The 487587-nt window shown below is 41.0% G+C and overlaps 9 protein-coding genes, 1 long non-coding RNA gene, 1 other non-coding gene and 1 pseudogene across 75 annotated transcripts; 7 read left to right on the top strand and 5 right to left on the bottom strand.

Annotated features, from left to right (window-relative positions):
* The first annotated feature begins 1749 nt into the window (after window positions 1–1749).
* On the top strand, window positions 1750–72818 carry CRACD (capping protein inhibiting regulator of actin dynamics). Of its 4 annotated transcripts, XM_081588981.1 has the most exons (11): window positions 1750–1888; window positions 18986–19157; window positions 40386–40521; window positions 47964–48128; window positions 51503–51571; window positions 53819–54001; window positions 54606–57378; window positions 66841–67031; window positions 67729–67891; window positions 69874–70030; window positions 70486–72818. In XM_081588981.1, exons 3-11 carry the CDS (start codon window positions 40402–40404, stop codon window positions 70490–70492), a joined length of 3828 nt encoding a protein of 1275 aa, XP_081445107.1. In that variant the 5' UTR covers window positions 1750–1888; window positions 18986–19157; window positions 40386–40401; the 3' UTR covers window positions 70493–72818. The 4 variants fall into 4 exon arrangements, with proteins under 4 accessions (XP_081445107.1, XP_081445129.1, XP_081445118.1 ...); XM_081589003.1 differs by lacking the exon at window positions 40386–40521; XM_081588992.1 differs by lacking the exon at window positions 70486–72818 and having other exon boundaries at window positions 69874–70051.
* Window positions 72819–82597: 9779 nt separating this feature from the next.
* On the bottom strand, window positions 82598–112260 carry AASDH (aminoadipate-semialdehyde dehydrogenase). 28 transcript variants are annotated; one of them, XR_014081804.1, is made up of 16 exons: window positions 109893–110117; window positions 109749–109769; window positions 107482–107756; window positions 107270–107390; window positions 103669–103988; window positions 100427–100619; window positions 94706–94947; window positions 94260–94366; window positions 93554–93726; window positions 92646–92838; window positions 92162–92277; window positions 90391–91186; window positions 86987–87234; window positions 85714–85836; window positions 85051–85182; window positions 82598–83205 (listed from the first exon to the last, which is right to left on the bottom strand). XR_014081804.1 is itself a non-coding variant. In XM_081588473.1 (16 exons), the coding sequence occupies exons 3-16, from the start codon at window positions 107709–107711 to the stop codon at window positions 82792–82794; spliced, it is 3324 nt and encodes a 1107-aa protein (XP_081444599.1). In that variant the 5' UTR covers window positions 107712–107756; window positions 109749–109769; window positions 109893–110117; the 3' UTR covers window positions 82598–82791. The 28 variants fall into 28 exon arrangements, 22 of the variants coding, with proteins under 22 accessions (XP_081444599.1, XP_081444588.1, XP_081444626.1 ...); XM_081588473.1 differs by having other exon boundaries at window positions 87071–87234; XR_014081805.1 differs by lacking the exons at window positions 109749–109769; window positions 109893–110117 and adding an exon at window positions 112175–112260.
* Window positions 110199–185638, top strand: PAICS (phosphoribosylaminoimidazole carboxylase and phosphoribosylaminoimidazolesuccinocarboxamide synthase). 19 transcript variants are annotated; one of them, XM_081588654.1, is made up of 19 exons: window positions 110220–111066; window positions 111875–112010; window positions 116567–116711; window positions 136112–136505; window positions 140671–140757; window positions 146154–146585; window positions 148428–148517; window positions 155217–155288; window positions 156473–156538; window positions 160971–161104; window positions 165353–165419; window positions 171167–171364; window positions 175747–175925; window positions 177043–177222; window positions 177321–177434; window positions 178848–178931; window positions 179808–179988; window positions 181233–181391; window positions 182803–185638. In XM_081588654.1, exons 4-19 carry the CDS (start codon window positions 136124–136126, stop codon window positions 182967–182969), a joined length of 2592 nt encoding a protein of 863 aa, XP_081444780.1. In that variant the 5' UTR covers window positions 110220–111066; window positions 111875–112010; window positions 116567–116711; window positions 136112–136123; the 3' UTR covers window positions 182970–185638. The 19 variants fall into 19 exon arrangements, with proteins under 19 accessions (XP_081444894.1, XP_081444780.1, XP_081444838.1 ...); XM_081588712.1 differs by lacking the exons at window positions 110220–111066; window positions 136112–136505 and adding an exon at window positions 111492–111707; XM_081588691.1 differs by lacking the exons at window positions 110220–111066; window positions 136112–136505 and adding an exon at window positions 111492–111707 and having other exon boundaries at window positions 111875–112014.
* Window positions 122134–165107, bottom strand: PPAT (phosphoribosyl pyrophosphate amidotransferase). Of its 5 annotated transcripts, XM_081588865.1 has the most exons (12): window positions 164409–164678; window positions 134451–134517; window positions 130752–130958; window positions 129210–129322; window positions 128961–129106; window positions 128347–128419; window positions 127436–127587; window positions 126628–126755; window positions 125265–125486; window positions 123830–123950; window positions 122496–122606; window positions 122134–122426 (listed from the first exon to the last, which is right to left on the bottom strand). In XM_081588865.1, the coding sequence occupies exons 1-12, from the start codon at window positions 164534–164536 to the stop codon at window positions 122341–122343; spliced, it is 1554 nt and encodes a 517-aa protein (XP_081444991.1). In that variant the 5' UTR covers window positions 164537–164678; the 3' UTR covers window positions 122134–122340. The 5 variants fall into 5 exon arrangements, with proteins under 5 accessions (XP_081444991.1, XP_081445019.1, XP_081445000.1 ...); XM_081588893.1 differs by lacking the exon at window positions 164409–164678 and adding an exon at window positions 164910–165107 and having other exon boundaries at window positions 122134–122606; window positions 130401–130958; XM_081588874.1 differs by lacking the exon at window positions 164409–164678 and adding an exon at window positions 164910–165107 and having other exon boundaries at window positions 122134–122606.
* A 2534-nt stretch (window positions 185639–188172) lies between the features above and the next one.
* Window positions 188173–215674, top strand: SRP72 (signal recognition particle 72). Of its 3 annotated transcripts, none has more exons than XM_081588831.1 (19): window positions 188173–188312; window positions 190139–190259; window positions 192270–192393; window positions 193699–193842; window positions 193922–194033; window positions 195553–195584; window positions 196859–196983; window positions 197077–197134; window positions 201221–201352; window positions 202215–202343; window positions 203373–203445; window positions 205034–205098; window positions 206366–206461; window positions 207335–207438; window positions 207577–207654; window positions 208449–208586; window positions 211501–211538; window positions 212920–213079; window positions 213793–215674. In XM_081588831.1, the coding sequence occupies exons 1-19, from the start codon at window positions 188204–188206 to the stop codon at window positions 213968–213970; spliced, it is 2016 nt and encodes a 671-aa protein (XP_081444957.1). In that variant the 5' UTR covers window positions 188173–188203; the 3' UTR covers window positions 213971–215674. The 3 variants fall into 3 exon arrangements, with proteins under 3 accessions (XP_081444957.1, XP_081444963.1, XP_081444971.1); XM_081588845.1 differs by lacking the exon at window positions 188173–188312 and adding an exon at window positions 188529–188579; XM_081588837.1 differs by lacking the exons at window positions 196859–196983; window positions 197077–197134.
* A 1512-nt stretch (window positions 215675–217186) lies between these two features.
* On the top strand, window positions 217187–232026 carry ARL9 (ARF like GTPase 9). Of its 5 annotated transcripts, none has more exons than XM_081588951.1 (5): window positions 217187–217613; window positions 221203–221365; window positions 224478–224653; window positions 231061–231156; window positions 231896–232026. In XM_081588951.1, exons 1-5 carry the CDS (start codon window positions 217254–217256, stop codon window positions 231920–231922), a joined length of 822 nt encoding a protein of 273 aa, XP_081445077.1. In that variant the 5' UTR covers window positions 217187–217253; the 3' UTR covers window positions 231923–232026. The 5 variants fall into 5 exon arrangements, with proteins under 5 accessions (XP_081445077.1, XP_081445073.1, XP_081445086.1 ...); XM_081588947.1 differs by lacking the exon at window positions 231896–232026 and having other exon boundaries at window positions 217187–217355; window positions 217389–217613; window positions 231061–231344; XM_081588960.1 differs by lacking the exon at window positions 231061–231156.
* A 4821-nt stretch (window positions 232027–236847) lies between these two features.
* On the top strand, window positions 236848–275598 carry SPMAP2L (sperm microtubule associated protein 2 like). Of its 4 annotated transcripts, none has more exons than XM_081588916.1 (9): window positions 236848–237467; window positions 248339–248369; window positions 251574–251639; window positions 255244–255372; window positions 256838–256948; window positions 264715–264829; window positions 270803–270934; window positions 273462–273637; window positions 275140–275598. In XM_081588916.1, exons 1-9 carry the CDS (start codon window positions 236993–236995, stop codon window positions 275252–275254), a joined length of 1350 nt encoding a protein of 449 aa, XP_081445042.1. In that variant the 5' UTR covers window positions 236848–236992; the 3' UTR covers window positions 275255–275598. The 4 variants fall into 4 exon arrangements, with proteins under 4 accessions (XP_081445042.1, XP_081445031.1, XP_081445055.1 ...); XM_081588905.1 differs by having other exon boundaries at window positions 256838–256975; XM_081588929.1 differs by lacking the exon at window positions 251574–251639.
* Window positions 275599–303135: 27537 nt separating this feature from the next.
* On the bottom strand, window positions 303136–303608 carry LOC145544958 (small ribosomal subunit protein uS17 pseudogene; annotated as a pseudogene).
* Window positions 303609–312032: 8424 nt separating this feature from the next.
* On the bottom strand, window positions 312033–342598 carry HOPX (HOP homeobox). 4 transcript variants are annotated; one of them, XM_081588441.1, is made up of 3 exons: window positions 342212–342598; window positions 320461–320620; window positions 312033–312827 (listed from the first exon to the last, which is right to left on the bottom strand). In XM_081588441.1, the coding sequence occupies exons 2-3, from the start codon at window positions 320602–320604 to the stop codon at window positions 312750–312752; spliced, it is 222 nt and encodes a 73-aa protein (XP_081444567.1). In that variant the 5' UTR covers window positions 320605–320620; window positions 342212–342598; the 3' UTR covers window positions 312033–312749. The 4 variants fall into 4 exon arrangements, with proteins under 4 accessions (XP_081444567.1, XP_081444547.1, XP_081444557.1 ...); XM_081588421.1 differs by lacking the exon at window positions 342212–342598 and adding an exon at window positions 321074–321166; XM_081588431.1 differs by lacking the exon at window positions 342212–342598 and adding an exon at window positions 321074–321166 and having other exon boundaries at window positions 320461–320617.
* Window positions 342599–412649: 70051 nt separating this feature from the next.
* On the top strand, window positions 412650–412776 carry LOC145521934 (U6atac minor spliceosomal RNA). The gene has a single exon (XR_014065763.1). It is a non-coding gene; the product is annotated as a U6atac minor spliceosomal RNA (small nuclear RNA).
* A 15592-nt stretch (window positions 412777–428368) lies between these two features.
* SPINK2 (serine peptidase inhibitor Kazal type 2) lies at window positions 428369–435151 on the bottom strand. Its single transcript, XM_081588384.1, has 4 exons — window positions 435051–435151; window positions 434198–434241; window positions 429978–430087; window positions 428369–428592 (listed from the first exon to the last, which is right to left on the bottom strand). The coding sequence occupies exons 1-4, from the start codon at window positions 435106–435108 to the stop codon at window positions 428547–428549; spliced, it is 258 nt and encodes an 85-aa protein (XP_081444510.1). The 5' UTR covers window positions 435109–435151; the 3' UTR covers window positions 428369–428546.
* LOC145544957 (uncharacterized) lies at window positions 429397–435134 on the top strand. The gene is made up of 2 exons (XR_014081757.1): window positions 429397–429599; window positions 431311–435134. It is a non-coding gene; the product is annotated as an uncharacterized LOC145544957 (long non-coding RNA).
* Window positions 435152–487587: the final 52436 nt, after the last annotated feature.

Genomic DNA, 487587 nt, shown 5'->3' with positions numbered 1-487587 from the left:
GGGCTGAACCCATTTCCCACATATCTATATGTTTAGTCTGTGTCATGACCTTCCACGAATCTGCTCTGCAAATCTGGTAGCTCTCCTGTCTACATCTCCCCTGCCTCTGACTACCTGAATTACTATTCACTGCTGCCAGACTCCCTACACTTTCTCACCTCATCTCTGTGCTCATGATTCATAAAAACTTCTCCCTGATTTCTGAACATTCCACATTTTTATTCAGCCTTTAAGATCAGTTCATTGTCCCCTTCTACCAGAAAGCCTTCCTTATCTAGAAATAATCATTCCCACCTTGAAATAACCATCTCCTTCCCACGTAGCATACCATTTCCTATGCTGGTGATACTTTAATCCTTGATGTAGAGAATTTTCGTAGTGGGTAGGCAATAGTAATTGTTGGGTGGATTAGGATATGAATCTAAATTTAATAACTCTACCAATTATCACTGGTATATGGTGGCTAGCAGTTTCATCATTTCTTTAGAATATTCATTTGGTATAATTTCAGCTTCTCTCCAGATCTCCTTGGGCTTGATTTCTATAATATTATATTTCATTACATGCCAAAAAACAAAATAAGACAAAACAGCAACAACCGCAAACAGATGCAGAAATGTTTGCTGATTTTCTGAACTATCAAATTGTGTTGTGGCCATCCCACTTTCATGTGAAAGGGTGATGGTGTTTTTCCATTTTCTGCACTGACTTTAATTAATCTTTCAGAAATGCTAGGGTGGAGCTTTTCTTCTAAGGAGCGTTTGCTGTGTTTGCTGCGGCAAATCAGGCTCCTATTGTGACATTGGCAGTGGCGGATGAGTCATTGCTCTGGCTGGGACGAAGTGTTTCCTGAAGTCAGATACAAGAGCAGAATAACTAATGGTACCTCGCTACCTGTAATCTCTCTCACTCTCTCACTCTGGTATTGCCCTGTGTGGAAGTGAAGTAAAAATCCAACTTCCAACGTTTGGTTGAGATAGCAAGTAATTTGTACTTAAGGTCATTGGTATATTAGCATACATGTAATTTGCTTTTTTCCCTCTCTTCTTTTAAATAAGATTCAGGCAAAAGATAGACTCTGATGTGTTTCTCACATGACACCTCAGTCTGTTTTGCTCAGAGGCCATGTCTGGTATTTGCTCTAGACAGATGTGATGGAGAGGAGGATTGGCAGAGACCTGCGGGTAGATAAGACTGTGATGTCCAGCCCCCGCGCCTGGCCGCATCTCGTGTCTGCAGTGCTCAGAAAATCTTTATTTTGCCAGACACAGGGGAAATGAAATTTCCTCGATATCCACTTTCGTGTCTTCTAACACTAGGAAATGCTGAATGGAACCAAGATATCTAATCTCTTCCCTCTCAACTCCCTTACTTTATTTCATTTATTTTATTTTTGGCCACACTGCCCAGCACGTGAGATCTGTGTCCCCTGACCAAGGGTCAAACCTGCACCCCCTGCATTCATTGGGAGCGCGGAGTATTACTGCCAGGGAAGTCCTCAACTCCCGTATTTTAATGAAAAGATTATATTGGGGGCCATGTGTGGGAGTGAATCTAAGTGAAGTTAGTTGTTGTAGAAATAACTAAGCAGACACTGTAGCATGGAGGACAGGTCTGCTGTTTCACACAGGGTTTCTTGGAGTAACTGTCAGGGGCAGAATCCTGAGTTGAATGCTCCATCGGCAGTTTTCTCCTTACTGGAATTAGAACCATGTCAGAAGCCACCCCCACGGTACCTGGATCTAACCTGAGTCGAGCTGTGGAAGGTCTTCTCCTAACACATCATGCATCCCCCTCATATGGCAGTGTCTCTGACTGGAATAACTTGCTGGCTGGGAGAGTCTCATTTGTTTGATTGGGAAACTGCTGCCTTTAGTTAGTCCAGAAGGTAAGTGTGTGGAATGTGAAGAAAAGGCCCTAGACTTGCCCTCCAAAATTGGGAAATGGGGGGAAAAATAGGCAACCAGTGTCAACCCTTACTGGCATCAGAGCATGGCCTCCATGGCAGCAATTTTCTACAGTGGTGTATTCCCTAAGCACTTTGTGATTTTTATAAGGGACCCGAGTTCTCGAAAGAGTTCAAGCGCATTCCTAGTTAGCCCTCTGCAAATCATCCTACTTAGCCCTCTGCAAATCATCCTACTTGCCTTCATTTTAATAAGCTTTGTTACATGTGAGAGAACAGGGTGCATTATCGCTAGGTCAGGTAGTTACTCATAATCCAGGCTTTGTGCTGTGTGACCATTGCCTGCCGTGAGGCTTGTGGGAAAGGCTGAAAACCACTGTGACTTGAGACCATTTTTCAAACTAGTCCTCTCTTTCCGTCTCAGTAGCTGAGAGTCGAGACCCAGATGGAGTCAGTATCTTCTGACACTCTCAAGTCTCTCTTGCTGGATCCATACTGTATGATGAGGCACTGTCCTCGTGGCCTTTTCTCACCTGGCTTTATTTCTGTGTTGGTGAGCAAGCAATAATGTATCGGCCACTTTTCCAGCTGTGTGATCTGGTAGGTGTTGAGTGGGAGATGATGGTAACTCGGGCATTTAAAGAAAAGCCCATTTTGGTTTTCCAGAGTTACATAAGGGATCTCAGCTTCTCTCCTCTCTCTCTGGAGTTGGGAGCCTTCCAGTTCCTAACTGGGAGAGGAACTCACCAGAGAGTTCTGTTGTGAAATTCGGGAGGGGATTTTGCATCAGATGCCTCACACTTATAGCATCCCACAGTATTTTCTCATGATAAATAAAATAGGGGAGTGGATTCTGTGAGGCTGAGGATAATTCTGTAGGCACCTCCCCCCACCCTCCCAAATAACTAAGTAAATGAATAAAACATCCCAGTAGCCCCAGATGTGGAATTAATCTTCCAGGTGATGGCAGGGCTATGGGATCACATTAGAGAAAACTCAGCTGGTGGTCCTCATGCAGCCTCTTCTTGGATACAGGCCAGGAGCATGATTGTTTCTCACTCAAAAGTCAGAAGCATCACAGAGGGCAGCCCAGTGCGATTTGTTTTCAGAGAGGAGCTTTCACTCAGGTTATTAGAAAAATATTTATTGAAATAATTCATCCTGAGAGCTGATGCCTTACTAGGCAAAACGCACACTTGAGGGACCTGGTGTTGCTCATACATGAAAGACTCTGTTTTAAACTTTGGATAATTCATCTGCTCTGTTTCAGGGAGCTAGAAATACAGCTCAGCCAGGAAATATTATATTAAGTGCCTCATTCTTCCACCACCATTAGGTGCAAGGAAGCAGAGGGCCCTGCTTTCATGGAGCTTGCAGTCTGTTTGGAGAGGGAACAATAGCATGGATTTTTAGAATTATAATGTAGTCAAGGCTCAGTGCATTATTTAGAGACACTAAATTTTGCCAAAAACACCAGGTCCCTACCTTGACAGTTGTCTTTTAGAGTCTGCTAAAGCCTCCATTTCCACAAAGTCCTCTTGGATTGTGTTGGACGGAGGAGGAGGATTCCTCTTGGAACATGTCTATTTGCCTTTTACCCCAGAGCCTGGCAGCAACCTGGAGTCAGTGTAATTATTAGGATGTAGGTTGGTTTCTTGGAGAAGGAAATGGCAACCCACTCCAGTATTCCTGCCTAGAGAATCCTGTGGACAGAGGAGCCTGTTGGGCTGCCGTCTATGGGGTCGCACAGAGTCAGACACGACTGAAGCGACTTAGCAGCAGTAGCAGCAGCAGGTTGGTTTCTAGTCCTCCTTGAAAAAAAGAGAATGCCTCATCTCATGGTTATTTGAACTCTAATTTTAAATTGTGCATGTATCTGTTATTGCCTGTGTAGCTGATATGTTACAAACATTACTTGTTTATATGTTTGTCTAGAACTGTAGGCAACTGGAAAGAGAGTTAGCATTACTTTCTCACTATCTGGAACCCTATCACGTGCCAGTGAGATTAAATATGTTCTGGGGTTGGGGTGAGATAGGATCAAGAAGCCTTATTTACATCTTCTGAATAAGTCTGAATTACTCTGAAAAATATCTAAAATTAAATTTTTTTCTCATTACATATATCCTTACATTCCTTTTTCCTCTTTATTCTCTTCTTTCCCCCATTTTGTACCCTATTTCCCACTCTTCTCCTTTCTCTTCCTCATCTATTTTCTCTTTTTAGTAGTAACTAAGAAATGGTACTTAAAGGTCATGACATATCCATTCATCAGTTCAATGCATTTCTTAATACTAACTATCACTATAATTCCTAATTTTTTTTTGAGTACTTACTATAATGCTCACATTCTGCTAAATGGTTTATACTGCAGTATTTAACTCTTAAAAATCAGTAAGCTTTGTATTATTATTATTCATGGTTTATAGACAAGAGAACAGAAACTTAGGAGACTGGGAAATTTGCCCAGAGTCTTATTTCTGGTAAGTAAGTGAATTGAGACTCAAACTCAGGATTTTACTTCAGAGCTCATCTGCCTCCTGTAGAGGGAGCGTTCAGTCAAGAAGCATCACCAAGACACACATTTGGAATGCAGCAAAAATGGTTGAGATCATGGTATTTGGAATTAGACAGACTTGGTTTGAATCTCAGCACTGCCACTTATTAGCCGTGTAACACTGGAAAAATCATTTCATCTCTCTGAGCCTCAGTTTCCTCACCTATAAATGTGAAAAATTATAACTGACTGAGTGGTTGTGAGATATTACATGTAAAACTTCAAGCCTGGCACATGGCCAAAGTTTACAAGTTTTATTCTTTATGGTTAAAAAAAAAAATACCATTTACCCCTCTGCTAGCAACTTCATTTCCTTACAATAATATTTTGAAATATCCTTTTAAGGGTCCTCCGTAACCACTGAGAATTTAGCATTAAGAGTATCTAAAGATTCCTTGAATCCATTGATATCTGCACCTGTGTGGTTCTGGGGGTCAGTGACAAGTTCTGAAATTTCCCACATGACTTGTGAAGGAGTCTGATACAGTGCTTCTGTTCAGCAGTTCCAGAATGATCTCCTTCATTCTTTTGCCTAATATCCTAGTGCTTCATCAATACTTTAGATAACAGTCTAGGAAAGGAATCCTGGGAAAAGTGATGGAGAGGAATAGGATATTCCTCAGTGGTCTGTCTTCTGATCAGAGTGCCTCCCTGGCTAGATGGCTGGACATCAGGCTCAGAGGCAAGAGACCTGATTTCTTCACTCATTTGGCATCTGACCTTATTCAGCTAACTTCTCAAGTGGTGACTTAATTGTTACTCCCAGCTCCTTGAAATTGTTCTGAGAAAAGCATTTGAAAAATAAAGTGATGTGATTCAGCAGAAATGAATCTTGTGCTAGCAGATTGGATTTCCTGCATGAAATTTTATATTGAGGGTAAAGGAGGTACAAAAGGTGAAGCATAATACCTTTTTGAAAGTTGTTCCCCAAATTAGGAGTTTTTAAGTTATGCTCCAAAACCGAGCTTAGCAGCCACAAAGGCGTAAGTTTAATGAAGCTTTCTTCCTTTTTTAATTCAGCAGTGAAGATGTTATAGAATGATCAAAGCCAAAGTAGAGTGTAGTATGAACATCAGCTTTGGCTTTAGCAGTGTCAGGGAGCTTATTTAATTACTTTGGCAGCTCTTAGCTTGTTTTCGAATGTATTACTTTCTCTCATTTAGCCAGTGTGCCTACCATATATGCAATAGCTTGTGTTGATAAACAGTTGTTGACTTTTGCATTGAAACACATGCCCGGCTTACTGGGAAGTGTGTTAATTTTTTTATTAGCATTTATCAAGTATTTTTGACTTGATCTGGAGCAAGAAACACATCTTATATCAGAACATATGTGTGCACAAAGTTGTGTATACCCACAGACATAAACACACATATATAAACTAGAGACAAGAGTTTTCTGAAATTGTACTCATCCTGTTTTGTATTCCACTCTATTTTCTTCTCTTCTACTTAGTTTTAAAGGATTCTGAATTCTACTAAACTGAATGCAGGGTCTACTATTAAGTGGGCTATCACTCACTATGTACAGGACACTGGCCTTAGGATTCCCTTCATCCAAAATTCCCTAGCATCACCAGCCCTTGAGGGAAGACTTTGTATCTTATTTTCAGCTCACCCATGGTACACACATACCACCATCACCACTGTCAATAAAGCCTTTGGACCATCAAGTAGAGTAGTGTTAGTCACTCAGTCATATCTGACTCTTTGCAACCCCATGGACAGTAAGCCTACCAGGTTCCTCTTCCATGGAATTTTCCAGGCAAGAATACTTGGGTTGCCATTCCCTTCTCCAGGGGATCTTCCCGACCCAAGGATCAAACTTGGGTCTCCTGCATTGTAGGCAGATTCTTTACAATCTGAGCCACCAGGGAAGCCCAGTAGAGAGAACCCTACGAACTGTTACCAGGATGTTTTCTTCTAGCAAGTCTCTACCTTTTTCTCATAGGAGACCAGAATCTTGAAAACTTCTTGAATTTTGAAAAACAACTTATTCTCCTCCTAAATTTTGAGTTCCTATTAGCTGGTGTCGGGAACTCAAGAATTCCTGTGATATGCCAGTGCCAGCTCAGTGCTCTGTACCCAGTAGGACTGCAGTCAATATGGTTGATCAATCAGTGTCACAGATCTGCACTCATCACCATGGAAGAGGGACTCTTGCAGAGGTGGCAAGGACCTGTGCTAGACAGAATAACACTGCTTCTCCACAGATGGGCTGAGTTGGTAGACAGGACATAAAGTTGTAGGATTATTAAGTAGAGTAAGAATCCAGATAGGGTGTGCATTCCTTAATATACAGCTAAGAAAAGCAGACAGGCAAATGCAAGTCTAGAAGAATCTGAATATTGTTGTTCAGTTACTCAGTCGTGTCTGACTCTTTGTGACCCCCTGGACTGTAGCATGCCAGGCTTCCCTGTCCTTCACCATCTCTCAGAGTTTGCTCAAATTCATGTCCATTGAGTTGGTGATGCCATCCAACCTTCTCATCCTCTGTCGCCTCCTTCTCCTCCTGCTCTCAGTCTTTCCCAGCATCAGGGTCTTTTCCAATATACTGAGGTAGAATTGGTCAGCAACTGAAGCTGTCTCCATTTGTGTCATTGGCCCATAAATCTGAGGTTGTCTGGGACCCATCTGACTTTGTCCTTCAGAACTTAACAGGAACCCTGAGTGCCTAATGTAATCCCTGAAATCTCAGAAGTGGGTCTGAAGGCATGTCCCCATGTTTTGCCCAGAATTGAGGCTCACATTAGTCACTTTTCTTAGAAAACCTGAGTCAGAGGTTTTCTTAGAAAACCTGAGTCAGACCCAGGATGGCATTGGGATGATGGGGTTGGGGATTCAGGTTCTAGGATTGTGACACTGTTTCTTCTCCATCAGCATTGGCATTCCTAGGAATGGGATCCTGGATTCTGACACAAAGAAATGGAATGACTTGGCTCTCTTTGCCAACTTGCAGACTATGTTATTGCTTCTTCCAAACCCTGAAGGTCCTTAATTTTGCAAAATAAGTATGATGGTAACAAAACCAGTGTAATTAGGAGACAAACCAGGAATGGAGAAAATATAATGAATATAATCAATAGATAACTTATGAAAAGAGTTAGAGGTTTTATGAGCCAGAATATATTCTAACTTCACCAACATTTTTTTAAAAAAGATTTATTTATTTTACTTTTAGCTGTGCTAGGTCTTCATTGCTACACGTGGGCTTTCTCTAGTTATGTGTGGGGGCTGCTCTTTGTTGTGGTGCTTGGGCTTCTCACTGTGGTAGCTTTTGTTGCAGAGTGCAGGCTCAAGAGCATGGGCTCAGCAGTTATGACACATGGGCTTAGTTGCTCTACAGCATGTAGTATCTTCCCAAACCAGGGATCGAACTGGTGTCCCTTGCATTTTAAGGTAGAGTCTTAACCACTGGACCACCAGGGAAGCCCCTGAAGTTCACTAACATTTTAAATAAATGATTCTTAGAGTTTTAAAACAGGGAGGGACCTTCGTATAGAGCTTAGGCGTTTCATTTTGCAGATGTGGAAACTGAGGTCCCAAGAAGCTAGAAAATGGCGCCAGTGACCAAATAAACCCAGATCTTCAAGACTGGGGGGCTTGTTTCCCCACATTTACATAACCTCTTGAGATGAAGAGCATCTCTCCTTATTATTGAGATAGTACACACACACAAAAAATCACAGGTTTAGCCACTGTTAGACTTGGTGATGCTAAAACAAGCAAACAGTAAGCAAGCAGCAGTATTTGCCCAGAGGTCTGTGTTTAGGTAATATAATCTGAGCCATAACGTTTTTGGTTCAGGAGTGACCTTTGTGTTCGCAGCAGAGCTCCTGTGACTCTCCTGGAAGGCTGTGGACAGTGAGTTATGTGGGAAACATTTGCATTTCTAGGGTGCTTGTGACCCCTGAACCTAGATTACCTTACAGAATGATGCCCAACCATAAAAGGACAAAGGACACCTTTGAGGTTTCTCTCCAACTTCCACATCACACGAACCCAGGGATTATTAGTCAAAGAGATAATACATCTCAGACACTGGAGGAAATTTAAATCACCTTCCCTTGGACTCTCAGGATTGGGTTGTCGTTTATTCTACCAGTATCTGGTGCACGAACTAATGGAAAGTTTCTATAAAACATAGTGGTTGTGTCTTTTTTGTCTCTCCAGAATAGGACATTGCCAGAGTGAATCTATTACCTATCTGAGCTATTGTCCAAGGTTTAGTCTAGGTATGAGAAACTGCTGGGAGGGCAGTGATTCTGAAAGGACCACCTACATCCCCACAAAATGCTCTCCAGGGAGAACAGAGTAGAGTCAAAAGAAAGAAACTTGGGGTTGGTGCAAAGGAAGGGGTTCAGCCCGAAGAAGAAGAGCCTGACAGGACTGTCTGACACAATCTGGAGTACTGACCCAGACTATGTGATTCCATTTGACAATCTTTTAAAACAGTATTTTTTTTCTGTTTCCAGAAATGATATCAGAGTAGGTCTACCCATAGGTGCTTCCCTTGTGGCTCAGCTGGTAAAGAATCCGCCTGCAATGTGAGAGACATGGGTTCAATCCCTGGGTTAGAAAGATCCCCTGGAGAAGGGAAAGGCTACCCGCTCCAGTATTCTGGCCTGGAGAATTCCATGGACTGTATAGTCCATGGGGACACAAAGAGTCAGACACGACTGAGCGACTTTCACTTTCACTATCCATAGGTAGGCACAGAGGACCCGCTTCCATCATGCAAAGAGCAGCACTTTATTCTTACTAGCACAGACATTTTGGAAAGAGATCTCCCTTCTTTGCCTGTGGTGCTTCTGTCAAAACTATCATTCATGCACTTACAGACTATCTTATCTTCTATTACGGTAGTTTGGGGCTTCTGTGGCTCAGATGGTAAAGAATCCGCCTGCAGTGTGGAAGATCTGAGTTCAGTCCCTGGGTTGGGAAGATCCCCTGGAGGAGGGCATGGCAACCCACTGCAGTATTCTTGCCTGGAGGATCCCCATGGACAGAAGAGCCTGGCGGGCTACAACCCACAACATTATTTTTAATCAAGGAACTTGAGAGGCCCCGGCTTGTGGAATTCACTGGTCTTATCTGTGCTCCCCATCGTCCTGTAGTAGCTGGCTTGATATCATACTGCAATGACCTTTGAAGACTCAATTATATAGTGCCAGTGACATGGCGATACCTCGTGGGGCTGGAACAGTGTCTTCTAGGTTATGGTATATGTTCTGTGTCAGTGTCCAATATGTAGTAATGTCTCTGTCATAGCCAGGCTTCATTGGTCCAGGAATCAATGGGTGGAAATGGGAGTGGCTTCATTTTCTGTGATCCACTAGGAAAATTTTTCTTCCTGTCCCCTTGACCTCAGGTTCTGTTTGTCTAGAATTCTTAGTTACAGTAGGAGGAATACTTCCACCAGTAGACACAGCAGTGATTCCAGGAGACAACATAGTGAATTGTTGAGATTCACGTGGTCCCTGTGGGTTCCTCCTGCTTCTCATTCAATGGGCAAGGAAGAGAGTTACTGTATGGGCTGGAGTGATTGACTCTGATTATCAAGGGAAAATTGCTGCTACTGTATAATGGAGGCAAGGAAGAGTATGTCTGGACTCTTGGAGATCCCTTAGGACATATTAGTAGTATTCCCACATCCTGTGGGGTAATCAAAAACTACAACAACCCAGTTTGGGACAGCTAATGGACCAGGTTCTTCAGGTGTGAATCAACTCACCATGCAAAGAACCACAACCAGCTGAGGTCCTTGCCGAGAGCAAAAGCAATGGGTAGTAGAAGAAGATAGCTATGATCAAATCAGTATTATAAACCAATCATCAATCAATTAAAAATAAATATTAAATAAAGAAGATAGCTCTGAAGACCAGCTACACCACATGACTGTTGCAGAAACAACCCATACTAGTTATCGATGGGTACTTCTTCCTTATTTTGTTATGAATGTTTCTCTGTATTGTAACAAAATATGTTTTCCTGTCTCCTTATCATTGAATGTAAGATGTTTTAATAATAACATTATATCTCAATGGGGCTTCCCTGTTGGCTAAGACAGTAAAGAGTCTGCCTGCAATGCAGGAGACCCAGGTTCGATCCCTGGGTCAGGAAGATCCCCTGGAGAAGGGAATGGCAACCCACCCCAATGTTCTTACCTGGAGAATTCCATAGACAGAGGAGCTTAGCGGGCTGCAGTCCATGGGGTTGTGAAGAGTTAGACACAACTGAGTTACTAACACTTTCACTTTTCACTTTATATCTCAGTATGTAAGTTACAGGAGAAGTGTGAGCATTGCCCAAGGACTTTGATCTTCTTTTGCGGAATGGGTGTTTTCAGATGTACGTAGGATAGTTGTATCATGTCAGTGGAAGTATGACTTTATTATTGGCTTTATTTGGAAATGAAGTGTGGTGTGAGTGTGCATGAGAGCCAAGTTGACAGAGGGTGGAGTGTGATGATCATTTTGTTGCTGTGTCAACTTGGCTAGGGTACACTCCCAAGTTATTTAATCAAACATAAATGTTGTTTAATTAAGTTGTTGCTGTGAAGATATTTTGTATGTAACTTAAGTCCGTAAACAGTTGACTTTAAGCAAGGGAGGTTATTCAGTATAGTCTGGGTGGGCCTGATTCTATACATTGAAAGACCTTAAAAAGAGCTGAAGCTTCTCTGAGAAAAGAAATTCCCCCTGTGAACCAGCAGCAGATTCAAGCCTGCCCTTCCTAAGAACTTGCCCCATGGGTTCAAACTTGCTTAGCCAGCCCCCACCTGGCATAAGCCAATTTTTTGCAATAAATCTCTTAATGGATCTTACACGCACACACACACACACGTACACATGCACACACTCATGCATGCTTGTGTAAAAAACATCTCCTGCTCGTTCTGTTTCTCTGATTAAACCCTGACTGATACAGCCTCAGAAAGCCTAAAACTTTCTTTACTCAATAGTGCTGCCAGCTGGGCCCCATACAGATCCTACAGGTGTTGGGTGTTTAGTTAGCATGTGTTGAATTGAAATAAATTTAAGGTGTTCAGCCCTTGGGTAGAGCTATCCTTTGTTGAGGGAGTTTGCTACTGCACTAATTTGCAGAGCAAGGTAGCAGGCAGCTCCCCCACCAGTATTTCCCTCTCAGAGTTGGGCGTTGATTCACAGCACCCTCTGAAACTCAAGTGACAGAAATTGGCAGTGAAAAGAACCACCACCCACACGTCTTCTAGTATGTGGGAGAAATGTGGCCAAACACTGAGACTTCACATTAAAAATTATGTCTGTCTCTGTAACTGTTTCTCAATATTATTTAGTTTCTCTTGTGAATTATTGTGAAGTCTGTAAAAGGAGGTTCTGAGAGTCCAATGAGGAAAACGGGGAAAATTAAAAATCGGTTTTGAGAAACAAAGGACCCAAGAAGCAGCCAAGAAGTTGCATTTTCTTTGGTTGGTCCTTGTGTAGACCTAATAAGTACAGTACAAACCTATTTCAGTATGTTTTCCTTAGTATGTACAGTGAGTTCTACTATCACGTAACATATGTGTTGCTAAAAATCAATGAGCTATGCTGAATCACAAAGGGAAAACCAGGGACTCATTGGAAAATGGGAGAGCAGCACAACACAAAAAATTATCCATGGCATATTTAAAAGGGTAGGCACTAATAAAAAAAAAGGTAGCACAGTTTGACACGTGTTAAATGGTCATGAAATAAACCAATACTGTAATATATATGATATTCTACCTTGAAAAAGACCTAGAGTTTTCTTGTGGATTGGAGTCTTGGAGGGCTGCACCTGTGAGTTGCTGTGAGGCTGTGGAAGGGAGACAGAAAGCTGCAGCACCACATGTGCATGGGTTTATCTCAAGGCACAGATGACAATCTGGGGGAACTGGTAGACTGTTGAAGTGTATGTGGGTGGAGGTTTTGTATGTTCCTACACACCTCATTTCAGCAGAGTGCAATTTTCCAAGCGCTCACCTGCCTCTGGTCATGGATGAGATAGCACGTATCAGTCACATTGGAACAAATTTGCATTTTCAAAACAAGTGTGATTGTGAGACTGACTGTACTGCCTAAAGAGATCACCACCTCTTATCTGTACTTTCAAACTCCCAAAGGTTCTTCGTCATTTTGGTGCAAAATTCATTTATTAACACTAAGATGAATATAAATGTTTTCCAGAAACACTGCGTTTGATTGTAAAGTGCTGTCACACACACCCGTGGGGTTTTAACATGCCTCTATACAATCTGAAAACTTCTGATTTCTAAAGCACATCTGACTCTAATGGAACAGTTGATCTGTATATCGAGTGTCTGTTTTGTGTCAGGCATTGTGTTAGGATACGGTACACAGCAATTGCCTGAATCCTGTATTTTACTAATTTAAGAGGAATCCTGCAGTGCTTTTCTTAATTCTGGAACGTCAGAATACTTTTGAGAAGAAGCTGTTTAGTTAATAAAAGATCACTCTAGTAAACTCCTGTTTACTGAAAGTGTGCTCTGGAATTTAGGGGAGAAATTTAGAGTGTGTAAGAATATGGAACCTAAAGAAACGACAGGACATTTGAAAGAGATAATGAAGACATTGTTTCCCAGAGTATTCAGAGGAGCACTAGTCATGATGGATGTTCAGAAAGTCAAGTTTGGGCAGCACTGCATATTCGCTGCTCTTCTGGAGCACAATACTTGGTATCAGCATATTAAAAACTCTCAAAGGTCCCATAGTGAAGACACAAGTTTAACTTTGTTTAACATGGATTCTCAAATGGACTGGTCTTTGAATAAGAACCTGGTACTGACCCACAGAGCACAATCTGAGAAACTCCAGACTAAGTTCTAAATGAACTAAGAGAGGAAATTCTGTTTCTCATTTGGAAGGGTGTTATATAAATCTAATGCAGAGAAATTGTATGCTTTTATTATTTTAGGTTTAGACATGAAAATGTAAGAGTTGCATCCTTATGACAAATGGAAAAATGAATCAGATTTGCTTGACTTGCCCAGTGATTTTTAATTTTTACAGCCTTCTGTATAAACTAGTAATTATACTGATGTAGCCATCAAATGGTATGTAATTATATCCATGAGATAATAGTGAGCACTTTTTTAAATGAAAAAGAATCCCCTTAAGTAATTATTAGATGATGAAAGTAAATTAATTCAATTCAGTACTTAAAGAATGAAAATTATTGTGATCCCTGAAGCAGTGTATATGCAGGTACAGGTTCTTTCATGTGAAAAATTATGGCAGAAAAATGCTGAAATATTAAGAAAATGTGAACCCACTGCTTTTTCTCCTATAAACTCAGTCTTACCATTTTAAGATGGTAAATATCCACAGAGGCTGGTAAGCAGATGTTTTATAGCTAGCAAGACATGAGATCAGGATTCAGGCCAACTACACGCACTCTCATCTCTGGGGCCCACACACTTAACCCCTAACTAGAGCTGCAGTCAGTAAGAAAAAACAAATTTAATAGAAATAATACTTATTTCTTCTCCTTTCTCTCCTTTCTCCACTGCCTTAACCACCCAACAAGGGTAAATTTCTGTTGTAAAGTTGTAAAATGCCATCCTAAATATTCTAATGTTAGAGAATATTTTGCTATGTCCTACTCCTTCTGTATGACTGTCATATTTTGGGAATATTTCATATTAGCATTGCAGAAGTTGTCTGTTTTGCTACATTGTGAAAACTGCTTTGATTTTTTAGGCCCATCTGTACCAAAATAGGAGAAGGAAATGGCAAACCATTCCAGTATTCTTGCCTATAGAATCCTGTGGACAGAGGAGCCTGGTGGGCTGCTGTCCATAGGGTCGCACAGAGTCAGACACGACTGAAGCGACTTAGCATGCATGCATGCATTGGAAAAGGAAATGGCAACCCACTCCAGTATTCTTGCCTGGAGAACCCCAGGGACAGAGGAGCCTGGTGGGCTGCAGTCTATGGGGTCTCACAGAGTTGGACACAACTGAAGTGACTTAGTAGCAGCAGCAGCAGTACAAAAATATTTTCAATAACAATTGGCATTATTTGTCAAGAAAATAGCTGCTAGTGATGACCACTCACTTAATTCAATTAATTCTGTGGAGACAGACTGTTGATACAGCTGCCAAATCATAAATTGATCATAAAATAGTTTACTGAAGTATATGTACAGACATATGCTCAGGTTTTCATGATGGTTGTTGTGGCATAGGAATGCAAATGCTTCATAAAATGTAGGTACTTGCCTTTTTGATATGGAAGATCTTAGACCTAAACATTGAGAATAAAACTGGGGGGTCAAGTAAATAAGAGTATAACTCCTTACCTGATTTATAAAATATTATTCCCTATTAAGATTGCTTTTTCATACTGTTCACACCTAGACAGCATGTTAAAAAGCAGAGACATTACATTGCTGACAAAAATCCATATAGTCAAAACTGTGGTTTTTCTAGTAGTTTCATGTATGGATCTGAGGGTTGGACTATAAAGAAGGCTGAGTGCCGAAGAATTGATACTTTTGAACTCTGGTGTTGGAGAAGACTCTTGAGAGTCCCTTGGCCTGCAAGGAGATCAAACCAGTCAATCCTAAAGGAAATCAGTCCTGAATATTCATTGGAAGGACTGATGTTGAAGCTGAAACTCCAATCCTTTGGCCACCTGATTAGAAAAGACCCTGATGCTGGGAAAGATTGAAGGCGGGAGGAGAAGGGGATGAGAGAAGATGAGATGGTTGGATGGCATCACTGACTCAATGGACATAAGTTTGAGCAAGCTCCAGGAGATGGTGAAGGACAGGGAAGCCTGTTATGCTGCAGTCCATGGGGTTGCAAAGAGTGGACACCACTGAGCAACTGAACAACAACAATCTTAAGGTTGCCTGGTCACAGTTTGCTGTCTGAATACTGGTTGGGCCTAACTGCTAGTTGCAATTACTAAGTTTTTTTTCTAAAGTTAATCTTGGAAAATTAGTTAACTGTCACAGTCAATAATAAAATAGTCATAAAAGTAAACTTTCGAATTTTATTTAAAATGTAAAGATATTTCCAACAGGAACATTAATTAATTGTGGAAATGGGGATGGGGGAAATTTTAATAATTGAGATGTCACTAAACACTAAGCCTTTGAAGCAGGCTTTTAATGAAAGCTTCTGTGTTATGATTCCTCCTCTGAAGAAAGATTGGTGTTCCTAGGATTTAGAATCTTTTTTTTTTTTTTCATGGTAAGAGGAATGGTTATTGGTTGCAGAGTTCAGGTAGGTTTTACTGTTCTTTTACCTTCCCGGTAGTAAGTAAGGCATTGATGAAATAGCCTTTGGTGAGTAATTCACCAGAAGGGTGCTATCTGACATCTGGACTTTGATTCGTCTTGCACGATGATGTGTGTGGACTCATGCCAAGTGATTGCCCATATAACATGCAGCGCAAAGTGCTAGGCTGGTTGGTTTACAAACAGTCCTTAAATAACCAGCTCTGCAGAACAAGTCACCCGAAGGGGGCCTTTCTGTGCTTGTGTGAAGCCCACCAAGTTCTCTGAACTAAGGCTTCCATAGCCTGGGGTCCTCTTCCAGACTATTCACTTTCTGTCCTCCCCATCAATATGATCAATGCAGCCAATATTTTATATGGTGGCTGCCACCATTCAAGACACTGAGGCATTACAAAGGCCCTCATCAGCCTTCTTGCGTGACCATGTAGACCAAGTCACCCATCAGTTAAATAGCCAGTCAAGAAACTGTCATTTAATTTGCCTTTAATTATAGATAACTCCCTTGGTTACAGCTCAATTGAACCCCATCAAATCCACCTTAACTTTAGAGCAAGGGATGACTTTTTTCCTATCAGTAAATTCTAACAATCTAAAATTCTCTACTTAGCTTAAAAGCTTTATTTGTGGACCCATGCTGGGGGTAATGATGTCATCATAACTGATATTTTTAGAACTTTACTATGGTCTTTTAGAATATTTCCAATTAGAAAACTTGGGGTTAGGTATTTCTACAGTGGGAAGAGAAGCAATTGATATAAAAGGAGAATTTTATAAATGAATGAATTTTGTAAATTTCATTTATAAATAAATGAAATGTAGCATAAGTTGCTGTTTGATCATCTACTAATACCGTCGACCTAGAAATTAGATGTGATGTCAATTACATATTTTGAACCTTGGACAGTCATGGATAAAGTACTGTACTCATTTATTTCATCAGGCAATGCCAAAGACCAGTTATATAGTAATATAATAATACTTGTGGCACCTTACAGAATGTTATTAGTTTAAATTTTTAAATTGACTCATTTTATATAGAGTCAATTCTTTTAAAAAAATATTTATTTTCGGCTGCCTTGGGTCTTAATTGTGGCACACGGGATCTTTTGTTGTATCTCAGATTTCTCTCCAGTTGCAGTATGTGGGCTTAGCTGTCCAGCGGCATGTGGGATCTTAGTTCCCTAACAAGGGATCCCCCCGGAATCCCCTGCATTGGAAGGTGGATTCTTAACCGCTGGACCACCAAGGAAAACACATGAAGTCAATTCTTCTAACACTTCCTAATGTTCTGTGATGGTCTTCAAAATCTACTGATTATAATTTTTTAAATTAGCCATTGGAGACTTTACTGATGGAAACCAAAAGTAGGTTTTGTGAAAATCACTGACCTATATGCCTGAATATAAATAATCACGGAAAACATTTTGAAATTAAACCCTCTAATTTTTTTTTGTTTTTACCATTTTTAAATAATATGATCTCAGTTATATTGCACATTTCCTTGTCTTTTAAATAATTTAACTCTTTTTGAGGACTGCATGTCTAACAGAGTGCCTTATTTGCTATGTTATCAATTTCCTTTCCTTTTAAGGGGGATACAATATGTTATTTCAGGGATCGATGAAGTTTGAAGGCGTGTTTGCACCTGTACTAAGGATCCCAGACTGTTATCTTTTTGTAATTGGTAATTATTCTTTATGCTTCCTCACTCTCTCTCACCACTGCTTAGGGCAAAGTAGTTTAAACCACTTCTTCCTCACATCAGATTTTCTGTGAACTCTTAGTAAGGCCAGAACTGCAGATCATGAGAGGAAATGAGATGACCATCTTGAACATCATTAGCCTTGTTTTGATACCCAGATCTCTGGACAGCAGAGATCTGGGGACTTGACACCCAGATAGGGGCTCAGTCCTATGTGTATTGTGCAGGTACTTTTCCATACATATGATGAACGTTCATCTCTCCTTTCCCCTCAAAGCTCCTGACTCCAGCTTCCAGGACATGTTTCCCATGACACAGACAAATAATTTCATCTCTCTGGGCTCAGGTTTCTCAACCGGAAAACAGATGTTTGCAGTATCTACTTCCCAGGTAGTTTTGAGGATAACTGAGGTAATATCTGTAAAGTTCTTACAGCAGTCATACGTGTGTCAAATATGTGCATGCTTAGTCATTCAGTCGTGTCCAACTCTTTGCGACCCCATGGACTATAGCCCACCAGACTCCTCTGTTCATGGAATTCTCCAGGCAAGAATACTGGAGTGGTTGCCACTTCTCTAGGGGATCTTCCTGACCCAGAGATTGAACCTGCATCTCCTGTGTCTCCTGCATTGCAGGCTGATTCTTTATCTGCTGAGCCAGCAGTCATAATAGTAAGGGTTAAATAATTAAAAAAAAAAAAAAAAAGATTGGCCTCTGGATAAATGACTCTTTAAGCTTTTGAAAGGAAAGATCTGAGAGGAAGCTTCTCCTAGTAGAGGTTGATTTACACTTTCTCTTCTGGGGTAGGAGTTGGGTAATTTAGAGGAATTTGTATATGAAGGAGCAGAACCGAAAGGTATTACCTAAAATATCTGTAGAAAGTGCTGGCAGTAAGCCTGGGTCCTGACTGGATCTAATAATATATGGAAAGATATTCATAACAGCTCCTCTGGGGCTCTTCATAGTATGTCTTAAAAGGAGACAAGAGGAATAAACTGCAAATATATGGGGATGGAGGGAATTGGGGGCAAAGCTTATGCCAAGAGTTAGCAGTTATCTTCTATTACTTAATAAAGGCTGAAAGAGAGTGATTCTCAGGGAAGATGAGATATATATATATATATATATATCTCAAGTTATATGTGTATCTATCTATCTATCTATATCTATATAACCTTTTAACCACCTGTCTAACTTAGGTATTTTTCTCAGCATCTCCCACGGAAAGGGGCCCTGGCCATCTGCTTTGTTAAAGAAAGCAGGCACCAGCATCGTGTGGCACACGCAGGGGATGCCCTGCTGGCCAGCATGAAGCTTGGAAGCCCTTGGTGGTGCCTTTGGGGCAGAAGACCCTGCCCAGGGGCGCGTCTCCCCGGCAGCTGTGTGGCTCCGCTGCCCGAGGACCGTGCTGAGGACCGTGCTGGCGCCGGGCCAGGTGGCTGTTGGCTCCGACGGCCGCCCTTTGCCCCGGCTCGCAGCCCCGGTCATAATTCGCTCTAGGCTCAGAGGTGCAGCCTTGTCCAGCTGCAGCTTGTTTATCTTGTAATCCACAGACAAGAAGAAAGGAGGCAAATTCCAGCCTTTTAAGAAGTTGTTCTGCAAAAGGAGAAAGAAAAGCACGTTGGTGTCCCAGGAGGCGTCTGCCGGGCGCAAGTGTCACTCTCCCCCAAGTGTCAGCAATGGAACCTTCTCTTCTGACGAGGAGACCCTGGAGGACAGTCTGAGGTAATCACTCACACTTTTCCCCCTCAGACCTTCCGCGGAGTTCCGGGGTGGGGAGTGGAGTCCCAAGGGAGGCAGGGCCACCTCGGCCCGGGTTCCATCTCCGGGAAGGTGGAGGATCGAGGTGCACTGGGCGCTTGCTCTACACAGACGCCTCGGGGAGCTGGCCCACGGGTCTCACTTGCCGAGAGAGCACCAGAGTCTAAGCCTTCCTCTTGCTGCGCTCACCCTGGGAGGAAAGTGGCAGCTCACTGCCACAGCTCAGCAAGCTTTCTTGGATTGAAGGAGACTGTGTCCCCTGTCCCACTGCCTGGCAAGGAGAAAGGTTTCACACCCATGTTGATACACAGACTACTGGGGCACAGGATGTCACCCTCATACCCCCCGGCCATCTCTTGCAACTTCCAGAACCTACCTCCGATGAACTTTCAGTTTCTGCTCCTTGTTCTCTCTCCACCCATCTCCCTTCTTTTCTGCTCTCCTCCATCCCTTCTCCCTCTCCTCCTCCTCCTTCTCTCTCTTTCTGTCTCTGCTCTCTCCTCCTCCTCTCCCTCCCCATCTCTACTCTCTCCTTCTCTCTCTCTCCCTGTCTCTGCTCTCTCCTCCTTCTCTCTCCCTTTCTCCTCTTAGAGCACAGGCACTACATCTGGCTGTAACAGTGTCAAGAACTTAGACAAGCAGGGTCAGGCAGTACTTTCTCACCTGAGTGCTGGGAATTGAAGTCAGCGTCAGAGATGGTTAAGCTCTGCTCCTGACAGCTCTGCAGTCAGCTCCTCTGAGAAGCCCTTTCCCACTACCAGTTCTGGTTTGTTTGCCCTTGACAGCATTCCCCCAGCATCGGGAGCCTGGCTCCAGCAAAGAGCTTGTCGCTTTCTCTGGACATTATTGATGGGCTTGTCTGTCTCTCTCACTCACCTGTCAGTTCTGTGAAGTCAGGGACTGGGTTTTATTCAGCCTCATCTTAGGCGCTCAGGAAGTGTTTCCTGTGAATGCTTGGCAATGCATTAAGTACGTGTTGATGGCATAGATGATGTAATCTGTGATATTCTTACTGTGTTTCAAGGACAAAGACAAAAACATCCTCAGTGGTCTGTCTGTGAGTATAGTGTTGTCAACTACAGTTGAGCGCAGATTACAGGATCCTCAAGCAAGCCGTCCACATTAAGCTTTACAGTGCCCACAACAGCATTTGTTAGTTCCAAGTAATGCCGACTCCTTTTCTCCACAGGCCCGTATTTGTTTTCCATTGTCTTTAGTAAGGAAACTACTGACCAAAGGAAACGATCTCACTGAAAGAGAACACAGCTAGCACCAAACTAACCCAATTGTTGGAATGTCAATACTGATGTAGAATTGAGTATTGTTCAGCATGAATCAGTTTTGATTTTACTTCAGTTTCTTCCTTTACAAAGTAAGACTGTGAAACTTTTTGTTTCACACATCAGAATGAGGTACAGATACTAAAATATGACCGAGTAGCGGTTTAATGCAAAATCTGAGCTCAAGTCTGCAAAGTTCTCCTTTAGAAGGGCTGTCCTATGAAAACACAACTTATCCTTTTTATAGCTCTATCAAGTCTCTGATTTCTTGTTGAACACTCAGAATACCCTAGACTCTGGTTCTCATCCCACTTAATTGGTATTCCAATTACCCTTAGGTTTTTTCCTTAAGGTTTAAAGTTTTACAAAGCCTTGGGGAAATCTACATTGGATCTAACAGCTACATTTCCATTAAATATATGTAATGTTACCTGTTCTTATTAATAAACCTATATATTATTAAACATATGCTGTATTTTAATTGTTTAACACATTTGTATAATACAGGAAGCTAGAAGGATAAACTTTGGACAGTGAGTTTTAAAATGGCTCTTTAGATATTTTAAAAATGAAAAAAATAGGAAAATAGAAGTTCCTTAAAATATATATATTCCTGTTTACTTCTCAGAAATTTTCTTTTTTAAATTATTAAATTATTTATATATTTATTGCTGCTTTGGGTCTTCATTGCTGCAGGCAGGCTTTCTCTAGTTGTGGCCAGCAGGGGCTACTCTTTGCTGTGGTGCACAGGTTTCTCATTGCGGTGACTTCTCTTGTTGCAAAGCACAGGCTCTAGGTGCTCGGGCTTCAGTAGGTGTGGCGCATGGGCTTAGTTGCTCCGAGGCATGTAGAATCTTTCTAGATCAGGGATTGAACTTGCCCCTGTGTTGGGAGGCATATTCTTATCCACTGTACTACCAGGGAAGTCCCAGAAATTTCCAACTGAAAAATAATTCCACCCATGAAGTAAATATTACATCCATCATTTACAGTATAGCTGAACTTCTGATTATTTGCCCTATTTACAGAAGGAGAAAATGAAAAATGCGACTTCTAACAATTCTTATTTTCAGTTCACTGCTCAATTAATAGATACGCTCCTTTACGTTGTATAGGATTCAAAAAGTGTATATATATATAGTATTTTATTTGTTAATCTCCAAAATGGGCAGCTGGTACTAAAATACAAAACTGAAAATTCTGTGAACATGATCTCAGGTGGAGGCTCCAAGGAGGCAGACTTCAGCCGAGTATGAAGGAGAATTTCATAATTACTAGAGCTGTTTAAAAATGGAGAGGCTGGGTGTATGCCAGGGGGATTGGGAGTGATGAAGGGCAATTTCTGCACCGGGTGGGAATTTAAAGGAGTTGAACTTTAACATGCTGTCGAACTCCAAGAATCTGTAATTCTAGAAATGTCTCCATGGCCAAAAATAGCTCATTATTGATCTGCTCCTTCTGCCTGAAATTTCTCATTTCCTTTGGGTCTTAAAGCATTCTGTTCTTTCTCTAGGTTAGAAGCCTTTGTTTCTCCTAGGCTGCTACTTTTAAATTATACATGCTAGTGGGAAAACCAAAAGGGTAAAACAAGATCAGCTTCTAACAATTTTATATGACTTCCTTTTTTAACTAAAGACAACTAATACAATGTTTCCCAAAGTGTGCTAAATAGATTTTAAATTTCAAAAGGGGGAGAGGATCATTTTGACAAAAAGGTCAGGGAAATCCTGGACCAAAACAAATTAAATAGAATTCTTTACATAGGACTTTTCAGAGCTTTTACTATCCATTGTGCCCTGGGAATTTCCAAGAAGAGAGATATTATTTGCAGCATTTCCAAGATTCCTTTAACCACAGTTTTTTTTTTCCCTCAGAGAATATCCATTGGTGTATATTAAAGTTACCACGTGTTAAACTTAATACAAAAGTGTGAATACATAGGTGAATACATAGGTGAATTCATGTAATATTTACCATGACTCTCTGAGATTGACATTATTACTCCCACATGAAAGATGAGAAAACTAGAGGTGGAGAATGACTTGCTGGTAAGTCGCTGAGGCACTATTCAGACAGTAATGAGTGCACTCGGAACCTTCCATTATTCTGCCTCTCTGTCCTGCTGCAGCTGTACGAGGGAGCTAGTCACGCGGCCCTGGGTTGTCCTGCTGGCCCTGGGTCACTAAGCTCAGGTATCCTTTGGCCCGCAGCTTCCTGACGGAGGTTCTGCTACTTACGGGGACAGCACTTGTCCAACTTCCAATTTTGACTTAACACCTCGCATTGACTATATCACACACAGCTACAGCACTTTACAGTAAGTGCCAGCTGTAAGCATGTTAAGAACTGAAGGGGCTCCCTGGAGGGTGAGCTCACCCTGGGGCTGGAGCAGGACAGGAAGGGGCTCAGGAATAAGGAGGCCTTGAGCTGTCTCCCAACAAGCGACAGGATTTGGAGTGGCTGAGAGACAAGGCACGGATGTTTCCAGTCAGAAATGGCATAAGCAGAGGCTTCCACGTGAGAACGAATGTGGCAAATAGGAGGAAACTTTCCAGCTCATTCTGTGAGGCCACTGTTACCTTAATACCAAAACCAAGCAAAGACATCACAGAAAAAAAATTACAGACCAATATCTCTAAGGAATCAAGACATAAAAATCCAAAACAAAATACTAGCAAACTGAATCCAACAACATATAGAAAGGATTATATGCCATGACCTAATGGAATTTAAGCCAGAAATACAAAGTTAGTTTTATATGCAAAAATCAATCAATATAATACTCTATATTAACAAAATAAAGGACACAAACCACAACATCTCAGCTGATGGAGATAAAAGCATTTGACAAAATCCAACACCCTTACATGATAAAAAACGCTCTCAAAACTGGGAGTGGAAAGGAATTTCTTCAACTTGATAAAGGACAGTGATGAAAATCCACAGCTAATATTATGCTTAATGGTGAAAATGTGTTTTCCTTGAGATCAGGAAAAAGATAAGAATCGCTTTTTAACACTGTACTTATTGTAGGTTATAACTAGGACAGTTAGGCAAGAAATAGAAGCTTTAATTTTGGAAAGGAAGAAATAAAGCTATCTATCTGCAGATGCCATGATCTTATATATAGAAAATCCCAAGGAATCCACAAGAAAACTATTCGACTAATAAAGTTGAGCAAGATTGCAAAATACAAGATTCAGGTTTTCTAAATGTCTGTCGACAGAGGAATAGATACAGAAGATGTGGCACATATATACAGTGGAATATTACTCAGCCATTAAAAAGAATGAAATAATGCAATTTGCAGCAACTCTCTGTTTGGACCTAGAGAGTGTCATACTGAGTGAAGTAAGTTAGAGAAGGAAAAATATCATATGACATCCCTTATATGTGGGATCTAAAAAATGATACAAATGAACTTACAAAACAGAAAGAGATTCACAGACTTAGAAAACAAATTTATGGTTGTGGGGGTGGGGTTGGAGGGGGCTTGGGGGAAGGGATAGTTGGGTAATTTGGGAAGGTCATGTACACACTGCTGTGTTTAAAATGGATAACCAACAAAGACCTATGTTTAGCACATGGAACTCTGCTCAGTGTTGTGTGCCAGCCTGGATGGGAGGGAGTGTTGAGGGAGAATGAATACATGTATGGCTGAGTCCCTTCACTGTTCACCTGAAACTACCACAACATTGTTAATTGGCTAAAACTCAATACAAAATAAAAAATTTAAAGTTTGGGGGAAAAAAGAAAAAAGATTAGGGTTTTGTATTTCAGTGTGCCCACTACTCCTAAGAAAAAAGTCCAGGCTTCCCAAAGCCTTCCTTTTAGTCCCTCTGACTGGCCCTCCAACCAGCCATGGGGGCTCATCTTCCCTGCATTGGACCCCAGGACTGGGGTACCCAGTATGTGGCTTGAACCCCTTACTGCCTAGGCAGGATCTCTGCCCATATAATCGCCATTTCCTTCTGAGTCCTCTTCCTGGGGCACAGGTTCTGACCTGATCACTCCATACCCATTAGGAAGACTGTAATAAAAAAAACAGACAATAGTAAGTTTTGGTAAGGATGTGAGAAATTGGAACCCTCCTACATTGCTGATAATGTAAAATGATGCAGCCACTTTGGAAAACACTTGGACAGCTCCTCCAAATTGTTAAACATAGAGTTACCATATGACTCCAACTCAGCTTTTGCACATGGTAATTCTTTTGTCTGGAAAACCCCACCCCCTACCTCTACCTCCTTCCTCATCCAATTCCTCTTCATCCTGCAGTTTTCTGCACCTTCCTCCAGGGAGCAAGCTTTCTCTGGCCCGCTGAGCCTAGATCAGGACCCCCTGCCCTTGTTCTCACAACTTTCTTTACTTTTCCATAAAAGTAGGCCTGCACACCTTACCTTTCATCCTATTCCAGCCTCTAGCACTGTGCCTACCACATAACAGGCATTCAATAATTATTCATTGAATGAATGAATACATGAATCCTCCCCTTTTTACCATGCTGACTCTTCCCACTCACTGTACCAGTCAGTATTCTTCTAATTCATCCTTCGGTTTCCCACCGTGGTGAAGAGGATCTCTGTCCCTTTGACCTGGTGGAAAAGGAAAATTATACGGTTGGTGTAGTGAGACAGCATGTCACCAATGAAATTACAGTGAAGCTCAGGCTCTCTGATTACCGTGTGTGCTTCGGTTCCTTGGCCTTGCTGCTTTTCAAAAGATGAAGTCAGAAAAGACTATTTTGCTTGATCATTTATCCTCTATCCATGAGAACCTGGGATGTGCTAAAATTGAACAGAGAGTAGAGAAGAGGTGCAAAAAGCGTTAAATGCATGAAAATTAGGACTAAGCAGGAGAACTAATAGACCTGAGCTGAATAAGTCTAGGAGAAAGGAGGTTGATGATCAGTTTCAGTAATTATTAGAGATACAAAATGTGGAAGGGCAGTAGATTGGAAGCTAGGATCCTCTTGTGAATCCAGGTGTTTTCAGAGCTGTGTGACCTTAACCAAGCCAGCCTCTTGATCTGTTAAATGGATATGCTGTCTTCTAGGATAATTATGAGGACAAAAAATGCAGGTGGGGGCTTCCCTTGTGGCTCAGTGGTAAAGACTGTGCCTGCCAATGCAGGAGACATGGATTTGATCCCTGGTCTGGGAAGATCACACTTGCCGCTAAGCAACTAGGCCTGTGAGCTGCAGCTACTGAGCCCACGCACAGCAATTGCTGAAGCCCATGTGCCTAGACCCTGTGCACCACAACAGGAGAAGCCACTGCAATAAGAAGCCTGAGCACCAGAATGAAGAGTAGCCCCTGCTCACTACAACTAGAGAAAAGCCCAAGCAGCAGTGAAGACTCAGCATAGCCAAAAATAAATAAATAAAATAAAATTATTTTAAAAATTCATGGGACCTGACACTATTTGTTATAAAAAAGTACTTTCCAAATGCAGGGTAATATTACAACTGAGATGAAGAGGATGTTGATAACTAGTTTTCTATTCCCAAAGCATAGACCAAGACTAAACTGATTCCCACGGTGGCTAGAGAGGTTTATGAAAAGACCTTGCTCCAGGTGGGGCACCCGAAGAGTGAAACAGGTAGCATGGAAGGCTGAGGAGTCCCTACAGAATGTTAGATACAGGCTAGATGATTGATCGTCCTATGTGATGTAGACCTGGGACTGAGCCTAGAAGCTGGAGTAGATGATCCTTTGACTTCCAGTTCTCAGTGTCTGTGTTTTAAGACTCCAAACTTTCTTCCTCTTGCTTGAATTTTTTATGACATATCCCGTTTCCCTTGTAATTATAGGTGATTCGGTACCCTTTAGCCTATTGAGAACTGTGTATTTTCATAGAATGTCAGAGTCCAGGACGAGTCTCCAAGATGTCACACAAAATGTAATCTGACTTCAGTCTCTTCCAGCAACTCTAGTTTGTTTGATGATGATAGTTAATTGCTCTTCAGCATTTCATTTAAATGAGACTCACGGCTCTGTTTAGGAAGAAAAGTGCTGATCAATTACAATTGCCCCTGTTGTCATGGAAACAAGCTGCAATTGGACTATAATTATATTTCCTTATTCCTGAAGTGAATCCCTAATCATTGCTGTGGTAATTACCCAATATCTATGGTCCCAAATTACATGATGCTTGTCCAAAAAAGACAAAGGAAAAGAAGTAGGAGGGCTGACCTGAGACATGTGTTAACTGTGCAGCTGCAGAGAGCCTTCTCCTTTTTTGGGTGGGGAGAATTTCCCTCTGTAGGCTCTTACTCCAAGGTTAGATGATGTCAGTGGGTCTTAGATATGCCCAGAGTTTAGAGTAGTGGCTAGAAGACTGTATCAGGCATTATGAGTTACAGAAAACACATCTACTGGTATCTTTCTGCAATGGTAATGAAATATATTATCTGATTCCTGATAGTCTAGAAGACTTTCCATGTTCCAAGGACCATTGATGAAGCAACCTAGCAACATAATCAAGATCCAGTCTGATTCCTTTACTTCTCGGGCATTTTCAGGGAGGATGGCTATCCCCAGGCTTATTTCCTCATGGCTCCAATATGGCTGCCTCTGTTCCAGCTGTCACATGCAGATGACACAAACCAGGAACAAAAAAGGAGATCATCCCTGTCTTGTGTCACATTTTATTCACGAGGAGACTTTTCCCCAAAATACCTCCACCAGCAAACTTTCCCTCCCTTTTCATTGTTCTTTCACACCAGATCCCACTGGAAGCAGTAGTTCCAGACAACACAACTTAAAATGGAGATGGCTCTGCTTGACTCCTCCCTGTGCTCCTTAGCACTCACTGCCAAGTGGGTGAGGGATGCAATAGTATGTCTAAGGGATAACTTTGTTTTATTTTCCTTCTCACCTTCTCTCTCTACTGTCCCTTTCTAGGGCTTAAGCTCCAGGCCACAGGCCCATCATGCACCCTCTATCTAATCTCTGCCACTTCTGCAGATAGGCATGGGCATAGGGCACTGGAGCTAGGCGTGGACATCCAGGAGCATGGGATGTGGCATCCTTTGCTCTCAGGCCACAGAATGTGCCACTGAGAAGAAAGGCAGCCTCTTGGAGGACAAGTGGAATCCGAACACCAGAGAGCTGTTCAAATGACTGGTCTGTGCGGATGGGCTGAGTGGGAGACGAGAATCAAAAGGGGAGCCCAAAGCACAGTGGGGTGGCTGGTTTGGGTCATTCAGCTGTTAGCTTCTGGTTCTCTTTCTCCACAGCACCCAAGTTTCCTTTCAGGGAATCAGTTTTGCTGTGTACCCTTCTGACAGAACTTGGTGCCTGCTTCCTAGGACAGAAACCAAAAGGCCCTCCCGCTGAAGCGTGGCCTGAACATGTGACCCAGCCTGGCCAATCAGCCTTTGTCTCCTAGGGCTTTGACTGGGCAGGTGGGTCCAGGAAGTAAAGACACAACCAGGAGAGCAGGCTGTAACTGGGCTCTTTGAGCGCTGTGTGACAGCTGCTGTGGTTCCTGATGCCTTGACCTCTAGAGCTCTCTTCACCCCTGTCTTTCTCCAGGCTGTCACTCTAACTTTCATTGTCCTTTGAGCCCTCACTGTTCATCTAATTCTTTTCTTTTCCTAAATAATTGATTTATTATCATTATTATTTTAATTTCTGGCTGCACTAGGTCTTCATTGCTGCGGGCAGAGGCTATTCTCTTGTTGTGGAGCATGGGCTCTAGAACTCTAAACTTTGGACAGTGAGTTTAAAAATGGCTCTTTAAATATTTTTAAAATTGAAAAAATAGGAAAATAGAAGTTGTTTAAAATATATATTCCCGTTTTCATCTCAGAAATTTCTTTTTAAAATTATTTATGTATCTATGGCTGCACCTTCATTGCTGCACACAGGCTTTCTCTAGTTATGCAGGCAGGGTCCACTCTTCGTTGTGGTGCATGGGCTTCTCATTGCAGTGACTTCTCTTGTTGCAGAGCACAGGCTCTAGGCACTAAGGCTTTCATAGTTGTGGCACTTGGGCTTAGTTGCCCCACGGCATATAGAATCTTCCCGATCCAGGGATCAAACCCATGTCCCCTGCATTGGCATGTGGGTTCTTAACCACTGGACCACGAGGGAAATTCTAGCAGCTTTTCTCTTGGTTGAGTGAGACAAAGCTGGTTTCTCTTACTTACAGCTAAGAACTATAACTGACACAGAATGAACCCTGGAAAACTTGGTAAGAGAGAGATGGGAAACAAAGCCAGAAGCAGTTTGCTGGTTTGAGTTGAGAAGGAGCCCTAGAAGGAACCTTTGGAAATGCTGATCATCCTGACTTGTCCACTTTTTGCCTTCTCAGGACTTTCACTCCCTCAGTGACCTCTCCATTGAAAACCCATCTGATGAACTCCGGTACACTGTTAATCCTTTACTCATCCACTGAAAAAACTTACAACGTTTATTTTGTAAAGCGCAGTGGGATAAACTGGGCTTCCCTATCGTGGACTTCCTTGGTATGGGCTTCCCTGGTGGCTCAGATGGTAAAGAGTCCGTCTGCAATGCAGGAGACCCAGGTTCAATCCCTGGGTCAGGAAGATTCCCTGGAGAAGGGAATGGCTACCCACTCCAGTATTCTTGCCTGGAGAATTCCATGGACAGAGGAGCCTGGCAGGGCTACAGTCCATGGGGTGGCAAAGAGTCGGACACGACTCAGCGGCTAACACTTTCACACTTTCGTGGGAGAAAACAGTTACGATCTCTGCCCTCATGCAACTCCAAGTGCTGTAGTGAAAATATAATGATACATTTTACAATGCGAAAGCACTTTTGTTTTCCTTCTCATTTCCCGCATGATTTTAGTAACCATAACATAAACATGTGTGTAATGAGAAGTGCATGCATAGGGCTTTCTGAGGGAGAAAAGATCCCTTTCTTCCAGCAAAACAGGCAAGGCTGTGTGGGATTGATAAGGTGTCAGTTGGACCTTGAAGGATATGTAGGACCTGCAGTGAGAGATTGGCACTGGGCAGTCAGTCCGTGGGGAGGGAGAGCCCATGCAATGATGGAGCCAAGAGAGGGTATTTTGGGGACTGAATGGTTGGGTTTGCGTTTCTGGGTGTTTGAAGTGGGGTAACACTTGATAATAATAGGTAACATTTATATAAACACATTACTCTAAGGTTTTAACCGATAGCAGCTCATTTAATCCTAAATAAGCTCCATGTGCTGGGCTTAGTGTCTCAGTCGTGTCTGACTCTTTGTGAACTCATGGACTGTAGCCCACCAGGCTCCTCTGTCCATGGAATTCTCCAGGCCAGAATACTGGAGTGGGTAGCCTTTCCCTTCTGCAGGGGATCTTCCCAGCCCAGGGATTGAACCCAGGTCTCCCGCATTGCAGGCAGATTGTTTACCATCTAAAGCACCAGGGAGGCCCTAAGCTGCATAAGGTAGGTCATATTATCATCCTCATTTACAGATAAGGAAACCGATGACCCTGGAGGTTTAGTGACATGCCCAAGGCCACACAGCTGTAAGTGGGAGAACCAGGTTTCATAGGGAGGCACACTGGCTTCAGTCTGAGTACTAAATCCCTGCATTTCAGGGCCTCTGCTTCAGAAAGCCAGGGTGCTTTAGGGTCTGTAAATGCCATCGTGAAGAGCCTTAAGTGCCAGGCAGCCATTGCAGCTTCATCTGGTAGAATTTGGCAAAAAAGAACCACTAGAGGTTTCTGAGCTGGCAAATGAACTGCTTAAAGATGAATGGCAGGTTTGAGAGGAAGTGGAATTGGAGGAGACTTCAGTTGGAGATCATTTACAGATGTCAGTCATATTACAGGAAATAAGCAGAGGATCTGCTAAGGACAGTTGAAGTGCTAGTAAGCATTATTGTCACTGTCCCTCCTGGTTTCAGTTCTTTTTAAAAAAATGTATTTGGCTGTGATGAATCTTAGTTGCGGCACATAGGATCTTTGACGTTCCTTGCAGCATTTGGGTTCTTATAATTGCAGCATATGGGATCTAGTTCCCCAACCAGAGTCAAATCCAGACGCCCTGTGTTGGGAGCACAGAGTCCTAGCCACTGGACCACCAGGGAATTCCTTCAGTTCTGTCTTGATAAAGCCTCTCTCTTCACCTTCGGGGCCTCAGCTTCTCTGTCCAAAAGGACAAGTCATGGCCTTGGTAATCACTGGGTCAGCAGAGACTGCTGGCTGGCGAGGACTGCTGCCGTCCTGGTGCTGGTTTCCATTAGGGACCCACTGGAGATGGGGCAAGGAGCTCTCCAGGACTTCAGGCACAGCCGTGGAGGACTGTGGCAAGCAGAATCCAGTGCAGGTTTAAATGGGTCCCAGAGATCAGGATTTGCAGTCTTACTCATTGATTCGATACTGTTTTTGAAAGATTTCTACCTGTGAAAGGGCAGATAATGTTACTCATTAAGGCCTTTGGTACAAAACCTTTCCCCTAACCTGGATCTGACTTCACTTACAAAATATTATAGCACAGAACCTAAGGGATGATAGTAACAAAGAAATAGGAAAGATTGGAATTTTGTGGGAAACGCCTGATAACTTTGCTTTTGTTTGTGTCAAATTTGTAGAGACAATGGGCTAGCCAAGTAGTAGGGTCCACTGTAGTATTAATCCAAGTAGTAAGCTTCCCTGGTGGCTCAGTGGTAAAGAATCCGCCTGCCAGTGCAGGAAACGCCAGTTCCATCCCTGGGTCAAGAAGATCCCCTAGAGAAGGAAATGACAACCCACTCCAGTATTCTTGCCTGGGAAATCCCATGTGGGAAATCCCATGGACAGAGGAGCCTGGAAGGCTATAGTCCACAGGGCTGCAAAAGAGTCTGACACAACTTAGCGACTAAACAGCAACAACAGGGTCCGCTAGTGTAGCTGGAGACAGGTGGGTAGAAGAGAGTGTAGTATTGGAGTTAGTTATTAAAAGTGATTATTGGGACTTCCCTGGTATTTCAGTGTATAAAAATTTGCCTTGCAATGCAGGGGACATGGGTTTGATGCCCAGTCAGAGAGCTAAGATCCCACATGCCACAGAGCAACTAAGCCTGCAAGCTGCAGCTACTGAAATCCTCATGCACTGCAACTGGAGAGTCCATATTCTGGAAAGAACCTCCATGATTTAACTAACCTGACAAAGCCAAATAAATAAATAAATGGTTTTTTTAAAAAACTGATTGTTAAAGCCCAAAGTGTAGCCTCAGGCCATTCTACTGTCTCTGCCTTTGGAAGGATAACCAAAAGAGTCAGTAAGGCGTTGAGGAGAAAGATGAACAGTGGTCTCCACGAGCTGATTAGCAGCTTCTGATAGATGTTTGGAATCCCAGTCTCCCTGCAAATAACAATATTATCGATGGCAACAACAACAAAAACCAGAACAGAAATCTAGAGATGAGAGTTGCGAGTCCTTTCTTTCCATAAGGCCCCAGGAACTTCTCAGCTGTTTGGACCTCTAAGTCCAAAGGGACCATTTTTGTGATGTCTGTAAGTCACGGCTCAGTGATTCTTCTTTAAGCTCATGAAAACGGTTCCTCGGGGCCCAGTGTTGTTGTAAATTTCCGAAGTGGGCCTCTCTTCCTGTCCTTCTAGAGTTTGCTTTTCCCACATGTACTTTACATTTGACTTCAGATCTTGCTTAAATTATGACTGTTAAATGATTGTCTTGATAATCTTTCAGTTAGAAGTTAAAAATCTGGGGAGTTTTAGAGGTCTGTATACATCTCACAGGTGATCAAGAGACTGCTAGGTATTCTAAGCATCACAAGGGAAGTTTGCCACACAGCAGGTCCCATTTCTTCCATTTGAACAGATACTCTGAGGGTAAGTTACAGCATGGAGGCGCAGAGACCCCTCGCCTCTTAATAAACAAAAGGGGGAAAACTGGCCTACTTTGCCATCAATCGTGAAAGATCTGTAAATGTCAAGAATAAAGAAGTCCAGATGAACTTGGCTAAGGTGCAATTTGTGGTAAATTGCCCCTCCACCTCCTAATCACGTAATTCATAGTTCCCAGCTGGTTAAGGACAAAGATCCCACCAAGCTCTTTGTTCATTAGAACATAGTTTCAAGCTGAGATCTCAGCACATGGGCTATTCAGTTTCCATTCCAGCCCTGTCTCAAAATCTGGAACTTTGGGCAACATTCTTACCCACTCTTTGTGTCAGCTTCCTCTTCAGAGAAAAGAAAATAATCTGCATTGTAGAGTTGTTTGGAGCCAAAATTGGTAACCATGATTACCAAAGATCTAAAGTTACACAAATTGCCAAGGATGTAATGTTAACTCGTGTTATGTAAAGTGAATTATCTAGAAGAGAGTGTTCATTAGTGTTACTAATAAATCAGTGACCATTCTGCTCTGCCGTTTCTTCTCAGGGCTTTAAAAAAGGCACAAAAACAGATATAGGAAAAAGGTACGAATGTTTTTCATCACGTTGAAAAGTAGGTATTGTCTTCCTGCCTGTGTTCTGGGAGACTGGATACCAGCCTGGAGGACTCAGGGCATTGCCAAGTGACTCTTCACTTTTATGTCACAGCTGCTTCTGTGTTTATCGTCAAGTTAAATTTTGAAATTATCATACTAAAAGGCAAAATAAACTAATTTGCATAACAGAAAAAGTAAAGTAATTCTCATAACAGCAATGGCCATATCAAAAAATAGATTCTGACATGTCCGTAGAAACTTAATAAATATCAAAAAAATCAGTTACTTTCACTTCTGGCTGTGATGAAGTAGCTTATAACAAATCAGTGCCCTCACCAAGAACAACTGAAAATACAAATAAAATATTCAAACAGGGACATCTGTTTGAAGGTGTCAGATTGCTGCTGGGGCACCAGACTTGAGCAATGAGATCCTGGAGAGAAGGGAGATCCACTGAGTTGAGCCATATTTTCTGCATATTGCTTCTTTCCAGTGGGCATTAGTTGACTCTTGGGTACGGGCCAAGAGACCAAAAATGTTCAGGGTGGCCACCAAGAGGAGGAGAAGGCAGAAGAGCTGTAGGCAAACTCATGGGGCTGGGAACACAAAAATTAGAGTTTGAGACTGCCAGGACAGCCAGGACTTGAGGGACTAAGTTCCCCAAGAGAAGAGAAGCCCAGAATGAAATCTAAATCTAAGTAACAGTTTTCCTTTTGAGGCATTTGTTGGTAAAGCTGCACAAGAATGAAGGCTGAAAAACAGCAGAATTTTTGGCAATCTTTGGTGCTGGAAAGACAAAAATTGGAGTTTGAGATTGTTGCCAAAACTCAGCCTCTGTTCAGTGGTGCCACATAGAACCGTGGAGACAGGGTTTTGGGTGATGTAGAAAAGAGTAGCTTTTATTGCTTTGCCAGGCAAAGGGGGCCACAGTGGGCTAATCTCTTAAGACTGTGTGACCCACCCTAGAGGGGGTAGTGAGGAGTTTTACAGTGTTCAGGAATGATCAGCTTGTGGAGTTCTCAGATTGGTTGGCATCAAGGTGAAGTTTCAAGCTTCATCAACCTTCTGGTTTCAACCAGTCTAGGATCTATGTTCTTGTGGTCAGCAGTTTTCATCTGTAGGGGGTCTGCTTCCTATAAAAAACAACTTAGGAATGTGTGTCAGGCCTTTATCTGTATCTTTCAAGGAGCTGTAAGTTTGATGATTCTGCTATGTGGCAGAATTTTAGTCTAAATTGTTATCAGTTTCCTCGTCCAATAGCTGTTCTTTGTTTCTACATCTTCACATATCCCACTCATTAGCTCTTTTTTAATACAATTTTACTCAATTTTTTCTTTCTTTTTAAAATAACTTTTATTATTTATTTTTATTTTTGGCTGCAGTGGGTCTTTGTTGGTTTGCGCAGCCTTTCTTTAATTGCAGTGAGCAGGGGCACTCTTTGTTGAAGTGCGTGGGCTTCTCATTGCAGTGGCTTCTCTTGTTGCAGTGCACAGGCTCTAGGCATGGGCTCCAGTAGTCGCAGCACATGGGCTCAGTGGTTGCAACTTGCGGGCTCTAAAGTTTGGGCTCAGTAGTTGTGATCCAAGGGCTTAGTTGCTCTGGGATGTGTGGAATCTTTCTGGACCAGGGATCAAAACTTTGTCTCCTGCATTGGCAGGTGGATTCTTGTCCACTGTGCCACCAGGAAAGTCCCCAGTCATTAACTCTTGAATCAGCATTTTACTTCAAAAGACAAGGACACAGGGATTTATACACAGTTCCAAGACTCACCAACCTACCAAGGAGAAGGACTTTTAGGAAATAACCCATGTGGGTTTTTTTTAATTAATTAATTTATTTTAATTGAAGGATAATTACTTTACAATATTGTGGTGGTTTTTGCCATACATCAACATGAGTCAGCCACGAGTGCACACGTGCCTCCCCATCCTGAACCCCCTTCCCACCTCCCTCCCCACCCCATCCCTCTGGGTTGTCCCAGAGCACCGGCTTTGAGTGCCCTGCTTCATGCATTGAACTTGCACTGGTCATCTATTTTACATATAATAACCCAGGTTTTTATTTGAGATTCCAGGAGGCCTATACGCTAGAAGCAAGGACAAAGCAGAGGTAGCCTGAGCCTTACAAAGGTTGCTAATCACTGTGATCATCCTGATTGGATTGATGTGATCTTCTCCTTTACTGCTTGCTAGAGAGTGGCTCAGATGGTAAAGCGTCTGCCTGCAATGAGGAAGACCCAGGTTCGATCCCTGGGTTGGGAAGATCCCTTGGAGAAGGAAATGGCAACCAACTCCAGTACTCTTGCCTGGAAAATTCCATGGGCGGAAGAGCCTGGTAGGCTACAGTCCGTGGGGTCGCAAAGAGTCGGACACGACTGACCGACTTCACTCACTCACTCAGAGAAACCAGCAAATCCTCTCTGGAAGGAGAGAACCCAGCCTTTACAAGTTTTCATGCATATGTGTTGAATTCAATAAAATATTACCAGGCATTTAAGAAACAGACTATGAGGAAAACAAGATAATAGAAATAGACCCAAGCCAAATAAATAAAAATAAATAGTTTTTCTTAAAAAGGGACTTTTTTGGTGGTCCAGTGGTTAGGACACTGCTTCTACCTCAGAGGGCCCAGGTTTGATTCCTGGTCTGGGAACTAAGATCTTGTATGCTGTGCAGCAAAAAAAAAAAAAAAGACCCAAAGGGACTAAAATATTGCTTTTTCAGACAGAGCTTTTCAAATAATTGTGATTAGCATATTCAATAAAATAGTTGACAAGATGGATAATTTCATGAGACAACTGGAATCTATTAAAAAGAATCAAATGGAAATTCAAGGTCTGAAAAATGCTGCTGATAGTAAGAACTCAGTAGGTAGTTTTACAGCAGACTGGACACCGCTAAAGAGAACATTAATGAGCTGAAAGTTAGGTCAGTAGAAAATTCCAGACTGAATCATATTGATTAAAAAGAATGATGAATACAGAAAAGAACATGAAAGACATGACAGGTCTAACATTGCAGAATCAGAGGAGGAATAGGGAAAAATGGGGCAGAAGCAGTATTTGAAGAAACAATGGCTGAGAATTTTCTAAAACTGATGAAAGATGCCAAGCCATGGGTTTAAGGAGTAAACAGACAATAACTAAGAAAACCAAAGACGAAGGAAAAATCTTAAAATCAGTTGTAAGAGACAAATTGCCTATCTTTTCAAACAGTAATATAACAAATTCTATAGCTAAATCGCTTCAGTCATATCTGACTCCTCGCTACCCGATGGACCATAGCACACCAGCTCCTCTGTCCATGGGGATTCTCTAGGCAAGAACACTGGAGTGGGTTGCCATGGCCTCCTCCAAGGGGTCTTCCCAATCCAGGGATCAAACACACGTCTCTTTATGTCTCCTGCCTTGGCAGGTGAGTTCTTTACCACTGGCGCCATCTGGGAAGCCTAGCTAACATAATTTATGGAAAAATATTGAACGCTTTTTTGGTCAATTTGGGAACATGACAAAGTCTACCATCACTACTTCTGTTTAAGTTCCTATGAAGATCCTAGCTAATTGCAGTATAGGAGGAAGGAAGGGAGAGGGAGATTGAAAAATGATCAAATAGGGTGATTCCCTGGTGGTGCAGTGGCAGACTCTGTGCTTCCACAGTAAGGGGCCCAGGTTTAATCCCCAGTCAGAGAACGAGGCTCCCACAAACCACGGTGCAGCCAGAAAAGAAGAAAGAAAGAAAATGAACAAATAAAGCTGTCTTTTGTCACAGATAAAATGACTGTATACATAGAAAATCCAAAAGAATCAACAATCACATAATTATTAATAAACTTAGTTAAGTCTAATTATGATGTCAATTATCAATAACCAAGTGATACTTTAATACTCTGCCAATAAACAATTAGAAAAATAAACATTTTAACCTATACCATTTACAGTAGATTCAGAAACATCAAATATGTAGGATTAGATCTATGAAAATATGTAAAAGAGCTCTATACAGAAAACTACAAAACTTTATTGAGAGAAAGTAAAGAGGATCTAAATAAATGAAGGGATATCCCGTGTTCATGGATGAAAAGAATGACTGTTGTAAAGATATTAGTTGTCCTCAAAGTTTATTTACAGATCTAGTGCCATCACAGAAGCAATCCTAGGAGTATTAAGCGAGTGTGTGTGTGAGTGTGTGTGTGTGTGTGTGTGTCTGTGTATATGTAAGTTTACGTAGAAATGCAGAGATAAGTAAAGCCATCTGAGAAAAAAAACCAAGCTGGAGAACATAAACTGCTAGATATCAAGACTCATAAAACAGCTATAAGACTTCCCTGGTGGTACAGTGGGTAAGAATCCACCTGCCAGTGCAGGAGACACTGGTTCGACCCCTGGTCCGGGAAGATCCCAAATGCCGTAGAGCAACTAAGCCCTTTTGTGCCACAGCTACCGAAACCCACGTGCCCTGGAGCCCTTGGGAGAAGCCACTGAAGTGAGAAGTCTGCACACTGCAGTGAAGAGTAGTGCCCGCTCGCCACAACTAGAGAAAGCCCACACACAGCGATGAAGACCCAGAGCAACCAAAAATAAATAAATAATTTGGGGGGGGGAGCTATAGTAACTAAGACAGCATGGGACTGTTGCTATAAAAACAGACAAATAGACCAGTAGAACACAGGCCAGAAACAGGTTCACACATATACAGTCATTTAATTTATGGCAAGTTGCTCACTGTCTTCAAGCCTCAGTTACCTCATCTATAAATGGGCTTAATAATAGTGCCTACCACATAAGGTTTAAATAGTGTACATCACAAGGATTGAGATGTTGTATTAAAGAAGTTATCACATATGGAGGGGACATAGCGAGTGCCCAATAAAATTTAGCCAGTATTAATATTACCACTTTGACTACACTAGTATTATAATTATTACTACTACTCCTATAACTATTCGTTTTCTCTATTTTTCAATAAGATCATCTAGAAGTGGGGAATGTGGGGACATTTAATCTTGGCTAGCAGCAAGGAACATTTGGGACAAACACAGAAGAGCAGGAAACTGTCGGTTCTTAGTTTTCCTGGAAAAAAAGAATTTGAGCTGCGAGTTAAACTTCATGATTCAAGGACTTCCCTGGCTGCCCAGTGGTTAAGACTTGCCTTCTGATGTAGGGAGTGTGTGTTCATCCCTGGTTCAGGGGCTGAGATCCCACATCCCTCAAGGCCAAAAAACCAAAACATTAAACAGAAGCAATATTGTAAACAATTCAATAAAGACTTTAAAAATGGTCCACATTAAAAAAAAAAATCTTTTAAAAAAATGTCATGATTCAGCCAGAAGATTGACTTGGAAACTGGAAGAGAACTTGGCCTTCCAGTGTCGGCCTATTATGTGCATACAACTGTGAGACATTAGTAAACATTTATTAAGCATCTAAAGTGGACTTGTGCATATATGTGTTTATAAGAATATCTGAGAGCCTATGTGTATACATAAGCCATTTGTAAAAACACTGTGTAGAAAATGAAGTTAGTTACCTCTTCTTTCATCTGAATCCTAGCCAGGGAATCTGAGAAAAAAGTTTAGACAGGATATTAAAAGGTTTGATTCCATAACTTTGAATGACATTTTAATTCCTAGCATCTTTGGGTGAATTTGGAAGTTCATTTTGTAGCATAGGTCACCAAGTTTCTGAGGAACGAGGACATAATGACACATTTAATTTCCTCTTATATTCACATGCTAAAACAATGCCTCATATTTCATAAAGTGGGTTGCTACTCCACAGTGTCTTGTGCTCTGTAGCCGAAGGCTTACCCATTATTCCAGCTACTTAGTATCTCCAGCCTTCCCATATTCCAGCCCACATGACGTTGGCATCCTGTATTCCACTCCCACTGCTCCGCCCAAACTCCATCTCACTCATGGGAAGAAATACTAGAGACCTTGACCACTTTAAAACACTTCAGCTGCCTGGCCTGGGATTGTGTTCAGCTGTTCCGAATCCTGTTTCTCATGCTACAGCTTCTATTTAGGTGACTTTGCCTACTTGCGTACTAAGTCGCTTCAGTCGTGTCCAACTCTTTGTGACCCCGTGAACTGTAGCCCACCAGGCTCCTCTGTCCATGGGATTCCCCAGGCAAGAATACCGGAGTGGGTTGCCATTTCCTGCTCCAGGGGATCTTCCTGACCCAGGGATAGAACTTGCATCTCTTGTGTCTTCTGCATTGCCGGGCAGGTTCTTTACCACTAGCACCACCATATAAGGCTATTTACCCACTGAGTTTTATTTGCAACAAGTTGGTGATGAGATCACTAAAGTAAAACTTTCAGCACAGTGTTTTCATCAAAGTCGCAATTGGTGGTTATTATTGTTTTTATTATCACACAGCCAGGAGGCTTATGTCCAAGTCTATTGTCTCTAAACTTCATATGCTTTGTTGCCGTGCTGCTGGTAATTTGGCCAATTTGATGATATAATTTGGTACTCAATCTTCCCAAGAAACTTCGTCGGGACCCTGCCTGCTGCATTTCTGTAATTCACCTCAGAGGTACCAGCCAGAGACCCCTTTCCCCCAGTACTGGCTCTTCTTTCCTGCCCTTGATCACTGATAAAACCTCCTGATGGGACCCCTTTCTGGGGGGAGGGGAGAGGGAGAAATAGAGCTCTCAGCCCTGGGATAGCTGCCTGTGTGCCTGGCATCCTGGAAGTGTGCCTGTCTTGCCTTAAACAGAGAGTGTGTGATTCTGTCCCTGTGTATTCCTTCCCAGAAATAGCTGAATTTCCTAGATCAAGTAAGGAACAGTTGGCGTCTGCTGCCCCCTCTTCCTGCAGTTCACCCAACCTATACCTCACAGTCAGGTTCAAGTCTAGACTTCCTCCGAAGTCCAGCCTTTCAACTGAAGCATTCTTACTGTTAGGAACCTATCACTGACAAGCTGCCCAATGCATGACGCCCATTTAGAGTCTCCTTAGCACATGTGCCCCCACCCCTCTGAATTCCTGAGGAGTCTCGACAGAGAGACTCTTTATTCCGATAGTGCCCATCAGCAGTTCCAGTCCTCATCAAGTCTTTGTTTTAGATGTACGTATTTTTCTTCCCAATGTGATTACAATCTGAGAGAGAGAAATTCTTGCCTCATACTTCAAGATCTTCATGTTGCTTAAAAAGGACTGCTTGACAAGACTTGACAGCTCATCAGGAGAAAGCTCTTGCAGCTAAAATTTCTGCAGTGCTTTCTGTCCTGGGTCCTCCACAAACAGGTAGCAAGCACGCTGAGTTCTCCCAGTGAGTGACTGTAAAACATGCTATGTAGGAGACATGCTCTCTTTTATTCCCGAGGGACACTTTGGTCTGCCCAGCTACTTGGCTGACTCCTCGCAGTAGAGGACAGTGGGCTGGATGCACTTTCTGAGTGAGATTGGGGATGTGGGTGGAGTCCCCTGAATCAGGAGGAATAGGAGATGGAATTGCCAAAAGAAGTCTTATCATCCTAATAAAATGAAGCACATGATTTGCATTCCAGGTCCTTCAACTATTCTATGGGAACCCGGGCATTTTCCCATGACAGTATTTTTATCCCTGATGGGGGAGCAGAAAGTGAGCAGACAGTTCAAGCAATGTCACAGGACAACATCCTGGGCAAAGTCAAAACTCTTCAGGTAAGACAGCTTGAAGGTCAGAGGCATAGGAAGGGGGAGGGGAGTGGCCATGGAGGGAAGTGGGAAAGGTCCCTGGCTTGGCCTTGAGTCATGGATTGGGAAGTCCAGGGGTAACTCCTGGTGAGAATGTTTGCTTTCTCAAACCTGGCTTAGTTCTCTGGAAGCTTCTGTGCACCCCTGAGAGGTACACTGTCATGTTGCACCCACCTTCAGAACACCCCCTCTCCTTTTCTCTCAAGTTGTTTGCTCATTTTTAACTGGACTTAATGAGGACAGGTACCCTAGAGAAGCTGCAGAACTTGGGTGGGAGGAGAGCCCTGCTTACCACTGAGTGTTGGCCGTAATCCCTGAGCACAGGGTTGACTGTCGGCTGAAGGCATGACAGTGGGCGTGCCTTCTCCGAGTCTCTCTACTTGGACAGTGAATGGCTGTCACGGGTTCTGTTGTGTTTCTGACCCTGGCTCCCCAGAGCCGCCCTGTCCCAGAGGGACGCTGTGAAGCTCTTCCGCTTCCCTCCTGTTCGTGCTGCGGAGGTGGGCAGTTTTCCTCCATAAAACTGACTCCAGTGGTAACTCCTTTAATAATGATATAAAATAATTCTTCACTGAATGAGACTGAAATAACAGGAAATGCAGGAAAAGCAAGGGGAGCGAAGACCCCTGGGATCCAACAACGTAGGTTTGCCTGAGTGCTCAGGAGAACTCGCTCACCCGGCAGAAGTGCCTAAGCAAGCACTTCTCTGAGCTCGGGTTGCCTGGAGGCGATCCAGACTGTGTACAGGGGATTCTGGTGTGCTGGTTTCCATCTGTTTCTAAGTCTGCAACAGTGAATGAACAAATGAATGAATGAACCAAGCAAAAAAATAATAAAGGAGACAGCTGGCTTGAGTAGCTACTGACATGATGAAGCATGGTACTCAGAATATTCTTCTTGCTTGCAATATTCTTGTTTCTACTGAATATTAAGCTGTGTATTTTGTAACCTGTGTTTGGTTACATATTCCACATGTACTCAGCTAAATATAGCATATGGCTGTTGGGAAATAGCCAACACCCTGGAACCACACCCAGACTTGCCTAGATCTTTATACCTACCACTTCACTGCCCAAGGCCATAGTCCTGCCCTCAGAACTAACCTAGGCACTTCCTTCAAATTCCAGCACATCTTGACTAGCTCCCATTTTTGGTTCTTGCTGGCCATACTGCTACACGTTTTATAGACTCAGAAAGAAAAGTTAACCTTTGTCACTTCTGTTCAGTTGGAGAAGAGGAAAGGGCAGTGATGGCTGAAGAAAACCTTGACCCCCCCTCCTCCTTACCTTTCCTTCTTTAAGTTTCTGACTCCTGGAATATTATTCCTAAGAACTAATGAAATGAACCCTCATAATACTCCCTTTCTAAGGGGAGTGACCTGCAGGTCTCAGTGTACAAACCAACTGTATTTCACAAGGGCTTTCAAGGAGTTCTTTAAAAATTAGGTAATAGTCTGTTGTCTTAAATGGTAGCACCTGTAATCCACACCACATGCCAGCACCACTCCATGAAGTGGATATGGAGTTGTAAAAAATAGGTAATTCTGCAATATTGAAAATATAGAAACTCAGAAATATGTGAATGCCTGTTGTTTGTGTTAATGATGTAAGGCATAAGTTTAAAGAATCTGATTTCATAATTAATAAAATGTAAAACAACTAACTTCTCTGAAGCAACAGTTCTGTTAATGCAGGAGGAGAAATGTGAGGGAAACAGAATAGCTGTCTAATTGAATGCTCTCCTCTGGAGGACATCTACTCACTCGAGGTCTGCCTAATTTTGCTTCTGCTGCATGAATATGCACAAGCTTCCTTACAGCTCTAATGCTATGTTTTGAAACAATATAGTAAGAGACTTTTGCTTTTCAAGGAGGGAAATGGGGACCCTTATCATAGCAAATGTGATTTTTGGAGTGCCATAAGATATCACTGTATCACCCCCAAAAGACTGTGCTTTATTTTTCAGTCGACTAAGCAGTATGTTCCTGGTAAGTCGTAGAAATAGTAGTTAACTTATTAACTTGCATGAATGCTTTGCATTTTTCCATAAAAACGTTATGCTGGTGTTGATGCTTAGTAAGCAGCATAAAAGACCGCCCCCTCGTAGACTCCAGCATGGAATGAGGGTGTTTATTTATGTCAGACGCATGTATGTTTTTTATGTCTGGAATTGTCTTTGTGTATGTGTGTATGTTTATTTTAGAAAGAGAGAGAGAAGTGGTGGGTAACACCTATTTGACAGTAAATGTCCTAGCAAACTAATTTGCCACCATTATTAAGACATTCTTTTGAAATGAGATTTCTACTGGAATGCCATTTAAAAAAAAAAAAAAAACCAAAAACGTGTTTGTTTTTTTTTCTGGCTCAAGAAACTTCCCAGCCCATGGAAACCAGAGCTGCGCCTGTAATGACTGCATTTGGAAAGGTTGCCCCCTAGTGTCCACATATAGTCATCTCAGCCAGAACTGTCCTAGGTTGTACCGGTGATGGTTATTATCCGTCTACTGAGTACAGAGTGACTGAATACAACATAAATAAGCCTAGTCTTTCCTGAACAATGTGAATCTACCACCTGCCAAGATTTCTGTAGCAAGCAATTGAACCTTTAAAAGAAAAATTACCTTTTTTTCCCCTGAGTATAAAGATAATGCATGTGCATAGAACAAATTTTAATATACAAGATAGTTATAAGGGACAGAAATGACAGTGGTGTCCTTTTTGAGGACCCTATACATAACAGTCAGTTGTTCTATGGCCAGTAAGTGAAATAAAAAATGCCTGACAGGCCTCCGCCATCACCTGGCTTTGTGGCCTAAGGGCAAATCATTAAAGCTCTCTGACCCTCATATTCTTCATCTAATAAACAAGAGGATGCATGTGATGGATGATCTGAAGAGCTCCTCCAGTTCTTAAAGTCTGCCTTTTATAGGAAATCACTGTTCATCTGCTAGAGCACAGAGTGACTTTGTAAGCTTTGCACTGCAGTGCATTGGACTACAATGACCTTGATGTTCCCAGAGCACATATCAGGGAGGTGCCTCTTTATTTCAGATCAAACCAGGCTGTGAAGTATGTATGCACCTACTGATGATAGGAATCAGGAATATCACACTCCAAGCACGCAGGTGATTTTTATAATGATACCAGAGCTTTGTCAGAAAATGCTTAGTCTATTAGTCCACGGACTGTTTAGCTCAGGAGGGAGAACCTCCGTCTTCAGTAGCTGCTGTCTCCTACCGGGCTGGATTTCACTTTGAAATGCCAAAGTGTCTTACCTTTGAGGATTTGAGCACTTCGTGCAGCTGTCAAGGACACAAAGAATAAAATACCTGCTCTTCACCACTTCTGCACAGAGCAGATGTCTTTAAATCTGTGTGCGTTTGATTTTGCTTATTCTCTTAAATTCATTTTAACTATGGGAGTATCTGGAGTTTGCTCGAGAATACAGCAATTTTATTTTCTCTCTGCCTCATTTTTATAGTTGTAGTATGAAGGATGGCTATGAAAAATCCGGGGAAATCTAAATTGGCAGTGTGAGAGCTACAGAGTATGATGTGCTTGGAATTTCTACACCATAGGAAAAGAGCCTCATAAATATAAATGTGCATTCCTATAATATCATTCTCCAGCATTCCATTTTACAGCCAAATGGCCAAATTTGAATGAATAAAATAGCGCCCCTTTAGCTCACATTCCAGTCTAACAGTAACTCCATTCATTGCCACAAGTAACATGGACTCAGTTTAGGCACAGAGGTTCCACTCTCCCCTCTGGTTATTATCTCAGTGCATATAAAGAATCCATGGATATGTAAATATATATATATATATATATATATATATATATATGTAATCAAAATACATCTATCTATAGATGGAAAGAGTGGTAATAGTTTATTTCCCTGAAAGCTTAAGGGCAAGCTCATCTTAACAGTCTGGTTTTGAGTGACTGCTTGTGTCACAGTTCTTCCCATGACAATGCCTGATTAGTGAGCAGAATGAAAGTCACCAAAAAGCCATATTTATCCCTGTATTCAATTTGTTCGACATCTGAGGTGGCAGATAGGTTTTGGCAGTCATCTTTTTGTTGTCAATAAATCAGACGAAGTGTCCAGCAGCCCCATCCCCTCTGAGTTAGCTGAAGGAAACATTTGGAGCAGGAACCACAGGATCAGGTGCAAGAGCCTTGACCTTGAGAGCCTGAGGCTCAGTCACCATGGCCTTAGCCCTGCAGCTCTGCCCTAGCCTGTGACCACTGCAGGGTGGGTCTGCGAGGACAGTCCTTTGTCTGGACAGAGAGGCTGCCCTCCTGTCCCTGGATGGTGGCCGTCACTTTTCGCATGACCTGGGTCCTCCCCTCCTCCTTCCCTCGCCCTCCTCCCAGGCTCCCTAACCAGCAGCCTGAATTTGTTTTCTCCAGAGGAATTTTAAATCAGCTGCTTTATAGAGATGTTCATTGTCATTCTCAAAGGCAACAGCATTGTGTTTCTTTTGCCAGGATGAACATATCCATGACGTAAATCAGCCCTCAGATACACACACATTCTCATTCCCTCCCTCTCTCTCCCTCTCCCTCCTTTCCAATCTCCCCCATCCCGCCCCTTTCAGCTGTTGTACCTGCCATCAGGGCTGCAGCTTCTCCTCCCGGGGCCTCCTATCTGCCCCCTTCACTCTCCTCTCAATTTTCCACTTTAACTCTCAACCTTGTTTCTTAACATCATGCCCTCCATTTCCTTAGCTTTGTCCCACGTACCTTATTTTACCTGTTCTTATCGCATCTAATATTTTTTCCCCATTTTCTCTTTCATTTTCCTTTGGTAGCCATGATAACCATCCCATCTTTGGAGTTTATTTCAGTATAAGTAATGTGAACTTGACATCAGTGTTCTCAAAAGAGTTCTAACAAAAACAAACAACAAAAAAACCAGCACATTCATTCTTTTTGTGATGGTGGCCAAAATCCTAACTAAAGAGCATTAATGTATTAAGCTTAGTTCTCCTTGGGAACTCATTAAAGAATTATTCTTTCCATTCTGAGTAGAAGAAATACCTGCATCTTAGATATTCAAGAACATTAGTAGATGGCAGACCCTGACACAGGAAGTCTCATTCTAGGGTGATTGGAAAAAAGTTTTTAGCTCTTTACTAGCACACTTAGAGAAGAGATAACTGGTCAACCAAAGGCTGGGCTGGGAGTCCCAGAGGGAACCCCTGCCCAGACTGTGACTAGGATGCAGGAGCTCTTCCTGCTACTCCTACCCAGGCCGCCATCCATCTCCCACAGGGCAGCAAGAGTGCCACAAGGCCTGTGGCTTTGTTACACCATGTCCTCTTGTCTAACACCATCGGCTGTTCTAACTGTGCCTGCTTATTGATCTGCTTAGAGTAGACACTAACTGCCGCTTCCTGCTAAACTCATTTTAGAAGACACCCTTTTGCAGCCTTCTCCTCCCTGAAACCCCTTTAGGCTGTTCAAGCTGTACTTCACTGGCTGAACTTGGGCTTTTGATGTGTGCTCCCTCCCCGTGGTGTCAAGGGGAGCCGGGTTCAGGCTGAGATACAGCAGATCAAATCCGAGTCCTTGTCTCTCTGTGCTCCTGACTTGGCATGCTGGGGTGCCCAGGGTGCAGGGAGGGGACTTGGGGCTCATCTCTTTCATGTCTCTGCAATCTCACCATCCACCATGTAAAGCTGAGGGGGAGCTGGGTGAAGATGGATTTGATACCCCTGAGTTCAGAGAGAGAAGGGGCATTTTCCTCAAGGGAGGCCACCTTCAATAAGGTGGTAAAAATGCTGGATCCTGTCTTTCTCTACCAGTAAGAAGAGGGGAGCGCAGTGTAAATTTATGAGAACCAGTGGAGCACAGTGTAAACAACACTGAATATGTTTTAGAAGACATGGATTCAGATCCCTTTGGTACCACTCATTCATTCCCTAAGTTTGGGCCAGTCACTGGACCTTGACTTTTTTTATAAAACGAGGGGGTCAGATAATGTGATTGCTAAGCCTTTTTGCAGCTTTGTGGGATTAAATATTAGCCACATAAAAGATAAAGATCAGATAATGTATTCTGTTTGGTTTTTTTTTCTTCTTTTGAATCATAAAAGACCTAGGTCGAGGGCAGTAATTCTCAGCCAGAGGCAATCTTCCCTGCCAGGGGACATTGGACAACACCTGGAGGCATTTTTTTGGTTGTCCAGACAGAAGTGAACAGGGGTTGCTGCTATCGTCTGGCGTCCAGAGGGCAGGGGTGATGCTAAACATCCTATGATGCGCAGGAGATCTCCCCACAACAAATAATTATCTGGCCTCAAATGTCAATCGTGCCAAGCTTGAGAATCCCGATGTAGATAAAGGCAGTAATTTCTACAATATATTCGATTCATTACAGTCTTCTTTCAGATGACCACAGCTTACCTCTTTTTCTTCCTCAATGTCATTCATTTTCTGTACATACTAAATATTTTATATCTAATATATCAAGCCCATTAAATATTTTGCCTCTTATTAAAAACTATTGTGTTTATATATTTTTCTTCAGGGAAAATAATTCCCTTTTTAATCTGGCTTTTCTTTAATTCTAAATACTATTTTTCTTCCTAATTTCTGTCCTTTACCCTCCTCCCACCATCCATTCAGCTCCCTCCCACCAGTGATCAGTCTCTCTCTGGCCTTTCTCCAGCTTCCTTCTCTGACCCACTGTGTTCCTTCTGGCCTGTGGGCCACAGTGGGTAGCTGCAGCAAGGCAAAGAGGACATCCTAGTGGCAGGACAAGATTGCTTTCATCTTTTCTATGTATTTGGCATCAATCATGGAAAGACTTATTGGCCTGAGGCCTTCTTCCCCTTGGCCTCGGTACACACTGTAACCCAAACAGGATGTTCAAGTTAGGGGCTAGTGAGGAAGGTAGATGAAATAAATATTCAAGGGGAATGTATCCAAAAGAGGCTGGAGGGTTCCTTCATTTGTGCAACCACAACAGTCTTGATTTCCCGCAGTGGTTCTTGCAGCTCATGAAACTATTTTCTGTATAATTTTTGTACCTTCTAAGTACTTTTGTGCCTCTGAAAGACTTTTGATTTTTTGACAAAAATCAAAAAATTTCTGTCATACCCAACTTTTTTGATCAGAAATATGATCTCTCTACCCGCCTTGGAAATGTTGGCATCTCCATGAAAGAGGTGGCTGGATGAAAAGGCTCATGGCTCAAAGGTGGGAAAGAAAAAGAAAGACTGGGAAGGAGACTCAGTTATTACAGGACTGCGTCAGGGGTTCTGGCTTGGTGTCTAGTCTAGAAACCAGTCGTGTAGAGAATATGCCTCAGTGCCTGCTAGCTATGCTGGGGAACCTGACGGTGGTTATTGTGAACCGCTTCACTGCTTCAGAACATCTTTCTTTTGTTTCTCTCCAGCGACAGTTGGGCAAGAACATCAAGTTTGGGCAGCCACCTCCCAACGCCATTCCCATGAAGAAGGCAGACAGCGGCGAGGCTCGCTTCGAAGAGGACCCGTTCCTCACCAGTCCTGTGGAAGTTGTGACTCAGCAAGACCTCATCCTCTCAGCCACCGAGAACAAAGTAAAGCTCCTCCAGGGAACGACTTGATTGCTCACAAGGCCGGGAGGAGGCTGGGCAGTGGGCAGGGGCGTCAGTAACCCCGGGGTCTGCAGGATGGGGAGTAAGGTGGAAGAAGCTTTCCTGATGAGTAGCCCAGCACCTCTGACACAAGTGCCTTGAGCTGCAGGGGGGCCAGCTTGGAAGAAAGGGGGCAAGGGAGACGTGCCCTTTGCACCCACTCTTCCCAGTGTCTTCCACTTAACTCTTTGGAGACTCTGGCTGCCCTCACCCCCAAGCTGCACTGTCCTGTCTCTGCCGTCTCTGTGCATCCTGAGTGTTTCTCACACGTCTGTACTCTGCATCTGTGGCTGTATAACTGTTTTCTCTCCATCTCCAAACTGTTGAGTTCCTTGAGGACAGACTGGATCTTACACATCTGTGTCCCCAGGATATCATCACTGCTTACTTAGGAGCACTGAATAATTACTTGTGGAACTGGACTGACTTGAAATGAGAAAAGAATGAAGTAGGTGCTGCACAAGAATGGTGGTGGTGGTTTAGTCGCTAGGTCGTGTCCAACTCTTGCGACCCCATGGACTGTAGCCTGCCAGGCTCCTCTGTCCGTGGGATTTTCCAAGCAAGACTACTGGAGTGGATTGCCATTTCCTCCTCCAGGGAATCTTCCTGACCCAGGAATCGAACCTAGGTCTCCTGCATTGCAGGTAGATTCTTTACCAACTGAGCTATGAGGGAAGCCCACTGAGCTATCAGACAGACCAGCTTGAAGTTTACTTAGTGTGGAAAGTCATATTGATCCAGCACTATCCTATCTAAATTTTATCTCTTTATTTTTGTTAAATTTAGGTATGGTTGTGCTGGGTCTTTGTTGCCATGCATGGGCTGGCGAGCCTGGGCTACTCTTCGTTGCAGTGCAAGGGCCTCTCACTGTGGTGGCTTCTCTTGTTGTGGAGCACAGGCTGTAGGCACACAGTCTTCAGTAGTTGCAGCACACAGGCTCAATAGTTGTGGATCGTGGGCTCTAAGGCTCGGACTCAGTAGCTGCGGTGTACAGGGTTAGCCCACAGCATATGGGATCTTCCCAGAGCATGGATCAAACCCATGTCCCCTGCATTGGTGGGCAGATTCCTATGCACTGTACCCCCAGAGAAGTCCAGTCTTTTTAACACTTTGAAAGAAACACTCTGAGCAGATCCTGAAATAAGAGTCCCTTTAGCAGTAGAAGGAGTGCCTTCGGGCCTCTTATGGGAAAAGGAGAAGCAGTCCTACCAGTAGGTAGATAGACAGGTTCTTAGCTGAGGCTCTGAGTCTTCCCATGCTTACAAGAAAGCATTCTTTGTGCTATGCCTACCACGGTGCCTGAAATGATGTTGGGTGTTACTAAAATGCCCCTGGAAGAAGTCATACTAGTTATCAGCTAATGCATCATAAGAATAGTAAGAAAGACAAGTGCTCTACAAGTTGTAGAGCAAAAGAAGGAAGGAAATAAAAGATGACAATCTTCTTTGTTGTTTATCTCTGCCTGGGCCTGGCCCTGATGACTCCTGACGCCCACACCTGTGGGTGGTAGGTGAAGCAGGCACAGGGCCCCTCTCTCTCTTGGCTGGTCCAACAGTCCTCATCCCCAGTCTCTTGAGTGCTGGGCAGCAACATCAGCCATCAACCTTGATTCAGGGATTCCTATGGAGAAGGCAGTGGCACCCCACTCCAATACTCTTGCCTGGAAAATCCCATGGACGGAGGAGCCTGGTAGGCTGCAGTCCATGGGGTTGCTAAGAGTCGGACATGACTGAGCGACTTCACTTTCACTTTTCACTTTCACGCATTGGAGGAGGAAATGGCAACCCACTCCAGTTTTCTTGCCTAGAGAATCCCAGGGACCGGGGAGCCTCGTGGGCTGCCGTCTATGGGGTCGCACAGAGTCGGACACGACTGAAGCAACTTACCAGCAGCAGCATGGACCAGAGCAACTGTCTTCCCTGTTACTGAAGATCTGATAAGCACAGGGCACAGTGGTCTGGGGGACAAGGTGGGTCATTCGTTCAGCAGGTGCTCCCTCAGCTGAGGGATCACAATGTAAACACAGGACTGCCTTAGTGCAGTTTACATTCTAATAAGAGGAGCGTCACACAACAAACAACTCAACAATATCATAATTTGGGATTAATAAAAATGCTGCCTAGAAAATGAAACAGGGTGATACAAAAGTGAGTCATGTGGCGGGAAGGGGGTTTGCTTCTTTAGATGAGGAGGTCAGATGGCCCTGAGCAGACCTGGTAGGCGTGGAGGGTGTTCTTGGCACAAGGAAGAACAAGTACAGACACCCAGAGATGGCACTCTGTCCTGAAGGAGGCACAGAAAGCAGGCCACTGTGGATGAAGGTGAAGGGTGGCTGCGGAGCACAGTATAGCTGCTGGGTCATTAGACCACGAGAGAAGGGGTGAATTATTTGGAAAGTGATAGGAAACTGCTGAGAAATTTTCGAATTTATTTGTTATTATTTTTATCTTAGTATCTTATTTTACCTTTTGACCGTGTGGTGAGGCATGTAGGATCTTAGTTCCCTGACCAGGGATTGAACTCACGTGCCCCCCACATTGGAAGTGTGGAGTCTTAACCATTGAACCACCAGGGAAGTTCCTCTCTGAGTAATTTTCAGCAGGGCAGTGAGACAATCTGATTTATGTTTTCTAAAGATGCTTCTAAGTGTGATGCAGAAAATGGACTGAGGTAGGGCAAGCTGATGTTCTGGCTCTGGAAGGGGCAATGAGACCCTTTTGTAAACATAGGTGATACGAGGCAGAAGGTATAGCTGGCGCATGTGACATGATATGCGTGTACCCAGGACCTGCAAGGCGACTGGGATGTGAATCGTTAGCCTTTTTCTTCCTCTTCTTTCTCTCTTTTCCTCTCTCCCTCCCTCCCTTCCTCCAAAGTTTTCTCGCCTCCTCTGGTCACCCACCTCCTCAGCCCAGGCCTGTGCGTGCCACTGGAAGGGCCCCCTTTCTTTCTCATGGAGAAGAGGTCTGGCAGGTAAAGGGGGTGGAAGGCAGCCAGCCAGGCTGAAAGCTGTGAGGTCAGAGTTCTGCCTCGCTGGCAACAGGGCAGTGCCTAATTCTCTCAGCAATGGGGAAACACATCAGGGACTGCGGTTAGAGGCCACCCAGATGGGAAATGAGTTGAACTCGAGGGAGAGGGGGGTGAATACTGAGCCTCTGGAGCCCGGGTGGAATCTGGACATGAGCAGAGTCTCCACCGTGAACCTGCCAGCGCTCTCTGCTCAGAGGAGGGGGTGGCCCTCTGCACAGACACTGGCTGTGTTTGCCCAGGACTTCCTGTGCTCCCGTTTGACTTGAGCACTCTCTCTGCTGTTCCAGTCCAGTGAGACGCCAAGTTCTCCAAGTCCTCTGAATCTGCCTGGAGCCAGAAGTGAGATGGAAGAGAAGGTAATGTGATTTGAACTTGTGTGTGTAGCTTCCTTACTTTAACTTCTGTTTTTCTTTTTGTTGGGCGAGCTGCTTCCTCATTTTTCCATTTATAAATGCTGCCTTCATCTATTACTTTAAATCCCTTCAAAATGCAACCAGTGGTAGATGTTGGCATCTGCTTCCATGGCAAGGCAATGGCTGGAACTGAACCCTGCTCTGAAAAACTGCCACGCTCTCACCGTCTGTTTGGAGTCTCAGGTGTCGGTAGTTTTCCTAAGAGCATCATGTATTAATACTTCAAGACACTGGTAAGCCATTGAAAAAGACATTCAAGAATACCTGAAGGTGAAGAGTCTGTAAGGAAAAGAGTATCCTTCTATTTGTTGTTTAGTCGCTAAGTCGTGTAACTCTTTTGCGAGCCCATGGGCTGTAGTCCACCAGGCACCACTGTCCATGAGATTTCCTAGGGAAGAATGCTGGAGGAGGTTGCCGTTTCCTCCTCTAGGGGATCTTCCTAGCCAGGAGATGGAATCCATGTCTCCTGCAGTGGCAGGCGATTCTTTACCATTGAGCCACCTGGGAAGCCCCTCCTTCTATTTAGAGATGCCCAGAAAAGACCATAGTATTTCTTTACTTAGGTGTATTTCTGGTTTGTAACTTTTCTGCATTCCACTGAAACCTGGGACATTGCCTACAGGAGCCTAAGGAGCCCTGTGGCGATCACAGGCATCTCTTCAACAGGGGAGGGTCCCCAGGTCAGGGGGTGGCTCAAGACAGTCCCACCACCCAGATGCAGAGGCCCAGCCTGAATAACTAGACATGAAACACTGCATTTAAATCTCAGCTTCAAATGCTTCATCTGTGTCTTCAGTCTATCACATTTGGCTCTAACTCCCTTTACTCATGCATTCATTAGGGAATGGAAATAAATGTTTAATTCCTGTCTCTTCAACAGAGGTTTAGAATTTGACACCTATCATGAAGATAACCATAAATAAATAAAGTCTTAGGAGACCAATGACTGGAATTATTTTTCCTTACTTCCATGCTTCTTGTCATAAATTATTATTTACTGAGCATTTACTTTGCTCTTGGAGTTTGCTGTGTCTTTTATCTTTGTGCATAAATATGGAGGGTAATTACAAAAAGCAAAGCCGTTGGCTAAACCCACCGACTTTGCACTGAACAGCACAAACACAGTCGAACGGGTGAACCCTGGCCTCCACGGATGCTGCAGAGGAGAAATGCAGGTCTGTGCACGCCCCCTGCTGCCTGGTGTGGCCAGGAAGGAGCCCTTGCCTCCCTGCCTGCCTGTGAATTCTCTGAAGTTACCGGCCTGGTTTCGACTCAGCCTGGCCTCTGAGCCTGGGTCTCTCCGACCTACTTAAATGCTTACAATCGGTCTCAGGTTGTGGTTTTTAAGTGACCATACCTGTGTTACAGAACTGCAAGCGGTTCTGCAGTTCATCCTTTGAAGAACTGCCCTTCACGTTCTCACCTGGGGGCCTCCTCCTTTTTACTTTCAGTGCCTCAGTGCTCTGTGACTCCAGCATGGTGGTGCTAAAGCATCTTTGCTGATAACAAATCTTATGCCCTAGGTGGAGAAGGTATCATTCCTTCTTTCAATAAATGTTTATTGACCACCTAACAAGTGAGATTTGCTACTTGAGCATAAAGAGGATTGATACAAATGTGAAAAGAAAGATACGTTCCCTGTTCTGAAGGGGCTAAAGTAAGAGCTGAGGAGTGTACACCTCTGTGGCAATGGAAGGCACTTAGAGTTACAGTGTTCTTAGCATAGAGATGAGCTTGTCCAGAGCTTAGCAAACTACTGCTTATTTTAAGCCTTGTGGCCATAAGGTTGCAACTACCAGACTGTCCTTTGTTCTGCTCTTCCTTTGTAGTACAAAAGCAGCCACGGGCAATGGTGTTGCTGTGTACTAGCAAGACTTTACCCAGACAGGACCCCTGACTATGTCTTACTGACCCCCGATCTAATCTAACTCACATATCATTCACAGTAGGAAAATTAGTCCCTGAGAGATTAAATGGCCTTTACCAGTTAATACGAAACACTGGTGAAACAAATGCTCAGTGTCTTTTGGTTCTAAAAGCAGTGCTCACTTCACTGTGCCCATGAGCCCCCCACTGCGCTTGGCAGCATCTCCTGGGCCAGGAGCAGACTGTAACAAGGGCCACCATGCTGATTTCCTGCAGGCTGTTCTCTCATCTGGACTGACTTCATATTTTCAATCTCCACTGTAGGTTGCTCCAGTTAAACCGTCCCGGCCCAAGAGGCACCTTTCTTCTGCTGGCACCATCGAAAGTGTCAACCTGGATGCCATCCCCCTGGCCATCGCTCGACTGGATAACAGTGCTGCCAAGCACAAACTGTCCATTAAGCCAAAAAACCAGAGGGTGTCAAGGAAGCACAGGCGACTTGTCGGGGTATGTATGGCCTGGCAGACATCCTAACGCTGCCTAGCGGGGTGGTGCTGTGAGGGGCCTCTGGAAGGAACTTGGTCTCTCCCTGTCGGGGACATGTCTCTGTTGCCAGCACAAGGGTGAATGGGCCCATTTCCTTTCCACCACCCTTTCTGACCCGTTGCCCCGCATCAGTGGCTGGTGGACCTCAAAGAGAGAGGCTCCCTTCTGAGGGCCTCCAGACATTTTGCTTTGCAGCAGACAGATGGCTGATTTTCCTGTGCCACATGCTGAGTCGAAGGTTCTTCAGTTTGATTAGACTTCTGAGTCATAAGTTTCAGGGGACATTGATGAAGTGCTAATCTTATTTTTCTTCACCTTTCTAATGCTGGGCTACTGGTTTTCCTATGATTAGACATGTGTATTAAGAAAAAAGAATTTGAGGATGACATATAGAGAGGAAACCCAACGGTTGGAGTTCTTCCCTGCCTGAGGTCACCTATGTCTTTGGTGGGAACGTGGTCCCTCTTTCACGATTAGGAGGGCCACCCACATCGGTGAATGGGATTGTAAATAAAGGTGGCCTGTGCACAGGGAAAGCTAATTCTGTTTCCCTTACCCATGTTAGGATCGACAGAACGAGCGCGGTGGCCTCCCGCATCAGCTGTCCCTGGACCAGAACGGACACCCTGGAGAAGACAAGCCAATCTGGCATGAAAGGGAGCCAGAGCCGCTGGACTCGGAGGAAGAGAAGCGACGCCACGAAGAATACTGGCGAGAACTTGAGGCCAAGTGCAAACGGCAAAAGGCCGAAGCTGCGGAGAGGCGACGCCTGGAAGAGCAGAGGCTCCAAGCTCTGGAGCGGAGGCTGTGGGAAGAGAACAGAAGGCAGGAACTCTTGGAGGAAGAGGAGGAGGAGGAGGAGGGAGAGGAAAGAGAAATACAGCTAGAGGCAGAGAGGAGGCAGCGCGAAGAAGAGACGCGGAGCCTGGAAGAGCCGGGCTCCCAGGGCCCGGAGCAGAGGGAGGAAGAGAAAGGAGGACTCCCAGAGGCTGAGGAGCCCATGTGCCTGGAGGAAGAGGTGCAGCACCTGGGGAGATGCTCAGTGCAGGAGGAGATGGAGGCTTGGAGCCGGCAGGAGGCCGAGAAGCTGCGGCGGGAAGAGGAGGAGAGAGAGTTGGAGGAACTCCAAAGGCTGGAGGAGCAGGAGCAGCGGGCAGCCGAGAGGCAGCGGCTGGAAGAGGAGGAGAGGCAGCGGGAGCTGGAGGAGGAAAAACGGATGGAGGAGCTCAGGAGGCAGGAGGAGCTGGAGGCCCAGAGATGGCGGGAGGAGGAGGAGGTGAGGAGGAGGGAAGAACTGAAGAAGCGAGAAGACTTGGAGGCCAAGAGGAGGCAGGAAGTGGAGAAGCTTCAGGAAGCACCGAGAGTGGAAGAGGAGAATCAGCCGCAGCTGGACAACAAAAGTGGCTCGAGGAGTCCATTTCAGAGCGACGTAGCAGAGAAAGCAGAAGAGCAAGAACACCCGAAACTTGAAAAGCCAAGAGAAAACTCCGAGAAACCGAGTATCTGGGTGAAGCAGAGCCAAGAGGCCACTGAGACATCGGGGGAGCAGCCCGGAAAGCAGGGGGATGTTCCTGGGGATCATGGTTGTGGATGGCAGGAAATGAGGGAAGAAACCAACATGCAGCCTCCCCAGAAGCGAGAGGCCCAAATGGAAGAGATGCTGGCGCCGGGAGAGAAGAAGGAAGCTGCCGCTCCAGAAACAGACAGAAAGGTGGAGGAACTCAGATGGCAGGAGGTGGATGAGAGGCAGACCATGCCCAGACCCTACACTTTCCAGGTGTCATCGGGAGGGAAACAAATTCTCTTCCCCAAAGTCAATCTGAGCCCGGTGAAGCCCATGAAAGATGAGGGGCTCACCTCAGCTCCCCAAGAGCCCAAGGCCCCCAAAGCCAGCCCGGCCCCCCACGCCCTGCCCTCGACCCTGAGCATCCCCCACACGGCCATCCTGGTCACCGGAGCCCAGCTCTGCGGCCCGGCCGTCAACCTGAGCCAGATCAAGGATACTGCGTGCAAGTCTCTCCTGGGCTTGTCGGAAGAAAAGAAGCCAGTGGATGTCCCGGCCCTGGAGAACCCACCCCGAGCCCTGGGGGAGCCCCGGGCAGGCAGTGCGAAGACCAGGCCCCCACTGGAGTCTCCAAGCAGCGCGGCCGCGCTCGCTGAATGGGCTTCCATTCGATCCCGAATCCTGAAGAGCTCAGAGAGTGACCAGCGTGGGGAGAGAGAGCAGTCTCGGGCCGGGGATGAGCACACGCCCAGGGGCCGATGTGATTCCCGCGGAAACCTCCGGAGGACCCCGCCCGTAAATGCCAAGTTCTCCATTAAACCTGCCTGGCAGAAGTTCTCCGATGGGGGCGGGGAGGGCTCCAGACCCAGCATGGAAGGGGAGAGCATCAGGAAAAGATCCGGGCCGGGACCCAGTGAAGAGGCCATACCCCAGCCCCCTGCTGCTGATACTAAAGAGGCTCTGAAAGATGCAGAGAAACCCAGGGCGCACCAGGAGCCAACGGACACCACAGAGGGGTGCAAATTTGCCAAAGACCTTCCATCTTTCCTTGTTCCAGGCCTCCCTTACCCTCCACAGAAAGCAGTGGCCCAGGTGGAGCCCATGACCACTTCAGACGGCCAGACCACGGATGGAGCAGGAAAGTTAGAGCCCGCGATGCCAGGTGGGGAGGATAAAGCTTCCCTCTTCGGAATAAAATTGAGAAGGACCAACTACTCCCTGCGCTTCCACTGCGACCAACAAACAGAACAGAAGAAGAAGAAAAGGCACAGCAGCACAGGGGACAGTATCGATGGGGTGCCGTCGGCCCCAGGGAGCACGCATGGAGAGCGAGAGATGGAGGCTGCAGCCCTCAAGCCTGGCCCCTTGCTCCCCCCAGAGAGGAAGCCAGCCCCGGCCCCCTGGAAGGACTCCTCTGAAAGCCCTCCCAGCCTCTCTCCTCCTGCGGCCCAGCCCGGGCCCCCACTGGCCAGCAGCCAGCCCCCGGCTCCGGAGCAGGACAAGGTGGCCAACAGGTTGCCCCTGGCCCAGAAGCCAGCCCTGGCCCCCAAGCCCGCGGGCCAGACCCCACCATCCTCCCCACTCTCCAAGGTGAGCAGGCCCTACTTGGTGGAGTTGCTGACTCGCCGGGTGGGGAAGCCCGAGCCGGAGCCCAGTGAGCCGTGCAAGGAGGGCCGGGACAGCGGCTGGGCGCCCTTGCCCCCACCGCCTGAGGAGAGAAAGGAGCAGAAGCGGGATAAGGAGGAAGAGGTGGAAACCGAGAGGAAACCGGCTTCCCCGGCTCCATCTGCTGGGCAAGAGAAGCCTGCCCCAACACCCGAGGCGGGGAGGAAAGGTGCGTAGCTGTAGATCGCAAAGCTCTGCCTCTGTCCAGCCTCCTGAGTCACAGCTAAAGGCAGAACTGCCCAGGGCTGGAGGTAGACCCTGGAGCCGTTGTTGGAGCACTTCCCTTAATTAGAGGCTGGTGCCCCATTCCCCAAGGGCCCTGACTCCTCCTGAGTCAGAGTGAGGCTCAGTACTTGTTGTTACAGTTTTGGAAATGTGGACTGACTTCTGTGTCTGCAGCTCACGCCCATTAGTGATCCTTACTTGCACAAGTAGTAAGTTAGAGGTGCTGCACAGACTGATATACTTTAGGTTGACAGTGAAAGTATTAGTCGCTTGCTGCTACTGCTGCTAAGTCGCTTCAGTCGTGTCTGACTCTGTGCGACCCTATAGATGGCAGCCCACCAGGCTCCGCCGTCCCTGGGATTCGCTTAGTCGTGTCCAACTCTGTGCAACCCCATGGACTGTAGCCCACCAGGCTCCTCTGTCTATGGGATTCTCCAGGCAAGAATACTGGAGTTGGTAGCCATACACTTCTCCAGGGGATCTTCCCAACCCAGGGATCCAACCTGGGTCTCTTTGTTACAGGCAAATTCTTTACTGTCTGAGCCACTAGGAAGCAGGTGTCATTAGTCTTTATGAGGGGTCTGTACAGTGACGATAAAGACTGGTTTCCTACCCCAGTGTGTGTGCTCTGTTTCTGGGCAGTAGCGACAGAAACTAAGGAGGTGGGACCTTAGGGGACTTTTAATTAGCCCCCCAAGGAGCCGCAGTGTGCATAATCGACTTTGTTTATACACAAGGCCCTGCATATGCACCCTGGCCCCACCAGCTTGCTACTGTGAAGCCCTCTGGTAAGGAAATTTTAGGGCAACCCTTACTCCTGGCTGCCCCTCGTTTTTCTTCATACTGGATGTTTGGAGCAGTGTGGTGATCACTTGGTTTGACTTTGGGGCCCCAAGAACCTTGATCTGATACTTTTTCTTTCTGGTTTTGCAGAGTTGGTGGTCAGGTGTGGGTCATAGCCCAAAATTTGCTCCTCAGGTTTTTATAGGGAAGGTTTAGTTAATTGTTTAGATTTGGGGTGGGTTTTGCAGAGAAAAGAACTCCCTCAGGGACATTGGTTTGGTTACTTGCCTTATGGAAGACCCTGTCTTCCTTTTTAACCAAGCTTTCCTTGGCTCCCTGGACTGGCACATTGATCACCAGCACCAGATCATATCTCCCTTTTGGTTTCTGTTTGTCTTGCCGAAAAGGAGCCCATTTTCAGGTTTTTGTTGTTGTTGTCTTACCTCTGCACTGGGCTCTAGGGGTTAGCTGCAGTAAGTCCCCACAAGCCTGTTAAGAGCTGTGCCTTAGATTCCCTATGGTCTTGTGGATCTTGTGGACATAAGCCCCACTGGCTTTCAGAACTAGGTGTTTTGGGGGCCGGTCACTGAGGTAGAAGTCTTAAAAGTTGAGGTCCAGAGGTGGGGGTCCAAATCCTTTGCTTCTCGGAGAGAGAGGGGGCGTTCTGCTGAGTTCCCTCCTGGTTGTGGATCACTGTATCCGGGGATGGGGTTTATGGTGAGATTGTGTCTCAGCCTCTCCTACCCATTTCCATGTATGGTTTTTGTTTCTGTTCCCCTGATGTGCTGGAGTCAGTCAGCTAGTTTCTGGATCTCTTTTCAGAAGGAATTGTTCTATATGTGACTGCAGACATGGTTGTCTGTGGGAGGAGTGGAGTTCAGGATCTTCCTACGTCACCATCTTGAAGCAGAACCACTGTTTTCAGTTTTGACTTTAGCTTTTGGGTTGTTCCCTTTTGTGGTATCATCAGAGCTCTTCTCACAGCTGACCCGCTCTCTTATTCTCTTCTCTTCTCCCAGAGCAACAACGCCCTGTTTTCTGCTGCTCTCTCTTAGAGAGGTTTTTCTAATTTTTACCGAAACCTGTTGCTGCCCCTGTTTTCTTTCTCAGTATTGAGATTGTGGGCTGATAGTCTCTGCTAATTGAATATTTTTTTATTTGGTAGAGAAGAAGTGTGAGAGCAAGGATGGCATGGTGGTCTCTACCTGAGACTGTTGGGGTTTTACACTACAACTCCAGGCCTGGGCTGGCCAAATTCTTTAGCTGAACACCTATCAGGATAAAAGTGTTAAGCCTGGACTGCCAATGTATTTGTTAATTGTATATATATATATAGTACCATCATTAGCTAAAACCCATGGAGCACCACATGGACTGAGGGTGAGATTCACTGAAACAACAATGGATGTAAATCCACACTGCAAATCATGGTGCAGATTTTTATTTTATTGGGCCAACTTCTTGTCAGATCTGATTTCCTCACGGAATATCAGGCAAAGAACGTGACAGCTTTGCTGTGTTCTTATGCTTGCATTATCAGTAGTATGTTTAACCTGTGTTTGTTTGCTGGAATTTCATTATACCATCTGTCCATTTCATAAGAGATCATTTGGTTCAAAGAAGATATGATATGTCATAAACTCACTGAACTGCAGATCCTCAGTACAAATGAGCAAAGCAAGTGAAGACACGAGTGCAAGGTCTCTCCCTTCATCACATCACAGGCTTCCAGCTTCCCTTGAGTCTGTTTATTTTCTATTTTTTAAAAAATTGAAGTGTAGTTGGTATACAATATTGTGCCAGTTTAAGGTGTATAGCATAGTGATTCATTTTTTGTGTATTTTGTTTGCAGATTATATTCCATTATAGGTTATTACAGGATATTGGGTGCAATTCCCTGTGCTGTACAGTAGAGCCTTGTTGCTTGCATATTTTCTGTATAGAAGTTTATATCTGTTAGTCCTTTACTTCTAATTTATCTCCCTCCACCTCCCTCTCCCCTTTGGTAACCATAAATTTGTTTTGTGTGCCTGTGAATCTGTTTCTTTTTTGTATAGTCATTTGTAGTATTTTTTTTAGATTACGCATATCATATAGTATTTGTCTTTCTCTGACTTTTTTCACTAAGCATAATATTCTGTAGGTCCATCCATGTTACTGCAAAAGGCAACATTGCATTTGTTCTTATGACTGAGTGATATTCCGCTGTGGCTCCTCTTCCATAGGACAAACAGAAACCAATAGGGAGATATGGTCTGTACACTGCTGATCAACATGCCAGTCCAGGAAACCAAGATGTGGTGTGTGTATATATATATATGTATGTGTGTATACATATTTGTGCTAAGTTGCTTCAGTTGTGTCTGACTCTTTGCAACCCTATGGACTGTAGCCCGCCAGGCTTCTCTGTCCAAGAGGTTCTCCAGGCAAGGATACTGGAGTGGGTTGCCATGCCCTCCTCCAGGGGATCTTCCCAACACAGGGATAGAACCAGCATCTCTCACATCTCCTGATTGGCAGGTGGGTTCTTTACCACTAGCACCACCTGGAAAGCCTGTGTATACATATGTGTGTATATGTGTGTGTGTATATATGTGTATACATATATATATATATATATATATATATATATATATATATAGTGTGAGCCCATATATAAACATACAATATATACACACTCCACATCTTTCTAAGTCAGTTATCTGTTGACAGGCACTTTGGTTGCTCCCACATCTGGACTATTATAAATAATGCTGCTATGAACATTGAGGAGCTTGTATCTTTTTGAATTGGTTTTCATTTTTTCCACATATATACCCAGGAGTGGAATTGCTGGATCATGTGGTAGTTCTATTTTTAGTTTTTTTTTTTTTTTTTTAAACTAACCTTTATTGACTATCTTGTCCTCCCTATAAGTTTTAGACTATCTGAAGTAAAGTCGCTCAGTCGTGTCCGACTCTTCGTGACCCCATGGACTGTAGCCCACCAGGCTCCTCCGTCCATGGGACTCTCCAGGCAAGAATACTGGAGTGGGTTGCCATTGCCTTCTCCATATTTTTAGTTTTTTTAAAGAACCTCCATAGTAGTTCTTTATAAAGTGATTACACCAATTTACATTTCCACCACCAGTGTAGGAGGGTTCCTTTTTTTCCATATCATCTCCATTATTTTTTATCTATAGACTTTTTGATGACAACCATTCTGACCTGTGTGAGGTGGTGTCTCATTGTGGTTTTGATTTGCATTTCACTAATAATTAGCAATGTTGAACATCTTTTCATGTGCCTGTTAGTGATTTGTGTATCTTCTTTGGGAAAATATCTATGTAGGTCCATTTTTTTAAAAAAATTTATTTGTGGCCATGCTGGGTCCTTGTTGCTGCATGTGGGTTTTCTCTAGTTGTGGTGAGCGGGTCTGCTTTTCATTGCTTTTCGGAGGCTTCTCATTGCGGTGGCTTCTTTTGTTGTGGAACATAGGCTGTAGGTGTGTGGGCTTCAGTAGTTTTGGCTTGGGGGCTCTAGAGCTTGGACTCAGTAGTTGTGGTGCATGGGCTTAGTTGCTCCACAGCATGTAGGATTTTCCCAGACCAGGGATCAAACCCATGTCCTTTGCATTGGCAGGTAGATTCTCAACCACTGGACCATCAAGAAAGTTCTTAGGTCCATTTTTTAATTGGGTTGTCCTTCTTTTTTCCTTTTTTTTTGGCCGTGCTGCATGTCATGCAGGATCTTAGTTCCCTGACCAGGGATCAAACCCGTGCCCCCTGTAATGAAAGCATTAGTCCTTTGACATTTAATGTAAAGTAATTATTGATAGGTATGTACTTATTGGACTTCCCTGGTGGCTCAGACGGTAAAGCGTCTGACTACAATGCGGGAGACCCGGGTTCAATCCCTGGGTTGGGAAGGTCTGCTGGAGAAGGAAATGGCAACCCACTCCAGTATTCTTGCCTGGAAAATCTCATGAACTGAGGAGCCTGGTAGGCTACAGTCCATGGAGTTGCAAAAGAGTTGGACACGACTGAGTGACTTCACTTTCACATATACTTACTACCATTTTAATCCTTGTTTTCCAGTAATTTTTATAGTTCTTTGTTCATTTCTTTTTGTTTTTCCTTTTGTGGTTTGATGATTTTCTTTTGTAACATGCTTCAGTTTTTATTTTTGGTTTTTGTGAATCTATTATATGTTTTTGATTTGTGGTTATGATGGAGTTCATGTATGTTGACCATGACTGTATCTGCTTGCTTTAAACTGATAATCATTCAAGTTCAAATACATTTTAAAAGATCTAGTTTTATACTCTCCTCCCTCATGTTTTGTGATTTTGCTGTCCTATTTTACCTCTTCATGCTTATCCTTTTACTATTTATTATAGTTATAATTGCTTTTACACTTTCTTGTTTGTTTTTTGATCTAAGTACTGGATTATTTGGGGGACTTCCCTGATGCGTCAGTGGTAAAGAATCCACTTGCAATGAAGGAGGTGCAAGAGACTTGGGTTTGATCTCTGGGTTGGAAGATCCCTGGGGGAAGAAATGGCAACCTGCTCCAGTATTCTTGCCTGGGAAATTCCATGGACAGAGGAGCCTGGTGAGCTCCAAAGGGTCGCAAAGAGTTGGACACAACTGAGCACACACACTGGATTATTTAGGTGGTCTTCAGTTCTTACTATAGATTTGCCTTTCCTATCATGACTTTCCCTTTCCTAGAAATTCTTCTTTTCTATTTAGAGAAGAAACTTCAATATTTCTGTGAGAGTTAAGTTTATTGTTGCTGAATTCTTTTTAGTTTTTGCTTGTTTGAGAAATTCTTTCTCCTATTCTAAATGATCATTTTATTGGGTAGAGTATTCTCAGTTCTAAGTTTTTACCTTTCAAGACTTTGAATATATCACTCCACTCCCTTCTGGCCTCTAAAGTTTCTGCAGAGAAATCAGCTGATAGTCTTACTGGAATTCCCTTGTAAATGATTGTTTTTCTCTTGTTGCCTTTAGAATTCCCTCTTTAACTTTTGCCATTTTGATTATGATATGTCTTGTGGTTCTGTTTGGATTCATTTTGTTTGGGACCCTCCAAGCTTCCTGTACCTGGATTCCTGTTTCCTTCTTTAGCTTTGGGAAGTTTTCAGCCACCATTTTTTCAAATACATTTTCAATCTTCTCTCTTCTCCTTCTTAGAACCCCTATTATTCACAGGCTTGCAAGTTTTATATATACCATAGATCTTGTATGTTGCTTCCATTTTCTTTTTGTTTTTCTGTCTTGTGTTCTGATTGGGTGGTTTTCATTATTCTGTCTTCCAGGTTACTTATTCTTTGTCTTTTAGCTGGCTATTCATTGCTCTTAGATTGCTTTTTTTTTTTTTAATCTTGGCAATTGAGTTATCTATTTTTGATTGGTTCATCTTTAGAGTTTCTAGTTCCTTGTTACAGTGACCTGAAATTCTATTAGTAATCTTTCTTAATTCAGTTAGCATTTTTACTACCACTGTTTTGAACTGGGGTTGGGTAGACTGGTGAGCTCTGTTTCATTATTTCAGGGACTTTCTCTTGCTTTTTTTAATTGGGAGTAGTTCCTCTGCCTTTTCATTTTACTTTATGAATTTAGGAGAAACATTATCTGTTGTGGTCTTGGAGTATTTTTACATGGGTGCATCCCTGTATGGATTATGTGTGCCCAGTGTCTTTGGTATGAGGGCTGGTTTGATACGGATGCCAGCCACGTTTTTCCTCAGGTTGTGCTGGACATTATCACCTTGAGGAGGGGGTGTGTACTGGGGTATCTAGAGCCTATGCAGGATGTGAGGTGGACTTCCCCTCTGCTCTGTGGCTGTTGCCACACTTTCAGCAGGGAGGTCTGCTCCCCAGTCATTAGAGTAGCCTTGTGGGTCAGGCTTGATCAGGCTCTGTTCTCCTTGAGTGCATGCCCTGCTCCAAAGGAGGGGATTGCCAAAACAAGTGAAGCCCGTGCATTCACAGAGGACCTACACACCTATGTAGGTGCTCTGCTTATATTCAGCCCAGGGCTCTGTCCCTTCCTCGTTTTGTTCATCCCAGATCTAGTGTATGGCTGTGGAATGGAGAGATTGTGGCTGCAGGAATTGATATGGCCATGCTGCCACCAGAAATCTGGCTGCCTCTGTGGCACTTTTCTCCCAGGATGGTCTGCTCCAGAACCAGCATTGAACTGCCGTGAGGAGTGGGTGGGGCATTCTTGCTAGGCTGGGAGACAAAACTGGGGCAGGTTTCTAGGGGGCCACCCAAGCACGTACTGACAATGGCCACCACCCCATCCAGATCACATCCCAGGGCCCCCAGTCTGTCTCTGAGTAGCTACACTAAGTCTTTTCCCAGGGGACAGTTGGCCCAGGTCACACACCAAACTGGTGTGGAGTAAGGCTGAGGAGTTTACCCAGCTCAGACTGGAGAGTGCAGCAGGCTGGCAGCCACCAGTGCGGAGCTCTCTCCACTTTGATTGTTGACAAGCCAGTACATGCAACATCCTCATGAGTAGGTCTCTGCTTCTCCAGCCCTCTGTCTGTCCCAGAGGTTCTCCCAGCAGCCATGGGGACTTGTCTCTTCCACAAGACACTAGGACCAGGATGCCCAGTCTGTGGCTCAATCTGTTAGCTCCCCAGGGTGAGGGTCCCTGAACAGGATCAAACCCATGCCCTCTGCAGTGGAAGTGCAGAGCCCTAACCACTGGATCACCAGAGAATTCCCAAGAACACTTAGTTTTGTAGAGCAGTTACTATATGCCAAACACTGTTCTAAACGTTTTCACACCCTGGACCCCTTTTTAATCTTCACATCAGCCTGATGAGGCCTGTGCCATTCTTGACTCTCGTTTATGGATTAGAAAATGAAAGCTTGGAGAGGTTAAGTAGCTTTTCTGGGGTCACAGAAAGTCAAACTCAGGTCTGCTCAATTCCAGAGCCCAATTACTCAACCTCTGATCCTCTCCACCTAGGAAGCTTGTTGCCCCGAGTTGCACAGACAAGACAGTCCACCATGGGAAGAGCACAGACTGGAAGTCAGAAGTCCTTGGCTCAGGCTTCAGCTGTGCACTAAATGACCATGGTCACTGCCCTTGATGGCTTTGGACCCAAGTACTCACATCTATCAAATGAGGGCGATGGGCCAAAACCACTGTTTCTCCCTGTCTTCCTCAGAGTCCTGGTGCCCTTAGCAGCCCCACTAAGCAGAGCAGTGCCCTTTTCCTCTTTCATACGTTCGGTCCACTTGTTTCATCAGGGGACAGTGTGGGGTTGGGGCAGGGAGAGGAGGAAGTTCCATTGAAAAAATAAATTTTAAAAAGCAATAAAAAGAACAATCAAATGACTACCTGGTTCCTCTGTAGGCCAGATGTTTTTTGACAGTGGAGTCTGCAGTCTGGTTGGCAGTATCCATGTGATCAGAGGGTTACAACTTTTTTCTTCCATTTTGAGGAAAGAGAAATGCTCCTGTTTTTTTCCATTGATTGAAGATGCTACTTTCCCACCCAGGGTAGTCACTCAGGCATTGGCACACTGTGTGTCAGAAAGGGATAACTGACTATTTCTTGGGCTGATTAATATGTCACAGTTTTAGGGGATGAGGGACCGAGATGAGTGAGCAGTTAGTTTCAATGCAAACCTGCTTTTTGTCTTGACTGATTCTGTTGCGGGGTGGTGGGGTGTGGGGTCCCACATAGCCAAGCAATTCTCTTGTCAGTTCAACTCAGTTCTGATTCTCTACTGGAGACATCATTAGAGTCCACAGGTTATGGGCTCAGTCCTACCAGATTGCCCCCAAACTAGATGCCAACTGCAAATCCACGTTGTTCAGTTAGTTTGCTAGAGGATCTCACATAACTCGGGGAAACATTTTACTTACTAGGTTATCAGTTTAAAGTTTATATGTGTGCTGTGCTTAGTCATTTCTGAGTCTCTGCGACACTTTGGATGGCAGCCCACCAGGCTCCACTGTCCATGGGATTTTTCAAGCAAGAATACTGGAGTGGGGTGCCATTTCCTTCTCCAGATTTTCCTGACCCAGGGATCGAACCTGCATCTTGTGTGTCTCCTGCATTGGTAGGCAAATTCTTCACCCGCTGAGCCATCAGGGAAGCCTGTGTGTGTATACACACACACACACACACAAGTTTATATATACATAAAGAATATAATTCAGATGGAAGAGATGAAGATGGCAAGGTATGAGAAATGGGCATAGAGCTTCTACTTTCCGAGCTAGTCACTCTCCAGCACCTCTACGTGTTCTCAGCTCAGAAGCTCTCCAGACTAGTCCTTTTGGGTTTTTATGGATGCTTCATTACATAGTTGTGATCAATTAAGTCATCAGTCATTGATGACTGAACTCAGCCTTCAGCCCCTTGCCCCTCCCCAGAGCTTGAGGGTGGGACTTAAAGTTGTAACCCTCTGATCACATGGATACTGCCAACCAGACTCCATCTTTACATGCTTCCCAGGAATCACCTCATTTAGCAGAACAAAAGAGACCTTTATGCTCTCATCAGTTAGGAAATTGCAAGGGTTTCAAGAATTCAGTGCCAGAAACAGGGACAGAGATCAAATGTGTATTTCTTACAGTATATCACAATATCAGTCTTTTTTTCCCCATAGAAAAGCCGATGCTTCAGAGCAGACACTCCTTAGATGGATCCAAACTTGTGGAGAAGGTTGAGACCGCACAGCCACTGTGGATAACGCTGGCACTGCAGAAACAGAAGGGATTTCGGGAGCAGCAGGCGACTCGAGAAGAGAGGAAGCAGGCCAGGGAGGCCAAACAGGCAGAGAAGCTCTCGAGAGAACATGTAAGTAGCCTGGTCTTCGGCCTTAACTCTGAGCTTGGCTCGCTCTTTTATTTTTTGAGCACCACAAGGCTCGTGGGGTCTTAGTTCCCTGACCAGGGATTGAACCCAGGCCCTGGCAGTGAAAGTGCCAAGTCCTAACCCACTGGAGAGCTGGGGAACTCCCAAGCTTGACTTTCTTTTAGTTCACAGGATTTAAAACAACAGTAACGAGAAAAGGCTGGCTGGGAATGGTGGAAAATACTTAGATAGTAGAGCAGTAAATCAGTTGACGACTGTTAAGCCAAAGAGGTATTTTCAGTTAGAAATTTGATTTGGCTTCCTTATGCTCTTAGGTTAACCTGATTTGGCAGAATCCTCGCACACAATAGTTATATGAAAAATACAAAAATAACTTTATTTTAAGCAGTGGGTCGAGAGGAAATTAGGAGTCTTGCTCTGTGGCTCTGATTGTATAGTTTGATGGGACTCTTCCGGGAAAGCATGTAGCAGCCCCTCTTTGGGACATTTGCACTGAGCTGCTCCTTGGCTGGGGGCCAGGGATGAGCACAGACTGCTCCCTGTGCAGTCTGGCTTCTCCTCTGGGAGCAGAAGATGGGGGCCAGCTGATGGAAACCTCCAAGCGGCTTTGCCTTGCACGGTCAGTCCTTCCCTATCTTTAGGATGAATACATGCTTTCCCTGACTTTCTGTCCACGTAGGTCAGTGTCACCCCACAGCCTGGAAGCAGCAGCGTCAGCAGAGCTGGTTCCCTGCACAAGCCCACCGCTCAGCCAGAAGAGAAGAAGCCAGAGACACCAGTGTCCAGGCTTGAGCGCAGAGAACAACTCAAAAAGGCCAACACTCTTCCTACATCAGTGACAGGTAGAGAGAACAGGTCCATTTCTACTTAAGTGTACTTAAAGGTTTTTTCCCTTAAAGCATGTTTTACCAGCACAGCATTTTAGGCATTTCAGAGCACAAGCTGTCTCACCACCCCATTCATAAACTTTGACATGGATAAATATCATCAGAAACATACCCACTATCAGTGTGGTGATGATACACATTTAACAGTCAGGTCTTCAGGGATTGGAGAGACCTGTGATTTGTAGTATTGTCCTTTTCTGTAGTGTAAATACTCTGAACCATGGCTAATTTCAAACTACCAATGTGATATCCAGTGGCTTATTAAATTCCTGAGCCTTTAACAAGGTGATATGAGCCTTCTCCACCTCCACTGCCTGTGGTCCAACAAGATGAGGTTTTTTGACTTCCTGTAGCAAGGAAGACTGCATACCACAAGAACCGTCTAAACAAAAGAAGAGACAAAATTATATTAGGATGTGGGGAAAGGGTGAATTTTTGGTAGAATTTAAATGGAGCCAGTGTTTTTTGATAGTCTCAAAGCCAAGTAGTTGACGTCAAGCCTGAGCTGAAAAGCGGATTCAGGAGCCTGTTTCCTTTGACACCACATACTTAAGACCAGTGTGAGAAAGCTGTATGAGAAATCCCCTACCTGGAGCTCTGCCCTGGCTGGAAATGGAAACTGCTTCTCTGAATCATGGTGATCCAAGTGGCTCAGATGCTCCAGGCAAAAGTGGGCTGGCCCCTTCTCACTGATGTGATTTCAGACAGCTAACTTCTGACCCAGGTGTGTCATTAGAGAGCACAGTTGTTCTGCTCTAAGTCCCAGATGTTAATGAACAACAGCAGTGTTTATACAAATTCATGACATGTAAGAGATACAGGCAAGTTAAAAAAAAAATCTTTATCCTGTTAAAAGATAGAATGATCCAATAATGTTTATGACTGTTTCCTTATTGCAAGGCACCTGGAGGATGGAGAATTTGAAAGAGCTTCCCCTCGGGGGCTGTTAGGGTCCCTGTTTTCTCCAGTAGGCAGCTCTGTTCCTCAGAGGACACCCACCCTCTAGACCCAAGATTTTTTATGCCTTAAGAAATACCTGCTAGCTATATTTACTACTTGGTATGGAGGAAAAAAACTTTATATTTGAAAACCACTTTGGAACATTTTCTCAAGAACCTCCAAGGGACTTATTTCATTTGATCTTATACCCAGGAATTAAGGATTCTAAACATCACATTGATAAGGGTCAAGAGAGAATTCTTTCAGAACGGTAAAAGCTCCAAAGTCAACAACGAGATCAACCTCTGTCTGCCTGATTTCTTAGAGACACCAAAGGGTAAATGCAATTCAGATTTGGCTCCACCTTAATAAAACAAGCCTTCTTCTGAAGTTTTGTCTTTTTAATCAGTATTTCCAGAGTTCTGCATACCTGTAAGGCCACTGCCATAGGCACTACATATGACCCAAAGATAAGATGGGAGCCTTCACCATACAAAGCCTCTGAGGTCTGATAAATAGTGATGGGGACAAAGGAATTTGTTAAACAAGTCTGAGTCATGAGAGCGGGCAGGATCCATAGGTCTTGGAGGGAGGAGGGACCCAGGGCACGCCTGGTAGAGGAAGTAGCTTTTAACCTTACCAGCTAACAAGTTCAAACTTCAAACTACTGGTTTAATCTTTTTCTTCATCAGATTAACTGGTAGTATGACTTAGAATCACAGAATTTACCTATTATTACTCTTATCGTGCAGGCATAGCTTCTGTGCACAGAGAAAACTGGGTTTCTAGAAATCCTCTGAAATTAAAATTGACTGCACTGTGATCACTGTAATTCTGGATGCAGCCGTTAGGATCACATAGGTTTCTTTCCCTAATTTCTTCTTGCCAGAGATGCTCAGTGCTTCAGTGGTTTTGCTTTCTTAATCTCATAATTGTGATAAATCAAAAAAAATGAGGCTCTGACTTATATTCCTTTCTCCTTTTCCTTCAAAATCTAGTGGAGATCTCTGATTCAGCTCCCCCAGCGCCACTGGTGAAAGAAGTCACAAAGAGGTTCTCCAACCCAGATGCTGCCCCCGTGTCAACAGAGCCAGCCTGGCTGGCTTTGGCCAAAAGGAAAGCCAAGGCCTGGAGCGACTGTCCGCAGATTATTAAGTAAAGAATGACTCTTACCCATTCTTATTGCAGTCATTGGCTCTTCTCTTGCCCTTTTTATTTATTTATTTTTTATATGAGGTAAAGAAAACCAAACTAGGGAAAAGAAGCATGTTTTATAGGCTCTAAAATAATGTTTAGAAACTGAACTGGTGGGGTTCCTTGTAAAGAGTGTATTTGCACAACCCTAGGTCCTGGTGCCTTGAGCTCCTCCTAGTTTTGAAGAAAAAATTCCGTCCGAGGGACCACATGAAGTAAAATCTCTCGACTAAGACCTCACAAGAGCCTGCCATACCCATTCCATGGCCCTTCCACACACACACCCACACACCATTCAGAACATGTCCTTTTGCCAACCTTTGTAATATTAACAGTTTTCTGGATTCTTTACTCCAATTTCTTTTCTCTAAACCATTTATTTACCATGTGCTTGGGGATTTCTACCCTTTTCTAAGGTCATAGTGAAAGGACTGTATATAAACAAGAATGCCCATTCTCCTGAATGCAGTCACTGGGAACAGCAAGTTAAAGTCTGGTTTCCAACTCTGTGCCCGTCTCTGCTTCTCGTGATTTTGCACCGACCGGAAACTGTAACACAGACAGTATTCGCTCTTCTACTGTGTTGTTGAGCTACAGGCCCTGTTTTGCCAGAACTCTCCTTAGGGACATGTTAACCATTTGGCCCAGCTGGCTCCTAGGGAACATTTTTATTTAAATGTTTAAATAATAAATGATTTTTTAAAGAAAAGCTACAAATTCTCTGTCTCTGAGAATCCCCATTTAGTGTAGTTGTCCTCAACAAGTTCAGACTCTATCCCAGACCTGCTCAGAGATCCTGTAAGGATGGGGCCAGATTGTGTATATTCTGGTAAAAACTCTTCAGATAACTTCTGATATATCACAAAGGGTGAGAAGCATAGGATACACTGCTTCTAGTGCTACCTACTTTTTAAAACTCTGAAGGGGAGGCTCACTTCACCCAAAGCAGCAAAAGTGAGACAAGAAAAAAAATAAAACAACCTCCAAGCCAGCCATTTATTATGGGGTACAAGAGGCTACTGACATTACATGTCTCTGAAAATCTTTGAAGTCACTAAGGAAAGTTAACAGTAAGAGAAGATTTGAAGCCTTTTGTACTAAGGACTTCCTATGGGGAATTTCTTTCTTTACCATAGCCAAGTAATTCATATTTAGAGTCAAATGTTCAATAGCATTAAAACATCTCAAGAGTTTTAAGTGGCCTTGTTATTATACACATGAGATTTTTTAAAAAGGTGTGGAGCGGTGGGGCTTGGCAATTTAAAAGCCACATATATTCACTTTTATTTCCCTAAATTTGCTTTACATGAAACACAGCAAACCCACACATTGCTAGTACTTACATTTCATGATGTTGACATATTCCATTTTTCTTCGATTCTGACTTCAAAATCTAAATACAAATCCTTTGCTTAGTGCAGCAGGGGTTAGGAATTACACCCTTGTTTTCTCGCCTACAAAAACACATTTTATTAGTATTTTATTAGTATCATTTTCCTTTATGTTTATGCAATGACAACATGCTGTTATTCTATTATGTACCTTAAAGAAAGGATGAGTGCAAAGATATTTACCATATACAAGCCATTTTCTTTCTGGAAACAATGGCTCAGCCTCATGGTAGTACCTGGCATGTGTGGTGAAGTGGATAGTTATACTTTTGCAAGTTGGAGTTAACATATATAGTGGACCTTCAAACTGTTAAGAATCAATGGGACGTTAATTTTTTTAATGGCTATGAGATGCAATTAATATTCCACTGCACGTTTTCCACACTGTTCATTTCTAAATCAAATATGTAGGCATTTGTTAGCTTCGATGATTTCCTCACAAATATAACACTCTTTTAATATGAATATTTCCACTTAGAGCCCTAGAATTATAGTGCTACATTAATTCTTCTGCATTGACTTTTTCTTTCATGCTGTCAGCTTTGAATAATAATCACAGTAATGGCAGAGAACAGGTGAAGAAATCAGGTCATTAACAAAGAATGGTAGATAAGTCTGTACTGGCTTACCACTGAGCCCATGCAAAGGAGGAGAAATACCTCAGTTAAAAATTTTCCATCAAAATCTTAAAGAAGAGTATACTGAGGAAAAGACAGTCATAACACTTACTTCCAACAACTTCTAAAGGCTACATGTTTAATACTTCATGTAAAAATTACTCCAAATTTGCACTAAATACCAATGAAGTGTTATTTTTCTTTAGTTGTGTTGCAGTCTTTTCTGATCAACAAACTATGGGGGAAATTCTGAAAAGCATATAAGAATTCAAGACTTTTAAAAGAAATGAATGATTGCTAGTTAAATACACAAGCTTTTTTTTTTTTCTTTTTTAATTTAAACAAACATACACTTCTTCTGGCAAGGTTATAGATGATTAACCTCTGTTCATAAGACTTAAATATACAAAACTAGAGGTTTTTTGTTTACTTTTTTTTCAAGTGCAATTGTTTCTTATACATGTTACTATTAAATTATCATTTTAGCCAGTTATTAGCAAATTGTAGTATGTATTGTCTCTTCTTGTGACGTTTAGTTTTAATTGCTTATTTTAAAGCAGAAACATTAGAATTACAAGTGTCTTGCAATATTTTTATCAACAATAAAATGAAGTAGACTTAACAATGAAAATACCTTAGTGTGATTTTAATATTATTTTGAGATTTTGGTTGTATAAAGTTTTAATGTAAAATGTCCATTATTGAAGGAAAAAGACCTTTCAATAAAAAATACCCACAAGATCTTTGACACTGATGGAATTTCCTTTTCAAGTTGAAATTTTTACTGATTTCAGTGACCATCTACAGAGAGCTCATATTTACATAGCTTTTGTTAAGAAAGATAAATTTCAAGGCATTTTATAGGGTACCTTATTAATTTTTAATTAGATATTTTTGGAGAAAAATAATGAGTAGGGGACAAATAAAATGGCTTCCCTGGTGGCTCAGATGGTAAAAAAGAATTCGCCTGCAATGCAGGAGACGCGGGTTTGATCCCTGAGTTGGGAAGATCCCCTGGAGATGGGAATGGCTACCCACTCCAGTATTCTTGCCTGGAGAATGCCATGGACAGAAGAGCCTGGTGGGCTACAGTCCATGGGGTCACAAAGAGTCAGACACAATTGAGCGACTAACACTTCCACTTTTTCACTTCAATGAGTAGGGGACAAATAAAATGTTTATCTGAATCCCAAATTTGAATTGGTCTGTGTCTCAGACAAAATGATCTTACAACCTCTTTACTCGAAGTATGGGCCATGGAACAGCAGCGTGGGCACAGGCTGAGAGCCTGTGAGAAACACAGCTTAGGGCCCCAGACCAGACCTACTGACTCACAGGGCCAGACAAGGGCAGATGGAGTGATGTGAGCAAGGTACTTGCCTTGGGTGCCAAAACAACAAGTACTCAAGAAAAATGCTATTTTAATGCAATATTTTTTTTTAAAGATTAATGGAAATTCCATGATGAATGAGTATCAAAATTTTAAATAAATATGGGGTCAGTATTACTCATTTTCCCTTTTGCCTTAGGTCCCAGTGTGGCTCAACCAAGCCCCTTCCTCTCAATTGGACTAGGCATTTAGCAACAGCTCCAGTTGGTGAATACATTAAAGGTGAAGCAGCACGGATCTAAAACCTAGGCTTAAGCCCAAAGAAAAACAACCCTGCCTTGCAGCAGCACGGATCTAAAACCTGGCAGAAGTTATGTTGTTCTTTTGGGCTGACCATGGCCTCAATGCCCTTTCTATGTTTGGGGAAGTCTCCATCTTGTGGGTCTTGGTAGAGGGCGGCACTCACCTCCTACTATAGTTGAAATGCCTGTTAGGTGCTTTCCTGTACTCTGGTGGGCATGACAACATGTGTCATGGAAGGGACTGTGGATTGGGAGCAACAGACCAAAAGACGGGGGAACTGTGAGGAAGTCTGGTAGTGATAGGGAACAGTGTCTGGTGTTAGTGGGGTCAGCCATAAAGTAAGCATTTAGTTTCAAGGACAGCAGCTGTCTTCTGCCCAAAATGATATGATGATTTTAGGCATTTCTTATTTCTGGCTATATAGCTCTGCTGCTGCTGCTGCTAAGTCGCTTCAGTCGTGTCCGACTCTGTGCGACCCCACAGATGGCAGCACACCAGGCTCCGCCGCCCCTGGGATTCTCCAGGCAAGAATACTGGAGTGGGTTGCCATTTCCTTCTCCAATGCATGAAAGGGAAAAGTGAAAGTGAAGTCGCTCAGTCGTGACCGACTCTTAGCAACCCCATAGACTGCAGCCTACCAGGCTCCTCCATCCATGGGATTTTCCAAGCCCTCTATAATTCTGCAAGAGACTTAATATTCATTTAAAAATTCACTCTGGAGGAGACTGACCAAGATGGCAGTCAGTCATCTTGAAAGACCCTGAGCTTATCTCCTTTCATAGGCACACCAAAATCACAACTATTTCCAGAACAACATTTGATGATAACAATTGGAACCTACCAGAAAAGATCTTACACAACTTAAGCATAATTAACCACAACAAAATTGATAAATGGTAATATTCGAGATATGGTCAAGTCCTATATCTTTGGAAAGAAGACCCACAAATGGGAGAATAATTATATCGCAAAGGTTCTCCCAAAGAACTACGAGATCTGAGCCTCACATTGGGCTCCCCAGACCAGGGTCCTGTACCAGGAAGATAAGCCCCAGAGTATTTAGCTTTGAAGGTCAGTGAGGTTTACTTTTAGGACTCCCAGAGAGCCAGGGGAAATAGAGAATTCATCTTAAAGGGCACACATAAAATCTTACATGCTTTGGGACTCAGGGCATAAGAGATAATTTGACAGAAACCTAGGTCAGACCTACCTGCTGATTGTGGAGTCTTTCAGAGGCAGGAGGCAGCTGCAGCTCACCCTGAGGACGTAGACACTGGTGGCAGCCATCCTTGGGAGTTCCTTCTACCACATGCGCACTGGTGTTGGCAAGGGCCATTGTGGAATCTTCCTGTTAGTTTTTAGCCCCAAGACGTAGCCCTGCCTGGCTCTGCTGTTCAGGGAGCCAGCTCCAACCTCTGGACCAGCCTCAACCATGAGGGGGCAGACACCAGATGCAAGATAGCCATAATCCTGTAGCCTGAAGTCCCACCAGCAGCCCAGGCCATTGTCCTGGGAATGACATGGGCCTGGGTCCTTGCCCTGCCAACTAGCAACCCAGTAAAAGCTTTGGGATATCTGAGACCCTGTACCCAACTGTGTCAGGAACAGCCACTCCCCTACTCCTCCTTCCTAGCAGTGATCTGAAAACAATTCTAGGACCCCAGGCCTTGCACCTGGACTCCAGGACCTGTCTCTGCCTGTCAGTAGACCAGCACTAACCCAAGACTTGACTTCACCCACCACAGAGTGGGCAACAGCCTGGGTGTCTTCTAGGCCCTGACTACTGACCAATGAGCCAGCACTAGTCCTGGGCCCCCTGGGGCTCTACAGTCAGCTACCCTGTGACCTGGTCCTACCAACCAGGGGCCAGTAGCCTCTGCACAGGGCAGGGCTTAGCAACTAACCTGACCAGGAGCCAACCAAGCCTACCAGGCAGCCCACATAGTTTGCTCAGCACTACAGAAGGACCCGCACAGCAGGGAGCTATCAGCGCATACAGCTTGGGTGAGGAGAGGGGAGTGCACTGCTGGGACAGCAGGATGTCTCCTACAGAAGGCCACTTCTCTAAGGCTGGGAGACATAACCAACCTCCCAGAAACATAGAATACAAACAGCAACTTAGGCAAAATGAGGCAAAACAGGAAAATGTTCTAGATGAATAAACAAGATAAAACCCAACAAGAAGAACTAAGTGAAGTGGAGAAAGGCAAATACCTAAGGAAGAGTTCAGGGTAGTGATCATAAAGATGGCTAGAGAATCTGGGAAAAGAATAGGTACACAGAGTGAAAGTTAAAGGTTTTTAGCAAAGAGTTGGAAAATATAACGGAGAAAGAAATGGCAACCCACTCCAGTATTCTTGCCTGGAGAATTCCATGGACAGAGAAGCCTGGCAGGCTACAGTCCTGGGGTTGTAGAGTCAGAACACGATCGAGCGACTATCACTCACTCACTAGAAAATACAAAGAATACCCAGACAAAGATGAAGAATAACTGAAATTAAAAATACACTAAAAAGAATCACTGTAAACTAAATGGTACAGATAAATTGATTAGTGACCTGGAAGACATAGTAGTGGAAATCACTGATGCTGAAGAGAAAAAAAGAAAAAGAAATGAGGACTGTATGAGAGGCCTCTGGGACAACATCAAATGCACTAATATTCACCTTACAGGGGAGAAGAGAGGAAGGGGCTGAGAACATATCTGAGACATAATAGTTGAAAACTTCCTTAACCTGGGAAAGGAAACAGACATCCAAGTCCAGGAAGTGCAGAGTCCCATACAGGATTAACCCAAGAAGAACACACTAAACTACTGTAACTAAATGTCAAAAATTAAATATAGAGAATATTAAAACCAGCAAAGGAACAACAACAAATAACACAGAAAGGAACTCATAAAGGGCTATAAGTTGACTTTTCATCAGAAACTATGTAGGCCAGAAGGGCAACATATTTAAAGTGATGAAAGGAAAGCCTACAACCAAGAATACCCTACCCAGCAAGGCTCTCACTCAGATTTTATGGAAAGATCAAAATCTTTTCAGACAAGCAAGAGTAGTCCAGCACTACCAAACAAGTTTTACAAGAAATATTAAAGGAATTTCTCTTAGTAAAACAGGCCACAACTGGAAAAGTGAAAATTACAAAATAAAAAAGCTCATTGGTAAAAGTAAACATTCAGTAAAGGTAGGAAATCACCCACGCACAAAGCTAGTAAGGAGGTTAAAAAACAAGAAAATGGATGTATGGACATGAGAGTTAGACCATAAAGAAGGCAGAGTGCTGGAGAATTCATGCTTTCATACTGTGGTGCTGAGAAGACTCTTGAGAGTCCCTTGGATAGCAATGAGATCAAACCAGTCAATCCTAAAGGAAATCAACCCTGAATATTCATTGGAAGGACTCGTGCTGTAGCTGAAGCTCCAATACTTGGGCCACCTAATGTGAAGATCTGACTCACTGGAAAAGACCCTGATGCTGAGACAGACTGAGGGCAGGAGGAGAAGGGGGCATAAGAGGATGAGATAGTTGGATGGCATCAGTGACTCAATGGACATGAGTTTGAGCAAGCACTGGGAGATGGTGAAGAACAGGGAAGCCTGGTGTCCTGCAGTTCATGGGGTTGCAGAGAGTTGGACACAACTTAGAAACTGAACAACAAAAAAAGATATCAAAAACAGGAATTGTGAGGGGAGGAAAGTACAAATACAGGATTCTTAAAATGCATTTGAAATTAAGAGGTCAAGAACTTAAAACAATCTTGTATAAATACAGATCATTATATAAATACCTCATGGTAATTACAAGCCAAACATCTATAATAGATATACAAAAGAAAAGGAATCCAAACATTAAAGATAGCCATCAAATAACAAAAGAAGACAGGAACAACAACAAAAAAACCTACAAAAACTACCCCAAAACAATTAACAAAATGGCAATAAGAACATACATAGCAATAATTACTTCAAATGTAAATGGATTAAATGCTCCAAAAGACATCAAGTGGCTGAAGGCAAAAAAAAAAAAAAAGACTCAGATACATCCTGCCTATAGGAAACTCCAGATTTAAAGACATACATATATTGAAAGTGAAGGGATGCAAAAGATATTGAATGCAAATAGAGATAATAAGAAAACCAGAGTAGCAATACCTATAGCTGATAAAATAGATGTTAAAATCAAGATTGTTGGAGGAGACAAAGGACACTACATGATGGAGGCTAAACAATATGCTACTAAAAAAAAAAAAAATCAATGGATTACTGAAGAAGTCAAAGAGGAGATTAAAAAAGAATACCCAGAGACAAATGAAAATGAAAAACAATGATCCAAAAATCTGTGGGACACAGCAAAAGCAGTTCTAAGAAGGAAGTTTATGGTGATACAAGACCTCAGGAAATGAGAAAAATCTCAAATCACCTAATGTTACAGCTAAACTAGAAAAAGAGCAAACAAAACCCAAAGTTAGTATAAGGAAACGTATCATAAAGACTGCTGCTGCTACTGCTGCTGCTGCTAAGTCGCTTCAGTCGTGTCCAACTCTGTGCGACCCCACAGACGGCAGCCCACCAGGCTCTGCTGTCCCTGGGATTCTCCAGGCAAGCATAAATAAATGAAACAAACTTTAAAAACAATAAAATTATAAATGAAACTAAAAAATGCTTCTTTGAAAAGATTTTAAAAATTGATAAACCTTTAGCTTGGACTCATCAAGAAAAGAGAGTGCAAATCAACAAAATCAGAAATGAAAAAGGAGGCGTTACAAACACCACCACAGAAATATGAAACATCAGAAGAGATTACTATGGAAAACTATATGCCAATAAAATGGACAACCTAGAAGAAAGGGACAAATTCCTAGAAATGTATAATCTGCCAAGACTGAAGCAGGAAGAAATAGAAAATATGAATAGATTAGTTACCAGTAATGAAACTAAATCAGCAATTTAATAACTCCCATTAGAAGTCCAGGATCAGATGGCTTCACAATTCAACAAAACATTCAGAGAAGAATTAACACCTATCTTTCTCAAACTATTCCCAAAAAATTGCAGAAGAAGGAATGTATCTGAACTCATTCTGGAAGGTAGCATCACTGTGATACTAAAACCAGACAAAGATACTACAGAAAAAAAGAAAAAGAAAATTATAGGCCAATATCGCTAATAAAGATAGATGCAGAAACTGCTCAACAAAATACTAGTAAACTGAATCCAAAAATACATTAAATGGGTCATAAAACATGATTAAGAGGGATTTATCCCAAAGATACAAGGACTTTTCAGTATCTGCAAATCAATCAGTATGATAACACTACATTAACAAACTGAACAATAAAAACCATATGATCACCTCAATAGATGCAGAAAAGTTTCTGACAATATTCAATATCCATTTATGATAAAAACTCCCCAGAAGGTGTGTATAAAGGGAACATACCTCAACATGATAAAGGCCATATATGACAAACACACAGCTAACATCATACTCAAAGGTGAAAAGCTGAAAGCATTTCCTCTAAGATCAAGAACAAGACAAAGATGCCCACTCAAGGTACTTTTAATCAACACATATTGGATGTCCTATTCACAGCAATTAGACAAGAAAACTAAGATCGTTGGATGGTATCACCGATTCAATGGACATGAATTTGAGCAAACTCTGGGAGATAGTGAAGGACAGGGAAGCCTGGCATGCTGCAGTCCATGAGGTCACAGAGTTGGACACAACTGAGCAACTGAACAACAACAAACTGGAAAGGAAGAAGTAAAACTGTCACTGTTTGCAGATGACATGATACTATACACAAAATACCCTAGACACCATCAGAATACTACTAGAGCTCATCAATGAATTTAGTAAAGTTGAAGGATACAAATTAACATATAGAAATCTGTTCCATTTCTGTATACTAAAAATGAATCATCAGAAAGAGGAATTAAGTATGTAATCCCATTTACCATTGCACCAAAATGATTAAAATATCTAGGTATAAACCTCCTTAGGGGTAAAATACCTGTATCTGGAAAACCATAAGGCACTGATGAAAGAAACTGAAGACAACACAAACAGATAGGAAAATATACCATATTCAGGGACTGGAAGAGTTAATACTGTTAAAATGATCATACTACCAAGGAAACCTACAGATTCAATGCAGTCTCTATCAAAATACCAAGGGCATTTTTCACCGATAATTTTAAAATTTGTATGGAAACACTAAAGACCCTAAGCAGCTAAAATATCCTGAGAAAGAAAAACAGATCTAGACAAATCAAGCTCCCTGAGTTCAAACTATACTACAAAGCTACAATAATCAAAAGAGTATGGCACTGGCAAAAAAACAGACACATAGGTCAATGCAACAGAATATAGAGTCCAGAAATAAACCCACACATTTACAGTCCATTAATCTATGACAAAGGAGGCAAGAATATTGAATGGAGGGAAAAAAATCTCTTCAACAACTGGTGCTGCAAAAACTGGACAGCTACATGTGAAAGAATGAAATTAGAACATTTTCTAATACCATATACACAAATTAATTCAAGATGGATTAAAGACAAATATAAGACTGGAAACCATAAAACTCCTAGAGGAAAACATAGGCAGATCACTGTGAGACATATTGTAGCAATACTGAATCTGTCTCCTAAAACAAAGGAAATAAAAGCAAAAATAAACAAATGGGAACTAATTAAGCTTAAAAACTTTCATACAGCAAAGGAAGCCATCAACAAAATAAAAAGACAACCGACTGAATGGGAGAAAATATTTGCAAATGATATGACCAACTTGTGGTCATATCCAACATATATAAATAACTCATACAACTTAACATCAAAAGAAAAAAACCTGATTGAAAACTGGGCAGAAGACCTGAACAGATATTTTTCTCAAAAAGGAAATGCAGATGACCAACAGGCTCATGAAAAGATCCTCAACATCACTAATCACCAGGTAAGTACAAATACAAACTACAATGAGATATCACAACACACGGGTCAGGATAGTTATCATCAAAAAGAACACAAACAACAAATGATGGTGAGGAAGTGGAGAAAAGGGGAATCCCCTGTTGAGGGGAAACATCAATTGGTGTAGCCACTGTGGAAAACAGTATGGAAGTATCTCAAAAAAGTTAAAAATAGAACTACCATATGACTCAGCAATTCCACCACTCTTAGACATATATATCTGAAAAACAACAACAACAACAAAAACACTAGTTCAAAAAAATATAGGCATCCCAATGTTCATAGCAGTATTATTTATAATTGCCAAGATATGGAAGCAATGTAAGTGTCCGTCAACAGATGACCGGATTAAGAGGATGTTTTGTATGTATACAAAGGAATACTACTCAGCCATAAAAAGAACAAAATTCTGCCATTTGCAAAACATGGATAGACTTGGAGGGTCATTATGTTAAATGAAATGAGTCAGAGAAAGATAAATATTTTGTATAATATCACTTATACATGGAATCTAAAAAAATAGAACAATCTATTAAATCTAACATAAAAGAATCAGACTCACAAATACAGAGAACAAACTAGTGGTTACCAGCGGGGAGAGGGAAGGGAGGAAGGGCAAAACAGTGGTAAGGGATTAAGAGGTACAAACTATTGCATATAGAATAAATAAGCTACAAGCATATATTGTATAACACAGGGAATATAGCCAATATTTTAAAGGCATATAACATTTAAAAACTGTGAATTTCTATATAGACTTATATAATATTGTATATTATACTTCAATAAAAAAATACATAATATTGTACATCAATTATACTTCAATAAAAATAAATAAATACTTTCTACTTAAAATAGCCCAAATTTAGCTTCTGTTGCTTGCCACAAAGAACTCTGGCATGTTTGATATTTGAGATTCTACTGGTGAATGAATGAACAAATGAAATGATACTACAGTTGTCTGCAGAATCAGGGGAAAGGTCAGCAACACAGTGTACAGCTGGAGTTGGCTGGAATGCTGGGGGCCATATCATTGACCATCACTGTTCACTGGCTTCCTTGGTTCTTCTCAGTGTAGTCTTAGCTCATGGCTGCCTCATTGCATGTCTTCTCCAGCAGATAGCCAGACTGATGTGGCTGCTCAGGGCTCCCATGGCTATAAAATCAGAAGCTACCACACCTTCTTAAAATTTAGGCTCAGAAAGTGGCATAGTATCACCATCACTGAACTCTCTTGGTTAAAGCAAATCACAGGCCTAGGCCAGGCGTAAGAGAAGGGGGAAGCAGAGGGCATGGCTTCCAGAGAAGGTACAGTTCACTGGGGGCAACTTAGTACCAGGCAAATGGAGTATGTGTAAGCAAAGTGCTATGGGACTGAAGGAGCAGCACTAAGTATTATGAGAAATCATGACACTTAAAAGTATAAGAGGTTTTCTTCTTTCCTGGTTTTTGCTGTGCTCCCTACCTTCAAACTACTGACAACAAAAACAGCTGTTTTGTAGCAGTAAATTTTACAGTAGTAGATTTTACAATAGCAAAATCTAATAAATTGAAAAATATAGGCATAAAAAATATTAGTCAATGTTCACATATCAAAAATTGAGAAAAGAAGGTATATCAACTTGAAACAATACAGAGTAGAGATATATATATATATATACATATATACACATACATTATTCTACATTGGTACTTTGTTCATAAAATACTAAATTAAGGAAACCAATTTGATAAGTAGATCCTATCTTTGACAACATTTTGTTATGATTCTCAGTATAAATGAGTGAATGGTGTTAATGTTAATTACATCACAGACTAAGTTTTTAACCCACCAAGTATTTTTTGATCTTTTTTCTCCAGAGGTCTTTTATAAAAAAAAAACCAAAGTAGGACATCTACAGAAATTAGAAAAACATCAATATTCCTTTAATTAATAATTGTAACAGGCATTAGGATGTGTTTTGTTCTATAATTCCTTGTACAAGCATCTGTTGCTCCTATAGGAAGTAAAGTGTAATAGACAACTTTCTTAAACAAAATATAATCTTTAACATAAGACTATCCACAGGCTCAATAATGTAAAATATTTTCAAATATCTCAGGTATATTCTAAGGACTGCACTTCATTACCTTTGTCACCCAATAAATCCAGACAATAAACATAATTATTTCTACATCCAATAATAAGTATTGATTCCCAGACCACAGGAGAAGAGAAAACTTCTCCAGGAAGTTCATACACACTTTGCAACTGTCCACTCTTAGATTCCAAGATCCACAATTTCCCATCAGTAGATGCTGCTGCCAGTAACATTTCATTGTTATGGTTGTGGTTACGGAAAACAAAAGGTGTTGAATACACTCTTGAAGTAGTTTCAAATTTCCACTGGAGGTGACCTTTCATACTACAACAGTAGATAAAGCAGTCATGAGAACCAAAAAATATTTCTTGCTCTGATGCTGAGGTACATGGGGATGAAAAGATTGGTTCATTGGTAGAGAACTGCCAAACCTGAAGGGTGATAAAGGCAAAAATAATTCATTCATCTCATTTCATTCCGTAGATTTAATTTAATTTAATTAAATCTCTCATTTAATTTCTGTAGATTAAAGCTTTATGAAATTCTTAATAAAATGTGAGAGATGTAGGCTACTGAATGGTAAAAATACATAGAGAAAATAATAGCTTTCTCTGAAAAGTAGCACCCTCAGATTAGACCTCTGTCCCAGTGGTAAAATCTAACATAAAACACACCAGTATCCTTATTACATAAATCACCACTATGCATAATATAAATTCATTTCAAACCTCATCCAAAAGTTATTACTAATATGTTCAGAGACAATGATTTCTAAGATAAAACTGCACTGAGTTTCCAGGGTATCTTATTAAAAATTATATCTTACTCTAGTCTCCTGATATAGGAAGAAGGAGGTAGGTAAGCTGAAAGGAAAATTTTATGTGCAGTAAGTTGAACTAAAGCTTTAAACAAAGAGCTATGAGTTGTGTGTCTACACTGTAGATATATACTATTTGCTTATTTCAAAGCTACTGTAGATTACCCTGTCAGCCAATATTTTAAAACACACAGGAAGAAGAGGCATAAGTCTAAGGTAATGTTCACAAATCCATGGTAGCAGCAAAATAAAAAGAGTGGGTATATTCATGATACATGTGTGTAATCTCAATTTTCTTCCTGACTTGAACAAAATTACTTTAACCTTTCTTTGGCTCATTTGGAGAAGAAAAAAAAAAGGAGTAAGAAACTTCGACTCTTCTATTTAGAAATCCAAAGGTGAGAATATATTCAAATTACTTTCTAAATAAAAAATATTAAGTGAACTTAGTAAATGATTTCATCACAGGACTTTGCTAGTGGTACAGTGGATGAGATTCTGCCTGTCAATGCAGGCGACATGGACGCGATCCCTGATCTGGAAAGATTCCACATGTCACAGGCAACTAAAGTCCATGCACCACAACTACTGAGGCCGTTCTCTAAAGCCCTCAAACCAGAACTATTGAGCCCCTGTGCTGCAACTACTGAAGCCTGAGTGCCCTAGAGTCTGTGCTCCTGAAGAAGAGAAACCACCACATTGAGAAGCTTGTGCACTGCAACAAAGAACAGTCCTGCTCACCACAACTAGGGAAAGCCTGCACGCAGAAAGGAAGGCCCAACACAACCAAAAATGTAAAACAATTTTAAAAGTTAAAAAAAAGACTTAAAAAAAAAAAGATTTCATCACAAAATAGCTGTCACACAGAACAAAAGAAACTGCTAGTGTATGAGGGGCGAACACAGAATAAAATGTACCCAGAATCAACCATAGCCATCAATGGACTAACTTATGCTGGAGCTAATACGCTCAAGTCCACAGAATAATCCCTCAAATCAAACACAGAAGTTGTGCCATAGTCACTTGTGGATGAAGAAGTAGAGACTATTTTCTTAACGAAAGATCAGAAGGAGCCTACCCTGGTGATCACGAAGTTGAAGACGGACCCTCTGTACAAAGAAAATTGGGTTCTGTAACAGATTTTGGTTTTCAAAGAAAAAGCAGGGGTTTATTTCAATTTTCACAACCTGAATAGAGGTTATAATTAAGTAGGCTAAAAACTGGTAACATTTTTTACATTGGACAAGGAGGATGGCAAAATTAAAACAATGTTTGGATGGAATCTTTTAAATCTATTAGAGCATCATTCAAAAATTTAAAAATCCACGGGCTAACAATTAAAACAGAACTAGCTTTCAACACGATGGGTCAAAAAATGTTGTATAAAATTTTACTTTAGTTGTCACCGACTACTATGCCTTTGAGAAAGATAAGTAAAACAGAACTAGACATTTTTTACCTGTTCTCCAAAGTGAGTAAAGCAGAGTAAATTTCCATCTACACAGCCAATAAAAATATACTGTAGGCAACATCGTGGAGAAGAAAAGAGTGGTTTTCCACAGGAATGTTTCCAAACTCTGTCCCCAGTGGCCTGGCAAGGGCAAAATGTAATTCATAGCATTTAAATCATTCTACTCATCAATTACTTTTAAAAACAAATTCATAAACCTCCCAGAAGTAACATCAGAAAATGCTACAGTAGCATGCTGACTATTGTAAGTGAAGCTTATATATTATAGCTTGATTATAAATGAAGCTCATGTACATATACACAGCTATAAAATTAATGAGTGTTATTTATGAGAACTGAGATAAAAACCTGCAATAAAACCAGGAAAGAAATAACTAGCACATAAACTCTACCCTTAGAACGGACACAAAGTTCTTGATAGATCTGAGAACATTCTGCCAATTTAAAAAACTGATAAAGGACATAACACAGAACTTAGATTTTTCTCATGGCTCTTAGACTTCACATCAATCATTTTAGTGAATTCTGATCCAGTACTGTGTGGACTGTATCTAGTTGAGATCTACTTCGAATTTTCAGAGTTCCAAGCAAAAGTAAAAAATATTAAAGAAAAAGAGGTAATAAAATCAGTAAATATTATTTTATGCCTACAGGATTTATAGCCAGTAAAAGTCCTCCCAGTGTAGCAAAATACAAGTGATATGGAATCAGGCTCAAACAAGGAGAAGAAAAAACAGTTCCTCCACATTTCAACTTCCAAACACACTTCTTTTTCTGTAAATAAGAAAGTAAAATTTTAAAAAGAACAAAAAAGGAAGAAAATTAATTGGTTTCTGAGAGTGATTCACAAAATCAACATATCCTGTCCCTTTTAAAGTTATGTGTGTCTATCTAGTTAATATAATTTTTATTTTTAGTATAAAAGTAATACATACTTACTGTAGAGAATCAAGTTAGTATAAAAAGAAGGCAAAAGGCAATACCCAGAGATTACTAACATTTTAGCATTTTTGCCTTGTGATCTTTTTGGCACGCACACACACACACACACACACACACACACACACACACACACATTCAGTTTAATATACCTGAGATCATTCTGAATATCATACACTTTGTATATAATTTAGCTCATTTATTCTGTAAAACTTGTTAAACAGTACATTAATGGATCATATCCCATATGAACATAAAATATTCTCTCTACCCTATTTGTAACTAATTTCTTGGTAGTATAAACAACTTGGAAATAAGACATTCTGGTGCTTACATCTGTCCATGTTTCTGATTATTTTGCCACGATAGATTCCTAGAATTTTACTGAGTCAAAGGATATAAAATTGTTACCTATTCAAATTGTCAAATTGTCTTCCTCAAAAGCTTACCTTCCACCACTCTCATCAGCATTTAATGCTACCCTCTAAGCTAATAACGTTTGCTTCTCTATCTTTAAAGTTTTATATTTTCATTCCTTTGATTCTTAAACATATGAAATATTTATATACATTTACTAGCCATTTCTTCTTAAGGGTCCTGTCCATTTATATCCTTTGTTGAATATTTTTATATTTGGACCTTTATATTTTTCTTACAGATTTATATTTGCTCTTAATTTCATTTATGAGTTTTAACTATGTCATATTTGTTTCAAAAAATTTTCCCAACTTAATTCTTTTTAACTTTATAATTCTTAAATTTTAAAATTTTATGTAATCAGGTTCTTACATAAAATATCTTATTGATATTTTTGTGATTCTCTTCCATTGTCAAGATGGCAAATTCTAAGTTCTTTATATTTCAAAATTCTGAGCAACAAATTTGTGAAAATTTGGTAAGGAAATTAAAAATATCTTAAAGAGATCAAGGCTGTTAATTAACCCCTTAATCTTCCGAGATCACAAACTTGGAAAATAGTTAATACCTGCTCCCGTAGTCAACACCACCTGATAATTTCATGCTCTTCTATTTATGCTTATGGTGTAAAGCTGACAAACTGAATTCTTACATATATATCCAAAGCGTATGCATGCTGGTCATGAGATCCAATGTAAAGAAGTCCCGTGGTTGGATCCATGGTTGCTGAGCTTTTGACAGCATCCTCAGTACTAAATATCCAGTATTTTTCTCCACTATTACTTTTCAGAACATAAACTAACCCATTATAACAGCCTGTTGACAAACAAAATATTAAAGATGAGATTTAGATATGTCATTGGAAAATAATTCTTTGGCTTAAATCATGACAACATATATTCGATGCTCTTCATGTGTACTTAGGCTCTGTTTGGCTCAGATTTACATTACAGCAAGACAGAAACCAACAGTAACCACTTATGTAAAAAACCTTTTCAGTAAGTACACCTTACATTTTCAAGGTACTATGAAGTGCTTCACTACCAAGAAAACAATGCGCATGAGCATGCTGCAGCAGAAAGAGGCTGTGACAGACCTGGATTCAGATCTTGTCATGGCCATCCTTTGGGCAAATCATCTAGCATTGCTGGGCCTCAGATTATTTTTCTGCTGAATGTGGATATAACTACATCCAGGGTTATTGTGATAATTAGGATAAATGCCCAGTACATAACAAGTGTCAAACACAACTCAGGAACTTAATAACAAATGTTTACTGACCTTTTATCTTATGGAGGGTACTACTGTCAGAATTTTATTCCTATTAACTCATGTAATCCTCACAGTGAAGTATGACTATATGCACATTTTATAGAGGACAAAATTGAAGGACAGAGAGTTAAGTTACAGGAGAGTTATGGGCAAAACTACTCAGGTAGTAAGTGGCAGAGCAAGGATTTGAATTCAAGAATTCAAGCTCTAGAGCCTACTGTCTTGACAACTATAGTAGACTGATTTTTCCAAACTGCTGCTTGGATGAGAAGACAGAGCAGGAGTCTCTGACTTGCTGTGGCCAAAAAAAACCTCCAATTGCAAGTGGGAGTGGTCAAAATCTACAAAGTAAAGATCACTCAAGTTTCTGGAGTGCATGTAAGTCAGGGAAAGTGAAACCTAGGCATTGGCCCAATACTCTGGGTGGTTCCACACGACTATAACCACTGCTGCCCACTTGAGGCCCAATTTCCAGAGTATCTGCTGTACTTTCTTCTCGCAGTTACTGCTCAGAAGGGAAAGCACAGCCTACTTAGTGAATACAAAGAGAAATGTCCTATATAGTGGAGTACACCAGGAACAGCTGAGTAATGAGAAAGTTCTTTCAGTTCGGCTGCAGAAGAAAATGTTTTGTGACCTTGGGTTAGGCACAGATCTCCTGGATGACATCAAAAGCAGGATCCATAAAAGAAATTATAAAGTAGACTTCATTGAAATTAAGAACTTCTTTTCAAAAGACACTGTTAAGGGACTTTCCTCACGGTCCAGTGGTTAAGACTTTGGGCTTCCAGTGCAGGGGGGATGGGTTTGATCCCTGGTCAGAGAACTAAGATCCCGCAAGCAGGGACAAAAAGCAGATCAGTGGTTGGTGGTAGGGATAGGAGGAAGAATGACTATAAAGTGAAACACAAATTTTTTGGAGCAATGGACTCTTAACTGTGGTAGTGGTTACACAATAGTATCTATCTGTCAAAATACAGAACTGTATACTACTGTATATAAACCATACATTAATAAAAAAATAAAGTACTAAGTGCTAGTTACCAACACTGAATTGTATATTTGAAAATTGCTGAGAGTGAATCTTGAAAGTTCTCATCCCAGGAAAAGAAAACAGTAACTGTGTCAGGTAATGTAGGCTAACTAGACTTACTGTGGTAATCATTTTGCAATATACACACACATCAAATCATTATATTGTATACCTTAAACTAATAAAATGTCATATGTCAATTACATCTCAATAAACCTGGAAATTTTTTAAAAAGAAAAAAAAGGACTAAGTGACCACCATGTGCCACAAGTTTCGGGTAGACACTTGGGATGCAAACAATAACCTCAGTGAGCTGACTTTCATGGACTAGGGATTACTCATATTCATATGTATAACTGAAAGTTTCCTGTAGCGTAATTCTCAATATATAGGTTTTCAATAGGAAAGGATCAAACTTAGATTCAAGAAGATCCTAGCCAGGATAACATAAGTAGGGAGATATATTCCTAAGTATTTAGGCCAAAAGCTTTGGTAAACAGATTCTATGAGCACTAAAGTAAAACTTAATGTAGTTTGGGGGAGGGGTAAAAAGAGAGTGATAGTCAAGGAGACATTATACTTGAACCCCCATATCTTTGTAAAGTAAAAAGCCACCTGCACCTTAAGGAAACAGAGTAGCAGGTAATAGCTAACACTCAATGAGCACTTAGCCTGTCCCTGAAAAGTGTTAGTCGCTCAGTCTTTTTGCAATCCCATAGACTGCAGCCCGCCAGGCTCCTCTGTCTATGGAATTCTCCAGGCAATACTGGAGTGGGTCAGCATTCCCTTCTCCAGGAGATCTTTCCAACCCAGGGATTGAACTCAGGTCCCTTGCATTACAGGCGATTCTTTACTGTCTACAGGCAGATTCTTTACTGTCTGAGCCACCAGGCATGTAGTAAAGGATTCACAAGCAATTACCACATTTAATCCTCTCAGAAGCTCTATGTTATTGTGGTAGTTTTAAAATATATCCACAATTCTTTGGAGGTGGAGCCAATTCCCCTCCCTTTGAGTGTGGGCCAGACTTAATGATGTGCTTCTAAAAACAGAATAAAGTACGAATGATGATTTACAACTTTAGACATTTAAAGTACTGCATTTTTTCTCACTCAGTCTCTTGGGTCACTCAGAGAGAAGCCCATGGGGCAAGAAACTGAAGCTTCCTGCCAAAACCCGTCTTGTGTTAGCCACACTGTGAGTAAGCCATCTTGGAGGCAGATTTCACTAGCTCAAGTCAAGCCTTCACATGGTTGCAGCCACAGGAGAAACCCTGAGCCAGAACTTTCAGCTAAGCTCCCCCTAAATTCCTGATCCACACAAACTGTGAAATAATAAATGTTTATTGCTCTAAACCGATAAGTTTGGGAATAATTTGTGATGCAGCACCATGTTTTATTTATTATGCCCATATACTCACGAGAAAACTGAAGTTCTAGGGAGTTCCACAACTTGTTGAAGGTCATAGAGTAGGTAATAGCCTTAGAGCTAGGTTCAAGCCCTGAAACTCTGACCCAAGGCCCACACTGTGAATCAGCATGTAATTATTATTCTTCGACAGAAACCAAACGTACTATACACAGGTTTTTAAAATTTAACTTGGCCCTAATGGTATTTTCATATGGTACTTCCATGTAACTCTATAAACCTCAAATTCAGAAACTTACCCACTACAATAAAGTTTCCACACTTAGATACACATGCTGAGGATTCAATGCGATCTCCTAAAATCTGTTCCCATTTCACCTTTCCAGAGTAAAGATCAACTGCCATCATTCTATGAGAATGGGAGCCAATGTACACAGTTGCAGATGACTTATCAATAGCTGGTATTACAACCAGAGGTGAAGCATCCACACATTTGCCTGTGTCTGACCTCCACCTCACACGAAACTCCATTTTCTCAGACTTAATCACAGGTGTTTCCTCTTCAGAAACTTCTACAACACAGGATGGATCTTCCGACTTCCCAGTAAGAGGTGGAGTATTTAGGCTTTCTCTATTTTGAATGTCAGTCTGTGAAATTAAATCAGACGAACAGGCTGAAGCGCAATGTCCCAACTTAGTTGAATACCTATCAGTATTCAAAGACAAAATCTGACTCCCTCTGCTCAGTGCAATAAAAGCATTGATCTCATTGTCACAATTTAAAGGCATGGCAGATTCCTGATGTAAAGATTTTCCACTGGTTTCCTCTTGAGTAACATCGCTGAATTTTCTTTTCATGGCATGATTCTTGCTAAGTGTCAGATCTTTATCTGGAAACACTGTTTGAAGGATGTGATTGTAAATCTCTAAAATAGAACTGCTGAGAATAATTTCCAGAAGCCCAGGTACTGATGTGCCAACAAGGTTTTCAATCTCACTGAGGAGCCGTATAGATTTCAAGGAATCTCCACCACTATTTAAGAAGAGTGACTCATCAGGAATCTTCAAAGCATCTTCTGAGAGACTCAGAACAGACTACAGATTGGAGAAGGGAGAAATACATTGATGTTCAAGGCCTAAAACCAGCATTCATGGTAATATAAGTGACAGTACTTACATTAATGAGATGAATACAAAACACACAAAATAAATTTTAACATGATTTTCTATATAGTAAAGGAGACCCTCATCATCCTACCAATGGTGTGATAAGCCTACCCTAGGACTGCAAATTATACTTCCCTTTAGAGCAGTTATTCTACCCATACAATAGGAAATGAAATTATAAAAGTATCTGATTTACTAATTATAAAACCCACAAGATAATAATATCTGATATTTCTATAATATAGGGACAGTTATTTTAATTAGCTTCACATATATATATCAGAACTCTTTTCCACGAATCTAAAAATGAAGTGGATAATACTTTTATTTAGATACCCTCTATTTTTCAGATAAGACTATACAAATACATTCTTCTTTTAGAAAACTCCATATTTTGTTTAAGAAAAATTATACTGACCTATAAATCAAAAGTATATATATATATTTCAAAAAAAGTTTTTGATTGTTTTTTTAATATAAAATATAAATTCCCTTAAGCAGAAACACACACATCATTGAAGCTTCTGGAATAATGATGTTAAAGTCTTTATACCACAGGCTGTGGTACAGCAAGATTGGGCTATTTTTTCTACTCTGACAAGTATAACTGTACTCAACTACCTTGCTTAGGGAAAACTTACTTCAAGAGAAGTTTTGTCTACTTGTGCCTTTTATGACTACTACCTCACTTTCGATAAATCTCTATACGGGAGCTTAATCTAATCTTGCATTACAGAACCTAACTTTTATTTTAATACAAATTGAATAAACAAAGCTATGCTACTTAACATCTGGACAGCAGTTAACATTCTTAGAAAATTTTATTAGACTTATTAGGATGCTACATTCCCCGAAGATATATGACTTCTTTATAACAACAAATTTGTATCTTAAAAGTTATACCTTCCACAAATGGTGTAATTTTTCCCAAAGTTCCTCTTTTCCATTGAGCTTAACCTCAGACTTCAAGTTTATGTAGTTTAAATATATCTTATTTAACTCAGAAACATCAATTTTGCCTTAATATAAAAGAAAGAAACAACTTTTACATTTCAGCTTGAATGCTTCATATCTTCATTAGTCAGAACAGACACATTTTTCATTGTTAAGGTTAGAAATCCTATAGAATAGTTTGTCCTAGATAATCAATAATAAAGAAAGCAGCCCCAAGCCTTATTTTTCACATCAGTAAATGGGAATAATACCACCTACTCACAGGATTTTCTGAGATAAAATGAACTACGTTTACAAAGTATTTAACAGAGGGTCTACCACAATATATATTAGTATTACTTATAACAATAAGGATTCAAGTGGTCTTTAAACTAGTTATGAACACAATTACAATCATTTGGCACTGAAACAAAGCAGCTTCAAATTATTTTACCATGAGATGTAAATGGCAGAGAATTAATTAACACAAGCTCATCTGGGATTGCATGACTTGGAAGATGTTTCTGCAGTTCTTCAAAGATGTAATCCTTTACTAAATCATTTTTAGTCACCATGAACAAAATCAATTTTTCCTGGTTATACCATGTAACTGCGCAAGACTCCACTTGTTGAAGACCTTCAGCAACCTATGAGAGAGATCATCCAAATCTGCCAATGAGGACATTTAAAAATAAACCTCCTAAATGCTCTGAAATCAACAGTCAAATTAAATTCTGGAATTCCCTAGAGATTTTTAAAAAACTGTTTCCTACCATCACTATTACCAGCACACGGGGTTCTTAATGTTTTACAAAAACAATAGCTCCCATAGCAAAATAAATTTACTTTCACAGTTACAAAAATCCACTTTGTCACTTATTTAAAAAAAAAAGTCTCTTTACCCTGAGAGTAAAGTACACAATGAATTATCCATGTCTTCTATTGTAATTCATCATTAATACAAAAGTGTTATGTGTAAATAATACTGATAGAGAACCCTGGCAAAGCAAATTAGTTATGGCTGCCTCTAATACCTATATCGGAGAAGGCGATGGCACCCCACTCCAGTACTCTTGCCTGGAAAATCTCATGGACGGAGCAGCCTGGTAGGCTGCAGTCCATGGGGTTGCGAAGAGTCAGACATGACTGAACGACTTCACTTTCTCTTTTCACTTTCATGCATTGGAGAAGGAAATGGCAACCCACTCCAGTGTTCTTGCCTGGAGAATCCCAGGGACGGCGGAGCCTGGTGGGCTGCCGTCTATAGGGTCGCACAGAGTCGGACACGACTGAAGTGACTTAGCAGCAGCAGCAGCAATACTTATATATGTTAATAGATATTTAATACTTAAACACTTCTACCTGTTGTACAAGTTCTATGTTAAGACGTTTGCCATGACGTTTGATCTGACTGTCCTTTCGTCCCAAGAAAAATATCTCTCCATCTTTTATAGTCACAAAGTCTCCTGTGGCTCTCATTGTGCCAAGTGGTACCGTCATTTCACCATCGAGAAAACATACTCTATTTCTGCCACCTTCACAAGATATAAACACCAATGCAATAAAAATATTTAGGGAAAATTAAAACCATGAAATCAGAACATTTTCAAAAGCTCAGCTACTAAATTTAAAAGTTTTAATATATATATAAAATTGGGGACTCACTTTTAAATGTTATCTGATAAAATTATATACAATAACAACCTTAGTAAAATAAGCAAAGTGATAAAATTTATTTCTAAAAATATATACGTGATTAAGAACATTTTAAAAATAATTTTAAAAATTTAAATATTCTAATTAAATAAAATTCAGGCTATAAATAGAAATACAAACAACCAAGTTACAGTTCCTAAATTGCTTTTCTATCTTCCCTTAGAGTATTAGACAGTTATCTAAAATAATCATGTAACTTATTAAATGTTTCATTGATAGGAGGATGAGATTAAAAATCACCATCACTGAAAAGAATACTAGATTTAAGAAAAACTGAGGAAAGAATAAAATTAACACAGACTTTTTTCCTTGGGAAAAAAAAATCATTCCCAATCAACATATGTAAAACAACCTAAGAATACTTGGCCATTGCCTTCTTGAATTGTGAAACCATTAGTATCTCTGACTTCAACTACTGTTCCAAGCAGTGGAAATCCCAGTTGTACAGGCAATTCACACCTATGAAAACACAACAATCCAAACCAAATCTTAAAATTTTCACTTGAACAGAATATTCATCAATGTATTTAAATCACATTGTACCAAATGAAGAAAAAAAAAGTTTCTGTTATAATTCAAAGACTGCCAAGTAGAAAAGGTTAGGTGGAAGAGTTATCTGTTTAGTTATAAAAAGCTTTAGCAGGATCTGTATTATCAGTTTTCTGAATTCCCAGCATAGAATTCTAGATAAAATAGTGTTTCCAAAATAATACCCTAGTGCCTATCAAAAACACTATCTGTGTTAAGATACTGGAAAAATACCCTCTCTCTACTCTTTGTAGTAACTGAAATCCGTACTTCAAAGTAGAATTAAGAAGCTTCTCTGGAATCCTGTAGAAAGTCGCCCAACTTGATACCTCTGTGATGCCATAAATATTAAATATTTGTGTTTTATTGCCTACTCCTCTCCAGCTTTTGAGAACAGTTAACGATGGAAATGCTTCACCACCAAGAGCCAATATGCGAAGAGAAGTATTGGTGGATAAAACAGTTGACTTGATGAGCTGAGATCCAAATCTTCTAAGCAATGTCGGCGTTGCCTGTAAATACATCAAAAATAAATTATTTTTTCCCCTTCACTTCTTTAAAACAAAAATTGTAGTAATTAGTTCAAAGTTTAACATTGGGAGCTCACATGGATATTAAGGCTGTGTTTACTAAATGGCAAATCATATCTGGAAAACTACTGAAGCAGCATTACCTTTTTAATATGGACATAAATTTTGCTTTAGTAAAAAACTTAAGCACAGTATTGTTTCATTATGCAATTTATAGACAAAAAGATTTAAAGATAAAAACAACAAAATCTATAAAATCAATTTACATTTCCTCTTTCATTATTTCTATTTAGAAAAAGTATATAAAGTATTTTTAAAATGTGCTTAAACAGCATGAGTAAAGACTTTAAAAAAGAACTTTATTAAGATAATACTGACATATAAATTATACATGTTTAAAGTGTACAAATTTTGAGATATATTGTTGGTGAAACCGTCACCACAATCCAGATAATGAACATATCCTTCAGCCCTAAAATTACCTATGTACCATTATAATTCTACCCTTCAACTGGACCCCTCCTCCAGCCAACTGCTGATCTATTTTTTGTCACTTATGATCAGTTTACATTTTTTAGAATTTTATAAAATGGAATCATACAACAAGTATTATTATAACCTGGCTTCTTTCATTCTGTATTGAGTGAAAATGCCTTGTGATTCATGACATATGTATCAATAGTTCATTCTTTTTTGTCTCAGTCTATACAGGGTGCTTGGAGAAGGCACTGGCGACCCACTCCAGTACTCTTGCCTGGAAAATCCCATGGACAGAGGAGCCTGGTAGGCCGCAGTTCATGGGGTCGTGAAGAGTTGGACATGACTGAGCGACTTCACTTTCACTTTTCACTTTCATGCATTGGAGAAGGAAATGGCAACCCACTCCAGTGTTCTTGCCTGGAGAATCCCAAGGACGGCGGAGCCTGGTGGGCTGCCATCTATGGGGTTGCACAGAGTCGGACATGGCTGATGCAACTTAGCAGCAGCAGCATTCAGCGTGCTATGACAAAATAGTATAGACTGTGTAGGATATAAACAACAGAAATGACCCACTGACTTGTCTTATACATGCAAATCTGGACTATATAAACTACCAATATGTCACTTCGATGTATAACTTTTTGTCTCAAAAATGTATGTAACTGTGCTTTGACTTCAAACAGGCAGAATAGTCCTCAGATCTTTCTGAAAAACTGTCTCCTGAGCTATAATCCTCAAGTTGGCTCAAATAAAATTCTCTATTTCTTTCTTAGATTGACTAATTTTTCATCAACACATTTTACATTTCCTGAGACTTGTTTCATGGCCTAGCATATACTCTATCCTAGGAAATGTTTAATTTACTTGAGAAGAATGTGTACTCTGAATTTGGTGGATAGTGCTCTGCATATGGAATTTGGTTGAGAATGTTCAAGTCTTTTTTATTATATGTGCACTGATTTCTGTCTCGTTTTTCATTTAATTACTGAAAGTAGGGTATTAAAATTTCAAACCATTGAGTCAATTTGTTTTTCCTTTTAGTTCTGTCCATTTTTGCTTCATGTATTTGGAACCTCTAATTTTAGGCAAATATCATCTTGTTTATATAGCAATGTACTTCTTGATGTACTGACCATTTTTTATTGTTATGAAATGTTTTGTTGTGGATTTTTTGTTTGCTTATTTGTTTGTAACTTGCCAGGCTAAATGTGAATTCTGTCTCCCTTGTGATATGTGGCCACTAATGTTGCTGCTTAGTTGACTTTTAAAATACATATTCAGGAATTCCCTGGAGGTCCTGTGGTTAGGACTCAGTGCTTTCATTGCTGTGGCCCAGATTCAATCCGTGGGGGGAAAACTAAGATTCCACAAACTGTGCTGCTGCTGCTGCTGCTGCTAAGTCACTTCAGTCGTGTCCAACTCTGTGCGACCCCACAGACGGCAGCCCACCAGGCTCCGCCGTCCTTGGGATTCTCCAGGCAAGAATACTGGAGTGGGTTGCCATTTCCTTCTCCAGTGCATGAAAGGGAAAAGTGAAAGCGAAGTCGCTCAGTCGTGTCCGACTCTTAGCGACCCCATGGACTGCAGCCTACCAGGCTCCTCTGTCCATGGGATTTTCCAGGCAAGAGTACTGGAGTGGGGTGCCATTGCCTTCTCCGACAAACTGTGCAGTACAACCAAAAAATAAATAATAAAATACATATTCTTATTTTCAAGTCTTACTTCCTTAGGATCACCTTGTGTCTATATAGCTCAGAAGTCAACCAATGATTGGACAGATTGTCCATACAGATGAATCTGGGAGTGGACTGATGTTGTTACTCAGTCACCAAGTTGTGTCCAACCAAGTTGTGTCCGACTCTTTGTGAACTGTGGAAAGCCAGGCTTCCCTGTCCCTCACCATCTCCTGGAGTTTTCCCAAGTTCAAGTCCATTGAGTTGGTGACGCCATCCAACCATCTCATCGTCTGTCGCCCCCTTCTCCTCTTGCCCTCAATCTGTCCCAGCATCAGAGTCTTTTCCAATGAGTCAGCTCTTCACATCAGGTGGCCAAAGTATTGGAGCTTCCAGCTTCAGCATCAGTCCTTTCAATGAGTATTCAGAGTTGATTTCCATTAGGATTGACTGGTTTGATCTCCTTGCTGTCCAAAGACTCTCAAGAGTCTTTTCCAGCATCACAGTTCAAAAGCATCAATTCTTTGGTGCTGTGCCGTCTTTATTCAAAATTAAGTCATTTTCAAGTCTAATCCAGCTTGTATTTTCCATGGGCCTTTTTGTATCTCTTATGTGCAAGCATGAAGCCTCAGTGTCAGCCAGCAATGTGCTTGCCCTCCTCACCACTGAAACCTCAGGCCACAGACTCCCATTTCTACTGCAAAACTCAGCAGTTTTTAAAAACATAACCATTTTTCCGATAACTGTATGTCTATAGTTGATTTCCAAGTGTGGAAATGGCTATTTTTGTCAATTTTGTCCAGCTTTATAGTTGCTTTTTGGGGGAGAAGATTTGCCAGTCTCCTCACTTGGCCATAGTCACAGGTTCCAATGTAAGTTCCCATGTAAGTATTTTTAAATGGCTTCTTTCAATAAAAGCTAAAAGGACAACCTGAATTTTAATTCAGGGAGGTTATTTAAGGTTATGGCGTGTCAAAATATTTAAGTAGTAGGTTGACCCTACATCCCAGCATGTACTTTATTGTTAAGTCAAGTTCTTAACTGTCCCACCAAGAGTCTTATCATTAGAAAATTCTCCTGTCAAAATAATGGCTGAGGGCTTCCCTGGTGCCTCAGTGGTAAAGAATCTGCCTGCCAATGCAGGAGACCTGGGTTCAATCCATGACCCAGGAATATCCTACATGCTGCAAGGCAACTAAGCCCATGTGCCACAACTCTTGGGCCTGTGCTCTACAGCCTGGGAGCCGCAACTACTGAGCCCACGTGCTACAACTACTGAAGCCCACATACCCTACAGCCCATGCTCTGCAACAAAAGAAGCCACTGCAATGAGAAGCCCACACACCGCAACTAGATTAGCCCCCATTTGCCACAACTAGAGAAAAGCCTGGCAGTAAAATCATTAAAAAAAAAGTGATGGCCAAATGGTTCTGTTCTCCATTTTCAATAAGGTGAATCTGAAATATTCTGACCTAATTTCTAGTGTTAAGTATAATGTCAACTTTGAACTCTAGAAATGAATGCACAGCTATCAATATTCAACAAGGTAAAGCACAGTAACACTTTTCAGATACTCATATAAACTGAAATTATGAATTTAGTGGCACAATACAACTCAATATCCTTTGCAACCAATCGTCATAGGCATAAGGACTTAGCAAATGACAGGGAAAAGAAAGCAATTAGAAAATGTTATAGTTTCTTCTAACTTCTCTAAGTAGAAATTCATGTAAAAATGAAAAACAGTTACCTGACAATTTGGTAGCTAGAAATCTAAGATTCTGCTCTAACTAAAACGTTTCACTTTTAAAAGGCATCAAATTTAAATACTGTTAACATTGCTACCCAGAGTATGCAAAAAATGCCCAAATATACTTCAGGTTTGTGAGAAACCAAATATTGAGCCTTTCTTCCTTCGCAAGAGAAAACTCCTTACTCTGAAATAAAGAGGTTCTTAATTTCCTCAAACACTTAGTCCATCTCACTTTGGGGACTTTCTCCCCCATAATAATTCAAGATATTCTATTTTTTCAAATTTTTAAAACTTTAATAGCATATATGCTCTTTGAAAGCTTTTAAGACCCTTGCTTAGTATCCAATTAGATTTGGACAAGGTTATCAGTAAATAAAATCTGTACAAGGAGCCCTTACAAAGTCAAATGTGATCTGCTAGTAATATTTCAAGTAAGTATATACTGCGACTTATATCAAATCACAATGAAGTTATATGTGAAAATTGTTGTATTTTGGGAGCAGAGTTAGTAAGTATGTATACATTTCTCAGAAGGATCTATGGTCCCCAAAAGGTTAAAAACCACTGCGAAAGTAAATTTATCTGAGATAGTGCTAAAACATTAAGCAAGGGGATCAGATCTAAAGAGGCATATCAAACTGACGACATACAAGGGAAGTTTCCTTTCTCTAAGTAACTATCACTCAAATCTATAAGGAACTTATTATATTTTCCCTGAAAAATCATGCTCCTTGAATTTTATAGGAAAATAAAAGTTATATTAAAATCTTGCCCAGGTTCACAGAATAATTCACCAACAGATGAGAAAATTTATATCACTGATATTCAGCAAGCCACATTGCTATAATGATTTCATTTATGTATCTATATCTGTATCTATACCTATATGTATATGATTTTTTTTAATAGGATGAAAAACACATTGCCTAAAAAGAAAGTCAGCATCAAATTTTGTCTCTGGGGAAGATATTTAATGTCCTCTCAAGTCTTATTTAAAAAATTTTTGATTTATCATGATCTGCATATAATTCTATTAATTAACCACTGACAATGAAATATCTTAAGGCTAGTGTACCAGTCACATACTTTCAGATATATTTTTTTAAATCTTTTAATATGCCAAATTTAAAAAAAAATTTGCTTTTTTAGGTTAATATAAATATACTGAGGTAAAAATCAGAAAATCTAAATTTCTAAGTCAATTATAATTTAACTTACACCAATTTTTAGTATGAAACAAAATAAATTCAAAACTTTAAGAAAGGAAAGGCGTATCTCAACAGGTTTGAGTAAAAATCAGGGTAAAAGTTGAGTTCCTTTAGTTATTATAATATGTACATATTGCACAGTAAAAGAATTTTCTATTAAATAAACAGAACTGATTTTTTTTTCATTCTCAAACAAAAAGTGACACCATCATGTGACAGCCCTTGATAATCTAACTAGATTATCATGAATCCACTGTAAAGAGCTATAGAAATACAAAATATATTCTAACACACTTACAATATTGAACAATGAAAGACAAAACATTTTATTTGCTCATAAAATGTACCTGTAAAATAGTCACTCTGTGATGGGAAAACAGAACAGCAGCTAATTTTGATGGGACTACTTTGACAGAAGTTGGTACAATAAGCAAAGAGGCACCACTTGACAAAGCAACAAATATTTCCACCACAGAAGGATCAAAGGTCAGAGGTGAAGCCAGAAACAAAACATCTTCATGAGTGATTTCAAAAAGCACCCTAAGGCAAGACAGAATATAATTATGAGAAATGCCTAATATTTAGTAAACATATATCCTAAAGAAGTATTTATGATCATTAGGTTTCCAGATACTGGCCAGATTTATTTTTCTCTCAAACAAAATGGTGCTATTAATTCTAGAACTCTTCTTTATAGATATAAGGATTAAAAGCCATTTTAAGCAATATCTACTTTTTACCATGACATATTTTATGCACTTAGGCACTACTTGAAGGGATTTTGTAGATATGATTAAGGTTCCTAATCATCTGACTTTAATCAAAAGGGAGGTTATCCTGGATTGGCTGGCTTTTCTCAGTTGGAAGGCCTTTAAGAGAGTGTTTATGGGACTCCCCTAGAGGTCCAGTAGTTAAGACTCTGCGCTCCCAATGCAGACGGCATGAGTTCAATCCCTGGTCAGGGAATTAAGATCCTGCATGCCACATGGCATGGCCAAAAAAAAAGAGAGAGAGAGAGCGTGTTTAGGCTTTCTCTGAAAAAGAGAGTCCATAGAGCAGCTGGGTCAGCAATTACTCTCCCTCTCCCCTGGATTCTCTTTCCTGACTTGCCTGTGGACAAGCACATGCCTACTGGGTTCAGTCTATTCACAATCACCCTTTCTAACTGTCTACCCAACGGACTTCAGTCATGATAGCCAGCCTCTACAAGTGTAAGTAAACTCCTTGTAAGAGATCCCTGATAAATCCTCCTGGTTCTGCTTTTCTGGTAGAATCTTGACTTACCCTATACTACATATTCAGTGATGATCAATAGAGACCTCTGACTCCCTTTTCTCATTATTCGTCATTTTTTTCTCAGTATCTCAACAAAGAGCAGAACAAAATACATGTGGTAAGGATATTACTGAGCATGGATGGTCAGTGATGAGACGAAGACACTGCTTGAATTTAAAGACAAAAAACTGGCAATTCTCTCTCTGGCAGTCCAGAGGTTAGGACTCGGTGGTTTCACTGCTGTGGTTGGGTTCAATCCCTGGATAGGGAACTAAGATCCTGTAAGTCACTTGGCACAGCCAAGAAAAAAAAATTAGCAACAAAAAACTCACTCTATCTAGAATTAGGAATTACCTTAAGTTCAAAATATCTTGAAGTATGGTATTGTGGGGACCCACTTGGAACCCCAGAGTTGGTATAAAAATTATTTCAAGCTGAAGACATTTTGGATTCAACAGATGCAGAAAGAAGTCTTCTTCGAACTTTCCTTATCTGACTGACAGCAGAAACCTCTGGGGAATGAGACTGCCATAAATTCCATCTTCAGGGTGACTTTTACTCCCAGAAAGTGCACCAAGAGTAAACCTACCATAAACCCCCTCTACCCTCTACAGGGGAATTTTATGGCCCAGAAGATGATGAAAACTATCCTCATGTGCACAGGTCAACATGACCACAGTTTATCTCCTTTTGTCTTTCCTAAAGAAACCTATTTGTATTTCCCATAGAAGCCTTTTCTTCCCCTCCCTTTCCCCTACTGTTATGTAGATAAGCTCCAATTTTAACCATTTCTAAAGAAGATGTATATCTACCCAGTACTTTAAATATCATCTCCTTCTATCTCATGAGTGACTTCCCTGGTGGCTCAGATGGTAAAGCATCTGTTTACAATGCAGGAGACCTGGGTTTGATCCCTGGGTGGGGAAGATCTCCTGGACAAGGAAATGGCAACCCACTCCAGTATTCTTGCCTGGAAAATTCCATGGACAGAGGAGCCTGGTAGGCTACAGTCCATGGGGTCGCAAAGAGTCGGACACGACTGAGCAACTTCACTCAGTCACTCACTCACTCTATCTCACAGTATTTTACTCCTTTACCACATTTCTTCTAGTTGATTATCCAAACCAAGCCTCTCCACCAATTCTTTATGCCCAGCCTACTGTTCTCCCATCTAAAAGCAAAGAAAAAAAACTACACCTTCCCATAATTCTTTCATTTCTATTAAAACTAGTTTCTAGAAAATAACACCTTATTTTTGCTGTTTCCATATCTTTATCCCTCCTTTTCTTACCTCTAGCCTGTACAGTCTTCAGCTCTGGGCATTAGAATCAAAAAGTCATTAAACACCAGCACTGTCAATTACAGTGGACACCTCTGCAGCATTTAACCATTCTTTCCTTTTAGATCTGTGCATAGAATATGGCAGCCACTAGATACCTGTGCCTACTGAGCACTAATAAAGTAGCTCCTCCATACAGAGAGTGTAAAGTGTAAAATACACTCTAGAGCTTGAAAATAACTCGTGTACAAAAAAGAATGTAAAATACCTCACTAATAATTTTTATACTGATTACATATTAAAATGATAATATTTGGGGTATACTGAATAATATTGTTAAAATTAATTTAACTTTTTGCTTTTTAAATGTGGTTACTAAAAACTTTTTAATTACATAAAACTAACAATGACATAAAATTACATATGTGTCTCATGAGGTTTCTATTTCTACTTCTGTTTCCTCCTTCGATTTCCTAAGACTACTTGCTGTCTAGTTCCCTTCCCCCCTCCATTTTCTTCTTTCTTCAAAAGTTGAGAATCTCAACTTTACAGAGATTACTCATCTCCCAGCCGTAACAGTAAAACCAACTCCACAATGCTACAGGAGTAAACTTAGCGAAATGCAAACTTTTTAATGGTTCCTTATTATATCTTAGATTAAGTTCAAACTTCTCCAACAGAGGATATCAGGCTCCTGCCTCTCAGGTCATAAGTCTCCTACTCTTCAGCTCAGACCCAAACTCCTCCTTTCTCCCATACCTGCCAGTACCTCTGCTAGGAATGTTTCCTCTCTCCTTATTAATAATTAAGAAGCAAATTTTCAGAACATATCATTTGCTATTTGGCTCCAGGTCTAGATCAAATAGGTAAAGCCCTACTCTGCAGAGAACTGAAGTTCAGATATAGCTGAAACAAGAGACATCGGTTACTTAGGACTGTCAACAGGAACAAGAGGTATAAAGAACAGATGTTTCAAAATTCATTTTTTCCTTTAAATTACAAGTTCTGAAGAAGGATTCTAAGAACAGAACTTACCGAAAATGCTGGATGTTTGGCACTATACATGCATGAGGGACTCTGACAATCTTAGGTATCCCTGTAGTGCCTGATGTATGGAGAACATAGGCCAAGCAGTGCTTTAGCCTCACATCCATGTGCTCTTCTGACTTTTCTTCACTGCTGCTCTCAGAATTCATAGTCTTTGTCATTTTTCCTTTTTCATATTTCTCTTTTCTATCATTTAGCACCAGGCTCACCTCAACATTTTTCCAATGAAGTCTGAAGAGTACTAGGTCATTATGTTCTACTGTAAGCATATCATAGTTCAATAATGTTTCATAGGAAGACTTGAATTTCTGTATTAAATGGGGACAGTTAAAAAAAAAAAATGGGGAACAAAGTTTATATTATATAATTTAATATTATATAGAATATTAAGTTTAATATTCTATGTAATACTGAGTATTCATTTACTGATTTAGCACGGCCTTTTTTTTTTTTTTAAGTACAATTGACCTTTGAACATGGGTTTGAACTGCACTGGTTCACTTATATGTGGGTTTTTTCCAGTAAATAGGTACTATTCCATCTGAGTTAGATGAATCTGGGGATGTGGAATTACAACTGTAAACTTATAGGCAGATTTTCCACTGAACGGGATTCAGCACCCCTAATCCCCAATTTGTTCAAGGGTCAACTGCACTTGAATTTCATCCAGCAATAAAAAGAAAAATGAGAAATCTCCAAGAGTAAAGTGCTATCCTTACTTTAAACTCACCTTTAACATAGAGACATAAAAGCACACAACTGCAGTGAAATGTGATGTGATAATGAAATATGCTTCAAATGTGAATGAAAACAGAGAAGGCTGAACTTAACTTGCCTGGAAGGTCAGAAATTGACTCTTCATATGTAATGTCTGTGTTATAAGTAGCTATTCTCCAAGTAAAGAAAAGGGGCATTTAGGCAATCAATAAACAGTATCTGACCTGACAATGTTGGTGTTAGAACAGTAAGCATTCCAATAAGCTGCAGAATTGGGAGAGAGAGAGAAGATGAGTAGTGCTGTTGACCAGAGATGAGTTGCTAATCCTTAATAATTACATCCTCAAAACCAAGGAGTTTACATCTTAATCTGTGATAGCATCCAACTGAAAGTGACAACAGCATAGACTAGACTTTGCTTGTCAAGAAGAGAATGATACACAATTCTATAAGTGAGTGCCTTCAATGAACCTTCCGTAACAATTCAGATATGCTTACTCCTTGAAAGGAAAGTTATGACCAACATAGACAGCATATTAAAAAGCAGAGACATTACTTTGCCAACAAAGGTCCGTCTAGTCAAGGCTATGGTTTTTCCAGTGGTCATGTATGGATGTGAGAGCTGGACCATAGAGAAAGCTGAGCGCAGAAGAATTGATGCTTTTGAACTGTGGTGCTGGAGAAGACTCTTGAGTGTCCCTTGGACTGCAAGGAGATCCAACCAGTCCATCCTAAAGAAGATCAGCCCTGGGTGTTCATTGGAAGGACTGATGTTGAAACTGAAACTCTAATACTTTGGCCACCTGATGTGCAGAGCTGACTCATTGGAAAAGACCCTGATGCTGGGAAATATTGAGGGCAGGAGAAGAAGGGGATGACAGAGGATGAGATGGTTGGATGGCATCATCGACTCAATGGACATGAGTTTGGGTAATCTCCGGGAGTTGATGATGGACAGGGAGGCCTGGTGTGCTACGGTTCATGGGGTTGCTAAGAGTCGGACACAACTGAGCAACTGAACTGTTTGGCCTGAACTCCCAAACATCCTGTTCTAGTGCAGGCTTTCTCAATCTCCACATTACTGACATTTTGGACCAGATAAACCTTTGTGGGGGTTGTACACTGTCGGACTTTGAGCAGAATCCCTGACCTCTACCCATTAGATGCCAGTAGCATCCCCTTTTCATCATGATCATAAAAAATATGTCAACATGCCAGAATGTTTCCTGGCATGTAAAATCACGGCCAGCTAAGAACCACCACTCTAGGAGATCCTGGGCATACAGTACACGCTCAATAAATACTTCTGATTGCTTTTGTGTTAAGTGATAGACGAATACTTACACCATCATGAAAATTATGGAAAAGGAAGCAAGGTACTTTTTATGGGGTTTGCTATATATCCAACTCCTTCCTATATGCAGTTATAAAGACTAGCTTGATATTGACAATTAATTCTTCCATCCAACCACCCATCTACAAAACTTTCACCAAGGTTGTTTAAAAAATTGAACCTCACATTCTCGTTTTAGTTTTGCTTGTGTGTGCGTGCGTGTTCAGTTGCTTCTGTCATGTTCGACTCTTTGCGACCCTATGGACTGTAGCTCCTCTGTCCATGGAATTCTCCAGGCAAGAATACAGGAGAGGGTAGCCATTTCCTTCTCCAGAGGAATCTTCCCGACCCAGGGATTGAACCCGGATCTCCTGCACTGCAGGTAGATTCTTTGCCACTGGGCCACCAGGGAAGCCCTTAGTTTTGCTTATTAACAAATAACCAATTTGAGGAACAGAAAATTGTGGTCAGACAATCATACATGTATATTCAGAAAATATTTATTTACCAAATTAATACTCATTGTCTCTTTCTGGAGACCCTATTCTAATACCTATTATTCTATAGGAAGCTCCCCATATACCTGAAGCTCTTGAATTGTCTTACTGATGTATGTTACAGATACAGATGCATTTTTACACATATACACAAATAGGTGAAAGGCATTTTAAGTTACCCTCAAATATGAAATGATTCATTTAGGAAATGGTAATAATAGGCTAAATTGAATATATTTTCTATAATTTTTTTCCATGGTAAAACAATATTTTATAAACAATAAATGAAGAAATAATGAAACATGGGCTGCCCCTTGCTTAACAGACTCTGGTTGGCAGTCATTTAAAAAATAATATATTTAGTTTTCCAGAAAGATCTGGCCTAAGTGCCAACCTCTTTCTCAAAATCTAAGCTTGGATACAGTTCTTTAATGCTGCTGACTACTGTAAATTGGCATAAAGATACAAAGATAGAAGTATCAAGTATTGGGACTTCCCTGGCAGTACAGTGGTAAGACTGCATGCTTCCAGTGCAGGAGGTATCGGTTTAATCTCTGGTCAGTGAACTAAGATCCCACATGCCACATGGCCAAAAAAAAAATATCAAGTATTATAAAAGCTTCCTTTGGAAACTTTGGAAAGAGAAAGTAAATTCAAGGCAATGCACAACTAATTTATGAGGGCAGAAGATATGTTCACATCATTGAGCAGTGGTTCTCAATGGAGCATGCAGGGTGGAGGGTACCTCCAGGAGATATTTGGCAAAGTCCAAAGAAAATTTTGGTTGTTACAACTGAGGGGTGTTACTGACACCTGTTAGGTGAGGCCATGGGGTTACTAAACGTCTTATAATGTAAAGGACACTCCTCACAACAAACTATTACCCAACCCAAAATGTCAACAGTGCTGAGACTGAGAAACTTTGCTGAGTTAGTGAATTTAGAAATCAAGATGGGGATGAGACTCCCTTCAACCGAAAAGTAAATAAAACACATTAAAAAAATTACATTAAAAAAAAAAAAACTTAAATAGCCACACTTACACTTATATGTGCTTTTTCAACAAGGATATACTTCAAATTACATTTTTTCATAAAATGAATTGATAATGCTGGTGGTGAGTCTGGATCAACAGGCGCATAAGCAGCAGGGACTTGGAGAATTCTAAAGAAACAAAGGACACAGTCAGCACAGGATATCTGTTGAAAATAATCTTACTTTAAAATATCAAATTTTCAGTTCTAAACAATCTTACCCTAAAATCCAAGAGGGCAAGTTTATCGTAGGATGGCAGTAGAGACCAATTTCCCGAATTCCTTGAAAGTCACAGTGTAACAGCAGAAAATTCGATAATGTTGAAGCAGCATTAATCACAGTCTTGTAGGTATAGTAAACTGGAGGCTGGTTGGTACATTCATCAAAACACACAGCTATTTTATCTGAATAAAGGGAGGCAGCCTGATGCACCAGTTCCTGAAGAGTCATTTCACTGAAGCTTATCTGAACATCACTGGTAGCAGAGAACTCTACCTATATCAAGAAATGTTAGGGGAACAAGGAGTTTCATGGAGTTTGTTGGTGGTGGGGGGGAATGTTTAGAGAAAAAATTCTATACAATCACTCCTCATAAAAATGACTATATCAAAGATGCCATTAAAGAATCGCTGAACTACGAACTGTCTATGGTAACTTTGCTGAGAACAACAGGGTTGCAATTTTGATAAAATCAACCTAATTCCCTGTCAGAACTGTTGGAAGCAAATATGAGAGGGGAAAGGTATATACACAGATGAGGATGAAACAAGTAGAAATGCAGAATTCTCTCAAAACAAACCACAAAGTAGAAAAGAAATAATAATAAGTAAATTATTACCCAGTAAAACCAAATTCAAAGTACCATACGCTTAGTTTTTTTATTTTTCTTGTTACAGGTTGATTAAAATCATTAAAATCCTGTACGGTAACTTTGAAAAAGCTAATTCAAGTGAAGTCTGCTTTTAGGAGCTGAACGAAGGTGAAAACAAAATCAATCTCTGATAGAAAAAAGAGGAAAAAACCCTTACATTTATCTAATTTTATTCCTCTCTATATAAACTGTGCTTATTATTATTAATATATAATACTTTTCAAAGGTCACAGCAAGTCACTTTTATAACTGTTAAGAACTAAGCTCTTCATACTCTAGTTTGAAATATATATAACATATATATTATACACACACACATATATATATATATATATATTTTTTTTTTTTTTTGCAGGATCTTAGTTCCCCAACCAAGGATCCAACCCAGGGCCCCAGAAGTGAGAGCACAGAACCCCAACTACTGGGCAGCCAGGAAATAGCCTCTAATTTGATTTTTAAATTGCCAATAAATTCATTTAAATTTAGACTCTATAATATTACAACTCAATAAAGTATTATATCAATACAATGTTCTTTGGGCTTCTCAATGCAGGTCACATAAAGAAAATGTGAAGCTGCATTTCATCAAAAAAAAACCTTAGGTATGATTGAACAACAACAAAAACCTCACAATTGTCAGTATTTGAACTTATTTCCCTACTGATTCATCCACATCATTTAATCAGTATCAATTAGAGAAAATAAAACATTCCTAAAGAGAGCAAGGGACTTCCTTTGTGGCTCAGCTGGTAAAGAATCTGCCTGCAATGCGGGAGACCTGGGTTCGATCCCTGGGTTGGGAAGATCCCCTGGAGAAGGGAAAGGCTACCCACTCCACTATTGTGGCCTGGAGAATTCCATGGACTGTATAGACCATGAGGCCACAAAGAGTCAGACAGGACTGAACGACTTTCACTTCACTTCAAAGAGAGCAAAATGAGTAACTGCTGACACCCATAAGGTTTGGAAATACTCTGATTTCTAAATACAAACTTTTAAATATAAAATAACTTTAGTATTTGTAGTATTTTTAATAAGCTTTCCTACAAATACTTGTTGTTTCTGTGATGCACAAGATAAAATGAATCTTTTTACAAAGCCATTTTTATGACAAATTACAACATTCACTATACATATCTATACAATTAATATGTTTTTTAAACTTTCAATTGCCAGTTTTCCAGTAAGAGAGTTAAGGCAAAATCTATTCTTATTGTCTAAGATTTTCGTTTTCATTAACTGAATCATAAATACATTTGTTTCAATAGAGAATACTAAATGGATGTCCAAACATTTCTGGGACCACATAAGGGGGAAAAAAAAAAAGGAAAATCTGGTAAACAGATTATATATGTAACGGGATCATTAAGTTTTAAGATACTTGCTACTCTACATCTGTAGAGGCTGCTATTGAGTCATGAGAGGTCTTAGGGACTCTTCCTAGGTTACTGGTTATTTTAAATACTGATAAATACCCTAAAAACTTTATTTTCCCGTATCCACCGGCTTCTTAACGTTCATGAAGCGACTACGATTAATAACAATGCACTTTTTACCCTTCAACACGTTTTTCCAATTGCTTTTCGAAATCATGCTATTAATGTAAGCTAACTTACATTTGAAATAAGGTGCAGAGTCTAACGCAGGGTGAATGGAGAGAGCACACTGGTTAAGTTTAATCTTTGCATCACTCCATCCCGCCAGACACCACTAATTCAAATCCGAGACCAACTGGTGGCTAGCCCGGAAGCTAAGCAAACCTGTGTGCAGGCAGTCCCAGATGTCGCCGTACTTCTCCCCAACACATGTCCCCACTGGATACCGCCTCCTGTCGAGACCCACTCAGAAGGCCTAGAGGTGAGAGGGTAGCGGGGAGGTCTGAGCCCATCCGGACCTTCTCCCGCCAGTCCAACCCCAAGGCATCACACACAGCGAATAAATCAATAACCCCCAAGGTGTAAATCTGGCCTAGCCTTCCGAGATCTGAACGGCGCGGGTTAGCCCGTAATCTTCCGCGTCGCCTTGCGGACGTCACACGAGCGACCCGGCGCAGACAGCGGCGCTCTGCCCCGCCCCGCCCCTTCCCCGAGCTTCGGAGGCCACTGCCGAAAAGAGTTGGCATTTTGCTGCTTGTTTTAATTTCAAATCTCCACTCCAGTCGCGTTGGATTTTGGACAGAGTTTGCGAGGATTTTGGAGTTGACCCCCTTGGAGTCGTACCCTTTCATATTTGCCAAGAAACTCTAAGCGAGAAACTTTAATTCGAAGCAACTGGCTCCTCGTTCATGATGTGGCTGGCTGGAAACAGATCGCTTGGAGTTGATGCTAAGAGCGATGAAATCATTGTGAAATAACATGAGTGACTGGACTTCATCCATTGGACTTTTTTTTTTTTTTATAATAACTTGCCCTACCCTGAGGGAGACTATGCAGCAATGAAGCCTGCAAACGGATTCCTTGTCATAAGGCTGACATTTTAATTGGAAGAGGTGCATTTAAATGATAACTAAGAACATTTCAGCTTTCAATAAGAGTTATATAGAAAACAGGTCTGAGGCAAGAAAGTTACTTAAGCTACTTATGCTCCTGAATAGCAGTCTTTTTTTAGAGGAGTTGGAGGCATGTAAGTTAATTATTAGAAATGTCAAGAACAATAATGTTGATTTTTTTTTTTTTAATACTGTGCTGGTAGCATAGAGGAAATTGAAACCGAGTTCCCCTAAAACCAAGTTCCCTCATTGAGTATAGGATCAATCTCTCCCTCCATAACGGTATTCCCTTTCTTGTCTCCTCTGACATCAATCCTGGGCTAACTGAATACTACTCAACCAGAATCAGATGACTGTGTGTGTGTGAAATTGCTCAGTCGTGTCCGACTCTTTGCGATCCTGTGGACTGTAGCCTACCAGGCTCCTCCATCCATGGAATTTTCCAGGCAAGAGTACTGGAGTGGGTTGCCATTTCCTTCCCCACGGGAATCTTCCTGACCCACAGATCGAACCGAGGTCTCCCGCATTGCAGGCAGACACTTTACCATCTGATCCACTAACGAAGCCCTAAGATTGCTATTTTTGATAACATCATTAATGTACTAAAATTGCTGTTGCAGATATATATATAGATAGATATAAAACATCCCTAACTCAAAGACCAAGATGGGGTGCATCTGAGACCTGTCTCCCATGCCCTTGTTTGCTACTGCTGCTGCTAAGCCGCTTTGGTCGTGTCAGACTCTGTGCGACCCCATAGATGGCAACCCACCAGGCTCCACCGTCCCTGGGATTCTCCAGGCAAGAACACTGGAGTGGGTTGCCATTTCCTTCTCCAGTGCATGAAGGTGGAAAGTGAAAGTGAAACTGCTCAGTCGTGTCTGACTCTTAGCAATGCCATGGACTGCAGCCTACCAGGCTCCTCCGTCCATGGGATTTTCCAGGCAAGAGTACTGGAGTGGGTTGCTATTGCCTTCTCCAGTGCATGAAAGTGGAAAGTGAAAGTGAAGCTGCTCAGTCGTGTCTGACTCTTCGAGACGCCACGGACTGCAGCCTACCAGGCTCCTCCGTCCATGGGATTTTCCAGGCAAGAGTACTGAAGTGGGTTGCCATTGCCTTCTCCGATGCCCTTGTTTGGCACCCTGCAAATAAATCCTTAACTTTGCTGCAAACATCTGCTGTCAAAAGAGTTTGGCTTTCTGGAGCACTTGCCCAGTCACAAAATGATCAGGGTTTTGGTTTTGTTTTGTCTAGGGGAAGGACTGAGGAAGCAGCCTGGCATCAACAAATGACGATATAAAGGAATGAGAACACAATGCTCTTGTGTCCTTAGGCATTGGTGGCAAGAAACTGTAGCAGTAATTGAAGTAAGAGATACCTCTACTTGCCCGTGAGTATGTACCACCAGTCTTTTATTTGGTGGGTGTCTGTTGGGGGGGTGGGGAACAGTGTCAGATGTGTATCTTTGCTTCTATATTTGGGACTGACACCACTATCCACCCAGTGAGTGGAAGAGAAAGCCTAGATACCCACCCCCACCCAACTTCTTTTTACCCTGCTGTATGCAGTTAGATCCGCTGTCCTCCTGTCCCCAGTCTCTAGACCACTGCCCAGCTGGCCATATCAGAATCGCCTGTGGTAATGTTAAAATAACACATTCCAAATTCTTGAATCTCCATTCTAAGAGGTTCTGAATTTGTCGTCTAGTGAGGGAGGGGCCTACAATCTGTATTCCTCCCCTGCCTGCCATATGTATTTTTAAAATGCTAACTTCTCTCTTACTTCAGGTCTCTTGTTCAGCTTTTCCCTTAAGCCCTTCCAGTCTTGCGTGGCTACAAGGATAATTATCCTACTGCTACCTGCCAGGATAATTTAATTCTGATATTAATGATAGCTTGTTTGAATTTTTCTTCCCATTTCAGTCTCTATTTCTTCTGTTGGTTTTGGACACTCATGTTAGAAGCTTCCACAGGTGTCTGGTAATAATACTTGATTATTTAAAAGTGGGACATTTAAAAGGTGATTGGAAGTTCTGAGTCCGTGGGATAAGTTTTTTGAAAACCAAGTGAGAGAAAAGGGCTGCAGAGGTTGGGAGGAGGTCTCAGAATTCAGTATAAAAATTTTATCTTAATTTTATTCCAAGTGCCTGATGTCCTCTAATACAAGGACTCTCTGTTTTACTCTCTCCCAAATAAAAGGGCTTTCAGAGTTAAGCTTTTAGGTTGATGGGTGGTATCATAAGGGTATAATTCATTCCCAGGGGAATGGCCAATCCTTTCTTTTAGTTACCCTCTTTATCGTTACTTGCAGAAGCCAGTTTCTCAGTTTTTTAGGGCCCTGATGGCTCAGTGGTTAAAAAAAACCAAAAACCCACCTGCCAACATAGGGAGGGTTCAATCCCTGGGTCAGAAAGATCCCCTGGAGAAGGAAATGGCAACCCACTGCAGTATTCCTGGCTGGGAAATCCCATGGACAGAGGAACCTGGCCGGCTATAGTCTATGGGGTCCCAAAAGAGTTGGACACAACCTAGCATCTAAAACAAAATGAAGTAAATAGGATTGCTTACTGACTTTGCTCCCTGCTGGTTTAGTCTTTCAGTTCAGTTCAGTCGCTCAGTCATGTCCGACTCTTTGCAACCCCATGGACTGCAGCACGCCAAGCCTCCCTGTCCATCGCCAACTTCCGGAGTTTACCCAAACTCATGTCCATAGAGTCGATGATGCCATCCAACCATTTCATCCTGTCGTACCCTTCTCCTCCTGCCCTCAATCTTTCCCAGCATCAGGGTCTTTTCAAATGAGTCAGTTCTTCATATCAGGTGGCCAAAGTATTGGCGTTTCAGCTTCAACATCAGTCCACCCAATGAACACCCAGGACTGATCTCCTTTAGGATGGACTGGTTGGATCTCCTTATGGTCCAAGGGACTCTCAAGAGTCTTCTCCAACACCACAGTTCAAAAGCATCAATTCTTCAGTGCTCAACTTTCTTTAGAGTCCAACTCTCACATCCATACATGACTACTGGAAAAATTGCAGCCTTGACTAGACAGACCTTTGTTGGCAAAGTAATGTCTCTGCTTTTTAATATGCTGTCTATGTTGGTCATAACTTTCCTTCCAAGGAGTCAGTCTTTTGATTTTATGGCTGCAGTCACCATCTGCAGTGATTTTAGAGCCCCCCAAAATAAAGTCTGCCACTGTTTCCACTGTTTCCCTATTTGCCATGAAGTGATGGGACCAGATGCCATGATCTTAGTTTTCTGAATGTTGAGCTTTAAGCCGACATTTTCACTCTTCTCTTTCACTTTTATCAAGAAGCTCTTTAGTTCTTCTTCACTTTCTGCCATAAGGGTGGTGTCATCCACATGTCTGAGCTTTTCCAAATCATCTGAACCCTTTGCTTTTGGTTTCAGAATTTTGTTATCACCTTCTATACTTGAGTTCGTGACCCTAAAAAATCCCTTTACTGTCATTTTCAGGGGGTCTAAGAGGAAGCAAATGTAGAAGACTATGTTCAAGATACCATTTTTACCTGGTAATCTAGAGTGATCATTCTAAAACATACATCAGAGCAGTCACAGCGTTCTTAAGAAGTTTCAGTCGTCTCTCATTGCCTACATGGCACTCAGACTCTCATAAGGGAAGTGAGATAGTTCATTATCTTTCTAGCCTAACCTCTCACAACTGACCACTGCTTCCTCACCCCACGCTCCAGTCCCTACACCTGCTACTGTCAGATCCAGCTATAAGACCCTAGTAAGTCTTCTGAGCCTGCCAAACCCTTATCAAGTTTCTACACCTGTGCTTCAGCTGGGTCACAGGCTAAAAAACCCTTTCTCTCCCCGCACTGGCTTGATGAACAGTTACTCCTCTTATGGAAACACAGCTTCAACATCACCTTTCTTCAAACTTTGTATGAGAATTTAGCTATCCTCCTCCAACCCCCATCCCATGAACCTAGCATACTGCTGGGAGCAGTTGGCCATGGACCCTGAGTGTCCCTGCAAATTCTTACTAAGTATACAAAGAACACAAGGTACTGACTGCTTCGAGTGATCAATCTTCAGAGCTGAGATAATGTCCTCCCCAAATAGCAGGCTTGCTTCCACTTATTGTAAAAGGAATGAATCCCCCCAAACTTAGTACTCCTTTCCTGTAACACCACCCACTTTGTGTGCAGACGTCCATTTATGTCTACCTTGGTTACCCAGGGGGACTTTGGAGGCTCGGAGAGCCATCAAACAGGATGCTCTGGCCACGAGTAATGAAATTGTCTAGTCTCTGACCAAGGAACCTCATGTGCACTGCCATGAAGCAGTAACAGGTTACCTCATTAGCTTTTAAATAGGGCACAAGCCTAGACCCTTCCCAAACTGTGACTTAACACTTGTCATAGAATCTATAGCAGCTGCATTGTTTCCAAGTCTGGCCTAATTTAATCCCTCTTGACAGCAGAGACTCATGTGTTTTGCACCTGTTTCCTGAGTATCTTTTTATTCTTCTCCATCTACTACGTGGTTCCCATTCCTGATAATCAAATACATACCCCAGTATTTTGCTGATCCTTTGCACATTTATTGGTACATTCTCATTTCACTGCTTCTCTTCACCTACTTCCCAACTCATCTCTCAGTTGTCAATGTCATTGTTTCTTCTGAAAATAAAAATTATTTCAAAAATAATTTTCAAAGTCCTTAATCCTACCCTGAGACAAGGTTAGGTCACTGTTATGTGCTCCTGTAGCATCATAGCCCATAACACAGTTGGGACCGTGTTATGTGATTTACTCTAAGGAAGCTCAGCTGCCCAGTTGAAGGCAGAGGAAAGGTTGACAGGTGGTTGAGTTCATTCAGGCTCGGCATATTTGCCTGGCGACTGAAAAAAATGGAAGGATGAGGGAAGTCAGGCTGTTTGCAAGAGTGAGCCCACTAGAGTTCTTTAGAGAAACAGAACCAATGGAATAAATGGAGCTTAAGAAACTGGGTCAAAGAATTGTGGGGGCTGGCAAGTTTGAAACCTAGGGCAGACCCACAAGCCAGAAATTCAGGTTAAGAGTTGATGTTGCAGCCCTGAAACGGCTTGGAAACTGGCAGGGTTTCTAGGGTGCAGGCCCAAGAATTCTAATTCAGGAAACTGCAGTCTGTTCTTAAGGCCTCAACTGACTGGATGAGGCCCACCCACACTATGGAGGGCAATCTGCTTTACTCAGTTTACTGATTTAAATGTTTATTACATCTAAAAAATATCTAGACAGGTATTTCAACAAACAACTTGGCACCAGAGCCTAGCCAAACTGAAACATAAAATTAACCATCACATCTTAACATATCCATCAGTGAAGCCAAACAAGCAATTTTCAATGATTGAGGAAGGGTGCAAGGACCAACCTGGGTCTCCTTTGTGTCATCATTTTCTGTTTGACATGGTGTAGTGAGAAATTCCAAAACAGTTAAAAGAATCGATTCCTGCCATCCAACAACTGAGCTACATAAGAAGACAATTTCTGCACACAAAAACAAGCTTACATTGCATGTTGCTGTTTACTCTGAAGTGTCTGTGCAGTTCTACTGTTGAGGGGTCTGGATTTTCTCTTTGATCAACATGAGGGCAGTTTTCCTTAGAGAAGTTGACTATACCTACTTGAAACCCAAAGAAAGGCATGAGAAACTCACCTAATGCTCTAGGGCAAGATTCTGAGAGGCAATGATATTAATATGATTAAGTGGATTAAGTCTGTCAAAGCACACTTGGCTAGGTTCCAGGGAAGTAGAGATAATATTAAAATTGGTACAGTAAGAAGTAGTATGAGCTAATTATTTAAAACATACAGAGATTAATGATAGAAGAAAATATTTAAAATGTGGATGCACTACAGTAGACTGGAGATGGCCTCTGATTTCTTCACTTTAACTATATGCATGTATTTTTATTGTTTTTGTTTTTTAGAGGTAGGACCCTGGTGCCTTTATTTTTATTTTGTGATTTTTTTGGGGGGGCCACGCTGAAAGGCATGCGGGATCATATTTCCTGACCAGGGATTAAACCTGTGCCTGCTGCAGTGGGAGCTCGGAGTCTTAACCACTGAAGACTGGTAAGTCCCCTGGTATCTTTATTTTTAAACAGACTGTTTTTAAAGCAGTTTTAGGTTCACAGCAAAACTGAGCAGAAGGTACAGAGTTCCCATATGCCCCCTGCGCTGTGCTATGCTTAGTCGTATCCAACTCTTTGCAACTCCATGGGCTGTAGCCCGCCAGGCTCCTTTGTCTATAGGGATTCTCCATGCAAGAATACTGGAGTGGATTGCCATGCCCTCCTCCAGGGGATTTTCCCAGGGATAGAACCCAGGGGTCTCCTGCATTGCAGGTGGATTCTTTAGCAGCTGAGCTACCAGGGAAGCCCCCTATATGTCCCCTACCCCCACATATAATAACCTCCACTGTTATCAATTTCCCCCACACCCCGAGTGGTCCATTTGTTACAGCTGATGAACCTACAGTGACACATCATTATCACCCAAATTTTCTAGTCTCCATTAGGGATCATTCTTGGTGTCATATACTCTATTCAGTTCAGTTCACTTGCTCAGTCATGTCCAACTCTTTGCGACCCCATGGACTGCAGCACGCCAGGCTTCCGTGTCCATCACCAACTCCCAGAGTTTACCCAAACTCATGTCCATTGAGTCGGTAATACCATCCAACCATCTCATCTTCTGTTGTCCCCTTCTCCTGCCTTCAATCTTTCCCAGCATCGGGGTCCTCTCCAATGAGTCAGTTCTTCACATCAGGTGGCCAAAGTATTGGGAGTTTCAGCTTCAGCATCAGTCCTTCCAATGAATACTTAGGACTGATTTCCTTTAGAATGGACTGGTTGGATCTCTTTGTAGTCCAAGGGACTCTCAAGAGTCTTCTCCAAAACCATAGTTCAAAAGCATCAATTCTTCAGTGCTCAGCTTTCTTTACAGTCCAACTCTCACATCCATACATGTCTACTGCAAAAACCATAGCTTTGACTTGATGGACCTTTGCTGGCAAAGTAATATATGAGAACCCAATATATTCTATAGGTTTGGACAAATATATAATGACATTTATTCACCATCATAGGAATACAGAAAATAGTTTGACTATCCTAAAAATTTCCCCTGTGCTTCACCTATTCATCCCTCTCTCCCCACCAACTCCTGGCAACCACTGATCTTTTTAGTGTCTCCATAGTTTTGCCTTTTCCAGAATGTCATATAGTTGGAATCATACAGTATGTACTCTTTTCAGACAGACCTCTTTCACTTAGTCATAAAAATTTAAGTTCAGTTCAGTTCAGTTCAGTCGCTCAGTCATGTCCGACTCTTTGCGACCCCATGAACTGCAGCACACCAGGCCTCTCTGTCCATCACCAACTCCCGGAGTCTACCCAAACCCATGTCCATCGAGTCAGTGATGCCCTCCAACCATCTCATCCTCTGCCATCCCCTTCTCCTTCTGCCCCCAATCCTACTCAGCATTAGGGTCTTTTCCAATGAGTCAACTCTTCGCATGAGGTGGCCAAAGTATTGGAGTTTCAGCTTCAACATCAGTCCACCCAATGAACACCCAGGATTGATCTCCTTTAGGATGGATTGATTGGATCTCCTTGCAGTCCAAGGGACTCTCAAAAGTCTTCTCCAACACCACAGTTCAAAAGCATCAATTCTGTGGCACTCAGCTTTCTTCACCATCCAACTCTCACATCCAAACAAGACCACTGGAAAAACCATAGCCTTGACTAGACGGACTTTTGTTGGCAAAGTAATGTCTCTGCTTTTAAATATGCTATCTAGGTTGGCCATAACCTTCCTTCCAGGGAGTAAGCGTCTTTTAATTTCATGGCTGCAATCTCTATCAGCAGTGATTTTAGATCCCCCAAAAATAAAGTCTGACACTGTTTCCACTGTTTCCCCATCTATTTCCCATGACGTGATGGGACCAGATGCCATGATCTTAGTTTTCTGAATGTTGAGCTTTAAGCCAACTTTTTCACTCTCCTCTTTCACTTTCATCAAGAGGCTCTTTAGTTCTTCACTTTCTGCCATAAGGGTAGTGTCATCTGCCTATCTGAGGTGATTGATGTTTCTCCCGGCAATCTTGATTCCAGCTTGTGTTTCCTCCAGCCCAGCGTTTCTCATGATGTACTCTGCATATAAGTTAAATAAGCAGGGTGACAATATACAGCCTTGACGTACTCCTTTTCCTATTTGGAACCAGTCTGTTGTTCCATGTCCAGTTCTAACTGTTGCTTCCTGACCTGCATACAGGTTTCTCAAGAGACAGGTCAAATGGTCTGGTATTCCCATCTCTTTCAGAATTTTCCACAGTTTATTGTGATCCACACAGTCAAAGGCTTTGGCATAGTCAATAAAGCAGAAATATATGTTTTTCTGGAACTCTCTTGCTTTTTCGATGATCCAGCGGATATTGGCAATTTGATCTCTGGTTCCTCTGCCTTTTCTAAAACCAGCTTGAACATCTGGAAGTTCATGGTTCACGTATTGCTGAAGCCTGGCTTGGAGAATTTTGAGCATTACTTTACTAGCATGTGAGATGAGTGCAATTGTGCGGTAGTTTGAGCATTCTTTGGCGTTGCCTTTCCTTGGGATTGAAACGAAAACTGACCTCTTCCAGTCCTGTGGCCACTGCTGAGTTTTCCAAATTTGCTGCCATATCAAGTGCAGCACTTTGACAGCATCATCTTTCAGGATTTGAAATAGTTCAACTGGAATTCCATCACCTCCACGAGCTTTGTTCGTAGTGATGCTTTCTAAGGCCCACTTGACTTCACATTCCAGGATGTCTGGCTCTAGGTGAGTGATCACACCATCGTGATTATCTGGGTCGTGAAGATCTTTTTTGTACAGTTCTTCTGTGTATTCTTGCCATCTCTTCTTAATATCTTCTGCTTCTCTTAGGTCCATACCATTTCTTTCCTTTATCGAGCCTATCTTTGCATGAAATGTTCCTTTGGTATCTCTAATTTCTAGAGATCTCTAGTCTTTCCCAATCTGTCGTTTTCCTCTATTTCTTTGCATTGATCACTGAGGAAGGCCTTCTTATCTCTCCTTGCTATTCTTTGGAACTCTGCATTCAGATGGGAATATCTTTCCTTCTCTTCTTTGCTTTTCGCTTCTCTTCTCTTCCCAGTTAAGTTCACTCCATGTCTTTCCATGGCTTGACAGCTCATTTCTTTTTAGGACCAAATAATATTCTATTGTCTGGATGTACCACAGTTTATTCATTTATCTACTTTATTTTTATTTTAAAGAGTACTCCATTCCAACAACACACAGTTTGAAAATCTAAGACTTCTCTTCTGTGACACCTTCCCGATTCTTGCTAGTGTTTCCCAGAACTTGGCCACTATCATAGTGCTTACTTAGCACTGCATTTCTAATTCCTGTATTCATCCCTCCTACTCCCATCAGCAGTTTGCCTGGTTCATAAGAGATGTCCTGTTATTGAAATGCCTGAATCAGAGAAGTAAGATATAATGAGGCAATGCCAAGAATGGATCCTGGGTATGACTGTCACTGTGCTGTTCACCATGATGCACTACCTAAAAATCTCTATTTAGAAAAAGTACACACACATGTTTAAATGTACTCATTACATGTATCAGTCACCAATGCATCACAAGTAAGTCACAGAAAGTAGGCTTAGTTTAGTTCACAAGATAGATTCTGTGAAAACACATTTCTCATTTTCTCTGCAGCTTACCATATCTATATAAATTTAAAGCAGCTAAACAACATTTGAGATTACACTGACATAAAACTGTAATTCACATTTCAGAAACTTATGAAAAAAAAGGCCATGTTGGAGAAAGAGTCAGAAATCTGTAAAATTACTAAAGTGTCACAGTACCATTTTCTTTCTAAAAGCACTTCAATAAAACAAAAAACTATGGAAAACACAAAAGTCAAATCAGAGATTTTGGTTTACTACTTTCCCTGAGTCTCTTGTTTTATTTAAAAAAATCAAATGTAAAAAATGTAAGTAAGGCTAGTTCAAAAGTGACCCAAAGGTCTCGCCTCCTCCATGGTGCCCCAAAGAATATATTTAAGACCAGAGACTACATACACAAGTGGTCCCAGGGCGTTATTCAAATGCCGGTTTGCTTGTGTCCCCACCACAGGGTTATGTGACCACTGCTGCCTGACGCATATGGGCTTAAAGAGCTGTCAACAGTTTCTTTTGGCCTGCCATGACACAACATATGAGACTAAATACTGAACAAAGAGAAAAAGACTATAGGTATTAATAAATATTATACTCTAGGGGGATTTGGACACTATGTACACCACATCAAGGTAATGCACCTAAAAAAACACTTTTCTGTTTTAAAAATCTTACATAAGCAAAGGCTGAGGGCAAGTCACCTCAGATGTTAACAAATAGTTAAAAAAAAAACTTACAAGATCTAATTCATTAGATCTCAATAAAGTAGAACAAGTGGTAAATTAATGAATTAATGCTTGGAATTAGATGGGCACACTAACTGGAAAAGGTTGTCTCATTCCTTAAAATTGGCCCCTACAGTGTTTCTACTTGATCATCTCATTGTATACACGTTTGCAAGTAATCAAGCGCTTCATTAAAAGGCATATAATCCAATGAAAGATAAAATGTTTGTTAGAACCTAAAAAAATTTATCTTTTACTTCAAATGTACTAGGTTACTTCCTGTGCTTCTACCATAAGGGCACTAAGTAGTATGGATCATATTAACACTTTCTAGTCAAATGTAGGAAAATTTTTTGCACAGACGTCTTTTTACAATCAGGGCATTTCAAAGCTAGGTGGCAAATCACTGCTGTACATCTCTTTTGAAATCTTGACTGCAGACCAACAACCAACATTTCAAAAGCTAATTCACTGTCTTAAAATTGGGAGGTGGAATGATGGCTCTAACCACCAAAATAACTGCTAGTCATTGAATTTAATAATATAAACACCTCATCGCACAGGTGAGCAAAGTGAGGCACAAAAAGTATTTTTTTTTTTTTAAGAGAACTCAAGATGATAGATAACTTTGGGGTATAATGGATTCAAGTTTAATTGAATCTGATGTATTGAATTGTATGATATATAATGAACAATTAACTCACATGTCCTGTTTGCATCACAACACCTTAGTCTAACCTCTTGCAAACTCTTTAAAGCATGGACCTGGCAAATGACATTTAACCACTTGTCTTCTCTAACCAAGCTAGCTAATGCTTGAGTGAAAAAACAAAGCAAAATACATATTGTTGTATTAAATGCAATTAGGAATGTTCAATTATGAAAATATTCTATAAATGAATTTCAATAACTCTTAAAACATTCCACAAAATTTCCTAAGAAGCTGTGAGAATATAATACCTGGCAATCCTCTCTAAAACAGAAATTCACCTATCTGCTACATTACAGCTGATAATCTGAAATGTATATGATCTCTAAAAAATAACAGTACTGAATAAAACAGAAAGGATCAACCAAGTTCCTAGATAATACCAAAGTATTTATTCAGGATTACTGAATAAATCATAGCAATTTGGTATCCTTTTCAGAAAAAAATCTCAAAACTTATAATACAAGCATTTGGCATTTCATATTATACCAACTGAGTAACAGTAAATGAAGGTATAGCCACTACAACTTCTTCACCAACTTTTGTGTCCTGAAATATCATGTCTGCCCATGGCAGCTACCATTCTAATTCCACAGGGTATTTTCCAGTCAGACAAGCTGTACAATGATCATTCTTTTCAAAACATTCCAGACCATTCCCATGTTCTTGAATCATAATATCTTCCTTTGTACAATGACCATTGTTTTCAAAACATTCCAGACCGTTCCCATTTTCTTGAACCATAATTTCTTGCTTTTTCACTCTCTGTTTTTTCAATGTTATTCCTTCTTGTACAGATGAAACCAGTCCTTCTACTGACAGATACACAACACTGTTTGCTCCTAAAGGGGAAAAGAGGGGGAAAAGGTCATGACACTTCCTTTGGAAAGGAAGAACTGCCTAACAGAGAATAGTTACAAACAGAAAAACATAAGCCAGAATAAATATTTCTCCTTTAGCCTTTTTTTTAAATTTATTTTTTAAAAATTTCAATTATTTACTTATTTATTGGCCACATGGCTTCTGGGATCATAGTTGCTCGACCAGGGATTGAACCTGGGCCCTCAACAGTAAGAGCTCATAGTCCTAGCCACCAGACGGCTAGGGAATTCCCTCCTTTAGCCTCTCTTAAAAAAAAAAAAGGAGGGTCGTGGTGGTGGCTGAAGCATCAATAAAACACAGGGTCTTTATTATTTTTTTAAATTTTAAATTGGAATTTAAGGGATAACATAATTTAAAATAGCACTGGAGAATTTGTGTCTAAAATGGATTCAGAAGGCTTCAGGAGTCAGTTTTCTTGAATAATAGATTTTGAAGTCAGGAAGATCTGGGTTCACAGTTAAGCTCAAGGTCATTTACTTTGCCCAGGTCTATATTTTTCATCTATCAGATAAGGGAAATACTAACTATAGCATTTTTGTAATATTATTACAATAATATAGATACGGTCCTGGCAAAGAGTGAGTGTTCACAATATATCAGTTGGGTAGTGTTAAAAATACTTAACTGGTAAGGTACAGACACAACCAGGCATGACCAGTCAAGAGAAACACTAGCCGTAAAGCAATGAATGTGGTGGACATACCATACATGGATGAACATGTAGATGATATTTATACCTCACCTGAATTTGAAAGGTAAATGTCTTCCCAGGATGACCTCCATCTACAAGTCTTCTGACCTCATTGTTAATGATGAGCCTACATAAGCTTTTCACTTTTGATTTGTACCCACATCCAAATTGTTTTATTAGAAATCTGTGGTGAAAGTACTTGTTTTTCTTCTGATCTGAGCTTCGGGAGATGTGAACTGATATGTAGCTCTCTGCTGTGAAAGCCCTTCTTCCTTCTCCTCCAAGCTCACCTGGCCTAGCTCTCTATCACAGCACTCACTATGGTGTCCATATACACCAGGCACTCCCACTGTTCATCTGCTCAACATACATAACGGCTTCTTTTAACAAATATTGAACACTATTTTTCATTAAAAGTGTAAAGATTGGTAGGCTTGGCTTTTCTGTTAAAAATGAATAAAGATCAAAGTTTACAGAAATTTTGATACCTACCTAGATAATCTGAAATATGCTCAAATTCTGGTTTATTGGCAATAAGCTCTTCTTTTGTTGGTATGTTTATTCCCATGAAGCATGGATATCTAATTGGTGGTGAAGCTACACGAATATGTACCTTGGGAAGAAATCATTTCATGCATTCATTAGTTCATGCATTCATTAGATATTCACTGGAAGAACAATTACGCAAAATTCTGTCACTGGCAAATGCAACATAAAATTGTTTTATAGAATGTTTTAAAAACATATGGGCAGCAAAGCACACTACAAAATTTCTTTCAAAATAGGTAGAAAAAAAATCATGTGATATACATACAGAACTCCAAGTGTTCAGTCAGAATTACTTTTAGAATTAACTTAAAGAATGACCAAGAATCCTACTTGAGCAGTCCTGTTCTAGACCCTAAAGTGACCTGGACAAGAATTTTGAAATGTTAGCCACTTGTAAAGAGTTCTTTATACAGAGCTGCTCACTGTTTCTTTCTGTCACCTACTGACAAGGATATTTCTTTCTTCCGATCTCTCATTTCTCATTTATTACATTCCTAGGACCACCTTCATTTTTCTCTTCTAACACTTGAATGGAAATTTTGCCTACCTCCTATTTTACCATTTTATTAGTAAAAAGAAAATAACACCTACCAGGATATAATTTAAAAAAAACACCTTACTATTACAAAGAGATATGTTTGTCTACTTTTTTTAATCTATCATTATTTTCTGACTTTTGTCAGGTAAATTTACAAAGCTATAATCAGTGTCCACATTTACTTTTTACCTTTCTTGTAACAGCAAAGATTTCCCCATGTTTAGCAGTCTTTATAGTTTTTAATGGTTGCATTGTATTTCATCATACTGACGTATCAATTTGCCAAATTATTTCCTGCTGGTAGATATATAAGCCATTTCCAGTTCTTGTATTTACTTGTGTCTTATTCTTTTTTTTTTACTATAGTATGGGTAGTGAACTAACTTTATACTTCTTTGTCTTCATTACATGACTTTCACAGAATTCCAAAGAGAATTATCATAATCATAACTAGTCATTAAAAAAGGCTAGAAATCTTAAGCACAATTATCTTAGACTGTCATACTGCTTTTTATATCATTTTCTCCACATTGGATTTTCTAAATCTGATCAACTATTAGTAAATGACACATCTCATTTAGTAATATGAATTACTGAAGTATTTAGTTAGAATGAGCTTTGCAATTTGATAATATAACCCAATGTGTCAAATTATTACAGTAGGACTGCTTCTACATCTTCATTAAAAAAGTAATCAATATCCTACAAATTTAAAAGTATTCTATTTTGTGATTTGTTAGTTTTAAATTAGGTTTATAAAAATTTTAACATAAAATTTTACCGATTTTATCATATTGTAAATTATTGGTGTCTCAGGATAGGTGTTTTAATATTACTTACCTCTTTTGCACCAGATTCTTTGAGTAACTTGATTATGGGTGAGATGGTATTGCCTCTCACAATTGAATCATCTATAAGAACAATTCTTTTTCCTTTAAAGTTGTCTGACAGTACTCCAAATTTTTTCGCAACACCAAGCTGTCTTAACCTCATGTTTGGCTGAATAAATGTTCTTCCTACATAGCGGTTTTTACATAGCACCTCCACGTATGGAAGCCCACACTAATAGAGAAGGAATAAGAGGACAATGAGCAGCACATATATGGAGAACTCCAGGGCCCTGTTTTCTCTAGGTCATGCTTCCATTAGAACATGTATGTAAAAATTTTAAATGCAGTTATAATTCTGAGCTCTCCATCATCAGATTACAAGTTTCCTTCACTATCTAAACTGTAGGGAAGACAAGGCAAAAAGAAAAATTATCAAAAGTCTTCTACTTAGTGGGAAAAGCAATTCATTTTACTAGAATTTGTAATGTTTCTTTCTTAAGTATTGTTATTTCTCTATCTTGGAAGGAAACGCTAAGAATGTGAACACATGACAAAGAATAAATCACTATGAGAAAAATCCACATATTGTATGCATATTATTTCTCTAAAAAGTTCATAAACTGAACTTCCCAACACAATGAATGTTGGGTATTATACCCCAGAATCACTGTAATTATATAATCTACTTGGTTATGAAAAATGCAGTTAAGCATAGTACTAAGAGATCAATCCTGGGTGTTCACTGGAAGGACTGATGTTGAAGCTGAAACTCCAATACTTTGGCCACCTCATGCGAAAGGTTGACTCATTGGAAAAGACCCTGATGCTGGGTAGCATTGGGGGCGGGAGGAGAAGGGGACGACAGAGGATGAGATGGTTGGATGGCATCACAGACTCGATGGACATGGGTTTGGGTAGACTCCAGGAGTTGGTGATGGACAGAGAGGCCTGGCGTGCTGCAATTCATGGGGTCGCAAAGAGTCGGACACGACTGAGCGACTGAACTGAACTGAAGAACATTATACAAAATTTAAAAAAAGAGCTTTACTACCACCCACACTCAGCAGGGAACAATACACCAGTGGCTTATGAGGGTACTTTATAATAAGTATATATTATCACTAAACTCAATATATAGTATGATGTTATCTTTCTAAAATGAGAGGATCATTCTCCTAGTCTTTGGGTGAATTTTTTGTGGATCCACTAAAAAACAGTGCCACTAAATGAAAAGGCTGGAAAATAAGTAACTCTTGTAAAGAAACACTTCTTTTTTCCTTACTCATAAATTGATGACTTTCTCTTTATATACATGGATTTCTAATCCCAGTGCTAAATAAGCAATTCACTATGGGTTAATGAAGAGAAAATACCTTTGTTGCGTAACCAAGAGCAGCAGGTGTAGCAGATTCTGGGACAGTGCTAACCAAATCTGCATCCACGGGGGCTTCAATGGCCAGCTGCTGACCACAACGATATCTTACTGTGTAAACCATCTGGTCTAGAATATTTGGAAAAGGAAATTTTTACTTAGTATAATATAGCCCAGCATATCATTATTGTAAGAAACTAGCTTGTTAGAACTCTATAGAATTGAGTACCAAAAGAAAAGCAAGACAAAAAACCATTAAAGTGGAAACACATAAATCAGGGGGAATTCACTCTTTAAAAAAAAATAAAATAAATAACCTTGGGATTTCCCTAGTGGTCCAGTGGTTAAGAATTCAACTTGCAATTCAGGGGACAAGGGTTCAATCCCTGGTTAGGGGACTAAGATCCCACATGCTGCAGAGCAACTAAGCCCGTGCACTCTGGAGCCTTCATGCCACAACTAGAGAGCCAGCGTGCTGCAACTACTGAAGCTGGTATGCTACCACTAGAGAGCCCATGCACCCCAACAACAGATCCCACATGACATAATGAAGATCTGAGGTGCCACAACTAGGACCCAAAGCAGCCAAATAAATATAAGTAAGTTAATCAATTAATTTAAAAAAATTAACCTTAATACATAGCTAAAAACCATAATCTTTACCCCAAAAAGGAAAAAAATCTGACAGTCGGAGGAACTGTGATCTTTTCACAACATATAACTGTGCCTTCAAAGCCTTTGGGCCCAAGCACTTTCTTGTTTCAATGAGATAACAGATTTATATCAATAGTTAGAGATATTTTACTTACCTTCAAATATACTATCTGGTCTTGCAAAATAAACATATTCAAAGATACAGAAAGCCATTGCGTTTCCTTCAGACCTTGGTATAATATCAAGAGTTTGGACTTTATGTCTGGATATTTCCACAATTTCTCCAGGCAAGACTTCACGGTAATATCTTGGGAAACAATGTTAAAGGAGACTTGAAGTAAACCAGTCCTTAAGGCTAATTATCTATTATAAAGTGCACAGAGTCCCTTATAAAAGAAAAAGGGTTCAATTTAATATAAAGTCTATTGGCTTAAAAAATAAAAAGTATTCCTCCAACAGTAATTTCTATAAATCTGCTACCCTACACTTGGAATTTAGAATTTTAAAAAATAGAAGTCCTGCATTTTATTGATTTGTAACAGAATGAAGGTTAAAGAGAACATTTTTATCCTGGCTTAAATTTTTTTGCTCATCACTATTCCTTGTTGAGATTCTTCCTTTCTAATTCCTTTCTAAAATAAGTCTCATGGTATTTTGAAAACAAGATCCCAGTTCCAGGAAGAGAAGGTACTACTGACACGTTAGGGTTTCCCTGGTGGTTCTGTGGTAAAGAATCTGCCTGCCAATGCAGGAGACATGGGTTTGATCCCTGGGTTAGGAAGATGCCCTGGAGAAGGAAATGGCAATCCCCTCTAGTATTCTTGCCTGGGAAATCCCAAGGACAGAAAAGCCTGGTGGGCTGCAGTCCATGGGTTCACAGAAGATTCAGACATGACTCAGCAACTAAACCAGGAAATTAATGTTAAGTGCAACTGCTGAGCACAATGTACAAAAGAAACTGCATTTAAAAGCATGTGTTCTTGCAGACATCAGAAGCAAAACTTCTACGTAAAAATTTTTTAAATTGATATGGAAAAGTTGTTATGTTGAATGATACAAAATTTACCGTGCACCGATAGATAAAAAGCTACAAGATTCTGAAGACACCACCCATCCTTCTGTTTCTGATGGTTTTTTTCCTGTAAATCACAAGACAATCAATTCAGTCATTGAATTCAAGAAATTTAAAAGAGGCTACCTATTTCAGGAGAACAGTTAAACACCAATTTTATAAACAAAAGAACTCATACACTATCCATGACTGACTTTAAGAATTCCTCATTTGACTAGTACCAAAGATAAGATCGCAAGCTTCCTTCAAACAAAATGATTTCATGGCTTGAATAAGATATCTGACAAGTCAAAAAGTCACCGAAGTCATACTGCACAAATGAAAAAGCTGGGCAAAGGATATGAACAGGCTGTTCAGGCAGGACAAGACAAGAACGCCCATTAAATATATTAAAAGTGGCTCATCCTCAGAAATACTCAACTAAGATCCCATGTCCTACCTGGAGTGGCTAAAAAAGAGGAAAAAGCTAAGTGCCACTTTTTTCTTTTTTACCAAGCTTTTTTATTCAGTAGGTTCTGTATGCCTGAAGATTTCAGGGTATGTCAATAGTAGGACAATGACTTGGAAAAGCATTATGAATTTATTGTATTTCTTTTGAAGTTCATTACCTTTATCAGTTATATCAGAAATAGGAATAAGACGACCAATGCATAGAGGACGATTTCCATAGGGATCGCGGACTGCATAAATTACATCTTTGTGCATTATAAGCAAAGAGTATGCCGTGGGTGCTTCCTTCATTAAATTTTTAATCCTGGAATCAATTACATAATTCAATGAATAATTTTCATTATAAACACATGCAAGACAAAGGTCTCATTGCCACAGCTGCTAGCTCAGTCTAGTTTTACAATTACCTTGCTACCCAGTCTGGGGTGTCATCTTGTTCCTGAGGAGGGGTATAAGCCAGTAGCTGGGTGATCATTTCACTATCAGAACTTGTTGACAGACCAATACCATGACGCAGAAGCTGTTTAGAAAGGAGAAAAGTCGTAACCGTTAGAGGTGAGGCATCAACTCACCCTTCACCCAATAGCCTGCCATCACAGAAAGAGATCAGATATTGTGTGGATGCTGTTATGAAATACTGCATTCTACCAATGGTAGGTATGTATATCTAATAATGGAGAACTACTGCTGGAGGCAATGGGAAGTCTCTAAAGCTTTTCTTTTTTTTTTTTTATTATCCTAGGAAGTCTTTATTAAGCAAAATAAATAACACCTTTTATCTTTCCAGAGGGAAACTTTAACTTCTAGGAGGAAAGTTCTTTGTTTTTTTTTTTTTAATTAATTAATTTATTTTAGTTGGGGGCTAATCAGACAGGAAAAAAAAAGTGCTTTAGGAGGTATACAGGAAAGCCTTTGAAAACTAAGTTTGAAGGAATGTAGACCTGCAGTAGGTAGGTGGGGAGGCAGATGGAGACAGCATGAGGGTTTGGGATTGTAGTTCTTTTTCAGTTCACTCCTGGCAAATAGGACACATTCCCATAAGAGTGGCACACTACAGTGGGGATTTTCAACCCAGGTTTGCTGGTGGTGGTGATCGTGGCTACCTACCCTCACTGATTAACCCTGATGCAGTGAAATGTGCTGATATGAAGTTGAGTACCTGCGAAAGGGGTTAGGTCTAGAAATAATGAACAAGGTATTGTTTGGAATTGAACTTTTGGTGGTGATCTCTAAATAGTGAGTCTTAAAATAATTTTTACTTCATATTTATATTTTTGATTGAATAAAAAATTTGTTTTCATTTGGTAGCAAAAAACTGTATTATTACAATGACAATGCCAGAGCCTAAGAAGAGGGTAGGACAAAGTTCTGGGAATAATTAAATCAGTTTTCCAAATCACTATTCCAAAGCAATGCATCAGAATCACCTCAGGAGCATATTACACTGCAGATTAAGCAACCTCATTCCCACTCCAGACTCTGGGGGGAATATCTTAGAATTTGTAATGAGAACAAGTACTCCAGGTAATTCTGTTACAGTTGTTCTTTGCAATTAGGTAACAGGAGAAGGCAATGGCAACCCACTCCAGTCCTCTTGCCTGGAGGGTCCTATGGACGGAGGGGCCTGGTGGGCTGCAGTCCATGGGGTCGCGGAGAGTCGGACACGACTGAGCGACTTCATTTTCACTTTTCACTTTCATGCACTGGAGAAGGAAATGGCAACCCACTCCAGTATTCTTGCCTGGAGAGTCCCAGGGACGGGGGAGCCTGGTGGGCTGCCGTCTATGGGGTCGCGCAGAGTCGGACACGACTGAAGCGACTCAGCAGCAGCAGCAGCAGCATCAGGTGGCAACAACAAGATAATACATACAGTTTACCAAGATCCTCCATACTTCTTTTCAATAATTTATCACAATCATGAAAAAAGTATTAAAAAAAAAAACCCTTACCTTTTTCCTTAAGCGAGCAGCATTAACTAATTCGCCATTATGTGCCACAGCTATTTTCCCATGAAGTGTTTCAACAACAAAGGGCTGGCAATTTTCTAATTCACAGTTTCCTGTAGTGGCATACCTTGTGTGTCCAATTCCAAGATTTGAAGTATATAATTTCTTCAAATTGTCTTCAGTAAATACGTGATTTACAAGACCCATTCCCTTGCAAAGTCAAAGTAAAAGCTCATTTAGGAAAAAAAAACACCAGTAGAACTTTTATAAGCTTCTGCTCAGACAATTCCAAATTAGAAAATGCAGTTCACTTAATTTCCCTGTGCTTCAGAATTCTAATCTAAAAAAAAAAAAAGACTAACCTAATTGTAAGAACTGTGAAGCATTAAAATATATATCTGAGGTGGAATTCATATAACAAAATTAATCATGCTTGTTTTATAAGATTGTTGTTTAGTCACTAAGTCGTGTCTGACTCTTCTGCCATCTCATGGACTATAGCCCTCCAGGCTCCTCTGTCCATGGAATTCTCCAGGCAAGAATACTGGAGTGGGTAGCTAACCCCTTCTGCAGTGGATCTTCCTGACCCAGGGATTGAACCCGAGTCTCCTGCACTGCAGGTAGATTCTTTGTCTACTGAGTCACCTGTTTCATAAGATACTTCTTGATAAAACATGGAAGAACAGATGCACTAAGTGGTAACATTTGTCAAATATAATCAACTAAATTATAATTTTAAATTCAAAGTATGTTAAAGTATTCAAATAAATGATAACTTGTCTGAGTCAATCTAGCAAATTATCACTGGGCGAGAAATGCACTGTAGAACAAATAAAAACGTTGATCCTTGAACAATACAGGCTTGGACTGCACAGGTCCACTTATTCATGGATTTTTTTCCAATAAATATATCAGAAAAAATTTTTGGAGATTAGCAATGATATAAAAATACAGTGAACCATGTAGCCTAGAGTAAAAAATTTAAGAAACTGAATATGTTATGGATGCATAAAATATTTGTAGATACTAATCTATTTTATCATTTACTACCATAAAAATATACAGAAACCTATTATAAAATGTTAACATTTATCAAAACTTATGCACACAAAAAACACAAGCCATAACTGGTGCTATTTTCTTTTTCAAGAAATGTAAACAAGCATAAGGGTGCAGTATTAAGTAATTGCATAAAATGAACTGTAGTCCATACTGCACTACTGCAACTATTTTGGAGCCACCTCCTGTTAATACTGTGGGGCGTTCAAGTATTGCAAATATCCACTTGAATGCAAGTGTGCCATCTAATGTTAATCACCTCTGGGTGAGCCACTCATCTCTACATCAAGTTGCTTATTGCAGTGAAAAGTCTCCTCTCCCAGTTCTTGAGTATTTTTCTTAGTGTTTAGTGCAATACTGTGAACCTTGAGTAACACCATGGGACTCATACAAAGTGCCACTGGTGACACTGAAAGTGCTCTCAAGAAGTAAAGCCGTGACTTTACAAGAAAAAGTTGAACTGCTTGAGGTCTACAGTAGATTGTGGCCTACAGCTGTGGTGGCCCTGCCATTTCAAGATAAATGAATCCAGCATAAAGACCACTGTAAAAAAAAAGAAAGGGAAACACATGAAGCCATTGTTGCAGCCATACCAGCTGGCACAAACACCTTGTACTTTTTGTGAAACACTCTTATCTCATACTGAAAATGCAGCTCTTAGGTGGGTTCAGGATAAGAAAGGCATATCTATTTAATAAGATTTGAGAAAAAGTGTAGTTATTTAAATGACAATGCAAAAGGAAGGTGAAGGATCTAAAGCTGGAGAATTAAATGCCAGCAAAGGATGGCTGGAGATTTTTAGGGAGAGGTTTGGCTTAAAAAATATCAAGATTTAAGGCCGGAAAGGATGGACTAACTCTGTTTTATGCAAATACAGTAGTGTTTATAATTAGGACTGCCCTTATCTACATGTTTCGAACCCCTGAACCTTGAAGGGAAAGGATAAACAGCAACTGCTAGTCTTCTAACTCATGATTGAACCATAAAGCCTGCACAACATAAACTCTTTTTCTGGATTGGTGCCACTGATGCTTTATTCCTGAAGTCAAGAAGTACCCTGCCAGTAAAGCACTGCTTTTTAAAGTTTTTTTGATATTGGGCAATGCTCTTGGCTACTCAGAACCCCATAAGTTCAACAGTGTTGAAGCCAAGTGATTGAAGTGATCTGCTTGCTCCCAAACACGACATCTGTAATTCAGCCTCGGTGTCAGGGGATCATAAGGACTTTCAAGGCTCATTACACATGGTACTCTATGGAAAGGACTGTCAGTCCCATGGAAGACAACCCCAACAGAAAGAACGGCATGAAAGTCTGAAAGAATTACACGACTGAAGATGCCATTATCATTATTGAAAAGGCTGTAAAAGCCATCAAGCCTGAGACAATAAATCCATGCCAGAGAAAACTGTGTCCAGAGGTTGTGCATGACTTCACAGGATTTACGATAGAACTAATCAAGGAAATCACAAGAGATTGTGGATATGGCAAAAAATTAAAAATAACTGATGGAGATGGGTACTTTCGAACCGGTGCCAGATGATGAGGAAGAAAACATGAAGAAAGCAGTGCCAGAAAACAAACTGACATCAGACAGTCCAGCAGAAGAGTTCTGATTATTCAAGACTGCTTTTGACTTATTTTACAATACAGACCTTTCTATGGGCACTAAAACTAAAGCAAATGGTAGAAGGACTGGTATTGTACGGAAACATTTTTAGAGAAGTAAAAAAGCAAGTAAGTGAGACAGAAATTATGATGTATCCATCAAGTTACACCCAGTGTGCCTGCCTCTCCTGCCTCCCCTCCCACCTCTGCTATCTCCTTCCACATGAGACAGCAAAACCAACCCCTCCTCAGCCTACTCATTATGAACGATGACTACTAGGATGAAGACCTTTATGATGATCCACTTCAATTTAATGAACAGTGATTAATCATCATATTGTACAGTTAATAAAGTTACCTTGTTGTGGATGTGTGAGAGGCTTTGTGTGAAAATCTAATAACTATATGGTAAAAACCATGTGAACATTTTTGTGTCAGTACCATTACCATCACCTAAGCAGTCACTGTGTAGAACATTATGTGCAAGACTGGTGTTAAAGTGGATAGCCCATCCTTACATTGGCATAAAGTAATGATATTTTATAACAATTCACTTATTAGTGTATAGGCTAGGCAACCATAAAGCAATCATATTGCTATTTCTTTGTTATCAATGCATGAATTGTTATACCCTAAACAGGAATTTTTTCCACATTATCTTTTCATTTTTGAGGTCTATGTTTGCAATATGTATACCATCTACAGTGTTCTGTACCAACTTAAGACTATACTAACATAGATACCGACATATTATAAAAAGTCAACATAAGCTTATTGTATCAATAAAAACAGTACTGTGCTATAATTTCTATTCCTTATGATTTTAATAATATTTTCTTTTCTCTAGCTTACTTTATTGTAGAACAATATATATAATACATATGACATACAAAATATGTTCCTGTTCTGTTAAAGGATCAACTATGCTTCTACATACAAATCATTTTTATTCAAAGTTCCCCCCTCACCTCTATATACTAGCTGTCTTCTGACTACTGTTACCTTTATCATCAACACTTTTCAATGTTTAAATATACCTTGTGTGTTTTGAATGTTGGTTTCGAATTTCCATCACTGGTCACAATACCAGCACTCTCCTGACCCCTGTGAATATAAAAAAAGGTGTCAAACTATTAAATTTACCCCATTGATAAATTTCTCAATGAATCTTACGGAACATAGTTTTCTCAATAACATCCACGAACTCAGTCTGACAACACATTAAATGCTACTAGCACCAGTGCCATTTCTACTCATGATGATGACAATGATTAGAATAGCAGCAGATGAGACTGAGTTATGACTAATAAGCCAGGCACTGTCTTAAGCATGGTATATGAATGATCAATTTATTAGGCTTTCAAAACAATCCAACGAAGTAGTAACTATGATTACTACTCACATTTTACAGATAAGGACAACACTAAAGAAACAAAATTAACTCGTCCAGTGTCACACAGAGAATGGTGGCATGGCCAAGATTAGGACACAGGCAACCTGACTTCAGACCTTGTGCTTGTAACCTCTGTAATAGGTGACCTCTAAATAAGATTGAGTATGTAGATATAAATTAAAAGCTCCAAATAAAATAGCAGGTAAAATGTTTGTGGGTACTGGAATCATAAAACTTATTTTTTTGTTTTGTTTTGCACTTCCCAAATTTCTTCTTACAAATAACTATCTCTTTTTTCATCAGAAAACAAATGCTGCTTCAAAAAGCCCTAAGCTGATCAGGCACTCTGTATCTCATTTCCTGACTTAGTGCTATTAGCTGAGGATACCGAGAAAGCCAGAAGCTAGGCTTCTAGCTCAGTAGGGTAACACACTGGTAAGACTTTAAAGGATCTGCACCACAGTAGAGTATAAACTCAAAAGATAAACTAAAAGCTCCACTGCTTAACAATTTTTAGTAGTTCTGAACAAGTGCTATAAATACTAGATGTTTAACAAATTTTTGTTCCAAAGAATACGTATCAGGGTAGAAATAAAATCTCTACCATATATGTACATATACATTAACAATTACTAACATGATTTATTTGGTAGAAAGGATCTTTTCTAAAATTATAATAGTTAGGCATTTTAATGACAAAAGAAACTACATTAAATGCATTTTCAAGGTAAAAATCTAGAAAATTAAAAGTGAAGTAATTTTGCTAAATTACCAATGCATTAAATACTATGAACTATTTTGCTGAAAACAGACATGCATAATACTATACATCGTATACAACTGAATAATTTGTGACTTAAGATTAATTTATTTAGTAAAATCATGTGGTCTTCAGTTAACCAATGTCAGAAGAACTAAGTGATTCATATCAGAGGGAAAAAAAATAACCTTAGTCACAAACCTTTAGGGCAGAAAGAACCTCTGCCAACCATTTCCAAAACAAACAAGCAAAATATCAACAATCATATAGTAAATTAGAAGTAAACAAACACAAAAAGGTTTTCTTTGCCTTTTGTCTCAAGGGTAATTTGTTCTTTAAACTGAAATGAGTAACCTTAGGGATCATTTAGGTCCAGGCTTCTTTAATCAGGAAGCCTGCTTATTTGGCAGTTTCTCAAGTTACTCCCTTAGGGCAGCTTGAACCAGTTAAACTAGATCCTTTCAGCTCTTCACAGCTTATTGACAACCAGCCGTCTGGTTTCCTAGGAAACAAAACCTTGGCTAGAAATAGTGAATCATTTCCAGGTCACTTTCAACATGGAGAGTGGAGCAGGAAAGCACTGGACTGAGGAAGAGGTTAAAGCTTTGCTAAGTGTCTGGGCAGAAAAAAATATACGAAAACAACTTTATGGAACACTGAGAAATAAAGGAATATTTATTTACATTGCTAAAAGGCTGCGAGCACTAGGAGTATACAGAGACTGGAAACAGTGCCGGGCAAAGTACAAAAATCTCAAATATGAATACAGAACAGTTAAATATGCTCACAACTCTGGAGACAGCTCTAAAACTATGAAGTTCTTCCATGATTTGGATGCCATCCTGCAGTATGAACCTGCCACACCATTAACAGAGGAAGATGCAAATGACAGGTGCCTGGCAACGCTGAGCCCAAGTACAGCCCCAGAGACCACCGAAGGTAAAAAGAAAAAGTACCATTCTTTTGTTTTTACCTAACAAACCGTAAGAGAACCAGACTTCTGAGTCCATATGATAAATATAGCCTGAAATATCAAGGTTGAGAAAAACAACTGACCTGTATGTATATGCTATTTTGCACAAGGTAAAAATTAATTTTAAAAAATAATTGAAATAATGCCACCATTTAAAAAAACCTGTAAAATAAAAAAACAAACACATTAAAATGGTACCAACTGCTAATGCCAACTGCTCCTTACTCATGTCTGATATGGTTTTTGGAAAATGGATTGGGTTCTGAAAGTATTTTTAATCTTAATTTTATGAGTACTGAAAAAAATATATTATGTATTGCTCAACTGTTGTTTTCCCACCTCCAAAATAAGACAGAACTTTCTGCTCTATATTAATGTTCCCACTTTCCTAAATTTATAAACAAAAGTACTAAAATACTAGTAACTGATAAAAATGTCATTACTAGTTTGGAAGAACATCTCCATTTTAACAGAAGGTAAAACAAATAGATTTGATAGGTTAAATTATTTATGATTAAATGATTTAAATACTGACATATCTTGAGGATATTGTGCATTGGGTTCTAAATCTCTGCAATAAAGCAAATATCCCAACAAAGCCAAGTCATACAAACTTTTTGGACAGGGAAGCCTGGCGTGCTGCAGTCCATGGGGTCGCAAAGAGTCGGACACGACTGAGAGACTGAACTGAACTGAGTGCATATAAAATTTATATTATACTATACTGTAGTCTAAAAAATTGTACATACCTTAATTAAAAAATACTTCATTACTACAAAACACTAACCATCATTTGAGCTAAGAGTGAGTTGTAGTAGTTTTCATTTTTTAAAAAAATATTTATTCATTTATTTTGGCCACACCTGGTCTTATTTGCTGCACTCATTATCTTTGACAGTTGCAGCATGCGAACTCTTAGTTTTGGCAGATGGGATCTAGTTCTCTGACCAGGGGTAGAACCCAGTCCCCCAGCCACTGGACCACCAGGAAGTCCCAGAGTTGCTATTTTCAAGGGCAGAGTTGTTCAGTTCAAAATCTGAGCTGTTGTACGTGCTGAGTTGTTCAGTTGTGTCAAACTCTGTGGTATCTACTGTCGGTTCCCCCTTATATATGGTATAATCTACTACCTCTTCCCTGCTGCACAGCTTGTGGGGTCTTGGTTCCCAAATCAGGGACTGAACCCAGGTGCCAGCAGTGAAAGAACCAAGGCCTAACCACTGGGACACCAGGGAATTTCCTACAACCAATTATCTTTTATCCAATTTAATATTATCCTAGTAGGACAGACTATCAGTTCAATTTCTGGTCAAGGTGTGGGGTATGATTACTTTGAAACATATTACTAAAGTAAGTTCTTTCGAAAAGAACTGTACTTTAACAAAGAAACTGTCCCTTTTATACAACAGGATGGTGGGGGGAGACTTTGCTGATTTAATAAATAATGGAGTATGCTAATCTGGGGCTTCCCTGGTGGCTCAGTGGTAAAGAATCTGCCTGTGATGCAGGAGACCAGGGTTCAATCCCTAATCGGGAAGATCCCTTGGAGAAGAAAATGGCAACCCACTCCAGCATTCTTGCCTCGAGAATTCCATGGACAGAGGAGCCTGATGGGCTGCAGTCCATGGGGTCACAAAGAGTTGGACACAACTGAGCGACTAACACTTACTTACTTACTATGCTAATCTAATAAATACATAGCCACATATAACAGTGTATGCAATCAATAACTGTTTGCTTTGCATTTGTTTAATTAAAAGTGCTATGGAACATTTTATATATATTTATTCAATTTTATGAACTGACTGTTCACGTCAGTTGAGGTCTTAGAAAAATTTGCATGACCTCCTTTCACCTTACAATTTTAGCTGATTTTTATTTAACCCACAAAAGTCAAAAGTTTTAAATAGCTTTAAATAGTCAAACAGCTTCTTTTCTAAGGCTTTAAGTGAAATGAACTGAAAGTTGCTCAGTCATGTCAGACTCTTTGCGACCCCATGGACTATACAGTCCATGGAATTCTCCAGGCCAGAATACTAGAGTTGGGTAGCCTTTCCCTTCTCCAGGGAATCTTCCCACCAAGGGATCAAACTCAGGTCTCCCACATTGCAGGCAGAATTCTTTACCAGCTGAGCCACAAGGGAAGCCCTTCTAAGGCTTAGAGAGCCCCTCTTTCTCCAATTCTGATTCATTTATGACATCTTCTGGTTTTTCTATGGTGGAACCAGCAGAATTTTTATTGGTGTATGGTAAAAAGAAGGAGGCAAGGAAGTGAATGTGTGTTTTCTACTGTTGGGATCAACCTCTTTCATGCAAGGAGTCCTCTTTTAAGGACAGAGGATCTGATCCCTTTTGTTAGGCAGCAGGTAGCCTGACTAAACTTTGGGAAAGGACTCTAAGAGGCTTCATCTTCTAAAAACTGTAATCATCTTCAATCTCAGAATACCTTTGGCCTACTACTGCTGTATCACATTCCTTCAGTGACCAATTTCCACTCTTTCCCTTTTCTTACTGTATACAAGTGCATTAAGAATATTGACTTAAGGGTTTCAATTAAAAATCTCCACCATATGGGTCCCCTGCATACAATTTTGGGATTCTTGGTAGGAATGATCAACCTGAGGGAAAAAAACTCCCTGAAGAAGGTGGAGAGAGATATTTCTTTTTTGACCCCACCTGTATGTTCAGCTCTAAGACCTTTTCAAAAAACAGAAGCAGGCCCTAAAGCAGATAAAAGAATAGTAAACCCTACCTTTCCTTGCTGTTCTCATCAAGCTCAGTCGATAAATTACCTGAGGATGTCAGTATCTTTTCTTCCTCTCTAAAGAGAGTTCTTATGTAATTTAAGATTTTTATTTTCCATATTCCCAACTAAATCAAAAACATTCCCTAACTGCAACTTAGCCTCAAATAATAGTGAAACTCAATTTTAAAATGACAATTTTTAAAATTATGTGCATGTGCTTTGTGCTAAGTCGCTTCAGTTGTGTCTGACCCTATGTGACTCCATGTACTGTAGCCCACCAGGCTCCTCTGTCCAGTGGGATTCTCAAGGCAAGAATACTGGAGTGGATTGCCATGCCCTCCTCCAGGGGATCTTCCCAACCTAGGGAGTGAACCCATGTCTCTTATTGTCTCCTGTACTGGCAGGTGGGTTCTTTACCACTAGTGCCACGGGGGAAGCCCTTTTAAATTTATGTAACTATGCCACTTGAATTGAATTATGGGCTTCCCTTGTAGCTCAGTTGGTAAAGAATCTGCCTGCAATGCAGGAGACCTAGGTTTGATTCCTGGGTCGGGAAGAATCCCTGGAGAAGGAAATGGCAACCCACTCCAGTATTCTTTCCTGGAGAATCCCATGGACAGAGGAGCCTGGTAGGTTCCCAGTTCATGGGGTTGCAAAAGTAGGACATGACTTAGTGACTAAACCACCATGCGACTTGAAATCATTGAGACTTCCCTTATTTTTCACTTGTTCTTCTCTTTTAATATAAGAATCCCCAATATAATCTTTAAGATGATAAACAGTATTCCTTTTCTTATTCTTTAATGGAATACTTTGTAATTATAATGGTAAATAGTGATTTTAAATGAATGTTTATGATATTAAAATCATACCCAACGTTTGATTTCATTCATGTAAAATATAATGCTAATTCTGTTACTCAGTAAAACAACATGAGAAAAACATGTGGAAATGATATAATCAAGGAGGGACATCTTCATCTTTTAAGGTTGGCAGGGTTCTTTTAATTTATCGCATTGCAGGATTTCTCTTTCACATTAATAGTATCACTTAAAGGGCCTACTATGTTGCAGCATCTAAAACACAAAAATGAAAAAATATCTCACTTTAATGACATAGTTTAACTTGAAAACTAACTGCAACCATCCTCAGAAACTTCAATTCTAGGGGATGCTCAAAATGTCAACAGAATGGAGGAAGTTAGATTTCTCTTTATATACATAGATATTTAAACCATATTATACCACTATTATAAAAAAAATCTATCATGTATCTATGATCTTTCATAAATATGATCAAATTCAACTAAAACTATTAGCCTTATCAGTTGTTAATCCAATTTTAATTTTCCTTGGCACTTATTTCTAAAAGGAATTCTCTCTTTCCAGGCAAAATGTCAGTTACATCAGAAGACAAGGAAGACATTTCAGGAAATCCTTTACTTTTGGTTTCTCAAGTCAGAACAATGGAACTAGGTAGGTACGGTACAGGCTGCTCAAAAATATAATTAAACTGATCTACATCAAATTGGAAAGACTGATATCATATCAGAAAATGGGTGTTTTTTTAATAAATTTATTTATTTTAGTTGGGGGCTAATTACTTTACAATATTGTAGTGGTTTTTGCCATACATTGACATGAATCAGCCATGGGTTTACATGTGTTCCCCATCCTGAACCCCCCTCCCATCTCCCTCCCCATCCCATCCCTCTGGGTAATCCCATTGCCCCAGCCCTGAACATTTGTCTCATGCATCGAACCTGGAATGGTGTTTTGTTTCATATGATAATATACATGTTTCAATGCTGTTCTCTCAGAACGTCCCACCCTCACCTTCTCCCTCAGAGTCCATAAGACTGTTCTATGCATCTGTGTCTCTTATTCTGTCTCGCATATAGGGTTATCATTACCATCTTTCAAATTCCATATATATGCATTAGTATACTGTATTGGTGTTTTTCTTTGTGGCTTACTTCACTCTGTATAATGGGCTCCAGTTTCATCCATCTCAATAGAACTGATTCAAATGTATTCTTTTTAATGGCTGAGTAATATTCCATTGTGTATATGTACCACAGCTTCCTTATCCATTCGTCTGCTGATGGACATCTAGGTTGCTTCCATGTCCTGGCTATTGTAAACAGTGCTGCGATGAACATTGGGGTACACGCGTCTCTTTCAATTCTGGTTTCCTCGGTGTATATGCCCAGCAGTGGGATTGCTGGGTCATATGGCAGTTCTATTCCCAGCTTTTTAAGGAATCTCCACACTGTTCTCCATAGTGGCTGTACTAGTTTGCATTCCCACCAACAGTGTAAGAGGGTTCCCTTTTCTCCACACCCTCTCCAGCATTTATTGCTTGTAGACTTTTGGATAGCAGCCATTCTGACTGGTGTGAAATGATACCTCATTGTGGTTTTGATTTGCATTTCTCTAATAATGAGTGATGTTGAGCATCTTTTCATGTGTTTGTTAGCCATCTGTATGTCTTCTTTGGAGAAATGTCTGTTTAGTTCTTTGGCCCATTTTTTGATTGGGTCGTTTATTTTTCGGGAATTCAGCTGCAGAAGTTGCTTGTATATTTTTGAGATTAATTGTTTGTCTGTTGCTTCATTTGCTATTATTTTCTCCCATTCTGAAGGCTGTCTTTTCACCTTGCTTATAGTTTCCTTTGTTGTGCAAAAGCTTTTAATTTTAATTAGGTCCCATTTGTTTATTTTTGCTTTTATTTCCAATATTCTGGGAGGTGGGTCATGGAGGATCCTGCTGTGATTTATGTCGGAGAGTGTTTTGCCTATGTTTTCCTCTAGGAGTTTTATAGTTTCTGGTCTTATGTTCAGATCTTTAATCCATTTTGAGTTTATTTTTGTGTATGGTGTTAGAAAGTGTTCTAGTTTCATTCTTTTACAAGTGGTTGACCAGTTTTCCCACCACCAGTTGTTAAAGAGATTGTCTTTTCTCCATTGTATATTCTTGCCTCCTTTGTCGAAGGTAAGGTGTCCATAGGTGCGTGGATTTATCTCTGGGCTTTCTATTTTGTTCCATTGATCTATATTTCTATCTTTGTGCCAGTACCATACTGTCTTGATGACTGTGGCTTTGTAGTAGAGCCTGAAGTCAGGCAGGTTGATTCCTCCAGTTCCATTCTTCTTTCTCAAGATTGCTTTGGCTATTCGAGGTTTCTTATATTTCCATACAAATTGTGAAATGATTTGTTCTAGTTCTGTGAAAAATACCATTGGTCGCTTGATAGGGATTGCATTGAATCTATAGATTGCTTTGGGTAGTATACTCATTTTCACTATATTAATTCTTCCAATCCATGAACATGGTATATTTCTCCATCTGTTTGTGTCCTCTTTGATTTCTTTCATAGTTTTCTATATATAAGTCTTGTGTTTCTTTAGGTAGATATATTCCTAAGTATTTTAATCTTTTTGTTGCAATGGTGAATGGTATTGTTTCCTTAATTTCTCTGTTTTCTCATTATTGGTGTATAGGAATGCAAGGGATTTCTGTGTGTTAATTTTATATCCTGCAACTTTACTATATTCATTGATTAGCTCTAGTAATTTTCTGGTAGAATCTTTAGGGTTTTCTATGTAGAGGATCATGTCATCTGCAAACAGTGAGAGTTTTACTTCTTCTTTTCCTATCTGGATTCCTTTTATTTCTTTTTCAGCTCTGACTGCTGTGGCCAAAACTTCCAAAACTATGTTGAATAGTAGTGGTGAAAGTGGGCACCCTTGCCTTGTTCCTGACTTTAGGGGAAATGCTTTCAATTTTTCACCATTGAGGATAATGTTTGCTGTGGATTTGTCATATATAGCTTTTATTATGTTGAAGTATGTTCCTTCTATTCCTGCTTTCTGGAGGGCTTTTTTATCATAAATGGATGTTGAATTTTGTCAAAGGCTTTTTCTGCATCTATTGAGATAATCATATGGTTTTTATCTTTCAATTTGTTAACGTGGTGTATTACATTAATTGATTTGCAGATGTTAAAGAAACCTTGCATTCCTGGGATAAAGCCCACTTGGTCATGATGTATGATCTTTCTAATATGATGTTGGATTCTGTTTGCTAGAATTTTATTAAGGATTTTTGCATCTATGTTCATCAGTGATATTGGCCTGTAGTTTTCTTTTTTTGTGGCATCTTTGTCTGGTTTTGGAATTAGGCTGATGGTGGCCTCATAGAATGAGTTTGGAAGTTTACCATCTTCTGCAATTTTCTGGAAGAGTTTGAGTAGGATAGGTGTTAGCTCTTCTCTAAATTTTTGGTAGAATTCCGCTGTGAAGCCGTCTGGTCCTGGGCTTTTGTTTGCTGGAAGATTTCTGATTACAGTTTCGATTTCCGTGCTTGTGATGGGTCTGTTAAGATCTTCTATTTCTTCCTGGTTCAGTTTTGGAAAGTTATACTTTTCTAAGAATTTGTCCATTTCTTCCAAGTTGTCCATTTTATTGGCATATAGCTGTTGGTAGTAGTCTCTTATGATCCTTTGTATTTCTGTGGAGTCTGTTGTGATCTCTCCATTTTCATTTCTAATTTTGTTGATCTGATTCTTCTCCCTTTGTTTCTTGATGAGTCTGGCTAATGGCTTGTCAATTTTGTTTATCTTCTCGAAAAACCAGCTTTTAGTTTTGTTGATTTTTGCTATGGTCTCTTTTGTTTCTTTTGCATTTATTTCTGCCCTAATTTTTAAGATTTCTTTCCTTCTACTGACCCTGGGGTTCTTCATTTCTTCCTTCTCTAGTTGCTTTAGGTGTAGAGTTAGTTGATTTATTTGATTTTTTTCTTGTTTCTTGAGGTACGCCTGTATTGCTATGAACCTTTCCCTTAGCATTGCTTTTACAGTGTTCCATAGGTTTTGGGTTGTTGTGTTTTCATTTTCATTCGTTTATATGCATATTTTGATTTCTTTTTTGATTTCTTCTGTGATTTGTTGGTTATTCAGAAGCGTGTTGTTTAGCCTTCATATGTTGGAATTTTTAATAGTTTTTTTCCTGTAATTGAGGTCCAATCTTACTGCATTGTGGTCAGAGAAGATGACTGGGATGATTTCAATTTTTTTGAATTTACCAAAGCTAGATTTATGGCCCAGGATGTAATCTATCCTGGAGAAAGTTCTGTGTGCACTTGAGAAAAAGGTGAAATTGATTGTTTTGGGGTGGAAAGTCCTGTAAATATCAATTAAATCTAACTTGTCTATTGTATCATTTAAAGTTTGTGTTTCCTTGTTAATTTTCTGTTTAGTTTATCTATCCATATGTGTGAGTGGAGTATTAAAGTCTCCCACTATTATTGTGTTATTGTTAATTTCCCCTTTCATACTTGTTAGTATTTGCCTTACATATTGTGGTGTTCCTATGTTGGGTGCATATATATTTATAATTGTTATATCTTCTTCTTGGATTGATCCTTTGATTATTATGTAGTGTCCTTCTTTGTCTCTTTTCATGATTTTTTCCTGGTAGAAATACTTAGGAAATATTAGCTTCAAATCCCCAGTCTTTATGCTTTAAATATAGTAAGGAATCTGATGGCCAAAATTACACATAGTAAGTGTGGTACTTAATATTTAATGAGCATATGACTTCACTTATCCTGGAGGCTAAGAAAAGTAGAACTTTACATTTGAAAGTAAATAATATAAAATCCATAATGAAGTCAAGGATGATTTTATTCACTCAAAAAGTCAACATAAGTCCCATTCTTGTTTATAAATTCTTACTGAAAGTTAATGCAAGTAAGGAAAAGTGCTCACCTGATTTAAGATGAAAAAATCTTAAATTTAAAACATCTTTAAAAAAATTTTAAATAAGAACATCTTAAAATTAAATTAACATTTAATTTAAGATGAAAAACATCTTAAAACAAAGACATTAAATACAGCACAAAATAAAAGCACCTCCGTACCCAGGTAAATACTATGGTATTCTTTTTTAATGACTAATGTTATAGATGCTGAGGTCCAAACTACCTTTTTATTAAACATGAAATCTGAGTAAAATAATATGGTTGTGAAATAACCGATATAATGTCAAGAAATGCCATTATCATAAAATGAGTTGCAAAACTGCAGAGATCTAACACAAAATTCTTACAGGATTTATAACCAAGTGGAGACATTCTGCCTAATGCATTATGAAATTTCTGGCACATTTCTTTTCATTAAAAGGATATAATACTTCACTTAAAATGGCATTTGGTCTTTAACCAATGGGACATCTTTTATTTTCACAAAGAGTTAAGAAGCACCGATTATTAATGTCTTCTTCTAAGCCCCTAAGCCCTTCATTCGTGAATAGTCTTGGCTCTCAGTCCTGAACTACACACTAAAATCACAATCTGGGGATAAAGGATGGGGGCAGTGGTTTATAAAGGCTTCCTCAGGAGATTCTGACATGGAGCAAATGGAAATCATTAGATACAGAAAAGGCATGGGGAGGAGATAAATTGCTCACACTTATGGAAAAATTGTCTTCAACAAGCTGTTTTATACATAATTATACTGCTTTAAAGAAGTAAATATTACAAGATTATATATTCAGCTTTCACTATACACTGACATTAATCCCACATACTAAAGGAGCAGAATGGAAGAGAAAGAAATGCTAAAGAAGAAAGATGATCAAGATGTAACTAATTAAAAATACAACTTTATCAAAGTCAGTCACCATCACAGTAAGGAACAGATTCATGTTCTGTACTTTGATTTCCCAACTAGTTTAAGACAAAAACTACACTACAATTTGCATCCCATCTCCCATAGAGAAAATTACTGTCTTTAGTAAGGTTGCATCCAATTATTTATCTTGTCTGATATATGTAACCCATATATCTCTTTCCCTCCCCACCCAATACAGGTGACTCTACAGCAATAATAGAACCCCCTAATAATCCAACTGTCATTCCAACTGTAGCAAATGAAGGAGGAAAACACTGGACTGTGCCAGAAGTCAGGGCTCTAATAGGCATCTGGTCTGATCACGGCATACAACAACAACTAGAGGGGACAATGAGAAATAAAAGGATATTTGAACAAATTGCTGCCAAGCTTCAGAAACTTGGAATAGAGAGAGATTGGAAGCAGTGCAGAACAAAATACAAAAACTTAAAACATGAATACAAGATTGTAAGAATGGCTAGAGACTTAGGCATGGCTAAAAGCATGAAATTTTTTACTGAGTTGGATGCTATTCTGGGACACAAGAAAACAGAAAACTCACAACAGGAATTCCAAGATGAAGAGCAAGCCACAGGATGTGCCCATGTAAAGATGGAAGAGGATCAGACAGGTAGGAAAGCAAAAAAAAGTAATCTTAACATCATGCTACCATATTAAAAAATGTCAATAACCTGAATATAGTCTAAGGTAAATGGCAACCCACTCCAGTACTCTTGCCTGGAAAATCCCATGGATGGAGGAACCTGGTAGGCTGCAGTCCATGGAGTCTCGAAGAGTCAGACAGGACTGAGTGACTTCACTTTCACTTTTCACTTTCATGCATTGGAGAAGGAAATGGCAACCCACTCCAGTACTCTTGTCTGGAAAATCCCATGGACGGAGGAGCCTGGTAGGCTGCAGTCCATGGGGTCTCGAAGAGTCAGACAGGACTGAGTGACTTCACTTTCATGCATTGGAGAAGGAAATGGCAACCCACTCCAGTACTCGTCTGGAAAATCCCATGGACAGAGGAGCCTGGTGGGCTGCAGTCCATGGGGTCGCACAGAGTCGGACACAACTGAAGCGACTTAGCAGCAGCAGTCTAAGGTAAATAGGTTTTACTAAATGAGATTCAACAAGCTAACTGCTCAATTTATCATGAAACAGATTTCATGCAAATTTAATCAGAACACAGAATGTTACAGAGTTATACAAAACAAGGAAAGAAAATTGGATTTCTAGAAGTTTAAAAAGACCAATTTTACAGATGCAAAAACAAAATTCTTGATGGCATAAATTCAAAAAAATTTCATATCAGTTGTGGTAAAATTGTGAGTAAACAGAAAAAGTGCATTGAAAAACACAAAACCTGTGAGAATGTGAGTTCTCCCAGGACACATCATAAAATTCCTCAAAATGAGTTTAACCTAAAGAATTGAGATGCAATATACACAAAGACATGACTGCATGGAATAAACTGCATGAGTTCTAAGCCAGGAGTCAGGAAACACAAGTTCTACCTCAGTCTCTGTGGAACTCTGAACTCAGGAGTACCTCCTTCAGATTTGCTATGTAAAATGGTGGATGGGGGGACTTTCCTGGTGGTCCAGTGGCTAAGAATCTGCCTTGTAATGCTAGGGATGCAGGTTCAGTCCCTGGTTGTGGAACTAAGATCCCACATGTTAGAGAGCAACTAAATCTGTAGGCCACAACTACAGAGTCCATGCACTGAAGCAAATGGATCCTGCATGCCCCAACTAAGACCTGGGGCAGCTAAATAAACAAATATTTCAAAAAATAAAAATAAAAAATAATAAAATAAAATGGTGGATGGGACAAGATGTTATTAAAGACCTCGAGTGTCCACAATGTTTCCAGATCTTAGTATCAGCCTTAAATGATACAGTCCTAATTATTTTCTTTAAATTTTTATTCTTAATTAGAGGATAATTACTTTACAATATTATGATAGTTTCTGCCATACATCAACATGAATGAAGTCCTAATTCCTATAAAAGTATGAGTGGGAAAGAGAGAGAAATGACAAAGAGTTAGGATTGGGAAATGGTGAGAAGTCCTAAAATGTTTCACTAGTAGACAAGGAAAGAAACTGGTCTGCTGGAGAACTATACATCTCCCCCATTGAAATTAAAATGTAAAATAACTAGTGATCAAGTAGCCCAACAGCAATGGCACGATTGTGTTCATACAGTAACTATTGGAGATGCAGGTGAACATAATCCTGTCAGTTTTATGGCAAGACCTAGTTAGAGACTTATAACATCAGATGTTTATAGTGACCGAAGACTAAAATATGTTTAAGGATGGGGAATCTAACTACAGAAAAATAAACAACCACAGCTTTTAGTATCAAGTTCACTCTAAAAGGGAAAATACTATATTAGAGCTTAAAATAACAGTTCTAAAAGTAAATAAAAAACACACCACCATATATCCCACTGTGTTCATACAGTTATTGCTGGAGATGCAGCTGAAGATGACTTGGTCACTAGTATGTCAGAAGACCTAAGAGAGACAGATATGAGACAAAGCCCTTGCACAGGTAAAACAATATTCTTGTTTTTATGTATGTGTGTATATAATGAAATACATGCTATTATAAGATGCTACTACAGACTGAATTGTGTCACTCCCAAACTCATATGTTGAAACCCCAACCCCCACTGTTACTACATTTGGAGATGGGGCCTTTGGGAGAAAATTAGTTTTAGATGAGGTCATAAGGGCGAGGCCTGCAGTATTATGATGGTTTAATATACTTATATACATTGGCCTTCCCAGGTGGCTCAGTGGTAAAGAAACCACCTGCCAGTGCAGCAGAGGCAAAAGACATTGGTTTGATCCCTAGGTCAAGAAGATTCCCTGGGGGAGGGCAGGGAAACTGACTCCAGTATTCTTGCCTGGAAAAATCTCACAGTCAGAGGAGCCTGGCGGGCTACAGTCCATAGTGTTGCAAAGAGTTGAACATGACTGAACACCCATTATATACATTATATAATAGCCACAACATCTAACATGTTATTATAAGAACATATACAAGTATGTTATAACATTATACAATATTGTTGGATAATACTCACATTTCCAAAATGCAGAAATGGAAGGTGGACATTATTAATGACAGTGAAGTTCCCTGTGGCTGCTGTTCATAGTAGCACTGGCATCATCTAGGAACTCATTCAAAATGCAAATTATTGGGTCCCCTCCAGAACCAGAAATTGGGGGTGAGTTCCAGCAGTCCGAGGTGTATTTAGGTGATTCTGATACATGTTGAAGTTTGAGAACCACCGCCCTGTGGTATAGGGCATTTAGGGGATGCAGAGTGTGTTTCCTCTCTGATAGTTTGCCTTTTACACAAACCAAAATTGAGGGAAGGGGAGTGACCAAGCTCCTAAGCAGAAGCCTAGCCATCACAGACCTTGTGCTAGTCTTTCAGTCCAAAGCTTCATGCAGCATTGAAAAGTTTAAAAACCAATTCTGATCCAAAAACCAGGTGCCCCACAGTCTTGGCAAACTTCACATTAAAAGCTCAATGGGAGAAAAGGAAAGAGGCTTGAACACTGACAGGTGAAAATGGAGAGAAATTAAGGAGACTAACCAAACAGGAATGTGCAGCTGACTAGTGGGACAACAAAGGTAAACAAAACTCTGTGCTCCTAAGGATTCTGAAGGAATAACTGCAACGACCCTTTGTCATTGGAAGTTAAAATCAGATTACCACATACAGTGTTTAATAAGAAAGAAAGATTTCCATGAAAAAAGTTTAAAAACTTTAGACTATTTTTTATGATTTTTAAATCTTAAAAATTTTTTAAAGATTTTTCAAAAAAAAAAATCAGAAGATTAAAGCTTGTTAGTCCTCTGGAGAACTCACTTAAATACAACACTTCAGTATAACTTCTTTTACGTAAAAGGAAAATATTAAGCCAGATGTAAACTGACAGGTTTTAAAAAATGGTACATTTACATGTTAGTATGGAATATATCTAGAAAATATGAAACAAGATGTTTACAGTCATTCTAGAAATAATGGCATTTTAAACTTTCAAATGAATATAAAAGTAAAGGTAAAAACCCACACAGATCCCAGCAGCCAAATATGTAAGAAAACACTTTATATATACTTCGTGATGCACAAGTTGCTAGTCCACTACTTGGAAGACTGTTATGTTAAGCTTAAAGACATGGATATCATCTTTAGAAAAAATCAGGTCAATAGGTAGAGGTCGGCTCATTTTGTTTTTATGTGGTTAGTTCCTCAGTCATGTCTGACTCTGCAACCCCATGGACTGTAGCCTGCCAGGCTCCTCTGTCCATGAGGATTCTCCAGGCAAGAATACTAGAGTGGGTTGCCATGCCCTCCTCCATGGGATCTTCCCAACCCAGGGATTGAACTCAAGTCTCTCTCATTACAGATGGATTCTTTACCATCTGAGCCACCAGGGAAGCTCATTTTGTTTTTATAGATTTTACTAATAAATATTGTTATCGGAGTTGTCATTGCTCCATATTGTTAACATTCACACTTCATCATAAAACTCATCTCCCCAAAAGTAACACTTTACTATCTTAAAAGTATACTAAGCTGCTTCTTTTTTTTTTGTATTTCAAGTAAAAATCCAGCTAGAGCTGTGGACCCCCACATTCTGGATAACTAATTAGTTTCCAACTTAGAACCCCTGAAGATTTTGGTTTAGTATTATGTTGTAGAGTGGATTTTTAGAGAAGATCATCAAGCATAGCCAAGGTGTCATGTTTTTAGAGAATAAGACCAGCAGAGGGCTGAAAAGAGTAACACATAAGATTCAGTTTGATTCCAGTCGAGAGAAAATTAGCTACTTCGAGTAAATTATCACTTAAAAAATGTATGACCAATGAAATATGAAGAAGCTAATCACTGGGAATTATCATAGAACACTTAGGCTCTATTACAATAAGTAAAAGGAAATGATATCTTGGTATCTAATTTTCTTGAAGAGATCTCTAGTCTTTCTCATTCCATTGTTTTCCTCTACTTCTTTGCAAAGTGAAGGCTTTCTTATCTCTCCTTGCTAGTCTTTGGAACAGTCCATTCAAATGGGCATATCTTTCCGTTTCTCCTCTGCCTTTCTCTTCTCTTCTTTTCTCAACTATTTGTAAGGTCTCCTCAGACTACCATTTTGCCTTCTTGCAAATTTCTTTTTATTGGGGAAGGTTTGACCACAGCCTCCTGTACAATGTTAGAAACCTCCATCCATTGTTCTTGAGGCACTCTGGCTACCAGATCTAATCCCTTGAATCTATTTGTCACTTCCACTGTATAATCATAAGGGATCTGACTTAGGTCATACCCGAATGGCCTAGTGCGTTTCCCTACTTTCCTCAATTTAAGTCTGAATTTTGCAATAAGCAGCACATAATCGGAGCCACAGTCAGCTCCTGGTCTTGTTTTTGCTGACTATATAGAGCTTCTCCATCTCTGGCTGCAAATATAATCAATCTGATTTCAGTGTTGACCATCTGGTGATGTCCATGTGTAGACTCATCTCTTGTGTTGTTGGAAGAATGTGTTTGCTATGACCAGTGAGTTCTCTTGGCAAAACTCTGTTAGCCTTTGCCCTGCTTCATTCTGTACTCCAAGGCCAAACTTGCCTGTTACTCCAGGTATTTCTTGACTTCCTACTTTTGCATTCCAATTCTCTGTGATGAAAAGGACATCTTTTTTTTGGTGTTAGTTCTAGAAAGTCTTGTAGGTCTTCATAAAACCATTCGACTTCAGCTTCTTCAGCTTTAGTGGCTGGGGCATAGACTTGGACTTCTGTGATGTTGAATGGCTTGCGTTGGAAATGAACCGAGATCATTCTGTCATTTTTGTCACTGCACCCAAGTTCTGCATTTTGAACTCTTTTGTTAACTATGAGGACTAATCCATTTCTTCTAAGGGATTCTTGCCCACAGTAGTAGATATAATGGTCATCTGAATTAAATTTGCCCATTTGTTCACTAATTTTTTGATTCCTAACTGATTCCTAAAATCTATTCTTAAAATGATTTAAATGAGGTAGAATACTTCAATACCTTGGTAATCAGGCCAAAGTCACAGCTTTCTAGTATAAGGCAGTCACAGGAAGATCAATTCTGGCTCCAAGTGGTGGTTTGTTGTTGTTCAGTCACTAAGTCATGTCTGACTCTTTGCGACCCCAGAGATGGGCACATATACTCTATTAGAGGCCACTCTTATCATCAGTCCAAAAATCATGTGTGAAAGGCTACATGCTCTTTTAAGAATAATCAAAAGGAAAATAGTTTTATTTTCCTTTTGGCTGTAGTAAAATGTATTTCCAAAATTAAAATATTCACTATCCTGGCAATTTAACAAAAATTAGCAACATGAAGGCCAGCAGAGGACATTCAAGTATCTGTTGTTAGTATCTCAGGTGTGCCAAGCATCTTGTTTTCTCCAGTTCATTTATTTCTTGTAATAGACTGAAGATTCATCTGTAGTTTTCTTTAAAATGGAATATTTAATTACAACTGTATATTTTGTATACATTTGAATAATCTTAGCAGTAAAACTGTGCTCACTTTGCAGCCCATGGACTGTGGCCCACCAAACTACTCTGTCTATGGGGTTTTCCAGGCAAAAATACTGGAGTATTTTGGGGGGAGCCATTTCCTCCTTCAGGGGATCTTCCTGACCCAGGGAATGAACCTGTGTCTCCTGCATGGCAGGAGATTCTTTACCACTGAGTCACCCAGGATGCCCAGCAGTAAAATTACATAAATTAATGTACTTTAGTCATATGAAACAACGTTGAGAAGTTTTAAAAAAATTAAAAAGCTCAGATATAGGTAAGCTGATAAATTTAAACAGTCTACTTGTTAATTTAAAAAGTGTAATTTCTATAATTCTTACTGTTTATACTTTAATAATCTTTTAAAAAGCTGTGGCAAAATAAAGCTTATGGCTGGTCTTTGCCCCTAGCTCCTGGCACAGAGTTTCAAAAACCTTTGGAATTTCTAATGGTAGAAGTATCTTTTTGTTTTTTGTCTTTAATGATAGAACTTAATACATACTGCAAGTGTGCACACACACATTCATAGATGAGTACAAACAAGATTTCTGAATCATAGTGGTGGATTGTACCAATGAATCTTTGAATTAACAGAATATTATGGTTTATAAAATGTTGTTGTTTAGCCACTAAGTCATGTCCAACTCTTTGCAACCCCATGGAGTGTAATAAGACTCCTCTGTCCGTGGGATTTTCCAGGAAAGAATACTGGAGTTGGTTGCCATTTCCTTCTCCAGGGATCGAACCCATGTCTCCTGCATTGGCAGATGGATTCTTTACCACTGAGCCATCACAGAAGCCCTAGGCAAAGTGTAGAAGGGATCATTATTATTTCTTACAATTGTATGTGAATCTATAATTATCTCAATAAAAATTTCAATTAAAAGACAAACAGTAGATTAGGGAGCCCCAGGTTGATGAAGCACAAGCTGGAATCAAGACTGCCGGGAGAAATATCAATAATCTCAGCTATGCAGATGACACCACCCTTATGGCAGAAAGCGAAGAACTAGAGTCTCTTGATGAAAGTGAAAGAGGAGAGTGAAAAGGTTGACTTAAAACTCAACATTCAGAAAACTAAGATCATGGCATCTGGTCCCATCACTACATGGCAAATAATGGGGAAACAATGGAAACAGTGAAAGACTTTATTTTCTTGGTCTCCAAAATCACTGCAGATGGTGACTGCAGCCATGAAATTAAAAACACACTTGCTCCTTGGAAGAAAAGCTATGACAAACCTAGACAGCATATTAAAAAGCAGAGGTATTACTTTGCCAACAAAGGTCCATCCAGTCAATGCTATGGTTTTTCCAGTAGTCATGTATAGATGTGAGAGTTGGACTATAATGTAAGCTGAGTGCCGAAGAATTGATGCTTTTAAACTGTGGTGTTGGAGGAGACTCTTGAGAGTCCCTTAGACTGCAGGGAGAACAAACCAGTCAATCCTAAAGGAAATCAGTCCTGACTATTCATTGGAAGGACTGATGCTGAAGCTGAAACTCCAGTACTTTGGCCACCTGATGGGAAGAACTGACTCATTTGAAAAGACCCTGATGCTGGGAAAGATTGAAGGCAGGAGAAGGGGATGACAGAGGATGAGATGGTTGTATGTCATCACCGACTCAATGGACAAGAGTTCGAGCAAGCTCCGGGAGTTGGTGATGGACAGGGAAGCCTGGCGTGCTGCAGTCCATGGGCTTGCAAAGAGTCGAACACGACTGAACTACTGAACTGAACTGAACTGATACGGCTCTAGAGCACAACCTGTCATTTGAGGTCTTGATATTGCTAGAAGCTAAACTATCCTAGTCTCCTGGTCCAAACATGTCCTTCATAAGAAGATGAGGTCCTACCCTGATGTACATCTTCACATACCCACTGCGGCAATATGCTTACAGCCCTCCATCTATACTTTTGCCTCAAGGTTTATTGATACAAACTATTGTCTAATTGTAGAATAATCATTGCAAGTATCTATGTAGACACCTATACTTAATAACATAGAATTCTTTTTAAAAAATGTTCTAGTGTATAGGGAAGTACAGCTGAGACAAAAGAACACTACCATAACATTGCTATACTTCAACATAGCAATCCAACATGCACATATGAGGAGGAGCTTTCCCCAAATTACCAACAGTGGGGTTGTAAACATCCTGAACATATACTGGTCCACCAGGACAAATTCCTGTTATATTTACCATGCTAAGCATTTTAAGTTCCTTAAAATGTTAATCACTGTCTGCTTAATACCTCAATATGAAGACTGCTAAAACCACTTAATCTTAGAGTCTTTTATTCCTTTACATGTATTGCAATAAGGATTATTCCTAGTTACAATGAGGACTGAATTAAAAAAAGAGCTGTAAGAGCTCTTTGGCAAGCATTAAAATGTAACAGTGAAAGCTGTTAAGCAAATTAGGTCACAAAGCAATTTGATACTTGCAAACCAAACTTCCTGCCTTGTGACTTTTAAGGCCGACTATGTTCGAACATTGTGGTGTTGGTGGTGAATCCTATAAGGCCATCTTCAAATTTGGTTCAAGATGGCAAATGTTCTTGCTTTAAGTTACACTTTTGATGCTGGGATCCAGGCTTACTAGGTTTTCAGTGCAGTCTTCACCTGCAGAAGTGCATTAGTGCTCTGTGAACAACACTGAAATTACTACTCTGTTTTCTGACAGAGGAAGACACTGCAAGTAATGCCTCAGATGAGGTGGGTGGCCCCACAGCACCACACGGTATCCCTGGGTCAGGTAAGGGATCTAAATTGTTGAATTTTAAATGTTCTTTTGATTTTTAAAGTCTAATATATACCAGTTGAAGTAGTTATAGGGAAGATCTCTACTATGTATGATCCCAAATGCCTCATTATATTGAATACCTGAGTTGGTAGAGTATATGGTAGGGGAGTAAAGAAATGTCTATTCCTACTTCTTACTAAAAAAAAGAATTTGTAAATACCAAGACACTCTGTATTCATAAATATGCAATCAAGAATACCTGTTGATGAAAAGCAGCTAAATTATTCTCACTAATATTGGGGATTAGTCTGTCTTATTTTAAAATATTTGAATATGAATGTATGAAAAAAATTTTGATCCTCATATTGAAATTCTCAATGCTTTACGTCAGTCCAGTTTGCTTTAAATGAATGATACTGAAATACAGGATGTATCTAAGTTTGAATATTTATGAATCATGTTGATTCATAGGAAATCATATTCTTTTAGAAGATGCTAAAAGTCATTTACAGATTATAATAGTGAGCGACACAGAGGCTGGAAAACACTGGTGTGACAAGGAGGTCAGAGCACTTATAAACAAATGGTCACATGAAAAAATTAAGCAAATACTTGAAGGGGGCCACAAGAAACAAATATTTGAGGAAATTGGCAGAAGATGAATGCAGTTTGGAATAGACAAAAGACTGGAAACACTGTCATACCAAATACAAAAATTTTAAATTATGAATAGAGTTTTACAAAAGAAAAATGTCAACCCTCAAAGAAAAATGAGATATTATGAGGAAGTTGATGGCCTCCTAAGACAACCATCTCTCAGAACTCCCAAATGGAAACAAGGTTACTATGTAACCTTGGAATTAGACTTTTTAAAGTGAAAATTCTATAAACTTTCCTCTTTGCATTTAACTTAGCAAAAAATTCTTCAATAAGAAATTCCTAACACTATTTTATGTTCAAATGGTTCCCTAAATTATTATAAACCACATACCTATTAAGTCAAGAATTTCAATTTCTTTTCAAATCTTTCCTAAAGATTTAGGAAAGATTAGTACCAAAATATTCCTAATTCTTAAACTCTTTCATCTGTCCAGTCACTTAAATGTTCTAACTGTAGTATACTCGAATGCTTGAAAACTAATGCACTTTTACACGATGTCATATAATGACTCTTTTCCTATGTTCTCTTGTTTAAGAATTATTTGAAAATCATACCAAAAACCGAAGAACTTTGAGCATCAAGAGAAAAGCACTTGAAGATGGTAAGAGTCTGAGATATGCCAACTTTTCCCACACTGATTAAAACTTCTGTAGCTTTTTCCTGATAGATGTTTATTCTTGTCCTTGACAAATCAAGACTATTGTTTATGAGCTGTGTGAGAGCAAAAAATGCTGAAAAATTATTTCTTTCATAGCTTAGTAAGAGTGAGAGTAACAAAGTAAACAGAAACTTTCCCACCTCAAATTTCTGCACAACTATCTATTTATCGTTAGCCTTTAAATTACACTTTTCTGTGATTGCCATTAGAATACTAGGATGTAAAAGGAAAACCCCACACAAACTAGTAAGTTCTGAATCTTGCTTTTCTCCAAAGGTAACTAACAATGGCTATAATTTTTTAGTAATTCTGCAACAACTGAGAGGCCAGCTAATTATGAAGCTGTCATTCCAAACCGACCTATTATAAGTAACAGAAAAGGTTACTTATAATATGCGTGCATGCTATGTGTCTTCAGTCATGTCTGACTCTGTGTGACCCTATGGACTGTAGCCCACCAGGCTCCTCTGTCCATGGGATTCTCCAGGCAAGAATCCTGGAGTGGATTGCCATGCCCTCCTCCAGGGGATCGTCCCAACCCAGGGATCAAACCCGCATCTCTTACATCTCCTGCAGTGGCAGGCAATTTCTTTACCACTAGCACCACCTGGGAAGCCCAACCTAATGTAGTATAGCATAAAGAAAAACACAGAATATAAGAAAAGGCACTGGTCTGAGAAACAGAAAACCTAATTTTTCTAGTTTCTCTTTACCCTTAAAACTCAACATGGAGCAAATGACTGCATCTCTCTGGATCTCTAAGATAATCCAACTTTAGCATTTTATAGATTTATAATTGATCTAATTGTTTTGAGTTCACATAAATAGTTGAAGACCTCAGTTTTTACAAAGTGAAGACACCTGTGCACCTACCACTCAAATCAAGATATAAAACACTACCAGCACCCTAAAGACCCCCCCACTTCATTAATTATCCTGTTAGCCCCCATGCGTGCATGCTAAGTCGCTTCAGTTGTGTCCTACTCTTTGTGACCCTATGGACTGAAGCCTGCCAGGCTCCTCTGTCCATGGAATTCTCCAGGCAAGAATATTGGGGTGGGTTGCCATACCCTCCTCCAGGGGATCTTCCCAACCCAGGCATCCAACCTGCATCTCTTATGTCTCCTGCATTGGCAGGTGGGTTCTTTACCACTAGCACCACCTGGGAAGCCTGTTAGCCCTCAAAAAGTTATCAGTGTTCATTACCATAGGCTAGTTTTATTAATAGAATCATACAATGGTCTTTTCCTTTAGTATATATTTTGGAATGTCAAGCTTCTTTCACAAAGCATTGTTTGAGAGTCATCCATGATTTTACTTGCAGCAGGAGTTTGTTCTTTTTTACTGCTATAGAATATTCCATAATAGGAACATACATCCCTCTACCTTCTCTATCCAATGTTCCCAGATTGGGGCTACTAAGAATAATGTTGCTATACAAATTTCTGTGCATGTCTCCCAATAAACATATGTATGCATCTCTGTTGAGCACACACCCAGGAGTGGTATGCAGGGTCACAGGGTATGCATATATCCAGGTAGTGTTCTAAGCACGTTATATATTAACGGATTTAATCCCTACTACAACTCTATGAGGTAAGTGATACCATTATCCCCATTTACAGAGGAGGAAATGGAGGCATGAACAAGTCTGCTCTGTTGAATCAGTTGCTCTACTGCCTCTCTGTGGGGGCAGGGACCACATCAGCCCTGTGTGTGGTACAGTATGCCTTGACCACACGGCCTTGCCTACACACAGGACGAGCTCAACAAATATTTTTCGAATAAAGTATTAGAAAATAGCAGGACTCCACTGCTCCCCAACCCTGCCCAACAACACTTATACCTCACAAAAGCTGAAAATTTTATTCTTCATTTTTTAACATAAATTACAAATCAGATGAGTTGCCTCATGTTTTCCTTCTCTCAATGCCCTTTAATGGATGTGCGACCGAAAAGGGAAACTGCTAAAAGGATTAACCACATGAAAGTATCATTCCCAATGCACTGAATTTGTGCACCGGAATTTTAAAATATACAAGTCTAGCAAAATGGCTGTATGAGGAGGCCTTACAAATAGCTGGGAAAAGAAGAGAAGCGAAAAGCAAAGGAGAAAAGGAAAGATATTCCCATCTGAATGCAGAGTTCCAAAGAATAGCAAGGGGAGATAAGAAAGCCTTCCTCAGCGATCAGTGCAAAGAAATAGAGGAAAACAACAGAATGGGAAAGACTAGAGATCTCTTCAAGAAAATTAGAGATGCCAAGGGAATATTTCATGCAAAGATGGGCTCAATAAAGGACAGAAATGGTATGGACCTAACAGAAGCAGAAGATGCTAAGAAGAGATGGCAAGAATACACAGAAAAACTGTACAAAAAAGATCTTCACGACCCAGATAATCACGATGGTGTGATCACTCACCTAGAGCCAGACATCCTGGAATGTGAAGTCAAGTGGGCCTTAGAAAGCATCACTATGAACAAAGCTAGTGGAGGTGATGGAATTCCAGGTTGAGCTATTTCAAATCCTCAAAGATGATGCTGTCAAAGTGCTGCACTCGATATGCCAGCAAATCTGGAAAACTCAGCAGTGGCCACAGGACTGGAAAAGGTCAGTTTTCATTCCAATCCAAAGAAAGACAATGCCAAAGAATGCTCAAACTACTGCACAATTGCACTCATCTCACACGCTAGCAAAGTAATGCTCAAAATTCTCCAAGCCAGGCTTCAGCAATATGTGAACAGTGAACTTCCAGATGTTCAAGCTGGTTTTAGAAAAGGCAGAGGAACCAGAGATCAAATTACCAACATCCGCTGGATCATCGAAAAAGCAAGAGAGTTCCAGAAAAACATATATTTCTGCTTTATTGACTATGCCAAAGCCTTTGACTGTGTGGATCACAATAAACTGTGGAAAATTCTGAAAGAGATGGGAATACAAGACCATCTGACCTGCGTCTTGAGAAACCTGTATGCCGGTCAGGAAGCAACAGTTAGAACTGGACATGGAACAACGGACTGGTTCCAAATAGGAAAAGGAGTATATCAAGGCTATATATTGTCACCCTGCTTATTTAACTTATATGCAGAGTACATCATGAGAAACGCTGGGCTGGAAGAAACACAAGCTGGAATCAAGATTGCCGGGAGAAACATCAATCACCTCAGATAGGCAGATGACACCACCCTTATGGCAGAAAGTGAAGAACTAAAGAGCCTCTTGATGAAAGTGAAAGAGGAGAGTGAAAAAGTTGGCTTAAAGCTCAACGTTCAGAAAACTAAGATCATGGCATCTGGTCCCATCACTTCATGGCAAATAGATGGGGAAACAGTGGAAACAGTGTCAGACTTTGTTTTTGGGGGCTCCAAAATCACTGCAGATGGCGATTGCAGCCATGAAATTAAAAGACGCTTACTCCTTGGAAGAAAGGTTATGACCAACTTAGATAGCATATTTAAAAGAAGAGACATTGCTTTGCCAACGAAGGTCCGTCTAGTCAAGGCTATGGTTTTTCCAGTGGTCATGTATGGACGTGAGAGTTGGACAGTCAAGAAAGCTGAGCGCCAAAGAATTGATGCTTTTGAACTGTGGTGTTGGAGAATACTCTTGAGAGTCCCTTGGACTGCAAGAAGATCCAACCAGTCCATCCTAAAGGAGATCGGTCCTGGGTGTTCATTGGCAGATCTGATGTTGAAGCTGAAACTCCAATACTTTGGCCACCTCATGCAAAGAGTTGACTCATTGGAAAAGACCCTGATGCTGGGAGGGATTAGGGGCAGGAGGAGAAGGGGACAACAGAGGATGAGATAGATAGTTGGATGGCATCACCGACTCAACGGACATGGTTTGGGTAAACTCCGGGAGTTGGTGATGGACAGGGAGGCCTGGCGTGCTGCGATTCATGGGGTCGCAAAGAGTCGGACACGACTGAGCCACTGAACTGAACTGAACTGTTCCCAACAAGTGAGAAACAGAGTCAGAATTCGGGAGACTTTCCCAAGATCAAACTATTACTAGGAAACCTGGTAGACTTCAAGTCTTATGTTAAAGAGGCTGTTCCCAACACTCGCCAGAATGACAAAGCAATAGTACCTTAAGATCCTTTGGGGGATAAAGTCACTTTTCCAACTAAGGGAATGTAAAACACTAGAGGAATGTAACATGTTTGGCTATTATTTCTAAGAGATTAAAATCAAAAAAGTTAACCCCAGCCTTAATATGGCAATTCAAAGCAAGTTCTCTCATAATCTACTCCTGGGTTTCCCAACAACTAAATGAAGACAACTGGGAACAAATTCCATAGGTTTGTCTGAGTGCATCCCTCCCCTCTATCTCCCAAGTGCCTTTCTAGTGATATGTTATATACTTTTTGCAGAACCAGCGTCTGTATCTCTTAAGAAAACTGCTTCTGAGACCGCTGCAAATCAGTTTCCTCAAAGAACAGAACCAAAAGATTCTTCAGACTATTTTTGCAGTCAGGAGACTCCCTACGTGACTCAATTTCATCAGGTAAATGTCATAAATTTTTAGAAAAGGTGTGAAAATGTTTACCAGTTGTAGGGTTCAATTTCCTAACACAGCAAAATGATAATTCACTGAAGGGCATTTTCGTCCCCTAACTAACCAAGGAAAGGCTAACTAGCTGATTCATGTGATAAATGTATGAAATTTTAATAATTCCTTTTATGGAATCTTCAAATATGTCCATGTCATTCTAGTCTCCATAAACTGTGACTGTGGTTTAAAGATAAGGATCTCTAATCTACAATGGGGTGTGTGGTTTGTCCCAACTCTGCAAACCTCAGAACTCATTGATGTTTTTAGGCCCAAAAAAGTACTTGATGATTATATTTATCTGGCATGAACAAGCACACACACACAGCTTTATAGCTGAAGAGGACAACCAATTAGATTAACACTGAAAATTCCCCCTGACAGAAAGCAGAGCTATGGTATAAATCTGCAAATAGCCAGACTACTAAAAAAGAAGGACTTCTGGATGAACCCATCTGGCTTAGCATCCAGTGCATGACTGTCTAGTAATTGATATTCCATTTGTTTTTATATATAAAATATATAACACCACAACTTTCAGGGGTTGTCATCCCTGACACTAAATATCTATGCCTAAGAGAGAACCAAAACCAATGCAAAAGTGATAGACATTTCAGTTTCTAGAGCCTTCTGCAACAGACCACCACCTGCCAATGTACACTGTACATAACTAACTCTATATTAAACTATAATAACCCATCTAGGCTTCCAATTTTGACATTCCTTGACTTACTGTCAAATGAAAACATTTTTTGAAAATTTATTTTATTGAAGTATAGTTGACTTACAATGTTAGATTAATTTCTGCTGTACAGCAAAGTGATTCAGCTATATTTATACATACATTCTTTTTCATATTCTTTTCCATTATGGTATTATAGGATATGTAATATAGTGTGTCCTGTGCTATACAGGAGGACCATGTTATTGTTATCCATTCTATTAAAAACATTATTTCTTAATCTTTCACCCCTACAGCAGCAGATTTTATCTTCTAGACATAAAGAAGTTTCATATTCTTAGAATCAGTTCCCCTAATGTGTGAGAACTTTTTCTAATTTAAAATTGTGAATTGGATAGGATTATGGGCAAGAACCAGCGCTCTCAAAGAATCTTAACGATTCTATGCCTGCTGCTGCTGCTAACTCGCTTCAGTCGTGTCTGACTCTGTGCGACCCCATAGACAGCAGCTCACCAGGCTCCTCCATCCCTGGGATTCTCCAGGCAAGAACACTGGAGTGGGTTGCCATTTCCTTCTCCAGTGCGTGAAAGGGAAAAGTGAAAGTTAAGTCACTCAGTCGTGTCTGACTCTTCGCACAACCCCATGGACTGCAGCCTACCAGGCTCCTCCGTCCATGGGATTTTCCAGGCAAGAGTACTGGAGTGGGGTGCCATTGCCTTCTCTGGATTCTATGCCTACACAACGAAAATTTAAATGGTTTTCCACTAATATCTTTCTTCTCCAGAAGCTACTGGGTTTTTTGCCACTGTTACTGAAAGTATCACAAGGTCAATCTTCAACACCACAGTTTAGCAAATACTTGCTCTGTCAAATAAGCAGCCTGATAGAATCCATTTACTTTTTTCTATCATCATGTAGTAATCACATTTTTATTGCCCTTAGCTTGTATCAATATTATCTAATCTCATTAATTCTTTCACTTAAAAGCAACTGTAGAAAACTGCATATAATTAGGAATAAAGTTATTCATAAAAAAAATAACCCTCATTTTCTTTACACACACATTTAAATAGGAGATCTTAGGGATGAATTTTCTTAGTTAACTAAAAAAGTAAATAGTTAAAAAAAAAAAACTCAAAGTCAGTTTCATATCTTCCTCACAGACCACCAGGCAACTCTAAAGATCCCTTGTGTTTGTACACCTCTTCCCATGACAGGATATCCAAAACAACTTCTCTGCAGAATGTTATAAACTCATGTTGCTATGGAGTACCATATGAATAGCTTTTAGTTTTTCCTTGGATTACATATATAATCCTCTCAATAACATAAATGTATTTTAAAATAAGATCTCTATTATGGTCAACTCACAATTTTCCAAAATTAATTCAAATTAAAAATATTCTTCTTGATTCATCCTAGAATTCTACATTACTCTCAGCTTTTAGTAAACAAGGAATATATAGGATGTGAAACTCAAAACCAACTATTCTGGATCATGAAAAAAGCAAAAAGCCTACTTCCACTTTAAGTTTGGTGGAGGGAAAGCTAATCATTTGGAATGCATTTATACATATTTCTCCTATATTGCTGATAAGTGTTATCACCAAGTTCCTTAACTGTTCTAGAAGTTGTTGCTGACGTATCCTCTTATGGAAACTTTGTAATACTTTCAGCGATGTCAAACAGGTTTCTATTTCTAAAGGGAACTGTTTCTATTAAAACTTAGTTCAATTAGTAGGAAATGGAAAGATCACAGAAGCAAAGTTATTTTTTAACTCAACGGATCTATCAGTTTTTCAAAGTCAATGTGTATCTTGTCATACAGGAACTATTCTCTCCCTCTTTTAAAGAAGAGAATTATTTTGGCATTTCCTTACTACTACTCTTTCCATTCATTATCTAAAATGTTTACCAAAGAATTTTTTGCACATGCACTATTCCTCCGTGATTGGATTATTATCTATTGGAATTTATGAGATCTAGAACCGGTAGTTCCTTTTGAACATCAACCGATTCAGCTTCCCCGGCTTTGAATCTTTACGTTCCCATAGCTATGACTTCGTTCAAATACACCATCCGCCCAGTAGCTCTGCTCTTGCAAACAAAAGCTTGTGGTGGTTGCAGGCTCCCCGCGAAACCTCAAAGTGTATTGTAGGTCCAGGACTAGCAAACACCCCACACAGTTCTATCACAAGAACAGCTTCAGGCTCTGGGAGATCAAAACGCGCAAGCAGACAAGGAAGGACCCCGACTGCGCTAGTCCAGCCGACCGGAGCCTTACAATCTGGTCAGATCCAGGAGGGGTGACTACACCGGGAGCGCGGAGAGCCCCTAAAGACCGTTAAGGGTGGCGGGGGTCAGGCTGAAGTCCAGGGAGACAAGAAAGCCACGGCGCACGCCTTGGCAGACTGCCATCCTGTGGATGCCACAGGAAGGTACCGGTCCAGGTAAGAGAGAGGTCCAGCCCCTGGTTCTCAGACGCCCGCGAGATCGCCAACTCTGGCCGCAGGAAGCGGATTGGGCACATGGAAGAGAATACGCGCCGCCATCTCCACCCCTCACCCAGTCGCTCACCGGTGCTGCAGCCCCACGAGTCCCAGAGTGATCACATGGGGCACGTCTAGCTGCGTGGGCCACTCTCCTGAGGCGATGCACCCGAACACGCCACATTCCTCGCGGATCCCTAACTCCTCCAGCTCCATGTCGCCGCCGAAAGCACGTGGTGGGACCCGCCGCCGTGGCAGGGGTCTAAGCACCAACCAGTAGACTGCTCGGCCTGGAAGCCTCCGAAGCTCGGGCAGAGGGCAGCCGTTCCCTTCGCAGCGGCTCGGCCCTAGCTACTGCGGCGGCGCGTGCTCTCCTCTCAGTGAGACGGATTTGTCGCCTCCCGCCACCATGCCCCGGGCCCGCCAATGAGCGAGGACGGAGAGCGAGGCCTAGCGGTTGAGGGGCGGAGTCACGGGGCCCGTGGGGGTGGAGCTAGAGCTCCCCCTGAGCCCTGCGGGAGGATAATTTTTCTGCACGTGGAACTCTACGTTATTTTCCAGCACCCAAGACGGAAGTGATGTAACTTACGAGGGTAACGTTATTTCTCTTCCAGAGGATATACACTTTGTACGTCCCTCCTCATATGCTTTCCCCCGAGCCGTCACTACTTGGTATGCTCCAACCTCTGAACCGCTCTCTCTGGCGAGGAGGGGGCCAGGTCAGCGAGCAGCAGTAAAGTGGGGAGGGGCCGCCAGTGCGCGCCATTTTCTTCTTTCCGGAAACTGCGCCCGCGCGGGGCGGGGCGGGGGCTTGCGTCGCTGCGCCTGCGCAGCGGGAAGCCTTGCACCGGGGTCCAAGTTCCTCTGGGTAGGTTAGGGACCCCCTAGGTTCCGTGGCCGCGGCGATGTTAGAAGAGACGGGGGTGGGCTGGGGGGGTGCCCTATGGGTCAGGGATCCTGCCAGGGGCGTGTCTGTGGGAGGTGCCTCCCTCCCCCGCCCCGTGAGCCTCTCTGATCGCGCTTCTTTTCCAGAGTCCTGCCTCTCTTCCCAGCGCGGCCGAAGGCCCCAGACGACTCCGGACAATGGCGGCAGTCGAAGGTGAGTAACTGGCGTCCGCAGGAGTTGGGACTCCACGGTCTTCCCGCCTCTCTCACGCTGGCCTGTGCGCTCTCCCTGGCTCCCCACCGCATCCTTCCCCGGACTGTGCCCCGTCTCCCTGGACCCGCCTTTCTAGGCCACTGGGCGCGCGGGCACGTGGCCCTGACGCTGCCGACCGGTGCGTTGGAAACAAAGCGCTCCGGGGCCTCCGAACTTTTTATAACATCCAGAACTTCTCATGGAATGGGGAAAAGGCGCAAAGGGTCGCTGGAACGAGGGATGGCCAGAAGTTGGAGAGATACCTGCAAATCGCGTTTGCAGTCAATAGGTATTGCAAAACAAACGCAGGAACATGTAATGTTGATTCCCGAAACCGAAGTCTTGCTTTTCCCTTTAGGTTAATAATAACCTGCTGTTTCAGAAAGTTAATAACTGAACCTTCTGAAAAATTTTCTATTTCCTGTCGAGATTTTGTTTGTTTATAGCCATTTTATGCCAATGAGAGTTTCAAAACCACCAGGCAAAAAGTTTCCTTGCTTCACTTTGCATTTATCATGTTACATATTTATATATAATCGTTTTGTCCATGCGTGATGAGGATCCTTAGGAAAGATAGTTTGTGCTATTTTTAGTGATAAACTATATCCAAAGTAGTACCATTTCAACACATAATCAATATAAAAATTGTGATTTTTGTGAGTTTTTAAAAAATATTGAAATCCACTGTGTATTTTACACTTACATCATCTCAATTTGGAGTACCCACATTCAAATGTTTCATAGGCACCTGTGGCTAGTGGGTACCTTTATTGGACAGCACCATCCTAAATGTTCTTACCTCTTTGCAGAAGTTCTGTACTTTTCAATACTCTTAAATTTCAATTCCATGAATTATTCTCAGTCCTCACCAGCCTCTTCTGAATTCATCTATGAATTTATAGCAAACATTTTGGCACTGGTAGCAATTGTCTTCTATGATGTTATGTTATTTCTATTAATGGCTAGAAATGCAATTAGGTAATAAATAATGATTCAGGGGATTCCCTAATGGCCCAGTGCTTAGAACTCCATGCTTCCATTGCAGGGGGCAGTTTGGCAAACTAAGATTCCACCAGCCACAGTGGTACAGCCATAAATAAATAAACGCTAATTAAACTAAATTGAGAGGGAGTAGCATTGGGTACAGACTTCTTTTTATCTAACCTAGGCGCCGTCCTTAACTTTCCCTTCTATCACCATATTGAATCAATTGTTATTAAAACTTTTACCTTTTAAATAGCTAGGGTCTTATCCCACTCTTTTTTCTTTAGCCCAGGATATTTGTCACCTGGCTTGCTGCCACAGCATCCTAACTGGTCTGTCAGTTGGTAGTTTTCTTCCACCCACCTCTTCCTCATCTCATTCTCCATACAGCAGCCATAATGGTCCTTGTAACAGACATCTGCAATTTTACTGATGTAGTTAAGAGCTTTGTGGTGGTTCTTAGGATGGGGTCTAAACTCAACCAGCATGGCTTGGGAGACCTGAAGGATGAGTAGTGGAATGGAAGGGGAGGAAACTGTTCAGGGCCTAGGGAAGAGTATGTCAGAAGCCTGAGAGGAGAATTTAGAGATTACAGGAAGTTAGGGTTCTCAGTTCAGTTCAGCCGCTCAATTGTGTCCGACTCTTTGCGACCCCATGGACTGCAGCGTGCCAGGCCTCCCTGTCCATCACCAACTCCCGCAGTTCACTCAAACTCCTGTCCATTGAGTCAATGATGCGATCCAACCATCTCATCTTCTGTCGTCCCCTTCTCCTGCCTTCAATCTTTCCCAGCATCAGGGTCTTTTCCAATGACTCGGCTCTTCGCACCAGGTGGCCAAAGTATTGGAATTTCAGCTTCAGCATCAGTCCTTCCAATGAGTATTCAGGACTGATTTCCTTTAGGATGGACTGGTTGGATCTCCTTGCAGTCCAAGGGACTCTCAAGACTCTTCTCCAACACCAGAATTCAAAAGCATCAATTCTTTGGTGCTCAGCTTTCTTTATAGTCCAACTCTCACATCCATACATGACTAGATACATCCATAGCTTTGGGTGTATGGATACATCCATACATCCATAGCTTTGACTAGACGGACCTTGGTTGGCAAAGTAATGTCTCTATTTTTTAATATGCTGTCTAGGTTAGTCATAACTTTTCTTCCAAGGAGCAAGTGTGTTTTAATTTCATGGCTGCAGTCAACATCTGCAGTGATTTTGGAACCCCAAAAAATAAAGTCTCACTATTTCCATTGCTTCCCCATCTATTTGCCATGAAGTGATGGGACCAGATACCATGATCTTAGTTTTCTGAATGTTAAGCTTTAAGCCAACTTTTTCAGTATCCTCTTTCACTTTCATCAAGAGGCTCTTTAGTTCCTCTTCACTTCCTGCCATAAGGGTGGTATCATCTGCATATCTGAAGTTACTGATATTTCTCCTAGCAATCTTGATTCCAGCTTGTGCTTCATGCAGCCCAGCATTTCACATGGTATGCTCTGCATATAAGTTAAATAAGCAGGGTGACAATATACAGCCTTGATGTACTCCTTTTCCTATTTGGAACCAGTCTGTTGTTCCATGTCCAGGTCTAACTGTTGCTTCCTGACCGGCATGCAGGTTTCTCAAGAGGCAGGTCAGGTGGTCTGGTATTCCCATCTCTTTCAGAATTTTCCACAGTTTATTGTGACCACACAGTCAAAGGTTTGGGGATAGTCAATGAAGCAGAAATTGATGTTTTTCTAGAATTCTCTTGCTTTTTCAGTGATCAAGTGGATGTTGACAATTTGATCTCTGGTTCCTCTGCCTTTTCTAAATTCAGCTTGAACATCTGGAAGTTCACAGTTCACGTATTGCTGAAGCCTGGCTTGGAGAATTTTGAGCATTACTGTACTAGTGTGTGAGATGAGTAATTGTGTGATAATTTGAGCATTCTTTGGCATTGCCTTTCTTTGGGATTGGAATGAAAACTGACTTTTTCCAGTTCTGTGGCCACTGCTAAGTTTTCCAAATTTGCTGGCATATTGAGTGCTGTTAGGTTTCTAGGAAGGGAATAAAGAAATCTGAATTTGGAACGCTAAGCTAGTGCTACATCTTGGAAGGACCTTTTAAACCTTGTCACTGAATCAAGACATTACAATAAGAGGATGGGGATTCATCCTCTGAATTATGTACCCTGCAGATGCAGCCATTGAACTGAGTTGTAACTGTTTCATTTAATGGTTATCTTCACTCCCTGTTGATGTGACCTCTGCCCCTTCTTCAGGTTTATCTCCTGTCTTCCCTTTCCACTTCTCAGCTGCTGCCCCCACCCCCTTCTCTGCCCAGCAGGAGTGTACACACACACAGTATTGTGAACATGCTGAAGTTCTGCCATGCACTCTCTCACCCCCTGGTCTTCTTTCACTGCCACTCCCTACCCCTTGACCGTTCCTCAAAAATGCAGATGCTGAGAATGAGTCAGTGTTCTGGAAGAATGAGAGGTGGTGGTTTCTCCTCTTGGAAATTTTAAGTCCTTAAATTTCTGTTATCCCTGATCTTCATGAAAGTCATTCTTTCTAATGAACAAAGTCTACTTTTCTTTAAGGCTGATGACCTGCATCAATTGGATGCTCTTGTCCTTACTTCTCAACAGTTTTCTGTAACTGTTAGTGAGGAGAGGGGTTCAAGGGTCAGGGGTAGGGAAGCAGGATTCGAAAAATAGAAGTGCTTCCAGGTCAGTTGGCTGCAGTGGATGGAGGTGCCTCCTCCTGCACATCGACTTGAAATCAAGAAGACCATCTGGCTGAACTTGCCCATTTTGCTTGCCATGGAAAACAGAAGTCAGGAAAAATATAGCATTTTTCCTCCTGCAAGCTATTTTAGTTAATTGTATTATGAGTATATGAAATTACTAGTGGTGTCACATTAATTTTAATGTATCTTAACTAAAAGCTAGTGGAGGTGATGGAATTCCAGTTGAGCTATTTCAAATCCTGAAAGATGATGCTGTGAAAGTGCTGCACTCAATATGTCAGCAAATTTGGAAGACTCAGCAGTGGCCACAGGACTGGAAAAGGTCAGTTTTCATTCCAATGCCAAAGAAAGGCCATGCCAAAGAATGCTCAAACTACCACACTATTGCAATCATCTCACACACTAGTAAAGTAATCTCAAAATTCTCCAAGCCAGGCTTCAGCAATATGTGAACAGTGAACTTCCAGATGTTCAAGCTGGTTTTAGAAAAGGCAGAGGAACCAGAGATCGAATTGTCAACATCTGCTGGATCATCGAAAAAGCAAGCACGTGCCAGAAAAAAACGTCTATTTCTGCTTTATTGACTATGCCAAAGCCTTTGACTGTGTGGATCACAATAAACTGTGGACAATCCTGAAAGAGATGGGAATACCAGACCACCTGACCTGCCTCCTGAGAAACCTGCATGCCGGTCAGGAAGCAATAGTTAGACCTGGACATGGAACAACAGACTGGTTCCAAATAGGAAAAGGAGTACATCAAGGCTGTATATTGTCACCCTGCTTATTTAACTTATATGCAGAGTACATCATGAGAAACACTGGGCTGGAAGAAGCACAAGCTGGAATCAAGATTGCCGGGAGAAATGTCAATAATCTCAGATATGCAGATGACACCACCCTTAATGGCAGAAAGTGAAGAAGAACTAAAGAGCCTCTTGATGAAAGTGAAAGAGGCTAGTGAAAAAGCTGGCTTAAAGCTCAACATTCAGAAAACTAAGATCATGGCAAATAGATGTGAAAACAGTGGCTGACTTTATTTTTCTGGCCTCCAAAATCACTGCAGATGGTGATTGTAGCCATGAAATTAAATGACACTTACTCCTTGGAAGAAAAGTTATGACCAACCTAGACAGCATATTAAAAAGCAGAGACATGACTTTGTCAACAAAGGTCTGTCTAGTCAGAGCTATGGTTTTTCCAGTGGTCATGTATGGATGTGAGAATTGAACTATAAAGAAAGCTGAGCGCCAAAGAATTGATGCTTTTGAATTCTGATGTTGGAGACGATTCTTGAGAGTCCCTTGAACTGCAAGGAGATGCAACCAGTCCATCCTAGAGGAGATCAGTCCTGGGTGTTCATTGGAAGGACTGATGCTGAAGCTGAAACTCCAATACTTTGGCCACCTGATGCGAAGAACTAACTAGTTGGAAAAGACCCTCTTGCTGGGAAAGATTGAGGGCAGGAGGAAAAGGGGATGACAGAAGATGAGATGCTTGGATGGCATCATCGACTCTGCACATGGATTTGGGTGGACTCTGGGAGTATGTGATGGACAGGGAGGCCTGGCGTGCTACGGTTCATGGGGTGGCAGAGTCGGACACGACTGAGCGACTGAACTGAACTTCAGTTCTACTATGAGAGACAAATTGAGAACACAACATACCATTAGATATCAGAAGACTTAAGGTTTTTTCTGGCTCTGCCATTTCTTAACTATGTGGCATCTACCTTTTTGGTACTTAGTTTTCCTAATCTGTATGATAATTTGCATAATTGTAATTCTTGACAAAATTGTATGGATGAAATGTGATGGTGCATTGAAAATACTTTGTAGGGTATAAGGATCTATGCAGATGAGTTAATTTTTTATTAAAATTGTTTGATTGATCTGTATACATACTGATTCATCATTCTAGATAATTTAATCATTTCAATTATCTGTTGCACAAAATTTCCTGAAATCTGATGTTTCCATTTTATTTCCATAGTACTGAAGATTGGTAAAAAACTCTATGAGGGTAAAACAAAAGAAGTCTATGAATTGTTGGATAGTCCAGGAAAAGTCCTCCTGCAGTCCAAGGACCAGATTACAGCAGGAAATGCAGCCAGAAAGAATCACCTTGAAGGAAAAGCTGCAATCTCAAATAAAATTACCAGCTGTATTTTTCAGTTGTTACAGGAAGCAGGTGAGTGGCTCTCCCAGTAGCCTCCCTCTTTGTGGTCTCGCTCATGTATACTTACTGGTCCTTTTTATTGGGAAATGACATTATTTGGGTTAATAAGATGTTGATTACCAGTTGATTTTTTTTTTTTTTTTAGTTGTTTTAGGAAGCAGGTAAATGACTCTCCTTTCACATACACCACTCCGATCTTTTTAAGGAGGTTATTTGGATTAACAACATGTTTGGGGATGCTCACAGGCTACACTTATTTAAATTAAACCAGAAATTTAAATATCACTGTAACACTTGACTTGGTTTGGAATTACTAAGTAGTATCACTCAGTTAAGAGGAATTTCAACAGTTTGCTACAGTCTTTGTCTGGAATGTGTATCTTCTCTGCAACTTTCCTCTCCTAGGACATCTTAGGAAAGACTTACTTAAGAAGGAACTTAAGGAACTTAACCTGTGAAAGAAGCATATTCTGGTGTTCGGCAGCTCTGATTGATTAATTTAATCCCTAAAATTCTGTGTGCATAAGTTTGCTCTGCCCCTTGGAGATAATACAGAATTTCAAATCCCTCTTCCACTTGAAAGCCCTGAAAAGTAATTGAAGACTACAACCACACCTTCTCATCCTGCCATTCCCCACATGAGGGATCTGGACTAGATCAAGATCTCCAGGGCTACCTCCTACTCTAAAATTGAGTAAAGACTGTTTCCAATAGTGAAATCTTTTCCAAAGATGAAATCTAGATCAAAACATTCTGTGGAGGGCAATTGGAGTGAAAGAAACAAGGTAATTCAAGTTAAATTCTTTCCATCAGCATAGAATAGGTTCTTGAGTACTTCTGCCTCTTCCAAAGTACCTTGTTTCCCATTTTCAATTACTGTGATAAAAAAATATGTTTAATTGCCAACCTAAATTGTCATCCATATCATAAATCGCTCTATATATTGAAGGTAAAAATATTACATAATTTTAAAGCACTTCCCTCAGTTCTTAAATAATGCAACCCAGGATTTTTACTTCAAGGTTTCCTTGATTGGTGGTTTTCCACTAACAGTAGATTTCTAGAGAGAGCATCAAACTAGTGTTAGATTCCTCTTGCAGTACAGATAAGTGATCCTTTGATCCTTTTTTAACCTCACAAGTTATCTCCTCTGCCTACATGTTAAAATTTTTGATTGTTGCTTAACGCTATAGTAGTACGTAGCTATGGGATTAAAGCAGTAGCAGACATGTACAAGCCGGAGTTCTTTTATTTGCTTATTTAATAAGACACCTATTCAGTGTACTTGCCAGAGCTTCAGGAGAATGAATTAGGGTGGTGCAGTTTAACTCGGAAAGGCCTGCATCCAGCTGGGAAAGTTGGTCACACAAATGAAGTACTCTAGCAATTATCTATTTAGCACGCTGAACATACCTAAAAGTTACTTGGTTCACAGAAAGTGTGGAAAGGTGCTTTCCAGGTTTTATATACTGTGAAATTAAGGCAAATCTAAAAGTTTTAAAAATTAATAACAGATTGTTAGTTTTAGGGTACAGATTAAGAGTTCTTTTAAGCCTTATTTATGCAGTTTTTACTTGCTAATAGTTAAATGATATGTCTAGTTGACCATTGGTGGTCTATTTAAAACTGCTTTCTTTATAACCATGGATATGTTCCAAATTAAAGTATTTCTGGAAATTTGAATGAGAAAAGCACAAAAATGAGAATCAGTAGATCAGGATTCTAGTTTTCTCTTTGTCACTCATGAACAAACTGTAAAAGACTGCACAAATAATAGGTATAGATATAGGAAATAACACTATACATGCTATATAGTGAAATAACACTTATACAGGAATTTTGAAGTTCCTGGATTTAGTCTCTGTACTTAAAAATGAAAATTTAACCTTTTATGTTTCAGTTCCTTCTTGCACGGAAACCCACTGTGGTTACATTTAGATGTGATAGTAGTGATAGGACTAACAGTCTGGCAGTTGTTAAACCACAGTTGGGGAGCTTGGAACCTTAATACAGGAATAGTGCCGGGATTAGCTGGGCTGATTAGCTGTCATACTTGGATGTTGTAATTCATAATGTGAAGTGACATTTACATTTTCTTAGTAATCTCGATAGGAGTTTTGAATTTTGTAAACAACTGAGACTAATGGGGGAAGTTCTTTTGCGTACGTGTTAGAAGCAATCACTATACCATCTAACCTGAATCCCTTTTTCTTAGAAGCAGGGTTTTTTTTGTATGACTAACATAAGTTGATTCTATGTAGTTTTGATTCCCTTAGATTCAGGGGAGGACTTTCCTCTGAGTAACAGTAACTATTGTTTATATTTAAGCAATAGATTTGGATACTAGTCTATAAAGCTTGATAGACAATGAGCAAATATGACTACTGGGTAAAAAGAGCTCTTAGACCTAGTTATGTAGTTACCACCTCAAGTCAAGGTTTGATTTAAATTCCTGCCCATGAGCCCAATCATTTGTTAAAGATTAAAGTGGCCTAAGTATTTTACATACACTTTTAACATTCTTTCCCAGAGTTCCTGTCCACACAGTATACAACAGTTTATTCTTTTCCCTATTTTAATTGAATCTTCCTGGTCAAACCCAGAGGGAATGCAAAGAAAACCGTACAGATTTCAGAACTGGATAGTGCATTTTAGGTCCAGGCTCCATTACTTATTAGCAGCATGACCTCACTTATTAAATTTTTTCTGTGAGCCTCTACTTCTTTCACTGTAAAATGTGAATGATAGCAGCTAGTTAAAAATTTTTATGTGTGGTTAAATGAGATAACATGTAAAACACTTAGCATGATGCAGGGTTTCCATAAATGTAGGTTCCCTTCACCTGTGGATACTTAACATACATAGGTAAGATCAAAGATCTTTAGTCCTTTCATGATAAAAATTTGATCTTATTAGAGGTTTAGATTGGGATTGGAGGGACTAATATTGTAGCCTAAAGATGAGCATAATTATGTTAAACCCATGCAGGTTTCCAGGAGATATTTTAATTCACATTAGTGTGATGATATAATAACACCTCTAGGAGAGTATAGCATAAAGCAACCTACAGAGTTCAGACAGTGTGGGTTGGAAACTCTGCCTTGCCTAGTAGTAGCTAACATAACTACTGTGTCTCAATGTTACCTGTTTCTTGGGAAGATCATCACACCTTATCGGGTGTTATGAGGATTAAGCAAAAAGAAACCGAATTTATAGTGCCTGAACTAAGGTAGGTCATGCAAATTGTGGTAAAATATGCACACATAAAATTTACCATGTTAACTGTTTTTAAGTGTACAATTCACTGATGTTTAAGTATGTTGACAGTGTTGTACAACCCATTGCCACTATCAATTTCCACAACTTTTTCATCATTCCAGACTGAAACTCTGACCCATTAAACAACAATCTCCCCCAGTAACCTCTGTCCTACTTTCTATCTCTATGAATTTGCCTACTTTAAGTATCTCCTATAAGTAGAATTACAGTTTTAACCTTTACTTCACTTAGCATAATGTTTTCAGAAATCATCCATGTTGTAGCATGTATCAATGTCCTCCTTTTTTGTAACTGAGTAGTAATTCATTGTGTGTAAACTACATTTTGTCTGTCCACTCCACTTATCTCTTGTTGGACACTTGGGTCCTTTCCTCCCTTCTGGCTACTGTTAATAGCCAAAATATTGAGAACATAGTGAACACTGGTGTTTAGATACCAGTTTGAGTCCCTGCTTTCAGTCCTTTTAAATATTAAGAGAAAAATGCTGTCCAGAATTTAGGGCTGTATCTGATTGTGACAAATTAGTATTTTACAAGGCCCGTATAATACTGGACCAATGAATGTGACAGTCCTGCCACCAGATCTGATTTAGAGATAATTTAGTGCCATTTAGGTACTTACATGCCTTGTGCAGTTAGGTGTGCAGTAGTAGAGGAGACACTCAAATATTTTTTGAATGAATGAACGAAGAGACACTGGAACTCAGAGTTTTAGAATCAGTATATAATTTGCCTTGCAACTTAAAATGAAATATTACTGAATATTTTGATAGACAGTAGAAAGTCATATTAAAATTTTTTTCCTACTTCTGCCAGTTTTTAAAAAAATTTATTTTTGATAGTGCCATTTAAGGGTAATGTATTTGGCTATGCAGGGTTTGTTTTTTTTTAATTGGAGAATAATTGCTTTACAATATTGTGTTGGTTTCTGCCATGTATCAACATGAATCAGCCATTAGTATTGTTATATCCCCTCTCTCTTGAACCGGCCTCCCACCTCCCTGCACAGAGTTTTTGTTTTGTTTTTCATGAAGGGTAGAGTTTTATTATGCCTCAGATGTAACTTTTTAAATATAATTTTAATGCCTTTTTTTTCTTTTTGTCATCAATATGTAGGTATCAAAACTGCTTTCACCGGAAAATGTGGGGAGACAGCTTTCATTGCACCTAAGTGTGAAATGATTCCAATTGAATGGGTTTGTAGAAGAATAGCAACTGGTTCTTTTCTCAAAAGAAATCCTGGTGTTAAGGAAGGATATAAGTTCTACCCTCCTAAAGTGGAGATGTTTTTTAAGGTAATTGTTTTATACTTCCCCTGTCTTACTGTAACTGAGCAACAAGTTTATCACCGAGTCAAAAGATTTAAATACTATTTAAGCTTTGTTTTTTTCTCTTTAAGCTTTTGATACTAAAATTATCATTCCAGAAATATTTGTGGAGAATGTACACTTCAGTTAGTAATGATACTTCAAAAATTTAGGAGAAAATGTATTTGAAAATCTATTTATCTTAACATTGGAGCAAGACTTCGAATAAAAAGAACAAATTGAAATTAGCAGTTACTAGGAAGAAGAGAAAAGGAACAGTTCAGTAAATTTTAAAATCTACTGTTGAAGGCTAATATGAGGGATCTTTTTATATTCTAATACAGAAAATTGTTAATGTGTCTTATAAGCAGAATCATACAATAAAAGATGTAGGAGTCAACAGTTACGAATTTGTATTGGTTTTCTTTACTGAAACTGCTTTTCTCTTTTCATCTCTTTTCATGCTTTTAAGCATATTCTATTTCAGAAGTAGTGACATTGTGCATCAGTGAACTGCACAGTTTAAAGCATTTGTCTAATGATTATAATTATACAAATCAAGAATCTGTAAAAGAAAAACTTCATGTACAGTTGGGACACTACTTAGAATAAAATGAAAGTATTTTATTTTTTTACCAATCTCTTTACATTGTATGAAGTTTCCTGAATTATCGAGTAACGTTCTTGGAAGGCTTATACTCTTGTATAAATTCTTACCGAAAGTAAGGTCAAGGGATTATGAAAGTTGCATTCTGGAAGGATTTTGTTGGACTAGAACGTGTTTTGATCTTCTTACCATCTGTGTTGACTGATTAAGAAAAAATAAAAATCATAAATTTCTATTTAAATTATTTATATATAGAAAACAAATTCTTTAAAAGTACTTTATGACTTAGAATAAGTTACTCCAAAATACTGAATTTTAAAGTAGCTATTGAAGATAGAAAAGTTTAAAATGATTGTTGTGAATTAAAGGGCATTTTAAACAAAAATCTCTAGCGAAAATGAATGTCTCTGAGGAATTCATCATGCTCAGTTTATCTGAAAATTTCGAATATTTTATATTTATATTTAAGTTACTTGTACTCCTATACTTTTTTCTCAGGATGATGCCAATAATGATCCACAGTGGTCTGAAGAACAGCTAGTTGCTGCAAATTTTTGCTTTGCTGGGCTTGTTATAGGACAAACTGAAGTGGATATCATGAGTCATGCTACGCAGGCTATTTTTGAAATACTGGAGAAATCCTGGTTGCCCCAGAACTGTACACTAGTTGATATGAAGGTACAAATAAAATGGAGATTTGAAAGTAAAGATTATAACTGAGAAATGTCTTTAGTAGTATAGTTTTGAAAAACTGTTTGTTGATATGCTGTTTCTAGATTGAATTTGGTGTTGATGTAACCACCAGAGAAATTGTTCTTGCTGATGTTATTGATAATGATTCCTGGAGACTCTGGCCATCAGGAGATCGAACCCAGCAAAAAGACAAACAGGTAGGTAATGCTTCAGGCTTTCTTTAATCCTTTGCAAGGGATAGAAGAGAAAGGGAAGATGGGAGAAAAAGGAAAGGGAGTTATTGTTTCTGATGACATGAGCCCAAGTTGTTGATTGCTATTTATTTTTAAAGATAAATATCTCCTATGTTTCATATGTCCTGGAAAAAAGGATAGGAATAATAACTTTACATTTATGAAGCAGATTTCTCATTTATTATCTCACACAGAGCAAGTATTACCCTTTTTTGATTAATTGAAAACTAAGGCTCTAAGGTGATAGATATCTTCACAATTAACAAGAGTAAGTGACAGGGCTTTTCTGGTAAGTGGCCTGACCCTAGGTGACCTCTACAAATGGTTTGCTATTCAGTTGACCCAGAGAACTCTACAAAATCATGCAAATCAAGGGGTTCAAATCTTCGTGTTAAGAACACTCATGCAAATGCCCAGGGTATGCATATCTGAAAAGGCCCTTTATGGAAGCTATCTGTGTCACCCATCGTTACAATGGTGGAGTTGGTAGGTGTGCCGAGGCCATCCACTGGGGCTGGATACAGGGTCAGTGGCCCAAAAAGAGTGCTCAATTTTTATTGTACGTGCTCAAAAATGCAGAGGGCAATGCTGCACTTAAGAGCTTAGATGTGGATTCTCTGCTCATTGAGCACATCCAAGTGAGCACAGTGGTCAGATCATCCCATACATGAGCTCTGCCTGCCACACTGAGATGATCCTTCCTGAAAAAGAACAGATTTTTCCTAAACCAGAAGAGGAGGTTGCACAGGAGAAACTGAAGAAACAAAGACTTAAGACCTGGGAATAATTGCTGCCCAAAAAAAAATGCAAATAAAGGTTTTTAAAAGAGAGCAAGTGGCAGATGTGGAACTCTATCCCAGGTCTTACAGATCTTACCAGGCTGCAATTCTATTCTTTCCTATGAAAAAACAAAATTAGGGCAAGATCTTCTCTATACTTAGTATGTAAGAACTGTCAGGGCAGCTAATTGTAATTGCTTGTGTAGGAAGCAGTTATCTTTGAATGAAACTGCAAGAATTCATCACTATCTGAACTTTCTCTAGTCTAATTCAAAAAGTGAGTTTGTAGGCTCAGATACATTTTTCAGATACATCTTTCGCTATGCAAACTTCATTTTCTGTACCCTAAACTCAGAAACTAAGTCATTTCAGATAGGAAGAATATTACTGGAAGAATACTTTACCCAATCTCCTTTTCAGTCAATAAACTCTGGCTCTCTGAACTGACTTGGGTCTGGGAATTGGGTGAGAGGTCATGAGTCTCTATAATGGTGGTTCAAATCAACCCTCTCTGCTTGCCAGATGTAGTTGCTGGGTGTTTGGGGTGGGGGGCTTATGCATGTCTGGTATTTATATTCTAAGCTTTCTTATTTTCTAGTCATATCGTGATCTCAAGGAAGTAACTCCTGAAGGGCTACAGATGGTAAAGAAAAATTTTGAGTGGGTTGCAGAAAGAGTAGAGGTAAACCTTTCTTTGTCTTATATATTTTTCTCCAAGAAAATTTTGCTTCAGAAAGAAACAAAAATGAGAGGGTGCAGTGGTTTTCTTTTTTCCAATGACTTTAAAGAAAGGAGCACTTTAAGAAAATGTCCCAACTGAACTATCCTCACTGGGACACTGGAACCCCCTGGCGTGAAACTGGCCAATCTGCTTCTCCCAAATACTATTGGGAAACCTGGAATCCTTTCCTCCTTGCCCCCTGCAGGGGAACCTTACATTTCCTACTCACCTTTCTGCTGCTACTCAGAGTCCCTAGCAAGACTATAGAATTGGAACTCCATGTGACAGTAAAATATCACTTTAAAGTTTATGTTTTTATTATTACTATAATTCCATGGAAACTGAATGGGGTTTATGGTTATCCAAGGGTAATAACTACTTTTTAGAACATCATTTCCATGGGAACGTGCATTTTGAATTCCACATAACTAGCTTACAAAGATTTATAACATGACTTCTATCTTGGCTGATTTATGCCTTGAAACCTCTGTTAAACAGAATGTACTAAAAATCTTCGATGAACTATTTTACAGCTTCCTGAATATTAATTGTTTTTTATTATAATTTTTTATTATAATAGTAAACATAATTTATCTGATTAAAAATCTTATTCATTAGGTCTTAATTAGGAAGGCCAGTTTCTTTTATATAGAGAGGTTATTTTGAAAAATAAATCCTCTATCATTTTGTTCTGCTTGTCTTAAATTTGGTCTGTTAAGAAAGGAAATACTATGTCAAGTTGTAATTTTACTGTAAACTGTTCTTACAGTACTCATTCCCATATTCATCCATTTTTATCTTTGCCGCCTTTTGCATATTCATGTTTTTCTTTTCCAGTTGCTTCTGAAACCAGAAAGTCAGTGCAGGGTTATAGTATTGATGGGCTCAACATCTGATCTTAATCACTGTGAAAAAATTAAGAAGGCTTGTGGAAATTTTGGCATTCCATGTGAACTTAGGGTCACCTCTGCCCATAAAGCACCAGATGAAACTCTGAGGATTAAAGCTGAGTATGAAGGTAAATGTTGAATAAATAGAGCATTTCAGGAAGTTCTCTTGATTCTGCCCCAAAATTTTATGTTTACACTAATAATGCTGAAAAATAATTTTCCGCATTTCCAAGGGAAAAAATTTTAAACTTTCATGATGTTTGCCTCCAGAATTTTTAAGGTGCTCTAGGAGCTTATAAAAGAATATATCAGGGAGAAAAAATTGAAAATGCAAGCATGGGAGGAAAATGAAGACTAGAATTAGTCTTTACCTAATCCCTTCAAGCAGTTTCTAGTACCCTGTAACAGAAAATAGGCCCCACATCAATTACAGAAGAAAGAGCTGAGGTTTTTTAAGAGCTTTTTTGGGGGGGTACGTGGAGGTCAGACCCCTCCAATAAGCTAATAAAAACCAGATCTCTTTCTTTCCAGAAAAATGCAGACATAAAATTTTGTATTCCAAGTAGTCTGCTGTAGGAAACAGAAATAACTTACGAATTTATGAAAGAATAAGATGTTAATGAGATGTGATAAAAAATTTATTGAAGGGTCTTAATTTGGGTACCCTATTATTGAATTCAATTCCTCAAGAAGTGACACTCAACCTCTAGTCTCTATTAACTGTGTCTCCCATACCCTGCTGGTGGACAGCAAGACAGATGCTGTTTCAGGTGGTGTCATTCTTCGCTTCAGTGAGCCAAAGCAACAATAGTAGAAGGGGCCGTTGAACATTCCGTCTCTCACACCTGTGTGTTAACACCTCCTTAATGCTACAAATCTCAAAGATGGTCAAAACTATTCTTGCTACTTCATTAGTTGACATCCAGTAAGTGGCAGGATGAACCTTGTATTTTGAATATATATTTAATAGTAGTGTCAGTGGCAACCCATTCCAGTCCTCTTGCCTGGGAAATCCCATGGACGGGGGAGCCTGGTGGGCTGCAGTCTGTGGGGTCGCTAACAGTCGGACACGATTGAGCAATTTCACTTTCGCTTTTCACTTTCATGCACTGGAGAAGGAAATGGCAACCCACTCCAGTATTCTTGCCTGAAGAATCCCAGGGACAGGAGCCTGTTGGGCTTCCATCTGTGGGGTCGCACAGAGTCGGACACAACTGACGTGACTTAGGAGGAGTGTCTTAATATAGTGCTTTATCTAGAGACTACTGTTAAAGGAACTCAGGGAGTTACTACACAGGGACCCCTTTTTTAAAAAAGTATCTTGAAATCTTTTTTGAGTGCTTAGTGTAATTATAACTTGTAATCTCCCTAGGGGATGGCGTTCCTACTGTATTTGTGGCAGTGGCGGGCAGAAGCAACGGTTTAGGACCTGTGTTGGCTGGTAACACTGCATATCCAGTTATCAGCTGTCCTCCCCTCACTCCAGACTGGGGAGCTCAGGATGTGTGGTCTTCTCTTCGATTACCCAGTGGTAAGATAACTGAATCTTCTAAAAACTTTTATTCACCAGCTTCAAATATGCACAATGGTAGAATAATATAATGAAATTTCACACACCTGTTACCCAGCTTCAGAAATGCACATCTTGTTGCATCTGTAGCCCTCTCCTGCTGCATTATGTAAAGCAGATCTGAGACATGATGGCATTTTATACTTAAATACTTATTTTCAAAGTGATAAAGACTAATTTTAAAATCATAACCATGATACCACATTCACATCTGTCCTCTGACATGTTCCCATAGGGACTGACTTTTCTAGAATTAATTTGGCTGATATTAGTTATGTAGTATGTAGTGGGTCTGTATAAATTGAGTTATTAATACAAATTATATGATCCTTGTGATTTATACTTTATTCTTATTGGGGATCATGAGAATCAAAGAGCCTGATGAATTCCGAGAGTATTTAGGGAGATTGGAGCTTTTGGGCCTATAACCTATCTAGTCTTTGACTCTAGTGACATAATAGTACCACCTCAAGAAACTCTGCCTGATGAACTTACTTGGGTACCAAGGAGAGAAGGGGGTATGAGATGAATTGGGAGGTTGGAATTGACATGTATACACTACTGTGTATAAAACAGATAACTAGTGACAGCCTACTACATAGAAAAGGAAAGTCTCCTCAGTGATCTGTGGTGACCTAAGTGGGAGGGAAATCTAAAAAAGTAGATACATATATATGTATGACTGATTCACTCTGTTGTACAGCAGAAGCTTTCAGTACATTGCAAAGCAACTATACTCCGATAAAAAAAAAAAGCCACCATGGCTTTAGCTGAAAAGACCAAAACTCTGCCTGAGCAATGTGTGGCCCCCTAAGAAGTTACTTACACTACTGTCTTATAGATCTATTGAATTAGTATTGAATTTATAACCTAATATTTCTTAACATTATTTTGTGGATTTGACTTTTATTACTTCTTAAAACTGTTAGAATGATTCAAGTTCAAAGACAAAAGGAAAAGCTAGAAAATTACCAAAACAACATACCTCAAGTTTGTCTAAGAACAGATGATTCTACCCAATTAACCTCATGCCTTATTTTGTTTCTGTTGGCCTTTCACCAGGGAGTTAAAGGGATAGTATGTATGGAAAGAACTTTGCAAAAGGTAAATTTCTTTGCAACTGGATTCAATGAGAAGAGTGATAGTTGTATATAAAATACCTGTTCCTAGCTGATGAATATTATTTATCACTTTATCACTCCAGATAGTAAAGATGGAAACTCCATCCACAGATACTACTTTAGAAAAGGATAATATAGTAGCTTTATTGTCTGTGGCTGGTGGGGCTTCTGAGAGAATAAAATAGTTTGCTAGGTGGTATTTTCATTTTATTAATTTACAGCTCAATTTTCCATCTTTTCTAAACCAATAGGTCTTGGCTGTTCGACCATCCTTTCTCCAGAAGGATCAGCTCAGTTTGCTGCTCAGATATTTGGATTAAATAACCATTTGATCTGGGCCCGACTACGAGCAAGTGTATTAAACACATGGATCTCCTTGAAGCAGGCTGACAAGAAAATCAGAGAGGCCAATTTATAAGAAAGAACATCACTGCATTTTTTTAGGAGGAAAACTATAATTTTCTAGTTTAGCTGCACCTCCCAAAAAAAATCAAGATGAAAAGATTTTAAATCATTGAGAGAAAAATAAAATTTGTAAGTGAATAAATGCTTTTCTTGATTCATGGATTAGTAAAATGTGTACATATTTATTAATGTCTCTTTATAAGTAGTGAAATTATTATACATTCAAAATTAATCTCTTACATATGGTCATTGTTAGGTAGACAGTATAATTAACTATATTTATTAAATGCTAATAATGTCCTATTAGAGAGCTCTAAAGTTATTACTTGACTTTCTACATCTCAGCCCATAAATTTTAGAAATGTAAAATGGATGTATCTTAGGGTGGTTAAGCACAATATAGGCCTTTTTCACAGTATGATCTTAACAAAATTCTAGGGCATGGTTTTTTATTTGCAGTCACTAGGTCAGAAAATGATGTTGTATTTAGCTATAGATAGAGATGAAGTTTGGATTTGATATTGCCTGTTTTTGACAAAAGCCGAGATTGATGCTAGGGCTAAGAAAGACGTAAATAAGATGAAGGGGCACTGAGGACACCATATAGAGACTTCTGGGAACTTCTCTGTTAAGTGTTAAGGCAATTTCCAATGGGAAGAAAAGTAGTTTCCTTTGCCATTGCAAATGAAAGATTTAGTAAATCTTACTTAGCTCTGTAGGTCATAAAATTCTTTTCATTCTAATATATATTGGAGTCAGACTAACAATTCCCAGCCTACCATCATTTTCAGAAATTGGAATCTCCCAGTTAATGACCATAACTAGTTTCTTGTTAATAGTATTAAGCCTGGGCAGTATACCCAGCAAAATGCACCTCTCAAGGAGCAGTTGTTACTGAGAAGTATTACAGTTCATCATGAGTCTATAAACCATATTTGGAAGTCAGTATTCAATTATGCAGCCTTGGAAATTTTACAAATTGTTAACAGTTTTATCCAAGTGTCCACACAGCCCTTAAGATTATATGTAAAAATTTATGTATATGTTCACTTCTGTGAAAAGAGGGCAGTTTTTACCAATTAATTCATCCCTCCCTACCCACCCCACTCCCAACCCCCCCCACTCCCAACCCCCAATGCTAAGAGTCTCAGCTACCGATGAAATTCTGAACCGTTTTGCCACTGGCCTTCACTGTCTGTGCTTTTTCACCGTCCTGTCAACTGTTAACAAGTGAGCATCTCATCACTTCTTTAACATGATCTCTTTAGGGTATAATTGACCTGATTATTCCTTTTGGCTTGAGCTACACACCAAATTGTTCCAACCTCAGTCTTGATCATTCCTCATATATTACTCTTTTCACTTAATAATTGGTATTTCCTGCTGTTCAGTCCACTGTTTACAAATAGTGCTAGGATAATCATCTTTATAGTGAATGTCTGTAGACTTGTATTTTCAGCTTTCCATTTCCCTCTGAACGCTCCATACGTAACCCATCTTCCAAGCCTATAACTGGCTATACTCACTGTCCCAGATCAGAAGCTTTTATCCTTGATGGTATTCTCTGACCTTTCATTTTTAACTCCTCACCAAGTCTTGAATTTACCGTTTACCCATCCTCTACAAAAATCTCAAGCAAGGGTCAAATTCTGTTATTAGCCTGGTCTAGAAGATCTTCATTCTCAACCTAACCTTTTGAAGACTGTCCAAGGACTTAGAACATAAACTCTAAGTTTCTTTTGCAACATAGACTCGTTTGAAAATAAGAATGCTGCTGATCCTGTCTAGAAAATTGCACAGAATTTATCAGTGTTCCATTGCTTCCTGGTTCCCTTGAAATCTGTCCATAGTCTGTAGGTTAAGAATCACTGATGTAACCTATCAAGGGAACTTGCTTTTCTCATAGTTTTCAGACTTGGAATGTCCTCATGTATCATTAAAATCATGTTACTAGGGCTTCATCTTCACTGTCTCCATTAAACCTTCCCTAATAAACCTTCCTCTAGCAACAATGACTACAAGTACTTTCTCTGTTGGATTGTAAGTTCCCAAAGAGGAGAAAATACAGTTTTACAGTTTATTTGCCTTATGCTCTGAGGTGCTATGCCTAGGTATCTGTTAGAAATGGGGGGAATTGTAAAAATCATGTCCTGCTTAGTTTTCTATCTTAAGTTAGGTCACATTAGATCACAAGAACAATTAAGATTTGATCTTAACATCTTTGAACTTGGGATTCTTCAGGTCTCTGAATAGTTATTATAGTTGTTGGCTGCTATTTCAGCTCTTCTATCCCCACCTAGCAAAAGCTTTGCCTGTTTTGGTGCAGTACATAAAAATGTCAAACATTGAGACTGGTGGGCAGGACTGACCTTTATTAATGGTCATAATAATTTTCACCATTAGTTTCTTAATAGAGTACATAGATCCTCAATAGTACAGTTCATCAATGCTAGAGTAAATACTTGTTTAAAAATACTTTAACTGTATTCTAAAAAGTAACTTACACAAACCTACCTGGTTTGCTATCTTTGGATGTTTATACTTTGTGGGCTTGTAGTTAAAGAGGAAGAAAAATTGTGTCCAAATAACTCACTACTTTATATCATAAAGCCACACTTAATCGCTGTTGCTTTAATGCCTTCTGAAATGTAAACGATGCAGTCAAATAAAAGACAAAGATAAGCTCTTGTGTGAAGCTTTATTCATTTATGCACGTATGAAATACATGTTTTGCCTGATTTTATTCTAGGCCCTAGGAAAGTAACAACAGAGACAAGGCCTTCACCCTCACAAAATTTACATTTTATTCGAGATAACCATCAAAGATAAAGCGGACAGGTTCGAGGAAGTATTAAGTGCACATGAAGAATAACCAAGGTGTGGGGACAGGGATTGGGTATGAGGAATGTTTTTGAGGCAAGCAGGGCAGGATGTAAAGAGCAAGCCATGCAAAGACACGGGGAGGTAGTTTCCCAGACCAAGGGAACAGAAAGTAAAATAGCTTTGCCTTTTTGAGGACCTGCAAACATGCTAATACTGCTGGAGCCCTGTGAGCAAGGGAAGTTAAGAATGGAAGGAAATGATGGAAACAAAGGTCTCTTAGGGTCTGGGCCACCCTGAAGTGTGACAGGAAAAACTATTGGTAGGTTTGAGCAGGAGCTGACATAATGTATTCAACAGGTTTCAAAGCATTCTCTGCTGTTGTGTGGACTAGAGGAGATTGGTTAAGTTAACTGTATCCAGTTGAGAAGATGTGACCTTCAACAAGTTATTTAAATTTTTTTGTGCTTCCATTTCCTCATGTGTAAAATGGGACTAATACTGTCTCAAGTGATTATGTGAATTAAATGAGTCAATATATGTAAAGTGCATCCTAGCACATGAATGCATCCTGTAGAAATTCCATTTGGCTGACTGTAGAGGATAGAATGAGTGGAACTGGTTCCATGAAAATTACCTTGAATTTGATATCCCTTCAGCTGATTTAATCTCTAAAAATAACAAAATAAGCACAGAACATGATGTGACTTAAATAAAACATGACATGGCCATGGAACATTCACAATTTCTCCCTGTCATCTTCAGCCCAGCAGTCCTCAGAAAGCCAATGAAAACTTACTTTCAGTGGAGCTTTTTGCATTTAACTTCTCACAACTTCAAACAGTTGGGGAAGAGTTGTTAACCTAGCATGGTGGTACAGTAAACATAGCAGTAGCCATGAGCTGGACATAGTTTCTGTTCACAAGGAACTCAGATCAGGGGAGAAATAAGCAAAAACTCATTCAGTTAAAAAGTTGAGTACCAACTAGATGCCAGGATGTGGGCTAGATACTAGGGATGCTACAGTAAACAAGGCTAGTCCATCTGGAGAGAGGACTTAATGAGCAGTGCTCAGAAGTAGAGAACATAGAGCCTGTAATGAGGAACCTTGAATAGTCTGGGAAGACAAAAGAGGTAACTTTTAACCTAGGACCGGATAACAGAAATACTGAAGGATGAAAAAGAATGAGCTAGATTGTTGGCAAGGAGGGGGCAGGGCACTGGCACGAACTGGTAGAACTGGGACAAGAAATGAGTGCAGACAAGGCGTTCAATAAAATGTTCAGTCATTCTCATCAAGAGTACCCAACAAGGTCTTCCCTGGTGGTCCAGTGGCAAAGACTCGATGCTCCCAATGCAGGGGGCTGGGTTAGATCCTGGTCAGGGAACTAGATCCCACACACCAGCAACGAAAACATCGGACAACCCCTCACCCCGCCACAACTAAGACCTGCCACAGGTCTTATATGAATAAACAAAATTTTTTGTTTATATCAATAAACAATTTTTAAAAATAACAAATGTTAAAATATTCAATAGTATTCTGTCCTGACATTCAAACACATCTTAAAGCCTTACAAAAACCACCCCGCCCTCATGTCTACTCGAGTGCTTACTATGCCAGGAGGCATGAAGTATCGTTTATCCCTGTTTTTACAACCGGGAAAACTGGGACTCTAATAATACGTTCACAAGCCAAACATCTAGCGCGTCACAAAGCCAGGAACTGAACCTGGGTATTCTCACCTCAAAACACATTAACCTTTGGGTCTTACTGCTAACTGCTCTCGAAATGCAGACAAAGGACAGACAAAGGGTTTTCACCAAACTGTTTTGCACTTGATTCTTTCCTTCCGTGAGTCTCCTCATATTCGCTTCTCTGCGTGAACTTGACCCAGAACTAAAACCGTTTTCCTAATCACCTTTCAAGATCCCCTTCAAACACCAATACCTCTATGAAGTATGCCCAGGCAGCAGGAAGCCGTCTGTCTCTCTCTCCCCTTCTCTCCTACTCTTTCAAATGGCTCCCTACAGTTTCTAGTTGGTATTTTATCATGCCATAGACCTTTCATTTTATCTTCCACAGACTTCTGCCTCGCTCCGCCTTTAGAGACAGGGACACTTCTCCGCCCCCAGCGGTCGCCCGGGAAACGCACGCTACTTTTAGCCGAATCTGTTCGGTGAATCCTTTTCAACCTCCTCCTGGGGTCCTACGCCTCATTCCTCCAGACCCGCTTCATATACGGTGTACCAACTCTATCTCCGCAAATTTCTAGCTACAAGAACTAAGACCGCTGTCTTCGACACTGACTCCGGGATAGGGACGCTTCGGACTCCGAAACGCTTAGCAACCACCCGCTTCCTCCTCCGCTTGGCCACCTCCGAGATCCTCTTCCGGGGCAGAGGTCGGCTCGCTTCTCCTCCAAGATGGCGAGCGGCGGCAGTGGGGGGGTTTCGGTGCCTGCGCTTTGGAGTGAAGTGAACCGTTATGGCCAGAACGGTGACTTCACGCGCGCTCTCAAAACCGTCAACAAGAGTGAGTGTCCGGGCAGCGCCGGGCGGGTGGGAGGATGCAGCCCCCTTCCGACGCGCGGGACCGTCTCCGAGCAGATGCGGGGAGGGGAGACCCCAGCCGCCCGCTAGGGCCGGAATGTCCAGCGGGCGCGGATCGCAGTCCATTTGTTCAGCCCGGCCAGCTCTGGGTCCTAGGTGGCTTAGAGCCACGTGTACTTCCTTCTTTAGCTCCCCCCGCGAGAAGCGAGGGAGGGATTTAAAGAGACCGCAGCTCCCAACATCTTCTCCTGTAAACTGTTTTTATTTTACTCCGTTTTCACGCCTTATTTCGCAAATACTCCAAGTTGCCTCCTTTTCGCTTTCCTTGTAGTGGGGTGATCAAGACAGTATTGCTAAGGGAGCTTTTTCTTTTGGGCCTCAGCGCGGGGGAGGAACCTGCCTGGGACACGTAATTTGGAAGCTAGTGCTGACGAAGTGGAAGCTGTACCGACTCGGGGTAGAGGGAAGGGCTGGATCTGGATGTTAGGCCTGTCATTCCCACAGATAGAATCCCTCCGGCGTCCCTAGACAAGAAAATGTGTGTGTGAAAGCACTAACATTTGAAATAATGTTGCAAAAAAGAAAGGTGTATTCTGTTTTTTGTCCAGTAACTGCTCGTTTTTCAAGTAAACTGTTTTCGATGTGACGTTCAATTCATTATATTCTTTTATCATTTACTACCTAACTGTAATATAGCCATGCTTTTTAATGCTGTTTGTCGTGCTAAATTCTTTACTGAAGATATTGCCTGTATTTGTTCAGTTTGGAAATGTAATTACCTGGACAGGGTTTGACTGTTCAAAGCAATAATAACACACAAGGTATTTCTGTAACATACAAGTATGAATTTTCAATAATCTATTGCTGAGTTAATGTGAAAGGAAATGATTATGCCCACAATGCACTTTTTGTGATTTCACACATTGAGGAAAATAGCTACTAATGAGAATTATTTGATTCTTAAACTTGTTTTGAATTAACTTTGGCCTTTGGCTAGGCCTACAGCCAATATTAATCAGCACTGTAGTTTTTTGCAGGCATTCTTTAATCAGCAAGGGCTGTCAGTTTGTTCTCCAATATGTATTTTCTTAATTGATAGAAAATACTCTGATTCTTAGACTGAGGGTTGAATTCCTATAGTTGCCCAAAAGCATGAGGAGTTATCCTAGTCATTTTGACACTGAACAGCATTGACACTTGGCCAACTGAATTCTTCCTTGTATTTCCGTTTAGTTATATTAGCCGAAAAGGGAAATTTTGAATGGTGTTTGGAAATACTGCCAGCAAAATAAATTGTATACTTTACAGTATACAAACACAATTTATTTGTACAGAGTATTTTGTAATTTTCTTAATAACCTTGTAAAATAGGTAATGCTTTTATACTCATTTTGCAACCAGGAAGTTAACATTTGGCAGTCAAATGACTTGCCCAAGACCTCAAGGCAGTTAGACAAACTTATAATCAAACCTGTCATTTGCTGCTAAGTTCTATTTGAACTTTTTTCTTTCCCTGTGAAGTAATGAAATACGTAGGATATAGCATGTGTCCCAAGATGAAAAAGCAATAGAAAATAGTTTCATTCTTTATTTCACTGTACTTTTTTTTAACATGCATCTTGAGAAGCTATCTCACTGGAAAGGCTAACTAGTTCGCCTTATTGTCCCTTCTTAACTTAAAGATCAGCCATTTAAAAAATATTTTGACCAATCATTTCTGCTGCAGTAAAATTGGCGTTGTAGCTTCCTTAAGTGGAAATGTGCAAAGAGAATGGATTTAAAAATTGCTTCCCTAAAATTGCTCTCTAGTACTGCAGATCAACAAAGATGATGTTACTGCCCTGCACTGTAAAGTGGTATGCCTTATCCAGAATGGAAGTTTCAAGGAAGCCTTGAATGTCATTAACACTCACACCAAAGTGTTTGCCAAGTAAGTGATTTAATTAGTTGTTTGTGCACTTTTACCCCAGCTATAACCATTTCCATGTTTTCCCCCATTATTCAGTGATCTTTTACCTTTTTCCTTCCTTTCCTCTTGCTTCCCAGTGGTGTTTCTGAAACTGGAAGGAGCAGTAGTAACATCTGTTCTGTCATGCCTTAAGGAGCCTTTTCTTTACACCTATCTTCCCTTTGAAGGGAAGGGAAGAAGAAGGGAAACTCTGGAGGGGCATGGGCCATAAACAAGAGTTCTTGAGGATGTAGGGAGAGCAATTCAGCAGAAGTTTAATTTGAAAAAAGGGTGGGGGACAGAGGAGGGCAGAACACATAGGGTAGGATGTGTAAGTCAAGGTCTCTAGGATAGTTTGGCAGTCTTAGCCTGACCTCTGTGCCTGTCTCCTTTGAGAACTGTTCAGGTGAGTATGATATTAGGCCAAGATCTTTCAGAGTTCTTTAGCAGTCTTTAGAATATATAGTAGTTTTTAAAATTTATTACTGTTTATTATTATTTTGGGGTTGTGCTGGATCTTTGTTGCTGTGCAAGCTTTCTCTAGTTGCAGCCAACAGTGACTACTCTCTGTTGCAGTGTGTAGGCTTTTCCTTGTGGTGGCTTCTCTTTTTGTTGAGCACAGGTTGTAGGCACACAGGCTTCAGTAGTTGCAGCGTGTGGGCTCCAGGACATGTAGGCTCTAGGATGTGCGGGCTTCAGTAGTTGCAGCGCATGTGGGATCTTAGTTACAGGACTTGGGATCGATGAAACCTGTGTCCTTCTGCATTGGCAGGTGGATTCTTATGCACTGTATAACCAGGGGTCCAGCAGGTTTTTACTGTTATTTCATTTTTCATTTCATGAAAAATGAACTTAAATTCTGAACTGTTACTGTAATTTCATTTTTCTTTAGTTATGCCTAAGCCCCAAATGAAATGTGTATTGAAATGAAGGTTGTATCATATTTATTCTTTAATGTTTATAAGGTACATAACAGTGTATTGTATACTTCCTTTTGTATAAGAAAAGGTTATAAGAATTTGTATGTGGTTTTTTTTGTGTTTGCAAAGACAAACACTTGATGCAGAAGCAATAAATAAAAAGTCACTTGTAAGAAGTGAGGGGAACACAGTAGATTTGAATAACAATGGAAGTAAAACCTTTCAGTGTATACCTTTTTGTTTTTTTTACTGGGGCCAACTGCATGTATTACAGATTAAAAAAGTTTTTTTAGACTTTACTAAAAATAAAAGGGTAATCAAAGGAAGCTCCAATAAAAGGTATACTGTTTTCCTCTAATAAACATGTTTATACTAAAATTCAGTGTTTGATTTTGGGTGATTTTGTGAGGGGGGGAAGTTTTCAAATAGTTTTTTGTTAAGTCTAGTGAATAAAGGATATTGCCATCTGCTGATAATTGGTTTTTCCTCATGGATTATGGTTGAAACTTCAAAATGAGTTTCATGTGTGACATTAATGTAGATGAATGCTTAAGTCTATGTGCGTAAGGAGTGTTTTTTGTAGTTGTGTGTTTACCAGTTGTTTGGTTACAAGCGTTGTGCTCTTTTAAGATTTCTAGTTACTTTTTCTTTGCTGATTATTTACTTCTTTAACAAGTTAAAACAGCATTTTATGGCTTATTATTTGATTAATAGATTTAAGAAACCTGTATAACAGGTTTCTGTATAACAACCCATTTAAAACAATGTTGAGATTGTCTTTATATCTAAAACAGGTTTTAGCTAATGCAGAATTTCATTCTTATATATTTGTTTCAAAAGGCCAGTAATTCTAGTAAGAATATCCATGAAAACAAGAGAGCCTAGGGAAATGAATGTAGTATTTTCTATCACTTTTGAGCTGTCTGATTTTAGATGAGTCACTAGCATTTGTCATCTTATTAATGATTAAATAACTTAATATGTATCAAGTGTGCTTAGAGCAGTATCTGACTTATAGTGGGGTGCTCTGCAGTGTTAGCTAATAATCACATATTGGTTTTTCCTTTTTCAGTAACTCTCTTTCCTTTGAGAAGGCATACTGTGAGTATAGGCTGAACAGAATTGAGAATGCCTTGAAGACAATAGAAAGTGCCAACCAGCAGACAGACAAACTAAAGGAGCTCTATGGACAAGTGGTAATTACAGCTTTAAAATCCCTGTTTGACAGTCATCCTGAGTGAACGAGATTCTGCCTAGAGCAGGGAGCAGGGATGAGGAACCCCAGCCCATCCTGATGCTCCATTAAACTTGCCACCAAACCAATTCTTGAGGTTTGAACATATTCCCTCTTCTTGATCTTCATATGAGCAACTGCACGTATAGTGTTCTGTGAACAAATGACTTCATCAGGGTAGTTGGGAAATTAAGAACTATCCTATGAAATTTGAACTTTGTAGTTGGAAAGATGAAGGCCAGTAAGTTTATATACTATAGTTTTGAAGTAGTCTTTATAGTTTTTAACTGGTATTTTATTCTAAGTGTAAAATGAAGAAAACCATGATGAATAAGAATATGGATAATTCAGGTGGTTCATGAAATCTCTGGAAATACCTTATTTTCAAAGAATTTTGAGACATACAAATAAGCCTAATGTAAAATAGGGTTATTTATGATAAGAAAACAGAAATGTTACACTAGAACTAGTAAAACCCTCTTAAAATTTTTTAAAATGTCAGTTTAGGGCAAATAATGTTGTATTGAATTATATATTGTCCCTAAAAGGTAGTGTTAGTTAAACAAAGAAAAATTTAGGCACATTTATGGATTATAGGTCCATAAAACACTTTTCATGTAAGCTGGATTAGTTTAGGGTGAATGCCTGCATTTTGGTATTGATAAAGGGTACCGTCTTTGCATACATGGTAGACTAATTGGCCCACAGTGGCAGTTCTCACTGCCCTTTTGGAACAACTTGAATGGAATAAGCAAGAATTATGTTGTGTATACTTGATACTACCCAATACAATAGTTGGTTTCTGGGAAAGGGAAATGAAAATGAAGTATAATGAACCCCGAGAAATAGTAAGCCCTTTTGTTAACATCTAATTTTGTTCCTGTTTACTAGGGCTCAGTAATCTGGAAATTTTTTTTTATTGTTAAGTCAGACTTAGGTAGCAAGGATGATTTCTGCAGAATGATTTTCTTTCACAACCCACTTAGACACTTACCTAACCTCAAGATGGGAGTTGATACAATGGCTTGTCTCACTGAATCATGCCTACAAATATGCAGTATAGTAGAGATTCATTGCAAGTAACTTCTGGAAAGTATTGGTAGCATACAGAACTAATTGAAAAATTGTAAAGGAAGAACAGTTAGTTTCCCACATTATGTTGAATTAGGTTTCTCATATAACAGTTCCAAAAAGGGTTTATACGGGGTTAGGGATATAACACAATACTTGTCTTCTCTGATTTTTGATCTGCTATTTATCTCTCAAGTTATACCGGTTGGAACGCTATGATGAATGCCTGGCTGTATATAGAGATCTTGTCCGAAACTCCCAAGATGATTATGATGAGGAGAGAAAAACAAATCTTTCAGCAGTTGTTGCCGCTCAAAGCAACTGGGAAAAAGTGGTTTCAGTGAGTATCTCTGTATACGCATACAGCTGTGAAATGTTGTTCCTGTCTGGTGTTTGACTGGTGTTTTGCTCTGTGGCAGGAGAACTTGGGTCTCCAAGAAGGCACGCACGAGCTATGCTACAATACTGCGTGTGCTCTCATAGGACAAGGCCAGCTGAGCCAGGCAATGAGAATTCTGCAAAAAGCCGAAGGTTGTACACTTGTTAAAATTATATGTAAATGTAACATGCATATAACTTTGCAAGGTATTTCCAAAACCTACATTTGATTTCTGGGACATTTTTAAGTGGAAATTATTGATGGAGTGGAAATTTCTCAGAATCCATCTAGCCCTTCACTAGGGATCCTGACTGTGTCTGTCTCTTGGTCGCTTATCCTTAAACTAGTCTACTTGTCCATATTCAACCACGCCAAACCTTAAGTTTGAGTAGTAGGTTTTTGAACAAGTTGCTGTGAATGTTAAATGCAAGTTAACAGAGTTAATAAACATTAGGTAAATGTTACCATTATTATTGGTATTAAGTACACAAGTATAGTAACAATATGGTGTGCCTGTGTGTGTGCCTGAGTATACACTACATTTGTGCATTGATAACACTATTCTAGCACATTTTTCACTCCACTTAGTATGTTTCCATATACAGTACAGTACCTATATACTTGAAAGCTGTTGATTAAGAGAAAAAGAAAATAATTTATTAGAGAACTTATGATTGGTCTCAACTCCTGAAATATTTCAGCTTGCTTCTGCATACATATTCCTTGGAAGCTATGAAAGTGATGTTGTAGAAGTGCAGTGAATGATAGGAAGGAAAAAAGATGAAACAGGGTCTGGTTTATTAATACTGATGGTTAAAATAAGGGCCAAGGTTAGAGCACCATGAGGCGAAAACTATGTGTAAGAATTATGATTTCTGGATCATACCTAGCATTGAAGTGGTATGGAGGACACCCTCATACATAGTTTGAGGTTTGAATGTAAAAGTAGTAGAGGCTTTGCAGTGGGCAGTTTGAGGCAGTGTAGCAGATTTTGAAATTTGCATACCCTTTGATCTAAGAATTTCATTTCTAGAAATTTAAGGAAAAACTGGATACATTCATATATGTATATATCTGTATGAATGTTCATAAGAACAAAAATTGAGAAACATGCATTTCTGTCCTATTAGAGGGCTAGCTAGTTTTATTATAACCATAGAATAGATTACCATGTGGTCATTAACAGTATTCATGTTAAAAATAATAATGTAGATGTATTTGTGTTATAAAGATGTCCACAGTATATTAATGGGGGAAGGGAGGTTTCAAAATAGTAGAATATCCCACTTTCATTTAAAAATGCAACTGTGCATTTACATTAAAAAAAATAGCTAAAATGCTAAAGAGTAGTTACTTCTGGGTGGCAGGAGTATTGTGTTTATACTTTTCTATAACTGATTTATTGCAGTCAATATTTGTTACAATTATAGATTTTAAATTCCCTTAAAAATTTTAAACAGGGATTACAAGTGAAAGAAAATGCCAAAGAGCAAGAATAATCAAGGATTGATATTTATGTAATATGTTTGATGTTAATGATAAATCTCAAATTTGCTTGTTATCAAAATTATCTTAAATCTTCTGCGTAAGAATTTTGTTTTTGCTCGTTGGAACATGAAAGAAATGAGAGTTACCCAGCAATGTTAATTTTAAAAACATTTTTTCCTATAGATCTCTGCCGCCGTTCATTTTCAGAAGACTCTGTAAGTATTCCACTGTGGTTAAACCCAGATATTATACTGTGGCTAATATAAATTTGTAGTAGACTTCTTTGTAGTATTTACTGACTTTTTGAGATGATGCTGATTCATTAAATAGGAATCACAGAAACTCTCTGGGATCTTATTTGACCGAATAAGATCAACAAAAACCCTTATTTGATGGAATCTCGTAGGGTGAGAAATTATAATACAAAAATTTTATATGCCTTATGCACTTCATTTTAAATTCATATAAATATAAATACGTTCTCCTGTTTTAGATGTAGGGCTCAGGTCTTTGAGTAAGAGTCTATTCATGGGAATTCTATGCATATTTCTTACAGAATTCTACACTCATGATCTCCAGGGGTTTTTTTAAGTGTAATAGTATTTTAAAGATAGTCGTGAATTACTTCGATTACAGAATCGTTTTTTCACTGATCTCTTAACTGTTTTCTTGCTCATACCTAATTAGATAGTAATTTTCTTTAGAAACTTACCTTTGTCAAATATTTCTGAGCATTCAGCATAATCAATCATTGAAGCCAGTCTTTTTTCTTACTCATAGTTCGTGTCTTACTATAATACTTAAGTTTTATAGTTTTCTTATCAAACACAATGGCATAATGGGATTGGAAACAAACGCATCTGACACTCCTGGTGAACGTATTCTTACCAGGTGAGAGTAGGAATGCCAAATATGGCAAAAAAGAGCAGCCTCCTAGCCTTGAGGATTCACTGTGTGTGGACATCAGTCAGCTTCTCCAAAGGAATGGAAAATATAGATTAGTCTGGGGTATCAGTTAAGAGACTTGCTACTTTAATTACAGAGTTACTTTCAGCTCTTGAAGTTCTTTACAAGTGATAATTACTAGTTAAAATTTTGTAATCTTTGGATTTGAATTATATTAGAATTAAGAGTAAAGCATTCTGAAAATGTGTTTCTATGAGAAAATTGTTTCCAGAATTCAGGGGTATTGTTGTAAAAGGTTAAACATGCATGCTAGTTTTTACTGTTTTTTAATTCTTAGGTTTTAAAGAATAGAAATGATCAATGAATAGTATTCCTGAACTTGTTACCATGTTCTTCCAGAATCTTTCTTTTTGCCATTCTCATTTAAGCTTCCCTATTTTGATGGCAACTCCTAAATTTAACAAACTGACTCTATAGGAAAATTCCTGAAACTTACATATTTTCTTTCTGTTTACATAGTCTTTTGACTATGTGGATCAATTTGGAGAACTTACGGTGAAAAAAATTTTCTTCTTTTGCTTAGGATGGGACTGAAGAAGACCCCCAAGCAGAACTGGCCATCATTCATGGGCAGATGGCCTATATTCTGCAGCTTCAGGGTCGTACAGAGGAGGCTTTGCAACTTTACAACCAGATAATAAAATTAAAGTGAGTTAGTTTTAAAAATGAAGTGTCTTTTATAGGGGATAAGGTTTCTTTTTCAAGGTCTCTTCCTTTTTGACTGTTACTTTTTGTTCACAGACCAACAGATGTGGCATTGCTAGCTGTGATTGCAAATAACATCATTACAATTAACAAGGTATGGACTATCCATGGTTTCCCTACACTTACATCTTAACAGTAGAAGCATATTACCCCAGCCTTGTCCTAGGATAGGTTTTTCCATGACGAAGTCCAGTTGCAGCAAAGTCACAGTGAATGAGTGAGTGAGTGAGTGAAGGTTGCTCAGTCATGTCCTACTCTTTGCAACCCCATGGACTGTATAGGCCATGGAATTCTCCAGGCCAGAATACTGGAGTGGGTAGCCTTTCCCTTCTCCAGGGGATCTTTCCAATGCAGGGATCGAACCCAGGTCTCCCACATTGCAGGTGGATTCTTTACCAGCTGAGCCACAAGGGAAGCCCAGGAATACTGGAGAGGGTAGCCTATCCCTTCTCCAGTGGATCTTCCCCACCCAGGAATCGAATCGAGATCTCCTGCATTGCAAATGGATTCTTTACCAACTGAGCTATCAGGGAAGCCCAAAATTCACAGTGGAGAGTGTTATGTAACTCTCATAATGATTCGGCAAGGTGTGTTCAAATAATAGAACTATTTTGTAGTTACGTACACTGGACTTTAAAATCTTACCCTTTTTGCTTTATTTATTAGAATTATCATAGTCTATATGATTATATTATTATGTTAATATAACTATAATAATATTTCCCATTATTATCATTATATGGAGAATATTTGTTAGAGAAGTAAATTGTTTAGACTTTGATTTCTTCATCTAGTAAGTCTGAATGCAAGTTTTCTGTTTATAGTTTTTGTCTTTCCAGTGGTTTTTGTTTTGAGGGAGAAGAGCCATGGGCAGATTTTCTCTCTTTCTCCACCACCCTCCTCAATCCAAGCCCTGAGCAAAATATTACAAGCATGTATATAAACAATCCTAATGAGTACTGTGTGAGTCAGAATAAGCACCTTTTGGAACATTGTTTTAATGGGAAGATATTTCAAGTTCAGATTTGAAATTCAAGTCAACAGAAAATTGGAAAAGTAACAGTTGGTTTCTTTTGGTAGGCTGTGTGATTTTCCAAGCGCCAGCTTATTCATCCTCACAGTTATCTTTTTAGGTGACAGTACTTGTCTCCAATTTATAGAAGTATAATCTGAGGCTAAAAGGAATTAAATGATTTGTATAAGATCACAGCCAGTAAGAGGTAGAACTTGGATTCAGATTCTAGTCTCTGACTCCAAAGTGCTCTCCTTCTAGCCATGTATGGTATCTCTCACCTCATTTGGCAGAGTTTCAGAGGGTTCACAGATGTGGGATAGTGGCATTGAAAGGTAATAATTACAGGATGTTGAAGGCCATTGTCATGGTGTAGGTTTTCAGAAATTGATGCTGGCATTTGATTCTTAGGAGCAAGATCTGTCTGCTTATGTTCATGAAAAATTTGAAGTGCTAGTGAGGACAAATTGTTTTTAACTGATATATAAATAGTGGGGAGGAGTGTGTGTGAAGTACTAAATATCTCAATCTATTAGATCAGTGCAAAAGTAATTACAGTTTCATACCCTGAATTTTAAATCCTTGTAACTAGGCTCAAACACATCTTTGTTAATAGGAACCATTACAGTCAACACGTTTTTGCCAACGAGAAATAAGTTTGTTTATTCCTATAGCATAAAAATTCATGCTTTGGGATTTGATGAATTCTTGGAAAGCATTTTCTGCATCCTGCTTGCTGGTTGTGGAAGCGTTTTCCTGCAAAAAGTAGTCTAGATTCTTGAAGTGGTAGTCAGCTGGCAAGAGGTCAGATGAATATGATGGGTGAGTCAAAACTTTGTAGCCCTATTCGTTCAACTTTTGAAGCATTGGTTATACAATGTGTGGTCAGGCATTAACACGGAGAAGAATTGAGCCCTTCCTGTTGACCAGTGCTGACTGCAGGCGTTGCAGATTTTGATGCACCTAATCGATTTGCTGAGCATACTTCTCATATGTAATGGTTTCACTTGGATTCAGAGAGCTGTAGTGGATCAGACCAGAAGCAGACCACCAAACAGTGACTACGACCCTTTTTTGGGTGTAAGTTTGACTTTGGGAAGTGCTTGGTGCTTCTTGGTCCAACCACTGAGCTGGTCATTGCTGGTTGTTGTATAAAATGCACTTTTTGTTACATGTCACAATCCAGTCGAGAAATAGTTTGTTGTGTAGAATAAGAGAAAACAACACTTCAAAGCGATGATTGTTTTGATTTTCAGTCAGCTCATGAGGCCCCCACTTATTGAGCTTTTCCACCTTTCCAATTTGCTTTAAATGCCAAATAACCATAGAATGGTTGGCATTGAGTTCTTGGGCAACTTCTCATGCAGTTGTAAGTGAATCAGCTTCAATGATCCTCTCAGTTGGTCACTGTCAACTTCCAATGGCCGGCCACTGTGCTTCTCATCTTCAAGGCTCTCGTCTCCTTTACAGAACTTCTTGACCCACCACTGCACTGGATGTTTATTAGCAGTTCCTGGGCCAAATGTGTTGTTGCTGTAGCGAGTTGTCTCTGCTGCTTTATGACTCATTTTGAACTTGAATAAGAAAATTGTTCAAATTTGCTTTTTGTCTACCATCATTTCCATAGTCTAAAGTACATATGAAATAAACAGCAAGTAATAATTCATTAGCAAAAGCTATGAAGCAAGAAAATGAAAGTGAAGTCACTCAGTCGTGTCCGACTCTTTGCGACCCCATGGACTATAGCCTACCAGGTTCCTCCATCCATGGGATTTTCCAGGCAAGAATACTGGAATGGGTTGCCATTTCCTTCTCCAGGAGATCTTCCCAACCCAGGGATTGAACCCAGGTCTCCTGCATTGTAGGCAGACGCTTTACCGTCTGAGCTACTGGGGAAGTCCCTGAGCAAGAAATGTGCATTAAAATGATGTATAACATAACTGCATTTATTTGAGTCTATTCAGTATCAAATAGCAAAGTTCAATAATACAAAACCAAAATTACTTTTGCACCAACCTAATAAATATATTTATGTACTGAATTTTTCTTCAGTCAACATTTCTGAATTTTTCTTCAGTATATTGCTGAATCCATTAGGTAATGCAAAATAAATATGAACATGGTCTTAATCATTATGTAGTATTAAAAATGTCATTCTGGTGTTGAAAAAAATTGTGCACATTTAAATTTCTAGTCAGATACTTTGTAACTGCAATATTTGGTGAGAAAAAAGATCTCTGAGTTGGCTAATTTGAGCAGAGCCTTGAAGGAGGGATATGATTTGAAGGTTAAGCATTTCCCATGCTTAAGCATATGCAAATGACTTCTGAGGGGACAGTGAGAGAGGAAAAGATACCTACACGCTGGCTAGTTTCAAAAGTTAGATTTATTGATGATCAAGGTGTGGGAGTCCTCAAAAAATATAAAATTTTATTAAGTGCCATGATGGCAAAGTTAAGAGAAATCTGGCAGTGGCATGCATGGTGAATTTAAGTATTAAAATAGTGACATAAGAGTACCAACTAGAAATACGGTTTCTTAAGGATTTATATGTGTCTTGCTCTATGTTTAAAATAATTTCACATTGGATTGAAGCTTCACACTCAAAAAGTAAAATTTATTTTAGATTTCTTCTTTGCCTATTTTTAGTCTTTAGTAGAAAACCTGGTTTTAAAAGCACAGTGGTAACACATATTTGCAAATAAATATTTAACAAAGCTAGAATGTTATACTAGTAGACACTCAGATGTCTGGTTGTCCTTCTCAGGGTGCAATGTCACTTAGTTCCTTCCATTCTTATTCCATTCCATTTGTTTATGTATGACAGTATGTCAAAGAGGAGTAAGTTACATTACTCATCGATCATCTAAATTCTTAAGATAGTTTGTAGAAATTACAAATTTAGATATCTTTGTAGTCCTCATTTTCACTGTAAGATTTATGCAGTCCCTCTGTACTTTTCATCAAAAAGCTAAAAACAGGCAGTTAATAGTGGAAAGATAAAACCAAGAACCCAAACCAAATACATGCATCATAGTAGCATAGGCACCCCAACCAGGTATATTATCTGCCAAGCTCTCTTGTGTTAACATAAAATAAGGCCTTGGAGTGTTGAAAGAGTTGAAGTCTAAGATTGTTGTTAATGATGAGTGAACTTTTCTTTGTCAGGACCAAAATGTCTTTGACTCCAAGAAGAAAGTGAAATTAACCAATGCAGAAGGAGTGGAGTTTAAGCTTTCTAAGAAACAACTGCAAGCTATAGAATTTAACAAAGCTTTACTTGCTATGTACACAAATCAGGTAAGTAACAGAGCTCTGGTCCCCCTGACTAAACCTTCTGGAGTATGGTTCATGATCCATAATGGGTGTATCAGTCCAGTCTGTATTTTCATTTTTTGTCTTTAATTCATGCATGCTTCAGAATGTCATGTATCATAGATTTTAACTGTTAAATAAGTAATTTGCCCAATTCTTTGTAAAGGTGTGCAGTTGGTGGCTTCTAAGAAGAAAACACTATTCACAGCTGTAAATGAGATAATTTTCTCATTACCTTATTTCTAATTTCTTTGAATTAAAGGAAAAAAATCAAAGGTGCTGGTCATGAGTATAGATTTAAGAGCCATCTTTCATTATAGTTTGTGCATAATCACCTCAAGCTATAAATGAGGTCGATTCTAACTCTCATATGTGTCAATTCTAATTAAGTGATGATTTTGTACTCTTCTAGAGCAGGGGTTTTCAGTGGACTGAGAGGCAGTAACGTTTTCATTATTTAGAACTAAATCATATTGTTCTTAAATACTTTAGCAAGAAATACCTATACATTTTGTTGCTTTGAAGCAAAGGGTGACACTTGATATGTGTGTGTGTTTAAACAAAATTCTGGAATTTAAGCATCCAAATGAATATTTAGGACTTATTTTTCCTAAATGCTTTAAGAACCTGTAGTTTATATTCAGTAAATGGAAATCTTTTTTTTTAAGAAAAAATTGAGGCTACGATAAACCACCTCTCTTGCCCTAAGTGGTTCTTCACCTACGATTTTGTTTCAGCTGATTTCCTTCTACCTCCCCTATGCTTCTTTTCCCTTTGGTCATTCACTGAATGTTTAATGTAATTAACCAGCTTATGGTGGGGTGGGGTGTGAAATACTGTTTTTTAGGCAGAACAGTGTCGCAAAATATCTGCCAGTTTACAGTCACAAAGTCCTGAGCGTCTCCTTCCTGTGTTAATCCAAGCTGCCCAGCTCTGCCGTGAAAAGCAGCACACAAAAGCAATAGAGCTGCTTCAGGTAAAAGAATTGAGTTTTTCATGAGATGTCAGATGGCTGCAGCCTTGTTTCATTTTCATTATGTTATAATAATGTAAGCCTTATAAATTTTATGGGAAAATGAGTAAATATTGATAATATACCACCAGATACATGCCAGAGTGTCACTTTAATTCTTGGGCTGCAGCTTTCTTTATATAAGTTTGCATTAGTAAATGTTTGCCATAAACTCTGAAGAATACCTCTTATTTGGAGATCAATTTAACAGTAGTTAATGATTTGTTAATGGAGAAGGAAATGGCAACCCACTCCAGTATTCTTGCCTGGAGAATCTCATGGACAAAGGAGCCTGGTGAGCTATAGTCCATGGGGTCGCAAAGAGTCGGACACGACTGAGCGACTAACACACACACACACACACACACACACACGTTTGTTTTAGATTTAAAATAACACACACACACACACACACACACTTGTTTTAGATTTAAAATACCACACACACACACACACACACACGTTTGTTTTAGATTTAAAATACCAATAATGTATTCTCTAGTTAAAGTCCCGGTCCAAAACATCAATTACAGAAATACTGACTTGGTTTTTAATTAACCAGAATGAAGTGTTAAATCACATTGAATTTCCTGAGAGTAGACCACATTGGAAAGTTGGACAGTGTAAAATTTGGACCATCTTCAGGGGAAATGTTGCTGAACAAGGATAAGGAGTAAAGAGTCATAATTTTTTTTTTTAGTATCTTAAAAAAAAAAAAAAATCTGTGTAGTAATCTTAATTATTATTTTTCTGCTGGTGACTTCTTAGAAACTTGATATTATTGCACTTACTTAATAATTTTGAAGCCAAGAGCATAATTTTGAAGCCAAGTGGGTATCAAATAAAATTTTTTCAAATTTAAACATTTGTTCTGAAACCAGAAATTTAATATTTTAAAACTTGATTTAAAATTTACTAAGGCTGAAATAAGCGGTTAGAACATGTACGCTTAGTTGTGTAAATTTAATGTGACTTTTCCCCGCAACTATTTAGGACTATTCAGATCAGCATCCAGAAAACGCTGCTGAAATTAAGCTGACCATGGCACAGCTGAAAATTTCCCAAGGTAGTCATGATTATTTCATCATGATCAAAATAATCATGTTAACAGAAATATATGGTTGGAATGATTCTGAAGTATTTGTAGACTATGTGATTTTTAAAATTTTTGCAACTTAGTGAAGCATAATGCTGTTCCAAATATGAAGCTAAATTGTATTAGCTCCAACAGATGTAGTAGTGAGTTTAGAAGGCCTTACCATGAGTTAATTCCTAAATTGTTAGAATGTTTCTCAAACTATGCCTTGAAAGTCTGTAGAAGCAAAGAATTCGTCTGTTCTATACTTAAATTTCCTGGATGTGTATGTCTTGTGTAGAAATGCTTATGTCTATCACACGGTAGTGTTTGCATGAAATAAGTGTGACTTTGCATCCTAGTTTTCAAAATTTCTTATTTAGTCCTTTATTCTTTTATACTTTATAACACATATCTTTGGTAGAAAAGAGGCAAGGAAATTTAATGAAAACTTAACATTTTTGAATCTTAAAACTAGTAGTTTTTTTGTTTATGATTTTGAACCAATGTTGAGTGAGTGTCTAGAGCTGTGTTGTCTCTATTTGGTAGCCAGAAGCGACTTAGCAGCAGCAGCAGCAGCAGCAGCAGCAGCAGCAGCCGCCATGTTTAAGTTTAAATTAAAATCAGACAAAGTTTAAAATTCAGTTCCTCAGTTGTGTTGACCACATTTCATAAGTTTTGTACCCACATGTGGCTGGTTGGACTGCACAGATGGAGGATACTTTCCTCATCACAGAAAATTCTGGCAGACTGCTGTCAGACAGCTCTGGTGTCGGCCATAAACCAGGAGGTGTATTCTCAAGGGGATGATGATTGGTTTGGTGGAAGCAGAGGATTAAAAAAATCTTTTGGATATTATGATGGCTAGAATGAAAATTTCATGGGTAGAGGGGAGGGGAGTTGGCAATTAGGAAAAAAAATCTCTAAAAAGGCTTCTTAGTGAGGTAATAATAATGAAAACCAGGTTGAGACCAGCTTCCCTTTTCTCAAATTTCTTATCTTAATCTTGTTTCTTTTTCCTTTTCCCACCTCTCTTTTTTCTTTTTCTTGCTTTCCTCTTTAATCTTCTTTTCTCACCCAGTTTCAGTTTATTTTTGTGAGGATAATTTATCATACTAATTACTGAGAGTGACTGTGTCATGGTTTTGTTTTGTGGAAAGTTTAATTTACTAAGGTTTGCAATGAATAGAAAACTAGTGTTTCAACATTGTAGAACTACTGTCCATTTCGCTCATACCTACAGTAACAGTTTCAAGGCCTTTAAGGGTGGACTCCTACCTCTAAGTTACCCTCTGAAAAGAGAGAAATAGAATTCAACAGGCTGAGAGTTGGGAGACTTTTCAGATAGCAGTTCTGTCATTAACTTTGTGGGCATGAGCAAAGTATGTTGTTTCTTTAAGATTTAATATCCTTTGTTGGCAAACTGAGTAAATATTGATAGAATACATTATTTCCAAGGTCCCAAATCTTGAGTATTTGGAGATGTTCCAAAATATGACTCTTAAATTTTCTGTTTTATTTTTTTCTCCATGAGATGCTTTCTTCAATGTGATGCTGATTTTGTTTTTGTTCTCTTAAGGTAATATTTCCAAAGCATGTTTGATATTGAGAAGCATAGAGGAATTAAAGCATAAACCAGGCATGGTGAGTTTATAACTAAAATATTTTAAGACTGAAAAAGTAATGCAATTAATATAAGTTCACGGGTGTATCTGATATTTCTTTGTTTTCACTTTAATTTCTGCTTTTTTTATATATATTCATAATATATAGAAGTAGTATTTAAAATAATAGCTTTCTGGTATAAATTTAATTTCATTTTATGCTCTGCTTTGCATTGATTTATTAAGTCAAATGTGTCAGGAACTATTTAGGCCTGTATTACCACTGAAAGCCAGCCTTAAATAATCTTAAGACCATATATAGGGAATTTCTTAGCCTATTATTTTATCATGTCTTCAGTTTTGATTTCTTTTGAGTTAAAACAATTTGGTAATAGTGACCAACAAATTTACATTTTAGTTCTCTGATTATTCAAGCATCACAGGTTTAGATCACTAGTATAGCTGTGAACACATCTGTTTCAAAGTAAAGACTAATTCTGTAGTGGTGGTATGTGCATTTATTGTACAGGGACTGTTTCATTCTCCAGCACAGCTTGTTTACAGATGGCACTCAGTAAATGTATAATAGTATCATAATAGTGTTTTCTCATGAAGAATCTTACTTTAAGACTGGACTGTGATTACTTTGTTAGAATCAAATATTAATATGTGGCTGAAAATAATCTTTAATATCTGCAGGATATTTTGTTTTCATAAATATTATCTTTTTTCCTAATTAGTCTAGCCAGAGGTTTATTAATTTTACTGATTTTTCCCAATGATACAGCTTTTTGTTTCTGCTTCCTTTTTGTCCTCATCTCCTATTGCTGCTTCCCCTTTCACTTCACTCCAGCTTCACAAGCCTCTTTGCTGTCCCTCCAGCACACTAGGCAAGCTTTCGCTGGTTTTATATGGCTTATCATGGGAGTTTAGCCACACTAGTGCGTTTATCTCCGTGATCATGTCTTGAATGTCCTGGCAATGTCTTGTACTATATAAACTAATTTTCTAAGTGCTTGTTATCAACTTCTGTATTTACCTTGTTGTGGACTGGTAACAAATCATTTGTCAACTAACCTTAGAGGAGGTATTTTTTTTTATAGGTAACCACCTTTGTATTTGGAAAGCCCCATTGTTGTTCTTGATGTTTCTAGTTATGTGCTAGCAATTTTTACGATGGATTGAGTACTAGCAGAGAGCCTAGCAACCTTTATTTGCTGTTTCTTTAATGTTACTTGTTTTCAAAAAGTTTATTCTGAGAGAGATGGAGGAATTCTGTTCACTCCTTTATACCTTTGGCTGGATAGGTGTCTGCATTAGTGACGATGTACAGCCATGAGGAAGATATTGACAGTGCCATTGAAGTCTTTACACAAGCCATCCAGTGGTATCAAAACCATCAGGTAAATAAATGGAGTAAAATGTTATGAGGGTACTTTTTTGCATAAGAATAAAAAGCTGTAGTAATGATTTCATACTTAAGGCAAATTGAAACATTTCAACTCACTGTTTAAAAAGTGGAACGCTATTAGACTATCATTCAGTTTTTAAATATACCAGGTCCAAAATAAAGTTATTAGAAGTAAGAAGTGGCTGCAAAATAAAAACTTTTTTTAAAAGCATAGTTATATTTTCTGAAGCTCCTTCCTGAGTGTATGTATGTGTGTTTGTGTGTGTAATTTCAAGAAATAAGAATAGTAATTGTAGATGACTGCATATAAGAGAGCTCATCTTTAGTGGCTCTCTAGAGTAGAGCCACTAAAGTATAGCCCATGGATGGTAGTAATTGATAGAACAGCAGTACATGGAATGATTATGTATCTCTAATAGGAACATCTCTGTTTTTTCCAGTATGGGTCTCTGCATAGGCAGCATCTAACTTACACGCACAGGTGTACATACACACAGGTGACATGAATACTGTTAGCACTGTTAGCAGTGAAGAGAGATCAGTGGTCTAGGAAGTATTATGATAAATTAATGTTTGAGAACTATAGTGAAAAACTTTTAAGATTTGATTATGCAGTAATACTTCTAGTTGTAGACAAGACAGTTTAGATGGAGATGGATTGTATCCCAGATTCTTAAATTGGTCTTCACTTGTGCTAATTTATCTGTCCCACTGTGTGTGTGTTTGTTCTTGTTGTTTCGTGCATTCAATAAAACTTAAGATGAGAAATCTAATGGATAGGTTCATTTTATAGATCTAGTGAATAAAACTTCATTGACTTGCTGGATATGTAGCTTAAACTTTTCTTTCTTTATTGAACCTATAGCCCAAATCTACTGCTCATTTGTCCTTGATAAGGGAAGCTGCAAACTTCAAACTCAAATATGGGCGGAAGAAGGAGGCAATTAGTGACCTAGAACAGCTATGGAAGTAAGCTTTGACCGGTGGAAGCGTAGAAATCCCAGTTTTATTGCTCTTATTTGAGATGTGGGGGTTACTTTGCTTGTTTATATTACTTTTTCCAGTTTTATAGACTGTTTAGTGACTTTTTCTTATTTCTTCTTTTAGACAAAATCCGAAAGATATTCACACCCTGGCTCAGCTTATTTCTGCTTACTCACTTGTAGATCCTGAGAAGGCAAAAGCGTATCCTTTTGATTGTTCCAGACCTCTCTCAAGTAGTGCACTAGATCTCTTCCCTTACCTGTTTTGACCAGGGCCTTTTTGTTATAAATTTCAACAAACAAAACCCCTCCTCTAACTAGTAAAAGCAAAAATGAGAATTTATTGATCACTGTGACCTAAAAATACAGTGATATTCAAATGGGATACAGTTTGATCCATAAGCAAAAATGCAGTCACCAAGATGCAGCTTATATCTCTCCAGGTTCAAGTAGAGTAGGGAAAAAATAAAGAAGGAAAAGCATATTTTATTGGGTGGTTGCACATGATTCTGAGGTATCATTCTGATTAATGCCGTTAGGTCACTTGCCCATCTCAGTTACTGATGTAAGAGAGGGTTTAGTGTCCTGATTGAGTTTGGACCATGTGTGTTACTTCAGGATGGGTGTGATCCCAAAACCAACGTGGGATGGTGGATGCTAAGCAGCCACAAGTCTAAACCTTTGCAGTGAGCAGATCTGTTTTATAAACGTGATAACTGTTTTGGCATCGAGTTTTTATTAAGCCACCACTTTGAAGTACATTACCAAGTTAAGGAATAGATGATTATGACGCCTTTCCCAAGTTCTCCTTTCATAATATAGTATCTATAATTGACCTTATGATCTGCTGACTTGTTATTCTATAGAAGACTTGATATTTTTTTGATGAAGGGAACCCCAAAAAAAGACTGTTTTCCTATTGGCATAGATACATTGGCAAAATATAAATGTATATATATATATTGTCTTCCTGAACGAACTCTTGTTCTGTCATAGTCTTAGTAAACACTTGCCCTCATCAGATAGTATGTCTCTAAAAGTAGACGTTGAGGCTCTTGAAAATTCTCCTGGTGCTACGTACGTTCGGAAGAAGGGTGGAAAAGTTGCTGGAGACAATCAACCAAAGGAGCAAGGGTAATGTTTTTTATTATAATATTCACTAATGCCAACTTTAAGTTATATAAGGGATAAAAAATGCATTCTTATAAAAATTCCATGTGAATAAAGTTTCAGTCCCTTTTGTTTTTTTCTCCTTTACTGTGCCCAGCTTTTTGTCCTTGTTACCCATCCCCCTTCCCCACCCAGAATTTACTTCTAATACTAATTTAGTGTGTATACATCCAGATCTTTTTCTTTGTGTTTACACATGAAACTGATCTAGGAATACTTTTCTTAGATTTGATTCTTTTCTGTTTTTTTTATAGAAACATGATTATATTGTATTTAACTGTTTTGAACTTTCTTTAATAAGTCTTAGAGAAGGAAATGGCAACCCACTCCAGTATTCTTGCCCGGAGAATCCCATGGACAGAGGAGCCTGGTGGGCTATAGTCCATGGGATCGCGAAGAGTCAGACATGACTGAGCAACTAACACACATACACACACTGTTCCCAGAGATTCCAGCTTAGCCTGAGGACGAGCCGTCCTGTGCAAAACAAAACCAGTCACCCCTCACCCCCATCCAGAGGATCCTTAAGCAGCCAAGGTCAACCTAAGGGTTTCACTTTGCTTTCAAGCTTACAATAGCCTCTGGATCCTAGAGCAAACCATTACACCAGTTCAACCTCAGCACCAAATCAGGTACAATGGACTTGATACAGTGTTTTTCTCATATCAAGTTCAAACCTCTAGAAATAGACTTTGGTTGCTAAAAGATAATCACAATTATACCGTTGTCATTAATCCGGAGAAGGCAATGGCACCCTACTCCAGTACTCTTGCCTGGAAAATCCCATGGATGGAGGAGCCTGGTAGGCTACCATGGGGTCGCTGAGAGTCGGACACGACTGAGCGACTTTACTTTCACTTTTTCCTTTCATGCACTGGAGAAGGAAATGGCAACCCACTCCAGTATTCTTGCCTAGAGAATCCCAGGGACGGCGGAGCCTGGTGGGCTGCTGTCTGTGGGGTCGCACAGAGTCGGACACAACTGAAGCAACTTAGCAGTAGCAGCAGCAGAGATTTTTCCATATTCTCAATGTAGACATATTTTATTCTTTTTGTGCATAGTACGGGGCTTCCCTCATGGCTCAGATGGTGAAGAATTTGCCTGCAATGCAAGAGACCCAGGTTCAGTCCTTGGGTTGGGATGATCCCCTGAAGAAGGGGATGGCTACACACTGCAGTATTCTTGCCTGGTGAATTCCATGGACAGAGGAGCCTGGCAGGCTACAGTTCACAGGGTCACAAAGAGTCAGACGTGACTGAGCAACTAACACCTGCATAGTATTCCATAGGCTGTATGTGCCCTACTTAACATTTATTTATCTGTGAGTTATTGATGTACATCTAGTACATCATTTAGAATTCTAAACCAAAGTTCAGATGAGGTTTATTTTGCTGATTTGGAGGAAACATTAGCCAGCTTCAGCAACTTACAGGTAGTGAAATTCTGATTCTTTCCTTGTTCCCATACATTGTCATCTCAAAAACAGCAGAGGCCTGCTAAAGAAAATGTTCCCTTAAGATTCTGTTTTTGACTCAGGATAAATAGAGAATGGAAGAAATATACCACTTTCCCGATTTTGTGACTTTCATAAATTTTCAGTCTTTTCTCCTTTTTTGAATGACTTAAAATTAATTTTTCATAGCTTAAAAAAATACGTATCAGCAACAGTATATGATTGACCTCATTATGAGCCCTGTACTTCTTTTTTAACTTAAAAGTTAAATAAGGAATTGGAGTCTCAGTGATAATATTGTTTCAAATTTCATTTAATCATTGTCCCAATTTCAAGCCTTATCAAGAACTCCAAAATAATGAATTCAAACCAGATCTTGGGGGATTTTCATATAATGCCTGTTTAAATATTTTCAGTTTTTTTTGTTTTTTTCTTTTTCAAAACAAGGCTAGGTAATTAGTAAGAACATAACAGTTCTTTTCTGATCCTTTAATCTTCTTTGTCTTTTCCCTTAGACAGTTACTAAGATGTTCATTGACTCAGTTTCAGCACAGTATTTTCATTAGGCATTATTAATGCTTTTTTTTTTTTTTTACTTTATGTTGACTTTTTGAGACAAAGGTTTAATTTCTTTTGAAGTTATATTGTGTTGCTGACAGCAAATAAATCATTGTCCTTGCTCTCAAAAGAACTTCAGTCTAGAAGAAAGAAATAAGCAGCAATTGAAAATAAAATTTACATGTGCTATCATTGTGCAGGCATAGAGCAGTACACCAGAGGAAACAGTCAGTCCTTCCTGGGAACAGTGGGAGTTTAGGAAAGGCTTCATGGAGGAGGTGACTGTGTTGACTCTAGAGGAAGATGAGGATGAGATAGGCAAAATGTGAACAATAGCAAAGAAGTAAGAAATGCAGAGACTCTTTGGGAAATCGCAGATAACGGTTGTGGAGTATAATTTGTAGAGAGACAAATCCCACCCAAGGCCACGACCGATGTTAACTTACCTTGCATATCCTCCCAGAAATATCCTTTGCCTGTATGATACTTGTGCATATTCTTCTGGCAAAGATTTTAGATTACCTATTTACTAGTTTTGCCAAATATAAAGTGATTTACCACGGAACTGTAGATTTTTGTGCTTGTACAAACTTCTTTTTACATAGATTTACTATGTGCCAGTGTAAATTGTATCTCTTCTGTGAAAACAGTTGTCACGCATTTTCTAAACCACCTTCCAAAAACTACAGTATTTGAAGCTTGATTAGATTTAGCCTGAATAAATACCCAAACTGTTTCATTCGCTTTGGTGTGGTGACACCAAATCTTAAACTCCTTTATGATAAAGTACCTAGCTCAGTCTTTTGCACATGCTTAATGCTCTGTAATATTTTATCACAGTGACAATGATTTTTCTTCTCTTTGTAGACAGGGAGATTTGAAAAAAAAGAAGAAAAAAAAGAAGGGTAAGGCTTTTTTTTTTTAACTTTAGATTTCTTTCTATAAAATAAAAGCTTAAGCTTAGCCTTACATAGAAATCTTCAGACATAAATAAACTTGTCCTCTCATATCTTTGAAACTGAGTTTTGATTTGACTGTGGCTAACATTTATTTAAATTTCTAACTTTAAAGAGTCCAGTTCTGAAGTTTGCCTGAATTCAAATTGTTGGCTCTAGTAACTGCTCTATTGCTGTGACTGTGAACAGGTTCTTAATATACCTTCCTGAGTTTTTCATCTGTAAGATGAAATATGATAGTATATACCTCATAGGATTAAATAAGATACTGCATGTAAAAAGCTCTTAGAACAGTGCCCGACACACAGTAAGCTCTTATACAGTAGAGTGCCTTTGGCTACACGTACCAAAGAACTCCATCAAACTGCTGTAAAAAAATTGACTGTTTATGAAACTGATAGTGTAGAGGAAGGTTAGCATTGAGGTTGGTTTATCCAGTAGTCATTACCTTTCTGTTCTCCTGTACTGTACATAAAACTGAATCCCATTAGAGTAATCACATGTTTATTGGAAACAGGGCCACATACTTGTTATCCCGAAGGACAAAGGGAGCCTCCCTGAATTTGGCAAGTCTTTCCCATTAACCTGACTGGGGCAACATAGGTCTGTGTCCAGCCCTGGTACTACCAATTATATTGCTTTCTACAAGGACTGTACCATTATGTACCAGTATACACCTTCTGCCAGTATTGTTTGTTTCCCACAGTCTCACCAACACTGGGTATTCTTCTTCTTAGAATATTTTATCCTTTAATTTTTTTTTCTTTTTGGCTGTACTGCACAGCCTGTGAGATCTCCCTCAGTTCCCTGAACATGACCCAGGCCATGGCTGTGAAAGCCCAGAATCCTAACCACACCAGGGAACTCGCGTGTCCTTTTTATTTTTAATCAGTGAGGTCAAGTATCTTTTCACATGGTTAATGACTTTTATTTCTCCAGGCTTACTCTAATTACAGCTGTGCCCATTTTCTATATATGATTTACCTATTGATTATCAAAAACTAATTCTATATTAAGAATATTAATTCAGTTACATAGTATTCAAATGTTTTCTTGTTTTGTTTCTTTTGAAAAGTATCTTTTACTAAATGAGAATTAAAATTTTTTTATACAGATACACCTATGAAATATTATTAGGGCTTCTGAATTTTGTGTTAGGCTTAGAAATAAGGCCTTTTCCGCTACTAGATTATACAAATAAAACTTCTCTCAGATAAATCTATTTCAGTTTTAATGTTTAGTCCCAAGTTTGGACACAGTGTTTAAACAAACTATCTCGAAAACATTATGCACAGATCTCTCATTTCTTTATCAATTAATTGTTACACAGGAAAACTGCCTAAGAATTATGACCCAAAAGTGACCCCAGATCCAGAAAGATGGTTACCAATGCGTGAACGTTCCTACTACCGAGGAAGAAAGAAGGGTAAAAAGAAGGATCAGATTGGAAAAGGGACCCAGGGAGCAACTGCAGGAACTTCCTCTGAACTGTAAGTCACTGCTCCCCAGTTGAGCACAGGTTGCTTCTTTCTGAGATCGACTCAAGGTCATTAGTAAGAAATTTTTAAAATATATTTTCAGTTTGAGAGTTATAGTCCGATAGCCTTTAATAAATGTTTTGTAATATGGTTATGTAAAGGAAAGAAAGTGTGTTGTTTCTGGTTTGGTTGTATTATAAATACTAGAATTGTAGGATTGTATTGCAAATATTGGGATTATAGTACCTTCAAAAAGAAACTAAATACACTGAGTAATTCAAGTAACTAAATATCTAGATAAACAGAAATAATTTGACTAGAAAGCAGAATTTAAAATGTTACTAAATGAGTTTATTTCCACATGGTAGATCATTATAGATCATTAAAAGTTTTTTTTTTCCCTAATCTAAAATTTGACATGTACCATCTATTACATTTTAAAATTAAAAAGCAGTAAAAACTGTATTCAAGGGCAAATGGACAGGGAGTTGAGGAACATGCCTTAAAAGAAAAGGTGTGCGGGGACTTCCCCCATGGTCCAGTGGTTAAGGCTCCACACTTCCACTGCAGGAAGCATGGGCTCGATCCCTGAGCAGGGAAGCAAGATCTCGCATGCCATGTGGCACAGCCAAAAGAAAAAGAAAATACGTATGGGAGATTGTGAGGGGTGGTTTCCTTTGATGAGTGTATGAATGACCAACACTTTCCTGATCTGATGATTTCAGGGATGCCAGTAAAACTGTGAGCAGCCCACCCACCTCGCCAAGACCTGGCAGTGCAGCCACAGCGTCTACATCTACAAGTAATATCATACCCCCACGACACCAGAAACCCGCTGGGGCTCCAGCAACAAAAAAGAAACAGCAACAGAAAAAGAAGAAAGGTGGAAAAGGTGGCTGGTGATTAGAACATTCTTGTTGCAGGCCATTTTTAAACTAGCCTCAGTGACACAAGGAACATAAATAAAGGTAACACAGCAAGAAGCACAGAGCTGCTCCCTCTCCCATCCCTACATTTTCATGAAATTATTTTGTTGTGCATCAAACAGAAAAGCATCTTCCTTCAAACTCTGCCTAGTCAGACTTGGCCTACTTGTACCACCTTGCTTCTCACAGATGATGAGGACGCAGGACAGTTGGGCGTTTACCGACCTTGATATCCATTGCATCCTTTCTCTTTGTGTGCTGATCTGGTATCGTTTTCAGTTTCAGAAACAAGGCATGTTATCCAACGTTTCCTAGGATATAAACAGAAACTACTTCTGTTTCAACTAGAGTCCAAAGATACTTGTTCCTTCAAGTCCCATTTTATGTCTTAGGAAGCCTTAGGAGACTGAAAGTGGAGTCTTCTGAGCATTCCAAATATCTGCTTAGAAATAGCATGTAATAAAAGGGACCTTATTAATACACTGGTGTTTTCACTTCACTACATGAGTGGCCACAAAAAAACTAAATTAAATGTCTTGATTATTCTGACTGTAAATTCTGTCATGTGATACTGGAATATGGGCTACTAAATATATGTGGTAATGAAAAGTATGTGTATGTATATACATATATACACACACATATATAAAGTAGGACTTCTTTGTGCCCCCATGTCATTTTCAAATTATGATAACATTATGCTAATCTAGCACTATCAAAGATATCAAGAGAAATACATCCATGTTGCAAGAAGTTGACACTTAGCGTTCTGAGGTCAGATGGATTTGGACCCTCTTGGTCAGAAAGATTTAAATGGCCCCTATCGAGCATGAACATTGACTGAACGACATAGAGAGGCAATCAATGCCAGAGTTGAGTAGTAGGCAGCATTAAAGCTTAAAAGAACTGTTTGGCCCAATTAATAGATCTCAAATGACTCCTCTTTCTAGTTGGGGGACATGACCATTTATTACCCTTCTCCAAGTAATGAAAGTCAGTCCGTGATATCAGTGTCACTTTGTTCTTGGCTTGCTTACAAGTCACTTTCTTATTAAACAGGTGTGAAGCAGACACACTAGCATGCCTACCCAAGTTAGTGTTCATTTTATGCTGCCCAGGATAGCATTCAGTTTATACTTAACGAGTATTTCTTGTGATCATATTGCTCTGTCCTTGTTAATGAAGTGCTGCTGTATTTAAACATACCTGCTAAAACTTCACAGGGTTTTTTGAAAGTTTTTCCTCCTTTACCAGAGTAAGAAATGTGGTGCTGCCCTTCTGTTTAACATAATCTGTAGTGGCATCTAAACAAGAGACCCTTTTCTATGAATGATTTATTATGGCATTATACTTTTTGAGCTCTCAGAATATGTCTTTTGGTAAGAGTGACAGATATTTATTCCTTCTGAATATAAAGCCCACTACAAAAATAATTGTTAGTAAATTTATGATTTTAGGATTCTGTTAAATTTCTGTAGTGAAGGATAATCAATTCTTAGGTTACAGAATTTTGGTGAAATTTATCCATCAATGAAAACTTTGACCCAAGGCACAACAGAGAAATTTCCAGTTCTCTATTTAGTCATTGTAATTGCTAGTTGTTGTTATCATCAATCAGTACTAAGCAACTGAAACCTCAGTTCAAATAAATTGTCATTGTCAAATGAAGTGTAAACACCTATGTTAGCTTCCTAGTAATTATTTCTTCTTTTGGACAGGTCTTTAACTCATGACATATATACTTTGTGTATATATGTGTGTGTGTGTGTGTGTACATTTATAAAAAACCAATATGGATACATCCATTCACTGTGGCACATTTTAAAATAAAAGAATCTAGCAGTGAGTATGGATTGGATTAAGATGTGGGGGGGTATTGGCATTTTGCAGAGGCATTCTGCTAGTACATCTAAGAATTTTTTAAACTGAGCATCTAAAATTACCTCTTGCCCCTTCCTGCAAAGCCAGAAAGTTAAACTAAGGTATTGAGAAAACAAAGTTTTCACTGAAAATTCATCATGTGGATACCCATACATAACCAAATTGAAGAGTAAACATTTTTTAAGTTTTGGCTTTTGAGGGAAAAAAAGCTGACACTTTTATTGCCTTTGAAGAAGGGGATCACTCTGGAGCTCTGTTGGGCAGGCTTCCCGCTGTGCAAATGGCACTGGCTTAGCAGGTGGCCCTTCCAAGACTACTTCGGAAACTGCTAACCTTAAAAACAACTTAAGAACTGTTGCATCACTCATGCTTTCTGAAACCTGTTCATTCGTTTCTTTTAAACCTGTTCGGAACTTGGATCTGATGAAGGAAAGTCGGCTTACCACATTAAGATAGTTTTGTTAGATTGTGGACCATACTAAAGAGTGCAGTTGAATGAAATAATAAAAAGGACCATCCGTATACTTCTCATACCACCTTTGCAGAGCCCCGTGGGTATCTAATTTACTACGTATTCGATCATTGGGAACGACAGTTTTGTTTAGTTTTGGTTTTAATCCCTGGTTTTACCAGTAGCTGTGATCCTGGCAGACTAATTTCCAGAGCGATTTTTTTAAGCGAAATGTAACATTTAAAATAAGGGAACCAGTCACATTCCTTTTTTCCTTAAGCATCCTGGATAGCGGCTTTAGACGCTGCTGGTGGACTTAAACAGGACGGGTGGAGGGGAGAGAGAGCAAACTTCACCCTCCAGACTTGTTATTAACGAGGGGAAGGCGGGAAACCCTGGGGCTCTCAGGACTCGGGCGCCTTCTCCAGCGTTCTGGTCGGAGACACGGGCTGGGAGGAGACTGGGGAAGTGAGAGGCTGAGATGGGCGGACGAGAAAGGCCTTTCTGAAACACCCTACCCAGCCCGAGCGCATCTCAACGTGGCGCGCGCTTCCAAGGAAGCGGCACCTGGGGACGCTTTTCCTGCTTCACCGGTCTTTCCCAGCTCCGCGGCCGGCTCTCCCGGGTCGCCTGGCCTGGGCTCGCCCCTTCGCTAGCTCCCACGTCTTACTCTCTTCAATCCGTTTCCCGCCCTCGGTTCGGCGAATCTGCTGCGCGCAGCCCGCTGGCTGGCGAGCGAGCGCAAGATGCCCAAGCTGCAGCCCGGGGCCCTGGGGTGGGGAGGGGCTGGCGGTTACCGCGGGGGCGGTGAACGCCACGGGGACCTACGTCTCCCCCGGCGCTGCCCTGGCAGCGGCGATCACTCCGGCCGGGATCCCGCCCAGCAGCTCCAGCGCGCGGGCGCGCGGGAGGAGGGAAGGAAACCCGGATGGTGGGGATGGAGAGGGGGAAAGTAAAGAGGGAGAAGGGAAAGGAGCCGGAAAAAGAGAAAATTCAGCAAAAAGGAAAGGAGGAGAAAAACAAAAGGAAGGTGGAGAAGGAGAAAATTAAGGAGAAAGAAAAGGGGAAGGAGGAGAAAATTAAGGAAAAGAACGGGAAGGAGAAAAAAGAAAAGGGGAAGGAGGAGAAAATTAAGGAAAAGGAGAACGGGAAGGAGGAGAAAAGTAAGAGAAAAGAGGATGAAAAGAGGCCAGAGCGGGAGACGGAGAAAGAGAAGGAGCAATTCAAGGAAAAAGAAGAGAAAGAGAAGGACAACAGCACATTGATAAATCTCCCGCTGGCGCCGCTGGTAAGAGACCGCTGCCTTGGACGCTCACCCGAGGCCATTGTCCACTGTTTCGCCGGCTCTGTTACGCGCGAGGCCCCTGGTGGGCTCGCGCCGGAAAGAATCCGGTCTCGTTTGCCGGCTTTGTATCCGCGTAAGGAATCGGAATGTGCCAAGCTTCGAACGACCCATCGCGAGCCCCTTCTCGCCCAGCCGCTCGCCCACTCACCCCTAACCCCGACCCTGTGTCCAGTCTAGTGTTGAAGAAGACACCTTGTTGATGTTCACAGCGGTGCTGGGAACAGCCTTTTTTCCAGCGCCGAACACTAGCCCCCAGACCCTCACCACACGAGCTCTCTCTGTTCCAGTCTTTTCTGGGTTTTTTTGGTGGGGGGGGTGGGGGCGGGGCGGGGGAAGGTGTTTCTTTAATTTGTGCAGGATGTGCTTTGGGACTGCCTGGGCGGTCTGGTTACTATTACTCACATTGTTTTCAGACCACCAGCACCAGAAGAGAGGGTCACAAAGGTTTAACTGAGAGGCCTCAGAAACCAGGCTTTGTAGTCATAAAAGGACAGATACGTATGATTCTACTTAGATGGTTTACCTAGTGTATTCAAAATCAGAGTCAAAGAGCAGAATGTTGGGGCCTGGGGGATGGGGGAGTGAGGAGTTTAATGAGTACAGTTTGTTCTACAAGATGAATAGTTATGGGTAGTGGTGATGGTTGCACGGTATTATGAATGGAGTTGATATCATTCTGTGTTTAAAAATGGTTAAGATGGTAAATTTTGTGTTGTGTATGACCCGTGGATGGTGTCCCGCCAGGCTCCTCTATTCTCCAAGCAAGAATACTGGAGTGGGTTGCCATGCTCTTCTCCAGGGCATCTTCCTCCTGCCAGAGATGGAACCCACATCTCTTCTATCTCCTACATTGGCAGGTGGGTCCTTTATCACTAGTGCCACCTGGGAAGCCCTTTATGTTGTGTACTTTGCCACAATTTAAAAATTGGGGGAGAAGAAAAAAAACAAGCATTATTTGGCTCAACTTAGTGGGCTCTGTACTCCTGGAGTTCCTGGGCTCAGAGCTGCTTTCTGGTTCTAAACAATATGAATTATTAACAGAGATTTGATCTCTGGTAAAATAGCCAAAAAATTGATGCTTTCAAACTGTGGTGTTGGAGAAGACTTTTAAGAGTCCCTTGGAAAAAAAAAAAAGAGTCCCTTGGACTGCAAGGAGATCAAATCAGTCAATCCTAAAGGAAATCAACCCTGAATATTCATTGGAAGGATTGATGCTGAAGCTGAAGCACCATTACTTTAGCTACCTGATATGAAGAGCCGACTCATTGGAAAAGACCCTGATGCTGGGAAAGATTGAAGGCAAAAGAAGTCAGCGGAGGATGAGATAGCATCCTCTATAGCATCACCAACTCAGTGGATGTGTCAGAGCAAACTTGGAGATAGTGAAGGACAGAGAAGTCTGGTGTGCTACAGTCCATGGGATTGCAAAGAGTTGGACACGACTTTGAGACTGAACACACAAAACAGACTATATAGATTCACTTATAGTTAAAGGAATAACTTTTAACAAGGAACAGTCGTGTTGAATTACATTTCATGTCTGAACTCTTGGTTTACAATAACCCCAGCTTTTCTTAAGAGATTATAAACATGAGGAAGCTTGTATTTTAGACTAAAAAGTAAGCAAAATATAAAGCATCAGTGACTACAGAATTTCTAAATAGGGTCAGGTTAGTGGCAGCAATGTGATTGGAAAGGGAGTAGGTTTTTATTCACAAAATTCATAAGATCCAAGATGCCATTATTTTAGGTACCACAGAGAAAGAAAAAAAAAAAATGCTTTCAGCCAAAATATGACATACCATAGATTGTAAAGCCCTCATTTCAGAGATGTTAAAATGGGAAAAAAGAAATCTTGGAACTGATAAAATATGTTGGGGTAACCCAAGTGTGGGGCCATTGGTGGAGATAATGAGGGGACACAGTCTACATCTTACAGCCATTTCTTGGTCACCATTGCTTTAAAGCATTCATTTAAAACCATCCAATGACATCCCCTTAGAGCAGCATCTAGTCCCTTTTCCTTACTATGACTCTCTGAGAATGACACTATAACATTTAGATGCAGATGGAAGTGAATGGGGAGGAAGTGGGGATGGATATAGGAAACACCTATGGAAGTACCATTTGCTTTAAGAGCTGTCAAGAATTCACTCCAGGAACAGACATTTACTTTAAAAAATTCTGTTACTCACTAGACAGGTTTCATAAATGATTCCCCGTACATAAGTCTCTATTACAGCAGACCTTAAAACATCTTATTTTTACATAGATCTTCTATATTACAAAGAGAGAGGAGAGACATGGGATGGACGTATAGTGCTGTTGAGGATCATTTTTTTTTTTTAACAGAAATCTTGTCTAAGGTTTCCCTGATGGCTAAGATGGTAAAGAATCTACCTGCAATGTGGGAGATACGGGTTCGATCCCTGGGTCAGGAAGATCCCCTAGAGAAGGGGATGGCAACCCACTCCAGTATTCTTGTCTGGAGAATCCCATGGACAGAGGAGCCTGGCGGACTACAGTCCATAGGATCACAAAGAGTCAGACACGACTGAAGCGACTTAGCACACAGTCTTTGTCTAATGTCAACATTTAGTGTTCAAGCAGAAATGTATAAGATTATTATTTTTAAACCAATGCCCTTGAAGATGTGTACAAGTTTGTTTTTTTTTTCATATATGAGAAACTTCTTTGGTAAGCTGTTTGAGAAATAGAATTCCTGTGAACAGTCTGACTGGGTTGCTCATTTATTACTGTTTACATTGAAGTTTGTACACTAAAAGCCACCTTTCTGAGCACTCTGAACTTTCTGTTTCTCTCTTCATACCAGTCTGTCCTTCTTGCCCCTCAAACACTTGTCATAAAAATTTCTAAGGCTGGTATGCTGGTGGAATACTTCTTCGTAAAGTTTACATATAGTTCATCAGGTTTTAGCATGAGATTTTAATATGACTGGAACTAGTTTAACAATTTTTATAGTCTTTGCCTTTTCATTTAATAATATTTATATTAAAAAGTACATAAGAGAGTAACCTTGCCCTAAGAACTATTAATCTATGATTCAATTTGACGAGACAAGACAGATTAATAATATGAGACCTTAGATGCTTACATGCCAAGTGTCAGAGTCAATACATGGACCAAGAAGGTCCCAAGACCCCAAACAACAAATTGAATTCTCGTGCAGTCTCCAATGGACATGAACTAGGGAAGCCAAGTGAAGTGTGAAAATTGGCCCTGAAAATATGGCACCTCCTATAAATCCTGACATATATATAGTATTTATTTGATAAATTGACCAGGAGTTGGAAGATGGAGAGGAGGTATGCAGTTAATATCACATAAGTAATGACTGATTATATAAAATGCAAACTGACTAGTACAGTTTGTTCTAGACCTATTACATTTTTTTTGCAAAGTTTTATTCTGGTTTACAATTTCACAAATATTATTGGCAAGCGTACTTCCCAGAGCCAAGAAAACAAGGCCCTGATAGCATAGCTTTATTGCCTTATCTTTTGTTTCACAGGAGAAAAATAAGCAGATCCTAGTGCTGGGCCTGGATGGAGCAGGAAAGACCAGTATTCTCCACTTTCTAGCTTTAAACCGAGTCCGGCACAGCGTGGCCCCCACCCAAGGTTTCAATGCAGTGTGCATCAGCACCGAGGACCACCAGATGGAGTTCCTGGAGAGTAAGCGCTCTTTCTCAGTGGCTCTGGGGGTAGCTAATAGCTTATGTAGCCACATGACTGTCAAACCTTAAGCCAGATGCGATATTGTCAACATCACATGGATCCTTGTGAAATGACTGAAAAAATGAATGTGAAATGGATGATGGGTCCTTATGAAATGAAACCCTGGGTCAAGTTTTTCTAGACTTTTCGAATGCATATATGTAGATGGATGCTGGGTGCAGTGTGCGTAAAATCACTTTCTGTTCTTTTTATTTTCTCCTTTTTCCAGTGGTGGTGATAAAAGGGAGTTGAGAGGAAGGCTTTAGCACCTTCTCCTTTAACAGTCTCCCTCCTCCTTCCTAGCCCCCCATAAAAATCCAATCTAAGTAAATACAGTGTGCTTCCTTCTCGAAAATGCAAATATTCACAAACTTCTTATGACCAGATTGCAACATATATACTCTTGTAATCAGATCACAACCAGAAACCCCTACTCTATAGTAATTCTGGAGTCACTGTCTCTAAGAATTTTGCTGTTTCCCAAAGTTGTATCAGATCCTCTTATCTTCTCTTTACACTCTCCCAAATTTATCCATCCAGCCAAACATACCCAAATGTCACCTGACATCTCTACCTGGCTGTCTCATCAGCCTCTCAAATCTAACATTGTCCAAGCAAATGCTTGATATAGCTCCATATCTGTTCCTGTCCCTGTAATCCACTGATCAGTAAATGTCTCCTCACCCATCAAGATGCTCAAGCCAGAGGACCGGGCATTTTCTGTACCCCTACCTCCAGTATACAAGGAAAATGCTATGAATTTTTGCTTTCATCCAGTTGTGAAGAGAAAATGGTGGGCAGAAAAACTGTTAAACCTGTAGGCAAATCTTTCTGATAAAAGCATTATTAGGAATAGAGATTTCCATTTTCTCAGAAGGTATAGAAGAAATAATATTTTTAATGAAATAGATGGCTAAGAAAAGAGTCTCAATATAAAAAGTGAAAAAAGGTGGGGGGAGGGGAGGAAAGGAAAGAGAAAAAAGAGAAGGAAAGGAAGATAGGAAGAAAAAAGAAAAGACTCCAATTAAGGGGGAAAATGGACAGATCTGTTGGAGTGAGGAGTTTCAACATACGTTTGTCAATTATTAATGGAATCAAGGAGAAATAAACTGCAGAGAGTATATAATGTTTGAACACAGTCAACCAATTTGATCTAATGAACAATATAAAATTGTTCAATTAGACAATTTTAGCTTCATCCGAAAGTTAAAATTCACATTCCTCTCAAATGCCCATGGAACAGTAACCAAACACGGACCACTTCCTGGGCCATACAGCTAGTCTTAATGGAGTTTTCAAAGAGGCATCATATAAACCATGTTCTCTAACTATTTTACCATTAAATTAGAAATTAATATCTAGGGACTTCCCTGGTGGTCCAGTGGTTAAGAATCCACATTCCAATACAGGAGATATGGGTTTGATCCCTGGTCGGGGAAGTAAGATCCCACATGCCACGGGACAACAGAGCCCATGCGCCACAACTACTGAGCCCAGGCTCTGGGGCCCTCTCACTCCACCGCTAGAGTGTAGCCTGTAGGACACAGTGGAGATCCCCCACACCACAACGAAGACCGGATGCAGCCAACAATAAATAAGTAAATGAATAATTTTTTTCCAGTCCTGCGCCCTCCCCAATTAATAATTTTTTTAAAAAAAGGAAGTTAATAACTAAAAGATGACAATTCCTATTATACGTGAAATGTCATGGTGTTGGCAAAAAAAATGGGAAACAACATGACCATGCCTGTTTAAGCTCGTATATTAAAGCCACATGAATTACCTAGGTTACATTCTTTTAAAAAATGAAAGCACAAAATACCTCGAAGAATGACCAGCCTGGCTCTCTGTACAAAGGAAAACAAAGGAAAGGCAAATAAAGACCCTTTCCTATTAGTTTTTGAAATGTTTTTGTTAAGTGCCCATATCAGCGGTCTGCATACTTTTTCTGCAAAGGGCTCGAGAGTAGATAACGTAGACTTTGTAGCCACATGATCTCTGTGCTGCTACTCAATATTGCGAAAGCAACCCGAGACCATGTGTGAACAAACCTGCATGTCTGTGTTGTCACACAACTTTACTTGTACTGAAATCCAACTGTGATATAATATAAATGTATTACAAAATGGTATTCTTTTTTTCCCCAAATGTTTAAAAATGTAAAATCTATTTTTTGTTCACGGGCTGTACAAAAACAGGCAGTGAGCCAGGTTTTAGACTGTGGGCCATTGTTTGTCAACTTCTGTCCCAGGAGAAAAATAAAAACTGAATTTATTGTGTCTGTATTATTACCATTCCAAAAAGTTTCTTCTGGGAAGCATCAGCAGAACGAAATAACCCAAAGACATTTTTTTTCTGAGGCAAGTATTCTTGAATACCCACAGGATCATATTAACTTCTAGTGCAAGATCAAAGAAAGGAAATTAGATTTGGGGTTTTGACAAAGGAAAAAAATTGTGCAAGAGAAGCAAGCCAATGACATTTAAATAAGTCCATTTAAGACATTTTAGAGAAACGTGTTTTAACCCACCACCCTGAGTTCTTTTAGTAGACTACTCCTGTTTACTGATCCATACTTGGTAGACACGCACTGGCTGTCATGACTGCTCTGTATAACAGATCAAGAGGCATCCACTGTGGTACAAATTTGCAGTGTAGGACACCTGAGTTTGATCCCTGGGTTGGAAAGATCCCCTGGAGAAGGAAATGGCAACACACTCCAGTATTCTTGCTTGGGAAATCCCATGGACAGAGGAGCCTGGCAGGCTACAGTCCGTGGGGTCACAAGAGTCGGACCCGACTTAGTGACCAAACTACCACCATGCTGGTCCTTTGTGTTCCAGAACTTTAATGGACCACTTGTGGAGGATAAATATCCCCACCAATCATTTCCCCAGAAACATCACTTTGGTTGTTCTCAGAATTGGATCCAGTCTCCCAGAGGTCTTTTATCAGAAGACCTGCAAGTGTTCAGAAAGTATCAAAATGTGCCTTACCTGGCTGCCTCGATGGACTCTTCTGAGATTTGTGTGTGTGTGTGCGTGTCTTCTTCCTTTGCTTTTCTTTGTAGTTGGTGGCAGCGAACCTTTCCGTTCCTATTGGGAAATGTACCTGTCCAAGGGCTTGCTGTTGGTATTTGTGGTGGATTCAGCAGATCACAAAAGATTACCTGAAGCCAAGAAACACCTTCATCAACTAATTGGCACAAACCCAGTCCTTCCTCTGGTTGTGTTTGCAAACAAACAGGTAAAAATCTGTGCAAATATAAAGTGTACTCAATAGTTTTTTTTTATTAATGCAGTAAATGGAAATGTTTACTTTTTGAATTTGATCTTTTTAATTTATTTTTAAAATTTTATTTTTTTAAATTGGAGTATAATTATTTTACAATGTTGTGTTAGTTTCTGCTAACAAAAGTGAATCAGTCCTAATACATAGATACCCCCTTCCTCTTGGACCTCCCTCCCACACCCTATCCCACCCCTCTAGGTCATCACAGAGCACTGAGCTGAGCTTCCTGTGCTTTATAGCAGGTTCCCATTAGCTATCCATTTTGCACATAGTAGTGTATATTTGTTGCTGTTCTTTAGTCACTAAATCATTCCTACTCTTGTGCGACACCATGGACTGTTGTAGCCTGCCAGACTCCTCTGATGGGATTTCCCAGGCAAGAATACTGGAGCAGGTTGCTATTTGCTTCTCCAGGGGATCTTACCCACCCAGGGATCAAACCCACGTTTCCTGCATTGGCAGGTAGATTCTTTACCAATGAGCCACCTGGGAAGCCTGGTAATGTATACATGTCAGTCCTAATCACCCAACTCATCCCACGCTCTCCTTCCCCCTCTATGTCCACAAGTCCATTTTCTCCCTCTGAGTCTCTATTCCTGCCTTGGAAATAGATTCATCTGTACTATTTTTCCAGATTCCACATGTATGTGTTAATATACAATGTATTTCTCTTTCTGACTTACTTTACTCTGTATGACAGACTCTAGGTCCAGCCACATCTCTACAGATGACCCAAAGAAACGTCTGCTTTTAAGAGCTAACTATTCAATAATATGCTGTATGTTCATTTCAATTTATACTATTAGGTCTACTGGAGTATACAATCAGCCCTCCTTATCTGTGAGTCAACCAGCCGTGAAACAGGGGGGAAAAAATTCCATAAAGTTCCAGAAAGTAAAACTCATGTTTGCCACATGTGGGCAGCTATTTTCATAGCATTTACCTTGTATTAGATATTATAAGTAGTCTAGAGATGATTAAAGTATATGGGAGGATGTGCATAGGTTATTTGCAAAAATGACACCATTTTATATAAGGGGCTTGAGCAGATTCTGATGTCTTCTAGGGTCCTGCAACCAATCCCCCCACAGATATCAAGTAAAAGTGAAAGTGTTAGTCACTCAGTCGTGTCTGAACGCTTTTCGACCCCATAGACTGTAGCCCACCAAGCTCCTATGTCCATGGAATTCTCCAGGCAAGAACACTGGAGTGGGTTGCCATTCCGTTCTCCAGGGGATCTTCCCAACCCAGGGATGGAAGCCAGGTCTCCCGCATTGTAGGCAGATTCTTTACTGTCTGAGCCACCAGGAAAGCCCACAGCTGTAAATTCCTTCAGAACAGAGACTCATTCACCTTTGTGTCCCATGTAAAACCTAGTATACCACCTTGTATATAGTAGGAATTCAACAAATATCTGTTAAGTTTAATTAAATATTTACTGACTGTTGAATTGATTTCAACAAAATCTTTTGAGTGCTTACTAAGTATCATGGGCTTCCTGGTGGCTCAGATGGTAAAGAATCTGAGAGACCTGGGTTTGATCCCTGGATCAGGAAGATCCCCTGGAGAAGGGAACGGCAAACCATTCCAGTATTCTTGTCTGGAGAATCCCATGGATGGAGGAGCATGGCAGGCTACAGCCCATGGGGTCGCAAAGAGTTGGACATGACTAAGCGACTAACACACACACACACATACTATGTGTCAGTATACAGAAGTAGTTTTAGATTAGCTAGCCTGACCTGAATTTCACATACATGCATTAAAGTATTAAACACTCACTAAGAAATGGAAACCTTGTGCAGTGTTGGTGGGGATGTCAAATGGTGCAGCTGCTATGAAAAACAGTATGGCAGTTCCTTAAGAAATTAAAAATAGAATTTTCATATAGTCCAGCAGTCCCACTTCTGGGTATATTACCAACAGAATTGAAAGCAGGGACTCAAACAGATGTTTGCACACCCATGCTCATAGCAGAATTATTCCCAGTAGCCAAAAGGTAGAAGCAACCCAAGTGTCCATCCACGCATGAATGGATAAACAAAATGTGGTGTATACGTACAGTGGATATTATTCAGCCTTAAATGTGTCAGGAAATTCTGACACATGCTACACCATGGATGAACTTTAAGGACATTATGCTAAGTGAAATAAGCCAGTCACAAAAGGACAAATACTGTATGATTACACTTTTATGAGGTCTCCTAGAGCAGTTAAGGGCTTCCCTGGTGGCTCAGATGGTTAAAGAATCCACCTGCAATGTGGGAGACCTTGGTTCAGTCCCTGGGTTGGGAAGATCCCCTGGAGGAGGGCATGGCAACCCAGTCCAATATTCTTGCCTGGAGACTCCCCATGGACAGAGGAGCCTGGCAGGCTACAGTCCATGGGGTCACAGAGTTGGACATGACTGAGGGACTAACCACAGAGCAGTTAAAATCAGAGAGACAAAAAATAGTAGTTGCCAAGGGCTGGGGGAGGGAGAAATGGGAAGCTATTGTTTAATGGGTACAGAGTGTCAGTTTAACAAGTTGAAGAGTTCTGAAGATGGTGTACAATAATGTGAATTTACTTAACTGTACACCAAACCGTACACTTCAGAATGGCTAATATGGAAAATTTTGTTATGTGTATCTTACTAAAATAAAAGAAATTAAAAAAAACATTAAACATCTATAGCATTGTGCAGGCATACCTAATTTTATCACACTTCACTTTGTTGTGCTTTGCAGATATTGTGATTTTTACAAATTGAAGATTTGTGGCAACCCTGCATGGAGCAAGTCTATAGGCGCCATTTTCCCAACTGCTTTTTCTCACTTTATGTCTCTTTGTTGCCTTTTGGTAATTCTTGCAATATTTCCAACTTTTAGAATTACTATTATATTTGATATGATGATCTGTGATCAGCGACCTTTGATGTTACTATTGTAAAAAGATTATGACTTGCTGAAGGCTCGGATGATGGTTAGCATTTTTTAGCAATAAGGTATTTTTAAATTAAGGTATATACATATTTTTAGACATAATGCTATCACACACTTAATAGATTACAGTAGTGTTAAAGTAACTTTTCTATGTACCAAGAGACAAAAAAAATTCATGTGACTCGCTTTATTGTGGTATTCACTTTATCGCAGTAGTCTGGAACCAAATTTGTGGTGTCTCTGAAGTGTGCTTGTAATGCTGTAGCCTCTCTCTCAATTGCCAGGCTTATCAGTCATAGAGAGCTCAGTTCCTACCCTTTCTCCCACTCCTATGAGTGAGTGTTTATGGAAGTAAAATAAGTGATTATAATTATAATCTAAAAGTAGGAGCCTATATTAAAGTCCAGCATAAATGCTAGTCCAGCAGATTATTTTTAAAAAAGGCTGGAGTTTTTTTTTTTTTTCAGTGAGCATCTCAAGTACCACAAACTATGAACATTTAGAAGATCATGGTAAATGTAAGTGAGCTGTATAGTATTGCATTGCATGAATATACCACCACTTTACCATTTTCTTGTTGGGCATTTGGGTTATTTCCAATTTTTCATTGTTGTAAAGAGTTATATAGTGAATCTTCATGTATGTGTCTTTTCATAGTTGTGTACCAACAATTCTCTAGTGCACGAGGAATTCCTGGGTTTGGGGATTTGTACCTTGTGGCTCAGCTGGTAAAGAATCTGCCTGCAATGAGGGAGACCTGGGTTCGATCCCTGGGTTGGGAAGATCCCCTAGAGAAAGGAAAGGCTACCCACTCCAGTATTCTGGCCTGGAGAATTCCAAGGACTGAATAGTCCCTGGGGTTGCAAAGAGTTGGACATGACTGAGCACCTTTAACTTTTCTTTCACATATTCAGTTTTACTAGATATTACCAAGTTGCTTTCCAAAGATATTGAACCAATTTATTCTTCCTACCAGCAGTATATGACAGTTTTTATAGCTCTACGCCCTTGTCAATACTTTGTCAAACTTTCATTTTTGCCAGTCTCATGAGAATGACATTTTATTTTATTATTCTAATTTGCATTTCCTTAATTACTGATGAGCCTGAACATTTTTTTCATATGTTCACTGGTTATTAGTTTCAAATTAGTTTCATTCTTTGAAGCAAATTTCCATATCTGTGAATTAGCTTTTAACATCTTTCCCCAAATTCCTATTGGGGTGTTTATCTTTTCTCATTTGAGTTGTAGGAGTCTTTCATATCTTTTGGAAAAATAATCCTGTTTCTGTGACATGCATTACAAATATCTTCTCTGGCAACCTGTTGTTAACATTTTACCTTGTTGTGGTTCTCTTTTTAATACACAGGTTTTCATTTTTAATAGTCCAATTTATCGATACTTTGTGGTTTATATCTCTTCATCAAATTGAATAAATAGGACCATTTGGTGTCAAATTTATAACTTTTACTGGGGTTTAATAATAGAAGGTTTGGATATTCTCAGACAGTAAAGAATCTGCCTGCAATGCAGGAGACCTGGGTTCAATCCCTGGGTCCGGACGATCCCCTGGAGATGGGAATAGCAACCCACTCCTGTATTCTTGCCTGGAGAATTCCATGGACAGAGGAGCCTGGTGGGACACAGTCCCTGAGGTCACAAAGAGTTGGACACAACTGAGCAGCTAACACACATTCTAGTTTAAGGTTATCTTGGTTATTACTCCTTGATCGAAGTAACTTAAGCTTTTAGATGACTCATTGTTTCAAGTTATTACATAAATTTTTTTAAAAGTCATCTTACTATCATTATTCTTTGAGTGATGACATCTATTAGGGCACAATTATGTGAGTGTGGAATACACTTGATATTTATCCCTGATGTTCTTTTATCATTACAAGGAGCCCCTCCTCCCTTCCAACACGCTTCTATTTTCTTCCTATCCAATTCCAATGATGGCATTTCTTTTAACTTGAGACATTGTCCACATGTTACTAGATTCATTAACACAATTGCAGAATTCACTACATGCTCTAAGACTAAATGAATTCAGGTTTCAGACAGGCAATAAAGTGGAAGAACCAGAAAAGGTAATTATACCACATGAAGAAAACCTCACAGACTCACAAGAATTTGATAGGTTCATAATGTTTCAAGAAAAAATGACAATATTGTACTATTTTCAGATAATGCCCTAAAACTTTGGGAGAACACCATGAAACAAAAAGCCAATTACAAATTCAATGTTAAGAGTGAAAATGCTTAAACTTTTGCATAAGACTTAAAAACTGTAACTGAATCTGCATATGTATTTAGGAGAGGGAATATCAGAGGTTATTTGCCATAAATAATCCTTGATGTGTGAGAAGCAAAGAAATATGTTTTGACCTTATCATGCAGCATAAACACATGCTTTTTGTCTCCTCATTTTAATCTCTCCCCTCTCTGCCTCTTCAGATAGGTTTTCCTCCTTTAACCCTTCCCCACTTCTCCATCTCATCCTCTTTCCCTCCACCTGTCCCTTGCCTCTCAGCCTTCTTCACCTACTACTCCATTTTCTAAACTTATTCTGTCCCGGATCCTTTCTCTATCTCCCTCCATCCCCCCCAAATTTGATGTAAAACTTTTTGTTCAGTAGAAATAATTTTTGCAAAAGAAAACTCACATTTGGCAAATGCTATTATCAATAAAATGTTATATGGACAAAAACCAATTAATGAATCAAGCTTCTATTGTAAAGACAAATTAAAAATAATCTTGGAGGGCTTCCCTGATTCTTCAGTGGAAAAGAATCTGCCTGCCAAAGGAGGAGACACAGGTTCGATCCCTGATCCAGCAAGATCCCACATGTCGCAGAGCCACTAAGCCACAACTGTTGAACCTGTGCTCTAAAGCCAGGGAGCCGCAATTACTGAGCCCTTGCACTGCAACTACTGAAGCCCAAGCTCTAGAGCCTGTGTTCTGCGATAAAAGAAGCCACCACGATGAGAAGCCCAAGCACCACAACTAGAGAAGAGCCCCCGCTCGCCACAACTAGAGAAGAAAGAGCCCATGCAGCAACAAAGACCCAGCACAGCCAACAATAAATTAATTAATTAATTAAGTTATTTTAAAAAATTAAAAAATAAATCTTGGGAAAATTCAGACAAAAATGGAAAAACAAAACTAGAAGCAGATCACACTGTTTAGGAAATTGATTAAGGTATTATATTGGCTTAACTTTGTTCCAGAAAATACTCTTTTGATGATAACTCATAAATGCTGATATAATTCCGTGAAAATCTTTATATTCAAACAGCCTTTAGGATCCTAGTAATGGGATTACAATATCCTCGATATTATAATGGAGGTGTGGTCATTGAGAGTAATAAATGTATCTATCCAAAAATGTTGCAAAATAACCAATTTTTTCTCAATTCTTTTTCCATTCTTGTGAAGGATCTTGAAGCAGCCTATCACATTACAGATATCCATGAAGCTTTGGCATTATCTGAGGTGGGAAATGACAGGAAGATGTTCTTGTTCGGAACCCAGGTGACTGAGAATGGCTCAGAGATACCTTCCACCATGCAAGATGCCAGAGACCTAATTGCACACCTGGCTGCAGACATGAATGATCAGGCATAGCCCACTGTGAGACTCATGATTTGGATGTCACCAGGGAACGTGATGTGGCAGGCTAGAAGCCAAAGTTTCCACTTTCAAATAAAAAATAAGCCATTTCCTATTTTCTCAATGCACGACACATATACACATATAAGATAATGTTAATTAAAAGGATCTCTACTTAGATTTTGAACTTTAAAAGTATTGGTAAACAATGTATTTGGAGGGATTTGGATTTTTAATCAACGAAATTAAAGTAAAATTAGCAAGCATTCATCCCATTTGTAGTTTCTCAATGAAATGAGATTTACGTTAAAATATTCTAATAACTTTTCTCTTTTCAAGTAAATCCAGGTGTCTTTCCTTTAAGTGGATCCATTTAACAATGTGGGAAAATAAATCAGGATAGGGCAATAAGAAAAGTAAGCACTATCAAAGTCACATAGAAATACAAATTAACAGCATTCAGAAAGATTAAGAAAGTCTTCTTTCTAACTACCACCAACAGAACACCATAGGGATTTGTGTTTCAACTTCTTTTTTTTTTTATATAGATAAGCTTTATCTTTCCTAGAAATATTTGAGTGATAACTCTGTTTACCTACAGATATGATACAAATCCAACTTTTAACCTTAGTGTCTTGTCCTGATTTCTCTTTTTTTAAAGACTTCCAGTTTCCAGTCCAGCACGTAAGAAGCCTGGAAGCCACGAGGCCATTCTAACAAGTAAAAAGCTGAACAGACTGAAAAATCAGCATTGGAGAGACTAACGAAATATAAAGAATAACAGTTTACCAGTGCAGAGACTTATAATGGGAAACTCCCCATGGGAACCAGTGCCTGCCTGTTAGTCACTCAGTTGTGTCCAACTCTTAGCCACCCATGGGCTGTAGCCCGCCAGGCTCCTCTGTCCATGGGATTCTCCAGGCAAGAATACTAAAGTGAGTTGCCATTCCCTTCTCCAGGGGATCTTTCCAACCCGGGATTGAACCTGAGTCTTCTCTGTATTGCAGGCAGATTCTTTACCACTGAGCCACCAGGGAAGCCCCATTGGGAACTAGTGCCAGGGTAGAAAAACCAGAGCTATAATTGATGAATTGCTGGTTGCTCAGACTACTCTGAAAATTAAAAAATTCTAGGGGAACCCAGTCATAGGAAGGCCCCCAATTTTTTGAGACTTACCTCCAGGACCTTGACCAGATCCCCCCAATAAATATTAGAGAAAAATCCCCTGGTGCTTCCAAGGGAGGGAAAAAAAAAAACCCTTTTGAAATATGCCAGAGCATTCTGTTGTTAACAAGGTCTGCCCTCAGGGGAAGCTAGTTAACCAGTGCCTAGCCTGCTGGAGTATGACTGTGTTCATGTGTGCTTACTTGTGTCCTCTGCAATCCCATGGACTGTGTAGCCTGCCTGGCTCCTCTGTCCATGGGATTTCCCAGGCAAGAATACTGGAGTGGGTTGCCAGTTCCTTCTCCAGGGGATTTTCCCAACCAAGGGATCGAACCTGCTCCTTCTGCATTGGCAGGCAGATTCTTTACCACTGAGCCACCTGGGAATCCCACTCTGGTATTACCAGAGCATAACCAGAGCCTAACTGGCCTGGAGGAAAGGAAATACCCAACTCCAGTCCACTCCAATCATTCTGTTCCACCTAAGAAGGCAGAAAACTAAGACAAGTCTGCAGTCCAGAGGCACAGAGTCTCTAAAAGGCTGATACCTCATCATAGGACTATAGAATATTCTCCCTTCTCCCACCCCCACCTCACCAGCACATTGCTAAAGGCCTGTTTACAGAAGTTCCTTTTACCCAATACATCATGCCTGGCTATCAGGAAAACGACAAGACTTACTAAAAGGAAAAAAACACAGAAGAGACACAGCATGCACTGTACAGAAATGAAGAATGTTTGATGGGCTTGTTAAAAGACTAGACACAGCTGAGGAAAGAATCTCTGAGCTTGAGGATATCTCAATGGAAACTTCCAAAACTGAAAATCTAAAAGAGCAAGGACTAGAAAGACAGAACAGAATATGCAAGGACTGTGGGACAACTACAAAAGTTGCAATATGTGTTTAATGGGAAACCGGAAAGAGAAAAGAAAGGAACAGTAAATATTTGAAACTGTGACTGAGAATTTCTCCAAACTAATGTCAGACACCAAACCAGAGATCTCAGAAGTGCAGAGAACATCAAGTAGGATAAATGCCCCTCAAAAACTATACATAGGCATATCACTTTTAAGCTGCAGAAAATCAAAGATGAAGAAAATTTAAAAACCCAGAAAGGAGTCAGAGGGAAAAACACCTTACCATCAAGGATCAAAGGTAAGAAATACATTAGACTTCTTAGAAACTATGGAAACAGGGAGAGTGGAATAAATATAGCATTGAGAGAAAGCACCGTCAGCCTAGAATTTTGTACCCTGTGAAATCCTTCAAAAGTGAAAGAGAGGGCTTCCCTGGTGGCTCAGTGGTAAAGAACCCTCCTGCCAACATAGGAGACATGGGTTCTATCCCTAATTCAGGAAGATCCCACAGGCGTCGAAGCAGCTAAACCCTTGTGCCACAACTACTGCACCTGTGCTCTATAGCCCAGGAGCTGCAACTACCGAAGCCCGGGTGTCCTAGAGCCTGCAACTAGAGAAGTCACCACAATGAGAAGCCTGCACAATGTAACCATAGTGTAACCCCCACTCACTGCAGCTGGAGAAAAGCCCACACAGCAACAAAGAGCCAGTGTAGCCAAAAATAAAAAAATTAATTAAAAAAAATTTTAAGTGAAGAAAAAAGAATTTCTGAGACAAATATTGAGGGAATTTGTGGCCAGTACTTCTGCATTGCAAGAAAGATTAAAAGAGAGAAGAAAAATAATAGAGTTCAGAAATTTAGATCTATATAAAAGAAGAACACTGGAAAAAGAATAAGTGAGGATAAAATTAAAACTTATTTTTCTTATTCTTAATTGATCTAACAGATTACAGTTCCTTCAGAATAATAACAGCAACCACTATATTTGACCATGTACGTTTATGTGTGTGTGTAAATGTTATGACAGCAGTGATAGAAGGAATGAGAGGAAGGAATTAGGATTTAGTCATCATAAGGTTTTCACACTACCTGTAAGATGGTATAGTGTTATTTAAAGTAGATTTGGATTTGTTGTTAATATATATTGCAAACTCTAAGACAACCACTGAAAAAATGAAGTTATAACTGATATGCCAAGAAAAGAGAGAAAATGAAATCAAGTAAAATGCTCAAAACCACAAAAGGGAGAAAAAGAGTGGAAGACAAAAAGAGAAACAATGAACAAGGACAAATAGAAAACAATAAAAATATGGTATCTATTAATCCAACTAAATCAATAATCACTTTGTAGGTCAAGGGTCTAAATGCACCAATTGAAAGAAATTGTCATGGTGGATTAAAAAAAAAGATCCAGCCATATGTTGCCTTCAAGAAACTCACTTTAAGTATAAAGAGACATATGGATTAAAATAAAATGAATAGAGAAAGATATAACACTAATCAAAAGAAAGCAGGAGTAGCTATATTAATTTCAGACAGAGAAGACTTCAGAGTAATGAAAGTTATCAGGAATAAAGAGGGCAGTTATATGTAAAGCACAAACAACATCCAGCTAAAAAGCCTCTACATAGCAAAAGAAACCATCAACAAAATAAAACAGCCAATGGATTGGGGAAAATATTTGTAAACCACATATCTGATAAAGGGTTAATATTAAAAATATATAAAGAACTCATACACTCCATTACAGAAAAATATAAAGGACAAAGGACCTGAATAGACTTTTTTTTCCCAAAGAAGTTCTTTTATAAATAACAAGTACATGAAAATATACTCAACATCACTCATTGTTAGGGAAATATCAATTAAGCAATGAGATATCCCCTTAAGCCTAGTAGAATGACCATCATCAAAAAGACGAGATAACAAGTGCTGCCTTGGATGTAGAGCAAAGGGAATCTTTGGTATTGTTGGTGGGATTGTAAACTGGTACAACCACTGTGAAAAACAGTATGGAGGCTCCTCAAAAAATTAAAATAGAACTACCATATAATTCAGCAACTCCACTTCTGAGACTATAACCAAAGGAAATGAAAATACTAACTCAAAAAGATATCTGCACCATCATGTTCCTAGCAGCATTATTTACAATAGCAAAGACATAGAAACAACCTAAGCGTCCGCTGATGGGCAAATGGATAAAGCAATTTGTAATGTATATATATGTATTGTACACATACATGCATACATATGGTGGAGTATTATTTAGCCATAAAAAAGGAAATTCTATCATTTGCAGCATGGATGGACCACAAAGCATTACGCTAAACAAAATAAGACAAGCAGAGAAAAGCACATATTGTATGATTTCACTGATATGTGGAATTTAAACAAAACAAACACAAACTCTGAAAAAGAAATCAGATTTGTGGTTACAGGGATGGAGGGGTGTGGCCGGGGACAGGGTGGGTCAAGGAAGGTGGACAAAAGATACAAACTTCCAGTTATAAGTTAGTACCAGGGACAGAACGTTCAACATGATGATTATATAGTTTACACTGCTGTATGATATACAGAGGACAGGGAGGCCTGGCGTGGTGCAGTCCATGGAGTGGCGAAGAGTTGGACACAACTTGGCAACTGAACAACAACAATAATATACAGAAAAGTTGTTAGTGAGTAGATCCCCTTTAGTCTAGTAGAATGGCCGTCATCAAAAAGATGAGATAACAAATGCTGCCTTGGATATAGAGCAAAGGGAATCTTTGGTACTATTGGTGGGATTGTAAATTGGTACAGAATTTTCATCACAAGGAGAATTTTTTTCTATTTATTGTATTAATATGAGATGTTAACTAAATCTATTGTGGTAATCATTTCACAATATGTGCAAATCAAACCATCATGCTGAACACTTAAAATTTATACAGGGATGTTTGTCAATTATTTCTCAGTAAAACTGGAAAAATAATATAGTTTTTTTAAAAGAAGGGGATTACATGGTAAAGAGGTTAACTCTCTAAGCAGATATAATGGTCCTAAATGCAAGTGTATGTGTTTTGAAACAGACTTCAGTTCAGTTCAGTCGCTCAGTCTTATCCAACTCTGCGACCTCATGGACTGCAGCACGCCAGGCTTCCCTGTCCATCACAAACTCCCAGACCTTGCTCAAACTCATGTCCATCTAGTCGGTGATGCCATCCAACCATCTTATCCTCTCTCGTCCCCTTCTTCTCTTGCCTTCAATCTTTCCCAGCATCAGGGTCTTTTCCAGTGAGTCAGTTCTGCGCGTCAGGTGGCCAAAGTATTGGAGCTTCAGCTTCAGCATCAGTCCTTCCAATGAATAGTCAAAACTGATTTCCTTTAGGATTGACTGGTTTGATCTTGTAGTCCAAGGGCCTCTCAAGAGTCTTTTTCAACACCACAGTTCTGACTTAACACCACAGAAACAGACTTCAAGGAGGCAAAAACAGCAGATCAGGAGCCCGCCCCTCTTCTCCTTTTCAACTGCTTCTCTTTTCTCCCAGGCGGAGCCCGGGTGGGCCCCAGCAGCTTGGAGCGTCCCCTTGGCAACTGGAGAACGCGCAGAGAGGGGCCCAGGGGGCGGGGCTTGTCGGGCGGTGGCCGCAAGCGGGTTGGGCTCTCTGGGGCTGGGCGCGGGCCGTCCGCATCCTCTTCCATCTTCTGGAAGGCGACCGGCGTCGGCAGGCAACCAGCGGGAGCTTCTGGGCTGCCAATGGAGAGCCAACAGTTTTCGGGTCCTTCTGGGCTGTCCGCTGGGCACCACACGGCAGAAACATCGACTCGCTCCGAAGCCCTCCAGAAGCCTCTTGTCGTCAGGATATTCGACGTGAACAACCAGCCAGAAGAGTCTGAGGAGGCGGGGTTTTCCGAGGAGGCCGACGAGCAAGACCAGCGAGGCGAGTCCGAGGAGTGTGCAGAGTCCGACGAGATCCCCAATCCCCCCAAGCCCTGTAAGCTCTACCAATCCTATGAGTCCCGCAAGCCCCTCAGACCCCAGGCACCCTGCGAGCCCCATGAGCCCTGTGAGGTCCGCAAGCTCCGCGAGCCTCGAAAGCCCCAGGGCCCCCCTGTTCCCCGCGAGCCCCACAAGCCTCAAGAAATCGAGTTGCTTCCTGGAGCCTGCATGATGGTCTCCCCATCTCTAATCATGAGACTCCCGCCACAGCTTCTGCCGTCTTCCCTGAGCGGTAGGTGTTGGGGTCTCTCCGGGACAATGAGCAACCCAACCCCATCTAGACATGGGGACTCTAATGGGAATGTGTGTCTGCAAGGACCCATTTTGATTTAAAGAAAGGTGGTACTTATGTCATTTACCTACTGCTTTGCAGTGCCCTGTCTTTGGACCTGAAGAAGCCCTGATAGGAAATCGAGACTCTTCTTAATAAAATGATCTCTTCTTTCTGCCTTCTCTCCACCTGGTGACTTCCTAGCTGTCCTAGTCACTGCCACTTCTTTTTGAAGCCCTTCTTAAGACTTCTGTAGAGCTAGACATTGCAGTCGTCTGGGTTGCCGCGTTGAACTTAGCTCTATTATAGCACTTAAGATTTTTGATTATATCACTATCTCAACCACGGGAGGGATCTTTGGAGGGAAGACATTTTTGTCAGTGTTTGTCACATTGTGGCACTCAGTAAATGCTATGACATTGTTAAAGATATAGTAACAAACCACTCATTGTGCAAAATTCAAAGCGTACATTTACTGCGTGTTTACTATATGCTCAGTCTTCACCAGGTTCATAAGATAACAGGGCTGATGGGATTTTGGGTATAAACATCCAGCTCACTTATGGCTTCTCATTGATGGCTCTACCCGGAACAATTCCTTATCCAAGCTGGGCTTCCAGTCCCTTGGCTGACCATGTTTTATCTCATATTCTCCTTGACTTGTCTTTGTCAGTCTCGATTCTATGGTCTGTCATTTCAGTTGCTTACCCACAACATCTTCCACCACCCCACTGGCTCTCTGGCCATTCACCATACTTCTCCTGGGAAAACCTCAACCCTCGTTAAGCCCAACCAGCCACCCTCTGCCTCCACCTGAGCAGCTGACTCTTCCTGTACAAAATCACACAGCCCTAGTGACTGCTTTTATTTCAGTTTCATGACCGCAGATCTCAGCTGGTCATTTGGCACTGCCTAGCAAGCCCATTTTATTCACCTAGCAAATTAGTTCCCCTAATCTGTGAGAAGATGTCTAAACGTCTTCTTTACGTCTCCTCCAGCCTTCACATCTTTGACTCCAAACAGCTGAAGACCTTGCCTCACACTTGAGAAAATAGAAGCAACGTCATTAACTCCCTTATTGTCTTACCACTAATCTTTTGCGTTAGTTGAATCTGCATCCATGGATTCTGTCTTTTCTCATATTTCAGGGAAGAGTCACAACTCTTTCTATGAGAAGCAAATCTTCCACACGTGCTTTGGATTGCACTCTTGTCTCCTGAAGAACTTTGTTCCAGCAGTTACTCCTCTCTCTCCTACAGGATCAATTTCTCCCTTTCTAATGAATCAGACCCATGAGCAGACACATACACTCTAGAATCTTCTGTCTTGAAGTAACCCTTAACCTGAGGTTTTCTTCAGACCTTCCTCCTTCAATCAACTCCATTTTTTCTGCATTTTTCTGCAAGTCATCGCAGACCTTGTCAAAAGAGTTGTCTGTACTCACTGACTCCTTTTTCTTGCCTGTAATTCTTTCCTCAACCCACCTAGTTAGGCATCTTTCTTATCCACTCCACTGAAACTGCTCTAGTTGACTGCCTTTCTGTCTACCGCCAACCCTGTTGTCATGCATGGAGATTTCAGTATCCATATAGGTGATCCACTTGGCTTCTTAGTTCTTTGACCTCTTCACCTTGAATGACAGGATCTTTCACCCCATCTTAGACATTCACTGCACTAGCCTTTGACGTCAATTGCTGTACCATTTCCAAAATATCTATCTAAAGTACTCTAATCACTTCCCATTTTTCCAGTTCACTTACTCTTCCTTGTACCCTCTCAATTCTTCAGCTTCAAAGGGACCTCTAATCCACTGATGCTATCAACTGTTCATTATATATCACTCACTACCTTATGTCTTTTTGTCTCTACTTTATCACCTTATAGTCCATGGTCTACCAGTGGAATCACTTCTTTGCAAGTATTGGCTTCATTATCTCTCCCTCTATCTCTCCTGCTTATTTAAATCCAGTTCTTGTCTGCACTTGAAAAGATGAAAAAAAGAGAGAGAGAGAAAACAAACAACTGTGTTGACTGATCTTTAAATCCATGACTGTAAACTTCAAGTGTGCTTTCAATGCTGCTTGGCAATCATACTACATTTCCCTGATCAATTCATTTTCTAACATGGAACCTATCAAACTACCAGGTTCTATACATATATACTCTAGCTTTTCTTTTGTTAATAATAGACAAACTGTCTTTGTTCTTACCAGAGGCCATTCTCTCAACCTTTATGTTAGATCCTATCCCACCTAACTTTAAGCTCTTTGCTCCCTCTCTTTCCCATATCATTTTATTTCACTCTCTACTGGATCATTCCTATCAGCACATGAACTTGCAGCAATAACTCCTAGCTTGAAAAAACCAAACCTCCCCTTAGCCCTGTGTATCCTTCCTGATACCACTCCTATTCTCTGCTCCTTTTTAGAGAAAAAAATCCTCAAAATAGTTGTTTATGAGTCATTATTTCCATGTTCTCTCTACCCATTCTCTTGAGAACCTACTTAAGCTTTTATCCCCTCTACTTAGCTGAAGTTGCTCTAGTTGAGGTCGCAATGACCTCTGCTTGCCAAATTCAATGACTGATTCTTCGTTCTCATCTTACTTGTTTGATACCTTCACTCCTTTTTTCTTGGAGGTCTTTCTTTATTTGACTGCTAGATACCACTGCCTTCATCATTATCCTACCTCATCAACTGTTCCTGACTCAATTTTGTTTGCTATATCATCTTTCTCTTCCCAGCCTCTCGGTTGAAGTGGATGATGGCTCGGTTCTCTCAGATTCTTTAGACTTTCCTTGTTCCCTGGGCAATGTCATCCGTTCTAGCTTTAATTGTATGCTGATGACTTCCCAAATTATCTCCAGGCTCAATTTCTTTCTTTCCAGAATTTTATAACCGGTTGTCTTTTAACATTCCTACTTGAATATCTAGTAGGAATGTAAAATTTAACATATCCATAACTGAACTCTTACTTTTACCCCCAAACTTGCTCTTCCTCCATTGTTCCCCATTTCAGCAAATGACACCACCATTCATTCATCCAGGTGCTCAGGTCAAAAACCTGGAGTCATTCTTGACACCTGATTTTCCTTTACACTTTGCCTCCAAGCCATTAGCAAACCCTGATTTTGAAATATGTCATGACAATATCCATTCTTAACATCCAGGCCTTCATCATGTTTGTAAACCACTGTCATCTCTTGCTTGATCTGCTGCAGTAGCTTCCACTCTTGCCCCATTCATGCATCCCCCACTCTATTCCCACCAGTTCATGCTTCATGTAGCAGTCATAGGGATCCCTTAGGACATAAATTATACACAAATTTTCTGCTCTTAGCTCTCCAGAGAGGTTCTCATGTCACAGAGTTTGTAGTTGAAAGTCCTAAGCAGGCCTACAAGGCCTGATCTGACTGTCTCTCCAGCCTCCTGTCCCACCACTCTCCCCACTGTCTCTGCTCTCCAGCCACATGGGCCTCCTTGCTCCTAACTCAGTCATTTCACTTGCTTTTTCCTCTGTCACCTTGCTCTTCTCTTAAGTATTTGTCACCTCCTTATACAGATGTACCAGATCACTCTGTCAAAAATGCTCTCTTCATCACTACAAATGACCCAATTTCATTCCTTTTTATGGCTGAGTAATAATCCATTGTATATATGTACCACATCTTCTTTAGCCATTCATCTGTCAGTGGACATTTAGGTTGCTTCCATGTCCTGTCTGTTATAAATAGTGCTGCAATGAATATTGGGATACATGTGTCTTTTTAAATTATATAAACCCAACTTTCTTAGTGCTTACTCAGTTGCTAATGCTATCTTAACATAGATAAAATCAGGTGAAATGAAGCATGTATTTGAAAATAGAGAAAAAAGCCACAAAAGTACAGACTGAGGGGTATGAGAGGAGACATAGCTTCATAGGTAGCTTGGGGATGTGATATTTTTGAGCTCTAGTTTGCATGGAGGTCCCAGTTTTTGTTGATGTTACGTCAGACAGAAGAGCTTGGCCTCTTCCTCTGCCTTCTCACCGGCAAGCAAAAGCCTTTCCCATACTCTCCCATCTCTTGACCCAGAGCTAAGGCAGCGGGGAGCACAGTGCAAGGGAGCTGTGCCTGAGAGAAGATCAAGGAAGAATGAATAGTAGTAACGATTATATAGCTTGATCTGTCATGTCAAAGAACCTTCCAATGTCTGTTTACATGGTCATACCCAGCATGGAACTCGACTACTTTAAGGACAATCTTCAAAACCATCGTGTACCTAAAACAAGCACAGATTCTACTTCAGAAAGCTCTGAGAAGTAATATAGGTTTTACTGAAGTATCTTCCATGGAATTATACCATCTCATACAGAGCAAAGCGGGCTAAAATGTTCTTGAGACACATCTCTTCCCAAGTCCCTGTCACCATGACAGCAGTTCCCCACAGACACCTTTCCTCTTCCTCTCAAGCTCCAGCTTACCTCTCTCTTGCCCCCTAGATCTGTTCTGAGAAGTGCTCCCTGCCTATCCTTGATAGATGAGTGGTGTACTGGTCACACCTGAAGGCTGAGCAGCTCAAACATGGGCTCCTTAAGAAGACGAGGTAGAGGGCAAGGTGGAGAGGAGAATAGTTATACTTTGATACCTCATCCTTTTCATGTTACAAACGCATACTGCTACAGGCGGAGGGAATCCGGTGTAAGGAGTGCCCCAGTCCCCATCAGGGAACAGCCTTGATCATGCTTCCTCCCAGCAGATGGCAGCCTGCCCCAGAAGATGGTTTGGAGCACAAGCCAGCTCATTCTACTTGCTGGCTTGGTGGTAACATGAGCAGTGTAGTTTGTGTGCTATGGAATAAAATACAGATATCTAAAGGGCATAGTACAGCGATAACATTTTGATTATCTCTTAAAGGGAGATGCTGTTCATCATCCTGCTTAGAATCCTTTCGGGGCTTCTTCCTGTCGGCCTTAGTTCAGTTCAGTTCAGTCGTTCAGTCATGTCTGACTCTTTGTGACGCCATGAACTGCAGCATGCCAGGCCTCCCTATCCAGCACCAACTGCCGGAGTCTACCCAAACCCATGTCCATTGAGTTGGTGATGCCATCCAACCATCTCATCCTCTGTCATCCCCTTCTCCTCCTGCCCTCAATCTTTCCCAGCATCAGGGTCTTTTCAAATGAGTCAGCTCTTCGCATCAGGTGGCCAAAGTATTGGAATTTCAGCTTCAACATCAGTCCTTCCAATGAACACCCAGGACTGATCTCCTTTAGGATGGACTGATTGGATCTCCTTGCAGTTGGCCTTAGAATAAGAACTAAACTCCTCCAGGGCCCATCATGGTCTGACAGTGAAAGTTAGTCGCTCAGTCGTGTCCAACTCTTTGCAAGTCTTTGGACTGTAACCCACCATGGTCCTCTGCTGGGGTTTTCCAGGCAAGCATACTGGAGTGGATTGCCATTTCCTTCTCCAGGGGATCTTCCCAATCCAGAGATCAAACCCACATCTCCTGTGTCTCCTGCATTGGAGGCAGATTCTTAACCTGCTGAGCTAACGTTGCTGTATGCAAGCTCTTTAGTTGCCGCATAAAGAATCTAGTTCCCTGACCAGGGATCGAACCCTGGCCCCCTGCACTGAGATGATGGAGTCTTAGCCACTGGGCCACCAGGAAAGTCCTTCTTGTATCACTCTGCAAAGTACTTTTTTTTTTCTTCCTGACTGGGAAAATAACTTTATTTTGTTTGGAGTAGTAGGCAGGGGTCCAGTCTTAGAACTTCTGAAATTGCATTTTGGTGCCAGTAGCTTTGGCGACCTCCACATTGAAGCACACTGCCTTGCTCAGGGGCTGGCACTCACCCACTGTGACAACGTTGAGGATTTTGACATCCCTAAAGCAGGAGGAAAGGTGCATGGACATATTCTTATGGTATGAAGCGGTTGGTGCTTTTGGGTGTAGTAGAGGTAGTCTCAGTGATGCCAGTGGTCCTCTGCATCTTCATCTTAGCCACTAAACAGGATCCACACTTGGATGGGATGGTACCATTGGAAAAGAAAGGGCATTTCTTCTCCATATAAGTGCCCGCCATGCCTCCTTTGGTGCGTTGAAGACCAGACCAATGTTCTTGTTGTATCAGGGGACCTTCTTCCTTGCCAGTTTCTCTAAGCAGAACCCTCTTATTTTGGAAAATGATCGGGTGTTTTTGGTAGGCATGCCCAGTCTGAATGTCTGCCATCTTCCTGGCTGCTTGAAAAAAGGCTCTGCAAAGTATTTTTGTCCTCAGTTTACAGATGAGGAATCTGAGACTAGGTAGTTTGTCTGCGGGTGTGTAGTGGTGGGACCAGCATTCAAAGCCCTGTCAGTTTGATCCAAAGCTTGGAATATCTCAGTGGCTAGACTGGAGTGAGAGTAGGGATCACTGGGAGAGAAGAATGGGGGGGAAAAGTACTGTTGTTAATCTCTAGGAAAAAGGAGCTGGGAAATATTTTAGGGACAGGGAGTGTTGCTAGAGTTGTGCTCAGGAAGGTCTGCCCCAAGGATGGATTGGATATTTGCAATCCTGACCTCGCCCCCAAAGAAATATGGCTGCGTGAACACTGCTATGTCCGAATCATGGCTCCAGCCACATTCTGGGGATTTCAATGCGAGCACATACTTAGTAGATTAGGGAGCTTGATGCTATTGGAAAGAGCACTAAACTAGGAGGTAAGAGATTTGGAAATTACTTTTGGTCTTGTCATAGATGCCTGTTTCCTTTCTAGTGAAAGGAGATGCGTGAACTAAGCACTCTCTACAGACACTTGTAAATGCTGAGAGTCTGGATGTTAATACAACTGCTTAATTTGATACAGCAAGGTGTTGCCAAAGTGAGATTACTATAGATCCTTGAATATAAGGAAATTTGAAAAAAATTCTGGCCAATTTGAATAGATAATCTTTTAGGGAGAAAGACAGAATAGACAAACGTTTATTTAGAATTGTGTTAACTTCGCTGTACCTATAAAATTAAAATAACATTAAAATCAATGATATAATTTAGAAATAGTTATTTCTAATGTTATATTTCATGGAAAAACAGTTTTATTCAACTTTTTCACTTGCATGCTTAATACCACTATGGTTACCTCTTGATTAATTTAACAGTTTTTCCAGAAAAATCATTTTTATCTCTACAGCTTTATTATAGAAATATTCAAATGCACCCAAAATAGAGAATGTTATAATACACCACCATCTAGTTTTAATATTTATCATTTTGCTAATCATTTCATCTAGGTGTTCTCCTGCCAACCCTTCCCACTATACACACACACACACTCACACACGTGCGCGTGCGCGCACACATACACACATTTTGGGGCCTCCTGTAGGACAAATTGTTTCAAAGAAAATACTAGACAGCATGTCATTTTGCCCATAATATCTTGTATGCCTTTCTAATTACTAAGGACTTTTTTAAAAAACATAACTATCATGTCATTACTTGTACTTCGAATCTACAATTATTATTTAATACCATCAAATACCCGTTAAACTTCCTTAATTGTCTCTGCCTGCAATGCAGGATACCTAGGTTTGATCCCTGGGTGGGGAAGATCCCCTGGAGAAGGAAATGGCAACCCACTCCAGTATAGTTGCCTGGAGAGTCCCATGGACAGAGGATCCTGGTGGGCTACAGTCCATGGGGTCACAAAGAGTCGGAACAACTGAGCGACTAAGTTTCACTTTTAGTTGTCTCAAAACTGTATTTTTACAGCTGATTCGTTCTAATTAGGCCTCAAACTATGGTCACATGGCTCTTCTCTGTTACTCTTTAACACTAACTCTAATCCTTTCTCCCTTTTTAAAACACACTTGTTAGAAAAATTGGGTAAAATATGCCATATTCTGAATTTAATTTGTTTTTTGTGATGTCTTTAACTTGTTCTTCCAACTCCTCTGTTTCTTGCAAAGCATATAGATTGAGAGACTTGCTTAGATTGAAACTAAATTGTTTTGAGCAAGAATTTTTCATAGGTGGTGCTATACTTTGGGGCACACAGTGTCAGGCTCTCCCATTTGTGGTGATTCTCAGATTGACAAGTGAGTTCAGATGAGGTTGGCTCCATCCCTCCTTGATAAAGTTCTCATCCACATTTCAGCAGCCGGTTTCAGTTTTTGCCTAGATTCCATCATAGCATTAGGGATAAGACAGGTCCCTTTTGAATCTGTGTTTGATGCTGTTCCTGGCTATTGTTAGGAACCCATTCATGTAATGTAACAAAACTCTTTAAAAAATTCATTTTGTAGCTGTATTTTTATCTTCACAATACAATCACCTCATTCTTTGTGCTTTGTCTTTCTTTTTGCTTTTTAAAATGATGTTTGTTTAAAGCAACATCCAACGCTTAAGATTATGAAATTATATCACCAAAATATTATTAAATCTGTTTTAAATTTCTTGATCTCTTCCCTCTTTTGTAAAATACAGATTTAAACTTAAATTGTATAGAGAGCTCTATAATTATTCCATTCTAGCATTAACTGAAGTTATTTCAGGCTGCTGTGTTTTTGTTTGCCATTTCTTTGTTGGGAAAATAAAGTAATTGAGGAAGTGCTTCCTAAGATGAGTTCTTACAAGGACTTGCATGTAAGGTAACCTCTTTATTGAGAAACAATTTTTGGGAACAAAATCTAGCCTTATATTCAGTCATTATGATACTTTACTGAAAATTTCTTAAATTTTAAAATTTATATTGGTTTCATATAATACATATATCAAAAATAAAATTTGAAGAAGGAAAAAAATCTAAGAAAATAAGATTTTCTTCATCTTTTCATTATCAAGTCTTCTAATTTATTTTATGTGTGTATAAAACCATTGAGAGACCTCACAAGAGGAGTTTCTTTCAGATTTCATATTAGGAAAAGTTTATGGCTTTTGCTTTCAGTGGTAAAATGTTCAGATATAATGGTACATGACTTTATTTTACATTCTTCCTTTGTTTTGTATTTTTATTTTCCTTCTTCCTCCACCTTTTTTCTACCTCTTTCCCTGAATTTTTCATCTTAGACAATATCCTGTTATGTGTTTATGTAAGCAATCTCAAATCCTTTTAGAAATGAGCAGGCGGGTATAAAGGCATAAAGAAATCAGTGAAAATACATGTGAATACATGTTCACAATTAGGTTCTCATTGCATTAATATGACTTTTCATAGTTGGAACCCTTAACAGTAAATTACTTAAACTTTACAATTACTCAAACTTAATAGTTACTTAAACTTTTTCTCTACTTACAGAAATTTAAGCAGAATCCTAATTTAAAAATTTTTAGCATTAATTATTTAATTTGCCTAAGATTGAACAGTTGAGTAAGTAACAGAACTGGGGTTTGAGCTATGTCTGTCTGATGTCAGAGCACACCCACTTTCCTTTACCCTGAACACTCCAGGGAGTAGAAAATGTTATTTCAGAGCTCCCAGATATGATTACAAACTCCTCAGGAGAAACTGGAACAATTTGTCCTAAAGAGGCCTACTGTAATAGGCCTTAGGATAAGGCCTATATTTGCCCACATTAAAAAAGAACTTCTAAACATGAATTTTAATTTGCTTCCATTTCAGCTGTTTTGGATAATACAGGTGTGTCCAGCTTTTTACTGCTGAAGATACCATCATTAACATTTTTGTGCCTAAGTCTTTGCCCACACTTATAGTTACTTCTTTAGAGGACTAAAGAAAGTACTCTGAAGTGCTTCTAAAGTACTCTAAAGAGTACGTACTTCTAAAGTACTCTAAAGTACTTCTATTTCAGAAGTAGAATTAGGTTAAGGAAGGTAAGTATTGCTGACTCATACACCAAATTATTTTTCACAAACTGTACTAATTTAAATATCCACCAACAGCATGGAAGTACTTACTTCATCTGATCCTTCCAGCATTGTTATCCTTTGTAAAAACCTTTTGCTAATGTGACAGTTTTTTTTAAAATCTCATTCTATATTTGCATTGTTTTGATTACAAACAAGTTTGAACTTTTCCTTATGTTTATTAGCCCTTCATATGTCTTCCTCTTCTTTGAACTCCTCTTCTTTGTCTATTTAACTTTTGACACCTTTTTAATGTTTTTCTTATTCATCTGTACTTTTATACTCTTCAGATATTAAGACTTTATCATTTTGTTACTACATATTTCTCCTAGTTTTTGTTTTATAAGTTTTATTTTTTGACACACATTTTAAGTTTTAAATATTTTAATCTGTATGTTTCCTCTCTATCTTTCCTCACCTTTAATGCAGATTAAAATCCAGCCATTAAGTAGATATTCTTTTATTTTTACTCTAATTCAATTTTCGGAAAAGAAAAAATGTAACTGTTTGATTTACTTGTGGTTTTACTTTGGCAAGATGTGCTGCCCTTAGTCTGTCAGTCACGTCTGACTCTTGCGACCCCATGGACTGCAGCCCGCCGGGCTCCTCTGTCCATGAGGATTCTCCAGGCAAAAAGACCGGAGTGGTTGCCATGCCCTCCTCCAGGGATCTTCCCAACCAGAGATCGAACCCAGGTCTCCTGCATTGCAGACGGATTCTTTACCGTCTGAGCCACTTTGGCCTTTCCCCCAAATAGTTATTTTTCCTAGCCCCTTTGTTTATTGATTTGTAATGGCTATTTTTAATCATATCTTTGATTTTTTAAAAACTTATTTATTTGGCTACCATGGGTCTAAGTTGCGGCTTGCAGGATCTTCAATCTTCTTTGCAGCATGCTGGTCTTTTTTAGCTGTGGCATGTGGAATCTTTTAGTTGTGGTGTGCAGGAATATCTTTGATTCTTATTGAATCTTATTTTTGCTTTTCCTTTTCCTTTTGCAGATCCTGGTCCTTTTGACTTTGTCAGGAAACGGTAAGAGTATAGATATAGCACTATTTTCCCAGACTTTACTAGCTGAAAGGGGGGCTCAATCTGGGGCATTTGAAGTGAAAGCCTATCTTGGGGGTTTTGAGAAGATTCGTGTTCTTTCCCTTTGTCGTAAGGCCCTTTTCTAGGGGCAATTTTCTTGGGAAAAGGAAAGAAGAGAGATGAAGTGGTTAAGATAGAGATGGAGGGGAATTCTCCTTATATTCGCTCAGTGTTTACCTGTCGCTCAGAACTGTGTGTGTCACTTAATAGGGCTGAACCTAAAGGTTCACGTCCCTAAAGGCACTGGGATTCTGCACTGTTAGTGTATCTCAATCTCCTCTTGCCTCTAATTCAAATTCAGCAGCTAATGAAATTTCAAGAAAATGCCTTCTATGAAAAAAAAGAAATGTGTGTGTGTGTACATGCAGTGTATAAACTAGATGTCTCCTGAAAATAGATGCTTATTCTTGGTTTGGCTAAGATATACTTAGAAGAGGTAATAGAATAAAATCATTCAAGAGAAAATACCAAAGGTTCATATCAATGACTCATATAGATGAGAAGTAAATAATACCAGATTTTATTTTTTCACTCTTTTAATAAGTGAGTGGAAATTATTCATATTGTTATTGTTTACCATTTACATTTATTATTCGTTGGACTTAATTTGCATTTTGTAAGTACTTTATTTTCTAGTTGTTTTTTCCTCACCTCTTTTAGGCATTAAATACTGCTGCCTTATTTTTATGTACTACTTTACTGTTTAAATTTTATTTTCTCACAGGAATCCTGAGAAGTTGATAGGGTGGATATAATCAACTAGATTTTCTGAGAGAAAGTGAAATTCAAAGTAATCATGTCACTTTCCCAAGGTTGTAAGATGACTAGGCAGTAAATCTGGTAGAACTAACCTTTACTGAGTATTACTGAATATCCACTTAAAATACCAAATTACTTCACATAAATGCATGCCAAGTGAGCAGACTCTCCTATAACTAAACAGACAGTGAAATCATTTACACCTGGGAAGTTTTTATACTTAAAAAAAAGACTGTGAAGAGTGTTTCTTTAAGTGTGTTTGTTTTTGTTGTTATATTATTTCTTGCTTTCGTTTGATTGGTTAATTTGGTTTGATTCTGTGAGAAAATTTTGTTCTCTCTCTATTATCTGTGCCTGTCCCAATTCTCTAAATAATCTTGTTAAACAAATGTGCTGTACCTGATGATCTTAAAAGAAATATTTAGTATAAGCAAAATATACATGGGTGTTCAGTCACTCAGTCATGTCCAACTCTTTGCAACCCCATGGACTGCAGCCCACCAAGCACCTCTATCCATGGAATTTTCCAGGCAAGAATACTGGAGTGGGTTGCCATTTCCTACTCTAGTATAAGCATAGTCAAGTGTAAAAGAGCATTCTGACCCAAAAAAAGAATTATTTTAATTACCCCATCAATTCAGACCTGAAATTGTTTCCTAATTGTTGCTATGTAAACATATATTTATTGCTCTGCTCCTAAGGTAAGAATTTCCAAAATTTTGTTAGCTATTGGCAAACTATAGGAGATTAATTATCAGTGAAGACATGGAACAGCAAAGTAATTCTCATTAAAAAAGAAATCTGTCTTCAAGAGTTCAGATCCCTCCACTACATTCTTTTTTTTCTGCACAGGATCACGAGTAGATGTTGTAAGGTAAAGTAATACTTGAGAGAGAAGGCAAGCCTGCATTAAGATGAAGAGATGTAGGTTGAAGACGTAGCTATGGTGACACAACTCACAATAAGTGAATGAAAAGGAGTGATTAGTCAGACCTTCACACAGGATTAGCAGATGTTAATGAGATCATTTCCAATTAAAGTAACAATACAGTTTAACTATCTATATAAATAAATGGAGAAACTGTCAGTAGTCTTATATATAAAATGATACATTAAAATAATATTATTTAGGTGATGAAGAAAAGGTAGAGAAGGAAAACCTGGCTTAGAAGTGATGGTGGAGCCAGGAGCTAAATTGCTTGCAAAGATTCACATATAAGATGTTTTGTCTGCACTATAGTTTGCTTTTTCTTCCACCTAGCTACCCTCCCTGGAAAGTTGGTTCAGGCAATCTTAGCAGGGTTCAAACAGTACTTGCATAGCAAAGTCTTTTTTTTTTTTTTTAATCGAGTAAGGGTGTAGTTTTTTTTCCCTGGCCGTGGACAGTATCTTCATTATTTCTAGACAATAGCAGACATGGCTTGGGGCAGGGTGCATTGTGTCAGTTACATATGTGTGTGCTCAGTCACTCAGTCATGTCCAACTCTTTGTGACCCCATGGACTGTAGCCCACCAGACTCCTCTGTCCATGAGATTTTTCAGGCAGGAATACTGGAGTGGATTGCCTTTTCCTTCTCCAGATGGAGATCTTCCCCACAGAGGGATTGAACCTGTGTCTCCAGCATCTCCTGCCTTGGCAAATGGACTCTTCACCACTGAGCCACCTAGGAAGTCCATCAATTACATATCAGATCTCAAACATTTAACTGCTGAAGAATCTTTTGGTTATATTAAACCACCATCACAATCTCATGTTTGGAAAGATTTATTGTTATTGTTCGTTAACTTCTGAGGATAGACATAATTAGTCACATAGCTTCAGATAGCTGCGAAAGAGTCTGGAAAATGTAAAGGAACACGTGGATACTTGGGGACCACAAACTCTCTCTGCTATAGGTGGATTCAGAATAGTCAGGGAAGTCCACGGGACCAGAATAGGGCAGGATGGAGGCTTAGTTGTACCCAAAGTATATTTTGCCTGTTTCATAGTTTACCTGAAGCCACAAATTCTTTCTGAAATTTTCCTGTACAGTCTCTTCAACATCCAGTGCTATCAAGCATTTACAAATTGACTTACTATGAAAATTCAGGGTTTTTGCCATGAAATGTACATTTTACTTGGATTCTTCTGGAGACAGTACATTCTTGGTTATATTGTGTATTTATTGTCTTTGTTTTATTGTATAGTATATTTTTAATGATTTTAAAAGTGAGAATTTAGGGTTCACAATATTTTTGAATACTTTTAGCTTTTTTTAGCACTCTTCAAATCCTGTATAATAGGACCTTGGTTTTTATTTCTCCCTCAGATGAGATCTGTTTGATTACATCTAATGTAAACATATTTGTTAAGCATCCTGATTGAATTAATATGCTGGTATTTGTTAGTTCTTTTTCTAGGAAGAGAATTCAAGACCTTTCTAGGCCTAAGAAACAATGGGGAGCCCCAGATAGGTAAGGTAATATTATGTAGTCTTGTTTGTGGTGATTATTCCTTACATTCAATAAGTATTATTTTTACCTGTCCACTGACTCTGCATCCCAGCACCTCTGTGTTCAACTGGAGCCACTGAATCAGTATTGTCACCTCAGCTGAGTCAGCACATGGAAAGCGAACCTTAGGTCAGTAATTCTCAAATTTGTCTGCACACTGGAGTCATCTGGAAAATTTAAAAGCTTACTGATTCTTGGGTTCCATCCCCAGAAGTCCTGACTCACTTGGCCTGGGGCACAGCCTAGACTTCAGGAGTGTTAAAGACTCCCCAGATGATTCTAACAGACAGGCAGGTTTGAGAATCACTGTCCCAGGGCATTATTCTACACGTATGTGACACGCTTGTGTCCATCCTACAAGTTCAGGTTTGCCGCTTCTAACATCTGGTCCTGTGTCTCTAAGCCTCTGCCGAGAGCACGCCTGTTCTCTGGGGTCTCCAGCAGGCTGGACCCACTGGCTTTCCACTCCTGGTCACTTTCCACTCCCCTTTTCTTTCTTGGTTCCTGAACAAAGCCTGATTTTTTTCCCTAATCCATTGCTCTTTTATTTTCTAAATTAATGGATTTTATTTTTTAAAGTAGTTTTAGACTTACAGAAAAACTAAAGTACAGAGAAAGTTTCAGTATTACCACCCCTCCCCTAGTTTCCCCTATTATTAACATTATTAATTTGCATTAGTGTGGTACATTTGTTACAGTTAATGAACAAATGTTGAACATTATTATTAACAAAAGCCTATAGTTTACAATTCAGTTCAGGTCAGTCGCTCAGTCGTGTCCGACTCTTTGTGGCCACATGAATCGCAGCATGCCAGGCCTCCCTGTCCATCACCAGCTCCTGGAGTTTACCCAGACTCATGTCCATCAATTCAGTGATGCCATCCAACCATCTCATCCTCTGTCATCCCCTTCTCCTCCTGCCCCCAATCCTTCCCAGCATCAGGGTCTTTTCCAATGAGTCAGCTCTTCGCATCAGGTGGCCAAAGTATTGGAGTTTCAGCTTCAACATCAGTCCTTCCAAGGAACACCCAGGACTGATCTCCTTTAGGATGCACTGGTTGGATCTCCTTGCAGTCCAAGGGACTCTCAAGAGTCTTCTCCAACACCACAGTTCAAAAACATCAATTCTTTGGTGCTCAGCTTTCTTTACAGTCCAACTCTCACATCCATACATGACTACTGGAAAAACCATAGCCTTGACTAGAGGGACTTTTGTTGGCAAAGTAATGTCTCTGCTTTTAAATATGCTGTCTAGGTTGGTCATAACCTTCCTTCCAAGGAGTAAGCGTCTTTTAATTTCATGGCTGCAATCACCATCTGCAGTGATTTTGGAGCCCAAAAAAATAAAGTCTGACACTGTTTCCACTGTTTGCCCATCTATTTGCCATGAAGTGATGGGACCAGATGCCATGATCTTAGTTTTCTGAATGTTGAGCTTTAAGCCAACTTTTTCACTCTCCTCTTTCACTTTCATCAAGAGGCTCTTTAGTTTTTCTTCACTTTCTGCCATAAGGGTGGTGTCATCTGCATATCTAAGGTGATTGATATTTCTCCCGGCAATCTTGATTCCAGCTTATGCTTCTTCCAGCCCAGCGTTTCTCATGATGTACTCTGCATATAAGTTAAATAAGCAGGGTGACAATATACAGCCTTGACGTACTCCTTTTCCTATTTGGAACCAGTCTGTTGTTCCATGTCCAGTTCTAACTGTTGCTTCCTGACCTGCATACATGTTTCTCAAGAGGCAGGTCAGGTAGTCTGGTATTCCCATCTCTTTAAGAATTTTCCACAGTTTATTGTGATCCACACAGTCAAAGGCTTTGGCATAGTCAATAAAGCAGAAATAGATGTTTTTCTGGAACTCTCTTGCTTTTTCGATGATCCAGCAGATGTTGACAATTCGATCTCTGGTTCCTCTGCCTTTTCTAAAACCAGCTTGAACATCTGGAAGTTCACGGTTCACGTATTGCTGATGCCTGGCTTGGAGAATTTTGAGCATAGTTTACATTAGGGTTTACTTTTTGTGTTGTACAGTTCTCTAGGTCTTGACAAATGCGTAACATTGTGTATTCACACTACATTATTATACAGAATAGTTTCACTGCCGTAAAAATTACCTGTTCTCCACCTATTGGTCCCTCTTCCTCTTTCCCTTCTCTCCAAACCCCTTGCAACCACTGATCTTTTAACTGTATCTATAATTTTACCTTTTCTGGAATGTCAGGTAGTGTTGGAATTGTACAATATGTAAATTTTCAGACAGGCTTCTTTCACTTAACAAATGCCTTTAGTGTTCCTCCATGGCTTTTCATTGCAATAGTACATTTCTTTTTAGCATTGAGTAATACTCCGTAGTCTTGGATGTATCATAGTTTATTCACTTACTGAAGGACATGTTGGTTGCCTCTGACTTGGTGCAATTATGAGTAAACCTGCTGTAAATAGTCATATGCAGGTTCTTGTGCAGATAAAGGTTTTCAACTCATATGGGTAAATACCTTGGAGTACAATAACTGGATCATATGGTAAGACTATGATCTTAGCTTTGTGAGAAACTGCAAAACTGTCTTCCAAATTATCTGTACCATTCCTACCACCAATGAATTAAAGTTCCTGTTGCTTCACATCTTCACCAGCACTTGGTGTTATCAATGTTTTGTATTTTAGACCTTTTAATAAATGTGCAGAGGTACCTCATTATTTTAATTTGCAGTTCCCTAATGACATGATGTTGAGCATATTACATATGCTTATTTGCCTCTTGCCTGGAGAATTCCATGGATGGAGGAGCCTGGTAGGCTGCAGTCCATGGGGTCGCTAAGAGTTGGACACGACTGAGCGACTTCACTTTCGCTTTTCACTTTCATGCATTGGAGAAGGAAATGGCAACCCACTCCAGTGTTCTTGCCTGGAGAATCCCAGGGACGGGAGAGCCTGGTGGACTGCTGTCTTTGGGGTTGCACGCGACTTAGCAGCAGCAGCAGCAACATTTTCTTTAAAGTGTCTATTCACATCCTTTGTCCACTTTTTAGTTATGTTGTTTGTTTTTTATTGTTGAATTTCAAGAGTTCTTTGTATTTTGAATACCAGTACTTTATCAGATGATATATACTGAATGTTTGTGTCCCCCCAAAATTTACATGTTGAAATCCTAAGCCCCAGTGTGATGGTATTTGGAGGTGAGGTCTATGGGAGTTAATTAGATCTGACCACCTGGTACAGTGCTTCACCCGAAGTGGGGTCACAGTATGGATAAGTGGTGTGCCCATTTTATGATGATCTTACTGTAATTACAGTGTCCATTACATGATAGCAGAAACAGAACTATCTCTAATAGATTCATTTTTGGTCGTCACCTTTTAAGACAGTAGATAAAACATACTTGTTCTTGTTTTAACTTCCGTAAGTAGTTTATCAGCTCCTGATACCTGGAAATTGTAAAATTTTGTAATAGAGATAGTTCTTGAAGTGAAGTAAAATCAATAGAGAAGCCATCAAGAGCCATTTCTAAGATGTCAATTATCAGTGAATTTTCTTACCATTTTTTTTTTCTGCTTTTTAACAGAAAACTGTTTTGGGGAAATCAAGATCCTATTCGCCCCATTTCCCGGAGTGCTTTGAAGGCTCAGGTGACCCAAAGATTAGAGAACCTTGCCCAGCCTAAGGAAGTCTCCCACCGATATGTACCTAACAGGTTAGTATTTGTGTATTACCAGGTTGTGTGTTTTCAGAAACACAAAATTTATTGAGGATTAGGGATTCTATATCCATTTCCAATGTGATGCTACAGTAAAATTTTTCCAGAGCAACATCTAATATTTAGCTACTGCAGACTTGTATTATGTCTTATAGTTTCTTGGCTTATCATGATTTTGATTTTTTAATAAAATGAGGGTATTTTGCAAGGATATGTACCATATATGGGCTTCCCAGGTGGTGCTAGTGGTAAAGTACCCAGCTGCCAATGCAGGAGACAAAAGAGATGAGGGTTCAATCCCTGGGTCGGGAAGATCTCCTGAAGGGCATGGCAACCCACTCCACTGTTCTAGCCTGGAGAATCTCTTGGACAGAGGAGCCTGACAGGCTGCTGCTGCTGCTGCTAAGTCGCTTCAGTCGTGTCCGACTCTGTGCGACCCCATAGACGGCAGCCCTCCAGGATCCCCCGTCCCTAGGATTCTCCAGGCAAGAATACAGGAGTGGGTTGCCATTTCCTTCTCCAATGCATGAAAATGAAAAGTGAAAGTGAAGTCGCTCAGTCGTGTCCGACTCCTAGCGACCCCATGGACTGCAGCCTACCAGGCTCCTCCATCCATGGGGTTTTCCAGGCAAGAGTACTGGAGTGGGGTGCCATTGCCTTCTCCTGCCTGACGGGCTGTAGTTCATAAAGTCTCAAAGATTTGGGCATGACTGAAGCAACAGCACACATGCATGCACAATATATAACACTATTGTGTTATATACTATATATATTGTATAATATATAACACTTATTTTATTCATGAAACTATGAATTTTGTATAGCACCTATGGGCTTGGTTACAATGAGTTAATTAGGGCATCTAAAAGTAATAATGTTGTTAAGACTTTTGATGCCCTTTGCAAATTTGTTTTCATTGGATGTTTGTTGAATGACTGGACTTTCCTCTAGTTGGCTCTTTGAGGAAAGATAATACGCTGTGGGGAGGATGGGTACAGGCATGAGGGAAGTTAAAATAAAGAAAAAAGTGAAGATAACCATTACTTGAAGTTTGGTTTATATGATAATTGAGGTAGCCATTTCTCTACCTCCTTCAATATACAATTTAGTTAAAAGTCAGCAAATTTTTTCTGGAAGGGGCCAGATGTAAAGTTGGCCATAAATTGTCTGCTGCAACTCCGAGAAGGCAGGTATAGACATATGTAAACAACTGTGCCTATGTTCCAACAAAACCTTAGAATCTTTGCATCTATATTCATATGATATTGATCTGTAGTTTTCTTGTAATGTCTTTCTTTTTTGTAGTGTCTTTTTTTATGGTAATGCTGTCTTCATAGAATCAGTTGGAAAATGTATAGAATTTATTACTTCTTTGTGGGCTCCTATTACACTATTAGGCTGCTTGGATTTGATACTTCAAATTCATGCCTGTTTCACTCACTTTCTCTTCTACATCTTGCAGGGTTCAATATTATTATAGCTGCGGTAGAGAGTCTGTTATTTGGGAGATCCCCTCTCCTGCACTGTTTTGCCAACCTTCCAAAAGGATCCAGAAGCTGGCACAGCCCAACAGGTACAAGAGAGGGTACCTAATAGACAGGTAGAGTACCTTGAAAATCTCTATAAATTCTCATCTGATTTGGTGACTGTCACAATATTGTTGTTCTTATTTGAGTATATGCAATTTCACAAAATAGAAATCCACTTGGTTTTCAAAGGATCAGGGTGAAAAATCAAAATTTGCAGCAATTGTAGGTAATCAGAAGACCATCAATAATTACATTTGACTCAAATTGTAGTGAAGCTAAAATTCACGCCATACTCACCATTGTCAGCCAATTCAAAAATATTCAAATGAAACATTACAGGTTTTTGCAGTTCATGTTCTCTTATGCCCCTGTGACTATAAATTCTTTTCCTTTTGCTTTAAATGCTGGATTTCTACTTGTCTTTAAAAGATCTCTGGGTTGGGAAGATCCCCTGGAGAAGGGAACAGCTACCCACTCTGGTATTCTGGCCTGGAGAATCCCATAGACAGAGGACCCTGGCAGGCTGCAGTCCATGGGGTCACAAAAAGTCAGTCATGACTGAGCGACTTTCACTTTAAAAGACAGCTTAGGTGACACTTTCCACAAGAGAGCTATGATTGTAATGAGGTTATTGGAAAAAATGTTAGGTTGTATTAGTGGAATATGTACAAGGGTCACATACAGGAGTGTGATACTACTACTGTGCACTACTTTAGTCAGAACACATTAGGTGTATATGTCCACTTACGGATGTTATACCTTAAGAAACTGTTAATGAATTTGAGACTACTCAGGTGGGAATGAATAAGATGTTGAGTCTTCTGGAAAGTGTTATATGAATGATAGTTAGGAGAAATAATATGTTTAACTTAGAGAAGACACCAAAGAAACAGTAATAACTGTGTTTAAAAGGTGGTAACTGTGTTTAAAAGGTCAGCATCTGAAAGAGGAAGGGAAAATCAAATTAAAGTTACTTAATGTTGATTCTAGAACTCAAAATAGAACAGAAATTTATAGAGTATCCAGTGTCACCTAAGTGTACAGAAATCTTTCTGATAGCTCTTCAGTAGGGAAAGTGTTTATCTGGAGAAATCAACTGCTATCTCCACCCAAATCCCTGAAAATATTCAAGCACAAACAGGAATGATGACCTTATGTGGATTTTTAAAAAGATTCCTGCATTCAGGGGGTGGTTGAACTGGACAACTTGAGTCTTTTTCCATCATAAAATCCAGCAAAAGTGGCCCTGCTCCTCCACAAAATTTGCTTATTTATCAATTCATTCAATAAAACCTGTTAATTTAGTTAAAATATACATGCAAATTTTGTAGTTATAGATTTTGATCTATAAACTAAAAGAATACTTATCTGCCACCAATTTTTGAGACATTTTTGATGTTTCATATTAACCAACAATACCGAACTGACATTTATAGGACACTATACCCAATAACAGCAGAACACACATTCTTCTCAAATGTACATGAAATATTCTTTAGGATAGATCATATATTAGGTCATAAAACAAATGTCAGTAATTTGAGAAGAGTTGAATTCATACAAAATCAGTTCTCTGACCACAGTGAAATGAAATTAGGAACCAGTAGCAGAAGAGAAATTTTAAATGTGTGAAATTAAATACCTTCCTAAACAAAAACAATGGGTCAAAGAATGAATCACTTTGATATTAATAAAAATGAAAACACAATATACCAAAACTTATAGCTAAAATAGTGATTAGTGGGAAATTTTTAGCTGTAAATGCCTACATTAAAAAATAAAAGATTGCAAACCATAACTTAATCTTCCATCTTAAGAGATTACAGATGAAAAACAAGCTAATTCAAAAGTAGCAGATGGAAGGAAATAATAAAGATCAGAGTAGAAACAAATAGGAACTAGAGAGATGGAGAAAAATCAACAAAATCCAACATTGGCTCTTTGAAAAGATCAACAACAATGACAAAAACACTTTGTCTAGACTCAAGATAAAAGATTCAAATTACTAAAATCATGAAAGAAAGGGGCTTCCCTGGTGGCTCAGTTGCCAAAGAATCCACCTGCAATGCAGGAGACCCAGGTTCAATCCCCGGGTGGGGAAGATCCCCTGGAGAAGGAAATGGCAACCCACTCCAGTATTCTTGCCTGAAAAATCCCAATGACAAAGGAGTCTGGTGGGCTGTGGTCCACGGGGTTGCAAAGAGTCAGACACAACTTCGCAACTAAACCACCATGAGAGAAAGAAGGGACCTTTCTAAGGAATCATATGCAAAAGAAGAGTTACTGCTATTGACCTTATAGATATAAAAAAGGATTATAAGGGATTACTCTGAGCAATTATAAGATCAACAGATTAGGTAACATAAATAAAAAAGACAAATTCCTAGGAAGACAAACTACTGAAACTTACTGAATAATAGAAAATCTCAAAAGACTCATAATAAGTAAAGACATTTAATTAATAATTTTTTAAAAACTTCCTTTGAACAGCTCAGGAGCAGATGCCTTCATTGATAAACTTAGTGATATGTGTAGAGAAGAAGTAACACCAATCCTTCAGATTCCTACAAAAACTAGATCATGAGATCCATATTATTCCTGACACCAAAACCAGAAAAGGTCATTACAAAAGAACAAAATGACAGACAATATCTCTTATGAGTATATATGTAACAGTTCATACCAAAATACTACCAAACCAAGTCCAAATATACATGCAGCAGTCCACACGAGAATACTGGGAAGACAAATCTGACAACATATAAAAACAATTATACACCATGACAAAGTTGGATTTATTCCAGGAATACAAGAATATATTGAGTTCAGCATTCTGAAATCAATGTAGTACACCAAACAGAACAAAAAACCTTCTTCAAGAGATGGGACTACCAGACCACCTTACCTGCCTCCTAAGAAATCTGTATGTAGGTTAAGAAGGAACAGTTAGAACCAGACGTGGAACAACAGACTGGTTCCAAATTGGGAAAGGAGTACGTCAAGGTTGCATATTGTCACACTGCTTATTTAACTTATATGCAGAGTACATCATGAGAAATGCTGGGCTGGATGAAGCACAAGCTGGAATCAAGATTGCTGGGAGAAATATCAATAACTTCAAATATACAGATGATACCACCCTAATGGCAGAAAGTGAAGAGGATCTAAAGAACCTCTTGATGAAAGTGAAAGAGGAGAGTGAAAAAGCTGGCCTAAAACTCAACATTCAAAAAACTAAGATCATGGCATCCAGTCCCATCACTTCATGGCAAAAAGATGAGGAAACGATGGAAACTGACACTTTCTTTTCTTGGGCTCCAAAATCACTGCAGATGGTGACTTCAGCCTTGAAATTAAAAGACGCTTACTCCTTAGAAGAAAAGCTATGACCAACCTAGACCGCATATCAAAAAGCAGAGACATTACTTTGCCAACAAAGGTCCATCTAGTCAAAGCTATGTTTTTTCCAGTAGTCATGTATGAATGTGAGAGCTGGACTATAAAGAAAGCTGAAAGCTGAAGAATTGATGCTTTTGAACTGTGATGTTGGAGAAGACTCTTAGAGTCCCTTGGACTGCGAGGAGATCCAACCAGTCCATCCTAAAGGAAATCAATCCTGAATATTCATTGAAAGTATTGATGCTGAAGCTGAAACTCTAATACTTTGGCCACCTGATGGGAAGAACTGACTCATTGGAAAAGATCCTGATGCTGGGAAAGATTGAAGGCAGGAGGAGAAGGGGACGACAGAGGATGAGATGGTTGGATGGCATCACCAACTTGATGGACATGAGTTTGAGCAAGCTCTGGTGATGTACAGGGAGCCTGGCATGCTGCAGTCCATGGGGTCACAAAGAGTCAGACATGACTGAGTGACTGAACTGAACTGAACTGAGCATGATTACCTGAATAGACTCAAAAAAAGAACTTAACATTTAACATACATCATACTCAACAAACTAGATATCAAAGTGAATTTCTTCAACTTGATAAAGGGCATCTACAAAAACCCACAGCTAACATCATAATTAATGGTGAAAGACTGAATGCTTTTACCCTGAGATCAGGAGTAAGACAAGAGCATCAGCTCTTACCATTTTTATTCAACATCATGTGTGCATGCTCAGTCCCTAAGGTGTGTCTGACTCTTTTGCAATGCCATGGACTGTCGCCTGCTAGGACTCCTCTGGCCCTGGGATTTCCCAGGCAAGAATACTGGAGTGGGTTGCCATTTCCTACTCCAGGGTATCTTCCCAATCCAGGGATCAAACCCGTCTTCTGCATTGACAGGTGGGTTCTTTACCACTGAGCCACTAGGGAAGCCGCCATTCAACATCATACTACAGATTGAAATCAGAGCAATGAGGCAAGAAAAAGAAATAAAAGGTATTCAGGTTGGAAAGGAAGAAGTAAAACTCTCTCTGCTCATATATGACATGATCTTATATATAGAAAATCTCAGGAAATCCATGTAAAAATATTAGTGTAGTCACTAAGTCGTGTTTGACACAGGATCCCATGGACTGTAGCCCACCTCCTCTGTCCATGGGATTTCCCAGGCCAGAATACTGGAGTGGGTTGAATAAATGAATTCAAGGAGGCACAGGATCCAAGCTCAATATACAAAAATCATACACGCCATGGAATAATAATAATACATGCAATGGAATATTACTCAGCCTTATAAAGGAAGGAAATTCTGACACATGGTACAACAGGCATGAACCTTGAGGATATTATGCTAAATGAAATATGCCAATCACATGCACAAATATTGTATGACTCCGCTTATACACAGTACCAACTTCAGTCAAATTCATATGCAGAAAGTAGGATGGTGATTGTGAGGGACTAGGTGGTGGGAAGAATGAGGAGTCATTTAGTGGATTTAGAGATCTGCAAGATGAAAATTGTTCTGGAGGTTGGTTTCACAACAATGTGAATGCATTTAACACTACTGTATTATACACTTTAAAATGATTAAGATGGTAAATTTTACATGGTATGTATTTTACTATAATTAAAAATAAAAACAAAATACTTAGGAATAAACTTAACAAAAGAAGTATAATATATGTACACAGAAAATGACAAACATGGTTGAAAGAAACTGAAAATTTAAATACATGGAAAGACATTCTTTTTTCATAGATTGGAAATCTTGATTTTGTTATGATGACAGTTTTCACCAAATTGATTTACAGATCAATTCAATACCTATTAAAATTCTAGCTATCTTTTTTGGGTAGAAATTGACAAGGTGATTCTAAAATTCATATATAAATGCAAGAAACCTAGAGTAGCAAATAAATAATCTTGTAAAAGAAGAACAAAGTTGGAAGACTTACAGCTTCTGATTTGAAACCTTGCTAAAAATGTGCAATAATCAAAACAGTGTGTTACTGGCATAAAGATATAGATCAATGGAAAGATCAAAAGACATACAGATCAATGGAAAAGAATTGAGAGTCCAGAAATAAACCTTTGTATTTATGTCAGTTGATTTTTGACAAAGATGCCAGGAAAATAAAATTGAAGAATAGTCGTTTAAACAAATGGTGCTAGGATAACTGATTTTTTTTTTTTAATTGCTTAGTCGTGTCTGACTCTTTGTGACCCCATGGACTATACAGTCTGGAATTCTCTAGGCCAGAATACTGGAGTGGGTAGCTTTTCCCTTCTCCAGGGGATCTTTCCAACCCAGGGATCGAACCCAGGTCTCCCGCATTGCAGGTGGATTCTTTACTAGCTAAGCCACAAGGGAAGCCCAAGAGTACCGGAGTGGGTAGCCTATCCCTTCTCCAGGGGATCTTCCCAACCTAGGAATTGAACCAGGGTCTCTTTCATTGCAGGAGGATTCTCTACCAACTGAGCTATCAGGGAAGCCCATGATAACTGGGCTTTTCATTCCTTGTATGTTTGGTGTGAAGTAGGGGTCCAACTTCATTCTTTTGCAAATGACCCCTACTTCACACCAAGCATAAAAATTAATTCAAAATGAATCACAGAGCAAAAATTGTAAAACTCTTAGAAGAAAACATAGGCATATATCTCTGTAACTAAGCAGTGGCTTCTTAGATATGACACCAGCAACACATGTGACAAAAAAATATAATAAATTGGACTTCATCAAAAGTAAAAACTTTCTTTGCATCAAAGGGAACTCTCAAGGGAATGAGAAGACAGCTCACACATTGGGAGAAAATATTTTCAGATCATCTAAGGGACTAGTATTCAGAATATATATAAAAATAATTCTTAAAATTGTACAAAAAAGACAACCCAATTTAAAAAATAGGCAAGGGACTTGAATAGACATTTCTGCAGAGAAAATATACAATAAACCAAAAAGTACATGAGAAATGCTAAATATCATTAATCATCTTGGAAATGCACATGAAAACCATGAAATTCTACTTCACACCTCTAGAGTGTCAATAATAATTAATATACATTTAATTATTAATTATATTATTATATATAATTATTATATAATTATTATTAATGTATATTAAATATGCATTTAATAATTAAGATAACTTGTATTGGAGAAATTGAAACCCTCACAATTGCTGGTGAGAATGTAAAATGGTGAAGCTTGGGTAGAAAATAGTTTTCCAGGTCCTCAAAATGTTAAAGATAGAATTATCGTATGATCAGCAACGCTACTGCTAGGCATGCATCGAAGAGAATTGAAAAGAGGTTCACACAAAAACTTGTACATGGTTATTCACAGCAGCATTCCAAAATAGCCAAAAAGTGGAAGCAACTCAAATGTTCATCAGTGGATGCATTAATAAACAAAATATGACAAGTCCATATAACGTGATATTATTCAGCCATAAAAGAAATGACAACTGATACATGATTTTTGAAAATATGCCGAGTAGAGCAAGCCACACACAATAAGCAACATATTTGTATGATTTCATTTATTTGAAATTTCTAGAATAGGCAAATCCATAGAGACAGAAAGTAGATTACGAGTTCTAGGGATGATAAATAGAGTAATGGGGAAGGACTGTTAATAGCTATGGGATTTCTCTTGAGAGGACTGAAAACATTCTGAATTTAGGTAGTGGTGATGATTGTACAATTTTGTGAATGTTCCAGAAAGCACTGAATTGTACATTTCAAAAGGGTAAATTCTATGATATGCTAACAATATTTCAGCTTTTAAATCTAACAGACTAATCCTAGAGGGTAATCGTATTTATTTGAGAAAAACTTTTTCCATACTATGTTTGTAGGTTTGTTGCTTGACAGATCTCTGTTCTGGAAAAGGCATACGTAGGGAAACCACTATGATAATCGACCAGGTTGCTGGGAGTTATGGCCAGTACTCTCAGACTGCACTGCAGAGGAGCCTACCACAGAAGGTTCTCGATAGTGACTGGAATTTTTATCTCAGGGTTTTAATATGAGGTTTTGGCAGACAGTGAAGTGTTTTTTAAACTGCAAGTCTCAACCCATCAGTGGATCATGAAATCAATTCCAATTATTTTTTTAATGAAATTTAAAAAATCAGAATATATTGCCTAGGGAAAGCATCGTTTCATGATCATTTAGTTTCAGATATGCAAATTTACATATACTGTATCATAATATAAAATGTACTTGGTATTGCGGATCATAGTAAAACAACTTTGAGAAACACCAATCTAATAGAGCATGAATGATTTTGGGAAAAGATGTTCCTGAGATAGAAACAATATATATATATAATTGATTGAATGTTAATTATAGCAATGAAGAATGCAATTATGGTTCTTCCAGTGATTATAATATTTCATGTTCCATTTGCCTATAGACCCTTCAGTGATTACTTAATAAGAGATTCTCTTCAATTCTCTGATCCTTCTCCTCGGATATTACGACTCTCAATGGCCAAAGCCACAAATCCAAACTATGTTCCTCCAAAAAGCGTAAGTGGGTCTATGTGAAAGAAACAGTTCCTATAGACTTTGTAACCTGATTGTAACCGTAATGTGCTCCCCTCTTATTTCTAGGTGGGTATTTTTCTTTTCTTCCTGTTTATTTTCCCCTCTCGTCAAATGAACTTTTGTGTTTCCTCTGTGCCTAATGTATCAGTCAGGATTTGATGTGAGAAGCAGATTCACAATTAGTGTTATGTTAAATTAACCTTAAGAAATTATGGGAGCTGATGAGAAGTCTGTGGAAGACTGTCATAGCATCTGGGACTTGGGTCTGGTCATAGATCTAGGAGAGATGAGAGAGAGTAGGGGCAATTCATCAGTTCCCTGGAAAATACTTGAGCGGCCATTTCAGGTTCTTCGGTCTAGGAGAGTCTCGCCTCTTCAGACAGGGGAGGAAGGCTCAGGAGACTCAAGGGTACCCAGCTTCACTGGAATGTGCCCCTATGTTTCAATTCCAGTTTTCAGGGTCCAATTCCTTCTCAATCATTGCCCTAACTTTAATATAGGAGATGATATAAGTTTGGGAATTCAATTTGCACTGAACTACACCTATTCACAGAAGTAGATTTTGAGTTTGGTTTTCAGTATTTTCAGTCCTGTGACCATAGGAGATAAGGATTTATTTTGGGTAAGTCACAAAAACTTTTCCAGTCTCTTAACTACACCTTCAAGTGGGAATTTAAAGCCCTGAGCTGATAATTCTTTTCTCAATTTCTCCCGAGGACTTAGAGGCAATAAACCAACCCCATATACTTCTTTATTTCATTAAAAAGATTTCTGTCAGCAACTGCTAGGTTACTCAAATCTTGCTTTCTGTTTTGTCAATGTATGCCATGGAGTACCAGTGTCTTTTTTTTTTTTTTTGACCCCTGGCAATAGGATCATTGATAGCTTTAAATCTAATCTGCTCAGAGAATAAATTCCAGATAGTCTAGAAAATATAGGCATACTTTGGAGATATTTTGGGTTCAGTTCTAGACCACCCCAATAATGCAAATATTGCAATAAGACAAGTCACATGAATATTTTCATTTCCCAGAGTATATAAAAGTTATGTTTACACTACTGTAGTCTATTAAGTGTGCAGTAGTATTATGTCTAAAAACCAATGTACATACCTTCATTAAAAAATATTTTACTGCTAAAAGTTCTTAACCATAATCTGAACCTTCAGTGAGTCGTAATCTTTTTGTAAGAGTAAAGTCAAAGATCACTGATCACAGATCAACATAATATAACAGCAATGAAAAAGTCTGAAATGTTGTGAGAATCACCCAAATCTGACACACAGATTCCAAGTGAGTAGATGCTGTTGGGGGAATGATGCCTATTAACTTGCTTATGCGGAGTTGCCACAAACCTTTAATTAAAAAAAAAAAAATACGACAGTATTTGCAAAGTGCAATAAAACACAATATGCCTGAACAGAGGACGCATCCTTAAGTTCTGATCTGGTTATCTGTCGCTTTATACAAACCACACCCAAACATATTGATGTAAAACAACAGTCATTTTGTTACGCTCAAGGATTTAAAATATTTATTTATTTATTTATTTATTTATTTATTTTTGACTGTGCTGGGTCTTTGTTGCTGCTTGGGCTTTTTCTAGTTGCGGAGTTGTGCCCTATGTTGGCAGGCAGATTCTTTATCCCTGAGTCACCAGGGAAGCCCACCCTGCTCAAGGATTTTATGAGTCAGCAGCTCTGACAGGGAAGCAGGTATGACTTGTCTCTGCTCCGTGATGTCTGGAGCCTCAACTGGGAAATTTCTAATGGCTTGGGTGTCTCAAATGGTAGGGAGCTGAAATCAACTGAAAGCTCCATACCTGCCTTGCTTGGCCTGCTGTTAACAAAATGTCATAGGTGGCTTAAACAACAGACATTTCTTTCTCACAATTCTGGAAGCTGAGTAATCCAAGATCAAGGTGCCCTTAGATTCTTTTCTTAATGAGGACCCTCTTCTGGGTTGTAACAGCCATCCTCCCGATATGTGTCCCATGACCTATGCTTTGTATGTAAGCAGAGAGAGTTCTGATCTCCCTCCCTTTTCTCATAAACACACTAATCTCTTTATAGAGGTTCCACCCTCATGACCTCATCTCAACCTAATTATAAAAGGCCCCGCTTCTAGTGCCATTGCACTGGAAGGCTTTTAACATATGAATTTGGCTGGAGGTTTGAGGGGTGTTGCGGGGATGGATATAAACATCCAGTCCATTGTTGTTATTCAGTTGCTAAGTCATGTCCAGCTCTTTTCGACCCCATGGACTGCGGTACGACAGGCACCTCTGTCCTCCACTATCTCCTGGAGTTTGCTCAGATTCATGTCCATTGAGTCAGTGATGCTATCTGACCATCCCATCCTCTACTGCCCACTTCTTTTGCCTTCAGTCTTTCCCAGCATCAGGATCTTTTCCAATGAGTTGGCTCTTTGCATGAGGTGGCCAAAGTATTTAGAACTTCAGCATCAGTCATTTCAATGAATATTCAGAGTTGATTTCCTTTAGAATTGACTGGTTTGATCTCCTTGCTGTCCAAGGGACTCTCGAGTCTTCTCCAGCACCACAATACAAAAGCATCAATGCTTCGGCACTCAACCTTGTTTATGGTCCAGCTCTCACAGCCATACATGACTACTGGAAAAACCATAGCTTTGACTATATGGACCTTTGTTGGCCAAGTGATATCTCTACTTTTTAATATGCTGTCTAGGTTTCTCATAACTTTTCTTCCAAGGAGCAAGCGCCTTTTAATTTCACGGCTGCAGTCACCATCTGCAGTGATTTTGGAGCCCAAGAAAATGAAAGGTGACATTGTTTCCTCTTTTTCTCCATCTATTTGCCATGAAGTGATAGGATCAGATGCCATGATCTTCATTTTTGAAATGTTTGCCTTTAAGCCATTTTTTTCACTCTCCTCTTTCACCTTCATCAAGAAGCTCTTTGGTTCCCCTTCACTTTCTCCCATTAGAGTGGTATCATCTGCATATCTAAGGGTGTTGATATTTCTCCTAGCAATCTTGATTCCAGCTTAGGATTCATCCAGACTGGCATTTCGCATGATGTACCCTATATAGAAGTTAAATAAGCAGTGTAACAATATAGAGCCTTGTCATACTCCTTTTCCAATTTTGAACCAGTCAGTAGTTCCATGTCCAGTTCTTGACCCACATACAGATTTCTCAGGAGACAGGTAAGTTGGTTTGGTATTCCTATCTCTTGAAGAATTTTCCACAGTTTAATGTGATCCACATAGTCAAAGGCTTTAGTGTAGTCAATAAAGCAGATGTTTTTCTGGAACTCCCTTGCTTTCTCCACGAAATGATAGCTCGAAATTTGATCTCTGATTCAGCCCATTACAACTATTTGTAGTACCCCTAACTGGAATGACTTGAAGGTTAGACTCAGCTGGGACTATCTACAGGGTCACCTTTGTATGGCCTTTCCATGTGGCTTAGACCTCTCTCAGCATGACAGCTGTATTCTGAGAAGGAATATCCTAAATTGTAATGTTCCAAGGGTGAGCCTTCCAGGAGAATCAGGTAGAAGCTCCATGCTTGTCTTATGATTTGGCCTTGGAAGTCACATTATGTCCCTGCAGGCATACTCTGTTGATTGAAACAGGTACAAGTCTGGCCAAATTCAAGGGGGCAGGGCCACAAACCCCACCTCTCCATGAGAGAAGTGGCAAAGAATTTATAGGCACTTAAGAAAAAAACTTCCACACCCAGTGATGTGAGTCTTTTGGTATCCTTGATTTTTGTATGCAGAAAAGACTGTGCAAAGGTATGCTCTTAAGTAATTAATAACCAATTTTCAAAATTTCAAATTGGAAAATCTATTTCTTAGAGTTTTTAGTTTGGTAGTTTTATTATTCTATTTATAATTCTAGCAGTTTATGACAGTAACTTTTAAGAGTCCTAAGTAATATTTGATATACAAACTTAATTAAATTCATTCAAATACTTTAAACTATATTTATACATGCTTACTTGCTCAATTGTATCTGACTCTTTGCAACCCCATGGACTGCAGCCTACCAGGCTCCTCTGTCCATGGAATTTTCCAGGTAAGAATACTGGAATGGGTTGCCATTTCCTTCTCCAGGGGATCTTCCCGACCCAGGGATTGAACTTGCATCTCTTGCGTCTCCTGCATCAGCAGGCAGATTCTTTACCACTGCACCACCTGGGAAGCCTAAATATATTAAATTTGATTTCTTTTTAAGTTACTTTATGTCAACCATCTACATTAATAAAATCTCAAATATTAAATAGTTATTTAAAAATATAATACATTAAACTTATAAATACAGTGAACCTGAAGGTTTTTTTTTTCTGAAGTTTTTTAATGTTGTAAGAATTGATACTGGCCCAGGTTCTTGGACTCTTTAATCAACAAATTGACAAGAGGCCAGATGAGAAATTCAGGCAAGGCTTCGCTGGGAGTCATGCTGCAGCAGGAGGGAGGGAAAACAAGTAACAGGTGCCCTTGCTTGCTTCCTGAGAAGGGGGTGAGCTGCTCCCTTAAACAGGGTGAGGGTAGGGGCAGATGAAGTTTCCCAGGTAGCTCGGTGGTAAATAATCTGCCTACCAGTGCAGGAGACGCAGGTTTGATCCCTGGGTTGGGAAGATCCCCTGGAGGAGGAAACAGCAACCCACTCCAGTATCCTTACCTGAAGAATCCCATGGACAGAGGAGCCTGGTGGGCTACATTCCATGGAACTGCAAAGAGCTGGACTCAACTGAGCGACTGAGCACAGAGGCAGATGACAGGAGTGGTGGCTTAGGTGGTCTGCCAACTCCCTTGGTGGTGCTGTGTGCAGGGATCATGCATAATAACCTGTTTTGCTCCTGGTATCTCAAAGTGGCAGTTGAGTTTTGGCCTTTTTGTATCTTCTACTTATTCATAATTTTTCCCAGCTGTGCATATAAGCGGTTCTTTTTAGTCCCCTTATAGTTTCTTTGTATTCTGTTGCTCCAAGAGGCATGTGTCGAGGTGCAGGCACTGCAATAAACGGTCCCAGGTCCCAGCCTGTTTCAGAATGACATAAAGTTAAGATTTCAACTGAATGTCATCCTTCTAAATCAGTTACTCCATGATACACTGCAAATTGCAGTTGTAATGTTATCAGTCTTACAGGCCAAATTCTCTTAAAATGTGTGCCTACTTTTTATTTTAATATACTTATTTTTTATTTTTTTAATAATTTCAAATTTACTGACAATCTTCAAAAATTAAAGTCCATTGGCTTTGTCATTCTCTCTCCTCTGTGTAGGGTGTGTGTGTGTATATTTAATTTTTTCCCTGAATCACTTTTTTTCCTCGGTGCTTTATTGTGTTTCCTAACAACAGGATATTATCTTTTAGAACTACAGTACTGTTACCAAGATCAGGAAATTTAACATTGATATAGTACCACATCTATTCTACAGTCCCTGTTCAAATTCCATCAATTTTTGCACATACTTATTCTGAAGACAAAATGTTATTTCTATTATTTTTATCTTCTTAGCTATTTGAGAGTTAATTCTAAATCTTCTAAGAGTTTAAAAATTACACACACCCACAAAAGAAGTCAAGTTACTATTACAAGTACCTGAGGTTACTTGCCACCAGAGACTTCGGATGGATGCACTGTAGGAAGTCCTTTTACCTGGATGAATGTCATACTAAGTCTCATTTAATAGTAACTGTTAGGACTGTTGTTGTTCAGTTCTTCCCCATCTTTAGTTTAACAGTAAGTTCCAAAACAGCTGAGTTGGAATCTATACAACCTAGTTTCAGAAGGATGGAAATTGATCCTTTCGGCTATAATCATGGGTTACCACAATATTCTCATCTCTTCTGCTGAATTTACTGAGAAGTCTGGTCCAGCAATCAGATGCTACTTTGTAACTATGATCTAGATAGTATTTAGTGTTTGATGCTTATAAGTACTGTTTTCTTTTTCTCCCCTAGATTGAAACCAAGATTTTGTCATCTACCCTGACTGCTATTGCAGCTCCTAGAATTGTAGACCTTGCCCATCCACGGATCAAGATAGAGGGTCTATGCTTTGAAAGAGAAAGTGATGAAAAGCCCATTCGTCCTGTAAGCTGTCACTACCTTGGCATCCTTCATTTCACTTTCTGCTCATTCCCAGGTGTTACTTTGCCTCTGTAGGGCATAGACCAAAGTCATTGGCTAAGAAAACCTTGAAAGAGCGGTCTGTGGCAGGAAGGAAGACCTAGCTGCAAGATATGGAGAGGGGTTGAGGGTTGCGGGTGAAGAGCATCATAGATTTGGGAGTCAATAAGAGCTGGGTTCAGGTTCCTGCCTCACTGCTGCTAGTTCTATGATGTGATAACCTTCTTGAGCCTTATTCATTCAATAAGGATTTGAATCTCTACTGCATGCCATACACCATGCCCAGTGAACACAATGGAGGGAGACAAAAAATAATAAGTAAACAGATAAGATGATGTCAAGTAGTGATAAGTGCTATGAAGAAAATGGGAAAGAGTGACTATGGCTGATGGTAGAGAATACGCTTCTTGTGTATAGGAATCAGGAAAAGCCTCTCGAAGGAAGGACTATTTGAGCTGAATGAGAAGGGGTCAGCTTCTCATGACAAGAGAAGAGCATGTTCTAGTAAAGGGAAGAGCACATGCCAAAATCCTAAAGTTGTGATGGCATTGTGAGCAAGGGGATTGTCAAGATAACAGTTCCCAATTTCAGGACTGTTGTGACTTGTGATAATCGATAAGACAGGTGTTTAGCACAGTGCCAACACCTTCAGTGGTTTCCCTCACTCTTCCTCCCTGACACTCCCCTCCATTCATTGTAGTGGCTGCTGCTGCTACTGCTGCTAAGTCGCTTCAGTCGTGTCCGACTCTGTGCGACCCCACAGACGGCAGCCCACCAGGCTCCGCGGTCCCTGAGATTCTCCAGGCAAGAATACTGGAGTGGGTTGCCATTTCCTTCTCCAGTGCATGAAAGGGAAAAGTGAAAGTGAAGTTGCTCAGTCGTGTCTGACTCTTAGCGACCCCATGGACTGCAGCCCACCAGGCTCCTCCATCCATGGGATTCTCCAGGCAAGAGTACTGGAGTGGGGTGCCATTGCCTTCTCCGATTGTAGTGGCTACTTGACTTCTAATCCCAATTGAGTTTTCAATAAATACCTAATGATTATGTTGCCAAGGAAAGTAAGACCAATTTCATCCTCGTTATAGGAATCTGAGGATTAGATGTGGAATTCTATTAGGAAATTCCCTAGGGGATCAAAAAACCTTGGAAGAGTGACCTGAATTTGCTAAAATGACTTGTGACCTTTGGGCAAATCAAAACGATTCTCAGTTTTCTTAGTATGTGATTATAGCCGTCTTTAATTGCTAGAATTGTTTGGGGGTTTAAAAAAATCTTTTAAAAAAATGATTCCACTGTAGATGAGGCTTCCCAGGTGGCTCAGTGGTAAAGAATCCACTTGCCAATGAAGGAGACACAGGAGATGAGAGTTCGATCCCTGGGTCAGGAAGATCCGCTGGAGAAGGAAGTGGCAACCCACTCCAGTATTCTTGCCTGCAAAGTCCCATGGACAGAGTAGCCTTGTGGGCTATAGTCCATGGGGTCGCAAAGTCAGACATGACTGAGCAACTGAGCATGCACTACTGCAGATAATCATACTCTTAAGACAGAGAGAATAGTAGCTATATGTCATCTTTCCTATTTTACCAATAAAGCAACATCATAGAAAGGCCTCCTGGCAGATGTGGTTTCCAAAGTAAGACCAAAAGGAGTCAGTGAGTCAATCAGTCAGCATATCTTTATTCAGCAATAATTATGCACCAAGAATCTAGTCTAGCTTTGGGCAAACGGGTACATCTCTCAAGTAGCTCATATTCTGGTGGGGAGAAGCAGACAATAAACACCCCAACAATAAAATAAATGAGCTAAGTCAGGTGTTGGTGAGTTCTGTGAAGATTAAATAAGTATTGTGGAAGAGGGTAATTAGAATGGCCGATATACCTTGGATGGTCAGAGAAGAGCTTCTTGAGGATGTGATATTTGAGTCTAGAGACTTGAATGATGAAGTAGAGGCATGACAAGAATGGGGGAAGAGAGTTTCAAGCAGAACTAGCAAGTGCAAAAGTCTTGAGATGGAAAGAGCTGGGCTAGAGGGGCCTGTGTGGCTGGGGTCATAGTGATCAAGGGAGAGATGAAAGGAAGGTGAGGTCATGGAGGATAGCAGGCAGATCATGTAGGGCCTTCTTGGCCACAGTAAGGAGCCTAAATGTTATTCTTAGCAAAATGGAAAGCTGCTGGCAGGTTTAAACCCTGAGAGTGACATGATTTGACTTGGGCCTTGGAAAGTACATCCCTCATCAAGTTATTATGGTGATTGCGTGGGAATGATACAGGCAAATCACTGAGAACACTCTCTGGCTCATGGAATACACTTGTTAAAATGCACCTTCTCGCCCTCAGTAACTGCTGTGTGAAGGCTGGATTGTAAGGGGCAAGAAGGGAAGCAGAGAGGCCAGTTAGGAGAGTAATCGGGAGAGAAATAATGGTGACTCGATAAAGGCTATACCTGGAAAGAGAGATGTGAAATTTTTGTGTCATTTTGTTTCCACTATAGATCTCCCATGCTGCCTTGCTGGCCCACCCTAGCCCTCGAATACTAGCTCTAGCTAAGGCCAAGCCTCTTCATAAAGATTATTTACCTCCCCGTGATGCCCTCTGGCCAGTATCTTATGCTGCTATCCATTCCAAGATATCTCCCAGAATTCAAGAACTAGCTAACCCCAGTACAAGGTATGTCAATTAAAGGCTAAGATGGGACAGGAAAGCCTGGGGATACTAAGGAGAGGGAAAAGTTGATCTAGTAAGGTCAGTGAAATGAATTGTAGGAAAACAATAAATTTTTAAAATCATCTCACTTGTTACATTTATTGTGGCAAATCTATGGTCTTCTTACCATGAATTGTTGATAAGACTACAATTAAATAGTTAGTGAAGTAGTATTGAGCTTTAGACCTAGGATACAACTCTGTTATTATGGATATGGGATTATTTATCTATATTATTAAGGGAATAATCTATCTCTATTGTTGGGACTTCCCTGGTGGCTCAGGTGGTAAAGAATGTGTCTGCAGTGCAGGAGACCTGGGATTGATCCCTGGGTCAGGAGGATCTCCTGGAGAAAGGAATGGCTACCGACTCCAGTATTCTTGCCTGGAGAATTCCATGGACAGAGGAGCCTGTTGGGCTACAGTCCATGGGATGGCAATGAGTGGGACAGGACTGAGCGACTAACACACATCTATACTTACATTGTTAAGGAAAACAAATTATAGAACAGAAAGATAATTGTTACAATTTCCTACACTGTAGGCAGATTCTTTATGGACTGAGCCATGGGGGAAGCCCCACTTATATTATCTCAGAGGAGTACCTAATAAGCTGGTAACAATGGTTACTTTGGGGGCCTAGGGAGCTAGGATGGGAGGAAGACTTCTTTTTCCCTAGATAGACTTTTGTAATTTTTCAACGTTTTTGCATCATGTACATGTATGAACTATTTCAAATAAATCGGAAAATATATTAAACAAAGAAAAACTTGCCTCTAATTCCTATTCATTTTTCAGAAGACCTCTCAACTTGCCTGAACCTCAATTCATTTCGTTACCTTCAAGGAATAGTACTTGATCCCCTTTTTCTAGCACCATCAAGAAAACATAACTGAAAAAGATGTAGTAGTCTTGAGCTCAGGGAATAGGAAATATATTCAATCTTATATAATAAAATACTGTAAAATTTTGCAATAGATTTTTCTTTTTTTAAAAAAAGTTAAACATCAAATGAATTGGCACTTATTCTCTGTACACTGACAAAGGAAAGGGAAGAGTAAGATCAGGTACTCAAGACTGTATCTTGGTAGCAAAATTCTTATTTGGTGGTTAAGGATGGAAACTTTAAAAAAAAATAATTTCTTCAAGTTCACTAGTGAACTGTCTGGTTTTGTTTTAACATTGCCAGATTATTGAGGAATTTCCAGAATTTGCTTTCTATGGAAAGAGGAAAGGCTTTAGAATCTGACACAAATCTAGATTTGACCACAGGTCATTCTTATGACTTGCCTGAGCCTTCATCTCCTTATCTGTATAGTGGAGGTCAATGATACCTGTTTTATGAGATGCTTATGAAAATCAAAACGGGATAATATCACAGTGCCTAACATATAGTGGATGCTTGAGGAGTGTTAGTTCTCTCTCCCTTTCATCCTATTTCAAGTCGAATCTTTTTTTCCATTTCAGGACTCCTGTGCATATTGTATATTATGATCCGGAAGTCTTTAAAGTCAAGCCAGCTGCTTTGAAAACACAATGTTCTCCGAGGATCCAGGAGTTGGCAGAACCTATTACACATTAAAAACAGAAAGCCACAGTTCCCTAGTCTGGTGCTGTCCGTTTGTAGGCCCCACCCCCTCAATACACACAGGACCTCTAGGGAACACCGCTGCTGCTGTTACCTGCAATCACGTCTTTAGCAGGTCTGGGGACTCCAGCATGCTTTAAAGAGAAAATGATAGCCTGCCTTACTATCCTTACTTCTCTCCTCATGCATGTCTTCGCGGTCTCATTGCTCTGACTGACCTGAAGAAACAAAACCTCCTTATATTTGCTGGTTTTGCTTTTCTTTTCCCGGTGAGATCTATGTTCTCCAGAAGCTGATCTCATCTCACTGTCTTCTCAAATAAATCCTGAAGACTGAAATCATTCTTTGTGTTACTTGTCCATTGCCCCCTCATTACTGAGAAGTAACAGTGAAACGGTGAAGCCTTTGTGGATAAGTCAAAATGCTTTCTGTAATCTGTAGATGAAATTTTTGAAACAGGTTACTGTATTTTTTTGAATGAGTAAATGAACATTTATTAAATATTTTTGTGACAAGTGCTACGCTAGATACATATCAAAGGAAATACAGTAACCTTATGAGATAATTATTATCATCTTCAGTTTACAAGCGAGAACATTGAGATCCAGAGTTTATATGCCTAGATTATATTGCCATAGGGTTATAAGTCAAATTGCAACTTTTAGCTCCAAATTGAAGTGTCATTTTATTAAAAATATAGTTATATATTAAAATCAAATTATTGATAAAGTTGGTAATTTCTGCTTACTCTGGATCAGAATTTTTTAACCTAGAGTCTGAAGACAGCCTTTGCAGGGTCCATAAATCTTCAATTGCATGTATGTCAGTTTGCTGGGAATAGCACTCATGGTTCTTTATTTGGCTGTGCTGGGTCTTCTTGCTGCTTGTGGTCTTTCTCTAGCTGCAGCACTCAGTCTCTGTAATTGTGGTGTGTGGGCTTAGTTTCTCCGGCAGCATGTGAAATCTTCTCAGACTAGGGAATGAACCATGTCATCTGCATTGGTCGTTGGATTCTTTATCACCAGATCACCAGAGAAGTCCACATCCATGGTTCTTATCACAGTCTGAAAATAATTCATGACCTGAAAAAGGTTATGAAGCAGTGTTCTAGATGATAGCTTTTCATTTCTCAAAATATTTGATTATACCAGTAGACTTTATGTTTTACTACTATTTATTTATCACCACAACTGGAAGCAGAAGGGAGCCTTGGGTAGCTTTTGTAGCTCAAAAGAGGACTGAGTCTTCTGGGGAATAAGGTGATGGAGTCTTTTGGCTCTTCTTGGGGTTGCTGCAGTGGAGTGTTTTGGTCTCCATTTTGCAGAAGCATAAATGTCATGCAGCCAATGGTGAAGGCAGTGCTGCCTCCCAGAAAACAGTGCTGCCTCATGTTTCCATAGGAAATAGATTACTTTAAATGATTCCGTCTCCACCAGCCTCTTCCTTTTCTCACGCTCAGTGTCATTTATCATGAGTGACAGAAACTAGGCATTTGGTAAGCACTATAATGCTTTGTCAAATTGCATCCACCCAGAATTTTTTTAATTTAATTTGTTTTATTATCTCCATGGATTAGTATTTTATGGAGTAAACTAACTTTTATGGCCTATCTAGATTTGCATGAAAATGAGCTTGTTTGGAAACCAGTTTTACAGGTGATTGAGCTCTATCTCTAAAGCCTCTATGTTAAGCTAATAACTAGTGTCATGGAGAGGTTAATACCATGCAGTAGTGTTGGTTGTTTTTTTTGTTTTGGTTTGATTTTTGGGGTTTTTGTTTGTTTGTTTTTGTTTCTTTAGATAGAAGGAAAAGAAAAAAAGCTAGGTTTATTGATTAAAATGAAATACGGGGAATTCCATGGTGGTTCAGTGGCTAAGACTTCATGCTCCCAATGCAGGGGGCCTGGGTTCCATCCCTGGTCAGGGAACTAGATCCCACATGCTGCAACTTAAGAGTATGGATGCCTCAGCGAAGGTGGAAGATCCTGCATGCCACAACTAAGACCTGGCACATCCAAATAAAACAAAAATTAAAGTTTCTGGAAATGACCCTTAAGACAAACAGCAAATAAAGAAACATCTATCAAGGATATCTATGAAAATTCAGTAAGAAAGGTGAGAGTCTGTGATATTCAAACTACTTTTAGGCAGATTGTATCTTGCCACAAAGTCCAGTTCTGTCCTTAAATCCCTAAGTTGTATTCACTTTTTACCTGTTTCCTCCTTTGACTTGCACACAAGAATCTTAGAGCTTAATGAATATAATGTTCAAATGTGGTGAGCCCCCTCAGCAAATAAAATTTCTGGCATCATGCCTAATCATAGCAGGAAACCAAAAAATAACAGCTGCTACTGTCATCACCTCCACCACTACCCCAGGAGATGGACAGCTTGTCTGTGCCGCTCTTCTGCTTGGTTTCTGGTATCAATACTTTAATCTGAATTTGTTTTTACTTGTTCCCTGGAGTGGATATGTGTGTATATGTTCATATGTATGTGTGCCTGTCTTTATTATGTGTTTGTGTATAAATTGAAAGTTTTCTAAATCCTTTAAAGAAGCAGTTATTAAATAAGATCATTGAGGGATTATACAGAGGCTTGTGATTAACTACCAAAAGTTATAATAATTTCACTAAGAAGCTCAAATGTCTTCTCACCCCTTTTAGCTGTCAAGTGTAATAGCTGCAAATGTCCACCTTTCTGCAGCTTTTATTCCCGGATGGTTGTATTGACTGTCTCTGTTAAGCCTTGGAGTGATTTTCAGCTCCTTATTAGCAGAAAGGTGGAGAATATTATTATTAGATTTGTGAATTTTGGGTAAGTTAATATTGTGCATTTTGGAAAATGGCATCAATGAGACTATTCATAGTCTACCAAAACTATCAAAGGATTTTTTTTAAATCCACTAGTTCAGAAAGGCCTGAAATTTCCTAGGACACAGGATGCAGGTTAAAACTGTTTTATTCTGCCTCTGATAATATTCCGTCCTTCACTCCTCTCGTTTTAAGATGAAAGCTTAATTGAAAGTTCTCATTAGGTAAGCTTAGTTAAACCATATTAAAATTATATTTTATGACTGTATTAAAATAAAGACAAACATATCAGTATTTTATATTAAGACTTTTTTTTTTTCAACTAAAAGTTCATTTTTTCCTTCTCATATAAAAAGAACTAAACCATCTTTGTAAGTTCCTAGAAGTATTGTGGGCTGTAGGCCCTGAGCCTGCTGTGCCCAGTGGGGCAGTCTACCGCGTTCAGGTAGGTAGTCCTTGGATCTGTGTGGCAGCGTAGAGACCTGAGAGCTGCCAGAGACACACACGTGTAAGTCATCTCAGTTAGCTGTGGTTGGGACTTGGGGGTTGGTGAGAGGTAGGACCAGGAGACAAGAAATCCTGCTTTGGTACTTGCTGGTATTGGAGAAGTGCTGTTGATTATGTTTAGGAGGGTATTGATATGGTGGTTATGCTTTTAAAAGCTTTTTAAAAAATATTATTTTTTAGCTGTGCTGGGTCTTTGTTGCTGCTTGTGGTCTTTCTCTAGTTGTGGCGAGTAGGGGCTACTCTCTAGTTGTGGTGTGCAGGCTTCTCATTGTGGTGGCTTCTCTTGTTGCGGAGCATGGGCTCTAGGGCCCATGGGCTTCAGTAGTTATGGTGCATAAACTTTAGTTGTTCTGAGGCAGATGGGATTTTCCCAAACCAGGGCTTGAACCCGTGTGCCCTGCATTGGCAGGCAGATTCTTAATCACTAGGCCACCAGGGAAGTCCTGGTTATGCTTTTAAAAGCAGTTCTTTTAGAGATAGAAGCTGAGACATTTGTGAATAAAGTGATATCTAGAGTTTGTGTGTTTGTGCTAGGTTGATTCAGTTGTGTTCAATTCCTTGCAACCCTATGGACTGTAGCCCACTAGGCTCCTCTGTCCATGGGATTCTCCAGGCAAGAATACTGGAGCGGGTTTCCATGCCCTCCTCCAGGGGATCTTTCTGAACCAGGGATCAAACCCGCATCTCTTATGTCTCCTCCATTGGCAGGAGAGTTCTTTACCACTAGTGCCACTTGGGAAGCCCTATCTAGAATTTGCTTTGCAATAATCCCATCAGGAGTGGATGAGAGTATAGATGAAACACGACTCTTGGTTGTGAGTTGGTGATTGTTGAAATTAAGTGATGGAAGCATAGGGTTCATTGTAATATTCTCTCTTCTATTAGACATGCTTGAAATTTTACATATAAAATGGAAAATCCAAGGGGAGCAGGGATGGACAGTTACAGGTCTCAACAGAGGCTTGAGAGCCCTGAGCAGCACAAAACTCCCCCAACACTGCATGCCACCAGCCTGGTCTGCTTGCCTCCCACACGGTTGGTATTAGGGCTATTTAAGTGGGGAAGTCAAGGTAATTTGTCTGTATTCCATGGCTAGTGTAGGGGAGAAATAGCACATACAAGATGGTAAGATATTTTATAATTTGGTGGAAATAGGATGGTGGAGTTACAATCCACTAGAAGTAAGGTAAAACAAGATAAACTGGTGTTCCTACCCGAAATCTGAGGGAATGGGTGAGACTTAGAACTTTCACCACACTTCTGGTGGGAAAGGGTTTCGAGTCAACTCTAATTGAATTTTCCAAGATCAGGATGCCTCTGTTGACCTCTGGGTTGCAACTGCTTGACACTCAAGAAGTGAAGAACAAGTGGGAACAGAGAAGAAGTTGACTTTTGTTTGTTAACCTGGATTTGGTTGAAAGAAGGAAAATTGGAGCATAAATGTTACATGGCTTCCTGCAGTCTAGGAGAGAGGGATGAAGGCAGTGCTGTTTCTGTTCAAGGTTATTGGTTCTGGAATGAGGCTTCACAGAGTATTAGCTATGCAACCTTGTACAAATTACTTCTCAATGAAAAGGAGCTAATAGTGTGTGCTGTTGAGATTTGAAAGTCTCCAATAAATTATACCTATCCTTTCCTTGCCTTAGTTCAGAAACAATTGAGAAACCCAGACAGATGGAGTTCAACATAACTGCTTTACAACCTATAAAGCTGTTTCGAGAATGTGATTTTAGTGAACCAATTGGATTTCTAAATACCCCTCCTCCAGGCACACCTGCCCCCAGAGCAGACAGAGCACACTCTGCTTATGGCTCTGAGATCTCAAGGAAGAAGAAATGTATTCCTTCTTCTAGATTCACCAGCAGAGGAGTCACTGCTCCCATGGGAAGGAGGAAATAGGGGTGGGTGAGGGCAAAAATGAGGGAGTTCTTCTCTGGGGAATTCTCCTTCTCCACATGGAAACAGGAGCATTGGGAGATAATGTTTATCATTGGGTGCTTGTGAAGTGCGTAGCACAGTATCCAGTACATGGTAAGTAGGCTTTATTTGCTTAGTCATTATTAATAGTGAATATTAAGAAGCTTCCCACATCTTTGTGGATAATAGAGTCACCTCCTCATTGTACCCCCAGTGAAAACAACACCATCAAGAAGTGTAGTCCACTCCCCCACGCCTTGAGTCTGGGGTCCCTGTGACTTGCTTAGACTGACAGAAGGTGGCAGAAGTGACACTGTATGACTTCCAAGGCCCCAGGGAACCTTGTAGCTTCTGCTCTTGCCTTCTTCGATCACTGCTCCAGAACAGCATAAAGGGAAACCCTTGAGAGACCTCCTGGAAAGAGAGGTCCCATCCTGGCAGCCAGCTCGCCCTCTGCTGAACGCAAGTCACATGATTGATCCCACAAGACCAACGAAAGACTGCCCAGCCAATTCACAGAATTGTCAGAAAAGAAAATGGTTATTGTTTAAAGTTCCTGTTTGGGGTTGATTTGTTATTCAGCAATAGTGAACAAATAGGTAATAAGCTGGTGGAGCAAGAGACTGAAGCTGTGGTGGGTAGGGAGGGCCATAGGGGTTGCTGATTGCAGTGGGCTGATTTCCATAGTTTGTGAGCAAGTCCTTGGTTCGGGTCTGCTAAATGAGTGAGCACACACTTCTGCCTCAACTAGCTGTTTTAAGTCCCTTTGTTGACATTCGTGATCTAACCTGTAGCAGACCTGAACTTAAGTGGCTCCCGGTGGGTCAGTAAGAAGCTGCAAGAATTGAGGCAGAGGAGTGTACTGGTCACTGACAAAGCTGAGCCCTCCACCTTACCTAATATCCCCCAGAGGATTTTGCTTCCTAAGGACCTATCTGAGGAGGTCCTGGCCTGTGACCACTCTTAACAGCAGAGACGCGGCCCAGGCACTAAGGAGAGGGAGCCCGAAGGCACACGTTCTTCCACAGTTTGTGTTGAGTTTTCATCTCCATCTGGGAGGTGCTGCCAGGTCAGAAAGCTTCCCCACCCATTGCAGCAGGCGTCTGCCTGCCTGCTCTCTGTTGCCAAGGCGTGGTCTACTGAAATTTCCAGGACGTTGGACTTCCTAGTTTGCATTGCAAGACAGGGCTGGCAGCAGGTTGGAGACAGAGAAAGTGGGCTGTGGGGTGGGGGAGCAGAAAGAAGCTGCTGGTCTTCAGTGTGAAGTGGGGAGTGAGTTCACCCTGGGACGCCAGGGACATGATGGCGGTGGGCGGGCAGTGCTCTGTGAATGGGCAAAGGTGGCTGACACTCGGGCAGATGGGCATCAAAGGAAAGCAGTAATAGACCCCAGGTAACACACTGCCTTTTCTGTAATGATCTCAGCAGGCAGGAGTGTCCTAGGGCTTGAATAGTTTAAAAGCACCACAGTGCTGGCTTCAGCAAAGCTTAAAGCATGGCGTAGGTCAGAGAGCCATCCATTTTAAGGTCTGACTCCTCTGCGATTTTTAAGTGACCCATGATTGTCAGGTTGGGGCTTCCCAGATGGCACAGTGGTAAAGAATCCTCCTGCCAGTGCAGGAGATGCAGGAGATGTGGGTTTGATGCCTGGTCAGGAAGATCTGCTGGAGAAGGAAATGGCAACCTACTCCAGTATTCTTGCCTGGGAAATCCCATGGACAGAAGAGCCTGCAGGTTCCAGCCCTTGGGGTCTCAAAGAGTCAGACATGACTGAGCATGCACTCATGCACACTATTGTCTAGCGTGAAGCTGCATCAATTGAGGCAGAGGAGTGGACTGGTCACTGACAAAGTGGAGCTTCCCACACTACCTAACTCTCCCCTCTTTCTTCCAAAAGGTTCTGCAACCTATCTGAGGAAGTCCTGGCCTGTGACCACCTTTGTCAGCAGAGACACAGCCCAGGCAGTAAGGAGAGGGAGCCTGAGGGCACATGTTCTTTCACAGTTTGTATTTATTTTTCTTGGTTGATCCTTGGTAGAGGAAGAATAAATGACTGTATTATATGATTTCAAATGTAAAGAGAGGTGGTGTAGATGTGGCTGAGAGTGTGCTTTCTGGAATCAGAATGGCAGAATTTGAACCCTCACCACTTGGACCACTTGGACTCACCACTTACTAGCTCTGTATCTTTGGATAAATTAACTAAGCCTCAGTTTCCTAATTGGCAAAATGGATAGAAGCATGGTGCTGTCAAATGCTGCTCCACAGGGCACCACCAAGGAACTGGTAGACAAAGGAAAGCTGAGTTTATAGCGCACTGAAATCAGGGCGATCCCTTCCTTGAGAGTCTTAGCAGCATCTCGTGAAGAGAGGGCAGTGTGGGGTATTTATAGGTTTGGGGCTTGTTTAGGATTGAGCAAGGGCTTAACAGACACAGCAGGGCGAGGGTTTCTAAAGAAACCTTTGAGAATTGATGAGACCCGTGGAGTACTTTCAGGACAGTAGCAAAAACTGTGTGTAATTTCATCTCCCTGGGCAAGAGTTTCCTAAAGCATATTACTGGAGGCAGTGGTGAAAGTCATGCTAATACAGACAGTGAACTGTGTGGGTACAGATGGTTTAGGTTCAGGTTCTCCTGATTTACTTCCAGCATTGTTGTGAGGATTAAATGAGACAATGGATGAGGTGCTCCACGTAGAGTCATGTGAGTGCTAAGTCGTTTCAGTCGTGTCCAACTCTTTGCTACCCCATGGACTGTAGCCCACCAGGCTTCTCTGTCCATGGGATTCTCCAGGCAAGAACACTGGAGTGAGTTGCCATGCCCATCTCCAGGGAATCTTCCCGACCCAGGGGTTGAACTCACATCTCTTAAATCTCCTGCATTGGCAGGCCGAAATACTCAGTAATAGTTACCATTAGTAGCATTATTTTCAGTCCAGCCCCCATTTCTCCTGCCAGTTTGCTAGTATGTAAAATGATTTCACCTCCAGAATTGTTTTCTCATGACCTAAAGACTTTATCCCTTTTTAAAATGCAAACACAGGAAGAAAGGGCTCACCAAATCTAATCAGGTATTTACACCTCAGAGTTTATAAAATCCTAAACAGGAATCCTGGAAGCTTAGAATATAAGCTTTACTAAGCCCTCAGAGAAATGGCCCCGTACATCCTTAAGCTGTTCTGAAGAACCCTTGCACATCCCCAGTCCATGTAAGACTAAGGACAATAACGCTAGACCCAAAACCCCTGAATTTCCCCCTTTCAATCTTTTTTCAGTCTGGTCCCATCTAGTAAGATGCTGTTACCTCCTTGGTGTTTGTGCTTGTCCAAGTTTCTCCAGAGAAACAGAAACAGAAAGAAGTCTTTCTTTCTTCCTTTCTTTGTTCCTTCCTTCCTTCTTTCTTCATATCTATCTATCTAAATGGAGTTTATCATGAGGAATTGGCTCACAAGATTATGGAGGCTGAGAAGACCCACAATCTGCTATCTGCAAGCTGGAGACCCAGCCAAGTTGGTGGCATAATTCATTTGGAGTCTGAAGGCCTGAGACCCAGCGGAGCTGATGATATAAATCTCGGTCTGGGGACTTGAGATGATGAGTTGAGATGTCTGAGCTCTAGCAACGAAGCAAGGAAAAAAGAGGCAAATTCCACATGTTTCTGCTTTTTGTTCTACTCAGACCCCTGATGGATGGGATGAAGCTCAACCACGTGGAGGAGGGCCATCTACTGAGTCCACCAATTCAAATGGTTAATCTTACCTGGAAACATCCTCACAGACACACCTAGAAATAATGTTTGGTCTGGACACCTCAGTCAAGTTGATACATTACACTAACCATCACACCAAGTCATAGAGAGGAACTGAGGATTTGCAGGTAGAAGAGGGATGGGTCATCATTTCTAGAGGAGGAATCCATCTTGCTCTTGAAATCACACACTACTGATGAGGTCTCTTATGTTAGGAGGTTAGTAAGCTGCCTCAGTTTACCCAAAGTACCTACACTCAGTCGTCTCTTCTGCAGGTTTCAAGACCATGTCAACAGGCTCTAGACCTGGGGAACTCAGCCCTGGCTGTCCCTTAGAGTCAACAGGGCAGCTTTAGAAAATACCTAAACTGGGTCTGCCCCTGCGGTCGCTGCCCATTTGACCCCAACCAGCTGAACCAGAATGTTATGGTGAGGCCCAGGCACTGCTCTTTTACCAAAGTTGCCCAGGTGATGGCTGATGCACAACTTGAGAAACACTACTCCAGATCAGTGCTACTTAAACTTTAGCTGCACAGGTATCACTCGGAGGACTTACTAACACACAGATTCGGGGTTTCACTCCCCAGAGATTCTGATTCGGTATATCTGAGTCGGGGCTTGAAAATGAGTACTTGTAAGATGCTCCCAGGTGATGTTAATGCTACGTATTAACATTAATACGTACGTTAATGCTACGTATTTTGAGGGCTGCCATAACAAAGGACCACAGACTTGGAGTGACCCATGTCTGAAACAACAGAAATTTATTTTCTCACAGTTCTGGAGTCTAGAAGTCCAAGATCAAGGTATCAACAGGGTTGGTTTCTTCTGAGGCCTCACTCCTTGCCTTACAGACAACAGCCTTCTTTCTCCCTGTACCTTCACACGTCTGCCCTCTGTGCATGTCTGTGTCCAAACTCCTTAAAAGGACACCAGTCATATAGGATTAGGGCCTACACAAATGACCTCATTTTAATTTATCTCTTTAAAGACCCTACCTCCAAATATGGTCACATTCTAAGGTCTTGGCAGGGGGTAGACACAATTTATCCCCTCACATGCTGTATACTGAGTGTGTGAACCTCACCACTTTCAGTAGCAAGGCTCTAAATTACACAGATCACAGAAACAGTATGGGTTCACCAGGTAGTATAAGGTATAAGTGTTAATAGCTCAGTCATGTCCGACTCTTTGTGACCCCATGGACTGTAGCCTTCCAGGCATGAATTTTCATTCTAAAAAGATAAAACAAAAATAAACAAGTGGGACTAGCTCAGCCTCAAATTCTTATGCACAGCAAAAGAAACAATCAATCAGCTGTGTAAAAAGGCAATCTAGAGAATGGGAGAAAATATTTGTTAACTGTATATATGAAAAAGGGTTAATCTGGTAAGGGGTTAATCTCTAAAATATGTTTTAAAACTCCTACAACTTCATTGTTACAAAAAAAAAAAAAAAACTCGTCTCCATAGGTTTGATACACATGGAGTGGTTCTTTTTTTTCCCCCAACTTTTTACTTTGTATTGGGGTATAGCTGATTAACAATATTGTAATAGTTTTAGGCAGCACCTCAGAGTCACAGATAAGCCTGGCAGGCTGGGGTTCTTCAGCATCTACATTACTGAAACAAATGTAAGAAGTTAGCTGAAAAATGGCTGTTTCAAAGCCTCTTCCTGCAGCAGCAAGTTGTAAGAACTGCGTGGAAAATGGCAGACCACAGCTACAGCCTGCCTCCTATTTCTGCAAAGTAACTCTCAAGGAAAAGAAAATGATAGCCCAGGAATCAGACTGATTCTTACACAGCTAGGACAAAGCCTCTTTAAATCAGTTGCTGTTGTTTAGCTCCTTGGAAGTTTTTCATGTTGAAAAAAAGAAAATCCTTGGATGTTAAGTAGACATATTGTGGTGATCATTTTGCAATATATACAAATATCAAATAATTATATGTGCTCTTGAAACTAACAGGCTTAGTCAAAGCGATGGTTTTTCCAGTAGTCATGTATGGATGTGAGAGTTGGACCATAAAGAAAGCTGAGTGCCAAAGAATTAATGCTTTTGAGCTGTGGTGTTGGAGAAGACTCTTGAGAGTCCCTTGGACTGCAAGATCAAACCAGTCAATCCTAAAGGAAATCAATCCTGAATATTAATTGGAAGGATTGTTGCTAAAGCTGAACCTCCAATAATTTGGCTACCTGGTTCGAAGAGCTGACTCATTGGAAAAGACCTTGATGCTGGGAAAGACTGAAGGCAAAAGGAGAAGAGGGCAGCAGAAGATGAGATGGTTAGATAGCACCACCAATTCAATGGACATGAATTTGAGCAAACTCCGGGAGATAGTGAAGGACAGAGGTGTCTGGTGTATTGCAGTCCATGAAGTTAGAAAGAATGGGACAGAACTTAATGAACAACAACTTGAAACTAGTATAATGTAAATTTTCTTGAAAAAAAAGTAACACCTCAATTTTCTTAAAAAAATAAAAAAGGTTACATTCCACACACACAAAAAAGTGTTTTTTTGATGATCAGATAAAATGAGTTGCAGCTTGAAGGGAACAAAACAAACTTCTAATGTTTTTAAGGCATATATGAAATTCAGTGGGGCAGGCTGAGGGCTGCATTCAGCTGTGGAAATGCATGGTAAGCAAATTTGATTCTTGTAAATCTAAAATGTTAGAAAGGAAAAATTTCTCTACTCTGTGAGGTTTAGTGTCTGTGAGCCTGTGAATTAAACGACACAAGAGAGATTAACAAGAGAAAAAGGTTTATTTGTATGCATATGAAAACCAACAAAAGAAGCAAGGTTCTTTAAATGGTTTAAATTAGAGGTTTATAGACTTAGTAGGGACAATGGAAGGAGGAAAAAGGCCTTATGAGAAGACAAATAGGTTTCCTTAGGAAAGACAAGTGGATTTTTAGGAGAACAAATGGGATAAGACGTTTGTAATAATGTTTGTTTATGCAGGTGCAGTAGTCTTTCTGCCTTCAGAGCCACAAAGAGGATTTATGGCAGCCTCATTTCCCATAAGCTACTGCTTTTAGTCAGATAAGGAAAGCTCTGAGAAGGTTTCTTTCCGCATCTGCTGAATCTCAAAGATCTTCAGTTTAAGAAGTTTCTTTGTATCAACTCTAGATCCCAACAATGGTAGTATGATAGAGAAATACTGTCTTGCTGCCTAAGGAAGTGACTTGTAAACTGTTCTCTCTTGCTGCCTAGCACCTGGCAGAGTCCTTTTAGCTGGCAAGCTGTAATACTCTTCATCCTCAGCGTCAGGAGAACTATGGTTATTTGAAGACATCTGGAATTCTATTTGTAATTTTAGCATGAATTACATTGTTATTATGACATGCCTACGTGCTCAGTTGCTCAGTTGTGTCTGACTCTTTGAGACTATTCTGACATATGCTATTACTATAATTTGAAAGGTTTTATAAATCCTATAAAATACTATTCAAGTCAGGATATTGCTAAAACTAAGCCTTGAAAAACACAGCTATAAGTCAAAAACTGCAGAATAAAAGTTATATATGATAAAATGTTATTTATAAGGCCATCAACCAAATTAATACTATGCTATTAAGGCTTCCCAGGGAGCATTAGTGGAAAAGAACCCTCCTCAGTGTTCTTGCCTGGAGAATCCCAGGGACGGGGGAGCCTTGCGGGCTGCTGTCTCTGGGATCGCACAGAGTCGGACACGACTGAAGCGACTTAGCAGCAGCAGCAGCAGCAGCAGCTGATGCAGGAGCCGTAAGAGACGTGGGTTTGATCCCTGGGTTGGAGAGATCCCCTAGAGGAGGGCATGGGAACCCACTCCAGTATCCTTGACTGGAGAATCCCATGGACAGGGGAGCTTAGCGGGCTACAGTCCATAGGGTTGCAAAGAGTCTGACATGACTGAAGTGACTTAGCACACATTAAGAGATAGCTCTGTGGGAAAATTTTTAAATAGCGCTTAAAAATTAAAAGGAGAATTAAAGTAAAAATGTGCTGCAATAGGTACAGATTTTTGTACTCTAGGAATGAACTCCTCATACACTATTCCTTTGGGAAATGGGCTTGACCTATGAGAGAACTATAAAAACTTGTTCCTTGAGTAAAATATGGACAAAAACTAAGACATCATTTAGTTCATGAGTAAAGAATCAAACTGTGATTCAATGGCAAGTGTTTATGTAGAAGAGCTAGAAATTGAACAAACATCTAAAAACTGTAGAGCAATTAATCCTGAAAAATCATGGCAACTATGAAGTAATCCATCTTTAAAATTATGACAAGATTAGAGATGATAAGTGTGTGAACTCTGCTTGTACATGGAAATAGATCTCTGAAATAATGTTGACTGAAATCAATTACAATTCAAAATAGTACAGTTATTTCAACTATGGACAAAATACAAGCTTGCCTACTGGCAAAGATGGGGACTTAATTTAAACCTATGTAAATAGTGCTTATATTTATGAGGTTCTTATTTTCTCCAGAGCTGTGTTAGTGATAAAAGTCAATTGGAGTGGTAGACAATTTAGGGAGGGGAAGGGAGGACGGATGAACTGATGGAGCACAGGGGATTTTTAGGGGAATTAAACTATTCTGCATGATATTGTAACAGTGGATGTGTATTATTATGTATTTGTCAAAATCGGTAGGCTCCACAACACAAAGAGAGAACCCTAATTTAAACAATAGACTTTACTTAATAATAATGTATCAGTATTGGCTCATCAGTTGTAACAATTGTACCACATTAATACAGATATTGGGTTTCCCTGGTGACTCAGACAGTAAACAATCTGCTTGCAATGCAGGGACCTGGGTTCGATCCCTGGGTCAGGAAGATCACCTGGAGAAGGGAATGGCTACCCATGCCAGTATTCTTGCCTACAGAATTCCATAGACAGAGGAGCCTGGCAGGCTACAGTGCTTGGGGTTGCAAAGAGTTGGACATGACTGAGCTTAGCAGGAGAAATTGGGAGGTGGGGAGTAGTGGTGAGGAAGTATATGGGAACTCTGCACCTTCTGGTCAATTTATCTGAAAATGCAAAACTGACCCCCTGTTAATAAAGTATATTAATTAAAGAAAAGAGGTAAATTGGAGGATAAAGAGATTGCTGAGTCTTGGGGAAATCTTGAATCATCAAGGCTAAAACATGCTTTCAGTTCTTTGCTTCCTTTGCCTAAAGGTGCATTGTTTATTTTGCAAGGGCATAAGGATTAAGAACAAAATGAGAGCAATAGAATGTCTTGCTAGTGTCGCCAAAAGAAGCTTTCTCACTTGGGTGACTATTATGAACATTGAATCAATCTATTCAGAGGAATAAATTTTACCCTTTATAGGATAAGTTCCAAATCTTCTTCAGTTGATTTGGTAAGAAAACACTGTATCTTAGCAATTCTCACTACAGGATTCACCACATCAACAAACATATTTGAAGGTGTTTTAACAAAGCACTTTTCTGTTAGTATCTTGTTGATCAGCAATCTCACTTCATCAGAACACAGCTTTTGCTCGGGGGAGAACCAGTTCTGTAACCCTTTCTCTGCAGTGGAAACTCCATAATGCTGGAGAATTCAAACTCATTCTCACAATCAGACCTCAGTCTCCTCCAGCCCTGGAGCCAATTACCCACTCCTTGCTCTGGCCACTCACCACCTTCTCTGCCTTGAATCCTGGGCATAAACTCAGGTCTATGAAACAAACAAAACCCCAGGTCTTTATTCTAACTCAGTTTGCTTTCTGACCTCAAGCCTTACTACGCTGAGCTGGTGGAAAAACAGCCTCCCATCTTTCTGAGGTTCCAGGAACCTCTGAATGCCAAGACGCTGAGTGGTGGGGATGGCGTGAGGTGGGGAGGATCCTCTGGGCTTTGGCCCATGCAGGTTACTGCTTAGACATGTCTTCTCTCTCCGCAAGTTCCCTACAGGTCTTCCCGCTTTTCGCTGATTTCCCTTGTGACTGGCGTGTGGGAGTCTTTGGCAGGGCTACCTCTGATCCTATCTGCCTCAACACAGCCATCTTCTCTCTGGGATTGTTTGCCTAAGTAGTGACTATGCTGCAAAGTCATCACTGTAACACACAGTAGTGCTGTGTGCGAAGTCACTTCAGTCATGTCCGACTCTTTGCGACCCTATAGATTGTAGCCCACCAGCCTCCTCTGTCCATGGGATTCTCCAGGCATCTCCTCCAGGGGATCTTCCTGACTCAGGGATGGAAGCCTCGTCTCCTTCATTGGCAGGCAGATTCTTTACCACTAGTGCCACCTGGGAAGCCTGCTGCAAAGGCAGGCACAGATCTTTTCTGCTCCTGGAATCCACCACCTCTCATTTTTTCCTCTTGACTCCCACCTGTTAAAAACACCTTCCAGTCTGGGGATGACATGGATTCTCTTTCTTTCATTTTTTCTGCAATGCCCCCCGCCCCCAGGATTCCCTAAACGATTAAGTTTTTGGAACAAGAAGCAAAAATACTTTCAAACTATACGTTTTCTCCCATGAGAAACCCTTCCTCAAGGCAATGAGGCTAGAGCACCCTGTGATGGAAGGAAGGGAAAGGAACCCTACAGAGAGAAAAAGGAAGAAATGCTTTGAAAATATTATTTGGCCACATATTTTATTTGCATGGAGGCTCATCTCTGTTAATGTATTTTAGGCTGTCTGATAGCATGAATGGTTTTCCTATGTCCTCCCCAGCACCTGTGAAGTGAGAAGGTGTGCTCCTGACAACCTCTGGTTGTTCTTCCTTTGACCTTGCCCAGCTTTGAAGCAAGCTCTGAAGTGCTTCTGCGGGGCAGTGATGGTCGCATCCCGGCCACTAAATCTTAAGATTTCCCTTCCTAGTCATTGCCAACAATTACATTTTTGGCCACCTTTGGAGACGCTGGATACCTCTGAACACAGTTCACCAGATCAGGTGGATTTTTAAAACTGTTTTTCATCAAATGGAAAGGCTTTAGTCCAAATCATTAAGAGGATGGTGAATGTAACAACCATGTTACTATGGCAGGGGGAGGGAAGGGGTGGAAACCTTATTACATTGCGTTACCTACCCCTAAATGCCACAGTGCTTTCCCAGCAACCTGGTGAATACCTGGTGAACCTCATGTTCACCAGCAACATCGAATACTCCTCTAAGCTGAGGCACCAGAGGCCTGTCATAAAATGTAAATGTGCTCTTTGGTGATGCTCTTAGATGACGTCTGTCTGATACTCGGCAGAGAGCAAACCCTGAAGGAATAAGACACTGGACAAGTAAGTTTTGATGGAAGAAAGTGAGAAGGAGGAAGGAAAAGGCCACCCCACCACCACCACCCCCACCATGGGAGACTAGGACAGGAAATGGAATGGGAAAGGGTCTCAGAAACCAGCCCAAAGGTTTGTAACTTTGTCCAGGATTGGTAGGCCCTGCATCTGCGGAAGGGGCATTGTGTGAACCCAAAGCCATCAGCTTTCTTTTCTGTGAGTTGTCTGATGACAGTTTTATTCATTTTCTGATCAACTCCTTAGGGAGCCTGTCACTGTGTGTGAAAGTGAAAGTCACTCAGTCGTGTCTGACTCTTTATGATCCCATAGACTGTAGCCCACCAGACTCCCCTGTCCATGTAATTCTCCAGGCAAGAATACTGGAGTGGGTTGCTATTCCCTTCTCTAGGGGATCTTCCTGACCCAGAAACTGAACCTGGGTCTCCTCCACTGCAGGCAGATTCTTTACCATCTGAGTCACCAGGGAAGCCCCTACTGCTGTGCATATTGAGTGGAATTTAGCTCCCCAGGGTTTTGGCTGTGTGGGCTGGAGTCCCAGGGCCCTGGGTGGCTCCCCCTGGGAGGTACCGTGATGATAAAGAAAGGGGAATAAGCTCTTCTCTGCTCCAGTCACTTCTCCTCTCCTGCTTCACCACCTAGGGCTGATGGAATTCTCCATGCCCCCAGTCTCCGACCCTCAAAACCCTGAAACTTGTCAAGGCCATTAACTTTTTTTTCAACTATATCAATTTAAGAATTTTCTATTGAGATGTAACTGACATCTAAAGTTATATTAGTTTCAGTTGTACAACATAATGATTCGTTATTTGTATGAAACGTGGAGGCTGGGTGCTGTCTAGTGAGAGTGGTCCAGGCCTCATTCATCCCTATACCCCTGTGCCCAGCCCTGTGTCTGCCACCTGGGGGGCCATCCCCTCAATGTTCACTGTATTGAAATGAGCTGCATTTAGTCCGTGTTTGTGGAATTTGGGTGTACCTCATCAAGCTTTTCGGAGAAGGCAATGACACCCCACTCCAGTACTCTTGCCTGGAAAATCCCATGGACGGAGGAGCCTGGCAGGCTGCAGTCCATGGGGTTGCTAAGAGTCGGACACGACTGAGCGACTTCACTTTCACTTTTCCCATTCATGCACTGGAGAAGGCAATGGCAACCCACTCCAGTATTCTTGCCTGGAGAATCCCAGGGAGGGCGGAGCCTGGTGGGTTGCCGTCTATGGGGTCGCACAGAGTCGGACACGACTGAAGCGACTTAGCAGCTTAGCAGCATCAAGCTTTTTAATATCCTCTAATAAGTCACAGATTCTAAAAAAGATAAATAAATTTTACTGACTCAGATGGTTCTAATTCCTTGTCTTTGCTTTTCTAATTGTTCTCCATGCTCCTCAAGCATCAAGGGGTGCAATGGACAAAGGAGCAGAAAGTGAAGGAAAAGACCCCTTATTATCTTCAGACCAGACAGTCATGTGCTTTTATGGAATAAGTATTTTATACCAGGACTGGACAACAAAGAGGACTCCTGATGAGAAAAGATGAAAGGAATGACCGAGTTGGCCAGGGCAAGAATACCAAAGGCTCTCTCTTTCCTCCGGCCAGCTGCTCAGCTCCTGGAAGCAAAACAACTCTTCTGTCTGGGATTTGTGTTAGACCTGACCCTGCCGTGGCTTTTCTCCCTGACTGTGTAAGGCAAGTTCCCTGCTTAATATCCTTGTTTAGACTCAGTTAAATTCATAAACAGGAACTCTTAGGTTGCTGCTGTTTTGAAACTTTCTGGGCTTTTGAAGATGATCTATGACTGGGACTTCCCTGGTGGTCCAGTGGTTAAAACTTTGTGCTCCCACTGTAGGGTGCTGGGGTTCAATCCCTAGTCAGGGAACTAGATCCCGCGTGCGGCAACTAAAGATTCTGCATGCTGCAACTTAGACCTGGGAAAACCAAATTAAAAAAAAAAAAAACCAGATGGTCTATGACTGATTTATTAATTACCAAACCTCTGTTCTTGTTTCATTAACTCAACCCTCATAGCTCCCAATTATTGGTGCAAATGGAGTAACTTAGTTGAGATGCAATTGAATTATTTAAACTTGCAATAGATTTTAAATGGTCGCTGTTTGACCTTGTGGTGTATATGTGGCAAACTGTTTTCTTAATGTGATTAATGTGATAAAGGAGATTTGAAATCAAGACTGTCTTGGGAACGCGTTGTATGGTCACTTTATTTATATTGCATATTACTTGGATAATGAAGTTGTTTGCCTAACCTTATTTTGTTTAGACAGATATTATAACTACTTATATTCTGTAACCTCATACCAATTTGAAGGTACTGCAAACAGTTGTGGGTAAGAGGAAGAGGGGAAGAGATAAACTGGTTGAGGTACTTTGAATGAGTGTTTTGGAAATATGGGTACTATTGATCTAAAATTAGTTATTTATATTTTATTTGTATTACATAGCATATATTAATATATAAGTCTATTTACATGTTGTATTAAATTTAATGTATTATATTAATATATAGTATGTTAATATATTATGAACATATGCTTAATTTATTAATAAATGTATTATGTTGCATTTAATATAGTAATATATAGCATAACATATAATGTATATAATATATAGAATATTATGTATAATATATAATATAGTATTAAGGGCTTCCCAGGTGGCTCAGTGGTAAGGAATCCATGTACCAATATGGGAAGCACAGGTTTGATCCCTGGGTTGGGAAGATCCCCTGGAGGAGGAAATGGCAACCCACTCAAGTATTCTTGCCTGGCGGGCTACAGTCCATGGGGGTCACAAAGAGCTAGACATGACTGAGCAACTGAGCATATTACATTAAATATAAATTACATATATATATATATATATATATATGGCTGGAAATCCCTTTAGTAAATAAAACAACTTGTTCTGTGATGGCTCAATGAATACCATTTGCTTAAGCACCTGAATTCCAGTTGCCAGGTTGTGCTGTGGTAAAGAACCCTCCTGCCAATGCAGGAGATACAACAAAAGTGGGTTCAACCCCAGGGTTGGGAAGATGCCCCAGAGTAGGAAATGGCAAGGGAGACCCTAGGTGGGTGCTGTAGCTCCAGGCTGGCTGTTGACTGGAAACTTCCCTCATTTCTTGGCATGTGGGCCTCTCCACAGGGCAGCAGGATCCCTCAGAGTGACTAAGAGTGAGCAAAAGAGAGCAAGCAGCAGTCTTTCTGTCACCTAATCTTGGAAGTGACACCCCATCACTTTTGTCGTGGGGTCTAACCCAGTCAGGGGTAGGGGTTTCCACAAGAGCATGAAGCTCAGGCATAGGGATTTGGAGCCATCTCAGATGCTGCCTGCCCAAGTTAAAGAGAAACAAATGACTATATTTATCAAAATTAGTGTCGCTTAGATATGATGTCAAATATACAAATAATCAAAGAAAAATAGGTAAATTGGACTTCATCTAAAAACTTTTATGCATCAGAGGACACTATTGAGGAAGTGAAAAGACAATCCATAGAGTGGGAGAAAAAATTTCTAAAACCATGTATGGAATAAAGATCCAATAGCCAAAATATATAAAAAACTCTTACAGCTCAACAATTAAAAAACAAAAACAATAGCCCATTTTAAAAATAGGCAAAGGATTTAGATAGACATTTCTCTAAAGAAGGTGTTCAAATGACCAATAAGTGTATGAAAAATGCTTAGCAAGTTATTCACCAGGAAAATGCAAATCAAAATCACGATGAGTACCACTTCATAGGCACTATATATTATTTTGAATGGAGAACAATAAATGTCGACAACAATATGGAGAAACTGGAATCCTCACATGCTGAAGTATAAAATGGTGCAGCCACCGTGAACACAGTTTGGCAGTTCCTCCAAAAGGTAAATACAGAATTACCGTATGACTCAGTCATGCCACATCTAGGTGTGTATTCACCCGTGAGAAACGAAAATATACATTCACACACACACACACAAAAACTTGTATATGAATGATCGTAGCAGCAATATTCATAATAATTGGAAATAATGCACATGTCCATCAACTGGTGAATGTATACCCATGGAACGTTATTCAGTCATAAAAAGGAATGAAGCACTGATACATGCAACAACGTGAATGAACCTTGATGACATTATACTAATTGAAAAAGCGTGACACCGAGGCCACATACTGTATGATTCCATTTATATGAAATGTCCAGAATAGGTAAATCTATAAAGAGAAAAAACAGATTAAATGATTGCCAGAGGCTTGGAGGAAGGGGGAATAGGGGCTGTCTGTTAATAGATACAGTGTCTACAGTGATGAAAATGTTCTGAAATTATATAATAGTGCTGGTCACACAATTCTGTGAGTATACTAATGAATATACTTTAAAATGGTGCCTGTTGATGATATGGCAGAAACCAACACAATATTGTAAAGAACTACCCTCCAATTAAAAATTAATACATTTTTTAAAAAATGGTGAATTTTATGTTCTGTGAATTTTATCTCAATAAAAATTATTTTTTAAAATTACTATGACCAATGATAACGAGTATTTACTGAATGTTTGGTAGCCTACTAAGTTCCCTGCTGGGTTCTGGAACTTAAGTCAGTGGTTTTCAACCTTGGCAGCACATTGACATCACGTGGGAGATTTTAAAAATCTTGATGCCCAGGCCACAGCCCAGACCAATTAAATCAGAATCTCTAGGGTGTAATCCAGGCCTCAGTGGTTGTTAGGGCACCATATGAAATCCCAACGTGCAGCCAAGGTTGAGAACCACCAGCCTAGAGCATCAAACATGCATGCGTGTTCTGTCGCTAAGTCGTATACGACTCTTTGTGACCCCATGGACTGTAGCCAGTCAGGCTCCTCTGTCCATGGGATTTCCTAGGCAAGAATACTGGAGTAGGTTGCCATGTCCACCTTCAGGGGATCTTCCCAACCTAGCGATCAAACCCATGTCTCCAATGTCTCCTGCATTGGAAGGCAGACTCTTTACCACTGAGCCACTTAGGAAGCCCAGAGTATTGTGACTTCTTAGCAAGTTGGGTTCCTTCAAGAACTGACCACTCTTGTGCCCTATCTTCTTTCCATAAACAGTAATCAGCAAAGAAAGCTGCTTGTTCTCAAGGACAGACTCCTCCTCCAAGTCAAGAAGGTCCCTTAGTTTCTCCTAATTCACTATTATTTTCCTTTCTGTGGGTGACTCAGAATGTTCAGTAATTTAAAGAGGGATATTTGATGCTTTGAAGTTTTTTCTTAGTTTGGATTAGCTTGCTATGACTCAACTGTGGGCAGAGAATCACTTGTTCCCTTTGGAACAAAAGTTGAATTCTGTCCAAATGGGTTGGCACTTTTGCCCTGAAAAACCTGAGTTTTATAGTTTGTGAAGTTCTGAGCAAAAAGCTAAGATGAAACAAGCTAGAAATGTGAGGACTTTCATGGGCCTATGTGCTCTATTTTGAATTTATTATCTAATTGTAATAGTTTATTTAACCATCTTCATCTTGGCTTCCCAGAACCTTAGCCTTTAGTGTCCTAAACCCTCTGTTGCCAGCAGCTCACCAAGCTGCTTTTGTACAGCATTCATTCTGTTTGGCAAACCTATGTGGACTTGTGTCCCAACCCACAAGTGGTCCTGGTTAAATCCACCAATCAAGGTACTAGAAGCTGAAGCCAATTTGTGAAAAAGATGGAAATGGGCAAAAAAAAAGGAAATTAGAAGATTTCAAAGAGCCATAAAGAAAGGATCAGCATGAGCTACATTTGGCTACAGAAGGGCAAGGAGGTTTTAGCTAATAACCCACCTGGTGGTAGGTGATGGGTGTAAATATAGTCAGACCTCTGAACCCCAGGGTTCCACATCCACAGAATCAAGAAACCATGGATCAAAAGATATTTGAGAAAAAACTCCAGAGTTCCAAAAAGCAAAACTTGAATTTGCCATTGTAAGCAGCTATTTATGTATCATTTACATTGTATTTGCTACAATCTATACAGTATTTATGGGGCTTCCCAGGTGGCACTAGAGGTAAAGAACTTTCCCACCAATGCAGGAGATGTAAGAGACATGGATTCTATCCCTGGGTCAGGAAGATCCCCTGGAGGAGGGCATGGCAACCCACTCCAGTATTCGTGCCTGGAAAATTCCATTGACAGAGACGCCTGGTGGGCTACAGTCCATGGGGTTGCAAAGAGTTGGACACTGCTGAGTAACTGAGCACACACACATACACATACCAGCAACATAAGTAATCTAGAGATGATGTAAAGTCTACAGGAGGAAGTACACAGACTATTTGCAAATACTATGCTATTTAATATGAGGGACTTAAGCATCCAAGCATCTGGGATCTGTTGACTGTCCTAGAACCAATCACCCAAGGACCCCAAGGGACAATTGTACAAAGGATCAAGTGTACATAGGATCAGGTGTTCACAGGACAATTGCACTCAGGATTATGTGTACATGGGACAATTGTACACAGGATCAGCTCTGGCACCACTTGCAGCAACCAGAGAAAACTCTAGAAGGGAGATTGAACAGACACTGGCAACTGCCGAAAACTTCCAGTAAGAACAAATGAAACTGCAGAGGCCTGTGGAGTGGAGGAAACCCAGAAAAGAAAGGACAGGGAGTAACAAACAGAGGCATGTGGATCTGCCCCTAGAAGGTAGTAGAAACCAGCCGTATTTCTAGAATTAAATGAAGTTGAATGCTCAGGTCTTAAGTATTTAGCTTGATGAATTTTTACATATATACACCTATAAAACCACCAGCAAAATCAATACTTAGAACATTTCCAACTTCCCAGAAAATTCTCTCATACTCCCTCCAGCTCATTAGCCCCCTCTCCTCACCCAGAAGTAGCCTGTAATTTTATTCATATCACTGTAAATTAGTTTTGCCTTTTCTTGGTAATTCATATGAATGGAATCATACAGCATATGTTCATTTGTGTATGGCTTCTTTTGCATGGCATAATGTTTTGGGGATACATCCATATTGTTATGTGTATCAATGGTTTGTTCTTTTATTATTACTATGTAATATTTTATGATATAAATATGCCATAAAGCTTATCCATTCCTCTGTTTATGGACGTTTGGGTTGTTTAAAGTTTGGCGTCATTCTGAATAAAGCTGCTATGAACACTGGGGTACATGCCTTTTCATAGACATACACATTCCTTTTTCTTGAGGATATATCTAGGAGAGGAGTTTCTGGGTCAGAAGATAGGTTTAACTTTCGAAGATATGTTCTAACTTTAGCAGATACTATCAAACAGTTTTTCAGAGGTGGCTGTATCATTTGACACATTCACTAACATTGAGAACTCCAGTGGGTGTTTTTGAGATGAAAACAAAATCAGTAAATACCTTAACCTGAGCCAAGTTCCTGGCTGCATAAAATTTGCCATGACCTGTGGGATATGAACTGGCCATGCTTTGCTGTTGAGTGATGAAAGAAAAATAATACACAGAGGCCATGGAGGGCACCTGTAACTGTCCCACCCCAACCAATGCAGCAGGAAGAAAACCCTGCAGCTATTTTGGGGTGGTTTCCTAACAGGGACATTAGCTAGTTATTAATAAAAGGGAACGTGATTTGACAGAATGGGAGATGCTAAAGTTATTTCCAATTTGCCTGTAGAAAATGGGTGATTTAAAAACACAAAAACAAAAAAACAGTCTAAGCAGCAATGTCCCTCGAACTTTACTGGGAGAAAAGCTATTTAAAAATTCGGAATCTGCAATTTTAAAGGGATACCCCCAGGGGTTTCCCTGGGGGTCCAGTGGCTAAGACTTGGTGCTCCCAATGCAGGGGGAATGGATTCGATCCCTGGTCAGGGAACTGGATCCCACATGCTGCAACTAAAGAGTTCGCATGCTGAAACGAAGACTGAAGATCCTGTGTGCCACAACTAAGACCAGGCACGGCCAAATAAATAAACAAATATATTTTTAAAAAGATACCCCAGGTGATATCACTGGTGTTTCAAATACTACTCCAAAACATTGGTTAGAGGTTCAGCAATACTTGCATGTAATGTGTGCTGGGGATAATAGCAAGAATATTTCCAACTCATTTTACATCAGAGCACCTTGTTGACACTGATCTTTTTGATCCTTAAATGTTTTGTTGAGTATTCTTTTTAAACACATAAAAAATGGGGGAAAGCTTCTGCCTTTCATTTGCCCCCTGGGTGCCATCTTCTTAGCAATGCAGAGTTTACATATGAGAGTCAGCTTCTTTCCTCCCTTCCTCCTTGCTAAGGAGGACCATCAACATAAGTGACCCCAGTCCTCTTTTAAAAGGATTTACTGTTAGTTTCAGTGTAGAGCTGTGAGGAGATATCAGAAATTCCTGGTACATCATTGCAAAGTTAAAGCTATTTTGGTACATAGTAGGTATTTGACGCTTCCCTGGTGGCTCAGATGGTAAAGAATCTGTCTACAATGCAGGAGACCTAAGGTTCGATTTCTGGGTTAGGAAGATCCCCTGGAGGAGGGCATGGTGACCTGCTTCAGTATTCTTGCCTGGAGAATTGCATGGACAGAGGAGCCTGGCAGACTACAGTCCATGGGGTCACAAAGAGTTGGACATAACTGATTGAGTAACACTCACTCAGGTACTTGACACATGTTGAGACAGTTACATTTATTTCATTAAAAAAATGTTTAAGATTTTGATGGAGGAGCAAGAAAAAGAATGGGGTATTGGGGGCAGAAAAACAACAGAAAAAAAAAATTCAGCCACCTGTCATCGCTGCCTCCTTGAGGTTAAAAACCGCTGTTGAAGGAATTCCTTTATGTGGCCGTAATTAAACCAAGGAAGGTCAGAGAGATAATTATTTCAAAGAACAAAGGAAGAGGCCAAAGAGTAAAGTATTTCCCAGTATAATGAAAAAAAAAAATTGCTTTAAGTGCCTGTTGTGTGATAGGCACTATACTAAAGCAAGGAATACCTGGTGGAAAAGAGAGAGGAAATTTCTATTTTCAAGAGGTTTTCATTCTAATGTAGAACTGTGTTAGTCAGAGTGGGATAACTTCACTAACAAAAACACGCAAACAAATAGCTAACTCTCAGTGGCTTAGCACACATGCAAAAAAAAAAAAAAAAAACAGATTCTTCAAGCATGAAGACAGGTGTTCTGCTCCATGCGGTGTTTCCAGGTCCAAGGCTCCTTTTATGTCTACAGAACCCTCTCCATTCAGCCAGTAGATCAGAAAGAGAGTTTAGGAGCCTGCATGGGTAGTTTTCATGATAAGGCCAAACCTGGAAGTGGCAAACATCATTTCACCCACATTGCATTGACCAGACTGAGTCACGTGGTTACACCTAACTGCAGAGGAGGTTAGGAAACATAGCTGAGTGCACAGAAGAGAAAGGAAAGAGTTTAGTGAACATACACAGTCTCTACATCAGGGGTCGACAGTGAAGTACAATCTGGTGTGGCAAGTGCTATACTATGGGGAGGTAAAGAGTGCTTTTGATAATACACGGAAAAGACACCTAACCCAGACTGGGTCTGGGCAGAGAATATCCTAAAGGAGCTGATGTCTCAGCTAGGGAAGAAAAAAGTTCATTTCTCTCTAGAACATGGTAACTTCTCCCCTAATAAGATACAACTCCCTTGCATGAACAATTTGTTTAAACCCAAAGAACGTTTTTTTCCTAAAGTAACCATTAGAGAATAATAAGCTCTTTCTTGGGTTACTCTTTTTCTCTGCTTTAAGAAGAAATGGTGTGGGAATTCCCTGGTGGTCCAGTAGTTAGGACCGGGCACTTTCACTGCCAGGGCCCTGAGTTCAATCCCTGATCGAGGAACCAAGTTCCCACAAGCCACTCAATTTGACTGAAAAAGAGAAGAAAGAAAAAAAAGAAATGACTTGGACTTCTCTGGCTGCACAGTGAATAAGAACCTGCATGTCAGTGCAGGGGACATGGGTTCAATCCCTGGTCCGGGAAGATTCCATATGCCACAGAGCAACAAGACCCATGTGCCACAACTACAGAGCCTGTACTCTAGAGCCTGTGAGCTGCAACTACTGAGCTTGTGTGCTGCAACTACTGAAGATCAAGCACCTGGAGCCTGTGCTTCACAACATGAGAAGCCACTGCAATGAGAAGCCCAAGCACAACAGTGAAGAGTAGCCCCAGCTCGCTGCAACTAGAGAAAGCCCATACAAGGCAACTAAGATCCAGCACAGCCAAGTAATAAATTAATTAATTTAAAACAAAGAAGTGGCTTAATGTGGCATATGCTGTTCGCTGACTGCTCAAAATCCATTCCTCCTTCCTCCTCTTTTAAAAAATAATTTTATTTATTTATTTTTGGCTGTGCTGGGTCTTCATTGTTGCACAGGCTTTTCTCTAGTTGCGGCTAGTGGAGCCCACTCTATTAATAGTTGCTGTGCACAGGTTTCTCGTTGCAGAGGCTTCTCTTCTCATGGAGCACAGGCTCTGGGGTGCAGGCTCAGTAGTTGCGGCACGTGGGCCCAGTGGTTGTGGCCAATGGGCTTAGTTGCTCTGAGGCATGTGGGATCTTCCCAGACCAGGGATTGAACCCATGTCCCCTTATTGGCAGGTGGATTCTTTACCACTAAGCCACTGGATGAGCCCCTTCCTTCTTCTTTGATAAGAAAATACAAATTTTCTTCAGCCGTCTAACAATGTGTTCTAGGAAAATCAACTCTAGGAAACAGAGTGTAATTAGTCTAAGGTGACCTTGGCAGTCCAATTCACCTTTCATTTATTTGGCAAATGGTAAATGATCTCCTGCTATGCACAAGTCTGCTCTAAGTGCTGATTATCTTTTCTAGTTATAAGTGTGAAGTGGGCATGTGGTGCAAATTCCAGACAATGAGGAGCGAAGGGAAGACTGCTGGGGGCTTCTGGGGAAGGCTTTTTCTCTCTAGAAGAGTAAAATGAGAGCTACTTGAAGAGAAAGCCAAGGCTTTCCCTTCCTGTGTCTGGACGGTGTTATGTGAGAGGTGATGCTTAGAACTGAAACAGTAATCTTGCAGCCACAAGGAGAAAGAGAAGAGAAACTCAGAGAGGAAGACACAGCGCTCTGGCCTAGTTAGGTGGTCGAATTAGCCAAACCTAGAGTACAGTGGTCATGTATGGATGTGAGGGTTGGACGGTGAAGAAAGCTGAGCGCCGAAGAATTGATGCTTTTGAACTGTGGTGTTGGAGAAGACTCTTGAGAGTACCTTGGACTGCAAGGAGATCCAATCAATCCATCCTAAAAGAGATCAATCCTGGGTGTTCATTGGAAGGTCTGATGTTGAAGCTGAAACTCCAATACTTTGGCCACCTCATGCGAAGGGTTGACTCATTGGAAAAGACCCTGATGCTGGGTAGGATTGGGGGCAGGAGGAGAAGGGGATGACAGAGGATGAGATGGTTGGATGGCATCACCGACTCGATGGACATGGGTTTGGGTAGACTCTGGGAGTTGGTGATGGACAGAGAGGCCTGGCGTGCTGCAATTCATGGGGTCGCAAAGAGTCGGACACGACTGAGCGACTGAACTGAACTGAAGAGTCACCTACTTTTTTTTATTTCTTTTTTTTTTTTTTTTTGGACTGGGAAAATAACTATTTTGTTTGGAGCAGTGGACAGGGGGTCCAGTGTCAGAACTTCTGGAAGTGCTTCTTGGTGCTGGCAGCCTTGGTGACCTTGAGCACGTGGAAGGGCACCGTCTTGCTTGGGAGCCAGGAGTTCCCCACTGTGAAAATGTCCCCAATCTGAATGTCCCTAAAACAGGGGGAAAGGTACACAGACATGTTCCTGTGGCCCTTCTCAAAGTGGTTTACTTTCGGATGTAGTGGAGGTAGTCTGGGCAGATGAGAGAGTGGTCCTCTCCATCTTCATTTTGGTCACTAGACAGAATCTACCCTTGGATGGAGACATTACCAGTAAAAGGGCATTTCTTGTCAATGTAGTTGCCCTCGATGGCTTCCTTGGGTGTCTTGAAGCCCAGACCAATGCTTTTGTGGTGTCGTGGGAACTTCTCCTTGCCAGTTTCTCTAAGCAGGACCCTCTTCTGATTTTGAAAGATGGTTGGTTGCTTTTGGCACACATGCTCAGTCTGAATGTCTACCATCTTCCCTGTTCCCTGAACAAAAGAAGGCCTACCTTTCTTATATGAGAAAATAGAAAGCCTGATAAGACACTTTCAATTGGATATTCACTCACTTGTAGCCAAAAGCATCCTGACAAAATATGCGTGGTTTTGTTGGCGTTGTTTGTTTTGTATTAGAATGAGTGAATATTTTAATAAATGGATGAAGACTCATATTTTTCATTTTCTTCTCAGCTGTGTTGTTTGATCTTAGAGGAATTTATATCCCAGACATCTTTATGAATGAAAGTCATTTTCCTTGATCTGTCTCTTCCTTCAGCCACTGCAGATCCCTCTACAGGAAGCTGATGTATCTGGCAGCAAAGCCACATTCTCTTCTGGGTCCCCTAGCTGTTTTGCCTTGGGGAGCACTCCAAATTGAGGGTATTTTGGTTTTTTAATGTGGAAGAGGCAGCTCCTCGTTTGAAGAATCCCCTTTCTTACTATGAATTTGATAGGGAGTTTCATTCCTTCCTCCCTCCCTCTCTCCCTAACCTTCCTCCTTCTCTTCCGCTAGCCCCCCACCCCACCCCTCTCTCACACACACTCTCTCATTCACTATTTTTTCTCTTTCCTTCTTTTACCCCAGATGAGTTAGGCTGTGAGCTGTACTCTTGGTGACCTGTGAAATTTTTGGAGGCTCCTTGAATCTTGTTCAAACAGAAACCTGGCAAATTCCATGTTCTAATTCAAAGCTTCCTGCCTGAACTCAGTGGAACTACAGCTAAGGAATTAAGTTGGTAAGCCAGTGATATTTGAAATGAATAATGGAGATATTTGGGGATAAGCTTTAATTCTGGAATAAGTATGTCAGATAGCTTTTGCTGGAACAATTTTAGTGTCAAGTTGCAAGTATTTAAGATGCCTCTTGGCTTCTCGCCATCTTGATGATGCCAATTGAGGGGATAGATTTCCTGCGCACTATGAGATCAGGGTGCTAATCCCTGTTTGCTCTTTTATTACATTGTTGATCTAAAACATCATCACCATCCTTCTGAGATTTTCACATCTGCCCATTTCTTATCTCATTGCTTATTTTGACTAACAGCTATAAGTCCAGGGAGGAGTATTGTATTGGTTTGGGTACTGACAGGAAATAGATATCAGAAGTACTTAAGAGAAGGACATGAGTTTGAGCAAGCTCTGGGAGTTGGTAATGGACAGGGAAACCTGGCATGCTGCAGTCCATGGGGTCGCAAAGAGTCGGACACGACTAAGCTACTGAACTGAACTGAATGAGAGGACTCTACAAGGATGTAAGGGGATATTAAGGGAACCAACAAGGAAGTGAAACATGGGGGCTGGTAACAGTTATTACCTCTTGGATTAGAATGGGTCAGGAGAGGAAGAGGTTACTGGAAGCTGAAGAGACTTATAGCTGTGAAAGGACCTCCTGCCAGAAGCCGTGGCCTTGACTAAAATATAGATCCATTTATTAATCTATATGCCTTTATTGCTTAAGATAAAAGCTAGGCTCTATAATAAGAGATCCCCAACACTGTGACTTAGTCAATATGTAAGTTTATTTCTGTACCAGTTATCATCCTGCATGGAAGTCCAGGGTTGGTGTAATGACTTGATGGTATTGAATACTTTGGTGGTTGTTAGTTCTACAAAAAAGTGTTTCCAGTCTTCTTCCTCTGGGAATAAGGAAAGAATATGCTTCTCTGCCCGCTAGGGGTTAGTTGTGGTCACACAGCTTGCTTTGGCCAGTGAAATGTGACAGAGGATGAGATGGTTGGATGGCATCATCAACTCAATGGACATGAGTTTGAGCAAACTCTGGGAGATGGTGAAGGACAGGGAAGCCTGGCGTGCTGCAGTCTGTAGGGTCACAAAGAGTCGGACACAACTTAGCTACTGAACAACAACAATAATTTGAGTGAGTGTGAGGTATGTCACCGAAGCATTTAGATGCCAACGCGAGGCTCTCGTTCTTGTTTTCCCTTTCCCTGAAATTTGTGGGAGAACTATTGACATGAAGGACAGCCGTCCTGAAGAGTTTCTCAGAACTGCATCAGATTTGTGGATGTGAGAAATACAGCATTGCCCTCAGGCCACTGAGATCAGAGGTTGTTAGCACAGCCAAACCTGGCATTTCCTAACTAAGCCTGAGACCCAGGCTCTTTCTGTTCTGTTGCCCTCTTGAGCCTAAGGGGTTGCTGTCATCTGCATATCTGAGACAGCTTACTACTTTGTGTCTGGTGCTCAGTCGTGTCTGACTCTGTGCGATGCCATGGACTGGAGCCCCCCAGGCTCCTCTGTCCATGGGATTCTCCAGGCAAGGATACTGGAATGGGTTGCTGTTTCCTACTAGAGAAGGGACCTAGGGATTGAAACACGTCTTTTGCATCTCCTGCTCTGGCAGGTGGATTCTTTACCACTGGGCCACCTGAGCTTTCCGCTTACTAAGATACTCACATCCTTGATCATGGGAAGTGGGAGAGAGTAACAAGAGAGCACACTTACTCTTTTTAGGAACATTACCTGGAAGTAGCACACATCACTTCATTGGTCACATCCAGTGCTTTAGTTATCTATTGCTGCATAACAAATTATCCCAAAGCTTAGCAGATTAAAACAACAGACCTTTATTCTATCAAACTATTTCAAGAGCAGCTTAGCTGGGTGGTTGTGGTTCTGAGGTTGCAGTTATCTGAAGGCTAGTCAGGGACTGGAGGATGCACTTTCAAGCCTACTCAGAGTTCTTGGCAGACCTCTATCCTCATTGGCTGTTTTCAGGGGTCTCAGTTCCACATGGAAGCTGCCTTTCCCTAGAGCAACTAATTCAAGAAGCAGGGAAAGAGAGAGAGAGGAAAGAGAGAAAGAGAGAGAGAGAGGAGAGAGAGAAAGAGAGAGAGAGAAAGAAAGAAGCTGCAGTATCTTTTAGAAACTAATCTCAGAAGTGTCACATCATTTCTGCTTTTTTTTTTTTACTGGTCACACAGCCCAGCCCTGGTTCAGTGTGGGAAGGGCCTATGCAAATATGTGAATACCAGGAAGCGGAGCTCGTTGGAGGCTGGCTAAAAATCTAACTACATGGGAAATGAGACTATTTAGTCTTTAACTGGACAGCCGTTCTCCTCAGACAAAATTACAGGAAGAAAGAGAGACGCGCTAGTGTACACACAACCAGCTAAACAAAAACCCAACAGCAAGCACTCTTAAAAAAGAGAGAGAGAAGGCCTAAGGGGACAACCAGCGTTCTCTGCCTCAGCTCTCCCCTTGGAGAAAGGGGACATAAATATACGTGCATATTCCTCTCCTGGTTCATGAACCAGGATTCTGTATCTTGAAAAGATTCTGGGCTTCTGTATTATGGTTCCTATGCTGTGCCTTGAGGATTCTTATCCTCAGCGTCACTATTGCCAGAAACTTGCCTTCTTTGCTCCCAGGCAGTGTCGCATTCCAAGGTACAACTTTTTTTTTTTAAATTATTTTTAAAGCAGTGGGAGAGGGAGCTTGCATCTGGAAGAAAGAGAAAGAAAAGCCTTCTGCATTGCTCATCTGGAACTCCAAGGATGAGTCACATGAACTGTGAGTCAGTGAGTCATGAGTATTTCGGTAGTTGGATGCATTACATAAATTGAGATTCAAGTCCAATGTTTCTCATATTTTTCCAAGTTTAGGTGGTAAACTCTTACAAGAAGTCACATGGAAACTTATGTTTATAGGAGTACATCCCCAATGGAGCAGTGCTCAAATATTTGTAAGATGACAGCTGATGGTGAAGCTGAAGGGAGACTCTCTCTAGAAACCTTAACTTCTTCACGCCTATAATTGTTCACAGAGACCACACCATCAAAGCCCCGGGCTTCATAAAACCAAGAAATCTTATTCTCCTGCCTTGTCAATATAAGCATGGCTCATGTTCCGTATCCTTGCCTGACTTCTGTGCACTCCACTACCTCCTAGTACTTCCATCATGGGCAGAGACTATCAAGGTTTTTTTTTTAAATTATTTATTTATTTATCTTTTGGTTGCACTGGGTCCTTGTAGCTGCAGGCAGGCTTTCTTTAGCTACAGTGCACACGCTTCTCATTGTAGGGGCTTCTCGTTGTGGAGCACGGGCTCTAGGCAGACGGGCTTCAGTAGTTGCAGCGCATGGGCCCATAGTTGTGATGCATAGGCTTAGTTGCTCCAAGGCATGTGGGATCTTTCTGGATCAGGCAAATTCTTATCCACTGTACCACCAGGGAAGTCGGAGAATATGATGTTTTTAAATGATTTTTCTTTTTACCGTTGTTATTGCTAGTTACTCTGGCATTGAGTTTGGGCAGGGATACGTTTGAAACAGTTTGTTGAGGTTTTCAAATGACCCTTTAGTGAAAAATGGAATATGTGGAACAAGATTGCTGCATGGAGATGGCCAGGGTTGAGGGAGAGTAGCCAAATGTCCCCAAGAAGGTAACAAAATCCTACCTATCAAACGTTTGCACTTAATTACAAAATGTGTGTATTGAATGTCCTTAAATTATCTACCTGTCACTGGTCATCTTTTCCTTTAATATGCAAAAATAACCTTTTTCTCAAGTCCCCATCAACTGAGAATTGTCTGGTGTTCTGTCTGGTTATTTTTAGGCTTTGTTGGCCTATGTATTCCTGCTTTCTTTTATTCTGAACTCCTGCTTCTTCTGGATTCATAGTTACACTAGTGGCCAGTATTCCTCCTTCTATGCACTCCTCTCTTCCTTTTTTCACTCTCCCATTAGTTAGGATTCTTTTTGCTGCAAATGACAGATACACACCAAGAAGGGGATTCACTAGTTCACAGATCTAGGAAGGCAGGGATGGAGGAGTGAACCCAGTACTCTCTCACTCTCTGTGTCTCTCTCTTTCTAACTTGCATCTCTGCCTGGCTTCATTCTCTCTCATGACATTCTCTCCCTAGCTGGGTCAATGGCTGCCTGCAGCCCCAGGCCTCCACCCTCACAACTTTCTAAGCACGAGGACAGTAGAGAACTATCCCTACCATTCCAGTTGGGAAAACTCTGGTGAGGGACTTTAATTGGCCCAGCTTAGATCCAAAGCCTGTATCTTGGTTCAGTCCCCAAGTGCAAAGGGCCATGGTGTTGTGATTGTCTGGCCTGGGTTGTGTGTCTAACTCGGTGTAGGGCGGGGAAATGGGGATGCTATGATTAACGGCTCTACCACATGAAGTGGGAGGTGTTCCCCAGATGTAAAGAGGTGTTGTTACCCCTTCACAGGAAGACAGCAGACAGAAACAAGTGCTTCTGCTGCCCACCGTGGGCCACAGACATGGCCCAAGCAGCTCCTGCCCTCTCCACCCCGCACAGCATCACCAAGGCAAGGCCATTTTGTGCAATAGTGCCGTCCTCAAGGTGACGGATAACAAAGAGCAGTGGCAGAATGGTAGCCACTGTACAGTGTTAATATAAAATGACATTTAAAAGTCCCTGAGCCAACCCCACCAGCCTTCTGGGTCAGCGGGCATGTTGCTGGAGTTTATGCTCTGTCCCAGATCATGCTCCTCCGTCTCTCCCCTCAGTGCCTGAGGGCCCCAGCTAGCCGCCCACCCAAGCATCCACAGGACACAGTCCTAAGTTTCTGTTACTTTCTTGTGCACAGCCACTGAATTCTTCATTTTCTTCCCCTCTAGGCTTACATTTTTTGGCCACCCAAACTCATCATGGTGTTTTCATAAACAAAAGAGGAAATTCTCCCTTAGGAAGAATCTTTCTAAGGATATTGTGATCTTATGATTATTAATAAGTAATATATATATTTGCTCTTCATCTTGCTCCTGGCACGCAGCTCCCAAAACCCTTGTAATTTCCTAAGTGATAAGAGCAATGGGAATGTCTTATTATTTTTTTTAATGGTATTTGGTCTTTTGCCCTCAAATAGCTCCAGTTCCTGAAGTAGCTCCAGAGTGAGAAAGGCAAATGGAACCTCTTGTCATGAATAACAAGGACATCCCTGGTGGCTCAGATGGTAAAGAATCCGTCTGCAATGCAGGAGACCAGAGTTCAATCTCTAGGTCAGGAAGATCCCCTGGAGAAGGAAATGGCAACCCACTCCAATACTCTTGCTTGGGGAAGCCAATGGACAGAGCAGTCTGGCAGGCTACAGTCCACGGAGTCACAAAGAGTCGGACATGACTGAGTGAGTTTCACTTCACTTTCAACCACACCTGAGTTTGTGTTATGGAGGTGATTTTTGGAAAGCCCTTAGATAACCACAGGATGGGGACTGGTCACCAGGGAAACCAAGCAGGTAGTTAGAAGGCTAGAACTTTCAGCCCCCTCCCACCCCCACCACTACTGACCTCCAGGGAAGGGATCAGGGCTGGGGATTGAGTTTAATCATGATTGGCCAATGATTTAATCAATCACACCAACATAATGAAGCCTCCGTAAAAAGCCCCTAAAGTGCTAGGTTCAGAGAGCTCCTGGCTTGGTAAAGAGGAGAAGGTGCTGGGAGAGTGGTGCCCAGAGCCGGCCTGGGAGCTCCACATTCTTCTCCCATGCCTTGCCCTCTGCATCTCTTCCATCTGACTGTTGCTGAGTTACAGCCTTCATAATAAACTGGTAATCTAGGGAGTAAACTTTTCCTGAGTTCTGGGAGCTGCTCTGGAAAATCAATCCACCCTGAGGAGAAGATCATGAAACCTCCAATTTACAGCCAGTCCATCAGAAGCACAGATCGGGCTTGCTCCACTTGCTGAACACTAAATCAACCTTAAGGCTGATGCAATAAGAAACGAGGGCAGTTGGTAGACCACTGAAACACTGACAGAGAGAAAAACCTGGCATAGTGGTTGGTTGCAGTTGTGTGGTGGTTAAGGACTATGACAATGATATCATCAAGGAGTACTTCAAATGCAAGAAGTGAACAAACAAAAACCCTGACCCTAGTTAGATACATATATTAATTGAATAATTAATTTGTTAAAGGATACCTGATCTTCATTCCCTTCCAGCACCTGCCATTCAAGGATTCGACTCTTGGGCCAGATAAACCCAGGAAGTGATCCTCTATCATAAACATGCTTCTCAACTCCAAGCCAAAGGCGCACTTTCTGCTCAGCTGGTTAACTCTTCTCATTCTGGATGGCTTGTTCTTGAGCCATTTCTCTGGTGTGTTGGATAGACTTCTGAGCTGGGGTTTAGACCTGGTTTAGCATCTCTCTCATTGCCTGACACGGGCACATCTCCACACTCTGTCTGGGTTTGCTTCGCCTACTGTCATATTAACAGTGCATTTTTTCTCTGTTAGCCCGTGACTATGAAAGCGCTTTGAACAGTAAAGAATGCTCTCTCTCTGCAGGTGTTTATGAAGTGCACACATTCCTGTGCATCTCCCCTCTTTCTTTCCAGAACATGATGTCAGCATCAAGCCGTGTACTGACAGATGCTCTGACTACCACCGACCAGGCTGCAGAGGAGTGTGCCAGATGAGGCTGTTATGCTCAGATGCTGGTTCACTGTGTATTGTTTAGAGAAGAAATGTTTTAAGGTAAAGGAAGAGGAAGCTTGCCAAGGATGTTTAATGGGATCTTGTAAACATTTGTATTCCAAATGACTGTTACTGTTTCTTATTCCAGGCTCTTAAAGAACTGAAAAGACTGTGCCCATATTGTAGGTAAGAGTTCAGAAGTGCACACCAGCCTCATTCTGGACTGGGTTGGCAGATACTGCTAGTGGCCTTTCCAATATCCATCCTCCCCTTTCTTCTTCCTTACCAAGAGAACCCTAATGTTGGGAGTGACCATGTGACCCAATTCTGGCCAATGAGATGTAGGTGCAAGTCCCTAGGTAGGGGCCTCCAGAAACTTTTAAAGGGAAGAGTCTTACCCAGCATTTGCCCTTTGTGTTTTCCTTTTTAATTTAAAACGCACCCATCTTGTCTCCATGAACACAAGAGCCACATGCTAAGGATAGGAAAGTAGGAATAAATGACTGCAGTTTCTTGTCACCCATACCTGCTGATGTCTTATGTAAAAACAGTGAATTAAACAAACATATAGAAAGCCTGTTTGGTTAATCCATTGTAATTAAGTTACTGTTCCATGCACTCAAACATAGTCTTAACGGATAGACCCCGCTAAGCCATTTCAAGTGCTACATATAATAGAAAATGGATGCAAATTGACTGTAGAGTTTTTAGATCAGTGCTGCTCAAGCCTTCATGTGCATGTACATCACCTGGAGAGCTTGTTGAAAATGCAGATTCTGATTCAGTAGGTCTGGACTGGAGTTGAGATTCTGCCCTTCTCTCACAAGCTTGCAGCTAATGCTGATGACGCCAGTCCTGGACCACATTTTGAATAGCAAGGATTAGAAAACGACAGCTCTTTTGTCAGGCTGCTCCTATGCTGAGCTATTCTGCTTTCCTTTGATATGCTTGTTATTCAGCTAAAAATCTGCAGAGGACTCAGTGCATTTTCACAAAATGTTAAGGTTTTATTTAGAACATCATTTCAGAGACAAAAAGCAATTCATTTTGTTTAGCAAAATAAATTGACAAATGTATTTAAAGAAGGGAAATTCAAGACTTTTGTGGATTTTTCCCCTTAGTTATTTGATTTTTGCCAGTTGGAATTTCTGTCTTCCAGCCTAACTGAGTGCTTTCCAAGTTAATTCAGCTGTAATCCAAGGACCTGCTTTATGAAATCCACATAACTCAAAGTTCCCCTGTATTCTCACTCAATGTATTAAATGAAACACAAGGAAAATGACTTAGGGAAGTGGAATTAGAAGGAAATGTGTCTCTTGGTCATGTTATCTTTTCAACAGAAGCCTTGACCATTCTGAAATGGATGTTGACAGTAAATTGTTACTGGGAGGTGATGGTCAAAAGGAAACTTAGGTGGTTTTTAACACCATCTGTCATCATGACTCAAAAGGAAATGCCAGCCACACCTCTGCTTTACACAGAAGGTGCTGCACATAGCTTCCTATGTGGTTGCACATAGAAAAATTGTTATTATCTTCTCTAGTTATGTACATTTAAAAAAATACAACATTGTGTTAAATAGCAGGACAGCTAACAGTGGGACATAACAACGCTACACTGAAAAACCAAAATAGCTTGATGAAGCTGAGAAGAGAAACAGCAGATGGTCTTCATGAAGGGGAGCACCAATGCGCACCATCTCCTCAGTCTGTGACAGATCTGCACTCAGAGGGTAGGCCTTCAGACCGCCGCCACTGGGCCAGGCGCTGCTTGAACCATTTCTGGAGGAGGAAAATGTGCAAAATTACTTGTCACAGATTGAAAAATGTCCATTCCCTTTCTCAAAGTAGCTTCTGTGACCCAGTTGTAAAAAAGGAAAGTAAGAACTGAGCCCATGGGGCTGGTTCTTCTCACTGTGATACTTACTTTTCTGCCTCGGGACCTTTGCACATACTATTTCCTATGCTTAAATAAAACCTCACTGAAGCCTTCCCTGACCATTTTATCTAAAGTAGATTCTCTATCCATCTCCTAGTCTCCATTTTAATACTTGGTTACCTTCACAGAACTTTGAATATCTGTAATGAATTCATTAACTTGTGCATTCACTTGCTTTTAGTCTACATTTCCTTCTAAAGGATAAGAGCCATGAAAGCAGAGTCTGCATCCATCTTATCATTATTAGCCCCTAGCATAAGGGCTTAACAGAGATAAATCAATATTTGTTGAATGATAAAAGAAATAAAAGCATCTCCTTGTTGCCCGAGATAAATCTATATAGCTGCTTTACCTTATCAATGTGGAATGATCCCAATGGCCTTGGTCATCCACAGTGTTTCATTAGAATTTGTCAAATAAAATGAATGATAAACTAAGCACTGGACAACCTTGGGACACTTCTTTTGGGGGAAATCTATGGAGTAGTCTGGCCCAATCTTTCCTGCTCCAGGGCCACTGATCAGTGAGAAAAGATAGAGGGGAACTCCCAGTTTGCTCAAAATCTTGTAGATTTGTGTGACCCAAATATCCATACCTCACAAAATTAACCATGGATTTAGAAAAGCCCCAGATGGGATAGTTCTAGACATGGTACCATGTGAAGGCTAAAACGTTCTTCATATGTTATAAAATTGCCTTACAACATATCAGTCAGTTCAGTTCAGTCATTCAGTCGCTTCTGTCTCTTTTCGACCCCATGGACTGCAGCACACCAGGCTTCCCTGTCCATCACCAACTTCTGGAACTTACTTCAGCTCATGTCCATTGAGTCAGTGATGCTATCCAACCAACTCATCCTCTGTCGTCTCCTTCTTCCCCCATCTTCAATCTTTCCCAGCATCAGGGTCTTTTCCGATGAGTCAGTTCTTCACATCAGATGGCCAAACTATTGGACTTTCAGCTTCAGCATCAGTCCTTCCAATGAATATTCAGAACTGATTTCGTTTAGGATTGACTGGTTTGATCTCCTTGCAGTCCAAGAGACTGTCAAGAGTCTTCTCCAACACCACAGTTCAAAAGCATCAATTACAACATATAGAGATGCCTTTATTACACCATTGAGATTATACCATTGGAGAAGGAAATAGCAACTCACTCCAGTATTCTTACCTGGAAAATTCCACAGACAGAGGAGCCTGGAGGGGCTATAGTCCATGGGGTCACAAAGAGTCAGACATGACTGAACATGCTTGTATATTATTATACCACCGAGGGATGGGGAATTCTGCAAAGGGGAAATGAGGAGATCCATGCTGGGGAAGAGTCTGGGGTATGAACCAGGTTGGCTGGAAGGGATCTGGATTTTTAAGAAAACAACATTGAAGAGGGAAGAGTGAAGGCATAGAAGCAGCAAGCATTGATCTACAGGGGAGACGATGAGTAGAAGGCTCTATGGGAGGGACGGAACCTCTAGGCTTTATTTTCCTGTGCTTCCCAACCTTTCACACAACATGGCACACTGTTTCTCCACCTCACTGCTTGAGTAGGTGACTACTGGGGGCTCTGTAGTCCTGGGCGCTGCCAACAGGAAGCTCTATTCTAATCAACTGGCTCTGAGAACTTGAGGAAGTTAGAGTGCCAGTCAGCTCAACTATAAGTGAAGAGGGAAGCTTAGGGAGTTTCTATTATCCTGGTTAGGGTTTCTAACATTTACCTATTCCTGGGAGTTCCCTGGTGGTCCGGTGGTTAAGAATCCACTTTGCAATGCATGGAATGCGGATTCGATCCGTGGTCAGGGAACTAAGATCCCACATGCCTGGGAGCAACTGAGCCCATGCACCACAACTAGAGAGTCTGTGCATTGCAACTAAGCCCCAATACAGTCAAATAAATAAACAAATATTAAAAAACAAAATGAACTTAAAATGTACCTATTCTAGGGACCAGTAGATGAGGGGACAGAAAGGAAGCAGAGAGAAAGAACACAGCTGTGGGGTGGACGCCAGACCTGGGATGTGCTGATGGAGTTGGTGTGGAGATTGTGTGGTGACACCTAGACGTCTCTGACTTAGCACAGCTTCCCAACAAACAGGGTGGGCTCCAGGGCCACGCTGGGGAAGACCTCATCTCTACAGAGATCTAGGGAGTCAAAGGGCAGTTCAGCATACAGCCAAGATGAGAAGAAAGGGCGAGGACCGAAGGGGAAGGAGTGCGTCTGTGTCTCAAGGCCTGAGAGCTAGAAGGAAGCGAGGAAACAGGATGGTCTAGGGTCTGCACCAAGGCTCAGCTGGCTGAACAGCAAGGGACCATGCCTGTACTTCGCCCTAACTGTTCAATAGAGTTTACACACTGAAGTCTGTTTCACTGAGATCTATGGTCTTATACACCTTTGTACTGTGGTGTGGCAGCAGAGAAAAGAACTGAAAACAAGTGGCAGCAGATTGCTCTTAGGGAAACCTTCTCTTAGGGGTTGCTTTCTGGATGCAGTATTTCACTCTTGGGGGTCTCCCTCCTTAAGGAGAATAGAGAACTCCTGTATTTTTGGTGGCTTTAACCAATGTTCTGGGCTTCCCTGGTGGCACAGATGGTAAAGAATCTGCCTGTAATGCCGGAGACCCGGGTTCAATCCCTAGGTGGGGAAGATCCCCTAGAGAAGGCAATGGCTATATACTCCAGTACTCTTGCCTGGAAAACTCCATGGGCAGAGAAGCTTGGTGGGCTACAGTCCACAGGTTCAAAAGGAGTCAGACACAACTGAGCGACTAACACTTCACACTTCAGCCAATGTTCTACTGCTAAAGATGAGCATATTTGCTTCGGTGATCCACGTGTGTATTTAGTTAACTCTGGAATCTGGTGTGAGAGCAGCATGGTTCCAGTTTCATTAATGAGGTGCCTCTGCAGGGATTTTGAGGCTACAAGGTCTGATTCAACAGAACTTCCAGTTACTAGAGCTGAATAAATGGCAGAGTTTTACAGACCAACTAATTAAAACTTGGAGGGAGAAAGGCTCATTTTCTATCAGGATTCATTTAGAACAAAATGATTGAGCTGAACTCATTCAGAAGAGCCAATTCTTACATGAGTAATGAAGCAGAATATTAATATACTGTTACCGAAAATAACTTCAGCAATGACCACATCTGTGAATCGGTGAGTTGGCATCCAAATACTTAATAAATTGAACCCCTAGCATTGGGGGATGGGGGGAGGCTCAAGAAAAGCTCAGCTATTTTCTGAAGATATATATTTTAAATCACACACATGTATAATAATTTAGCAAACCAGTTGCTCTCCAACAAAAACCATTAAACATCTTGCTTGCTTTTTTTCACCTTCAGAGCAGAGTCTTATCACATCTCACTCACGTCGAGACTAATTTTCCACCTGGCTTTTCTCCTTCTCTTCTTTGTTTTGGTCGGTCATCCCCTGGGAAAGACATTCATCTCTTGCTTGTTTATAAATGGATGCCCTCATTAGCCTCACCCATTGATGGAGATTTATTTACTCCAAGGGAACAGATGATAATTAGACCCTGTGATGTGGAAGAGTTGAGGCAAAATAACATTGTTCCTTTCCTTTTCTCCAGTAACTAACATTTCATTATTTTTAGGAGGAGAACTTTAGAGGTCTTTTTCCGCTGATGAAACATCTAACAACTAAAACCACGGTTCTGGGAAGAATCCCAGGATATTAAGAGGAGATGAAAATTCTGGAAACCAATCTAAGAACCAATGCCAACTACACTGGGATTGAATCAGTGATAATAGAAAATGGCAGATCATCCTAACCTCCCAAGGGGCTGATGAAGCTTTCCCAGCCCGTTCTCACACTGACTTCAAAATAACAAAAGAGACAGGGGTTGGGATTCTGTAAAGTTTATCTAATTTAAATATAGGGGGAATCTAATTACTGTCATGAGAAAAAAAATCCATTCTGGGACTGAAGCTGAAGCTCCAATACTTTGGCCATCTGATGCAAAGAACTGACTCATTAGAAAAGACCTTGATGTTGGGAAAGATTGAAGGCAAAAGGAGAAGGACACAGCAGAGGATGAGATGGCTGGACAGCATCATGGACTCGATGGACAGGAGTTTGCTCAAACTTTGGGACCTAGTGAAGGACAGGGAAGCCTGGTGTACTGCAGTTCATGGGGTTGCAAAGAGTTAGACACGACTGAACAACAACAAGGATCCCAGCAAATACACCTTGAAAGTTATTTCCATTAGAGCATCCTTCACCTCATGCTGGGTTCCTGTTGGTGTCCCCTCAAAGTAGAGAACATTGTGCTACAGTGGGACAGTTATAAAGGGGTCAAAGTTCCCAGTCAGGGAACAGTTTATCCTTTTAGTCCCTCTTACTTTTGCCAAAGTATCAGCAATGTGAATCAGCTTGAGTTAACTGTTAATATCTCACAGTAGCATAGCATGCTTATTTTTCTTTTCCTAGTATTCCTTATTCTAGGAAAAAGAATATGAATCCAATTCTGGAAGTGGGTGGTATTAGGCATAGGGGAAGCAAGCATGTGAAATAAATATTATCTTGGCTTTGACGACCTTTTCTTATGGAAAAAGGCAACATTAATAAAGAAAAGAAACAGAGAAAGCATTGATACTAGACACTGCTTATATGCAGGCCCAGCATAACCTGACCTCCATCAGTTATTTAAAGGGTCCCTCCAGGGAAACCATTCTCACCCACCAGTGCACATGGGGGTGGGAGGGTTGGCAAGGGGTTAAGGGGATGGTGGGGATTGGCGGGGGAGGATGGAAAGTTGGAAGATGAGATCGGATCTGATAAGAGAAGACAGAGGGTCACCTAGGAAGCCTCTTCCTCTGAAATTGCTAAATTTCACCTCTCTCTGAGCTCGAGGGTCTCAGATGCTTCCTTGTGGTTGGTGCTGGAAGACAGATGGGTAAAGCCGAGCTGTGGCAATGTCGGGGAGGAAGAAGGTGTTGGCCTTGTGGCAGGAAAAGGAAGCGAAGGGCCCTGCTATGAGGCTGACTCCTCCCCAGAAAGGCTCACGTCAGAGCTGGATCGACCATTTGCCCATTTGAGGGTGGGAGAAGAGGTGAGATGGGAGAAGGGCTGCCTGAGAGGGTGGAGGAACCTGCTGTGTAGGGGTCTGAACTGGCTGACCTTGATTACAGAAGGGTGCCCTCTTCTTCCTGCCTCAAACCTGATTTCTGTTCAGTTCTCTCATATAAGGTGTATCCTGAAGAAAGACTGAATGCAGCCTGAGATGACTGTCATTTATGGTACAGTTTTTTTTTTTTCCAGGAAGAAAGAGAACATAAATTGAATTTTCAGTCCTTCCCTACTATCCCACCCAGTTGTTTCCATTTCTTTTCTGTGGAGACAAAACAGCATGGTGTTTAAGCATCAGGCCAGGGGGCCAGACTGCCAGGGTACAGATCCCAGCTCTGCTACCTCCTAGTTGTGGTCTTCAGCAAATTATTTAACCTTTCTGTGTCTCAATTCCCTTATCTGTGCAATGGGGCCAAAAGTACCTACTTCACAGCATTGTTGTAGAAAATAAAGGATTCAAAACTTGGAGAATACCTGGAACAATAGGTGGCAAGTATCATTTCTTATAAAGGTCAACGTAATTATTCTGCTTTACAGGTAAGGGAATGACAGTAACTTGCCAAGGGAGAATCTGACTCAGTTAATAAAGAATCTGCCTGCAATGCGGGAGACCCAGGTTCAATCCCTGGGTGGGGAAGATCCCCTGGAGAAGGGAATGGTGACCCACTCCAGTATTCTCGCCTGGAAAACCCCACAGACAGAGGAGCTTGGAGGGGTACAGTCCATGGGGTCACAGAGTTGGACATGACTGGGTGACTAACACTTTTCACAGAGCCCACAGTGAATCCACAGCTTTCTTTTTAAGAAGTTGAGTTACTGTCTCTGTGATCACTCCTCTTTTCTAAATATAGCGTGGGATTTTAAATGACAAAAGTTCAGCAGGCTGCCTCCTGGGGAAAGAGGGGGTGGTTCACAGAAACATTGGCTGTTAGACTTGGGTTACACTAAATCACCTTCTATTAAGTTCTGGTTAGCCAGACAGCTGTTCCCTTCTCTAAAAAGATATGCTTGACTTTCTGTTTGACCTAGGAATGGGAGGATCTCCTACAGGCAAATTCTCCAAAAGTGTTAGTTGCTCAGTGGTGTCCGACTCTTTGCAACCCCATGGACTGTAGCCCACCACGTTCAAAGGCTTAGTTAGTAAAAATCATTTCGGACTTGGGATCCAAGATGTATCTTGGAGTCTTGATTCTAGGATCCACTGAAGCACCCATTACAAGCTCTTAAGCTTCATCTAAGTATGATTCATGGTGCGGAGAGAACAAAATGTATGATGCCCTGGTCTATAAAATGGTAAGAATAAGAAAGTCTGCTTTAGACCTGAGACTAGTGGTGTGAAGTGCTTTGGGTTCCCATGGGAGAGATGCTAGAGGAGTTCCAAGTGGTATTATCAGGCGTAACTAATTGTCTTTCCATGACCAAAGGGAAAATAGAAGTCAGAGTTTAGGCAGGGGTTAAAAAAAAAAAAAAAAGTCGGTTGAAGGAGTCAGTACTCCTTCAGGCCAGCTCCTAGTGGTTAAAAATCCTTGGCAGTGTTACATTCTCTGTCCTAAACGATTTTCAGGATAATACAGAAGATTTTAAAGTAGATAAATAAATCAATGCACTTACAGTGACATCTTTCTTCACTCCCTTCAGTTGTAATGTTAGACGTCTACCTTGTCAGAAAACTCCAGAAAAAGATCCTAGATCTCCTTAGAGCCGTGGAATTTTTAAAAATCGGAACCAAATCTCCCTGACTCCCTGCAATTTTAGCTCTGCAGCTGAGCGGAAGCTGCAGCAAAATGTGGTAGAAAGAGCATGCATAACGACCTGTGCCATCATGAGGATTCCCTCCCCCTGAACCTGTTTCCTCGTTTACCAACCCCTAGGACTGAATTTATAGCTTGTCTCTAGGATCCCGTCCAGTTCTGACATTCCCGCTGGGAATAGATTTGTGGACGCTGGGCTCAGTGGGCGCACACGGCGCCTCTCCGAAAGGTTTCGCTCAGAGCCCAGAGAAGAAACTAAACCCGGGAAAGGGAGACAAAAGTGGGCCCAGAGACGCGGCTCCCAGCCCGGCGGGAGGAGAGAGCGCTTTCTCTGGCTGTAGGGGAGAGAGGAAAATCAAACAGACGGGAGGGTGGGCATGGGGTTTCTAAGAAGCTCCTGCGGGAGCCACCCGGCTGGCGTGCAGGGCAGACCCGGCGCGGGTGGAGCCGAGAAACAGGGATGCTGCGGTGGAAGTGATGCAGGTCTGAGCTCCTGGGGTGCGGGCAGAAACGCTGATAGATCCAGGGGAAGAAGGCCAGGCGGGAGCCAAGGGTGAGGGAAGCCCTCACCTTCTAGAGATCAAGGCTGTCCAGAGGGGCGGGAGCGTAGGCGCGCAGGGCGCGCGCCGGGGCTTACCTGGGTCTCCTCCTCTGAAAGGCCTGCCTCCGCCGCGATCAGGCACAGCGTGGTGGGGTCCGGGTGCTTGTTGACCTTATTGAAGTTGTACTCCAGGATCTCCACCTGGTCCTCAGTGGGGCCGCTCGCGGTCTCGGTCGACATGGTCCTGGCACGGCTGCTGGAGAGGGAAAAGCGGCGGTGATGAGCGAGGCCGTGGGCAGAGCGCAGGGAGGAACGGCGATCCGGGGTGCCCTCAGCCCGCGGGGCTGTCCCCGCCCGCGGTGGCAAGGCGCGCGGGTGCCCCGCGCTGCAGGCTGTGCCGCGAGCCTGCGCGGGGCCCTTCCGGGCGCGCGCCTAGGGGGTCCCCCAGTAGACCTGCGGGTCCTTGGGCCTCCCTCCTGAGCCCAATTTTTACAACAGGTTTCCCCGGGGCCCCTGCTCTGGGGCAATGGGAAGAGGAGGCGGCCGCGCCCTCCCCGCCCTGAGGCTTTAAGGAAGGAGTGGAGGAAGAGCGGCGGTGATTTTTGAAAAACCGCCTTCAAACGCTTCCTCAGGGCAGAGGGAGCTGCCCTGGGGACAGTCCTGACGGATCGCTCGGCTGGCAGCCCGGTTCCACGGCGGGACGCCTCACCCTTGCAAGCCCTGCTGCCTCTAAATCGGTTTAGCACTTTGCAGCCTCTCCAGGGAGGGCAGTGCACCCCACACCTCCTTCAGGAAAAAGACCCAGAGGACAGAAGTTATTTTTCAAAGTTGGGGAAATGGGGGCGGCGCTTTTAATCTCTCCCTTTTACAGAGGTGGAGATAGGTCCACAGCGCTTCACCGCTGCACTTCTCAGGGCCAGGGACTGAGCAGCAGGAGAAATTTCCACCTGAGGGCTTGTATGAGTCACTCAGCAATCTGCAACCTCCTCCATCCCTCTACCCCAGGTTTTTCGAACTAAAGCTGTGAGCAGGAAGCCTCCTGTAAACCGGCTGTTCATGGCCCAGCATGGCCTGGACATGGTTCCGGCAGGGTGCAGTTGAGTCGACTTCACTATGAGCCTCTCTAGATGAGGATTTCCAAGACAGAGCCCAAATCCAGCTGAGGAGGATCTACAGCAACTATCTTTTTAATCAGACATCCCCTGTGATTGTATTAAAAATAACTGCAAAGTCAAGAGAACAGGTCTTTGACCAGCTTCAAGGTCTTCTATATTTCCTTATTTTAGAGCTAGGGGCTTCTCAGGTGACATTAATGGTTAAGAACCACCTGCCAATTCAGGAGACATAAGAGATGCTGGTTCAATCCCTGGGTCAGGGAAGATCCTCTGGAGGAGGGCACGGCAACCCACTCTAGTATGCTTGCCTGGAGAATCCCATGGACAGAGGAACCTGGTAGGCTGCAGTCCATGTGGTCACAAAGTCAGACACGACTGCAGCAACTTAACATGCATGTATGGATTGCTCTAGCAGATTTGAGGCAACATGACTTCCTGCTGCATGTCTCATACCTAAGTAGCCTCTGAAATGGGGCTAAAAAATGGCAGATGTGCACCCCTCCCCTTCCCCCAGTTTAAGATGTATTGAGATATAGGAAGTTAAAGTGTTCAAGTTCTTGGCAGAGGACTTGGGACAAACAGGTCAAGACTTGCCCGTCGCTGACAGTAAAAGACAAGCACATGTGTGGGAAACACCTTGGTTTGTTGTTTTAACAAACAATTGCAAAATCAGCCAGCACAATCCTGAGTGGATTTTGATGTAGTTTGTACCTAGGGATGAGCTGCACTCCACTGACCTGCCTGCATAATGTCCCCGAGGCTGTGATAAACTTTTCTACTGTGACCTGCATCCTGGGCTCCCTAAATGTTTTTCCCTCTCCTCTTGGTCACTTGAAGAGGCTTTCCAGTGAGACAAGAAATCATTCTACTGTGAGAGATCCTGGGGTCAAACCAGTTGTTAGGTCATAGTGAAATCTCGGTGTTTTTAGGCAGTTCTGTGCTCCCCAACTTTAAAATCTGTCCCAGTGATGCCTGTCACAGTGCTGAGGCAGGATGAAGTTAAGCCAGGTCATAAACAAAACGCCTCTTCTCCTGTTAGTACATGTCCGCCTCGTTCTTTGACACAGAACTTCAAAGCTGGAAAGAACCTTGGTGACCAGCATCCTAGAATGGAAAGCTTTGGCTTCTGTTTCAGTACTGTGCTCTCCTAGACCCTTCTCAACAGGCCATCCTGTCTTTCAGTTCAGTTCAGTCGCTCAGTCGTGTCCGACTCTTTGCAACCCCGTGAATCGCAGCACGCTAGGCCTCCCTGTCCATCACCAACTCCCGAAGTCTACCCAAACCCATGTCCATCGAGTCGGTGATGCCATCCAGCCATCTCATCCTCTGTCGTCCCCTTCTCCCCCTGCCCCCAATCCTTCCCAGCATTAGGGTCTTTTCCAATGAGTCAACTCTTTGCATGAAGTGGCCAAAGTATTGAAGTTTCAGCTTCAACATCAGTCCTTCCAATGAACACCCAGGACTGATCTCCTTTAGGATGCACTGGTTGGATCTCCTTGCAGTCCAAGGGACTCTCAAGAGTCTTCTCCAACACCACAGTTCAAAAGCATCAATTCTTCGGCGCTCAGCTTTCTTCACCGTCCAACTCTCACATCCATACGTGACTATTGGAAAAACCATAGCCTTGACTAGAAAGACCTTTGTTGGCAAAGTAATGTCTCAGCTTTTAAATATGCTGTCTAGGTTGGTCATAACCTTCCTTCCAAGGAGTAAGCGTCTTTCAATTTCATGGCTGCAATCACCATCAGCAGTGATTTTGGACCCCCCAAAATTAAAGTCTGACACTGTTTCCACTGTTTGCCCATCTATTTGCCATGAAGTGATGGGACCAGATGCCATGATCTTAGTTTTCTGAACGTTGAGTTTTAAGCCAACTTTTTCACTCTCCTCTTTCACTTTCATCAAGAGGCTCTTTAGCTCTTCTTCACTTTCAGCCATAAGGGTGGTGTCATCTGCATATCTGAGGTGACTGATATTTCTCCCGGCAATCTTGATTCCAGCTTGTGTTTCTTCAAGCCCAGCGTTTCTCATGATGTACTCTGCATATAAGTTAAATAAGCAGGGTGACAATATACAGCCTTGATGTACTCCTTTTCCTAGTTGGAACCAGTCTGTTGTTCCATGTCCAGTTCTAACTGTTTCCTCCTGACCTGCATACAGGTTTCTCAAGAGACAGGTCAGATGGTCTGGTATTCCCATTTCTTTCAGAATTTTCCACAGTTTATTGTGATCCACACAGTCAAAGGCTTTGGCATAGTCAATGAAGCAGAAATAGATGTTTTTCTGGAACTCTCTTGCTTTTTTGATGATCCAGCAGATGTTGGCAATTCCCTCTCTTTCTTTCAAAGGAAATTTATCAGTCACATCACCCTAGTAACCTTGGCCTTATAAAACTTCTCAACTCTTTCCAGTAAGGAAACTGTTGAAAAATATCTCTGAAGGTAGTCTAAACAATCTCAGATGAAAGGAACTAAAAATATTTTAAAGCTTCTTAAACTTTACTCTGAGCACAAGTTGTATCACTGAGTTTTCCAAATTTGCTGGCATATTGAGTGCAGCACTTTCACAGCATCATCTTTCAGGACTTGAAATAGCTCAACTGGAATTCCATCACCTCCACTAGCTTTGTTTGTAGTAATGCTTCCTAAGGCCCACTTGACTTCACATTCCAGGATGTCTGGCTCTAGGAGAGTAAGCACACCATCGTGATTGTCTGGGTCGTGAAGATCTTTTTTGAACAGTTCTTCAGTGTATTCTTGCCACCTCTTCTTAATATCTTCTGCTTCTGTTAGGTCCCTACCATTTATGTCCTTTATTGAGCCCATCTTTGCATGAAATGTTCTCTTGGTGTCTCTAATTTTCTTGAAGAGATCTCTAGTCTTTCCCATTCTGTTGTTTTCCTCTATTTCTTTGCATTGATTGCTGAGGAAGGCTTTCTTGGCAGAAAAAATCAGGCAGGGGCTTGTTGCTATTTTGAATGGGCATTGACTGACCACATAGGATACCAACTCCAGCCAAAGCTGCCCATTGGAACCACCCACCACTGCTCATTTTGCCTGGAAAAAAAAAAAGAAAACACAGGCGAGAGGAAACTGCTGCCTCAGATTTTATTCCTTGCGCTAGAAAGAGTCTAACTATTTCCAGTGACACAGTTACGGTGGCTCTTCCAGGAAAATTTTTGCTGCTTCTTTGCAGAATCCCCGGTCTTTCAGAAGTGTTCATCAAATGCACAGATTTCTAAACTGAACTCAGATTCAAGGACTGTTCCTCATGTACTTCTTTCCCTCTTTTTGTTTCTTATTATTATTATATGATTCAAAGGTGACACATTATTAATAGGGTGCTTTTCTCTTATATTTTTGTGGCTCCCTGTTACAGGACTTCGTATGAGGTTTTATGGATAGGTCCACTTGGCTTTAAAGTACTCCTTGAGTTATTTGACTGAGGGCATTGGACTTGGTTGGTTGCTATGGGAGGACCATTACAAAGTACCTACTTCTCTAAGGTACACCAAACAAACTTGATTTCTAGAAATGAGGATAGAAGATCTAACCACAATAGAGATATCTACCTTTTATTTCTCCACAAAACTCAGTCTCTGTGTTTCAGTTGTCTTTGGTTAACATGTGTTTGCTGCTGCTCTCCATTTCTTCTTTCCCTCTCTTTCTTTCAAAGGAAATTTATCAGTCACATCACCCTAGTAACCTTGGCCTTGTAAAACTTCTCAACTCTTTCCAGTAAGGAAACTATTGAAAAATATCTCTGAAGGTAGTCTAAACAATCTCAGATGAAAGGAACTAAAAATATTTTAAAGCTTCTTAAACTTTACTCTGAGCACAAGTTGTATCGTTGCTGTGGTTATTCATATTTTATGAAACGTTCAAAGAGTCCTGTGGTTGTGTTCTCTTTTGTGGTTGCAAGAAGGCCATGCATAAACCTTTGCAAGAGGTTAAATGAAAACTGCTGGCTTTTTTTGTAAATTTCAATGCCTGAATAGACATTTGTGCCAATCTTACAGCTTTACCTTTGTCCCCTAATCCTATAGTCATTTATTTATTGATTTATTTGAAAGCATCTAACTATATGAACCAGCTCATGGAGAGTGCTACTAGCTGGAACCTGCAGAAATCTCTCTGGGCTCACATTTACCATCTTCTCCTCCCCTTCCCAGCCCTTCTGACCTCTCTGTAATGCCACAAATACCAAACTAAGAGAAAAAGGTTATCAGTGGCATGGGACTTCCTGCACTTTTCTGGTGTTCCAGTGGCTGAGAATCCTTGCTCCCAATGCAGGGGCCCTGGGTCAGGGAACTAGATCCCATAAGCCACAACTAAGACCCAGTACAGTCAAATAAATACATTAAAAAGAAAAAGTGTACTGCTACCAGCAGTGGATAGCATTTCCTTTGCTCTACATTCTCATCAACACTTGGATTGTCAAACTTTTTTTTTCCAAAATGGTTAGATTATTTTTTTGTCCATGAATAATATCTAAACCTTCTTGAAGCTGTCTATGTTTCCATCCTGCTTAACTTCTTGACACTAAAAGTTTCCATATGCTTACTATTTAGTGTGTTAAAAGAGTGTTTCCTGCTGGAGCCCAGAAGGAGATTTGAGGTATTTTTGGAGAGTTTAGACTGTCTTCAGGCTAGCTTTTATTTCAACTGGTCACCAAGAACAATATGAAAGACGGATGGAAAACTAATTACAGCAGACCTTTTGTCTGTATAATGCTAAAAATGTTTCTATCTTCCCTTCTACAGAGCTCCTGGGAGTCAGGACTTGACTCTGCACTTAAAAAAATGTGTTAGCCATATCAATTTATTGTTCCCTCACCCTTAAAGCAAATATCAAAGTCTCCAGATCAAAACGACAGAGATGGACTTAAAACAACTGAATAAGGAAAAAGAAAGGATATAGGGATAGGCAGGAAGAATAAAAAGAGATTATTTGGCTGTGGGCTTAAAATAGGATATAAACATGTGAGATCAACTAATGTGCTCAGTGTTTGAACTGCAATACCATGATCATGGGGGTACTGCCTTCCAGTTTAAAAGCGGGTTACTATTAGTTCTTTCAGTTTCGCTTACAATCCTCTCTTAGAAATCAGAATGGAATTGGTCCTGTTTTGTGGTCAAGAAAGGTTAACTAACTTATCTACAGTATCAGAGGAAGACTCAGAATTCTTTTTATTCTGGCCACAGCTGTAACGTCAGCTCTTGATGTAATGAACAAGATTGATGCTTACTTCCAAAATGCAGTCTCCTTACACTCTTTTGATGTCACAGAAATTCTAAGATATGATTAAATCACCTACTTGGATCTTTGAGCTCCAGTTTTAGTCATGGTCTTTCCCTCTAGTGAAGAACTAGAACTGGGGCAGCCAGGCCATTTCTGACTGACTGGTCCCTCCAGCCTCATTCCCTTAGTGGCTGCCACAGCCCAACCCTCTTGCAGAATTCCTCATCTTTCCTGGGAAAGCCCTAGTATCTACTTAACATCAAGGCAACACAGAGAATGAAATCACCCCTTTTCAAATTTTGTTCTGACTCTACACTTTGAAGTATATTTTGGGGAAACATTCAAGTTTGTCTGGTAAGATCTGAACTCTTAACTTTTTTAAATCTAATTTATTTATTTTAGTTGGGGGCTAATTACTTTACAATACTGTAGTGGTTTTTGCCATACATTGACATGAATCAGCCATGGGTTTACACGTGTTCCCCATCCTGAACCCTCCTCCCACCTCCCTCCCCATCCCATCCCTCTGGGTCATCCCATTGCCCCAGCCCTGAGCATTTGTCTCATGCATCGAACCTGGAATGGTGTTCTGTTTCACATATGATAATATACATGTTTCAATGCTATTCTATTCTTAACTTTTGATCCAGTGTAACAGCTATGGGCACACACGGAACAACCTGCCAGCTCACAATGACAAGCACGCTTTATTCTCCCAAAACATGCTGCACTTGACTCCATGGGGCAGGAAGGCTGAGTGCTTGAATTCATTCATTCCAACTGGTCACCAGCAATGCTACCATCCCAAGTACCTCCCATTTCTCAAAGTTTTGGTAGGCGAAGGTATCATCAGATTTAGTTTTCAGTGTTTCAGCCCTGCTCTGGGTTTGCGCATCTCTTACGAGTTAAGTCAAGACTTAAAAATATGAATTGCTGCCTTGCTTTATTTTAAGTTCTGTATATCCTATGTACACTTTTATATGTGTTCTGTGTATTTGCTAATTTGGCTTAGTACTTTCCAGGTCCTCCTCTTTAGACTTGCTTTCCTCTTGCCTTAGAAGCTCCTCTATTTCAGGAAACCCAGTAGAATTAAAAGCAAACTGAAACTTGAGTTAATGTAGTCAAAAGGTCAAATAATTAGAAATCTTGAGCACTAATTGTTTGAAATATCACTTTGCTGAGCCTCCATTTCTTTCATGGAAAGAAGGGGTATGATATTACACACCTGAGTCTAGTTCACAGTTCTGTTGTAAAGTTCATATGATATCATTGTAAGGAAAGTGTTTCTAAACTGTAAAGTGTTTGCTTATGGAAAATACGATTTTTTAAAGTAACTAACTTATTTGGCTGTGCCAGGTCTTCCTTGTGGCATGTGGGATTTTAGTTGCTGCATGTGGGATCTAGTTCCCTGACTAGGGATGGAACCCAGGCCCTCTGCTTTGAGAGTGCAGAGTCCCACCCACTGAACCACCAGGGAAATCCTTATGTGTGTGTTCATGCTAAGTCACTTCAGATGTATCTGACTCTTTGCCACCATATGGACTGTAGCCCACCAGTTTCCTCTGTCCATGGGATTTCCCAGGCAAGAATACTGGAGTGGGTTGTCATCCCCTCCTCCAGGGGACCTTCCCTGACCCAGGGATAGAACCCATGTTTCTTATGTCTCCTGTATTGGCAGGAGGGTTCTTCACCACTAGCACCACCTAGGAAGCCCCAGTCCTTGTACTATTGTTTTTTAAAAACCATAGTTCAATAGGGCATCTTCTCGGTAGCAAACTGGTAAGAATTGTAAGTTTCACTCTCTCTGAGTTTCAATCCCTTTTTTATCTTTCTGGAATGGTAATGCACAATGGTTGAAATCAGAACATTTTTTTTAAAAAAAATCAAAAGCTGTATATATTGCTCCATCTTAAGAGATATTCCTAGATGGAACTTCTAAATACTAACCAGATGGGGGTGGCAGGCTTTCTCATTAGCAGTTCTGCACATTGTATATTGATTTGAACTTAGCTGTTGATATTTTCTATAAAATATTAGTTTCTTTGCTCATTCCTCACCACCTCTCCCTAACTTCTACTTTCATCTACTAATGAGAAAGCATTACTAGGACAGAAGTTGAGTAGTGAGGAAGTTAATAAGCAGGAACAATTATTCTATGAATTGGTGAGTAGAGTTTTTGAGCCTGTCTTGGCCTATGAGAATGATGACCAAATTGAAGTCGTTTTGAAATAATTTGTTCATGGGCTTGTCTTCCCAACCAAATTATAGGCTTTCCTTGGTGTTTATGTCATCTCTTACACATTTCCATTTCTCCAGCATTCATTAGGCATGTCTACCACTAATAGGTGCTCATTGTGTGTCTTTTGAACTGAATGTAGCCAATGGCATCTGGCATGACTTGATTTAGGACAAAAGTTAGGAAGACAGTGCTCTGTGTTTTCAACAATCAGGACCTGCCATGTTCAAAACCAAAACATAACACTGGAAAAAATAATATTCTAGCCTCATAATAATGCCCTTTGGTTCTCACTGCCCCAAATAACACAGAGCTGATTCCTATTTTTGAATCAGATACAGAAACCTCACAACAACATATGTATTGAGTAATTATTATGTGCCAGGCACAGTCCTAAATGTCTTAGACATATTGACTCGTTTAGTTGTTAGAAGAACAATAACACTATGTGATAGACACTCTTGCTGTCTCCACTTAATACACATGTAAACTGATGGAAATTATACACTTTCCCCAAGGAGATGTGTATAACTTTCTCCAAGTCACAAATCAAGTGAGTGGCAGAGCAGGCATTAAAACCCAGAAAGTGTAATTTCTGCATCCATGTTTTTAACCATTACACTGCCTTTCCTCTGTGTACCAAGTAGCTAGATAGATAGAAGCACCCTGATAGGTGGTTGTGGGAAAGGGGGGCAGTCAAGCTGAGTGGTGTCCCTGGGACAGGAGTGAGGCTGTGTCCCCTGTCTGTTCGGGCTTCCGCGGGGTGGGGCTGGTCTGAGAGCAGAGCTTCCTCCCTGTGACACGTTTCTCAACCCTGGTGACCAGACGCGACTCTGACTCAGCTAAATGGATTAGTTGTGATTTCAGTTAATACCAGCAGCACCACCAGCCGAGCTAGCTTTTTTCCCCCCACACATGCTCTTCTTTAATTGGTACAGATGTACTTGAAAAATGACATTATATGAATAATACAGTATACAAATGAGAAAGAATTACAGCATCTGACAGAATGGGTCAGATGGGTTGGCTCCAACCAGATCAGCTGGATCTTAGTGAGTATTGCTGCTATTTTAACCCCTACATGTACAGAGTTTTGTTGACTTGATTAAGGAACCTCCTAAGACTATTGTTGGAACAAATCTTTCAGCGGTCCAGACCCTCTATAGCCATTTACAGAAAATAGCAAGATATTATAAAAAACTTGGAAGTGAATGACTTCCAGCAGTGAATTAATCATTAATTAACTCTGGACATAAAATTCTTTGCCTGAACACTGAGTTCTTTTCACTGATAGCCCAACTCATGTTCTAATCCAAAGATTTGTATATGGAAACATGGGAAAACAGTGCAAATCAATAATAAAACCTTAGACTCCTTTTGTGAAATAAGTGGAACACTCAGTCTACCCCCTTGGAAGTAAATGGGCAAATGAAAGAGGGCAATCCTATTTCCACAATCTTCTTAGAGGAGATCTCCATTTTGTAAGCAGGTTGATTTTCAAAGGCTTATTTCCACTATGAGTGTTATGAATTCAGAAATTTTTCTCTAGAAATAATACTAAAAACTATAGTATTATAATTATAGTAGATAGAATCCCAGGCTAACCCACAAAAGGGAGTGTAACTGAAATGCTATATAATTCATAACTGGAAAAGAATAGAAAATAATCCTGCTGAATTATCCTAGTGAAATTTAATAAGAAATCATTTCTTTATTCTGAAAGCAATGTTTAAGAAAAAGGAGTGTTAATTAAAATTTGACTTAGAGTGATGAGCTTTTGGTGCAGATATGAAAGGGGTTTGGCAGGGGAAGTTTTGAGAATATCAGAGGCTTATAGCACAACTGATGCATGTGAAGTATGCAGAATAGTCCCTGACACTTTGTTAGGTGTGCAGTGAAGGCTTATGATCAAATGCATGTTGATTTAACTTTATTTTCACTCAAAAATTTTGGCTTTTCTTTGTCTTGATATGAAGGCATAGTAATTAGAGCTGCATGTTGTCTGTGTGTTCTAGATGAACTAGGGAGGGGGAAAGAGGAAGAAGAAGAAAAGGGGAATGTTGAGAAGGATTGATGTGAGTAGGTCATATGAGATACGATTAATGATGTGAATGGTAAATAAAAAGCCAGAGGTTTCTTTGCATGGTTCTCTCCTCCTCATCCTTTTGCCCAAGACACAAGGAAGAAGGGGGTAGGAAAGATTTTGTGCCTCACATTTCCTTAGCCGGTCCCTAAGTGGCGCTGTCAGACAAGAACAGTTTAGTTGCTGGCCAGAGCTCTTTGTAGGTGGGAAGGGAAAGAGAAGCAGAAATAAAGTTCTTTTGATTATGTAGCTTTAGTTAAAGAGGGAATGTTTGTGTTTCTTTAACAGATAAATTATATGTAGGGGATACATGTTAAATCCTCATTAATGAGTGAAAATACTAAACTGGTATGGAGTAATGGAAAGATCACTGAGCAAGAAGGCAGAGCTCATTTCAACTTTAACGCCTCTACTTAATAGTTACATTATCTTGGCTGAGGTTTGTTTTTTTTGGTTTGGGGATTTTTTTTTTTTTTAACTTATTTGAAATTTAGTTCTCTTCTCTGTAAAATGTGAATAAAAACTTCCCTTCCTGCCTATTTACTCTGGTTGTGATCCAGTGAAATTACTGAATATGCTCATGAAACGACTTAGAAAGCTGTCAAATAACATACACATTTCCAAGAGTGTTATTATTATTTCTTCAGCCAGAAAAAGTGAAGTTATTGGGTCAGATGACCTCTGAGATCGTTTCTCTTTTAAAATTCTGATGATCAGAATGGCCTGGGTTTTGAATTTTCATGTTATTCTTCATCAGCAGTTTAATGATATCATGGACCTGAGAAAGAGGAGTACAGTGTCCATGATCTACTCAACACTTTGTACCTAGTTTCTACCTCAAAGGACAACTGAGGGACCAAAGAAACGTTTTGAGCCATGTGCTTTTTTAATATTCAGTCTATCTGTTAAATTAACATGGCTGTATAATTTGTCATCACTTGAGGGGTGACATTTAAGTGTAAAAGGGGTGCTTGAATAATTACATCAGAACAACAGGCATATCGGAGAAGGCACTGGCAACCCACTCCAGTACTCTTGCCCGGAAAATCCCACGGATGGCGGAGCCTGGTAGGCTGCAGTCCATGGGGTCGCTAAGAGTTGGACACGACTGAACGACTTCACTTTCAATTTTCCCTTTCATGAATTGGAGAAGGAAATGTCAACCCACTCCAGTGTTCTTACCTGGAGAATCCCCAGGACGGTGGAGCCTGGCTGCCGTCTATGGGGTCGCACAGAGTTGGACACGACTGACACAACTTAGCAGCAGCAGCAGCAGCAACAGGCGTATATCAAAAATGTCCAGGCAAACCTGGATGTTTAGGCCCCTCATTACATGTAAAACGTTAAATTTTTCACTTTGGTGTGGGATAGTAAAAATTCTCCTTTGAATTTAGGAATCTGAGCTACTATTCTGTGTTAGCAAGATGCAGGCCTTATTAGGATCTTAGAGGACAGACCACATACACCTACCCAAAATATTGAACAGGAGGCTGCTTTTTGCTCTCAAGAAAGCATGCTGTTGCAGCTCTGTGGTTAAAAGGTAAGAGGATACCCTATAGCTTCAAATTTCCTAACTTTCAGTTTTATTTCAGTTTGAATACACAGGATAGAATTTATCTCATAGGGTGAATAATACTTGGGCTTCTGCCTGCCTTGGGTATTGTTAGCAGAGTTGTACTAGAGCTTAGTAAGTGTAAATACCTATTATGTATCAAACAGAGATTGGTCCTATGATCAAACATAAACAAAACGAAAATGGCTTGTACTAGAGATTTCCATGATACAGAGCCAAGGCTTTTCAAACCAGATAACACAGGAGGCATGAGACTTGTGAAGAAAACTGAATCATCAAATGTCCTCTTTGAAAAATGTCTGATGCTCTAACACACGAAGAAATTAGACTTCTGTTATGGTATTTCTAAAGAAAACCATTAAACATAAAGAGAAATTTGCACTACTAAACTTAGAATCAAGTAACAAAAGATCAACTTTCTGAAGTTTGTGGAGAAGAAAAATGGCACAAATAGGTCAAAAGGGCAGATTAACATTCTTTTTATGTTTTAGAGTATATTTTTAACATTAGTTTTTGTGTCACCCATTAAGCTTCCTAATTATGTTTTATTTAGAACATTAATTATATTAATTATATTAAGTCAGTATTGAGGTACATGTGTTTGTTGCATAGAAAAGGAAGGATGCTCAAAAACTTAAATGTTGGGACTTCCCTGGTGGTCCAGTGGTTAAGACTCTGCCCTCCCAATGCAAGGGGTCTGGGTTCCATCCCTGGTCAGAGAACTAGATTCCCCATGCTGCAACTATGATCCCTCATAAGACCTAGCACAGCCAAATAAAAAATAAAAATAAACTTTAAATGCTGATGATGGAAATCAGTCTGGTATTTTAAAAATTTGGTCCCTCTAAACCATGCTTAGATAATTGAGAATAAAGTAGAATTGTCAAATTTCTCTGTGGCCATTCTGTCACTTTAGAATGTTAAAAAAATTAGTTTCTTTCTGAAAATATTCTCACTCCTGTGCCTGACTCTGAAGAGGGTTGTTCATTTGTAATTCTGGGGACATGCATCATGATTTATCGTTTTTCAAAATGTATTCTGGGTTATATAATATTTTTGCTTGAGTCCTAATTACCTGGTAAGGAACAGTAGTTGGGCACCTTCATGGGACTACACATGCATGATCACTAGATATTCAGGCTGCTGGCTCATAGGCCATTGAAACCTGCCCAGTGCAAGCAGGCGTAACTTCCTCAGGTTGTTTGTGCATTTGCTGGAAAGGTTCTTTGATAGAATGGAATTATCTCTTTGCACAAATACACTTGAATCAATTATTATTTTTTATGGTCCAACTACCATTCTTATTTTATGACTGTACTTTAAGTAATGGATAAAATGACATACACCTGGTTTCTTTGTAGAGCTCCAAATTATGCCAAAGTCCAACCATGCATGCTGCTTGTTGCCATGATACTCAGTTATATGGGCCTTATTTTTTTCCCCCATTGAGTGGTTTTTATGAACAGGTGTTCAGCTAATGGGATAAGCAGAGGGCGTGCAGCTCTAGCCTAACCATTAACATCACAAAATAATTGGAAAGGACAGATATACCAGAAAGCTAGCTCTGAACCTACAGTAGATCTTTTCTCTGAGCATCAGATATAATTTTGCAGAAAGAGCCTGGATGGAGCATCAGAAGACCTGTATTCTCCTTCCAACAGTAGCACTGGAGACTTTGGACAACTCACTTAATTCTTTTGAACCTCCATTTCTTCATCTGTAATTGAAGCTATAATCCTACTCCACCTATCTCACAGGGTTGTTGTAGGATTCAGTGAGACAGATTAAGTTTTTGAATAGCACTATAAATTATAAACATAGTATAGATACAAGATACCATTGTTAAGGTTCTAATCCAGCTTTCAGTGGTTCAGGATACAACATTGGGCAACTGATAACATCAGGTTTTGCGATCATTAATGTAGCAAAACACCATAGAAACTTCACTCAGCTTTATTCCTAATAATATTTCTTAAAATATTTCATTTGCTTTGTCCAGTAATCAGTCAGCAATACAAAGAAATGAAATGCTTCTAAAACTGCCAACTCAAAGTTTAAGAAAATAACATTGAGAAGGCGTGATTGCTGAAGATCACGCTCTTTAAGTTCTAGAAAATTATTTCAATCACTTTTTAAAGTCTTATAAAAGAAACTTAGTGAAGCTTCTAAATGTTTGAAATACTAGACTACTGCTGCTGCTAAGTCGCTTCAGTCGTGTCCAACTCTGCAACCCCATAGACGGCAGCCCACCAGGCTCCTCCATCCCTGGGATTCTCCAGGCAAGAACACTGGAGTGGGTTGCCATTTCCTTCTTCAATGCATGCATGCATGCCAAGTCGCTTCAGTCATGTCCGACTCTGTGTGACCCCACAGACAGCAGCCCACCAGGCTCCTCCAGCCACAGGAGTCTCCAAGCAAGAATACTGGAGTTGGTTGCCATTTCCTTCTCCATGAAATACTAGACTGGAACTTACAGTATCAGGCATCTCCATTTCATATGGGCGATTCAATATTCCATATGCCTTAGAGAAAACACAGTCCATCTAGCCCACTCCACTTCCATTCCCCTGTCTTCCACCAACCAGATCTAAACGGTGGTTGAATATACCTGTGAGGGTATTCATTATAGCAACATTTGCGAGAATTGTAGGCAGAAGAAATGTCTAAAACTAGAGGATTAGATAAACCAATGGATTAAGTAGCAGACTATTAAAATGGAGTTAGAAATAATGCATTGGAAATATTAGAAATATAATTGGCAACATAGGTAGACCATAAAAATATGGTGTTGAGTTAAAAGAGAGAGCAAGAAAGACGGAGACTTGGAGAGCAAAAGAAATAAAATGAGATATAAAACCTAAGAACAGTCTTGGGTATACTATGAATTAAGGAATATGTTAATTCAACCTGAGCCTAAAGACAAAAAACAGAAAGGCTTTAAAGATGAAAATATTGTTGGATTGCCCCATCTTTCAGAGCTTGCCTGTATAATTCTTTCCAGTGTATTTGCTGCATAATGAGGGAATATTTTACAGCTCACCTCATACCCTTCATGCTGCAGCCTACCTGGGCTGGCTTTTTTTCCTGAAGGGCAAGGTGAATAGCTGGTCATTGACCTCTGTGTCCATATACTCCATGCTTTTCAGTGCCATCATCAAGTGACTTTCTAGCCTTCTCTCACCCAATTTAAACAGCATAGAGTCATTTTGCCACTCCTCATCAACTTATTTCTTTTGAGCTAGTTTGAAAGACTCTCTTTCCTTTTAAACTGTGGAACCCTGAGCTGGGTACCAGGCTAATGAAGACAGAAGAAGACCTCCCTCTTTTTTACACACGCTTCATAAACCTCAGTTCTAGTCATCTCCAAAGGATGCTATTCTACTATTCACAAAGAGCGTGAAGAACTCATAATAAAGTGATAGATACTTCCAGGCATAAATTATTGAGTTAAAGATTTTTAAAAAACAGATTTCACTCCTGGACCGGTAGATTAGACATTTGGAAAGGAGGGAGGGAATATAAGCACCAGGGAAAATCGTTTATGTAAATTTCCTCAGGGAGCAGGCACACAGGAAGGAAATGAAAATACATCAACAAAAACTACACTATCTAAACAGATCTGTCATGCCCTTAAGAATTACAGGAAGCTTCCTTTGTGATCCATCTAGATCTAATGTCTGGAATGACTGCCCTTAGTTTCCTGCCCAGGGAACACAAAGAGATTAGAGTGGATCAGTGTCTGCCCTACGTTGTATGTGACTTTGTTTTTGCTTTAACATAGAAAGATAGAATAGTTCATTCATGAATGATCCGACCAGATTTTTATGTTTGATCACTTTTTATCAAAACCACCAGAAGTAAATTACAAGAAATTATATGAGGATGGGTCAAAGTAATGTGTGTGCTAAGTCTCTTCAGTTGTGTCTGACTCTTTGCAACCTTGTGGACTGTAGCCCTCCAGGCTCCTCTGTCCATGGGATTCTCCAGGCAAGAATACTGGAGTGGGTTGCCATGCCCTTCTCCAGGGGATCTTCCCAACCCAGGGACCGAAACTGAGTCTCTTAAGTCTCCTGCATTGGCAGGCGGGTTCTTTACCACTAGTGCCACCTGAGAAGCTTAACTTCTCTACTTTCAAAAGAGCTTCTATCATGTCCTAAACACGGCCATGCGCTAACAAGAGCCTAAAGCAAATATCAGAGTAACTTGACCTTGTGATTTGTTGATCACAAGTTTCCTTGAACCCCTAGCATTCATTTTGAACTTCTTTTTGGTGCACCAATATAAATAAACCAGCTCTCTGGCCAGGCAGGACGGATACAATGCTTCCCACAGGGAACCCGAGTCACTGGGGAGTGAGTGACTTGGCAGAGAGGCCAGAATGAGGAGTGGGGAGGCCTGGGTTCACAGTCAACTCAGCCTCCAACTAACCCAAGATACAGGGCAACTCACCCTACTCTCTTATACCTTCATATACTGTAGTCGCAGGTGACAAAATAGTATATTGCTCAAGGTCAGGTATTTTTGAGAATGAAAGGATGCACTAGTAGTAATCCACTGGAACAACTGATGTTTTAGGCTTTTCCCTCCCACTTTAAAATTCCATGATAGCTGAAGTAGAGCTGAAAATATAACTGGTTCCTGACCACCAGACTGCTGCTCTTCTTCCCAGGCAGGGCTGTCTGCACTGCGAGGACCTGTCTACCCTGGAGATCTGTGGAGGAGTGTTTTCTGTATCACCTAAAGATCAAGGCACTTCCCCAGCCATTAAAAAGGACAGCCTGATCTGCACCTGCTCGGTCAGGCACTCATACACCCCAGACCCTGCCTGTATTCGGAATCAACAGCACTGGAACCCTAAATCCACATCAAGGTCACTGGCAGGTGGGGGAGGCTAAGGGAGCCGGGCCAGGAAGAGGGCAGATGCAGACAACCCCTGTGTGGGGAGAGGCCCTTTTCTTCGCAGCCTCAAGCCTGTTCTCCACTGGCCCAAGGCCTGTGGACAGGACAGGTGTGGTCCAGGGGCTGCCTTGGGATCCTCAGTTGTTGGGGTTTTTTGGGGGGTGGTGGGGAGGTGCGGCACCACATGGAATGCAGGATCTTAGTTCCCGACCAGTGATCGAATCTGTGCCCCCTGCGTGGAAGCACAGAGTTCCTCCTCAGGTGTTGGTTTTTAATAGGCAGGTTAGTACTTCATAAATCACTCCGGGCCACAGGTCACCCCTCTAACAATTTCATCATTGCATAGCCCTGTTCACCTGGCTTTTTCAATTTGGAGGAAGCCATCAACAAAATCCAAAAACTGATCTGGGTGACAGATCATGACACAGCCTTAAAATATATATGTGTATCCAAGAAAAGTAAGCCATTCCACACTGAGAGAACTTAGAAACAAAGATAAAAGGAAAATATTCAGACATGTCATCCCAAGAAGGTAGAAATTATGTCATTGTTTTACAACCCTATTTCATCAGTGGTGCAAACCTGTCACTTATTTAAAATTTTTTTTTTTTTTGTGAAACTCTGAGTGATAAGAAGAAGAAACATTTGGCTTCATCAGCAGCATTAAACCAAATTTGAGGGTGCTACCCTGGTGGCAACAGTTTAATCCTTTCCCCCAGAGCTTGGGTCTGCTGTCTCCTTGTCCCCAGGGGCCCAGGACGATGCTCACCTTTTCCCTCCTCGCTCACGGCTGTTCTCACCAGTCAGGACTCTGTGCCGTGTGGCTCCTGTATCTGGCAGACTCTGCTTCCCCAGAGAGAGGTTCAGAACACTCCGACCACACCCCTCTTCAGAGGCTGGCCCTACCTAGTATAGCTGCCACTTGCCAACAAGAGCTGCTGCAATCTGAGCTTTCCAAATAGAAGAAAGTCTATCAGAGTCACAGGAACTAAGGGGACACCTTGCCCCAGGCTGCAGGACTGGGTCCCCAAGGGAGGAGGCCCCTTGTCTCTAAGCCTGGGCAAGTTGCTCTGCCAGTGCCAGCCTTCTGCCCTGAGAAGGAAGCAGGTAATATTATAGAGCCCTGGGAGCAGAATTTATTGACTTCTTAATCTCTACTGTAGTGACCTGCTGGTGACTTTCCATTTCTCAGAAAGATAAATGAAAGGCAGCCATCTCTGAGGAGGATGAATGCATTTAACAAAGAATAGACTCATTCAGAAAAAGAAATCCCTTAGGGCCCACAATGTGTAGGAAGGTCCATAGTGGAAGTGACTGCAAGACTTCTATTGAAAACTCCCAATCTTGGTATAATTTCCCCCAGCAAGTTGCCTGGGATTCTGAGTAATAGGGATTATGGTGATGGTGATGGTTTAGTCGTCAAGTCACGTCCAATTCTTTTGCGACTCCATGGACTATAGCCCGGCAGGCTCCTCTGTCCATGGGATTTCCCAGGCAAGAATACTGGAGTGGGTTGCCATTCCCTTCTCCAGGGGATCTTCCAAACCCAGGGATCAAACCGAGGTCTTCTGCACAGCACATTTTGCCTAAGACTTTAATTCTGCTGATTACTCCCAATGGTAATTATATTCAAAGAACTCCCAGATGTGTTATCTTACTGGAACCTATGTAATATACCAGGGAGGGACATAACTCATTAAACAATCATTGTCTATTAACATTATAACTTTAATTAGTTTTCCAGAGCTGGGTAAGCAAAGCCCTAAGGGGATGAGACCCTAGAAATTATTGGACTTGGAGGAGAAATGGAAGAAACCACCTGAAACATGGCAGGTAGTCCAGGCAGAGCAGGTGAGGCTCTGTGGCCCCAAGGGCAGCCCCACAACCTCCCCTGCATGGACACAGGTGCCAAGGTGAGGGCCCCACAGGAAGAGCAGAAACCACAAACTCCACTCCACTCATGTTTCTGCCCAAGCTGACCTGGGAATCATGATGAAAAGACCCATGGTGCCAAATAGACTCATCCCAATGCTGAGAACCCAGGCTAGCTCCTGAAAGACTGACTTGGCTGTCCCCCAGAGCAGAGCGCCTGGTGCATCCACCCTGATTCTTTTCAATAATTATAGTCCGCTGGCTTAGATTAGATATTATGTAGGAAACAAAAGGAAGCTTTAGTTTTGAAACATCCCTTCTCACACATTAGCACAATCCTTAAATAATGCACCTTTGAGGCTCTGACTAATTCGTCCCGCCTGCCACCGGGAACATGTCTGGGTTCCAAGAATTTGCTGGAAATGCGCCGGATACCCTTCCCTAGCTAGAGTTAGAAGTGTGGTGCTGAGGACCCAGAAGCAGTGGTCTTGAGGGTCCTTCATCCTCTGAGGTCCTATCGCTATCCTCCTTGGTCCCTGGGACATGATGGTCGAGGGGCTGGGGGGTCGTGTGGCCGAGGGCAGGCCCTGCCCTGTCCATGTGCCTCGTGAGTGGTTTGGGTTTCACTAGTTCCCATCCCCAGCTGCACATTAGAATCACCTGCAGACCTTTAAAAAGTAATACCCGAACAAATAAAAAGAAAAAAAGAAAAGCAAAAAAAAACAAACCAACAAACAAAAAAAACAAAAAGACCAAAAAAAAAAAGTAATACCGGAACCACCCATTCCTGGGTTCTGATTTAATAGGTTGGGGAGGGGCTCAATCCCAGGTATTTTTCTCCAGGTGCACAACCACAGCCTTAGATGATCTCTGGGACCCTTCCAGTTCTATAAAAGTCCACAATCCTGATGATTTGGGCCTTCACTTTATTTACTGAGTTAATTTTTCCCCAAAATACTCGTTTTTCATTTTCATTATGTTGCATAGGCAGATTCTTAGAAATGCTTTTAGTTATCTAAAGAAAGGTAAATTGTTAAATTATTGCTTGTTGAGTATAACTGGCTTCTAACACTACACGTTTAAAGTGTGCGATCTGATCAGTTTTCACAAGTGAGAAATGGTTGCCTAACCACAATAGTGAACACACCCATCATCCCCAAACCCTCCCAATCTGTGTAACTGTCTTTCCAGCTTCCCTGTCTCAGGTAACCACTGAGCTGCTTGCTGTTGCTATAGAGTAGTTTGCATATTTTATCACTTTGTGCCATGCAGTATGTACTATTTTTTGTTTGGCTTCTTATATCCTTGTACCTGAGATTTTAAACTCTTTAAGAACAGAAGCTACCTTTTATTTCTTTTCTCTTCCTCTTGGCCCCCAACTAACCTTTGCTCAGAGAAGCTCCTTAATCATTATTTGCTCGATGGACCTTTATGACCTTACAACTAAGCTTCAGTTTGGTGGCAAGAAGTGCCTGCTGTGTTAATGGTCTCGACTCCCCATTATTTCTCTGTAGGTTCCTAGTAAGCAGGTTCAGCTCAGTTAAAAAATTACGCACTTGCTTAAATCAGAGTCTTTATTTAGGGTCATGGACTGCTAGGGATACAGAAAAGGAGCATCCAGATGAGTGATGGGGGCAGAGGGCAGGGGAACTACATGGAAAAAGCTCTTGGATTTCCCCAGATTCTTAATCACCAGACTCTTGATCCAAAAGGAGGAACTATGGAATTCTGGGTTTGATCCCTGGGTCGGGAAGATCCCCTGAAGGGAATGGCAACCCACTACAGTATTCTTGCCTGGAGAATTCCATTGACAGAGGAGTCTAGCGGGCTACAGTCCATGGGGTCGCACAGAGTTGGACACGACTGAGCTACTAACACACATACATAGAATTCACATCATGCTTCATTCCTTATTCTAGTCCTATGTATTTATGAATATGATGTCTAATTATAAACCCCCTACTATCTGCTCCCCCTACTTTTTCCTTCTCCAATCCCCAGTACCTGTGTTTTGTTTTCTGGACTCTGGCTATACTCAACCCTACTGAACTAAACACACTCCAGGGCCCTGCTGACTGTCACTGCTACCTCATGGAAATTTTTTTGCATTCGTTGTCTAAGCTCTTCTCACCTAAGCTTTGTGGTATGTTGTGCCTTTTAATTCTTATTCCACTTTACTTAACAATCTGCCTAGATACCTGATACTCAAATATCACAAAGTTACATTTCTGCAAAGCCCCAGAGCATATTTCTTTTCATCTTAAACAAGATCAATGTTTTCATTTTTATAACTGATAAGGATTATGAGAACCAGAAGTAACAACAAACAGCACTGCAGATTCTTAGTGGAGCTGCCTCTAATCAACCCAGAGACATCCCCCCCTTTTGGAAATTTTGACTCCTTATGGGTCAAAAAATATTTTTAAATGATACTACGTCTGATTTTAGACTAAGATGTAGGATAGCAATATCGACTTCTAATGGATAGAAATTCATATACATTGAGCACAGTCCTACAAGTGCTGCTTTCACTGTGTCTTTCGGAGATAAGAGACAGAAAGAAAAACATCTCATCTGCTAGCCAAAAGGTCAACACAGACTCCCCCTGGCCCCAAATCCCCCTCCACCCCCAGGCAGGGTTGCAAACGTCTGATGCCTCACACCCCTCAGCGTTCTCTGGCTCCCTGCTTGGGGCCGGCTCTTTAATGCTCCCTTTTGCCTCTACCTTTTCCCATCAGAATAGCAAACACGGTCACAACAGCATTTCAGTCCAGTCTCTACACAAGTTCATTCCACTGCCCGAAAGGCAGACCTCTGAAAGTTACTTACGTGGAAGCGGCAAAGGCAAGCCCTGGATTTGGATGCTGAGTTAGCTGATGCCAGCCTGCTTAAATAGCTGGGTTGGCTGACGCAGGCTGTGGATAGCACGTTTATTTACGCCTGTGAGTGCACGCTCAAGCAGGGACCTGAAAAACCTGCAGCGTGGGCAGGAGGAGAACAGCCGAGAGTTCCATCTCTCCTGGTTATTCAGGTTTGGTATTCAGGTGGTGACTTCTGAGAGTCTTGTGGAACTTTCTCAGCACTGTTTTCTTATCCCTGATCTCTTTCTTGGCAAAGGAGGACTCTTCACCAAGATCGGATGAGAGAGGTGCAGCTGAGAGAAAAAGGAAGAAATGCAGGACCCTGGACCCTTGGGCTGAGCTCCTTATTTTGAATGGACTTCTAGTTAAATGTTGCCTCATTTCAAAGTTTGGCGAGGTTGATTTTGCAGCTCCGTGGACTGGATGACAAACTAAAAGCCTGGGCAACAGCCCAATCAATGAAAAGTTTTTTTTTTTTCTTCTTCAGGCACAGAACGTACAAATAACAGTTATAAGGGAGGATCAGGCTACGATGATACAATGTGAGGTCCCCTTTGAAAAAGATTTTAATTTCTTTCTCTCTGCATCTAGACTGTCCTCCCAATTGTTCCTCCTCTCCCTTTGTTAATGAAATTCCTAGCTGAGAGTTGCAGGATTCTCCATGAGAGCCCAAATAAATAACCAGTGTGTGAGCAAGGCTGTGGGAAGATGCACTCTCAGGGTGCATGTTCAGTGGTTTGTGTGGCCAGAGGAAAGCTTCCTAAGGGTGAGGGTATGTGTGTGGGTGTGGGGACCCAGGTAGTCTGTGTTTATCTGGATTTTATAGCTAGATACAGGAGTTAATAGTCAACTGGGCGACACTAAACACATTAAGTGGGTTTGCTTTTAAGAGGATGAAGGAAGGGAGACAGAGTTTGGTGAGATCATTTATGAGAGTATCTGTGTATATTTGCTGGTACGTAGCCCATACTGGTCAGTACCATCCAGATAAACACAACCTATATTTTTCACTTCACTGGACAAAGAAAAGGCCCACTTGATTCTCTTGGGAATAGAGGCTGTAGGTGAAAGAAGAGCAGCAATCATTCAGAATATTTCTTTCTCTCTTGCAAAAGGGGATAATGGTCATAAAACATGTGTGGGAGAAAAGCGGAGACAGGGAGCCTAGCCCACCCCATCCCTGGTTACCAGAGGAATTCTTTTGTTTCTCCTAATTCATTGCCTAACTTCTGACTGTTCTGTGGCCAAATCTGGATTCTCGCCTCCCAGGTTTCTTGAATACAGGGTCTATGTCTTGTTCATCTTTTGACACCCACAGTGCCTGGCACAAATTCGTGTGACAATGAAGGTGATCATCGTCATCATCTAGAATCTAGAGAAACTGACTACATGCCAGCATCTGGGAAAAATGGTTTACAGAGAGTTTGCTCGCTTATTTAATCCTCACAATTCTATGAGTTAGTTTTTTTAATATCATCATTTCACAGATGAGGGAACTGATACTCAGAAAAAATTAAATGACTTTCCCAAGGTCACAGCAAATGATAGAGGTAGAATTTGAATCCCTACCTCTGGTTCCAGAATTTGGGTTGATACTCAGGATTGATTTGAAACAATATTTTGAAAGTTGCCTAAGAATGTTTCACCTATTCTTATTCGTTTACTTGTTTATCATTGGTCTCCCAGAATGTGATTTCCTTGACCTTAATGACCTAGCCTACTTGTCCAATCCTGTAACCCCGGCACCCAGCACAGTGTACGGCACAAAGCAGGTGCTTGCCTAATAAATATATGCTACTTGTTCAGTTTCTAAATTCCTTTGAAGGCTATACATCCCAAGAGACAGAGAGTCTGACATCAGCAGAGTCTTATCTTGCTCCAGACACATTTCTTTCGCTCTTGTATAAAGCATTGGTTTCAAGCTGTTTCTCTTTATCCAGTGTATCATGGAGATGAAACTAAAAGTGGCTGAAACCATAGAGCAGTTTTACATCAATTAAGACCTCTGCAGGTATGTGGTTTCAGTTTGTCCAGTGGGGCAATGAGGTCCTCAAGACCCAGGCTTTTTCTATTTTTCATTCTGTAGCCTTCAGAGTGGCAGTGTTACCATCCCTCATGGTGCGCAAGGTTGCTGCAGTAGTTTGGTACATTTCATCCTTAGATAAAGCTGAAACTCCAGTACTTTAGCCGCCTGATGTGAAAAGCTGACTCACTGGAAAAGACCCTGATGCTGGGAAAGACTGAGGACAGGAGGATAAGGGGACAACAGAGGATGAGATGGTTGGATGGCATCACCGACTCAATGGACATGAGTTTGAGCAAACTCTGGAAGATGGTGAAGGACAGAGAAGCCTGGCGTGCTGCAATCCATGGGGTCGCAAAGAGTCCGACATGACTTAGCAACTAAACAAGACAAGTAGGAGGTGATGTGGGCTTTCTCCTTGGTATCTCTCTTTGTCAGAGAGGAAAATCTATCCAGACACCATCAGCAGAATTCCAGTTATGTCTCCTTGCTGAGAAGTGGATCAAATGAACACCAATTGGCTAAATCCATCATTTGCAGGGAGGAAAGGAATCACACTGATCAAAGTTCATCTCATGAGCCCAGAGGAAAAGTTCCATATTCCTCAGACAAGTTTCCCTGTTATCTAAACAAAATTAGGGTTCAATGAATAGATAGGTAGTAGAGAAGTGCTACCAACAGTTCTGTCAATATAAGAAGTCCTTTGAAGTATGATAACCCCAATGGATTTAGTGCCTAGGCACCATCCAGGCCTCAAAAATTGGGTTTTCAACTTGTGTGTGTGTGTGTTTTAAGTGGGGGCTTCCCAGGTGGTGCTAGTGGTAAAGAACCCGCCTGTCAATGCAGGAGACATAAGAATGCAGGTTCAATCCCTGGGTCGGAAAGATCCCCTGGAGGAGGGCATGGCAACCCACTCCAGTATTCTTGCCTGGAGAATCCCCACGGACAGAGGAGCCTGTTGGGCTACAGTCCATAGGGTCGCAAAGAGTTAGACACGACTGAAGCAACTTAGCACGCATGCACGCACCTGTTTTAAATGAGAAAATCTTGCTTTGGCTCTCAGCAGAATTAAAACGATTTCATCAACCCACAATTAAGGGAAGTAGCTGACCACAGTGTTTTTCTTTTTTCTGTAGATTTAGATCCTAGGTCTTTATATGAGCACTGATTTTCTGCATATCCAAGGAATAGCACACAATCTATTAGCCTCTCATCTTCTCCTATGTCAAATGGGGTTGATGAAGCTGTTGACTTAGAAACATCAAGTCCAATAATGCAACTAATTATAAAAAAGATTGCAAAACAAGATACAGGGGGTTAAGGCTCAGTTTCCTGCTCCTCCTCTTGTCTATTATATTTTGGTGAACAACATAATCCCACATGTTTGCATCTGCCTTGGCCTGAGAGCTTTAGCTATTGCCTGGTACATGTGAATTAGAAATATATGGTTGATACAGTAATTCTCCCATGTTTTTTTTTCCTCCTGGTGGTTAACAGACTTCAAATTAACACCTGCAGATGGGTAATTACTTTCCCTTGCTTTGCTGTTCTAGACCTCTTCCCTGCGGTGAGCTTCAGGAATTCTCTGTTGTCACCATCAATAGAATTAGGATGGCTCTCAGCCTTAACGCCATCTTTTGAGAAACAGCAGAGCAAAGTGGAGGAAAGAAATGAAAGTGCAGGCTAAAGCGCAAAAGAAGAAAGATGAGGCAGAGATCCAAGTAAACTTGTACACCATGGAAGCCACCAAAGCAGAAACAAGAGAAGCCAGAGGCCAGGGACTCTGGTGCAAATTGTTGAATTGCCTACTATCTAGAACTTGTCTCAGTGGATCTGGAACATCTATGGCCATTCTGATCCCCTCGACCACCTTTGGGAGACTCACCTTGTTCAATCAAAGCCGTCCCTTTTGGACCTGTGACATTCTGGGCTAGTTCTCTTCCCAGTTGTGGCTGAATGTAAAGTGTACAATAAATCACCTCTTTTGCTGTCTTAGCAGAAGAAAAAAGAGAGAGAGAATTAGGATAAAGGATGAAGGGAGCTATATGTTATACTCTACAAGGAGGGAACAATGTCTGGGAATTGGTAAAAAAAATAATAATAATAATAGGTTTTTGCCGAGCGACTGGAAAAATGGAGGAAAGGAAAGAGTATGGGCTTCTGAATCATACGGACTTGTATTCAAGCCCCACCTCTGCCACTTTCCATCCATGTGACCCATGGAAATTTGTGTAACTTCTCTCAGACTTAGTTTCCTCAGCTGTAAAATGGGAATAATGATGCTTATCTCACAGGTTTGCCATAAAGACCAGATATAATATAGGTAAATTATCTTAGCATAGTGCCTAGAACATGGTATATGATCAACAATTAGTAGCTACTGCTAATACTTAAAACAGGACCCCAGATTTTCCTTAGTCTTTTTTGAGGAACCCACACATGGTGGACATAAAGTATTTGAACCTAAAACCCCCAAGTACTACCACAAACAAAGGTGTTTGGTAGAGTCACTTAGAAGGCAGTGATATCTGAACAGCTATTCTCTTTCTGTCCAAAGCTAGACATCACTGGGTGCATCCCCTTATGAATGGGGAGCACATGCAACTGAGCAATAGTGCAGAGAGAGAAGTCATTCCTTGGGAGTCAGGAAACTATCAAAAGCATTTAAGAAAATTCACTGTGAAAGATACAAACCTCCCAAAGGCCAAAATCTGACTTGTACAGAAGCAGATGGGGAAGAGGGGGTAACTAAAATACAGAAGCATACTTGCTGGAAGTTCTGCCCCCAAGGTATGAACTTGTAGACAGAGAGACTGAGAATTCTCTACAGATGATGTGGAAGTTCTGACTCCTGCGTGCCCTTTCTGGTCCAGCCTGTTGGGGGTGTAGAACAGAACAGCGTGGGAGGCAGAAAAGGATCTGCAAATGACAGAGAACCTGGATCCAGAAGAGGATGCCAGTTGGCCTGGGTAGGAGATGTCTTCCTTGGCTGGTCCCATCAGTGGGTGTCACAGTTTCCCTGGTGAAGTGGGGCTGGCGGTTACAACATAACCACACTCTATCTGTTGTAGTTTGTTGTATACCTAGTAGTGATTAGGTCATTCTCTCGGTGAACCATAGGTATTCCATCCTCAGTGTGGAATCCATCATCTTACCTAATCCATCTGTTGTCCATATGGAGGTCTGAGTCAGTGGATGGCTAGGGGTTAGAATGCTGCAACTTGTAAGCAGCGCCCACTAACAAAGTGGCATGGGTAAGGCTGTTTCATCTGGTGTGGCCCTTGCTGCCTTTTCTTCTCATTCCATTTAGTTTCATCCAGAGTCTAATGAATGGGGAGGGCAGGGGCCTTGTTTTCCTTTGAAGTCCCATTCAGCTAATAGTCAGAGAAGGGAAAGGCCCTTGGTAATGGGGAGCATCACCCTGTCTGTGGAATGAGGATGGAGGGGGGCATCTCTTCCGCCCAGATGCCTTGCTTCACCCCTGACTCCCTCAGCATGAGGACCTACCATCCCTGACATGAGCTGCAAGAGAAGCAGCGTGGTGACTTTCTCAGGGTGGAGCCTCACCGGAGAGGCTTCCTGGTCCATGAATAATGGGAAGATGTCCCAGGTTGGGGCCACCTCAGCCTGCTTGTAATCCTCTAACACAGGGGGTGAGGAAAGAGTCCCCACACCTACTACTGAAATTTCAGGGATGGGCCCTGTGCTTTTAGAAAGCAGGTGGTGGAGAGTGGAGTAAAGAAAAACAAAACCCTTAGGTAAAAACTTGCTTGACCGGGTGTCCAACCAGGCACAGTCCACGTTCCTGACCACTGCATGGGATGATCTTTACAGCCTTTTTTTTAATAAATAAGTCTATTTATTTATTGATGGTTGCGCTGGGTCTTGGTTGCTGCCGGGGCTTTTCTCTAGTTGCGGTGAGCCGGTGAGCCATAGCTATTGAGCTGATGTGCCGCAACTACTGAAGCTCAAGCACCCCAGAGCCCATGCTGCAGCCTCTTCTAACAGCGACTTGCAGAGCCCCAAGAAGGAGAGGAAGAGCGGCCCCTCCTCCTCCCCCCTGGTCCCCCCAGCTCTGAGCTCTGTCTATTTAAGACACTTGACTTCTGTGAATGATTTGAGTTGGGAACAGAGAGGAGGAAGAAAGGAGGTCAGAGCTAACAAAAATATGATGTTTGAAGACAAAGCAAAACAGAGAGATCTGCATGTTTTATATAGTGGAGGAAAAAGGGTTGGAAATAATTCAGGCTAAAATTGTGGATCAACAGAAGGGAGAGGAGAGTTTTGATCAGAAGCTACAGACCTTCTTCCTCCTGCCTCCTCCTCTCCACCCCAGAGGCACCCTTGGACTCCTGGGCTGGCTGTGTTGCCAGCTCTCAGCTCCTCCCCCTGCCTCAGCCCTGTGTGAGGAGGGAGTCCAACTAGATGATCTCTTCGAGGCCCTTTCTATGTTAATCTTCTGTCCTCCAAGGAGACAGAGTCAGGCACAGGTAGGTAGAGAGAAGGGACCCCCAGCAGCTAGAGTGGGAGGATGGCTCCCCTACTTAGGGCTGAGAGGAGACTCAATACTCAGGCACAGCTTTACCACTTGTTATAGCATTGAAACCCGCCACTCCCTTGTCATTGGTAAGTATCCACTCCCTGGTCCTCCCGCTAGGATCCAGCAATGAGAGGGTAACACCTGACACAGTGTGTGTGTGTGTGTGTGTGTGTGTGTAGGGGGACCACCCACTCAGGACTGGGCTCCAGCGACAACACTTCCACCACGTGTTTAGTCAATCATTGTTTAGTCTGCTGTCATCCAGGGAGACATCTTGAAAGAGAAAGCCTGGGGGTGATGGTGGGGGAAGAAAAGAGGGAAGGAACTGTAGACCATCTCTGAAAAAAATATGCTGTGGTCTGATTTTGTAAACTAATTCAGCTCAATCCTGCTCTGTGCATTTCAGCAAAAACCTGACTCCTCCGTGGCCTTCTCTGAGGTTTCTGTAATGAGGCCCTGGCAGTGCAGTGAGCAGTGATTTGAGGTCTCCTGTAAGTGTCTCATGATGTGAGGAATTGCATAAGTGCTGGTGCGTGCTCTTGTGTCTGGCTTTCACCTCTCTGCAGAGAGAGCTCCTGGACTCATCATCCCAGTGGCTCTGAGGAGCCTGCAACTGGGTGTCCCGAGCTGATCTCCCAAATCCGATGGACCTGACTTTCTTCTCTGACTCAAAGGGAAATAAATTCTGCATTTTTGCATGGTTTCCCATCTGTTCCAAGGTCAGAACTCAGGCTGAGGATGATTCAGGGTTCGGGGAAAGGCTCTAGAGACCTGGTTCAACCTTTGGGCAAACAATCTTCCCACCTTTCCCAGCATTGTCCTGGTTTTAGCTCTCAAAGTCCCTTGTCCCAGAAAACCCTCTAGTCCTGTGCAGTCTGGTATGGTCACTTGACCCTAGTTCTTTCACTTCATCAAAAGTGTCAAAATGTTAGTCCACTCAGTTGTGTCTGACTCTTTGAGACCCCATGGACTCTAGCCCGCCAGGCTCCTCTGTCCACAGGAGGCAAGAATACTGGAGTGGGTTGCCATTCCCTTCTTCAGGAGATGTTCCTGACCCAGGGATTGAACCTGGGTCTGCCCTGTTGCATGCTGATTCTTTACCGCCTGAGCCACCAGGGAAGCTGGTAATTTAACCTCTTTGAACATTTGTTTCTCTATATGTGAAATGAGGATAATGATAACAGCCTTATATGGTATTTGAGGACTGGGGGTGATATCCAACCAAAGATTCTTCAGGAAGAAAAGAGGATTGGGTGAGAAAAATTATATCTTTCTTCCTCTGGTCCCAGAAGGAGTGGATGTCTCGTCTCCCCAGGTGTTTTTCCTTTTCCAGGTGTAGACGTGAGGACAGCACTTGAAGATTCTGGAACAGTCTGCAGAAAGTCTTGCAGGCCCTGGCTAATGTGAAAGGCCAGATTAAGGGATCTCCCAGCTCTATGATTATCTGATTAAGTGTAAATGGCAGAAGCAGATGCCTGTTTGCAGAAGTGACTTTTAGCAGCTACCACTTGGGAGGCACAAATAAGGGATTATGAAGCCTTTTCAATTTCTTTGCTGCCCCTTAGCTATTGTCTGCAGAGTGCCTTACCTAATAGCCATGTTCCGAATATCTCCTGGTAACTACTGTTTCAGGACTGAAAAAGGAAAAGAAATCAATGTTTTCAAAAGACTCCTTTCCAAGTCATTTGCAGCACAAGGGTGGATTTCACAGGCATCTTAATCCCTGGCAGTGACGGCTGAGGGCTGTCTTGGAGACCAGAAGCATGGAACAAGAACTTGGATGACAAAAGAGAGGCGGGATGGTGGGGATAGGGGGCGGGGATTGTGTATTCAAATGCCCTGATAGAAGAAGGCCTTAATCAAAGACGCTATTATAGAAAACAAGCCACAGGCTGATAGGGAGTATTTGGAACATGAAGGTTTCAAAGGGATCCAGGCTTTCTCTGAGAGGAAAGAAATGACTGGGGGAAATGGTCCTTCACTAATGGAGCAGAGTTTTGTCAGTGCTAAGAACAGGAGGAGGCCCGTTTTAGGAAGATCCCAAGGCCGGACGATTATTTAAAGTACAAACATCATCACCACCCCAGCCCTCTCACCCTCACTGCAAATGAAATAAGAATCATTACAATTAGTGCCAGGGTCTAACTGAAAATAGAAGTCTTCAAAAGTTGGAAAACTCAGCATGAAAGACTCTGGCACAATGATAACTAACTAGCTTGTGTCCAAGGCAAGTGTTAGTCACTCAGTCGTGTCCAACTCTGTGACCCCATGGGTGGTAGCCCGCGAGGCTCCTCTGACCATGGGATTCTCCAGGGAGGAATACTGGAGTGGGTAGCCATTCCTTTCTCCAGGGTATCTTCCCGACCTGAGGATCAAACCCAGGTCTCCTGCACTGCATGTAGGTTCTTTACCTTCTGAGCTATGAGGGAAGTTCAAGGCAACTGATGGAATAATTTTGCATAGTTAGGACGCCTTTGGGAGTAGAAAGAAAAAAGAACTCTGCAATGAGGAATTTACTGATTTACACAAACAGGAGTATAACCGGAGGTGTCAAAGCCAGCCAACAGTACCTCCTTCACATTTTTGTTCTCAACCTCCTTCACATTTCATTCTCTAACAAAGGGGCAGAATGTCAAGGATAGCAACAGTGCTGGCTTAAGGGGTGTACAAAACTGCCGCCCAGATTCTGGGGAAATCTGAGAAGTAGATGTTTCTAGATTAGCAGATCATCTTTTCTCCTATGTGCCCTACTCTTTTCTAAAGACAATTGAAATCTAGAACAATTAGTTTAAAAGTCAAGAAATTTGATTATCAGAGTAGCCTGCTAAGCCATACGCATTAGCAGCATGGTGCTCAAAGGACAAAGAATCTGCCTACAATGCAGGAGACCCAGGATTGATCCGTGGGTCGGGAAGATCCCCTGGAGAAGGAAATGGCAACCCATTCCAGTATTCTTGCATCTCCTAAAAACCTTCTTTAAATTTTAAGGAAAAGTTTTCATTAAGGCTGTTAATGGCATCAGAATATTTTAGGATTAAATGTCCTTTTTGTTAAAATGTAATGATCAAATGTTGTCTATGGGATTTCATTCCCTCCCAAATTTTCTATCGGCCTAATGCCCCTAGTTATGTAACTTCACACGGCATAGAATTTTTCATGACTTTATCTTCCTTGTAAACTGGGTTTCACATATGCAGCAACCTAATTCATTTAACATGGAGAAGGCAATGGCACCCCACTCCAGTACTCTTGCCTGGAAAATCCCATGGACGGAGAAGCCTGGTAGGCTACAGTCCATGGGGTCGCTAAGAGTCGGACACGACTGAGAGACTTCACTTTCACTTTTCCCTTTCATGAACTGGAGAAGGAAATGGCAACCCACTCCAGTATTCTTGCCTGGAGAATCCCAGGGATGGGGGAGCCTGGTGGGCTGCCATCTATGGGGTCGCACAGAGTCGGACACAACTGAAGCGACTTAGCAGCAGCAGCAATTCATTTAAGGAGGCTTAAACAATTGGATGGCATCACCGACTCGATGGACATGAGTTTGAACAATCACCAGGAGTTGGCGATGGACAGGGAAGCCTGGTGTGCAGCAGTCCATGGGGTCGCAAAGAGTCAGACATGACTGAGTAACTGAACTGACTGAAAGAATAATCTGTTGACTTTGGGGATTTGATATTGGCCTCTCTCAATATTATACACACATTTTAAATTTTACTTTCTTTGTATGTCTAAAGCAAAAAGCAGAAAAAAAAAAGGCTCATCCCGCTGTCTCATTAGGGAAGCCACAAGTCTTTGGCTTTCCTGACCTAGCACTTACCTTGCCCTCGTTGTTTTCAAAATACCACCCAATCATTAAATAGCCAGTTCCCACTACATCTTTGTAAAATGTGAACATTCTTGCCATTTTTAGTAAAGGAAATTGAAGCCAAGGCACCAAGGTGACCTATGCAAGGTGATGTAACAAATCAGGAGTAGATGCAGAGGTCTGCCATTCCATGAACTAAAGCTTCGTCCAGGGCAAGCCCAGGGACAGGGTCTCATGGCCACATCCTTAGCTTCTCTTCCCAGACGCCACATGCCCACTTCCCCCCTTGCTCTGCAGTCATTAGAGGGGCAGCACGAAAGGCAGAGTTTAGCACATGCCCAGCAAACAAGGAGGATGACTAGCAGATACCCACTGGGAGTAGGCTTGTTATTAGTGTTTGTAAAACTTCCCCTGTTAAGTCCCAGAAATCTTAAGGGTAGACTTTGGAATATGAGTCAGCAGGTGGGCATCCCAGTGCAATTTCTTTGGTACTTACTGAGTAGTGAGATCTGGGAACTTCAGGCCATATGATAATACTACTACTAAAGATACGGAATGTGTTCCTCCTAGTCCTATAACACTGTCATCTTCTTGATCACTGACTCTATTAGAAACAAGCCCCGCCCCCAGTACCTTGGTCTTGTGTTATGCCAAAAAACAATAATAGCAACCTTTATTCTTAATTCAAGGAAGTTTCTACAGGAAAGAGTTCCAGACATCTTATGTGGCAGCCTTTCCCTGAAGACTGGTAGGCACCATAATGCCCTTTAGTATTTGCAAAGTTCTCAGTTATTTCTCTGGTGAGGAAAGATGGCATGTAATTGGCTGGTCTTATACTTGAGTGAAGGGAAACCAGTGGCATGCACATTATCTTGTTTAAGATCATTCAAGATGCCTCTCAGACCAGCATGTTCCTCTTAGGCAGACCACTGAAGCAAAATTACATTTACCAAATTACATTCTCCTCTCCTGAGGTATCAAACATACCTTTTCCTTGCTTTTTTCTTTAGTCATTTACTTTAAAACTGTGACAGGCTTTTTACTAGGCAGAAGTATATTTAGTTAGGTTTGCTTCACTTTGATTATATGATACTTTGATTATATGATACTAAGGTAGAATAGCACATGATGTGGACTTCTTTATGAGCAAGAATATAAACTGAGGCATCTCATATTCATATCAAGGTACCATCTTTGTGTCTTGCACACAAATCCTAAGCATGTGGATATAATCATTTAGGCCTATTTTCATAATCAATACTAGGAAATTCATCCTATTTCTCATTTCACATTGGCTGCTGAGAAACTCAGAGCTCAATTTAATGCTCAGTTTCATTATATAGTATTAGTTTAGGTTTTCAGTTATAAAATCTTCACAATGTTTTATGTGCATGCCAAGTCACTTCAGTCGTGTTCGACTCTTTGCAACCCTATGGACTGTAGCCCACCAAGCTCCTCTGTCCATGGAATTTTCCAGGCAAGAACATTGGAGTGGGTTGCCATTTCCTACTCCAGAGGATCTTCCTGACCCAAGGATTGAAACTGCCAGCATTGGCAGGCAGATTCTTTACCACTGCACCAATTGGGTTGTTCTGTGTTACTGAAACCCCCTGAAGCCCTATCAAGTATGTGTTATCATCCTTAACTTCAAAGAACTGAATCTCAGAGAAATGAAGAAATGTGTCCAAGGTGACAGAAATGTGTCCATGCTGGTAACAATCAGGGAAGATTTAAATTCCTATCTTTGACCTTAAATCCATGCTTTCCCTTGTACCCTAGATTCTTCTCTGGAGGAAGTGGGACTTTGCAGCAAAGAAGAAAGGGAAGACAACTGGCTGGTCCAGGTACCTTGATAGAGACCTCTCAGAAGATGGATGGCACACAGGGTTCCCCTCTGACTACGAGAGTCAGAGCTTCTGTTTACAACAATATTCTCCCATCACTCACTCTTAAAAACTGGCAGTCATTCCCAGCCCCTCCTGTTCCCTCGCTCCCAGGTCCAGTCACCAGTCACCTCATTTCTGCTTAGCGATGCCTCTCATGTCCTTTCCATTCCATCCATACCTTATGCTAACACTTCAAGTTCACATTACCTCATGTCCAGACCATTTCGAGGGCCTCTTAGCCCGTCTCACAGGCTCCATGTCACCCTTCCCACCACCACATTATTCCTCAAGAAACTGCTTCCATCATGTGATTTCACTGTTCAAAACCCCCTAATGACTACCCAGTGTCTACTGAATACAGCTCAGCTTTCTAAAACAACACTCAAGTTTCTTTTTAATCTAATTCCAATCTTCACTTCCAAATGTCTTCCTCAGGACTCCTCTGTAAAAATCCTATGATTTAGCCAGGACTGTTTCCTTGTTATTCCTTAAACATGCTATTTCCTTCCCCACCTCCACGCCTTTGGTGGTGTGTTCTCTGTCGTGTCCAACTCTTTGTGACCCCACAGACTGTAACCCTCCAGACTCCTCTGTCCATGGAATTTTCCAAGCAAGAATACTGGAGTGGGTTGCCATTTCTTTCTCCAGGGGATCTTCCCGACCCAGGGATTGAAACTGCGTCTCTTGAATCTCCTGCATTGCAGAAGGGTTCTTTACCACTGAGCCACCTGGGAATCCAAGCCTTTACTCACTCCATTCCCCACACCTGGCTCACCCTCCTCCATCTGTCACAGCCCAGCTCAGCCCCTCCTCCCTGTGATGCCTTCCCTGCTCACTCCAGGGAATGGGGCCTCTCCCTGTTCGAATCATACCGCACGTTCAGCACTCAGCCCCTACTGCCTCGTATTACCAATCAGCTCTTAGCATATGCTTTACTTTCCCTGTTGTGACTATCTTACAGCAAGAGGACTGAGGGAAAGGGGTGGTGGGAGGTCTGTGACGTGGAGTACAGTGGTGTAGATGGGTGGTTATGCTCTTGGGCTCAGAAATCACACAAGTGGGGTTTGCCTCTCAGCTCTGCACTCACTAAAGACACAATCTTATTAAGACACCTTATCTTGGGCTCCAAAATCACTGCGGACAGTTTTGCAGCCGTGAAATTAAAAGACACTTGCTTCTTGGAAGAAAAGCTATGACAAACTCAATGGACATGAGTTTGAGCAAACTCTGGGAGATAGTGAAGGACAGGGAAGACTGGCATGCTGCAGTCCATGTGGTCGCAGACTCAGACACGACTTAGCAACTGAACAACAATAAATCTCTCAGTGTCCTCATCCATAAGATGAGGATAATGACAATCCTTTCCTCATAGTGGTGTTGTGAGGATTAAATGAGTGAATATGTAAAGAGCTCTTACCCAGGACTGACACATATTAATAGATAAAGCTCAGTTAATATTAGTTACCTTTATTTTCATTATCAAACAAAAGAAGGTTCATGATGTATTGATACTGCTGCTGTTGCTGCTGCTGCTAAGTAGCTTCAGTCGTGTCCGACTCTGTGCGACCCCATAGATGGAAGCCAATCAGGCTCCTCTGTTCCTGGGATTCTTCAGGCAAGAATACTGGAGTGGGTTGCCATTTCCTTCTCCAATGCATGCAGGTATGCTAAGTCGCTTCAGTCACGTCTGACTCTGTGCTAGACGTTGTATAAATGACCTTATTTAATCTGTATGTCTACCCTATGAAGTAAGAGGATCATGCCCTAGCTAGCCCCGCTGTGGAACCTTCTGACTAGCCCTGAAATGCTAAATCAGGACTTTTACACGAGACAAAAATACACACCGGTCATATTTAAGCCGTGTTTAACATCCCTGTTGCAGGTGAACTTAATTCTAACAGTCACGATTCCTGTCACTCTGGTGCTGTACGCAGCTAACATCTCTGGCGGCCGTGAGAAACTTCTAGGATTTTACAAAAATTCTATTAAGAGGAAATGATCCAATTTAAGTCTTTCCCACACTGTTCAGCTCTCTCTTTCAAGTGAGCAGGAAGATATTTGATTGAGGAATAAAAGAGAAGCATAGATTCTTTCTAAGTGGGTGGGAAAAAGCAGGACTAAAATTAGGGACTCTAGGCTGCCACGACCCAGGACACCATGGGGACACTGGGTCTCACTGTTGGCACAGTCTCTTCAGGGACCCACATAGCAGCATCAGAAGTGATGTTTTGAGCTATGTAAATCTAAACCCAGCCTCAGATCAGGGACATGACTGGGGCTGGCTTTGGGTCATGGTTTAGCAATTTGTGTTGTCATGACCTTGATTTGTTCTTCGTGCATCCACACCTTAGAGATAAAGACAAGTAAAATATAAAAATAATAAGTAAGTGGTCTAATCAGTGGCACTACACCCCTTACCCCACCTCATTCTGACTTGTTGGAGGTGCTTGTCCTTCAGTAGAGCTGTGAATTGTAGCTACTCACATCCTCAGATTCTCCTGCAGCATAAGGCACACATGAGATCCAATTTAGTACAACTGACCTGTGACGTCTGCTGAGAGCCTTATGTGAATCTTCTTCTTTGCTGGATATATTCTTGTTGACATGTGGTGCCTGGAACTGCTGCAGCCATCTTGTTAGTAGGAGGGAGACATGGTTGAGATACCCAGGAAGGCAGATTCAAGAAATGGAAAATATCTAGATCCATGAAGACATCATTGATCCAATCCTTTAAAGTTGGACTGAATCTAGGTTTATTGCTATGTGAAAGAATAAATGTTCTTATGTTTAATTAATTTTGGTTAGATATTCTGTGTGTGCAGGCTGAGTCGCTTCAGTCGTGTCTGAACCTTTTCGACCCCGTGGGCTGTAGCCCGCCAGGCTCCTCTGTCCGTGGTACTCTCCAGGCAAGAATACTGGAGTGGGTTGCCATGCCCTACTCTAGGGGATCTCCTGTCCCAGGGATCAAACCCGAATCTCTTAAGTTTCCTGCAGGGGCGGGCGGGTTCTTTGCCACTAGCACCACCTGGGAAGCCCCATAGATATTCTGTTATTTGTAGAGTAACTTACTGATACAGTAGCCAAAACCATTTTACATTCTAAGCTGTGATGCTACATCTTTAGTACATTTTTAGCTACATCTTTATAGTCTACCCTGTGTCTTACCCTTTCTGGCATGTTGTTTCCTCGTTTTCTGATGACAAGCTAGGGAAATATGTTATATCCCCTTAATGGAAGATTATGCAGGTAGGTGATCTGTGTTCAAAACCTGACTTTACCCTCGTGACCTTGGGAGAAGTACTTTTTTGTGCCTTGGCTTCCTCATCCATTAAATGGCGACAAGAATTATCTTGCCTCATAGGACTGTACTGAGGATCAAGTGAGCTAATACATAAACAATACTTAGAAGAATGCCTGGCCCCTAGCAAGTCATCAATCAATTTACATTAGCTTTGTCTTCATCCTCCCCAGCAGTGGCCCCTTCTGCATGTTTCTGAGGTGTTTTGCTGTCACACTTTCCATCCTCGGTTTCCTTAGCCAAGCACTGCTGGAAAGAGCTGGAAAGATGTAGGACAGACATGGTCAGTGCAGTCCTTATGCTGGCTTGCATTGCCAGAATCATCAGAAAAGAAGCTTCATGAACAGAAAGGAAGAAATATTTTGTCTGGAAACACCATGTAGAAGCCAAAATTCCCTATGCTCCCTGGATCCCACGCTCTGGATGTCCTTCACCCCGTGCACTGGGACAGAGATAGCAGGGGCTCCCGGGGCTGGTTTCCCACAGGCCCCTGGGCTGTGCCCTCGGCACTGAGTATGTCCTTCATACATATAAAGCCCTAGAGACTAGAAACGGGAAAACCCCACGGATCCCCTTACATTACTTGCAGTCCCCTCTCCTCAGCTTTTTGTTGGGTCGAGAATTCTAGTCTTCTTTTGGGAGATTCCATTCCCATCCTTGTCTGGCTAACACTCCCTGCCCCTCACCCCTCCAGAGACTGCAGAGGCCATTTCAGTTTCTTGTGTCTGCATTAGGCTTGTCAATCTAAGTCGGTTTTCAGCCAAGGCTTCTGTATATCTCATCTGTAGAGCCCTTGGCAGCTTCCAAGTTGTCAAGCCCTTGGCCCAAGTTGTCTAATCTTCATGAAAATCTTGTACGGTGCCTGTTTTTACCCCAAACCAGACTCCTTGGGGCTTTCCCCCTTTCCTGTAGAGATCAAGGGCAGAGGGAGGTAGGACAAAAATACTTCACTTTTTTTGCAGCACAGACCTGAGCAATTAGGATCTCATCCAATTTTCCCTCAGCAATGAAACTTTCAGATGGAGAGGAAGCAATGACCCTGCAGAAATCACTCAAAGTGCACCTGAAACCTGAGTACTTGGCTTTTTAAAAAATACTTATTTATTTGGCTGCATCGGGTCTCAGTTGCACCACACAAGATCTTCTGTTGATGGGCATGGACTCTCTAGTTTCGATGCATGGGCTTAGTTCTCCAAGACATGTAGGATATTAGTTCCCCGACCAGGGATCAAACCCACATCCCTTGCATTGGAAGGTAGCTTCTTAACCATTAGACCACCAGAGAAGTCCCAAATTTGGCTTTTATAGGAAAAACAAACACCTGATACTTTTCTGGGTCAAAGCATCTGCTCCTGATTTCTCACTGGAGGTCCAGTGCAGATGCAGAGAGAGGGAGGAAGAAGGTTCTGCAAACTAGCTGGTTTAACAAAGTGCTTCCTGGCATGAAATCACTGGCTGTTTATCTGAGACTGAAGAAGCACAGTATCTGGCCTCTTCAGATGAAAGATGCTCTATTGATTTATTTACCAGTGTGTGTGTGTGTGTGTGTGTGTGTGTGTGTGTGTGTGTGTGTGTGTGTACTCAGTCATTCATTCATCTCTGACTCTTTGTGACCCCATGGACTATAGCCCTCCAGATTCCTCTGTCCCTGGAATTCTCCAGGCAAGAATATTGGAGTGGGTTGCCATTTCCTTCTCCAGAGGATCTTCTCAACCCAGGGATCAAACCTGTGTCTTCTGAGTCTCCTGCATTGGCAGGTGGGTTCTTTACTACTGTGCCACATGGGAAGTCCATTGATTTATTTACTGGAGAACCCTTTAAACATTTATATTGGCAACGACTGGGCTAGAAACTGAGGAATCCACCGCAGACCTGCAGGGGTGGAGGTTTCCATTCTTTGTGAACAGCTGATGTGCCGGTGAGGCTTGGTGAAACAGGACTGTCAGTCTGCTGGTTGCGTTCTGAAAGGGAGAAGAAATGCAGGTCTTGGTGTGTGGGCTGGTACCTTACAGCTCTGTCACCTCAGTGTCTCTCTGAGCAGCCAGATTTATGGAAACATCCCTTTCATTTCTTCAGTTTTGTTCAGTGCCGGGTTGGGATCAGAGGCCCCACCGCTGTGTTCACCAGAGCAGAATGAGTGACAAACTAATGCTGTGCTTTCCTTTTTTCCTTTTTCCTTTCTGCCTTCCAGGAAGATTTTTTAAAAAACAAAATCAAAAACCCAGGTCACTTTCTGCTTTCAAGCACACCCTGTTCCTTCACAGGAAAAAGAAGCCCAAAGAGCAGCATGTACTCATAAAGTCTCTATTCAGCCCTCCTGGCTTGTTTTTGGCTCAGGGTTTAGCTAACTGGTTCCCACACAGGGCACACCAGCGGGGGAGGTAGGGTTCACAGCAGGGGACAGTGAAAAGATCTGCTCTTCCAGAATCAGGATAAAACCCCACTATCTCTGGATGAGTGGCAGGAAACATAGGGGGACTCTAGTCCCTATTTTCCCCTTGGATTGAAGGCCTGCCCACCTCAAGCCTGGCCAGGCTCTCCTGCCCATTCCTGCCTGTGATGCCCTCTCTCAAAAGAGGCTTCCTTGGGAGGAAATGGGGCATCTTCTTTCATGTCATTTGAATGGGCTCCTTTGGATGATTTTCATAGTTGATTGATTCCTACCTTAGAAAGAGACTAGTGAGCCACTTTCTAGCTGCTCAGGGTGAAAATTTTGGAATCATCCTCGACTCCTTTCTTCCTCATATCCCACTTCCAGTCCACCAGCATGTCCTGTCAGCTCCACGTTAAAAATTTGTTTCATATTTAAAACAACCTAAATCACAAGATGTATTCAATGTCTGTATCTACATATATAGTTCAACAACAGAAGCAGAACCAGTAGGAGATATACTGCCAGGAACTGGCTTAAATGATTGTAGGGCTGGTTAGATGAGTCTGAAATCTATGGCATGGGCCATGAGGAAGGGCAGAAGACGCTCAGGCATGAGCCAAAGGTGCTGTCCACAGGGAGAACTTCTTCATCAAAGAAACCTTAGTTCTACTCACAAGGCTTTCCAGCTGATTGAATCAGGCCCACCCTGAATCTAGGATGATTTCCACAATTTAAAGTCAACTAAAAGCTTGCTCCTTGGAAGAAAAGCTATGATTAACCTAGACAGTGTATTGAAAAGCAGAGACATCATTTTTCCGACAAAGGTCCAGATTGTCAAAGCTATGGTTTTTCCAATAGTCATGTATGGATGTAAAAGTTGGACCATAAAGAAGGCTGTGTCAAAGAATTGATGCTTTTGAACTGTGGCATTAGAGAAGACTCTTGAGAGTCCCTTGGACAACAAGGAAATCAAACCAGTCAATCCTAAAGGAAATCAACCCTGAATAGCCATTGCAAAGACTGATGCTGAACCTGAAGCTCCAATACTTTGGCCACCTGATTCAAAGAACTGACTCATTGGAGAACACCCAGATGCTTGGAAAGATAGAAAGCAGGAGGAGAAGGGGACAACAGAGGATGAGATGATGGGTGGAGTAGGATGGATGGCATCACCTACTTGATGGACATGAGTTTGAGCAAACTCTGGCAGATGGTGAAGGACAGGGAAGCCTGGTGCAGTCCATGAGGTCACAAAGAGTCAGACATGGCTTAGCAACAGAACAATAATTAGAAACTTAATCACATCAACAGAGCTACACCCAGATCAGTGTGTTTTTTTAATAATTTTTAAAAATTAAATTTATTTGGGACTTCCCTGGTGGTCCCGTGGCTAAGACGCTATACTCCCAGTGCAGGGGGCCCAGGTTCATTCCCTGGTCAGGGAACTAGATCCCACATGCCACAACCAAGACCCATAGCAGCCAAATAAAAAATATATATATAAAAAAAAAATTAAATTTATTTATTTCGGCTGGGCTGGTCTTTGTTTACTGCTCTCGGGCTTTCTCTAGTTGTGGGAGTGGGAGCTACTCTAGTTGCAGTGCACGGGCTTCTCATTGTTGTGGAGCACAGGCTCTGCACTTGCTTCAGTAGTTGTGGCACATGGGCTTGGTTGTCCCATGGCACGTGGGATCTTCTTGAACTGGGAATCAAACCCGTGTCCCCTGCACTGACAGGCAGATTATTAACCCCTGGACCATGAAGGAAGTTCCCCAGATCAATATTTGATTGAATAACTGGGGACTGTAGCCAACTTGACTGTAGTCAAGTTGACACATAAAATCTACCATCACTTAGTCAACCTCAACTCCCTCCTCCACAACCCCTCCCCTGATCCTGGCCACCAGCATTTCTCTGCTGAATTATTGCTTTAGCCTCTTTACCAGTTTCCCTGTTTTCTTTCTTGGCCTCCCTACCCCTTCCCACAACTGTTTTCAACAGAGCAGCTAGAGTGATCATTACTCCATTGCTCAAAGCCCTCATGATGGTCAGAATCATGGTTCCCCAAAGATGTTCAAAAAGCTAAAAGCTGTTTGAGCAGCCAGAATTATAGAGTGCTTTCCACTGGAATTAAAGAGTGGATTTTGATGCTCTTAATGTATGAAAGAAAAATGGGTTTCAACTAAATACAGTATCTTAGATTGGTTCCTGGCTTCCCAGGTGGCCCTAGTGGTAAAGAACCCTCCTGCCAACACAGGAGACATAAAACATGCAGTTTAGATCTGTGGGCTGGGAAGATTCCCTGGAGGAGGGCACAGCAACCCACTGCAATATTCTTGCCTGGAGAATCCCCGTGGACAGAGGAGCCTGGCAGGCTACTGTCTGTAAGGTCGCAAAGTCAGACATGACTGACATGACTTAGCATGCACACGTGCAGATTGGTTCCTAGAACAGAAAAAGATTATTGGTGAGAAAACTGGTGAAATCTGAATAAAGTCTGGAGTTTGGTTAATAATAATAATACCAATTCCTTAACTTTGACAAAGTTAAGTCTGAAAGATGTTAACATTTAGGGTAAACTGGAGAAGACCATACACAATTCTCGATACTATCTTTGAAACTCTTCTATAGGTCTAAAATCATTCCAAAATAAAAAGTGTACTTTTAAAACAGGCTTCAATTCCTAGATAGATAAGGAAGTAGAATAATGGAATGGAAATAGAAACTTTAATAGAAGTCAGAAAAACTAGGGTCAAATCTAGAGGACCCTGGATTTAAGTCTGTGCTTGGATTCTTCCTAGCTGTGCTGCCTTGGCCAAAACACTTTACCTCTCTGATCCCTAGTTCCCTTTTGAACTAATGGTGCTGTGTGGGGAGACAAACAATGGCACCAATAATGATAGCCCAGCATGATGCAGCAGGGTGGTAGAGTAGGAAGGAGAGGGAGCTGGTCCAGTGTGGATACCTGAACTGTGTACGAATGACTTCACTCCTCGGCTCGTGATTGATACTTACTTTTTTGGACTTTGACAAATAAGAGAAAAGATCACCATCATGCATATCATGATTACAGCCTCTTCAGAGATGCATGTACACGGAAAATCACAAATCACTGTGCACACGCATTCAACTTTCAGGTAACATTATCTCACTGGCATTTTTAATGTTTGTAATTGTCTTCATAAATATTTTAACTGCAAATATATATGTATGTATATACACATACTTATATATACCACATACTCGTCAAGACCACGTATACAGAGTCAGGCTCCTGGTTTGAATCCTAATTCCACCACTGGGTGATGGTCATCCTCTCCTGTCCGTCACATTCCTTAGGCAGAGAAAACATAGCACCTGCTTAAAAGACAACTGAGGTAACAGCTGAATAAGGTAATGTATGCAAATAACAGAGAAACCCCTCCCCCCCATTTGTGGTCTTTGTATTTTTCTCGTCCATCAGTATGGACTCAGTATGGATGCTTCGTATTAAAAATAGTAGTCCTGGGACTTCCTGGTGCTCTGGTGGCTAAGACTCTGAGCTCCCAATGCAGGGGAACTGGATTCAATTGCTAGGAAAGGAGCTAGATCCCACTTGCTGCAGCCAAGTGTTGGCATGCCATAACTAAAGATCTTGCCTGCTAAGACCCAGTGAAGCCAAATAAATAAATGAAAATAAATATATAAAAAAATAGTAATCTTTTGTTTTCTTCCTGTTTGCTGGATATTTCCCCTAATCTATGTTTAATTTTTTATTTTTGGCTTGGAGGTCATATGGAGGTTTGATAAATATGATTTCATAGCCCATGTAAACTATATTTCTGCCCATTCCCAGGCTGACTTGCTTTCCTTAAAGAAGTTCAGAGGGAGTGTGTGTATAGTATTAATACTTGGAAGTGAAGGGCCAGACTACTGGGCTCTCCGTATCACTCTCCATCATAGCAGCACTTTCTGAGGTCCTCTGATTCCCATCTGGTCATCAGTGTGGGTCCATGCAGGCCCCACCCCTGAGGCCTCTTCAGGTCCATCATTACCAGTGCCATGTCTGGGACCCTCCTGAGCAGATCAGTGATCCCTTACTGTTCTGGCAGAAGCTCAGGCCCGTGGGAAGTGAGAGACTCACTCAGGCTTTCTCAGCCAACACAGGTCGAGTGCCGCTTCTCCTCTATGCTCCTGCACTAGGCTGAGCTTCAGGGGCTCTAGGAGCCCCTCCAGACTCCTTCCGTTCCTCAGTTTTCAGATGTGTCTTCCCAGGAGTGGCAAGACCCATTGGAGCCTTTATTTAGGTGGATGGATGTTTGAGTGCAAGAACCTAGAAAGGCGTGGGAATGGGGAAACTCTGGGGAACAGCAGCTATGTTCAGGCAGAGGGAGAGATTGAACTGGGGTGCAGTTGCTGCAGATGCCCCCACCAGTTCCTCAGGAAGCTTGGACATGGAATGTCCTCGAAGAGTTATTCTAAGTTGAAGCAAGAGGGCTGGACCTTTGTTTATCCACACAGAAGAATCTCTGGTTGTCTCTAGGGAGGGGGCACACTCTGGGCAAAGCAGCCTTCTGTGCGCCTGGGGAGGAACTCAGGTGTGAGCCGTCAGCGGTCAGCACTCCAGGAAGCTGGGGGGAGGGGGAGCATTCCATCCTGAAGCGGGGTGTGGGCAGCCTCCATAGCATCCCCCCGCCCCCCAGGCTGGCCCTGAGCTCTGTGTGCCCCTGGCTGCTCTCTCTTCTCACTCTTCATTGTCTAGTCTGCAGAGGTAGCTTGGCTTGTTTATATTTTTCCTAATTTACTGCGTTTGCTCTGAGGCCTGCAATTTTGAAACCCCAAAGCCTGAAAGGAGCCTCTTTTGTTATCCACATTCTGCTGTGTCACCCCTTCCCTGAGACAACAAAACAAAATGCCTAGCTGCCTGAATGTGGGGCAGGGGAGGGGTCAACAGGAAATACCAGGTCAAAAGGTCAATATATGACACAGATGAAGACACAGAGAAGATGGAGGGATTCTCAAAACTTACCCAAGCACACCTTGCTAGGGAACACATTTCAGAATCTCCAGGACACGCAGTGAGAAGGGATGAGAGAGATCTTTCTATTAGCTGAAGGAAGTGTGGATTTATTTATAAATATGAGAACACTGCAAAAGAGTATGAGCTTTCAGAGGCTAGAAAAATGGGATCTGGAGACCAGAATGATTCTTGGCAGGAGGAGGGAAAGCTCCTCTCTTTTAACTGAAAGGAAGAGGAACAGTGAGGTATGCAGGAGGAATAGCAGGGTACTCGGGAGTTGCCTTTAAGAGGTGTCCTTTTCACTGACAAGTTACCAGCTGGGGTCATTTGATGTGAGTGGAGGAGGAGATCCTCTTGTGGAGTGAATTTTAAGAAGAGAACTTTGAAGCAGCAGCCTCATGGGGAGCAAGAGAAAGCCCTTCCCCAGGGACATGTGAAGGGATTGGTGGGCAGCAGAGATTAGGCACCCCAGGCTGAGGCTGGCAGGTTTTCTCCAGCAGCACTGAGCAGCACAGGTGTGGGCTCAGATAAGGAAGAGAGATGCTTTAATTACTCTCTTCTTTTTACATTTTTCTAAATTGATTTTTATTTTTGGCTGATCTAGATCTTCCTTGCTGATCCCAGGCTTTCTCTAGTTGTGGCGAGTTGGCTTCTCATTGCAATGACTTCTCTGGTGGTGGCGTACGGGCTCTAGGGCATACGGGCTTCAGTAGTTTCAGCTCTTGAGCTCAGCAGCTGTGGCACTTGGGCTTGGTTGCTCCTCAGCCTGTGGGATCTTCCCCGACATGGGATCAAACCCTTGTCCCTGGACAACCAGGGAAGCCCCTCTTTTTTAACTTTAATTGAAGTGTACCATATACATAGAAGACTGCATACATCACATATAGTTTGATGAATTCACACAGAGAAGGCCCTTGTGTATCAGAGCAAACTAGACCCCTGTGTTAGTTTCCTATGGCGGATGTAACAAATTACAACTGTGGCTTAAAAACAACAGAAACACATTCTCTCATAGTTCTGAGGCTAGAATCTGAAATCAAGGTGTCAGCTCTAGGGAAGGACTTACCTTGCCTCTTCCTAGCTTCCAGTGGTGGTCGTTTAATCACTAAGTTGTGTCAACTCTTGCAAGCCCATAAACTGTAGCCCACCAGGCTACAGTAATAATTATTCAACTTTATATATGTCAGCCAGATTTGTCACCAATCAGGGCTGAAATGAGGACATCATCTTATTTAAAAATCAGAGCCACACAGTCACATCATCTCATCAGAAGAGCAGCAGAATTACAACAGGTCACTGCCATTTACACAAGGGACTTAAGCCTGGAACCATCCTCTCAGCACAACCTGCTTTAACATAAGCCAGATAAGATAACAATGGAAAAGACCAGGAGTAAAATCCAAGTTACGACCAACCTAGACAGCATATTAAAAAGCAGAGACATTACTTCGCCAACAAAGGTCCGTCTAGTCAAGGCTATGGTTTTTCCAGTAGTCATGTACGGATGTGAGAGTTGGACTATAAAGAAAGCTGCTGCTGCTAAGTCACTTCAGTTGTGTCCGACTCTGTGCGACCCCATAGATGGCAGCCCACCAGGCTCCCTCGTCCCTGGGATTCTCCAGGCAAGAACACTGGAGTGGGTTGCCATTTCCTTCTCCAAGGCATGAAAGTGAAAAGTGAAAGTGAAGCTGTTCAGTCGTGTCTGACTCTTCGAGACTCCATGGACTGTAGCCTGCCAGGCTCCTCTGTCCATGGGATTCTCCAAGCAAAAGAAAGCTGAGCGCCGAAGAATTGATGCTTTTGAACTTGGTGTTGGAGAAGACTCTTGAGAGTCTCTTGGACTGCAAGGAGATCCAACCAGTCCATCCTAAAGGAAATCAGTCCTGAATGTTCATTGGAAGGACTGATGTTGAAGCTGAAACTCCAATACTTTGGCCACCTGATGTGATGAGCTGACTCATTTGAAAAGACCCTGATGCTGGGAAAGATTGAAGGCGAGAGGAGAAGGGGACGACAGAGGATGAGATGGTTGGATGGCATCACCAACCCAATGGACATGAGTTTGAGTAAACTCTGGGAGTTGGTGATGGACAGGGAGGCCTGGCGTGCTGCAGTGCATGGGGTCGCAAAGAGTCAGACACGAATGAGCAACTGAACTGAACTGCAAATCCAAGATGTAATCATGAAGGAGTGAGGCAACGATGGTCTGATACTGCTGCCTCTCCCAAGGGCTCTGCAAACCACTGAGGCCTTAACTTGGAATTTTCCAATAGGCTCTTGCATCTCCAAACTTTTCCCCACCTTAAGCTGCCAGACAAAACTCCACAGACTGCTGTCTGAGAATAGTTAGTGTTCCCCAGATGTTCCATGAATTCTTGTCTTAGTTTGAGTTCCTCCCAAGTCAGAGTCTGACAGCAGGACTTGGCCTAGGTATTTTACTGAGGAGGGACCCCTGAAACTTGACCCCTGAGGAGTGTGACGTCAAGAAGGAAAGTGTGTTATCAAGACGAGAACAGTACAGAAGGTCTCGTACAGCCATTCACCTAATGGTGAGAGAATTTATCTACTAGCTTCTGCCCTTCAGTGGTTGGAAGTCGTCAAGAGGGACATTAACACCTCTGTACTTTGGGGTACTATTACCTGTAGGCTAAGCAGGGTCCCAGGGTGTTGGAGAAGGCCCAGGGGGAAGAACACTGAAGGACAAGACCTCATACAGGAAGAGGGCTGGTGTCAGGGAGAACAGCATCTGGGCTCCCATAGGATGGCTGTGCACTGTAGCTGTGGCTGAGATTAGAGGTGGCCTGGGGAGTGTGATTGTTGTTGTTGTTATTGTTCAGTTGCTAAGTTGTGTCTCACTCTTTGTGATCCCATGGACTGTAGCCAGCCAGGCTCCTCTGTCCATAGAATTTCCCAGGCAAGAATACTGGAGTGGGTTGCCATCTTCTTCTCCAGGAATGGGATGTGATGAGGGTCACTAAGTCAGACTCTTAGAGTATCAAGCCTCTCTCGCAGCTGGAGTGTGGTCATGTGATCCTTGAGTCTGTACGGAAGATATCTGACAAAGGCAGAACCATACTCTTTCTACTCATTTCCACTTCACCAGGGAGGCAACAACTTCCAGGCAAGTGAGGGATAGATATAGAAGGGAGTTGTTTCTCAGAGTCAGGCAACAGTTTCAGTAAGGGGACTTGGAGGATTAGGAGTTCTTTTGCTGTTGTTGTTCTTTTCCTTTTGAGGAGCTAGATCTAACAACAGATAGTTGACATATGTCCATAGAACCTCTCACTTTCTTATAAATGTAGACATAAGCTTAGGATTAACTTTCAAGTTATGGGATTGAATCTCACTCTGTTCAGTCGCTCAGTCATGTCCAACTCTTTGCCACCCCATGGACTGCAGCACACCAGGCACCCTTGTCCATCACCAACTCCCACAGCTTGCTCAAACACATGTCCATCAAGTCAGTGATGCCATCCGACCATTGCATCCTCTGTTTTCCCCTTCTCCTGCCTTAAGTCATTCCCAGCATCAGGGTCTTCTCAAATGGATCAGTTCTTCCCATCGGGGGCCAAAGGATTGGAGTTTCAGCTTCAATATCGGTCCTTCCAATGAATAGTCACGACTGATTTCCTTTAGGATTGACTGGTTTGATCTCCTTGCTGTCCAAGGGACTCTCAAGAGTCTTCTCCAATACCACATTTCAAAAGTATCAATTCTTCAGTGCTCAGCATTCTTTATAGTCCAACTCTCACATCCATACATGACTACTGGAAAAACCATAGCTTTGACTAGACGGACATTTGCTGGCAAAGTAATGTCTCCACTTTTTAATATGCTATCTAGGTTGGTCATAGCTTTTCTTCCAAGAAGCCAGTGTCTTTTAATTTCATGGCTGCAGTCACCATCTGCAGTGATTTTGGAGCCCAAAAGAATAAAGTCTGTCACTGTTTCCATTGTTTCCCCATCTATTTGCCATGAAGTGATGGGACCAAATGCCATGATCTTAGTTTTTTGAATGTTGAGTTTTAAGCCAACTTTTTCACTCTCCTCTTTCACTTTCATCAAGAGGCTCTTTAGTTCTTCTTCACTTTCTGCCATAAGGGTGGTATTATCTGCATATCTGAGGTTATTGATATTTCTCCTGGCAATCTTGCATAGGAACCTGGAACAATATTACATAGGAACGTGGAATGTTAAGTCCATGAATCAAGGTAAATTAGAAGTGGTCATACAGGAGATGGCAAGTGTGAGCATCGACATTTTAGGAATCAGTTAACTAAAATGGACTGGAATGGGCGAATTTAATTCAGATGACCATTATATCTACTACTGTGGGCAAGAATCCCTTAGAAGAAATGGAGTAGCCCTCATAGTCAACAAGAGTCCAAAATGCAGTACTTGGGTACAATCTCAAAAATGACAGAAAGATCTCTGTCCATTTCCAAGGCAAACCATTCAATATCACAGTAATCAAAGTCTATGTCCCAACCAGTAGTGCTGAAGAAGCTGAAGTTGAACAGTTCTGTGAAGACATACAAGACTTTCTAGAACTGACACCCCAAAAAGATGTCCTTTTCATCACAGGGGACTGGAATGCAAAAGTAGGAAGTTAGATACCTGGAGTAATAGGCAAATTTGGCCTTGGCGTACAAAGTGAAGCAGGGCAAAGGCTAACAGAGTTTTGTCAAGAGAACACACTCGTCATAGCAAACACCATCTTCCAGCAACACAAGAGAAGACTACACATGGACATCACTGGATGGTCAATACCAAAACCAGATGTATTATATTCTTTGTAGCCAAAGATGGAGAAACTCTATACAGTCAGCAAAAAAAAGACTGGGAGCTAACTGTGGCTCAGATCATGAACTCCTTATTGCCAAATTCAGACTTAAATTGAAGAAAGCAGGGAAAACCAACAGAACATTCAGGTATGACCTAAATCAAATCCCTTATGATTATACAGTAGAAGTGAATCTCATTACTTTGGTTTAAACCACATGTCCATCTCTGAACCAAATACTGTGGCCACGGTGTGAAAAACTCTGATTGACCAGTCCTGGATCAAGTGACATTTGTATGTGCCTTGTCTACCTCCCCTGAAGTTACCAGTGGTAAGTCAGGTTTAAATTACTTTAATAAAAGGATTCTTTTAAATGCTAGATAGCAAAAGAAGAGCTATTCATAACCTACTCTTTTTTCAAGAAAATTGTTGATTGATTTATGACTTGAAGACAGTGAAATGTACCAATCTTAAATATGTACCAATATATAGCTTGATAACTCTTTGCATGTACACTTGGGCAATCATCATCCAAATCAATATTTAAATATTTTCAGAACTCTCAAACTTTCCCTTGTGTCACTTCCCAGTCATAACTCTGCAAAGATAACTCTGTGAAAGGGGTATAGACAATATAGATTATCTTGCCTGTGCTTGAACATCATATAAGTGGAATCATACAGTGTATGTTCTTTTATGTTTGGCTTCTTTCACTCAATATTGTGTCTATGAGATTCACCCAATTCATTACATATAGCAGAAGTTTATTTATTTCATTGCTGTGTAACATTCTATTGTATAAAATACTATCTGATGTACAATTGATAGATATTTGAACTGTCTCCAGTTTTTTGTTTCTATAAATAAAGCTGGCATAAACATACTTGTACATGTCTTTAGCTGGACATAAGCACTTGTTTCCCTTGGGTGTGTACCCAAGAATGGAGTTGCTGGGTCAAAGTATATATAAATATTTAGCTTTAATAGATATTGCCAAACAGTTTTCCCTCCTGCTGGCAGTGTGTTAGAGTTTCAGTTGCTACACAGTCTTGCCAACACTGGGTTTTTTCAGTCCTTCTAATTACCTACTCTTCTTGATTTGTCAAATACCCTTCTACAAAGAGATATAGATATTCATTAGCAGACTAAAACTCCCAGGCACTGGGAAGTTTCCATAGACCAACAGTTAAAGACTGAACTCAAGTACTTAGTCCTGACCCTAAGGGCAATGGGAACTCTGGAACAGAAAAAGTCAGCATGGACACAGAGAGACTGGCACTTTGGAGAGGGTGAAATGTGCAGGGCCTTGACCGGTTGGTGGCATTGGAGGATGGGGAACAAGGAAGGCATCCTGTCAGAGTGCACAGATTGAGCAGACAGAGCTTGGAGCAGCAATCAGGAAGAAAGCTGACCTCCTCTGAGCAGAGGGTGGGTCTGGAGAAGAGCAGGGCCTCTCGTGACTTGGTAAGAAGAAGTCAGACATAGGCAGGGGGGTGAAGTCGAGAAGTAGGCTTGGCGGATGGGTGACTGCAGTAGGGGACGAGGTGATTCTTACCAAGCACACACATCTCTGAATAGAATGAGACCTATTAGGTGAGAGTCAGCTGGTCTGGTTCAGTTTCCTCCTTCTCCTCATCATAGTGAAAGGCATCTCACCATGATGAATGTGGTAAGCATTTGTCTTTCAACGGTGCCCCTGGATGTGAGCCAACTACTTCATTTTGGTTCTCAGATAAAGAAGTGGATCTGTTCCTATGCCGGAGAGAAACCCAGATGAACCAAACTGAGAAAGGGTCTTGCACATATCCTGCACTTTAGAAGCATTTTAAAGGGTTCTCAGGGGGCTAATTTTGACTTTATGTGATTTATACCTGTGGACTGACTTCATTAAAGTAGAAGACTTGTGGCAGGTGTGTCTGTATAAAGTGATGCACACGAGCCTGGGGTACAGACCCTGAGAATGAAAAGGAATAGCTCTACCTCCCTTGCTCTCCTACTAGAACTCCCCACATCCTGAGCCTGATTATCTCCCTGCATTCAAACTAAGCCCTGCACTGACCAGCTTATTCACATATTCATTCACTTATTTATTCAGCAGGCTTTCACTGGATGCCCAGTAAAGGCCAAGTACTGAGACTGAAGATGAAAACACAGGGGCTCACAGGCAAGCAGGAAACACTGACATACAGCAACTGAACATGAATAAGATGTGAAAAGAGTTATAATAAAGGTAATGCAGAGGAGGTGATGCAGGAGATGCGAGTTTGATCCCAGAGTGGGGAAGATCCCTGGAGGAGGAAATGGCTACCCACTCCAGGAGTCTTGCCTAGCAAATTCCATGGACAGAGGAGTCTGGTGGGCTACAGTCCATGGGGTTGCAAAGAGTCAGACACAACTGAGCAGCTGAGCATGCAAACACGCAGAGAACAGTAGGGGACATCAATTTGACTTGAGGAAGTCAAAGAAATGTTTGAAATTGAGTCTTAAAGGATGACTTGGAGTTCATCTGGTAGACAAGATTTGGGGAGGGACTTTCATGCAAAAGTGAACAAGCCACAACATGGCAGGAAGCCTGTAGGGGCATCCATTGTAGGCTGTGAGCCAGAACTATCAGTTCAGTTCAGTTGCTCAGTTGTGTCCAACTCTTTGCGACCCCATGAACTGCAGCACACCAGGCCTCCCTGTCCATCACAAACTCCCTGAGTCCACCCAAACCCATGTTCATCAAGTCAGCGATGCCATCCAACCATCTCATCCTCTGTCATCCCCTTCTCCTCCTGCCCTCAATCTTTCCCAACATCAGGGTTTTTTCCAATGAGTCAGCTTTGCATCAGGTGGCCAAAGTATTGGAGTTTCAGCTTCAACATCAGACCTTCCAAAGAACACCCAGGATTGATCTCCTTTAGGATGGACTGGCTGGATCTCCTTGCAGTCCAAGGGAGTCTCAAGAGTCTTCTCCAACACCACAGTTCAAAAGCATCAATTCTTCGGCGCTCAGCTTTCTTTACAGTCCAACTCTCACATCCATATATGACCACTGAAAAAACCATAGCCTTGACTAGAGGGACCTTTGTTGGCAAAGTAATGTCTCTGCTTTTTAATATGCTATCTAGGTTGGTCATAACTTCCCTTCCAAGGAGTAAGCGTCTTTTAATTTCATGGCTGCAGTTACCACCTGCAGTGATTTTGGAGCCCAACAAAATAAAGTCAGCCACTGTTTCCACTGTTCGCCCATCTATCTGCCATGAAGTGATGGGACCGGATGCCATGATCTTAGTTTTCTTAATGTTGAGCTTTAAGCCAACTTTTTCACTCTCCTCTTTCACTTTCATCAAGAGGCTCTTTAGTTCTTCTTTACTTTCTGCCATAAGGGTGGTGTCATCTGCATATCTGAGGTTATTGATATTTCTCCCAGCAATCTTGATTACAGCTTGTGCTTCTTCCAGCCCAGCGTTTCTCATGACGTACTCTGCATATAAGTTAAATAAGCAGGGTGACAATATACAGCCTTGACGTACTTCTTTTCCTATTTGGAAGCAGTCTGTTGTTCCATGTCCAGTTCTAACTGTTGCTTCCTGACCTGCATACAGGTTTCTCATATAGAGTCCAGAAATTTTTTTTTTTTTGGCCACACCACGTGGCTTACAGGATCTTAGTTTCCTGACCAGGGATCGAACCTGAGTCCCAGCAGTGAAAGCACCAAGTCCTAACCACTGGACCACCAAGGAATTCCCTATAGTCCAGCAATTAGAAACATCATATGGGCACCAGTGTGAAGGATGAAGCAGAGGGATGAGCAGAGAGACAGGAAAATTAATGTAAGGTTTACTACATCAGACTTGGTTAAAAAAAAAAAAGACACAAGCTTAAAATGGGCCCATGAGATGAAGAATGTGAAATGGGTTATTTAAGAAGTAGAATCTCCAAGTCTTGGGGAGATTAGAGGAGTAAAGAAGAGGCTAGGAGAAAAGAATTTGGATGCCTCCTCTATTCTCTTTGGGTGGATGACGATGCTGTCATTTAGGAGAGGAAATGCTGGAGAAAGGGAAGGTTTGGGCAGGACAAGAGAGAGGAGGGGTAGAGGAAATGAGTTTCATTTTGGCCATTTTGAGCTTGAAGTGTCTGCGGAATATTAGTAGCATATAAAGCTGGATGTACAGTTTGGCCCTCAGAGTTCTGATCTAGAGATGTCCATTTAGGATCATCAATGCACAGGTGATAGATACAGCTTGGAGTCATTCAGGGGGGATGTGTAGTTGAAAAGAAAAGAGGGACAAGGACAGTGCCATGGAGAACACTAGGCTTTAAGGGCTGTGTGAGCAAAAGTCACCCCACACAAGGAGACAGAGGAGCAGTTAAAATGATAAAGCCAGAGGAAATTTCAACTGTGTGAAGGCCATTTCTCTTTGTTCATAACGTATCCAGATTGCATAGAAGTGTGCAGCTCATAGCCTGAAAGATTAAACAAATGAATGGAGCAGTGTCATAAAGATAAGGAGGCATTTCCAGAAGAGCACACACTCAAGTGCTGCAAAGAGGTCAGTGATGCAAGATGAGAACTAAGTGTTCCCAGGCTGATGGGCACTTGAACAGGAAGGCCTGGGACAGCCTCAGCCACCTCATCCTGAAGGGCTGGCCTGAGCTGCTTTCCTCCCCACGTAGACCAGGCTGTGATTGCTCCAGTGTGACCACAGGTGCTTCTTCTATGATGACTCTCATCCTCAAGCCCTGCCCGTGTATCAGTGACTCTAACACGTGATGGTTTAAAGCAACACACTTTAATTATCTCACAATTTCTAGGCTTAGGAATCCGAACATGGCTTAACTGGAATCTCTGCTTGAGTCTCTCCGAAAGCTACAGTCAAGTTTCAGCTGAGGCAGGATCTACTTCTAGCTCACTCAGTGGTTATTGGCAGTTCTTCATGGGCTATTGGAAAAAGGGTCTTAATTCTTTACAGACTGCTTGGCCCAGTCTTCACTCAGTTCTTTTCCATAAGGGCCTCTGCACCAATGCAGCTTGCATCATCCAAGCCAGTAAGGGAGTCTACCAGGAAGATTGAAGTCACAACCTTTGTAACCTAGTCACAAGAGTGACAGCCTACCATCACCGCCACATTCTGTGAGTTACAGACAAGTCACCAGGTCCAGCCCACACTCAAGGGGAGGGGATTACACAAGGGTATGAAAACCCAGAGGCAGAAATCTTGGGGTTCCTTTTAGAAATCTGCCTGTTATAACTGCCTAGAAACTGTACTCTTTCCTCAAAGTTAAGATCTGTTTTACTGAGAATAATTCTTCTCTGACAGTCACCTACACCATCTTGGTTGAACTAAGGCAGAAAAATCTCATGACCTCAAATTTTCCTGTACTAATAATAACTAATTTAATGCTTAGATAGTGCTGACTACATGCCAGGCTTTACAGGAGCTTTATCAATGTTAACTTATTTAATGCTCACAATAGCTCTCTGAAGTACACCCCCTTGTTAACTCACTTTACAAATAAAGCAATTGAGTCACAGAGAATGAAGTATCCTGTCAAAGATGTCACAGCTATTGTGGTAGAAATAGTATTTGAGATCCAAGGGTTTGGTTCCAGAATTTCTGTTAACCATGCTATTCTATAACCTGAGTATAAGCTGGAATACAATTTTAGCTAGTCTAAGCATGGTATGACGTGTATGACATGTATGGTATTTCATGTGTGACATGAAAACAAAACATTAAAAACACATTTGAGCAGCCAAACCCAAAATTCCAAAATTATAGCATTAAAAGAGACTCAATCCAGGACTTCCCTGGTGGTCCAATGGTTCCCAATGCAGGGGGTGGTGGGTATGACCCCTGGTTGTGGAAGATTCTGCATGCCATGTGGTAAAAAAAAAAAAAGAGAGAGAGAGAGAGAGATTTGTACCATACAGCAATATATTTTCTGGGTCTTTTGTTTATCAAGTCTCCCCTACAAATGTTTCCTGAAACCCAACCCAAACTACTTTTTATTTTCTTTTTTCCCTACTTCTCTCTTGCAGTGTGCAAACTCGCTTCAGTTGTGCTCAACTCTTTGTGATCTCATGGACTGTAGCCCTCCAGGCTCCTCTGTTCATGGGATTCTCCAGGCAAGAAGACTGGAGTGAGTTATCACGCCCTCCTCACTTCTCTCTTAGGTCCTTATAATGTGGGTTGACTTGATATTCTGGCTTCATTTTTTAGTATCAAGTCTATTTAGCCCACGACACGAATTTTACAGAGCAAGTGGTAACCTCGGAATGGACCAAGTCATCAAGAATTTTACCCCTTTTCCCAACTGTCCAATCTAGTTTCTCTCTCCCTATTTCTTTTTCTTAAGTTTTATCTTCTGGCCGAGTGATGCAGCATGTGGAATCTTAGTTCTGCAACCAGAGATTGTACCTGTGCCCCCTGCATAGAAAGGACAGGGTCTTAACCACTGGACCACTGGGGAAGTCCCTCTCTCTCCCTATTTCTGTGTCACAAGAAAAAATGGAATCAGTAGACAGAATTCCCCTTAAAAAGTAGGACAGAGAGAGAAGCTAAGCAACAGAGAGAAAATTCTCTTTAGTTGGTGGAGAGTGTGGAGAGGAGAAAGGACAGTAAGCTAGGAATACATAAGTTAATAATCTTGTTGTTATCACATTCCAGAGATGCACATCCTTACTGCCACAAACAACATTGCCAAGCCTCATCTTGTGATATGAGTCTGTTCCAGCAGAACTGAAAACCTGGCGGGGGGAGAGGGAGAGTGGACGGAGAAGCTTCCTTCTCATAGCTCGAACTTCTAGCTCTTTGCTCCAAGGCTGAGGTAAAGCACATGGAGAGCCAGGGAGAATAAGAGATGCTTCCAGCTCTCCAAGCCCCTCTGCCAACCAACAGACCCAAGGCCTACACTTTGCTTCTGGGAGCTTGTGAGAGCTAAACTGGGAAAGATGAAGCACCCAAACTTTATTTTCTCTCAAAGTAAAACAGGGAAACTGACTCTTAAATCCTGTAGCAGCTCTCTCAGCAAAGCCTCTCCAATAGGTCCCTCTTGTCCACTCCTGCAGCCAACATCTCGTTTGTAACTTCTTCTCAGACCCACTTCAACTGCTTCCTAAGTCATCCCCCTCTTCCCGTCTTTCTCCACCTCAATCCCTTTCACATAACACTTCCAGTTTAATTTTCCCCTTTACCAGTCTGATCATTACCACTTCCCTACTCAAAAATCTCTCAGTTGTTCTCATTTCTCCTTCATTTGAACCTCAAGACCCGTAAATCCCTCTTTCTAGACATATTCTTCTGTGTGTACTCTATAGTCCACTTAAAATAGGTGACTCACTGATTGCCAAGCATCTACACTGTTCTGCTTCTCTCATTACCTGTCTCTAATCGACTTTCCTCCCCTACCCCATGGTACTAAATACAAAGACCATCTGAAAAGTAACCTCCCTTGAGAAACATAACCAGATAATTACAACTGAATGTAATTTCTGCCTTCTTTCATTTCCCATATCATTCATTTGATCATCTTTATGGCATGTTTCTCATACTAGCATATATATACACTACCCATTTATTAGAAAGTATGTGTTTTGAGAGAAGAGATGTTTTCTTGCTAATCTTCAAACATCCAACAGTGCCCAGCAAAGAGTCATAAATGTTAAACATTCAATAAACAGTAGTTGAATTGAAATGAACTTTTCAGGGCTGATCTCTCTCCTGTCCTAATTTATTGTCCAATTTATTATTTTACATTTTTCACTGGAACAAACAAAATGCATTCCTTCGAAGAGGGCGGGCTTGATGGAAAGCACAGTAGAGGCCCTTGACCTGGGTCATGTACTTTTTGTAGCTTGAATTTCATAAAATTCCATGAGCATCTAGTCTCTGGGTGTTACCTCGTGGGCAACGCCTCTAACTAGCCTGACCTCATGCTTTGCAACCCTGTCACCCATCAGTGTCAGAGGGAGTGCGGCACAGGGCATGACAAATAGGAAAGGGTCTATGTCAATTTAAATCTACAAGCACCCATTCATACCTACTATTAGCAGCACTCTGGTAAGTGCTGGGGACAGAAGGATGAACAAGAAAGTCATGATATGGAACCTCCGAAGTATAAGTCCCAGAAAAGTAGCAATCATGTATTGATAACCTGCTCTTCCAGGCTCTGGACTTGCATTGTCTGACTTCATCCTCACAACAGTCCCTAGCATCATCCTCATTTATAGCCCAAAAATGGAGGCTTACAGAGGTTCAGTACTCTGCTCTGGCTTAGCAGGTAGTGGAGCCAGGATGTAAAACTTGGGTTTATGACTTATGTTCGTTCCTAGAAACACTAACTCTGCTTCCTCAACAGGCTTTTGTTCTGCTCAAAATAGGTTCTTTCTTTATTCTTTGTGTCTTACAATGTGGCTTTGGGTGAAGGAATATATAATATAACAATCTTGTCTTCCTTCCGCTCTGGAGATTCCACATGTTCCTTGAGCAATGTCCCTCTGGATTTCTCTGATATTCCTTCACCTACAATGCTCAGACTGAAAGAGCTGGTGGGGAGAGGCAGTGTCTGCATATAAATCCTAAAAGTATCACTCCCACCTTTCTCTACCCTGATACTCTTGGCTATGTATTTTATTCCTTTCTATTGTATGGGCTTTTGAAAATCTCCTCAAATCTTTTGTGGAACAGGTGCATGCGTGTGTGCTCAGTTATGTCCAATTTTTGCGAACTCCATGGACTGTAACCTATGATTCCCCAAGCAAGAATACTGGAGTAAGTTGCCATGCCCTCCTCCAGGGGATGTTTCCAACCCAGGGATCGAACCCATAGTCTTCTGTGTCTCCTTCATTGCAGGTGGATTCTTAACCCACTGAGCCACCTGTGGAACAGATAAGGTATAAGTAAATCAAATATGCCTTATGCTTATTGACTGCTCAGTATGTCATGTGACTAATGTAGACTAATTGATGCTTGACAAGCGAAGGAGCCTCAGAGAATGTTTTATCTAGTTTTCATTTCATTCTACAAAGATGTTTTTGGGGTTATTGGGCTCCTCACTCCCAGTGCTTCTGGAGCACGCCTCTCTAATGTCTTTTGCATATAGAACATCCTGGAATATTTCCATGGAAAAATGGATTCTCTGTCTAATAAAAGTTCAATTTTTTGCTGGCACTCTTGTGCATCACTAATGGGAATGTAAAATGGTGCAGCCACTTTGGAAAACAGTTTGGTGGTTCCTCAAAAAATTAAACATAGAATTATCATATGATTGAGCAATTCTGCTTCTGAGTACTTAGCCAAAAGAAGTGAAAGAAAGGATGCAAATACTTGCACATCCGTGTTCATAGCAGCATTATTCGAAATGTCCAAAAAGCAGAAGCAACCCAATCAACGGATAAATGGATAAGCAAAACGTGGTCTATACATGCAGTAGAATATTATTTAGACTTAAAAGAAAATTCTAACACATGCTACAACATGTGAACCTTGAACATAGATGAACCTTGAAGATATTATGCTGAGTGAAATGTCAGTCACAAAAGAACAAATACTGTATGATTCCACTTATATGAGGTACCTAGAATAGGCAAATAAGACAGAATTCCCTGGTGGCTCAGCTGGTAAAGAATCTGCCTGCAACGCGGGAGACCTGGGTTCGATCCCTGGGTTGGGAAGATCCCCTGGAGAAGGGAACAGCTTCTTCTTCTACGTCTTATCCACTCCAGTATTCTGGCCTGGAGAAGGCAATGGCACCCCACTCCAGTACTCTTGCCTGGAAAATCCCATGGACGGAGGAGCCTGGTAGGCTGCAGACCATGGGGTCGCTAAGAGTCAGAAACGACTGAGCGACTTCACTTTCCCTTTTCACATTCATACATTGGAGAAGGAAATGGCAACCCACTCCAGTGTTCTTGCCTGGAGAATCCCAGGGACGGGGGAGCCTGGTGGGCTGCCGTCTATGGGGTTGCACAGAGTCGGACACGACTGAAGTGATTTAGCAGCATTCTGGCCTGGAGAATTCAATGGACTGTATAGTCCATGGGTTGCAAAGAGTCAGACACGACTGAGTGACTTTCACTTTCACTTTTTCTTTCATAGAGACAGAAAGTAGAATGGTGAGTGTCAGGGGATAAGGAGAGGGGGGAATGACCTACTGTCTAACTGGTATGAATTTCAATTGGGAAGATGAAAATTTTCTAGAGATGGATGGCAATGATGTTTGCACAATAACATGACTATATTTAATGCCACTGAATTATATACACTTAAAAATGGTTAAAGTGGTAAATTTCATGTTATGTATATCTTATCATATTTTTTTTAAAGTTAAATTTTTGAGACTTTCCTAGTGGTCCAGTGGTTAAGATTTGGTGCTGCCAATGCAGGGGACATGGGTTCCATACCTGGTCAAGGAACTAGGATCCCACAAGCTTCACAGAGAGGGCAAAAGCTTTTCTTTTTAAAAATGTTAAATTTCTCTTAGATCAGACAGAGAAAGATAAATACTGTATGTAATCACTTATATGTGGAGCCTAAAAAAAAAGAAAGAAAGAAACTAGTGAATATAACAAAAAAGAAACAGACTCACACCTATAGAGAACAAACTAGGGGTTACTAGTGGGAAGAGGGAAGCAGGAAGTGTCAAGGTTGAGGTATGGAATTAAGAGGAACAAGCTGCGATGTATAGTATAAGATACAAGGATGCAACACAGGAAATACAACCAAGATTTTATAACAACTATAAATGGAGTATGGTCTTTAAAAATTGTGAATCACTATGTTGAATCACTTAAAACTTTATAACATTATAAATCAACCATACTTCAATTTTTTTAAAGTTCAATTTCTCATTTAATAGAAGAGCCTGAGTTTCAAGGTGAAGTGACTTGTCCAAGGTCACTAGACAAATCAGGGAGCACAGCTGGGAGTAGTAGAAGAGAGGCTGCTGGGCATCAGCCCACAACCCTCCTTGCTGTGATATACTCCCTTTTCCTGGAGTGGGAAAAAAGTGGAAACAGTGATAGGTTTTATTTTCTTGGGCTCCAAAATCACTACAGGTGGTGACTGCAGCCACAAAATTAAAAGACGTTTTCTCCTTGGAAGAAAAGCTATGACAAACCTAGACAGCTTTAAAAAAGCAGAGATATCACTTTGCTGACAAAGCTCCATAGAGTCAAAGCTATGGTTTTTCCAGTAGTCGTGTATGGATGTGAGAGTTGGACCATAAAGGAAGCTGAACGCCAAAGAATTGATGCTTTAAAACTGTGGTGCTGGAGAAGACTCTTCAGAGTTCCTTGGACAGTAAGGAGATCAAACCAGTCAATCCTAAAGGAAATCAACCCTTAATATTCATTGGAAGGGCTGATGCTGAAGCTGAAGCTCCAATACTTTGGCCACCTGATGCTGGGAAAGATTGAGGGCAAGAGGAGAAGGGGATGAGAGAGAATGAGATGGTTGAATGGCATCACTGACTCAATGGACAAGAGTTTGAGCAAACTCCAGGAGGTAGTGAAGGACAAGGAAGCCTGGTGTGCTGCAGTCCATGTGGTCACAAAGAGTCGGACATGACTGAGCAACTGAACAGCAACCCGGGGACAAGAGGCCCTAAGGAGACCTCAGGGAGACTCCAGAGATCATCACCCTCCAGAGTCAGGAAGTGCTTCTCCTTTGCCCATGGCTTTGCTGTCTTCATTCCACTCTCCTCTCCCTTTTCTACTTGAACTGAATGTTCTTGATGGTTGACACAAGCAAGGTCCTCATGGCAAGGCCCTGAGAAGCAAACACAAATGGAATGGCTCCAGTGGAAAATGTATGTGTCAGTGGGAGTTTTCCTGGTTTTTTCCCCACTCTCTTGGCTCTTAACTGTTGGGATTTCATTCAAAGTGGATTCTCCAGCCCTAGATTGGCTCCTGAGGCAAGAGATTTGCTTTTCCATGTGTATCTTCTAAGCTTGCTGGTCATCTCCCGTGGATGCTCCCAGCTTCCTTGCTCCTGGAGTCCAGTTGAGCTTGAACAGTGCCTGCATTGCTGGAGGAGCATGCCCTGGCAAGCTCTAAGGGCACGTCCCGTCCGACTGAGAGAGGGCACACCCTTGGGAAACAGGTTGTTTCACCCACTGCGAAAACATCTGCTCCCTTAGAGCACTGAGTGTACCTCAGAGAGACCCGAGCCAAGACTCCATTTGGTCTTCAGGTGGATGAAAGCCTTAGCCCAGGGCAGGAAGGCAACAAAATGTGTTGAGAGTTCAAAAACCACTCTGAGAGCTAAGATGAACCTTCCACCAACAGAACAACTAGTGCCCTAAAGGGAAACAATTCTTTCAATCTTTGGTCAACTAATATATACTGGGCACCACCCGTGTACTGGACACTGTGTTAGCAGCTGAGATTTGCTGGTGAGTGAGAGAAATAAGTCCCCTGCTCGCATGGAGCTTACAGTCTAGTGGAGGAAGCAGAAGATAAGTAAGGACACAACTAAATAAACAAGAACATTATGGAGAATTCCCTAGCGGTCTAGTGGTTGGAACTCAGTGTTTTCTCAGCACTTTCACTGCTTGGGCCTCGGGTTCAATCCCTGGTCAGGGAACTGGGATCTCACAAGCCACATGACATAGCCAAGAGAAAAAAAAGAACAGTATAGATTAACAAACACCGGGGGAGAAGAAGTGTGTAGGGGAGGCAGGAGGGGGCAGCTATGCTGCTACTTTAGATGAGGTGTTTGAAAAGGCCACACTGAGAAAGTGACTCTAAGCTGCGACCGAAAACATAATAAGAAGCCAAATCTGTGAAAAGCCAGAGGAACAACATATGGAAAAGCTACAAGACAGAAAAGGATTGACATGTGTGAGGACCAGAAGGAACATCCGTGTGGCTTGAAGATGGGGAGTAGAGGAAAGATATGGAGAAGGAAATGGCAATCCACTCCAGTATTCTTGCCTGGAAAATCTCAGGGACTGCGGAGCCTGGTGGGCTGCCGTCTATGGGGTCGCACAGAGTCGGACACGACTGAAGCGACTTAGCAATAGCAGTAGCAGAGGAAAGATAAGAGGCCAGGACATATAAGTCTTGTGGGTTACATTAAGGAGTCTGGTTTTTATTCCATTGGGAGTAAGGAAGGCTTTGAATGTTTAAATGTAGATGGAATTGGTTCTGGACAGACCTCACCTCCTTGGCTGAGACCTCCCTCTCCTGAACTCTCCGAATTACTAGGAGCCAGTCTTAAATTAACCCTTCTCTGTCCTCCTGCTAAAGGGTAGGAATTGGACTCTCAGAAATTTCAGAGACCCACAAGATTCCTGAAAGGTCTGGACCATGTTGATCATTGACCAAGTTGATGTAAATCAACTTCCATAAGTTTTCATTCTTTTGTCTGCTTTGGAGGTGTTAGAATTTAGCATTAAAAGCCTCCTCCTGTCTGAGGTCTGACAAAGCAGAAGAGAAGCACAGATGAGGGATCACCGGGTTCACTACATCTGGAATAGAGATCAAGCCAGCTGCTCTTGAAATTCAAAGTGTCGATTTCCTTTCTTGCCTCCTCTTGATTAACAGCTAAAGTTAAGCAATCAGGAATTGGACTGGTGAATGACACATTCATCAAAAATCTATCTGGGCACATTTTCCTTATTTGCTAAAACTATAATTAACTCTAATTAAAGGCTCACCCATTTGCACCCCCTTACCCCACCCCTACCCACCCCCACCCACAGAGGAAAATCCAACCCTCTCCCCGACCTGTAACCCAGAAAAATAGAAACTGCTTTATAAGAACATGTGGACCCAGAGCCCTTTATGGAGTAATCATCTGTGTTTTGTTCCCTATAACACCGGCCTGGATCGCGGGCCATGGAAAACAGGTTGACATCTGGAAGAGATGTAGGAAATTTATCAGTCCCAGCTGGAAAGGTGGGATCCTGGCCCATTTTCCTTCCTACCGAAGATTGTCTTTCTTTGGTTGCTCCGAGGATTCCTGGCTCCTGCTTGACTTCTCTATTTTCTTTCACTTGTCCCATGAATATTTATTGAGCAGTTAATATATGTCATGCAAAAATGTCTTGCATGAGTTCTTTCTAGAATGATACAGTAAAAAGGAGATGCAGGAGACGCAGGTTTGATCCCCGGGTCAGGAAGATTCCTTAGAGGAGGAAATGGCAACCCACTCCAGTATTCTTGCCTGGGAAATCCCATGGACAGAGGAGCCTGGCAGGCTTACAGTCCATGGGGTCACAAAGAATTGGACATGACTGAGTGACTGAGAACACGCACATACAACAGAAAAAGCATGAATTCTGAAGTTAAAAGACCTCTGTATTGAGTCCAAGAGATTTCGCTTGCCTGGAGCAAAACACTTTACTTTCCAGAGATTTGATATTGGCTTTGGCAACCTAAAGGCTGCTCTGAGGATCAAATATAGTGATGAATATTAAAGTTCTGTAAATTATATTAATAAAGTGATTCAAAATGATAGTTGAGTTTTGAGGATATTGCATTTGTTAAGATGGAGCACTTTATGGTCACTCATAACCTTTAGCCAGGGGAAGCTCATAGAGGTTAAGCCTCACTGGTGCATGCCCATTCAAAACCCATTGAACAGCCCTAACAGTGTATTCCAATAGTCTCATGTCTTTGTAAAGTTTAGAAAATAGGATATTTTAACAGCAATGATTTAAGACCACTATGTCTTTCCTCTCTGACTTTCTCACCATCAATCTTTTCCTACTGGATAGTGCTGAGTGACAGCAGGCATTTTTGGTATCTGGTTAAAGAGAAGTTTTGATGAGGATACATGAAGTTTGGATTGATTGGTATGTATTTCTGTGATTTGTAGTCACTTCCATGTTTGATTATGTTCTTACCAAGCCTCCTGGTGTAGAAATGACTTCTAGGAATACTACTGATCCTACCATGACAACTCATCTGGCCTATAACATAAAAGTACAGGGACTTCCCTGGAGGTCCAGTGGTTAAAACTTTGAGGTTCCAATGAACAGAGTGAGGATTCAATCCCTAGTTGGGGAATAAGTTTCCACATTTCATGTGGCATAACCAAAAGATTTTTTAAAAAATGCAGAGCCAGCCAAAGGCAAAATAGTGATATGAATGTGTCTCAAGGTACCTCACACCAGAAGTAGGTGCAATGGAGGAGAAATAAGATTTAGAAAATAGGGGACCAAAAAGTTCAGAAAGTTCTAGTCATCAGATGTGTACAGTTTTAAGTGGAAGGCTCAGTTCTCATTGAAACCTACTTAAAAGTTTGCTGCTTCAGAAATATACTTGATGATGCAGTATGCACAATTATTAATGAATCATATATTTTTTATTCTTGATAGGAATCTCATAAAACAGAATTGATTACAACTCCTAGGTTTATAGGGCATGTACCTGCAGCAGTATTATCAATGGCAAGTACATCTGTGTATGAAGACTCATGCTTAATGCATCAGACCTGATCACCTCTCAGACTATCTGATGCTTCTTGTGCTGACGAGGTCTCTCGGTTGATGAAAACAAACAGAACATTACCACGGACACAGCAAAATGTCCTGAAGAAACAAGCGCTTCTGTATTAAAAGCCCCTTACTAAGTCAATGTAAATAATATGAAAATAATTTGATTATGTATTTATGGAGATCAGTACAAGAAGCAATTTTAAATTACTCTTCTGTGTATCTTAATTTGGGCTTCCTAAGTAGTGCAGTGGTAAAGAATCCACCTGCCAATGCAGGAGATGCAAGTTTGATCCCTGGGTTAGGAAGATCCCCTGGAGTGGGAAGCGGCAACCCACTTCAGTATTCTTGCCTGGAAAATTCCATGGACAGTGGAGCCTGGTGGGCTACAGCTCATGGGTTGCAAATAGTTGGACATGACTGAGCGACTGAGCACATATGCATACCTTAATTTCAGATTAATTTTGTATATTTTTTAGAATTACTGAGATATAAAAATGATCCTAAAACATTATAAAGGCACTTTGGGCACTTAATGAATAAAAATAATATTATTTTGTTTTTTTCGATTTGATGTTTGTAGTGTTTGCCAGGTTCTTTACATTTGAACATTTCTTGGATTTCTTTCCTCTTTCTAAATAGATATTTATTTTGTGTTCTTGATACATGTTTAATTTTATATTCTTTTTTTTAAAAGAGAGCCCCCAAATTGTGTATGCTTCAAAGCCTGGATCTACCCTGCCTAATCAGTGCAAAATGTGGCTCCTCCACTACAAGGTAAATGCGAGTCCAGTGTCACTTCCCCACTCACTGCTCCTCCTTCACCAAGAGCTCCAAGCCCAGCCATAGTAGTAGTGTTGTGTTAGTCGCTCAGTCATGTCCAGCTCTTTGTGACCCCATGAACTGTAGCCTGCCAGGCTCCTCTGTCCATAGGATTCTCCAGGCAAGAATACTGGAGTGGGTTGCGACTTCCTTCTCCAGAGGATCTTCCCAACCCAGGGATCGAACCTAGGTCTCCTGCGTTGTAGGCAGATTCTTTACCATCTGAGCTAAAGCGAAGTCTGGTGATTCATCAAAACCCCCACATTTATTGAGTATTTCCTGTATACCAGGTATTACATGTTGCCAATCCTAGGACCTTCTATCTAGGACAAAAATCAGAGCGTCCCAGAGTCTGCCAATGAAAAGATTCTCATTAGTGAGCTCCTGAAAGGAAGGAAGGAAGGAAGAAATCTGCAGAGGTTATAAAGACAAATGCCTCTCAGATAAAAGCCATATAGAGCCAGCTCACGGTGAAGATATTAAAAGATTGTTTACACATCTCAATCTCATCCTGCATGACTATTTCTCACAACCATAACCATAGGAAAATATCTCTGTAGTGGAGAATGCTAGTTGTCTGCCAAAAAATCCATCCCCCCTTCTTCCATAGACATAGATTTTAGACCAACTATAGGAACACCTGTATAGAGATTCCACTTCCCAGCCTCCATTGCAGCTGGCCTTATGGCTAGGTTCACCAATGGAACAGGAGCTGGAGAGATGTGTGTAACTCATGCCTGGTTTGCTTTTTAAAAGCGATTGCTTCCCTGGACTTTCTTCTATCCCCTCCCTGCTAGCTGGAAAGTGACAGGTCTCACCTTTACACATGTGGATGAGAACAATGCTCTGAGCCAGAAGTTCCCAGACTTTCCAGTTCATAGCACTCTTAGTGTCTCAGTAATTTTATTATGGTGCCCCTGGGCCAAAAGAAAGAGCTAATAGTTCTGTTTTTTTAGTCGTTTTGTCCAAACAGCCTAATAAGTACTTGTGGGCTGGCCGCTTAGTGTCAAGAGCTGTCAAGGGTCTGAGATTTTATCCTATTTGTAAACTAACGAGTTAGCCAGCCACACTTTCATGGATGTTGGCAGAAGATGTGAGACTCTTGGGTCAGAGACCAAGGGATGTGGTAGCAATAGTCAGCATGTCACCATTGGCTCTGATTTCCCAAGCCCCAGTTCCTATGGAGCTACGTGCAGAGGGCAGTGAGACACCTGCATAAGCAGCAGGTTGTGTTACAGGAGAAGTAAACTGAATCATAGGTTGCCAAGCTTTGGCAACTTGAATCTTTTATAATGGGTAGTAAGCCTGCCTGATCTTTGCCCTAAAGGGAGATGTTATGTCTATTATACTAGACAGTAAGCAGACCTACTCTTTGTTGCAGAGAGAGTAAATTTCTCTGTCTTACAAGCCTATTAGTTGTACAAGCATCCTTGAAAAGATAGTCTGGATCAAAGGGAGTCACTGCCTCTGCTTACAATATATGCAAAACCATGAGAGATTCATGGCAAATTGTCTTCCAACATTTGGTTGACATTTGTAAGAAGTTTTATGCATACATTGAAAGACAAATATTTTACTTTAACAACTGCAATCACATGATGATAGAATATGTATACCTACAGGTCACTGCACAACTCCTCCAAACCTGGAATCAGTTTGGACACCACTACCCCTTCTTCTGTTTCACACTGATTTTCTCAGAGTTCCTGTTGTTTATTACAGCAACCACCAAAAACCTAGATTCAGCAATATCTCACATCATCAGAAGGAAAGCAGTGCTACCTGATATTGAAATTGCGAATCTCGAGCTAGTGGTTTATGTGGTGTGCATTACATGCTGAGGGTCACCGTGTTTTCCTCCAAATGTTGACACATCCTGTGAGCTCAGTGAGGCTCTTTGGGACAACTTGGGAACTGTAGTCCTAAGCAGTGGTGGAAGAAGCATTGATTCTGAATGACCTCGTAGACTAGAGCTGTCTTGGTAGTGTAGACTAAATGGTTGTTATATCAGAGAGAAATAAACTTCTATCCTCTTTCAGCCAGATTTGTGGAAGTCCTTGTTGCAGTGGCAGAGTCTTTATCCTAACTAGTACAATCTCCTATTAAATGTGACTGTGTCTCATAGTGTGGTATTTGATGACATGTTCTTACATGGTGAGAAACAGTATTCACTGTGTGTTTCTTTTGTCTTTCCAACCTCAGTCATTACCTCAGTCCACATGTATTGAGCCTATGCTATGCCCTGGCACTGGGCCAAACATCCTTTCAAGTTCAAGTCCACTTCTATGTTCCTCAGTCCCCTCAGCTGCAGACCAGCTGCTCTTGACCATTTAGACACACCTAAGCAAGTCCCTCCCCATTTAGCAAGTAAGGTCTGGAAGTTGCTTTGATGCTTTACTCCCAGAAGTAACTGGTTTGCCTTCATTGCTGGCTGGGCTTGGACCTGGAACTCAGTGAGAAGAACCTAGGTGATCTGGGGACTTCCCTCATGGTCCAGTGGATAAGCCTTTATGCTCCAAATGCAAGGGGCCTGGGTCGATCCCTGGTTGAGAAACTAAGATTCCACACATTGCAACTAAGCCCGTGTGCTACAACTGGAGAAGCCCACGTGCTGCAACAAAAACTCAACACAGCCAAAATAAATAATAATAGTAAAAAAAAAAAAACTTGGGTGATCTGAACTGAAAAGCATGGATCAGTCCTTTTTGGCCAGTCTGGTTAAGACTAAGAAACTTCAGACCGAAAGCCAATCTGACATATCCAGCAAGCATGTTGGGTAAAATTTGCGTCAGGTCAAAGTGAATCTTGAAAACTTCTTATCACTCAGAAAATGCTGCGTACATATAGTCAGGTATATACTCTCTTACAATAATATGTATGTATCAGTGTGAAACATACACCTTGCATATATGATAAAAGTTACAGATAAGAAGGGTATTTCAGGATGTTTACATAAAAGAGGGCAAAGGAGAAAAAGGCAAGTGTTGTGGAATTTACGTAAGTTAATTGTGTGCAGAATATAGCGTCCATTATACTTGACGCAATTTAATTTCATACTTTCAGCAACACTGAAAGGTGATCACCATCAGCTTCATTTTTTAGAAAAGTTACAGGCTCAGAAAGGTCAAGTGATGTTCCCAAAGTCATACAGCAAGTAAGCACTGGAGACAGGAACCTAGACTTTCCTGGCACTAAAGGCAGTTTTTTCTCTTTCAGCACAGTGCCCTGCTTCTTGATCTCTCCCCAAACAAAGCTCAGGAGCCCCTCAATTTATGAACATCATGATTTTGCCCTAAATCGCCCTAGATTTGCCCTGGTCTCGTCTGTGTGAATGTTAAATATGTATGTTTAACATGAATGTTTAAATGATATGTAACAGATAACCTCATGTTGTTATTTACAGGGAGACAGAGTGAGAAACAGCCTCTCCAACAAACCCAAATTCACATATCACTTCAAAATTAACATTTAAAAAACAAAATAAAGCCCTTTTAAATATTCCTTTTGAGTTGACTATTTCTTATTACTTTTTATCCAAAATTTGGCTGGATTTCAGGCTCAGTTATAAACTCTAGAAACTAGGTTGCGGACAGAAAATGTGATGACTTTTCCCCATGTAGAGTAGGGGAATTGGATTTTAGCCTCTGAATAAACCTTGGAATGTTAAAGAACAGCTCTCTCCATAAATCATGACCCAGAAAATTCTTCCCACTGGTCTGGGAAAGCAGATGTGGCAACTTATCTTCTGTCTATGACTTTGGGTGTTAAAAATATATATTTTTGTGAGAAATCAAAGTCCAAGACCTGGGCTTTATACCTCCTATGTGCTGCAGGAACTCTAGGTATATAGGGTAATAAATTAGTATAAAAACTGGTCAGGACCATTGAAACTCTCTGGGGTCTGGCCAAATCAAATAGGAAATTGCTCAGTAAAGATTTCCATTATCCAGGGCTCATAAGAAATTCACAGTAAAAATAATTTTTGCCTGAGGATGAGTTTACAACCAAAACCTCACATCACATTCATGTGATTTTCAGCACTCATAGGAAGAGTTGGCAGCTACAACAAACAGGAGACTTAGTATCTCAGAATTAGAAATAGGCTGAAGGATGGTAAGAATTTGATTATTGCTTTTCCATAGAATTTTATTATAGCCTCTATATGGAGCTAACATATCAGCTAACTGGGTTTCAGTTACTTGTGGAGATCTACTGAGTTTACCTTAGTGCAGAAAGAAATCACAGCCCAACTTTCAAAACAGGGGCACTGGAGCCCTGAATCTGACAGGGCCAGGATAATTTGACTCCCATATTTGGAGAGTAGAATTAAGGGTTTATTGAAACCCAGGAATTCTCTTAGAGTCAGAAGCCTGGGTCTCAGCTTTTTTGCTACATCATTATCACTTGCTCCAAACAAATGTGAGGATTATGAGCAGGAAGGAGACAGGAATGGAAGATTTTTCTCTCCATGTTTCTATGTTCTATCAATGGGAGAGTGAAAGTGTATTTTCCAAATTCATTTTTATTTGATAAAATGAATTAAATTGCAAACGATTTTTCTTTTTTTATAGTTTATTTTATTTATTTATTTTTGGTTGCACTGGGTCTTCGTTGCTGTTTTCTCTAGTTGAAACGAGAAGGACTGCTCTTCCTTGAGGTATGTGGGCTTCTTCTGTTGCAGAGCACTGGCTCTAGGCATGCAAGCTTCAGTGGTTTCCCTGCTCGGGCTTAGTTGCTTCATGGCATGTGGCATCTTCCTGCACCAGGGATCAAATTCATGTCCCCTGGATTGGCAGGCAAATTCTTATCCACTGTACCACTAGGGAAGCCCCACAAACCATATTTCTATGAATTGGAAAGAGAAAGACTCTTAGAACTAGGGCTTCTTTTTATGTATAAAAGTTAATTTTAATCAAGCTGTTAATGTGTGAGCTAAAAAAGTTTTTTTAAACACATTCATTGTCAACTAATTTGAAGAGCAAGTACTTTGAGAGCAACTGACAACCTAATTCAGAAATGAACATTTTATTCCACAATAATTCTTTGCACTTAAAGCATAAACTCATTATTAAATTAGCCAGTTGTTTCCCACACAGACATCAAAGGATTAGAATATGTTATCAGTGTTACCTGGGACAATTATACTTCATATTCTTTCTGAAATATTTATGACCCAACTACAGAAGAAGAATTCTGACTTTCATTCATTTGATGGAGGTAGCTTAAATAAATTTCTCTATTCCTAGTTTTTCAATGACAGAACTTGAAAACCATTAGAGTTGGCTGGCAGAGCAAATGGCCTTGGAATTGGTCCCGGATAATGGTTCAGTCGTGGGATCAGGAGGACTAGCTTGTTTTTCAGGCTCTGCACTGCCCCTTCCACCCACTTGTCTCCCCATCATGCGAGTCATTCACCCTGCTTCTCTACCCTCACAGCCCCCTCCTATGGGGCATTTGCTAAATCTGGTTTCTCTATAAAACAAATACACTTATTATTATAAGTCAATATATTTTTTAAGGATAAAATATTTTTAAAACATTTTTTCTTTAGAAAATATTTCCCTAATATACTGAGAGTCCTATGAAATTAGTCATTGTTTTACTAGAAGCAAGTATTAATTTTTTATAGAAACTTCTTGGTTTGATACTATTTCTTTTTATTTTATTTATTTATTTGCAGCACACAGGATCTTCACTGTATTATGCAGGATCTCCACAGCATGCAGGCTCAGTAGTTGTGATATCAGGGTTTAGTTGCTCCGTGGCATGTGGGATCTTAGTTCCCAGACCAGGGATCGAAATTGTGTCCCCTGTATTGCAAGACTAATTCTTAACCATTGAACCATATGTATTAATTTTAAATATGGATTATTGCTAAATGTCTATGTTAGGAGACAAGTTAAAAGCAAGTTGTTAGTTACTAATACACAGAGAAAGAATAAGGGCAATCACTATATGGATACAAACATTTCTCAGATATACTATAAACAAAACAAAAGCAAGTTGAAAAAACACTGTGTGTAACAATAGAATATCAATTAAACACCAGTGAGAATGACTGAATTATAACTATATCTGTCGATACGGAAGAATCTCACAAACATAATGTTGAAAGAATCTAGGCACAATTATTCTTATTGAATAACTTGATTTATATAAGGTATACAGTCTGCAAAACTAACCTATGTTGTTAAAAGCCAAGGTTGCCTTATTTGCATAAAGTATGAAGACAGCAAAAGTATACTGTTAAAAATCAAAACAGTGGAATCTTGAAGGATGAAGTGATTGGAAAGGACATTGAGGGGGCCGTGAGGTTCAGATAGTGATGTTCTTGAACTCAGTTCTGGTAACATAAATGTGTCCAGTGTATGAAAACTGAGGTGTGTACAATTCTTTATGTCAAAGGATAAATTAAGTTGCAATCAAATAAATTCGATTAAAGAGTTTTTTTAATTGTTTGTAGAATGCTGCCGTTTGTGCAGAAAACATCTCTGGAAGTATGCTGCTGCTAAGTCGCTTCAGTCGTGTCCGACTCTGTGCGACCCCATAGACGGCAGCCCACCAGGCTCCACCATCCCTGGGATTCTCCAGGCAAGAATACTGGAGTGGGTTGCCATTTCCTTCTCCAGTGCATGAACAGGAAAAGTGAAAGTGAAGTCACTCAGTCATGTCTGACTCTTAGCGACCCCATGGACTACAGCCATTGCCTTCTCTGTCTGGAAGTATAATAAGAAACAAACTGCCCCTCTGTTTCCTATGAACAAGCAAACAGTATAGTAAGTAGAGAGACTGGGCAACTAGAGGACAGAAACGAGGAAATTTTTATGTTTACACTCTTCTATACTTTTTCACTTGAATATATCACCTATTCAAAAACAACTTTTTCTGACAGTTTTTTAAAAATTATTTTTAAGAGTAAGTTTACACTGGCTTGGTGCTCCACATAATCATATTGCTTTGGGAATTCCCTGGTGGTCCAGTGGCTAGGACTCAGTGCTTTCACTGCTGGGCCCAGGTTCAATCCCTGGTTGGAAAACTAAGATCCAGCAGGTTGCATGGTGCAGTTAAAACAAAACAAAACAAATTATGTTATTTTAAATTTTTATTGAAGTATAGTTGATTTACAATGATGTGCTAGTTTCAGGTGTGCAGCCTAGTGATTCAGTGATATGTACATTCTTTATATATATATATATATCCTTTTTCAGATATTTTTTCCATTATAGGTTATTACTAGATATTGAATATTGTTCCCTGTGTTATACAGTAAGACCTTGCTGTTTATCTATTTTATATATTGTGTGTATATGGTAACCCCAAGCTCTTAAGTTATCTCCACCCCTGATTTTCCATTTTGGTAACCATAAATTTGTTTTCTATGTCTGTGAGTCTGTTTCTGTTTTGTAAATAAATTCATTTGTATCATTTTTTTAGATTCCATGTATAAGTAATATCATACAATACTTGTCTTTCTCTAACTTATTTCACCTAGTATGATAATCTCTAGATCCATTCATGTTGCTGCAGATGGCATTATTTCATTCTTTTTGATGGCTGAATAATATTCTAATGTGTGTGTGTGTGTGTGTGTGTGTGTAGACAATATGCAATATACACATATTAAAAATCTGTTACTTTTCCCATATGATTTTTTAGTTGATATAGTGTATTTTCATTTTTATTCTTTTTGTTTTTTTGTTTTTTTTTTATTTTAATTGGAGGCTAATTACTTTACAATATTGCAGTGGTTTTTGCCATACATTCACATGAATCAGCCATGGGTATACATGTGTTCCCCATCCTGAACCCCCTCCCACCTCCCTCCCCATACCATCCCTCAGGGTCATCCCAGTGCACCAGCCCTGAGCACCCTGTCTCATGCATCGAACCTGGACTGGTGATCTCTTTCACATATAATAATATACATAAAACCAGAGTTTGTTCACTATATAACTCTTCTGTATACACCTAAATGATAAATCCTTCCAACTCCAAAAGTGAAATGAGAAGAGGATATGGAAGGGAAATTCACCAGAAAAGAAATATAGACAACTAGTAAATATCAGAAAACTAAGTAAATATCAGAAAACTAAGATGCTTAGGGAAATAGATGGGGAAACAGCGGAAACAGTGTCAGACTTTATTTTTTTGGGCTCCAGAATCACTGCTAATAGTGACTGCAGCCATGAAATTAAAAGATGCTTACTCCTTGGAAGGAAGGTTATGGCCAACCTAGATAGCATATTTAAAAGCAGAGACATTACTTTGCCAACAAAAGTCCGTCTAGTCAAGGCTATGGTTTTTCCAGTGGTCATGTATGGTTGTGAGAGTTGGACGGTGAAGAAAGCTGAGCGCCGAAGAATTGATGCTTTTGAACTGTGGTGTTGGAGAAGACTCTTGAGAGTCCCTTGGACTGCAAGGAGATCCAATCAATCCATCCTAAAAGAGATCAATCCTGGGTGTTCATTGGAAGGTCTGATGTTGAAGCTGAAACTCCAATACTTTGGCCACCTCATGTGAAGGGCTGACTCATTGGAAAAGACCCTAATGCTCGGTAGGATTGGGGGCAGGAGGAGAAGGGGATGACAGAGGATGAGATGGTTGGATGGCATCACCGACTCGATGGACATGGGTTTGGGTAGACTCCGGGAGTTGGTGATGGACAGAGAGGCCTGGCATGCTGCAATTCACGGGGTCGCAAACAGTCGGACACGACTGAGTGACTGAACTGAACTGAAGATGCTTAGGAGAAGGCAATGGCACCCCACTCCAGTACTCTTGCCTGGAAAATCCCATGGACGGAGGAGCCTGGTAGGCTGCAGGCCATGGGGTCGCCAAGGGTCGGACACGACTGAGCGACTTCACTTTCACTTTTCACTTTCATGCATTGGAGAAGGAAATGGCAACCCACTCCAGCGTTCCTGCCCAGAGAATCCCAGGGACGGCGGAGCCCGGTGGGCTGCCATCCACGGGGTCGCACAGAGTCGGACACGACTGAAGCGACCCAGCAGCAGCAGCAGCAAGATTCTTAAGTTCATTAATAAATAAATTAAAGCTAAAACATCAATGAGAAATTATTTTCTTGAATCCCATTGTGAAGATCAAAATGTTAATTCTAATATAAAATGCAGAAATGGGCTTTTTCATACATGAATAGGTGAAAATTGGTTCAAATTTTCTGGAAAGAAACTTGACAGTATTAAAAAGTTTAAGAGTTTTCCTAGTTTCAACCCAATAATTCCACTTATTCTTTTTGTTTTTTGACCACATAGCATGTGAGATCTTGGTTCCTTGACCAGGGATTGAACCTGAGCCTGCTGCAGTGGAAGCATAAAATCTTAACCACTGAACCACCAGGGAAGTCCCCCACATTTTCTTTATCCATTCATCTGACAATGGAGACTTAAGATGTTTCCATATCTCGGCTACTGTAAATAGTGCTAATGTGAACATTGGGGTACATGTACCTTTTCAAATTAGAGTTTTCATTTTTCCTGGGTATATGCCCAGGAGTGGGATTGCTGGACCATATGGCAACTCTATTTTTAGTTTTTTAAAGAACCTCCATTCTGTTCTCTATAGTGGCTGCACCAACTTACACTCTCAATGATGTAGGAGGATTGCCTTTTCTCCACACCCTCTCTAGCATTTTTTTATTTGTAGACTTTTTGATGATGGCCTCTCTGGATGTTGTGAGGTAATACATCATTGTAGTTTTGATTTGCATTTCTCTAATAATTAGCAATCTTCTCATGTGCCTCTTGGTCCTCTGATTATCTTATTTGAAGAAGTGTCTACTAGGTCTTCTGCCCATGTTTTGATTGGGTTGTTTGGTTTTTTTGATATTGACCTGTATGAGCTGTTTGTGTATTTTGGAAATTAAGCCCTTGTCAATCACATAGCTTGCTAGTATTTTTTCCCATTCTGTGGATTGTCTTTTTATTTTGTTTATGGTTTCCTTTGCTGTGCAAAAGCTCATAAGTTTCATTAGGTCCCATTTGTTTATTTTTGCTTTTATTTCTTTTGCCTTGGGAGACTGACTTAAGAAAACACTGGTATAATTTATATCAGAGAATGTTTTGCTTAGGGTCTCTTCTAGGAGTTGTGTGGTCTCATGTCTTATATTTAAGTCTTTAAGCCATTTTGAGTTTATTTTTGTGAATGGTGTGAGGGAGGGTTCTAACTTCATTGATTTATGTGTGGCTGTCCAGCTTTCCCAACACCGCTTGCAGAAGAGACTGTCTTTTCTCCATTGTATATTCTTGCCTCCTTTGTTGAGGAATATTTGACCGTAGGTGTGTGGTTTTATTTCTGGGCTCTCTATTCTGTTCCATTGATCCCATCACGTTGTTTTAAATACAGTCTTTTATTTAGGAATTTTCTGCAGCACCCAAAATTACATCATCATAAATGGTGGCTCAAGGTACCATTATTCAAAAATTGCTGCATTCTGAGATAATGGGTTTGCCAGGTGAAGAATATATTGCAATACAAATTATCAATAGAAAAAAGATTTTCACAGAGTCTTCACATCTTGTTGAAGAGAATGTTTTAGACAAAGAAGACTGTTTCAAGAAGCTGAAAAGCAATTGGGAGGCAGTGTATTATGGGATTTCATCTTACGGTCTCTAAAAAGGAAAGCTTGCCCTGCTCTCTCTGTGCATTTGAATCTGTTAGGAACCCTGGCAGACAAGTTGTCTACATTGTGTGTATGTGAGCCTGTGGATCCATATTTTTTCCAGTTTGACTTCAATCTCCGACCATCATGAGGATCTTCACACACCATCCATATCAGTTGTTGGGGTGCTCCATCCGACATCTCCATGCCTGCATGAGGGCTGAGGAACCCCTTGAAGAGGACTCCTCCTAAAGGAACAAGGAACCAGACAGAACAAGTTTGTGCAGAAGAGAGTCATGATGTCAAGTAGAGTTTGGTGACTGCCACTCAGTTTAGTGTCTCGGCCCAGGATTTCTATATATTTATGTCTGAGAGCAATGGGAGCAACAGCTGAAAGTGCTTTCAGTTAAAGAACACTCACCTAATTAAATGAAAAGAAAAAGCCCTGTGGGATGGTGAAAAAATACAAGCAAGGCTATTGGTCATAATGCTTCCTGAGACTGCTGCTAAAAATGACCATTTCTGGGTAGATGAACACAAGAGAAATTTCTTGTGTCATAGTTCTGGAGGCCAGAAGTCTGAAATCAAGATGTCAGCAGGACTGCACTCCCACCCGAGACCTTAGGGGACCATCCATTCCTGCCTCTTCCATCTTCTGATGGCTGCCCTAGCATCTCTGGATTTGTGGCCTATTCATTCCAAATCTGTCTTCATACCCATTCTCCTCTGTATGTCTGTCTCTTCTCCTCTGTGTGTTTATTTTATAAGGATGGGTGCGTACATGAGTGGTAAGTCACTTGTGTCTGACTCTTTTGCGACTCTATGGACTGTAGCCCTCCAGGCTCCACTGTCCATGGGATTCTCCAAGCAAGAACACTGGAGTGGGTTGCCATGCCCTTCTCCAGGGGATCTTCCCAACCCAGGGACTGAACCCAGGTCTCCTGCATCTCCTGCATTGGCAGCTGTGTTCTTTACCACTAGCACCACTTAGGAAGCCCCATATGGTTGCAGTTAGGGCCCACTAGGATAAACACCTCTTCTCAAAATTCTTAATTTAATCACATCTGCAAAGACCTTTTTTATCCTCGTAAGAAAACATTCACAGATTCCAGGGATTTAATGTGGATATCTTTGGGGGGCTACTTTTTGGCTTACTCCGTGACTCTTAAATACCCTAAAAACAGAGTAAAATTTAAAGTGGAAGAGGAGGTACTCTCCCCCTGCTTTGCCCTGCACTTCAGTAATGCAGGGGACGGTGCAGGATCCTGGCATCAAAGTCCAGGGACATACACTGTAATTGAGCTGACTTAATCCTGAGGACCCAAGAGAAGCTCCCAGCAGGCCCCCAGAATTATTTAAGATGAGGAAGGGGCAGAACTTTGCACAGGGCCAAGATCCTGCATTAGCAAGAGAGGCAAGAACACCCTAAGACTTAACTATTTGAACAGGTTTGTATGTAACAAGGCCAGTACATAAAGCCTGGGGGTGTCTAGGAGGAGGTACAGAAGAGGCCCCCTGCATTCCCTCCTTTGAAGCTATTGATCCAACTGGTCAACCTCTGGAAAGGGACTCAATTCCTGGCTTCTAGGCCTGCAGTGTGCTCTGCCTCTGGGGGAAGAGCCAGTTTGGTGCTTGTCAAGGCTTCACTGCCCAACCCCAGGCAGCTTGATACTTCAAGCCAGTCCTGGGGTCTGGATGGTGTATTCCAGACTCAGCCTGGGGTGAGTTACAAAGGTCTCTCCTGCAGCATCTCAAATCAGCTTGGGCTCTGGGGGATGTACGATGGAAATGGCCAAAGACTCAAGCTGTGCACCAAGCCAGAGGGAGAATGATGGCAGTTTGGAGGCACATGCAGTGGGAATACACTAAGACATAGTCCGGCAGGGTCCTCTGTACCCCGGCCTGCAGGCAGCACCAGCGTATCAAACAGTCTGAGAGCTACGGGCAGAAAGGGGAAATTGGTAGGGTTGGTTGGACTTGACATTGTTGAACACTTAGCTGAGTATCTGGGAAGTTTGGGGATCTCTGAGCAGAACCTGAACTTTATTTTCATTTTGCTTTTAAGAAAGAACAAGTACAAATCATGTTACTGTCTTTTTTTCCTGCTGGCCTGCCTGCTGGCCTGTTGCCTGAGAGAATTCAACGCATCTGCCCCAAACACTCAAGTATCTGAGGAGTGTCCTGGCAGCCAACCATTCTCTTCCTCCCTGATAGTGTGAAGCCCCTTGTCAGGCCGTCAAGGGGAAGGGACGCAGGTTGAAATCTCGCATCCCCAGAGCTTTGCATTTGGTCCTGAAGCAGGAAAGACTGTTACAGTGAAAAGTCCGGGGTGGGGGTTCAGGTACTAAGTGCCAAGGCTTGACTTTCAGTGATAAGATTTGGAGGGGGGTGGATTTAGTGCAAAGAACTGGGTTTTACTTGCTAGGAGCCTGTTCAGCTCTTCAAAGGCTAAACCTACGCGCTTTTTTTTTTTTTTTTTAATATTGTTGTTTGTTTTGATCTCCAGCTTCCTGCAGTATCAGTTTCTGTCAGACCAGTTTGTTAAAAAAGCACTTTGAGTAAATACCAGAGGCCAGGATGAAAGTCAAACAGGGAGTCAAAAGTGTTTTGTTTTCATATAACTTGAATTTAATTCTCACTCAGGGTTAAACAAACTTCTCTTCAAAATAAAGAATGCCCACTGGCTTGGGCAAAGTTTCAGAGTTGGGGAAGAAACAGTGATAGCCCTGGAGTTGGAGACCCACCCTATGGTACTGGAGGCATTTGGTTGCAACTGTGGGCTTTAAAACACCAAGAAGGGACTTCCCTGGTGGTCCAGTGCTTAAGACTTCATGCTTCTAATGCAGGGGGCACAGGTTCGATACCTGGTCAAGGAACTAAGATCCCATGTGCCACATGGCATGACCAAGAAAAAAAAATAGAAAAGTCATACTTTTTTTTATAAACTATGATCCTGAAAAGTTTTTAAACAAATTTCTATTCACAATGTAATAGATGAGCTCTCCAAAGAAGTTTCAGAAGTTTCTTAAAGCAAGGTTCTTGCAGGGCCAGGGTTAGAGTGAAGTAAGGAAGAGGTGGCCCAAAAATTCAGCAATCAATATCAATAATATGTTAATGCAATTCTAACAAATCAAAATTAATGCAAAAAATCCATGATGAACAAAATTGGCAAAATTTTAAATGAAGACACGTCCTATGACTTTTTTTCTCCAGCAGGTTAAAAAGATTTCTTACCATTTCAGGTTTCATATGAAGTCCAGAACCCAGGGCTTGTCAAGGGCAATTACGTTGTGTCCATGAGGCTTTCTTCTCTGAGGTTTCAAGCACCTGCAACTGCTTCAAGTGGAGATAAGATTACTTCTTCTCTGATTGAAAGATGGAGAAAAATGTTCAGGTATCAACTCCCATCATACCCTCATCACTCACTACCTTGATAAAAGTGACCCCATTCTTTTGTCTCCACTGAACAAAAATACCTTAATGACTGTTTATGTATTCAATGATGGTGCCTATGCATTTATCACATGTTCTTAGTATGTCTACCTGTGTTGCTGGATTAATTTGAAAACCTCCCTGGGATAGACTTTCAACTGAAGTCTACAGTGGACAGTTAGACATATAGGCTGGACGACAGTGATGATGATTAGTGACACACTAGTAACCACCAGTAATAGAGTAGAATTGTTTCATGAAACCTACATGAGGACCACTATGTGATGAGCAGTGCAGAGACCCAGGTGGGTGCAGAAGCAGAAAATAAAATAGGTTTTAAATCCACTTTGACCATATGTGGGAGCCTGGGCTGACATTCTCAGGAAAGTACTACTTGTATTTACTTTTTTCTTTGTTTCTTTTTGCCCAGTAGGTAGAAAGTCCTCTCCTTGGGCAGAGACCTATTGTGCAATGATGAATGCAAGGGTGGTGTGTGGGACATTTCCCATTCTTTTCTACCAGATGCACTTTCTGTCCCACTCTGTGCTTTAGTTCGGTAGTCTTTATGAACTTTATCCACAAGTATCCCTGGCACTCTGTCTTTGAGTTGGGTTAGGAGAATGGAAGGCAGTAGCACAAGATAGAGGAGGGAGAAGAGAAAAGTTGGGGTATTTAGTCCCCTGACTCTCTTCTTGTTGGGCTTCAGATTGGCTGCATTTCTCTACTGAAGGACACTGTTCAGTCCCTCTTCTCAGTTGTTCTCTCTGAGTTTTGTAACTACTCCCTCCACCTATCTCTTTAGACCTGGGATGGGGGCGATCTAGCCCTGAAAGGTATCAGCATCTCTTGTTGGTTTTCTTCACCCTACCCACACCTTTTTAAACAGCCTTATATTAAACCCCCTTCTTCCATTGACCTTTGTTGGTGTGGCCTCTGTCGGTGGCAGGACACTGACTGATGCAAGTCGTAGATGCTTATCACCCAGCAAAGGTGGGACACAGTCCAAGCCTCAAGACCCTCAGCTCTGGCAGTGGCCTTTCCCCTTAGAGAATAAAGCAGCCCTACCTGGCATTTCCTGGTTTTAGATCCTGTGCACAGTCAAGTGTACCTGTGAATGAGTGAGCTGTTGGAAGATTAAAGAACAGATAATCCCCATTTAGCATTATCTCAGCATCCTTGAATTTAAAATACTTACTCAAGAATGAGAAGCTTAACCCAATTCCCAAGAATGATATCCAATCGCCTGCCAGTGACAGGGGAAAGCCCTTAGTCAGCATAAATAAATACAGCTCCAGCAACTCTGTCACTAGCAAGTTTTCTGCCATGTTCCAAAGTCGACGTTCCAGGTCCCAGACAAGATGCTCTGTATCTACACAGCTGTGAAGATGACAAAGGATCAGGGGACTATTCTGTGCTCACTGAGGTACCATCTGTGCCCTCCTGCATGTTTAACTTGATGTTTCATACCTAATGGCTCCCAGGACACCCCCAAACCTCTTTTGTACCACCTCTTTCAACAAGGAAGCACTGTAGCCCTGATGACCTGAGCAGGTAACTTACCACTCCAAGGAAAATCAACCTTAGGATGAAACTAAGGGCAATGGACTGAAGGAGTGGAAAGAGCCTGAATTCTTGAGGATATCATCCACACTGTACTGGAGCCCATCCTTACTCATGACTTATGCTACAGTGACACAGTGACATCTCTTATGATTTCATCAATTTAGTTAGAGTGTTTTGTTTCTTTCAGTCAAAAGCTATGTAACTCAAGAATATTTACAAAAAGTTCACAGCTAACATCATATTGATTTATTTACTTTTAATTATTTCTGGCTGCACTGGGTCTTCATTGTTGCAAGCAGCCTTTCTCTAGTTGCAATGCATGGGCTTCACCTTGTGGTGACTTCTCTTGTTGAGGCTTTTGGGCCCTAGAGCTTGGGCTCAGTACCTGTGGTTCACAGACTCAATTGCTCTGCAGTATATGGGATCCTCCCAGACCAGGGACTGAACCCATGTCCCATGAATGGCAAGGCAGATTTTTAACCACTGGACCACAAGGGAAGCCCAACATCATATTTAATGATGAAAGCTTTCCCTCTAAGATCAGGAGCAAGGATGTTTTGTTTCACTACTTCTATTTAGTGCAACACGTACACACACAAATAGTACTATTAATAATAAACAAGTTCAACAAGGTTGGAGAATACAAGATCAATATACAAAAATCAATAGTATTTCTACACACTAGCAAGACCAATCCAAAAAAGAAATTAAGAAAATAATTCCATTTACAATAACACCAAAAAAGATAAAATATCAAGGAATAAATTTAACAAAAAAGGTACAAGATCTGTATACTGAAAATTATAAAACATTGTTGAAAGAAACTAAAGAATGACTAAATAAATGGAAAGACATCTGTATTTACAGACCTGAGCATTTAATATCATGAATATGGCAACATTCCCCAAATTGATCTGTAGATTTGGTGCACTCCCTATCACAGAATATTAACTCTCTTGTAGAAACTGACAAACTTATCCTAAAGTTCATATGGAAATTCAAGGAACTCAAACTAGCCAAACAACCTTGCAAGAGAATAAAGTTGAAAGACTCATTGATTTAAAAAATTTATTATGGAGATTTCCCTGATGGTCCAGTGGTTAAGACTCAGCACATCTAATGCAGGGTGCACAGGTTCAGTTCCTGGTTGGAGAACTAAGATCTCATATGTCATGGAGCTCAGCCAAAAAAAAATTTTAAATTTATTACAAAGCTACAGTTATCTAGATAATGCAATAATAACATAAAGATAGATCTATAGATCAATGGAATTGAATTGGGAGTCCAAAAATAAGCCTTTGAATTTGTGACCAACTGATTTTCAACAGGAGTGCTCAGTAATTCAGCGGGAATAGAATAGTTTTTTCAACAAGTGCTGGTGAAACAAATAGATTTCCACATGAAAAAGAATTAAGTTGGACCCCAAAATCACTCAGTATACAAATTTTAATTCAAAATTGATGGAAGACTTAAATGTAAGGGCTAAAACTATAAAGCTCTTAGAAAAAAAAAAAGCAAATCTTCATGACCCAAAGTTTGCTAATACTTTCTTAGTATATGGCATCAAAGAACACAAATGATGAAAAAATAGATAAGTTGAATTCCTTCAAAATTAAATGCTTTCATGAATCAAAGGACACTACCAATAAAGTAAAAGAAGACACACAGAATCGGAGAAAATATTTGCAAATTGTATAATGGATAAGTAACTTGTATCTAGAATATATATGGAATTCTTCAACTCAACAAAACATAAATGTCTCAATTTAAAAGTGAACACACGATTTGAACACACATTTCTCCAAGGAAGATACACAAGTGGCCAACAAGCCCATGAAAAGATGTTCAACATCATTACTTGTGAGAAAACACAAATTAAAGTCATAAGATACCACTTTACAGCCATTAGGATGACCACTAGAAGGCTACAAGAAATGTTGACAAGGATGTGCCTGTCTCCAAAAATCTCCTTCAAAACTCTGCCCCAAACTCCAAAAGCTCTATTCATTCCTATAAAAACTCAGACTAACCAGAAGGAGGGTGTTCACTCCTGGAGTGGTTTGCCTGTTTACTTCTGTATATAAAAACTTCCTGTCTCAGGACTTCCTTGGTGGTCCAGTGAGACGCTAAGCCCGCACACAGCAACTACTGAGCCCTCGCGCCATGACTGGAGAGCCCATGCGCTGCAAAGAAGATCTCCCTTGCCATAACCAAGACCCGACACAACCAAATAAATAAATAAATAAACATTAAAAAATTCCTGTCTCAAAATGCACCTTGTATGGGTGCTGCAACGTGCCCCCTGAGTCTCCTTCTGGAATGAAGGTCTTGCCCCTGTCACTGGAAATGTGACCAAAAGACAGCTCTCAGCTGCCAGCCCTCTTTGAGGACTGCCTCTAAGGATAAAAACTGCCTTGCTAAGCCAATCTCTTTCCAGAAGTAGGCCACACACAATAACTGATCAACAAAGGGGTATCAAATCCCAACCCCTCATTCAGACTTGGGGCACCTCTGCAGAACCATTTCGGACCTGAACCTACCTGTGGGGTTGGTTAAAGCCCTTTGTTGGGTCTGCAGCACAACTCAGCTTCTCCCTTTGTCCAGCCCTGCTTCCTCTTCTTCCCTTTGAAGGGTGATGGTTTCAAGAGCAAGAGCACTGTGATGCCCTACCCAAACATAAACACACACACACACACACACACACACACACACACACACACACCCCACACACAAACACACACTTTAATATGATGCTCCTCGTCCTTGTGGCAAAACATCAAGGGCAGGGATTCTGTGGTGGCTTAGTGGTAAAGAATCTGCCTGCCAATGCAGAAGACATGGGTTTGATCCCTGGTCCGGGAAGATCCCACATGCCTGGGAGCAACTAAGCCCATTGACCACAATGTTGAGTCTGTGCTCTAGAGCCCGGAAGATGCAACTACACAGCCCAAATACTGAAGCCCGTGCACTTAGAGCCCGTATTCCACAAGAGAAGTCACTGCAATGAGGGGCCTGCACACCGCCACTGGAGAGTTACCCTCAGACAGAGAAAAGCCTGCACAGCAACAAAGTCCAGCACAGCCAAAATAAATAAATTAATTAGTTTTTTAAAAAGCATTAAGGGGTGGGGACCTGGGGCTCTAGATTCCCACGTCAGTGAGACCTATGTTCTTCTTATAGGATTGGCTTTCAGTAATTCACCAGTGTGAGCCACATACACACTGGTTTCTTTACAAATGAATACATTAAATTAAACAAATAAAATGTGCACACATACTAGAAAGGACATATTGAACCATTCTCCTCACCCAGGTTCTCATTTTCTTGGAGGGTACACTTTCCTTATTCTTTGGTAAAGAGTTCTTTCCTCATCTGTAAAAGGGAACAAATAACCCCTTCAAACAGTTGAAGATTCAACGAGTGAGAGTATGTGCCCAGCATGCTGTGAGCGCTAGGCCAGAGCAGCAAAGAAATGAGAGTACTTCTGAAGAGCAGGTCCCTTTGTTATCCCAGGACTCTCAGACTTAATGGTTGAGGTTCCGCAGTTTCTCTCTGTGGGAGGAGGGTTGCCACTTTGGTCATCTTCACTTGAGACATTTACCTGCATGTGTGGGAGAGGCTCTTTCCTATAAATTTGCCTCATGAGAATGTATATTACGTTCCCCACAGGACCCAGAGCAACATCATCATAGAGGTATGTGCCTTGTGAACCTTGAAAGGGATGATTGCAGTACATGATGTTTCTTAGGCGTTTTTGTCTATGAAATCCACCCCCTCCCTTGATTTTTGAGTCATACCTAGCAACTAAATAGTTTCCAGCAGAACACATTTTTGGAAACCCTTATCACTTCCATCTGATTCTGGTAATTTAGGAGAATATTTTCCCCAAATAACTGTAGGCTAGCCGCTATATAGAACTTGCTGAACTCCAGTTTGCAGTCACGACACTAACTGGTAGTCACAGCTGCTCTTTGTTGAGCACCTAACTTTGTCCTGAGAGCTTCACAGGCATCGCCTCTTTCAACTCTCTCAATAGTCATTTTAGAGATGGCTCTGGAAGGTCCTGTTGTAGAAATGAGGAAACTGAGGAGCAAGAAGTTTAAACAGCTTGTCACATGGCAAGTAGTGAAGTCAAGATTCAAATCCAGGTCCATCTGACTCGAAAGTCCATAAATTTCAATTTCTGGTTTGAACTATACATAGTGGTACAGAGGTAGGCAGCATCTCTCTTCTTCTCTTCATTGAAATCAGCCAAAAGCAACAAAGAGATAGAGAAACAAAGACACAAAATTCCTTTTCTTAGAAATGTTAATACATCTCACTAAGATTATATTTTTTCTTTTCCCTATTTCTTCTGATTTTTGCTTTATGTATCTTTGTTTCTTTGTTGTTTGGTGTCTAATGGTTTATGATATCTATCTTCTTTGTGGATTGTACCTTTTATCATTAAAAAATTCATCTTTGTTTCATTTAAAAATAAATAAATAAATTTAATTAAAAATTTTTTTTTCTTGGAAAATAGAAGCTACGTAAAACCTCAGGTCCCCAATTAGTTGGAAGGGCTGCCAAAACCACTGAAGACCAAGGGGACATGTGGGAACAAGAAGAGAAAAAGACCTATACTAAGGGGACAAAGTGGCTGTGTATCTCAGAAAGAGCTGGATGCCCTTCTCCAAATCAAGGAGCAAAACCTAACCCTTTTGTTTGCAATTTTGGGGCAAACGTATCTGATGGTACCAAGAATTTCCCTGCATCCTGTTTGGTATCAAAAGACAAAGATGAGCTTTCCAAAGAACAGAAACTAGCCACATTTTCAAGAAGCTCTGTCTCTGTGGCAGCAGAGAAGAGTCTTTGAGTCATTAAAACTTCACAGCTGCTCATCTTTGCGTAGGAGAAGCAAAAGCTAAACAAACTCACTTAAAACCCCAAATCAAGAAAAATTCCAGCTAGCCTGACCCTTCTCCTTCACAAACCTTCTGCAAACAGCTCATCAAGGAAAAATTCATATCCTGCAAGGATGAATAATGTAAAAAAAAACAAACTAGCACAGAAACCTACACAAAAATACTATAAGAGAAAAAAACAAGGTAGGAAAGAGCAGGAAACCAGACGGGAGGCAAAGAATATACTCTGTATGTCACTATGAAAGAGATAATAGTTGTGATCAAATATTTCATCATGAATTTTTCAAACTTAATGAAGCAATTGCCTGTATGAAATTAGAACACAAAGCAAACTGTGCTAAAGATCAGGAAGGAAACAGTGAGACTGGTGAGATGCAATGAACTGGCAGAGTTCAGAATGTCAGCATAAGCCCAGAAACAAAGCTCACCCATTTTTCTACATGCAGCACTACTACAGCACAAAAAAAGGATGATGATAGCAAATGGAAACAGGGGGGTTTTCTCTTGTGACCAGAGCATGACCGGGGCTAGATGAGCTCACCAAAAGAAATCCAAGATGGTCTGCTATTGATTTCAGTTCAGCTTCAGGACTCTTGCTTCAACTTTCATCAGATATGACCAATTCATGGAGCTCTAAGGTAGAAACAAGGAGATGGTGTCAAAATCTCTCTTGGCTGTCATATTGGGGAATTTAGTTTAAAAGAATCAAGCCGGGGAACTAGATGCCCCATGACACAACTGAGTTCACATGCTACAACTAAAAATTCTACATGCTGCAACTAAGACCCAGCACAGCTAAATAAATAAATAAACATTTTTTAAAAAAAGAGCTGTAACTTCAAAAAAGGAAAAAATAAATTCACAGGAGAAAAAAGTTGTAAAATTGTATTTATTTCAAATGTTAGGACCAGTTTATATAGTTAGGTTTGAGCTTTTGGATAATTCCTAATTATCAGTGTAAGCCTATAATTATGGTCCAGGTTCTCTTTCTTCCTTCCGTGCGTAACTCCAAATGTCATGGCCTTTCTCCATTATAGTGAGTTAGTTCAATTAAACAACCTGCTTATGAAAGAGCGTGTGTGTGTGTGTGTGTGTGTGCGTGTCAAGTTGCTTCAGTTGTGTACAACTTTTTGCGACCCCATGGGCTGTAGTCTGCTAGACTCCTCTGTCCATGGGATTATCCAGGCAAGAATACTGGAGTGGGTTGCCATTTCCTCATCCAGGGGATCTTCCCTATCCAGGGATTGAACCTGCACTGGCAGGTGGGTTCTTTACCACTACCACCAGCTGGGACGCTACATTACATTAAACTTCTGCAAGTATGGAAAAGAAAGATAAGAAACACATACCTATACATATATTGAAAATATTAACCTAGAGCTATAGAACTGGAATGACAGGTAAATGTACTAGAATGAGGCATATTTAGATTTAAATTAAAATTTTGTTCTAATATAAATTTACATGGCATTTGGTATAAGACAAGTCCATTTTGGCCAATGCCTAGGGGAATTATTGAAGCAATTGTTACACTGTGTGGCCATCTTACCTAAAATATGTCCTTGCAACACAGATCAAGAGGATAGTATTTTATTTCCACTAACCCAATGGTGAATTCCTAATTATCCAAAAGCAATATCCAGCAATTTTCCAAAAATAATATATGTTGCTAACAAGTGATCTTGCATTTTGCAAAGGGTTTCCCAGGTGGCACTAGTGGGAAAGAATTGGCCTGCCAATGCAGGAGATGCAAGAGACATGGGTTGGATCCCTGGGTGGGGAAGATCCCCTGGAGAAGGAAATGGCAACCCACTCCAGACTCTTGCCTGGAAAATCCCATGGACAGAGGAGCTCGGTGGGCTACAGTCCATGGGGTCCTAAAGAGTCAGAGACAACTAAGTGACTCATCCTGCAAGCATGGTTTTGTGTCAGTTAGCTCCCTCTCATCATTCCCAAGTCCATTATCTTCATCTTCAGAATGGCCTTCTCCTCCTGGCCCACAATTCACAAGGCCTATAAGAAGACAATTTGTATCTATTCATTCCATCATCTATTCATTTAATAAATGCTCAGTAAGTACTTGGGCTTCCCAAGTGGCTCAGTGGTAAAGAATTTGCCTGCCAATGCACGAGACACAAGAAAGGCGGGTTTGATCCCTGGGTTGGGGAGAGACCCCGGAGTAGGAAATGGCAACTCACTTCAGTATTCCTGCCTGGAAAATTTCATGGACAGAGGAGCATTGTGGGCTACAGTCCATGGAGTTGCAAAGAGTCAGACACAACTGAGAACACACACGGACACAACTGAGAACACACACACACAATGAGTACTTACTGTGGGGTAGATACTCTTCAAAACACTCAAAACAGGGTAAAAAGTCAATTCTAGCTGCCTATCACTGCTGCAACAATTACAGAACATTTTGTGTTTCACAAAGTGTCTTCAAATTACTTCTTTTGCTCCGTGAAATTTGTCGCAAAACACTTTAACCTCTCAAAATGAGGCTAATTCCACCCACCCATCTCTAGGTTCACAGGATTTTTTTCCCCCTAACCTCAGTACCATTTAATGAGGGTTACTGAGGCCCTGAATTTTCCCAAACATAAAGAATAATAGTGATAGCTCTACACAGAAAGGTCTAATAGAAATTTCTTATCGATAAGTGGTTGCAAATGTAGGTGATGATGCCATTGTAAAATCACCATTTATAAATAATACAGTGCACTTGAAAACTAAGTGCATCTCTGAATAGCATAAATGACGCAAACTGACATAGAGAAATAAATGACCAGTGAGTTATAATAAGTGCTGTATAAATACCTACTTACATCGTGTTAAACTTGGGTAGAAAATGGGGTTGGGGGAAGCTATACTTACATATATTTCTCTCTCTCTCATTCCTGACTATTTCTCAGGCTTGTCCTTACAAGGTAGGCATTTGGTTTTAAACTTCATGTGTTAGAACAATGGCCAAATTTCCTTAGATGGACCTGACACGTTATTGAATAAACTCAAGCAAATGATAATACTAAACACTTCATTAAAAGCAAGAAGAACATTTTGAACATGTAGCAACACTTTCTAAAAATAGATGATTCCTAGAAGCTTAAGGCTAAAAAACAAAACTATTCAAATGATCGTGTGAATTTCTCAGATTTTAAATGTAGACCTTAGCATTATATTTGCTAAAATTTTATTGTTTGGTTTAATATGAAAAAATAATTTGAATACATTTGATATGGGTGGCTGAATGATGGTCATTTGAAACTTGTTTCTCAGAGGCTATATCTAGAGGTCAAGAAATTTAAGATCTAGTTTTGTTTTTCTGTACAGAGTGAAGGTAATAATGTTGAAAGCTATTAATTTTACAGATGGTGAAAATATAATGAGAAAGAAAAATGAGAATACTCTGTTTCCTTATAACTTCAAAGAATCCTATAGACATAAGTTCATTCATCTAAGAAAACAACCCTGCTAATTACGTTATATGTAATTGTATTATTATATATAATAAGCTAATTTCATTGGTGCCTGTTTTATAGAAAGAGAATTCAGGCCTTGGGAGAAGAGTTGTGCAAAAGTGGAAAACAAGAAAGAAGCCCCTAGATCTTCCAGCTCTTTGGTTCAGAGTAACTCTCCTTGTACACAGAGAGGCATTTTCCTCTTGGTCTCACTGATCCAGTGGATTGTGAGCCCCTCTCGTGGTGGGAATGTATCTTCTTCATCTCCCTGGTTTCCATGTCATGTCTCACTCACCTCAATTCTCTTCCTATCTCTCCAGTCACTTTTCAGTCTTTGGTAGGTTTCTCTTCTGCTATGTACCTCCTACATCTTGCAGCTACTGGTCCTTCCTTGGCCCTTTTTCCTTTTTGATGCTATTCAGTCTCCCTGGGTAAATTTTCTTTCCCAGGTCTTCAACTACCAACCATATGCAGATGGGTTTCAGCTTGAATTTCCCATACCAACTTCTCCTAACTGCCAAGCCTATGTGTCCAACTGTCTAGTGAATGTTTCCTGGAGTTCAGCATATTCAAAGCTGAGATCCTCGTCTTCCCCTGAAGACGTCCTCTTCATCTCTCCCAGTCTCAATGGATGTCACACATCTACTCAAACATTGAAACCAGAGAACTAGGGATCATCCAAGATTCCCTTTTTCCGACAGCATGTGTGTGCTAAGTGACCCTATGGACCATAGCCTGCTGGGCTTCTCTGTCCATGGGATTCTCCAGGCAAGAATACTGGAGGGCCACCTGGGAAGCCCTTCTTCCACAGACCCTGCATCAAACAATCAAGTCCTGATCATCAGCTCTTGAAATCTTTCTCAGACTTACCTTTCCCTGTCTGTTCCTATAGTTGGTGCCCTTTTTTCCCCCAGATTTTCATCATTTCTCTCCTGGATGAACACTATCCTCCTTTACTGGTCTCCCTGACTTCAGACCCAGCTCCTGCCTACCCTCACTGTGTACCACAGTGCCTCCAAAGCAGCTCTAGATGTTAATTCTCTGCTAACTTTCAATGGATCTTCATCTAGGACAATATAACAGAGTCCTTCTCTAGCTAAACTTCTTTGTCTTATACCAACTTCATACTTTCATAAATCCTTCCTTGTTGTATTTGATGCTCTAAGAGTATCAAACTCTTTGTAACTCCTCAAATGTGCTAGACCTTCCTGCCTTTGCATGTTCCTTTCTCTCTGTCCCATCCGGATGTGTAGCTGGCAATGCCCACATGCCCTTCGTGTCCTGGTTCAAGCATTCCCTCCCCTGTGAAAGGCTTCTGTAACTCTCCAAGGCAGATTTTATCCTTCCTTCTACAATTAAGAGGTGATAAGGTGGAGAAGAAGAGAGTAACAGGTACCTGGAGATTGGGATAGGGACTCCATGCATAGAGAAAAAAAATAGAGGAGCCTAGGGTGCAGATTCTTTGTGGGATTTGCCTCGGACCTACTGTACTTGTGCATGAATGGGATTCAGTTCTGGACCTGGGAAGGCTGTGACAAGAGGATAGAGATGTTCCCCCCCACCCTTCCTCACAGTAATCATTGACACTATGGGAATTATCCTGGCCTGCTTGGCAGCAGTTTTCTGTCTTGGATTATTTGGTGCTTTTCTAAGTAAGAAGAGAGCTGAGTTGGACAACAATAGAAGTAAACCCTGGGGCATGTGCCAACTCACCAAATTGCTTCCTGGCCTTGCGATGCACAGGACTATGTAATTATGAGACTGTCATATACATATATGTTGGCTTGAAGAAATTAGACATAGACACCCAATTGCCAACAGCAATGAAAAGAGACAGACTTGTTGGAACCAAGTGAATGGTGTGGTTTCCAAAGAAACTTGGAGGCTTGGGTTTTCTGATGAGAAGATATTGCTGAATTAAATCTAATTACCACAGGAAGTAGCCCCCACTTTTCAAAGCAAAGAGCTAGTAATGGCTCTGGCAAGGTTATGAAGGTGTGTCCCAAGATTTCCTAAAAAGATTGCTGCCAAAGCAGCCCATCGTTCTCCTATTTCATTGGATCTTCTCAAATGGGGTGAAGAAGATCTATTTCTCTCCAAATTCACCTCAGTTGTGCTTCTGTCCTAGCTATTGAACAAGTGATGTACCCCTTGCTGTAGCTTAGAAACAATGCTATAGTCATTGATTGTAACTTTGGTGTTTTTGGAAACTTAGCACCTCTTTGCTCTTCACCCTTCTTGCCAATGGCTCTGTCAATTTCTCAACCTAAGTAGGATCATGGCATCCAGTCCCATCATTTCATGACAAATAGATGGAGAAAAAGTGGAAACAGTGGCAGATTTTATTATCTTGGACTCCAAAATCACTGTAGACAGTGACTGCAGCCATGTAATTCAAAGACACCTGCTCCTTGGAAGAGAAGCTATGAAAAACCTACACAGCATATTAAAAAGCAGAGACATGTGTTGTATGAAAGGAGAGAAGGTTAGCACTCCTCTTGACAAGGATGGAAGAGGCTCTCGGGCCTGACAACATGCAAACGATTAAGGCATTGCCTACCTACTTTGTGGCATCTAACCAAATTTTTTTGTGCTTTCCAAAGTAGGGGGACGTATTTTAAAGGATGATTTATCTTGTGAAAAATAAACATTAAATTTGAAAAATGAAAACTTTTTTTAAAAAGCGAAGACATCACTTTGCCAACAAAGGCCTGTATAGTCAAAGCTATGGTTTTTCCAGTATTCATGTACAGATGTGAGAGCTGGACCATAAAGAAGGCTGAACACTAAAGAATTGATGCTGGAGAAGACTCTTTAGAGTCCCTTGGACAGCAAGATCAAACCAGTCCATTCTAAAGGGAATCAGTCTTGAATATTCATTGGAAGGACTGATGCTGAAGCTGAAGCTCCAATACTCTGGCCACCTGATACCAAGAGCCAACTCATTGGAAAAGACCCTGATGCTGGGAAAGATTGAGGGCAGCAGGAGAAGGGGATGACAGAGCATGAGATGGTTGGATGGCATCATCAACTCAATGGACACGAGTTTGAGCAAATTCTGGGAGATGGTAAAGGACAGGGAAGCCTGGTGTGCTACAGTCCAGGGGTTCAAAAAGAGTCAGACATGACTTAGCAACTGAACAACAAAGTATGTTTTTGCCAAGAGCCAAGGAAATGCTTGTTGACTCTACATCAAGAAAACAAGGCAATCACTAGTTCATCTCAGTATAGGGTTGGTGGTGGTTTAGTTGCTAAGTTGTGTCTGACTCTTGTGACACCATGGACTGTGGCCGCCAGGATCCTCTGTTTATGGGATTTCCCAGGCAAGAATACCAGAGTATTCTTGGGTTGCCGTTTCCTTTTGCACAGTATATAGCGTTACCAGGACCTTAGTGCTAGAGCTTGAAATGCAATGGGTACGTAGACACCCAGGGACTTCTCTTGCAGGTTTCACAGGGGGAGAAAAAATGGGGGGTGAAATGTCCCTTCTCTGTATTCGAGAGATAACTGCAGGTACAAGAGTAAATAGCTGTGTAAGAATAAATCCACACTAATGTCTAGACAGAAAAAAGCATAGAAAAGAAATCAAGAGGAATTTGCCTTGCTGGGATTAGCATCTTAGAACCAGGATAACGAAAACATCAGCAATTGCTCCCAAAGATCACTGTATTAGTCAAAGTTCTCCAGAGACAGAACAATTAAGATAGAGGTAAAGACAGAGTCAGAGCCAGAGATAGAGGCAGAGGTATGGGTAGATTCGTGGCGATTTCTTGTGAGGGATTGGCTCATGTGATTATGAAGGCTAAAAATTCTGAGAAGATTTGCTGTTTATAAGCTGGAGACCCAGGAAAGCTCATGGTGTAAGTAGTGATATTCCCCAAAACACCGAAGTTACAATCAATGACTGTTCATTTGTTTCTAAGCCACAGCAAGGGGTACATCACTTGTTCAATAACTGGGACTGAAGCTCAGCTGAGATGAACTTGAAGAGAGTTTTTCTTGTTATTTTTTAGTTTAGCACTTTGAAGTGTTTCCTTCTTCACTTGAGTTTATGTTATCTTTAAATTTGGATTTTCTTGACAAACATTTTCATTGAAAAATAACAGTGGGGATATTTTCCAAGCGATGGCAAGGAAGAAAATGATGTGAAGGAAACCCTCCTCCCCCTTACTTGTAGTTCATATTCACAAGGTGTCTATCCCTACTCATTTCCTACACTTCCCTTGTTTTTACAGTTATCCCAAGATGAGGTGGCCATATTCCCTCTAGAGTGACAGCACATTTATAGGGAATCTCCCTTGTGGTTACTTTGTATTATCATAGCTCCTAAGGAAGTAGAAGCGGACGAGATGGAGCTGAGCCAGCTTCCTCTCTCCAGCCTTCCTGTTTCCTTGCCTCCGTCCCTGCATCGGGGCCCCCAGAGAGCAGGCAATCTCTGCCACAGGTGACAGAGGTAGCTGGATGTCTACCCACAGCCATTTCACCTGCTTCCCCACTGGTGAACATTTGTTTTACTGCAAACGTCAGTATGGTCAGTTCAGTAAGTGTGGTCGATTACTTTTCCCAGCCTTTCAGGTTTTCAGGAGCCGGTGGTTTTGGCTGATGAGATGGGAGCAGAAGTTGTTGAGCAGGATATCTGCAAAGCTCCTCAAAAGGGGGAAACAGGGACTTCCCAGGTGGTCCAATAGCTAAGACTCTGCACTCCCAGGACAGGGGGCCCAGGTTAGATCTCCAGTCAGGGGACTAGATCCCACATGCGGCAACGAAAAAAGATTCCGCCTGCTGGAACTAAGACCCAGTTCAACCAAATGAATAAATAAATAAGGGGGAAGAAGCTTAACTGGGTCCCCTTTCTTGCTTAGGTATTTTAAGCACAAACACACAACATTCCACCTAGTATAAGGAGATATGTATATTCAACAGCACTTATCCATCACATAGGAGTGGAATGCCTGCAGGGGGCAGGCAGTCAGGATGAGTGGCTGGTGTGAATGGAGGGAAGCAAATTTTACAAAAGAGGAGGGCTCTGTACAGCCTGCCCTTGTGAAGGCGTTCTGAGATCGGTGCTCATTCACCTCAACTCTGCACCTGATGTCTCTAAGAAAAGAGATTGGGGGTGGGGTGGGGAGGGGAGCGGAGAAAGACAAAGGAAAGCAGTGCCGAGAGTGATTGTCAATAATCCTATGAAACTGCAGGATGCTACTGCTGCTAAGTCTCTTCAGTCGTGTCCGACTCTGTGCGACGCCATAGACGGCAGCCCACCAGGCTCCCCCGTCCCTGGGATTCTCCACACGGATAAAATTCATTTGGTATCAACAGACCCAGGAATTCAGGACAGCTCTCCTAGGCTCAAATCTTCCCCGTCTTGCCGGAGTCTGACTTCACCCTGGGGAGCTCTCGGATTTCCGGCAGTCGGGCAGCCAGCGCGCTGCGGGTGACTCGGGGGAATTCTCTGCCTGCTGTACCGCTCCCTGCAGATGTGAACAAGAACCCCACGGCGCTCCTGCCGGAAGCACAGGGGCTGCTAGTCAGCCCTTACGTCTTAAATCCAAATGCTGAATTCCCTTTCCAGATCCTCTGGCTTGGGCTTGGGCCCCCACCCAGGCCCCGAGGGCCTGGGGCAGTCTTGACACAGCTGTCCCTTTTAAGATTCAGCAGACCTAACTTACTGTTTAGGTTCTGTTCTCCCGGAAAACAGACGGTTGGCTGCCTTCTTCCTCTAAGCAGAGGTGCATACAATTAAATGTTAGGTAAAACATCATGGTAAAAGAGAGATTTGACAGAAGAGCCTTGCACAGAAGCCTCAGGAGGAGCCCCATAGACTGCCATGTTGGTAGCCCCAGAGAAGCCAGGCCTCTGGCATTCGCGACCCACGTGGACCGCTGTTCTTGATTCTCAGGGGCTCTGTGGCCTGTTTTAACCCAAAGAATGAGGCAGAAATGGTGATGGGTAGGTTTGGGGCCTGGAACTTAGGAAGGCCTGGGAGATTCGGCTGTCTGTGCTCTAGGGCAGCCAGCTGCTGAGGAGGAAGGTGGATTCCCCTGAGGCCATCAGGCTGGGAGGCAGCCCACAGCAGGTTTTAGAGAGCTTTGTCCCCCAACGCTAGTTAACCAAAACAAAGAGCTAAGACAGCCATTGTATTTAGGGTTTAAACATAGACTTTGGAAATCCTTCTACAGAAAATACAACAGAAAGATTTAAGAGGAAAGGTAGTATTTCTTCACTCAAGGGAAAGAGAGTGGTCTTTTGACAAATGGTCTTCCAACCCAAGCTTAAGAGAGTGTGTGCTTCTGCAGAGCTTTGTGTGAATATGTGTCAAGGCTAACTTCATCTCCCTGCATGCCTCCTTCTCTCCTTCACCTCCTCTAAGGATGCTGTTGCCTGTCCCCTGGATTTGCCTAATGCTGCTCCCACTCCTGTGGTTCACCTGTGCTGTACCAACACCTGTACAGGCTCCTTCCATCATTCAGTTCAGTTCAGTTCAGTTCAGTCACTCAGTTGTGTCCAACTCTTTGTGACCCCATGGACTGCAGCACGCCAAGCCTCCTTGTCCATCACCAACTCCCTGAGTTAACCGAAACTCATGACCATTGAGTTGGTGACACCATTCAACCATCTCATCCTCTGTCGACCCCTTCTCCTCCTGCTCTCAATCTTTCCCAACATCAGGGTCTTTTCAAAAGAGTCAGTTCTTCTCATCAGGTGGACAAAGTATTGGAGTTTCAGCTTCAGCATCAGTCCTTCAAATGAATATTCAAGACTGATTTCCTTTAGGATGGACTGGTTGGATCTCCTTGCAGTCCAAGGGACTCTCAAGAGTCTTCTCCAACACCACTGCTGTGATTCGAAGTCCCGCCAGTTCTTGTGAACCACCATGAAGTAGGGCCACTTTATAACTGTTTCCCTATAAGAGGTCTTCCTTTCCTCTGAACTCCATTCCCATAGCAACTCTAAAATGGAAAATTGATGGGCTATTAACCATTTTGTATCATCATTTCTCTTATCTTGAACTGACATGTAACTATATTTTGATTTAACTTTATACTGGTTTATTTCTTGTTCCTTAAATCAGATAGCAGCTTATCTATCAATCAGTGACAGGAACAATGTTCATCTCCCCTCAATAGAAAGTCAGTAAATATCTGTTGATTTCTACTATGCTTTTCAGCTATCCCCAATCCAAGGGATGCAGTAGTTGCATTTTCTTTTTCTTGCTTTCTTTTTTTTTGGTATGAAATGAAATAGTGCTTTTGCAACATGCCGGTTTTAACCTGTTTTTGAAATTGAGATATAATTGACATATAACATTGTGTTTTTTATTGAAGCATAGTTGATTTACAATGTTGTATTAGTTTGTAGTATACAGCAAAGTGATTCAGCTATATATATGTATATAGACATATGTACATCCATGAAAAAAATATATATGTATGTATGTACAAATGTGTATATACATTAATACACATGTGTATGTATACATATATATGTAGATGCACATATGTATATATTCTTTTTCATATTTTTTCATAATTTTTTGATATTGAATATAGTTCCCTATGCTATATAGTAGGACCTTGTTATCTATTTTGTATATAGCATTGAATTGGCCAAAATTCCGTTCAGGTTTTTCCATAATATCTCTGAATGTTTTGGCCAACCCAATAGTTTGTATCTGCTAATCCCAAACTCCTAATTTATCCCTCCTCCACTCTTTCCCCTTTGGTAACCATAAGTTTGTTTTCTATGTCTGTGAGTCTGCCTCTGTTTCATAAATAAGTTCATTCTTATCATATTTTAGATTATATGTAGAAGTGATATCACATGGTATTTGTTTTCCTCTGTCTGGCTTACTTCCCTTAGTATGATGATTTCTAGGCTTATCAATGTTGCTGCAAATGACCTTATTTCATTCTTTTTTATGGCTGAGTAATATTCCATTGTAACATTTAGTAGTTTTCTATTTTCTTTTTAAAGTTTCCATTTCCTATTAAAATGGTTGTAATGAGGATTCCCTGGTGGCTCAAGAATCTACCTGCTAATGCAGGAGACACAGGTTTGATCCCTGACTTGGGAAGATCCCATGTGCCTCAGAGCAATTAAGCCCATGTGCCACAATTGCTGAATCAGTGCTCTAGAACCCTTGAGCTGCAACAAGAGAAACCTCTGCAATGAGAAGCCTTGTACTGCAGTGAAGAGTAGCCCTTACTCGCTGCAACTGTAGAAAAAGCCCACATAGCAACAAAGACCCAGCACAGCCAAAAATAAATTTTAAAATAAAAATTATATTTAAAATATGGTTGTAATGATTTTAACCTCTTGCCTGAGATTGAGGGGGTTCCTGGGAAGTGGGACCTTCACCATTAAAACTGGCAAGGTCTCTTGCACACCAGGATGAGTTGTCTACTCTCCTTCCACAAGTTCCTGCCATATCTAATTCACTTGGTGCCCCCACCCAAGTTTCAACTGCAGAAACTGAAGAACAGGTGCCTGATCCTATTTTCACATAAACTGCCTCTGCACACTATAAAGTCCAAGCAAGTGGTCTCCTAAACGAGTTTCACTATCATTTACATTTGATAGGAAGGTTTTTTTGAAAACTACTTGTGGTAATTATATGTTAGCATAATGGTGGTTGTTTTCATAGCAGCAGTTATAAAAAGGAAGATTAAAAACTTGCTGGATTTTCTCCAGCGTGGTTCTAGAGAGGGAAGTGATATGGCAAGCACATGCAGTCCAGACCCCAGAGAGTTTACTCTAGTCCATTTGGCAGCAAAGAAAGTCCAGCACTTCACTCATACCTTCTTTATAGCATTTATTATATCACATTGTATTCGTTTCTTAACATGTCACTCTTTATGCCCCAGTACTATGAGCTTCTTAAGACACAGACAGGTGTATTTATGACAATGTTTATAAAAAATGTATATAATATACCAGATAGTGTTCTCTGCTTTTTACAAATGTTAACTCATTTAATCCTCACATCTCTCATCAGATAGATGCCATTTTTATTCTCATTTTATGGATGAGGAAACTGAGGCACAAAGTAGTTAAGTAACTTACCAAGCTACTAAGTGACAGAGTTGGGATTTGAATCCAGACAGTCTGGCTCCAGAATGTGCTTCAACCATGACACAAGCCTGTCTAGCTGTTATTTATTGTTGTATCCACAGCACCTAGCCCCACCCCTGACCTAAGACTCAATGAATATGCATTAGAGAATGAATAAATGAACAACTATCATATGTAAGACAATCATATGTCCAGGATTTTATTGGAGAGATCTAATTTTAAACATTCTTCCATATTTTCAAAACATATTCTCGGACCACTCATCAGACGATGTATCTAGATTTAGGGATCAGAAACTGTGGCACAGTTTCCACAATATTATGAATTCCATTTATTCTAAGTTTAAACTGATATTCTTAGTCCAAAAAATCATGATGCCAGGAATGAGGTGCCCTGGATAACAAGTTTCAAACACCAGATATTGGAAAAATATCAAGTGTTCTTTGTTCTTATTTACTGTGATCAAGTTTGAAGTTGAAATAGTAATGAAAATATCCATTCTCTGTGATTTTGTAAGGATTTGGGTCAAACAAAGGATTTGAGAGAAGATATAAGAAGGCATCTTCTTAGATCTGTTATTATTAGATGTAAAAACCCTTGGAAAATCTTAGAAGGGTTGCCTGGCCAGGAATGCACTTTGTTAAGAAAGGGGCTGCTATCTCATGTATCAATCTGGTCTCCAGAATATTTTCAGCTAAGGACTACCAGGTCCAGAAAATTATCTACAGCAATGATTCTTAAAGTATGCTCCCTAACCAGCAGAACCTCCAAAGAACTTGCTAGAAACACAAATTCTAGACCCCACCCTAGACCTCATAGAATCAGAAATTCTGGGGTGGGGTGCAGCAACCTGTTTTAACAACAAGCCCTCCAGGTGATTCTGATGCCAGCTAGACTTTAAGAATTACAGATCTACAGTAACTAAACTTGGTTTGTTTTTAACTTAATTCTTTAAAAAACAGATGATTTGAGAATAAGTGAACCAGTCTTTGAGGTGAGTTAAACACAAAACTGTTGAGTTAGTAATGTAAACAAACATATATATTCACACTTGTTATATGTGACAGTGTGACCCAAGTTTCAAAAGTCCACAAAGGGCTGAAAGGTGTGTTCATCTCACATTTAATCAGAGCCTGCAGCAAAAGCCTTCCATCTGTCTCAATGGGTCCTATTATTTCATACCATCCCACCAAGGGGAAAAGGTTTCCTAAGACTGAACTGGTGGCTCTTAGTACATGGTTCTTTCTTTTCTTTCCTTTATACATGGCCCCCTCTTCCCAGGCACAGATTTCATCCCTGAAGGAGCTGGAAGCCGAGGTAGTTAAGACCAGCCACCCCTAGAGCCCTGCTTCCTGGGGACAGTCTCAAGTCCCAATTATCAGTCCAGCTGGCTCTATAGAAGGTCCTACTGTCTCCCTTCTCAGTCTGTTTTTCTAGGCTCACAGTCCATACATCCAATTTCTACATGTCTGAACTGCAGCTCTATTGGATCCTACCTCTTTCTCACAGGGTTTCTGGATCCCATGTAAAATGAGGGGTGTGTTTGGACATCCATGTTCATCTGTATCCCCGAGTGTGGCAAAAGAGTTTAAAAGCTCTCAGAAACTTGTACATAATTCTACCTTGGTCCAGTATGAACCTCCCACCCCACCCCCTTTTCTGTCAATGTAGTCTATATTTTTTGCTTGTACTCTTCAGTAGCTACATCATTCTTTTTTGGAAGGAACAATGCAAGTCTTCTATGCTGGCCACTGAACATTTGGTCTCAGATCAAATGTCAGGCTGAGAACAGAACTGAATGGACCTTCATAGCTTTCACTCCTGTTGCTATTATTTATTATAAGCTTCCTTCATTTCCAAGGTGCTTTCTGCAATGTGCCAGCTGCAGCTGCTACTCTCTTAAAAGGACTTATTTCTGTATGATTTTTGCTCTGCTTTTATATGACAGGGGTCACAGGGACTGACTTTTGGTAGGAAGAGAATAAATTCAAGTTGTTCAAGCAACACCACAACACCTAGAACATCTCCCCCAGTGTGTAGGAGACATTGACCTCACTGTTTTTTTCTGGGTGACACCATCAAACTCCCCTTGGCAGTAGCTGCTCAACATTTTCCACTTAACAATTTCAGGCCCACTATGTGTGGGCTTCACTTGGCTTAGGAACAGAAAAATATCTGTGTGCAAGGCTTGATGAATGAGCTGTTTGGAGATGGATGGTTACCCATTTAGGAAGGTCTGACAATATTCTACTGTTGTAAAGTAAATGTTCCCCAAAGTTTTATTTTGTAGATCAGCCACCCCGATGTCTTATTTCTCCTACTAAAATAGTATTGGGCAAAGAGCCTGGGGTGAAGTTGTGATGTAGAATAAGCTTGACCTTAATAGCTCCTCTCATGCCCATATAAACCACAGTTTTCCTGCTTCTAGAACCTAACAAGCAGATATTGTATTATCAACCCACTCGATTTACACTGCTAGAACAAGGATGCCAAACAGGTTTCAGCTCATGTGCCAACTTCGATAGGCCTGGGTAGGCTGCCAGGTGCAATGTGTTGAGGAATTAACTCCAGACTCCCCAAGAAAGCATGCATGTCTGCCATAGACTGGGAATGTGCCAGATTTGCCTAGAATTGGCCATCCCTGTGTTAAGAATGTAATATATTACCTTTCAATGGGATATTTGCACATTAAAAGAAGAATGTGAAAGAGAGCAGTTTATTATGACCAATGATAAGTGGATATTTGGGCATTTGTTGAAGGCCAGTGGGATATGTATTTGGGGGAATCCTTAGAAAGAGAGCAGAAGAAAGTGAAAGGGAGATCTGTTGCAAAAGAGAGTTTGAAAAGGTGCAGAGAAGTCGCTAATCCTAGCCTTGCAAACTACCCTTTTATAGACCTATAATTAACTCTAATATTTTGGTTAAGAGTATAAAATATATACAAGGTGTTTTGATTTGCTTTGCTGCTAATATGGTTTCTATTTAACAGCAACAGCCTTCCAAGATTTACATTACACCCTTTGGTCTATTGCTTGTTTTAGTCTCTATGACATGAGCTTAGGAGCCTGAGAAGGTGGTTTATGGAAGGCACAGACTGTACCGTATGTCGTTTTCCTACTGGATCAAGCACAGGCTTGGTGCTCAACAAATAATAAACTATTCGAGTCGAGTGCTGCCACCTACTCTGTTGTCGTTGATTAATTTGTAAGTCGTACAACTCTTTTGCAACCCCATTGACTGCAGCACACCAGCCTCCTCTGTCCATGGGATTTCCCAGGCAAGAATACTGGAGTGGATTGCCATTTCCTTCTCCAAGAGATCTTCCCAACCCAGGAATAGAACTCAGGTCTCTTGCATAGCAGGTGGATTCTTCACTGTTGAGCCACCAGCAGAGCTCCTATTTAGAGATCAACCTTTTTCCAAACAGTCTAAATAAGAAGCTCCTCATTCATCAGCACTGAAAATATCAAGTGCTTTCTGAGCCTTTGTTTTTTATGTTCAAAAATGGAAAACAGTAGCCACCAAATCAACTGCAGAAATAGGAAGCAAAAGTGGTCTGGTGATAGCATTTTCTTAACAGAGCGAGCTATTTTCAGAGCACAATGATTAAAAAAAAGAATCCCAAATTTAGAGTCAAAAGATCTGCTGTGCCCTTTAGCTGACCATGACATTTAACCTGTTTCAGATTTTCTCCTAAACCATAAGTATAGAAACACAACAACCTCTCTAAGTTTTAATCAGATCATTCCTGGTTGACAGTCAAAAGAGAAGACATCATGAATTGACCCCGATTTCCTATAATCACAATGCTATTTCCTGTCACAAAAATTATAAAACTGATAGAAAAATAGAACAAAAAAAACTCTAAATATATGTGCTTTGATTAAGTATGTAAAACCACACAACTGTAAAAATTATGTAGCAAATGCTTCTTTTGTGACATTCTGCATGGCTTAGACTTGTTGCAGTTTATTAAAATACATCGTTTAGGAGACAAGTTTTCCTAATGAATCAACCTTATGGCAAACAAAGGATTTCTTCACTCCTCCAAACACTAACACACCACATTGTAAGTTAGAGTCATCTGTCTCACGAATATTCATTGCCAATTTCATATGCATGGGTGCCCCTGAAAGTCTTTGAGTGGCAAACGCTTCTACAGAGTTGCCCTGCCCTTCCCTTCCTCTTCAGAAAGGAATTCATTCCTGAGCTTCATAAACCAGATTCTGACACTTGCATTCTGCCCACATCACACCCTTTTACCCTGCAGCTTGGTCTGTAGGGTAAATGCGATGCGATGAGCTTCGCATTTGGTCCCCAGACTTCTTTGTTTTCTTGGTAATGACTTTGCTCAGTATGGTGGCGTCTATCTCCAGTGATCAAGTTCACTGAAGTGGGGAGTGAAAAGTCAAATCATTTCAAATGGTATAAAAAGTATACTTGAACATGTTTTAGAAAGTATGAAAGACTTTGGAAACTAAATAGCCAAGCTAACATTGGATATTATGGATTTTTCTGACTTAATGAATATACTCATTAGGGCAGAAGTTTTAGTCAAGATAAAAGACATTGAACCAGATGGGGACAGGGAGGCAGAAAACCTAGGGGAGAAAGGTTGGTGGCTTCTTCATAAACCTGCCCACCACAGAAAAGCAGTCTTCTCTGAGGCCTGTCGGGTCAGAGCTTTTTGTTCAAGTCAGATAAGCTTGCAGCCTCCTCCTCTGGAAGTTTTTCAAATTCCAGCTTTTCCAGCCACAGTCTGAGAGCATTTGCCTAACTCCTATTCAGAGGGTAAAATTGTTTTCTTATTTGTCATCATTTCATCTAGGTCTTTGACTCCACATTAGCTCCAACTGGACCATTCATTGTTAGTCACAAAAATAGTGTCTTCAAAGAATCAAAGCATTATTGTAAAGCAATTATCCTCCAATTAAAAATAAATTTAAAAAAATTAAAAGTATGAGTCTTTCAAAGCAGTTTGCAAGTCAAATATGACTCCCAGGCCAGCGGCAATGCTCTAGAGACAAATCACTCAGCTGGCTTCAGGCTGAGCGGCAGGATTTGCCTGAAGTGGCGGTTCCCAGGGAGCCACTGCCCCCTGGTGTCTCAGCGCTGGCCAGGAATTGTTCCATGACAGGGAGAACATTTGGCAAAAGTCTGTAAAAGATTATTGGTGGGCTATTTCTGGCTCTTAATTTGTTGGTTCAATTAAGGTTTCCTTTCGTCTCATGGTTTCTTAAACTATAATCTTTCTTTTAAAAAATCAATTTTCAAAAGGCATATTTTATCATAATTATCAAAGTAGTGTATACTCCTTGAAGAAAAATGTGTACAATTGTTTAATTTTGTTAACCTTTTGATGTATCTCTTCCCTGTTTTTTTAAATCCTTTTCCATTTAAGGAAAACTAATTTTTCTTGGGGGCAGAAAAAAATGCCACAGAACCATCAAATCTAATTTTATCATAAATGTTATGTAAACATGATCTCTTCTCCACAGTAAGAAAAGAGACTTTTGAATATGCTAGAGTACTAAGACACACAATTTCCCTTTTATTCTTACAAAATTTAAAAATTAAACTTAGGTACTTTCCTGGTTGTCCAGTGGCTAAGATTCCATGCTCTCAATGCAGGGGGCCCAAGTTCGATCCCTGGTCAGGGAACTAGATCCCACATGCTGCAACTAAGATCCAGTGCAGCCAAATGAGTAAATATATTTTTAAAAAATTTAAAATGTAAAGGGTAGCACTTTAGATCATAAAACCTCATACATTTTGCCTGTAATTTCAATTCTATGGATTAAGAATACTGTGAAAGCAAAAAGTGAAAGTTACTCAGTCCGACCCTATGTGACCCCATGGACTGGAGCCTGCCAGGCTCCTCTGTTCATGGGATTTCCCAGGCAAGAATACTGGAGTGGGTAGCCATTCACTTCTCCAGGGGATCTTCCCAACCCAGGGATCAAACCCAAGTATCCACACTGCGGGCAGATTCTTTACCATCTGAGCCACCAGGGAAGCCCTAAGAATCCTGTAGTGAATGCAACTATTAGACCCATTAAATTGAATATTATCTCATTTTCAAGACAGAAAAATAAAACTCCTTGCTCTAAAGATGGACTGTGGGAGCTATGGTAATTTGGCAGTCTAAATGATCCAGTCATTGGCAAATGCATCAGGTGTGATTTCAGATGTGTTTTCAGACGGGATTGGTCACATTTCTATATGTCGTAGAGAGATGCTGCTTCTCCCCAACTATGAAGAATGAAGAAACAAAGGCATTGTGGGAAGAGCTGAGAATGAGTCATCTGTGCCTCCAACCACCTTTCCTTCTATACCTTGTTTGTTGTCTGTGCCATCTAGATGTGTATACCGCCCAACATAAATAGGGGCAGAGATGGTCTGGACAAGCTCTAGGATGAGTTGGGAAGAAGCTGACTGTATCTTTAGCTGCTTTATCTGATCCTTTATTTTCTCAGGAGTTCTCGATCTTTTCGGACTTCCCTGCTGGTCCACAGGTTAAGAATCTTCCTGGCAATGTAGGGGACACGGGTTTGATTCTTGGTCCAGGAAAATTCCATGCGCCACAGGGCAACTGAGCCCACGTGCCACAGCTACTGAAGCCCACATGCCTGGAGCCTGTGCTCAGTAACAACAGAAGCCACCGCAAAAAAAAAAAAAAATTCTCAAATTTTTTGATCTATAGATCACTTTAATTCTATAGGAGAAGTGTCCCACAGTCCACCTACTTCTTGTATATTACTTAAAAATTGTATATGAATTGATTATCACTTTCAACATAGAAAAATAAAACTTGATAAAAACAAACAAAAACTTCCTTCCGTAAAGTCAGCCTGTGAATTATGTAATTTGTTCATTTAAACAATCCATTTATTAGTGATTGCAAATGGCTATTATTATGCATACATACAAAATAATGATGTATAAAAAAACTTTAACAAAAAGTCTATTGAATATCAAGCTATTAATTATAACACCTCAAAATTTCTTATCATTGTTATGGCACATTTCTACATGTTAACATGTAGATAATCTGTGCCCTGTTTTTGGTACTCTTATTTCTAAATCCACTTTTATTCTTTGAAACATATTAAATTCAAATCCAGACCTAGATGGTAGAAACTATCTATCCCATGTATTTTAGTGGGATTTGCACTTTAGACCAGTCTATGGAGATGATCTGAAGAGTCCAGGGAGATCTACCTGACCAGTCTTTCATAAACATAGTTAACATAGGATGCTCTACTTTAGGGCACGCGAGGGCAGAGTAAAAGACGAGGTCCACATTTCTCAAGATGCACGTTTGAGTAGGCCACTCAAGATGGCTGTTCTCTTGCTCTCTGTACATCTTCTGCTCAACCAGTCTCTGCTTCACTCACAGGACTATCCAATCCTCTTAATTACAGGGTTCAATCTGTAACTACCTGTGTGGCCCCAGCTGCTCATTGCCCTGGTAGCCTGACATCAATTCCCCCTATAAATGGTAGCCTCCTTTTCCCTGGTGCAGTGAAGGTTGCTGCCATGTCCTGTCTGCGGGTCTGCTGTCAACAGTGATGTGTCACCCCAAGACCCTTTGGCTTCTTGACATTTAAGTTCCCCCACATATTTAGGAAGGCTGTGTTCCAAAAGGTTAATATTGGTCACCTCTAGAGGCTAGTGGAGAAGGCAATGGCAACCCACTCCAGTACTCTTGCCTGGAAAATCCCATGAACTGAGGAGCCTAGTAGGCTGCAGTCTATGGGGTCACGAAGAGTCGGACACGACTGAAGCGACTTAGCAGCAGCAGCAGCTCGAGGCTAGTATGGGCAAGACTTTCATTTTTTAAAATATATTTTGGTGTATTTTTAATTTTCTGAAAATCATATACTACTTTTATAAAACTTTTAAGCCAAAAATAACTACAGACATAATGTAGTTTGTGGCACATTTATGTTATACAACTTCCCACTTTATTGTCTCTATTCCACATAAAAACAGAGGTCTGGGAATTTGGAGACCAGGCTTCTAGTTCACACTGCTTCATGTATTCTATAACCTTGGGCAAATTGGTTTGCCTCTGTGGTCCTCGGTTTCTACCTCCTAAGAGGGGTACTTGAACTAACAGTAGCTACTATTTCAATAGTGTCCATGGACCAAGTGCTATGCTAAGCAGTTTCCTCACAGCGGTTCAATGACTTGAGCATGATCCCTCTTTTCCAGATAAGAACACAGAAGCCCAAGTAAGTGTTGGAATCAGAATTCAAATTCACACTTAGTCCACTTGCCAAAGCCAGGTTCTTTTCTACACACTCTCACCACCTCTTGCCTCTTGTCTCACAGTTTCCTGACCCTAGAATGTACTTAAACCTAGGACTTGACTCAAAATCCTCTGCCTGGACAACAATATCTTTCTAAATTAACCTTTGGTCACTTTTATTATTGCAACATCTATTCTTTATGTTGCATCCGACTCTAAGACAGGACAACTCAACCTCAGCACTACTGACATTTTGGACTGAAAATTTCTTGGTTGTTGGGAGGTGTCCTGCTCACTGTGGAATGTCTGGTAGCATCCCTGGCTTCTACCTGCTAGAAGTCAGGAGCACCCACCCTACAAATTGTGATCCCAAAAATGCCTCCAGACATAGCCCAAGTATCATCTAGGGTTCAGAACATCAGCTCTAGAAGAAGGAAAAGGGCAAGTTCCTGCATTAACTTGGGAGAAAAACTGCATTGGAAGGAATTCTAAAATCTTGTATTTTTATTGCATCTTTTTTTGCCTCTACCTGCTCAGGCTAGAGTCAGTTTCAGCATCTCACATTATTTTCTCTGTGCACAACACTGTACCAATTACCATACACTGTATATCAAAGATTCAGGGAGATGGGGAAGGAGAATAAACCTTGGCCTCTCAAAAATGACTCTACTTCTCCCTTAGTGAAATTCACCTCTGTCTGACAGGAAAAGAGCCCTGTGAGGCTGAGTGAGAATGGAGATCCAACAGGGAACAGTGGTACCTGAACACAATGCTGATTTTATTCCAACTAAATAAAGCAACATATAAGTAATCTGGGCGATAAGCTTAACTCAAGGGGCAAATGCCAAGAAACAAGTTTTGTTTGTTTGCTTTAATTATCAATCACTGTCCATGGCTCTCTTCCACATCTCATCTCAGAAAATGTGGGTTAACAAATCTCATGCAAAGAAACACAGGAAAAGAGAAATGGGGAAGATAAAATTCATCTAGTATGCGGGGGTGTTTCTCCAATTTCTCTTCTGTGAACTGCTCCATCAGCAGGGTCCACTTCGGATTATTTTAATATCACGACCATCTTCCCTGAAAATTGACCAATCATAAAAACACATTTATTCAAACTGTCCCACAATTTGTATTAAAAAGACCCATGTCATTATACATTATATTCTTCCCTGGTTGACAATCATTTTTAAAGCTAAATCTAGGGCCTTCCCTGGTGGCTCAGTGGTAAAGAATCTGCCTGCCAATGCAGGAGACATGGGTTCTATCACTGATCCAGAAAGATCCCATGTGCTGTGGAGCAACTGAGTCTGTGCACCACAGCTACTGAGCCTGTGCTCTAAGTCCAGGAACCACAACTACTGAAGCCCTTGCACCCTGGAGCCCAGGCTCTGCAACAAGAGAAGCCTCTACAATGAGAAGCCTGCACACTGCAATTAGCTAAAGCGCAAGTAGCAACGAAGACCCAGCACAGCCTAAAATTATAAATAATTTTTTTTAAAAAGCTAAATCTAGCAAACAATGAAGGTGAAAACCAAACTCTGCCATTTTTTTCCCAAACCTCAGGGTACCTGGAACTATTCCCCTAGAATCACTCTGAGAAGACCTGGTAATTTACTGAAGACTAAGTTCAGAGACTGAACCCCTGAAATACAAAGCAGTGTATCTGGAGGTGGAGTCATGGTCACCTAAGCTGGTCAGGTGTGTTACACAGAGGACATCAGTATAATACACTTATTAGTGAGCATTCTAACAGGCAGAGTTACTAAGACCAGTTTTCTGACCAGTAGTGCAGGGTGTGTAGATCACCTGTACGTGGCTCCTGAATTAAACAGAACATTTACTATTCCACAGAGTTTAACTACTAAACATATTCTTTACTAATTTTTTTTTTTGGCTGCTCTGGGTCTTTGCTACACACAGGCTCTCTCTAGTTGTAGAGAGCAGGGACTGCTCTATAGTTGTGGTGCTTGGGCTTCTCACTGGGGTGACTTCTCTTATCGTGGGGCACAGGCTCTAAGCACAGGAGCTTCAGTAGTTGCAGCACATGGGCTCAGTAGTTGTGACTCTTGGGCTCAGTAGCTGTGGTGCATGAGCTTAGTTGCTCCTCAGTATGTGGGATCTTCCTGGACCAGGGACTGAACTTTTACCCCCTCCAATGGCAAGTGGATTCTTAACCACTGGTCCATAGGGAAGTCGTAAATATATTTTTAATTTTGGGAAACTACCCATCCCTGGATAGTAACATCACTTAATTATCTGGTCTATAATTGATTAATCACACACCTCTTTTTCTAACCTTGACCTAGAAAATTCACTAATTCTGTGTGTTTTTAAATATGTCTTAAAACAGAGCTACTTATGTCACATTTGATTCTTATGTCCAAGAAAAGAGCCACAACTTCCTAAGTAATCAGAATGCAAGAGAAGAACTAAAGAATATGTGTATATTGAAAAATTGCTACCTGATTTTCATGCACAGAGTACACTCATTGGGATAAGTGGACCTATCGCTTCCACACACGGGGTTGAAGTCCCGAGGACATCCTGGTAATGTATACTGACGGCAGTTTGGCTAGAAAAGAGAAAGGGAGACAGAAATTGGTGAATAACTTGAGATGCTTTTATCGTAAGAGGAGGGCAAAGTTCCACCATTAGTCACTCAGTCGTGTCCAACTCTTTGGGAACCCATGGACTATAGCCCACCACGCTCCTCTGTCCATGGGATTCTCCAGGCAAGAATAATGGAGTGGGTAGCTATTCCCTTCTCCAGCAGATCTTTCAGACCCAAGGATTGAACCCAGGTCTCCTGCACTATAGGTAGATTCTTCACCATCTGAGCCACCAGAGAAGAATTCAGGGAAAGTCCCAAGTTTCCCTATATTTTCTAGAAATATCCTACAGAAAAATTTCTATTTTACACACACACACACACACACACACACAGGTTTTTCTAAGCATCAGATGTAGTGCTGAAGCAATGGGTCAATACCTGCTATGTAAGATAAAGACCTCAGCGGAAGGTTTATGCTGGCTGATTTTTAAATGAAAGTCCAAGATATGCCACCAACGTACTTTACTATCCTCCAGCTTCATAATCTGTTCTTCACAAGCAACTCCATGAGAATGTCCTGTTACATTCCACCTAATTCTGTGGCATAATGCCCAGACACACTCGGAAATGTAATCTTTTGTCTGGACTTGTAAGATACTAGCATTTAAGCAACAGCATTAAGGAAAGGAGTAGGTTCAGAATTAGACCTCAGGGTTTGTTATGGGCTTAACTGTGTCTACCCAGAAAGATATGTTAAAGTCCTAACTCCTAGCACTTCAGAATATGCCCTTATGTGGGATTAGTAGGGTCTTCATATAGGAAATTATCTTAAAGTGAAAAGTTTAGGAGAATAGGCCCTAATCCAATATGACTGGTGTGGTTATAAAAAGAGAAAACTGAGGGACTACCCTGGTGGTGAAATTCCCATTCAGGAATTCTTCCCTGGTGGCTCAGATGGTAAAGAATCCACCTGCAGTACAGGAGACCTGGGTTCGACCCCTGGTTCGGGAAGATCCCCTGGAGAAGGGAGTGGCAACCCACTTCAGTATTCTTGCCTGGAGAATCCCATGGACAGAGGAGCCTCATGGACTACAGTCCATGGGGTCACAAAGAGTCAGGCACGACTGAGGTAGCTAACACTTTTCTTTTCACTCTGGTGGTGCAGCAGATAAGAATCCACCTGCTAATGCAGGGGACACAGGTTTGATCCCTAGTCTGGGAAGATTACACATGCTGCAGGGCAGCTAAGCCCATGAGCCACAACTACTGAGCCTGAGTACTGCAGTTCTGAAGCCCATGTGCCCAGAGCCTGTGCTCTGTAATGAGAAGCCACCGCAATGAGAAGCCCAAGCACCAAAAGAAAGAGCAACCCCTGCTCGATGCAACTAGAGACAGCCTCCGCAAAAAAATAAATATTTTTTTTTTATAAACAAAAGGAAAAGTTTGGACACAGAGTCACACACAGAGGCAAGATCATGTGAAGACACCAAGAGAATGCCATTTACAAGCCAAGAAATGCCTGAGGTTACGAGATACTAGGAGAGAGGATTGGAACAGATTCTTTCTCACAGCCTTCAGAAGGAACCAACCCTGTCGACACCTTGAGTTTGAACATCCAGCCTTGACAACTGTGAGACAATCCATCTCTGTTGTTTAAGTCACTCAGTTTGTGGCTTTATTACAGAAGCCCTAACAAACTGATATTGGATCATGGAACTCAACTCTCAGATTCGATGGAATTGAAGCCAGAGAGGTAATATGTCTTGCTCATAGCCACTAGTCTCCAGCAGAAGCAGGACTAAAACTGGTCACAGTGGTCACACCATAGTGTGCAGAGGCTCACTCTAATAACAGGTTGAATATATGATCTGCTGTATTTGTTTTGTTTTAGTAATAGTAATCGTCTTTCCTCACTTCAGAATAAGTGTTTAGTACTCTGAATAAATGAAATATACCTTTTCCTTCATATTATGTGGATTCATAGAGACCTAAGTAGGATAGGTCATTGGCCAAAATCTGAACTAAAGAGAAACTTTTGACCCTTTCCATCCTCCGTTCAGCCTTCTATCTCCATTTAGGAGCCTGATGTGTTCTTCCTGCTCTAGGCTCACTAAGATGATGGCTTCCAGGACAGCTTCCACAGGAGACTAGATAGTCTCTTTCCAATGAGATTGGGACAACTGGTAATTGGTCATTTAATTGAAAAAGTCGATTAAAGTAGGGAAATAGTAACAGAAATTATAACATACCCTAAACATTTTCTCTTAAAACATATAAATGAAAACAAAATTGCCAGCATTTTGATGGAAAGCCAGTGAGGCACATGGCCAGCTGTAATGCTACCTACACTAAGACAACCTCCTTGCAGCTAGGTATGACCACACGATCAAGGCCAGCCCAATGGGATGCAAGTGGAATTACTGCGTGCAGTTGCTTCTGTGTTTGTGTTAGTCATTCAGTTGTTCCGACTCTTTTCAACCCCATGGACTACAGCTCACCAGGCTCCTCTGTCCATGGAATTCTCCAGGTAAGAATACAGGAGTGGGTTGCCATTCTCCAGATTCTCCAGGCCGGGGAGTCTCCCTTCAATCCCCGACCCAGGGATTGAACCTGGGTCTCCTGCATTGCAGGCTGATTCTTTACCACCTGCTAGGAACCTCCTTTAAAAGAAAGTCGGGGTTTGTCCTCTGCTTCCCCCAATTTTTATTCTCCTTTGTCCATTCCTCCATCCTGCTCCTGGGTGCATGCAACTCTACCCTTTACAGACCAGGATGACAAAGTCCACACCCTAAGAGAGCAGTTCTGTGAGCTGTTATTTTGAGTCCTTGTTATCTGCAGCTGAATCTAATCCTGATACAAGACATAAGACTTTTCCTACGAAATGTTTCAACTAATTAGAGTTCTGTGTGCTGTTACTGCAAAACTCATACCCATAATAAATCATCCATGATTTCTTCTTTTGTTTTAAATGGGATTTCTCAACTGCATTCGTATTTCGGACCAGCTAATTATTTGTTGTGTGAGGCTGTCTCGTGCATGGTAGGGTGTTTAGTAACATCACTGTTCTCTACCCACTAGATGCTAGTTACAACTTCCTGGTCATGACAATCAAAATGACAATCTGTTTCCTGAGGGGTAAACCTGCCCCCTTTTTAAAATATAGTGAGAATATAAAGACACTGGCACAGCAAGGTAATATACAGTTAAAAAATAATTCCCCAATTACTTACTGTTGTTTTACTACACCTAATTCAATTTTTTAGAATTTGTCTTTTAGCAAGTTTTTCAAAAGCATCTGACACAGTTTCCATATAAACATTTTCATTTCTTTACCCTCATGTTCATGCTGTCTCTACATTTTTTATAAACTAAGACTGTGGCTGGTATAATAGGCTTGTGAACACAGATACTTGAGTCTTGGTAAGAATACAGCTCCACTCATGGGAAACAAACTCTATGATTTACAGGAGAGTAGTTAAACAAGAGGGTGGTCTATCTTTAATCAGTGAGTAATTGACCTGCTGTGGGAATCGTTAGAGAGAAAGCAGAGAGTCATATGTGAGTTGTTTAAATAGACAGTGGCTGATACAAATATGCCCTCCTAACCATTCACATAGGAGGCCTGCCTTTAGTTTCCCACCTCCAGCCTCCCCATGCCAACAGCCTCAATCAGGGCACACCTGATGCCTTCCCTTTTCCCCATTACAAAGCTTTCCCACTCCTTTGCCTTTGAGTCTCAGCTAAAACACAAGTGACATGGCTGACTCGCTGCATTAAGCAGTGAATAACTAGTTTTTGCTTGCTCTCATCTGGTTGGCCTTTGTTTGCTTCCAGACTTAATTTGAGAACATACATAAAATATCTAGTACAACACGTAACTACTGGGCATAGGACCTTCTAAATCATCAAAGGAGATATTAAAAGGAAACAAAGCCCTGAGGCCTTCAAGGCCTGAGCAATTTTTAACCAAAATTTATATTGTGATCTGTATCAAAAAGCCTGCCTGAGAATCTGGTCTCTAAAGAAGCAGTCAACTGCCTCCAAAGTGGCAGACCTGAAAACCAGCCCCCACCCAAATCACTGTGGGCTTCACTGTATTAGTAGAAACGATACAAGTGGTTTCCTACTTACTGTACTGTATTCTGAAGGTTGACCAAACTGAGCGTTGGAAGAGGCTGCAAAAAGGAAACAGACATTTTAAAGGACGTGATTAAGGTTAGTGCTTATTCATAGGGGTGTTTTTTAATTCATCTTGTGATTTAGACAGGCTACACGTCTCCCTCTCCCTCACATGTCTAGCTTCTTTGACCCCTTCCTAAAAAAGTCGATTCCATTGTGTTCTGGCACCTCTCCTAGCAGGCACACAGAAAACACTTGGTACCGGTTCTGTATCTGACCACCCTAATAGGATTGCTTGGACACTTTGGAGCTACCGAATAAAGGTTAGAGAAGTAACTGAATAGTTCACGATGTTGTTTTCCTCTGTGGTCGAGATAATAAGTGCAAAATTTGACACTGGGTGTTATCACTTTAACTCCACTTTAAATAGACATCAAGTCTGGCTGGGCTGAAGCCGCTTTCTCACGAACCCCACGGGGACTGGCGCACTTGGCATTCATTCACTATTCCTGATTCCTGTACATCCGCTGCTGAGGTTCTGCAAGGAAGGCCCGGGTACATAAAAACCTGACTCCTAACCTTGGGTTCCAGAAAATCCACTTTATGGGAGAAAGAGCAGCCTGGGAAGAAGCCCAAGCAGGAACTAAAGAAGGTTGCTGGCTCCACAATGCCACCCCCAAACCAGGACATCCCCAAGTTCGTGTCCCTAGGCAACTGCGAGGCAGGCCGGAACCGCCAGTAACGGGTGCTCGGAGGGAAACAAAGGCCCCCCCAGGCTTCGGGGAGGGATAGTAGCGGGCAAGACCCCCCTCTCGGTAACTCCTTGGCTGGTCCTCCGGGGACCAGAGAGACTGGTGAGCGTTACCGGCCGAGTCCCACCAGACCAGGAACAAAACCAAATGCAGCGCCTTGAGCGCCATCATGCCTCCTCGGCAGGCCGTCGGATCCCTGCGCTCCAGCGTCTGCGCGACCAGGACGGCTCCCTGGACACGCGCCAGGACGGGTTAAAGGAGGGGCGGCGGGGAGGGGGAGGAAGAATGGAGCAGAAAGGGGCGGGGGAGGGGCAAGAAAGGGCGCGTGGGAGGGGAGAGGAAGGGGGAGGGGAGAGGAAGGGGGAGGGGAGAGGGGGGAGGGGAGAGGAGGGGGGAGGGGAGAGGAAGGGGGAGGGGAGGAGAGAGGGGGGAGGAGGGGAGAGGAAGGGGGGAGGAGCGAGGAAGGGGGGAGGGGAGAGGAAGGGGGAGGGGAGAGGAAGGGGGAGGGGAGAGGAAGGGGAAGGGGAGGGGAGAGGAAGGGGGAGGGGGAGGGGAGAGGAAGGGGGAGGGGGAGGGGAGAGGAAGGGGGAGGGGGAGGGGAGAGGAAGGGGGGAGGGGAAGACAGAAGAAGGGTGGTTGCTAGTCCCCAACTCCTCGCTCTGCCTGGAATGAGAGCAAGCGATTGAAGAGGCCATCTCTCCCTGCAGCAGGCAAGAACCTCGTAAGAGCCCCGGATAATCTCGTGGGCTGTCAGTCAACCTCAGTTTCTTCAGCATCTGCTCTCTACCAGGCAGTGTGTGGGGTGCAAACAAAGGAGGTGCCCGCTCTCTAGAACCTTCCTGGTGTAGGTGTGTTGGGGATGGGGTTACACAGGGAACTCCACAACAGGTGAATACAGTAATTTCTGAAAGTGCTAGAGAGTGGTGGGGGTAGGGGAAGACTTTGGGAGATCAGGAAAGGCCTTACCGAGGTGGCATTTAAACTGAAACCTGAAGGATGAGAAAGAAGTCTGGTGAAGACCGTGAGGACAAATATTCCAGGCTCAAGGAAAAGCAGGTGCAGAGACCTGGAGACTGGAGCCAACGCAGTGTTGCTCACCTGGGCCCTAGGTGAGGGAGGGGGCCAAAGAGGGAGTTGGAACCACAAGGCCTTGAACACACTGTGGTGATGTAGGCCCCTGATAAGGGATTTGGATTTGTTCTGATTGCAGTGGAGGATTTTAGGCAAGGTCATGGCCCTGACATGACTTATCTTTTAAGATAATGGATGAAGATTGAAGGGGATAGGTAGGAGTGGAGGCAGGGAGAGAAATCAGGCAGCTTGTGCAGTAATCCAGGCAAGGGATGATGGCAACTGAAGCTAGTGGCCTGCTGAGAAGTGGTCAGATTCAGGATTTTCTTTTGGAGGCAGAACCAGCTGAAATGAAGATAAGAACAAAGGATGCTTCCTGGGATTTTTGTCTTGAACAGGTGGCTGTGTGGTGATGCCATTTCTGTGAGGAAGAAGACGTGGAGAAGATGCCTATTAGAACTCCAAGTGGACATGTGGACATGGCATTTGGAATTTCAAATTTGGAGCTAGAGATATAAACTCAGAAGTCATCAGCATATTGACAGTATTAAAAACCGTAGACCCAAAGCCCAGGGGAAGAGTACAGCAGAGGTCAGAGGTCAGAGTCCTGGGGTGCTACTCTATGCAGAGCTTTGACAGATACGGAGAAGAAGCCTGTGAAGGAGGAAGAAAACCAGGCTAGAGTCAGGGGTTGCTGAATCGTGGAGCAGTGCTACAACCATGTCAGTTGCTGCTGTGAGGTTGGGAAATAGGAGGACTGAGCGTTGTCACAAACTTTGGCGATATATAGTCCCTGATGACCTTGATAAGACCTTTTGCACAGAATTGATGGCATCCAGAGCACAAATGGTCTGGGTTGAAGGAATGAGGTAAGAAAGTGGAGACAGAGGATGTTGACAGCTCGTGTGAGTTTGGCTATGAGAGTGAAGCCAGACGTGGGCAATAAGTGGCCCATACCTCCATGTCTTCTGGGGATCATGTCAAAAACCCTCCAATATCTTCCCATCTCCAGTGTCTTAGGAAGAGAAACTGAATTTCTTGCAATGGCCTCCAAGGCCTCTTACTGTTTTCTTACTGCTCTCCCCTGACTCACTCTTCCCCAACCCCACTGGTCTTCCTGCTCCACCCAAGCACTTTGCACTTGCCTTTCCCTCTGCCTTGTTGTTATTATTCAGTCGCTCAGTCATGTCCAACTCTTTGTGACCCCATGGACTGCAAAACGCCAGGTTTCCCTGTCCTTCACCATCTCCTGGAGCTTGCTCAAACTCATGTCCGTTGAGTTGGCGATACCATCCATCTCGTCTTCTGTCATCCCCTTCTCCTCCTGCTTTCAATCTTTCCCAGCATCAGAGTCTTTTCCAATGAGTTGGCCCTTCGCATCAGGTGGCCAAAGTATTGGAGCTTCAGCTTCAGCAATAGTTCTTCCAATGAATATTCAGGATTGATTTCTTTTAGGATGGACTGATTTGATCTCTTTGCAGTCCAAGGGACTCTCAAGAGTCTTCTCCAACACCACAGTCCAAACGCATCAGTTCTTCAGCGTTCAGCCTTCTTTATGGCTTCCAACTCTCACATCCATACATGACTACTGGAAAAACCATGGCTTTGGCTATACAGACCTTTTGTTGGTAAAGTAATGTCTCTGCTTTTTAATAAAGTGTGTAGATTGTCATAGCTTTTCTTCCAAGGAGCAAGTATCATTTAATTTCATGACTGCAGTCACCAACTGCAGTGATTTTGGAGCCCAAGAAAATAAAGTCTGTTACTATTTCCATTGTTTCCCCATCTATTTGCCATGAAGTGATGGGCCCAGAAGCCATGATCTTGTTTTTTGACTGTTGAATTTAAGCCAGCTTTTTCACTCTTCTCTTTCACCTTCTTAAAGAGGCTCTTTAGTTACTCTTCACTTTCTGCCATAAGGGTGGTGTCATCTGCATATCTGAGGTTATTGATATTTCTCCTGGCAATCTTGATTCCAGCTTATGATTCATCCAGTCTGGCATTTCGCAGGCTGTACTCTGCATATAAGTTAAATAAGAAGGGTGATAATACATAGCCTTGATGTACTCCTTTCCCAATTTTGGACTAGTACATTGTTCCATATCCAGTTCTAACTGTTGCTTCTTGACCTGCATACAGGTTTTACAGGAGATAGGTAAGGTGATCTGATAGTCCCATCTCTTTAAGAATTTTCCAGTTTGTTGTGATCCACACAGTCAAAGCCTTGTGAAGTCAATGAAGCAGAAGTAGATGTTTTTCTGAAATTCTCTTGTTTTTTCTATGATCCAGCAAATGTTGGCAATTTGATCTCTGGTTCCTTTGCCTTTTCTAAATCCAGCTTGAACATCTGAAAGTTCTCGGTTCACATCCTGTTGAATCCTAGCTTGAAGGATTTTGAGCATGATCTTGCTAGCATGTGAAATGAGTGCAATTGTGCGGTAGTTTGAACATTCTTTGTCATTGTCCTTCTTTGGGATTGACCTTTTCCAGTCCTGTGGCAACTGCTGAGTTTTCCAAATTTGCTGGCATATTGAATGCAGCACTTTCACAGCATCGTCTTTTAGGATTTGAAATAGCTCAGCTGGAATTCCATCACCTCCTCTAGCTGTGTTTGTAGTGATGCTTCCTAAGGCCCACTTGACTTTGCACTCCAGGATGTCTGGCTCTAGGTGAGTGATCACACCATTGTGGTTATTGGGATCATTAAGACCTTTTCCCTCTGCCTACATGTCTCCTTCCCTTTCTTCTGTTGTAGCTCAAATGTCCCCATATCAGAAATACCTTCCCCAACCATCCTATAAAACTATGGTACCTCTCCTTTCTCCTCTCCTGAGCCTGCCTTGTTTTCCTTCTCCCGTAGGATTTATCTCAACTTGACTTTTTAAAAAACTAATTTATGACACTCTCATGTCAGTTCCTATAGTGGAGTAATTCTTTTTTGATTTATGCTATATTTCCAGCACCTAGAAGAGTACATCTCAACAAATATTTGTTAAATGAATAAATGAATTTATAGCGGGTCAAGACCTTAGCTTACCTAAAAGTATGGTCCACAGAATAAAACAAACCACTAGTATCCATAAACAAAATGATGGGGACTTCCATGGCAGTTCAGTGGTTAAGACTCATAGTTCCCTGATCAGGGGTGGAACCCGCACTCCCTGCAGTGGAAGCGCAGAGTCTTAACCAGGTACCTGCCCCGAACTCATGTCACACTGGCCATTGTGTTGTTACGGAGCTGGACGTCATCATCCTATAGGCAGTGATGTTTTCTATTTCTCTTCTGTATTCCTAGTGCCTAGCACTGTGCCTGACACAAGTTCAGTAATGTTTGCTGACTTTCTTGGTGGTGCAGTGGTTAAGACTCCATGCTCCCAATGCAGAAGGCACAGGTTCAATCCCTGGTCAGGGTATTAAGATCCTGCATGTCAAATGGTGTTGCCAAAAAAAAAAAAATTTGCTGAATAAGTAAGTGTTTGAAATGTTAAACTGACATCACACAAGAAAGTAGACCAAAAAGAGGAAAAAGATGACATAGAATCCAGGAAACAGAAATTCCAACCCAAGGGAGAAGCAAAAAGAATTAGTAGGCAGCAGTATGACAGTCCTAGGGTTCAGCCAATCCAGAATGGAACAAGCAAGAGGCCCCTGGAGGCAGATTCCAGAGGATGACACAGATATGTGTCTTACCGTAATTGAGATGAGATTGACATCAAAGGGGTAAAGTTTAGAGATTGGTATACAATAAGTACATAGAAAACTAAACAAATAAAAAATAATTGGCTTCTGGAAAGACAAAGTTGTTCAATAATGTAAATATCAATCATTGATCTCACCAAAATTATGATTCACTATTTTGGGAGAATGGGGAGAGAGGAAGTCTGTATGGGTGGTGGGAGTGATGAGAGGTGAGAAAGAGATACATTTCATAGTAAAAATCAAAGGATTGGGACTTCCCTGGTGGTCCAGTGGTTGAGAAGCCGCCTGCCAATGCAGGGGACACCAGTTCCATCCTTGATCCAGGAAGCTCCTACATGCCTCGGAGCAACAGAGTCCATGACCACAACTACTGAGCCCACACTCTAAAGCCCACAGGCCATAACTACCTAAGTCCAAGCTCCACAAGAAAAGCCACTGCAGTGGGAAGTCTGAGCCCCACAATGAGGAGTAGACTTTGCTCGCCACAACTAGGGAAAGTCCAGGAGCAGCAATGAAGACCCAGATCAGCCAAAGATAAATAAATAAATAATTAAAAAAAAAAAAATCAAGGGATGAAGTGTAAACCTGAAAAAACAATGAGGCATTATATACATGTTATTTATAGGTGTGAGGTTAACTACTCAAATAATTAGCTAAAAGAGTATAAATTGGAGGACTTCCTTGGTGGTCCAGTGGCTAAGACTCTGCAATCCCAATGCAGGGGACCTGGTTTCAATCCCTGGTCAGGGAACTAGATCCCCGCATGCCTCAGCTAAAGATCTTGCATGCTGCAACTAAGACTCCTGTGCAGCCAAATAAACAAATACAGAAAAAAAAGAGTACAAGTTGGATTCTTCCAGAAATTGGAAAATGAAGCAGGAGGGATGGAGTAGGAGTAGTCCACTGCTATTCTTCTTAAACTGTGCCCGTGTTATGGGCTGAATTGGGTCCTCCCCACCCAACGTTATGTAACTCGGTATGTAACGTCAGTACCTCAGAATGCGACCATATTTTGAGATGTAATTAAGTTAAAATAGGGTCACTGAGTGGACTCCCAAGATGACTGGTGTCCTTATAAAAAGATATTAGGACACAGACAACGCAGAAAGATAACCATGTGAGGACACAGAAAGAAGATGGCCACCTGAAAGACAAGGACAGATGCATCAGAAGAAAACAGACCTTGACCTTGGACATCTAGCCTCTGGGACTGTGAAAAAATATGTTTCTGTTGTCTAAGTCACCTGGTCTGTGGTATTTTATTAGGGCAGCCCCAGCAAATGAATACGATATGTACAAGTGTTAAAAGATTTAAAATGTCATTTTTTTATTAAAAGAAGAAAATTTTAATAAATTTAACAAATAAAAGAAAGGTTACTCTGAGGCACAGCCATCAGTGACCTCTAACAGTACCTCATCTAGTATGAGGACGTTTGTTTACTGATTTTTTATTCCCTTGAGAAACTTTGTTTGACATACTGACTGATTCTACATACAAATTTTGGTGGCACTTCAGCAAACCTTGATGGAAGGTTTAGAGAAGAGAAATAATTTGGCCAAAGAGGCAAAAGTCAGCACATTGGCAGATCTGTTTCTTTCCTCCTCTCATATCTGTGTGTCGATCTGTTGATCTGTGACATACTCTCCGGTTCAGTCTGGGTCTAGTCTTGAAACACAGTTTACATCCAACAAAAAGATTCCTGAGCCCAAGCACGGAATTCACTCATTTGAAATAATATATGTTATGCTCTCCAGTCCCATTCCTGCATCATCACAAAAGTGGGATGAGGCCAAATAAGTGTGCAAAGAAAAGTGTCTAGTAGTAGTCTTTTTCTCCCTCAGTTCTTTGTTTAGGCGAGCTCAGCTGTATTTGGGGATGTCTACTGCCATCTAGTGAAAACAAATTGAACTACTGCTTCATTTTTATGGTACTTTAGTTTTCGAAGGGCTCTCATTTTATCTTCACAGCAACCTATAAAGTAGACATTGCTGCCCCAGTTTGTGTTAACTTTTTAGAAATAATATTATTGAGCTTATTGTGATCCAGGCACTATACACAAATGTGTATCACTATATGATGACAATTAATTTCACATGTTTCTTTTCATGTTTTTAAATGTGGCTATAAGAAATTTCAAAATACACACGTGGTGTACATTATATTTCTCTTGCTTAGTGCTGCCATAGATCAACACCTCTTAAATCTTAATGTGCAGATGAGTCACTTGGGGATCTGAATTAAAATGCAGCTTCTGATACAGGAAGTCCAGGGTAGACCTACGATTCTTCATTTCTAACAGGCTCTCAAGGAAGCCAATCCTACTTGTCCAGAAAGACCACGTTGAGGAGCAAGATTCTAGATGGAAGGGAGGCGGTGGGATCAGCATTAGAACACTTAGTAACTCCTATGTTTGGGGGACTTAAAAGGAGGTTCTGACATAGGGAAGGGTTTTAGTGGTCTGAGAAGCTCCTCGCAAAACCAGGACCGAGTGCTGTTGGAGAGGCCAAGATGGCAGCATGTCAAAGTGAAATAATCAACAGCCATGCCTGTGAAGAGACTCTCCGGGGCCCAGCTGCTCTCTCAATGAAGAGGCTACTGATGAATGCAGCAAGGACAGTTTCTATAAGTGATGAAGACTGAAAGCAGACTTCATAATGTTGGGGAATAGGAGAGGTGGACTGCGTCACTGTCTTTTTTCCTAAAAAGAGAAAAAACAGAGGCTAAAGCTGACGTTAGGGGCAAGCGAGCAAAAGTGGGATGAGGAGCGGAATGGATTATGGGGACACTTGTTTGCTTTGGTTTTGTCGAGGGAGATGTGAGCCTATGATTTGTGCAGAAAGGGAAAGGTGTGAGGGGGAAGGTGGCCCAGAGAACACGGCCAACTTCCCTCCTCAGTAAAGCAACAGGCTCATTGAATATCAGCTGTCAGGCCACTTGAGGAGTCAATATGACACAGCCTCTAGGTTCAAGGATCTCAGAGTCATAGTGTCATGGTCTGTGTGAAGGTTGGAAAAGAATTTCCAGACAGGAGGCAGAATGAAAGGAGAATCAAGTTTATTAGATTGGGGGAGGGTGTTTTCTGCCAGTATAGTGAGTGGGACAAGGAGCAGGGTAGGGGTCTGGAGAGTCATTTGCTGATTGGATGAGGTGTGTATACTGGGCAGGAGAAGAGTAAGGCAAACATCTTTTCCTTATATGGGGTGAGAGGGGAGATAGGCCATACTACTCAGGAGGACTCAAAAATTCCACAAGGGTTACAACATGTTGGGGAAGGGTATTGAGGGTCTGATTTTTTCTGTTCCTGTATTCTAAGACCCTTCTTGTGCACCTTGTTCTTTCATCCTTGGGGCACCACACTGCGTACTAAGAAACCTGTATGCCTCTTGGTATAACCTGAGAAGGCAGTACAAGCTGGCAATGGATGAGCAATCTTTTCTACATGAGGCCCAATTCAAGAAAGATGTATATGATCCCCAGTTTCCTCACAGTTACATTTAAGCATTCTATATTTCTTGCCTTGGTCAGGCTATCCAAGATGGCTGTTCTCTTGCTCTCTATACATCTGCCACCCCGCCCCCTCCCCCCCCCTCGATCAGGGCCTGCTTCACCTACACCTTACTCACATGACTGACCTTCGTACATACTTGCCTCAGGCCCCTTGTTCATATCTAAGGGGCAGTGAGGGGTAGTCCTCTCTTCTGGTTTCCCTGGTAACTGATGAGTCAATCTGATGTAATTCCCCCCATAACTGGTAACCTCCCCTTGCTCCTGGGAGTGAAGACCCTGCCAGGCCCTGCCTGCTGTCTGCCAGACACCATGGGGTGTTGCTCCAAGACTTTGCTTCAGACACATAAGCCTCCTCATTCATTAAACCACTGAGTCTCTGTCCCTGACTCTAGGCTCTTCCTTTGGTCTAGAAGCTGGGCAAGCACTGGGTTTGTAGGCCTGCGGGCTGCAGCCCAACATTCTTCATCAAAACAAAAGGAAGGTTTCTGTTTTTATGCTAAAATTTCACAAACAGCTTCACTAGTAGCACCTACTGCACTGACCTAGGTGACAACACCATCTCTTTGAAGAGGTGCTGAGAGAGGGGACACCACATGAGGTTGGTGAGGAGGTTACAACAGACTCAGGGAAAATATTTGGCTTCAGTATATAGTCACAGAGTAGGAACAACCAAAAATCTCTGGCCCCTCAGAAAAGTCAACATTTGGTGGCAACTGGGAGGGGGGGTTCTGTCCTTTCATTGAGAGCACGTGGTGAGTGTGGAGTAAGGTGGAGTGTGCAGGGGGAGGGGAAGGGGATGCCGGTGCAGATGCAAAGGAGAACTTTCACCCTCCCTTATCTCATCAGCCTAAAAACCTCAGCCTCAAAGAGTAACCCAAATCAGGCCCCACCTAGCCCATCTTCTGACTAAGGTCTGCTGTCCATTCATTGGCCTTTGAGATTCCCAGATGAGTTAAAGGTCAATCCTTCAATTCTGGAAACCAGCCCACCTGGGGAATCACGTTCTTATGCAAATATTCCAAAGCTCAGAAATCAAAGAACCAGCCCCAGGGAGTAAACAAGCTCTAAACATACAATGAAGATGCCATCACACCCTTCCCTTTTTGCATTTAAGAGGGCCTGCAAGAGCACCCTTTGGCCACCTGATGAGAAGAGCGGACCCATCAGAACAGACCCTGATGCCAGGAAAGACTGAGGGCAGGAGAAGGAGGCAACAGAGGATGAGATGGTTGGAGGGCATCACTGACAATGGACACGAGTTTGAACAAACTCCAGGAGATAGTGAAGGACAGTAAAGCCTGGCGTGCTGTAGTCCATGGGGTCACAAAAAGTCAGACACAACTGAGCGACTGAACGACAAGAGCATAAAATCCTGGAACTCTTTGGAGATTCACCTCGAACATTTTGGCTACCTGGGGATTCAACTGCCTCCCAGCCCTGGGCCAACTCTTCTGTGCCAGCTCTCTGGGTCTTTCTTTCTCCCCAAAACAGTCTGAGCCACTTTAAAGCAGTCTGGCTCAAATAAAGGAGAGTCATTCCAGTTCTTTCCTTCAAGGGTAAGTGTTTACACAGGTAGAGATGGTGCCTTTAGAAGTGGCTCGTTTAACACATCTCTGGACAATGATCTCCTATTTCTGTAATGGCTAGTCCAATACATCAAAGAAGTCTAGCCACTTACACACCTTCAACAGTTTTCTGACACCTTAATAACTGAGATCCATGCACTTCACCAAGGTGGTTTAAAAAAAAAAAACAACTTCCTGTTTTCTTGAAACTCTGTTTAAAGCCACTGTCTCTCACCCTGGTTAAGCTTCCTCCTTTCAGCCTTCTCCCCAGCCTCCTAAGCACGCCATCTCCAAAAACCAGTCTCCAATGCCAGCATGTAAAAGACTTGCCAAGCTTTGACCCTTCCATGAAGCATGTCTGAAATTTCAACATTCTCCAAAAGGCACACCTTGCCCTCATGAATGACTTCTTTCTCTTCACTCCTGTGGTTATTTTGTAAAACGTCCTCACTCACACTGGTTAATTCAGAAAATATTTATAAAGGCTTATTGCATGCCGGGAGTGTTTTAAGTTCCACTAACAATTCTAAGATGTATAGAGTAGGCAATGCAACTCATTTCAGTCTTCTTGCCTGGGAAATCCCACGGATAGATGAGCCTGGCGGGGTACAGTCCACGGGGTCGCAAAAGAGTTGGACACGACTGAGCGACTAAACAACAACAACATAGAGTAGGCAGCCCTGTCCCCGAGGAGCTTGAAGCTCAGGGAGGGAGCATGACACCTACTGTATGGTGGGTGCTATGTTTGGGATATTCCCCAAGTACCATAAAAAACCATCTCAGACTTGGGGACCCTAAAAAGGTTTTCTGGAAAAAGAAATGGGGAAGAGCATCCCAGGCAGTAAGCCGACAGGCAAAAGTCCAGACTTGGGTCAGCTAGACCGGAGCGCAAGTTCAGGCATGGCAAGGGGAGGTGGGGGGAGGTGGGAGGAGGTGGGAGTGGAGCCCAGGGTCTAAAGCATGAAGAATCGTTTCAGTCACTCTCAGAAGGTTGGTCTTGATCCCTGAGGCAGATGGGCCATTTAAGAAAATTGGTTTGTGGTGAGCTGAATGCATTGGATGGGGCGAGGGAGCTGCAAGAGTGAAGCTGTGGCACGTGGAATCTGATGCACATAGGAACCAGATGAGAGTTTCTTCCATGAGGAGACAACCGGAAAGCTGCGAGGTTACCCAGATGAGAGGGGACTAAGGCCTGAATTCAACAGAAGACTGTCGTCCCAGTATTTACTTCTCCATTCCTGTGTGTATGCATGTCTTCTCCTTCCTTGGAATGGAAGCGCTGAGTTGGCAAAAAGAGAAGCCACCACAATGGGAGGCCCAAGCACCACAACTAAAGAAAGCCTGCACGCAGCAACAAAGACCCGGCCCAGCCATAAATAAATAAATATTTTTTAAAAAAGAATTTCTCCTTAAGTTTCTCTTAAGGAGAAAATATATGCGGTGAATGAGCTTTACTTGGGCACGAGTTAAAGTGCTGTTGAACATCAATTCAGTGTTAATCAACCAAAAATGTATTAAGTAAGGTGTTTTTAAAGATAAACAGCCATAAAACAAAGTTATGTATTCACTGTTTGACAAAAATTTTGTGACCAGAGCCTCACAGGAAGCTAACCCTGCATTTTCTCTAGAGTGATGGTTCAGTATTCACTAATGCTGTGTTTGTGGCCACTTTATAGAATATACTATAACTAATGTGAATTGGCTCTGTGAATGTTTGTATTTAAGACTACGATTTTCTTCTGAGCTGGGTTTTTTATGCATCTCAGAATTCCGCTATGTGAAGTGTGCCTGTTACTAAACTTACCTCTGTCAAGTCAAACCCAGAAAGAATTGCTTTCCAGATACCTTGGGTCCTGTATGCTTGTGGTTTTGAAACCTTCATGCTGAGCTTTCTGATGGTGAGACTAGAACTCTACAGCCTACGTTCATTCTGTGTCAGCCGGCTGCTGTTAGGTTCTTCCAGTAGGGGGCACTGTGTGTTAGCGGCTCGGTCGTGTCCCACTCTGTGACCCCACGGACTGTAGGCCGCCAGGCTTCTCTATCCATGGAATTCTCCAGCCAAGGATACTGAGGTGGGTTGCCATTCTCTTCTCTAGGGGACCTTCTTGACTCAGGGATCAAACCCACATCTCTTATGTCTCCTGCAGTGACAGGTGGGTTCTTTACCACCTGAGCTACCGGGGAAGCCCAGGGGCTCTAGAGGAAGACTAAGGCAGGAGGAGGAAGGACGGACTTGGGCTCACAGCGCCCCCTTTATCTTTGCCTGCAAAATCCCTTGGACAGAGGAGCCTGGCGGGCTGCAGTACATAGGGTCACACGACTGGACACGACTGAAGAGTCGTAGCACGCACGCACGGCCCTTTACCCTGACAGTAGTAGCAGCTGATTTCAGACTTTTTTCCAGCTCTCCGAACTACTGTAGCCCTCAGAGGTCTGAGTCTCAACTCTGTGGGACCCCTGCACATGCTACCTGCAGGCTTTACCTCAGTTACCTCACTGTCCCTTTGCTTTTTTCAGACCTTTAACATCTGTATAACTAATTTAATTTCCAAGTTAAATTCTCTCTGTTGAGCTACTTACTATAGTTTCTATAGAGGTTTCTTCAACTTTTTATTAAAAATAATTTTATACTTACAGAAAATACAGAATAATACAGAAATGCAGAATAATACAGAAAAATTCTAGACACCCTTTATACCTTCACTCAAATCCATTTTTTTTCCATTGAGGTGAAACTCACATAATATAAAATTAACTATTTTAAAGTGAACAACTCAGTAGCAATCAGTACATTACAATGAATCTATCAACTTTTATCATTTTCCCACATTTGTTTCATAATTCACTATCTCTATAAATACATATATGTGGATGCTTTATTATGCATAATATTAATTATTTTTCCTGAACTATTTGTAAATTACATACATCATACTCCTTTACCTCTTACTACAATTATATGTATTTTAGAATATATTCGAATATAACCATTGGTTGAGTTTCCCTGGTGACTCAGACAGTAAAGAATATGCCTGCAATGCAGGAGACATGAGTTCGATCCCTGGGTCGAGAAGATCTCCTAAAGAAAGGAATAGTTTCCCACTCCAGTATTCTTTCTTGGAGAATTCTACAGACAGAAGAGCCTAGTGGGCTACAGTCCATGGGATCATAAAAAGTCAGACATGACTGAGCGATTAACACTTTCACTTTACTTTCACTTTGAATTATAACCATTGGTACATTACTTTAATCTTTAATTCATATTCCACTTTTGCAAAAAGATTCCACAGAGAATGTACCAATTTACAGGGAATACATTTTAGCACTGTTGTTTATCTTCTTTGTATTCTATGTAATGGCTGTGAGAAAGATAATTTGAAAATAGTGTTAACCCAAGTAGATTCAAAAGATGTGGCTTTTTCAAAAATGGTACACTCAATATTGCAAAATATAATTCTTAAGATTCAAAAAACTTACCTTATATAGTTGAGGTTGGAATTTTAGTTTAATTCTTGTAAAGTACAAGTATTTTCTTGTCTCTCCCACTCTGAAGTCTTGCTATTTGGCTTTATTTTTAACTTTACGATGTGCATATTTACAGGTCTGCTATAAACAGCTGAGTAAAAACTCAGAAAGGTAGCAAACAGTTCATCTGTTTTACAGACATGGACCCTGGCAGAGGAGAAGAGGAAAAACGGCCCTCAGCCTGATTCTCCTGCACATTTTACTGTCCTTGAGGCATTTTCATTGCCCAAAGGAGAAGGAAAATTGTTTTCCAGTCTTAGGTCGAGTGCCAAAGTTATTCTTGGAATTGCTCCCTTAATCTGTCAGTTTCATTTTTCCCATGGAGATGTGATCAAGGCAGCCATACCTTCCCAGGCAACAGCTACGTCGGAACTTGATTGCTCCCATAGACAACTGGTTCGGAAAAACCCCCTGCAGAGGGATTTCAATAAGTGACCAGAAACATCAGAGAGCTGATACTAAGATCTGAGGCTCTAACCTTACATGGGACTTCAGTCTTTCTACAGAGCTAGTGGCTAACAGATGCAAAGGAATTAAGAACCTCTGTGGAGACTTCCCTGGTGGTCCAGTGGTTAAGAGTCTGTACTTCTACAGCAGGGGCATAGGTGTGATCCCTGGTCAGGGAACTAAGATCAATTTGATCCCTGGATTGGGAAGATCCCCTGAAGGAGGACATGGCAACCCACTCCAGTATTCTTGCCTGGAAAATCCCATGGACAGAGGAGACTGGTGGGCTACCGTCCATAGGGTCCTAAAGAGTCGGTCATAACTTAGCGGCTAAACAACAGGGAGCTAAGATCCCACGTGCTATGAGGGGCGATCAAAAAAATCACCTCCAGGGATTTCTTAGGAAAGAAAAGACTGAGGAATCAAATTTCAAAGCTCCTTAGTGTTGGTCTCTAGCTCATTTCCCAAGTTCTTCATTTTCATTCTCTTTTCCAGTCTGCTCTATTTGAGAATCTGGGTTTTGGTGCCAGATAGACCTCAGCTCACATCCAAGCTTTGTCCTTTCCTGGCTTGGGACCACAGGTGAGTTAGTTAGCCTCCCAGAGACAAAGGATCCTCACCGATAAAACTGGGATCACTACCTTCCTTGCAGTGTTGATGTGAGGATTAAAGGAAGTCAAATGTGTGGGCACGGTGCCTCACACAGTCCTGACAAATGCTGCTGCTGCTAAGTCGCTTCAGTCGTGTCCGACTCTGTGCGACCCCATAGACGGCAGCCCACCAGGCTCCGCCGTCCCTGGGATTCTCCAGGCAAGAATACTGGAGTGGGTTGCCATTTCCTTCTCCAGTGCATGCAAGGGAAAAGTGAAAGTGAAGTCGCTCAGTCGTGTCTGACTCTTAGCGACCCCATGGACTGCAGCCTACTAGGCTTCTCCGTCCACGGGATTTTCCAGGCAAGAGTACTGGAGTGGGGTGCCATTGCCTTCTCCGGTCCTGACAAATAAGCCTCAGCAAATGCTAGTTCTTTCCTATTATCACTTTTCTATCCTTCTTACCAATGGACTGAAACTCATTCTTCCGGAGCTTATAGTCTTAAGTAGTATTAAATTAGAAAAGAAACATATGGTAAGACAATCTGAATCAAAACTCCGGGCTTTACCCGGGACTAACTTAGAATTTAGAAATTTTAGAAATATCCATTCCTTTCTAGAAGGTAAGATTTCAAACCCTCAGAAATGCATTTTGCAGTGTTTATAGCCTCACTATTAGAAAAACCATACCTTTGAATGGAATTCTGGCAGGTTTTGTAATCAAGTCAAAACTGTAATTTATATGTAAATATTTCACAGTCTTGTAAAGCAATTCAGATACAAATGGAATTTTTACAAAAATCAAGTTTCTGCTTTCTTTCCTTTCCCAAGAGACTATATAAAAGGCAGCTCTCATGTATACAGAATGGTTTTATCATAAATGGAGACTTTGGAAATTCTCTGAAATAAGTGGTTTCCAGATTTTATGAACACAAATATACAGTAATGAATGATTTTACTCTGAATTCTTTATTCATAGATATCTAACACATTATTTAACCACAGTGGCAGAGATTAGGTGGCTGTTTACCAAACCCGCTTCCTTCTCCACCTAGACACATACCTGAACTATATTTCCAAACCTTCCTTGTCCTTAAGTATGCCTAGTGGTATGTGGTCAAAGAGGTCTTCCCAGGTGGTGCTGGAGAGGAGAGTGAAAAAGCTGGCTTAAAACTCAACATTCAAAAAAACTAAGATCATGGCATCTGGTCCCATCACTTCATGGCAAATAGACAGGGAAAACATAAAAACAGTAAAAGACTTTATTTTCTTGGTCTCCAAAATCACTGTGGCTAGTGACTGCAGCCATGAAATTAAAAGATGCTTGCCCCTTGGAAGAAAAGTGATGATAAATCTAGACACTGTATTAAAAAGCAGAGACATCAGTTTGCTGACAAAGGTCCTTATAGTCAAAGCTATTGTTTTTCCAACAGTCATGTATGGATGTGAGGGTTGGACCATAGAGAAGGCTGTTCAGTTCAGTTCAGTTCAGTCACTCAGTCGTGTCCGACTCTTCGTGACCCCGTGAATTGCAGCACGCCAGGCCTCTCTGTCCATCACCAGCTCCCAGAGTCTACCCAAACCCATGTCCATTGAGTCGGTGATGCCATCCAACCATATCATCCTCTGTCTTCCCCTTCTCCTCCTGCCCCCAATCCTACCCAGCATTAGGGTCTTTTCCAATGAGTCAACTCTTCGCGTGAGGTGGCCGCTAAAGAATTGATTTTGAATTGCAATGCTGGAGAAGACTCTTGAGAGTTGCTTGGACAACAGGGAGATAAAACTAGTTAATCCTAAAGGAAATCAAAAGATGTGGCTTTTCCAAAAATGATACATTCAATATTCCAAAATATAATTCCTAGGATTCAAAAAACTTATACTTTATAGTTGAGGTTGTAATTTTAGTTCAATTCTTATCAAGTACAAGTGTTTTCATGTTTCTCAACATTTCTCTAAAAATGTTGAGTTTTAAGCCAGCTTTTTCACTCTCCTCTCCAGCACCACCTGGGAAGACCTCTTTGACCACATACCACTAGGCATACCTAAGGACAAGGAAGGCTTAGAAATATAGTTCAGGTGTGTGTGTAGGTGGAGAAGGAAGCGAATTTGGTAAACAGCTAGCTTATCTCTACCACTGTGGTTGAATAAGTTAGTCTGTGTTAGATATCTATGAACAAAGAGTTCAGAGTAAAATCATTCATTACTATATATTTGTATTCATAAAATCTGGAAACCACCCTGAATATTCATTGGGAGGACTGATGCTGAAGCTGAATACTTTGGCACCTGATGCAAAGAGCCAACTCATTGCAGAAGTCCCTCATGTTGGGAAAGACTGAAAGCAGGAGGAGAAGGGGATGACAGAGGATGAGATGGTTGGATGGCATCACCGGTGCGATGGACATGAGTTTGAGCAAGCTCCTGGGGATAGTGAAGGATAGGTAAGCCTTGCACGCTGCAGTTCATGGGGGTCGAAAATGTTGAACATAACTTAGCAACTGAGCAAACAACAATAAGGTGGCGCTAATAGTAAAGAATCTGCCTACCAATGCAGGAGATGCAAGAGAGTAGGGTTCCCTGGGTGGGGAAGATCCCCTGGAGTAGGAATGACAGCTCACTTTGCCTGGAGAATTCCATGGACAGAGGATCCTGGCAGGCTACAGTCCATGGGGTTGGACGCAACTGAGCGCACGCGCGCACACACACACGCACAGACATACACACACACATGGTCAAAAGTAATATGTAGTACTTCCAAGACTGGCCCATTAAACATCTCTGCATTGTCCTCCACGCCCTTGGACCCTCGCAGCTGATAGGAAGGGAGATAACCCCCAGGACAAAGTTGGGAGACATCTTTGGAATGTGGGAGGAGCCACATATAGGAGGAGCCTGGATCCCAACTGCATTAGACTATTTTTGTGAGTGGGAAATAAGCTTTTCATGTCAAGCTACTGAGATTTTGGGAGGTTTATCTCTAGAGCAGCTAGTATTACAATACAGTCTTAATCACCAAATACCATTTCAAAGTCCTCAAATATCTTTATACCAGTCCCTCCCTGTCTCCCTCCCTTCCTTCCTTCCTCCCCCAGTATTATTAATAACTGAGCATCTACTACATTGCTTCCAGGCACTATTTTAGGCACTGGGGGTTTGGATGAACAAAGCAGATAAATCTTTGTCCTCAAGAAGCTCACATTATAGTGGAGGAGACAGGAAATATATAAGTAAATAATATGGTTTTAAGTATTGAAAATTGCTTAGAAGAAAACTAAAAAAGAATTTAAAAAAGAAAAGAGAAAGAGAGTGACAAGGAGGATCTTTTAGACAAGGTGGTTAGGACAGGGCTTTCTGAGGAGGTAGCATTCGACCAGAGACCTGAATAATACAAAGAAGCTAGTCAAATAAAGCTCTAAAAGGGCAAAGAGCTCAATTTTTCCTCTAAAAACAGTGACCTGTAGGAGAAAAGCAAACAATAATATAAAAGGAAAAACTGAAGTGACTCAGTTCAGTCAAAGATGAGTCAAAGAGAGATGAAACTCAAACCCCAGATTTATGTGTTCTGAACCCAACTTTGCCCCTGGCCAAGGCTCTTTAGCAGTATCAGTACGCTCTTCCTTTTATTTTTGGCTGACTACTTCCATCCCTCCCAGTCTTCAATGTGAAGTTTGCCCATGTATTTAGGCAACTCAGAAAATGCAGTAATATGGCAGACTTCATCCTTAGATATTTATAAATACTGAGAACTCCAGCAGGTTGTTTAACTTCTCCAGTTCTTAATTCCCTCTCCTTTAAAAATAGAAAGAATCCCAGTAACTAAGTTACTTCATAGGTTTGTTCTGATGATAGATAAGATTGTACACATAAAATGCTAGCACAGAATAAGTACTAAAGAATGTTTTTAGTAAGATTAACCTAACCTGCTGCATGTTGTCAAATATTTGAGTCCATCTTCTTAAAACACTAAGATATTTCTGCCTTCTTTTGGGTCACATTCCAGTTCAATCCTGGTCTGAAAGAAAAAGATAGTCTTGCTTGGAGGCTTTGTCAGCAGCGGCAGCCTGCGGCTGGTTCTGGTATGCAGAAAGCTGTATGCTAAGGATGCTTATTCATGAACAGCTGATCTGAGATACCCATCTGACTGTCTGAGGCAAAATCACCTCCAGCCACTGTCCCATACAATCCCAACTGTGAGTTGTAATATGTTTGCGTGTTGAGAGATCAATCTGTGGATCATGGCTGGCATCTTTTATAATGTTATTGAAGTATAAAATAAAAGTGAACACACAAAAAAATGTTGAACTCCAGGGACTTCCCTGGCCATCCAGTGGTTAAGATTCTATGCTTCTGCTGCAGGGGGCCCCAGGTTCAATCCCTGGTTGGGGAACTAAGATCCCACATGCAGCATGGTGTGGCCAAAAAAAAAAATGTTTTTTAAGTGTTGAACTTCAGAAAAAAACAAATGTCGATCAGGAATTACCTGGTGGTCCAGGTTAGGATTCTGTGCTCTCACCACTGCCCAGGGTCCAGGTTCATTCCCTGGTCAGGGAACTAAGATCTCACAAGCCACACAGCGTGATCAAAAAATAAAAATAAAATTTTAAAAACTGTTGAATTCAATAAATTTTTACAGAATGGACACACCAGTATAGCCAACCTGACATGCAGAAACAGAAACCCTCCTCACACGCCCTCCCAGTCACTGCCTGTCTCCAAAGCTAACCACTAGCCTGCTTTCTAGCACTAAACATAACATTTTGTCTTCTGGGTGTTTCATTGAAATAAAGTCTTATGGTGTGTGTTCTTTTGTATGGTGCTTCTTTTGCTCAGCATTGTATTTGTGAAACTCATCCATGTAGTTGTTAGTTGTGTCTATCAGTAGTTCTCATTCCCATAGAGTATTTCACTATATGAATATACTGCAACTTATCTGTTCAACTGTTAATGAACATCTTCGTTGTTTTCTGTTTGGGGCCATTACAGATAATGATGTAAAAGAATGGCCGTTTTATTATGCTCAAAGATTCTATGAGTTAGGGATTTGTAAAGGGTTCTGTAGGGATGGCTGATCTCTGCTCCAGTGAAGTCTGGGCCTTTGGCTGAAAAGACTCAGTGGTTGTGGGTGAGTTGGCAATGGCACCAGCATATATATGGCACCTGGGCTAAAAGGACTCTAAGATTGACTACTGCCTTTTGGGTCACCTCTGTGTGAACTCTATTGGTAGTCTGACTTCCTCACAGCTTGGTGACCTCAGGGCGGATGGACTTCTTACACAAAGGCTCAGAATTCCAAGCATGAGTGTCCCCAGGAACAAGGAAGAAGCTCTACAGCTTTTTCTACCTTAAGACAGGATAACTGATTTGCCTCTACCCATCTTGGGTTCATTGGTTTTGTGTGTGTGCACTCAGCTGTGTCCAACTCTGCAATCCCATGAACTGTAGCTGGCCATGCTCCTCTGTCCATGGGACTCTGCAGGCACGAATATTGGAGTGGGTTGCCATTTCCTACTCCAGGGAATCTTCCCAACCCAGGGATCAAACCCTCATCTTTTGTGTCTCCTGCACTGGCAGGTGGATTCTTTACCACTGCACCACACTCTGGGTGTGCGGGCATTCAGTCGTGTCTGACTCTTTGCGGCCAGGCTCCTCTGGAGTTTTCCAGGTAAGAATACAGGAGTGGGTTGCCATTTCTATAAATTAGACTGACAAAAAAAAACAACAGATAAACAGAGAAAAACAAAAGTTTATTAACATATGCTTCGCATACACATGGGAACTATCCATGATAAGTAACACAAAGAGCAGTGAGAATTTGGGCTTATATAGTGCCTTAACCAAAAAGCAATGAATTTTCAGGGAAGTGACAAGACAAATGAAAAGAATTTTAAGTTTCTAGGACAGCAAATTGTGGAAAGGTAAATATATGGGGGAACTAGTGGAAGATAAGGGCTGGACTTATGAGTCTACTATTGTCTCTGATGATTAACTTCTGCTCTTCCTGGTAGAGCAGAGAGAGGGGGCATCATTACAAATTTATGTTGTACAAAGTAGGAGGAAGGCAGAGAGCTTTTCTTATATTTGCTTTTTTTCTCAATTGCCTTCAGCTCAAAGAATCCTACTGCCAAGTGGCACACTATTGGGGAGCATATTCTTCTACCCTCCATTGGCTTAACTTTGGAAGTCACATGGCATCATCACCTTCACACCATTCTATCATTCCAAATGAGCCACAGGCCTGCCTAGGTTCAAAGAAAAGAGGCACAGATCCTACCTCTCCTAGTGAAGAGTCTCTAGGTTACATTATAGGGAAGCATATGTGACAGAAAAGTTTTTTACAGCCATCTTTGGAAAATATGAATTGCCTCAGCTCTATGACCATTCTGGGACATTTTTTCATGACCATAAGTACATTTCTGTCCAGTATGTATTATACCTTGGAGCTCAATTGCTGAGTCGAAGTGTGTATGTTTGCTAAACTTTAGCAGATAATGCTAAATACTTGTTTTTGGCTTGTGCCAATTTATACTCCCATACTATGTGAAAATTACAGTTCTTCCATATCTTCACTAACAATTGGCATTGTTTTCCTCAGTTTAGCCATTTGGCAGGGTATACAGGGGTATTGTGGGCTTCCCAGGTGGTGCTAGTGGTAAAGAATCTGCTTGCCAATGCAGGAGACATAAGAACCAGGGGTTCAGTCCCTTGATTGGGAAGATCCCCTGGAGGAGGGCATGGCTGTCCACTCCAATTCTTGCCTGGAGAATCCCGTGGACAGAGGAGCCTGTTGGGCTGCAGTCTATAGGGTGGCAAAGAGTCGGGCACGACTGAAGCAACAGCACGCATGCACACACACATAATGTTATTGCATCGTGGCTTTAAATTTGCATTTCTCTGATAACTAATGAAGTGGAGAACTTTTTCGTCTGTTTATTGGCCATTTAAATATCTTCTTTTGTAAAGTGCTAGTTCAGAGGGCCTTATGACAGAAAGTGAAGAAAAACTAAAGAGCCTCTTGAAGAAAGTGAAAGAGGAGAGTGAAAACGTTGGCTTAAAGCTCAACATTCAGAAAACTAAGATCATGGCATCCAGTCCACAATTCACGGCAAATAGATGGAGAAACAGTGGAAACAGTGGCAGACTTTTTTTGAGGGGGCTCCAAAATCACTGCAGATGGTGATTGCAGCCGTGAAATTAAAAGATGCTTACTCCTTGAAAGGAAAGTTATGACCAACCTAGACAGCATATTAAAAAGCAGAGACATTACTTTGCCAACAAAGGTCCATCTAGTCTAGGCTATGGTTTTTCCAGTGGTCATGTATGGATGTGAGAGTTGGACAATGAAGAAAGCTGAGCGCTGAAGAATTGATGCTTTTGAACTGTGGTGTTGGAGAAGACTTTTGAGAGTCCCTTGAACAGCAAGGAGATCCAACCAGTCCATCCTAAAGGAAATCAGTCCTAAATATTCATTGGAAGGACTGATGTTGAAGCTGAAACTCCAATAATTTGGCCACCTGATGCAAAGAGCTGACTCATTGGAAAAGACCCTGACGCTGGGAAAATATTGAAAGCAGGAGGAGAAGGGGACAACAGAGGATGAGATGGTTGGATGGCATCACTGACTCAATGGACATGAGTTTGGGTAAACTCCAAGAATTTGTGATGGACAGGAAGGCCTGGCCTGCTGTAGTCCATGGGATCGCAAACAGTTGGACACGACTGAGTGACTGAACTAGACGGCCAGTATATTCTTTAATGGATTAGATTAGAAAATATCAGAATATACCATTCATGGCAAGAGTAGATATTTTTTCCTGAAACATTGTTTTAGTTTTATAGATTGTAGTAGTTGCTGTGGTGTATTCCTCAGATTCTTCCATTTACAATAAAGCACACACTTCCCAGTTCCCAGGAATGTTGCCTGCTGCTGACTAACTGCTCAAAATCTAATCCTTCCCCAGAAATTGCCCTTGGCAGGTTTATAGGTGATTCAGTGGTAAAGAATCCTCCTGCCAATGCAGTAGACATAGATTCAATCCCTGGATGAGGGAGATCCCCTTCAGTAGGAATTGGCAACTCACTTCAGTATACTTGCCTAGAAAAATTCCATGGACAGAGGAGCCTAGCTGGCTGCAGTCCATGCAGTCTCAAACAGTCAGACATGACTGAACCACTGAGCACAGATGCTGAGGGAACTGAGTCACCCAGGGTTAAGGCCCCTCCCCAAGGAAAGCCCGAATCCAGTGACTGGTCAATTTGGGAGGTAGGTACAAAGGTCCAGTCCTCCTAGAAGTATTCTGACTTGCCTGGAACTTTAAACCTGAATGTCCTTTGTCCTTGGAGACCTCTCAGTCCTGGGTAAGTTGGAAAGTTTGGTCAACCCACTCTTGCCACAATTTGAGATGCTATTGATAAATCAACTTCAGAACTCTTTGTATAATCAATTGAAGCTTCACTTAGTTTGCAGGAGCATCACTAAGCTCTACTTTTTCCTCTGCCCAATCCTGTGTCCTTTGTACTTTCAAAAGTACTGATCCTAGAGAACGCCCCACTAAATGAGCTGCATCAACTCTCCATCCAGAATCTGCTTCCCAGGGAACCCAAAGTATTATATACATGTGTGTGCTAAGTCACTTCAGTCATGTCTGACTCTGTGCTACCCTCTGTCCATGGGATTCTCTGTCCATGGGATTCTCCAGTGATAAAATGGAGAATCCCTCTGTCCATGAGATTCTCTAATGATAAAATGCCTTTTCTTGCTGGCTCAAAAAGATATGGAGGCCACTATTAGAGTAGTTATTATTGTTTTGCCCACCCAGTGCCCCTCTCTTCCTTTAGTGACAGCACCCTGCTTCTTCAGGGGAGATAGTACTCCTCTCACTCAAGTCAGAGGTTTTTGTGGGCCTATCCAATTTAAGTACCCCCATCCTCTGCCAACTCTCAAGCATCATCAGAGTGGGTCTGTGACTCAACCCAGGCCAATCAGAATCCCTTCCTAGAATTTTTCTATTCAGCGTTAAGAGTCCTTCCTGGGCCAGCCACCCCACTATAATATTGAACCAGAGGCCGTATAACCCACATATAGACAGACAAGTAGGGGAAATGTGGAGAAAGGGATTCCTGTGACATTACACTTTGGTTCCAAGGCAGCCTGAGACCCATGTGAACCTCTACCTTCCCCTGGCTCTCCTCTCCTTGGGCTTCTGCCATTTTCAGTGAGAAGGATTCTAATTAGTTCACAAGGCTTTTGAGAAGAGCCTGTTACGATAAATCATCAGGAAAATCAATAGCTGTCCTGCTGCTTCTATCTCACTTTTTTGATGTCTTCTATTTATCTGTCTTCCTTTCCTTCATCTTGTTTTCTCTACTTAATCAAATTAAATCCCTCCAAGATTTGTTCAAATGCCCCCTGCCCGATCAAACTTTCCTGACACTCCCAGTTTACATGCATGCAGCCCACAAACATTTTTGAGCTCTTGCTGCTCTTATATTTAAAGTGCTGCTGTTGCAGAGAAGGGGCTCAAGAGGGAGGGAATACACGTATACTTATGACTGATTCACGTTGGTGTGTGGCAGAAACCAACCAGCATTGTAAAGCAATTATCCTCCAATTAAAAAATTAAGTGCTATTGTGCTAGCACTGAGGCCCAAAGATGGAACAATGCATGGCCCAGGCCTACAGGTGCTTTGCTTTGGTATCATAGTTGGGGAAGCCAACTTATAGACAGTTACCCTATGAGGTGGCAAGTGCAATGACAGAGATATTAGAGAGCCTGTAGGAGGGGAAGTGTGTGGCAGGTAGCCTTCAAAATGGTCCTCAATGATCTCTGCCTCCTGGTATTCACACTTTGTATAGTCCCCCAGCATCTTATCAGGGTTTGTTTCTGTAACCTATAGAATACCAGGGAAATAATGGTGTATGACTTCTAAGGCTAGGTCAAAGTTTGACAGACTTTGTTTTCTAAAAGGTAGTAAATATTGAAAATATTTTTAACTTGACAGGATATATGGTTTCTATGGTAACTACTCAACGCTGTCACTATAGCAAGAATGCAACCAGTAAGTAAATGATGACTGTAGCTGTGATCTAATAAAACTTTATTTACAAAGAAGGTAGCAGGGTAGCTTTATCAGTCACTTACAGTTTGCTGATTCCTGGTCTAGGTCATTAAACACATTGCAGTTTTGACTTGTTCTTTTGGGTCACTTGCTCTGGGGGAAGTCAACTGCCATGTCATAAGGACATTTGAATAAGGAATCAGTGCCTCTACCAGCAGCCAGCACCAAGTGGGCCAGTCATATGAGCGGGCCATCTTCTAAGCGAATTCGCTAGCCTTATCAAACCTTCGGATGACATTGCAGCCTAGTGGACATTTTGACCATAACTTCATGAGAGATCTCAAGCCAGAAGCACCAGGTAAAGTTCTTCCAAATTCCTGAAATTATTTGAGCTAGTTAGCATTTATTGTTTAAGTTTTGACTTACTGCAGAAATAGAGAACTAATGCCAAAGGTTTGTTTTCCTACTGACCTCTGAGATAACTATTAAGAAACAGTAAGCTAGGACTTTCCTGGTGGTCCAGTTGTTAAGACTTCAAGCTTCCAATGCAAGAGGTGAGGTTTCAATCCCTGGTCAGGGAACTAAGATATCACATGCTGTGTGGTGTTCCAAAAAAACCAAACAAGAAACGGTGGCTGTTGGCACACTGTAAATCAACTACATTTCAATTAAAAACGAAGAAAGAAAGAAACAGTAGGTTCACTGTAGCCTAGGTTCTTTAGTTAATTCATTTATTTGAATTACAAATATATAAGTACAAACTCGTGGTGAAAAGATTCAGATAATACCGAAGTACAGAAATCAAATAAAAACAGCCTCCTGTATCAACTCCCAACTGTGGATGAAGAATTTCACCTGTTATATCAGTAAACAAAGGATGTTGGGGCTGTCAAACCATCAGTCACTGTAGCCATCCCCCTTAGGGGGATCAGGATCAAGTAAAGCAGGATGCTGGCACTGGTATATGTCAAAGGAATGATTTCAATGAGCTCATACTCTTGCATCTTCCCATGCATAGAAAAGTGCTAAACTTATTAAGTTGAGATGTCAGGTTTTCCTTTTGTTGTTGTTGTTCAGTGGCTAAGTCATGTCCCAACTCATGTCCCAACCCATGAACTGCAGCACGCCAGGCTCCTCTGTCCTCCACTACCTCCTGGAGTTTGCTTGGATTCGTATTCATTGGTGATGCTATCTAACCATCTTATCATTTTCTTCAATTAACAGTAATCTCTTAAGACTTCTCAGGCCTTCCAGTGGTTAAGGTTCTACACTTCCACTGCACGGGGTGTGGGTTATATCCCTGGTCAGGTAACTAGGAGCCCACATGCCTTGTGAGGCATGACCAAACTAAGATTAAAACAAACTAACTGACAAAAAAACAATAATCTTCTGATGTTCCAGCTACCTGGGGTTTTTGTTTGTTTGTTTGGCTTTTGGTTTTTTTGCAAAAATTTCTTTATGTCCTGGCTTCTCCCTTACCTCTTCAGAATAGTCCCTCAGAGCTATGTGACAAGCTGTCTCCTGGGCTTAAGTCCTAAGAAAGTGCACTGAGTAAACCATATTTTTCAACTTTTATTAGGTTGTGCTTTTTTTTCCCAGCCGACACTATCCTCTTTGCCCCAACACTGCCCTTAGAGGAGGTGTTGCCATGTTTGTATATCATCTTTTGGCTCCCTTTCGGTAGCATGTAACATGTAGCCCCCTTTCTGTAGCGTGGGTGCCTATTGGCTTCTTCCTTTCTTATTTCCTCAGCGCCTTGTGCATTTCTCAAGAGTTTATTTTGCTCTATTTTGTCATAATGATTTGTCATTTTCTCCAGAGACACCTTCCCAAATGTGGGACCAGTGTAATCGCATGAGGCCCTGTGCAATTAGAAGAGCCCCAACTTGATTTAAGGCTCTGTGGTCACTATATTGAAATTCTCATAACTATTCTTTAAAATTCTTAAACATATTTTAACAAGGAGCCTCACGTTTTCCTTTTATGCTGTGCATGGTTTTCATGTTTATCTTCCCTGAGATTACAAAGACAGGGGCCCTGGGCAGCGATCTTGTGATGGACTTCTTTGAATTGCTCACAGCATCGTGAGAATACCCACAGTAAATGTTTGCTAATATGAAGGGAAGTTTTCTTATCTCTGAAGAGCTTTTTTCTTACTTTTTTGTTTTTGTTTTGTGAAGCCATGCATAGATGTCTTTGATGACAATCAACAAACACAGAATAATCCAGAGTTCTTATTATCCCAGTGGAGTCCCACTTTTTGTCTGGTTTTTGCATGCTGCTCTGAGCTTCATTTGTTCCAGGCAAAGAACAAAGAAGAATGCCCTTCTCTGTTTCTCATTTAGAGAGATCCATAAACACATTCTCAAGAAGCAAGAACTTCAGCCCCTTGCAGCCTGTAAGCTCCATGTTTCCACAAGACCTATACTCAAAGAAGGATTGTGAGCCAGGCATAATGAAGTCCATGTTTCCAGGCAAGCAGTGAGCAGGAGTTAGTGAAGAAGTAATGGAGCCTATATCTATGATGTTTAATTTTTTTCATCTGTCTATGCTTCAGTTAATGATCCTTCTAGTCATTTCAAGTATTCGATGTTCCTTGAATTTCAGTCATTAGGAAGATTTACCATAATTTCCTGAAAAAAAAAGAAAGTTAGATTTCAGGTTGTTCTGGTTAACTTTTTAGAACAGCTTATATAAAATCAAATTCTCTACTTTTCCAAATTTATATTTGGAGATCATTCAGGTATGTCTTTAAACCACGTTCCTCAAGTGTGAAAATAATTTTTCTCCAATTTTTACTACTTAAATATTTTATGCTTTTGAGAGTGTATCTTCTATGTATGTCATATTTTATTTATTTATTTATTTATTTTTTGGCCATGCTGTGCAGCATGTGGGATCTTAGTTCCCCAATCAGGGATTGAACCCGTGCCCTCTACTGTGGAAGCACAGAGTCCCTAACCACTGGATCACCAGGGAAGTCTCCTATGTTTTTTTTAAAAATGGAGTAAACCACACATTCAGAAATGTAAAATGGTAAAAATTTAATTCAAGTAGTTTTAACATTTAAAGTGAAATTTTTGTTGTTCATTCAGTCGTTCATTTAACAAATATCTATGAGGTTCCTTCTATGTGCCAGGCAGTATTTCAGTCCTGGGGACGAGCCAACAAAGTTCTCTGCATGCATTATGGTGGAAGAACATAACAGAAATAAGGACAGGCTGGATAAGTAACATAATAGAACATTTCATTTTAGCTAGTGATATGTAGTAGGGCTTCCCTGGTGGCTCAGATGTTAAGGAATCCACCTGCAATGCAGGATAACCAAGTTTGATCCATACAAATTTGGATATTGATTTGAAAAGATCTTTAGAGTATAGTTGACTCTTGAACAGCACAGGTTTAAAGAACATGTATATTTGGATTTTTCAATGAACTTGTAGTACAGTACTACATGTTTTGTGGTTGGTTGAATCTATGGACATGGAACCCTGGATACAGAGCCATCTTTAATTTATACTGAATTTGACGCCACAGAAGGTCGGTACTGCTCATCTGCACACTGTTCAAGCATCAACTGTATATTGTTAAATGAAAAATGGGAGTTGCAAAATAATAAGATATAGGGATGTCAGCTTTATAGGGATCTCGTAGTTGCCTAACCAGAAAAAGAAAGCATATACACTAACATATAAGTATGTAAGATGCTAAAAAAAAAAAAAGAGAGAGAGAGACCTTTTGAATTAGGGATATCCCAATATTAAGAACAAAGAAAATAAAAGTTGCTGAATTCTCTGGGACCTTCAAAACAACCTATCAGATTTTATGGCCACCTAGAGAGGAATTTTTCCTGATGGCCTGGAGCCATACTGACAAAAATAATTGTCAGGGTGATAATTAATGTAAGATCTGTTTGCATTGATATGTTCCACCTCTATGGTCAAATTGTCACATTATCTGAAATGCTTTGCAGGTAGTAGGTGCTACATAAGTATTTGCCACAAGCTGGCAGGAAGGAATGTATGAACTCATTGTGGAATGAAAAACAGATGTCACTACTTTGGAAATGTAATCAAACTGCTTTTGAGGTACCAGGAAAAAGCATATTTGCAAATCAGGAAATACTCAACCTCAAGAAGCAGATGTTAATATGCTTTTGGTCAAAACATCTTTTTCATAGAAAGCCCTGGGTCACATTTTTACTTTGGTGACATTCAAAATTTTTAATCTGTCTAGGGAATTTATTTCCAAAATGACATTCTGAGTGACTGCTTCTACTCCCAGCAAGCTGAGTTTTGCAATAATTGCATTTGATGTCTGTTCTGTGGCTTTTCTCCTTTTCCTCAACCCTGTCGCTGTCAATTACTATGGGAGGCTGCCCATAACAATGGAGACTATGGCCTCAGTAAAGGCAGTATCCATGGTGCCAGAGGCTGCAGGCACTGCCAAAGGCTATACTGAGAGCAAAAGGAACTTCCAAGGGTTTCCTTACACTGAACTATATGATTTTCCTTTCTAAAATGTATGCTCATGTCCCTTTCTAAAATGTATGCTCATGACAATCATGTTATCATGATTTTGGGTTGCAATTTCATCTCAGCTCTCCTTTGGCTCCCCAAGCTGTGGGCAAAGTGATTTTTAATATTGCAAGGCTGCATCTGGAGTATTCAGAGGGCAGGTAGAGAAAAGAGATCATCCTTAGGGTGATAACAGTGCCCTAGGGGCTGTTTTTCATAAACCATTTCAGCCTTCCACACCCAGCAACCTTTCTTGAAGGATTAAGATATTTTATGCTCTGCAAGAGAATGGAACTAACATTTACTGAGTAATGATTATGGGCTGTTGGCTGCATATGGATCAGTCTTCATTTTCCCTTATTTAGGAGGTATTATCAGTCTGGGGCTTTCCAGGTGGTAAAGAATCTGCCTGCCAATGCAGGAGACACAAGAGACATGGGTTTGATCCCTGGGTTGGGAAGATCCCCTGGAGTAGGAAATGGCAACTCACTCCAGTATTCTTGCCTGGAGAATCCCTATGGGCAGGGGAGCCTGGCGAGCTACCATCCATGGGGTCACAAAGAGTCAGACATGACTGAGCACACACATATACACACACATCAGCCCACCTCACAGATGAGAAAGATGAGCCTCCATTAGGGTCTATACTAAGATTTCTTGATTCTAAAATTCATGTTCTTTATACTACAAGGAGAGAGGGGAATGGGAGTCAAGATTACTGGCTTCTTTGGTATAGCATGCTGAGTAAATGACACCAGAATGGTCCTTCACAAGGGGGAGCACAAAATAACTGAGTTATACCAGAACAAAACACTCACCTTTAATGCATCCTGATTTGTGGAAAAATAGCTGAAATTTTAAGACAATTGAAAGTGCTGACTCACTATGAAATTTTTAACAGCTTAACTGGTGTCCTGATCCCTAGCCCATCACACCTCTACAATTACCAAGGACTGGGGACTCCTTTTTCAGATCCTAACTCTCCAGGTTTCCACTGTTGGCCATTTCCCAGTAAGATAAAGGAAGATGCCAGCTATAATGGATAGAGTTATACTTTGAGCTCCCAGTACTTTCCATAGTTCACCACATTCCAAATATGCCCAAGCAGCAGAAGTTACACTCACTATGATGAACTTCTCAACATCTTTCTGAGCCCACCTCTAAAATTGTTTAAAATTTACATATTGTTTCCTATAAATGAAATTAAAATATACTTGCAAACCTGACAGAGTTGCAGGTAGCAATGGATACAAAAAATTCTTTGAAACCAAGATGTTGTAAAAAGCAGAGACATTACTTTGCAGACAAAGGTCCGTAGGTCCGTCTAGTCAAAGCTACGGTTTTTCCAGTGGTCATGTATGGAAGTGAGACTTGGACCATAAAGAATGCTGAGTGCTGAAGAACTGATGCTTTTGAACTGTGGTGTTGGAGAAGACTCTTGAGAGTCCCTTGGAGTGCAAGGAGATCTAACCAGTCCATCCTGAAGGAAATCAGTCCTGAATGTTCATTGGAAGGACTGATACTGAAACTGAAGCTCCAATACTTTGGCCACCTGATGCGAAGAACTGACTCATTAGCAAAGACTCTGGTGCTGGGAAAGATTGAAGGCAGGAGGAGAAGGGGATGACAGGGGATAAGATGGTTGGATGGCATCACCAACTTGATGGACATGAGTTTGAGCAAGCTCTGGGAGTTGGTGATGGACAGAGAAACCTGGCATGCTGCAGTCCATGGGGTTGTAAAGAGTCGGACATGACTGAGCAACTGAACTGAACTGAAGATGTAGAAAGGAAAATTATCAAACTCTTGATTGTGTAGAATAGTACAAGAACAAATCCTCATAGAGAATGCTAGGTTGTCTACAAGCAGAGAAAGATGAGTTCTTTAGAAATAGAAAAAGATGTTTTTAAGTGGCTACCATTGATTCTGGGAGGAAAAAAAGAAGATATGGCAAGAGAAGCCATTTGACTTCTATTTGACTCATGCTCTTGTAGATGACTTTGTCCCATAACAGAGTCTAAAATAATGTTTCCCTTCCATTGTCATTAAATCCTACTTATCAATATGAAAGGCCAGCTTTCTGAAAAAAGTTGAATACTTAAAAAGGAGCTTAAACTCTGTAGCAAGTCACTAGTATGAGTATACCAAGTGTCACAAATTCTATTTTGAACTTACAAATCTGATTTTGAAAAATATCCGCTTTTGGAAAACATTTCCACGGTAGATTTAGTTTTAATTTGCCCTGCTTCTGTGCCAAAGTTCTAAGTTCCTTTTACCTCTTTTGTACCAGCGCCTCTTAAATTCTAATGTGCAGAGACAGCTTGTCAAAATGCAATTTCTGATTCAGTAGGTCTGGGTTGGGCTTCAGATTCTGCATTTTTAACAAGCTCTCAGGTGATAACAGCGTCGCTGGCCCATAAATTACATTCTGTGTGAGACTTAAGATCACAGAATTCTTAAAACTCAGTGGGACCATGTTTCAAAAGAAGAGACTAAATGGAAGACTTTTCATAAGGGGACATTTAGAGTGAAAAAAATGAGTAGAAATTATCTTAAGCCAGGACTTGTTGAGGGCTTTACTGTGGAGAAACACTCATAGGTTTTAAACAAGGAGGAACTTGATTAGATTGGTTTACTATCATTCCTTTCTTGTTAAGTAGGAATCTATAGTAACAACACACAAACAACCACTGGGGAAAGTAGCCAGAAAAGTGCAACAAGGCCATATCAGAGTCTTTATCTCTGTCTCTCTCCCTCATGGCAGTTAAGTACAAGTTAAGAACTTTCATCAAGTATTGGAGAAGATACAGTCTTTGCTCAAGATCTATATTAATATGATCTCAAAGCTACAAACTCCCAGGCCTTTACAGTTTTGTAAAATACAAGGAAAATTATTTAAGAAAGATTTCTGGATTCCATAACAAACTGCAATATCTTTTCTCTGATTCTTTTTAAGCTTTGATATCTTTGCAGTATATCCTCATAGGATCATCATGAGAAAACAAGCAAACAAACAAAAAATATATATATATATAGTCTAGACAGAGATAAAAAATCACTGCGATGGGGATCTTTCTTGGGCCCTTACTAGGCCAAGCAACCTCTGAGCTCTCCTAACCCCAATGCCTGCTTTAATCATGACATTTAATACCTTGTATTTATAAATCTTTTTTAACTATTGGAAAACATAATAATAAAGGTGGCAACCCCCTCCAGTATTCTTGTCTGGGAAATCCCATAGACAGAGGAGCCTGATGGGCTAGAGTCCATGGGGTAGAAAAGAGTCAGACACAACTTAGCAACTAAGAAACAACAAACATTTATTCAGTACTTACCATGTGCAGGCTAATTCTAAATACTTTTTATCATTACAACAGTCTAATGAAGTAGATGCTACATTCCACGCCCATTTATAGACAAGGAAACTGAGACTCAGAGTTGTGGTAATTGCCCAAGGTCCTTGAGCTAGTTAGTGAACTGGCTGAGATTGGAGCCCAGGTGGTCAGGGCCTAGAACCCACATTCCACTTGAGTTGATGCTTCCTCAAGCATTGCTCTCAATAATTCTATAGCATAGCACAGTGGGGTATGTAGCAGGCATCCATTTTTGTTGGATTTCACATTGGTGAAATCACCAGGATTTTGCTAGGGATGTAATTAAGGTTTGTAGAGTCTAAATCATTTCCAGAAGTCTCAAGAAGCCTTCCTTTTTTTTTTTTTTTTGGCCGTGCCATGCAGCATACAGGATCTTAGTTCCCAGTCCAGAGATCAAACCTGTGTTCCCTGCAAAGGAAGCATAAAGCCCTAACCACTGGACTGCCAGGAAATCCCTGGCTTTGTGTCTTTAACTTCTGTTCAACCCATCAAATCCAGCCAGACTTCTGTCTTCATTTCTCCACACTGTGACATTTTTAAAGTCACGGCTGTCTCCCATTTTGCCATATCTAATATATGCATTCTACTCCTTATCTGCAAGGAGATCCAATTAGTCAATCCTAAAGGAAATTAGTCCTGAATGTTCATTGGAAGGACTGATGCTGAAGTTGAAATTCTAATCCTTTGGCCACCTGATACAAAGAACTGACTCAATGGAAAAGATCCTGATGCTGGGAAAGATTGAAGACAGGAGGAGAAGGGGACAACAGAGGATGAGATGGTTGGATGGCATCACTGGGTTGATGGACATGAGTTTGAGCAAACTCTGAAAGTTGGTGATGGGCAGGGAAGCTTGGCATGCTGCAGTCCATGGGGTTGCAAAGAGTTGGACACAACTGGGCAATTGAACTGACTCCTTATCTGACACAGCCTCTCAGCAGCATTTGATCCAGCCCTCTGGTTTCTCTGACACTGTACTGTGTTCTTCTCTGATATCTCTGTTCCCTCTCCAGTCTCCTTTGCTACCTCTTCATCCTCTGTGGGTCTCTAAATACTGGAGTTCCAATTCGATACTGTATCACATCAACTATTCTGTGTTGGTCTTTATTTCTTCTCTCATTCTTTTCCCCACTCCTTCATCCCTGTTTATCCTCATGACTTTAAATATCTTCTTGATGATGCACATGACTCCCAAAATTATATTGTCAGCCCAGGCCTCTTTGCTGAACTCTAAGCTTAGAACTTTCTTGACTTCTCTACTGGCATGTTTCATGAGCATTTAAAACTCCTTTGTTTGGGACTTCCCTGGTGACCCAGTAGCTAGGATTCCACACTCCCATTGCAGGGGCCCTGGGTCTGATCCCTGGTCAGGGAACTAGATCCCACAGGCTGCAACTAAAGATCTTACATACATCAAAGATCAAAGACATCATGTGCCTCAGCTAACACCCAGTGCAGCCAAATAAGGAAGTAAATAAAATAAAACTCATGTGTTCAATATTAAACTTTATTGTAAGGTATAAGCAGAAAAAACAAACCCCATAAGCTGTGGAAACTGAGCAAATCTTTTGTCAAAGAAAATGTCTTTTCCCACATGACGTTGACTACAAAGAGGAAACCAACGAGTAAGGAAAATATTTATTAGCTACTTGCCCAAAGTTAAAATATGGCTCCCAGATAGGTGTGTGTGAGAGAGATTTGTTTAACTTTCCAGTAAGGGAACTGGTGGGTCAGGAAGATCCCTGGAGAAGGAAATGGTAACCCACTCCAGTATTCTTGCCTGGAGAATCCCACGGACAGAGGAGCCTGGCAGGCTACAGTCCATAGGGTCACAAAGCATTTGATACGACTGAATGACTAACAAACAAGGGAACTGGTGAACGACAGGGAAGCCTGGCGTGCTGCACTCCATGGTGTCACAAACAGTTGGACACGACTGAGCAACTGAACAACAACAAAGGGAACTGACAGACAGTAAAGCTGTTCCAAAGACCATTTGAAGAATAGAGATTTATAAGGTCACCCAGGAAAGATAATTGCTTCTTGACAGGAAAGCTATGACAAACCTAGACCGTGTATTAAAAAGCAAATACATACTTTGCCAACAAATGTTCGTATAGTCAAGGCATGGTCTTTCCAAGTAGTCATGTATAGATGTGAGAGCTGGACCATACAGAAGGCAGAGTGCAGAAGAATTGGTGCTTTTGAACTGTGGTGCTGGAGAAGAATCTTGAGAGTCCTTTGGACTTCAAGGAGATCAAACCAGTCAATCCTAAAGGAAATCAACCCTGAATACTCATCGGAATGACTGATGCTGAAGCTCCAATACTTTGGCCACCTGATGCAAAGAGCTGACTCACTGGAAAAAAATAACCCTGATGCCGGGAAACATTGAGGGCAGGAGGAGAAGTAAGCAACAGAGGATAAGATGGTTGGATGGCATCATCGATTCAGTGGACATGAACTTGGGCAAATTCCAGGAGATGATAAAGGATAAGGAAGCCTGGTGTGCTGCAATCCATGAGGTTGCAAAGAGTCAGACTCGACTTGGTGACTGAACAACAACAACAACCAGGAAAGACATGCTAAATAAATTTGCGAGGTGAAAGACACAATTAGTTAATGTCCTACAGGGCAATAAGACTGTAGCCATTTGGAGATACCATTTTTGCTGGAGAGGAATCATTTGTCTATCAGACAAAAATCTACAAGTTAACATGTAATTTCCCAGAGTCTGGCAAAAGTGATCATTTCTCTAGAGAATTAAATCATCCTTGTGCAGGCCTGTAAGATAGACCTGAAGTGTGACATTGGAAAGATACACAGCCTTCTTTTTGCCTTATTTCCATGTTTTGGATAGTTTTTATTAAGCGTGAGAATCTTTACAAACTTTTTTCTTGAGCACACAGTTTATAATAAATAAACAGAACTGGGATTTTTATTCCAAAGCTCATATTTCTTCTACCATACACCACTGACACATGGCTTTTATTTAGGAGAGGTGCTATAGAGATTTTCAGGCTCTAGGGCAGACAACTGAATATCCATTACCAGAACAGAATGCTCTTAGAACTCTGAAGGTTGAGCCTTGTCTCTGGATTTTTTTTCAAAGCCTGCTCTCTTGAGTCCCATTCAGTTTTCTGCTCCCAGAGACCTAGTAAAAACTTCAAATTTATATCATTCATTTTCCAGGTTACGTAATGTTTTATTTATTGATGTTTAGTTTTATGTACATGTTTAGTCTTCTTGAGGAGACTGTAAGTCTCTCAAAAGGAGATTTTCTTTCTTAATACATTACTGTAGTTACAGCTCCTTGTATATGCTCTACAATGTTCAGTAAGGATTAGCAGTACTGAGGCCATACACAGGTGAAAATGAAAGCTAAAGAAGTTGAGAAAAATAAAAGACATATTGTAGGGACATCCCTGGTGATCCAGTGGTTAGGATTCCTTGCTTCTACTGCAGGGGGTGTGGGTTTGATCCCTGGTCAGAGAATTAAAGTACTGCATGCTGCATGACAAAAAAAAGAAAAAAAAGACATATTGTCAAGTAAAATAATTTTGTTGCAGTTCAGTCTCTAAGTCCTGTCCGACTCTTTGTGACCACATGGATTGCAGCATGCCAGTCTCCTCTGTCCTTCACTATCTCCTGGAGTTTGCTCAAATTCATGTCCACTGAGTCCCATCACTTCATGGCAAATAGTTGGGGAAGAAATGGAAACAGTGACAGACTTTCTTTTCTTGAGCTCCAAAATCACTGCAGATGGTGACTGCAGCCATGAAATTAAAAGACACTTGCCCCTTGGAAGAAAGGCTATAACAAACATAGACAGCGTATTAAAAAGTAGAGACATTACTTTGCCAACAAAGGTTCATCTAGTCAAAGCTATGGTTTTTCCAGTAGTCATGTATGGATGTGAGAGTTGGACCATAAAGAAAGCTGAGCACCAAAGAATTGATGCTTTTGAACTGTGGTGTTGGAGAAGACTCTTGAAAGTCCCTTGAACTGCAAGGAGATGAAACCAGTCAATCCTAAAGGAAATCAGTCCTGAATATTCATTCGAAGGACTAATGCTAAAGCTGAAACTCCAATACTTTGGCCACCTGATGCGAAGAACTGACTCATTGGAAAAGACCCTGATGCTGGGAAAGATTGAAGGCAGGACGAGAAGGGGACAACAGAGGATGAGATGGCTGGATGGCATCACCGGCTTGAGTTTGAACAAGCTCCGGGAGTTGGTGATGGACAGGGAAACCTGGCGTGCTGCAGTCCATGGGGTCACAAAGAGTTGGACACGAATGAGCGACTGAACTGAACTGAAATGAGTTGGTGATGCCACCTAACCATCTCATTCTCTGTCACCCCCTTCTCCTTTTGTCTTCAATCTTTCCCAGTATCAGGGTCTTTTCCAATGTGTCGGCTCTTCGCATCTGGTGGCCAAAGAATTGGAGCTTTAGCATCATTCCTTCCAATGAATATTCAGAGTTGATTTCCTTTAGGGTTGACTGGTTTGATCCTCAGTATATACTCACTATAGCACATCAGCAAGCTAAATGACACCCAGAGGCACCATGACAGTTCCCAGGCCAACCATCAAAGACTAAAAAGTGGGTGGTGGCCCAATTTCTATAAGTCTCCACCCTTTCCCCAAAATAGTTGGAATAATCCTCCCACTCATTAGCCTATGAAATTTGTTCTTGTTGTTTAGTCACTAAGTTGTGTTCAACTTTTGTGGTGCTGTGGTCTATAGCCCACCAGGTTCCTCTGTCCATGGAATTTTGCAGGCAAAAATACTGGAGTGGGTTGCCACTTCCTTCTCCAGGGGATCTCCCCAACCTGGGAATTGAACCAGAGTCTCCTGCATTGGCAGGTGAATTCTTTACCACAGAGCCACCAGGAAAGTCCCCTATGAAATTACCCAGCTCATAAAAGCTAACCATGCCACATTTTGAGGCCACACTCACCCTCTGCAATGGCCCACACTCTGTCTGTAGCATGTGTTCCTCTCTAAATAAATCCACTTCTACTTTGTCTCTCACTGAATTCTTTCTGAGATAAGACATCAATAACCTGAGCTTCATTAGGTCCTGAACCAAGTGTGTGATCTCAATTGGAAGACTGTGGGTTTGGGCCTGGTTCAAGTCCCAGTACGTGAGTTTATTTCCCAATCTGAGGTGAATGGTTTCAGTTTCATGAACAAATCATGCATTCATTCAGCAATTTATGCTGAGTGCCTGCTATGTATTAGCCACCGGAACACAGCTGTAAGTCAGACATGGGCGTAAACTTGATTACAGTGTACTGGGAAAGACTAATTTCACAAAGAGGATTAAATTACTAATAAGAAATTATACCTAAAATAGGGACTTCCCTGGTAGTCCAGCAGTTAAGACTCTGGGGTTCCAGTGCAGGGTGTGTGGGTTCAATACCTGGTTGGGGAACTAAGATCCCACATGCTGAGCAGTGTGGCCAAAAAAGTAAAACAAACAAGCAAACAAAAACAATGCAATATGTTGGGACCAGGACACCTGAAAACTGTGAAGGTCATCAAAAATAAAGAAAGTCTGAGAAATTGTCATCACCTTAGGAAACATGACAATGAATAAATGTAATATGGTATCCTGGATGGGATTCTGACACAGAAAAAGGACATGAGGTAAAAACTAAGGACATCTGAATAAACTACGTGATTTAGTTAATATTAATGTATTGAAAGTAACAAATGCGTCTTGGTTCATTAGCTATAATAAACGTGCCCTTTTAATATAAGATAATTATAACAGGGAAAATTGTTTGGATGAAAGTATATGGGAGCTCAGTACTACCTATTCAATTTTTCTGTAAATCTTAAACTATTCTAAAAAAGTAAAATCTCCAACAATTTAAATGCTTGCATTGTAAATAAAATAAAAATTATTTATGATAAACAATAAGAAGGCAAAAAACTGGATGTTTGTTGTTAGTGTCTCTAAAGGTGGCAAGAAATGCTTCTTGGGAAATCACGTAAGAGCTGAGACTTGAAATTTAAAAAGGAGTTGGCCGAGAAAAGAGGACATTAAGATTCTTCTAGGCAGAGATTACAGGGAATTCTAAGACTGAGAAAATCAAAGCAAGTTCACTGAGGTCACAGCAAGAGCCCTGGGCAAAGATGATAAGATGAGGCTGGGACTGCCCCAGATAGGCCTTGGAGACCAGGCTAAGAATTTTTCAATTTATATTAAAACCAAAAAACCATTTACTCAATTACCGGTATGATCAGCATGGCTATGTGCTGCTCTGCTAAGCTTTTGGCCCTATTATTGTTGTTTACTCATTAAGTCATATCCAACTATTTGTGACCCTATGGACTGTAGCTTGCCAGGTTCCTCTATCCATGGGTTTTCCCAGGCAAAAATACTGGAGTGGGTTGTCATTTCCTTCTCTAGGGGATCTTCCCAATCCAGGGATCAAACCTGTGTCTCCTGCATTGCAGGAGGATTCTTTACCACTCGGCCCCCTGGGAAGCCCACTGACCCCATAGCAATGAACAAAACAATAAATCTCCTGCCCTAGTGAAGACCTCAAGGACGGGGTGAGAGATGCTGGAGGGAAGAAGATGGGGAAATGGACTGAGCACTGAAGGGCCTTTGGTTTTACTCTGAGATGATGGCTTTGAGTCAAGGAGTGATTTGACCTCCTTGTGCATTATCTATGAAACCTCACTTATGCCACTACTCTTCCCAAAATCAACTCCCCATGTAAGCCACAATGTTCTTTTGCAAACAGACCTAGTCATTCTCCTGCTCCTGCTTTAAAGCCCTATTTTCGTCTCCTTGCAAAGACATAAGAATCCAAATCCTAAACGCTTAAAGAAACCCCTAAACACTTAAGACATTTCTGCAAAATATGTCAATCTGAAAAGAAAATGTGATTTTTTTTTCCAAATAAGTTTTTATTTATAGTGGTTAAAGGGGGAAAAATTTCCTCTCCAGATCAAACCAGGTCCCAGAGGAATCTTCAAGGCCATTCTGAAACCAACTGCACATGCAAACAAATGTCCTTTAGTTTATTCTATCAAACCCTCATCTCAGGATTTTCCTGGTGGCTCAGTGGATAATAGTCCTACCTACAAATGCAGGGGACAAGGGTTCAATGCCTGGTCAGGGAAGATTCCCACATTCTGCGGAGCAACTAAACCCATGTGCCACAACTGCTGATCCCGTGTACCACAATTACTGAAGCCTGCACACCTAGCTGCTATGCTCTGCAACGAGAAGTCACCACAATGAGAAGCCTGTGTACTGCAAGGAAGAGTAGCCCTCACTCCCTGCAACTAGAGAAAGCTTGCACACAGCAATGAAGATTTTCTATGAGAACTTTACTTTGAGGAGATTTTCTCCAAGAAATTCATTTTGATTTTTTAATGTATAACCATATTTGGTGGGTTGTATATCTGAGCAAATTTGCTAGAAACTTCCTAGGAGATGCAACTGAATAAAAGTGATAAATAAGTACATTTCATTTCTACAACATGATGGAGACAATTTCAGCTCAACATGCAAATTTTAATTTTGGGGGGAATGCTATAGAATTTTAATAAATGGAATACTGAGAAGTTATTAAAAAAAACCCAGACATTTGCATGTAATAAGTTTAAGACATTAAAGGAAAATTTTATATGTGTATTATAACTAAAATTATTTCCTTCTATCCTGAAATTTTCCTTTAATATACATATTGTAAATGTATATTGCATATGTATTATTTTATAGATAATATAAAAAGGTTATATTATATTGAGGTTGGGAGAAAGCCTCAAGTGTATGACTATTGATACTACTTATTCTTGAGTATGAGTAATACATAACATTTTAGTTTTCAGATTGTATGTTACTGAAATATTTGACACTTTTTACAAATTTGTTTCTGGTTAATTGTAAATAACACAAAATAATTAGAATCATTTATAAAGTGGCTTCCCAATGGCTCAGCAGTAAAGAATCTGCCTGCCAATGCAGGAGATGCAGGAGATGTGGGTTCAATCCCCGGGTCAGGAACATCCCTGGAGGAGGAAATGGCAGCCCACTCCAGTATTCTTGCCAGGATAATCCCATGGACAGAGGAGCCTGGTGGGCTACAGTCCATAGAGTCACAAAGAATCAGATATGACTGAGCATGCATGCAGACACACATGATTTATAAAGTATATAATACTTTAGTAATTAAATTCATATTTACAGAACTAAATTAGACACTATCATAAAATGACAGCCAATGATTATACTAAAACTTCTCTCTTGGTGTGAATGACACATTTGAATTTGACTTCCATTTCAAGATGACCTATACTTGTTGACAAATTATCAGTGATTATTCTCAAAAAGAAAAAAGGTTATGCCTTCATTCTGGACCTTAAATTAAGAAGTTTATCTTAATTATAATTCCCACTACCCTATTAAAAAAAATGGCTTACCCAGTTCCTACCCATTACCAACCCAGCCCAATTTAGAACTGACCCATAGTTGCTCTGCTCATCATCCATTCTCTGAGTGGGAAAAGAGAGATGACACTTGCCTACAGGCTAAATTAGTCTAAGGGAATCAACTGGAAAGGTCATCATCTGAACAATCTAAAAGGTCACTGAGAAAGTTCCTTCCCCCTACTCATCCCTCCCCACTTATAGGACTCTATAGAAGGCTTGTGGAATGGATTTCCCCTACAAAGTCACTGTCCCCTTCAATAAGCCTATCTTGACCCAGACTGGGTTAGATGCTCCTTAAACAGACCTGGTTTGCTGCCACACATCTGTTCATCCATCTTAACACTTCTAGAAATGCATTGTCATTTTTCCATGAAATTCTCCCTCGCCACTAAGTTATGAGCTTCTTTTATCCCTAAAGCTTAGCGACCCAGGGATTGAACCTGGGTCTCTGGCATTGCAGGCAGATTCTTTATCATCTGAGCCATGAAACCCAGACCTAAAGCTTAGCAAGGACTAGTTATTTGGCCACAGATACTTATTTGAAGGCCTATTCTGTACCAGGTGCTGTGCTAGGTGCTGGATTTATGAAGGTGACCAAAATAGTAAAACTGACTTGGAATTTAGAGTCTGGTGAGGGAAGCATTTTAAATTAACATACAAGTAACTAATCAATTAAAATAGTGTTTAGAGCCACAACATCCAAGTAACAGGTGGTAATAGAGCACACAGAGGCTTAGTAGGACTTGATGCAGTTCAGGTGAAGGCTTCCTGGAATATATTTAAGGGGGTTCCTGAAATGAGAACAAGTTGCCCAAGCAGAGTGGGTCTGTGTTGGAGTTGGAGTAGGTACTGAGGCCCAGAAGAATCGTCCAGGTAGTTGAAACAGCATGTAGAAATAGTCTGAGACTGGAAATGGCCAGTGTGCAGGAGATGGTGGCAAGAGAGATAGCAGCCCAGGTCAGGCAGCTCCTTATTGAACTTGTTAAGCAGCTCAAACATTACCCTAAAAGAAATGAGAAAGCTGGGAGGGGATTTTAGCACAGGAATGACGTGATCAGATGATCTGATTTGCATCTTAAAAGTTGAATTTCTGAGGCCTCCAGATGAAGAATGGAATGTAGAAGAGCAAGAATGGGCAAAGGGATTTTAGCTAAGGCAAGAGATAATGGTGGCTTAGTGAATGTAGATAGCGGAACTTGAGAATCAAAGTATAGGTCACAAGGCCTGGAAAGTCCCCACACATACCTTTCAGGTTCCAGGTTTTATGTCTCAGTGAACAAGGCACCATGAATTATTCAATACTAGCTTATTCATAGCAGAGCTAGGACTATAAGCCAATTGTGCATTTTTCTCTTGCTACCTTTATTCATGGACCTCATGACTCAGCAAGTTTTTTAATTTTAAAAAAGCAGTGCCTTACTAAATGATAGATATATGAACTTCATTACCCTATTCTCTCTACTTTGAGATGTTTGAAAATATTGATAATAAGTGGTTTTAAGAAACAATACTTTAAAACCTTTGGGGCATAGGTATGAATTCAAGGCATTTGAAATCAGTTGAGAGATGGAAACAGGTCCAGAGCTTTCTGGGGCTTCCATACTCACACGGTGCACTCTGGGCCCCAGCCTGGTAGACTCAGCGGGGTGGTATCTCGACTGAATGCCATAGTCATAGATAATGTCAGATTTCTGGACTCCATGGCACTTACCTGGGGCAAGACATGGAACCTCCCTTTAAATCTTCTGCACAGTGGGAGTCCATACTGTCAAATGACAAAAATAATACAGTTTAGTCATGAACTTGATGTCCCTTATCCATGGGAAAACCATCCATGGATCGAGGAGTATACTGCCTTACAGACAGACAATAGAGCCTCTTCCAGAGGGAGTCTGAGCAACAGCAAGTTTATAGAGCTTCCAAGAGGAAACAGGAAACAGGGAAAGATAGCCTAGGAGGTCAGCCATTTCCTTATAAGTTTAGCAGGTCCTATTTTCCAGGGTAAGGTGAGCTAGCTGAAGCTGAGCTAGGGGGATTGTAATGGGTGCATGTTGACAGTGGGGCATTTCCTGGAGGTGCAGGCTGGCTTAGGTTTAGATTTGTGACCTGGGTTGGGGTACTGGTGTTAGGGCAACCACTGACTGAAACCACCCACCCTGGCCAGGACTGATAGCAACTACTTGCAGGAGTTATCTTACAACAGGAACTCCTGGTAAGGAACATGGAACTAACAAGCTACCACCAACTGGAAGAAGTCAAGAAAGGTCAAAAGGAGAGAGGAGACACCAGTCCATGTGTCTTACCAACCTCTCAGAATCCTTCTCACTGGAATCCATGTTGGCTGAGTCATGCATGTGCCACCAGGAAGGACCCTGAGTTAGAACGATTGGCAAGAGACAACCAGGAAACTAACCCCATCACCATAAAACCTGAGACTGTGAGCCACGCGACAGAGCAGTTCTCCTGGGTTGCCTTACTCTGCTGCTCTCCACCCCTTCCCAGTAAAGTCTCTTGCTTTGTTAGCACATGTCTCCTCAGACAATTCATTTGAGTGTCAGAAAAAAGCCCACTCTTGGGCTCTGGAAGCACATTTCCTGTGGAAGCACATTTCCATCAGCACATTTCCTGATCACTAAACATTGTTTTTTCTAACTCTTCCTAGACATTAAGTAATCAATGTCACCACAACTGTATGCATAAACCCCCAAGAGCGACTATACAGTTGCCTATTTATGATTTATATTACATGTTAGAATAAATTTGAAGGAGTTCTGGGTTTGTTTTATTTAAGCTAGGGACTGTTACTCATTTAATAGTTTTGGAATACAGAAAGCAAAGAGAAGTGTTTATATTCACTAAAACAACTATATGGTAGGTAGGCTGTGATCATATAGTGATTAGTATAATCATACAGTGGTTAGTACTTGGCACTGTGGAGAGTGGATGTGTGGCGAGGTAATTCTATTGACTTTCAGCCTGAAATCTCTGGATCTTGGAGAGTAGTGGTTGACAGTTAAAGGCATTAGCTTTAGCTATTAGTTTCTTTTAAAGTGACTGGTGTGGCAGCCATTCCTTGGGCTTAGGATCAAAGAACTCTTGAAATACCATCCTCTATTTCATCTTCTACCCAGTCTTTCTGCACCATGTGATTTCCTTGGTACCCAGAAAACATTCAGTTAGTCATCTCCTTATTTTCTCTCCTTATTAAAATTATTTTTTCACCCTAGTTTTACACTGGCAAGGCAAGATTCAAAAGAGCAAACCTGACACACTGTAAGTACCAACTAACTGTTAGTGAATGAAGCAATTTACAAGCAAATTTGAACCCTATAATTTGAATATAACATTATAAGCTGCATAATATAGAAATGCGTACTAGAAGGTGAAAATTTCCTCTCACATGCACACTTTACGAAATAACCCTGGCTAATATTTTGACTACTGGTTTTACTAAAAACGCTAGACTGGGCATTCTTGGATATCTCTATGTGCTGTAGGAGGTTATGTTGGGTCAAAAGGTTTCTGTATGTGTGTGTATTTTGGTAGTGTCAACTTACTCTCCAAAAAGTTGTAATAATTTTGACTCCCCTAAACATAGTGTTGTACAATGGTCCATGATTATTTTACTTTAAAAATTCTTGTTTTCTAAATTATAAAAGTACATATCCTTTTGAGAAGAATTGGAACAATTTGGGAACATTTAAAGTAGAAAATTGAGGTATTTCCTATCCCTTATCCAGTTTCTGAAATTATTTCACAACAAGATGACAATGTGGTCAATATAGAAACCTCCAAAAATCAATTTTAGATTTTTTTCTTCTTTTTCCTCCAGCACATGCAAACAATAGATGTCACTCCTAAGAAATTCTGGGAAAGACCTGCCTAGGCCTCTGAGTCCTCAGACATGATTGTATTTTGAAAAGCAAGGCTCTACCTTACTACCAATCATCTTTAAATGCATCTACAGTAATAATTTAACTTTTTTTTCTCTTAAAAATACTTGACTATAAGTAACTTTTTGTTTTTTGATACTGTAAAAAAAGTAAACAATGGAAACAGTGACAGATTTTATTTTATTTTCTGAATTCCAATATCACTGCACATGGTGACTGCAGCCATGAAATTAAAAGACACTTGCTCCTTGGAAGAAAAGCTATGGCCAACCTATATAGCATATTAAAAAGCAGAGACATTACTTTGCCAACAAAGGTCCCTCTAGTAAAAGCCATGGTTTTTCCAGTAGTCATGTATGGATGTGAGAGTTGGACTATAAAGAAAACTGAGCACTGAAGAATTGATGCTTTAGAACTGAGGTGTTAGAGAAGACTCTTGAGAGTCCCTTGGACTGCAAGGAGATCCAATTAGTCCATCCTAAAGGAAATCAGTCCTGAATATTCACTGGAAAGGCTGATGTTGAAGCTGAAACTCCAATACTTTGGCCACCTGATGGGAAGAACTGACTCATTGGAAAAGACCCTGATGCTGGGAAATATTGAAGGCAGGAGGAGAAGGGGACGACAGAGGATGAAATGGTTGGATGGCATCACTGACTCGATGGACTTGAGTTTGAGTAAGCTCCGGGAGTTGGTGATGGGAACGCCAGGGAAGCCTGGCGTGCTGCAGTCCATGGGGTCATGAAGAGTTGGACATGACTGATTGAACTGAACTTATTTATAGTCTTTTAACTCAATAATTGTCGATTTTTCTTGCAGTTCATTTTTCAAGCTTGGAGCATAAGCTTTTGTAAGGGTGGCTGATTTGGCTTAGAAATGGAGAGAAATTTATTCTCTCACAGTTCTAGAGGTGAGACGTCCACAATCAAGGTGTCAGCAGAATCATACTGCCTCTGAATGTCTTCTAGGGGAGGATCCATTCCATGTCTCTTCCAGTTTCTGGTGGCTGCCCGCTTCCTTGGCTTGTGGCCACATCACTACAATTTCTCTCCATCTTTACATTGCTATCTCTGTTTTCTCCTCTGTGCATCTCTTATAAGGACATCTGTTTATGGATTTAGGACACAATCAGATAATCCAGAATGATCTCCTCATTTCAAGATCCTTAATTTAAGTACATAGGCAAAGGCCTTCAGATAACACTATTCCAGGCATGTGTGCCTGGAACCCAGTGAGTGAGGTCAAGAAAAGGAAGAGATACAGTAGAAGATGTTAGGGGGAAGTAGGAGGAAGTGATGCAAAACTTAGATTACTAGTTGTTAAACGGCTTCACTGTCACTTGAAATCAAAGTATGGACAGTACATATAATGAGCTGTTGAGTTACTTTGTGAGCATGGACTTAATATCAGGAGAGATAATCTTCACATCTGCTACTGCTACTGCTAAGTTGCTTCAGTCGTGTCCGACTCTGTGCGACCCCATAGACAGCAGCCCACTAGGCTCTGCCGTCCATGGGATTTTCCAGGCAAGACTACTGGAGTGGGTTGCCATTGCCTTCTCCAATCTTCACATCTACTCTTAGTCAAAAAAATCCAAGTGAATATCCTTGTCCTAAACTTAGGTGATGCATCTCTACCTGTCCAATTCTGTGTCTCAATGTTCTGGGCACAGTGTAAGGTAAACACTGCCAAATTTTCCCCTTTGTTTTTCTCTTTTCTAGGTTACATGCAGACTAGCTTCTTAGGGAAACAACAAAGGAATTCCAGTCTAGAGATCAGTTACCTTAAGGTCATTCCTAATATGTCATCCAAGAGGAGGGAAGACTGGTCCTCTATTGAAAGATGAAGAGGCAGAAGAAGGGATGCAGGAAAGAAGGGAGCACAACACAGGAATTTAGATATCATTTTTGCTCAAATCAATATACTGAATTTGGTTAAAGTTTCATGGTGTGACCTTCACAACTGTGATTGGATTATAGTGGTCTGATTTTGTTTTTCAGGGAGATTTTATCACTGCTTATTTAAGACTTACTTGTGAAAAGTGAAAGTGTCAGTTGCTCAATCAGCTCTTTGCGACCCCCTGAACTGTAGCCCGCCAGATTCCTCTGAATCCTAGTTTCAGAGAATTCTCCAGGCAAGAATACTGGAGTGGGTTGCCATTCCCTTCTCCAGGGGATCTTTCTGACCCAGGGATGAAACCTGGGTGTCCCGCATTTCCAGCAGATTCTTAACCATCTGAGCCACCAGAGAAGCTCTAAGACTTCCTTGGAACAAGCTAAATTTATGCTTAAAATGGTGTCTGTTCGAGACTAATGCCACTCACTTTATCTTCGGTCGTGATTTGCTCCAATCCCAGCTGGCTTGCCACTCTGGTTTACTTGACTTTCCTACATCCTTTCTTCCGCCTCTTCATCTTTCAATAGAGGACCAGTCTTCCCTCCTCTTGGATAACATATTAAGAAAGACCTTAAGGTAACTGATCTCTAGACTGGAATTTTTGTTTATAAACTGTACCCTTGAGTTGCTTACTTCCCTCAAATAAATACTCCTCCTCTTCCTTGAAGCTTAGCCTAGCTAAAAGCCATTTCTCCTCCAAACTCTAAAAACTCTTATTGTTTGTGCTTTTACTGAAGCAGGATATGTTTTATTTCCCTATCTAGATCATAAGTTTGGTGAAGGTCAAAACCTTGTTTATACTTCCTTTTTAAAAAAAAAAAATTTATTTATTTATTTATTTTTGGATGCACTGGATCTTTGTTGCTGTGCAATGGCTTTCTCTAGTTGAGGTGAGCAGGGGCTACACTTCGTTGAGATGCATGGATTTCTCTCGTTGCAGAGCACATTCTCTAGAGTGCAGGCTCAGTAGTTGTGTTCCATGGGCTTAGTTGTTCCCCAGAATGTGGGATCTTCCAGGACTAGAGATTGAACCCATTTCCCCTGCATTAGCAGGGGGATTCTTAATCACAGGACCACTAGGGAAGTCTGTAGTTTATATTTCTTTACTTGCCCTCCACCCCATACTGTTTTACGTTAAACAGAGAAGATGCTTGATAAATATCTGTTGAATAACACAGCTTTAAGGATAGGAAGTGAATTTATAGTATAAATTGGTAGAGACTATCAGGAGAAAAATCAACATCCTTAGATACAACATTTTGTGAAAAAATTTGGAACACTTATCAAAATAATGCAAATAATCAAAACACCCCAACGAAAAAAAGGTTTCCATTGTTTATATTTTTTCAGGTCAGGTTTATTGAGGTATACTTCACGTTTAGTAAAATTTGCCCTTTTAAATTTTTCATGTCAATGAATTTTGAGTAATTTTTACAATTATGTATCTACTACCACAGCCAAGATTACGCTCATTTATATCATCCTCCAAATTTCCTTGTACCCTTTTATAGTCAACCTATTTCCCTCACCACCAGCTCTGGGCAACCACTAACCCCCTTTGTATCTCTATCAGTTCAGTTCAGTCACTCAGTCGTGTCCAACTCTTTGCAACCCCATGGACTGCAGCATGCCAGGCCTCCTTGTCCATTGCAAACTCCCCAAGTTTACTCAGACTCATGTCCATTGAGTCAGTGATGCCATCCAACCATCTCATCCTCTGCCGTCCCCTTCTCCTCCCGCCTTCAATCTTTCCCAGCATCAGGGTCTTTTCCAATGAGTCAGTTCTTCCCATCATGTGGCCAAAGTATTGGAGTTTCAGCTTCAGCATCAGTCCTTCCAATGAATATTCAGGACTGATTTCCTTTAGGATGGACTAGTTGGATCTCCTTGCAGTCCAAGGGACTCTCAAGAGTCTTCTCTAACACCACAGTTCTAAAGCATCAATTCCTTTGGTGCTCAGCCTTCTTTGTAGTCCAACTCTCACATCCATACATGACTACTGGAAAAACCATGGCTTTTACTAGAGGGACCTTTGTTGGCAAAGTAATTTCTCTGCTTTTTAATATGCTGTCTAGGTTGGCCATAGCTTTTCTTCCAAGGAACAAGCGTCTTTTAATTTCTTGGCTGCAGTCACTATCTGCAGTGATTTTGGAGCCCAAAAAAATAAAGTCTGTCACTATTTCCACTGTTTCCCCATCTGTTTGCCATGAAGTGATGGGACCAAATGTCATGATCTTAGTTTTCTGAATGTTGAGCTTTAAGTCAACTTTTTCACTCTCCTCTTTCACTTTCATCAAGAGGCTCTTTAGTTCTTCACTTTCTGCCATAAGGGTGGTGTCATCTGCATATCTGAGGTTACTGACATTTCTCCCAGCAATCTTGATTCCAGCTTATGCTTCCTCCAGCCCAGTGTTTCTCATGATGTACTCTTCATATAAGTTAAATAAGCAGGGTGACAATATACAGCCTTGATGTACTCCTTTCCTATTTGGAACCAGTCTGTTGTTCCATGTCCAGTTCTAACTGTTGCTTCTTGACCTGCATACAGATGTCTCAGGAGGCAGGTGAGGTGGTCTGGTATTCCCATCTCTTTCAGAATTTTCAACAGTTTGTTGTGATCCACACAGTCAAAGGCTTTGGCATAGTCAATAAAGCAGAAATAGATGTTTTTCTGAAACTCTCCTGCTTTTTTGATGATCCAATGGATGTTGGCAATTTGATCTCTGGTTCCTCTGCCTTTTCAAAATCCAGCTTGAACATCTGGAAGCTCACGGTTCATGTACTGTTGAAGCCTGGCTTGGAGAATTTCGAGCATTACTTTACTAGCGTGTGAAATGAGTGCAATTGTGCAGTAGTTTGAACATTCTTTGGCATTGCCTTTCTTTGGGATTGGAATGAAAACTGACCTTTTCCAGTCCTGTGGCCACTGCTGAGTTTTCCAAATTTGCTGGCATATTGAGTGTAGCACTTTCACAGCATCATCTTTGAGGATTTGAAACAGCTCAACTGGAATTCCATCCCCTCCACTGGCTTTGTTTGTAGTGATGCTTCCTAAAGCCCACTTGACTTCACATTCCAGGATATCTGGCTCTAGGTTGGTGATCACACCATTGTGATTATCTGGGTTGTAAAAATCTTTTTTGTATAGTTCTTCTATATATTCTTGCCACCTCTTCTTAATATTTTCTGCTTCTTTTAGGTCCATACCATTTCTGTTCTTTATTGTGCCCATCTTTGCATGAAAGTTTCCCTTGGTATCTCTAATTTTCTTGAAGAGATCCCTAGTCTTTCCCATTCTGTTGTTTTCCTCTATTTTTTTGCACTGATCACTGAGGAAGGCTTTCTTATCTCTCCATGCTATTCTTTGGAACTCTGCATTCAAATAGGTATATCTTTCCTTTTCTCCTTCACCTTTAGCTTCTCTTCTATTCACAGCTATATGTAAGGCCTCCTCAGACAACCATTTTGCCTTTTTGCATTTCTTTTCCTTGGGGATGCTCTTGATCCCTGCCTCCTGTACAATGTCATGAACCTCTGTCCATAGTTCTTCAGGCACACTGTCTATCAGATCGAATCCCTTGAATCTATCTATCACTTCCACTATATAATTGTAAGGGATTTGATTTAGGTCATACCTGAATGGTCTAGTGGTTTTCCCTACTTTCTTCAATTTAAGTCTGAATTTGGCAACAAGGAGTTCATGGTCTGTGCCACAGTCAGCTCCCAGTCTTGTTTTTGCTGACTGTAAAGAACTTCTCCATCTTTGGCTGCAAAGAATATAATCAACCTGATTTCGGTATTGACCATTTGGTGATGTCCATGTGTAGAGTCTTCTCTTGTGTTGTTGAAAGAGGGTGTTCGCTAGGTCCAGTGCATTCTTTTGGCAAAACTCTATTAGCCTTTGCCCTGCTTCATTCTGTACTTCAAGGCCAAATTTGTCTGTTAGTCCAGGTGTTTCTTGACTTTCTACTTTTGCATTCCAGTCCCCTATAATGAAAAAGACATCGTTTTTCAGTGTTAGTTCTATAGCCTTTCCCAAAATGCTGTATAAATGGAATCATAAGGAAAGTGGCCTTTTGTATCTAGCTCCTTTCACTTAGCATAATGCTTTTGATATTTGTCTATGTAGTTGCCTGTATTAGTAGCTAGTTCCTTTACATTGTTATTGCAAATTATTTTTAGCAGAAGACATTTGAATTCCTGAAATTACTCATCTTCCTAAAAGCAGAAGTAAGAAGAATTTAATGATCACAAAACCCTTCCCCTAGAGGCCATCTGTGGGATCCACCAAGGATGACTGAGGCTTATCATGGGCAATGAGAAGTCTCCATACTACATGTAAACAGACATTGTACCAAAACTATCATATCTCCCATCTATTCTCCTCAGGTCCATCTATCTTTCCAAAAGGTCAGTTTGTTTCACCTTTCTTCCTCACCTTCCCTCATTGAGAACTCACTTGTTTCCCCTTAAATATCTTTCTCTCCCTCCCCTTCCCCTATTAAGATGATATAAAAAAAGTGTTAGTTGCTCAGTCATGTTCTACTCTTTGTGACCCCCATGGGCTGTAGCCCACCAGACTCCTCTGTCCAAGGAATTCTCCAGGCAAGAATACTGGAGTGGGTAGCCTTTCCCTTCTCCTGGGGATCTTCCCTACCCAGGCATTGAACCTGGGTCTCTGACATTGCAGGCAGATTCTTTACTGCCTGAGCCACCAGGGAAGCCCATTAAGATGGCATATAAGCCCCAAATCCTAATTGCCCCTTGAGTCACACATTTCTGTGCACCCATACCTTAACAAAAATATGGCAATTAAATGTTATCTTTTGCTAATCTGTCTTCTGTCAGTTGAATTTGAAAGATTCCAATCATTGAAGGGGGCTTCCCTGGTGTCTCAGGTGGTAAAGAATCTGCCTGCAATGTGGGAGACCTGGGTTCAATCCCTGGGTTGGGAAAATCCCCTGGAGAAGGGAAAGGCTACCCACTCCAGTATTCTGGCCTGCAGAATTCCATGGACTGTATAGTCTATGGGGTTGCAAAGAGTCCGTCACGACTGAGCAACTTTCACTTTCAATCGCTAAAGAAAGTACAGGAAAAGTTTTAATTCCCTGATACTTTATTTCATTGTATGGGTGTATTAAAATTGTTTATCTATTCACTAGTTGGACATTTGGGCTGTTCCCAGTTTTTGGACACTTCCCTACCAGTTCTTTGCATAACATAAATTTTCAGTTCTCTTCTGGAATGGGATATCCAAATTATATACTTCAAGTCTCTATAGGAAACTTCAAGACTGTTTTGCAAAATGGTTGTATGGCCAGTTTGCATTGCCATCATTAATATATGAAGCTCCAGTGGCTCAGCATTTTCATCAGCACTTTATATTGCCTGCTGATTTACTTTTAGCCATTCTGGAAGGTTAAGTGTTAATTTGAAGACAAACAAGGAAAACATACAGATTACTCATCAAAGAAATTGATAAAACTTATTGATAAAACCAGTGCCTGGTTTTAGTTTCAGCTAGGTTCAACATTTTGTCAGATGTTTGATTTTGTTGACTGTCAGGAGTAAGATCATGTGAAGAACATATGACAATCCTATATCTTCAGTATTTTAAAAGCTATAGAAGTCAACAAGGCCTCCCCTAGCCAAAAGAAAAATAATTTTAGCATAAAAGTATACTTAAGAGTTAAGGAAAGGTAGTTTGAAGGGACTTCTTACCTCAAATACCCTGTCTGTGTGGCCATTGAACAAAGTAGCTCATCGGGCCCAAAGAAATTTTCAGAAAAGGATGTTCCTGAGGCCAGGAACAAACAGAAGAAGACTGGAGAGTTTAAGACAGAAAGATCAGTGGACCAGTTGGAAATCTGTGTCCTTGGATCTCAGGTCCAGCTGTGCTCCAACTAGGTGAGCAAACCTAGACAAGCCTAATGCTTGCAGGCCTGTCTTTCCATCTATAAAACAGAGCTTAGACCCCTAAGATCTCTTTCAGTTGGGACATTTTGTGGTTTGCATATCACAAGGAGGGAGAATTCTCGAAAAAAGGAC

Source organism: Giraffa tippelskirchi, chromosome 1 (assembly GCF_054371585.1).
Source record: "Giraffa tippelskirchi isolate mGirTip1 chromosome 1, T2T-mGirTip1v1.2.pri, whole genome shotgun sequence".
NCBI lineage: Eukaryota > Metazoa > Chordata > Mammalia > Artiodactyla > Giraffidae > Giraffa > Giraffa tippelskirchi.
This window is presented reverse-complemented; position numbering and strand designations above follow the sequence as displayed.

Coding starts and splice junctions, on each gene's coding strand:
- CRACD (XM_081588981.1), top strand. CDS start 40,402: ATGGGAACCCGGGCATTTTCCCATGACAGTATTTTTATCCCTGATGGG. Junction 40,522..47,963: donor GCAAAGTCAAAACTCTTCAG/GTAAGACAGCTT, acceptor GTTTCTCTCCAG/CGACAGTTGGGCAAGAACAT. Junction 51,572..53,818: donor GAAGTGAGATGGAAGAGAAG/GTAATGTGATTT, acceptor TCTCCACTGTAG/GTTGCTCCAGTTAAACCGTC.
- AASDH (XM_081588462.1), bottom strand. CDS start 107,711: ATGACTCTTCAGGAACTGGTGCATCAGGCTGCCTCCCTTTATTCAGAT. Junction 107,391..107,481: donor TTGCCCTCTTGGATTTTAGG/GTAAGATTGTTT, acceptor TTGTTTCTTTAG/AATTCTCCAAGTCCCTGCTG. Junction 94,367..94,705: donor CTTCTTAATTCTACTTTGAA/GTACGGATTTCA, acceptor GTGTTTTCATAG/GTGTGAATTGCCTGTACAAC.
- PAICS (XM_081588654.1), top strand. CDS start 136,124: ATGGAGAGTGGAGCAGGAAAGCACTGGACTGAGGAAGAGGTTAAAGCT. Junction 146,586..148,427: donor GATGGAAGAGGATCAGACAG/GTAGGAAAGCAA, acceptor GTGTTCATACAG/TTATTGCTGGAGATGCAGCT. Junction 179,989..181,232: donor GATTAAAGCTGAGTATGAAG/GTAAATGTTGAA, acceptor TAATCTCCCTAG/GGGATGGCGTTCCTACTGTA.
- PPAT (XM_081588859.1), bottom strand. CDS start 164,536: ATGGAGCTGGAGGAGTTAGGGATCCGCGAGGAATGTGGCGTGTTCGGG. Junction 134,518..164,408: donor CTCGTGGGGCTGCAGCACCG/GTGAGCGACTGG, acceptor TTATATTCACAG/GGGTCAGGAGAGTGCTGGTA. Junction 127,588..128,346: donor TTTTTATCTATCGGTGCACG/GTAAATTTTGTA, acceptor TTGTTTCCCAAG/ATATTACCGTGAAGTCTTGC.
- SRP72 (XM_081588831.1), top strand. CDS start 188,204: ATGGCGAGCGGCGGCAGTGGGGGGGTTTCGGTGCCTGCGCTTTGGAGT. Junction 190,260..192,269: donor CACACCAAAGTGTTTGCCAA/GTAAGTGATTTA, acceptor TTCCTTTTTCAG/TAACTCTCTTTCCTTTGAGA. Junction 206,462..207,334: donor AGTGGTATCAAAACCATCAG/GTAAATAAATGG, acceptor TTGAACCTATAG/CCCAAATCTACTGCTCATTT.
- ARL9 (XM_081588937.1), top strand. CDS start 217,254: ATGGTGGGGATGGAGAGGGGGAAAGTAAAGAGGGAGAAGGGAAAGGAG. Junction 217,614..221,202: donor ATCTCCCGCTGGCGCCGCTG/GTAAGAGACCGC, acceptor TTTGTTTCACAG/GAGAAAAATAAGCAGATCCT. Junction 224,654..231,060: donor TTGTGTTTGCAAACAAACAG/GTAAAAATCTGT, acceptor ATTCTTGTGAAG/GATCTTGAAGCAGCCTATCA.
- SPMAP2L (XM_081588905.1), top strand. CDS start 236,993: ATGGAGAGCCAACAGTTTTCGGGTCCTTCTGGGCTGTCCGCTGGGCAC. Junction 248,370..251,573: donor TTTGACTTTGTCAGGAAACG/GTAAGAGTATAG, acceptor GGTATTTGTTAG/TTCTTTTTCTAGGAAGAGAA. Junction 251,640..255,243: donor CAATGGGGAGCCCCAGATAG/GTAAGGTAATAT, acceptor GCTTTTTAACAG/AAAACTGTTTTGGGGAAATC.
- HOPX (XM_081588441.1), bottom strand. CDS start 320,604: ATGTCGACCGAGACCGCGAGCGGCCCCACTGAGGACCAGGTGGAGATC. Junction 312,828..320,460: donor TTTCAGAGGAGGAGACCCAG/GTAAGCCCCGGC, acceptor TTCCTCCTCCAG/AAATGGTTCAAGCAGCGCCT.
- SPINK2 (XM_081588384.1), bottom strand. CDS start 435,108: ATGATGGCGCTCAAGGCGCTGCATTTGGTTTTGTTCCTGGTCTGGTGG. Junction 434,242..435,050: donor GGTCTGGTGGGACTCGGCCG/GTAACGCTCACC, acceptor TCCTTTTTGCAG/CCTCTTCCAACGCTCAGTTT. Junction 428,593..429,977: donor ACTCTGTGCATGAAAATCAG/GTAGCAATTTTT, acceptor GTCAATTTTCAG/GGAAGATGGTCGTGATATTA.